This window comes from Lepidochelys olivacea (genome assembly GCF_965140295.1).
Source record: "Lepidochelys olivacea isolate rLepOli2 genome assembly, chromosome: 3".
NCBI classification, from domain to species: Eukaryota; Metazoa; Chordata; order Testudines; family Cheloniidae; genus Lepidochelys; species Lepidochelys olivacea.
The window spans coordinates 194,148,919-194,725,634 of record NC_140413.1 but is presented as its reverse complement, the minus strand read 5'-3'; the positions used below and the strand labels follow the sequence as shown (position 1 = coordinate 194,725,634).

The window sequence follows — 576,716 nt, the reverse complement described above, 5'->3', positions numbered from 1 at the left end:
AGATTAATACTGATGACCTGGCCACAGGTTCCATTGGTGTTTCCATCTTCTGTAACACCACTTTTAACTTATTTCTTATGAAAACACATACTGGTCTGCTCTGCCATCGCTACACAGGGGATTTATGCATGCAATTCCCATTACTGCTAATGACAGAGAATCACATAAATCCTCTGCACATCAACAGCAGAATAAACCACTAAATCATCAAGTATTTAAGGCTGCTGATTAAGGGCCAAATACTCTTCAGATTTGCACTGTGTATCTCCAGAGAACATAGAAAATTCAGTGCTTGATGCTCTACGAAAAGCCTTTTGCTTCAGGGTGACATTCATCCCGGCATAGAGGCCTGGGCATCAGGTATAGAGAGGCTGCCTGGGGCCTCGTATCTCCCACTCCACTCCACATTGCAGAGGGTGAAATCTCTGCCCCAGTTCCAACAGGCTGGCCTGGTGGGGACTAGGAAGCTCTGGGATCTGCACTTATCCAGAGTCAAGTGGCCGACACCTCCTGTGGAGAACATGTGCTGGTGCCATAGCTTCTGGTCCAGTCCATAAGATGCAGTAGTGGCCACAGAGAGGCCAATGGCCCCACAGCCTGCCGACATACGGGGAAGTATGCGTATGAATTTCTTCTTCTCCCCTGCCCCTCCCCCCTCACTTTTGTATACAAAACTCCATCTCTCTGGGTTTGTTTGGGGAAAGGTGACTTTCATCCTGAGGGAAATGTACAACTCTAGTTATGCACTTGCAATTCCTGCTGACATAGAATACATGGAAGTTCCACAAATGGGTCTAGAGCCACCTGTGTCCTTCACTTCCTCCAAAATCTGTTGCTCATCCAGCAAAGCATTTCAACTTATGCTTAACTTTAAGCATGAGTAGCCCTGTTGAAACCCTCCCAAAGGCACTAGGAGGCATATAAATATCCCAATCCACACCCACAACTGCTATTCTTAGTGGCCACTCTATTACGGGTAGATGACAATATAACGTCACTGGTCGAAGGCATCTTATGACCCATATTCCACATCTGAGATGGTTGCTCATCAGAAGGGTTAGGTTCTGGCCCCATGATGGGTTTTTTACTAATAATTTGATTTATTTATATGCTACTGTCTGAAACAGGGGGTTCCTGATCCAGAAGTTCAATTAACTTCCATTGTTGAGCCTTCTCAGATGATTATCCAATAGGGGGCTGGCTTACAAGATGAGTTTTAAAACATCTTTCAGCTAAAGTAGGCAAAATTTAGCACTAAGGAAACATCGTGTGGACTCTGTGGTATTCCCTGGAAGGCTGGGACAAAAATAATTAATGAATGGATTACACTGACCCATAAATTTCATTGTTTCATCTGAGAGATATATTAGTAATATAATTCCTACTTAACGCTTTCAAAGGACCACATGTGAGCATGACTGAATGGATATGGAAATTATTTATGCAGCATGTTAAAGAGACATTAAAGCATTTTGGAACATGTGGCAGGCCTCTCAGTGAGGCGAGAGATGCAGAACAGCTTTTCAGCTGTGGTGTGCTACCTTGGCTGTGCCAAACTCACCATATGATATATCTTTCTTTGGAATGGATGCAAATTACACCCTCATGGAAAGTGTTGGATTCACAGCCTTGGAGATGAAAGTTCTGTATTTCTATACAGAGGATAAGCAATATCTGTGCAAATTTCCCCATAAAACTTTCTCTGGGCTCCTGAACCTTATTCTGATGTGAAGAGCTTGTCTACATGGTGTATTAGGCTGCACCAAAGGGGTGTATAAATGAATATGTATAATGGCTTTGTGTGCAAACTGGCCTGTGTGGACCCCAGTGGTGTGCACTAACAGTTCCCTAGGGAGTGTCAATGTAGCCCTGTTTTGCACCCTAGGGAACTTTAGTGAACATCAGCAGGGTCTACAAAGGCCAGTTAGTGTGCAACATGCTAGTGCACACTAGAATTTGCTCCCCAGTAGGGTAGACTAATGTACCATGAAGACAGACCATAAAACTCCATGTCTATGCAATTCTTGTTCTCCTTGTTTAGACTTTCAGAAAGCATATAAAGATGATGGTGGTTTCCAGGATATGGACACTTGATTCTCTTCTTAGTCCAGTTCCTAGCTGACATTTTATAGAAGTGATTAAACAGCCATCAGAGAGCAATGACTTCTGGTCCCTACTGACTTAGGTTAGATCATACACTAGTGTCATGTGGCCACAGAGGAGAGTAGTGGGCACTAGTGTCCTCGTAGTGCAGCTGGATTGGATCATGGACTGGATTAGAATAGAGGCATAGTACCTTTAGGCTCACATCTACCACCTCCACTCCTGGAGTCATGTGATTACTTCAGAACCTCAGCTTTATTTTAAAAAAAAGTATGTTTCTAGCCCTCATAGTAGTGAAGAAAAGGCTGAAAATATGACCCAAATGTAACTGATACAATGGTGTCTGTTTGAGTCTGCACAGAGCCTGATACCATATTTCTATGAGGTTTGAATACATCTCAATGGGGTGTTAACTCCAAAGACCCACTGCTCTGGGGAGCACTGCCTGCCCCCTCCTCCCCCCCTGGAGAAGACTCTGCATGTGGCAGGTGGAGAAGAATGTACCCACCCACTCAAGCATATGCAACTCAGCTGCTGGGGGTAAGTACTGGGGGGCGGGGGGTGGGGGGTGGGAAGGGGACAGGGAAGTCACCCTGCTGCTCACACTGCCTCTCTGAGATGGGGAAAAAAGGGAACCCTGCTGCCCCTAAGAGGAAAGAAGGCAGCATGATGCTGCTCCTGCCCGTCTTGAAGTGCAAGGGGCATCACTGTCATTGCTTCCCCAAAGGGGGCAGCTGGGACCATAGCATGGGGGAGGCTCCTTGTATCTAGGGCCTGAAGCAAACTATGCCAGCACACACAGTTTTGTGTGCTTAGAGGAGAGCCTGGGCTGGATACCCAGTATTCCATTTCCACAAGCAAGTGGATGGTGAGTGGCTCCATCCCTCCCTGCTCTAGCTAATGGAGACTAGTAAAGGGCCGTAGCGGCTTACTCTCCACCAGTACCTTTGCAAAGTAGCTTTTTAATTTCACTGAGAGAGGATGAACAAGTAACAAGACAGGAGTCATCTGGAAAGAGACGGGGAGATGGATGAGTCAAAACTGGAAAACCCATGACAACAGGGCATGGGAACAAGTACATTATTTTTTATTTGGTGACAGGTACTATGTTGAAAAACAAAGACCATGAAGTATGGCAGAAATATGGACACCATAAATCATTTGAGCTTTGCCCTCCAGGTTTATGATGATGTCATCAGAATGCCTTGGTGTGGAGTTTTTTTAACGTTGCAATACACACTTGACTATCATTTATTTAATAGTCTATATCCTCAATGACTGTTCATATGGTGAATCAAAAGTGGTCCACATACTTTGGCACTGCTTTTTCTCTCTCTGAAATATAAATGTTGTGGGAAAAATGCCTGCACTTTGCCCAGCTTAACAGGAAAATAACAAGAAAATTAACTGTTAAAATTTAGAGACATTGGGTGAAATTTTCCAAAGCACTTATGTCCCATTTTCAACAGTGGTTTAGGCATTTAGGTCCAGTGTTTTAAGGTATTGAGGCAGGGCAAAATCTCATTTTCAAGAGTGACTTAGTGATGTCAAAGATAATTAGGCAGGCACCTAAATAACTTTGAGGAGCTGGGTCCTTGGTGCCTAAATCCTATTGATTTATAATGAGGCGTAGGCTCCTAAGGGCCAGATTCACAAGGGGGACTGAGGCACCAAACTGCCCCTAAATCCAACATTTAGGTGATGCTAGCAGCTACCAAATCCCAGCTCAGCTTCTGCCTAAAGTCTCTAGGTGCTCAGGTTTCCACCAGTAAAGTCCCCAAGGAGCTTACATTTCTGCTGGTGGACATGCACAAATCTGCCTGAGTCTTGGTGCCACCAAGCTGCTCAGTGCTGTCTTGCACCCAAGCCCGATCAGGTTTCACAAAATAGACATTTCCCCACCTCTCTCAATTTGGGGCCAAATCCAGTTGGTGTGTTGAGAGTGTGCCCAATCTGCACAAAAATAGCTGAGCAGGTTACCCAGTACCCCAGAGACTAGAGAGTGCACTCACCTGGAATTTGGGACACCTGGAGTCAAGTCCCTGCTATGAATCAGGAGTGAGGATTTGGTCTCTAGTCTTCCATAACCCAGGGGAGTGCTCTAACCATTGGGCTACTGGCTATACGGGGGCATTGCCACCTGGGAAGTTTAGGTGCCTAGGGGACCTCACTGATGTAAACTTAGATGTCTAGGAAATTTAGGCACCTACAGAGTTAGATGGCAGCTGAGCAGTGGTTTTGAGGATCTTCATTTTAGACTTAGGTGCCTAAAGTAGTAGTTAGGTGCCTAAATCTCTTTGTGGATCTTACTGTACATGCCTAAATTACTGCTGAACATGGGATTCAGGAGCCTAATGGCTTACAGTCTTTTGAAAATGTAGGATTTAGGTACCTAAGTCACACAGGCATTTTGGAAAATTTGACCCAATGTACATTCTAGAACTACCTACACCCAGGACAAATTGCATGGTTAGCTTATTGTTGGTCATTTCCAGTATTGTAAGAGAACTCTTGCATAGAATGTAACAGAATTACAAAGAAATTAGAGTGGTTAATACTCAGTAGAATAAAAATTTACAGCACTATGGTTTAAGTTCAATTCTAACTATGTTTGACGTTGTGCTTTTCTTTTCTCAGATTTACATAATGGAAAAGATTGTAACGTAAAAACAGTGGTGCTATAAATACCTCTTTGTTGGCACATTTACAATGTGGCAAAATGTGTCTTTGTTTAAGATGACAAAAATTATAAATATACAAGAGACATGTGCAAAGTGGTATGGCTCCTTCCATTTGAAGTGAAAAACAGAACGCTGAGACTGGCATCGGTTGCAAAACAAATCAAGTTACGTATCGCCGACATATTGTATAACCAGCTCGTGAAAGTAACGCAAATAGTATGCACACTCATTTATCTGGACCCATAGAATCTTCTTTCAAATTTCTATATGTTACTGGAAAATAAAAAGGTATTTGTTTCCAAAGCAATCATAACAACATGTCTTCTTGAGTTTTTATTAAGAAGCCAGAAACCTTTGTTAGTAATAAATCATCTGGTTTATATCTATGAGCTTAAATCTTTTATTTGTTACTGATTAACTTAACTGCTTTGCCTGACAAATCTTCATAATAAATAAGCTAACCAACAAGCACTTAGCAATCAAACTTTGTTTAAAGGAATATCACTAAAACATGATCTACATTATAATGAATTTAGCAATCAGCATGTGGTAATGGGCAAGCTTCAACATGAAGCTAAAATCCAGAAATCTAAAGACACATGGAGTTATAAAAAAGATCACTCTGCAACTTCTTTAAATTATATATGTACAGCCATATATATATATATATATATATATATATATAATCAGTATTACAATATGTATAAATAATCAGCATATACTTTTTGAATGAAACTAACTACAAATGTGTCCATTGATTATCAAAGTTATAATTGTCTGATTTTAACATAATGCCAGTAACAGCTGAGAATCAAAACAAGAGTAAATTACATGATTTTAAGTTCTTGCTCTGTGTATATCCTGTAAATATATATGTTGATGATAGATGTTACTGGCCAGATACTGTGTGTAGGGTTTTTTCTTTTACCAATTTTTGTGTAAGGCTAATGTGAGATGCTGGCTTCCACAGTATGTCTACATTTAAATTAATTAAACTGTTGACAGTTAAATTGTACTAAGTAGCTTCAATATAAGAGATGATTCCCAGATTTTTTCCATGTAACTTAAAACAAAAAAAGAATCTGAAGAACTAAGTTTTAAACATCTGTCTGGGCAGATGTCAAAATGAACAGTGTCATTACATTATACTGTGTGAGTATCTGACACTACGTTGTTACTCTTTGGTTAAATATTCACACTGGATTTTATGATCTATTTAAAAGACAATGTTCATGAGAGTATAAACTTGTGTTGTCTATAATATAATAAGCACCTTAGATGAACTAACTACAGTAAATGTTGGAAAAATTATGTTACTTGTACATCTTATTCAAATTACTGAGAATTTTTACACTAACCGATTAATGGATATTTAGTATTACATAGATAATGAGTTATGTGGCTGATTTTGAATATTTTCTTTTGGAAATGAATGTTAGTAAATAAACTCCTCTTGAAGTAAATAATTATCCTATAGCAGCACATTGGAGAAGATGGTAGTCTGGGAGTCTTAATTATGGCTTGCTTTTCATAATATAGGACAACAATTTACATTTCTTCAAGAAACAAAAGATGGAAAGTGTCACAAATACAATGGTAATTTAGCAAATTGAACTAGAACAAAGAAATGCTTCTCTCTCTGATATTCCAGAGAATGTTATTTAATATTTGTTTCCAGATTGAGTAGATTATTAACTTGTCTATAGCCTGTTAAGTACATGTTTACCTTTAAGCACATGGTTAAGGCCCATTGACTTTGATGCTTAAAGTTAAGCACATACTTAAGCACTTTGCTGAACTGGGCTCTACGTTGACAAACATTCTGATCCCAGAAAAGAAAAGTCCAGAAAAGATCAGCAGCACCATGACTAAATTTTGAAATGTTAAAAAAAGAAACTAATTTTCTCCCTCAGTTTCCCCTTTTTGTCAGAATTTGTTAACCACGTTTTAACTAAGTACCTGACCGAAACAGAAACAATTTTAATGCATTCCTGTGCAGCATACTTGGACATGAAAGTGCTGTGGTTCTGTGCCAAAGAGACAAACAATAGCTGGAATATCTCACTGTTTGCTTAATGAGCAATGGATAGAAGTGTGAAGGTGAAAAGACACATCCTGAGTTAGAGAGTGACAAGGTGAGACTGCTTCTTTATCACCCTTTTTTTTTTTTTAAACTTAGCAGCATCATGTCTGAAGGCAGCAAAAAAACAGAATGGGGAATTGCTCTCACAGCCTATTGATTTGAGTTTACTCCAGTTGCTTGCTTCATGGGAACTGTCAGCTTGATACAAGAAATTTTTAATTGGTTTATGAGTGACAAATTCAAGTTGCTTTTTCTCTAAAACATCTGTTTTTGTTTTAGTTTCCCTCTACCAAGTGTTTGGTGATATCCCATTGTAGCACAATGTTTTCAAGTCATACTTCATGGGTTATCTATCAATAAAGCCCCATTAAATTCAACATAATGACATTAGTGCAAGGTAGTCAAGAAGTCTCCAGAATTAAGATATCAACATGCCCCTATTCCCCATTTATTGTTCGTGACTGACTGTTTTTTGGGTTTAGGGAGAAAAATATGATAGTTTTAGCTTATTTCTTCTCCCCCCCCCACAGCCATAGCCTCGAGCTAACATAACAATACAAATTATACTAGATGGAATTTAGCCAGTAGAAGCAAAAAGCCTTATGCTACACCCAATGGCAAAATTCAGTCATTTCTCCCACTTAATGGAACATACAGTCTACTATTTGTGTGAAGATCTGTCCAATCCTTGTGACAACAGGAATCCACATGTAAACACATAGTCATGACCGCTAAAAATGAGCAAAAAATTCAGGAAAGGACTTTATCCTTATGCACAAAAAATCTAAATCTCCCATTCCCCCTGGATTCCTATATGCTGGCTGGTGTGGAAAGGAAAATGTTTCTTTTACATAGTTAGCTGTCGCTATTGTAGTACTTCCATATACACTGGACCTGCTATTTAAATCACATTTCTTTGTAGCACCTTCACTATTTATCTGCCCATGTGGCCAAGGAAATAATATTATTTATTTTCCCATCGTTTATTTGAATTTTATTTTTAGGCCTTTGGTGACAGAATGTTTGGGTTTCAGTTGGATGAGCTCTGCATCAAATTAGCTTGCTCAAACTTAAGAAAATGTCTCAGTCAAAACAAAACCAGTTTAAAGCCTGAATCAACTAATTGCCACTAATCAAAATAAGCCCCTCCCCCCGCAAAAAAGTTTTCAGATTAACTTTCTTACCAAACTCATTTGCAACCAAATGAAATGAAGTTATAAGGATAAAATTCTCAGCAGATTTGCACAGCACAGTAATAGCCTTTATGCTTGGAAATTTATGGGCCATGGACAGTTTATAAGAAACGATGTAGTTCATCAGAGAACCAGACTGATGGAACACATGGGAGCATTCTGCACAGGAAGTTGGGTTTTGGAATAATACTTACTTTGATAGAGTTGTTTTGTTAGCTAAGTAAAACAGTAGGGAAGCCAATGGCCACTTAGGCTTCAAACATAAATATATATTTATAAGTCACCCAGCTGCTTAATTGAGATCTCTAGTGTTTTCACTAAGTATATCTTATCCAAAAAAGAGTAACAGAGAAAATAACAACAGCAAAGACCTGCTGTATGCAGAGGTTCATTTAATCAGCCAACAGTAGTTAGGAAACAATGGAACACTATTTAAAGGTTAGATTCTGATGCCTTTACTCACTCGTAGTAACACCTTCTTTCACAAGTAGTCCCACTGATTCTGTGAGATTATTTATGGATTAAGACATTATTCGGTCTGAGTAACTCCATCAGATCTGATCCCTGGTGTTTTGCTCTGAGAAGGGCAGCTAAGATGAGCCCAGTTTTATTGTCTCACTTCTGTATTTCTTCTTGCTTTTTTTTTTAACTAGAAAAGAAGTTCAGTTTAACTCATTCTATCTGAGTAGTACTATGAAAAGCTTGTAATATTTACAACTTGAAAGGACACATTTTGGGGGCCATGCCAAATGTTAGCTTTGTTGACCAAGTGGGGGGAAATACAAATTCCCTGGATGCTTCCAAATTTTCTCAAATGAAGGTTAAACAGGAGGTGGCTCATTAAATGTGAGCAGAGAACTGGAAAATAAGATTTCACACTCGTGGGATGGGAGAGCCTGCATGAGTTTGAGGTTTTGTAAAATCTTTAGGATACTGTCATGTTCCATGTGCTTCATGAAATATTTTAAGGCTTTTGTGAAACCATTATTAAAAATACTATAAAGCTTTGAGTTAATTGGATTCACGTAAGCAAGGAAAGGGTATGTTGTATGACTGGAGGCTCACAGGCTTCACACGAAAACAGTATTAGATGCAGATAGGACCGTTGTCAATTAAAACTGTTCCTGTTGAATTATACCCAGGTTTAAGGAGTGAGAGCAAGAGAAGGAACTGGAAGAAGGGGAAAGAGAGAAAATGAGGGACTTAGAACCAAACAGAGAGAAAGTGCTTTGGAATCATAGCCTGTGATACAAATGTGGCTCTTGGCAGATGGGTGAAATCCTGGCCACACTGAAGTCAGTGGTAAAACTACAATTTATTTCAGTGAGATCAAGATTTCACCCATGGAGAGAAAGCCAGAGATCAGGAAGAATAAAAGCCCCAGTTGAGGAAAGCATGTCTTGCTTTCCTGAACTGGGGCCAAAATGAGGGACAGCACTCTAACAGCACAAGTGGGATGAGGACAGGGAGAGAGACAATTAAAGGGCTGGCAGCTCCTCAGATACCATAATCATAGGTGTGGCATAAGAACCAGAATAGAAGTGAAGTGAAAAGACAAAGCTCTGCAGTCAATGCAAGGTTCATTTGGCCCAATATACATGTACATATGACTTCAATGGACTTTGGATCAGGCCCTGTATACCTATAGACTCTGATCCTGCAACTTTCTGCACATGGATGGATCTTTGTTCCCACACAGTATTCCAGTCACAACGGGGATATGTCCAGGCAGGTCCATTTGCAGGATCAGGACAATAGTTCATCCTAAACAGCCACTACACTGTCTAGCTGATGGGAATGTGTTGTTAAAATATATCTTCTAGTACATCTTCCCTGTTTTTCCCACTTCTCCAGCATATTTGTGTCTTATTCAACTTCCAACCCATTTCCTTCTCCTGATGTATCTGCAGTGAAGACACAAAGGTTAATTAGTGACATCTCTATTATTATGGCCACAGAGTGTGGTGCAATCCTAATGCTATTTCACCCTAGGAGTGAGCAGAAGGAGAAGCTGAGATATTAGAGAAATGATCATATCCAAATATAAATATCTGAAACAACAGCAGAAATCTGCTGGGCAACTACATTGTTTTATTCTGTGTTCCCTTTTATTGGGTTTGTACTCATGAATAGTAAGACATGGCTTTAAAGAACTTTCACGCTCTTTATAAATTGTCACCCCTTTTCAGTAAGCAGCTGATATTATCAATAGCATTATAGTAGCAACGGGTGGAAGCTGCAGATTCAAAAGCTGGTTATCTATTCTGAACATGCCAAATTCCAGGGGTGACTGGATTCAGGATGATGGTCCAGGTCCAACCTCTATGGTGCAGGTACTGAGTTGTAAGATATATGGAATAAGATAGAATTGATATTACAAATTTACAAGGATCAGAGAAAATGCCTATTTCTGATCCCCTTGCTGTTCACTTTCCCCCACAATTAAAAATGCTATAAATGGAAATGCCGTTATGTTTACAAATAAATGTTATATGGAACATAAAAAGACTGATTTCTTTTTCCTTTAATACTAAAGAGGAAGTCCTACAGTTTTGAACTGTTTATTTAGTTTAGTGGATGTTGCCCAGAGTAACAGTCCATGATGGGGTAATCTCAAACAACATGACAGCTCAGCCAGCTCAAGGGTGTTGAAGAGAGTTGTTAGAAATCCCATCAGTTTAATTTCATGTGGTTTTGGCAAACCCAAACATGGAGTTTGCTTTGTGTTTGGAGTTTGCCTGAAACTCTCAAGTGAATCCAGGCAAAAGTTTTCATTTTTATAATGAAACTGGGGAATTTGACATTTCCCCCTTCACCTCACTTCTCTGTGTGTCTAGGGTGGCCCAGTGATTTTCTACTGTTCTCACCTCTGTCATCCGCAGGGGCAGAGAGAGAATTGCCATCTCCCTTGTGGATTTTCAGAGGTAGACATCTTGATTCATGGGGGTAGCCAGCAAGCCATCTACAGGTAAAAATCTTCTTGGAGGATTGAGATCTGCCCATTGTATCCATCTAGTAGCAGTGGAACTAGAAATACTTCCTGTCATCTCTCTGCTGCCTCTCACCTTCCTTTTAATGCTAAAGTTGAGACACTTGGTCCTCCTTAAGATCCTTACCTGGGATACAGAGAGAGAGAAGACCTACCTTGCTGGCCCCTGAAGAAGTAGGAAGGGAGAGTGAGCTAGCCAATCAATCCTGGAGACATTGGGGGTGACAGGGCACGCACAGCCACTAGGCCTTTCCACCAAAGGAGTACTAAAGGCAAGAGGGTGAAGGGAATTTGGGAGGAAGAAGAGGTAACTTGACCTGAATCTTTTTTGACATTTGTATACCTCAGGCAGAGGTCTTTATGTACTTCATATGGTTTCTCTTTTGAGAAGAAACTAAAATCCGGAAAGTTGTGCCTTAAGTCAAAAATTTTCTACTGCTGTAGGACTGAATGATGTCAGCATCTAACTACAATTGACAACTGGGCATGAAGTACTTTTATACTAGTGCAATCTACTGTGTGTATTCTTTGTGCGTGCACACACACACACTCTCTCTCTTCAAATCCAGTGTATCCCCTCCCCTGAGCTATGGCTCAGGCCTCCTCCCAGGTGCTAGCTACTTGGAGGGGCTTCTTCCCTCATCTCACGTGGGTTGAGTCCTGGATTCCTTTTTATGATGCCTGGTGCTTCTACCCAAGGTGAGTCTTCACTGTGCTCAAGACACAAAGGTGCTGTCCCCTGAGAAAATGAAAAATGCTACTAATAGGCAAGTAGAATAAAACCCAGCAGATACAAAACAATAAAGTACATCAACACAAACCCCAGCAACTGAATGACCTGTCCCAAACTAACAACAGAACAAAGGAGAGCTTACTGGGAGCAGGAAAACAGGATCTGGGAAGGAAAGGGTTACGGTTAACTAATAAGTACTAAATATTGACAGATGAACCAGTTCCCCATCTCCCAACTCTCCAAACTTTCCTAACCCCTAGCTCTCTCCCTGACACCTTCCCAGACAAATGGCATGCTGAGGTTGAGGCCTGAGATGAGTGCTGTCATGATGTGAACATTGGCTAGCTTAAACAAAAAGGACCCCTTTCTGTGCCTTCACCCAGGGGTGGTGCAGGGTCACCTTGTGGCTCCTACCAGGCTCCCAGGTCTGGATTCCTATGCGGGTCTTAGTTGACTCTCAGTAGCCGGCACAGAGTCATTGTGGATGCTCTGGACGTTGGTCTCTCCAGGGCTGGAACTGCCTGACCCGTGCCCTAGTTCCCACAGCAGTTCAAAGGCTCCCTTTGTGGGGAGGAAGGGGAGTTAATCAGAGATTCCCTGAGCTGCTTCTCTCCTAGCTCCCATGTTCAAAATTCAAATCTGAAACTAAATCTTATTTCTTGGTCTCTGAGTCATGCTCTCCCTTGAGCAGCTGAGCAGCCTTGGCTCATTGTTGGCCCAGCAAACTGCTTGTCCATATCACCTCATATTGAAGCCTCCCGATTGACATCAGCAGGAGTTTTTTGTCCATTCTGTCCCACCCCTGACTCCAGCATGCTGGGAAATGGTGTCAGAAGGCTCTAGTAGACATTACAATTGTGGTTGCTTGGAGCTGGCAAACTCCAGATGGGAGTTACACCAGAACACATGATACTGTGGGGTCCATGTTTTACTGACAGTCTTTTGGGATGACCAGAATAACTAATTCAGTGTTTTGGTGCTTGTGAATAATGTGAATACCACATACTTGTGCAGATAAAACTATATTACCCCACACCATCAGGTCTCATCATCGAGCTATTATAATATAGAAGCTTGTGGTGAGATAAGTGACTAAAGTAATTAATTTTCATGATTCTGTTGATCTAGACTACTGAACTTTGGTACTATTACTCATTACAGGTCACTGAGTAAGGTCAAAGCATCCTAAACTTGAGCTCTGACATTTCCATCAAAGATCAAAGAAGGTCATCAGCCTTTTTTTAGAAACAGATTTCAGCCATTAGGTTTCCCTTTTCTGAAGGGTGTAAAAGCTCCTGTTTTTCACCATAGACGCACCTTGATATGTCCGCTCTTATGCTCAATCCAGGATTGAATACTGTTCAGCCTGGGCCCCTGGCCACGGTATTTTTCTGGGAAAAATTCTACACTCCAGGCATTTCACTACGTTTACTAAAAACGTGTTCAGATACTTAACACAATTAATATGAACATCTAGGGGGACGGAACACAAGCCAGAATAGGGGAAAGAGCAGGTTAAAGAATACTTAGATAACTTAGATGTATTCAAGTCAGCTGGGCATGGTGAAATTTATTCTAGGGTACTTAAGGAACTACCTGAAGCAATCTCAGAACTGCTAGTGATTATCTTTGAGAACACATGGAGGACTGGTGAGGTTCAGATGGCTGGAGAAGGGCAAGTATAGTACCTATCTTTCAAAAGGACCCAGGGAATTATATGCCAGTCAACCAAGCATCGATACCTAGAAAGACACTGCAACAAATTATTAAACAATCAATGTGTAAGCATGTAGAGGCTAACAGGGATATAAGTAAAAGCCAATGTGGATTTAACAAGAACAACTTATGCCAAACCAACCTAATTTCCTTCTTTGACAGACTTACTGGCTTAGTGGATTGGGGGAAGCTGTAGACATGATATATTTGATTTTAATAAGGCTTTTGACACTGTCCCCCATGACATTCTCATAAGCAAAATAGGGAAATGTGGTCTAGATGAAATTACTTTAAGGTGCGTGCACAACTGTTTGAAAAAAAATGTACTTAGAGCAGTTCTCAATGATTCACTGTCAAACTGGGAGGACGTATATATATTGTGGGTTCCCACAAAGGTCTGTCCTGGGTCTGGTACTATTTAATAGTTTCATTAATGACCTGGACAATGGAGTGGAGAGTATGCTTATAAAATTTGTGGCTGACACCAAGCTGGAAGGGATTACAAACAGTTTGGAGGACAGGATTAGAATTCAAAACAACCTTGACAAATTGGAGAATTAGTCTGAAATCAACAAGATGAAATTCAATAAAGGCAAGTGCAAAGTACTGCACTTTGGAAGGAAAAATCAAATGTACAAATACAAAAAATGGGGAATAGCTGGTTATATTGTAGTATTGCTGAAAAAGGTCTGGGGGTGATAGTGGATCACAAATTGAATATGAGCCAACGATGTAATGCAGTTGCAGCAAAGGCTAATATCATTCTGGGGTATTAACAGGAGTAGCGTATGTAAGACACCAGAGTTACTTGTCCCACTCTACTTGGCACTAGTGAGGCCTCAGCTAGAATACTGCATCCTGTTCTGGGCACCCCATTTTAGGAAAGATGTGGACAAATTGTAGAAAGTCCAGAGGACAGCAACAAAAATGAGGAAAGCTTTAGAAAACTGGAGCATGTTTAGTCTCGAGAAAAGAAGACTAAGGAAGGGACCTAAAATATGTTAAGGGCTGTTGTAACAAGGACTGTGATCAGTTGTTCTCCATGCCCACTGAAGGTAGGAGCAAGGGAAATATAGGTTAGATGTGAGGAAAAACTTTCTTACTATAAGTATAGTTAAATACTGGAATAGGCTTCCAAGGGAGATTGTGGAATCTCTGACACTGGAGGATTTAAAGAAAAGTTAGACAAGCAGCTATCATGGACTGTCTAGGTTTACTTGGTCCTGCCTCAGTGTTGGGGGATGGACTAGATCACAGGCACTGACTTTTCAAATTGCCAGGGGGTGCTCGGGCCCCGCCTGTGCCCCAGCCCCAGCCCCAGCCCCTTCCCCCAACTCCACCCCTTCCCTCAAGGCCCCACCCCTGCCTCAACTCTTCCTGCCCCTGCCCCACCCAACCCCGCCTCTTCCTACCCTGTTCCGCCCCTCCCCTGAGCGCATTGCATCCCCGCTCCTCTCTTCTCCCCCACAGCCTTCTCTCTCCTCCCCCCCAGCTGTTCGTGGCAGGCGGGAGGTGCAGGGAGGGAAGGGGGAGGCTCTGAGCTGTGAGGCCGCTGGCAGGCAGGAGGTACTGGGGGTGGGAGGGAACTGATGGGGGCTACCGGTGGGTGCTCAGCACCCACCATTTTTTCCTCGTGGGTGCTCCAGGGCTGGAGTCAGCGCCTATAGACTAGATGATCTGTCAAGGTCCCTTTCAGCCTTGCATGTATGACTCTGTGAAAGGTGGACGACAGTGTGAGGCAAGAAGGAATGGTAGCAAGGTGTATTAAATATTAATTAAAACAATAAAAAATCCACCGAGGAGTTGCCAAGACTGTAAAATGATCACCACAAAGACTCTGTAAAATGATCATCACTTTTGCTTCTTTTCCCTTTATTGTGCTGGGATGTTTGTCTTGTCTGTGAACCACTTGGTGATTCTGTTACCTTGTTTACAGATACGGGGTCCAGCTGGAAGCTACAAATGGGAAAGAAGGCCAAGGTGATCCCTTTCTAGCTTGGTTCCCTCCAGAGGTGCCTATCGGGGGGAGGGATAGCTCAGTGGTTTGAGCATTGGCCTGCTAAACCCAGGGTTGTGAGTTCAATCCTTGAGGGGGCCATTTAGGGATCTGGGCCAAAAATTGGGGATTGGTCCTGCTTTGAGCAGGGGGTTGGACTAGATGACCTCCTGAGGTCTCTTCCAACCCTGATATTCTATGATTCTATGTCTTATTGACATGCAATGGTAGTTGGGTGCCTAATTCTCTTAAGTGCCTTTGAAATTCCAAGCCTGAGCCTTACTTTATCTGAGGCTACTAATGACATACTAATGGGAATGGAATCTCATACCTGTGCTTTAATACGTATGTTATAGCTAGTCACAAAATGAACAACAATATCAATTTTATGCTTAAACTTTCCCAAGTACCTTTAATTCAGGTAATCGGGTAACCTTCTTTCCTTAGCCATGTTCTTTGATGACATAGAAAAGCTGATTCTTTATGCTGGGTCAGAGACTGGCTCTTCAGTTTGATACATGTTCATTTGTTTTGGCAAATAAGCTTTTAGGGCTTGATTCTTTGCAATGCCAGAGCTTCACAAATGGCCCTTAGGGCTGCACTAAAGGGACGGATAATGAGTCCCCTCGTGTGGAAGAATCCTTCGATGGTGTAAAGTCAGTAACCTACTCCCTTCCTCAGTACAGGGGGTGTGCTTGGGGTGCCTGGAGGCAGGGAGGGGATGTGATTGGGCCAGAGGGGCCAAAGATGAAGTGCAATGCATACTGTTGATTGTTGCTGGGCAGAAAGGCCCCAAGGGGACTGCCCTGGCCAGTGTAAGTTAGAGCAGTCCTGTGGTCACTCTGATTTGCACAGGATGATGATTCAGTCGCTGGATGGCCCCAGATTGGGGGAGACTGAAAGATGGCTTAGAACCTTTGACTCCCTTTCCTCATCAGATGTGCTGAGCGTGATCTGGGGACTTAGCCATTAGATCTGTCCTCATGAAAAGTGATTGTAGATTTCAAGCAACTGCATTTTCCTTTTCCAAAATGCATAATAAGTCTATTGTGTCACATTCGTTTTGTTTTATGACACAGGTACAGTGCTTGATACTAGTCGTTTCTATTAGCCAGTTTGTTTTTTATTTAAATATGCGGTTATGTAAATTCCATTAATGTCACTGCTCAGCTGATTAGGTATCGTTCTTAGTTTCCATTCATCTAATTAAAAAAAAAACACCTTCAATTAAAGATGTTTTCTGAAGAATTTTTTAAAGGGATTTTGTCATGTTAAAATATATTTTTTTAAAAATTGAATTTCCTTTCCTATGGTCCAGATAACATGTTAACTGTATAACTTTTGGCATTCACCTGTTACCATTAAACTCTGTGGATTTTTAATAGCTCAATTTCTTATTTGATGGAGAATATATGAAGCCTAACCATATGAGGTGCTTGGTCTCATGTGCGGCATTTGAAACCTTTGTCTCATTTATTGTCTGGACTATCATTAGGTAGATGGGTATGTTCTCCACAGCTCACTAGCTGGATGACTTCCAAAGTATTCAGAGTGTCTATAAGTGGCCACAGGATAAAGGGACCCAAGGTGGAGAAGACCTCTTGTGCCCTTGTAATGGCTGCCATGTTGGCCCCCACCCAGGGATTGAAACGGGGAACCTTCAGAGCAAAAATCATGAGTTGCTGTGGCTTGAGTTGAAAAGTCAAGGTTCTGTAGCCAGGGAAGGCAACAGATTCATGTGGTCTGTGGAGTTGTCACAGAGAGGGTCACTGATCAGTGGTTTATACTGGCCATTGCAAATGGGAGTGAATGCTGAATTAGTCCCGCCATATCTAGGCTGGGATTTCCTGTGGATCGCCGAGTTTATATTGTTCCGGGTCTGCACTTCTTGCAATGGAAGAAAGAAAGCAAATCTGTTTGATCAGGTCTTTCCCGCTCAATATAGATATTGGATTCTACACTGTATCTTTGAACAGTTACACAAACATCTGAGTTAAAGCTATTGTTAGCTCCTTTACTCCCAGGCACAAGTAGAAACAGCACAAATGTGTTCTGAATGCTGCTGACTTGGGAGAAGAGAGAATATGGCTCTACTCTTCTGTACTTATCTGCTCTTTTTAGGCAGTATTTCCTCTCCTTCTTACCCTTCGAGCCATGGACCCTCCCTTATGAAATTGCCAACCACAATCTATCTCCAGGTATACACAATAAATACATAGAATAGCTATTTAGTTTTTTAAATATATAGCCATTGAAACTTGTTGTTATTTCATTGTTTTCCCTCATGAAAATGTCTTACTGAATTCCATGGGGTTACAAACCCTATAGAGATTACTCTACAATCTACATTGAACTGGCTAGGGATAGCCCTGCATTAGAATGTTTATAGGTTCCTTTAAACATTCTGTAGGAAGAAATTCTTTCCATATGAAATTCTATAGGCTTTTGGAGTCATTTCTAGAGAGTCTTTTATTTCTGCAGCACTTTCTCGGTTTAATCCCTATTATATTTGATAGCTCTTTCCCAGAAGGCGGTGTAAAATAAAAGTAATCTTTTAGGTATGATCACAACAAAACAAACAGGGTCTGTGATCTTCCCTGGATATGTTTCAGCAGAAGCAAACTAACACGTATCATTTGAAGAGGCCTGTATATTGCTGTTGACATCACCGATGATGTTGTTGCCAAAAGAACTAACCAAAAGGCATGTATGATCAGTTTCTTCTGTACTTGAAACACCAGACCAATACAGATGTAATAAAGCTGGCTGAAATCAGGGAGAAAGCAATTTGTGAATATTCCATCAACACGTTTCCCCCTATCTTTGTCACTTTTTAATGGAAAGTTGAGAATTTTTTTTGAAAACTTTCAGCCACTCCTACTAATCAGTATATGGGCAAAATATATGTTGGTTTTTTCAGGCGCCTAGAAAGGCCTAGTAGAATAGAAAATAGAAACAAGGAAAAAAGGAATAGAAAATCGTTAAACCAGTCTGAAAAAAATACTTGACAGTGGTGAGTTTTCTGGCCATCATTCCTGGTCCCCAGAGCTCTGAAAATAGCAACTTTCAAAATGACTTAAAGGCAGTTTTGCTCTTCTGCCAGGAGAGCTTGTTAACAGTTGAGAAGGAGCATGCTCTGTGGAGTTTTAGTGAGTTGAGGGACAGCAAGGAATCGAGTTCTATGGTTGTGCTTCAGTGCTCCAACACAGTGTTACAATGTGAAAAGAAAAAAGCAACTTGTTAAAGGGATTCTAATTGCCCTGGCTAGTGGTGAGAGGAGGCCGACAATACAGTTCACAAGAGTTTACATAGTTCTGGATCCTGAACCACTTAGAATGGAAGAAAGAAAGAAAATCTGTTTGATCAGGCCTCTTGCACTCAATATGTATATTGTATTCTACATTAAAGCTTTTAACAGTTACATGCACATCTGAGCTGAAGCTATTGTTAGCCCATGTGATGGATTAAGATCAAGAATGTTAATGTTATCCAAGGAACACTTTTTAATGTATATTGCAATTGTATAAACAGGGTCACCAGAGCTAAATGGGATGTCAATGACCTATGAAGATCATAAAGTAAACAAAAGATCTTAAAATAAGCATGTAACCTGAACACCTCTGGGGTTGCTGTATATCAAAGGCATTTGCTTATATAAAGTAAGGGAAAATTACTGATTGGTAATGCTGTTTGCTGTGAGTCCACCTCTTTCTCTATTCTGTAAAGAAAGTCCATCCTGATGGGCAGTGACAGTGGTAGTTTCTGCCTACTAGGGAGCAAGGAAACTAAGGCCCTGATTGACCAAAGAACATGATAGTTAAGCAGGTACTTAAGTCCCATTGACTTCAGTGGGAAATCAAAAGCCTTGTCATTCCTAGGCAGTATAAAGGCATCAACATACCAACTTTCTTCTTGGTCAGTAAGTTCCAGACCCATTTAAAAATAATCCTAAAATAAGTCCCTAAATAGGGAGGAGAGACAGAGAAGCAAGCTGGGGAGAGAGAGAGAGAGAGAGAGAGCAAAAATGGTAGGTAATTTCCCTTTGTCATACATGACTTCTTTGGTCATGCTACAAAGAAAACCTATCTTGATGGATAGCAGATGTAGTGGTCAGTAGAGGAGGAGGTGGGTTTACTCTGTGTACCAGCTCCTACCACTCTTTGGCTTAGACCGTGTCCTTTCATGCTGATATTGCTGGATGAAAGTGTGTGAAGAGGACCACATAGTATTTTTTCCTATTTTACCTGAAGGTCATTCAGCTCTCTTTGCCCTCATGATGTGATGAGTACAACGTTCTCTTAGTCTGGAAGGACATATGGTGTGCTATTGGCAAGCCAATCACTGATTTATCTGGCTATGGTGGTTTCTGAGGGTTCAAAAACAGATGGATATTTTTACTCCCCAAACTCCTTGATACAGGGTAACTAGAACTCAAGTACAGTCCTAGGGTAGTGCCCTCAGCCTTATTTAATCATTTCCACCTGTGCAAAGTGGGTGCAAAATGCTACTATTCTAAGTGGTGGAAAGGACTACACACAGTGCAAGACAATTGAGAATCAGGCTGTGATTGTAAACCCCCATCTGACTCTTGGAAGATAAATCTATGAGGCTACTGATGTTCAAAATGGTCATTTTAGATGCCAGATTGACATTACTTCAGCCTATATAGTGAGGGAAGTACTCTGTGCCCGTATTACCTTCAGATTTTTTCAGGAGAAAGTTGGCTTTCATTTACCCTGCGGATTTACCATGAAGTTAATGCAAATTGTAATATCAGTTAGTTCAGAAAGGTCCCACTGAGAAAAATAGACTAGCAACTTGAAAAAATAAAGGATCAAAATAGTTGCATTGACAGGTTTTGGCTTCCACATTTTCTATCAAGTGCAACAATGTAGTTATCTAACAGCTTGGATTTCTTTGTAGGATGTGGTAAGAAGGGAATGAAATTTAAATCACCAGTATGCAAAATTATCCCTGCTACTTCAGCAATCTCTTTATAACATGCAAAAATGCAGCTGTTCTCGGTTACAAATCTTATGATGGTAATCAGCAATTTTAAGTTCATCCAATAACTGTTAGGAAAATACTTGCCTAAAAGATTTTTTTGTTTTTGCTGGCATTGGATTACGGTCATTATTGGCTTTGAATTATATTCAATATTAATTTTACATTTCTATTTTCAAATATTTTGGGATGTTTTTGCTGTGATGTTTTCATTGCTAAGCATCACAGTAGTTCTAAGGTGGCTGTACAGTATGTAACAACTTTAATCAAAATGTCTTTAGTTTTTCTGGGAAACAAACAAAAAATATGCACTGAGACATACCTTCAATTTACCAAGAAGTAATCCCAATATATTTAAAAACATGAACACTAAGAGAGAAACATTTAAGGCCATGATTTACCCTGAAGCTATGTGCAGTGACCCCAGTGGGAATTCTTGCCAGAAAATGAGGTTAGATTGAATATAACCTTGTGTATGGCATTTACAATAGAAGAACCAGATCCCACAGCTCACACAAGCAGTCCCATTGACTTCTTCCCAGTGACACTACCAATGGGAACAAGGGCTGGAGATTTGGACCCTAAGGACCAGATTTACAAAGATATGTAGGTACCTAAAGACGTAAATAGGAGTGTTTGTAAATCCCACTAGGCACCTATGTGAGTTAGGCAACTAACTCCTATTGACTTTCAATGGAAGTTAGGGCCTAGATCTTCAAAGGTACTTAGACACCTAACTCCCATTGGGAGTTAAGCACCTAAACACTTTTGAGTATCTGGGTCGCAGCTCCTAACTTGCTTAAACACTTCTGTAAAACCACCAGGCAGCTATTTGCATCTTAAGGTGCCTAAATACACTTGTGAATCTGGCTAAGGTGTTGTGTGACCCTTCACACAGATCTTCATGCTAGAACTACTATGCAGTAGGGATAGATCAGCTTAACAATAGGGGTGCATCTATGGAGGTGTTTTAGGGTTTAGGACAGAGGTCCCCAAACAGTATGGTGTGCCCCTCCTAGGGGCACATGGAGGAACCTTCAGGGGGGTGCAGTGGGGCTTGGGCCAGCCCAAGGGAGCACTACCTAGCCCCTTCCCCCCCCAGCTCTGCTCTGCTGCTGCCCGCAGCCAAGTCCCCAGCTCCCAGCCCTGCGCCTGCCCCGTCCCCAGCCTTCCTAGGCATTCTTCCATCATCCTCTAAGACATCTGGTGCAGGCCTCTTTCAGAAGCAGGATGCTAGCTGGGTTTGAGCCTCTGTTCCTATATGTTTAAACAGGCCCCTGGGAAAAGTGGGCATTTCATCTCCTGTTGCTGATAGGTTAAGTAGTTGGGAGTTGTAGAAAGAACCGGCCATGAAGGGAGCTTTTCTGTTGAAGATAAATGAGTTCCCTTGCTTCGGCTACCTGGCTTCTTTATGACATCCTGGCAGCCAAGTTCGTTTGTCTCTCACTGAGAGACAGTCAGCACCGCACTCTCAGCACGGCAGGCAAAATAAACCCATCCAAACCAAGTAAAACACTTGAAAAAACATTGCGAGATTTTTGTTCATGAATTGTGGTTCATTTTAAAGTTTATATATAAAGACCCTTTATGTGGCCGGGGAGGCGAGCTGTGTGGAGACAGTCTCTCTTTATATTAGCCCCAGTGAGCTTCTTCAGGGATACTGTCTTGGAAAGGGAGCAAGGTCGGGTAGGGGGACTGAACTCTTTAGAAATATATTCTGATTCTATTTATGTTGTTCTTGTCATGAGGCTTTAGATGATACTGGAACTTATTAAGCTTTTCTGGTCCATCTTTGTGGATTCAATAATAGGCTTGGAGTCTGAGCTTTCCACTCAGTGCATTAGAACAGGGGCCTTCAGGGAGCTAGTTATGGCTTCTTGATTTTCAGCCCTGGTGTAGGTTACAGCAACCAAGGGGCTGCTCTAACTTAAGCCAGCTGGCTGTGATCACTATGTCACTTGAGCAAAGTGTAGTGTGCCCCTCGCTGGACCAAGTGTGGGGAAAAGTGTAGCATCCAGATAAATTGGATCCCCCAGCATAGGGGGAATTCTCAGCTGGTCAGATCCAGCTGCTTTCTTGTGCAGGACCCTGGTCCTCCAAGCAGATCTATCAATGCAGATACCTGCATCTTGCGCAGGGCTCCATGGCTGTCAGGGCGCTGCAGAAGGAATCTGCTGGATTTGATTGTAGGGTCATGTCCTATGTCAATGGTGTGTAACAAAGCAATGTTTTTATTTCTTTTCTCCATTTGGGTTCTTTTTGTTCAGCTTGGATATTGAAACTGGGAGTGTCATTTTCATATTCTGGTTCACATGCACTAGTGTTTCAGCTTCCATCACAAGCAGAGGATCATTGAAAGAACGTTTTTCACTGAATTTAAAAAAAATTACAATATTTCTTTTCATAGAAGAGTTTGTAAACCTCTTGTAGTAGAAAAAGGTGGGCTTTAAATTACTCAACAATATCTATTTCACTAAATTACTGAAGAAAAAAAAAGGGATTTTTTAAAAGCCTGTTTTTTATTTTTTAAGTTTACAACCAAAAAAAATCCTCATAATCATAACAAAAATACATTCACAACAACAGCAAAAATGTCCATATAAATGATCACTGACAATTTTTATTCTACACACTGTTTTTGTATCAGCATAACTATAAGTTAGGGGTGTGTCTCCTGCCTACTTCTGAAGCTGAAAATTGCTGGGGGTCTGAATTTTCTCATGCAACTTAAAGACTCAGAGCTAGTGGGGCTGAGATGGAGAAAGGGTATACATTCATGTGAGTGTGTTGCAGCTGACTGATTGAATAATAAGTGACTGATCTTACACCACCAAAGTCAATGATCACTTTCCTACTTACTTCAGTGGGTGTGAGATCAAACCCAAGGTTTGGAATTTACAGACTTCCTGGAACCAGAATCTTGAATCCTGGTGTCATCTCCTTCGCCCTTCATCCTTCCAAAGTAGATATATTGGGCTACCTCCTCAGGGGGGTGTGAATTACTATAGCTGCACTGGAGTCTATAGAGCCATGCTGGTTCACACCAGCTGAGGATCTGCCCCTGAAATTCTGGGCAACCTATTCAGCCTTTTGGGTCTGCGTAAACATTAAAAACACTACTGAGCTTTTTGGAAGAATGGGAATTTTGCCAAGTGTTCCTGACCCAAAAATATTCCCTTCCCCCATCTTATGCAGAGCTTGATGTGTGCCAGCTGACTGCTTCCCTCTACCTCAGCGGCCGCGGTAGCTCAGTGGCAGGGAAGTGATCTGTTAATTAGCAGTACTGGTCTCAAGGGTGTTAAGAGGTACCAGAATTTTTGCTTTCCTACAACAACATCATCCGGTTAATTGTGGCTCAGAGTCAGTGTAGAGTAACTCTGGCTTAGGGTTATTAGAAGAAACACAACACAAACAATTCTTTTAGACATATAGTGGCCACTATTTTTTTAATAAAAAGAGAGAAAAGAAAATAGTTAAAACATTTAAAACTTAAAAAGTTAAGTAAACCTTCATTTTAAACCATTTCCTTTATTCTCCTTTCCCTCTAGCTATAGAGAGTCTTTTAAAAGGAATTCCTTTGCTTGTCAGGCCATCACATAGTATTAAATGTCCTTGCTGGGGAAAAGAAAGTCAGTTTTAAGTGACAGCTTAAAGTCAGATCCTTGTTCTTCTTAAGGCAGAAAAAAAATAAAAAATCCCCACAAATGCATATGCAGGGGGAGAGAGCAAATAAGAACAAAAGGTGAGAAAATGCAACTTTTCTCTCTGATGCTTGCAGTTTGGTTGCTGGAAAAATCACAGTATGCAACTTTATTAGTCACTGCAGAACCTGGCAAACTGAATCAGGCTTTAAGGGCATTGGGCCAGATCCTCAGCTTGTGTAAATCAGCCTTACTTTAGTGTACCAATGTATACCTGGCCCACTAGTTTTTAGCTTGACTCTTTAGTCAAAGCAAAGTCTTGAAAGGGTAGATTGTCCCTGGCCAGGTAAGCTGGGGCCTCATTAGACAGATGGTAAAAAGAGAAAGAAAGGAAAGAGGTAGGAGGCAGAAGATGTGAGAGGACACTGACATACTGGGGAGGAATATTAGATTTACATCCCAGGTGTTGCTCAGGATTCAGCCAACCCACTGGAGATAATGAGCCATATCCTTAGCTGGAGCAAACTGACATAGCTCCATTGACAGTGATATTATCTGGTTCCCTCTCCTCATCTGATCTGGTCAGAACATCTTTCGGGAGCAGGATGACAGTGTGATGGTAAATCACTGGGTCCCAGCATGTGATGACAGCATAATAGCAATGCTGGCTGGTGCTTCTTTACATTTCTTGCCACCCACTCCAAGCCTAAGCAAGCTGTGACATGCTCCCTGAAAAGCAATGTGCAAAAAGAGGGAAGGGGATGGGGAGGCAACCTTGTCCCATCAGAACGAACCGACTAAAACAAATAGCTGGTGGTCACATACATGGGCACTTCCTCTTATTTTAACACTGTCTCAGTGTTGCTAGAACAGTCCTGGGTCCTCATTAGGAGTCTCTAAACACCCTTGTTGCACTTTTTCCCATGCTAACACATCCAGCTTGCATTATTCTTTAATGCCAACTTGTGCTTATTTTTACACACTATTTTGACATAACTTGCTTATGGGTGCTGCCTTTCACCTGCTTAGGACAATTTAAGATACTGACCCAGGATACAGTTCAGCACAACAGTGTTTCCTCTACATAGGCAGTTTGGAACGCTCGTGAGAGACCTGTGGGTTAGGAGGTGCCACGTTCAGCCAATGCGAGATATTAATTATCCATCAATAATACATGATACGAATAAAGAGCTTGCAGCTGGCATCCCACACCGCGGCGCTAAGTATTCATTTGGAACCACCTATGCAAGTCTAATTCCAGCCAAAATAATCTCCTAATCAGTTATGAAAATTGTAGAGACTGTCAAGAGCTCAGTGTGGGGTGATGGAGTTGAGAGCTGTGGTTTCTGGCTGAAACTTTAAATCTGTTATACCTGGAAGTGGGCCAGAACCACAAGGTTCAAATCTGGATCCAACCTTCCTCCAAGCATGCAGGGATTCCGACTTGGGGTACCACTTCAGGTTTATTGCTAGTTTTAAAGCAGGGCTACTGTTTGTTTTGGGCAACTGCAAGTCCTATGTCTCCTGTGTGCCAGGCAATATTTATCTTCTTTTGTGTGCCGGAGTGGCTCAGTTGCATTTGTGCCACTTGTAACCCATATTCTAGTACTCACCACATTCTGGGCTGTAACAAGGGCACCTCAGATCCCCATTCCCTGGAAACCCTCTTCAAAAAATGTCTCTTCTTTTTGCTTGGGAGAGGGAAAAAACTTCTGATGAAGTGAGCTGTAGCTCACGAAAGCTCATGCTCAAATAAATTGGTTAGTCTCTAAGTACTCCTTTTCTTTTTGCAAATACAGACTAACACGGCTGCTACTCTGAAACCTGTCAAGAAAAACAGAATTTTTTTAAGAAAGGCTTTTTATTGAAAGTTTCTCTTCTTACTTGTAACTTTACCTTACAGGGCAGATCTGCAAAATGGGCAACAAAGAGGCACTCTACCCATGACTTCTTCCCCTGCCCACAGTTGGACATAACCTCAGTCCTGGGTGCTACAAGTAGGGATGGCAGAGAGCCAGCATTGTTGGCTCATTTGCTGCCAGGAGATTCTCCCCGTTTTTGGGGGTGGTGATGGGGGAATCCTCAGCTAGCCAATTAAGCCAGGTTTACAGCCCTTTTTCACTGCTGCAGCACTGCAGAGGGCCCTGGCCCCCAATCTCCTAGTTAATCCTACTTGTGTAAAATTAGATTAAAGCTTTCTTACTTGAGCTATGCCATGATTTAGATCCTGTAAAGAATTCTTTTGCCCATTATCTTTCATCAGTAAATATTTCATTTTTAATGCACTTGCATGGAAAAAAACCCCCTGATGTCTGTTCAAAGCATTATGGATATATTTTTGAAACCCCTGGAAGGTTTAAAAGGTGATTTTGTTTTTGCTTTAACTAGAACTCAAATTACTGGCATTTCAGAAAGCACTGGAATACAATTCTTGAAGTGTTGTGTAACGAAAGGAGGAATTTTTGCAAAACATCCATTTACTTAGCTTGTCATGCTGATTAATTAACTGAGCTATTTCTCTCCTTAGAGTTATGCCATCTTAGAATGATAGAGGGTAATATATATCACATTTGTACTGTGGGGTTATGTGGCTTTACTGTCTCAAGGGAACATAGATGTTCCATAGTACAGCAGACATTAGTCTGTTTTAGCCTGGTACCCGCTCTACATCAGTGGCCAGAACCTGTTGCTTCAGAGCAAAGTGAGCCTCTTCCACCACCATCTGTCTAATCTATCTACCTACCCTCTGGCTATGGCATTGCCATGCAAGCCACAGGAGTCTGACTCCCCCCACCTCAAGCAATGAGTCCTGAAACAAACAATTTGCCTAGTGCGTAGTACTAATTTTTTGACTTAGTGTGATTTTTTCCCACAGCCTGCGCTGGCTAATCCTTAGAACAGAATCAGCCTCAGCTTTGGCCTTCTGGAACTATTAAAGGACTGTTTGCTGCCGTTTGCTTTGCAAGCAGTGGCCAGGAAGCCTGGAAAAAGAACAAAAATGATCATCATAAGGAGGCAAGCAGAGTATCCATGGCATAGAGCCTCACACAAACTAGGGAACAGAAGGTGAAGTTCATTGAAGCCCAGATTTATAAATCCTGGGCTGAATGAGGCGTGTTTCTAGATGATGTCTGGGTCAGAGGTGTTTGCCTTCCTCATCATCAAAGTTCTAGCTCATGTGCATTAACATTGTATTTGAATGGGTAACCTTGTGTTTTTAATGCTGCATAATGCAACCTGATGTGTGTGCCCTTTTGCATAATAAGCACAATAAAGCATGCAGTTGGTACCCAAGAATGACGGGCTCCTGCAACCTCTTGTGTTTTGTTTTTACTTTCTAGTGATAGGTTGAGTTTTCATGGAAAAAGGGTGGGATAGTTGTATACAAGGCACCCTCGTCAAATGGTTTATGGATAAGAAGACTTGAATCCTAGTCCTATCTCTGCCATTGGACTCCCTAGTGTAAGTTGGCTTACTTCCACTGAAGTCAAATATTAACTAACTAATGCTCCCAATGCCATTGACATCTGTAGAGTTGAACATGCTTATAGCAACCATGGAGCTGGCCCAGTATGGGATCTTGGGCAAGTCACTGGTCTGTCTCCATTTCCCCATATGGGGATGTTTTGTGGATTAATTAGTTAATGTCTGCAAGTTGTTATCTATATTTTTTTATAGCTTATAATATCAACAGATGGCATAGGAATGTCATGAACAACCATGCATGTAAAATCAAGACATTAAACCAAGGATTCTATATTTTTCTATCTTTACACTTATTACAAGGAATGTGGCCAAGTAGGAAAGCCAATTCTATATTTTCCTCCTGCTTTGCACAATGAATTACCATTAGAGTTGCAGAATGATGTCTATTGCTTCAAATACTGGGGATTTCCAAATTCACTGATATTAGGCCCTGATGCTGCAATTGACAGTGCGTGGGTGGACTGCTGTTCTTGTGCAATCCACCTGAGCCCTATCAGGCCCTTAGTTTGAATCCGTTTTAACGCTTCCAGCTCTAACTAGGTAACTTAGTACCAAAGGAATAAAATAATTTTATTTTAAGATTTAAAATTTTATTGAAATTGTCTCATAAGGGATTTTTAGCCCCCAAAATGAATACATTCAATTATAGAAACATAATTTGTAATAAAAAGCACATGATTTTAACAAACCGATCTGGGAAATGTTTCCACACTAAGACAAACAGAACAAACGTATGTTAGTTTCCAGAGGAGATGAAAGAGGCCAAATGTAATGGGAGCCTATTGTTTCATGCTGCCATGTGCAGCCGGTGTGTGGAGAATGAACATCAAACTACAAAGGTGAGGAAGAAAGAGCGAATGATGAGAACCATAGCCAAGAAAAGTAGATATCACAGAAAGTAAAGGGGTATGCTAAAAAAAATCCGCATCAGGAGGATAAGCAAATGAGCTCTAAATTGCTTTCTCCCAGTCTCTTCAGTTCCAGGTTTATCTCTCTCTTTTGTTTAGCAGGTAAAGCTCTGCTCTTCTCTCCTGGAATATCTTGCTTTTCCTTTTCTGTCATGATGATGCTCTCCAGAGCTTAGCCAGACTCCAGTGACAGATAGCAGAGGAAAAACCTTCTTTATCATTTCACTTCATGCCCACATCTAAGATGAAACACATGAAGGATCCAGTTAAAAACAGACAACTCTTATTTACTTTTTTAACCCAAAGAATGACGTTAATCCACTGTGCAAACAGATGGAATAAATATGGGGAAGGAATTTAGAGCCTGATTCTTCACTAGCTTAAGCCAGTTTTACATTAGTGATACTATTGCAGTACAGGTTTCAGAGTAACAGCCGTGTTAATCTGTATTCGCAAAAAGAAAAGGAGTACTTGTGGCACCTTAGAGACTAACCAATTTATTTGAGCATGAGCTTTCGTGAGCTACAGGGTATGCATCCGATGAAGTGAGCTGTAGCTCAAGAAAGCTTATGCTCAAATAAATTGGTTAGTCTCTAAGGTGCCACAAGTACTCCTTTTCTTATTGCAGTACAGTTATACCAGTTTTACGGTAGTATAAGGGAGTGAAGAATCAGGCCCATATTGATTAGTTAAAACTGTACGGCCTTATTGAACTTTTGTGGATATAAATCAGTGTTCTGACCAGCCACCAGCCTTCATCAAGATTTCAAAAGGGACTTAGATAGCCTGATTCTACTCTCACACCAGTATATATCAGAAGTAATGGAGTTACACTTGTGTAAAGCTTATGCCCTGAATTTCTTCTAGCTGATGCACCAATGGATATTTTCTTACCAACTATTTCCGTTTCCTGTAGGTATTTTTTTCTCTCTCTACACTTGTTACAAGGAATGCTTCCCAGCAGGAAAGCCAATTGCCCAGATTCTGTCCTGACTTAGCCCTATGATACCCTGTTGATGTGAATCGAGTTGTGTGGGATATGTAAGAACAGAATTTGGCCCAGTGACTTTAACTAAAACGTTTCCAAGATACTTCCTTACCCTTTCCTCTCTTAGGCATGCAAGATGCCACATTTCCACTGCAGCTCTTTCCATCATTGTAAAGAAGGACTTTTATGACAGCATGATTGATATTCTGCGTGTTTGGTATCTTTAACCGTGAGTTCTGAATCCACAGCACCATGAAATACGTTGTCAGTGGACCATTGCTGTTTCCGTAAAAGGTCAGTAGTTTTTTTGAGAGTAAAACTGAGAGTAAAACTAGCAAAGAAAACAGGCTTATATCTGTCATATTTACAATTTATAAAAACGAGGCCCAGATTTTTGGGTTATATTAGGGTAAAGGGTGATGATGACTGTTTCAATGCTCTTAGTGACACATTTAAAGTGGTGATTTATGCAGCCTGACATTGACTTTAATTTAGCTCATGTTACATGTGAAGTAATTCAGTCCTTAATGAAGTGCACGCCGTATGACATATCAAACATGTGAGCTGACAATCATTGCTTTAAAACAGGCCTCAGTTACATTTGCTTTTGTCATTGAAATTGGGCATCAGTTCATAAACGTAAAGCAAGGCAGGCTGACCTATCATTCTCCCTGAAGTATGGTAGTGAAAAATGTGAGACACACATTAAAATAAACAATTGTCATGGGTTAAAGGGAAAAGGAGGAAAAAATTACACACAAGCTGTAAGATACTTCTAATTTGTTTATATATTTTTTAAAAACTATGTACATGTAAAAAGTGAGGGAGATATTAAAGCCACATCTACTCTCTGACCTTTGAAATCCCTTTGAGGGACCAGCACAGAGATATTTTTGAATGTTAAGGGAAAGAATTTGTGTTGTACACACTCTTAGATAAATTGAGCCAGATCCTCAGCTGGCATAAGGCATAACTATGTTGGTTTCAATGGAGCTATGACCCTTTACACCACCAGCTGAGGAACTGGCCTCATGTTTGCATTCCAAAGGGCTTAATAGAGCGGCTGTGAACCAAAAAATATGTAAATCTTACTTTTAATATTTTAGGTACAAAGATTTATCCATGGTGTTTATCAACAAGGACTGAAGCTGAGTTTCAAGTAATTCTGGTGAACAGTATTTAAGGGGGAAAAACTCAGGGCCAGACCCTCAGCCCAGGTCGAGTTGCCTTTGTGCTGTGCCACTTGAAGCTGCCGTAAGTGGGTAGGTGAGGAGTTCCCTAGCCAGAGGACTCCTCTTGTAGGGTAAAGCTTTGTGTGGTTGCATTTACTTCATTTGATTTCCCTCCTCCACGTAGGGCCCATTCAAACGTGTGAGGGCAGGTAGAGGAGTGTGTGCTGGGTGATGGAGATTCTGGGAATTCTCAGTCTGCCCTAAATTACACTGGGGGCTTTCTTGGCCCCTAGCCAGCCCACCCCAGGATTAGGGAAGGCAGAAAGGTAGCTCAAAGGCTCCAATTTGAACTGCGACACTTATGAAGGTCACATGCAATAGGAAGCCATCATAAAGCCTGAAACTTCTTAAACAACATGATTTTTAAAATGATTGTCTTTCATACAGGACATGTTCCAAAATGCTTTACAGTAGTAAAATTGCAGGAGTAGAAGGGACAGATTAAAAGATCTAGGCAAGGGAGAAAAGAGATTTTGCCACCTGAGCTATTAGAAAAAAGCAGTGAGCTGATGAGGCTGAGAGACACAAAGAAGGTTGTTTTGGATGGAGGAGCAGTAGAGGAGAAGTCCATTGGACCACCAGCAGCTTTAGTACAAAGAGGAGGCCACTGCTAGACAGTCTGAATAATGAACTAAGGTTCCCATCCAGCCTAGAGATCTGAGCAGGCCAATCCCTTTGTAGGATTAGAATCAACATCAGAACAAGCTAACTTATGTTGATGTGAACCTGGAAGAACGCCCACTTCATTTTTGACATGTGACAAACAGAAATATATCACGTTAGTTCACATATTGGCAACTCAAGGGGCTGATTCTGTGAGGTGCTGAGCCACCTCAACACTTGTTGACTTCAGTGAGAACTGAGTTTTTAAAAAATGGTTGAAAATGCCAAAGTAGGAAATGTAGTCTTTGGCTGCAACATAAGACAAAAAGATCTCCAAAACTGGAAGCGTGTAAAGAAAATAAAGGGATTCAAAGGGAATTCAGGTTTATAGGAAATATTGGTGATATCCATTTTCTCTTTCACTTTTAGTACATGTATTTTGTACTTTACACTGGATACTATGCTGTTTTCATTAATAAGGCTGAAGAAATTGCAGAACATGAAGAAACTGAACTTTGATCTTTTATTCTAACATTGGGAATGACAGTGATTTTGCTTTCTCTTACAGGAAGCCAGCTATTGCATTCTGCATTGATACTAAACTGGAGAGGAGTTGAACTGATAATATGTGAAATATTTGTCTAGTTTTTAAAACAAATTGCTGATTGATTAAGAGCAACTGTTTGGCTTTATGGTAAGGTCATGGTAATTAACTAGAAACAAAATACTTTGCAGAAAATAAAACAATCCCAGGAATAGACCACATAATAGCAAGTTTAAACAAGAGACGGACACTTTACAGTTTTGTAGTTGTTATTACATTTGTGGGATGGAAGTTTTAAAGGAGTCTGAGGTAGAATCATTTTGTCCAAGTTTCAGTGAAAACTGTGGATTTGGTGACATCAGAATGTTATGCAAATTCATGTTGGTTTCACTGGATTGTTTGTATGAAAAAAAAATCCCCCAAACTTCTCATAGTTATTTCATTTTGACATTTTTGAAACAAAACGTTTAAATTTGTTGGTTCAAAATGACTGTAGTTTTGACATTTCTTTTTAATTGAATTTTAAAAAGGGTCAAAATTGAAATGAAATGTTTAATCTCCAGTTAAACAACATTTTTTTGTTTTAAATCCAAATGTATGTATATATTCAAGCCACCCAAAATTCTTTAAAAAAAAAAATGGTTTTGGGCCTATCCAAAACATTTTTTTTTTTTTTTTTGCAATTGCCACTTAACAATAAAATAAAAATCCATTATTCTCCCAGGTCTTCTCTAAGGGAGTTAGGTGCTCAAATCCCATGGATATTCTTGTTGGTTACTTTGAAAATTGTGACCGTATTCTATATATTACATTAGTGGAAATCAATGGAATATTTTTGGGGCAGCCCAAGAACTATTAAACAGTCTGAGTTTGCTCTTTATGAATGAAGCTGATGTTTAGTTAACAGTTAATTTTAATCAAAACACAATATGAAGATTTCAATGGTTTGTTATAGTGTTATTGTCAGAATGAAATCTATTGAAAAAATACACATTTCCATCTCCCTGTACCATTTATTTTGTTGTAGTTATTTCCAGTGTAAATCCTTTGTTTTAAAGATTAGAAATTCTAGCAAATCCATTCCAGCCGCAAATATGCACAAAAGAAAAAAAATCCCAGCATAAGAGAATTTTTTAAACAATTGTTTTCAATTCAGTTGACTTCTGTGTTATGTTAAATTCTGTACAGAAAGCAGGGATGAATTTAGCCTATATGGGGAATTTTAGCACTTCTAAATTTCAGAAATGAAGTTGTATAGCCATTTAAATCATTGTCTCTATGGTAAGGCTTTCATGTTCTAAAAACATTTAAAGTGGCTGACTTATTAATATTTGAAACACAACTACTGCTCAAGTACAGTAACGTTTCCTATAACTTTGTTTACTATTCAAAACCATAGGTAACATGAGAGGTGTCCGTTCTATGGATCAAGTATTGTATACACTTCCCACTTGTAACAATCCACTGAGTCCGCTTATAATATATACTTTAAAAAAAATTCTAATTTAGGGACATTCTAGTCTCTCATGAAGAATATGGACCAAAGGCTAGGTGAAGCTGATCTGCAGAGAGTGAAGATCAGGAATGTCAGTGCAAAGTGCCTGAAAAAGTCACCTTTCACTCCCCTGATGCTTTCTGTGCTGAGCCCATCCTCCTGTGCTGGGTTAGAGCAAGCTGAGAACTGATGCTGTGCAGGGACATCACAGCCATGCCCCCTTCTCCCGGCCATGCAAGGAGCAGAGAAAGGGGCTGGCATAAAAGCCTTGATACCACTGGAAGATCACTCTTCCATGACCTGGTTATGCTGGCAGCGTGTCTCAAAATGGCTGTGTCATACTGGAGAATTCAGCCCTGTGTGTTTGCATATGCACTGCAAATCAACACATTTTACAAGTTTGGTTTATGTACTAGACTGCAGGTTTTGTGAATGGCAAGTCAGTACCAACTGACACCTTAACCATTTCTCAGCAAAGTAAAGCAACCCCTCTGCCTACCATGAATAGCATTCTTGATACAGACGAACACGGCTGCTATTCTGAAACCTGATTCTTGACTTAAAGGTGCAAAGAAGACTTCTGTGCCCAGAGCTTCAGGAGACATGGCCCAATCTTTAGGACAGAGCCTTATATCTATGCCTGATTGGTCAATTCACATCTATATCCAAACACAATCCAGAAACTAGTCCATGGACTCCCAGTATCCTTCAGAGCCTACAGAATGAAACACTGAGAACTAGCAGGGAATTGGGAGGGGTAGTGGCCCATGAAGGGAACTCTCCTGTATGAAGCGATCTGCAGAATGAAAATGCTGGAGAACTGCTACTGGGTTTAACTTTTTAAGATAGATCACCTGATCATAGCCTCAAAGAGGAGTCATCGGTCTAGAAAGAGACTATAAATAGAGAACCTCATACAGTCTCTCTTTCCCAGCCTCCATGTCTCCTTTCACTTAGGGTTTGAGCCAGTGCTTAGCTGGTGCCAGGGCTTGCCAGGGCTGAGCCCTGGCACCTCTAGGCTTGGCAGTTCATAGCCCCAGCTCCTCTGGGCTTGCTGTGTCAATTATGAAAGTAAAATTGCTTGAGCCCTGCCATCTAATTGTTTGATCCCTGATACCGATTTCATTACAAATTAAGCACTAATTTGATCCAAAGCCTATGGAAATTAGTGAAAGACTCACTGATTTAAATGGGCTATGGACCAAGCCCTGAGCATACCGATACACAGTGACAGCCTTGTTCTAAACAAATATATTAAATAGATATCCTGAGGTAAGAGTCTAAATGAGACCTAAGATTTAACGGGCTTCTAAGTTTTTAATAAGAATGGACCATATCTATAGTATGGGTGGAACTGGAAAAAGAAGGTCAGGTTCCAGGATGAACTTATTTTAGTGTGACACCAGGAATTCAAGGGTGCAAACTAGTCTAATGAAACTCGGTGCCTAGCCGGTGTAAATGGATATAGCTCCATTGATATCAATGGTGATCCAAGTGAGCATCTGACCTTATATCTTTGATTCTCCGTGACTTCCAGGTGATTGTGGAAGCATACAGTAGTGGCAGTGTTGGGTGCAGATCATTGTACAAAGACTTCTAAAGAATAAGTTAGTTTTAAGGAAGGCAAAATGATGGCGGGGGGGGGAGGGAGAGGGGCAGGAAGATTGTCTGGTGCATGGTGAGAGGGAAAGAATTCCAGGTGGTTGTGGCATGAGGAAAGGGACAAAGGTAAGAGTTGGAGAAGACTACAGTTAGGGTGAAGTTTTGGGACAAGAGAGGGAAGGAAATGAGAGCAGACATGCAGGCTGTGTTAGAACTCTGCAGAGCCATGAACGTGATAGTGACAAGATTGTCGTTGGTGCTGAAGACAAGGGGAAGCTAGGGGAAAGGATTTGAAGAGAAGGCTGACATGGCCAGAGTGGCAGATCAAGTCATATGGAATGCTGAACCCATCAGTCGCACTCGGTCAGAGGATTCACGCTCCCTAACAGCTAACCAGCAACACCTGACAAGTGTCTGGAAATTTCAGATGAGCCTCTAGGGCATAGCAATGCATGCCTTCATGGGGGCAGGAATCTGCCTTTAACAAAAGACAGGAGCGCATAATCACATGACTCCATGAGCTAGGGCTTTAAGAAATATACCAAATATGTTAAGACTTATGATAAAATTGGGAGAACTGGCAACACTGACTGCTGATTAATTGAGAGGGGAAGGGAAACTATTTTTCATTTGCCTGTTTAAAGCTCTCCACTATATTTCTTGGGCTTCTAAATGTGGGAGGTAGAGGGGGCAGAAGCAGCAGGCTTTCTAGCATCACAAGCCATTTCTTGCTCTCTCTCTCTTCTCTGCTGAGACTTGACAGCAAGGGGTTAACTAGTGCCAGTGATAATGGTGGGTTTTGTGATCTAGAAGAGCCTCCTGCAGGAACTGGACTGAATCCATCAACTTCTTTCAAACAGGCCTCTGAATGCTACTTAATAAACCAACCCTAAAATAGTCACATTCAGGTTTTTTTTTTAAATGGAGGAAACCATCACTAGAAATTCTTAACTGATGCATGTCCAGTGTTTTGAAGACTGTGCCCAGAGTCTGTGATTTAGCATGGCAACAGGATTACATTTATACAATTAATTAATGTTTGCTTGACCACTTTTATCCTATTTCTTTCTCCAGGACATAAAAGAGAACCTGACATAAATTTCTCTTTCAAAACAAAGCAACTGCTGACCTTCTGTTCTGTCATTCTGAGGATTGATTGGATATTGTTGAATTGTTTCATTCTACAGTAATTAAACATAAAATTAATTATGCTAGTAACCCATTATTTCTTTGAACCAAGGACTAAGTCATTTGTTTTTGCTTGGTTACTCTGAGGGTTCCGACATCAGACAGCAAAAGGCTTTACTGTTGCAAACAAACTAAATACTGTAAAGGGAGCAATTTAATAATCAAAATATAATATAAAGACTTCTAATTTCCGTATGCCTGGCATATTGCATTAGGTTCATATAATTTGATCTATAAATCTTTTAAACCTTATGATTTTGTAATTTAAACATTTCCTGGATGGCTAATCAAACAGGGCAAAAAAAAAAGATGAAAATATACTTTAAAAAAAGAGAGAAAAAAATTAGAAAGGAGTAACATTGTAGAAGGCTCATTGCGTCTAGTATGGAGAACTAATTCTTGAGCTTGCTTGCTGCTTAAATAGACCTGCATGTGTCCAGTCGGCTGCCTATATAGTATTTCCTTTGTTATGATGAAAGGATTGTTAGATACATTTACATTGCTTATATTTGGTGCGGAAAGGCACATCAACATGACAAGTTGGTATTATTAAAATGTGTGTTCTGGTAGACACAAAAATAGTATTTTGTGGTTTTCATTAGCACAGGCCATATTAATTTAATTAGCATGATTGAAAGTTATATCATAGACTGAAGCAGCAGATACTGAGCCTTGGCTTATTACTCACCCATGGGCTATAAAATGCTGCAGCTGACACAGGGGCGTGTGTGTGTTTTATCAGTTATGATTTCATATAATCTGACTGTTAGTCTTTGCCCCAAAGGTTTTGGATATGGTGTGGCACTTGCCACATCAAAGTGAAAGGTTCTGACACCCTGGCACACGTGTTCTAAAAGAAAGTGGACAATGAAAAAGGGGCCCTAGCTAGGCTAGCAAGGTTTGATTTGAGCACCTTACACATGGCCAGCAAAACAGCCTCTCTGACGTTATAATAAGCCCTAGTAGTCAATCAAAACCAGAGTTTGCTGTTTCCCACTCAGCCCTAGATTGGGAGTGTGTTTTCTTTCTAAGGCAGGGCACTAAAGTTTCTGCATATGATGTCTCTCTTCTTCAGAAGTCAGACCTTTTACTGGGTTGGGGATGGGTGTTTCTATCTGGACTATTACCTTCTGAAAAGAAGTGCCATATTAGTGTACTGGCACTGAGAACAGTATGTGGTCCATGGCCCTTCAGTACTTGTGACTTCTAATACAAGTCCAGGAGATCGTTTTAAGGAAAGAAAACTCTTCTGTGGTAGGATGAAGGAGTCAGGGAAACCAGGTCTCACAATCTTAAAGAAGGCCCTGTCACCATGCAGAAAGTAATATGAAACACATCAGAGTCTTTCAGCTGCAGGATGTCAGCCCTTTCATCCATTCATCCATTCTTCTGGTGCAGAGGTGGGAAGAACCAGTGGTGGACTTGTTCTCCATTCAGGAAAACAGAAAGCTACCAAGCTTTTGCAGTTGCTACCAGGAATGACATCTCTGGGCCATGCACTTAGTGCAGTCACTCATCCTTTTGAAAAGTGGTTTAAAAATGCTAACCATTCTGATGGCAAGATACACTGGAGCTGTGGAGCAGCTGCCCTTTTGATTCCATGGATGGAGAATCTGGTGTATCTCTTCTCCAGAACATCCGGTACCTCAATACCTATGGTCAGAAATATCTGCCAGGTCAGAGACAGAGCCCTTCATGGCCACACCAGCAATGCTTTGCTGATGAAATACAGATACCGATACATGAGCCCTTTCCCCTCATTCTCTTACCCCAGAGGCAAGTAATACACACAGATCTGCAGACATTGAGCCAAATGCTGATCTCACACCAGGGTAACTCGATTGACTTCAGTGGAGTTATTCCTGATTTCCACTGGCACAAATGAGAGAATCAAGGTCAGTAGCTCTTGTCACTTGGTTTAAGAATGGCAGTCTGGAAGTCAGAGGCTTACTCGGTAAAATGGTGCCTACCCTTCTTCAGTCAAGAAGGGGTCTGCTTTATGTGTATATTACAAAACCTGGTGGCTTTTTCCACATTGGTGAATTAGCAGGGGGATTTTGTCTACCAAGTTCTATTTCAACTCTTTTAGCATTTCTTCAGGAGTGATTTGATAAAGGGCAGCCATTAGCTCATAGGTCAAGTGTGCAGCCTTATTGCCCATAGGAGTAATGTTAAAAGGTTTCCTATAAGATTCCATTCCAAAGTAATCTATTTTTTCAAGACTTTGGCCTAGCTAGGCTCCCTTTGAGATCAGTCATGCCCCTCTGTAGTTAACATGCTTTAGTTCTGACATAGCTTTGACTATCTCCTTTCAAACTCTCTCTCTCCTTTTTAACCTTAAAGGTAGTATTGCTTGCAGCTATCTTGTCATTGAGGATAGTCAGAGAGCCCACTGCATTATCCCACAATTCCCCTTTTGCAGCTTTTCTCTGGGACAAGGCTATCCTGTGATGTTTCCTCATTTTTTACTGAAAGAACCCTCTAGTCATTTAAGTCAAGAGATTAATTTCCCCAGGATTTGTCCTTTCCCATCCCAGGATAGGAGAAAGCTCTAGCATTCTTTGTCTGACAAAAGGGCCCAAGCCTTTTAGTTTGACAGATGCAAGGAGTTCATATTTGTTATTCAATGAAGTTAGGAAAGGGGCAGGGCCCTAAAAACTTGCATGGCCTGCCAGATGCATGTTGGAAGTGTGTATAGCTTAGAAGGGGTTCTGGGTCCCTTTGATCCCATTCCACAAGAGCTGTTGCTTCATCCTGAACAGATAAAGGGGGAAGACTTGGAGGAATACATTTGCAGGGCAGTAGGGTGGTTGTCCATGCATTTCTTTTCCAAACATTACAGATGGGACACTTCTTTTTCCTTCTGAAGTTGCAGCCTTTGGCTATGTGGTCCTTTGAGAGGTGGTGCCATAATGATCCTTTTTGATCTGCCTCAAGTAATCACACCATCCACACAAGAACATATTAAAAAAAAAGAATTACCTGCAAATGCCTTTGTGTATGTTCATATCCACCTGTCTGGACTGTCCTGCCTATCTATTCTGATCTGCGTATAAATAACCTATGAATGAGTTACATTCTCCAGTTGACTCTTACTAATTATAACTTTGAGTTATTTTGCATGTCAGGTCATATTTAAGTCTCTACTAGGGTCTGATTGGATGGTGAGCTATAGAAGGTGCACCAGAAGTTTCCCTCATTCTGATTTCTTGCTGGTGCCTGACATCTGAGCATGAGAGAGCAGCACAGGTCAGTCTGGACAGGAGGACGCAGACACAGCATTTGCAAGTAATAAGTTACTCCTTCATGGACTAGGAAAGAAAATGTAAGGCAAGTATGAAGAAGTTCTTTTTCTGTGGAAACAAACAGGAAGCAGAAAGTGGAGAGTTTGCCTGTAAAAAAAATAAAAGGTCTGCGTCCACTGTGAAAACAACCCATTTCCCTTTTGGGGCAAACACAACAATTAAGGCTTTTCCCATAGGAACAAGAAGTTCACCAGTTGTTGCCAGAATGTTGTGCTTTTTGATGAAAACGTGACATTCCACCTTGTATCCAATTTGTGAATTTGCACAGAATGAAAAATCTTTAGTTGTGAGTGGTTTAGCACTCTCATCTACGAGAAGACCAGATCTAAAAGAGTTGACCACACCCCAGAAGTGTCTAATTTATACTGGAGATGGGCCTCAACTAAACTCCTGCCCCCTGCAGTTAAACACTGCAGAAAGTTGGAGAATTTAGAATTATGAGGAGCTGGGGGGCGAGGGGAAGACTTATGGAATCAAAATAGTCCCAGAGTTCAGAGATGTTGTGACCTGGAGCTGAACCCAATATTTGTGTCTTTGGCCCATTTCTAGTTTCCATTTGAACTTTCAGAACAGAGTTACTTTTCCCATATGAGCTCTAGGATAATCTCATTCTGATCCTTATTTTTAATGAGTGACTTTTCTGATGGACAGAACATTTTTGTTCACCCTTATTTGGGGCTATAAAGGACATGTGCACTAACTGAGCCCTTCCTCCCAGGCTTGTGTTCCCAAAAGGGTGAGCTGTTAAAAATTGGCCTGTTTTCTCAAAATTTGGTTTGATTGAGGTCCTGCTAGAACTATGTCCTTTTAGAAGGCTTTTCAGTCTGAGTGTCTTAACATATCTTTCAAAGGGTTCTCTAAGCTTTTAAGGATGCTTCTGTACTGCCTTTGACCTGTTTATCCTATTATGTTCTTCAGTCCAGAGGGGTCAGAATCCTAAGATGTAGCTCCTGTCTATTTTGTTCCCAGTCAAACTTCCTCACTCTCTCTCAGAGTAAAATTCCCGGCTCCACTGAAATCAATCCAAACTTCCCAATGATTTAAATAGGTCCAGGATTTCAGCCTTTGGAGCTGGTCTATTAAAGTGGAGCTTGAACAAACTTCACTATGGTTCTAAACTGGGGAACACTGCAATGAAAAATGTAGAGCATGAGGTCATCAGGAATGAGTTCAGCCCAAGGCAATGATAGATGGAGGCTTTCATTTCATGTGCCGTCACTACTAACCCATAAGGAAAGTGATGGACATTAGAAAAGAGGAAGAGAAATAAGATAAATATTATGTAAACCATCAGGACGATTCTGAACACTCTGTTCTCCATTTCCCCACATTTTACAACATTCCCTTGATGAAAAATAGGAGAGAGGTGACTAAAACAGTAGAATGAAATTCAAGTAACTGCAACAAAAAACTTTTAGATGCAGGGTTGAAGTACGATCACAACAGAGGAAGTAGAGATTTCTACAACTTTTCTTGTCAAGTCCAGCATGCAATATTGTTGGCAAATTAGAGCCACAAAACATTGGGACATGCAGAGATCTTGCTTCAATATGGAAATGATGTATGCAAATGTACAGTGTTTTTAAATTGTCTGGTGTTTGTGGTTCCTTTATTGTGCAGAAGGAGTGCCAGGTTATAACACAATTACCCTTTTCAAGTAGTTTGAAACAGACATTTTGGTTTAATATTACCCTATAGACATGATTTGCTTACTTACATTGGTAGAAATACATATTAACATTTCAATGCCATTGTCCCTTTTGGCCCTACAACTGAAGCATATAATCAACAAATAATGCAAATGACTGATTAATGCCAGCCTATGTGTGCTTATGATTGAAAAGTTCACCTTGTTTCCCACCTGGCCCAGCGTTCAAGGTCCTGAAAAACTATGCAAGTTTATTCGCTCCATGCTTTGTACTTGGTTTCTTGTTTAAAAAGGCACAGATAAGGAAGAAAAATGATTAGGAAAGAACTGGTCTGAGAACAAAGCACCTGGAGTTCCGTTCCGATAATACTCTGTTGAAGAATAAGTTAGCTCAAAACCAAACATCTCTGTTAATGGTACTCTACTGCGGACAAAGAGAGACCTCGGTGTTACCATGTGGTGCTGGTGTTTTCAGATTAAGATGGAGGATTAAGGAATTTTACTCAGCAATTTGAGATGCTTTGTTAGGAATTGAGGAGATTTGAGCTGCTTTGTTCTCGAACCACATGTTAGTGAAAAAGCAAACAGGCACTTAATCCTGACAGACAGCAGAACTTGACATCAATTTGTCCCTTGGGAGGTGACCAGGAGTTCCCTGTGACTGGCTAAAATCGGTGTTCCTTGTGTTTTGGAGCTAATGCCAAAGCTCTATCCAAACCAGCATTGTGCAACCTGGCACACCATAATTCACAACTGTTAGTGACTGACCAGCAGCTTTATGCTCCCAAACAAGGCTTAGCGTTTAGAAAACATATACAAAGTGCCAAAGTGTTTACTAAGTAGAGTTAAAATATGCTCTAACCTAAAGTCATGCCATCCATCTTAAAAGAGACCATTGCCCCTTCTCCTCACCCCAAAAAACCTGGTAATTTTCCTGTTTGGGATGTTGGATGGTTTCCTGTAACAATAAAAATATAGCCGTCGACATATAGACAGCTGAATATATACATGGTTGTATATTGCCCTTTGACACAAACATTAATGTCTTAGGCAGATCTTTGAGGTTCTTTTAAACATCTAGTTACATTTTAAGGTCATGTCCTCAGAGGTCATTGATGTAAGTGTATTTGTAGAAAAGAAACAAACAGCTCATTGAATTTGGTTTCCTATTTTAACATACATCAGTTAGATTAAATACGCAAAGTTATAATGTCTGGCAACAAACCCAGTTTCTGATGTATAAAATTTGACTCACCCATCCCCCCATGTTTATGTCATAGCTAATACAAGAGATAAAGTGCATATACTATACTCTGCATATTTACTGAACTTTGGCAAGTCACTAAGAGCCAGTACTCAAATCAAATTAGAACCACCCAATTTATAAAACACCCTTCTAAGCTAATCTTATTATATTAAAAAGGTACTTTAGGCTGATATGCAGCAAATCAATAGCTCATGCTCTCCAGCATGGAATAAATACACCTTTATAATCTTTAAATTTGCCACTACTGCAAACCTATAGGAGAAAGTTGCAACAGTACATTTCGCATCACTTAAATAAACAGCATAAACCCATCCAAACAAGAATGATGTGGCACCATTTTTCTTGCCCCTACAGAGTATGATTATTATGGGGTTAGCATCTTAAAGGGACCTGCTCAAAGTAATATGATTAATTTTCTAATTTGCATATACTCCATTTGCAACACCCATGAAATTTTTATGGGTATGATTCTACAGTGGCCCACACTCCCATTGACCTCCGTGAGAATGTTGCATGCACCAGGAATGCAGGATTCGGCCCTCTTTTTGTGTGTGTTAAACATTTTTCTTTTCAGAAAAGAAAACACCATTTTGCATTGGTTAATGACTCTACAATAACATACCAGTGTATGTGCTTGATGGATGAAATTCTTTTTAGTAAGGAAACAGGCTTCTATTCCAGGCTCCTAATGAACAATACTAGTCAAAAAGGATTTTAAGAGTTATTAAAAAATGCTTGACCCTACTCCTTTTAAATGAGCATATGATTTGTTTCAAAAGTTGTTTGCCTTTTAAATTCAGCCATACAATAATTTCAAAGATAGTTATTGGTTTCACTATTTATTTCTTGTAACTAATATCTGAAATCTGGTGGTTATGCAGCAGGCTCCCATAAGAGAATACCAATTTATAAATTCCCTCTTAAAGAACAATAGACAGCCCCCAAACTCAGCTTTGGAGCACCTCTGAGTGCGGTTGCCCCTACTTCTATTCAGGTTTACTGAAGATATAAAGATCAAATAAAGGGTGAACTGAAATCAGAAACACAATATTCATTCATTTAACTCTGCTCTACTAGAGCAAATTCAGGGTGACTCAAGGGACACAATGTCTTGTAAAACATATGTACTTAATATAAGGGTCATAAAACTTATTAAATTAAAAGCTAGGTTAAAAATAGGAAGAAAATTTATGCTGCTGTCTAAAATAGCAATAATTTCCCTTTGGTTTTCCCTTTCCTACTAAAACGGGTTCTGGTTAAAAAAAAAGTCAACTGGTAAAACCTTCATTCTTGAGGACTGCATGCAAGTCACTCTGCACTAGGTGAATTGTATGACTAATAATACAGCAGGATAGGTTTCAGAGTAGCAGCCGTGATATAGAATATAGGATCCCAACAACGGGGAGGATGAGAGTTGCAGCATTGTTGACCGCATGCACAAGACCCCTGTAGGCATTCGTTTGCTAGTTGTGAAGAAGGAACGTGGGATGCAAGGGACAATAGTTTGAAAATGGAAGACTTTCTTAGCCATGAACCAACTACAGTCAGGAGAAAAGTCCCCTTCACTTCTTCTGACTGTGTATCAATACCTCAGGCCAAACTCTGGCCCCGATTCTCTGCTTCAGCTGAGCTGTGCTTTGGTGTAGGAGTGGGACAAAGGGGGCTTCGTATTTCCCCCACCCTGGGGCTAACTGGGAGTCGGTTTTACACCTTTCGCAATTTATATGACTCAGAAGTGTGTGGCCCCATAGGGTCAGCCCAGCAGTGCTGGATAAAGTGAGCACAATGACATTCCAGCCAGGCCATCTTTTCCTCCTCTAGAGACATTAGGAGTGCTGTAAAACTGCAACCCCAGGTGAAGTATGTCACCTGGGGATACCTCCTACAAAGGGAGAATTTTCAAGAGGTTGCTTAAGGCACCTTGCAGTCTGTCTACACTGCAAGTAGACGCCTGCAACTGGCCCGTGTCAGCAGATTTGGGCTCGCAGGGCTTGGGCTACGGGGCTGTAAAATTGCAGTGTGGATGTTTGGGGTTGGGCTGGAGTCTGAGTCAGCTGAAAAAGGCCAGCCACAGCTGTTGAATTGCAGCGTAGACAAAACCCGAGTTGAATTGGCATAAATGGAGAATAACCCCACTGAAGTCAGTGGAATTTATGCTGGTGCAAATGAGCACGATTCAGCTACTTGGATGAAAGGAACTGTTTTCTAACAAAGGGTTTCTTAAATAATGTGACCAAAAATGACAAATGCTGAGAAATTAAAAATGAAAGTTGACAGCCCATCCTTGACTCCTGACACTGTCAGGATCATGTAGTGTTAAGACCCCTTCGAATATGTCCTGTAGATTCAATGGCATAAATTAAGAGTGGGCGTCTAAGGATCATTTGTCTTGACATTAAGCACTTTTTTCACATCCTTATAGCTACTGAAAGGACTTTTGTCCGATATTGTTTCATCTTTGTCCATAAGGATTCACAGGACCTTTGAAATTATTTTCTCAGAGTGATCGCTGCTTATTGGGCTGATCAGTATTATTCCATTGTTTCCTTGTGTACCTGCTGTTTATCCATTTGTTGTCTCTTGTCTTATACTCACATTGTCAACTTTTCAGGGCGGGGACCATATCTTTGTTTGTACAGTGCATAGCACACTGCGGCCCTGGTCCAGGACGGGGACCCCGTAGGTACTTCTGTACTACACATAATAAAATATTTATCTCTCCTGTGCATGCACAGACAAATGGGCCTAGACCCGATGCTGCCACCAGAGTAGTCCCACTGGGTGGGACTGTCCTCTTGCCAACATAACGCCATCGACATCAGTGGAGTTATTCCCATTTTACACCAGTGCCCGTGAAAGGCCCAAGGAATTCAGTGGGGTTATTCTGGTGAATAAGTATCACTCAGAATAAGGATGGCCCTTTATTATTATAGGGTTCCTCATGAATGCCATTTTGCTGGCATTATTGTGGTACTTCAAACAGAGTTTTGTGGAAGTATTTGTTTTGACAAATAAAATGCATATATATGTAGTCTGCAAATGGATGTGAGAAATCAGGAGTCAATGCTGGGGAGGGAGAGCTAGTTTTATGTCCGAACCAGGCTGGAAGTGACGTGGGTTTCCCCCAGCAGAGAGGCAGGTGTCACTCCTTCCTGAATGATAGCTGGGATCTCATGCACAACTGGGGGAAGAGCCTGTCACCAAAGAGAAACGGTGCTGGCCCTTTAATAGAATGAGCTGGGCGGGTGAGGGAGGAACATTACTCCTTCCTACACTGCATGTGTTCAATATGGTCATGACCCCTTTCTACCCAAGAGACCCAGGGTTTCACTATCACCCACTCTTTCCTAGTTCTTCCAACCCCCTGCTGCTGCTCCAGCCCCACCTCTCCCCAGGACAATACCACTGTAGGTCTTGGGGGTAGAGAGATGAGCTGGGGGCCTCCACCTGTTTTCTGTGGGTGACTAGCTAGCCCACTTACTAATTTGTGTTTTGAGTAGTCAAAGGGGTGGGCACTGCCTCTTCAATCCAAAGGGGTCACTGTCATCTTCAGAGGAGGGACCTCTGCCCTATTTATTGCTGTGCCTGCCCAGATGGCTCTTCTGAACAGGGGAAGCCCTGGCTCGGCCGTCTGCTGAAGGAAACACAAATATGGGCTAGGGAAACCTGGCCACTGAGCTACTGTGATTTGTAAATAATTGCAAGACAAACCTGGTGGAACCCTGCACTTTCACAGGATCATAGATTCCAAGGCCAGAAGGGACCATTGTGCTTATCTAGTCTGTTCTCCTGTATATCACAGACCAGAGAACTTCCCCAAAGTAATACTTAGAACAAAATCTTTTAGAAAAACATCCAAACTTGATTTATAAATTGCTGGTGGGGGACATAGTCCTTGGTAAATTGTTCCCATGGTTAATTACCCTCACTGTTGACACCCTATATCCAAGCTGAATTTGATTAGCTTCATCTTCCACCACTGGATTGTATTATATCTTTCTCTGCTAGATTGAAGAACTGAGGATCAAATATTTGTTTCCCAGGTAAGTCCTTATAGACTGTAATCAAGTCATCCCTCAACTTTCTCATTTCAGGGCAGGCCTTCACAACTTTTAGTTATGTTGTCAGGATGATGGCACACATTTGTCTACTGCACCACGTTCAGCGCTGACTTTTATGTTAAGGTGGCAATACTGTTATCATCGTGTGGCACAGCTTCACAGTATGCCAAATATTTCCCTTTTTCAAACAACTGCACCACTTGGCTGATTTATTAGTTGGATGACAGGGAGCTGTAATGAAGCATCATGTTTGTTTCATTTCCACCCTTTTAAGTCATCCATTACAACCAACATTTGCTAAAGTGGCTACTGATTTTGGTGCCCAAAGTAAGACACCTTAGGCCTGATTTTTTAAATGTGCTGAAGCCCAACAACTTCAGTTGAAGCTAATGGGTGCTGAGGGTGCTTAGCTCTTGTAGAAATCAGACCCAACTGTATCTTAGACTGGGCCTTCAAAATTCAGTAGCCATTTTGAAAATGTGACTCTCCTGGCCAGGGCTAGATTTAAGTTAGAATCATCAGGTACCTATGAAAGGTCACCAATTAATTAATTGGCTCTTAAAAAAAATTTTAATTGGCAGCCTTTATGAAATTTAAGCACATTGCTCATAGTGTAATTATAGATGAAATATTAAAGAAGTGGACTAATTATACACAATGCACTTGAGCCCAATTAAAACAGCATCTGCAGTGAACATAGGGGTATTCTCTTTCACTAATAAGAAATACTTTCTTAACAACAGAGAATAAAATAGCTAAATGGGATATGCAGTTGAGATTATAAATATCCTATTAGCATATAAAATGAGGATTAACCTTATTTAATCACTGCATGCTTGATCATCAAAAGTCACGTTTCACCTCCATAATGTAGCTGTATCCTGAAAAAAAGCATATTAATAAATTTAGCTAACTACATGCTTTTCTCACCTACTCAATTGAGCTGGTGAAGGAAACTGGCTGCCCCCTAATCACTTAACAAATGAACAGATTCTCTCACCTGTTTTATATGATGTCTTAGTGAAGACATCTCAGTTGTTGAACGGTGCCTCCTGGTAGCTGCTCAAGGCCTACGTCAATGGGCACCCATGCTGTGATTGGGGCTGCCCTATCCCAAAGGGCGTTCTTGGAGGCACTAAGTCTGCTGCACCTCTTAAAGGGACAGTGCTTGCACTGTGCAACTGGCTAGCTTCACTGCCCTGCATGTGATGAACGAATGGCTACCTCCTCCTCCCTGTTTTAAGGTGGATTGTACTTCATGGGTGCTAACAGGTGATAAACCTTTTGCTCAGGGCCCCTGAACAAGGACAGGGGTGAGGGGTGGATATTCTTAAGTGCTCTCCTCCAGCCTTGCATACCTGTGATGAAACTGGCTACTATCTGGCTACAATCTGAAAAGATAAACCAAATTTACTTTAAAACCTTGGCCTAGCAGCAGGGTTGACCCTTCTGTGATGTAAAGTCAGTAAGTTTGGGCACTGGGGATATTTGCTCCAATGAAGATAGCCTGCAGAATGATGATTTCAGCCTCCTGTAGGCCAGGTGCAGGTGTGAATTTCACCCAAGGTGCAGTTAAAACTCTTAAAAGCCAACCGGTGCGAATGTCATTGTAAGGTTCCATGTTACTCTGAGCTCAGAGATTTCCAGGTTGAGGTGTCTCAGTTTAGATTTTTTTTCTAACTGAATGCCTTATCATAAACTCAAACTGGAGTTTGAAATCAAACTGGGTTTGCTCTCCTTTGTGCCACTATCTGAGATTCTGTATGCCAGATGCTCTCACCCAGGGGGAGGTCTGGCCAGAGAAATACCAAGGGGCTGCTGCGAATATGAATCTTTTCTTTAAATTGAGCCAGCATGTGTAAGAGGCTGGTTACTTTTTAGTCTGGCCTTCAGAATGATTATTTTAAAACCTTTTGCTTGGTATGGCTAATAAGGAATGGCCCCTGCAGTACAACATGTAGAATCAGTACAACATGTTGACTCTGCCTATGGCCCTTTGTGTTCTTTTTCCGTGAACATCCATTTATGTCAGATTTACTGGCATAAAGTTTCATGTCTGAATATTTGCAGAAGCTCATTTTAAATTCGCATATTCAAATATTCCAACTGGATGTGCACCTGTAAGGAACATCCTCATAGTGATTGAACCGAGGGCCTTAAGCACTAAAAGCAAATGCTAGAGCAAAAGAATTGGTAGCTATAATAGACGAGATTAGGCTCTTTCTCAAACCAAATCAAACCAAACCAAAACAGTGATTTACAGCAATCAATAACAAGACAAACGGCCTGATCTTGTGTTGCCGATTAAGAGATTCGCTGGTTTTTTTTGATAGCTCCAGTTTCTGGGGCCAAGTGTTTGTGGGAATCTCAGCTTTTATGTTTTTAAAAAATATGTAAGTGACGGTACAAAGACTAGCCTGGAAACAGGCCCAAATGCACCGTTAAAGTTCAGAAAGCTCAAGGCAAATCAAAGGAGCCCCAAATTTATTATTATTTTTAAATTCTCATGATTGGCTTAAAACAATCTCATGAGTTTTGAGGCCTGATTCATGATTTTTGAATGTTTCGGATTGGCAATATTGCTGATCTGCACCACAGACCTTTGCACAACTCCAGTTGAATTGGTGGGAGATTTGCTTGAATAAGTTCTGTAGGATCAGCCCCAAAGAGAGATTTGTTTTGATAAAATAGGAAAAAGAAATATATATATTTTTAAGATTTAAAACCAGTTTATACTTTATATTATTTTTAAAATATAACGATCATTTTCCTTTTACTCTGATGAAAAGCTCAAGTTGGTGAAAGTGTAAACATACCTCCAAATACTGAAAACAATTATAGCTATTAGAGAGTCATGTTCCTAATTGGGTACTTTTCGAAAATACCACTTACAGAGACCTCTTTTGTGGATTATGCCACCTTCGCATTTGTGGTCTGCCTGCTACTTTTCCCCTCCTTTATTTTTGGTCCTAGAAATCACATTTGCTAAAACCTTCAGAGAAACACGAGATGCAAATTGAAAGTGACTGGGAATAAAATGGACTTTGCCGTTGTGAGGGATCTGAGGTATTTTACTGTCAAAGAGGCCTGTGGGTGAGGTGACTGAATCCAGAAACATATGGAGAATGGAAAGGTCTGTGGGTGAGCACAACATCAAAAAATAAAGTCAACTGCCTGTGTCACAAACACAAGTTCAGGGACTTTAGTACAAAGACACTAAGGATAATGTAAAAAAGAGAACGTGGAATAGCTCACTAGTCTTCAAGGATAGTCCTGTAGCAACAGGTTTTCTCTTTCAGATCAGATTTTAAAAATCATTTCCATTTCATTTTGGTTTTGCTCGATCTTTAAGATACCAAAGTACAAAAAATATAGAAGAGTTACATAGGGGATTCTGATCTCAATTTCACCAAAGTAAATCCTTGCTTTAGTGTTTCTCTTTCGTCTAACTGATCAGACTGCAATAGTTTCTTCTTTTGAGCCTAATGCATGAAGCAAACATAACTGCTAATAATAGCTTTTTGCCTTGTCAAGGGAACTAATGACTTAACTGCCAACTTTATTTTTTTCTGGTTTGACTTTCATCCACTTACATCCAATTAAGAGGGACTCTGCCTCTCACAGGTTGTTATTGATTCCCTGCAAAAACAGAGTTTAAAAATAAAAACCCAACTGCTGTGCAATTTTAGTATTGTGGCCTCACAACAACAGCCACAGCGTTATTCCTTTAAACAGGTTTTCACAAGAGCTCAGCTCAGCTGCCACTTAGGCACCAAAATGAAGTGGCCAGATTTTCAAAGGTGCTCAGTGCCCAGTAAACCCCCTGAGGACTGCTGGAGCTGCTGAATACTTTGGAAAATATGACCACTTCATTTAGGTGCCTAACTAGGAGCTGATCACTTCTGAAAATCTGTCCAATAATTTTTCAGTATTAGCTTACGCAGCAATTTAGCCTCACCTTGGACTTGTTACATTATCAGTTAATGGTCTTGTTGTGACATGGGATCATTTTAGCTTCATAAAGACAAGTCTCTAGGAAAAAAAGAATTTGTCTTTACTGACAAGATCAAAGAAACAAAAGAAGAGAACTGACTTTCGCTGAAACAAGAGCAGGGATCACCTCTCTGTGTCTTTATTGTAATTCATTGCTTGTTTTCAAAACCCATACTACAATTCTTCCATAGGAGAGAGAGGACTTTGTTAAATTGTAAATGAGTATTACTACAAGCACTCTGTGGAAATATGGTCTCCCCCCTATTGCCCATACATTATTTCTGCTTAGTTATGGTGGCTCACATTTCCCGGAACTATCACACAGAACTTAATTCTCCTCACACAACATCACTTTAAAATCATGCAGCTCTCTTAATCAACCTTTGTATCAGCCACAAATTTGCAGTGTGACCTAATTTGAAAAATGTCTCAAAGTGCTGACTCAAACTGTTAGTGAATAAAGGCCAGTCATTACCATTATGACACTAATGTGATGCAAAATAAAATTGAGTTGTATCAGCTGAACATTAGTTTGCAAAAATATTAGCGATTGAAGCCATTTTCTGTTCATATTTTATTTATACTTTATGAGATTTATACTTTTTTTGGTTTGAAGCAGCTCTGCAACAAAATTCCTGAGTGGAAGCATGAAGAAACATTTTAATGGTGAAAAACCCAAGCCAGAAATATACATCTAAGCTGCATCACCTGCACATCATAATCTTTCTTTTTTATAAAAGCAGACAGGGAGCACATTATTTTAGAACTTTTATTAAAATATTTATACAGTAACATATGAAAATTCGCATTTCAATATGTCATTTTACTTTGCATTTTTAGGTTATATTCCAAGTTTTTATCTCTTTTCCTCTCCACTTGCAAACAGAGCTGAGATTTCTTCATTCTCTGTAGAAATAATTGTTTTAAGAATTTTTATTACCAAAAGCCTACTTCTTCATTTAAAGGTGGTGGTGGTGGGGGGAGATTTTTGGCCCCAAAATAAACAGTTACAATATAAAAAAATTGGAACTCTCAAAGGGGAAACGGATAGATAGATGGTAAACTTCCTTTTTTTTGAAAAATTAAATGCAAGTAGAGTATACAAATATAAATTATTCACTCTCTTTTAGCTGACATTTTACAAAATGCGTCTTATAACTTTCTCCCCATAACATCCCATTTATTTGGTTTTGGAAGAAAAAACTTTTCAAGGCACACCAGCTCCGTTACATACCTACAGCATGTACACTGTAATGTTGGCTGATAATTAGCACTCAGACCAGATTGTTTTAAATTCAGAGATCTAGAGATGAAACAATTCAGCAACAACCATTCCCCTCTGTGACTTTTTAATCTTGAAATGCCAATAAGAAAAGCTGTCTAATGTGTACTGGTAAAATGTCCCTGACTTCATGCAGAAGTGGTTCAAAAACCAGACATACACTGCTAGGAAGACAGACCATTAATTTAAAATTTAGAGGACCAATACATTTTTGATAGCAATGGGTTACTGTGCTAATGATTATTTAACTTGCTGAATGTTGGGTTAAGTATGTATGGCTATGTAAAGTATAATGCTTTATCCAAGTGCTATGGTGGGATTACTGCCACTCAAATGTTATGGTCAAAGCAGGAGAAAGCAGCAAGATTATAAAGACCAGTTACTATAATACAATTAATGCAGTTATAAAAATTAAACTACTACACTGCAGAGATAGTTCTTTTGTACAGTCCAGTATCAAAATTTCTATCTTAGTTTATTATATTAGCTTTTCTTTTTAGTGGGGGTAGCTGGTACAAAGAAGGTTGCTGATAGGTTCCACAGTAACCTACTGAGGTTAAAAAAAAAATTAAAAAAGAAAAGAAAAAATAAAACATATATTTTATTTAATAATACCAGTGACAATCGTTTCCAGATAAAATGTAATTGTCGTCACTTCTGTGGTATCATGAACAAAAAAGGTAAGAGTGGGAATGAATGTTTGATCATTGTAGGTGATTTGCAAGCCTTTTTACACTTTATCATTCATGAAGTACAGGGTGATTTCTTTGCTACAATCTTTTTAATGGATTGTACTTTCTAAAGTTCCCATTCCAGGTTGTTAGCAGTTTATGTGGTGTATTCCTGAGATGCAATACATGAGAAATTCCATTCATTAATACTTTGTATCCTTGATCCATCTTGGGAAGACGTAAGGTGGGCATCCTCTAGGCCTTTTTAATTGTTGAGTTCCCATCCTTTCCCAGTAGGCAATGGCTGATGATGATCTGTAAACTTGTTGAAATTCTGATACAAATGCGAAATTAATCAATATATTAAAAAAATTAAAAAAGAGGGAAATGCAATGAAAATTTATGACCTTAACATTCCTTCAGGGTCAAGCAATTTATCAAATTCTCTCACTTTCTGGTTTCAATTACACAGCTATTGTGGAAGGAACTTATTTTAGCAGGTTCATTGCCTCAGTAGGGAATACAGGACTTTGGCCTAATGCTTCACCTTTAGTGCAGGCCATTTGAGCCTTAGAACAAATACCAATCATCACTCTTTGGGAAAAAAAAATCTGCATCGGAGTAGCCTATTGGAATGGGGTTTCTGTCAAGGTAAACGGTTGTCGGCAATGACTGTGGTAGAGTGGTGATAAATCCCATTTTATTGCTGAAAAATTCCAGCTTCTCTGCATGCCTGACAGCTCCCCACATTCCCATACCCATTTGGGCAATTTCTGCACTATGTCCATCTGGTTCTTATTACCTCTCAACCTGCCAGTGTCTGATCCAGAAAAAGTGCAGGTCAAAACAGGGGAAAGAAACCAAGGTGATGGACAAAACAGAAAGCAAGTGAGTGAGAGAGAGAGAGAGAGAGAGAGAGAGAGAGAGAGAAATCCCTAAACAAAAAACCCCAGGAGTTTAATCATGAGATTGCTAGAAGCATATTTAAATATAGAATTGAATAGAAGTAATAATTGCAACACAAGGTTCTAATAGTCAACTGAACCACTGCCTTTGACATTTATCCAGAACATTACTGACACTTGCCTAAATGAAAATAAAAATAAAATCAAGACCTCAATCCCTTGATTACAGCAGTATTAATGGTATCACTTCAGTTAAATGAATCTCAGTGTTTCCATGGTAAGAACTGGTTTTTAGAAACTTAGAACTATATTGCAAAGATTCCCTTTAGTTAAAAGTCATTGCATGAGGTCTGCTGGGGTATGAACAAAGTTTTTGGTGGAAAAATTGACTATTTACAGAAATTTCATTAAAAAGGTGCACATTTCAAAGCTGATTTTGCACTACTATTACAACTCAAATAATATGTTCAGTGTGTGTAATTTCCTACAAGACTTTTATCCATAATGGAAATGTTTGGCCATTTTCATGATTAAAAATAAATATAATTTGATAACATTATCATTTGAAAATCAGCTATTTTTTATGACCTCAACCCACTAAAACAGCACTTACTATGCCAATATACCATGTTGTATGATAATTTGTCAAGAATCCACAAATGACATGAGAAAAGTTGCTGTGCTCTATTGAGTCAAAAATCCCCTTTTAAAGCATTTAGTTGGATTTATTTATGATTCCTACATATTTACATTTGTTTACCCATTAGTTCATAGATACTTTAATCATGTGCTTTCATGAAAATGAGACTAGAGCTATAAAGATACAAAGGAAATTAAAACACAAAGAGCTACAGTAGATTTATATAACACCAAGGATCTGACTTAACCCCAAGAACAAGGAAACTCCGAGTGAAGGTTACAAGTCTGTCCTTACCTCATCCCTTCATTCCTTGGTATTACAAGGGACACAGTGCCCCCATCTCAGTGGTTATCTTATATATCCCATGGGTGCTAGAATACATAGGTAGGTATAATCTCTGGGTACCAGGGATTGAGATTTACAGATGTAACATGCTATTAGTAAGAATGTTCACACAACTGGTAGGCACTGGGAACCTGTTGGCTGCTAGACACTCAAGATGGAGTTTCAGCACTGAAGAAACTTTCAGGCTTATTTTGGGCTTGAGTCAAACTCCTGTTATCTGAATATCAAAAAGGGTAGTCTAGTTGTGTTAACCAGTTTGGAGCAGTTACTTTTCAATCTTATTTCTTTTTGTCGGAAGACAGTGCTTTTTCCCCCCAAGACTCTGAAATGTTATTTATTAACGTATGGGTGATAATTTCAATTTTTATAAATAAATGAATTTATCTGTGATGGTTGAAGTCTGACATTTTGAAAATCAGAACAGGAAAGAAGACATTTCTCCTTATGGAAACAAGGCTGTTAGTGTAACTTTCAATTCAAAATGAATAGAGAACAAAGCTGGGAAAGTCAACGTTTTATTTCAGAACAAGTCATTTAAACATTACATGTAGAAGCAAAACACAAACCTGATGGATCATTATTTTACTCAAGAGTTTCTTAATTGCTGATGTATCCACTGAAAAATTTATATTTTATAGGGTGCATTCTTGGTAGGAAAAATGTCTAAGAACTCTCTTTCGGACTGTCAGTAACTAAATATACTAGAGAAATTTGAGTGCTTAAACATGAATTAATATTTATTTGCATTTGTAATGCAGTATTGATGATTGTTCACTAAAATATGTTTCCCGAGTACTTTGTATTGAAAAAAATAACTTTTAATATATGTCAATATCTTACAAAATGGTATGAGATACGTACAAGAAAACCGTTTGTTAGGTGAATGTTGGCCAAACAATGATTTGTATGTAGTTTTGTATACATTTGAATCAAAAAGAGACACACGTGTAGAAAGACCAAACTTCAGCAATAAAAATATTTCAGCATCAAAATGGTTAATAGTATTATAGCTTCAAAAGAGCCTATTGGCTCACCCTAAAGGATGCCCTGCAATTGTTGTTAAACTCATCAGATGAAACTACCCTTCTCAGCTAGCCCTTAGATTTGTCTGGCTAACAGTAAAATACTACAATAAATCGGTAACATATGTTGCCAGACAAGAATAAATTATATAAATAAAGAGTCAAGAGACATAGCCCCTCAAGAACAATGTGAAAAGATTTATACTTTCAATGTATTAATCAATTAACATTGTAGAAGTAACCTGAAATTGTTATACTGTTGTTTGTTTATATAATTCCTTATTTTTCTTCTTCTTTTTCTCTTCAGATTGCATTTTAAACACAAATGTTCTCCGTGACTGCCTGCTTTGCAGCATAGGGTAAGTCCCATTTCTCCGCCACCTTAAAAAAAAAAAGCCTAAAAATATTTACGGCAGAAAGGCATTTTGTTAATTGTATGCTTTATGAAATAAACATAATGCTATTGGAAAAAGAGCATTGTTTATTTCAAGCATATGAGTATGTGAAATTGTGCCTATGCAAACAGAGCTACCAACAAGATAACCAACTCTACTGTGGCAATGACAAGTCTCAAAAACTCATGTACTCCAGTTATTATCACCAGCATTTAAAATATAGAAAACAAAATCTGCTTGGAGAATTGACTGAATATTTTATTTAGCTTTTTTAAAAAAGACATCCTTTGAAAAATGACATAATATAAATAATGTTACAAAGCAACAATATAATCAATCTGTAAACTAGAATATAAATCAAGGATTTCATTAACTGCTGGTCGCCAGTTTAAATTGTAGTCTTGTCCATAATGTCTATCTATCTATGTATGTCCAAGTTATATTAAAAACCTTTAAATGGCTTTGTAATATCAGCTACATCTAGCTATTATAATAATTAATGATACTGTTTTATAAATCAATATATGTATTCTTGATAAATTCATATCCAGTTAATGGTGTAATTTAAATAAAAAATTAATGTAATAAAGGACATACAGGAATAGCAGGAAATCTTTAAAGGTTAAGAGGCAAATTTGTCTAATTTCTTTCTTTTTTTTGGGTACCTGTTTTTGAAAAAATACATTGAAATTTAGCTGATATCAACCTTGGTCTTCCGATCACAATATTGCCATGATTTTTGAATATAGCTTGTGTTTCCTGCATGCATTGTATTTTTTCCATTCTAATGTAATAAACTATATCTCAGTTAAATTCGTAATTGTATCATAGGTTTATAATACTGTGGCAAATCTAAAAAAAAAAAAAATCACAGCAGGGTTTCAACATTTGGCCAGGAAATATTGTAAAATATTGTTTGTCTTAATATTTTCTCCATTAATTACTCATTCCATATTTTTATTGCTATGCGGTTATTTTACTTAAACTATGAAATGCCAACAATATGAAAATTTAGATCCAGCCATAAATGTATTTATAAGATTGTGGAAACCCTGAATAATGTTTTAATGCAATAAAAATCTGCTCTCTATCGCCTGTTTTAAATACAGTTAATCCAGTTTATTCAGAAAACACGTGTAAGTGCCTAAAAAGAAAAGAGAGAGAGCGAGAGACTGGAAAATGGCTTTTTGTTTCTCGATTGCATATTGGCGTGAAACTGCAGCCTGGCTTCGTTTGATTTTATTTATCAGCTGTAACCACAAAACGCATTTTAAAGAATAACAGGATTTAAGAACAATTAATATTGCTGATTGCCATCCATTGTGATCTTAAATGTTGAAAACAAAACCGCACAATGTGTTTATGTATTGAATGTTTTATGAAGAGTAGCCTTTGAAATTATGCAAAACATTAAGGTTTGCCATCAGCCCTGACATGGTACAGAAGTGTCATTTTAATCCATTGAGATTTTTTTTGACATTTTTCTTAACATTGGTCTGCCTTATTTAGAATAGCAACAGCGATTCATGCAGTTTCACTTGACACTGATGGGTCTTTCAAAATGTTACATGGGCAAGAGAAAAAAAAAGAATTTGCTGCCAGTTACTTTAGAAATTCAGCTATTTAAGCAACAGCTATTTGCTAAAAGTTTACGTTTCAGATGAGCTGGAATTTAAAGATCCATGATCCTTTCCCTGGGCCTATGTTTTGAAATGAAGGGAGAAAATAGAGAGGACAATTATGATTGAGTGTTAACGTGTACTCTAATACTGTAACATTTCCATTTAAAGTGTATTTTGTTTTTAGACAAAACCTGCAGCAAGAGATACATAGCCATTCCTAGGAGGCTTAATTTAAGCTTTATAGGATGAACACAAAATGCTAGGTTACAGTAACACTGAAATGTTACACATTTTAAATATCTTCATTTTAAAATCTGTGTTATTTTTTTCCTCTTGGGATCACTAATATGACTCTCCCCAGACAAAGCAGGAGCATGCCACATTCTTTAAAATTATCTGCAAAGGAGATCACATTCCTAGGCGTGTTGGAGTCTTTTTATAACTAAGAATAACCTCTTAATAGTATCACGATTTTCAACTGGTTAAGCAGGCATCTTCAGAACATTTAACTGCAAACAAAGAGACTTCATTTAGGGGGAAACAGTTTGGAATGATTAGAAACATAAGTTTTTATCTACTGTCACATTGGTGAATCAATTATTCAAGCCCTACTAAATTTGGTTGTCTGCTTTTAAAACATTGGTTGCACTTGCTTCATGGAAAGATCAAAGAATCTGATAACTTTGCTAAATTATTTGTTTGCACAGTCTGGCTAAGAGTTAAACATTTTATTTGTGTTATGGTCATGTTTTAGTAAAATGCAGTGGATTTATTCAACACCTACAATAAACCTCAGCAATGAGATTTGAACTAAATTATTATTAGTACATGCATCAATGTAAATAGACGTATGACTCAGCGATGCACAGCATGCTATCATCTGCAGATATTTATGTGGACAAAGCCACATTGTTAAAGTCAATAAAATTATGCAATAGTGACTTGTTTGGAGGCTGTGCTGATCAGATAACGACTAGCTAAAGGAGTGAAGAGCCCAGGGTAAAGCTGAAGGTGTTTAATGCTCTAGCTGGTCATTACCTGATTGTAGAGCCCAATAAGGAAGTAATTATTGCTATTATAAAATAAGTTAAAGATATAGTGTTAATGATTTTTTATATGTGGTAGCACATAAAGTGTTCTATGAAACTAAATTCAGTGTTTATAACTGGACACTGCCATTAATATGCGCTCACAACTGTGATGTGAAGGTGAAAATGCTTGTTTATCTCTCCATAATGGCATGATCTGATTGGCAGAAAGCCTGTCAGGTATGGACTTCCTTCCCACCTCACTTCCCACACACCCAAGTCAATAAAGTCACAGGATTCAGGGACAGAATTTTAAAATGCCAGCATTTTTTTTTTAAATATGCAAACTGGTAAGTAGTGTTGACTCTTCAGTTCCTCTGGAACCTTGTGATAACGGATCCTCCATGGCTGAAAACAAATTTAACTTATCTTAGTAGACACTGAAGCTCCTTCTCTAGTGGAAATAGTATTTCTAGGTAAAAATATATTTATAAAAAGATTTTTAAAAAAGTTAATAAGAGGGGAGAACAATTTAAAGAAAAAAATCAATTTACTTAAAAAAATCAGTAATTTTCCCTTATAATTGTGAAGGTGAATTTAGTCTCAAACCATTGTCTCTGCGTCTATTCCTTAATCAGAAAGCAAATTTCAACAGCCTTTTGTGAGAACCCCCACCGCCAGAAAACACAAGTAGCAATAGGAATAAGAAATGTATGCCAATTTTACAAGTCTCATATAAAGCAAGGCAATTTCTGACCAAAAAACCCCATGCCAAACAAAGGATGTGTAAGCGATTTCATTTATTTTGATAATCCTCCTCCTGCACCAGAGCATTTTGCTGTCTTTGTCAAAGTGAATGACAACAATTTGGTCAACTCTCTCTGAGCTGCACTCAACAGTGACAGGCAAATTATCAGAGGCCCTGCACTCCTTATTATCAGAGGAGAAGTCATCAGGAGGACGCGTGGAGAATCCCTCTCCCCTGTCACTATTTGTCAGTGGGACAAGGGCCACTGCTATGGGTAGCTGACAGGTAATTTCAACAATAACAATTACTCCTATTACTGGTGTCATAAACAATTCGCCCAAGGCATGACAATAGCAAAGCTTTATAATTCAATGCCATATAAATAAATGCCAGCAGGTAACAAGTAATTTAGCTCCAATCAAGCTTTGGCCCTGGCATTAATATTGTTATTGCGAGAAAATGGAAAATTGAAAAAATTCAATATGTTAATGAATTAAGAGAGGGTCAAGGGCTAAAGCAAGGGAGGAGGTATAGTGGGGGGTCAGAGAAGAAGAAGAGGGAACTAGAAAAAAAGAAGCCAAAATCATCATTTCAGATTCAGCGCAATGCTCACTTTTGTACAATATTATAATCACTTTTTGATATGAAGGGGAGCAATGCCATCTTGCTATTTTATATATTAGGCCTGGTGAAAAGGTAAACAGGAATGTGAATTCCATTCCCTGATCTCAAGTTTCATCACAAAGCTGTATGCAAAGTCCATTAAAAATCATTGGATTTAATTATTTTGTTATAAAAATAATAATCTCTCAGAAGCTACACAAGTAATATATTTAGAAAAGATTGATCAATTTTAAAACCCCATCATGTTAGCTTATACCCCTTTTCCTTTTGGATACCGGTTTTACCAGCCCAACTAAAATTTATTCTTATTTCTTAAGAAGGAGTATAATAAAACGTATTTTTCTAGTAGGCCACAATACCACCAAAACCAAAAATAGTCCAGTATCCCTAAATACCACTTCTTGATAAGACCAATTTGCAATTTTACTATTTGTCCAGCAAGACAATGTGGCATCAGTCTGACAGCAGTAAAAGAATTTGAAAATCTCTAATTAGGAGAACTGCGGAGCAATTAACGCATGTCAAATTTCACTTCATCAAGTGCCACTCTAATTTTCCCACTAAAAATTAATGGACTTTTTTTGTATGTGCGTGTCCCCTCAAGGCAATGTTGATTCAAATCTGCTCAAGATGCAGTGTTGCACAGCTAAGCATCTTCTTGATTACAATCCGCCACACTTCTAACTGCTTTCATTCTCACTGCCACAGATACTTTGTCAACAGTCAAATTACGCCATGCTGATAACAATGCATAATGGTGTTCCTCAAAGGAGGTTCCTGTCATGGAACAGCGTTTCATAAAAATGTACCATTTTCTTCTCTAGGAAATATATCTGGCTAAAAATGATGTTTTAGTGGTTTGTGCATGGGTTGCAATGTAATTCCCCGCCACCCCCACCCACCCTCAACTATAATTTATTTATTTTTGAGATCATATGAAAATACTACAGGGAACTGTTTGAGGAGCAATACAGAATGGAAAATATTTACAGTCAGTGTTTGTGCAGACATTGCCTCACTGCTTTACTCCCCATTTTCAATAACAATATCCTCCCCTTCTCATGCCAGTGGGTTTTTTTTGTTTTGTTAATCTGATAAGGCAAAATCCTACAGTCTTCACACAAGCAGAAGTCCTCCTGACGTCAATGGGAATTTTGCCTGAGTGAGGACGGCAGGACTTGGCTCAGGGTCTACAAACACATTGGAAGCATCTCTTTTAACAGACAGTATTTAGATTCCAAGAGGAGTTTGTTTAACAGGCACATATGCCAGAATCCTCAAAACATCACAGAGTACACAAGACGAATTGCCTTTTTGTCAGAATGGCGTATGTGTCAGCGGAAAGAGGTGCTTCATCTGAACAGTTTTTAATTTTTTTTTCCTTGCCTTCATTTTTTCTCCTTGAAGATCAATATCCTTAAGCTGTTGGTAGAGCAGTGTGTAAGGGGATGGAAAATATTTTCAGTGATTAAAAGGTGAATTTGTGAGGATAAAATGCTCTGGGAATGTTTCAGCTTTTCATTTTCAGAAGTACAGAATATCTCCCTTCCCACAAAACCAGACCAATATTAAAATAAATGTATCTGTATATTTCCTAGAATTATTTGATTTACTGTTGTTAATACAGAACCAGTGTCTCAATCGCTTTGTTAAAATAGATACACTAAGTTGTAAATATAATTTCCTTCCATTGTTTTAGCTATCATCGTTTACATTTTCATGCTGAATTCATGGGACCAAGTTCTCTGTTGCTGTAACTCAGTTGACCTGAATGGAGTTATGCCAGCAGAGAATTTGGGCTGTGTTCTTTGTAGTCCAGCTTATATAGCTACCCCTTCCCCTTCGGTTTCAACTTTGTTGTAACTAAGCATATTCTTGACAGCATTGTTATATAGTCAACAGATGTGTCATAGACATTCAAAATTGGGGGCTTTCTGTTACCAAAATCTATATTCCCCCCCCCCCTTTTTTTGACTATGTCATCTAGTTAACAAAAAGCCAGGGAGGTTCCTTTAAAATTAAAATAATGACACAAAAACCTACTGTTGAGACATCCAGAGCTTGCAGAGAGGCCCGCTGGAAGTTGCGTAACCATGCTTATATTCATGAGAGTGTATTTTCTTCCTAAATATTATTTCATAAGCTTTAAAAATCATGGTGCTTATTGACAAAACATATACCATTTGCTGTGTATCAGAGATCTACAATGATCTTGTCATTCAAATAATAAGCAGGACTGTAAATTAAAAAAAAGAGAGAAGAAAAATGTGATTATATGATGTAATCCTGCAGTAACCAATTTTACCTCCAATATCTTGTTTTTGTTTTTAAAACGCTAAATAAACAATACATAATGCATTCCTCGTCAGCCAAAACCATGAGGGCTCTGTGCTCAAATAACAGGAAACATATTCAATTTTCCTAACAGAAGACAGTTCATTAAGCAGTGCCACATCAAATAAAACTTTAATTTCTCCAGCATCAGAGTCGCAATGAAAGCAATTGAGGAAGATGAGCCATATGGTACTTCTATCAGCAAACACATATTGCTCATTCCCCCAAAGTTTTCTAATTCTGCTCCCCAGACCTGTGTAATATAGATAATGTGCTCTGAGAGCAGCAACCATGAGCTATCTGGTGTACACTTCTAATACTGTATTTAATGGGAAATAATGAATCATAAAAGCCTGCAGAAGACGGCTTTTGCTAACCTAAATCTCAGCTGTAATTTCATTGTTCTGTGCCTAAGATGCTGTTTGCCCTTTCCAGACAACAGCAGTTGAACATAATTATGCTGCTTCAAACCTGGGTTTGAGGAAAAAACCTTCATAATATAACCAAGTTTCTGTTAACTCTTGAAATTCTGAACTTGGTGCAACTCTGATTCCTAAAGGAGAACTTTGTATGATATTTTAGGTTCATAAAATTATATATAAATATTTTTTTTCTCATGTATAGCTACAAAAATTAAGTTTAATACTCCCTAATCTGGCCCTAAAATGCAACAGGCGAGATCTACTAAAAATTAGGAAATCTGCTTGACATTGGGAAATCTGACACTTTGTCTGGTATAACATCGGTAAATGGCAAAGCCGTATAAGTGAACACAATAAAAGAGTAATATTTCTGGGTCTCTATTTTTTGTCAGTTACAAAAACTGGAGTTAAAGTGTTGACTAAAAGACTGAACTAACCCATTTAAACTTTATAATGTTTATACTTTTCTTATAAATTCATAATGATCTATTTACTTATATTTGAAGGCCAGTAATAAAATAGTATTGGTACAGTATATTGTCTTGTATTTTCCCCCCATCTACTTATTAAGTAAATGTACGTGCATGAAGGGATAGGTTTATTTTTAAAGATGTCTATAGTTAAAAATATGTTTTAAAGTTTATTGACTTAATACAGTTGAAGATAAATATGTTATTTGGATATGACCTAAAACTTGGACAATTTCTTAAACTCATCTGAAGTAGCTTCCCCCTCAAAATACTAATTTAAAACATTGTCTAATTAGGCTACTTACACATATTGAAAATATATTTTAGTGGCTGTGTTTGTTCTGGCAATATATGAACCAAAACCAATTAAATTAAAAAGGGAGACTTTTAAAAGTTAGAGATTGCCTTTTAAAAGCTTATTAAAATCAGCATGTTACATGTCTGTCTTTGAATTAGCTTTACAGACTTGATTGCCTTCATTAAAGCTGACTGTTTGGGTGCTGCTCCGTGAATGTTCAAGAATCTGCGTCTCCCCCCGCCCCCCCCCAAAAAGCTGATTCTCACTACTTGTCAGTGTGCATTGTCTCCCAATAGAATCTAAAAGAACCTGTATTTTACAGAAGAAAAACTCACCTCATATGAAATATTACCACAAAACATTGTCATTATCACAAGAAAAAAGACCAACAGGTAAAATAACTACATTAAGAGCTAAGACAAATAAATAATAATAATAATAAATAATATTATTATAATAATTAATACCCACCCCACATTGATTAGATTTCATGAATGCCTTAAAACAAATATTTAAACAGTTTTTTGAAACAGTGCAGAAAACCTCTGCATGCTCCGATGGGTTACAATAACAATGGTCTATTGCAATGTAAAACAAGCTGGAGGATAAAAAGGTGCTTTTTGTTACCATTTTATCAAAGCTGTTCATCTTCTAGCTGCAGGCAGCATTTTGCTGGAATTGCAGATATTTCTCTGTCCAGGCTCCTTTGTTTGTGCATCTCATTTGCATATATTTATCTCCAGCTGAGGGTGCTTTCAGCTCATTAGGGCCACCCCCCTCACATTATTTCATAAGCCAGCTGCTAGGAGGGATTTCACCTGTGGTGACTGAGAAAAGAGGGGTGAAAAACCAAATTCTTCATAAAAAGGAAATCTTCTGACTCTCTTCCCCTATAAATGGGCACCATTTGTGTTAAACAGCCTCTTGTCATGATAGATGCCTCCAGGGGTCAGGGGTTAAAGTTGATTTGAAGGTCAGCAGTAAAACAACAGACAAACCAGACGCCAAACTGGTTCCTTAGCTGTCGGTGGGAGCAGTGGTACAACCAGGTCTTGAACCTTTTTCAACCTCTAATAAAACAGGGGAAGAATTTGAAGTGGATCAACCAGGCCCCTGAGGAAGCCACACAGAAAAACACAAATAATATCAATATCAAGCAGCAACAGGAAACAATGGGCTAGCTCTCAGTGCTACATGCATGCTTCTATTGTTTCAAGAGCTAGGGAATTAATTCCACTTATTTATTTAAGGCGTGTCAACTCACTGCCTAAACCTGTTTCAGTGTCAAGATGAATAAAACTTTTATGGCTCATAAAATAGAGCCATTCATCTCAATGTTCTTTGTGGTGCCTTTTTTTTTTTTCCTGGCAAACTGAGTGAGGCCTCTGCTTCAAATGGTTACATCCGAACATACTGTTGCTCAGAACTGCACCTTGTCAGAAAAGAAAATGATTTGATTGGCAAATGGATATCATTAGCAGAACCAATAAAGGAAAGCTTTTTAGCAGCCTTGTAGTAGTCCCCCAAAATTCTCATAGACACTTTTTACACGCCTGAATCCACTTGCAGCATGACTTTCTACAGAAAAAATGATTTTATCCTAAAATAGCAAAAGTAAAAGATAGCCCAAAATGGCACAGTAAGAAATCACTTTAATATTATTTTATCTACCTGTCTACATACTAGTCATCACCTATGTCTCCTAGATAAGCAGTTTTCATTCATTTTCTATTAATGCAAAATTTCTTATGTCATTCTCATAGACTAATCTATTATTTTTTGCATTGAGTCTTGCAGTTCATGTGTAATTAAAAATATAAAACTCTCTTAATCTGATCAATTTTGTATTATTGCTATCACAATACAATTGTATTTTTATTATACTTTCAATTTGCATACTTACTGATGAATTATTAGTAATACATACTAATCAGATGAGACCATCTCAAACAGCTAAGCCTGAACTAACTTCTGTGATTCATTACACATGGCAAATGTTTGTTCAGAGTTAAAAAATCAACATAAAACCTACAATGAAATCATGTCATCTATGAAGTTTTGGACCCACAGGTAACTAAATACAATAAAGTGTGCTTTTTATTAAAAACAACCCTCCCCACCTACTCCCATTACTTATATTGCATGACTGCTTTAAAACCAAACGTTCAAATAGTAGTTGGAAATGATGCATAAAATCGCAGCATGTTCTGATAGGTTATAGAGTTCGTGGTTTATTGCAATGTAAAACAAGCTGGAGGAAGAGAAGGTGGTTTTGTTTACCATTTTCATCAAAGCTGTTCATCATGTTGATATACTTATTTTATATTGTGACCTAACATATGTTGCATTTAATTTAATTTATTTATTTGTTTTCTAGGTTGTTGCCACTTTTGCTGCTTGACATCCAAGATGTCAAGTCATTCCCAGGATTCATTTGTAATATAAGGCTATCTGAACTGAATTTCTCCCTACAAGACAACTGATATATACAAACAAAGAAATATAATCAAGTAATTTTTGTACTTAATCTGAGGCAATTAGTACCTGAATAAATATAGACTAAGATATTTGCCTACTCAAACTGTAATTATACTTCTGTTTAACCCAAAGAATGCACAGTTCTGATTGAAATGCTTTTGAGATTTATAAGTTTTGTTCATCTCCTTATTTCCTTTTGTCCCAGAAAGCATTGTACAATCATCTGCATAACTTGCCATTTTTTTCCTGATATCAAGTATTGAAAACACCCAGAACCTAACACAGATATACACAATTTACTCCTCCCAAAATCGTTATCCATGTTTTTCAATTTTCTTTTTCTCAAATCTAATCACTAATTCCTTTGCTTTACCAAATAGTTAAAAATGTTAAGTGCTAGCAATGCCTCCTACCTCCCCCTCATATCTGTCTCTGTTTATGGAACGGGCCCTGGTTTCCTCCTTCTCTTGTTCAGCTCTAGGTCTTCAGGTCAGGAGACTGTAAATACACACAGCATTGCCCCAACCCATAAATCTGAGCAAAGGGCAGCCTTATATATTCAGATAAGCAATGTGGAAAAGAGAGAGAGAACAAACAGACTCTGTGGTGAAGCAGGCATTTTCCTAGAAACCAAAAATTAAATACCAACAAACCTTGAGAGTAACCTCCTTCGGAGGGGAGGGCTGTGGGGGAAGGGGAAATCTCTTGTTACCTCCTATTATTTGCCTTTTAAAAGCTGAATCTGGAATGTTCACTCTCTTTTCTCGCCATTGTTTATATACAAAACATTACAAAATGCATTTTATTACCTTTGAGGCAATGAAATTAAACAAGAGATTTCTATTACTTTATAACATGCATTTGCCTCTTCAAGAGCTTTGTTGGGGTTTTCCTTTGTCATTTTTATTCCCAGCACCTCAGATGCTTTCAAGGAAACTGCCCCCCAGTTATTGCTTCTCAGTACCAAGGTCTTAGGATAAATAACATTGTTGTTACTCACCTCACCAATTTTCAAGAATTATTGCTGCAGCAAATGGGAACAGCCCTAATATATGCAAAGTGATAAATGAATTGCTACATACCTTTCAGCCTGTGTGGCCTCAAGTTATCCTAAGACCATCCAAATCTTTTGGGGGTGGGAGTAGGGTGGGCTTTGGAACTGAGCAGGGCTGAGACACTTTGTGCTCTGTGTAAGATTTTTTGTTCCCCTCCCCACCAGATGAGTAGATAATCTCTAATGCTGAGATCAAGCCAGACATGAAGATCCAGCAAGAACCACAAACAAGCACAAAGAAGTCATCTAGTTCAATGAAGGCACTTTCTGACATCTTCCGGCCCCTTTCACATGCTGATTTGCCCAGCTTTGCTTGTGCACGGAAAGCTGAACTGACTGACACCTGGCCTCTACCATAAAGAGCTACAGAAACATATAGAACTACTCAACGTGTAGAACTTCTTCACTCTGCTATAGCTGACCTTTCCCCACTCCACTCACAGGCAGTTCTCTGCCTCTCTGTTATCTGGTGTAAATGGGCCCTGCTATTAGACGGCTTTCCTTTTTCACTTTTGTTCAGGTGAGGCGTAACATACTACAGATGTAAGAACTATAGAAGCCATTACACTCAGCGGCCTTCCCTTCTCGAGTTGGAAGAGAAGTGAAAACTTCAAGTTAGCTGACAGGCCTCTCCAGAAAACCATGCCAAGGAGAGCAATTATTTTCAAGTCCATTTCCCTCTCTCTCCCAGCTTTCCCCAGTGACATAAAACAAATGTAAATCAAACATCTGTGGTGCTGGTGAACAGCAGGATTAAAGGTTTTCACTAATATGTGAACTAGAAAGCAAGATTTTTTTTTCTGTGCTCATGACATTGAATTCTCCGTGAATTTTCCTCACCAAAACTGAATTAGTAAATTGTAGTGGCAGTGAAGGTTTTGTCAGCATTTCTGTTATAAACCTGCATTTTCAGGACATTATAACATTTCCAGGACTGAAACCTTCCCTAAAACAAATCTCAGGCCAAGAATTTCCAGTGTTTCTATAGCTCAAAAAAGGGTTATTAAAAAAAAAGGAAATTGTGCATCACTTTAATTTATGATGTAGATTTTTCCTTTTTATTTAAAACAAATGTCCGAATCAAATTATTCATATAGCATGCGTCACGGTGAAAAATCCACTGAATGTGCAGTAATTAAAAACAAATCAAAACATTTAAATGCTGAAAGAAAAGGAGTACTTGTGGCACCTTAGAGACTAACCGATTTATTTGAGCATGAGCTTTCGTGAGCTACAGCTCACTTCATCGGATGCTGTAGCTCACGAAAGCTCATGCTCAAATAAATCGGTTAGTCTCTAAGGTGCCACAAGTCCTCCTTTTCTTTTTGCGAATACAGACTAACACGGCTGCTACTCTGAAACCTGTCATTTAAATGCTCATTCACCTCAGGAGTTGTATAGAAGCATTTGAAAATATTCTAAATATCTATTAAGATGCTTTGGTCATTATCTGTTGCCAATAGACAATATTTACTAGGTTGATAAACAGTTTAGGATGTAATCAACTAATCTTTTTTTAAACCTCTCTGATGTACCCTGAAAAATTACTAGGTCAGTATTCCACCTTTTCAAAAGTCCCTGACTATGGCATTATCCACCCCAAATCAGCCATGAAGAGAAGGCTCTGCACAGGGTTCAGTTCTTTTCTCTTGGAGCTGGGAATCCGCCTCTCGTGGTATCTCTCTCCCCACGCTTCTCATCCGCCGCCCAATTCCAGGCTCTACTGAACCCTCTGTGGGGCCAGAGATTCATGGCAGGAGCTGGGCTTAATGCAATTTGGGGCTGAATTAAGTGTAATGCACCCCTGTCCCCCCCCCCACGACTAAAATAGGGTACTCACACCAGCTCCGCAGCTTGACAGGAGCCAAAAGAAGGGCCAAGAGTTCTCAGAGCTGGTGCAGAAGAAATCTGTGCAGAGCTTTCTGGCTGCAAAATCTTTTCCCGCAGGCTATGCTGGTGCTTTTCCTGCTGGAGTTGGCAAACAGGACCTATGGACTTCATTGATGTCAATGGGTCCAGTAAACTGTGTGGTAGCTGGAACCTTCAGGTAAGCATTTCCCATTAGGATGTGTTCTCTCATACATGGGACCATGTTGTGGCATTGATTTTTGAGCAGATTGAATAAAATCTTTTCAGGTTTTGCTGAAAAATATTATTGGCATGATATAGTCTGTGGTTTCTGACACAATGTAAAATACAATTTTATGCCCCAGTCCTGCAACTTTATCTCTTTGGGTCCCCCACCCCCGGGGATTCTCCATGGATCCACCTGTATGGATGCAGGTGCTGGATTGGGTCCTTAGTATAATATCTTTCACAAAGACTGTTTTCTAAAACACTTCTGTAAGTTATATAGAGAATTAAATTTAAAAAAATTAAGTATGGATGTGTGTGTGTGTGTGTATGTGTGTGTGAGAGAGAGAGAGATGAAGACACAAAGGAGAAACAATACAGTTACAGCTGAAATTTGCAATGAGCTGGAAAGTTGCTGAAGAGATAAGATAAAGGGAAGGTGTCCTAAACTACTGCAGCGGCAGAGGAGAAGGCTCTCAAACTAAAGATTGTCATATGTGGTGGGCCAGAGCTACAGAGCATGGCTGAGAACAGACACTGTCCATAAGGCAGGCTGTAATAAACCCTCAAAAGTTTTTTAAAATAAAGAGGGCAGTTTTGAAATGAATGGGGAGTCATTCGAGTTGTGTATGTATGATGCCAAGTGTCAGGATTCTGCATATGATAGCAGCTGGGAAGCTATAGAGACGGGAGTTGCTGTCGCCAAAGTAAGAGGAGATGAAGGCACAGGTGAGGATTTTGGCAGAGGGGAGTCAAGGCGGAGGCATTCGCTGGCAACACTGGTAAGCTGGCAATAGTCTGTGCACAAACGAGATGTGGACTGTGTGAGATACTTAGTTAGCAAGGTCTTCAAGGAAGGGACTAGCATTTTACTCCTTTGTGTGAGGCAACTAGAAGCTTAAAAATAAATAACAGTTTAAGAACTAAGGTGGGAGGAGAAGGAACTTACAGAATAAAAGACCATACCAAGGTTTTGATCAGCAGAAGGAACAAAGGATCAGATAGAAGAGACAGTATGGTGTTTGAGAATGCTCCTCTTGCCCAAGGGAAACATCTTCTGTCTGGGAAAAAAAAAAAACCTGGAAGGCAGTGACCACGAGATGGTCGAGTTCAGGATCCTGACACAAGGAAGAAAGGAGAGCAGTAGAATACGGACCCTGGACTTCAGAAAAGCAGACTTTGACTCCCTCAGGGAACTGATGGGCAGGATCCCCTAGGAGAATAACAAGAGGGAGAAAGGAGTCCAGGGCAGCTGGCTTTATTTTAAAGAATCCTTATTAAGGTTACAGGAACGAACCATCCTGATGTGTAGAAAGAATAGTAAATATGGCAGGCGACCACCTTGGCTTAAGAGTGAAATCCTTGCTGATCTTAAACACAAAAAAGAAGATTACAGGAAGTGGAAGATTGGACAAATGACCAGGGAGGAGTATAAAAATATTGCTCAGGCATGCAGGAGTGAAATCAGGAAGGCCAAATCACACTTGGAGTTGCAGCTAGCAAGAGATGTTAAGAGTAACAAGAAAGGTTTCTTCAGGTATGTTAGCAACAAGAAGAAAGTCAAGGAAAGTGTGGGCCCCTTACTGAATGAGGGAGGCAACCTAGTGACAGAGGATGTGGAAAAAGCTAATGTACTCAATCCTTTTTTTGCCTCTGTCTTCACGAACAAGGTCAGCTTCCAGACTACTGCACTGGGCAGCACAGCATGGGGGGAGGTGACCAGCCCTCTGTGGAGAAAGAAGTGGTTCGGGACTATTTAGAAAAGCTGGACGAGCACAAGTCCATGGTGCCAGATGCGCTGCATCCGAGGGTACTAAAGGAGTTTGGTGGATGTGATTGCAGAGCCATTGGCCATTATCTTTGAAAACTCATGGTGATCAGGGGAGGTACTGGATGACTGGAAAAAGGCTAATGTACTGCCCATCTTTAAAAAAGGGAAGAAGAAGGATCCGGGGAACTACAGGCCAGTCAGCCTCACCTCAGTCTCTGGAAAAATCATGGAGCAGGTCCTCAAGGAATCAATTCTGAAGCACTTAGAGGAGAGGAAAGTGATCAGGAACAGTCAGCATGGATTCACCAAGGGCAAGTCATGCCTGACTAATCTAATTGCCTTCTCTGATGAGATAACTGGCTCTGTGGATGAGGGGAAAGCAGTGGACGTGTTGTTCCTTGACTTTAGCAAAGCTTTTGATACGTATTCTTGCCAGCAAGTTAAAGAAGTATGGGCTGGATGAATGGACTATAAGGTGGATAGAAAGCTGGCTAGATCGTGGGGCTCAACGAGTAGTGATCAATGGCTCCATGTCTAGTTGGCAGCCGGTATCAAGTGGAGTGCCCCAAGGGTTGGTCCTGGGGCCGGTTTTGTTCAATATCTTCAATAATGATCTGGAGGATGGTGTGGATTGCACCCTCAGCAAGTTTGCAGATGACACTAAACTGGGAGGAGTGGTAGATATGCTGGAGGGTAGGGATAGGATACAGAGGGCCCTAGACAAATTAGAGGATTGAGCCAAAAGAAATCTGATGAGGTTCAACAAAGACAAGTGCAGAATCCTGCACTTAGGACGGAAGAATCCCATGCATTGCCACAGACTAGGGACCGAATGGCTCGGCAGCAGTCCTGCAGAAAAGGACCTAGGGGTTACAGTGGACAAGAAGCTGGATATGAGTTAACAGTTGCCCTTGTTGCCAAGAAGGTTAATGGCATTTTGAGCTGGATAACTAGAGGTATTGCCAGCAGATCGAGGGACGTGATCGTTCCCCCCATTCGACATTGGTGAGACGTCACCTGGAGTACTCTGTCCAGTTTTGGGCCCCACACTACTAGAAGGATGTGGAAAAATTGGAAAGAGTCCAGCGGAGGGCAACAAAAATGATTAGGGGACTGGAACACATGACTTATGAGGAGAGGCTGAGGGAACTGGGATTGTTTAGTCTGCAGAAGAGAAGAATGAGGGAGGATTTCAGAGCTGCTTTCAACTACCTGAAAGGGGGTTCCAAAGACGATGGATCTAGACTGTTCTCAGTGTTAGCAGATGGCAGAACAAGGAGTAATGGTCTCAAGTTGCAGTGGAGGAGGTTTAGGTTGGATATTAGGAAAAACATTTTCACTAGGAGGGTGGTGAAGCACTGGAAGGTGTTACCTGGGGAGGTGGTGGAATCTCCTTCCTGTGAGGTTTTTAAGGTCTGGCTTGACAAAGCCCTGGCTGGGATGATTTAGTTGGGGATTGGTCCTGCTTTGAGCAGGGGGTTGGACTAGATGGCCTCCTGAGGTCCCTTCCAACCCTGATATTCTATGATTCTATGAATCTAACCCGCATTAGCTAACTCAGGTTAAGATAGCAGTGAAGACACATTTCAGAGTAGCAGCCGTGTTAGTCTGTATTCGCAAAAAGAAAAGGAGTACTTGTGGCACCTTAGAGACTAACAAATTTATTTGAGCATAAGCTCACGAAAGCTTATGCTCAAATAAATTTGTTAGTCTCTAAGGTGCCACAAGTCCTCCTTTTCTTTTAGTGAAGACACAGCAACTCAGCTGTTAACTCCGGTTAGCCACTTGAGTTCAAAACTGAGCTTCCCTCAAAGCTTTAACTCGAGCTGCTAACCCAAGTTAAAAGCTGAGTTGCTGTGTCTTCACTGCTATTTTAACCTGAGTTAGTTAATGCAATTTAGCTAAGGCAAGTTAAGAATACACCTTTTTTTTTTGTAGTGAAGATGTACCTCTGAGGCATTTAGCTGAAGGCAGTTGAAATGAAGTCACATATTCAAGCGAGGCAGAGCAGGTGCATTGGGAGGAGATCTGAAAAGGGTCAAAAACATAATCTGTTGAATACCACGAGTATAAAAGAGAACTATTTTAACCCATGTTGGAATCACTTATTGATTTATAAGTAGATAATTTAAATGCAAAATATCCTTAACTCTCTCATGTATATACACACAATACACACGCATGCACCTGTGTGCAATTTGTCACAAATAAAAAAAAGCATTTGTCTGGATGATAGTGATCCATTCATAGGTATGGGCTACAAACTTCCCCAGAAAAATGTCACAAACAAGATGACACACAAAGTTTTGGAGGTTTAATTTAGTTAAGCATTCACATGTTCCAGTGCTTATCCAAACCTTCCTGAGATTTATCATCACTCTTTTGAACTTTAGAAACTAAGCTTGCAGAAATGCTTGCAAGCTGGTTTTCTTGTGAGATTTCTGTCATTTCTTGGTTTAACCCAGGTTTGAAATACTGTGAGAATAGCGTTTCTTGTGGTATTTTAGCTTCCAGCCCCAATCAAAACTAGGACAAGCTTGGGTAGGTGAAAGCTGAAATTGTCAAACACACTAAAGTATTACTCCTTCAGAAAGTGCATGAGTTCAATGATGTGTTGCCTCTGTCTGTGCTTGACTGTTCCCCAAATGCCATGCACCTGCCTCGATGGGTTGAAGACTCAATTGGGCTGGTGGTGAATGGGAAAACACCAGTGGAAAGAGGAAGGAGAACACACTGGAGGGATACAGGGGTGACTCCTCCCCTTCCAGAGTCTCTAGCTATTCATTGGCCAGCCAGGGGACAAAGGGAGTTGACTGGTCTTTTGTTCTCCCCTTTCATTAATTGAAACCTCAGCCCATGCTATGCGGAGCCTCTTTTTGTAACATAGCAAAAAAAAAAAGGGGGGGCCCAATCCGGAAAAGCTTTCTGCCCACCAGGGTTCCTATTTATTCCACTGAAAGTTCTCCATGTAGAGATCTTTGCAAAATCAAGTCCATTTTTTTTCAACCCTCCAAAATAAAAATGTTAGGGCAGTTCTTATTTTATCCAGACCAGTTCATAAACCCCACGTAAATCCACATGTTATTCTAGGCTGCTGGATTTTACATATGGAGCTGAAAGACTGACAGCTGAAAGACTGAGAACAAGTGATTTGTACCTTAAAAACAGTTAACTATAATATTTTAAAGCATCTACTTTGGGTAACAACAAAGTAGGAATAGCACTATTAAAAATGTTAACTAGAGCTGAGGGCATACTGCAAAAAATGTTCTGTGAATATTTGCTTGGGTTTTTAAATGAATTAACTTCAACCATATTCATACACTTTTCGTGTTGCTTCTTGCAAGCATTGGAGAGTGAGTTTATTGACCCTGATTTTCACAGAAAATGAATTTCTAAGTTGCATGTGGGAGTATTCTCATAAACCATACTTTAAAGATGCACACACACGTCTTTGGTGTAGAAGTGCTTCCACACTCATTCAATCAGAGAACAGAAAAATACCATCTGACCAGCAAAAACTAAACAACACAGCTCGAGTAGCAAATATTGAAAACTTGCAGGAAATTGTTGATGGTCAATCCATAGAGTAACAAATAAATTCACAGTTTTCAGAGTAACAGCCGTGTTAGTCTGTATTCGCAAAAAGAAAAGGAGTACTTGTGGCACCTTAGAGACTAACCAATTTATTTGAGCATGAGCTTTCGTGAGCTACAGCTCACTTCATTGGTTGCATACTGTGGAAACTGCAGAAGACATTATATACACAGAGACCATGAAACAATACCTCCTCCCACCCCACTGTCCTGCTGGTAATAGCTTATCTAAAGTGATCATCAAGTTGGGCCAGCACAAATCCAGGTTTTCTCGCCCTCCGCCCCCCCCCCCCACAAACTCACTCTCCTGCTGGTAATAGCCCATCCAAAGTGACCACTCTCTTTAAAATGTGTATGATAATCAAGGTGGGCCATTTCCAGCACAAATCTAGGTTTTCTCACCCTCCCCACCCCCCTCACTCTCCTGCTGGTAAACTGGAGAGTGAGTTTGTGTGTGTATGGGGGTGGGGGGGGGTGAGAAAACCTGTATTTGTGCTGGAAATGGCCCACCTTGATTATCATGCACATTGTAGGGAGAGTGGTCGCTTTGGATGAGCTATTACCGGCAGGAGAGTGAGTTTGTGTGTGTGGTTTTTGGAGGGTGGTGGGGGGGGTGAGAAAACCTGGATTTGTGCTGGAAATGGCCCACCTTGATTATCATACACATTTTAAAGAGAGTGGTCACTTTGGATGGGCTATTACCAGCAGGAGAGTGAGTTTGTGTGTGGGGGGGTGGAGGGTGAGATAACCTGGATTTGTGCTGGAAATGGCCCAACTTGATGATCACTTTAGATAAGCTATTACCAGCAGGACAGTGGGGTGGGAGGAGGTATTGTTTCATGGTCTCTGTGTATATAATGTCTTCTGCAGTTTCCATGGTATGCATCCGATGAAGTGAGCTGTAGCTCACGAAAGCTCATGCTCAAATAAATTGGTTAGTCTCTAAGGTGCCACAAGTACACCTTTTCTTTTTGCAAATAAATTCACAGAAATCACAATCTGGTCGTTGATATTCTGTGAGCTAAACAAAAAAATGAGTTAATGACCAAAACACTGATAACTATAATCCTGAGATAAAGATTTGGGGTCCGATCTTATTTTGACTAAAGTCACTGGGAAACACCAAAGGCTTCAGTTGGAGCAAGTCAGACTTTTTTGTTGTTATTGTTGGTGCACTAGTATCAATAATAACACTATTTGTTTCTTCTAGTTTGCTTTTCAAATACCTTTTAGTTCCATTTGCCACCAGGTTTTAAGGACATTCTACCAAAACATGAATGAAAACCACCATTTTGAAATTTGTATATATATCCCAAGGTGATAGCAGTTTTGCATGTCTTAATGTCTACTGTTTTAATCTGTATTTCCCATCCCCTTCCTTCAGATACTGTCTCAGAAATGCATGCAGACTTGCTTCGTGTGATTTTAGTGCTGAACTTGGGATATGGGAAAGATTATTCTTAATTATATTACTTATTTATTGTTCCATAATATATTTATATCTACCTTCTGCTACAGCAGCAGTAAGCTGTTTTCTAAAGCCATTATCTGAGTGCTGTGGAAATGCAGTTGATTAAATGGGATCAGAATCTGCTGTAATATTGGTTCTGTGCAACCTTCAGCATTATCTAGACCTACCTTTTCCAAGACTTCCTTTGACACAATGTATTTACACTTTGTGACTTATGGTCAGCAAGTCCAATGCCGTCAGAATTTCTCCACCAGTCATATGCTGGTATAAAACCACTGAAGTTAATCGAGTTACACTGCCATAAAATTGGTGTAATGGCTTGCACAGTGTGGCCCCAATTTGTAAATCCCCCTTTAAAGGACCTTCTGAAATAACCGTAGGGGACTATGAGCAAAATATTGGAGACAGGCTGAAAAAGATGTCCTCTCAGTGAGGCTGAACTGGATGAAGCTGGTAGGGCACATTAAAAAAAATCCATATAATATATATTGGGATTTTCACACATCACTCCGCATTCTATTTATCTGGTTTCAGAGTAACAGCCGTGTTAGTCTGTATCCGCAAAAAGAAAAGGAGGACTTGTGGCACCTTAGAGACTAACCAATTTATTTGAGCATGAGCTTTCGTGAGCTACAGCTCACTTCATCGGATGCATACCGTGGAAACTGCAGAAGACATTATATACACACAGAGACCATGAAACAATACCTCCTCCCGCCCCACAGTCTCTAAGGTGCCACAAGTCCTCCTTTTCTATTTATCTGGTTACTTGTAGTGTCCCCATGACCTTGATCATTAATAGAACATTCCTGTGAGATATTATTCTCCCATTTTACAGATGGGGAACAGGATAGATTATGCACCATGTCCAAGATAACACACAATATTTGTAGCTGCTCTGAGAATTGAACCCAGGTGCCCTGAGCCCCATGCCAGTGCCTGATCTTTTAGAGCTGCAAACTCTGCTCTGGTTGAAACCAATGGTAAAATTCCCACTGGCTGTGAAAGAGCAGTTAGACCAGTGCTGAGAGCTTTTGAAAATCCTGCTTTAAATGTATAATGAGTTGGGGTTTTAATAGTGTTATGAGCTGCTGAAACCTTGTTATGGGATGATAGGTGGGGGCTTATGCTTAATTGAATGGTGAGCTCACCTATGACAAAGGTAAAGCCCACCCATAGGCTTGGTCTGAGTATTGTCTTGGGTAGATGTGTGTGGGGGGTGAGAATGGTGGGGGAGGGGTAAAGTGAGGACAAAAACTGAGAACAGACAAGACCAGAGAGAGGGGCAAAAAGCAGGAAAGTCAAACATGAGCCTGTAAGCACAGCTTGACCCTGGGAAAAGCTAGCCTGGGTCTGGTGTTGGCTAAAGAGGCTTGGGGGCTGTAAGCTAGGAAACTGCTCCTTCTGTTCCTGGATCTTTCTGCATTCAGAGGCACAGACTTTGTATGCTCCTTGTAAATAAACAAGATTGCATAAAAAAAAAATACCAGGCTCCGTCAATTTCTACTCCCAACTGGAACATCTCAGGGCCATCAATTTTGACTAGCTGCTCAGGTCAAAAAAGGACAACAATCATCTACTTTATAGTTATGGTGCACGTGGAGCAGATGGTTGGTGGTGAAAGCAAGCTAATAGAAATGGGTGTATTATAAAGGATGTTACAGTTAATTCTGAAAAGAGCTACTGTGCCTTTAAAATAAAAAAAAAAGTTAGTTTAGGATAAAAAGCCCTGATAAAATCCCAAAGCAAACCTAAATATTTCCAGGTCTGCTCACCCTGTCCCTTTCATTTGACACTATAGTTGTTCTACCCTGAGTGTGTTTCAAATACTCTGTGCCAAAACAAATGTTTCTTTACCATCAAGTAGGCAGGCAAATGAAAGCAATAAGATGTGTGAGTAAGAAAAAAAGAGCCCAAATAGGGAAACCGCTTCCTTCCAATTTTAAAGTCTTGCATGATCAAGGCTGTTCTACTCATTCCGATGTAATCAATTTGTAGATACGTATGCCACTGTGGAAAGTGCTTTCTCTTCAATTCCGGCAAAATTCTTTATAATTCTTTTTAACTGTTCCAGGGCTTTTTGAAAAGTTTGCTATCAATGCCAACCAAATACTCTCTCTCTCTCTCTCTCTCTCTCTCTCTCTCTCTCTCTTTTGGCTTGTCTTTAAATACTTTCCTTATTTTTAAGCAGTACTGTTACCCCAGTGTACATAGAAACAGTACTATAATAAGATCTGGTTTTCTTTATCATAGAATCAGAATTATAGAATATCAGGGTTGGAAGGGACCTCAGGAGGCCATCTAGTTCAATCCCCTGCTCAAAGCAGGGCCAATCCCCAACTAAATCATCCCAGCCAGGGCTTTGTCAAGCCTGACCTTAAAAATATCTAAGGAAGGAGATTCCACCTCCCTAGGTAACGCATTCCAGTGTTTCACCACCCTCCTAGTGAAAAAGTTTTTCCTAATATCCAACCTAAACTTCCTCCACTGCAACTTGAGACCATTACTCCTTGTTCTGTCATCTGCTAACACTGAGAACAGTCTAGATCCATCGTCTTTGGAACCCCCTTTCAGGTAGTTAAAAGCAGCTCTGAAATCCCCCCTCATTCTTCTCTTCTGCAGACTAAACAATCCCAGTTCCCTCAGCCTCTCCTCATAAATCATGTGTTCCAGTCCCCTAATCATTTTTGTTGCCCTCCGCTGGACTCTTTCCAATTTTTCCACATCCTTCTAGTAGTGTGGGGCCCAAAACTGGACAGAGTACTCCAGGTGACGTCTCACCAATGTCGAATAGGGGGGAACGATCACGTCCCTCTATCTGCTGGCAATGCCCCTACATATACATCCCAAAATGCCATTGGCCTTCTTGGCAACAAGGGCACACTGTTGACTCATATCCAGCTTCTCGTCCACTGTAACCCCTAGGTCCTTTTCTGCAGAACTGCTGCCGAGCCATTCGGTCCCTAGTCTGTAGCGGTGCATGGGATTCTTCTGTCCTAAGTGCAGGACTCTGCACTTGTCTTTGTTGAACCTCATCAGATTTCTTTTGGCTCAATCCTCTAATTTGTCTAGGGCCCTCTGTATCCTATCCCTACCATCCAGCGTATCTACCTCTCCTCCCATCTTACCTCTCATCTGCAAACTTGCTGACGGTGCAATCCACACCATTCTCCAGATCATTTATGAAGATATTGAACAAAACCGGCCCCAGGACCGACCCTTGGGGCACTCCACTTGATACCGGCTGCGAGACATGGAGCCATTGATCACTACCCGTTGAGCCCGACAATCTAGCCAACTTTCTATCCACCTTATGGTCCATTCATCCAGTCCATACTTCTTTAACTTGCTGACAAGAATACTGTGGGAAACAGTGTCAAAAGCTTTGCTAAAGTCAAGGAACAACACATCCACCACTTTATACTTTATACCTTAGAGAGTTAGATGTTCTAACCTTCTTTTTATTTACTTAATTGGTTTAATATGATTTTTTAACTTCTAGAGTTCTTAATTTCACCAGTGTAACCTTATTATACATATTTAGTGCAACAGCACCTATAGATCAACTACATCAGACTATCACAGTGCAAACATATTGTAAATGACAGTTCCTGCCCCCAATGAGTTTGCATTTGTTAAAATTATCTTGCTCTGACAAGTGAGTGAAAACTAAGTTTGTGTAGCACAATCTAAAAAGTAAAGTTAGCACAATAGCTTTACTTGATGTTCCAGAAAGGGACACATTTACAGACAGTTGGCCCCAAAAATTTGCAATGAGCTGAAAATGAAAAAATTCTGTTGTATCCTATATTGTTCTCACTATGCTGATGATTTGTACTGAGTTGGGTATTTAAATATAATGTAGAGTAATATTTTCATCAGAGTTGCCGTATTGCCAACCCAAGTGTTCAAAATCATGAACCTGGCTTAAAAATAGTAAGATTTTTAAAAATAAGAAACCAGGGGTCCTTTTTTTTTTGCTAGCTCCTTTTTCAGCTTTTAGGGTTTTCAATCTTTTCTCTGCAAGCAGGAGGGCAAAACTCCTCCTTTTTTTAAAACTGAAAGCTGAAATACTAACTTAATTATAGGATTCCGGTAGCAGAGTCTACATGTAAAAAAAATATTATTAACTTTATGATTCAACCATGAGAGCTGACAATACTGCGACGTAAAGGTATCTTGGGCACTTCAGACTGCAAGTTTTCCACAAAGTTAACTGGTAAGTAAAATGTATCTATATATTGGAATTTCTTTCCAGCCATTTTCTTCGATGCACTGTGTGCCTGCATCAGCTTTTATTACAAACCAAAGATTCTTGTTTACATTGTGACTGTGATTCTCGGGACCAGATGAACTGTGTATGGTGCAGAACCTGAGGGGAGAGAAGGTAAAGGAGGCTTTAACTCCTGCCAGTGCTTCATGATAGTGCATCTTCTAAAAGTTCTGTGGTAGGAATTGTTTGGGGGAAGATCTTTTGCCGGTGTGAGACAGTACGTCAGACTATGGATCTATGATGTCTTGGTCTGCTGGAGCCAATTCATTCCCCGGAGTAAGTTAGAGCTACCTCACTGCTGCTCTAACTTATGGGAGCCTACAGCAGTCCCCAAAGGTCCATTGCAGATTTCTGGAACAGAGTATGCCTTGACATAGCTCCTATGCCAGGGGCTGTGAAGGTGATTAGTGCTCTTCATTTTCTAAGCTGCTACTTTGTTCAATTCACTTCAGATCTCCTCTTAGGAGCAACACTAAGGTGTACCCTACCATCCATTTCCCCTGGCTGGCTTGCATAAGCAGGATGCCTTTGAAATCCATCACATTGCCAGTACCCTATCCTTTCACCACATCCTCCTTTGCATGGCTCAGGTGAGTAAGGACAAGCTTACCTTCTTGCCCTTTTGTTTCTTTGGAAAGGTTTGTACAGATGTGCTCTGGGTTCCAAGCTCCCTTCCCAAAGGAATAATTTTTGCAGCTAATATCCCTTCATGCACTATCTACTATGCCATTATGAAAACATAGTATGCCAACAACCTTTAGAAGTAATACACTCTGCACACAACAACACTTCCTTTGCCGTAGTTAACAGTAGGACTTCTTTTTCCCTCCTCCATATAGATACTTTAAGTGTTAACTATCCAGTTCTGTCCATTTCTGGTAGTCCCATCTCAAAAAGGATATAGTAGAACTGGAAAAGGTTCAGAGAAGGGCAACAAAGACGATCAAGGTATGGAAAGGCTTCCATCTGAGCAGAGATTAAAACAATTATGGATATCAGTTTAGAAAAGAGACTACGGGGAAATATTATAGAGATATGATAAACTCATGAATATTGTGGAGAAAATGAATAGAGAAGTGTTATTTATCCTTTTACACAATACAAAAGCCAGGGATTACCCGATGAAATTAATAAACGGCAGGGTTAATACAAAGAAGATGAAGTACTTTTTCATACAATGCACTCATTGTGAAATTCATTGCCATGGGATGTTGTGATGGCCAAAAATATAACTGGGTTAAAAAAAGAGGTAGATAAGTTCATGGAGGATAGGACTATATATGGCTGTTAGCCAATATGGTCAGGGATGCAGTTCCATGCTTGGGGTGACCCTAAATCTCTGACTGCCAGAAGACAGAAGTGAATTGCTCCAACAGCCCTATTCTGTACACTGCCCCTGGGCATGTGGCACAGGATACTGGGCTAGATGGACCATTAGTCTGACCCAGTATGGACATTCTTATGTACTTCTTTTCATCTGCCTTCAGTGTTGGAGCTCATTTCTTATAGTGTTATACCAGATATGGGTTTTGAAGAGGGATATGAAGGAGGAGAGTGTAATGGTGCTATGGATAAGGCAGGGCTTTTCATATATATTGGCTAGTGTGGAAGAAGGCATGGAAACTAGAACTGGTTGGAAAATGTCCCCCCACCATGGAATTTTTTGATGAAAAAGGGGAAAATAGTTTTCATCTGAATTTTCTGTGAAATTTTTCTACTTTTGGTTGAAAACCTAAAAACTAATACATTTCTGACTCAAAATTTGTTTTTTTGAAGAAAAGTCTACATTTTCTGTGGAAAGCAGACACTTTCTATCAAGATTTTCATTTACCTGAAAACCTTTTTTGGGTGGAAAATTTTTGACCAGCCCTAGTGGAGACATTTGCGTGAGAAGCTGACAAACTGGCAGATGAGGTTGGCATCGTTGCGGGAGCCAGAGTCAGAGCAATGTGATAGAAGATGAGCGGCTGAGAAGCATCAAAGGTAAGAACTCAGGTCTTCTTGCTTCTGTTCTCTTTTACTGCATTTAATCATACAACACACCATAAATGAAATGTTAATGAATGTGTATGTCAGTGTATGTTGGTACATGAGTTAGCCTTGAAGAACTGCAAGTGTCCAGTTAATATTTCTCTCTCTTTTACTCTTTAGTAAGTACCTTATGTAAATGTTACTCAGTGGCAACAGGCAATGGTCTGATTCTCACCGTGATCAGCTCTCTATCAGCCCTTCTCTCCCCAGGTCCAGTATCTGTGTAGGCACAGTGGGAACTCAGCCCAATGAGTATACAATGGGCCTGCTTCCCTAAATTATAGTTTACAGTCTATATTGAAAATGAAATATATTGTGCAAACATGTACTCTTTTACATTACTAAACAATACAGGTGAAAGGAAGATGGGGGTAATTTTGCCTTTTGCAACAATGGTTTTAAAATGACCAAGATGTTCAGTGCCAAAAACAGTGTTTTCCTCTGAGATTTAATAGTGTTAATCATTATTATTAATAATAACAATAACAAATGGCAAAAAAAGTTGGGCTGAAAGAAAGAATGGTGCCACTCAGACACAAGGCAGACTGACAGTGCAGTCCTCGCTCAGGTAAAATTCATGTTGAACTCAATATTGAAATCCTTTGGAGTTTTGCCTTGGTAAGGACCCCAGAATCAGGCCCCAATAGATTTGGACCACCAAAAATTGAAAGGAAAGTGCTTTGTCTGGCCTCTATGCAGCATCTTTCCTCACCCAAAGTCCATGGAACATTTACTTGAGCAAAATGCTGAATAAGGCTTTCTGTTGCTGAAGTCCTGTCCGCTGTACAGCTGGAGCCATGTGGAATATGGGGAAAATCAGGGATGTGCAAGGGTTGCAAGATTGGGTCCAGTGCCAGTGATGGTAATTGGCTTTTCTGCTGCCGAGGTGTGCTGCAGAACGAACGTTAAGTGCACAATTCTGTTTTTTAAAAAAACAAACTCATAGAAACAGCTCGTCAGATGGTGTAAATTTTCATAGCTCTATTGGCATCAATGGAAGCCACTGATTTTCCCCAGGTGAGGATATGGTTAAGGATGGTATGGCCCCCCTGATAGCCATTAACTGCTAGTAATCAGGAACAGGATGAAGGTTGAAAGCTAGAAAATCCTTGTTTAAATACAAATGAGATAGATTCTGATCTCAGTTCTGCTGAATAGAGCTACAAATTTACATTTGTGCTACTAAAGTCAGATCTGGCCCACATATCTGTAGTATTTATTTTTTCAGTGTCCGCCATATAATACAATTTTATTGTCTGCACTGACAATACAAAATATTAAACAGACACATCACAATAAGAAGTTAGTGTTTAAACCATGACATTAAAAGAACTCCCCTTTTAAAAGAACCAGTCTAAGCTGCTCGGAAGATGTGGAAGGAATGGTGAAGTTATTCATTCTGTAGACCATATAAAATCTAACTTTTCTAAGTGTGTGTCTACACAACAACTGCTACAGCAGCACAGCTATGGGGCTGCAGCTGTGCCACTATAGTGCTGTAGTGTAGACGCTTCCTACATTGACGCAAGGGGTTTGTCCATTGATATAGGTTATCCACCTCTCCGAGAGGTGGTAGCTAGATTGACAGAAGAATTGTTCCGTTGACCGAGCTGTGTCTACAGTGGGGGTTAGGTTGACGTTTTTCACAGCCCTGAGCGATATAACTAGGTTGATCTAATTTTTAGGCGTAAACCAGGCCTCAAAATGACAATTAACCTTTAGTGCCCAAAACCTGCATTAGCTTTTGCTAGTGCAGACCTTTGTGCTCACACAGGATCCCAATTCAGCACGGGTGCAGGGGAGTATAATAGCAGATCCCAGTGCAGGATAGGGGCCTAGAGGATCCCGAGGCAGGATGGATACCTAATAGTTCATTAACTATGTTTATAATTTTGAAATTACCAGAAATTCTACCCCAAAACCCTTCATGCAGCTTATTTTTCCACCTGATCTCTCATATTTTCTGCTGACATGCAAACACCATATGTTAGGCTTTCTTTCCTCTCCTTTTTTTATTGTTTCATTTTGTGGTTGGGAGGAGGGAAGAAGGGAGAGTTGGCAGAATTATCACTATGCTCTGCAAAACCGTCTATTGCAATCCACATTTACCATAGTGACATTTACTAGTTATGGCAGAGCTGATCAACTGCAGACATCCCTGCTGCTGCGCTAGGACTGCAAGCTGCTCACAACTCCATCAGATGTTTCAGGGTTTAGACCAATGGCAACTTCTGGAACATGTTCCTCTCTGTCTTGTACTGCAACAAGTCAGCCACCCTGCTAACTCATAATATATTGCTCTGCACTTGAACTGCTCTGATCACAAATTCCAAACCCAGCGCTTACAAGGAACATGTATTGGTTCTATGTTTTCAAATAGAAGTCTACAAAAAGAAGATATCTATGGTTGAGGCTACCTCCTTATTTTCATGCACTGTTTTCTGTGTGTGTGTATTTATAATAATAAAGCGATCATGAAAATTATCACGTGTATGTGTGTGTAATATATTTATTATTTATTTGGATTTATCAGACCTAAGACCAACTGTATTCTATTTTTACTAACCATGGTAGAAGGGATTTTACAGGGGCTAGTGAGCCAAAGACACAAAGCTATTATTCACTGAGTAGGAGCTTCAATCATTTCTTTACCAACAATGGTGAAAAGATGTGATTTTTACAAGCAAACAGGAAGAAAAAGCTTGAACACACCCTGGGAACATGTTTAAGAAGTTGATTTATGTTTCATGCCGAGCCTTACACCTGCAGTTCAAGCAAAACTCAACTTTGCCGCCCCACAGAGTCTAGTTTATTAGGTATCAAGGAGTCACAAGAAGCCGTGTAATTAAAACTGTAATTAACTGGAAAGGGAAAGTGCCACCTGAGTTTTGAGAGGCTGTCAATTTTATTTCCATTACAGCTCTCCTTCTGGTTCTTTTCTCTGTGTTGGGGTTTTTTTTTTTTTTGGCTTGATAAGAAAACAACTTAAGGGGTTTTTCCCTTCCACTACATACTCTCAGCGTCCTTTCTAAGTGGAAAAGTCAAGTCTTCTAGTTGAGTGTTAACTCTTAAGTGTGTGTCTTGCACTAGAGTTTGCAGCTGTGTTTGGCAATAGTTGTCAAGCTCAGTTTCTGCCCCTCTCCTCCTGGCAACTCCTCGGTTGTCCTGCTGGCACAGGGTCAGCTGAGTCCAAGACCCGTTTGAACAAAATGCAGTCAATCACTGTTAAAAATGGGGGTCCACCGTGCTTTGTTAAATGGGTGTTGGTTGACTTGGCTCACACCAACAGGACAACACCAAGTGCGGGAACCATGCTGGACACTTCTTGCCAAGTGCAGATGGATATCCTTGTGCTGAACAGGACCTGCAACCACCAGTTTATTTGGGTGGGTATAGTGGAACCACACTCTGCCAGACAAAACTGGTATGAGAGAACATGTCTCAGCGGGATGACTCCCATCAGCCAGAAGCATGATGACAGACAGCAGAAAAGACAATGGGCCAGATCTTCTACTGGTATAAACTGGCACAGCTCCATTAAAGTCAATGGAGCTATTCTGAGTTGCACCTGACCCAGTGTCACACTTGGCAAGGCCAGGTGTTGTGTGATGATGCAGAAAATGTTACCATTGAATGCATTTGCTGCTGCCCAATGGTTCAGGCCATTTCTCATTTGACCTTCAAGGGGTTTTTCTTTCCATTCAATATGGTAGCGTCAGAGTGAAAAACGTTAAAGGCTTTAAACAAATGTATTGAAAGCTATTTCAGAAACTAAGAATTGTGGAGTCTTAATTTGTGAACAAACACATTTCTTATTCAGTCTTCTTAAATCTCAGATCAGAAGTACATTAAACAAAGTCCTCTCTCCTGACACCTTCCTCCAGAGCCCACCTCCTTGGAGTGTCTCGTAATAAAAGAGGCAATTATCTAATATTGTAGAAAGAAGCCAGGGACTGTCGTACTGTAGCTGTGTGTCAGAAAGAAGGCAACAGTGGCAGCATAGAGCACTCAGAGCAGAGTTAAAGAACAATCATAAAGCGGGCACAAGGAAAACAATAGCACAAGGATATGTTCTTTTTCAAAATGATTTAGCATAGATTAAAAAAAAAAAGCATTTAGGCCAAGCTATTTGGTTTTTTTTTTTTTGGAAGTGTACATAAAATGGGAAGGGGGATTGTCATGCTTCCCTGATCAATTTAACAGGTGATAAAAAGCATCAGTTAAAATACAAACCCTGAGAAAGGAAGTTATTATCGTAAAAGCAATTTTCCTTTGGTGTAGTTTGGTTAAGCCTGGTTTTTCATCTTAAATCAATTGTAGTTTTTCCTCTTCTGAAGTAGATCACATATTGAAAAGGTATGGCTCTCTGGAATCTTCTAGATTAGAAGACTAATCTATATCAGTGCATGATTTTGGGAAGTAAGCTGGAGGTACCCGCAGGAGATGATACACAGGGCTCAGTTTCTTACTCGGCTATAAGTCAGCAGGAGCGCTCCCTGACCATCTGTGTTCTATAAATTACAGTAACACCGGCACATGCTGCTTGTAAATCACCAATGAACAGGCTTTACCTTGTGACACACTACATGAACCCTGTTGGATATTCCAATAAACTCCCATAAACCATCCGATATAAACTCTGGATTATGTTTCTTTGGGGGTTGGAAAAGTTAGACTTTCCTTGCCGTCCATGAACTTCTTATGTGTGAACTGAAGATGTGCCCTATGTCGCATTATCTATTTTCATTCTTAGTACAGATTTGTTCTTAGTAATTGCCTAGTACAGTTCAGTGAATTTCCAAGGGTAAATCACCCTGGCAGTAACTTGGTTCTTTAGGTCTATGGACAAAATGGAGGCACTACTGCACTTGGCAAATATGATTTAACAAAACATCTGGAAGGTATTTCAGCTAACAACATCCTCAGCTGAATGCATACTATTCTACTATGCTTACGTACCTTGCAAGCCTTATTAAAAAGCAAATTAAATAATTTAGACTTTGAAAGAGAGCTGGCTATATACAGAGAGAACAAGATCCAGACTTACAATAATAAGGACTTAAAACAAAATCTTATAAGCAAAACAACAGCAAAAATGAGTTTTGGAAGGGATATAAACCTTCCTGCTTCAGGAATAAGACAACCTCCACCTATTAAGGATTAAGAAGAAACTTTCTCTGAGGCAGATTATCCCATAACTGCAATTGAAGGGTTTCTTGTATCTTCCTCTGAAGCACCGCACACTGGCCACTGTCTGAGACATGATACTGGACTAGAAGGGTCAGTTATTTGATTCAACAGGGCAGTGCCAATAGGCCATATTCTGACACCCTTACTCATCCTGAATAGTACCTTACTCCTCTTAAGGTGTCAATGAGACCCCTTGTGGAGTAAGATGCTACAGACTATGAGTAAGGATCTCAGAATCTGGTCCTTTGTTCCTAAATACATTATTAGTTGACCCATAAACTCTATTCACCATGCTACCCTTCTAAAAAAACCCACATCTAATTCAAAACAATTATTTGAAAATTATATTAGCAAATTATTTGTCTAGTTCTGTCATCTGGGCAAATACCTTGGAATTAGATTTATTAAAATATTTGAAATTTGCCACATTAATTATTTGATAAGTACTACTCAACCATACTGCAAATGCCTTAGGATTCTCAGCGTATGTATTGCAGTGTGACATCCATTATTGGGCGCACCATTAACAGGTTTGCCACATGTATTGGCATGACACATACAAACCTGTGTCATTCTTCTTCGACAGTTTTTGTTTTACTGAATTTCAAATAATCAAACTTCCTAAACAGGAAAGCCAGAGGCATCGTGAACAATAAATACTAGTTCATAGAGATGTTCCGTTAGCTTCCTGTTATTATCTATGCTCATATGTAGCAGAGGCCCACCCCACTCATAGTTATCTTTTCTTAGCATTATTATTCACTATTTGTATTACAGTAGCTCCTACAAGCTATCACCAAGACTGGGACCCCTTTGTGCTAGGAACTCATAGTAAGAGACAATTTGCCCAAAGAGGGCACAATCTAAATAGACAAAACAGACAAAAGTTGTTAGAAAACAGTAATATCATTCCCACTTCACATCTTGGGGAACCCAGGCACAAAGAGATTAAAGCGCAGATCCTAACATGTATTTAGGCAACTAACTCCCATTGGCAATAACAATTATTAGCTCCCATTGGGAGTTAGGTGCCTAATGACCTTTGAGGATCTGGGTCTATGTGACTTGTTCAAGATCACACAGGAATAGAACTGTATGGGAAATGGGTGAGATATTGAAAAAAATTCCCATCGTGAATTGGGACAAAAAGTCAAAAGCTTGAAAATTTTCATGAACTAAAAATCCAAAAAAATATTTCAGTTTAGGTCAATCAGCATGTTTCATTTCAATAATTTCAAAATGTCTCATTTCAGTTTTGACCATCAAATGTTTTTTAACCTAATTAATTTACATTTCAAAACAAAAAACTCTTTCAAACCAGAAATCGGGTATTTTTAGTCTAGAAACTCCCATTTTTTCATGTAAAAAAATGTGTTGAAATGGATCATTTCCCACAAAATCAGTATATTGTGATGAAATAACTTTTCGTGGAAAAACTCCCAGGTCTACACAGGAATTCTATGGCAGAGCCTACAGTTGAAACCAGGTCTTTGGATGCCCAGGGTAGAACCTTAATCACAAGATCATCCTACCTCTCAAAGGAAGACATCCTTCTTATCTACCTTTCCTCTTCTTTCACCCTCCCTTTTCCATGCTGTCCAACATACAGAATATAGAATAAGAATAAGAGGTGACAGCACCATTTCTAGTTTTTAACAAGATTTGAAAACCATTCAAGTGCCTGACTAAGTGGTTGGAAACAAGTGGGCTGGACGATATTTTGGCATCCTGTGGTGTATGTGTGCATGAAGAGCCTAAGACACAAACACACTGAACACACATACTGCAAGGAGGTCTGACTAATAAAGGACTACTGAAACATCATGGCCTCTATTGCGACTAGCATGTATGTCTGCATATTAAAATAATAAATATTTCATTTGAACATACGGTGAGAACATGAGCAATTGTGGATATAACTTTCAGCAACTTTAAAATACCTAATGCCATTCTTTAATTAATGCAATCTATCTTCAAATTAAAGAGATTTAGTGGTACAGGCAGAAAGATTTGCAAATAACATCAGGAAGTTCATGACATACCATGTGTCTCAAAGGATTTCATTCATCTTTCCATTTTTTTTTCCAGCTGCCATCAATAAATTCATTCAGAGCTCTTAATATACTAAGTTAGAATGTAGTTAAAAGGCTGTTGGAAATTCTCAATAGAATGATTTAAGAAAACATAAACATGAACAAAGAGGCCCGTTGTATTATTATTTGTTTTGATCTCTTTCATATACAACTAAATGGACTTAATCCGTAGCAAGGACGATTTAGGTTAGATGTAAGAAAAAACTTTCTAACTATATGGGTAGATAAGCTCTGGAATAGTGTTCTAAGGGAGGCTGTGGAATCTCCATCATTGGAAGTTTTTTAGAAAAGTTGGACACACGGGGATGGTCTAGGTTTACTTGGTCCTTCCTCAGCCCAGGGGCGTGGACTTGATGACTCTCTTCCAGTCTGATATTTCTATGATTCTGTGATATATATGCAATATAGTCCAAAGGGGTATGCAGTGGAAAGCAAAGGAAGAAACTACACAAATTAAGCTGCAAAAGATTTCCCAGAATACCTCTGAAAAAGATGATAAACCAAGCTACTCCCTAACTGCAAGATAAAATACAGGTGCTGAAAATGATGTGTATCAACAAAACAGCTGTAGGAAGAATTATTTTTGCTTAAAATGAAGTTCTACTGTGCAAGTGACTGTATAAATGGCCTTTTTGCTTCTTAAGGATTTCCAGAACACATATTACATAAGAACGGCCAAAGTGGGTCAGACCAAAGGTCCACCTAGCCCAGTATTCTGTCTTCCGACAGTGGCCAATGCCAAGTGCCCCATAGGGAATGAACAGAATAGGTAATCATCAAGTGATCCTTATATTCTTTAGTTTACAATTAAACGATTTTTTGTAACTGCTAGTCATGCATACTCTACCTGTACCTGAGACTCTAGACGAGTTCTTTCCTTTTTCCATGTATCAGCACCCATAATAACGAGCCAACAGGCCTAGGTATACGCCCAGTTACTCCTGTGCAAATCCAATGCCTACAAATTATGTCTCCATAGGATGGGATTTTCAGAGGCTTTCAGCATTGGCCTAACTCCACTCCCATTGAGGTAATAGCGACCACAGCATGAGCAGAGTTTGGCCAATAATGTTTTCCAAAGTCCTGTCCACAGTCTTCAATGGGATTCAGAGCTGTAACTATTTGACGTGTAGTAGACAATTCTGTTGAAGTTACACAAGAAGGAATAAAATCCAGGTCCTTGTTTCTGACCCATGATGGTTCTGCAGGTCTAACAGTAATATAATATGTACAAAAATATTTTTGGCCACTGAAGTAAGCTGAAGACAAAGACGAAGCAGGTCAGTGGAGTAAAAAGGTGCTGTTTTTACATAACTTTTCAGATGACATCTCCCTTTCTGAAAGGATATTGGGGTTAAAATGCACATGTGATCTCCCAAGTAAAAATGAGTATTTTGTGAACTATAAGCAAATGTTTAATTGGTTCCTGCAAAGGTAAGTATGCACTAGGGGAAGACATTGATTTCTTTAGGTAAAAGGAATGAGGCTTAGGAAAGATCTAGACCCAGACTCTCCTAGTCTATGGGAAAAAGGAATGTGATACATTATGCTAGTCCTATATTTTAGTAGCCAAGTATTTGTTTTGGCAAGGGAGGAGGCATTTGTCTTTCAATTTTGGGATGCTTGTCCAACTCAAACTAATGTCCTAAGATGCTGGTGAACATAATCTAGATCTGAGAGAAACACTTTTGTCCATAAAATCAAACCAATAACCAGGTGAAAAAAAATCTTCTTTTGGCTGCCATAGTTTTACTTTTCCATGCTTTGACTCAATCTTTACCTTTCCACTATGCACAACTCTGGCATCATTGTTTATCTTGAATTTTCCTTCTCGTCTTATGTTTCTTATGACTGCAAATCCACCTCACTACCATTATGATACTAGCAATGTGTGTCACTGCTTCAACTCCAGCTCTGCTCAAATCTGCATCTATGTGTTCCCGACCTCTCATGTTGACTATTGCATTTCATTTTTCTATTCACTCTCCTAATTCCAGCTCTGGACTCTAGCATGTACAAAATACCACTGCAACTTTTCTCACGGGTGTAATGCAACACAACATTGCCTCCTTTTTCCAAACAACTCCACTGGCTTCCCATTCACTTCATGACCCAATTCAAAATTATTCTCTTTGGCTCAGATTGTCAGCTGGTATAAATCAGCATAGGTCCATTGCCATCAGTGGGTATAAACTGATTTGCCACAGGTGGATTTCTGTCCCTTTAGTTTCAAATTTTCTGTGCAAGTTGCATTCAAGCCTTTAAAATAGGGCCTAAGTGAGAATTCTGTTTGCACAGGCCTTGTTTTAGCCTTCTGCACAGGGATGAATTTCACCCGCAAGGCAGAGGCATGTGGTGGCTTTACTCTGTTCCGTTTAATGTTTAGAATTTAGCGTTTAAATTAGGCTATTCATGTCACCTCATTAATAAGAAATGCTGGGAAGAAATGGAAACCATAAAACTACAAAGCTAGGCCATGGTCCTGCAAAGTTACATGCATGCTTAACTTTATGCACTTTGAATAATCCCTTGAAATCACTGAGACTACTCACAGAGCATAAAGTTAAGCATGTGCTTAAGTCTGCTGAGTCGGGGCCCTATATTTTGTATTAGGTATGCACTTATTCATTTTATTTTGTGGCTCAGTTCAGCAAAATAATCCCAGTTATTCATAATGACAAGTTAATTGAGATCACCTACAATGACACCAACAAATATTCAATAGTTTTTGTATTGTAGAGTTCCCATATATATTTTCTCACATGTTGTCACAGCACCTAAAGTACGTGCAGACAGTAGGTTTTGTTAATATTGCACAGCAACTGGATGGGTTCGACTGGCGCACATTTCCCCGCTGTTTATTTTACAAACACATTTTCTGCATCTGAAGATAGAGTGTGATTTTTTTCTATGTATATAATTTATTTCTCTTCGAAGAGTCCCCTCTGATCAGAAGTTATTCTTGCCTCTGTCTACATGAGAGCACATATATGTACACCTGCACAAAAGAGAGCATGTGAAAGAGGACCTACAATTTTTTAAAGCAACCTGTGATTTTAGTTGCTTCAGTTTTTGAGTGCTCAACCTGAGACACTTTTAAAAGGCCTGAATTTCAGAGGTGGCTTTTCTCACACACATAGAAGATGAGAGCTCAGCACTTTCTTCAACAAAATCTGCCTATAATTTTTTTTTTTAGTGGGCTTTTTTATGGATTGTTTCAAAAGTAGAAGGAATGAGTTACCTGGGTGCTGGTGACATACAGTAGTGACTGTAAAATATTTAAGCAAACACAAAATAGCATATGATTTAAAGATGGAGAAATGGCTTATTTTCATAGGCCAGGGCTCTAATTTACACATTCATTCTTTACCCATAGAATATGATAAGTGCCTTACTTGCACCCCTGTACCCCTCTTTTTTGGTGATTTTTTTCATCAGCACCATCAGCATGGTAAATGTTGCCCCGAGTCAATAGGCCAGCTCTTCAGCTGGTGTAAATCAACATCATTCTATTGAGGTGAACAGAGCTGTGCTAATTTATACCAGTGGAGGATCCCACCTAATCATTCATTATGGTGTGGTTATAAGACCAGTGCAGAGCTGTTTATGGGATAACACCTGCTGGTACAGGGCAGCTAAGTATAACATAACTTGATTTTTATGATACATGCTAAGTCTCAAAATGTGCTGGTAAGAAGGTCATTTTATTGACTCACTAGTCAGAGATGACCCATAAAAAATAACAATACTTTTCTTTTGATGCTATTTTTTTATTTCTTTGTTGAATAAAACTGCACAAAAATGAAGTGGCTGCCTTGCTTCCCAAGGGGAAAAAGAATACCTGAAGGGAGTGAGAACTTACATACTAGCTAGATGAAAAAGGGCACTCTGCCCCTTTGAGAGAAGAAGAAGAAATTGCACATCAGAAATGTAAGTGTTCTCCACTGACCTATGACTCCAGTCTAGTTGTAGTGACTAAGTGAGTGACTGAAATGCGTGTCTCTCTCCCTTACTGTGAGAGGTACAAGAGTTGCTGCCTGTCCTGAAGGAAAGCATACAATTGTAGCTGATGCTGTAAGGAAGGAGAGAGCAGAGAAAAGGAACGCTATAGTCTAGCTGTGGTGGGTTGTGATTCTTCCTGTGAATGAGGTTTCCAGTCAAGAGAAAAAGCATTCAGAAGACTGTCGAATCATAGGTGTGGGTTCCCTCATCTCCCATGGAAAATCAGACAGAATGGAAGAGAGCCTGGATCTTAGCTTCCCACCTTCCTCCAATTGTTCTTCCCCACTCTGATGTATGGAGAATATACTTTAATGAATTTTAAAATAACTGTGATAAAATAAACATGGAATTGACTATTATGTTCTTTAAGCTCTGTGTGACCTTGCCTTTAGGATCCTATGCTATGGCGCAAAATGATAATGAAATGAAATAGGAATCCAAGGTGCCTTTACAGAAACCTCAGAGAATATTAGCCAACTATTGTCGACTGCTTTTGTTATTGACTTTGTGTTAAGGTGGCTTTTCTGTTAACAATGAAAATAAAATTGATGCTTTTTGAAAAAAAACAAACAAAAGCATGAACTAAAAAGGCCAGTGCAGAATTGGCTGTCGATGCAGTGTAATGAAAAGGAAATCCATCTCCGATAAAGCCTTTGAATACACGTATCTTAAAAATTATACTTCTACTTCAGCTTTATGTTCAGGGAAGATATGTTTCCTTACAAGCACTCTAGCTATTGATGTGACAAAGTGAAAGAAAACGGATGCCAAATAAACCTACCAATACTATCAAAAAGGGGAAAAATGTTTATTTTTGTGTTTACTTTGGAATATATCTATCTATACATACACATACATATATCACACACATTGTATTTTCACATACTTATCTCGTACACATTGTATTTTTATATATATACCAATATATTCTATCACATGTTTTATGCATCAACTATCAGATTTTGATAGCCAGGGCATAAATTTCTTTAGTGCTGCAATCACTGGAGCCATAGAATAACCTTCATTTATTTTGTAGCTTTGATTCCCTCTGCCTACTAATCCATTTCCACCATGGCTAATTCTAACATTCACAACCTGTGAGTAGTTTTCATAGAGATGCCATTTAAAAGAAGACGTCCCTCCTAACTCAAAAATATTTCATTCTTCCCTTCCAAGTATGGCAGGAGCAGAGATTAGGTAAACGTAGGGATCAGTGGAAAAATGTCCATGTGTGTCATCTGAACAAGAGGCAGTTTAATGGGAAGATACCAAGATCGAATCAGCCCTTTGGTGCAATGACAGGCACATTTCACCTCCCTGTGCCACTGATGGCAGGTTGCGTGTTTGCCATGAGTCCTACTTGGAGCACCCTTCTTCATGATTATGCATATCTGCAAAAGACCTCCCCCCTTGCCTTGCTCACAGCAGCTTAATCTGTCCATAAAGAGTGGGTGAGAAATGGCAGTGGCTCCTGGATTGGGGGAGGTGCACTTCCTGTTTCCCCCAAAGGTGATGCTAGAGAGAGGCAATCACTGCAAGGTAGGACCAAATGGGATTGTGTATGTTCAGGCGTAAGGGGACAGAGGAGGAGTCTACTGTGTGTGGTGGAGGAGTGAAACTGCAGGCTACTGGGAGCAGGGCTGGGCCTATGGGTGAGTGACATGGGCAACCGCCCAGGGTGCTGTGGCGGGAGGTGTTGGCAATGTGGTCAAGAGGCAAGGAGCTGGGTGGGCCTGGGGTACAAGGTCATGGAAGGAAACTTGGGGCAATTGGGGGAGGCAGGCAGCAGAGCCCAGGAGTAATGGGGAGGTGGAGGGCAGGGGGAGCCAGGGAGATGGGGAGATGGATGGGGAGGCAGCAGGGGCTAGGGGCAATGGGGGGAAGGGAAGCCTGTGGAGGCAGCAGGGCCAGGGCGATGGGGAAATGGGTGGGGAGCCCAGGGAGACACCGGGGGGGAGGGGCAGGATAGCCAAAATACAAATTTGCCCAGGGCATCATTTTCCATGACTAGGAACAAGAGTTTGAGCTTGAATGTCTGGCTGCCATGAGCTGAGGAGGACATACAAGAAGATTTGGGCTACACAGAATGCTGATTCATATTGAAACACCAGAAGTTCTGAAAAAAAACCCCATTTGAGAAACTGGCAAAACTTCTAACTACACATGACTAGAAGCCAGCGAGAATTATGGATGCTCAGGACCTCTGAAAATCAGGACACTTATTTAGGTGCTTACATTTGGATTTAGGCACTCACCTTTGGGCAACCCAACTTTGAAGTTTGGCCACAACTCCCATTAAGCAAATGGGAGCCATATACATGCATCCAAGGGTAAAATTTGGACCTTTGTTATTAAAAGTCAAATTCATATGGCCATGTTGGTTTTACTAATTGGAAACAACATGCTGCTGAAGTTGGAGTGAAAATAAATCATGTTGTTTAATCATTTTTCTGTAACTCTACCTGTTATTAAAAAGTATGTGACTAATGCTAAAAAGATTTTACTTTTCTTTGGGACATCGGAGTGTTCAAATGCTTATGGTTTAATTTGCTGGCCACAATGACTGTGGTCCTCAGCAAAGTCTGATCTCACGACAGTTTATGTGAAAACTCTTGCAGTTCTTCACAGTGCTTTGTATGTTTTCCCTATTGCCTTTTATTGCACCAAAATCACGTCACATTATATACGTTATTTCTGTGCAGAGAATAGTTTCGTGTGCATGGGAAAAAGGAAAATAATACAAGAAATTGTTGCCATGAGGTAGAAACAATGACCAAAATTTTCAAGCTCTAAAATAAGGCCAAAACTCATAATTAGGGACTTTCAGAAGCATTAAGTAATCACTGCTCCTATTGATTTCAGTGGGAATTGTGGGTACCCAGCACCACTGAAAAAAGATCAGGTTTCAGAGTAGCAGCTGTGTTACTCTGTATCTGCAAAAAGAAAAGGAGGACTTGTTAGTCTCTAAGGTGACACAAGGACTCCTTTTTTTTTTAAAAAAAATCAGTTAACTTATTTAGGTGCCTAAACAAATATCCTAGAATATCAGGGTTGGAAGGGATCTCAGGAAGTCATCTGGTCCAACCCCCTGCTCAAAGCAGGACCAATCCCCAATTTTTGCTCCAGATCCCTAAATGGCCCCCTCAAGGATTGAGCTCACAATCTTGGGTTTAGCAGGCCAATGCTCAAACCACTGAGCTATCCCTCCCCCCGTATATGTAGTTGCCTAACTGTAGGTGTCCAAATCTGAAGAAATATTGGCTAGTATTCTTAAGTTTTATAGTCTCTCTCTCACACATACAAATTAAAAGGAGGAAGCACGGATGGATGGTTCACTTTTGATTAGGTTGCTTTGTAAATATGGCATTGAGCAAGGAAGCTTCTGAAAGAATGTCATAGAAACAGACATGCGCAAGGCATTCTAGCCATCATGTTTGGTCTGACTCCACATCATTCAGAGTAGGTACCACCCTGTCTGAGCAGAATGGTATGAGGCCTGGGGGACAAGCAGCTAAAATGTAACAAGCTATTAGTAAATTGCATGGCTTTCAACCTAGTACAACAGGATAGAATAAATATGGATTAGTGCTAAAGTCAAAGTTTTTATTATGTGAGGTAATGTATGTGCAAGTGGGCGAGTTTTTGAGATAAAGAAAGTACTAACCAGAAGACATATTTTTGTCCAGCCCCTTTAATCTTTTGTTTAGCTCATTTTTAAGCCTCTGCATTATAATTGTTAACAATTAAATCACCTTGTAAACTTTTGGAGTGACTAAGGGCATGTCTATGCTTTTGGCAAATGATGTACAGTAGTTGTTTTAGCAACAGTGGTATTTAAAGCAGACACACCATTTGCAAGGGCTTTGAGACATAAGTGTTTCCTTTCTATATGGGCCATCAACATTCCAGACCTCTCGCTATGCAGCTGCTAGCGGTAAGAAAGCACATATCTACTGGACAGCACACATATGGCCATACAGAGAACAACAGCAACTTGCTATTGTTATATGCATGGCCATATAACAATGGCCATGACAACAACAATAAAAATACAACAGCATTCTTCAAAATCCATATTTCTCTGTTAAGAGGAAAGTTATTCCCCTGAGTGTGTGTAGGAGACGGGTGGTGGGAAGTCCATGGTGTCAGTGGTTAGGGAGTGTGTTCCATTACAGATCACGGTGGTAAATCTGATTTGCGCACATGTAGGGTGCAATTCTGCTCCCATTAAAATCAAAGGGAGAATTGCCATTCATATCAGTAGAGGCATGACTGGGGCCATAAAGTTTGGCAGTCATACTGATGAGAGAGAATATTGAAATTTCCATACATAGGGCCTGATCCAAAGTCTACTGAAGTCACTAAGACAAACTTCCATTGACTTCAAATGGGCTTTCCGTCAGGGCCATATTTCACAAATATTTCTAGTCTGTCACACAACCTGTTAGCAGCACCTTTCCAGAGACCAGGACATGCAGGGAAGCGTCCTCAACTTTGATCCTTCTTAAAAGGAGCCCTGTTTTACAGGAAAATTGTCAGGGATAATGCTGAAAGTAACAGCTCCCCATATGCAGCCACTTTTCCATGGCCACACCCTCCATGCCAGGGCACGCAGGTCTCAGAGAATCCTCTACACTAGCCCTAAGCCACTCAGGATTCCCTCCATTCCTTGATGCTAGGGAAATCAAGTGGTCAGGTAAGCTAGTTCTGCAATTGTTTTGTGCTGTTAGATTGGTGCAAAAGGGCTGCAGCTGGGGCCGGGACCTGGTGCAGTACGTGTCATTAAAAACATGACTCTAAACTCATCAAGAAAAATGGATGTGCAAATCATGATAAGGAAGAATTAAAAAGTAAATAAAAGCAGAATGACTCAAAAAGCTGTTTGAATAAGCATTTGAACTCAAGTTTCAATGTGGTTTTCAGATTATTTATTGTTTTCTGATTCTAATATTTGTTATATTTTAAGGCTAACGGAGGGAGAAGAACTTTTGGGAGCAAAAACAGCTCCATTAGCAAATAAGATAAATAAGATGACTATGTAATGTCCAATTTATTAAATGTCCATGTCTATTTTGCCTTATCTAGGGCCAAACTGTGCCTTCAGATACACATGTGCAACTCCCATTGAAATGTCTGGGAATTGTGTGCATATATTCAAGGAAAATTAAACTTTCAATGCTAATAACTAAAAAAGCGAGCCGAGGCAAGGTATCCATTGGCATATTTTTTCATGTGCATAACCTGATTTTCTAGGCAATTTTTGGATTTACAGAAGGGCAAAATGTGGCCATTTTGCCAGATTTCTCTGGGAAAAATAATGGCCACCTTAAAAAAATCCAACACAAGTTCTAACCAACCAAAAATTTCAATAGTTTTGTAACAAAATGGTGTAATTTCTACTGTGACATTCCAACTTTGGCAAGAAAGCAGTTTTCACTCTAAATTCTCTGCCCTTTTTTCCTTCCTACCCCCCAAAAGCAAAGTATTTGAGACAAACATTCAAAATGTTTTGCATTCTTGAAAAATTACCAAAACAGGATTTTCCACTCAGGCTGAAAATTCTTCTGCTTTTTTTTTTAAACAAATGTTCAGTGTTGCTAGCATTATTAAACCATGATGTGACATTCCATCTTACTTCACTGAGTTGATGTAAGTTAGCACATGTCCGTTATCCATGACATTTTCAGTTGCCTATTCACTCTGCAATCTCAGTCTGGTGGCAAACTCTATTCTCATTCTATTGTTTACTCTCCACAAACACACAAACCCTTTTTGTGAACTGAACTCACTATTTCAACACTAATGAGCTTGCAAATGTTGCTTCATTGATCTCATACAGTTTGATAACTTAATTTCGCATGATTCTCTCTGCTGCCTGGTTTTTTTTTTTTTTGAAGGATGAGTTTCCCAACAGGTACATTTAATTCAGCTTTCTTTCTGTCACCATTCTCAGAAATAAACCTCTCCATGTTCACCAAAAATACCTTATTTACACCAGCCATTATAAAGAAGTTAATGTACTAGAGACAAATCTAACATAGCCAGTAGCTTTTCAGCCTCAAATAATTACCATGTGTTTCCAAGATTTAATAACTGTAGACCCAATCCTGCTCACACTAAAGACAATAAGAGCAGGATGACACCATATGTTTCTTGTTAAACAAGCCTCATCTTCCTATTGTTAATCCTTATCTCCGAGATAAAGTCTTTCTGCAGAAAGCATATTCCCATAGCAGTGTTCTGTTTGCAATGGCCTGCTGGATGCCAATGTGCTGTTTGCACTGCAGTAGATCACTTTCATCTATTTCAATTCCATTCCAAGAACACCATTTGTACGTTATCCAACTTCGAAATGTTAATCTGACACCACTGGTCCTGGGCCTTTTAATTTGAAGTGGCAAACATCCAGCTAGCTGCCAGTTGAGTATTTATACTGGAATGTTTCTGAGCCTAGAAATAAACTATTTGTTCATGATAAACATCAACAACATTCCTATAATTTCTACAACACACATTTTGGGTCTGAAACCCTCAACTGGGCTCTAGTCCAAGCCCGAATGTCTACACTGCAATTTTTAGCCCCATAGTCTCAGTCCCGCAAGCCTGAGTCAGCTGACCAGGGCAAGCTGTCTCAAGTCATTTATTGCAGTGTAGATGTACTTGAGAGCAAAAACCAAAACACTGGGCCAGAAGAGAATTGTCACTAGAGAAATATTGCCATCTGTAATCAGAGGAACTCAGGCATGCTGAATGGGTGGCTGACCAGGCCCTGTACTTCATGGAGCCCTTAACTTCTGTCTGTATCATTGGTCAAAGACACTCCCCCTTCACATACTTCCAAGAAGAGGAGAATTCTGACCAAGTGACAAATGAGTAGCCAGCTACAAGAGCAGCACTGGGAGAACTCATGGGCAATGAGCCAAAGGCCAGGCCCCACGCAGGTGCATAGGAATCACCTACCTTTTTCCAAAGAAAAAACTTTCAATATCCGCCATGATCTTTGCCCCTCTTCCTCCTATTTTTCTTTCACTCCTTGTAACGCTCCCTCCTCCTTCTCCCCCATCACCAATGCCACAGTTCCTTATCTGCTCTGTGCCTCTAGCCCCACCCTGTCCTAGCTACTGGCCTCACATGCTCCCGTTACCACTTCTTTCCCTCTGTCTCCTTATCTAACCTTTCACTCACTTCTGGTCTATTCCCCTCAAAATGGAAAGCATGCCCTAGTCTTCCCTCATCCTAAAAATAAAAATAAAAAAATCCACCCACAACTCCAGCTACACCTTTGCAGCTCCCTTTTACCTCAAAACTCATGGAAAATGCTACTTACAACCATTGTCTCCATTCCCTCTCCTCCAACTACAACCTTGATCCTGCAGTCTGGTTCCTGCCCTTTCCAGTCCAACAAAGATGTTCTCCTCAAGGTTTCTAATGAGCTGTGCAGGCCCTGCACTCCATCCTCTTCCTCCTTTCCCACTATGCTGCTTTTGAAATGTGATTCCACATTCCTGGAAATGTTATTTTCCCTTTTCTCTTGTGACTCTGTCCACTCACAGTTCTCCTATGTAAGTACATAAGAATGGCCATATTGGATCAGACCAATGGCCCATCTAGCCCAGTATCCTGTCATCTGACAGTGACCAATGTCAGATGCTCCAACGGGAATGCACAGAACAGAGTAATCATCCTGTGACTCATTTGCTGTCATCCAGTCCCAGCATCTGATAGTCAGAGGTTTAGGGACACCCAGAGCATGGGGTTCAATCCCTGACCATCTTGGCTAATAGCCATCAATGGACCTATCCTCCATGAAGTTATCTAATTATTTTTTTAACCCAATTATGTTTTTGGTCTTCACAACATCCTCTGGCAAGGAGTTCCACAGGTTGACTGTATGTCATGTGAAGAAGTGCTTCCTTATGTTTTTTTAAATCTGTTGCCTATTCATTTCATTAGGTGGCCCCTGATTTTTGTGTTATGTGAAGGTGTAAATAACACTTCCTTATTCACTTTCTCCACACCATTCATGATTTTCAAGACCTCTATCATAACCTCCCTTAGTCATTGTTTATCCAGACTGAAGAGTCCCAATCCTTTTAATCTCTCCTCATATAGAAGCTGTTCCTACCTTTAATAATTTTTGTTGCCCTTCTCTGTACTTTTTCCAATTCTAATATATCTTTTTTGAGACGGGGTGACTAGAACTGCATACAGTATTCAAGGTTTGGGCATACCATGGATTTATAAAGTGGCATTATTATATTTTCTGTTTTATTTTCTATCCCTTTCCTAATGGTGCCTAACATTCTGTTCGCTTTTTTGACTGTTGCTGCACATTGAGCGGATTTTTCCAGAGAACCACCCACAATGACTCCTAGATCTCTTTCTTGAGGGGGAACAGCTAATTTAGACACTGTCATTTTGTATGTAAAGTTGGGATTGTTTTCCAATATGCATTACTTTGCATTTATCAACATTGAATTTCAACTGTCATTTTGTTGCCCAGTCACCCAGTTTTGTGAGATCCCTTTGCAGTCTGCTTTGGACTTAACAATCTTGAGTTATTTTGTATCATGTGCAAACTTTGCCACCAAACAGTTTAACCCTTTTCCCAGATCATTTATGAATATGTTGTACTGTACTGTGCCCAATACAAAGCCATGGGGGATACCTCTATTTGCCTCTCTCTCTTCTAAAAACTGACCATTTATTCCTACTCTTTGTTTCCTGTCTTTTAACCAATCATTGATCCAGGAGAGGACCTTTCCTCTGATCCCATGACTGTTTACTTTGCTTAAGGGCTTTTGGTGAGGGACCTTGTCAAAGGCTTTCTGTTTGTTGACCCCCCCTCAAAGAATTCAAATAGATTTGTGAGGTATGATTTCCCTTTACAATAGCCATGTTGACTCTTCCCCAACAAATTGTGTTCATCTTTGTGTCTGATAATTGTGTTCTTTACTATAGTGTCAACCAATTTGCCTGGTACTGAAGTTAGGTTTACCAGCCCGTAATTGCCAGGATTGCTCCTTTAAAAATTGGTATCACTTCAGTTATCATCCAATCATCTGGTACAGAGACTGATTTAAATGATAGGTTACATACCACAGTTAATAGTTCTGCAGTTTCATATCTGAGTTCCTTCAGAACTCTTGTCTGAGTAATATGGTCTTGGTGACTTATTACTGTTTAATTTATCAATTTGTTTCAAAACCTCCTGTATTGACACCTCAATCTGGGACACTTCCTCAGATTTGTCAACTAAAAAGAATGGCTCAGGTGTGGGCATCACCCTCACATCCTCTGCAGTGAAGACCAATGTAAAGAATTCATTTAGCTTCTCCACAATGGTTTTGTCTTCTTTGAGTGCTCATTTAGCACCTTCATTATTCAGGGGCCTCACTGATTGTTTGGCAGGCTTCCTGCTTCTGATGTACTTAAAAATATTTTTTTGCTAGTTGCTTTTCAAATTCCTACTTCTCTGACAGTTCAGGTTGACTGACATTTTCCATTGTAAGAAAGTATCTTCAGTTGTCTATAACTTTGCAAAATTGATTGTTTGGAGTGAAATTTGACATGCTTGACTTGTGCTTCATGCTGAATTTTTGGGAAAGTTTTCGTAAAAGCGATTTAGCCATTTCCAACAATGACGTTAGGGAAAAACTGGTTGTCATGTCAATTGTTTCTTTGAGAAGCTCTAGCTTCTCCGGTGTTTGGAGCAAGAAGTAGAAATATGGCAGGGGCATAGTACTGGGGTCGGAGAGGTGCCTATTGCTGTTCCCAGGAAAATCAAACCAAATTTGACCATATTATAAGCCCTTGAAAACCGTCTTTTGCACAAGCTCAGCAGATGTTGTTAAAGGCTAACTGCTAAAATCAATGAACTTTTCATCTGCACAACTCATGCTCCGGCCGCATAGAACTCTCTGCATGCCAGCTGCACTGAACATGCGTCTAGCCCTGACTGACTGTCCTGCATAGCGGGCACCGAGCCAGAACTCCAGAGGGGAGGGGGATGGAGCAACAGCTACTCCATCCCATTTTTGTTTGGGGGAATGTGCGTTGGGATGATAGCCATACATTCGAGTTTCAGCTCTTTCACTGACTCGTTTCAAAAATCCTGCACAAATCGCAGCCCTTATTACTGAGTAAGGTTTTATATCCCACCGTTAGGACGTAGTCACAATTATTCTCTCTGCTTTACAAATAAGATATCTGAGAAGTTGCACAAGATTATTTTTGGCAGAACTGGGACTAGAACTCAGGTCCCTAATTTGATAGACTCATCTCAGCCATTTAGCCACATGGCCTCTCAGAACAAATGTGTCAGATCTATGTGTTTAGATATGCTGTTTGTAATAACTAGAACACCCACTGCTCAAAAGCCAGGAAAATAACCCAGGATTTGGTTCCCAGCATTCCTCTGCTGTCCATCAAATCCAAGAGAGACTTGCAAAAGCACCTAAGCAATTTCAGGAGCACAAACCCCATTGATTTTAAAAATTTCCAATCAGTTGGGTAAGCCCCCTGCAGAGTGTGTGTCATATCTGCCTCTAATGGCTGGTGTACAGAGGATGGCAGCCTTCTACTGCTACCAGTTACTCCTTTAGTTCAAGTGGTAGAGGTCCGTACTGTGACCCCATCACTGCTTGTGATCCAGAAAGGGGGGTCAGTATGGTTCCAAAGGTTGGAATTTTTACTTTTTCAGTTTGTTTTAAAAAAAAACAACCCGAGGGAATTAAATCCAAAAAGCTATGTTTGAGAATGTTGAGATTACGAAGTCAAGCACTGAACATCTAGTAATATTCAGTATTAAGGTTGCATGGGCAACATTAATTTGTTCTGTTGTGCATATGCATGGTGATACACAGTCTTTAATTATATGGTCATATACTATTTGTTCTACAGGATCTCTGATTTATCCAGGGCACATGATTAACAGCAAATGAGGCCAAGGATTGTAAGAAGAAATAGGATGTTCTCTTTGTTTAAGGCGCTGGATGGGGGTACAGGAAAGCTGGATTTGTTCTGATGTTGGGCAAAACTATGATAAATATGTAAGCACTAGTAACCTTAATTCTGGCATTTTCTGACTTTTGAGTTCTTGACTTTCAATGTCAATGTTCTTTGAAGTTTTTCCTCTATATAATGTTTACAAATACATATACATAGATTACATGCAAAAACTGATATAAACAAGCAGTATTTTACATACCCAACAATATATGTTTACATTCTTTTGTAAGAAGGTAAACAACATATTTTGATATCTTGAAATACATTTTCTCCTATAAAAAGGCAAATAAATAGAGATGATAAAAAATAACATCATCACACTCAGCAACTACAACTTGCTTTTAGCTGCTGTAACTTTAAACTCTTAAGAGAAAGTTAAAGGAACTCATATCTGAATTTCTGTCCACAGAATAGGCAAAAACCTTTTGCTTTTGGTTTTTCATGTTGTTAATCCTATCTGGAGCAATCTCTGAGTTAGCTAAAACAGCAAAGGATTTTCCAAAATGCTTAAGGAAATTTGACATATTTAAGCTGTTCTCAGGTAGGACAAATGCATCCTATCAATAAATGCCTTTAGTTAGGAAACTGAAGCAGACAGATTTGAAGTCTAAGGGAGGGCATTTGGACTCGGAGGAAGGAAGAAAATCAAGTGCTTTTGGAAGAAAGCTGGTTACCAGGGGAAAACTGTGAGTGTCTGCAGAAGGATAATGGGCCTGAGAAGAGTGATTGGGAGACTGGGAAATAACATCAGGTTTCTAGAGAAAAAAGTTGAGTGGTTGAAGAAAGACATTGGGAACTTAAAAGAGAGACAGCGAGGCCTGGGGCTAAATTTTTGCTGGTTTATTTTTTCTCCCTGTTTGTTTATTTGCTACAAGTCAGATTTTGGAGCAATTAGTAAAATATCCTGCAAATATTCCCTGTGTGGCTGCACATGAATAACTTCAATTTTACTGAACATTTGTGTCGAGCTACAGAATGCATCTGCTATTTGCATTTACTTAATCTGCTAAAATATTGTGAATTAAATTACAGATTTTATAAGATATTAATGAAACAACTTCCTATTGGTATATTAAACATCTTTGACTACCATGGCCTGTTTTTTGGCTATGTGTCCCATTCCCCAGGAGTATCCATGTCTTGTTTCAATTACACTCTGATTGCAAGCAACTGGGCTGAGTACCATCTCGTGGAAGAGATCCAACTGGCTGCGAATGGTTCAATATACACTCACAATAGGCTACGGGAATATCTGCCAACATCCTATGACCAAAAAAAAGTAAGCTGCAGATTTGCATAAATTGTCATATATTTGCATAAATTTCAGCACAACCCATCAGAAGCATGTGACTTTTCATTCTAATGTTATACTGTAATACACCGCATTATGGGGATTTACACTGTTTGATAGCTGCTATGTACTATAGCAATAAGTAAATTAAGAACATTACAAAAAATCCATTCCATATTTCCAGAATTGTTCCTTCTCTCTTTCCACACAGACAAGTCAAAAGAAGATGGAGGTATGTGTGGGGGGAGAAGGGGGAGATGTGCCTGTTAGAACTACCCAAACCTACGTTACCACTTAATTAACCCCCGACATTTCCGAGGGAAATGCAGAAAGTCAAGCCATTTAAAACATTTCTGTACTGACGCTCATAGATGGAATAGTAACAAGAACCCTAGCAGTTATACATTGGAAAGGCAGGAAGGCAAAAAACAGAGGGCAACATTTTCAAACGTGCATAAGTGATGTAGCAATCTAAGGCCCATTGACTTTCAAGAGAATTTATGTGCGTAAAGCATGTAGCCATTTTTGAAAATTTTACCCAGAGTCCCTTGAGTACTTTTTTTATTCCTTGCAAAAGTAATCAATCCCTGATCTGAAAAGAAAACCTGAAATATTCGCAGGTAATCCCAAGAAATTGTCAGAGCAAATTTCAGACTTGAAGAGGAAACTGAGTTAAAAAGGAAAGAGAGGGAGAAAAATATTTGTTTAGAACTCTGTCTTTGAAGAGAGTCAGTGGGTCTCTGGATGTAGAGCATCTAAATTCTAAGCTAAGTCTGGGAAATGGAAGATGAGTTTGAAACATGTTAATGCAGTTAATGTCTTAACACACAAATAACTCTGATTTTGTCTTCAATCTACTTACACTGAGTTCAGCATACAAAAATGCAGCGGCTTTCTCGGATTTTCCCTGTCATCTAGAGGGGAAAAGTAGACTTGGAAGGTCCGCAGTATACAAGAGTTATTGGACTAATGGATCAGCTCCATATTCTGCCTTTGAATGAATGAAATTTCTGATACTGTACATCAGTTAGTATGAAAGTCACTGTTTGCCCACGACACATGTTGCTACTGTACAGAGAAGTTTCATAATTTAAGAAAAACAATTATTTAACAGGATTTCTCTTTAAATATGTTGGCATGGCCTTTCCCCCTTCTTTCAATATCTTAAAATCTGGGAAAAGTGTAGTTGAAATATTAACATAGGTATTTAATACTGTATTGGCCTGGCTAGTATGTAAATGCACCATTGCCCACTGCCAGATGGAATCAGAACCACTCAGGTGTGTGTCATAAGACCTATATTGCTAAAGGCTTACTGAACTTCTCTGGCAGCTGGAGAGGTAGAGGTCTGTGCTTTTGAAGGATTTGAGGAAATATGAGTCTCATCCACTCCATCATTGTAGCAGATCAAATAGTCATGGCACACAGGATAATAATAACTGTAAAGTCCAACATGGCTGCAGATTAGTTACAATAGTCATGTCAATTTGCAAACAGGAATCATTTGCTCTCAACAATAATATTTATCTATATTAATCTTGCTAATATCTGTTGAAGTTATTGGGTTAGGTCTTCATTTGTGCTGAGCTTCTTCTTCTCTCTGCTGAGGAAAGGCATGGTGGGATAAGGAAGGTGGTCACTGGGGGCCCAAAATATCTTGAATGATTTCACAGGGAGCTATGCACTCATTTCCACCTCCTTCTGCCCCTGGCATGCTTCATTCTTGACACGCTCCCTAACAATACTACCTTTTGTGCCTGTTAAGGATTCTTCCATGCTGGGATCTTTAACTTGCCTATTTGAGGTAGCTGTAAGGCTCTTCTGCACTATGGGAGCAGCACAAAGGGGAAGATGTAGCCCACCCACTCCATATTTACCATCCCAGATTTCCCATTTAATAAAAGAACCTCAGGGTTCTCTTATAATATTTTGTGGCACATAGAGTTACATTTTACTTACTTAATACTGCCGAGGCATGTCCATAAACAAAAACGAAACATATTCTCACACACGTGAATTGCATTTGTGGCTAAAAACGCAGACTGATATGAAAACAGTGTCCACTGTTGATGCTCTGCTTCTCGATTTTGGTTGCATGCTCATTAATGAATTTGTAATCACAAAGAAAAAAATTATAAACACACAGTTCAGTACAAAAATATACATTTTGCTTTTTGCCAACTAAGTCCTAGAACTAAAGTGCTCCATTTAATTATTTGAGCTGGGAGTGTTGAAGGAACCTATAATTTATTTGTATAATTAAGTCAGCTGCAGATGTTTTTATTTTTTTTAATATTTGGTATTTATGACAAGTGCTTTTCTCTTTCATCCAGTAATAACATCTGAAAAACATGAATAAATGTCCCAAGTACTGTGCTCCCCAACAGAGTAATTTGCATATGATATCACTTTTGTGGGAATGCATTTGTTTTTGTTTTTTTTTCAAAATGTGGGTTTGGCAAACAGAGCAGTTACATGGTAGTACATGAGGGCTTGTGGGAGGAATGGGTAGGAGAAGGTGACAGCAGTCGTATCAACGGCTAGAATTCTTACCCTATATGAGAACACAATTTTTAATTTAATTTTTTGCCTTCCTAGCACAGTGCTCTAGCAGCTTTGCCCAAGAGAGGGAGTACCAGCAGGGAGCTGGTTGTAGATCTATTCTGCACTAGGACTTGGTGTCAATTAGTTTAGGACACATTCCAACCATGTTCCCTTCCCTATACTTGGCTTGAGAGGGGAGAATGGCTCAGGGGACAAACACACCAATTCTGCACCGTTGAGAGCTCCCCTGGGCTGGGGCAATTATTAGATGAAGAGATTTGTTTGCTTTGCATATCTGAGAATCTGGCCTATAGATTATGTGGGTGTCCTGGGCACAGTTCAGATTGTATGCTCTTCAGGGAAAGGACTATGTCTTTCTGTTTGTTCTGTGAGTCGTCCAGCACACTTTTGGGTATTGGAGAAATAATAGATAATAACAACAGATAATTTATGGACCTGACAAAACCAACTGGCTCACTCCCAAACCCCAATCACCTCTTCAACATCTATGTAATTTTCAGCCTTACTGGGTCTGACCCTATGAGACTGGGCATTGAGGATATCCCGCATCTTACAGGATCAGGCCCTGAAAGAATTATGCAAACCTGATTGCTTTCATGGACCTTAACTGCTGGGCATATTTTCAGGATTCACAGGTCAAGTTTGCTTGGTGTTTTGGGATCACTTTTGTGAAGAGCTCCTGAAAGGACAATCAGTCCCTGACTGCAATGAATGGTGCTGCATGAAACAGTAAATGAAACAGACACAAGTAGATGTGCCCATTCAGTCTTCAGGAGCATTGTTTTTTACACTGTAGTATTTTTTTTTATTTTATTTTTTCCCCTTGAATGACACTCAGAGGAGCAAGGAGCCAGAGACATTCTAACTAGACTGCACTCAGCAGTGCAGTTAGTTGCCATCAGAAATGAAGACAAGTTTGGATCTAGCCACCTTCACAGAATGATAAAATGTCCTCCTTTTTACACAGGGTTCCCCTCTACCTGGAAGACAGTCACCAAGGCTTATTAAGCCTGGGAGGCAGCTTCAGTGAGAAAGGGGAATGGAGGTTAGATTCTTTTGTGAGGGAACTGATGTTTCCTAATATTGGTAGAAAGTGCTTACATAGCATATTAGAATTGTTTAGTAGACAGAACTATAAAATGGTTCTCTTTCAAATTTTCATAAGCGCCTTAGTCCCATTTTCATAACTGATTTAGGCATTTTGGATCCCAGGTCCTATTAGTTTTCAATGAAATGTTCCGTGTTCAAAATCTCCTAATTGATTTAGGAGCCCAAGTCCCATTGACTTGCAATGGGACTTAAGCGCCTAAGGGACTTAGGGACTTTTGAAAATTTAGCTCCATATGAACATCCTTATTGAAAATGCTGATTTTTTTCTGAGAATTGTACTATATTGTTTACCTCAAAAGTCACCTCAGTCTATCTATAGCTTTATACACACATGTACATGTGTATATATGTACACACACACATATATACAACCATATGTAATTTTCATATTTCTTTTACTAAAGGACTTATCTGTACCTACTTACAATAAATATGTGTATAAATATACCGTAACATACAATATATATATGAACCTCTTCTGCAGGGTTACTCAGAGGAGAAAGTAATGAAATGATGGTTTAATGTAAGGGATTCATTAGGTCCCATGAGATACAGCAGGAAGTGCTGCAACAACTCACAGGCAGTAGTTGTGAGCAACTAACTTACTCATTCCCGAACAAGTATAAATAAAAACATTCTCACCTTTAAATGTTATGAGCTGCATTCATTAAAATTTGACACTCCATTTATGTGGGTTTTCTTACAGACATTACTCACAAGTCTGTTTTTCTTTTGCTCTTCAATAAAGCACTCTTCACCTGTGTGTAAACTAACTCCTCACACAGCACTCCTGGGGTGAAAGGAACATAAACCACAGAAGGTGCAGAGGCCGCTGGAAGGGCACATAATGCCTATTCAAGGTTACAAATCTGCATCTCTTTCCAAAAGGAGGGTGCTAGATGAGGCAGATTTAAGGGATGGAGTTTGGTTGGGGTTGTTTTGCTTGACTCTAAAACATGTTTTATTATTCATTGGAAAGCAGGACTTGTCATAACAGTCCCTGCATCAAGTTGACTACCGTATATAGAATCTCTGAAATACTTAAAGAATACTAATAAGTGTAGTATGAGTTTTCATACTTGATCCCAAAAGAAGCATTGAAAAGTGTTTCTCAGTAAACAAAACTATTTCCCCAGAATCTCTGGAGCACTGTTTGGTACAAATTAATTACTTCTCCAAACTAACCTCTAACATTGTACTTGACAGTTTTGTGTGTGCAAATTGAGTAGTTAGGTATTTCCTGACGACCCGCTTTGCAGACAGCATATTGAGGCACAGTTTTGGCACCTAAATGAAGTGGCCACATTTACAAAAGGGCTTACCAGCCTGCCACTCCCCGTGGGTGCATGATGCATCATGACTATAGATTCCTATGACAAACCTCCTCCCCTCATCAAGTGAGTAATGCATCATGAGAGATGTAGTCTAGCCAGAGAGTGGGCTCAAAGAGGAGAATGGGGGCATGAGACAATCTAACTACCACTTTTGTAAAGCAGTGTGGTGCCATTTTGCATATTTCAGTTTTCAGTGTTTTGCGGGGGGGGGGGGGGAATGGGGAGGAGAAATCTGACCAATTTTTGGCAAATCTACCATTCAAAATGTGTGGGCAGAATTTTAGAGACCAGGCTGAGGCCAGCTCATTAGTTAGCTCTTATTTTCTAATCAGCCAATGGCTACTTGTTCTGATGATGTAATCGATTTATCATGTGGTCACTGGTCATGTGTCTTGTCACTCAATCCCTCACCGAGGAGCTTTGATGTGTAAAGTTCTTTTTGGGTTCTGGTGGCTCCACTCAAAGCTTGAGAGCTCTTTTTGTAGCTCAATACAAGTTAAATCAAAGGCGGGAGGGTCTTTGCCACATGGAGGGCTCTACAAATGTTTCCCGCAGAAGTATTATCAATACAAATAATCGTTCTCATGATCAAATTAAGGGCATGCAAGTGCTATCAATGTCGTGTAAGAAAGAACCCAGATTTGCAACAGTTTATGTTGTAAAGAAAGACTATAATCCTTTCTAATATTTACTGTCAAATGACATTTCTTTATATTTAAGAGCAGCTTTCCAAAGTGGGAAAAGGTGAGTCATTTTCTATTAAACCATGGACCCAATTTAGCTCTCTCCAAAGTCTTTTGGAGTTTTTCAATTGACTTTGGTGGAAGCAGGACTAGATCCATATGAACATAGAATTTATTGTCTTTTGCATATCAAGCTGGGTAAGTCTCCGTTCTCTTCAAATATTGCTTTTGAATGGGCTTCAATGGTTTATAAACAGGATCTTATCGGTCCTCAGATACACTGACAAAAAAAGATGCACTCAGATACAAAGACAAACTTGGCTGTATTCCCAAAGTAAAAGCAACACAAATGAAGTTGTGGTTTGATCTCTGGATAGTGCTGATAACCTGATTTAGGCAGTTATAGGAATATGTTGACACTTTAGTTTTGTTATTTACACTGATAACTTCCCATTAGTCCTTATTTTACTCCATATTCCCCCTCACTCCCTCTTCACATATATTCTCAGGGCCAGTATCCTACTTGCTAAAGTAGCTTGAGATTCCTTTTCGAGTCTGTAGGTTCTGTTCCTTAATTGGACAAAGAGTTTCTGCATAGCAAGGAGGTCACCCCGCCCCCACTTTCTTTAGGGGCTAAGTATTTTGTGTCTGTAGTTGTCCAAGTTGCTGCTACATTTGACAAGAATAGACGAGCAGTCTCAGAACCAAATTTAGATGTTCAACAAGCCAGTGCAGAGCACGATCACAAAGCCAAAAATCCAATCCAATCAAACTGATTTGAATACTTTTATCCCTGTTTAATGTTTTAATTTTTATTTAAGGTACGTAGAAAAACATCAGAGCTTCCCAGTGGTTTCAGACGATCCAGGGATATAAATGTGGTTTAGGTTAAATGACTAAGAGGAGGGTGCACAACAGGTTGAAAGCCCATAGTCAAAGAGTGGTTATCAGTAAATAACTGTCAAACTGGGAGGACGTATCCAATATGAGCCTCACAGGTTCTGTCCTGAGTCTGGTGCTATTCAATATGTTCATTAGTGACATGGATAATGTCACATTTTAAGAAGGATGTGGACAAATTGGAGAGAATCCAGAGGAGAACAACAAGAATGATAAAAGGTTTAGAAAACCTGACCTAGAAAGAAAGGTTATAAAAACGTTGCATGTTTAGTTTTGAGAAAAGAAGACTGAGGGGTACATGATAACAGTCTTCAATGTGTTTAGGGCTGTTATAAAGAGGACTGTGATCAATTGTTCTCCATGTTCACTGAAGGTAGGATAAGTAGTAATGTGCTTAATCTACAGGAAAGGAGATTTAGTTAGGATTTTAGTAAAAAATTTCTAACTCTAAGGGTAGTTACGGTTTGGACTAAGCTTCTAAGGGAGGCTGTGGAATCCCCATTATTGGAGGTTTTTTAGGAACAGTTCAAACCAGTGGTGGGCAACTGAAGCCTGAGGGCTGCATGTGACCCATCAGGGTAATATGATTGCGGGCCGCGAGACATTTTGCTGACGTTGACTGTCTGCAGGCACAGCCCCCTGCAGCTCCCCCTGGCCGCAGTTCGCCGTTCCCAGCCAATGGCACAGCCTGGCCTGGCCCAGGCACGTGCTGGCCACCACTTCCCGCAACTCCCATTGGCTGGGAACGGTGAACCGCAGCCACTGCGAGCTGTGGGGGGCCATGCCTGCGGACTGTCAACGTCAGCAAAATATCTCGCGGTCTGCAATCAGATTACTCCGATGGGCTGCATGTGGCCTGCGGGCCGCAGGTTGCCACCACTGGATTAGACAAATAGTTGTCAGGGATGGTCTAAGTTTATCTGGTCGTGCCTCAGCACAGAAGGCTGGATTTGATGACTTCTCAAGGTCCCTTCCAGCTTTACATTTCTATGATTCTGTGGGTCTAACCAGTTCCAGCCATCTGGAAAGTGAATCCTGGTCTTCCTTTCCAATATTGCTCCCTTTTGAGTAGTGTGAATGTTCAACTGAGAAGGCATTCAATAGTGATCCAATAAATTGCACTCAGAACTTATACAGAAGCACAGAGGTTGATTGCTGTTAAAAGAAAACATACAGCTATATAGGACCAGATCCTCAGCTGGTGTATAACAGCTCAGCTACATTGAGCTTATGCAAGACAGCACAGTCCTTCTTTTGAAAATCTTGACTTTAGGCTAGGCAAGTTTTGGTTGGGTGTCCGCGGGGTAAGAAACCTAGATGAACAGCACAACTTGAAGAGTGATTCTGCTCTGAATGCCATTACTCTGTGCAAATGGCATTGTGAGGAGCCATATTAACAGTGTATCAATGAGTCCATGTCAACTGTGCTCTGCTTCAAGTAAAGAAAGGTTGATTTCTTTTCCTAAGAGCCAGCCCTGCAAAACTCCACCTCAGCTCCGGGAGTCAAATGAAGCTTTCTTTCTCACACATCATCACAAATTCTCCAGGCCAGATTAGGCCTCTCCTAATTTACACCTTTGGTTACACCTGTGCAACTGCACATAGATTCATACACTTTAAGGTCAGAAGGGACCATTGTGATTGTATAGACTGACCTCCTGCACAACACAGGCCACAGAATCTCACCCATCCACTCCTGTAATAAACCCCTAACCTATGTCTGAGCTATTGAAGTCCTCAAATCATGGTTTAAAGACTTCAAGGTGCAGAGAATCCTCCAGCAAGTGACCCGTGCCCCACATCTTCAGATTAGGCCCCCAGTGACACTGATACCACCGCATTGTCTTAAATGGCTGTGAATTGACTGGAACTTGTAAAATAATTGTATTGGTGAGACAATGTAGAAAAGGAATAGAATCCAGCTCACTCTCCCATAGCTTTGTAAACTCTGCAGAGCTAGCAGGAGTGAAAAACAACAAACATGATTTTTATTACTATCGTGAGCAGATATTGCTTTGATTATAAACAGAGAGCCAATCTGTTGAATAAAATGTGCCATTTTTGTATAGTCACTTTTCAAAGTGGACCTGTACTTCAATATAATTGTTGGAGAGGGAGAGGCTGCTGTGATCATTCCACAACAACATCCAAATGCAAAATGGATATAAACAGAAGGATGAAATCAGAACTGAAGTGGGATGAATTAATTTTTTTCCAAGCAAATTGTATAAAAAATAAAATAAAAAAATATGAATCCACTAAAACCCCAGGGGTACAGATGGGCTGGTCTTCATTAACATTTGGATCGAAAAGTGTTTCCTGTCTTCTTTCTGGAAGCTGAGAAATGTCAGTGGTTTTTCAAACTTCTTGAAATATTTTCAGACTGTGCAGTCATGATTTCCCTGTGCGCCCACGGAATTATGGAAATAGTGAAGAGCGATGAATCTGCCAGAAAGAAAGGTGGCACTACAATGCTTAGGGCAGAAACCTCTGCAACAAATAGAAAAGTGTTTCAAACTTAGTTTGAAAATTTACATTCTGTACCAGTCTTTAGAGAGCAGGTGTCAAATATGAATCACATGCTTTTTATACCATATTTTTCCCAGGTTTGTTCATCTTAGATAAGGTATCATTTTTCATCTCCATAATATGTAGCATATATAATAAATAATATGCACAGTGCCATAATAAATATACATCATATATTATGTGTGTGCATTATAGTGGTCCTGGTAGAATTACAGCAGAGCAGTGAAGGCTGACTTGGCATTTTCATTATAAAACCTGATATCCAGTGTTCAATAGCAGCTCAGTTCCAAAAGACATAGATATACCTTCTAACCACATGCAAAGAGCTTTTACAAAATGGTTTTAAGAGCTTGATGTGAACAGCCCTGCATAGGTTTGCAAAGGAGGAGAGAGGGTTCAAGGAGCATTCTCGGTGTTTCAGTTCTCATGATTTTATCATTAGTCTTTGATATTTTGTGTCTTTTGTGAAGTCCCCACTCTTGGCAGTCCTGTGATTATGTGAGAATCTCAGCTTTCATTTAGTAATAAAAATATGTTTCTAGCCCTCCTGGTTGCAGAGAAAAGTTTGAAAGTGTGACCCCTGAAGGCTCAAACACCAGAAGGCAAATACAAAACACACAACATTTATTATTGCTAAAGGTCTTATCATTTTTAAGCCAAACTCATGATTTTTTATTATGGCACTACTGCTACTAGTATCAGCATGCAGGGCTCAGTTGCAACCATAGTTCTCGCACTAACTAAGTGTAAGGATAGCTTAAGGCTAGAACTGGTGCAGGCCTGTGACAAAGCGGTGAAGTGTGGTAAGTGAGATCCTGGCCACATCCAGCCCTTCCCACCAGCCAGTAAAGCTGGCTCACATAGGAGACACATGTACATGTGTTTTCACTATGCTGTATTGACAGGAGATGCTCTCCGGTCAACTTCACTGTGCTGTGTTGACGGGAGTTGCTCTCCAGTCAACTTCCCTTACTCTTCTTGGAGAGCTGGAGTACCGGGATTGACTGTGGAGCGCTCTGCCATCAATTTAGCGGCTGTTCACTAGACCTGCTAAACCAATCCCTGCTGCATTGATTGCAGCAGCGTCGATCTCCCCAGTAGTGGAGACCAGCCCTCAGTCTTTTTAATCATTCCTCATACTGTTTTGTTGATGAGATGAGGTACAAGAAGGAATAGAATCCAGCTCACTCTCCCATAGCTTTGTAAAGACTGAAGGGCTAGCAGGAGGTATATGCATCTACAAAGGTCCAGGATAATTTTCCTCACCTATTTCTATTTATGGTATACCTTTTGTGCAACAGAGTGATTAGATCTGAACAAAGTATTCCTGGTAAGGATGTACCATTGACTTATATAACTGCATTACAATATTTTAGTATTTTTATCCCATCCTTCATATATCGTTGTGATGGGTTGGATCACAGAAACCCCTTTAGGACTGCCACCTGATGTGCCTAGACTACCTCTGAGCCTGTTTTCCCTGCCAGCTTGGGACTTCAGTACCTTGCCTTGTTTGAGCCAGACACGCTTGCTTGCTGCAAACACAGATCCAAGTCTGAACCACGTCCCCCACAAGCTGCAGGCTTAACTGAAAACAGCTTCAGAAGTGCTTCTGTCTCCAGCACTCAGATGCCCAGCTCCCAATGGGGTCCAAACACCCAAAAAATCCATTTTACCCTGTATAAAGCTTATACAGGGTAAACTCATAAATTGTTCACCCTCTATAACACTGATAGAGAGATATGCATAGCTGTTTGCCCCCCATCCTCCCCCCGGTATTAATATTTACTCTGGGTTAATTAGTAAGTAAAAAGTGATTTTATTAAATATAAAAAGTAGGATTTAAGTGGTTCCAAGTAATAACAGACAGAACAAAGTAAATTACCAAACAAAATAAAATAAACCCCACAAGTCTAAGCCTAATACAGTAGGAAACTAAATGCAGATAAATCTCACCCTCAGAGATGTTCCAATAAGCTTCTTTGATAGACTAGCCTCATTTTAGTCTGGGTCCATCAATCACTCACACCCCTGTAGTTACTGTCCTTTGTTCCAGTTTCTTTCAGGCATCCTTTGGGGTGGAGAGTCAGCTGAAGACAAAATGGAGGGGTTTCCCAGGGGCTTATATAGCCTCTTTCATGGTTGGAAACCCCTCTCTTCTCCAGTGTACAGCTACAAGATGGAGTTTTGGAGTCACATGAGCAAGTCACCTGTCCATGCATGACTCAGTTCTTTACAGGCCGACGCCATGTCAGCCCGAACATTCCCAGGAAAGCTCAGATGTGGACTGGGGTCTATCACGGTCCATTGTTGGCCATGTACTCCCAATTACTTGAATAACCCTATGTTCACCAAATCTGCCTTAGGTGCTTTCTGCAGCAAACACTTTAAATACAAGCATAGAGCCAATGCTCTTAACTTCAGACATAAAAATGATACATGTATATGAATAGGATGAATACATTCAGTAGAACATAACCTGTGCAAAGATATATTACATGGCATATGTAGCATAAAACATATTCCAGTTATGTCATATTTACATTCATAAGCATATTTCTGTAAAGCATTATGGGGTGCAATTTCACAATCATCTTTGCTTTTTTTTTGACTATCGCTGCACATCAAGCAAAGATCTCCACTGAGCTATCCACAATCCTGGACCCAGTGACGTCAATGAGAGTTTTGCCATCAATTTCATTGGGACCAGAATTTCACCCCAGGCCTTTTCCTAGAGTGGTTATACTTAGTTTAGAACCCAGCAATGTGTGTGAGTAGTAGATCTGAGAAAATTACAGATTTTCTGGTTCGTTGACCATTAAAAACAAAACAGACAAACAAATAAATAAATAAAATTGAAACAAAAGTTTTCAACACTTTCAGTGAATTGAAAGGTGGGGGAAAATGTTTCAGGTCAAACAAAACTTAGTGTTTGATGTGAAACAAAACATTTCATTTTGATTTTTGAGTGCTTTTTAACTTTTTAAAAAATAAAATTAAAGGAAATGTCAAAACAAAACATTATTTGAAATAATAGTGTTTCATTTTTAAAATGCTGAAACCATTTGGCGAAATTGACTCAAATTGGTTAAATGTTTCAGTGTCACCAAATCCAAAATTTTCAGTGAAAAAAATGTTTTGGCGGAAAAATTTTGCCCAGCTGTAATGAATATTTTATTCCTTCCGCTCTGCCACACCTTGCCTTTGGCTCTGTCTACACTACAGACTTCACGGTGGCACAGCAGAACCACTGCAGCTGCACTGCTGTAAGGTCGCCTGTGTAGCCGCTCTATGCCAAGTGCAGAGAGCTCTCCCATAGACCTAATTAAACCACCCGCAATGAGCAGCAGTAGTTATGTTGGCGGGAGAGCATCTCCCACTGACACAGAAGTGTCCACACCGGCGCTTTTGTCAGTGAAACTTATGTCGGTCAGGGGTATGGTTTTTTCACACCCCTGACTGACAAAAGTTTTACCAACAGAAGTACTAGTGTAGGCATAGCCTAAGTATTGCAAAGGTCTTAGAACAGTCATTAAATGTAGTATATTTACACTGGGGTATTATTTGCACTTCTTTTCACTTTTGGGCTGCATTTTTAAAATAATATCAGTTTGCAAGAAGCTGTCAGAGAACTATGTGAAAGTTGAGACAATAAACAAACATCCAAAAAACTTCAACTTCCAATGTAATTGTTTTCCCAAAATACCACTAGCAATTAGACCATATTAGCAACATATTGGTTAAATTAGCTCATTTTCTAACTCATAACTGTTTTTTTTTATTTGGTTTTACGGTTGCCAGAAGCATCTGAAACTGGAAAGTATCTAGGATTTAGTTTATAGTCATAAATTAGAAACAAGTAAACAACCAACATCACGTCTAGGAAAGCCAAACGTAGGAAAATTAAGGGGAAAAATATGAAGAAAATAATCCCATGGGTGGATTTTTTGTGATGGTTAAAAATTTATTGTGCAAGTTTTATGGAAGTACAATGACAACACAGCCTGCAGGGCAATACAGAAAGACAGTCAATAAATAAGACTAAAGAACTGTGCAATAAATAAATACCAAACTAGTGTAATATGTTTCTAGCAGGCTGAACACTTTTAATTCCTCAGTTTAAGGGTGAATTTTACAAATAAAATAACCACACCTGCATGTGCTTCTGCAAAGCAGTTTGTTTATGGTAGGACTCACCTTCCCTCACCCCTCCCCATCTCATTTTTCCAGTGTGTTTTTTAAAAATCCAGCTAGCATTTAACACTAGTTAAAGTACTTCATTCAAGATGCAGCCACTCTCTCGCGAAGACAATATTTGGGGTATTGAGTTTTGTAGTTTCCCTTTAACTCTAGTAGAGTTGTAATCCATGTGTACATGCACCCTTACCATAAGACAGCATTCCTCAGTTATTTTATATACATGCCCTTCAGTTAAACAAGCTGTACTGTGAGTGTCAAATGTGTCATGCACTGTCCCAAGAGATTTCTTTGAGGCTGGTTTAACCAAGTAAACGCACATCTTTTATTACCTTTGGTTGAACACATTAGCTCTTTCTTTTAAAAACATTGTATGGTTGAGAAGGCTTGGAACATTCCAGACAAGCGTCTGCAAAAACATCTCTGGATCAGTGACTGTGATCACGGGCTAGGTAATTTGTTTGATTAGAGCATCCGTCTAAGACAAAGAAAGTGTAGTGGAGTGAATCAGGCTCTGGTCTCATTTACAGGTCTGGAGATGCATGTAGAAGCTATTACAAGTGACCTTTGACCCAGGCCACCCTCAGGTGAAACTGTTTGCCCAGTCACCTCCTGTTAGCCTCAGTCAAATGATAGGCTTTTGGGAGCCATAGCAGTGACTTGGCAATTGTTAATCATACAGACAATATCAGAACCATAGGCCCAGCCTGGAGCTATACAGATGCAAAAGCAGATGAATTTAACAAATAATGGGTTTTCAAACTTCTTATGATGATAGTGTTACTTACAACAAATCTGTCTGCAGATTTTGGGCTACAGAGATAAAAGCCCTGAGGAAAAATGTCAGTGGCTTGAGTTTATTTATATGTAAGGTAACCATGAAAAATGTCGGCATACCACTAATTGTAGGGCATATTTATTCTGCACAAGTTGTTTTCCACATTAGCACAGTTGTTAAAATGCACAGTTTTGCCTCAGGAATAATATAACTTTATCTTCTGTAATTTTAAATGTGGATGCTGCTGGGGTACTATACGGTGAAGGAGAAATGTAAGAAATGGGCAATGCAAATATGAAAACAAACATAACAAAAATGTAACGTAGTAATTATATCAAATGCACAAGAATCAGTACAGACTCAGGGAAAGGATAATAAAGCAACTACAGAGAACTACACTTGGTGTGAAATTTGTACTCTTATTTGTTGACTGGTTTTTAGCTTAAACTACCTAAGGGGGACTGATTGGTAGGGTTAAACATTTATAGGGTTATTCTGTATTGATCTATGTTAATCAGTATCTACAGTGTATAGCAACCGTACTAACTGGGACAAAATAATCCCACCCTGCCTTCACCCGGGTATATTAGTCACAATATTACAAATAGTGTACTGAACAACAATTTAAAAAAATCTGTTGACAAAGCAAGATTTTGCATCCAGTAATATTTTAAAGCAAGATAACACTAGAGCAATAATCCAGTAATTCACAAAAAGAAAAGGAGGACTTGTGGCACCTTAGAGACTAACAAATTTATTTGAGCATAAGCTTTCGTGAGCTACAGCTCACTGCATCGGAGTCTCTAAGGTGCCACAAGTCCTCCTTTTCTTTTTGCGAATACAGACTAACACGGCTGCTACTCTGAATCCAGTAATTGGCAATGATACAAGCTGTGTAATATCAGCTGATAACACAATTCCATATATTTGAAGCAGAAAAAGCTAAGATTCAGTAACTGATTTGCCATGACCTTTAGGTAACATGTAAGGCAGAGATATATCTAGTTCCATGAGACTGAAGTGGTGCGCTAAAGGTGAGTTTTTCACCAAGGTAATGCTCACAAAACATTTGCTCATCAGCCTACTGGTACAACAGCAAGTAAATATGCCAGATCTAGTTTCCAGGCTGGTATCAACCTCACACATATTGGGCTGACAGGCGCTGGAAGGATTCTGGAGGTGAGACTCAGCCTTGGGGAAGGTTTGTTACTGTGACACTCTTAGCCTGGAGGAGGAGAGAAAGTGTGGATGCATTGCATCACTCGCAATAACTCCCTAAAGGCCAGTTTAGTGTGATAGGGCTTGTGGGGAGAGTAACCATTCATCCATTCTCAGCCATTGTTCAGTGGTATGTTCTTATACCACATTTCCATATTATTCCAGCTTGTTAACTACTTCTGAACCATGTAGACTACACTAATCAAATTCAGGCTACCTGTATCCATTAAAAACCCCAACAGAAATGTTGGGACTCACAGTGTGATTCTTCAGTTTATTTATTTTTTAAACAGAGAATGCAATTGCAAATGCAATTTACAAGTTTGGATGGTGTGTGTGTGTGTTATTTGTTAGGTTTTAGACTTTTACAGAAAACAGTGGATGGTTCTAACTGCAGTTCAGAAGACCATGATAATGCCACCCGTACACCAACCTCTGGGACAGGGCCAAACAGAAGCATATTTGTTAGATACATCACATACAAATAGGGTTATTGGGAAACAACCTTGATAGCCCACTGCATGTGGACAGATCACATGTTCATCCTCGGTAAGTAGTCATGTGCAAGCAAGCATGGAAGTTTGGCTCACTTTAGAGGCCTGTCATCTTTATCTGAAACCAATCTTTAGACTTCTCTTCCTCCTCCATCTCTGACATACCTGACCAACCTCCTGTCCACCACTGAGTCTTATTTCCAAGCCTAGTATTTCATTCTCCTTCCTTCCTATGATGCCTCTGACAGCCTGTCAGCAACCTTCTGCTCACTGATCTACCCAAACATGTTGAATGAAACACCCCCTTAGCTTTCCAGGGCATCTGTGACCCAACAGATAGTTCTCTTTAGTTGTTGTATCCTGCAGCTTTATCAGCAAACGTACTGGAGCTTTAAAAACATATTGGGCCAAATTCTGCTCTCAGCTCATCACTGTAAATGTGGGATGGAGTTATTCTGGGATAATTTAGTGCGGAAATTTGATCAATTTAATTTTTCGAAAACAATCTATGCTACATTTCAGGTTGATTGCACATATGAGAACATGGATTAAGCTTTGAGATTATTCATTCTTATTCTCCCCAAGCAAGTTTGTCCAGCCTTACAATGAATTCAATGATAACTCACTAGCATTATTGTTAGCTTTTCCCCTGCATTAACAGCAAGGTACCAGGAGAACAAAGACAGCTAATAAGAGACATCATTCCCGTTGTTCCATGCATCAGAACTCCCCTTTCTCCAACATTGTGCTGATGGAAAACACTTCTCTGCACTGAAAATTCATTGAATTAACCAGTTTGCTTCTCCATCACTTATCACTTCAAATAGTTTTGGATTAAAACAGCATATTTCCCACTACTGTTTTTAGTTTTTAGTTTCTATTGCAAATTCACTTTTAAAAATTAACTCCAAACCAAAATGTGACCTCATCTAAAGTCTCACTCTGGGAAGGATTTTTCATTTTCCCTTTTTACTTCATTTCAAAATGTACATTTAATTATTTTTGAGATATGTGTAGTTTTAAAAAAACAAACTAGTTTCATCATTGTCAAGTGTCCAATATTCATGAGTCAACATCCCCAAAACCATGAGTTGGGTTTAAAAATCATGAGTTTTAAAAGATGATAAAGGTGAGGAGTATTTTTTTGCTTTGTTTTTGTGTGTGTCTTTACTGTTCATGTTTTCTTTTCTCTGTAACTAGGAACAACTTCTTCCTTTGTTGTTTTGTTTTAAATGAAAGCTGAGTGTCTCACCTAATCACATGACTCCAGGAATGGGTCTACAAGAAAAACACCAAATATCTGAAGACTCACAGTAAAATCATGAGAGTTGATAACGCTGTAAGTTTTAGAAAGTCTTATAATCAGTCAGCGTAACAAGGACCACATTGCCTACAATGGGACTTCTGCCTGCTTACAGCTTTGGGGTTAGAACTCAGAACTCATGGTCTCGGGTACATGCTCCTTCTGCTGAACAGTCTGGGTTTGTTATGCTTCTCGTTCTACAGGCAGTTTCACCTTGCCGCAGGGCTTTAGGATCTTTGGATCAAACAGTTTTCCAAACTGAAACAAAATCTAAAAGTTACATTTCAGGGTTAAATAGGCTATAAATTGACCTGATTGGTGTCCACTTCCTGAAACTAACTTTTGGGACTGAACTACTTGATTCTTGCCTTCCTTTTCTCCCTGAGGTGCTGTATGAGCACATGCCCTGGATGAGTTTGGTGGGCAAACAAGCAGAGGAGAAGCCTAAAGGGAACACTTGTTTCTCCTGCCAATTTTGTGACGAACGGAAAATCCCCCACTAAACACCTTAGCTCAGTCCAAGAGTGGGTCAGCCAGGGCTTCTTCCCCAGGGACAAGTGAAAGCCAGCCCATGCTGGTGAAGCAGGGAACCGCAGCTGTGAAATGGAATGTACAGTCCACCTGTGGGGAAAAGGAGAAGTAATGGTCTAAGGATGGCTTCTCCACGACAAAACTCAATATTGCCTTATCAACCATTGCTGGTGACTGAGGCCCTCCCACAGCAGGTCTCTTCTCTGTTTCTCACAGAGGAAAAAGATCAGTGGGAAAGGGCCTTTGCGCCCAGTTCCGAAATGCCCACATTTGAAATTACAGTCATAAACCCCCTCAACATCATTTGAATTTTCCTTCAATTTTTTTTTACCAGCTCTACTTATAAGGTGTGTTTGGCCCATCAGGAAAGTTAAATGAAGACAGGTAGCCTATGTCACAGCTAAGTAAGACAGCTGGAGCAGCAGGCTGCTAGTGAAATGCATTTAAAATACATCTAATCATTTTGAACACCAAATACTTTTGGAAACTAGCATTCTGCTCTGGGGCTTTCTGCAAATTCCGTTGATAAATTATTTGTTATCAGTTGGTCACTCTGCACTAGAAACCAGGCTGTGAATCTCATGGGAACCAGCTCTCTTGTGTGATGCAGTTTCACTCAGGTCAGCATTACTTGTAGTATTTCAGCAGGCAGCAGTGTGCAAGAATAAACTTCAAGCAGTTCAAAATGCATGGCTTGGTTCAAATCTTGTACAAAGATTTATTTCACGTTTTTTGGGAGACATCCAATGGGGCATTCCTGGAGGGATGGTGGTGCCCAAGAGGCCACAACTGGGTGCTTCCATGCCAGGCTGGAATAGGTAGTCAATTATAAAGGTATCAAGGCAGGGCTACTAGATAGGTAATTAGGTAGATCTACTCTGTGCAGCATAGAGTGTAAAGTGTCAAACACCTTCATTCCATGGTAATTCCAGCAGTCACTGTTGTGGCCCGCCCACAAATTGTGGGGTAAATGTCTTCCCACACACTCCCTGCAGAAAGACCAATTACTCATGCATTTTTGGGCTCAGGATGTCAAAGAAAGTTGAATTCCACCCATTTTATCCAAATACATTCCAGGGCTGTCAAGCTGTGATCATTTGAATGAGGAGATTGTTCATACCTCTCACTGTGATATATTTCAAAATCCTTCGCCACAGAAATGAGACGCTTTCAAAGCTGACTAGAAGTTATTCCAAAATGAGGGCTTCTTCCTCCAAGAGCCTGGAACAAAGCCCATTGGCAGGCTTTCCACTGACTTTAGTGGGCTTTAGGATCAGGCTCCAAATGATTGAGACTGGTTTATCCTCTACTTCATCCAGGCAAACTCAAAAATCAGCTTTGATTCCCTTGCTTGCTGCATGCACGAGAGCCTTTTGAAGCCCACAAAAACAAGTTAAAAAGATCTAGATATTGCATTTAATAATCACCTTCTGCTGAGGAGTAGCAAAGTGTGTTGTTTTCCCCCCACTAACTCTCACATGAATTTCTTTTCCTCAGTACCGGCAGCAAACAAAATTACACAACAGATCAGAACAGCTTACATAATGCCCTTTATAAAAACCTGTCTTACCTCAGAGGCATATTAGCATTTCTTATGGGCTTAGAGGGTAAGGGATTAATTACAGATTTTCAAAATATGTCTAATTACAGATTTACTGGAGAAATAAATAATTCATGTTTCATAATTTGCCATGAAATGACTATTTTCTTTTGAAGGTTCAAAACTCTAGGCTTAAATAATGATAAAATTCAAACCTAAAAATGTCTCCTAATCCTTTATCAATCAGCGTTTTATTTATATTAGAAATACAGTGGAAACTTGCTCTTTTGCCCGAATGAGTGGGAGACCCACTGGAATTCCTCAGCATGGCAAATTATCAAACAAAATGAGCAAACGTTAAAAACGTTATTTGTTCATTTATTTTGGCACTTGGTGGCTGCGTGGGGGGAGTTCAAAAGCACCTAAGTGATTTAAGAACATGAATCCCATTGACTCTTAGGTTTTGTGGCAAGAACTAAGCAGGCATAAAGTGAATGGCTGGTACTTCAGTCTCAGGGCTGGAGTAGAGGCTACTATTATACTGTGCATGCTAATGCCAGTCCAGCAAAATATTTAAACATGTGAGTATGTCAACTGGTTTTGATGCGACTACCCCTGTGCTTTAAAAACATGCCTTTAAGTGCTTCACTGGACTGGGGTCAGAATGCAGAGATTCCAGGTCATGTAAGCATGAAGCTAGTTGTCCCTTTCCTGCCTTATTCTTAGCCCACCACCAGTGTGTCCTGCTGTCATACCTATTCTACCCAGAGCCGACATGAAGAATCCATAACTGGCATTTAGGGAACATAGATCTGCATTAAAATTTTTATAATGGAGCAGGGAATATCCTCCAGAATTGAAATATCTCCATTTGAGTGTTTTATTAAAGAACCCTTTAAAAACATTTTAATTTTCTTTATAAATAACAATTTAAAAAGGAAAATAAAAATGTAAAGGGTCTAATTTTGTAGTCCTTTACACCAGCGCCATTTATTTCATTTCCAAATTCAATGAATTTGCACCAGTGTAAAACTGGTGTCATGGCATGGAGAAATTCTTGTGTACAAATATCCATTAGTCAAGTCACTATCCTGCCTTCTTCCATATTGGTGCACTACGGGAGAAGGGGAGGGGAGGGAGGAAGAGTTTCTAGAGAAAAAAAATATCAGGGCAGGATTTTTTACTACAAGAAAATGAACTAGATATCTTGCCTGCCAGTGTTCCTCCACCTCAAGATGGCTGGATAGGGTGAATGTTGATCACCCTCTACCAGCTGGCTCATACCATGCTATTGTTCACTACTCTGCTCTTCTGCTTTGTGTGGCAATTTAAGATAAAGGCAGTATGTTGTCTGCAGTGTACAATTTTTTATTGCATATATACAAGTGTATATGCAAAAGAAATAGGTTGACAATATTTTCTCTAAGTATCATATATACAACATACAATAACAAAATCCCTGTACTTATTTTTTATGTGATACGTTTTTCAAATATATTAACAACAATACTAGAAAACAATAGAATAAAGCTAAAAATAGACTAACAATAGTTGTGAATTAACTCATAGGATCTAATATGCCCACATGTTTACGGTATGTATATGAAGCCTGGCACCCATGCAAGAATAGTATTTCAATTCATTAATGAATTAATAATACCGTTCTTAATTATGCTATATTAATGTATTATAATGCAAACTAAAATAAATAAATGATGCTTAGACTCAGGCTAGTCATTTTAGGTCGTAGATATTCAACAAAGTGGGACAGTCACAAGATGTATGCTAGGATTTTCAAGGAGCCTAAGAGAGTTAGCTACCAAACTATTAGGCTTCTTTGAAATTCCCATCCTTAAAAGACAGAGACCAAGTATTGGAATTAGGGAATCTGCAATGTCCCAGATATTACACACACATCTCCTTTATCTCACCTGTATCTTTTTTTGTGGAAAGAAACATCCTCATGTATAATTCATAATGAAATCTAAAAATGGTGCCATAGAGCATCCTATATTATTACACTGGGGATTGTCATCTTGCATTCTGTTTGTAAGATTATTATTGGCTTCTGCCACAGGGTAAGGAATCAGAAGACCTGTCTTGGTCTTGCTGTCTGACCTTGGACCAGTGACTTAACTTTTCTGCACTGCACTTTTCCCTTCCATAAAGTGAGGCTGTCACAGTTCCTCCCCCACTCTGAACTCTAGGGTACAGATGTGGGGACCTGCATGAAAAACCTCCTAAGCTTATCTTTACCAGCTTAGGTCAAAACTTCCCCAAGGTACAAAATATTACACCTTGGACTGGCCGCTACCACCACCAAACTAATACTGGTTACTGGGGAAGAGCTGTTTGGACGCGTCCTTCCCCCCAAAATACTTCCCAAAACCTTGCACCCCACTTCCTGGACAAGGTTTGGTAAAAAGCCTCACCAATTTGCCTAGGTGACTACAGACCCAGACCCTTGGATCTTAAGAACAATGAACAATCCTCCCAACACTTGCACCCCCCCTTTCCTGGGAAATGTTGGATAAAAAGCCTCACCAATTTGCATAGGTGACCACAGACCCAAACCCTTGGATCTGAGAACAATGAAAAAGCATTCAGTGTTTTACAAGAAGACTTTTAATAAAAAATAGAAGTAAATAGAAATAAAGAAATCCCCCCTGTAAAATCAGGATGGTAGATATCTTACAGGGTAATTAGATTCAAAAACATAGAGAACCCCTCTAGGCAAAACCTTAAGTTACAAAAAAGATGCACAGACAGAAATAGTTATTCTATTCAGCACAATTCTTTTCTCAGCCATTTAAAGAAATCATAATCTAACACATACCTAGCTAGATTACTTACTAAAAGTTCTAAGACTCCATTCCTGGTCTATCCCCGGCCAAGACCAGCATATAGACAGACACAGACCCTTTGTTTCTCTCCCTCCTCCCAGCTTTTGAAAGTATCTTGTCTCCTCATTGGTCATTTTGGTCAGGTGCCAGCGAGGTTACCTTTAGCTTCTTAACCCTTTACAGGTGAGAGGAGCTTTCCCCTGGCCAGGAGGGATTTCAAAGGGGTTTACCCTTCCCTTTATGTTTATGACAGAGGCTAATGATACACCTGCCCTATTCTAAAGTGCTTGGAGTTCTATGAACGAAAGTTATCATAGAAGTGCTAATTATTGTTATTAATTGGCACTGGTTGAAAAATGAAAACCTATTTTCATAAAAAAAATTAGGAACATAGACATTATTTTCATGTGAAGTGTTCAAAGGGGACCTTCCTTCTCCTTTTTTAAGGAGACTCATTATTGAAAATGTTATTGAAAGTTTTTTATGCCAACACCCCACTTTTTAGTAAATGAAAAAAAATGGACAATGCTTTCAATAATATTTCTGATAATTTTTACATTGTTGACAATGTTGAAAAATTTTTTTGCCAAAGAATTCCATTTTTGACAAGAAACCTTTCCCTTTGAAAAATGTCAACCAGTTCCATTACTAATATTCTATCAGCACATTCATTTTTAAAAAAATCTCTGTTAAGAGTTCTAGGTTAGCTCTACAGATATTTAAGCAGGTAAAAATCTACCGTGAAGTTGCCATAGAATGGGAAAAGTTCATCAGGGGGTATGAGACGGTACATTAAGGTGAAATGAAGTGCCCTTGGTCATAACTGCAAGGGATGAGCATTGTAGAAGAGATTTGTAAATGAAAAGGCAAGTCATTTAAAAGTCCTCTCCCTCCTTCGCCCACACCATATTAATTACATACCTTGGGCCTGTGCCAATATCTTTTCCTTACATCTTAATAAATGAAGCTGGTATTCAAGATAAACAGTCTGATACAATGTAGAGGAGCTGCAGATACTTTGAAATTGTATTTTCTAAAAACACTTATAAGTTATGCTTCAAACACAGTTTCGTTCACTGAGTCGTGTAAATAAATATCAGGCCAGTGAGTTCCCATCCCACAGCTTCAGTGCAGTAACTCTAATTACCCATCTATAAACAATACTGACAAGCCATAATTTAAAACTCTGTGCTGCGCCTCATGGCCATGTTGTTTGCATTCACTCAAGGTAAATATCAAAATGAATAGCATCTACTATATCTGCTAAAACAGTGTTTCATGAGCCCTCTGTATGTATATAAAGTGCATTAAATGAAAGTATTTCCTAAGGGCCTGGTCCAGACATGCTGCCCAAGCTCTAGACTATAGAGCAGAAAGGTCATTCAGCCACTAAAGCCCAGTCTGTCACTCCCACTGAAAAAAAACATGGATCAGGACTCGGCTCCAAGGCTGCAGTTTGTGGATCGGATAGGGCAAGGGTGAGGATCAGCAAAGCTGAGATTTCCAATGCATCCCAGTGCAGAGAGCCAGCAAAAGGTCTAGGCAGCACTTACACGCTATTTTGAGGACTTAAGTAGGATTTAAGTGGTGCAGAGGACTGGTGCAGAGCACTTGTGCAGCACAGGGGCAAATTTCACCCCAGATACATTCCTTCTTTCCTGACCTATTTTCTTCAAAGTCCCCAATCAAAGCTGCAAAGCGAGGATTCTATGCTGGATTAGATTTTCTGGATGGCCCCAGCAGGAGTTGGCGGACTGGTGGGATTGGTGGCCTGTCCCTGTAGAATCTAGTTTTAATTTATTTTATAGAACAAATACATTAACATGGACTGCTGGGTCTGGGAGAGTCCCGACAACCCTTAGCTGCAAAATATAGCATGGGAGAGGGTTTCCTTCTTCAAGATTGCCAGTCTGAAAATCTTCAGGCATGCATGGCTCACTTCAGTGCTCTAACCCTGGTTGACAAGTCCATTCAGGAGGTCAGGCTGGGAGACCTATTGAAATATTTGTGACATCCACTGGTCTCCCCTCCATCAATACTAGGAGAGGTAGGGGCAAACACAGCTGTCACTGGCTGGCTGCAGAAAGAGGCTTGTCAGCCAGGGAAGAGTACATCAGAGCATTGCCCCTTTAAGATGTATACACTAAGCTGTAAAAGAACCCAATGTCTGGGGAATTCCTTGTGTACAATATGCTCAGTGGGTGACTTCAGTGTCATTAAGCCAGGGCAATTGGGGCAGAAGCAGTCTCTGCAGGGGGCAGCTGGGAAAGCCCAATGAGGCATTTTATGGCCAATAAGGATGAGGCATTTTCACTTTACAGAACACAGGCAGCTTGCAGGCTTCCATGGATCAGCAGCTGAAGAAGCTCATTATTTCTTGGACAGGGCCCAGTGTCATTGTACAAGTGAGCTAGCTAGCTTCCTTCCCAAAGTAGGTGAGCATTCACAAAAGCCTGAGCGAGGAATAACTGAGTGGCCTCAGAATGTACAGTCACTATATTCAACCTGTAAGCTGTGTATGCTTGCACAATTGTTTGTGATAAATATTTTAAACATACATTTCTTGGGTCCAATTAACCATCCATGTCATTTTACAGGGGTATTTTAAAAAGGAAAACAAAAAAAATCTCCTTTTGGAACCAATCTTTTAAATTTGTATTTGAACCACCAGAAGCCTGACCAAATAAAATGTCAAATTTTTCCTTGTTCATTAACCTTTGATGCTTATTGTACAGTCAATTTCACTGCTCACTGGGGACGTGGCAGAATCAAATCACCGTATTCATTTTACTTAGGGCTTTAGGTAGAACTTGAACTGCAGTCCACAAAGCTGAGGGTGGGGCGGGGGACAGAAGGCAAAGCTATTAGACCAATCCTGCCTCTTCAGCAGTTTGTATGTTTAATAAAAATTGAATTTAGAGAGAGAGAGAGAGAGAACCCCCATCTTAGTAATAATTCCCTTCACAAGTTCTACTATAATTTAAAAAATAGAGTCAAGGTCATGATGAGTGCTATTGAAAATAACAGACAGACCCGTAATTATAGCAGGGCCAGCTAAACCAAGGGTTAAGGGTCTCTTAATACTCTGTCAGCATTTCCACTATAACCCCTCAGTTTCAGAGGTTTACATCTTGGACATAAATATTTGCTGCAGGCCAAAAATGCCCCTTCGAGGGGTCAGCTGGAGAGGTAAATTTTATTTACATATTTTTATTTAAATGGCCTAGTTCTTTAGCAGTCACATGGCTCTTCACAAAGACAAGAGGCATATTTCATTCGAAAAGCGAGAGATCACAATCTGGAACATAAGAAGATGTCAGTGAGGGATCTGCCTGCATGGCATATATTGCAGGGTTAGGGCTTTGCATTTAAGGCCACATTCCTACCAAGACTTACACGTGTGCTTAACTTTACGTGGCCTCCCTGGCATTCCTTTACTCATGGTGTGTAAAATTAAGCACATGCACGACCCTTTGAAGAATCAGGGCCTAAGGCCTTATCAACATGAGAAAGTTGCTTTGTATTCATTTAAATCGATCTTTAAACAGATTTAGTTAAACCATTGTGACCCCCTGTGTGGATATCCTTATTTTGGTCTGAGGGTGTCTTACTTGCGGTTTCTAATCATCTTAAGCTAAACCACAATATTACCAACACTCATGGTAATATTTGGTACTTTTCTTAAAGCCCCAGCTGCTGGAATCAAGAGGCTATGTGTCAATCTCAGCACAGTCCACAGTCATTTGTTTAAAAAGTATGTTTTTAACTCTCATAGGTGTAGAGAAAAACTTGAAAACTAGAAGTGAGTGCACCCTGGAGGCTCAGAAAATTAAGACAAATAAAAAAGAACTCAAATGTATTATTTAAAAAAAATCTCATGATTTTTGGCACCTGCCTCACGATTTTTGAATGCTTGAAGTAGGCAGTACTGAAATCAAAATAAACATGGTTTAAAGTGCAATAAGAGCTTCCCAGCGGCCTTTTGCACTGGTTTAACTAAATCAGTTTAAAACCACCTCTTTAGTTAAACTGGTGCAACTTTCTCGTGTAGATAAGCCCTACGCCAGTAATGTTCTCCTCCATCATGGCTTTGGTGCTCATTTAAAGAGTGCTGGGATGGAAAAAACATGATTGCTAAATTATCTTGACTGTACTGTAGAGATGAGTTTTCAGATCTTTTTGATGAGCAAAATGGTCCAGAAGGGAAAACCCCTCCAAAATGATTACGCAGGTAAAAACCCTTTGGCCACTCTTTTTTGCATCTCTCTATCAAAGTTATCAAAATATAATAAACAGAATGCCTAATGTATGTCTACCTCACTTCAGCATCTCTCTCAATACGATCCTAGAGGGGGTTGGGTTTTTTTAAGCCAAAATATATTGAGGATATATAACTTTTTTTTTTTTTTTTAGTTTCTAAAAGCATATTTATTGTGTAAGACCCAGAAGATAAAAAGGATGCAACTGTTATTCTTGGTTTGCTTTGTGGTTATTTACTTAGGAATAAGCACCTCATTTTTCTTGTGCACAAAAAGTAATTATGCAGTCAAAAGAATTATAGCCTGCATACTTCAAAATATATGAAAAATGTAAAACTTTATTACACACATTCATTTCTAACAAAGGACGTCCACAGCTTCGAAGTAACTGGGATAAGCCAGATAACTGATGCATGGTATATATACTGATGTTCCTCCCAAATGGGCTTTATAAAGGCAAACAAACAAATAAACAACTTCTTCCGTTATGTCTCTCCTTCTCTTATAAATTTCATCTCCCTAGAACAGGAGACTGTAGATTTAGAGTTTTTTATTAAGCTAAAATATTCTGCTCAAGCAATCTCTTTTGCTGTCCTTCACAATTTTTTCCTCACTTTCTCATCCCAAACGGTTCAAATGAAATGACTCCTGCTTGTGTCACTGACCTGACTGTGGCACCCTGGGCAAGATACTTCATTTCTCTGCCTCAGTTTCCCTATTTGTAAAATGGAGACGGTCCACTTGATTCACCCCAGCTAGGCAGGACATTGCAGTTGGCATAGGCCTGTGCCTGAACCAGTGTGTGCATTTGCCCGCAGAGGACAGGTGGTGCTTGTACCTTTACCAAAGTGTTGCATCAGGGCAGGATAGCTTTAAAATGTGGCCAGTACATTGGTGCAGCATGTTGAATCAGTACATCCCTCAATGACCTGGCCACACCCTTGCCTAGCCAGCATTGCTACACTGGAATGGAGATGCAGGCACTCCTGCAATTTCCCCCTGTGGCTAACTTTTGGTTACCAAAGGCTCTCTGCTAAATGAATCAAGCCTACCGATACTTAAACACTTTGTCTGGGAGGCACAATGGAAAGCGAAAAGCTGTAAAACTGCATTCCATGGCGCCCTCATCGCTAAATGTACTATTTGACCTTTTCAAGAACACTTTCCAAGTACAGTGTCCACCAGAAAGGAGAAAATATGAAATTTCAAAATAACTGAAATAATTTTTTCAGTGCTTTTTTTTTTTTAAATGAAGCTGAACAATGGCTTCAGGGTAGTTTTGCTTTATTTTTAAAAGTGAAACCTTAGTGTTTGCTACTATGATGGTGGTGAATCAAATTGTCTGTGCCTCTCGCCCATGGATTTATTTGTACCTGTGATTTTCAATTTAATATGTGTAGAATTACGTAGGCTTCAGCATTAGCACATTTAGCACACATAACATACTGTTCTGTAACTCTAACTGGCTGCTGCCTAACAAATAACATATCATAAATAAAGAACTAACATTTGAGGGTTATTTTTCAATTCTTCTTTGTGTTAATCCCATCAAATGGGATCCACGCTACAACTCCTCTCCTCCAAAAGTGTTCTGTTCAATGCCATATTCTGTCACACCATATATCACCATCTTTGTCTTTATGACATCCCACTACTACTTCTTGGGTTGGCCTCTCTGTCTTTTTCCTTCACTTTTGATCTGGTGGACTCTTACACAGTTGTCAGGATTGTGCTGTAGCCAGTCTCAAGCCAGGCTGGAAAAGGAGTAGAGTTGGCATCCGGTTGGCAGCTGGCCATAAAATCTGTCATAAACGGAAACTTTAATTTTCAGTTATTTTTCAGTAAACTCTGGTGCAGATTCAGCAAAACACTTAAGCACCTGCTTCACTTTAAGCATGTACTTAACTCTCATTGAAGTTAAGCACATTCGTAACGGTTGCTGATTGGGGTCTAGTTCAGTTTTTCATAATTGCTGGTATTTGTCCAGCTATCTAAAGCACAATTCAAAGAAGCAGCTTTGAATAGCTTGCAAATGAATGGAGTGTACAATCATAAATGTTCTGATCTTTGTACTGATGTGTTCAGACACCTTGGCATTGAACAGGCGAGCTTGTCACTCCCCTTGATGGCATATGTGAATTCTAGACTGAGTACTGAAAGCTACATAAACTCTTGTGGCCTACATCCAGAAAAGTATTTAAGTACCTAACTCCTATCCATTTCAATTTGAGGATCCAGACCTTCTGCGCCTATATTATTATTAATTTGTATTGTGTTAGTGCCAAGGAGCCTCAGGCCTGGGACCCTAGTGTGCAAGACGCTGTATACAGCGCATTTTAAAAGAGAGGAAAACCGCAAACCAAAGCTCAAGCTTTGACCCTCTCAGACTTGGAGGAAGTTTGAACCTGGATGCAAATGTCAGGCTTAGGCCCATCTTTAATTAAAATGTAGTTTGGGGGTGAAAAACCAAAACCTGTATAAAATTTAACCCAGCCGTCACTAAGGAAAATACTCTAGAACAGTGGTTCTCAAAGCCGGTCCGCTGCTTGTGCAGGGAAAGCCCCTGGCGGGCTGGACCGGTTTGTTACCTGCCGCGTCCCCATGTTCGGCCGATTGTGGCTCCCAGTGGCCGCGGTTCACCACTCCAGGCCAATGGGGGCTGCGGGAAGCGGCGTGAGCCAAGGGACATACTAGCCGCCCTTTCCGCAGCCCCCATTGGCCTGGAGCGGTGAACCGCGGCCAGTGGGAGCCACGATTGGCTGAATCTGAGGACATGGCAGGTAACAAACGGGTCCAGCCCGCCAGGGGCTTTCCCTGAACAAGTGGCGGACTGGCTTTGAGAACCACTGCTCTAGAACATAGACAGGTTTAGAGCCTTTGAATACTCTACTATTCCCTCCTCCACTTACTCTAAAGTCTAAATACCTGACTCTCTGCTGTCTTGTGCATTGCGTAGCCATTTACCCCTGATCAAAGTGAGTGCAGGTTGTCAGTTGACACCCACTTTCCAAAAGTACAAATGGCAACTGAGCGAGTGAAGCTGTAGGTCCCCATTTTTTTTTATTTACTTTGGGCTGTCATCTACTCACATAGTTCCAGTCATTCATCCTGCAAACCACCAATTTGTGTTATGCCCTGCAGTTAGAAATCACAGGGTTTTCTGCTAAAAACAATGGAATTCATTTTATTGCATGGATATTATTCATTCTTAGAAAGGTTCAAAAGTACACACATAAGCTAATGCTGTAAACTCAGGGTCACACAAAGTGGCATGCAGAATCATAGCCAGATTGCCTGTGCGGGTAGGTGTGGGGGCAGCAGCAAGACAAGGGCAGGAAGGAAAAGGGGAAATGGTTGGTGACTTTGAAATCTCTTCTATCATTTCATAATTAGAATAAAAGGCACAGGCTGATATCATTGGAAGACTTTGCCTAGAGCAGTTTCATCTGAAGTCAGACTGGGCTGCTACAAGCTTTGATAAGAATGCTGTTTCTTCTTGTGAAGTGAGATGCCTGCGGATAGGATCCCCAATGACCCTGTCTTCTGAATCAGCAGAAAGGTACCTCCAAAACATGCCAGCATGATACACAAATACATACTGGCTAGCAAAATAATAGCATTACACGCTGTTTATAGGCTTTAACCTTACTGCTTTTCAATGGAAACAATCATATTATCCCTTAAACCTGGTCTCAGCACCATTTAAACATCTCCCTTGTCTACCCACTTTAAAAGAGCAGCTGAATAGCTGCATATATAGGGACCAAGCCCTTCCCCTCTCCAGGTGTCTGTACTTTACTTAGGGCCCCAAGCTTGATTCAGCTCATGCCCTTTCTGACAAGCTTCAGCTGGCCCTCCTCACCAGACAGGCAGATCAATTAACAGAGGGATTTTTCTTTCAGAGCTCCCTTCCTGGACCTTTAACCCTTTGTTTGCTCTACTAACAGAGGGAGGACCGGGGCATAGCTGGAATCACATAAAAATTTTCATTCAAAACCTATTTCAGCCAACAAATGACTATTTTCCCCCAAACTGAAAACTTTTCTAAAAAGCTTTTGGTTTTTTTTTTTTAATTTTTCTAGATTTTAGTCAAAACTGAAACTTTTGAAATTCTGAATGATCATTTTTCTCACTTTCTCCTTTTTGCCACTGAACGCAACTTAATGAATGATGTCTAGAATTCTTTTTCTTTCTTTCTTTCTTTCTTTCTTTCTTTCTTTCTTTCTTTCTTTCTTTCTAACTCTTCCAAATCCTCCTCTTTGAAAAAGTTACAGTATGGAAAAAGAAATACATGAAATTCCATAACTCTGCTATTTGGTAACTTTACAAAAGTTGGTTTTGAACAGTTATCAGATTATCAAAATGAAAAAAAAAAACCCTTACAAAATCTTATGACATCGTTCATTTTATTGCAGTCAGTGCAAAAACAGAGGTGTGGGGGGGAAAGAACGGGGGGAAACATTTTAAGTTTTTGAATATATAAAATGTCAAAACCTCAAAAATGTTAAAAAAAAATAATGTTCTGCAAAGAATTTCAAAAAAATTAAAACCGATCCATCATGAACCTTGTGAAATGGAAACAACTAACCTATTTGAATTTTTTTTTTAATATCAACCAACTCTACCCGGAAGTGTAACACACAGCACCTCACTGATATGGAAAGCCCTAATGCTTTTGCCCCAGCAAAGAAATACATACCAATTACATTGCTAATGATAATAATTAGATGCTCCTGAGAAAAGAGGTTTCCCAGAGCTACTGAATAACTTTGAAAAAAATACAAAAATATCAGTGCATGATACACAAAATGCAATTCAAATATATTCATAGTGAATATTTAATTATTTTTTGTTAGGCAGCATCTCATCATTGTCAGCATCTTTGGCTATAAAAGGCCATTCTTAAGATGGACCCAGAAATATCTTGCACTGCTGATTTTTTATGATCCATACTGGTGAGGGTTGTTTTTTCCCCCTTCCTGAATTCATACACAAAAGCTCTTTGGGTCAGGGACTGTCTCTTTGTTCTGTGCCTGTTTGGCCCCAAGCACAATTGGGCCCTGATCCATGACTGTGGCTCTTCAGTGATCCTGCTATATAAAGAATAAATAAATAAAACCAATAATAAATACACTGCAGTGCATTAGAGAGACAAGGTGGGTGAGGTATTATTGTTTATTGGATCAACTTCTGTTGGTGAGAAAGACCTGAAGAAGACTGGGGTGTAAGCTCAAAAGTTTGTGTCTCTCACCAACAGAAGTTGGCCCAGTAAAAGGTACCACCTCACCCGCCTTGTCTCTCTAATAACCTGGGACCAAAACAGCTACAGCAATACTGCAAACTGCAGGGTGCATCAGTTAAGGATGCTGTATCACCATTATTTGTAACAAAAAGACTAGAAAGTGAGGAAATGAAAAGTTAAGACTACCAACACTACGTACCCTCTCTTCCCCCATTCAAAGAGACACACACACATATTCACACAGTATTAGTGCTATTGATAAAGACAGATATATCTTCTTCACTAGCTAAATCTGGCATCCGTGAAAGTATGATTTTTGTATGATACAAATGCACAGGACAGCTGTAAATTTTTTTTTTTTTTTTTGCTTCCTTCTTGATCAACTCGGTCATACAGTTTTTGGACTGAAAAGAATGATCCTACTATGTACAATTATTCTAAAGCAATAATGGAATGTTAACATTAAGTTTCATTTCTGTGCCTTTGGTCAGTTAATACCACAACTTTTATTATGAATTTAAGGATAGATTTCTGCATGCAATTAATATTGTTCTCCCGTAATGCCACCAAAGGAAATGAAGCCACTCATTAGCATGGGGTTTTTAAAGCTCCAAAGAATAGAAAATGAGTTTGAGACGTTGTAAGAACTTTGTAAATGTGTTACCAGACACACTAACGTGAACTACCCAAGTACAAGATGGTATTATTGGAGCTGATAAATCCTCAGACACACCATTCTGCTAGTTATATAACACATTAGAACTAACTGTATGAGCAAAATTAGAACATTCTTCTAATAGTGCTAAAATTTCAGACAACATTCTGGAGGATGATACTCTCATTTTTAATTCCTTATTTATCCATATAACACTGACCACACACAATCAAGTACTGCAAATTGTTTTTTTGTTGGATCAACATAGTCTGAAGATAGTGCCTCTTTGTAACTTAGAGGTAAGTTGAACAATGCAATGCACTGATCAATCCTATGATCCTGAACATTTGTCAAGTGAGATTTAATGAAAGAGGAGTGTCCTTGCTAACACGTTAAATCCTGCCTGTAATCCCCAGTATAACAAGAAAACAAAGGGGTCCTCCATCCCCTGCTATATCAGGAATAAAGATTGGATGATAGCATGATGTGAACATAAAATAATTGTACACAGAAGCTTATGCAAAAAGGCTTTGTTCGTAAGTACTGGAAAGCCACTCACCCTGAAACAATGGGGCAAATTAGCATGCATCCAGCCCAAGGGTGTAAGCAGCACACACACGCACTCCTAGTGACGGATGCTTAGCTCTTGCTGGGAGGTCACCACTAAGAATCTTTCTTGAGAAGGCAGCATGTCAGATTTCAGACACTTTCTCTACAAATGGGCTTTTGCAGCTCAAAAGAGGGGCTTTTCGATCCACATAATAAAGTCCATTTACATGAAAAGATGCCGCTTTCAATGACATGATTAATTTAGGAAATACCTGGCATCTGAATGAAGCAAAGACTTCAAGAGATGACTGATGATGAGAAAAGATAATTAGGCAAATGTCAAGAGTCAGTGTTTTGATTGGTGACTGAGAGGCTGGCCTGCCTAGGTTATCGTATACCCATTCCAGATGGAAATGAAAGGTCTTTGTAGAGAATTCAGGATGATCATCTTATGGCTAAATATAAACTCTATTTAAGCCTAGATTTTTCCTGAGTTTTCTTCCACTGCAACCAGAAGTGAAGCCTTCTTAGCCCATGAAAGACCTCACTCACATCAATGGCTTTTCTGATGGTACTAGAGAAAGCTTGGCCTGTTTGTGTCTTGAGATGTCTAACATATGAAAATTTATCTTGCATTTTGTTGAGGACTAGAGCACCCTTAGACTTTTCAAAGCGTCCAGTCACGTCTTCTCCCAAGTCTCCAAAGGTGAAAGAAAATGTAATAACTTTGCAGACAGGACCTGAGGACAAAGGTAAATGACAACTCCTTTCTTAAATACGAACAAAAAAACAAACCCCTTTTCTTCCCAAGTTTCAACCAAATGCCCCCTTCAGTGACATGGCACTGAATACTGGTGCCCTCCACAGGACAAAAACAAAATCAACAGGATATCGCAGATCACTGTGCAGCATGCGCTGACAGGACTTCTCTGTTTAGATTGATGGATTGTCTCCCCTAAGTAAAAGCAGCAAGCACAATGCATTCTTTCTAATCCATCATGACATTTTGGATCAAGATTATCATTGGTCCCACAATTATGTATATGAGATTTAATTTGTGGGCTATGCTGGGATTATACAGCATACTGGGTCCTGGGAAATATGGATTTGTGCAATAGAATTTTAGGCACTAGAGGTTTTATGGGATTTATGAAGCAGTTGTTAGACAAGCTTGAGACATCACTGACCTTTTTCACTTCTGTCTTGCCCTGGTGCAGATTGAAAGCTAGGCCTGGTTACTAAATCTGTTGTATCCTCTGCTGGCCAGGAACTGCTTCAAGAAGACAGGGTAAAAAGTACAGTAGAGGAAGCATCAGCCTAATCAGTCAAGCTTAATTTGGCTAACCATCCAATGCTGCAACTGCTATTAGTTAATCTTCAAATAATTTGTTATAGTAGGCTTTATGAAGTACCAGAAATAATTGTCTTTTTTCTCAAAAAGAAAAGGAGGACTTGTGGCGCCTTTTAGAGACTAACCAATTTATTTGAGCATAAGCTTTCGTGAGCTACAGCTCACTTCATCGGATGCATTCAGTGGAAAATACAGTGGGGAGATTTATATACATAGAGAACATGAAGCAATGGGTGTTACCATACACATTGTAACCAGAGTGATCACTTAAGGTGAGCTATTACCAGCAGGAGAGCGGGGGAGGGGGGAACCTTTTGTAGTGATAATCAAGGTGGGCCATTTCCAGCAGTTGACAAGAATATCTGAGGAACAGTGGGGGGGGGTGGGGGGAGGGAATAAACATGGGGAAATAGTTTTACTTTTACTTATGCTCAAATAAATTGGTTAGTCTCTAAGGTGCCACAAGTACTCCTTTTCTTTTTGCGAATACAGACTAACACGGCTGCTACTCTGAAACCTGTCTTTTTTCTGAATTCTATAGCTGTGGGCAGTTATGGGTATAATAACAGAGTATATCGTGTAGTCAGAAATAGTGGAGGTTTTATAGCCCTGCATTAGCCAGAGGTGGATAACCTATCTTTGAGAGGCTTGATTGACTGAAAACACATTTTTTGCCTGCTTAAAACGGCATAGAGAGTGTCACAGAGGTCCCCAAAAGTAAAATGTTCAGTGTATTTAATGAAACTCTACACTCTAACTACATGCAAGGGCACTGTAAGATACTAATTAGATTGTATCATAAAACACTGTAAAAAGCAAAGGCTTGACATTAAAAAAAAAAAAGTCTAAGCTCTGGCCAGCTTTTTTATGTTAGAGAAATACTTAAAAAATAGATTCACAGCAAATATAGGAGGGCTTTGAATAAATCTGTTTCTAATAGCGTCTTAAAGCTGGAAGGAATTGAAATAGCTTTTTGTGTAGTAATTTCTACTTAAATACCAAAGAAAAGAAACAAACAAACAAACAAAACCCTGAAACAAACAAAGCCAATAGAAAATAACAACAATCTTCCATATCTGAAGACAATTTTATAAATTACCATGAGTAATAGCAAAATATGATTATTATCATGACATTAGCTAAAATATGTATGGCTTGTCACCATACTTTTCTTTTTTTTCTTCTAGGAAAGATTAGGAAAATTAGGATGTTGGAAAAAATAACTGCTCGAAAGCAGGGCATGAAAAATTCCTTCCGAGTAAAATAAATAAATTAAATAAATAAATAAATAAAAGCTACTGCATTTCATTTAAATATGGCAATGTAAACATACTTCCAGAAACCTTTTCCCTGGAATTTATAGTACAAAGCATTGTTCAAACCATCTTTCCTTGAAATATACTGAGAAAGGTTTTAAACAGGGAAGTGTTGTGTGGTTCTGGGACTACAATATCACATGGAAGGGTCTAGAGTGCCAGAATCGAAACAGAATATGATAGTGTTGTCCTATTTGCTTTTAATTATCTGTAAATCCTGAGATGCTTAGCGTTTTATGTTTAAATATTACTTTGTAGGAACCAAGATTTTCTCCATGCTGCTACATATTTCAGCTAGTCTGTCGTCTCCCACTTATAATGCACTGAACACATTAGAAATATTTTGCCTCCTTAATAATGTAGGAATTAGTGTAAGTTTTTTTGAATTAGTGTAATTTTTAAACACTCAAGAATATAAGTATTCACATGCCCCAGAAATTTGTAACATAAAACATATGTAACACACTGAAAAAACATAGCAGTTACAACTGTCGACAACACAATTAGTTTGATCAAGCTAGATGTAAATGATCTCCTCCCCCTAAAATATTTTAGGTGGAAAATATCTCAGTGTGTATTATACATACCCTTCTACGCTTTGTGAATTAAAATGCATTTGTAACATAAAACATAACAAAGTGTATAGATATGAATGTTATGTATATACCTCCAATGAAGATACTTTTTTAAAGCCTAGACATTGTTATACACGATTGAAAAGAGTTAAGTGTTAATTTAATAAATCTGTTGTTGGCTGTGTTTAAACTAAACGCAATTAACATATGTTTACTGTTGTATGTGTAGAAAGTTGTAGATTTCTAAACCCCTTACTATGATATGTGCTTTGTTTTATAAATGAAGTTACACATCTTGGAAATTTTATAGCTTTGCTTTCATATGGACAGTTAGTCACTTTTCTTCCTTTGTTCAGAAAAGTACAGTTTATAGTTCTTCCTAGATTGATTATTTTTCTGGAAGGTTTTGTGATTAAAAATATAATATTTGTATTAAGTTATTTCACGTGCAAACGACTAGCTCAAGGGGTATTCTAGATTTACAAGATTTTACTAATAAATGTGTTCCCCTCAGCATTAAAGCTGCTAATTAGTGCTTTTAAACAGCTCAATATTTAATTCTTTGAAAGCCATATCCATATCAAGGACTAATATAAAACTGTTTATGTAGAAGGATACATAAAATAAGGTGTTAAACCCAACACAAATTGAGTGGCAGGGGGTTCCCTACAGTGCTAATTTTATGTTTATTTTCGTCTCATTTGAAGTTAAGATGTCTGCATTATAACAGTGATATGTAACATGCTCAACATACAGATTAACCAAAAGGTGTCAATTTATGAGTCTTATTTGACTAGAAAGGTAGTCAGCTAGTACTTTCATCTGTGTGTATAATCTGTTGTAGAACACCCTAAATATGCCTTTTTTGTTTTAATGGGATGCACTATCAATACAAAAGTTTATGTATAGATCAGTTTTAACAAGGGATTAATTAAAAATGTTAAACATCCCATTTCACATAGGGCATATTAAGAGATTTTAGGGTCAGATCTTCAGTTGGTGTAAATCAGCAGTGCTCCATTGATTTCACTTGCATCAGCTGAGGAGCTGGCCCTCAGACAGATATTTGCAGTAAAGAAATAAATCATTTGCAGGCTTCTGAGCTTTGACATTTTTATTGTGGTAGAAAATTTTTGTATAAACCCAGATCAGTAGGACATAAGGTCCCCTAAAGGAGGACAAACTGTCAAAGCTCTTTGAAAGTTTATTTTCAAAACCTCTTTTTCAATGAAAAAAAAAACATTTTTTGTGGCCAAAATGAAAGTTTTCATGGAAAATATTTCTTTTCATTGATTTTTTTTTTGAGTTTTCATTTGAAAAAGCCATCTCCAAACCCTAAAGATTTTCAGATACTGAAAATATTTTTTTTCATCGACCCTTCCCTCCCCCACAAGGAACAAAAGTTTTGACCAAAAATAAATAATTTCCATTTTATCAATTTTTTTTGGAAAGACAACTCATTTCCCAACCAGCTATATTTCCACCAATCCACAGCCCCTAACCTCCTCCTTCCTTGAAAAGTGTATACTGTCTGGGAAGATGGTAGAGGTCACCTCTAGCAGCATCTGAAATCCTCAGATTTCTGGGTTCTCCATCAGTCATGCTTCAGACCCAGGCATGGGACAGGAATGGGTGTTTTGTCACAAAGACTGCTGTTCTCGGGCCTATGAGCAGAGACGCTGTAATCCTTGCTGATACTAATTGTTCTTTCAGTTGTTTTTGAAACATATGAACTTGAGGTGCTGTTGACACAACTGTGGCGGGGTGGAGACAATCATTGTACATGGTTCCACTCATTCCCAGAGATTGGTGCTGGGTATTGTCCTTCTCCTCACATGGAAAATCCTACAGGACTCAGTCATGTGAGAGACATTTTGAGGCAATATGGATTATATTGTCATAAATATGTTGATGGTTTTCAGCTGTCTCTCCCTTTCTTCTGACCCAGGCATAGCAGCTCTATGCTCTCCCAAAACCTGGAAGAGATTGAGATCTGGATTAAAACCATCTGGTGTAAAATAAGCCCTGAGAAGACAAAACTAATGCAGATTGACAGGGGAAGGCTTTCTGAGGGTCTGGAATAGCCTAGAACTGCTCTTTTAAGCAAGGGTCTTTGGCTTCTTATTGTCAAAGTGGTTCATGATCTCTGGATCTTTCTAGGCCTTGATCACTGCATCTAGATTCCTAAATTAGAATAGTGGTCAGAAACACTTTTTCCCCATCTGTGGCCAGCCTCAAGATTACACCCTTTCCTCATGGATTTGGTCTTCACCAGGCTCTTCCACACCTTTGCCACTAGACTATTCTACTGCAATATACTGTATCTGACACTAATTTCAGCTAGTACAGAAGGTGGCTGCTTGCGTTCAAGATGGGGAAGACTGGATGGAACATATTATACATGTGTTCTGCGTTCTACACTGGTTGTCAGTCCACTTTTGGGTAAAATCCAGCAGATCACATAAAAGCATTCAGCAAACTTTTATTATTTATATTACATTGGCATGCAGATCATGATCCTGCGTCCTGGGCAATGTACAAACATATATTAAAAAACAGACCCTGCCCCAAAGAAGTTACAGTCTAAATAAATTGCCTGTTCATGGATGATAGTTTGGGAAACACAAATGATATAAAGATAAGCAGAACCCCTAAGAAAGATGATATAAAGAGACTTGCTTTATAATTTATTTACAGTAATTTCCTTTCAAAGGTAGTTAGTTCAAGAAGGTTGCTTCACCAGTGTGTTATGTTCAGTTGGAAAAGCTTATGTACGCTGACTCACTTACTTTACAACTAACATTATCTGGAGCAAAGGGTTTTTGTTTGCTTGTTTTATATTTATTTTTTCATGTGAATTGGCTGACACCAAGATCTGGAATAAAATCTAGGGGTCTGTGTGTGTGGTGGGTTTTTTTTTTTAAGTGTATTTCAGAAGCTATGCTGAGCCTATTACCTCATCCCCAAAGTATCTGAGTGTCCATTCCTGAATATCTGAGTAGTAATGAACCATTTGCCATCCCAACATTTCCAGCAGCAAGCACTGATATTTGAACTTCCTTTTCACCTCTCACTGGGGGCTAGTATATCTAGAAAAGCATTTTTTCTTCAAATAGTTTTTAACTTCAAATTCTAGGGTGGAATTCCATCTATGCCAGCAGTGATAGGTCTCACATTTCAGCATCAGAACCTACAATATTCTCATCTCCCTACCGCATGCTGTTCTTTGATTCTCCATCCATAAGTCAGTTTCAGAGTTCCACCCGGTGTACGTGGGGTGGGGAGGGCTCTCTGATTATCAAGCTATCCTAGCCCTGGCCTTAGCCCTGATGTAAGTTAGAATAGCCATGGGGCAGATCTAGCTACTGACCAAGGGACCAAACTCCATTTGTGAATTGAATTGGTGGAGCAAAGCTGTGCCTCACCCATCCTTTCCAGTATGTCCCCTCCTGCCTCCAACACACATCCGAAGCTGGAGTAGAGGCGTGGGCTGGTGACGTAGGAGCTGGGTTTGCCAAGTCTGTGCTATTGGAGACTACCACTCGACAGGCAATTCTCAGATTGGAAGCTGTGGCCAGATTCCAGCCCCTTTGTGTTGCTCAGGGAACTAAATGCAGCTGTGCATAGTGCCAACCTCTTTGTTTCATATGGTTTAGCGGTGGTAGCTCGTCCAGAATATCATTCACCTTTCATTGTGGTTTTGGTGTATTATGTGGCTCAGCCGGATGTACTTCAGGCATTGAGAGCTACCCAACAGAGAAGTGTAAATGACTTGACTATCCCATCACCATACAAATTACTCATTACACTTTAATCTGTGTAAAAATGTTCTTGGAATTCCTTTCTACTTATTCATCTCTAAAAAATTGTGGATTGTAACTAATTGCAGCAGTTGTTGGTTGATAGTTGGCTCAAGGAGGAGAGGTATCTCTAGGATTATCTCTTTTCTAATTTAGAAAACCTGGAAATTAATCCATTTGAACATTAGTTCTTTTGCCAGAAGCTTGGAATGGGTGGCAGCGGATGGATTACTTGATGTTTACCTGTTCTGTTCATTCCCTCTGAAGCACTTGGCACTGGCCACTGTTGGAAGCCAGAATACTGGGCTAGGTGGACCTTTGGTCTGACCCAGTACGGCCATTCTTATGTTCTTATATACAAGCCTCTTCCTTACCGTAAAGAAGGTTCAATCCATCTGCAGAATGTAGCTCACAGCCCACATTTCTGGAAAGTGAAAAACAGACATTTCTTGTCTACATGGTCTAAACCATTTACAGCATCTAGTGATTGACTGTCATGGGTTCTCCTCCACTTCGATACAGGTTTATCATATTTAATAGTTGGTTCACACTATTGCATGACAGTCTAATTTTTAATTAATCCCAACCCAAGTGAAATGAATTAGGTCTGGGAATATATGTTCCAAACTTTTAGCCAGCACCTTTGCAAGTAACTTACAGTCCGCCTTTATTAAAGATATCGGTGATAATTAGTGCAGTGTTCTAGATCCCTTCCTGGTTTAAAAATTATGATAATTAGTGCTGTTCTTAAACTCACCAGTAGGATGTCATTCTACATGCTCATGTGTTCCTCCAGGGACAGATAACAGTATCTTTTCACATTATTTTTAATACTGAGACAGATAACTATTTAGGGCTCTTACTATTTTTCACAGATTGGATTCCCTTTAATTGTAAGGCAGAGTGGTCTAGTGGGAAAGGTACTGGGCTGGGATTCAGGAGACCTGCAGGCTATTCACGGCTCTGCCAGTGACCTGCTGTGACCTTGGGCACCCCACTTCATCTATCTGTACTGCAATTCCCCGATCTGTGAAATGAGGATAATGATACTTGGGATATGGCTACACTGAAATTGACTACACTGAAATGGCTACACTGAAACGCACAGCTGGTCAGTGTTGGCTGATGTAGACTCAAGGGGCTGTTTGATTGTGATGTAGACTTTTGAGAGGTGGGAGAGTCCTAGAGCTCGGGTTCCAGCACAAACTGGAGAATCTACATTGTTATTTAGGGTTTTTTCAATTTAAAGTGGTGGTAATTTAATTGGGTATTTTTAGGCAGTGTCAGGAATAAATCACACACTTGTTTCTACAGTGCCACACTTTGTGCTGCCTGAATAAGGGTGGTGGCCCAAAGGGTGCCTGATTCTGCTTTAAGGCTATTTCCTTTTCTTTTTTGACCCTAGCCTTCTCTAAGTTCTTCTCTCTTGCCTTTAACCGATCTATCTCTACTTACTACCATTACTACCCTCTGCTTAGAGAACTGCAGGAATGCCCTAAGGCCGGTAAAGCTCCACGCTTCCAGGGCCCATTACAATATTCCTCTACAAAATCTCCCAAGCTGTTACCCAAAACCATTTTTATCTTTTCAGATATTTTCTTTCCTTCTGACATATCTTCTCACTTGACCAGGCTATCAGCCTGACCCCGGAGTGTCCATTTATGTAGCCATAAATCAACTCGCGGACTATAACACGGAAATGTACAGGTTGTAACACTGTTCCGCCGTCTCCCCACTATTGCACAGCAAACTGTTTGTACCAATCGTCCCCTCCTCTCCACCACTCCTCGCTACTGGCTCACCAGATATATTACTCAGGGATTTTGGAACACAAAGCAGTGGTAACTTAACTATTTGTTTTTTTAGGCGGTATTAGGACTTAATCAATGGGAACATCTAATTTTTTTTCTTTAATAAATTGCTTATTATTTTTTATTAGCAAAGCATTGTTAGTATTTTTAGTTATAACAACAATAAAACTTATATGTTGGGGCATTTAAAACCAAGGTTGCTATTTATTTACCTTTTTATGGTTTCTTTATTGTAATTAGCAAAAACTGCAAGCTACAGCAATTTGGCCTTGCCTATAAAAAGCCCTAATAATTATTCCTAGCTATGTGATGTTCTGCTTTTAATTAATGGTAGCTAAACACACCCAAAATGGCTGTGGTTTAGTTTGGTCAAGTTTTGGGGTTACAGTTAAACAGTTCCTAAGCCTGAGCCCATGAGCCCAAGTCAGCTGGCAAGGGCCAACCGCGGTGTCTAATTGCAGTATAGACAAACCTTTAGTGCTTTCAGAGCTCTAGCTAAAAAGAGCTATATAAGTAAGTTTATTCTAATTATTATTTTCTCCTTCCTTTATATAGTTTTATCTGCAATGGCTCCATGGAGTCAAAGACATCTGTATATTGCCTATCCTCAGGGTGGTTGCAATCAGAACATATGTTTGAACAGAATGACTTAGATCCATCATTTTGCAATAAAATAGTGTTGTGGTTACAATGCTTCTAATATTACTGGCATTTTTCCCTCCAAAGACTGTTCCTTATATAGTTTTTAAAAAGGTATTTTGAATTAATTGTTCTTCCAATTACAACAACGTAGTAGAATGGTTTCAGCTTGTTGCAACATTCCAAAATTTCGTTTTCTTTTTGCTGCTCTGTAACTTTTCTAAAATTGGAAAAGTTTTGAAAAGTTGGAGTGGAAAGAAGAAAAAATAAATAAAAATACATTCCCACCATAACCCAATTCATTACATTGCCCTCAGTGATTAAAACAAAACAAACAAAAAACAAACAAACATAGAAAAATTGGGGAAAATATCTGAAATTTCAAAATGTCAAAATTTCATTTTTTTCAGTTTTTGCAAACCAAAATGAAAAATATCAGTTTGAAAGGAATTTTTCGTTTCAGAATTTCCCATTCAAAAATGGATGAAAAAATGACATTTTTCTGTCAAAAATTAATTTTCAACAAAACTCCATTTTTCACAGAAAAAAATTCTGTTGACAAATTTCAATCAGCTCTAATAATGTTACTTTGATGTATTACTACAAAATATTGTAGTGTATCTTTATAAGTGATACACCATTTGCTCCAAATAGTCTTGATGCAATGTATTTAGCTTTATGGATTTCCTTAATTTCATATTGGCAGCACAGTTGGACTTGGATCCCTCAAATAAAGGTGGTGTTCCTCTAGCTCTTTTAGCTTTCCTGTTAACTCAGTGAGCTTTTCCTAGTTTCGTCTATTTCAGTTTTGGGGAGAAGTAAATGATGCTGGCCCTTAATGTAGGCTCTCAATGCAACTCAACAGAGAAGTACTAGATCTGACACCATCAGCTCAGGATTAAACAAAGACTGACTGGCTCGCCAACTACAAAAGCAGTTTCTCCTCCCTTGGTGTTCACACCTCAACTGCTAGAAGAGGGCCTCATCCTCCCTGATTGAACTAACCTCATTATCCCTAGCCTGATTCTTGCTTGCATATTTATACCTGCCTCTGGAAATTTCCACTACATGCATCCGACGAAGTGGGTATTCACCCACGAAAGCTTATGCTCCAATACGTCTGTTAGTCTCTAAGGTGCCACAGGACTCTTTGCTGCTTTTATAAATTCACCCTGTGACTTGAAGCCTATAGGGTGTTAGGATTGTGAAGCAGAGGAAGGCTGAATCCATAAAGGTGATTTTATATATCCTCTGGTTCAATAATCAGGCACTCAGATGCTACAGCAAGGGGGCCATATTAGGGTGGATAGGTAGGCAGGGAGAAAAATGCACCAATTGTGTGGTGCAGTTTGTTAGGATGTGAGACAGTGACTACTCGGTACACACAAAGGGTCTGATTCTGTTCTCATGCTGCTGAGCATGAGAAGTGACTTCGCTGGAGAAGCTGCACCTCTGTAAATAAGCAATCACAGTTTCCTCCAGATTGCTAGGTAACTTCATCTCTTTCTCCTAGACAAGGACCTATCCACAGTGACCTATGCATTTGTCACCTACAGGCAGGATTACTGTGATTCTCCTATCTGAAGCTGAGTGGGAAGACAATGTACAGGCTCCAAACTGGCAGAGAATGTAGCTCCCTATAGTTTAGGCCAACATGAGCACACCAGAAATGGATTATTGTTAACAGAGGTGTGTAAACATGAAATTAAGGATGATAGAGGCTGAGATATGGATTAGGAGATTAAATAATTTATCAATTAAATAATTTTTACACGGGTATCCATTGCTGTGGCTTCTGGGCAGTTCATAGGCACTAAAACACCTAGGAAAAAAATAAAGATAATTTGCACCCAACACCTGGATTTGCATCCAGAAGTGAAAAGGCCAAACAAGGAACACTGGGGTTAGGGCTCACAGCAGAAAACTCACTCAGGCAGTGACCAGCTGCCTTCTACACTCTCTAATACATTCAAATACCCTTCCAGGGTATCATATTGATGTAATCCAGCCCAGAAAAGCATTTGCATGGATTCTGCAGGCAAGATTCAGATGCAAGAGGAAAGGCTATTACGTCATATCCAATTGCAGATGAAAAAATACACTTCCGAGCCGCTGAACCTAATAGAAAGGAGAGGCAATGCCTGGATAGAATATCTCTATATTTATCGATCTACACTGTGCTCATTAGCACGGTTGCTGAGTATTTCATCTGTGGATCATGGACCAGACATGTCTTAGAAAATGCCAGCTTACAGTTCAGGGTCCTTGTGATGCTGCCAGGGGCACCCAGAGTTGTGAGGCACCTTGCTGCCCTTAGTGTGAGAAGGTCTTGTCTGCACCGGCTGTGGATTAGCAACCTGATTCCATCAGCCTCTGACAACAAAAGCGCTATCTTCCAGGCCTCCGTAGGCTTTGCTCTCTCTGTACAAGTAGCGGTAGGCACACACCAACCCAAGGGTCCTCCAAGCATCTCTCTGGAGTACTCAGCCCCTGTTCCACTGAACACTCACAAAACTCTCAAATTTGCTACTCCCAAAGCAATCGTACACTCCAGCTTGCAAGGTTCAACTCAGGATCACTACTCTACTTAACACACAAAACTTAGATAGATGTATAGGTAGCTAGCTAGATATAGCTATAGATATATAGTGGGGAAAAAAGAATAAATTTATTATCAAAGAACAGAGATTCGAGTGATAGAAAGTAAGACGATTGGAAACAAATGGCTACACATAAAACAAAATCATAACATGCTTTCTAGAATCTAAATTCAACTAACAAGGCATTCCCCTATCTCCTACAAGACAGCTTATTCCAAGTCCTTTTCCCAGTGTTTTCGATCAGTTTGGCTGAGATCCATTCTCATCAGACCAAGGCTGTTGGCAGGTTGTCCTCACAGATGGGAATATCTGGGAGGTTCATCTGCACCCCAGATATAGTTTCAGAAGTACATTCTCTTACTCCTAAACAGGATAATCCCTGCTGTTATTTGTTTTTTCCTGCAGCCCCCACAATCTATTGCATAGAAATTTCCTCAAACTGTAAATAGGCATTCACTGTGAACCACATAATACTCAATCTATACATGACTAGCCAGAGTGAGCTAAGCGTCTCTTCTTCCCTGCCTCACACAAGTATGTGTACCACCTTCTGGTGACCAGTCTTAACTCACAGACCCAGAGAACATAATTTTTAGTATATATACATAAACCCTTCACATGTTTTCCATACATACATCTCACAATGATTATGATGATCAGTGTGACACAAGAGACCTTACATACCCCTTTGGGGTGAATGCAGGGGATCCCTATACCCCTATCTACACCTATGCCATCTGCCTGTTGGCATCAAGACATTCTTGGGTCACAGCAGAAAGTCCTACCTGCAGAGAAATGTCACAACCCCCATTGTACAAAGAGCCAGCGGCAAGCTAGAACAGTGCCCAAAGTAAGTGGTGACAGACAGGGAATGGACTTCGCCAGGAACCCTGGAACGTAACCTGAGGAGTGCTAATTTTGAGTCCTATCTGCGTTATAGCTGCCCATGTGCCACCTAATCTTCCTGTTGGCTCCCTTGCCCAACCAGTACAACTTCTACTTCCACTGAGTTAAGCTCCAGTGATTCACTGTTACTCATGTTCCCACCAGCTTCAGGCACAGCAAAAACAGAGACCGCAGCATCCATGCTCAAAGAAAGGATTCTGCTGAGCTGACTATTATATATGCATTACTGATACAGTAGCCTATTTTGTTTCACAATCTCCTCCAGTAGCTGTCCATATGTACTGAACTGTAGAGGTTGCAGGCTGGAACCTGAGAGAGCTCCCACATGAGAGAGCACCCAGGGATGGAGAGGCAGTGGCTTGCAGCAAATGGCTTCAAATGGTGATGGTGGTGGAGTCGCCATGTGGCACCTCCTAAAGATTGGCAATAGGGCTACTCAGCCCCAGAACAGGGTGAGAAGAGGGCAAACCACCAGATGCAATTAAAGACATAAGAGGTAAGCAGAGGAGACCCTGGAGGGCTGGGAGACACTTGGGCAGAAAGAAAATAGTATATATAGTCCCCTGGGAGGTTTAATTTATCATTCAAACCTCCAAGAGGACCCCTAAGGGTGGGTTCACTGCTAGCCCCCAGGAGCCACCTTGAAGGGTTCAGTTTATAAAGTCCGGAGGAACTGAACTCTGAACACACATACCTCTAGTCACTGCCTTTGTTTAGGATCCTAAGGACTGCGCTCAGCCCATGGATGAGGACCCAAGTCCAAGGAAGTTTAAATACATTTTTCATGTACGGTTTTGTAAGGCATTGTATCAAATTGTTCCCCAGAGTTACACTAATTTCTTAACATTAGCTAAAATCTGTGTATATTATATTCCCAAGTTTGTTGGAATGCGATGTCTTCCTACCACTTCTCTTCCTTGAAGGGGAAGAGGAGAAAGTTGCTACATTCTTCTTTTCAGCTGCATTCACACAAAATTTTGCGGTAATATTAAATTCCACTCTCCCTTATTTTCTTTATCCATTTGTAAAACTTCTCTTTGTACTCTTTAATAGCTGGTCTTTAGAGGGTGTGATAATTTCCAAAGTGCTATTTCTTTATGCATAAAAATCCAACTGACCGCTTCAAAAGAAGTATTTCAATTTTACTTTCATCAAAGAGTTAAACAGCCAAGGGCTTTTAGCATCTCATTTCACTTACACACATAGCCCATTACAACCTGCATAAACAAGGATGACAAGTTGAGATTAATGAGAGTCCCAAAGTGACAGAACAATTTAATTGTCAGAAATCATAGGAGGTGAACTTTGCCAGTGTATTTATATAAGACTGCCATAGTCTAAAAACTTCTCTAATTGATTATGACCAATAAGTAATAACACTGAAAGCAGTTTTCTGGTATACAGATAACAAATGACCCATAACAGTTAATAGCGGTATTAAGATGCATAAGGGAAGAATATTAGATTGACAAGATAAATTGTAATATTATGAAATAATTGTAGAGTTTACACTTTTAAGAAGAGTAGAAGAAAACTGCAATACCATAGACAATCAAAATGAGTCTAATTTAAGACAATGAGATTACAACAACTCAGTGGATTGCTGTACAATGCTGTTGTTACACAGTAGCATAGGAGCAGATGCAGGCAATCAGACTTTCATATCTGGAATGGTTTGTTGATAACTCTTGTCTCTACCTTACATTACTTTACAATATTTAAAAGAATATTTTTTTACAGTTTGAAAACTTTAACGCTTTTAGGTGGCAGAAGAAGGCAAAACAATTCCATGTAAACAAACAATTTCACACACATAGCCCCCAATCTCATTACCACCTTTAGCCTCCAAGGGAAAAATCCATCCTGCCTCTTCTCTATATTTTTAAATCCCACAAATTCATCCAATTACTGTCTAAATATATAAGTACCATTTGACTTTATCACCTCAGCTGGAATCCTGTTGCACCTGTTCACCAACTTCTGTCCAACAATATCTCCTTAAATTCTATTTATACATCCTCTAGTTTATTTAATCTTTAATTTACATCCTCTAGTTCTGGCTGGTGGAATGATCACAAGCAGATCATCAAACTAGTCTGAATGATATCCCTTAGGTAATGGAAATTTTCTTAAGGTTTTCCATAAGGCAAGGTACTTATACTGTACCAGCAGTACTCCCCTTTCTAAGAATAAAGAATATCTATTCATACCCCTAACACTTTAACTGATGATCTAAAAAAGCAAAAGGAAAATTTCTCAGGGCAATCACTGACTTCCATTCATATAACCTCTTAATTACCTTTTCACATGAGAGACTAAATAATCCAAATTTCATTGCTCTCTCCTCCTGCTTACGATTCCATCTATTAGCTTAGCTGTCTTAAACTTCTTCCAATACGTCAACCAGAACAGGACACTAGGAGCCAAATTCTTTCCTGACGTTCATCATGAGGGCAAGGGGAAATGTACATGTTCCTGAGGCCAGAAATTGGCCCTGTATTCCAAATGCAGTCTGACCAGTGTTTTATAAAGTGCCACTAGAAATTTGTAGAAATATTTTGAAATGCGATAGAATTTTCCCTTTTATTCTATGAAAATTTTTGGAATATCAATTTAGATTTTAAAGGTAATCTTTGCAAGCAGCAGGGTTAAATTTACTTTTTAATGAAAGCTTAAAATCTTCAGAAAACATCCAAAACTCCATGGAGACATTCTAAATCTGTGTCATAGAATGGAATTTACAAAAGGCATATTTTTAGCGACCATAGTCAAAGTACAGTACATTTGGATTTATATATGGTGCTCTCTGGATAGAAGCCAGCATCCTTCTTTACTGTTGCTTTGAGCTTGGCAAACTATTAACAGTGAACAATGTTCTCAATTTTAGTCCTTTTTTTGGTTGTGGATTATCTGCAAACAGATCATGATTTTTAGCAATTTGTTCATTTTTCAAAATAGTTGGACAAATGATTTACCTAACGAGGATTTCAGCCTATGGGTGGCTTACCAGCTTCTCGCTGTGTGATATGCTTTGAGCATTCAGTATTTGCAGTTTGAAATGCAAGATGGCCTGAGTGGTCCCTTAGTGTCATTTGTTTCTTGATTGAATAAATGTAACTGTTAAAATTACATATTTATTCTGGAGAATCATGATAGTGAATTCTAGATCTGCTTTCACAAACGGTTGAGGCTTTTCACAGAAAGGTCCTGTTTCAGCAAACATCTTTGCCAGCAGCTCACTACAGTATTTGTGGAAGGTAAAGATAAAAGGAGAAAAACACAGGTGGTTTTTTGGCGGCTGGAAACCATTTGTTAAAAAGTGTTAACAAATGGTTTCCAATCACCCTCCTTCCCCCCCAAAAATTTGCATTTGATTTGAATTTTGGGTGAAAGTTCAGGTCACTGTTATCCAAACCTATTTACCCCTCCACTACTTTTAATATCATTGAAATCATCACAAATAATAAAACATGTAAAGAGTGAGCTCTTTAAACTTCTTACATCATCCCAGTTTGAATGTTGCAAGTTCAGCTAATAGCAGCATTGGGAAAGATTAGCTACAACCATTCCAGTGTGACTCTGGTACTTTTACTTGATAAGCCCCAAACAGTCCAGTTTGACAGCCCCTTTATATGCAAGCTTGAAAAATAACCTATTTAGCATTCCCCAGCTTCAGCACATGATTTCACTGGGAAACTATGCAAAAGATACTTTGGAAATAAATATGTACACGAAATTACAACTCTGTCTGAATGACCCGCTACCTTGGAATGTCTAGAACTGTGAGAATTATAAGGTCAGGAAATATGTACAGACCTAGTGCCTTGAAAAGTTACTATTCCTTATTTGGAATCTGCACAGACATGGAAGCTGAAGTTGTATAAACTAAAAGGAAGATTTTTCCTGTCACTTACATGCCTAGTCCTTGACCTATCCCATTTATAGTTTCCTTTAAGATACTATGCATTGCAAGTTCATTTGTTTCCTAGCAGTCTTCCAACAATGATTTTCAGGACTAGCCAATACTTCACACAGAACTGGGCTATGTAAGCAGAAGCCTTAGATTTATATGCCAGTAAAAGTGCAGGTTATTAATGCATGTTATGCCATTGTATTAGTTTACATCATTGTTAACAATTCGGAGCTCAGGCTCTAGTATTTCCAGGTAAAATGTATTCCTTACTCTCTGTCTGAAAATTTTAAATACAGATGTACAGAAATATTTAGTCTGCTTTACTATAAAGAGAAGGTAAAGTGTTATTTTAAACAAAAAGCATACCATAAACGACACATTTAGTTTTGACAGATTTGCTTTCCTCTGTAGGGTCTTATCCTCTGTCCTGATATGGATCAAACTCCCATTAACTTCAAAGGCGAGTTATGCTCACTTAGGAATTGCATTTCTGGTTTTGTTTTTAAACTTCTATCCTATTTTTTTGTACCATATTAAATTGTTCTTTCATTTTCACTAGATATGGATTTTGCTTTTTGCAGCTAGCAATCTGATCGTAGAAGATATACAAAAATCTAGTAATAGATGGAAAATGTATTCACAAGCACATTTTTTCAACATTCAGAATCCATTACTGGATACTCTAGAAATTAGTTAGAAGGGCATTTATACTACCATATGACACAAAATTCCAAAAGGAAAATACATCTACGTTTATTCTAGATATAGCTGTCTTCTGGTTGAAGTGTTCCTGTTATGAGATGGATTTTTATCTAACGTACATAATTACATTTTGTCTAAAAGTTCCTGTTGTATTTCCCCAGTTCACATCTTAATTTCATGATATTTTTGTTTTCAGTTGAACATGTTTGCTGTATGATACAAAAATGCAAGGCATTAACAGCTTTTGTACATCCACTGTGTGTATACATGCAAATGTCTAGATTAGAGATGTGTTCAAGCCTCAGAATTATGATCTGGATCTGGATTTCAAACAACAAAAAGTTTGAGTGTTCACTTTGGGGTATTTTGCTTCAGTCTGCTCTGAAGACAAGGTTCATTTGTAAAACTCAGGTTCATACGGGTGTTCACATTTCAAACATCTCCTGAAAAATTCAGAGGTGTTTGAATCTGGAGTTCTTAGTTGGGCCTATCGATAGCTTAGGTACACTGTTAGTTTATTGTAACGTGCTACAGGACTTTTGAATCAATCAAGTTATTTTGTCACTGAAAACAATGCAATATTATATCATGTGCCAGATCCCCAGCTGCTTTAAACCTTAGATGGAGCTACGTTGATTTACATTACTTAAGATCTGGCACAGTTTAGACTTTGGAAATTTTGAGACGCAAGATCCAAGAAGTGTGAAAGTAAATGGACTGTGCATTCATGAACACTTGCACGGTAGGGAAGGGACTAGGATACAGAATCTTCAGTCCCAGCGTTCATTAGCTGATGTCCATGGGCTCTATTGCTGGGATATGGTACGGATCAGCAGATGCGGCTTATTGTTTTCTCCTCCATGAAGCTTTGGCCTTATCGGTCTGCAACTTGTAAAGATCTACTGACCAGGCCTTTGCCATATCAACAGCAACATGCCCACTCCCCTTTCATTGCCTAGGATCCCAACATCATATCTGCACCACTTGCCTTCACAGCATGTTAGATATGCAGTGCCTCATTCTTTGTGCCAATCACCCTCTTTTGCCATTTATACATGCAAAGTGAATGTAAAAATGCTGCTGAATCAGAATGGTGGCATTCTAGACCCATTTTGCACTCACTCTGCCAGTGCTGATATGTCACAATTTTACGGTGAGTCTCATAATATTTGGTATTTCTCTTAAAGCACCAGCTCCAGATTCATGAAAATATGGGAGAACTTCAGCTTTAATGTTTTTAAAGTACATTTACAGGAAGCCTGAAATATAGGCAGTAGGGCCACTAACCAACCAAGGTGTTATTGGAGAACTCAAGGAAGACAAGGCCATTTCAGAGAAGCTAAATTAATTCTTTGCATCGGTCTTCACTGCAGAGGATGTAAGGGAGATACTCACATCAGAGCTATCCTTTCTGGGAAACAAATCTGAAGCAGTGTCCTACACTGATGTGTCAATATAAGAGGTTTTAGAACAAATTGATAAGCAATAGTGAATTGGCAGGGCCAGATGGTATTTACCCAAGAATACTGAAGGAACTCAAATATGAAATTGCAGAGCTACTAACTGTGGTATGTAATCTATTGCTGAAACAAGTCTCTCCAACAGATGCTAGAAGGTAGCTAATGTAATGCCAATTTTTAAAAAGGGCTCCAGAGGCGATCTTGGCCATTACTGGCCAGTAAGCCTGACTTCAGTACTAGGCAAATTGGTAGAAACTATAGCAAAGAACAAAATGATCAGACACATAGAAAAACATGTTTTTTTGGGTAAGAGTCAACACAGCTTTTGTAAAGGGAAATCATGCCTCATCAAGCTATTAGAATTCTTTGAGGGTGTCAATCAGTATGTGGATAAGGGTGATCCAGTTGATACAGGGTACCTGGATTTTCAGAAGGCTCTTAAGGAAACTAAGTAGTCATGGAATAAGCGGGAAGGTCCTCTCATGGATCAGTACCTGGCTAAAAGATACGAAGCAAAGGATAGGAATCAATAGTCAGGTTTCACACTGGAGAGAGATAAACAGCAGGATCCATGAAGAATCTGTACTGGGACCTGTGCTGTTCAACATATTCACTAATTATCTGAAAAAGAGTGAACGGTGAAGTGGCAAAGTCTTCAGATGATACAAAATTATTCAAGACAGTTAAGTCCAAAGTTGACTGTGAAGAGTTATGGGGGATATCAGAAAACCCGGTGACTGGGTAACAAAATTGGAGATGAAACTCAACACTGATAAGTACAAAATAATGCATGTTGGAAAAAATAATCCCAACTACACATATATGATGATGGGTTCTAAATTAGCTGTTACCACTCAAGAAAGATACCTTGGAGTCACTGTGGATAGCTCTCTGAAAATTTCAGCTCAATGCACAGGAGTGGTCAAAAAGGCTAACAGAATCTAAGGAACTACTAGGAAAACAAGAAAATATCATAATGTCACTATATAAATCCATGGTGTGCCCACACCTTGAATATTGAGTCCAGTTCTGGTAGCCATTTCAAAAAAGATATAGTGGAACTGAGAAACATTCCATATGAGGAGAGTCTAAAAAGATAAGAGGTGTTCAGCTTAGAAAAGAGATGACTAAAGGGAGAAATAATAGAGGTCTATAAAATCATGAATAGTGTAGAAGAGTAAATAGAGACATGTTATTTACTTTTTTTCACAATACAAAAACCAGGGGAAACCTGATGAAATTAATAGGCAGCAGGTTTAATACAGAAAAGAGGAAGTACTTTTTCCACACAACACACAATTAACCTGTGGAACTCATTGCCATATGATGTTGTGGCGGGCAAAAGTATAACTGGGTTCAAAATGGAACTAGGTAAGTTCTTTGAGGATAGGTCTAACAATAGCTATTAGCCAAGGTGGTCAGAGATGCAGTCCCATGCTTGGGGTGACCCTTAACCTCTGACTGCCAGAAGCTTGTCTCTCTCACCAACAGAAGTTGGTCCAATAAAAAATATTACCTCACCCACCTGGTCTCTCTAGAAGACAAGGGTGGATTACTCCAACTTTCCTGTTCTATATACTCTCCCTGAAGCTGTGATAGCCACTCCCCCTGAAGCCACTGTCGGAGACAGAGTACTGGACTAGATGGACCATTGGCCTGATCCAGTGTGGGCGTTTGAATGCTCTTATTTCAAGGTCTTATTATTTCAGAGAAAAGCTTGAAAACGTGACCCTAGTGCCTCCTAAACACACAACAACCAGACAACAAATTAAAAATAAACAACCCTTCAAACAACCCTTTTAAGCCAAGCTCATGATGTTTGAACACTTGGGATTGGCAATACTGCTTTCCATTGGTGTAATTTACTGAACAAGGTGCAGCGCAACAGAGAATTAGGACAATGTTTCCACTGTGTTCTGGGGTTACTTGCAGTTTCCTTGTGAGTGCCTGATCATGAACCACTGATGTTAACAGTAGTTTCTCCACTGACTTCAGTGGCAGTAGCATTGGACCTGATTATCAAACTGGTACACCAAAGAGCCGCTCAGTAGTCTTCTGCTTTATTTAAAACCATTGTGAGATGCTTTGACAATTCAAACCTTCACAAAACCATTCAGTTACTTCAGCTTTAGCAGAAGTGGGTCTCTCTACCAGTACAAGTCACCAAAAATTTTTTATGCTCTCAAATAGATAGTCTAACAACGCTCCACGTTTTCTATTTCCAACTAAAACAGCTTCAAGATACCCCCTCTGCCAGGTGGTATTACTATAAACCATACAGCTAAATTTAATCTTTATCTCATGTTAATCTTCAGTTTAGCAAAGTTCATTTATTATAACGCGTGCGATCAAGCTTAACAAATAGTTTTTGTTATAAAACAACCTCTGTCAAGAAAGCCTGATATTTAATTGACTATTATAAGCTTGATATTTAATTGACTATTATAATTGGTTGCAACTTTTCCCAGTAATGAAAACTATAGGTAAGATCATATCCAAACTTCCATTATAATCACTTTGGAGCCACACTCTGCCACTCTCATACTGAGTAGTACTTGACTGTGCAAGCGGGCCCACTGGCTTCAGCAAGTGACTCATGCAAGTAAGGTACTCCTCACTGTAAGGTCAGCAGAATCTGGCCCTTTGTTTTCTTATGTTCATAACTCCCTCTTTTTAGGGCTGAAACTGTTCACGCTTGGTCTCTTCCCAGAGGTGAATATCTTTAGTACAGCTGGTAGAATTTTTTTAATTCAAAATTTTGATGCAATTTTGGCATTTGAAATGAAAAACAGAGCAGGAAAAATAATGATGACATCTAAATTTTTCCTAAAAAAAAAGGGAAATTTTGTAAAAAAATACATTAAATCCCCTCCCCTCCCGCCACACACCTCCTTTTTTTTGCCCAGCTCTAATTTAAAGGAAAATCCATTAATCTGTATTTGAGTTTAGGATAAATGGGGGGAAAATCCATTGAAAAATAATTATAACTTCTTTGCTCACTGCAAAGTAAAAAATGTCTAGCAAAGAAATCACCTGGCATGTGGATAATGTGCTACGGGTGGGAGGGGGTAAGAATTAAAAATTGACCGTGAATTAAAAAAATATTTCTGAGCAGACTCAGTGGGCTTTGTAAACTGTCACGCATCTTTCTGGTGCTATATAAAACCAGCTCTTGGTTCAGCCAGCGCACCAGTTCAAGGGAGGAAAGGGGCAAAAGAACCCTCTTGCTCCCTACACACACAGGATGAGGGTTGCGGGCTTTGTGGAGCTGCTGTATATGCCCCTCATAAAGGTGGGCAGGAAACTATGACAGAGGCCCCGGAGGGAGAGGACCCTGGACTCTGCCACCTCTGAATGCACCGAACAGCATAGCTATGCCAGTGTGTCAGACAGCATACAAACCCCCTTCCTGGAATGGTATGGAGATTATGATTCCCCAAGTCACGATCTCCCTCCCAGACTGTTCCAAGGGCAGCACTATACACTGCTTCTTATTATGGGCCAGATCAAAATGTTACGATCTAGATAAGTGAATCTATAATATTAATAATATTTAATGCCATCAGCAGGGGAAAGGGAGAACTAGAGTCTCACACTGACAGGCCATTGCGCTACTGCTTTCTGGGTGTGCTAAAACAATCTGTATTTACCCGTGTATCATTGAAACACACTCAGCAATATTCTCCCAAGAAATGTGCCTTACTCTCTGGGGCAGATGAAAATAATCATAGAATCATAGACTCATAGGGCTCAGTATTATCTAGACCAGAGGTATTGTCTAGACCAGAGGTCCCCAAACTGTGGAGTGGCCCCCTAGGAGGGCAAGGAGGACTGTTCAGCGGAGGGGTGTGGCTGGGGCCTGGGCCAGCCCCCATGGGGGTGGGGGCGGGGAGGGAGTGCCACCCAGCTCCACTCCTGGCCCTGGCCCCAGCTACTGACCCTGCACCCCGGGGCCCAGCTGCTGGCTTTGGCACCCTTACCCCTGTCCATGTTCCCCCCTCGCAGAGCCGTGACCTCGCTCCTGGCCTGGCTCCGGAGGGCAAGGGGGGGCATGGACAAGGGTAAGGGGGGCGCAAGGTAAAAAGTCTGGGCACCATTGATCTAGACCACCCCAACAGGGGTTTGTCTAACCTGCTTTAAAAATCTCCAATGATGGAGATTCCACAACCTCCCTGGGCAATGTATTCCAGTGCTTAACCACCCCGACAGTTAGGAAGTTTTTCCTAATGTCCGACCTAAACAGCCCTTGCTGCAATTTAAGCCTATTGCTTCTTGTCCTACACTCAGAGGATAAGGAGCACAATTTTTCTCCCTCCTCCTTGTAACAACCTTTTATGCACTTGAAAACTGTTATCATGTCGCCTCTCTGTCTTCTCTTCTCCAGACTAAACAAACCCAACTTTTTCAATCTTCCCTCATAGATCATGTTTTCTAGACCTTTAATCATTTTTGTTGTTCTTCTCTGGACTCTCTCCAATTTGTCCACATCTTTCCCAAAATGTGGTGCCCAGAACAGGACACAATACTCCAGTTGACGCCTAATCAGCGCAGAGTAGAGCCGAAGAATTACTTCTCGTGTCTTGCTTACAACACTTCTGCTAATACATCTGAGAATGGTGTTTTCTTTTTTTGCAACAGTGTTACACTGTAGACTCATATTTAGCGTCTGACCCCCAGATCCTTTCTGCAGTACTCCTTCCTAGCTAGTCATTTCCCATTTTGTATGCGTGCAACTGATGGTTCCTTTCTAAGTGGAGTACTTTGTATTTGTCCTTATCGAATTTCATCCCGTTTCCTTCAGCCTATTTCTTCAGTTTATCCAGATCATTTTGAATTTTGATCCTATCCTCCAAAGCACATTCAACCCGTCCCAGCTTTGTATCGTCTGCAAACTTTATAAGTGTACTCTCTATGTCATTATTTAAATAGTTGATGAAGATACTGAACAGAACCATACCCAGAACTTGATCCCTGTGGGACCCCACTCGATATACCCTCCCAACTAAACTGTGAACCACTGATAACTGGTTAGAAAACCATTCCCAGACAGTAGTTATGCACCCACCTTATAGTAGCTCCATCTAGGTTGTATTTCCCTGGTTTGTTTATGAGAAGGTCATGCGAGATAGTATCAAAAGCCTGAGTTTGCAATTCATTCTGCATTTCTGAATTTCTGCAAATACTGAATTTAACAATGAAATCCGTGTACCAGCTGGAGCACACAGCTATTGCAATACAACCAAACGGATATTCTGTGCTATTAATCCAGCCTTACAGCCCACTGTCGCCAGTCAAATCTGGTAGCAGCAAATGGTTGACACCACCCCTTGCCTTCAACAGCCCATTCTCCTCACTGATGTGTGAACTTCAAAGCCAACAAAGACCATTTAAATACTAACATTATTAAGCGCTGGTAGTTCCTTTCTTCTCTTGTTTTTTTCTTTCTTTAAAAAACAAACACACACAAGGAACTGAATGCAACAAACTACAACACTAAGATTCTGAATGGAAACACTTGCAAGCCAGTAAATGAAAACAGTAATGTTCTCATCAGAAGAAAAACTCACTGACATAGTACGCACTGTGGGCCAGATCCTCAGCTGGTATAAGTCAGTTAACTCCTCTGACTTCCATACAACATACACCAGTTTGAACCTTTTGAGGCTTTGACCCTGTATACATAGGTATAAATTTGCGTTGTGTGTTTGTACAGCACCTAACATGATGGTATCCCAGCCCATGACTAGGTCTCCTAGCTGGCTACCGCAATCCAAATAAGAAATAAAATAATAATAATATGGCTAGATTGTGACACGGCTCTTGGCCTATAGTAAGGGGTGGCATGAAGATAAAGGTGTGTCATTTCAGGAATTGTCCAGGGAAAACAATGTGACTTGGAGATTCACAAGTCATTCCCTTCCTCTAAAAGTATATCATTGTTGTTGGCCTATACTAACTTTCCCCTCTGCTCTGATTCAGCTAAACTGGCTAATTTGTTGGGGGTGGCGTGGTGGAATCAAGGATCAGCCTCTCTCATTCCCAGCCCATCTATACAGCCCTGCACACAGTTTGGTGATACAGGCAGCCCATGTGGATGTGCAGAGCTAGTTACAATCTTGCCCTTTACAGTCCAGTAATCAAAAAATATTTTATCGGTACAATACGGGTGAATTATATTCTGGTGAAAATATTAACCATTTCATTCCCCAGCTTTTGTGCATTTAAATTTATAACCAAACATTTGCAACGAGAAAAGGTTTTTTGGATTTCATATACTAATAAAAATGGTTTGAGATTATGAGTCCATCTTCCCTGGTTAAATGAAAATAATCCTGTCTGGCATTTCAATGCACAAATGGCTTTTGACTAACACAGAAAAGTGACAGCTGTAGAGGGATATTAAAACCAATTTTTTTAAGTTACTCAATATAATTTAATGTTCTATAGTGGCCTTTGTATCTATAACATTTCAGAGTGCTATAGTTCAGTGCCTGTGTAGTCATATGGCATAGTCATTATATGTTCAACAAAAGAGTACTTCGTAGTCAGCGTTTGACATTAGAACCTCTTACATCAAGAGGGATGAAAGCTTGACCTGAGTACTAAACCATCCCCAACGCCTTTCAAACAATACTATGAGACCTTTAACTTCCATCTGGACAGCCTTGAGAGGCTGACAAAGCGTCTTTATTCTATGTCGGACTTGAACCCATTACCTGACATAGCAACTGAATCCAATTTACCATAACAACTGAACACATAATGATGCATGTTTTAATTTAATATAGGATTCCCCCAGTTCTAGTGTCTGGTCCTGTCAGCAGCTTTCCTATCTGGCACCAATGCCTGATTAAATATTAACACAGGGCGGGCCTGTTATTTCCTGACTTCCGAGAAACCACTGGTAAATTGAGATCTAGTTGTTAAAAACGTCTGACACAATGTAATTTGTATTGAACCCCTCTTCCATGCCAAAGTGCCAGCGTTCATAAATCAGGCTGCTCAAATTGAATAAATCTATTTAAATACTTATAAAATATTAAATATGCATTTGGGAAAAGCCTCTAAGGTTATTGTGGCACCCATACACCTCAGAGTAACTAATTTATTAAAGAGTTTGCAAACCTGGGAAGAAAGGGAAAAGAAAAATGGTTTCATAAACCAAGAGCAGAAGCCAATTTTTCAGTTCAGATGATGAAAGGAAGCATGCATTTCTAATCAAAAAGACAGATAAGCCTTTTCTCTCCCACCATTCCCTCAACAGCAAAGTGCCTTTTCATCATCAACAACACTCCATTCCTAATGTCTGCTGAGGCCTTTCTTCACCTTCTCCATACACTAGTAATGTACACACAGCATCCCTTTGAAACAAGAGCCCATTAGCTGTGGCAGACTACCTTTTCACATGAAGTCCTTCTGTTGGTAGTCATCAATAGAGTGTTAAATCATTCCGACTGGGCATGCTCAGAATCATGGCAGTGGGATAAACAGATATTTAGAGCTGTAGAATGAAAATTGCTTTTCAACCTTTTTTGAAGGGCATTTGTTTTTTAGAAAAGGTCATAAACAACACAAGGAACATCAAGCTCTTTTTCTTCTAAACATAGATTTTTAAGAAACCCACTTTTTCTTACACCCAGGTCATCTGTAATTTTAGACCTTCAACCACCCAGCAGTTCCCTTTCAAGATTACATACTAAATACTACCATAAATTTGCCCCTCAATAAGAGACTAGTTCGGGCATGCCTTGAAACGGGGATTTATGTGATTATTTTCCATCCAGTGGGTGTGGTAAAGGGATATAGAAACCGTCATCTATATCAGCAAGCACAGTGATACTTCACAAGAGCTACCTGGGTAATGCAAGAGAGATTAAGCCTAAATTGAGGATTGCCATTTCTGAGGATAATTAATTTTCAGGCTGCCATGACATTTCTTAGCATGGATTTTGAGCCTCTGCAAGCCTTTAACCAGCTTTGTTCAATAACATACGGTGGTGCTGCTGCATCTCTTTGACTGAGAAAGCGAAGACAACACAATGCAGTTTCTATTGTATTTTCCTCTCTGATGCAGTGGGAGTTCAGTCTTATATAACAGTTCTATTCCTTTATCCAATCTTCCATTTAAATAGGCTCCAGCAACCTTATGTTTTACACGTCAGTTCTAGTTTCATGCAGCCAAATTTTCAAAAGTGACAGATATGGTCTCACAACTGTAGATACCTTAAAGTTTGGCACCCAGAAATGGAGTGATCCAAAATCTGTGACCACTATTGAAACACTAGCCTAAAAGATTGTGGGCCTGATTTTTAAAGGGTCTCTTTTAGCCCCAGAAAATAATTGCAAGCACAATTATCTGCAAGTGAAAATAAGGATATGTTGACATCTAACTCCCTAATATACTGGTGCAATCTGTTAGGTATATTCAAGTCTTCATTTGAGCCTGCCAGTAATTGTACCACAAATATTTATGGGTGCAAATTCCAGTGGGAATTTCAGTGGGGCCAAGATTACACTTGAAATTTTCAAACTCAGGCCCTATAGTTACGGCAAATTGGCACCTAGTTAGAATTTTGAACATACATGCAGTATAGTATGGGGAGTATTTTCAAACTTGGGTGCCTAAAGTTGGGCACCTAATACATAGTATCATGTTCAGTTGAGCTGAGCCCACTGATGTTAATGGAAACTATGGTATTGGGAACTTCTGAAATTCAGGTCACTTATTTTAGATGAAAGAAAAGGAGTACTTGTGGCATCTTAGAGACTAACCAATTTATTTGAGCATAAGCTTTCATGAGCTACAGCTCACTTTATCGGATGCATCTCACGAAAGCTTATGCTCAAATAAATTGGTTAGTCTCTAAGGTGCCACAAGTACTCCTTTTCTTTTTGCGAATACAGACTAACATGGCTGTTACTCTGAAACCTTATTTTAGATGCTTGATTAGGAACTTAAGTGCTGTGACAGGGTCAGGCCAGATGGTGACAAGAGAGTGATTGAAGGCAGATATATTAGCCCCAGGTTAAGTAAGTCCTTTTGCCTGGGTAAGGTAACAGAGAAGGTTCCAGAACAATCAGGAACTTTCTGGAAACAATTAAGAAAGGCTGATTAGAACACCTGCAGCCAATCAAGAAGCTGCAATCAATTAAGTCAGGCTAATCAGGGCACCTGGGTTTAAAAAGGAGCTCACTTCAGTTTGTGGTGTGCATGCGAGGAGCTGGGAGCAAGAAGTGCAAGAAGCTGAGAGTGAGAAGGTATACTACTGGAAGACTGAGAAGTACAAGCATTATCAGACATCAGGAGGAAGGTCCTGTGGTGAGAATAAAGAAGGTGTTGGGAGGAGGCCATGGGGAAGTAGCCCAGGGAGTTGTAGCTGTCACGCAGCTGTTACAGGAGCCACTGTAGAGAGCTGCAATCCACAGGGCCCTGGGCTGGAACCCGGAGTAGAGGGTGGGCTCATGTTCCCCCCATCCCTCCATTCTCCCAACTCCCTACTTGATACTGGAGGAGTTGACCTGGACTGTGGGGAAGGTCTGTGGCCTGTTCCCCGATCCACTAGGTGGATCAGCAGAGACTGCGAGGATTGTTCTTCTTCCTTTTCCCCATGCTGGCCAGTGATGAGGCTAACTGAGTGAATGGCAGATTTGAGCCATGAAAGTGGCCAAACTGAGGGCTGCCGTGAACCTCTGAGTGGAGCAAATCCGCCAATAAGCGCAGGACCCACCAAGGCAGAGGAGGAACTTTGTCACAGCGCCTAATTTTCAAGTTTGAAAAAATTGCCCTATATGTATTGTATCCAAAGACTGAATTTGTAACCGAAGTGTTTATAAGGGGCTATTTTTTTTTTTTTGCTAATGTGCACATACACAGAGGCTGATGGTCGAAAGGGTTAATTATTCAACAAACTCAAGCAGAGGAAAAAGTTTCAAGCTCAGGGAGGTTATCACTCCCTTTTGTGCAGGCTGGTTTTAATCACTTTCTTGTACCTCTCCCTGACTTCATTTATCAAGCCTTCACATAAAAGTTGCAAAGTGAGGTTATTCAGCGGATACCTCCATTCATCTCAGATTATTGACCAGGGAGGTTTGCAGTACAAGCCAACCTGGGTGATGGCATTCTTCTTGTTTTCATTGTGCAGTCTGCTTTCGTTTTATGCTGTAATTGTGTTTGCACAAAACCATAACCACACAGAGAGCAGATCCCAGATTCCAGAGTTATTTACAAACACCCCCTTCTCGTACTGTCTGCTTTATGATTGTTTGGGTCAAACAGCCAGGAGCCTGTGGTGGATTAACAAGAGAGAAGCTAGATCCAATCTAGCCAAAGGACTTCCAACCAACCAAACTTCGCCACCTCCCACAAAAACAAAATCAAAGCCCTCCCTTCCCCCACAAATTGTTCAAGTGAATTTCCATCACTCCAATATGTATATTTTCTTTTCTGACTTTGGTGAATGCTAGGAGTCAGATTCAAGTCCTTCTAACCACAATGAGCAGCACCTTGCTCCACAAGCAGTCCGATTGAAGTCAATGAGGCTACTCGCAGAGTGAGATGCTATTTCAATGTGAGTGAAGGAAACAGAATCCGGACCCAACTGATTAGTAAACAGCTGTTTCATAGGTAATTTAATTTGGTTATTTTCAAGCATTGTGAGCCAGATCCGCAGCTGGTGTAAATCAGTGAAATCAATGGAGCGATGCCAATTTCCACTAGCTGAGGATACGACCTATTTTTCATTTTTTTACAGAGCTCATAAAATATTGCACACAGTAAATTGTGCAAAGATTGGGAGATTATATCCAAGCTAAATCTATGACCTTTCAGTATTGTCCATTTGTAGTTTTTACTTTCCATTGAAAAAAACCCTTCAAATTCTGTTTCCATCTGAACATCTTGTGCTAGGTGATGTGGAGGGGAATGACTTAACGATCTTTGTTATTATTACAAACTAGTGAATTAAAAATTCACCAGCCAAATAAGACTGTCAAGCTGATCACAGGGGTACATGTTATTAAAATGGCTTTCTGCATTTTGTGGCAGTAAAATCATTGGTGACTCACTGTAATCAGTCTTTGGTGATATAGGGGCTATGCAACAGGAACATTTTTTATCTCAGCATACTTTGAGGTAGTCAGTAGTCTTGCTGAATGGCCCAATCCAGGGAGTTTTGGGTCCTTCAGCCAGAGTGGGAGCCATGAGATAAAGCTCCTTCTGTCCTTTATACTCACTGTGAAGCTTGAACACTTGAGGCCCAAGTCTGCCATGAGGAATTTCAGCATGGTTGCATGAGTGTAACAAAGGGAGTTTACTACCAAGGATGCTGATTGAGGCTGAGGCACGTTCCTTCACTGTTTTTTTATTTCTGGTCCTGCTTTTCCTTGTTTGGAGTTTTGGCATGGTAGATTACAAGGAGCTTATTTACAGCTGAAACAGCAAAGAGTATATCCAGGCTAGATCTAACTCTGGGAGCATAGCCTCCAAGCAGGTTACTGCTGGGGGAATTCTGCATCACTGCACATGCACAAAATTCATGTCCCCCACAGATTTCTTTCCTTCCCTGCAGAAAAATGACTTTCTGATGGGGAAGCCCAGGGAAGCCACAAGAACAGTCATGCGACCCTCCCCAGCAGTATGTTTTGGGTGGCCAGGGGAGCCAACAGAGAGGTAAATCACTGTGGGGTAGGGGGCGGGATTGGGGAAGACCCGTCTGGTGGCTCCTACCCTGCGTCGGGCTAAGCTGCTAGTCCCGGCTGGGCTGCGGAGGACGGGACTTCCTCTTCCCCTGCATGGCATCCAAGGCCGGGTCAGACCCCCAGCTTTTTCCCCAGGCTCTGCAAACTCCTCCCACCCCCCAGAATAGGACAGGGATATCTCCAACTTTTTTGGCCTCTCAACGACCAAAGGCAGGTCAGTGTCCCTGCAGACCCTTTGTTGTTCATTTCTGGCTGTGATGTTGTTTAAAGTCCTCCATGAGAGCCCATGGTATCTTGGCGTCTCTGTGGAGTTTTGAATGAAAAACCTTTCCTAACAACTCTGCACTGCCAGTCCAGCCATTTCTTTCAGAGGCCCATTTCTTTGTTAGCAGAATATTCACCTTATTAGATGGTTCTATTTTAGGGCTGGTTTCTTATTTCACCTTAACCCTGTACTGTTGGCATAAGATGATAGAAGGAATTTTCTAAGATCACTTCCAAAGGTCATAAGTGGTGTTTGGGAGCATATCAACAAAACAGTTTTCCTCCTGTGTCCATATGCTCATTCACATGGGGATTTCCTTACTTTGTTCTATGTGAGCAGGTATCTGGAAATACCACATGTGGTGAACAATGATGCTTTGGCTCCTATTGACACTCATGTTTTAAATATGTTGATGTTATTAGGCCAGGGCTGTCTGATTACATTTTACCCTCCACAGTACAGAGCAAGAGATCAATGTCAGGACTCATTTAGTTTCAGGCACAGCAGCCAAACAATTTGCCTCAAGGCTGTAACCATAGTGGCTACACGGTTTGTACTCTGTATGCACTATGCACTTCAGCTGGAGTGTGATCCTTACCGTGTTTGGCTTTCATGTCAGAGGAATGCACTCGAGACGGAATGCAGATTCTCCTTCCCACTGGAGGTTCTCTTTCTTTGGTATGCAGCCTATTCAGTTGGTCATTGTTGAAACAGTTTGGTTTTGGGTCACATCTGAGAGGCTGTGGTGTACCTTGCCCTGGTGCATTCTGAAGGTTTCTCTTCTCTTTCTCTTTTAAAATTAAAGATAAAGGAAGGTTATGTACCTTATAATAACTAGAGTTCTTCGTGTTGTGCGGTCCCTGTGGGTATTCATTGGGAGTGGATGTGCTCCATCCACCCAGGACCAGAAACTCCTCAATAGCAGTGTCCATTGGGCTGTGCCTGTGTCCTTTTCCTCCTTGTGCATCCAACCACTGGGTTTAACAGGGGGCACAGACCAACCACCTCTCCAGTGCCTACTCTACCACAAATAGCCCTAGTATAAGGATCCAAAGCAGAGGCGGAGGAGAGAGCGTTTGTGAATACTGTCGGGCCAGATGGCTACAGGAGAGTAATAGAAGGCAGATATATTAGCCCCAGGTTATGTAGGTCCCTTTTGCCTGGGTAAGGTAACAGGGAAGGTTCCAGAACAATCAGGAACCTTCTGGAGACAATTAAGACAGACAGACTGATTAGAACACCTGCAGCCAATCAAGAAGCTGCTAGAATCAATTAAGTCAGGCTAATCAGGGCACCTGGGTTTAAAAAGGAGCTCACTTCAGTTTGTGGTGAGTGTGTGAGGAGCTGGGAGGAAGAGGCACTAGGAGCTGAGAGTGAGAATGCATACTGTTGGAGGACTGAGGAGTACACGCATTATCAGACTCCAGGAGGAAGATCCTGTGGTGAGGATAAAGAAGGTGTTGGGAGGAGGCCATGGGGAAGTAGCCCAGGGAGTTATAGCAGTCGCACATCTGTTCCAGGAGGCACTCTAGACAGCTGCAATCCACAGCGCCCTGGGCTGGAACCTGGAGTAGAGGGTGGGCCTGGGTTCCCCCCAAACCTCCCAATTCCTGGTCAGACACAGAAGGAGTTGACCTGGACTGTGGGTTCACGAAAACAGCCAAACTGAGGGCTGCCGTGAAGCTCCAAGGCGAGCAAATCCGCAAATATCGCAAGACCAACCAAGGCAGAGGAGGAACTTTGTCACAATACCTATAGGGAGCAAGAGGTCAAGGGCTCAAATGGCGGGTTTACCAGTGCTGATAGCATGAAGTTCAGGTCCCAGGCAGCTGCAGGTTTTAATACAGGTGGCAGTGTGCTGACAATGCCTTTTAGGAACTTTACTGTTGTGAGATGGCTGAAAACCAAGCAGTTCTCCACTGGAGGATGAAAGGCATTAATAGATGTTAAATGTATCCACAGTGAATGGATGGATAGGCCTGATGACTTCAAAGAGAGAAGATGTTCCAGGATAAGAGAGATCTTGGACTTTTCAAGAGGTCACGGATGCTGCTGACACCACAGGGAGAACCTCTTCCACTTGGTGGTACAGCACTTCCATGTACTGTTTCCTGCTATTGATAAAGATGGATTGAACCTTCTCTGAGCAAGACTTCTCTAAGTCCACTGCACAGGCAAAACTCAGGCCACCAGATGGAAGAATGCCAGGATGGGATGGTTAGTCCTGCCTCCATTCTGTGACAGTAGGCCCTGAAACAACTGTAGGTGTATGGATGGGTGAGAGGCTGTCTGCAGGATTGTATTGAACTAGAACTGCGTTGGCCATCATTGTGCTATCAGGATTATTGCTGCCTTGTCCTGCTTGATCTTCTGAAGGATGCGAGGTAGCAGGGGGATGGGGGGAAGACACACCTTAATGGTCTGACTACTGTACTAGGAAGGCATCCCTTCTGGAGTCATGCCCCAGTGTGTCTTGGATTTACTTGAAGTTCCAAGGAACTTCCTGGATTTACCTGAGGTTCCAAGGAATGAAACATGTTGAGTAAGGAGGTGACTGTTGCTTTTATCTCCTCATATGAGCCATCCTGTGAGCAGCCAGTCATCTAGGTACAGAAATACTGGGTTGCCTTGGCATAAGTGTGCTGCTAGCACAGCCAAAACCTTTGTAGAGACAGTTGGGGCATTCAATAGGCTGAAGACTCTCTATTGGAAGTGCTCTTGGCCCATCATAAAGTGCTGGAATCTCCTGTGCACTAGGTGAATATCTGCCTGGAAACAGGCATCCTTCAAATCATATCAAACCATTCATTCAAGGAAGGTGGAAGTCATCCTGAATCTTGAATAGCAGATGAAGACATTCAGCTCTTTTAGGTCCAGGATGGGTCTCCAGCACCCCTTCTTTCTGGGGATTTGAAAGTATTTGGAGTAAATGCCCTTCCCACTGTGTTTAGGAGGTATGGGCTCTATTGCCTCTAACTGGAATAAGGAGTCTGCCTCTGGCTTGAAAATCCTGTAACTAGTGGGGTCCCTGAAGAAGGATGGGGAGGTGGAGGTTGGAGAAGGGATAGACAGGAATATAATCCTGTAGCCAATTGAAATGTAAACCCCTTTGTCCAAAGTTATATGTTTTTGGAAGAAAACAGGCCAAGTGGCCCCTAAGGGAGTGTGGGGAGACTGGTTGTACATGGCCTAATTGCCAGCTCTTGAGCATCCCATCAAAATGCCTTCTTGGTAGGCAGCTGGGTCTCAAAATGGGATGGTGATGGTGCAGTATGTATGGCATCCTATACCTTTGGCATTTCTTCAGAGGCTCATAGGTCCTCTGAAGACAGAATGGCTGAGGGGTTGGCTGGTACCTATGAGATGGTGGTTTAGAAAATTTCCCACAAGGTGCTGGGGTCCATATTCCCAAGGAGCAGAGGACAACATGAGAGTTCTTGAAGGAATGAAGCAACTCATCAGTCTTTTCACTAAACAGATTGTTACCCTTGAAAGGGAGATATTCATCTGTCACCTGGATCTCCTTGGGGAATCCCAGTGCCTACAGTCAAGAGGCCCACCTCATGACCACCAAGTTAGACATGGAGCTGGAAGACTTGTCAGCAGTATCAAGTGATGCCTGGAGGAACAATTTGGCAAGAAGTTTACCTTCATCCAGGTTGGTGTCTGTGTTACTGTGGTAGTTTATTGGCAAACTCCAAAAGCTTGTTGTAATGAATAAAGTCATATTTTGACATGCGTGTCTGGTAGGTCATAGTAAGAATAGAAGGATGGCTGATGAGACGTTCTTTCTGCTGAAGATATCTAATGTTTTGGCATTCTTGTAAAAGGGAACAGACCTGGGCTGGGGTAGCATGTTTTGCTCTGTGACTGCCTGGATTACAAAAGAGTTTACGTTAGGGTGGGAGAACAAGTATTCTTCTGCTTTGGAGGGCACAAAGTCAGAATTGGAGCACAGGTGGCTGCTGTGTGCCAAATAGCTCCAACATGGCTTCACTGATAGGGGAGTGTCACCTTGGAAGTAGGTGTAAAATGGAGAATGCCCAGAAGTTTAAGGTTGGTTCCTGAATCTCTTCCAGTGGCATCTGGAGGGTGTATGTTATCCTGCTCAGGTGGTCCTGGTGTTGTCTGTAGTCATCCAGTGGAGAGAGAGAAGCTGATGCTACCACCCCCTCTGGAGATGAAGACGACACTGCTGGCAGATCCAGCAGTACATCTGTTCCTGCTCAGCAATGTTCTGCGAGAGGGCTGAGGCTCCTCTCTTGGAGGCAATCTCTTTGGAAAGTAGTGACCATAGTCCTTGTAACCTGGGACCTGAAAGTATGGATCCCATGGACCCCAGTATGGCCAGTGGGTAGGTTCAGAAGGGCATGGAGCCAGTCCCAATGGGGGATACCATTGGTCCCTTGCTCCATAGTACAAGTCACAGGGATTTAGAGGCCTCGAGGAGGCTCTGGAAGCCCTATTTAGGCTGATATCTCATGTTTGGGCTGCTGGGGGAACCACAGATACTACCTCCTGTTTGTCCAAGGAGTAGGAGCCAATGGTGCTCTCTGTCTTGTAGCAGCATGGCTGCTGGCATACACCAGTGAATAGCATCTCAGCGATGTTGGAACATCCGTGTTGCAGCTAGTACCTGGGACTAATGAATGGCATTCTGATGCTGCAATGATGTCTCTAGATAGAACTGGTTCAGAGAGAACTGGCAACTCAGGATCGGTGTACATTGCCAGGTCCTCAAGAAGAGTGTAACGAGACCTAGTGGGAGGAATGCTGGCTGGAGTCCTTGGTATAGGCTGGTCTATCAGTGCAGGCTTCAGCACAGTGGGCCTGGTGCCACTTGTGTAGAGGGTGCATGCTCCCTCCGATCCTTTTGCGATGCAGGGGTCAATCCCACCTCCTTTGTGGATGGTTTGTGAGTGCTGTAGTGCTCCTGGTGCTGTCAGTGCTGGCCCTGTGGGCTCCAGATGCACTTGTTAGAGGTTGAAGAGCCTCACTTGGTGTGGAGAGGAGAGAAGTGGCAGTCCTCTTCTTAGAGGACTTGTGTGGCAATTTGTCTCTCTTTTTACAAGGGTGTTTTTCCTTTCCCTTCTCGTAAAAGGAATTTAAAGGAGTCCTTGTGTTTACTGGAGGTGTTGAAAACTGTTGGTGCTGCCGGGGCACTACCCGGAAGCTCAGCTCAATGAGACAGAGAATGGGAGAGTCCCAGATCGGAAAGGGTCCTCATGGACAGCTCCATTAGATGCCTGCGAAGTCTGACGTCCTGAGATTGCCTAGTACGAGGGGGGAAGGTGTGGCAGACATCACACTTCAAAGAATGTTAAAATTATATAATACACAGGTTGAGAAAAGAGTGTCTGTACATCTGGGTATAGTGCTAGATTATCCACAAATACAAAGATTGTTTTTAAAAGTCATATGATACATATAGTACATAATCAGCAATAACCCAAATTTAGGTGAATAAATTTAAGAATACAGTTTAGATATGAGTATCCAAGTATTTGGGTGCATCACTCATGAAAAATTGTATAGAGATTTGCTTGTGAAAAGGAAAATACATCAATGAGTGAAGATTGTCCCTCAGTAATCAAGAATTAGGGTAAGTTATCCATTTAGAAAATACAATCTATCAGGGAAGTATTTCAGTTACTTTCCTTACTGCGCTTCTCTACTGCTATTGAATAGTTTCCTGTCTTGGGCACATGGAGTGCATCCATACTAAATAACCATAGGGACCAGCACTCAAAGAAGAACAAATGAGCTGTATGCAGTTATTATATATTTACCATTGGGATATCCTGCCCGATACAGACTCTCCAAATATGAGAATATTGCAGGGATGGTCTCTTTAGAGAAAGATAAACTTCCTACCTCTCTGCTTCTCTGAAAATGCCTTCATGTAGGAGTCAGATTAATCCTCCTCCCCCTCTCAGATTCTTTGCTCATAAGGGAAGGTGCCCTTTGTTCACACTATATTCATTGTCCATTCCTGATCTGAAATGGTATTCTTCCCAGGGCGAACTATTTTTGTATCCATGTTGTGAACTCAGATGTTAAGGGGAGCTCTTTCTTCTTGCTTATTGAAGAACTAAACGTTCTTTGGCCCCTCAGGTATCTCTGGTTGGAGCTCACTCAGTGGGGCAGGGACCTCAAGCGGGTCTATAGGTGCCGCAGAGGGCCCAAATCTTAGAAACAGGGAAATATGAAACCATGTACATTATTAACATTAAATGCTGAGAAAGACTTTGAGCAGTTGGGTGGCTTTATTTGATGGTAGTCTTGGAACAATATTGAACTGAACAGAGCTTTCGTAGATGGCTGCACGATATTCACAACCTACTACATGACTTTATAGTGTAGAATGCTGCGGAATGAGAACGTATGACATCTCCAAACTGTCTTCATTCCACAGAACCTGCCTCAGAAAAATCCTCCATATCTTCTGGCCCAGAACAATCTCAAACCAAGATCTATTGACACAGTTCAGCCAAGAGGATATGAGCACGGTCAATACCAGGAGGCACTAGAGATGGATTGGCATTGTGCTTTGGATGGAAATTGATTCCATCACCAGAGTAGCAATAAGATGGACACCTGAAGGAAAGTGAAAACGAGGCCGCCCGAAAACAACATGGTGAAGAGCCGTGGAAGCCGAGCTGAAAAACCTGTGGCACAGCTGGGGAACCATAGAAACACTTGTCAGAAACAGATAGGAGTGGAAGAGCTTCGTCGCTGCCCTAAACGCCAGAGGCTTAATGGGAACATGATGATGATGACAGATGTGCTTACAAAGCAGGAGTTTTGTTCTATTCTGTCAATATTTACAATTTAGATGTCATATTTTTCATAAAATTAATGAAAATAATTAATAGAAAATATTCCTTTTCATTGTAGAGCCATATAATGAGGGAGTAAATGAACATGTTATCTGTGTGACAAGATAAGGAAAAGATGTGAAAGGTAGAGCTGGTCAGAGAAACTTTAACAGAACCATATTCTATTGGACTATACAGTTTTATCTAAATCAAAAGCCTTCACAAAATCAGGTAAATTTCACTAGACTTTCACTTAGGAAAAAACACAGAAAAAATGTTCTAATAAAACATTTTGATTTTTCATTTTCAAATGACTTTTCAGTTTCCAATTTTTAAATTTTGCATTATGTTCTACATTATTATAATAACACAAAATTAAAAAGTCAAAATTGAAATAAAATTTTGTTGAAATAAATTGTTTTGATTAACCTGAAGTGATTTTTTTTCCAGAATTTTCCTTCACAGAGAATTTAGAAATTTTCAGGTTTTACTCCTCTTTAGAACAAAGCCAGATTTTGAAATCTCTAAATCCTTCATAAAATGGAATGTCTGTCTTCTACGCTGCTCTAGTTAAAGGTTAGTATTTGGGACAATAAGTGTTAGAACATAATGGTAATGGAGAAATGAATGCATCAAATTAAAACTCAACAAGGGAGAAAAAAACCCTTTGTTTTCTTTTATTGAATTTTCAGAGAAGATACGTTCACCACATATAAAGAAGTAAACTGTGACAAGAGTGACCTGGCATTTTCCCTCTGTTAGGACTGAAAGATGAAGCCAGGGTTCAGAAAGTGCTAACAATGAGACTTTGGTGTACATTTCTTGGGGAATATCAAGGATTCAGCAGAGCAATCACTCAGGTCAAAAAATGCCAGTAATTTTTAAGTAGAAAATTTGAAAAAGATTGAGTTTTTTTTTCAAAATTGTACGTGATATTTTTTGTTTTTACAACAAAAATCTGAAATTGAAACATTTTCTCTTTGGTAAAAAATTTTGAGTTTTGCTGACAAACTGGGCTTCCACCATTTTCTTTGGGGGATTTTCTCCACAAACTAGTAGGTCTCACCACCAGAAGAGTCTCCTGATATTCAGGTAAATGTTTCCATTGCCAATTTCCAGCAGAAGGGACAGTTACCACCTTACTTCATGATGTGACATTTCTTTGTTTGCAATCCACAATTGTATAGGCCCCCTTTTTTGCTATGTCTCATTGCAAACTCATGCCTAATTTGCTGATCATTGTTATCTTTTCAACATTTCTGCTTTCCAGGACTCTCCTTCCTATTCAATATCTGTTTCAAATGATTTTTCCCCCAAAGGTATTTGTTTGCATTTTTTCAACCCAATTCTCATTTTGTAGTTTTCTGCCCATTTTTCTAATCTCTTCATGACCCTTTTAATATAACTCTGTCCTCAGTGATATTTGCATGTATCATTTTGATGACTGCAGAAACTCAGGAGTTTGGCATTTGTGGATGGTGCCCAAGACGGTCTCAAGACGTCAGCAGAGTCCACTTAAACTTTTCCCAACAGAATCAATAGCTGGTAACAGGGTGCAAACAGGCCTAGGGATGAGAGGCCCATCTGAATATCATTTACCGTGATGAAGTAAAAACAAATATTTTGCTGGGATATACAGTACATTCAATGTCAATACTGTGGTACAGCCCTTGTGAACCTTTTCATGGCACCTGCCAATTTCATTAACATGCTCATGTAGATCTAGGATGGCTTCTTCTGAGGAGTCTCTACTTTCTGAATAATAATGTTTTCTTCTATGTAGTTTAGGAATCTATGTGATAATGCATGTGCAGCAGTATTTGTTACCCCACAGATGTCTGGATAGTTAAATTTCTCCATGAGTTTTTTGCAGTAGTTCTCTTCTGGGATTTCCAACCAGTCCAGGATGGCAGCTTTGACAGCCTCATAGTCAGCAACAGCATCCTTGCTCATGGACCAACATGCAGCTTGGACCTCGTGTTAAAAAAGGCATCCGCACTTCCTTCTGAGCAGCAGCAACTACCTGATCAAAGTTGACCGGGGGCCCTTGGAGTCATCTTCTGGTCCCATCTTGGGCTGTGTCCATGAGTTAACACATCTGCTCCTGGGACTGTCCATGCTCCTTCTGTGGGGCTACAGCCTGGGCTTGCTGGTCCCCACAAATTCCAATAAAACCTGCGGTTGTTGCTACTATTGCTCTTCCATCATTTATCTCAACTGCAACAGAAAGTTAAAAAAATCCTTTGCGAACAGCACCCATGAACAGGAGCCTTTTCCAACACAGTATGTAGATTCCAAACTCACCCCTTCCAGAGGCTTGGTGTCATTCAAAAAAAAATTAACAACAACAAAGGTTCGTTTCCTCATTCTAGACTGCTCCTAGCACATGCTAGATCAACTCTCTCTAGAGAGCCACTCCCACCTCCCTTATGTCTTGTATTAATCTGTCTCAAGACGTCAGCAGATTCCACTTAAACTTTTCCCAACAGAATCAATAGCTGGTAACAGGGTGGAGTCTTTCAGGCAAACACTGACAGCCTGTTACATCGCCTTTTGCTACCTCTTTGCATTCTATAATAAAGAGCTCTCCCTAGAGCTGGTCAAAGACTAAAATAATAACCCAGTTTGCAAATAAAAGTGCTGATTTTGGATCAACATGATTCACAGGGTCCTAATATTAGTTATTAGCGAATATTTAGACCACTGATGGGTATTTGTGAAAATGTTCATAAATCCTGAGAGTTTAATGAATGTTAGTATGAATAAAATTACTCATCCAAAAGTTCATAACTCATCATTCTCCTGTTTAAAGTTGTTTGTCATTGAATCAGAGAGCAGAAAAAAATACCATGTCCCTTATTTGAGCAATAACACAACATAAATAAAACCTGTACTGTCAACGTGAACAGTTTAAAAATAGGTTGTAAATTAATTTGTCCTAACTATTCATTGGATAGCTAAAAATAATGAATAGATTCACAGTTAACATGATTGGTGTGCAGATATTTGTTAATCAGAAAGAGGACTATATTAATCACTAATACTACTCCTAAGGAATAGATTGGCTTCAGCTCTCACACCTGAGAGGGATGCTGTGGTTTCAAGCAATCCTGCTCTGTGGTGACTCTCCAAAAGTCCTTAGAAAGGTGCTTCTCCAGAATTTAGGCAATTTCCTCTTTCTTATATGGAACACACACTTGCTCTGAAAACACATCCACTGCTTGCTGCTTCCACTAAAAACATCCAAATATTTAATTTGAATATAATCCTTTTTTGAGAAAATTTTATTCTGCTTTTCCCCTCTGCATACTTTTGCAATGCCCTGATCTGTTATAAAGGAGGATTGGTGCAAGATACTTCTCTCTCTCTCTCTCAAAAAAAAAAATGGAGCCAATAATAATTGTCTCTTTTTTTTCAAAAACTTCAGTGACATCCGTCTCCTATATTCTACAAAAATAATTTGCTTCTGCTAGCTAGTTGGCAAATACAAAATCAAACACCTGTTTACCAGATACATAGAGCTATATGACTGCCATTGCTGATCCATCTGTAGTGCATAAACATAACTTTCACCAGCTGCTTTTCTTAGCATGGGGTAGTAGGGGAATCCTCAACATGTTTTAATAATAAGAAAGGCCAGATCCTCAGATGGTGTAAATTGACATAACATCCCTGAAGTCAGTGATGCTACCCTGAATTACTCGAGGTGAGGATCCTGCCCCAGTATGATTTTTATTCTCACTCTTCTCCTTTCACTTCCATTTTTTCCCAGTTACTATTTTGGGTTTTTTTCTTTACATTGTATTAATGAGGCAGCACACTGCAGAGACAATTCCTGGTCCAAACCCAAGCAGTAAGGATAATTACTTGGGGGACCAGACAGTCTCACTACTAATGATACATAAGAAAACATCAGAGGAGCCAGAAGTGTGACACTGAAGTGGTTTACAGCCAAATACACCACTGGGGTAAGCAGACAGAACTCTGCCTTCCTATGCAAGCTGCAAATGTGCCCCCTGGACATTTAGCAAAAGCTCACACAAATGTACCCATGCTTCTTGCATATAATGTTCTGTCTTGAAATCACAACAAGTTGTTTGAGCAAAGTACACCTCTACCCTGATATAACGCTGTCCTCGGGAGCCAAAAAATCTTACCGTGTTGTAGGTGAAACCGTGTTATAGCAAACTTGCTTTGATCCACCTCAGCGTGCAGCCCCCCCCACCCCTGAGCACTGCTTTACCGTGTTATATCTGAATTTGTGTTATAGCGGGTCGCATTATATCGGGGTAGAGGTGTATATTTTATTATTAATACAATAGTGTCACCAATGGTTCTACTGGCTCCTCCCTTGCTCCAAAGGGCAAAAATGCCTTACTGGCTCTGGACCAGCACTAGCTTACTTCTCCACCTGTGCCAGCTCAGCTGTGTGGGCCAACACCCAGGCTTCACCCACTCCATGCTATTTTCTGCCCAGCCGCATAGGGGAGGAAGACAGCTTTCCTTCCAGTACGAAGAGTAGCAATGTAGGTTGAGCCATAAGCCCCTTCACTTTCTTGAGCAGGCACGCAAGGGCAAGTTGTAATATTGCCCAGTGTAAGTAAGCACAAAATCAGGCTCCATAAATAGATTTTCACTAGTAGTTGAGACTGGGGGCTTGTCTTCACTACCAGGGTAAATCGGACCTAAGTTACGCTACTCTGGCTACATGAATAATGTAGCTGGAGTCAGTGTAGCTTAGGTCAACTTATCCCGGTGTCTTCACTGCACTGTGTTGATGGGAGACGCTCTCTGGTCAACTTCCCTTACTCTTCTCGGAGAGGTGGAGTACCGGGGTAGACCGGAGTGTGCTCTGCTGTCGATTTAGCGGGTCTTCACTAGACCCGCTAAATCGACCCCTGCTGCATCGATTGCAGCAGCGTCAATTTCCCTGTAGGGAAGACAAGCCCTAAGATGCCATCTATTTACAAACCCTTGAGGAGTTCAAATTCAGTGAAGTCCATCCTTTTCAGTTCATACTAGAGATGTTGGCAGTCTCTGAGACTTACAAATGAGAATTTGTTTTTCTTTTAGTAATTTTGTAACACATGCCGTATGCTGAATGGGGCTTTCCAAGATTCCTACAATTGCTACCATCAATACTCACCTCTAATATATTCTGACTTAAAGTGTGCAACCTTGTTTAAAATGCACTGTTAAAGCATATATTTTCATGTATCGCTATGTCTGAATGCATGCTAACCAGGTTGAAAATCAAATTATCTGTGTTAGGGTGAATATTACAGTGTGAATTCTGCCTGCTGTGCTGTGAATGAATCTTGTAAACACAATCAAAATCTCTCTCTCTCTCACACACACATGCACCCTTGCACAAGAAAAGCAATTCTTCACCTTCTGCCATCCTATTGTCACAGCAGCTCATGTTTATTGCGGATGACATCTTCAGCTACAACTCAGCATGAGCCCCAGTATGTTGGAACTGAACATTGGATCGGAAGAAGCACTAGGCATATTAAAGTTGTCTCATGAATAATGAAAAGTAAATATCACACTTACTGTAGGTACACAAAATGCCTTGTTTAACTAAAAGCATTTACAGAGAAATTCCAGGTCTCTTATTGTTTTATTAAGTGTGGCTAGAGGAGATACTTAGACGGAGCTATTTTCATTACATTGGTAATTTTCTACATTACACAAATAAGAGAAGATGTGAGCTGCGTTATTTGTAGAATACGGACTGCTCTTTAAAACATGACAACCCATCAGAAAAATCATGAAACAACTGCCACCCCCTCTTTCAGCCATCAAGCCATTTTATAAGTGAAGTTCATATGTATGGATGGCTTAGATATGCCTCCCAAGTCCAAATTTGCATACCAACAGTTTTAATCATTTATGGGAAAAAAGGCTTGAGACAGTAATGAGATTATATGAGTGTATAATACGAAGGAGAATTCAATTGTCTTGATGCCATACAAGGCAAGGTTATTGCAAGACCTCAGTGAAGGAAGCTCTAAGCATGACTGTACTGGACCTACATTTTTCCTGGCAGCATCAGTATATGTTACTGCCAACCTTCAGAAGTTCACAATCACAAATTTCAGAGACGAAACAAACTTACTTTGAATTACAGGGTTACAGTGACCAGGGATTTATGTAAGAGCTATTTGTAACAGAAACACTATATTTTGCATTATTAAGGATCTAGTGAACAAACTTTTTACATGGTATTAACATGTGAAACTAAAGCAAAGCCTTTGAATAATTTCAGGCATTGTGCTATGCTGAAGTTTGCAAACCTAATAGGCATACATTTTCATAGATTCATAGATATCAAGGTCAGAAGGGACCATTATGATCATTTAGTCTGACCTCCTGCACAACGCAGGCCACATAACCTCACCCACCCACTCCTGCGATAAACCTCTCACCTATGTCTGAGCTATTGAAGTCCTCAAATTATGGTTTAAAGACTTCAAGGTGCAGAGAATCCTCTAGCAAGTGACCCGTGACCCATGCTACAGAGGAAGGCAAAAAAACCCCAGGGCCTCTTCCAATCTGCCCTGGAGGAAAATTCCTTCCCAACCCCAAAAATGGCGATCAGCTGAACCCTGAGCATATGGGCAAGATTCACCAGCCAGATACCCAGGAAAGAATTCTCTGTAGTAACTCAGATCCCACCCCATCTAACATCCCATCACAGGCCATTGGGCCTATTTACCATGAATATATAAAGATCAATTAATTGCCAAAACCATGTTATCCCATCATACTATCTCCTCCATAAACTTATCGAATTTAATCTTGAAGCCAGATAGGTCTTTTGCCCCCACTGCTTCCCTTGGAAGACTATTCCAGAATTTCACTCCTCTGATGGTTAGAAACCTTTGTCTAATTTCAAGTCTAAACTTCCCGATGGCCAGTTAATATCCATTTGTTCTTGTGTCCACGTTGGTATGGAGCTTAAATAATTCCTCTCCCTCTCTGGTATTTATCCCTTTTATATATTTATAGAGAGCAATCATATCTCCCCTCAACCTTCTTTTGTTTAGGCTAAACAAGCCAAGCTCCCTGAGTCTCCTTTCATAAGACAGGTTTTCCATTCCTCAGATCATCCACCTAATCTGAATACATCCTGCTCCAGAAGTGGAATAAGTAACTGCTATCATCCCTTAAAACAAATAAAAAGAGCTGTTATTCTCAGTTCTTTGGAATGCTTCATCCATATGCATAGCAAGAATTCAGAGAAATTTTCAAAAGTGGCAAGAAGGTATGAAAATTAATACTAAAAACATTGTCAATATTGTCTTAACTATTGCTTTTTATACAGTATCTCTCTGTATCAGCATGGAAATTGTATTCTCAATAGAACGAATTGAATGACAATTGGATATGGAACTTCACAAATATGACAACTAATAAGTATAGACATAACATTAGCAATTCAAAAGACTATCTTCTGTCTCAAGGAATATGAGCAGATTTCTTCCTCCAGATCTTACTGAGGCAGGTTAGGTGACCTGATAGCAAGCCTGAAAAATCAGGATACTTTTTTGGGGTGTGTGTGTGTTATAGTTACCTGTATAAGACAATGCCCCTAATATCACGATGGACACAGTAATATAGGGACATCTGGTCACCCTAGGCTGTTAAAATAATGGTGTCTTTACAATATACCTAACATTTTCATACAGATAGTGGTGCATTTTCTTAAAAGTGACTTTATGTTCTATGAGTTCAAATTGTCTGCAATTCCTAACTAAAAAAGTGTTCATTTATTTATCTTTATTTAACATCTTTCTTAACATAAAAATGCCTTGTAAACATTATAGTATAATAATATTAATGGTGGTAATACACAAACCCATATTCTTTCTTTGTCTCTCTTTCGCCTTTAAAACAGGCCTTAGAAAATTAAAAGCCTTGTTTCATAATGGCCTGATACCTGAAGAAGAAAATAATAAAGACACATATATAAGGCATGTGCTCTAAGCCTCTATTACTTTGTCCAAAGAGTCTCAGGTCAATTATTTTCATATATATATACATACAATTTTCAGCTTGAACAGTTAAAGTTTGGCAAAGCTATAAAAGCAAGTGAAAATGAAGTCTTAAAATGGAAAGTGTCAGGCAACCTTAACAATATGCAGTTCTACTAGATCTACCTATAATAAAATAGAGGTAAAGTACTGTACTAGGTGAGTTTCTTACACCAACCAAATGGAATCCAAAAGGTTCTGAAATTTAAGAATCAGTTTATTTCTGTTTCCTCCAAAGTTGCATTCCATCTGTGTTGAGACGTTTACTGACTCTTCTTGCATTAGGAACACAATATCTTCAAGGCACATTGAAATATATTTCTCTTAGGTAGTGGAGGGGGGGTGGCAGAGGGCTCTGTGCATTGCCCTTGCCTCCAGGCACCGCCCCCCGCAGCTCCCATTGGCCAGGAATGGGGAATCGCGGCCACTGGGAGCTTCAGGGGAGGTACCTGGAGGTGTGGCAAGGGCAGAGCGCGGGGCCCTGTGCCTCCCCCAGGGGCCGCGCAGGGATATGGTGCCATCCGTTTCCCGGAGCGGCGCCGCGTGGGGCCAAGGCAGGCATGCAGGGAGCCTGGCCTGGCCCGGGTGTGCACCTCCACCCCGAAGCCCAAACCCCTCCTGCACACCGCCCCCCAACTCCCTGCCCTAAGCCCCCTGCCTGCACCTCGCACCCCTCCTGCACCCCAACTCCCTCCCCTGAGCCCCCTGCTGCACCCCACACCCTTCCTGCACCCCAACTCCCTGCCCTGAGCTCCTTCCTGCAGTCCGCACCCCTCCTGCACCCCTGTCCTGAGCCCCCTCGGGCACTCTGCACCCCTCCTGCACCCCAAACCCCTTCCCTGAGCCCCCTCATACCACCTCTGCCCCAATCCCTTGCCCTGAGCCCATTCCTGCACACCACACCCCACCACACCCCCCACACTCCCTCCCGCACCCCAACCCCCTGCCCTGGCCCTGCATACAATTTCCTCACCCAGGTGTGGCCCTCGGCCCAAAATGTTTGCCCACCCCTGCTTTAAACCATTGTATAGCCTTGCCTTTTCTTAAACAGAGGGACCACAAAATCCAGTGTATTTATATTGCAAAATAAATAGTAACTTTTAATCTTAAAAATCAGTATATCCCCTAATATTTCCCCCTTGAAATTCCAGTGCTCTTGCCAGTCTTTTTCTCATTTTGAGGTTCTGTATTCTGTCAGAATGATTCAGATGAATGCGGGTTGGCTGCAATCTCCAGGCTGAAGACCAAGTTAAAAAACTGCCCAAGAAGTTAGGGGCTATAAGATTTATCAATCATTTTTTCAATAAATGTTCTGTTTTATCTGACTACATTTTCTCCATAGCTCCAACGAGTCTAAGGTTCCTTTCTATTTCTATCCTTTTTCTCAACATCATCAATTTTACTAGTCGGATTTCTATTATGTTGCATCCAGGCCATGCTGAATTTTCTAAATTCATCATAGAAACCTCCTAACTTTGTACTCTTCCCAGGATTTTCTCTACGTTGCAATCAGTAGTTGACAAAGGATACCAGGGACAGTGCACCATCATTCGGACTATCCTTTTAAAGTGCTGAGCACCTTCTTGAAGCTAAAAACAGTCATAGGTGTTCACCACCTAACCGGATCACAGCATTGCTAAGCCTAAGCCAGGGGTGGCCAACCTGAGCCTGAGAAGGAGCCAGGATTTACCAATGTACGCTGCCAAAGAGCCACAGTAATACGTCAGCAGTCCTGCATCAGCTCCCTTCCCCCAGTGCCTCCCCCACTGGCAGCCCCCACCAATCAGCACCTCCCCGTCCCTGCCCACACCTCCCAATCAGCTGTTTTTTGGCATGCAGGAGGCTCTGCGGGGGAGGAGCGAGGGCATGGCAGGCTCAGGGGAAGGGGTGGGAAGGGGTGGAGTGGGGGCAGGGCCTGTGGCAGAGCCAGGCGTTGAGCAGTGAGCACCCCCCCCCCCGGCACATTGGAAAGTTGGCGCGTGTAGCTCCAGCCCCGGAGTTGGTGCCTATACAAGGAGCCGCATATTAACTTCTGAAGAGCCCACGTGGCTCTGGAGCCACAGGTTGGCCACCCCTGGCCTAAGCGTTCAAAAATCATGAGTCAGGGCCTCAAAAATCATGAAATTGTCTTAAAAAGATTGACATTATATAAAAACCCAATAAATGTGGGGTATTTTTTTATTTGGCTTCTGGATTTTGAGTCTTTAAGGTCCACTTGGGTCATGTTTTCAAAATTTTCTCTGCAACAGGAATTCTAGAAACTAGCTTTTTAAAATGAGAGCCAAGATTCTCACTGAATCACAAGTGTCTAAGTGTTGGGGCTTTGAGAAAAACACCAAATATTGCAAGACTCATGATAAAAGTTGTCAACATTGAGTACTAGATTTCTCATCACTACAAACTTGAAATCCACAAGGTCTGTTTTCTAGGTTGAGGTAGATGTACCAATGAAGGATATTCAGTCAGCAGCAGAACCAGAAGCTGTTGATTTCCCCTCTCTTTGAATGAAAGATTTTCTCTGAACAATTAGATGACTAACGAAGAATTAGATAAGCCAAGAGGCAAAATGGTTAAAACAGAAATGAAAAACAACACAGTAATGGCTGTTGAGGAGCTCAATCAGTATTCAGTCACCCAGCTAGGACATGCATATATCCCCAATGTAAACTTCATTCCACACAATAAAACTTTTATCTACTTGGACCTAAAACTAATTAAAGGTTTCTTTAAAAATATACAGATGAATTAAGAATTTGGACCAGCATCTCCTTGTACATAGAAATGCATATTGGCTTCTCTTTATTTTCCCCCATACCCTTCTAACTCTAGAAGAAAAGACAACAGCTGAGGCTATTGGAAGAACAAGGCTGGCAGCTGCAAAACTGAGACACCAAGTTTCAGTATGTAATTTTCTTTCAGCATTGTCTCTCCCTAACTTCCCTCCTTAGGAGGCACTTAAAATCCATGTGTCTGGCTCAATTATTGTTATTGCAGCTATGGAACAGAATGTGATGCTGATGAGGATCTACCTGTCTAGTTAGTTTGCCTTCTGGTGCATTCTTTCTTTCTTTCTTTCTTTCTTTCTTTCTTTCTTTCTTTCTTTCTTTCTTTCTTTCTTTCTTTCTTTCTTTCACTCATCATTGCTTGTGACATATGCATTGTCTAAACTATGTTCAAGAAGAAGTTCTTAATATATTCAATGTACAAAGGTAAAAATAGGGAAATGGCATATCAGTTGTACGCATATATCTATTCAGTGGTCTTAACCATGCTTGGGAAACATCTTATATACAAATCATGCATTCATTGTAAATTGAGGATAAAGTTTATATTTCTTCTACATTTCTTTGTCAAAAAACACCTATATTGCATAAATCCCTGTCTTTGTGAAACAAAGTTCAAAACAGCAGACAAAGAGGGTGCCATCATAGTCCTCAACCGTGATGACGATGTTAATGAAGCCACCTGACAACTCTCCAACACTACCTCCTATAAAGAACTCAAAGAAGACCCCATACCACAATTCACACAGGAATTTTAGGATATCATCAAATCCTTCTCCAAATAACTCCAGGAAAAACTCTACAACCTCATCCCCCATGAACCCACACCAGGGACCTCCTACATGTTTCCCAACATACAAAATCAAAGGATCGCACGCAGACCCATCATATTTAACCACAGCACTCACCACACAAAGAGCAAGTTTCTTCCAGGAGACAACCGACTTCCTCCAGAAACTCCACAACATCAACAACCCACCTCAGAACACCATACTTGCCACCGTAGATGTCACTTCCTTATACAACAACATCCCCCACCATGACAGCATTGCTGCTTGCCTCAAATATCTACAAGACAATGGACAACACTCAACTATCCACCCCAAACACATTACCAAACCCATCCATTTCTAGGTTCTCCAGTCCTCAGATCATCCTAGTAGTCCTTCTCTACACATGTTCTTCACGATCACCTTGAGGAAGAATTTCTGGAAAAATGCAACATGAAACCAGTGATATACCTGAGATACATCAATGATATTTTCATCCTCTGGACAGACAACCTAAACTCCCTCACAGATTTCAATCCCAACTTAAACAACCACCACCCATCTGTCAAATTTTCTATAAAATACTCCCACACCAGCATCAAATTCCTGGACACCACTATTGGTTTCAACAATGGAACCATACAGATAACTATATACAAGAAACCCATAGGTCACCACACTTAGCTCCATAGATCCAGCACCCACCCCAGACACACCAAGATATCTGTTATCAACAACCAGGCACTCAAATATCACAGAATATGCTCTGAGAAGAAAGTCTGAGATGCACACCTTAACCTGCTTAAAACTGCCTTCACCAGACAGGGACACTCCAACAGAGAAGTGGATTGCATCATGGAATGGGCCAAGCTAATTCCCCTGAAGGAGCCTGTTTCAATACAGAAAAAAATATCTGCACTCACTACATACCCCTAGTTGTCACCTACAACCCACATTGGAACCCTGTCATAAATATAAAAGGAAGGGTAAACACCTTTAAAATCCCTCCTGGCCAGAGGAAAAACCCTTTCACCTCTAAAGTGTTAAGAAGCTGGATAACCTCGCTGGCACCTGACCAAAATGACCAATGAGGAGACAAGATACTTTCAAAATTGGAGGCGGGGGCGGGGGGAGAAACAAATGTTCTCTCTGTCTGTGTGATGCTTTTTTCCGGGAACAGAAAAGGAATGGAGTCTTAGAAATTAGTAAGTAATCTAGCTAGATATGTGTTAGATTCTGTTTTGTTTAAATGGCTGATAAAATCAGCTGTGCTGAATGCAATGTATATTCCTGTTTTTGTGTCTTTTTGTAACTTACAGTTTTGCCTAGAGGGATTCTCTATGTTTTGAATCTGATTACTCTGTAAGGTATTTACCATTCTGATTTTACAGAGGTGATTCTTTTACTTTTTTTCTTCAGTTAAAATTCTTCTTTTAAGAACCTGATTGTTTTTTCATTGTTCTTAAGATCCAAGTGTTTGGGTCTGTGTTCACCTATGCAAATTGGTGAGGATTTTTATCAAGCCTTCCCCAGGAACGGGGGTGTAGGGTTTGGGAGGATTTTTGGGGGAAAGACGTTTCCAAGTGGGTTCTTTCCCTGTTATATTTGTTAGACGCTTGGTGGTGGCAGCAATAAACTCCAAGGGCAAAAGGTAAAATAGTTTGTACCTTGGGGAAGTTTTAACCTAAGCTGGTAAAAATAAACTTAGGGAGTTTTCATGCAGGTCCCCACATCTGTACCCTAGATTTCAGAGTGGGGAAGGAACCTTGACAAACCCATACAGGGTATCGTCCTAAGAATTATAATCCATACTTAACAGTACCACATCCTGAAAGAAATCTTTCCCAAACCTCCTCTTCTGGTCTTCAAACAAGCCTCAACTTCACCATGTTCATCATCAGAAGCTAGCTCGCTATAGAGCAGGCCATACCAACACAAAGCAGCAACAGACCCAGCCAGAACAATAGGTGCAAAACCTGCAGTCAGATCTCCCCTGCTACATGATCAAAACCCTGCACAACACACCTTTCAAGATCCATGGTTCCTACACATGCATATAACAACATGTGGTGTACTCATCCAGTGCATCAAATACCCCTACAACACTATGTGGGTGAAACTAGACAATCACTACGCTCCATAATAAACTAGCACAGAAAAATGATAAAAGACAAAAATATCCTGTTACATGTGGGCAAACACTTTTGACAAAACGTCCTCAAAGGAAACCTGCACAGCACCTTCAAAAGATGTACCAGGGAACTTAAATTCATAACTCTGCTAGAACCAAAAATCATGGGCACAACAGAAACACTGATCTTATGTCTCATTACAACAATCTGTAACTCATTAACTCTCTTTTGTCCCATGACTGCAAAGATGTTAATTGCCCACTTAATTTTGAATAGTGTCTTGCAACTTGTGTTAACTCCTGATGCTTAACAATCAGTTCCACTTCATATTTAGCTGTTACACTCTGATTACTTTTCCCAGACCTGAAGAAGAGCCCCATGGAGCTTGAAAGCTTGTCTCTTTCACCAACAGCAGTTGGTCCAATAAAAGATATTATTACCTCACCACCTTGTCTATCTTTGTGAACACAATAAGGAATTCTAGGTTCCCTCAACTCTTAAGAGTACACTACAAAGTCATATTTAAAGTATTATGAATTCACGTCCTGGGGACATCAATCCAAATTTAAAGTCATCACAATTCTGTATATACTCCACTAGGTTGAAGGATTTATGATATGTGTAGAGAGTCTTTTCTCAGGACAATCCTAAAAATAAGCTAATGCAACGGGGGCTGAATTTATTGTACATGTCTACTCACCTTCAATTGGTGTTTCTTCTGGTTTTCTGTCATGTGACTAGCAAGGATTTGTGACAGCTTGTCTCCTCCTATGGGAAACATATAGACATTGGTAATTAGAATTGTCACTCAGTCTTCCTGACACCTGCTAGTGCAGTGGCACTGGGCTGCTGAACTAGCTCGCTGTGATAGTTGGAAAATCCTGCCTCTAAGTGCCTTAGCCTCAAATGGGAACACCTCTAACTGTACATGAACTTTTTGTAAATTACTGCATGAAACAAACAAGAAAACCACCTTGATGATATCTTTGAGTGCGGACAAACATATGAGTACCAGGACTCCAAAGAATATGGCACCCATGATCTCTCCTGAAGAACAGTTTCACTATTCCCTTTTACTGAGAGAGATTTTTACAATCCTGGATAAAATTTTCAACTTAGAAGCCTCAGCTTCATTGAAAGTTAATGGGAATTAGGCTCCTAAGTCATGTAGGTGCTTGTTAAAAATTTGCTCCGTTTCATTTTTAAACTTTCAGTGTATTGAATTTTAAGAATAATATCTTCCTTAATGGAACATGGGTTTAAAAAAAAGGTCATTTAGCTATTGCAGTACTTCTATAATGATTCATTTTTCAAGTGAGGTAAACACAAATAAAAATTAATAAAAAGTAGAAAAGTAATACAACTGGAAATCAAACAGGAAACACTTCTCATTTTACTATTATGTTAGCATGAAGTTCCAGGTGAAACAAGATATTTGGAAAGAATATGACAACTGCAAATGGTTCTGAACTCTTTCCTCATAGTGTAATATCCATGTTCAAAGCATGGAAGGCTGCATACCGAAGATTCTTAGAGAACTGAACTGGAGTCTTGGGTTCTATTCCTGAGTTTGCCACAGAATTGCTGTGTGATCTTGGGCACTGGTGCAGTTTCCTTATCTGTTAAATGGGGTTAATAAGAGTTACATACTATATGTGGCATACTATACGTGGATGATTCCAAGTTATTTAGAACCCCATTCTGTCACCCTTAGTCATGTTAAATACCATCTTACTCCAGGAATACGAGAGTAAGGAGGCAGATTCAGGCCCTTAATGTTTGTAAAGCATTTTGAGATTCTGTGATGAAAGAGTCAGTAGAGTTTGATGCCCAGCCCATTAAAGTGTAACCCCCTTTTCCTCCCTGGGTTACTCAGGAGCAGGCAACAATCACCTGTGTGCCCAGATGCCTGATGTTGTTGACAGCAAAGGGTATCCTGTGTATTACAGTGGCGATGTTGAATAGGTGCGAATCCTCTATCCACCCCTCTGCTGCAGTCCTTTTACTTGTAAAGGAAATTACAATTGGTGGTGCCTTCACCTGGCTGGGCCCTGTACACACTCAATGGTGAGCCTTGGGAGCCTCCAGGAATAAACCTGAGCTAATCTGTGCAATGGGTTTAACTCAAAATACCAATTATAAACAACATACTCCCAATATACATTTAGATTGGCATTAACACACCTTTACTTAACAATTTAAGAAAACATGATATAACAGACTGAGATTAAATGTCACCACTCATTTAAATCAGCAGGGGGCAGTTCAATAAATCAATTAACAAATACAGTTTACAGTAGTAAATGAAACTTATCTCACTTGCATTTACACTGACACCAATTACCCCACCCCGGAGTATACCCTCCTTGGGATTTCAGAATTCTATACGCTTGCTTGCGTGGGTGCGCTTAAAGATCTTGTCACTGGAGAGACAGCACTTTGTTGGTCCAGTGAATCAGTCCAGCCAAGGCAACAAGCTGCACACCCCCTCTGAAGACTGGAGTTGTTTTAACCGAATGTCCACAACCCCAGGTTCTGGTTTGATGAGAAGACTACTCCACCTCTTCTCAGGCTCAGACAACTCTTAGAATCTCTTTGTTGTCCTTCTTCCCTTGCTCTCAGCAGCAGCTTTGGGCTTCCTAGCAGCAACTCCTGGTTTGGACAGAGCTCCACAAAAGCCATCTCAACTCCTCTCCAAAATGGAGCTCACTGGTGCTCTCCCGGGGAGAAGAAGTCTCTCTCTCTTCCCCAAGGCATCACGGAATTTGTAGTCTCCAAGGCTGGATTGCAGCATTCAGGGTCTTCCCAACTAACACACTCCCAGTTAAGTTCAAAGGCCCCTCTAGCAAAGGGTGCCCACAGAAGTCACGGGGAAAACTTCCCATGACGTCAATGAGTTTTGGATGAAGCCTTAGAACCATAAAGTGTTGTTGATTATTATTACACCAGTATACATGAAGACAAGTTTATTTTTCCAGTACCATGCTTGGCTTTCACGTCCCAGCAGGGGTATTAGTACTGGGTTAGATTATTGCGTCACTAGGGTACAGCATATTATTCAGGGTGGCATAGAGCAGCTCTGCCCCAGGGCATCTCAGGCAAGGAACTGTAGCTGTCTTTCCCAGATTGCTCCAAGGGATAGTAATTTGCTGCTGGCCTATACCGCCAACTAGTTACTAATCAGTCTGCACTAACTGTGGTGTCTACACCGTGCTGGGTCAAAGGGAAACACTCTCCTGTCGACTTATCTTACTCCTCTCATTCCTAGTGGAATACCAGGGTCGACCAGAGAGTGCTCTGCCATCAATTTAGTGGGTCTTCACTAGACCCACTAACTTCTGCAGGCCAGAAAGGGGAGTGTTATGCGGAGCTAGGCATTCCCTACTTTTTTGTAAAAGGAGAGCTCAGTGCCCAAGAAACACACTCTACTTACTGTACTTCAGGCTGTGAACATACTGCTTTATTCAACTACATAACAAACAGGATGGGGGAGGGCACCCAGTAACTAAACAGAAATAAGGGAGGGACGGAGCATGACTCCAACCCATAATACTCTAAGTAACCCAGTTAGCCTCTCAATTACTATTTTACTTCAGGTTGAAGTGAGCGGTAGCTCATGAAAGCTTATGCTTTCATAAATTGGTTAGTCTCTTAAGGTGCCACAAGTCCTCCTTTTCTATTTTACTTCACTGTCCCTCTCCCAACTCCGCAACTTCCTGCCCACCTGCTCCAAGAAGGTGTATACAGGTACCCCAAAGTGAACCCATTTACTCAGAACTTAGGACAGAGCGAGCCAGGGCACCTCATGTAGGGTTGGTTCTTACCCCTCTGTAGTCCAAGTTACAATCTAGCCCACTGTAACCATTGTACAGTGTTTCTCATATTAAATATTTTAATTATGATGTAACCATTCTTCATCACCATATACAGAAATGGCCGTTTTTATTTTTAGATGGATAATTGTGTATACCTATATATGTGGTCCAGAATACAGCAAATAATGCGGTCATGTAAAAGGCAGAAATTATTGTGTAAAAATACCATTTCTTTTTTAGAAATTTATTGTAGCATGATGACACTGTAATTGTGCTATATATAGATAACATTTCAGTACAGTGCAAAGGGATTAATTAATTGTGAAACTCTTGCCATTGTTCATGGAAATTCCATGGTTAAGTCCCCATACACTGCCCTCACAAGGTACCTCTTAATAGGTATAGGATTCAGCCTGCATTCTTCATGCTCTCAAAACTCCCACTAAATTCAGGATCAAGCCTACAGATTGCTACTATCATCCTGTAACTAATACATAATTTTCACCTGCACTCAATTTTCAGGTGAAACAGAAGTCAAATAAGTCACCAAGTCAACAACTCATGCATTTTTGACTACGCAATTTCTTTGATAATTTCTCAAACATGATGCTAAAATGGAGATATAACTGAGAATACATATCAGTAATTAAGGTAAAATACATTACAGAGATGTTGCAATTATTCCAAAACCAAGTACTAAAAACCTAAGAAACTCAGAATCCGATGAAGTGAGCTGTAGCTCACAAAAGCTTATGCTCAAATAAATTGGTTAGTCTCTAAGGTGCCACTAGTACTCCTTTTCTTTTTGAGAATTAAGGTAGTTATTTTTCATATATAAAGTGGCAGAATCCCTGCATTGTGTGCAAAATTGAACTTAGTCCTAACTATGGAACAGAGAGCAGCACTTGCTTAGTGATAGAGATCCAAGTTAGTACACGTGTCATGGTTATTGTAAACAACTGCACTTACTGGGCATAGCAAGCCTGCAAACACATGAATAATCCCATTGATTTAATAACTTCTCTGAAGCACCCTCTCTTCCTCCTTAGTCCAGAGGGGGGTAGTAAAACATTCCTTGCACCACCTCAGCCCTGCCAATTTCCCACCCCTCATTTCCCCATTCCAACCTGGAGGAAACACAATCTAGCTCATTATGATTCTGCCTAATTCTGCCACCCTTAGTGACGTTGCAAAATTTCTCACACCCGGACAGATCCCATTGACATCAGTGTGACTACATGTGGAGTAAAGACCCTCAGAGGGTCTAAGGTGGCAGAACCAGAGGTTGGCACAGTCAGGCCCCTAGAAATGCACATATTTTGAATATAACAGAGAGGCAGCTGGAAAATGACCTCTCCTTGTGGCTGACTACAGAGTATACTTGCAACATTGTTGTTTCTTGCCATTAAAAGGCAAAGGGTGAAATCCTGGCCCCATTGAAGTCAATGGGAATTTTGCTATTGACTTCAATGGGGCCAGGGCTTCGCCCAAAGGATTCGAAAATCCTGCAATACTGAAGGTATATCCTGGCAAGGATTGTCTCCAAGTAGACACATTACCTGTCAAGCAGTATAAGTAATTTCTAAATCCATTATATTCAGATTAATGCTCCCCTTGGAGTACAAGTATACACAAATACATGGCGTTTTATTTTCCACAATTACCTATAGGCTTTCTGTGGCTAGGAGTGAATTACAGTAGCAGTATTTTAACAACTGTGGGAAAGACGATAAAACTTTCTGCCTCTTATTAACTGCTATGTGACTATTAGGTTTATGGGCGATGTTAACATTGCAGAATAGGAACAATAACATTGTAAAAAGCCTCCAAAACATTAGTTAGAAATATTCCCCATGAGAGGCCAGGGGGACTTTGCCAACCCCTATAAGATCTGAAAAGGTCACGTGCCAATCATGTAAAACAAGAGTAAACTCTCTGTTGCTAAGTAATTATACCTAATTGTAAATTTGTGGCATAGTGTGAAGTTTAAACTAAGCATGCTGCTCGGAAACCTGAAATTGCTATTGAAAGTTCACAGAAAATGAAAACTACCTCTTTAAAACTCAGCTTGCAGCTTGTAGCTCCCTAGAACAGAGCCCCTGGGCAAGTAGTTAAAATATGATTTTGATAAACAAATCTGACATTGCAAACTTACTGCAAAATCCTATGCATATAACATCACTTATGTGTGCAACTTGTTTAAATTATAGCTGTAGAGAGAAGGAAATAAAATAAGCATATTAACCTTTTGTAGAACAGTGTTCACATATGAGTAGTATTCAGCAGCAGATGATATTATACTGATTCCTGCTAGCATTGCTGTAGTTAAGGGTCTGTCAGGATTTTTGTTCTAAACCTCTCTATCAGAGTTTATTAGCTCAGCTATAAGTATCCCTTCCAGACCGACCTTGGCATACACAGTCCTGAGAGCAAAGCTTTGTTTAGTACAAATTCCCTTCCCACATCACCAAAATCCATCACTTTGTATTTAAAGTCACAGGAATGTAAAGAAGCAAAATTGAAGTTAATTAAGGAAACAATTATTTTTTTCTTCATTTTTGCATTTGCATTCATCAAAAGTAGTTTACTCTTTTGGACTGAAATTTTGTTGGCTAATGATCCATCAGGTGAAATAATCTGTTCACATTTTTTAAAAGAAAAACTACCCATAACAATAGTTATTAATGTTTAAAAGAACAGGCTATTGCACAAGCACACCAATGTAATCTGATCTGGCTTTAATAGCCGAAGTCCCTTTACACAGGCCCAGATTTTTAAAGATATTGAGGCATTGCTTTGCTCCAATTTAGATGGGTACACCTCATTTCCAAAAGTGACGTAAGTGTTTAGAAGCGTAAGGCTATGTCTATACTACCATGGGATTGACGCTCTGGCAATTGATGCACCGGTGGTCGATTTAGCGGGTCTACTGAAGACCCACTAAATCAACGGCAGAGCGCTCTCCAGTTGACCCTGGTATTCCACTGGGAATGAGCGGAGTAAGGTAAGTCGACAGGAGAGTGTCTCCCATTGACCCAGCATGGTGTAGACACCGAAGTAAGTCGACCTGAGCTACGTTGACTCCCACTACTTTATTCACATAGCTGGAGTTGCATAACTTAGGTCGACTTACCACGGTAGTGCAGACATAGCCTAAGTCCCACTGACTTTCAGTGAGACTTGAGCTCTTGAAGCCCAAATCCTCAATGGGAGTTAAGTGCCAAAATACCTTTGGGGATCTGGACCCTAAGAATGTAAATCACTTTTGAAAACGGAATTTGACTATATAGGTCATTTAGGCTTGGCAACCTGAGTGGAGCAATGCCTAAATACCTTTAAAAATCTGGGCCTGAGACAATATATCATAACACACCTGAGTATTATTAACTGGATATAAAAATTCACTTACAGCTGAAATTTGACATGCAAAGTTCTCACCTCCAGAACAGGCTATTTTTTGGTAACTGTTCAACAGTATTAAAAACTCATCACTTTAAATATATTTTAATTTAACCAGCAGACATCTAATGAACACTAGCAAAAATCTACACTGCAGTATGTTTTTGGTTTATACAATTCTTAAATATATTTGACAGTGTCACCTATGGTCTTCACATATGTTTTGGGACTGTCCATGTTTTCAAAATTAGAAAATTGAGACCCATTTCTCTTTAGCATGGGACACACACAGTGTCTTGGATCTTTCAGATATACAAGAGAATGGTTTCTGCATGAGGCCTTAGAGCAGCGGTGCGCAATCTGCAGCCCATCAAGTTAATCCGATTGCGGGCCGTGAGACATTTTGCTGACATGGACTGTCCACAGGCTTCCCGCAGCGCCCATTGGCTGGGAATGGCGAACCACGGCCACTGGGAGCTGCAGAGGGCTGTGCCTGCAGACGGTCAATGTCAGCAAAATGTCTCGCAGCCTGCAATCAGGTTGCCCACCACTGCCTTAAAGTGTGGTTCTATGCTGAAAAGTGACTCATTAAAAATGATTATTGTGAGGTTCCATGTTTACACATTCCAAGGTTTCACCTGGGGAGCTCTGTCAGCCTTCAGTGGGGTTGTACAGGTGTCACTAAGGGTACAATCTGAAGACAACAGAGCTGCACAAATCTAAGTGACAGCTTAATCTGGCCTACACAATCTTTATTACAGCTGGTGATCCATGAAAAGAAAAGCACCAAGCCTGACTTTCAGAGCTATGGTGAATCTGCAAGGTTGACATGTAGCAAAATTATCTTTTTTACTTGAAAACAGACTCACAAGGGGGATTTAAGACCCAACTGCCACTTTAGACTCCTATGTCCAAACTGAAGACCTTCAAAACCCCTGCTCAGCTGATGCCTAACGCTGTTGGTGCCTAAATTGCCTAGATACCTACGTTTCCATTGGAAAAATCACCTCGGTGACTAAATTTCTGCCACTGGTCATGTGACACCACTGAGCCGCTCAGCCCTTAGCTCACACCTAAGCCCCAGTGGGATTCATAAACTAAGCCTTCCCCTGCCTATCCCATCTGCAGAGTTCCATTCACTATACATGCTCAGGGGCTACCTTGAAGCATATCTATTGGATTGGGCTCCAGAGAACACAGAAAAGGAGAAGGGGTCACTACTGCAACCTTGTCCCAAATAGCCTAGTGGTTAGAGCACTAACCCAGGAGGTAGGGGGCCTGGTTTCAGATTCCCACTCTGCCTGATGTGGGGCAGCGACTTGAACCCAGGTCAGCTACCTCCCAGGTGAGTGCCCTGAACACTGGGCATGAAGTATTCTAGGCTGGGTCTCTTTCAATCTCTCCTCTTGAAGTTCAGGTGGGAGAACTAGGTTCAAGTCCCTGCTCCACATCAGGCATCATAGGAATTGAAACCTGCATCTCCCATGTCCTGGGTGAGTGTTGTAACTACTAGCCTCTTGGGCATAAAGACAGCAGCACCACTTTCTCCTCCTCAATTTTTCTTGAGAAAGGGCTGACCTGGCTTAGGCTCCCCACTTCAGAAGAGGGCTCACAGTTATGAATCCCAAGGGGAGAAAGGCACCTCCCTCAGGCCCAGAATTGGGAACCTAATTCCTTTAGAGGCCTCACCCCCTGTGTGAAGGATAATATGAAGCCCAGTGAGGATAATATGAAGTTATGAGTGGTCATACTTTGAAGGCACATATATTCCAAAACACTCTGGGCCAGATTCTTATCTCCTGGCTTATATTGAGGTCAGTGGGGCTGAGCATTAGAATGAAGTGTTATTCAAGAGAAACAAGCAGATCAGAATCTGGCCCATTTTAATTACCTTTATATATAGACTCTCAGGGTGGACTCTTTAATTAAAGGGTGGACTCTTTAGTGTTGCCCTAATGCTGTGATTGGCCAGTGGTTAGGGCACTAGGCTGAAACTTAGAGGACCTGGATACAATTCCCTTTCTGCCACAGGCTTCTTATGTGACCGTGGGACCCTTGACATTTTACAAACAAACAAATAAATAAATGAATACATAAAATGTCAGGGTTCAACAATCATGTGAATCACCCACTTAAGGTGGGATTCACAAAGGTACTTAGGCGCTAAAGTCCTAGTTTTAGGCACCACTGTCATTCACAAAACATCGGCACTGCTACCGCCTAACCCTGTAGGCATCTAAACTTGCTTGGTGCCTATGTTTTTGCAGAGGGCATGCCCACTTTTGCCTCATTCAGGCATCCAAACACCTATCTCTTGCCTGAGCCCAAGAGTAATTCATGAATCAGGGGAAGATAGGGACTCCGCAGCCTAATTCACATGTGGGGCCTGACCTGGTAGGCATGCTTGGAGGCCACCTAGATCTACAAAACAGTCTGGGGGCAGGCAGGGCAGGTGGGAGGTTGAGGGAGAGCTAAGACCTGAGAGGTGGCAGATCCCTCATCAAATCCCCTCTACTCACCCAGTAGTTTCCTGTATCCTGGGTGAGAGCCCTGTTTGTTAATTAAAAAATCAGTAAAGATATTTCAAAAGCAAACACTTTCCCCCTCACATCTTCCCCAATTCGCTACACATATTCTGACAAAGGGTTACTATATTCATACAAGTGCTGATGATGATCAGTACAAGGTCTATGCACTACTTCAGTCATACTTAAAATTAGGTACACATAGAAATTAAGTGGTGGACAGGCCCTGTGATAAGACTCCCAGCTTAAGGGCAAATTTCACCTGCCGTGAATTTTACCCTTTTCTCAAATCTTCTTTCCAGGACTCTCTAAATTTCCCATAATTCATAGCACACCCGATCATGTTTTCATGAAGGATAGAAACCAAAGCACAAGTTCCATTATCTGATGTACCCTGCATAAATTATACCAGGAAAGTAACTCTCCTGCATTAAGAAAAGGAGTACTTGTGGCACCTTGCATTACTTAGGAAACCTATTAGAAAACTATCCTTGATTAGGAAGGGAAGTGAAAGCAGCAATATTTTTTTTAAAATATGCAAAGGCTTATATGGGATTAAATCAATAAAGAATTAAAGCATAATTAATGCTAATCAACATAGCTGTATTGAAAATAGATGGATCTTGTCAAACAAACTTGATATAATTTTTTCATGAGATTACAAGCTTTGTTGATAAAGATAAAGGTGTTAATGTGTTAATATAATATACTGACTTATTTCAGTTTTTTGACTCAGTACTGCATGGCATTCTGATTTTAAATTTAGCACTGTACAAAATCAATGCACCACATATTAAATGGATAGACGACAGAGCTCAACAAGTAACTGTAAATTTTCTTTCAATGGGGGTGTTTCTAGTAGTGTGCCACAAGGGGGTCTATTCTTAGCCAGCTAGTATTTAATATCTTTATCAATGATATGGAAGAAAATATAGAAACATTGATGGTAAAGTTTGCAGGTGAATGTGGAGGAATGATTCAGCATAGAGTTATCTGAAAATTGTAAAAGGCTCATGACATTTCAAAATTCAAGAAACAAACCTGGAAAAATGCTAATGACATATTTGTTGTTGTTCCCCACTTTTTTTCAAATCAGCTGTAATTCAGAACCGCATTACATTATTTTATATCTTCTTACCACTTTGCTAATATGCAAGCAATTTCTAATGCGGGCTGCTATTTCCAGGAGCCAAAACACACAGATCTAATGAAGCTATCTAAACTTATTGGGTGAAATCCTGTTCCCTTTGGAGTCAATGGCAAACTCATGTCATCTTCAGTGGGACTAAGATTTCATCCATATTTCATATCTGAACCACAGTTAAATACATTCATATGTAAGTATTCATGTCACATTATCTCAGAAAAGGATGAATAGTGAAACAGAAATAATGTCTCTCTCACTCTCACACAGAATATACAAAAGCATATATTGTCTATAATTAGCATTTATTACTGGTATTCCAGTAGGATGTACACACAGTCATGGTTCCTGCTCTGGAGAGTTTACAGTCAATCTAAAAATATATAGGTAAAATTGCACCAGAAACTCATTCTTGATTAAAATCAAAGGTATTTAAAGCTTTAGTGAATACTATCCTTTGGCTTGATGGATATTATCATATGCCTTTTTAAAAAATGTTTCCGATCTGATCCTTCTAGGTAAGGATGAGCAGTGGAATAAGAGGCGTGTATGTGAGAGATTTACTCCCCTTTTCTCCCTACACAGCCAAGCAAAGGCTGTGACAATCCCATTTAATTTAATGGAACTACTTGGTTGAATAAAGGCTGTAGGATCAGTAATAAAGCCATGGAATAGCACTTGGCCAAAGATCAATGTACATGAAGTAAGTTGAAAGAAACAGAGCAATATGCACAGCACCAACAGTGAGCTGGCAAGAAATTTAATCCCAAAAGGTCAGACACACATCTAAGGCCCTGGGCATGTCTTTGTATCAGAATGTTATAAAATGAGGAAATACAAGCCCTAATGGCTTAATGGTTTTGCCCTTGACTGTGTTAACAGGGACCTATCTTCTTACATGGTAAATTAGTTGCTTCCAGCCTACACTTGATTCCTAAGTGGTAGGGAAACAGATGCATTGCTAGCAGAATCAGAAACTAATCCAAACATCTAAACTAAACAATGTTGCCTAGAGGTATTCAGATTTTAATCCAAATTGTGGAGAGAGAGGAAAAAAAGCTGCCACGTTTGTCATTCAGGAGCTGGAATTACAATAAAGGCTTCTCCTTTGTGCGCTGTCTTGCAGTGTCATCAAAGGTCATTGTATATTGCAGATATCAGGGGATAATGAGTTAGGGTCGTGCATAATGATGCTAGGCTCCAGGTAACAGAGGAAGCATTCTTATGCTCCTTCCCTTAGGATGGATGAGTTTGGATTATTTACAAAGTTTACTCACATCCCTACAGATACAGTTTCCAAGCCTGGTGCAGCACTAGTCCATTGGTGATAAAGGTGTTGTACATTGCACTAGCTTCTTGTTACCCCGAGCCTTTCTCTGTGTAAAAAGTAGGCTAGTAGGAAATTACTAATATCATATCCAAACAAATATCTCATTCTATTTAAAATCAGGAAACTCCCTATTTTCCTGGTTAGACTGAAATGCTTTGTTTTATATCTGCCCTGAAACACTGTCTCTGATCAACCAGACAAAGGGTCAGTTTTTACAATAAAAACACATGGAGTGAAAGACACACTCATATACTTGTACAAGTCTTCTTTGAAGGGTTTTACAGACTGGTAAATTGCAGATCCAGACACTAGACTCTTAAATCATTTGAAGCTGACATAAACTGATCCTACGCACAGTTTATAATCATGTTTTTACATTTAGCCTCGACAATTATAAATTATTTATATTAGATTTGTGAGTGCTCCTATTCAATAGTATTGTCAGAGTCCATTCATCCCCATCTTATAATCGTATTCAAATTCGTTGCTAGCCCCCGACTCCCATAACCTTTATCCAACTGTCACCAACCAGGAAAAAATGTAGTAAAAAAAAGTCTCATTTGCAGTATGTTGGAGCTGAAATGTTCTATGTTTAGATGTGATTTTCAGGCCATCTCAGCAAAACGGAAAGAGGCCTGACACCATCTAAACTTATTGCACTTCAACCTTTAAAGATGTTCAAAAGAAAAAGAAAACGGGCCTTAGCCATTTCACATGAAGTTATATGAAAAATCTAGGGCCCTAACTTGACTGGAACTGGTTTAAGTACTTCTCCACTACAGCAGCAGTGCATCATATGAAAAGGCTTTGCTTGGCATTTGTCCACAGTTATAAATAAAAAACATATTTATCTTTGGTCATGCATATAATTTAAAAGATGGACAGCAAGAAACCTCCCTCCCCAACACATGCTTTTTAATCTGTAGCAAACCCAAGATAAATTCTTATAAATTATGGAAGAAAAAATAAAAAGAGAAAGAAAGAAAAAACAATAACAAAATAGTTTGACTTTTTGGAAATCTGGAAAACAGATTATTTCTTTGGATGGAATAAAGTGTGTGTGCATGTGTCATCTTGACTGTACGTAGTACTGTGGTTTCCCATGAAAATACTTAATTGGGATTAATAGGATATGGAGCATTATCAGGGCTTTATCAAGACAGACTTCAGAAAAGCCTTTCAAGACATTTAATTTCCTCTAAAAGTTACTGAACTAAATAATCATGAAAAATGATTGCAAGACTGGACTGAACCTTATTCAGAGGGTATCAGTAGTATGGTTTTTGGGGGAAAGTCTGTATAACTCCAAATGAGAGATAATGTAAACAGCCAAGTTTGGGAACTCAGTGGAACGTTGACTGATTTGTAACATATGTGACAGTCAACCAAAGAAAGGCAAAAACTCAATACCAACTTATGTGTCGGCATGAAAAATATAACTTGAGGCTGTGAATGAGTAAAATAGGAAACTGAAACCTGAGCAGCTGTTTTGTCCACAGTGGTACTGTTTCAATAGTTAGCTGTGTGCAATTGCACATCAACATTTATGTGTTCCTATTTTATGGGTGCAAATATTCAAAGTGCATACACAACTAAGATACTGTGGTTGCTATTAGAAAGAGAACATTTACCAGTACTACCACCTCGTGAGCCGGTAATATTTTCACTCTGTGCCAAACAAAGCCTGCAGACACTGTATGGGGTCAAACTCATTCCCTCCTTAGGTTTTGCTTTATTAACAAAGAAGCTAAGGACAACAGGATATATATTCCACCCCAAGCCTTTCCCTCAAAGCTGGTGTTTCTCGAGCTGCTCCTGTTGGGTTTGTTTGTTCCAGAGCCTAGTTTCCTCTGCCTCAGAAGGCCATGCACGAGGCTCACTGGTATCTGGTAGTGAGTTTCAGCCTGGCCTGACCAGTTCAGTGTACCCCAATTCATTAAAATCATAAACTATGTCTGTTATGTGTCACAAAAAGCATCATTGGAAAAGTAATAACATATTGATCATTAATATTCTTGCATGATGTATGTCCGGTAAACATCCAAGGCACCCTACAAATATGAAGGAAATGTGGAACTAAAATGTGTTTGCCAGACAAGTCTGGGGAATGGGTAAACTGGTCTCTTTCAGACAACGGACAAGCCAACTCTTGTAGCCAGCTGGCAGCAGAGTTGAATAGCAATCACATGGCAATCGGAGAGGGCAGAAAAAGATCAGTTTGCATTTTAGCAAACACCGGTAGGGGAAGAAATAAGCATGGAACTTCCTTCACTACCAGACTAGGTCTCCGTTCTTACAGATTGAATGAATTTTATTTGGGGGGGGGGAATGGAGGGGGAAGTAACCTTCAGAAGAATCCTTTTCAAAGCTTCATTGGACTGTAAATGAGAAGGGCAAAGAACCCCAAGGTATCTTTCACACAAAATGATAAAGGACCAAGGACCAATGATAAAGGAGCACTTTTGGACTTTGTGGGAGATCTTGACCATGTGGGGGGCAGTGGAGGGAGGAGGTGGGTGAGATCAGCTGTCTTGCTGGAAGGAAATGTGGTAAGAATCTTAACCTTGAAGTAAGACTGCAGTTTTAAGTCTTCGTCTCTAGAAAGCATTTTTCACTTTTATTCACTTGTAACCATTTCTAACTCTATTCTTTATACCTGAATTCATTAAACATTAAAAGAATGTTTAATAATCTGTTTGCCACGGTACGAAGCATGGCTACCAAACCCTGAACCTTATTTAACATTGGACAGTTTCAGGGTCATGTTAACACCTTTGTCTCATTTATTTCATCTACAATAATCTTCTTCAGCTATCCCTCTATCCGAGGATGATATCTGCCAAGGGGGTTCGTTGGTGAGTTTTTAAGTGGCTGAGGAGCTCAATTCTTGCCCTGCAGATTTTCCCACAGAAGTGACAGGTGTAATCTTGGAGGAGATGTAGTAGTTGGCTGGAGTGTTGTGCCCTTTCTTTCCTCCACTGTCGCTACTCTAGCTCATGAGCACGTCTGTTCTCCTTAAAGTGACCTGTGGCTTGGTGCATGGTGTGGCCCCACCGTGTTCTATTCTCTGCCAAGTCCTCCCAGTTATTTGGGTTGATGCCTCCCTTTTTAAGATGTACTTTCAGTAGGTCTTTGAAGTGCTTCCACTGCCCTCCGCAAGGCCTTCTTCCTGACTTAACTGAGAGAAGAGTACTTGCTTCAGGACGTAATAATGGTAGTAAGGCCTCTATCTAATTTACAAGTATACACTGAATATTTGTGTGTAGAAGGCACATGCACTGTACATAAGCAACTGCATATGCCTACTTATGAAAATGCCTTAAAATAGCTTCCTTTGAGCTCATGATGTCTTTGCACAGTAGATGCACTACAGTTATGTCTTTGCACATAGTTAAATTTCTCTGAAGTCTACACAAAAGGAAGGGTTCACCCCCCGGCTGAACACAGTGTGGTTTTTAAAAGACAGTCTGATTTAAAATTGTTACAGAAAGGAAATCTGATTGAAAGAATAAAAATCAGTACATTCCTGTCAGCTGGGACATTGCATGGGTCTAGCTTTCTGAAACATCAAAGATTCCAGGAGGTGTATAAGAATGAGCACAATCTCTGCACCCAACACAGCTCTCTGACTCTGTAGCTGGCATGCAAAGAACCTGATGATAAAGTTTCCTTTATCTTGGCTAAACTTGCTGCCAATCAGTTGCCTTGGATGGGTGCAGAAGAAGACAGATGATTACCTTCTCTGACCTTCTGTGCTATAAACATTTTCTTCCGAGTAGGACCTTCTTTATAAGACCTCACAATCAGTTTTTAAGCTATGTTACATCTTGCTTTTCTTCCAACGATTTAAAGCAGGTTTAAACCGAGAGCTCAAGAGGTGAAATACTGGTGCATTAACTTGAACAGCCCTAGCATTCCCATTTGTTTGGAAATATGGTAATTATGACATTTTGTGGGAAAAGGGAAAGTTTGAAGAATGCCAACAAAACATTTCCTATTTGCAAAGCTGGCAAAATTGAGTTCACTTTTTTTTCTTGGCAGTGACGTGTTTGGGACTTTTTTTTTTAATATGGCTCCTACTGTGCTAGTTTAGCCTTCCTCCACTTTTTTGTCTTCATGACAATTTTTCTAATAACTTAGTCCCTTCCTCTAAGTAGTCTCATTGGTAAAGCTGAGTTTAAAGTGTAAGTATTAGCAGGATCAAGGCCTAATGAAGCCCCTATCTATGATTAAGCCAGGTGGTACCAAGCAAAGGTATGCTGTAACCTATAAGCAATTTCGGTGTTTAACTCACACTGATGATACATTCATTGTTCAAAACATTACATGTAAAAGTTATGGGATGTGGATCGATTATATAAGTAGCACAAATAAATGTAACAGGACAAAGCAGGCTGTCAAATATATATAAAAAGTCAACAGAAATCATGAATAATGTGGGAGAAGCAGGTATTTTGCAGCTGCTTTTGGACAGAAGCAGAATGTGGAAAGTAAGTTTCTGATGTCTCTCTGTTTATAATTGTTACTGAATAGCCTCTTCCCCCCTAAAACAGGCTCTAACTTTTTGTATTTTTCTTAAATTCCCAAAATACAAAATGTTAACAAAGTTAATAACATTCTGCAGTAAGCAGTATGCAAACTCCCCTTGTTTGCCTGAATAAAAAAAACTAAAAACCAATCAAACAACAAAATAAACCCGTTAGATTAACAGAGCCTTGGCACGTCTTCACAGCTGCATGCTGTGGGATTCTTTACCAGTTAACATTTCCATATATCCAAACATATGGATGAATTAAGCATGGGAGAAGCAGGCCTGACTGTAATTACATTAAGCATTTTTGGCAAGAAGGAAAAGTTTGTCCTACTAGTCAGATATCTTTAAGTTACAATTTCACAGATCTGCCAAGTTTCATGGCTTTACAATGGGACATATGGGGCCTGATCTGTTGCCAGGGGATGGTGTGAAGGCCAAAAGTATAGCTGCGTTCAAAAAAGAATTAAATAAGTTCATGGAGGATAGGACCATCAATGGCGACTAGCCAAGATGGTCAGGGATGCAACCCCATGCTCTGGGTGTCCCTAAGCCTCTGACTGCCAGAAAATGGGACTGGATGGATCTCTTGATAATTGCCCTGTTCTTTTCATGCCAATGGTCACTGTCAGAAGACAGGATACTGGGCTAGATGGACTATTCATCTGACCCAGTATGGCCGTTCTTATGTTCTTATTCCAAAATCCAATGAAGTTAATGGAAAGGCTCCCACTGGCTTTAGTGGCCTTTGGATCAGGTCTATTGTTCCTAAATAGGCCACACTTGGCCAAAGCGAATGTGCTTTTCTAACAGAAAATGTTTTGTTAGCACAACTGATCATTTTTATTCCTTGATGAATTTGTTTTTTTAAAAAAAGAATAAAATCTAATTCAGGCTGTTTAAAATAAACGTGAATATTTTTTTAAAACTTGGGGCTTACATTATATGAAACTCTAAGCTTCCAAGACCTTATATAAACCACACTGGGGGAAAAATACAATATTCATACACTTACGAATCCTCTTGAGCCCGTCTATTGTTTTTGAATCAAGCCCTCTTTTCTGTGACCCTTCCACCTCTACTACTTCATAATTTTTAAACTTACTTTAAAAGTCCTTAATTTAGAAAAATAAACCTTCAGTCAACTCCGTCCCTGATGCCTTCCTATACTATAATGTATTTTTGAGTCATAAATCTTCTCCCTGACAGGTCTCTGATGATGCATTGCATTAATACATCATAATGACAATGCTGATGATGTAGTAGATATCTATTTCCTGGAAGGGATATCGCCTTTACTTTCCATTTTACAGCACTGGAGAAGGGATGCTTGGTGTGTGAGTGGGCGGGTGGGTGAGGGGGGCTGGGGAGGGAGTTGTGTGCACACATGTGCGTGTGTTCTTTACCCAAAAGGGGAAAACCCAGGAGAGAATTTGGAATTCATTTGATCACCCTCTTTGGAACAAAAGGAGAATAAGAGAAATCAAAGATGTCCCCTGCAGATAAGCCGTTTCTACTGCCTTCTCTCAAGGAACAATATGACTGTCTGGTTGTTTCTAAGAAAGTTCAGGACATTATTGCTGAAAGCTGAGGGGGCAAGGGGATGGGTGGGAAGTGTGTGTTGTACTAAGCATGTTAATGCAAGAGCACAAGAATCAGGGAAATAATGAAGAGGATGTCAATAGGGTGAAGTACTAAAACAACTGGAGTGTGACAATGAGAGGTGTGACATTACAGTAGTAATTAAGAAGGTCTGTATAATAGTCTTCAATAGGGCCACAAACTGAGAAGTAACAACTTTACAGTCTTAGTGAAAAGATTTATGGAGAGAGATGTGGGGGAATCACTGATGGGTAACATAAAACATAGGCTCTATCTCTTTCCAATGCCTCTGTGCAGACTGGACAGTAGGGTTATATCTTGTGACCAGTGGAATACAGAGTTAATCTTTGGTATGGATATTTGGCCTTCCCTTAGCACAACATTGTCATTAGGAATGGTGCAATATTGGGTTTCTGCAAATAAACTGCCATGTTCAGAGATTATTTTTAACCAAGGTTATGATGACTACCAAGCATGCTACTTTATGGCTAAGAAATATTAGGAAACCTTTAGAAGGGGCTTATAGGAAATCTTTCTTAGGACTTACAATACTCATATTAAATTCCATGATGAAAATCTATGGAATCCCAATGGGGTTTTATAAGCAAAGCTGCTCTCAGTAATCTGACACTATCGGGAGGGATGAAATGAACCCTCGTTTGTTGACATAAATTAAGTTTGAGATAGCTGATATCTGAATCCTCAGGGTGCTCAACTGTAAGATGAAGATCTCTTTGTCTTGGAAGAAATCACAAATATGCCCAGTTTTTCTTGTTCTTTGATTAATTCTTTCTGCGTCACATCAATGTCTGAATTTAGTAGACTTTATTAGTAGGATTTTCTTGGATGTCAGCAGGGACTCAGGGCCAGATCTAGTAGCCAATGAAGTCAATGGGAGTCTTGCCCTGGATTTTAATGGGCTCTGAATATTGGTCTTTTAGCTTAATAGAGTATTTTTTGGATAGTTTGGTCTTTTCTAACATCCAAACTTTTTAAACTATCCTTCCGAAGTGCAATGAAATATCAGAACCTGCCTAAGGAGATTCTTTTGAAAAGGCAAGAACAATGGTCTCCTGATAGTGTTAGTATAATTCTCATTAGTTCAGAGATAGGATGACCTTTTGTGAATTTACTAGGTATCAGCCCTCAGTCGAGGGAAAGGATTACCTTCAGGATTGACCCTGAAGTTTAGGTTAGATGTGTGAGCTGGTTGGACAGACAGCATGACATTTCACATAAACCTCCTATAAAAAGGGGTGCATGTTACCTCTTGATGCATGAAACTTACATCCCCAATAGCTTTATTAGTGACCTCAATGTTACCGTTCTGGATGTAGAGATCTGATGAGCAGCTGATACAATCTTGAGCTTCCTTTCTTCTGAAATATGAACTCTTTCCTCCCAACTATCTGTGATCACCCATAGGTGCTGAATTCTTTGTACCAAGATTAGATGAATTTTTGCTGTGTTGATCAGAGTCCTGAAGGAAGACAATGGATATCTTTGTATCCTGAAGTGCATTCTAGTCATCAGGGCTCTTCTTATCAGGTCATACAGGAGAGGACAGATGTAAATTTCCTTCTCCTTCACATCTGCAATTAGCATTATAAAGATCTTGTGAAAACCCCGGGGACATTAAAAGGTTTATATTAGAAATGGTCTTTAAAAAAAAGCAAATCTGATACATTACCTGTAGCATTTTTTTTTTTTTTACTAGCAAATCCAGGTGAAATCTACTGAGGTCAAATCCCTGGGTGAGATTGTTGTCAGAATTGCATTTAGGGTCTGCATCCTGGATTTTACTTGGGTGCATTTGGTGTGTTGGATATAAAATCCCTCTCCTGCCTTCCATTCCCTTGGAAACCACAAAGAAGGCAGAATACACATCACAAAATCTCTCACCAGTAAGAGGTGGAACAGTGTGTCTGTCATGTTCCTCTACTTTTGGGGAATTTGAGGAGTAAATTGATAGGTGCTTGGGAAAATGTTTGAGCTGTGTGGAATACCCCAGTGGATCACCTCCAGCATCAACATGTCTACGGCTACCCACAGGCCCAAAAATTTCTGAAGCTCATTTGAGTCACATTGTCAGACTCAGAACCTTGTGGCATGTATTATTTTGATGACTAACTGAGGATTTGTTTAAATAGTCTCCTCAAGATGTTCTCCATCTTCCAAATTTGTACCTGGATTTACTCAACATACCTTTGAGAATAAGTTGTGCTGTTTTTCTGGAAAACAAATTCTCCCCCTGTATGTCTATAACCTGCAGGGCTACAGGGAAGTGAACTGGACAGAGTAAGTTAGGGTTTTTCTTTTTTGTTTTGTTTTTTTATTATACAGAACAGGAAGACAGAAAAAGGTTATCTGACAGAAACAGAGACTTTGAAAACAACTGAACCCCAAATTGTAAGAATTAGGTATTCCTCTGACTGATTTCTTTAAAAAAATGTCCTTTAAGAGCAGTATTCTCAGAAAAAGAGGTTTAAGATCTGTTTGCAAAAATGTATGCACATTGGCTTGCCATAATTCTGCAAGTACTGTGATTACATGAGGAAGCTAGTGTTGGTGTGTGAATCTCAGGCACACCATTTTACTCCAAGGCTCTGCATGAATGAAGATCTGGGCTCTGCCAGCTTGACTGCTATGGAAATACTCTAGGGGGAGAGTCCTAAAATCCAGATGGCGGTTGGCAGGTCTCTTTCTGTCCCCAAGATTACTGAAGATGGAAAACCATATAGGAGCATAAAGAATGAAATGGGTGCTTTGCTCTGATCATGGTATTGAATCTTTCTAACCTCATAATGAGGAGGAATAATATTCATTGCAATGGATTACACTTGGTACAATAAACCATTTATTTTAAAGCAAATGTAGTGCTTGTGAAAGGGGTTGGATTGACCTAGAGACTCTTTTTAATCCAAAGGATGTCACTAGGTTGACAGGTGTTCCACTGCCGAGAAGCCTGCCCTGGAGGGACTACAGCACTAGGGACAGAAGGGGTCCAACTGAACCCCACTAATCCAATCAACACCACTCCATTCACTTCCCCTTTGCAGAGACGGTCAACAACAGCCCACCAACATGTCTGTGGTTTTGTGACGTGTCCATCAGTAGCTGATCTGAGGCAACCAACTCATTGTACAGGGACTACTGAACAGGTATCAGTTTGTAGATGCCACCAATCTGAGCCAGAACAAAACCAAGATGAATGATCAAACTCCTGAACTGCAGAGTCTTCCACTGAATAGTTTTTGCCATTATCGAATGCTGCATCCCCTACAAAAGACGTTTGTTGTCCCTGCAGCATCATTAATGGTTCCTCAGTTAAACACAGGGGTGGGTAGATAGGACCATGTCTGCATGGGGCAATTTCAGGAGAAAAACCCCTATCGGGGCTGCCAGCAGTAGGGGAAGCACTGGTGGGAGCCATATTGCAGAATTCTAGAAGTACAGCCTTTTAGTGCAGGGATATGTTGACTTTTATGTTTACCTTTGAAATACTGATATGGACAGCTACTAAAAACACTGAAACATGGGTTTCTTTCTTTGTCACCATATTAAAGACTATTGATACGGACGATTTCATAAACATCTACTTGGCTCTTTTATGTTTTATATTGAGTGAGAAACACATACAGAAAGTTAGTCATCACCCCATTTTTGATACACTCTATTGAGTGGTATGTTACTGAAAAAAATGTTCATCTAAAGTTCATGCAAAACATAAAAGTGAAATTTGAAAGTTACCCCAAAGGACTCGCTTTTGTTTCCAGACAATCTTCTTGCTGAGTTTCAGATCTTAAAACACTCCCGGTTGTTAAATAAAGATGGATGAGAAAATGTGTGCATTCTAATTTCCATTGGGATTATGGCTGGTGTTATTACGTCTTTTTTTTAAAAACACAAAAATAATGTTCTAATGTGTGTGTGAGACGTGTGATGTGGAAAAAGGTAGTAAAATAAGAAAGCACATCTCTCACAGTTTTCTATGTGGAACACATAGATTGTCTCAAGGTACAATATTGGTAGTCAATACTTACTGACCTCTCTTTGCCCTTGTAAGGTTTGTGGGATCTGGGGTGATCGTGAAGAATTATTTGCATGGTTTTGCAAAATGTGGCACTACATAGGAGTTTTGTGGTTCACATTAAATTATTGCAAAGGACCAATTCAGCAACTGTAACAACTGATGACACTGAGAAATAGATTTAAAGAAATACCACAAATATCGTCTTTAGAAGGAATCTGGTCTGAGGAGCATGCAAGCCCTGATTCAGCAAACCACTTAAATGATTTACCGAAAAATCTAGTTCTCTGTAACCTCAAATAATCTGTAATGGATTTAATAACATTTCTGATAAAAATGTGGCAAAATATTTTTAAAATGTCAATAGACTTTCATGAAATGTTTCAGTTTGGAAAAAAGTTATTTACCAACACAACAAATACAACTCCTCCCCCCAAAACTCATAAGCTTTTAATTTAAAAAAATTCGACCAGCTCTGTAATTTAATCTTTCATTTAAATAGAAATGCCCATAACTAAGGTATTATTCCATATGAGTCTTGGAAGCAGAATCTGCCCATTAGTGACAAAGCAAGGGGGAAACAACATATCACAGGAGCAGACCAATGGTTCTTCAAGCTCATTGTCCTGTTTCTGATAATAGCCAATGCTGAATAACAAAAGAACATAAGAATGGCCATCCTGGGTCAGACCAGTATCCTGTCTTCTGACTGTGGCCAATGCCAGGGGCCCCAGAGGGAATGAACAGAACAGGTAATCGTCAAGTGGTCCGTCCCCGTTCGCCCATTCCCAGCTTCTGACAAACAGAAGTTAGGGGCACCATCCCTACACATCCTGGCTAATAGCCATTGATGGACCTATCCTCCATGAACTTATCTAGTTCTTTTTGCTTCAGAGGAAGCTGTAGAACCCCTTTTATCTTATTTATTTTGTGATAATATACATTGGGGTGAAATTTCCTCCTCACTCCAGAATCAGAGGAAAAAGCTTCACCAAGGATATAGCTCCATATAAAATGTATTATATGGCCAACAGATTTTAAAATATGATTAGTGATGTTGAATGCCTCTATGCTTGGTTACCCCACCGCAGCAATTTCACAGAGGTCAGACTGTGGGTGTGCAGCACCTTCTGAAATTCAAGTCCCTTTAAGGAACACCAAAAAATTGAGGCAAACAATTATTTTGGAGAATTTTGGCCTACATGCCTTACAGAATAAAGATAGGGATGTGCTCAGTGACATGTGGTCTCATAAATGGGATTGCTCAGGGGGTGAGGAGGAGCTTACGTATCTTGGAGAGCTGGAGAAAAACAGGGAAAATACTAAAGACGAAAGAAGTTTAAGCAGCAAAATCAGCAATTACTATGGCAGACCTATACTGCTGATTCTTTTTTTTGGATTTGATTTAGAAAGAAAAATAATAAGCACATTTTTCAGTGTTATTATGCTTGGAGGTAGTATATTTAAGCAGATTAGGAAGAGCGGGAAATGTGAGTGAGAATCTAATGATAATAATAATGAAATGAAGGAGGGTGGGGGGGAAACCTATGCCAAGCCGGAACAGAGCAGACTAATACCTTGCCTGCTAGTGCCATCAACAAAATAATACCTCCCCAATTTCATTTCACTTCCAAAAGACAGAGAAGATGGAAAAGAGAAAAATAATGCCACGAGCATGATCCATGCAACAGCCTTAGCAGAAGCTGTGCCGAGGCCACGTTAACATTACCAGAAAATCCAAAGGCAGCAACACCAATGATAGAAGGTCCTGCACCCTCTCCTTCTTTCAGGCTCCTAATCAGAGACATCTGCAGGATGTTAATTCAATTTGATGCTGAAGCAAAAGGTTCTTATCTTTCCAGTCCTCCCTACCAGGTGATGAATTTCTCCTCATTAGTGTGCAGTGCATGTGGCCACATAGCAAAGAACATACAAATCACAGACTTTGGTTGGTAATGTTGATAGCTTCTGCATGGGTTTCTACAAAATTGCCCATCACCATGTTACCTTCACCTCACTTGGAGAGTGCATCAAAAGTCAACTCCATCAGAGGTCTGTGTCAGCCCTCAAAAACTTTGTAACTAATTAGCTGAGTTTGTTCAGCCAGGTCTTGGTTCCAGTCAATGTGTTCCAGTTCCAAAAGCAGACAGTGCACATTTAGGGCCAGATTATACTTGGCCTCCAGGAGTGCATAGAGCAGGCTATTCACCTGAGTGCACTAGGAGGCACAAGGAGCCTCATCTTCCAGCTAGTGCACTTGGGAAGCAGAAGGTATCCAAGAGGACAGTCAGGTGTCTTTGCAGGGCTTTGTGCCCAGAGGAAATTTGCCTGGGTGTAGCCAGAGCCTGGCAAGCATCAGCAGCACAATGCTTGAGGGCAGAGCTACCTATAACTCTCTATGTTAGTACCCAGCTTGCTTGACCCAGAAACCCTGGGTATTATCCCCTACACTGTCACATAGCCTCTCTCTACTGTGCTCAGAGTTTAAAGGTATGTCCTTCAGAGCCACAGTTTAGCCCTTTCTGTACAAGGATCCTTTAAACTAATACATTCCCCTCCCCTAAATATTATTATCCCTAGTATTTTAACATCAGCAGAACAGCTGTGCCAGCACATAGAATTTATGCATAGTAGTGAATTATGTAACTAATTTAATAGAATATAAATTAAGATAAGAATGTCAAAAACGGAGCAGTTTGCCATTTACAGAATGAGCCAGTATCCCTTCTAGCCTAGATTAACTTAAATCCTTTCCAAGAAATCAAAGTTCTTTCACAAATGTAAACCACAGGGATACATGACTTGAAATTCAGGTAAATGTTTTACTGTGACTAATCAGCCTTTGTAATATCATATCATGAGATGCTCTCCATATACTGGGGAGGGTGTAGAGGTCCCTTTGACAGGAAAAGGAAGATAGAGAGGAGGATGTTATAATTGTTAAGGAACTGCCCACAAGTCAAGAGAGCTGGGTTCAATTTGTAGTTCCTCCACAGACTTCCTTTGTGACCTTGGGTAAATCACTTAATCTCTTGGTGCCTGAGTCCCTTAAAATGGAGAGAGTAATATTCCCTCTCTCTGTCTTATCTACTTAGTTTGTAAGCACTTTGGGGCAGTGATTGTCTCTTACCAATTGTTTGTAGAGAGACTAGCACAATGGGGCCCTGATCTTTGTTGGGGAGTTCTGAGCACTGTTGTAATTAATACACATAATTTTTATATATAATTCCTATGCAAAAACCGATGTTAAAATGTTTAGGTAGCTGGAGTGCGGTGATGACTGCTTTGCCTGCTGAACAACACTGTCTAACTGGTACTGCACTGAATGGCACCTCCCTTGTTTGTTGTGCCGTCTGCTGTCTTTTCTTTTATGCACTTAGATTGTACACTATTGAAGCAGGAATTTCTTTATTATGCATTTATGCAGTACTTAGTACAAGGGGGATCTGATCCATGATTGTGTCCCCTAGACACTACTGCAACTTATATACATACTATAAAACTGTCATGGTTGCCATGTCAAGCAACCATGAACTAGGATATGCCAGAATGAAGGTTACCGGTACAAATTTAACTTGACCTCACTTGTGTGAAAGTATTATGGTTACCATACTATTGGTTCTACAGGATCCCTGCCTCATTTGGTGCATGTGATGGTGAGAAGTAATTTTACAGAAGGGTAGACTGAGGCAGAAATATATTGAGTGATTTGCCCAGCATCACATGGTCTGCCAAATCTTCCTTGCCTTATTCCCAGCAGTAGTGTCACTGACAAAATGGCAAAACTCCCATTGACTTCAACAGCAGCAGGATTTCACTCACTGACTTCAGTGAGATTACTTGTATCGGTCAGGCAGGCAGGATTTGGGCTCGTGAGCCAGCCTCTCTGGCTTGCCTTTCCTTCTCCAAACCCACCTCCACTCCTCTATTTCACAGAGATTTCTTATACAATTGTTTCATCATTAAATAAATTACCACTTTAAATCTTAGTGTCAGTGATGTTTAATTCCATTTATTTATTTATATTGCATGTTTTGCCCATGTCAGTGTATGTCTTCCAGGTTTTTAATAGAGAGCAGGTTGGCTTGTAAAATCCAGTTGAAGTTCGGTTAGAAATTGCAAGATGAAATACAAGAACTCTCCTAACTTGAAGGCAGTTTTGTACAGAGCAAATAGGAAGTGAAACAACTTTTAAAAATGCACAGTTTTGTAATGCATTAAAGCTTGTGTTGCTTGTGCCAAAATTTCAGTTTTAAGAAAAAACAGCTGTGGATTTGATTTCTATGCTTCTCAGCCATAAGTCCCGGAGAATTCAATTTTAAACAGGAGACCCATAACATACTCTGTGAATCATCTCTCACCTGCATATACAATGGTCTAGGTAGGTAACCTGTTTAGTGAAAGCTTTATCTCCAAAGAAACACATTCACAAGCATCACCTTTAACATTTACAAATCACTTCAAAGACGGCAACTGTGAATAAATCCATGCTTATAAGTAGAAATATGTGGTATCTATCACTTGTGCCTATTGTAAGAATTACATTCTATACAACAGTGGTATTGGGCACAGTCAATTTGAAAAAATTCAGAGCTACTACAGATTTGGAGCCTTATCTACCAAAAGCTAATTATTTCAGAGAGAGAATTTTTTGGTAATTATGACCCACCAATTCATACATAAACCCACACAGAATAGCTTTTATCTAGTGCCACTTGCTATTTCCTAAAGGTCATGAAATTTCTTTTTCTAACCTCTAACTGCTCACCTTTCATGGGTGCACTATGGGGATGCATAATTCCAACAGAGTGGAAATGAAGTATCGGCATAAATATTCCAAAAAGACCCCTTTTGAAACAATGTTGAGAAAAGAGGGGAGGTAAATCACTGCATCCTCTGGAGACCAGTAAGATATGAACTGACAATTCACATGGATTTGCTTAAAATTTAGTCTGTTATTTAAGAACTGTTATCATACCATCTGACACATCACCTGTTACAGGACTTGGGTGTCTCATGGACACCATGAACTGTCTTAAAGACAGACCTGCGTCCTAAACTGCACTTCTTATGCTCTTTCTTTTGCAATCTGGTGGTCAATTAATTTCAGGGAAATGTGTGTCCCAATGAATAAACAATTGTTGCTCAATTTCATTTAATGACACATCTAGGGTTTTATTCATTTCCATTTTACAAACTGTCGCAAACTGTGGCCCTGCTAACACTCACTCATTGGATTAACTTTAAGCACATGTTTACAATGGGACTGTTTACATGCTTAAAGTTAAACCTGTGTGAAAGTGTTTGCAGGACCGGGGCTTACGGACTTGAAGGATATTATCCCAGAACAGAATTGCACTGATTCCAGGGCAGATGAATAAGACAATTACTCTATTCCAAGAGAAAAAGTTACCGTTGGCTTTTTCAGAAGTGCTCAGTGTTGACCTAGTTCTGCTCCCCATTGAAGTCAAGGGTCAAACTCCCATTTGGGAGCAGAGCTTTTCAGAGTCCAAGCCCGTGTACATAAACTACGTCCAACAGGTATTTGACTCCAGACAATTAATCCTACAAATATACCTGCTCACACCACCCTTACTTAATTCCATGCACAGTCCCAGTGAAATCACCTCATGTCAACAGGACTCCACAAGGGAGCAAAGCTACCAATATGTGGCTCTATTTGCAAGCCAGGGCCCAGACTCTTTAGCAGTAGCAATAATAACACCATCCAGTACTGACACTGGTTTGATTTGAAAAAATGCCAAACTCCATACCAACAGGCTACCATCTATTGAGGAAAACACAACAAGGATTACACTGAAAGTTACAGTAGAGAACAGGCACTGAAGTATAGTTTTACTCTAATTGAGTTCAGTGGGTTCCACCGTTCACTCTATGTTTTCTTTTTCTATTTTTCGATGATTTCCACTGGTGTTCTGCAATAAGAATATGACACATGCCTACTGTAGGGATGCTTTTCTATATTAAATAGAAACAATTTGTTTGTATTATTTCCATCAAACATATTGTTTCCGGCTTTTCAGCTCTTGTACGCTCCCTAATGATCTTATTAACCAAGTGGTTGGAAACCTATCAGGCTTTTGTCAGCACAAAATGATGGAAAATGTGAGCATTTAATTATGTTTTTTCCCCAAAAAACCTTTCTTCAACCCTGATGCCATAAAAGAAGGTGATGTCATAATTTATTATGTTAAACTGGTTACTAAAATGTCATTACACAAGTGATGTTTTAATTGATGATGTTAAACTAGTTAGCAGGAAAGAGTCAAGTGTCACTTTTGTGACATAAACTGGCAATTATGATTATATAATATCAATTATTCTTTGGGAAACTGCATTAGATCAGTTAGTTCTGAACCAATGTAGTTGGGGAAGGTTCATATTTTTTTAAAAGCTATTCATCCAGTACTAATTATTAGGAGTAAAAATATACTTTGAATGCAGTTTAGACTTATATAATTTTTCTCCTTGAAATATAATATCTGTTTTACTCATCTGCCCTTTCAGCTGCTATCAGGTCAGAGAGATTAAAAGAAAGCAGCAAGATAATTTTACAGCCCTTACTGATCTTGCACCTAGTTCTGCCTTGCCCTATAATCCAAAAAGAATCCAAACGTCTGAGCCGAAGCTATGCAGAAAGGAGAAACCCATTTTTAAAAGAAGGCTAAATTTATAACATTAGGATTTGCTGACTGTATATTAGTTACTATAAAACTCAGCTTTGACTTTGGATCTCTTAAACTTTTAAGGCTAAGGTGTTCTGAAAAGTCCATGAAATCATACCCAGGAATAGAACCAAAGAGTATATTTACTATTAGAAATGTCACATAGCCGGATTTGAATAGTTGTATGTAACTCACACGGCTTCTCACAGGTAAAAGCAACAAATACAGTCCATTTAAACACAGTGGACCCAATGGAGTTGCTTAATTCAAGCTGAGGATCTAACCCAATACTTCCTAAAATGCTCAAAACATTTCCTTGTTCTAAGGTTCCTATAGCCCTTGCTTGGCACATCATCTCACCTAATAAACATTTAAGTATATGCGGACACCATGACAGAATTTGCAACCCAGCTGTCCTGTAAGAGGATATGATTTTTCTGGGTTTCTTTTCTTTGAAATGTTAATTTTTTAAATATATCTTCTGTGATTGGGTACAATTATATGTACCCACAAGCAAATGAAACGGCAAATCTTTACCTCTTGATCAAGATTGCTGGTGGGAATACGGAGGTTGGGACAATTCATCTGGTTTCCAGTAATGCTAGGAAGACATTAGTTAGCATAAGGCTGGACCCTATTGTTAACTGCAACAGAAGAGGAAAGCTCAGGGCTAAATGTTGCCCTCAGTTACACCTATGCAATCACACTGATTTCAGCAGAGAGTGGGAACTGCAAGGGAAGGTGCATTGACATCAGCAGATAGTTGGTTTGTATAGTGGATACATTGGCTAGAGTTAAACTGGGGGTACATGGGAGCAGCTGAGGGAAGATTCTTGCCCAGAGAAGGTATGTTCTTTAACTCTAGCTCTACCGGAAAAAGCCTTTCAGTCTATTCTAAAGATGTCTCATTGGAGGCACATAGCTCACAAGGGGTGAGCCACCTGCATTTATTCTGCTAATATATTAATTCATTTTAAATCAACCAGTCAGAGAAGCCTAGCAAGAATATTTTTTTCTGTTAAGGCTACATTAGTGCACCTAGCCAGTTAATTGTATTAGCCTTAGTGAAGCACAGGGGATTCAATGTCTCTACACCTCCCGTCCTCCTCAACTGGCTATGCCCCTCCTACCGGGTTTTCGCCAGAAACACCCTAAGCTAAATGAATAAATGAATGGATATAAACTGGCCACTAGGAAATTAAGACTAGAAATTAGACAAAGGTTTTTAACCATCAGAGGAGTGAAGTTTTGGAATAGCCTTCCAAGGGAAGCAGTGGAGGCAAAAGATCTATCTGGCTTTAAGATTAAACTCGATAAGTTTATGGAGGAGATGGTATGATGGGATAACATGGTTTTGGTAATTAAATATTCATGGTAAATAGGCCCAATGGCCTGTGATGGGCTATTAGATGGGGTGAGATCCAAGTTACCCAGGAAAGAATTTTCTTTAGTATCTGGCTGATGAATCTTGCCCATATGCTCAGGGTTTAGCTGATCACCATATTTGGGGTCGGGAAGGAATTTTCCTCCAGGGCAGATTGGAAGAGGCCCTGGAGGTTTTTCGCCTTCCTTTGTAGCATGGGGCACGGGTCACTTGCTGGAGGATTCTCTGCTCCTTGAAGTCTTTAAACTACGATTTGAGGACTTCAATAGCACAGATATAGGTGTGAGATTTTTTTTGTAGGAGTGGTGGGTGAAATTCTGTGGTCTGCGTTGTGCAGGAGGTCAGACTAGATGATCATAATGGTCCCTTCTGACCTAAATATCTATGAAAAATACCCACAAACTTTGAGCTAGGAGTGTAAACAAGGTGACTGAGCTGTGAACTGCCAGCTACAAGTAGCAGTTTATACCACCACGCGGCAGGTGGGAGGAGCACAGCTAGGCAGGTCTCACAGTGGGGGTGCGGAGGAATTGCTAAATGCTGGCTCACTGGCTGAGTACTTGCCAAATGGGAGCAGGGAGCTAAGGCATTTCTAGGGGATGGATGAGGGGGATGGAGAAATTGTGGGGGGAGATGCTGTTGAGGGCATGGAGGGGACCATCTAATGGCAACTATCAAGGTTTGCCAGCTGAAACAACAGTTGGTCTCTCACAGCTGTGAAAGATAATAGGTGTCAGAGGTGACTGCACTGATTATGCCCCTCTGTGGCATCTTCACTGGCACACAATGGTCTGAGCCTCAGCTGACTGAGGCTTTACTCCCTACAAGTTATCTTGGTAATTTAATATGATGGTGGTTTCCCTATCTATTACATGTGGGTGCAGGAGCATTTCAAACTGACTGAGGGACATTACACTCAATCCTCTTTAATGTACACAAGTCCTTAGCAAAACTACGCAGAAAAGGAAAAAAGTATGTGTGTGGGGGGCAGGGGGTGGAGGGGCAGGACGGGTGAGGAAGAGAAAGCTTGTGATCAAACAAGAGACCACATTTTAGTTGCACTACCTGGGAGGTTCCATTAAAGGAGTCAGGTTGGTCGCAGGTTTCAGAGTAGCAGCCGTGTTAGTCTGTATCCGCAAAAAGAAAAGGAGTACTTGTGGCACCTTAGAGACTAACAAATTTATTTGAGCATGAGCTTTCGTGAGCTACAGCTGACTTCATCGGATGCATGCAGTGGAAAATACAGTGGGGAGATTTATATACAAAGAGAACATGAAACAACGGGTGTCACCATACACACTGTAACAAGAGTGATCAGGTAAGGTGAGCTATTACAAGCAGGAGGGCGGGGGTGAGGAGGGGCGGGGAGAACTTTTGTAGTGATAATCAAGGTGGGCCATTTCCAGCAATTGACAAGAACGTCTGAGGAACAGCCGGGGAGGGGGATAAACATGGGAATATAGTTTTACTTTGTGTAATGACCCATCCACTCCCAGTCTTTATTCAAGCCTAAGTTAATTGTATCCAGTCTGCAAATTAATTCCAATTCAGCAGTCTCTCGGAGTCTGTTTTTGAAGTTTTTTTGTTGAAGAATTGCCACTTTTAGGTCTGTAATCGAGTGACCAAAGAGATTGAAGTATCTCTCTCTGTCACCCTCAATGTTTACATTTATATTGTTTCCAGAGTCCCATTCCTGGACCCTGTTCGTCTTCTCATAGGAAGAGAATAACTCCCATTAAACCTTATAGAGAGAGAATAGGAACCCCTAACACTCTGCTTCCAATATTTGTATCTGTTTTCAGAGAGCTTCTCATTCCTTCATAGTACTTTAAAAAGATTTTCCTCTTTTCCTTTTGGTTCCACAGCCTTGTACCACTGCCCTAAGGCTTTTCTCTCTCTTTGTCCCTACTATGGTTGTGTATATCTGCCAATTTGTATATCTGCCAATTTGCCCTTTGCAGATGTTTGCAGGAAATCTGACATTTTTCTTGCCCAGGAACCTTGATTTACAGCATAACTAATACTAGGGTTTTGCCTAAGTAAGTATGATCCTTCACCTAAAAGGCAAGCCAATCACAGTAAAGATCACGCATGAATTTGAAGTTATTAACAGATGGATGAAAAAAAAATTATTGACAAAAAATAAGATGTGAGTGGCATCTTACAATGTGGCCTAAATAACACACAATAAGCAAGTGTAATTTGGTACATGCTTCCGCCCTTGCTCTATGTGTGAAGTAAGCTGGGCCAACTCTTTCCCCACTCTGTGATGGCTCAGCAGTGCATTGTGAAGGTGGAGCCAAGGTTCTGCCTCATGGAACCCACCACATTGAGAGCCACTGTGGAGGTAGCCCGCACAGGGTTATATGCTCACTGGCTCCCCTGGACAGACACAAAGGCCACTTCACAATTACTCAACAAATAACTTTCCAATCACAAGCATTCACCCATAACGTGTGACCACAAGAGGCTACTTTTGATTCCAAATTCCTCTTTTGAGTTTTCTACAAACAGAGCATCATTATTTTTTATGCCACAAAACTACACTGCATGGAGATGGATGACAAATTATCAAAAACTATGCAGAAGAACATCCAGAAATTACAATGGAGTGACACGTGGGATGAATTTGGCTAATAGAGCATAAGAAACCAATTTCCTGCACTAATTGCACCCTTTTTGGAGAAGCCCAATGTTGGAGTCAGCCTTCTTTCCAAACTGTGCAGCAAAACCCCAGCACATTGGAATGTTTTAACATATGGATTAGACAGGCTTTTAAAGAATGACCAGCTTCCCTGCCTGTCATCTATTTGCTGAGTGATTTCAATTTTAGGGTCTGTCAAGTGGAGCACAAGCATAACTCCCCAGGAAACCCAAACTAGGGCTTTAAAAAACCTGCACAATAATATTGTATGGTACATTGGATTGTTTATGTTTAATCATATTCTTTGAAAGTACACGATTAGCAAGTTTAGACCAATGTCAATGGTGGCACCTCCATACAGACAATGGATTTCACAAAATACACAGAGTAGGTCTAAAAAACTCAGCCTGTCACCAACACACATCCCATATGCAGGGAAGTGGAGATAGCAGAAAAAGTCCATCCTAATGCATTTTGGCAGCGAGGTGAATGTAAGAGAACAGAAACCATGGTATGTTACCAATAGACTTTAATATGGATACTGGCATTAATCAGAGTCAAGTTTTTACTTCTGTAAATCATGGGGTCACTGAAAGGTGGTGAGAAGAGTTTGTAGTTATATCTTTGTGGAACTGCATTCCTAGTCTGCTGGAGATATTGGATTCCCATCATTTTGGATTGCTGATGAATGCAATCATCACACATGCATACATATTCAGGGAAAATGTTAGAAGTCTCATATTTGTATTCACTTTACTTTGACTAGACTAGGATCATAAAGGGAATGTGTAAACTAGGAGAGCCTGTTGCTGAAATGAAGTTGACCCCCCCCCCCCCAAGAAACTTGTGTTCATGGCAGTTTTTTGTTGGGCAGGACATTAGCCTTTTGTAATTTATTGCTTTTAGATTAAATCTGGGGAAACTCAATATTGCAGTTGAATGATTAGAGCAATACCCCTTAGAGTAATAAATTTTCTTTGGTGCTGTGTGTCTCCCGATCATGTTTCCCTTCTAATTACATTTACATAAATGATATTCTGCAAAATTAAATTAACATTCAAACTGTTACACTGGCAAGGAGAAACAAAAATTAGTTACAAACTTACATCTCTAAAAATGTCTAGTTCTTTTCATGAACTGAATCACAGTTATCCCCCAGGTGTCAGACATACAACTGAAAATTATAGTTTGTTAATCACTAATCTAGACATTCTGTTCCACTTTTGGAGGTTGATACTGCCAGGCCCTGGTTTCCACAGAGCCTTGTTAAATAGAAGTAATTGATGACAATTCAAATTTGGTCAGTTAAGTGTTTATTCAAACCTAAATTTAATTTCTGCCGTTTTGGCCACTACACTTCCTCAGAGCTTCCCTAGCCTGGATTCTGTGTAGAGCATTCCTATAATGAGGAACCAACCCAGTGCTCAGCAGGTCTCCCACATAACTCAGAGTACATCTACACAGCAACAAAACAAAAACAAAACCACACGCAATGGCAGCAAGTCTCAGTGCCTGGGGTTGCAGGCTCAGGCTCGTGGTATGGCGCTAAAAATAGTCATGTAGATGTGCCAGCTCAGGCTGGAACCCCAGCTTTGAAACCCACTCCCCTCTCCAGGCTTCAGAGTCCGAGCTCCAGCATGAGCCAGCACATCTACCTGACTATTTTTACTGTAGCATGAGCCCAAATCTCCAAACCCAGGCTCTGAGACTCTGCCACGGTTGTTGTTGGGCTTTTTTGGCTGGGTAGATGTAACCTTAGACTCAGTACTCTGGTAACATCTTCTCGACCAGTCTGAAGAAAGATGTCCTTCCTCTCTCCATGCCCAGACATAGATTCAATAGCAAAAACCAACAGTGATACAGAGTTAAAGTTGGTTGCTTGGTGGTATGTGATCCCTTTGCAGAGCATTGAGTTGAGCAAAACTCAAACTTCTGAAAACCAGAAAATGCACAGTTAAGAGTGCCCAGGCATGCCCTATTAACACACACATAGCTAAGATGACATAACTAATTAGCTACCACTACCAGCATTATTCCCCTACGTGAAGAGCACAGCCTCATGTGACACAGATTAGAGAAGCACAACAGATAGTTTAGTGTCTTACTGAGCCCTCATTGAATGGTGTGATGACACCTGACGAATTAAGTTTAGCAGTGGAAAGAATATGTGAGGGTTCATGACATTATCAAAAATGCAGGAGCTGGTGGATACTCACTGGTATGGCAGATTGCGGAGATCACCAGAGCAGAGGTTTAGACAGTATTTGTGAATAAGCTAATACCATCTGCCATCCTGCAAGAGAAAAAAACAAATAGTGGGACCCACACAAGAACTGATCTAATAAAGCTCCATCAAGTGTTCAGAGAACATTGCAGAGCTCCCTAGAGTATGAGCTAAGTGAAGTAACCATCCCTTTTAACCAAAGGCCAGAGGAGATGAGCAGGAAGCTAGAATGGGATGTTGTGATTATGCTCTGTGGGTGGGAGGGGCCATGAAGAAGATGAGACTCAAACCTGCACTGCTAGGTTGTCAAGAAAGTCTGTGGGATGCCATGACATGGAACTATTTTTGCCACAAAGTCTCTGCACATTGGTTGAGCTATGTAGTTAAATATTAGTGAAATGACCAGCCATTACACAAAGAAAACACTATTACCACTGCTGAAGAGTGTTAAGGTCTTTAAAAACACGTGGGCCAGGAACCGAATGGCTGTTTGAGCAAAGATACACTTGGTTATACCAGTGGCATGAATATGCTCCTCTGATGAGGTGCTGGACGTGTGGATCAATCATGGGATGTCAGAATAGGAAGCTTTCGAATATATGACAGCTGTCAGTATCAAAGACTTGAAACCTCAAGCATCTGGGTGGTATGATGGCTCTTCATGCTCCTCCATATCAGTCCAACTGAAGGGTTGGAATTAGTAGTAGCATCATGATCCTGGCTAAAAAGGGAGTCACCTATACAGAGGAGTTTGGAAGTCTGATCCCGGCTTACATGGGGATGTAACATGGTAGGTGGAGAAGGAGGAACTGTGCTGGCAGAATCCATTATCCTAGTCCCAGCATTGCTGTCATGACTGCTCATACACAAAACTTCCTAAACTTTCTCCCCACTCCCTTGCACAGCAAAAGGCAGCATCTAGCTCAGGGTAGGTATTGTACCTGAAGTGAGGAAAGAGAGTACCAGACTTCTACAATAAATGAACGGTGATAAGTTCTTTAGCAAGTTTTACACTGTTTTCTCTCATGGGATCAGAAGCAATTGGGTCATGAGTGTCTGGGAATTGCAGAATGACAAATGAGGGGCTTCTCAGATACGGGGAGCATTTAATTTAGCCAGACACCTAAAGGACCATTGTTGCCAAAAATAAATAACTGTCCCATAGGAGGCAAGGGTTGTTCAGGTACAGTAAGAGAATACTCGCCCTGTGCCGTGACAGTCATACTGTCAAGTATGCCAGATCAGTTCAACATCTCTCTCACTCACCATCATTTGGTACCTGATTTGCATACGGCTACAACTACAGCTCAGAGATCAGTGCATAGTGAACAACCACACAGGGGGATTATGAAGTTCCAATGGACCATTCGGTCTACAAATATTAGGGATCTGGTCATAGTTGGTGCTGCTCTTCTGGTCAAATATTGGGTGAGTCAAGTTTTTCTCTTCATGATACTGATGCAGTCCCACTGAAAGCATTAGGGTTGTACTCGTAAGTGAGAGGAGAACTTGTCCACAAGGCACCAAAGTGAGTAACGGGAAGAAAAGCTTTTCTCCACACATCCGTATTTCTTCATTTCTACATTCTGAATAGCCTCATTTTGTTGTTGATGTTTGAAGATTAAATATAATGTGCAGCAAACAGATGTTAGTGATTTCATTCAGAGCTGAATACCTTTTTACACATGGTTCAGTTGTGCACTACGGGCCAAGAACACTGGCGGCAGATAAGTGAAATCAAAAGCTGTTCTAACTAGCATACTGAGCCCATTGTCTATAAATGTTAACATTATGAGAATGGGATCAAAAGCTGCACAAGGACATTATTACATTGGGGAATATGTTTGCCCACAAGAAGAATGAATGCAAAAGAGTAGAGAACTGGTACTAATTGATCTATACACCAATGGCCTACAGGTGTTCAAGAGCACCATTAATTGCAAGAGAATGCATGCTTGGGGAATAGATAGACTCAGAGCCACAAACATACAGAGAAAACATCCAGTAAACAAATGACAAGATACATGCTCTGAGGAAAAGAGTAAAGAAGCACTTTTGCTCTTTTCCTCAGAGCAACATGGCTGCTTCCTACCTGGTTTGATGGGATGGCTGACAGCTACTAAAGGGCAATGCAAGGAAGATCAATGCTGGGCTAGTGGAAATTTCCCTGGGAATCTGAAATAACAGGCCAGGATGGTGAAGGAAAGCCAGCTCTATACCCTGGTGGGAGTGGAGCATAAGTGTTCCAATGTCTCTTAAGAAGTCATGTTTTTCATTGTAAACACCAACAGATCACAGTGGAAGGAAGTTACTAGTAAGGTACTTCACTGCTGTTGGGATCTTTGCATTTAAAATTTTATTAATGACCTACGAGGAGTGGAGCTGTGTCTGAAATTTGCTGAAGACGCCAACCACAGAAACAGTGTAAATACCTGCGTGCCTTTTTCAGAAAAAAAGAGGGAAGTGGTCTGCAAAGTGGCAGCTGGATTTTAATGTGTGCAAATGTAAAATGGTGAATTTTTATTTAGATTGATTAAAACTGGCACAAACTGATAATGAAAAGGACTGAGCAATTTTACATGAACACAAGATAGAAATTTCAGACGAAGCACAGACAACAAATGAGAAACTGGGCCGCATCAAAAGTCTCAAACAAGACAAGGGAATATTACCATAATGCAACAGCACAAGGCCTGATGAGAAGCCCACACAAGCCAATGCAAAGACCCACAATGAGTTTGCTGGGATTTGAATCACGTCTACCTGGAGTAGCCTCATTCAGTACTGCATTCTTTTGGGGCACCTTACTTCTGGAGGGTATAGAGATTTAGGAAGAGCTATAAAACTGATAAAATAGTCCTGGGTGTTTTAGCTTCAGGGTTAAGCTCCTTAGTCTCAGCCTACTCAGTCTGGAGAAGAGATGCCTGTAAGACGTTTTCACTGGGGTGTACAACTACAGTACCTGTATGTCAATTGCAAATATGTGTGTGAAGATTTATTCAAACTAAGAAGCAAGAGACTGATCCAAAGTCCACTAGAGACAATGGGAGAAATTCCACTGAAAGCCAAGGGCTATTGAAGCAGGCCACGACAGGCGATCATGCAGACTCCCCTCTAATGATAGGAGAGAATGAAACAAAACAAAACAAAAATCAACCAAGCTTTATGTTAGTTAAATTAGGGGACTTTTTTTGCATCACAATGGAATCAGTCAAATTCTTGGCTACCTGAGGTACTGGTACAACACACCGTACTAGGATTTAAGAGAATAGGACAGTAATCGTATCTTAGTGTAGAAATAGAGGACTTGTGGCACCTTAGAGACTAACAAATTTATTTGAGCATAAGCTTTTGTGAGCTACAGCTCACTTCATCGGATGCATTTGATACTGAGCTATAGTGATTCTCACTCACATCCACAGGGTTAAACTGATTACCAAGTAAAGTCAGGAAAACAACATACCTGAGAACTGAGCAGACATCATGAGTTGAGAGCAACTTGTGGTATTTTACGCAATTTCCTGCAGAAGGTAGGACTTGGTTGGCCTAGGTCTTGATGGATTTTTCTTCTTCTCATCTTACAATGGCATCTTAGCAGAATGTTGCAGCTTTACTGAAAACAAATATATGGGGCCAAATTCTGCCATTGGATGCTCATACCTGACTCCCACAAAATCAATGGGAGGTGCAAACGGGTATACAAAGGCAGAATTGGCACTGTGTTTTAGAGCTGGGAGGAAAAAAAATTTCCCACCTTATGAACATTCTGGTAGTTTTGAAAAATATTCCCTTTCCAAAAGTCAAAATCTCAAATATTTTCATGAACCTATAAGCCAAAGAAAATGTCATCTCAGGTCAATCAAAATATTTCATTTCGATAATTTCAAAACATTGTTTCAGTTTTGACCTTTTATAATTATTTTTTGTTGTTATAAAATAAAATTCTAAATTAACAGTTGTTTCAAACTGAAAACCAGAACTTTTCATTTAAAAATATGTCAAAACAGGATGTATTGACAATTAAAAAGAAAAATCAAAAAATTTTACTTAACAGGAAATTAGGCGACTTCAACCCTTTCCCGAAAGAGTCTCAGTTTCAACAAACCTGCATTTTTTTTATGAGAAGATGTTTTGTTAAAATTCTTGAGCAGCTCTACTGGATTTGGACTGGGTTTGTTATTGACTAAAGGAATAAAAAAAGGACATTGACCAATATCACCAGTGATTTTAAGCTGGCACTTGTAGCTGAAACCCTACTGGGACAGAAGAATGTGGCGTGTTATTCTCTGGTTTGCTGGCATTTTGGGAATATCCTCCCTATGAGCTTAATTCAAGCCCACTGAAGCCAATGGAAAGACTTCCATTGACCTCAACATGCTTTGGATAAAGCCCTATAAACGAGGTAAAGAAAAGGCAGTTTTGTACAGAGTAAGAACCGACTTCTACATATTCCAACAGAAGGTCTAGTGAGATGCTTAGCTTAGTGCAATATTATCATCGGAATGAGAAGTCTGTCTCTTGGCTAAAAGAACAGTATTTGTAATTTGCCGTAATGTCCAGGATTAATGTTGTCCTTTAAAAAAATTGCTTTCTTTTGTTTTGTGTAAATAAAGCTTCTCTCTAGCATTATCGTGATGCTGTCTTTAATTAGATACAGGAAAGGAGAGCCTGACAAAGTTAAAGATCATTAGTAAGAATCACATATACTCTCGGAGCATGAAATCTGAAAATAGAAGAAATAACATTAAAGCATTCCTCAAGCTAATACTCTAAAAGGAACATGATAAGTTCTCCTAATTGAGTGAATATGGCCTGCTTTCAAAGCAAACAACCATTCTGATATTTCAGGGTTTGTTTATTTTCATGGAATAGAGTCAGGTGGTGAAACCCTCTACTTTATAATAATATATGAATAATTATATTTCCTGTAGGACATGGCTCCTCCCCCTTGCCTCACCAACAATCTCCAGGCACTATGTGAGAACGGCCTCTAAAAGTTTAAATAAAACCACATTGCGTTTACCTTTTCTCTTGTAATATTTTACTTTATATTAATGAGTCATTTGGAAGAGGAAGCCAATGAGTTACATAGCCCACAGATTTCCACACTTTCTGATGTCCTAATAGGGAGATACTCTGTAAGACCATTTCCCCTCCCATTCATGACCATGCAACATGTGGCAACTACAGCAATTGATTGCTTATGGGAAAAAGTACAGAATATAGTTTGGAACTTCAGCGGCATTAACTTCAATGGAGATACTTGCCTGCTTCTCCCCTAGCCATGTTGTCTTCCTCACTGCCCACTACATATGAAACACCCTTTCTGTACTGATCTATAAGGTCATTATACCCTCCTCCTTCAAATCTGTCCTCAGGACCCACTTCTTTGGTGACACCTATGAGAAAGGAGAGACTGAGGGACAGTTGTGTATAGCTGTGGTAGTATTTATTTAGTATTTAAAGATAAAGTTAATAAAACTTTTATAAATGGTATATATTTGCATTTCTCTCCTTCACCTTCAATATGTTGTTCATTTTCTTAGATTGTAAGACACGGCAGGCACCGTGAATAGGTACTTGTGCAGTACCTAACATAACATGCCTCTGACCCTGACTGAGGGACAAAACAAATGAAAAAAGAAATGTTTTGGGGTTTTTTGACAAATTTTCTTTTAGTTAAAAAGACATTATCCATTAATCTTTGTGTGTGCAAATTTGACAAGCCCTACAAACAGCAAATAAAGTAATAATGCTATATACATGGTATTTTCTATGTAGCACTAAATTGTCTATACAAAGGTATGCTAGTGTGTTTTATTTACATGGGAAATTAATAAAGTATCAAATTCAAAAACAAGCGAACAAATAGCAGTGCTCTCTTAGCAAACTGGCTCCTTGTATTTTCTAAAAACATTGTGGCCATGATGAATCCAAACCAAGGCAAAAGCAGATCGTGCCCTGCTTTATGATATTACAATAATATAAAAAAAGTATTGTTCAAAGCACAAAATACAGTACTCTACTTAATCTAAAAGAAACAAAATATTTAATCTTTAATTCCACATTCTCAAGACAAACAGCTTTCTTAGTTTTCCTTGCAAAGATCTGACAGGCTCAGAAATAGGTTATTAATGAAGAACAATGCAAAAATGAACTCACTGCTATCAGTATACCACTATAATATCAGATTGAGACACCAATCAAGTTGCTAATATTAACCTGTAAATCCTTGTTTAGGATGCTTTAATCACTGCACATGAATTAATACCATAAATGTGATTTACAGCTTGTGGAGGAAGATCTTCATAACCATTAATACACTAATTTAATTAACACACATTTGGGAGTTACAGATACATTGGAGCTCTGATGTCTGCTGCTCAGTGTCAGGTCAATCCTGTTCCCTCCTCTGCAAGCATAGAGGGACCTCAGGTATTGGAATTGGTGCAGTTTCACTGCAGGTGAAGGGAAGTCAGGATTTGGAGATGTTGAGCAAACAGGCTGCAACCCCATCTATGATACAAAGCCTTGTTCCTGAAAGCCTCCCTGCAGGGCCTGCGTCCTTTCATCCAGGGTTATCTCTAAGCCCTTTTTCTGACATTTCCTCTTGCCATCATCATAAACTGAACATGGCCAAAACCAAACTCATCTTCCCTCTTCCACATCACCGTTGCAACTCCACCCATCTCCCTGTCGCTCAGGCTCACAATCCAAGTTTATTTTTGACTCCTCCATTGGCCTTACTCCACACATACAGTCCATATCCAAATTCTGCTGCTTCTTCCTTCTCATCAACTCCAATTTCCACCTTTTCTTTCTGGCTTCCCAAACACATGCACTGCCTCCCTTACATGCAGCCAACAAACTCATCTGCCTTGACCATTGATTTGATTCAGTAATTCCCCTCTTCAAATCTCTCCCCAGGCTCCCCTTCTGCTATTACATCAGATTTAAGCTTCTTTCCACCACTTTAAAACCCTCTGCAATTCTGCCCCTCTCTTCTTATGCTCTCTCATCAAGAGTCAAGTTGCCCTCCCTAATCCGCTCTGCTCTGCCAGTCCTCCCAGCCTCATACATCAGTTTGTCAGCTTCTTACAGAAACTCCTCTGTACAATCTTTCATGAGGTCCCTATCTCTGGTACAACAGCCACAATCCTCCCTTCCTATGTGTATGTCTGCTACCACCTACTTCTGATGTGCTGGATAGTGAATCTAGTTGGCTTGTATAAAACTTGCCTGTTTCAGTTCCTCTTCTCCTAACCACTCTCTACTTGTCCATCTGAGCAGGGGCAGTCCTTCCTGAGTATTTAGATAGCCCCTAGTACACAGTGGGCACTAGCAAAATAGTACTGTTACATATTTCTTGTGGGTTTAATCCGGTTTACGGAACAGAACTGGGGAGAGCCTTAAGCCAATTACCAATTAATCTTCCTACAGCAAACTTTAATTTTACCTACAGCCTGACTGTTTCTCTCGTGTGGATGGACACTCTGGCTAGGCTGACAGACATAGCTGTTTCACACCGTAGTGGTGGCATTTCAAAGGGAAACTGATACCTCCATCATCAGCCAGGTTGCTTTTCGTTTTGCTATAGAAAGATGAAATGTCAAAGCTTCCCTTGATTTTAATAGTAAAAAACATCACCCATAGGGATAAGATGGGAGGAAAGAGAGACTGGGGATAGAAGGAAGCCAAGGTTTTGGAGGGCTGTGAGAAGAGAGGGGAATATGGGTTTTGGATGCGTGTAGGAGGGAAAAAAAGACCATAGTGGGAGAGATGTTTAGGTGTGGAAGTTAGAATGTCTCATCTTTATGACAAGAACAGTTAATCTCCCCTAGATATACTGTGTGTCGAAAAGTGATGCAAGGAAATGTTGTATTTATTGTTCAGTAATGTCCTTATTCTCCTGACTGGGAACTGGTTTAAGGTCAATGATTCAATTGTTTCAAATGGAACATTTGGCACAAAAGTTAAAGGAGAGGCAAAAGCTGGCTGGGTGGGAAGGCTATAAGCTTTGGCTGTCTTTTCTACTAAAGTCTACAATATTTTGTAAAAAGAAAATCCTTATACCCATCACATCAAATAGAGAGGGGAGGGGAGAGAAATTGAGGAAATAAGGGGAAATATTTTTTAATATAAAGCCACCTAATGTAATAAGAAGATGAATTTTCCTTTTTCTATTGGAGATGAGGTCCAGCCGTGCATCTTTCACAGTTGCTGCACAGCTGCAACTTCTCCGAAAGGTGTAAAAGGGGCAATCTGAACACTGCTGTGGCTGGATTTTCAAATGATCTCAGCACCCAATGGCCACTGATTTTGGAACCTAAATGGGAACTGAGCTCTTTTGAATATCTGGTCCTCACCTCTTTAATCTAATAAAAGCTATGGCACTGGAAATCAGAACAAGAACAATGTTATTGACTTATTTTTAATGACTGTATTTCACACCTAGCCTGAGCACTGCAATTCCTTATACTGACTCTTAAAAAAATTAATCTGCAATGAAGCACACTGGCTTACTATCTATAAAGTACTTGGATGCATTAATTTAGATGTACTATCAAGATCCACATGCCCATTTTATAGAATATTAGTATAATTAAAATTGTGCAAATGCGCTTGATCTGGTACCAGTGTATAGTTGGGTAAATAGTCACCTCCTTTAGAACAAACCAGCAGAGCCTGAGTTACTGAACTCCATCTTCCGTACAGCCTCTCTTGACATACACATTATGTCCCTTTATTTTGTACTCTTCAGAACTGGACAAGCAAAATTTACAGTGAGGAACTGGATATGTAGGCTCCTCTTTAATGTCAGAAAATCAAAAAACGATTGTCAATTTTCTTGCCCCATCAAAAGCACTGTGTTAAATTTAGTGGGGACAACTTACTTCTGGTGAGTAATACAGTTCATTCACTTAAAAGCCAATTCATTAAATATTCCCTATATCTCTAGTCTTGGGGTAGGCTGGCATACATGACGTAAGCTGGGGCATATTTAAATTTCCTGGGAGCAACGTTTTATCTTTTTCATTAGGTCTTTTATTAAAGCACATGCATGTACATGTACAGATGATCAACACTGCCAAAGAGCTGAAAACTACATCTTTACAGAGTGGGAGATTTGGGGAAAAAAGAGTCTAACGCACTAATTAAATTCAGGAGTCCATCCATGCCTCCTTGATCATAGATCCTGCACAAAGCTCAATAGGCTACTCTCTGGCTCATCCAGTGTTGCCAGAACCATGCACCAGAAGGCCTTGTGTCGTCCCCCACCCCCACATTTGTGACTGTGTGGAAGTGTTGCAGACAATACTCATGTGATGGATGAGTGCCCAACTGAACATCTGGAGAGCAGTTTACAGCTCCCAGCCTCTTTTGATACAAAGGCTATCCTTAGGTTACAAAACCTGGACATCGAGGGCTGACATCTGCATACAACAGAGGGAGAGAGAGATTATCACACTACTCAATCTCTATATTGGGTGTAATGCCCGGTCTACTTTGGTAGGGGCTAGGGACAATAGATCAACCAGAATGCATAATCTTATATTGCGAGCCATGCTCTCAATGACATGCTTCAATAATTTTATGCATTTTCAGAGTAGTCCTGAAACAGGCCAGAAAAAATCTTATGTTACTGTTCATTGCATGGGATTTGGGACTTAGATTTTAAAATTGGCAATAACCAAACCATAAATCTGCACCCACCGCTTTGTGCAATCAATCATTCTTTTTGGCTTACAATTTTGAGCAAGCACATGTCTTTGCATCCCCATAATCTCAGACCTGTGAGAGCCGAATTTGTGCGTGGAATTTTTATTCATGTGCACAGCTGAGGTTTTGGTTATTTCAGCACCCAAAATTGTGCACATAAACAACTACAGATACAAAGTTTACAGGTTGCTCTTGAAAAAACAGCCTTTGGCATTTAGCTCATTTAGCCATGAAAATTTTCCATTTTCCCCAGAGAAGAAGATGCCAACAGTTTGTAAATTTATGAGCACAAACAGGGATTTGTGTGGCAACTTAACAAAAGTTAAACTTTACAGCCATTTCCATGAACATATAATTGCACTGTACACATGGCCCTGAGTACCACACACTAGGCCTGTACAAACAACCACTGAAATGGAAAGATTTCCTTTTATTTCAATTAGCACTAAATTGGGCCCAAACATTTGTGTGGACAGAACCAAACCGAAAGCCACTTTTACTTGGTTTGGGAGGCACTGGGAACTTCTACCCACACTACACATTGAAACATGTTTAACCAAGTGCCCTGCTCACTAATCCTTGTAATGGAGCTTAGACCTTATTTTTTGGCTGTCTACACAAACCTGCTTCCCCTATAAGGCACTTTCCTGCCTCTCTTACTTACTTTAAATTATTCTATTGATTGGGGATGTGTGCGAAGCTTTGTGAATAAGTTTAGCAAAGTTTAGCTTTTTGCTAATTCCAAGGATACACTGTTTAATAGAGCTATGTGATGGAAGGTGCCTTCATCATTAAACTGATATTTTTTTTTGCAGATATTACAGCAAAATTTTATAAAACCTACAGCACAATTAAAAATGATTGCAGTCAGCTACAAAATTGTGCACAAGACATGTATCAGAAACCCAGATTTGTTCACCTGAAACAAAATAGCTAATAGTTTGAGTTTTACCCATGTTCAGGGTTCAGAAAAATAACAAAGGTAATAATAAGTCATATATACTCTGAATATTATCCTAATTCTTTAAGTTTTATACAATGCTCCAAAATTGTTTGACACAAAGGGTTTTTTAAGTTTAGAGTCAAGCTGTGAGAAAGAAGAAAAAGCATTCACTTCAACATTTTCAGAAGCCCCTAAAATGCTGATTTTCACACAGTAAATCCATTGCACTTGAATGTCTGCTTGCTTTCTCAAAGGAATGCTCTTCACTGGGCTGCAGCCTGCTGTGGTCAAGTATGATGGAAATTAAAGTGTTGCTAATGGCAATAGAAAAGGATTCCCATTGCTGCTGGCCAACGTTGGTTTTAAATAGGCCAATTTTGTGGAACAGAGAGCAACAGGAGACAGTAAACTTTCTCTAAGTCTTGCTAAACTTTGAGTCACCTCTGGTACCCTAGCTGTTAACACTGGCATGTCCCCATGTATCCACCCACTCCAGCTTTCTATTAACTCTGTCAGGACTGGATCACTACGGGAAGATTTAAGATGCAGATTTTCACACAACTCAAAGTTAACCTCCTCCCCCCACCAGTAATAAATATTAACATTGCAGCAAGTCAACAAACAAATACTATGACTCTTCCTAGGAAGCAGAGCTCTTCATCCAAGACAAATATTCTTTTCTAATTATTTATATTTCAGTAGCACGTAGGATATGTCTATACTTTGAGCTGGGGGTGTACTTCCAAGCTCCAGGAGACATACCCAAGCTAGCCCCAATCAAGCTGGCACGCTAAAAATAGAGTGCAGCCAGGGCAGTGTGAGTGGCAGGAGGGGCTATCTGCCAAGTGCATATGCCTGTTCAAAATGCTGCACACACACTAAGGGCAGCTAGCAAATGTCTTCTCAAAGTGAAACTTACATCTCCCACTTGACATAAACAGAGGCATCTATCTACATTAGGGTCCCAGTCTACTAGATATTACACATAGGTAAGAGACAATTCTTGCACAGAAGAGATTGCTATCTAAATAGACAAGACAAAGGGTGGGAGAAAGGGGAGTAATAGGCAAGTGGAAGATTGGAGTTGTGGCACGGATATATCAAGTGACAGCCCCAAGGTCATTCCGGAGGTCTACGGCAGAGGCAGGAACTGAACGTAGAGCAGGCGAGGCCGAGCCCACTGCCTTCACCACAAGACCATTCTTGATCCCTTAGTGACAGCGAATATTCCTAATCCTACATCAGGAGGGTCTGTCTGTCTTGCTTACTTCTAGATACTGTATATTTTTATGCAAAGGCCATAAAGATGGAACTAAATCTGATAGGCCCTTTTAAGCAAGTTTTTGATAGCCACAATATCCTTTTTATTCAATATATACAGTCCCATCAACAAGGTAACCATTCCTAAGTTATTTTCAATGTAATAAGAGCATATCAAGGTCTGGGAGGCAGTTTCACATGGCGCTACATGAGTATTAATTGGTCCCTCCTCACACTGCTTTTGCCTAATCAGTGTAGCTTGGCCTTCTTCAGTAAAATGCCAAGTTATGGATCAAAGACTCTGGAGAATGCTCAGTTTTCAGCCTAAAGTACACACAAATGTGCAGTGATCCTTACCTGCTTTTTCCCTCCCTTCTAAGTATCTATCTATCTATATATATACATAAGAAGGTATAAGTTAAAGTAGCCATCCCTCCTTTAACTTATACCTTCCTGCACCTTTTTCTGGCTCCTTAGCATATAAATCACACTCACTGGACCAAATCCTAGTCCGATTGATTTCACTGCGACTGAACTAGAATTTGCCCCACACCTGCACTCTTCCTTAGATGCATTACCCCACACTCATGGTCTGTAACGTACACATCTCCTCTGAGTTAGTCTTGTCATACGCAGCCTCACTGCAGCCTTACCTCATGTGAATGTTTCTTTCAGTCCACTTGCATTTCAGGCCACTGCAAGGCAAGATGTTTCAGATGTTGGTGGCTAGAACCTGAAATGAAGCCACTGAGAACCAGAACAAGAGCCAGCATTTTTATAAGTTACGTCTCTCACATGGATGCCAGGTTTTACAAGAAAAAAATGTACTTTATTCCTTGGGCCCACTAGGTTTTCAGTCATGGTACTGCACTCAACTAGCCTTGTTAATTTATGTGCTCTCTTTGAGTGTTAGGGTGATGGACTGGAACTCAAGAGACCCAAATCTGCCACTGGCTTGCTGTGTGAATTCAGCATGTCACTTCACTTCTCTGTGCCTCAGTTTATCCATCTTTTAAAAAGGGGACAATATCTATCTCCTTTGTAAAGCATTTTGAGACCTTGTGGAGGTAAAGCACCATATACAAGCTAGGTATTATTATTCAAAAATACATTTCCCCACCCACAAAATAATACAAATAAAGAGAGAGAGTTGGCCAACCACCTGATGACACTGTAAGAAGAGTTGTGTATACTGAAGGGGGTGGGATGGTAGGTTGCTGACATCTCTCCCTCCTCCACCCCCAGGAAACATGATGACACATAGAAGAAGTGGGAAGAGATGGAAGAAGAAGTGGGAAGAGATGGAAGAGTCGTATGGTGAGGGCCATACTGGAACCTCCCTTGTTTCCTTTGGAGATTGGTGGAGGTCCTTAAGCTTTCTGCAGCTTCAAAAATGGTTCAGGTTCAGTTCAAGCCCAGGAATGGGTGAAAGGCCTGGGTGGGAGGTCTTTAAATTTAGCTGAAGCATTTCACCCATCATTGCCTATGGCTAACAAAAATGACAATTCTTTCAGTATTTGGGCAGTGTAAATTTATCTCAAGCAAACAAGAAAGAGAAGAAGAAGTAAGGTTTCTATTCTTCCCCTTCCTTGATTCCGCTGGGAAGGGACTTCTGGATTTATGCCGTGAAAAAGGACAATTCACCCCAGTTTTGTTAGGGGCTGCTAGAAATGTCGCTTGTCACAGAGTAAATCCATTCCAGCTGGATGTCTGGTTACTTTCTGAAAGGAATGCTTTTTGCTGGGCTGTAGCTTGCCAGGGGTCAAATATGACAGAAAGGAAGTGTTGCTAATAGTGATTGAAAAGGGTTCCTACTGCTTGTGGCCAGTGCTGGTTATTAGACAGGCCAGACTTGTGGGACAGAAAGCAGCAGGAGACAGTAAACTTTTCCTAAGACTTACCAAACTTTGAGTCACCTCTGCAACCAAAGCCATTCTATCAGACAGAAACTGGAGGAAACTGATATTATAGTTCCTAATCTCAGCATGAGATTGTGCTAATGTGCAACCTGAAGCATTCTACTGCTTTTGGTGTAATTATAGGTGGTCCGGGGAGGCCTTCAGGTGATGCCTTTTCCCCCATCACTAAAATAAACTAGATTAGGTTACTACTCCATCCAGACTTCCATGGACAGGTAACTGAATAGCAAGCTGCTTTCTACCTGCAACAAGGGAAAATTATTATGGTCAAAACTGACTGACAGCTATTAAAGGTTTGAATGTTACCTCAAAAGAACTCATTTTCTGACCTTTAAGTGGTGGCATCCCAAGGCCTCTTCAAGCAGGATTTGTACCCTCAAAGGGACCAAGTACTGATAGTTCAGAACATTTTTATTTGCTTTTTTCCTTTCTCCTCCCCCCCCTTTTCCTCCCCATGAATCATCACTGTTCCTTCATAAGAGAATTTGTGGGAATATCTGCACCTGCTGGATTAATCTTTCCAATAATAACTCTTTTTGTTTGGTGCAAATTTAACTTAATCCAAACAGTCTTTTGAACATTGTAAACAAATTCCTTTAAAACCTAGGCACCAGTTATATGTTCAGAGCCAAGACTATCTAACATCTGAATGAGGTAAATCACTGATTAAGATGGGGCCTTACTTAAAACGGGAACTAGGATCAGACATGTAATCAAACAACAACACGTAAATAAAAACTGGAGACAGATGAAGGCCCAATCCTGCAAACCCTTACACATGTGCTTAAATTTAAGCCCACTGAAGTCAATGAATCCACTGAATCCCACTGAATTTAAGCCCCCACTGAAGTCAATGAATCCACTCACGTGTTTAAAGTTGAGCATGATGTGCAGGATCACAGCCTAAAGTGTCAGTCCTGCAAGATATTGATCATGTTTGTGGGGTGCTAAGTGTGACAGACTAACAATATCCCGAACAAACCTTATGGAATGAAGATAAGCTTTACTGACTTGAGTCACACTTTATTGAAAAAAGAAAAGGAGTACTTGTGGCACCTTAGAGACTAACAAATGTATTTGAGCATAAGCTTTCATGAGCTACAACTCACTTCATCGGATACATTCAGTGGAAAATACAGTGGGGAGATTTTATATACACAGAGAACATGAAACAATGGGTGTTACCATACACACTGTAATGAGAGTGATCAGATAAGGTGAGCTATTACCATCAGGAGAGTGGGGGCCAAGAGGGGAACCTTTTGTAGCGTTAACCAAGGTGGGCCATTTCCAGCAGTTGACAAGAAAGTCTGAGAAACAGCCGGGGGGGTTGAGGGGGTAGGGGGAAAATAAACATGGGGAAATAGTTTACTTTGTGTAATGACCCATCCACTCCCAGTTTCTATTCAAGCCTAAGTTGCTACACACCAGACAACAGAACCACTAACCCAGGAACCTATCCTGCAACAAAGCCCGTTGCCAACTGTGTCCACATATCTATTCAGGGGACACCATCATAGGGCCTAATCACATCAGCCACACTCTCAGAGGCTTGTTCACCTGCACATCTACCAATGTGATATATGCCATCATGTGCCAGCAATGCCCCTCTGCCATGTACATTGGGCAAACTGGACAGTCTCTACATAAAAGAATCAATAGACACAAATCAGACGTCAAGAATTATAACATTCAAAAACCAGTCGGGGAACACTTCAATCTCTTTGGTCACTCGATTACAGACCTAAAAGTGGCAATTCTTCAACAAAAAAATTCAAAAACAGAGTCCAATGAGAGACTGCTGAATTGGAATAAATTTGCAAACTGGATACAATTAACTTAGGCTTGAATAAAGACTGGGAGTGGATGGGTCTTTACACAAAGTAAAACTATTTCCCCATGTTTATTCCCCCCCTCCAGCCCCCACTGTTCCTCAGATGTTCTTGTCAACTGCTGGAAATGGCCCACCTTGATTATCACTACAAAAGGTTCCCCTCCCGCCCTCCGGCTCTCCTGCTGGTAATAGCTCACCTTAAGTGATCACTCACCTTACAGTGTGTACAGTAACACTCATTGTTTCATATTCTCTATGTATATAAATCTCCCCACTGTATTTTCCACTGAATGCATCCGATGAAGTGAGCTGTAGCTCACAAAAGCTTATGCTCAAAGAAATTGGTTAGTCTCTAAGGTGCCACAAGTCCTCCTTTTCTTTTTGTGAATACAGACTAACACGGCTGCTACTCTGACACCTTATTGAATTAGGGTTAAAACCATCAGGGTATTTTGTACTAAAAATGCAATTGTGTATGTGTTGTGGCACTGTATGTACCTTCCCTACCAGGGAGGGGGGATGATAATGAACTTCCTCCATTATCAGCCTTTGAAGCCCCTCCCTGCCTCACCAGGGAGATATGCATAATACTGGTTCAAACTGCTTTCTCCAGAGATCACCAAAGACGAGACTTTTGGATTAAAACCCTGGGTTTTAAACAGACTCAGGGCCTTCTTACTAATCCAGCAACCATTCAGGACCCCTGGTCCGCAGAGGGCCTCAATCCTTAGTGAAGGATTGGAAAGATTTGGCCTCCTGATGCCTCATAAAACCGTGTGCTTGTTCTGAGCTGAAGCTCTGACATAATGGCAAAGAAACCCCTCAGGTGGGGCAATGCCTGGTGACCTTTTTAGCGTGCGTGTAGGTTTTTTATTATATTAATATTTTCTCTGGAACACTTTTTACCTTAAGAATAAGGCAGGCTTGCTTAGAAACACTGTGTGGTATCTTATATCTTAGCAATCACTCTGCTAGCAGTTTCTGAAGAGAAAGCAAGGAGGTCTGTTTAGGCAAATTGTATTTGCTGGGAAATACACAGTGGAGGCAGGGAACTGCTCAGACTGGACATACTCTGGTCGGAAGGGAGTCAGGTGCGGGCCTCCACCCAAGAGAGGCAAGAGGTGGGAAGCTGGAAGGATAGGGTGCCCTGGCTGGATCACTAAGAGGAAATACAGATGCTGTTTTCCTGAACTGCGGTGCTGAGCATTCTGCTTCTCTGCTGATTTCAATGGGAATTGAGGGGCTCAGCACCATCAAAATTCCAAGCCTGCAAGAGACCTGGGCTCTGGAACCGATGTGATATATTTTGAGTGCCCTCAATTCAGTCCAATTGTACTGTAACAGCCACCACCAATTATTCTGGTTACTACAATTCGTTTGGACAGAGTTTATGACATACACTCCTCCCCCTCATATTATTAGACAAACAACTTCGATAGGTGGCCTTTTATTTTTTTACAGAAATAATGAGGAGTCCTTGTGGCACAGTATTTCAATGGCGAATAAATGCAAAACCCAGGTTATTTATGGAGTAAGTTTTCTGTGTGAGGCACATTTGCCAGGAAAGTGTGAATTCAGATATAGAACCCTGTGTCTCTCGAGCCAGACAACAGTAATCCAGCGGGCAGTAAGGCAGGGGAAGGTGCCCAAGACTCCTTTCAAGTATCACGTAATTGAAAACTTTTCCCCAATATATTTAAAGGAAATCCATGCCATATTGCATTTCAGTGAAGCATAAAGTGATCAAAACTAGTTTACAGGATTCTTCCTGTTGGGCAGAACAGCAAGAAAACAGTCCTTCTTGGTTGTACTTATTTGTTTCAGAGTAGCAGCCATGTTAGTCTGTATCCGCAAAAAGAAAAGGAAGACTTGTGGCAATTTGTTAGTCTCTAAGGTGCCACAAGTACTCCTTTTCTTATTTGTTTGTGACTGTCACATCAGTTACTTGGGACAATTCGCTGGCCCGGGGATGAAATGTGCACTGTGAATGGTTACAAAGAGATGGCTTTGTTTTAAGAGGGTTTAAAATCAAAACTTTAGGGAAAATGTCTGAGTTCTTTAATGGGGGAAAGCATAAATTGCAGAAAAGCATGCTTGTTTTCACCAAATTCAGATAAAATGTTTTTGGTATTTGCTACATTTGCACAAAACCTTTACATGCAGTAAGCAAATATGAGACATAATTTGTAACTAAATAATTCACAAGCTGTGATTGCACATCAGTTCTGGTATGATTTAAATACAGTCTCCATTACTTTTTATTTTAAATCGGGTCCTTGGTTTGTTTTATACTAATTTAATTAGATTTAGATAACAAGAAGTGCCCATGCAAGAAGCTTTTTAGATGCCCTAACAAATAGTAGGATTTACAATCAGAACCGATGACCACCCAGCCACAGGAAAAAAAAAATCCTATACAAATAATGAACTCAGCAAGTCAATAGATCAAAGTAGCTAAACAACGCCTTCTACTGATAACATGCCCCCCCACACATACCTTCCTCAAAAATCCTGACAAATTAGTGGCTTTTGAAGCATGCCCAGATGCATTTATCTTTTGGAATTAATGCAGTGTTTACTATATCTTTGAGACAGAAAGTTGATTTCAGGTCAAGAAAACAAAAGAAGCATTTGCAAGGACACAGAAACTTTGCAGCACCTTGTCTACACCAAGTTCACACTAGCACGGGGGCAGGGGGATTTTCAAAAGTGCCTAAGGGATTTAGGAACATTCATGTCTTATTGTCCTGGGTGGATCAAATGGACTATTCATCCACAAAGAGACGAGCAGAGGATCATACAGAATGGGCTACACTGTTGCAATCCTCAAGTAATGGAGAAACCACAAAAGAGAGAAGTCCTATTGCAACTTCCTCAGAACCATTTGGTGCTGCCCTTTTTTGGAGCCAGGATACTGGCCTAGATCGACCACAGGACAGATGTCTGAACATTCCTATGGGGAAAGGGTGTAACATATTTTTTACCTGGAAAAATATGGATGGTATTTTTGCATATACAGATCTTTCCCAAGAAGAGCCCCTTTGAAAGAGGGGGGGAAAAAAAGTTTTGCTGAGGAAGAAGTGTCTTCAATTAGCATAAAGGATTCTCTTAACTCCTCACCTGCCTCACCAGAAGCATGATAAATGGCATGCCATTGTAAAATGGGGCCAAAAGGAAGACACCAAGAGCAATCCTAGATCTCCAAGCAATATGAAAAAGAGGCTGAGCAATCTACTACTGTGTCAGCACTATAATGAACTAGCATAGGCTTTTTAACTCTGCATTTAATTAAACAACAGTATAACAAGGGTGCAGTGCATTGTCTTAAAATAACTACATACCCCAAATATATTTTTGGACCATAGAAATGCAGCAGAAGACACTACTTCAGTTGTGTCAAGCATTATGAGTGACCCACAACCTTTGTGCCAGCAAATTGACAACTTGTGCCCACAGATCCTCCCAACCCTATTCATCTGGAGCCCAGTAATCCTTCATCTGCCCCTATCATTGCAGCCTCTGCAAATAAGGGGTGGATCTCTAGGGTTCTGGTACCCAAGCCACCAAGGAAAGGCAGTTTCTGGAAAAGCTCCTCACCCAGTGGTGAGCTGGAGCTGGTTTGCACCAGTTCACGTGAACTGGTTGTTAAATTTTGAAGCAGTTTTAGAACCGGTTGTTAACCCGCTTCCCTGCAAGGGGTGCTGAGGTTTTGATGGACTCCGGCCGGGAAGTGATGTTATTCCTCCTCCGGCCACCGGGGGCGCTGCACTGCAGGAGCCATGTGGGCTGCCGCCTGGCCCTGGGCACAAGCCCTGGGGCTACTGCTGCTCCCCTGACCCCTGGCCCTGGGGCTCCTGCTGCTGCCTGGTGGGTCCCTGGCTGCTCTGCTGGGCCTGGGCTGCATCCTGCTGCTCAGGCTGCTCTGAGCTGCTCTCCCTGTGAGCACCCACCACCCTGCCCACAGCAAGCCCCTGCCTGCAGCCACCTCCGCACCCCCTGCCTGCAGCCAGCCCCCGCCTCCAGCCACCCCCTGCACCCCCTGCCTGCAGCCACCCCCTGCACCCCCTGCCTGCAGCCACCCCCGCACCCCCTGCCTAGAGCCAGCCCCTGCCTCCAGCCACCCCCTGCACCCCCTGCCTGCAGCCACCCCCGCACCCCCTGCCTGCAGCCAGCCCCCGCCTCCAGCCACCCCCCGCACCCCTTGCTTGCAGCCACCCCCTGCACCCCCTGCCCTGCCCTCAGCCACCCCCGCACCCCTGCCTGCAGCCAGCCCCGCCTCCAGCCACCCCCGCATCCCCTGCCTGCAGCCACCACTGCACCCCTCTGCCTTCAGCCAGCCCCTGCCTCCAGCCACCCCCTGTCTCCAGCCACCCCCGCATCCCCTGCCTGCAGCCACCACTGGACCCCCCTGCCTTCAGCCAGCCCCTGCCTCCAGCCACCCCTGCACCCCCTGCCTGCAGCCACCCCTGAACCCCCTGCCTTCAGCCAGCCCCTGCCTCCAGCCACCCCTGCACCCCCTGCCTGCAGCCACCCCCGCACCCCCTGCCTTCAGCCAGCCCCTGCCTCCAGCCACCCCCTGTCTCCAGCCACCCCCGCATCCCCTGCCTGCAGCCAGCCCCTGCCTCCAGCCACCCCCGCATCCCCTGCCTGCAGCCAGCCCCTGCCTCCAGCCACCCCCTGCACCCCCTGTCTCCAGCCACCCCCGCATCCCCTGCCTGCAGCCAGCCCCTGCCTCCAGCCACCCCCTGCACCCCCTGCCTGCAGCCACCCCCGCACCCCCTGCCTTCAGCCAGCCCCTGCCTTCAGCCAGCCCCCGCCTCCAGCCACCCCCTGCCTGCAGCCACCCCCGCATCCCCTGCCTGCAGCCAGCCCCCGCCTCCAGCCACCCCCTGCACCCCCTGCCTGCAGCCACCCCCGCACCTCCTGCCTGCAGCCAGCCCCTGCCTCCAGCCACCCCCGCACCCCCTGCCTGCAGCCACCCCCGCACCTCCTGCCTGCAGCCAGCCCCTGCCTCCAGCCACCCCCGCACCCCCTGCCTGCAGCCACCCCCGCACCTCCTGCCTGCAGCCAGCCCCCGCCTCCAGCCACCCCCCGCACCCCTTGCTTGCAGCCACCCCCTGCACCCCCTGCCCTGCCCTCAGCCACCCCCGCACCCCTGCCTGCAGCCAGCCCCGCCTCCAGCCACCCCCGCATCCCCTGCCTGCAGCCACCACTGGACCCCCCTGCCTTCAGCCAGCCCCTGCCTCCAGCCACCCCTGCATCCCCTGCCTCCAGCCAGCCCCTGCACCCCCTGCCTGCAGCCACCACTGCACCCCCTGCCCTGCCCGCAGCCAGCCCCACACCCTCTGCCCTGCCTCCAGCCACCCCCGCACCCCCTGCCCGCAGCCAGTCCCTGTCTCCAGCTACCCCCGCACCTCCTGCCCTGCCTCCAGCCAACCCCGCACCCCCTGCCTGTAGCCACCCCCTGCCTCCAGCCACCCCTGCACCCCCTGCCTGCAGCCAGCCCCTGCCATACGACCCCCTGCACCACCTGCCTGCAGCCAGCCCCTGCCTCCAGCCACCCCTGCACCCCCTGCCTGCAGCCAGCCCCTGCCTCCAGTCACCCCCCCGCACCCCCTGCCTCCAGCCACCCCGTCTCCAGCCACCCCCGCACCCCCTGCCTGCAGCCAGCCTCTGTCTCCAGCCACCCCCGCACCTCCTGCCCAAAGCCAGCCTGTCTCCAGCCACCCCCGCACCCCTTGCCCACAGCCAGCCCCTGCCTCCAGCCACCCCCACAACCTCTGCCTGCAGCCAGCCCCTGCTGCACCCCCTGCCCTGCCTGCACCAGCCTCTGCCTCCAGCCAGCCCTGCACCCCCTGCCCTGCCAGCAGCCACCCCTGCACCCCCTGCCTCCAGCTAGCCCTGCCCCACGCCCCTGTCTGCAGCTGGCCCCACGTCCACTGGTGGCCTGCAGTTCCCAGGGCAGTAACCCTGCACACATGCTTCAATGAGGAGGGCATGGGACCCACACATGTGCACACCCTAGGGTGGCCAGACAGCAAGTATGAAAAATCAGGACAGGGGTGGGGGGTAATAGGAGGCCATATAAGAAAAAGACCCCAAAATCGGCACTGTCCCTAAAAAATTGGGACATCTGGTCACCCTAGCACACCCCCAGGGCGTGGTGGGGACCCACACATGTGAAACGGAGCTCATTTCTAGTTCAGGCCCATCTTTTTTAAAAAGAACTTTCGGCAGGGTTAACATACATCCGTATTTTCCAGACAGGTCAGGCTTTTTGGTTCTTAAATCGCCGTCCAGGAGGCATTTTTAAATTTCAAAAATTCCTCCCGGGAAAATATGGACGTTGGTACAAAAAATACATACAGGGGCACATCCCTTACATCAGAACTTTTTATAGGGAACCGGTTGTTAAGATTTTGGCAGCTCATCACTGTCCTCACCCAATGAAATCAAAGGGAGCTGCAAGTGCTCAGTACTTTTGAAAGTCAGAGCACATATTCAGGTGCCCAAAAGTCAATTTAAGAACCTAATTTTTGGTGTCCATTTATCAAAATCTTGGGCACTGAGTTTCAGGATTTGTTGCTGAACAACTGGGTGGGACTGCAGCTCCTTCTCTTTGGAAAGGTTTACAGGAAGGTTTTAGGATGGTGCTTTGGAGTTCATGTTACGGCACGCAACTTAAAGTGGGCAGTGGTCACGTGCCATGTGGAGCAGACCTAGATCCAGCACAAATTCATCTTGTTACATGGTTGCTCCTTCCCATTACTCCATCTGCCTCACTTTAGGATTGCCCCATTGGGCGTGGTTTCCAGAACATCATTGTTTAACACACTACCTTTCCCTGTCTTTGGGTCCTCAGTTGATGATGCCATTGACCCAGAGGCGTGCTTGGAACACCATCAGTCTTTTGCCTGTGTTGTGCAGCTAGTGAAGAATAGTGGGAGCAGAGTTTTGCGCGGGGGGAGTACTGTTAAAGGCCAGATCCTCTCACCTTGAATTGATTCCTTTGTGCAACTCAGTCTGGTTATAGCTGGCCAACTGAGAATTGCTCCGGTGAGTCAAGTGATTATCAGCTGGCATAAAGCCATTTTAGCCAACATCTATGGCACCCCCACTCCCAGGCCTGGCATAGAGAGCACGTCACTGGACAGATCATGAGCATGGCTAAAGCAATACTGTGCACACTACAAGTTAACATCTGGCATATTATCCCTTGGAACAAGTGCAGGGTAGAGAGTCAGGAAACTGTACCCAAGCCCCTCCCAGGTTCTGCTCTGAGATCCTCTTGGCCAGGAGAGAATCTGGCCCTATGTATGCCTTCCACATCTTGTGGTTGCATGCTGATGATTTTGATCTAGTGGGTTTTATCTGGTTAGGCTTTGATAGTTAAGCTGTTCTGAATTTGAGCATTAAAATGTGTGTTGTGTTTGGGGAGTGAGGGCATCCACAGGATGTAGGGTGTTAGACCAGTAGCGTCTCAAGGCATCTGCTCTTGCCCCCACCCCTCCCTTTTACAGCTGCCAGGATGAGTTGCCTTCAGGCATTTTCTAGTTTTATTATTTTACAATTATAATGAAGTAGTCAGCACTTGGTGAAATCTACTGCTGACGTCTGTCCTAACTGGCCCCAGTCATTCACAAAGAAGCATTCCCAGCTCTCCAAGAAATACATGGATGCATTTTTTGAAAAGGAAACTGTGCAACGTACTAGAACCACAGCACAACTGTAACTAAATAACTAGAAAAATCACAGGGTGTTAACCTTATAGGCTTGTTAACCTGGGTGCTGTATTAAAAATATGTACATAAAGTACTACAACAACCAAATCTAACGAAGGTGAATATGCTGCTTTGGAGATCCAGACCACTTCCTTAAAGAAATTCTCAGAGACAGACCATATCTCAGTCAAACACTGTGGGCATTTAAAGTCTTTTATGGGGAACCAACGTTACAATACATCAACATTTTTTCCCTCAAGCTCTAATGATTTCTCACAAGTATTATTTTGCTTCCATATGTACTACCCCTCCACATTTTTTAAAGGGGAATATATTTTACTCCCTGAAAAGGCAACGGCAAATGCTCACCAGTCCTTGAATCTATCTTTATGAGAGTGCAGACAAAGGCGACTAACTGAATGCACTTTTGGGGCCAGATCCTCAACTGATGTAAACTGGTGTAGCTCTGTTGACTTCAGAAGCTATGCTAATTTAGAAACTGATGAAGAGCTGGTCAACAATGTTGATAGTTCAAATTGCTGGATGGAAAGGAGGATTCTGCAGCTTCATATTGTCTTTTGGTATGCTTTTCCCTTACATGCTGCTGGATGGTGATGGAAAAACAAATGCCATAGCAACATTTTCCGCTCTGAATGTACATTCAGAGTATAGTATAAGGAATCCATGGCAATAGTAGGACCCAACCCGTGGCGTATATGTGAATCGATAGACCCTTTATTTATAATGTATCTGCATTCCAATTTATCACTTGCAAATATCCTCCATAATAAATAAGGAAGGGAAATGGAAATGTTACAGTAAAATTGTAATAATTCAGCTCTAGCTCTGCACATAGTAAAGTTGATGAGGGAATCTGTGCTTTTGTTGCCACTAAGCATCAGCAACAACTGATGGTCTTAAGTTAACAAGCTAATATTTCATCCATGGATACCAGAGCGTTAATGGCTAAATATGCCAGTTGAGGGAATGAGCACATGTGCAGCGATTTGCCTGACACAACTTCTGCTGTCATGGCCTATTAAAACCAGTTTACATGTGCATGTCGAATTTGATGAATATGTATGTGACCTCTTTCATAGCTATCATTCATTGGACTATAGCCCTCATGGCAGAAAAAAACAGCACCTCTCATTAAACACAGCTTGAGTTACAGGCATGTTATGTTAATATTTCTTCAGAACTTTAGGGGGTTTTCTTGTTCTAATTAATCTTCAGAATAAAATAATTTAGAAGTATAATTAATAAAACTTTCCTTATTTCCCCCCTAACTTGGTGAATTTGCTTTGAAATTTTCTATAAGTAATAGTAAAGACATCAAACAAATTTATGGATAACATATTCCACTGATGGCATCCATGTCTGGCTTCTCTTACATGGATTTGTGTAAGAAATTATATACTTAAAATAAGAGAAGAGTGAAAGTGTTCAGATAAACATGGACTGACCTGAATATCCACTGAAAATTTGAATCCAACTTAAACTGAACGTTTTTTGTACTTCAAAAATTTTTGGATAACCTTCCCTCCCCTCCTCCACCTCCTTGCACTCTGCCCCACGTTACTTTTCATTTTTGAAAAATGCAATTCCTGCTTCCAGCTGGAAAGGGAATCGAAAGTATCAAAAAGTTGCTAGAGAAGCTGTTCATGCAAAATTTCTAACTGAGATTGTGAAGACTCAAGAGGTTCAGAGAAGCATCTGAACTTCTGGGTGTTTATGTGAGTCCAAATGAGCTTCTGAATCGTTTGAGGTTTCCCATTACTATTTAACAAGCTTAATTTAATTAAGATGCAACTAAATTATGCAGTCCATATATTGCTGAGGTTTGCAATAAGCCATCATGTCTTGTGACTTATTGCACATCCCTGATGTCAAGACAGTTTGGGATTCTTGCTATAGCCACTAAATCTATGGCCCAATTCTGCTCACTTTACTGATGAAACACACTTGTTGAGCTCAGGGGTGTGTAGCATGGGCAAGGTGAGCAGAATTCAGCCAAGGACATATACCATCACTAAAATGAAAGATCTTTATGATATGGGCAGGAAAGGCCTTCTGGATTGAACTAGTATATGATTATAGATGCAGTTTTCCACTGGAAACTGCAGTTTCATCAAGAGCAAAAGATTTAATGGGAACATGTTAATTTCGAAATAGTTTTCAAAAGAAAAGTTGCAAAAAGAATGGTTTCAACTTTCTCATTTAATTTTGATAATTGGTTTTTTTCAATAAGGTAAAAATGTTTAGTTTTGATTTCATCCTTTCATTCAGTTTCATTATATATATTATAATATAAAAGTTAAAATATATTTAAAATTCATGTATTTAATATTTTATATTAAAACATTTTGACATTATCATTGTTTCCTAATTTTTTTTTTTTTTTTTTTGGAATTTCTAATGTGTGGTAAATTCAGAAATTTCAACTTTGTTCCAATTTGGAACTAAAACATATTTTTCAATGTCACACTTTTCAAAGGAATGGAAATTCCATTTTCCGATTACCTCTATGTAGGATAAAGTAAGATTATAAATATGTCCCAGGACCAAAAAGAGGCAGTTTGAAGGAAAAAAACATGCCACTGCCGAGAAGTTAAAAGAAAAATTAACCATATTAAAAAGAGCTGGTCAGGCTGAATTATACATTGAGCTAACTTGGCCCATGAACCAGACTTATACCAACTGTGGGTCTAGTCCAAGAGCTCTAAAACTGTGAAATGGTCCATGCTATCTAGTTGAGCCTTGTCTAACTGGCCACTTAATGGCTAAATATTTCCTAAGGTGACTATGTTACTAAGTGGTATTACTTAATATGGTAGAACTCTTCTTTTTAAAAAAACCTTGGCTTTTTGAAGTGATGTTTCAGATTTTTCTTATAGAAAAAGAGCTAAAGTGTTAATTTGTCTAAAATGATATCGATGGGCAATAAGGGAATATTTAATGTTAATAAAATTTTACCAAAAAGTGATGGGAAACTGAAAGGATAAAATCAGCTACCAGCTGTTCCTTTCCGTGAATGCAATGGAAATATATACATTGAAAAGGGAACTATCAAAATTTCCTGCATAGTTCAAACAAATTGTTAATGTGTGGGTAAGAAACAATAAACTGAGAGGTTTCAGAGTAGCAGCCGTGTTAGTCTGTATCCGCAAAAAGAAAAGGAGTACTTGTGGCACCTTAGATACTAACAAATTTATCTGAGCATAAGCTTTCGTGAGCTACAGCTCACTTCATCGGATGCATTCAGTGGAAAATACAGTGGGGAGATTTATATACAGAGAGAACATGAAACAATGGGTGTTATCATACACACTGTAATGAGAGTGATCAGGTAAGGTGAGCTATTAACAGCAGGAGAGCGGGTGGTGGGGGAGGGGAACCTTTTGTAGTGATAATCAAGGTGGGCCATTTCTAACAGTTGACAAGAGCATTTGAGGAAAAGCCGGGGGCGGGGGGAGGGGGAGAATAAACATGGGGAAATAGTTTTACTTTGTGTAATGACCCATCCACTCCCAGTCTTTATTCAAGCCAAAGTTAATTGTATCCAGTTTGCAAATTTATTCCAATTCAGCAGTCTCTCGTTGGAGTCTGTTTTTGAAGTTTTTTTGTTGAAGAATTGCCACTTTCAGGTCTGTAATCGAGTGACCAAAGAGATTGAAGTGTTCTCCGACTGGTTTTTGAATGTTATAATTCTTGACGTCTGATTTGTGTCCATTGATTCTTTTATGTAGAGACTGTCCAGTTTGCCCAACGTACATGGCAGAGGGGCATTGCTGGCACATGATGGCATATATCACATTGGTAGATGTGCAGGTGAACGAGCCTCTGAGAGTGTGGCTGATGTGATTAGGCCCTATGATGGTGTCCCCTGAATAGATGTATGGACAGAGTTGGCAACGGGCTATGTTGCAAGGATAGGTTCCTGGGTTAGTGGTTCTGTTGTGTGGTGTGTGGTTGCTGGTGAATATTTGCTTCAGGTTGGGGGGCTGTCTGTAGGCAAGGACTGGCCTGTCTCCCAAGATTTGTGAGAATGTTGGGTCATCCTTCAGGATAGGTTGTAGATCCTTGATAATGCATTGGAGGGGTTTTAGTTGTGGGCTGAAGGTGATGGCGAGTGGCGTTCTGTCATTTTCTTTGTTGGACTCCTGGGTACTCTTCTGGCTCTGTCAATCTGTTTCTTCACTTCAGCAGGTAGGTATTTTAGTTGTAAGGATGCTTGATAGAGATCTCGTAGGTGTTTGTTTCTATCTGAGGGGTTGGAGCAAATGTGGTTGTATCGTAGAGCTTGGCTGTAGACAATGGATCGTGTGGTGTGGTCTGGATGGAAGCTGGAGGCATGTAGGTAGGCATAGCGGTCAGTAGGTTTCAGAAAAACATGGGGGACATTGTTCTACCATCTCGGGAAACATGTAAATCTCATTGGCAAGCACTTGCATTCTGCAGTACAGAAATAGGACCCAATGAAATAAATCAGTCTCCCTATGATTTTTAACAAGGAAAATAGTGTTCCTGCATTCCCTGTCCATGGGTGAAATTCACCGTTCAGAGGGCCAACACAAGACCTATGCAACGTTCAAGTCCCAGTTAAACGTTGTTTGGAACATCATTCATTTGGACCCCTGATTGTGACATCCCTTTTACAAATTACTCATAAGTATATCTGGAGTCCCCAGACCCTCCCTGGAGTGTGGTCTACTCTTTTTTCAGCTACTTGGAATAGGAAAAAAAAGCTATTAAAAAGGGGAAATCTGGCGGTGTGGGTTTTTCTTTGTAACCTATCATTTTCAATTTCTCTTGAAATTTTGCAAAATGTCTTTTGCACTGAGTGTCAGAGAACCGTGGACAAAGCCTACCAGAAGACAAAAATAACAGAGATGACTCTTTTTGAAAGAGCAGCCTTGGAAAGTAGGTTCTCTGGAAGTCAATTGCTGAAGTAAAGCTATGAATAAAGCAAAAGCTGCACTTTATTGTTGGTGTGCTTTTGCCTTCAGACTTAAGTACCTTTCACACTAGTGCGAGAAGACAATGGAATTGGAAATGTATGAAATTGATCTGGAAATACCTCTGCTGTACACAGTGCTGCATACTTCTTGACCTGGACATCCCCTTCAAGGGTGTGTTTGAGGTTAGACAACTTCTGTGCTCTCAGTTCGTTTAGTGAATGCAAAATCAAGGCTGTGTGTGCAGCATAAGCAGCATTTAACTCATACATTCCATTTCTTATATGTGCTAAGAATGCAAAAATGACCATTTTTTCCCCTGAATGATGAGTGCTAGGGACATACAGGATATTTCATGGCTGTTTATGAAAAATCTTCACTGATTCAAAGAAATAAAAATTGACATAATTGACCAATTTCATTTAAAATATAATTTGGGGACAACAGAAGTGAATGACAAAGTCCCGAAGCTACGCTAGTTCATGCCATGTCCTGATACATAGGTATAGCTCAGTAAAGTCTGTCTCTTTAAGATTGGGAAAAGTACATATCAAATAACAGGGCACTGCATACTTTCCATATCAGCTTTTACTTAAATAAGGTAATATCAAAATAAAAAAGTACCTCTTGTGTTTCCTTGTGGGCCAAGAGAAGTATCAATTTTCAGACTTTGAAATAATGATATATATTTTCCTTTAAAGAGGTAGTTTCTGGGTGCATATCAAGATAATTCAGATAAAACTAAATTCAATTCAATATCAATCTTATCACTCTCTTGTGGAATAAAACACAGAATAGTTTAAAGGATCCCCTGGTTAATCTCCTGTACCTAAAGTTAGACCCAAACATGTAATCTCTGCTAATAACACTTATTTACATATATATTAAACACATATAGCATTAGGAGATAACTACGTATTGACAGAACCATGAAGTTTAATGGTTCCTTTAAACTCATATTTCTAAAGTAAGTACCTTATAGTTTAATAGAAATTCTGGTTAGGTTAGAGATTAAATAGATATACATTTCTAGGAGTTCCTAAGAAGAGAATCCTTCCCTGAGAAACTATAAAATAGTTGGAGGGGTGTATGTATATAGTCAGCCTTTCAAAACTGTTGCAACCCAAGCCAGCGCTTACTCACCTTTATCATGAAGATGATAAAAAACCCAAGCTCAAGTAAATAATAATAATAAATAATAATAATAATATCTAGCTCTTATTCAGTGCTTTTCATTGGTAGATCTCAAAGCATTTTACAAAGGAGGGCAATATAATTATCCCCATTTTCCATTTTACAGATGGGGAAATTGAAGCACAGAGCAGTGAAGTATCTCACCCAAGATTATCCAGCAGGCTAATAGCAGAGCCAGGGATAGAATCTTGGTCTCCTGAGCCCTGCATGCTATTCACTAGGGGCCACAGTGCCTCTCCTCGTGATAGCTTACCACTTCAAAACAAACACATAATCAAAAATAAAGCATGAGAAAAAGAAACCGAAACCACCCCCCCAATCAAAACAAACACAGCTTTAAGATTGAACTCGATAAGTTTATGGAGGAGATGGTATGATGGGATAACATGATTTTGGTAATTAATTGATCTTTAAATATTCATGGAAAATAGGCCTAATGGCCTGTGATGGGATGTTAGATGGGGTGGGATCTGAGATACTACAGAAAATTCTTTCCTGGGTATCTGGCTGGTGAATCTTGCCCATATACTCAGGGTTTAGCTGATCACCATATTTGGGGTCAGGAAGGAATTTTCCTCCAGGACAGATTGGAAGAGGCCCTGGAGGTTTTTCGCCTTCCTCTGTAGCCCAGGGCACGGGTCACTTGCTGGAGGATTCTCTGCTCCTTGAAGTCTTTAAATCACTATTTGAGGACTTCAATAGCTCAGACATAGGTGAGAGGTTTTTCGCAGGAGTGGGTGGGTGAGATTCTGTGGCCTGTGTTGTGCAGGAGGTCGGACTAGATGATCATAATGGTCTGTTCTGACCTTAGTATCTATGAATCTAGTTGCCATAAGTAAATGGGAGAGCAGAATTTGGGAAAACTGAGGTATATGCTGAAACCTATAAGTGACCGCTGAAGGGAACAGCAAAAAGTGAGCATTTAATCTCTATGGTCTTTTCAAATAAAAAATGTTATTTGAAAAACTGTAGTGAACTGCATTAAAAAGATTAAAGTATTTTAAATACAAATATGTAAACGTTTTTATAAACATACTTCGAACTACACATTTTTGTAGTGTATTGCCCAGCAGCTCTCAGCTGCTTGCTCCAGAGGGCTTTTGAAAACCTGCCCCTAGATAAACAGATCTGGAATGTATAGGAGGCCCCTATTAGCTGAAGCACTGATTTGTCTGCCAATGACCTTAGTCACAGATGAAACAAGCTTCACATTTGTATTTCATTTAACTGCCGTCTGGTGTGTAAAAAACTTAAAGCAATACCCAGAACAATGCAAAGTACATAGACTTCCTTGCCCAGGTTTTCTGTGCGTACAGCATGTGCCTTACAGGCATTGATGCCAAAGGAGTGCAGCTGGCCTGCTCAGTGACGACTGAGTCTGGGAGGTCTTTGATTACGTTGGAGAGGCAGTTGCTGAATTTAACAATGTAAAATGCCTGGGACTATTGCGAAGTGGTCAGTTAACACAGGCCTCTTCCACTTTCACAAGTGTCAGTTGTGAGTAACTCCACTGCCGTCAATGGTGTAGAAAGAGGCGAGTCGGGCACACTGATTCGACGGACAGGAGCAACAGGTATATACTGAGTGTCACTAATGCACCGGCAAATTTGCAGCACATTTCCCAGTATATCAGAGGTGGGGTAAAGAAACCTAGGATATTTTGGGAATTCTCACTTCTCAGACCAGAAGAGGTTAAGGGAATCGTAGTCTTATATTTTTGCTGTTAGGAAATAGCATAGCACCATTTTCATAGAACTGAACCCACACCTTTGTTTCACAGTCCTCTGCACAACCTGCAGATTGAGATCTAGTCACATTAGTAGAGCAACACGTATGCACATGTTTTTGCACCATCTAGCTAACTCCCAAGGTAGCCAAATGTAATGTAGGACATAGAGTACTCTGGTGTATCTGGACAGCATTTATGCTGGCTCCAAACAACTTTTTGCTTGAAAGTAAACCTCAGCCTTACAAAAGGGTGACCAATTCTGGTCATGTTGAAAGGCTGGTGTAACATACTGGCTATGAGCCAAACTTTGCTAATTTACTGTACACCTCATGAAGCCAATAGAGCCAATAGAGCAGGCAGGGGCTTGCTGTGGGCACTAGGACTTTTGTGTCAGTGTCTGTGTTTCTAACTGCACTGCTTCAAATTGGCTGTTGGACTGAGTCTGAGAAGGCAGGGGAGTTGTGGTGGAAGCAGAACTGTGCGCCAGTAACGATTAGGCAAGTTTTTTCCCCAGTGGAAGTGATACTTTGGTAGCACAGTGTTCCACTGTAGATAGATGCCTTTTGCATGTAACCAAAACACCAAGATTTATTATAGGGAGCACTAAAAATATGGCTTGAAAATAACTAAACCCACACACTCTTTACAGTTAGTATAGAAATGCAAGTGTCCTCTGTCTTAAAGAGACATTGCCAAGGCTGGTAGACCTAAAATTCAACTTAGCTGATCAGATCCTCAGAATCAGTCCTTCTGCGCCTGTCATATTCTTTGGGGGGAATAAGGGACTGAAAAGGTGCTTCACAGCAACTTTGAAGCTCCTAGAACAACAGGTCACTGACCACTAGCTCCTTCTCCAAGACCAATTTAGCAGCTCACTGCCATAGCACCCCTTGCCATCAGGTTGTAGCGCTGCAGGGCTTTTCACCTTTAACATGCCCCATTGATCACCTATTTGGTGCTGTGATGGCCCATTTCTGTCCACAGTTTGTGTGTCCTACTCTGCAGCCAGGTCACCTCTTTCCAATTCCATCTTCTTCCGGCATAACAAAAGTCCAATTGAAAATCCACACAAACAACTAAACACGTTGTTCTTCCTCCCATCTCTGGCTGTATCAAAATTCCTTTGTCTACACCCTAACTCGTGGGCACTGCAGAGTTCCTTTTTTGCTGCTTAGGCAGGGTACACTCCCTCCCAGGGCTTTTTCTTCCTGGGAAGTTTCCCTACTACCTATTTAGAAAAGCTGGATGTGCACAAGTCCATGGGGCCGGACGAGTTGCATCCGAGAGTGCTGAAGGAATTGGCGGCTGTGATTGCAGAGCCATTGGCCATTATCTTTGAAAACTCGTGGCGAACCGGGGAAGTCCCGGATGACTGGAAAAAGGCTAATGTAGTGCCAATCTTTAAAAAAGGGAAGAAGGAGGATCCTGGGAACTACAGGCCAGTCAGCCTCACCTCAGTCCCTGGAAAAATCATGGAGCAGGTCCTCAAAGAATCAATCCTGAAGCACTTGCATGAGAGGAAAGTGATCAGGAACAGCCAGCATGGATTCACCAAGGGAAGGTCATGCCTGACTAATCTAATTGCCTTTTATGATGAGATTACTGGTTCTGTGGATGAAGGGAAAGCAGAGGATGTATTGTTTCTTGACTTTAGCAAAGCTTTTGACACGGTCTCTCACAGTATTCTTGTCAGCAAGTTAAGGAAGTATGGGCTGGATGAATGCACTATAAGGTGGGTAGAAAGCTGGCTAGATTGTCGGGCTCAATGGGTAGTGATCAATGGCTCCATGTCTAGTTGGCAGCCGGTATCGAGTGGAGTGCCCCAGGGGTTGGTCCTGGGGCCGGTTTTGTTCAATATCTTCATAAATGATCTGGAGGATGGTGTGGATTGCACTCTCAGCAAATTTGCAGATGATACTAAACTGGGAGGAGTGGTAGATACTCTGGAGGGGAGGGATAGGATACAGAAGGACCTAGACAAATTGGAGGATTGGGCCAAAAGAAATCTGATGAGGTTCAATAAGGATAAGTGCAGGGTCCTGCACTTAGGACGGAAGAACCCAATGCACAGCTACAGACTAGGGACCGAATGGCTAGGCAGCAGTTCTGCAGAAAAGGACCTAGGGGTGACAGTGGACGAGAAACTCAATATGAGTCAGCAGTGTGCCCTTGTTGCCAAGAAGGCCAATGGCATTTTAGGATGTATAAGTAGGGGCATAGCGAGCAGATCGAGGGACGTGATCATTCCCCTCTATTCGACATTGGTGAGGCCTCATCTGGAGTACTGTGTCCAGTTTTGGGCCCCACACTTCAAGAAGGATGTGGATAAATTGGAGAGAGTCTAGCGAAGGGCAACAAAAATGATTAGGGGTCTAGAACACATGACTTATGAGGAGAGGCTGAGGGAGCTGGGATTGTTTAGCCTGCAGAAGAGAAGAATGAGGGGGGATTTGATAGCTGCTTTCAACTACCTGGAAGGGGGTTCCAAAGAGGATGGCTCTAGACTGTTCTCAATGGTAGCAGATGACAGAACGAGGAGTAATGGTCTCAAGTTGCAGTGGGGGAGGTTTAGATTGGATATTAGGAAAAACTTTTTCACTAAGAGGGTGGTGAAACACTGGAATGCGTTACCTAGCGAGGTGGTAGAATCTCCTTCCTTAGAGGTTTTTAAGGTCAGGCTTGACAAAGCCCTGGCTGGGATGATTTAACTGGGAATTGGTCCTGCTTCGAGCAGGGGGTTGGACTAGATGACCTTCTGGGGTCCCTTCCAACCCTGATATTCTATGATTCTACCTCTCTTCCCAGGGACTTCCCTACTTCTTTTTGGGTCTCCCATACGAGCCTAACTTGCTCCCTGTGGTTCTCTGTTTCCCGCCATCACCAGGTTCCTCTCAAAGAGAAGATACTTTTCCTTACTCTTCACTCCTGGGTCTCCTTCCTCTCTGAGTTCTCTTACCTCTCTATGTAGTCCTCCCTGACCCTGTCACAGCTGATGTCCCTGATGGTAATTAAGCCACCAGATCAGGATCAGCTGGGGGATAGCTGCTATGTCATAGGCAAGGCTGAGCCTGACTCCCCTAAAGGGTTACTCAGCTGATGACAGGCTTGTCTCAGTGTTGTCAGCGTTCATGGCCTTACTGAGGGTCTTGTGATTTGTGGTGCATTTCTTAAAGCCCCAGTTCCTGGAATCAAGAGATTGGGTGAGGGTCAGCGCTTTCATTAAAAGAAAAAGTAAGTTTTTATCCCTCATGGTTGTGGGCTTGCAAATGTATTATTTTAAAAAATAGTGCATGGTTTTAAAACCAATCCCATGATATTCTGCAGCCTGACTCATGATTTGTGAATGCTTGTGGTTAACAGTACTGTTGTCTACAGTGAGACTTTTTGCACTGGTGTCACTACCGTGTAAATATGCTGCACAGGAGTTGGTTTTTACAGCAGTGCAGTGTGTGCACATTACAGGTTTGCAGTGGTGCAGCTGTGGTCCAACTGTATCAGTGTACCTCACTAATGCAAAAGACTCCTAGTGCGGGCAATCATGGCTGTTGAAGTCGGACCAGCAGCAATGGCCCCTAGCAGCCAAGGATTGTTGGAATGCAGCAATGCTCTGGCTACATCTCTCTTCTCCAGGCCCGACTACAGTTGGGCTGGGAGCTGGTGATGGCATCAGAACTGATATACTGGCTCAATGCCACTTGAGAATTCCCCTATGCCAGAGACATCCCATTATTGACAGTTCTTAAAAACATATAGTGCTGTAGTGCCTAGGGGTCAACTAGAACAGGGCCCCATTGTGCTAGGTGCTGTACAAACATGTAAAAAATAATAGTCCCTGCTCCAAAGAGATTACAATCCAAAAGCCAGTGAAGCCAACTTTAGACTGCTTTGGTGCCACCAGGTTGGGGCAAAACAGCCTTAGTGGTAGTATTGGTATAATTTTTATCTCAATCCACATCTAATATTCTGGAACATATTTTCCAACAACAGTAGTACATCCTCGACTGCAGCTAATTTTCGGTGGGTACTATGAACTCTTCATTAAAAGCTCTGGAAAATATTTTCCAAAAACGATTTGGTCAAAAGACAACTAGTTGTCTGGCAACCACAAAACTCACATTCAAAATCCTGGAAAATATTTCCCCAAACACCAATTAGATCTGTGACTAACTCTCTAGACTGGCAGCTGGGATATCATCTACATTCAGATCTCCATAGTATATTTTCTAACAATGGCTCTCTGGGCAGGGAAACATTTTTAGTTGGCTCCCCTACAGCTTGGTACCTGAGTTCCTTGCTGATTCACTGGCAGCTATGTTCCCTTGGGACCATCTTAAAGTCAAGCGGATTATAAAATTTTGGTAACCTGGCCCTAAGAAAGATCCAGGCACTAGCCTCTTAAATGGTAAAAAAATACGCTGGTGCATCTGTAGTATCTATACATAGTGGAGATCATTGAAAGTCTCTCTTCACCTTACAGTTAGTCAGTGTAAACTGCAAGTTTTATTAATCTCTGCTAAACTTATAACGATAACAGGAAACTTTGAATGATGTTAGGTTGTGCTCTCCGTATATATGCAGTAATGTGAGCTGGAGTTACAGTTGAATGATTTAGGGAATTTTGTATACAATTCTCAGAAGAGCCTTTCTCTGTAAGCTTGTGACCTCTACATGGTAGTGGGGAGCAAGCAAAAAGAGAGAGGAACTGACACCTCTAAACATATCAAGATCATAATAGTTTGATTATATAGGAAAAGGCAGGTTCTCTTGCTGATGGCAATCTTGGGATGTGTTGATCAGTTCTCTTAGAGAACCATGTTGGGGTTTTGAATGACTACAGAGTGAGTTAATAAGATATTGCTGTATTTGGCATTTAATTCATTATTATCAACTTGCATTACAGTAACATACACCTCGTAAAAGCGGCCAAGAGTCCTGTGGCACCGTATAGACTAACAGACCTATTGGAGCATAAGCTTTTGTGGGTGAATACCCACTTGGTCGGAAAAGTAGAAAAGCCATTTTTGTTATATGTGACTCAGGATTCAAGACAACTTGGCTAGATCCTCAGCTGGTGTAAACTGGTGTAGTCAATGGAGCCATATTGATTTAACTAGCTACGGATCTGGTCCCAAAACATGCAACAGGACAGTAGAATAAGCAGGTACATGCAGTTTGGGAAACAACAAGAACTTCATCAGCCTGGTGAGCTCCTCAGCCAGCTTTTTTCAAACTCTTGGATGTAAGTTATCCAGATGTGCTGATTTGAAGACTTTAGTAACCGCTGTTCAACATTCTCCTCAGTTAATATAGGAATGAAAGATATTTTGTCATCATTATATGATACATCATCTGGCTTTTTCCTAAATACAGAACAGAATTATTTTTGAACACTTCTGCTTTTTTCTGTATTATTATTTATAATTCCACTATTTCCATTTAGTAATGGACCAATTGTTAGAGTTCCCTTTGTTTCTGATATACTTAAAAATTCCTTCTTATTGTCTTTAAGTCTCCTAACCATAGATTTTTTCTTTTGTCCTTGTGCTTTTCTAAGCAATTCTCTACAGTTTCTAGCTTCTAACATGTATTCATTGCTATCAACTTCCCCTCTCTTACATTTGTTATATGTAGCTTTTTATTTTTTATTGCTGCTTTCACTTCCCCTTTAAGCAACACTGTTTTTTTTAACCAGTGCGGCCTTCTTTCTTGATTGTGAGATTGCTGATTTTGGGCATCTAGTAAAATATTTTTAAAATATTTCCAATTATTATTCACATTTTTCTATTTAAATTCATTCTCCCAGCTGATTTGGCTCATAATTGTTTTCAGCATTGTGAAAATGGCATTTGTAGAGCACCAAGTGTGTGTGTGTGTATATATATATATATTACTAGTTGGGACTTTATTCTGTTTGCACACAACAAATGTAATCAAGTCATGATCATTGCACCTAAGCAACCACTAACTTTTAGCTCTGTGATTAATTCCTCTTTATCTCTCAAGTTGAGGTCTAATATAGAATTCCCCTGTGTTGGATGGAACACTTGAGTAAGGAAATTCTCATCTATAATTTTTAGAAATTCCGTGGACGTTTTAGTATTGGCAGTATATATCACTGAGATTGAAGTCCCCAATAAATATGCAGTTTTTTCCTTACACATTATAGAAAGGTTTATAAGGAGATGGTCATCCTGTTCTCTAGTGTGATTTGGTGGTCTCTAGCAATTACCAGCTAGTACTTCATCTTGTGCCTTATCTGTTAGAACATTGATCTGTAAGCATCTGAGATCATTTGCTTCTGAGCTGTCAGGGACTTGGAAACGGGTAATGTCATTTCTGACAGAGTGCCACTCCCCCTCTCCTTTTGTGCACTCAGTCCTTCCTAAATAGGTTATGAGCTGTGATTTTGCAGTCAAAAATGTGAATCTTCCCACCAATAATACCAATTAGATTGAATTTATCCTCATAAATAAGCAATTTCAATTCCTTGTTTATTACCAAGGCTCCCAGCATGAAATTCTTGTCTTCATTTCCCTTGGGCATGATTAATTTCGTTCTTTGACATCTTGATTGTATACCAAATGAATATTCATATCTTCCCCCTTTTCACACTTAATTTTTGTGGTTTGCTTAATTCCCTCCTAGTCTAGCCAGCCTGTCCCTGAGAAGATTGGTTCCCCTCTGAGTGAGATGGAAGCAACCAAACTATGCAGCCCTCCCTACCCAAAACAGGTTGGCCAATGTTCCACAAAACCAAAACTTTCTACCTTAAGCCACTTGCCTAGCCAGCAGTTCAATCCAAAATCTTCTGTCTTCCTTTACTCATGGGACAGGAAACATCTCTGAGATTGCTTGAACATGCTCTCCTTCAGCCCCTGTAGAGTTCTACGAAGTTGTCTATAATCTGAGATGTAGCAAATGAAGCAGTGTTGTTAGGCTAATATGCACCATCACCAGTGGAGCCTTGTTCGCTGATTTCAGAAGCCTATCCAATCTTACGGTCACATCTCGTGTCATGGCTCTGGGAAGATAACACACCCTCCTGTTGTTCGCTTGTCCCTTGCAGAATGTTCTTTCCATTCTCCTTAGAATATAATCCCTAACAAAGATTATCCATCTTCATTGGCTGGATGGAGATCTCTTGATAGGCATGCTTGATGGTCTTGTGGGTTAGGCTGAATAGCCATTCTCAGGTATGTCCTTTACAGCCCTCTGTTTCATTCAACCAGCTAGATCTTCAGAAACATTTTCTGCAGTTTCCACATTGAGAATCTGAAGATGACTGGATACTTCTAGCTATGTGGAATTCCTCCTGATCCATTTTTCTTTGGTAAGCACAACCTGTGCATTCTCATCTGCTTCAAGTCATGCAGAATGCTACTTGATCCTTTCGCCTCTGTTGGTTTTGAGTTGCCAAGCATCATCTTTCTGGTTCCTTGGTCAGCAGTACCTTTCTCTCTTGGACCTAGGGTGAGGATGTTCCTGAATCTGGATCTCCAAGTACTCTTTGGCCTCACTGATGATCTGCAGTGTCAATACTTGTCCTTTCAAACCACAAATCTTTTCTTCCAGCATAATCACCAACTTGCACTTCATACACAGTGTGACCACTGTGTATAAAAAGGGTGACCATTTATATCACTGTTGTTACCACTGTTACACAATTCCCATAAATCTTGCACAAAGTATGCCATATAAAGTATAAAACAAAAAAGTAATGAATTGCTAGGTATGATTAGCCTGTTAATATTAATCATCTATGTATCTGAAGTTATGAATGTTGGCTATGTATCTATATCTCAAACCTGTGTTGTATGCCTGGGTGACATTCCACAGATAGATTTACTTCAGGGATAGAGAGCTATGTATTGATGGCCCGTTAAGGACACTGAGCTCTCACAATGGGCCATTGAAGAATCTCATCCCACCCAGTAAACTCTTCCTGAGGATGCCTCAGACAGCAAGGCGCAAATGGCCGTCCCTGTGATTCAGCAAACCATATAAGGACATCTTGGGCCAGTAGCTTTCCATATACACGGGGTGTGGGCTTTGCTTGGGACAGTAGATTTCCATGCACATGGCAAAGGATATAAAAGACACCTGAGACACCTCCATTTTGCCTCTTTCCTGCTCTAATTCTCTGGACTGTGGATTTACAACTAAAAGAAGTATTCTGAACTATGGACTGAGGACCTTCCAATCTTTTGAAAGTTACCAGAGAGACTTTTGCAAGCCAGCAGTCTATTCCATCACTGCTACAAACCTGATATAAGGACTTTGCAATCATTTGCATGGATATGATCTATTAACCACTTATAAGTCTCTTCTTTTATTAATAAAAGCTTTAGTTATTTTACTAAGGATTGGCTGGCAGTGTGATATTTGGGTAAGATCGGAGATATAGTTTGACCTGGGGGTAAGTGTCTGATCCTTTGGAATGAGTAAGAACCTCACATATGGTGAATTGGGTTTTCAGTAACCTCTCATTATATTAGGCCTGTTTGTCTGGATTGGAGCCAAGGGCTGGAATGCCTAAAGGGGAGTGTGTTGGCTTCTGGTTAACTGGTGGGGTACAGCAGAAACTCCTTTGTTATTGGCTTGGTGAATCTAATTATAGAATAAGCCACCAGTTTGGGGGGATTGTTTGCCTTATTTATTGCCCCACAAAACTCTCCTAATCATCTGCTCAGGGGTTCACCAAGAAACTGACTTCTGTAGTAAGCCTTACTCTTTTGCTCCACTCGCTTGCTAACAGGATGGATTAATCACTCAGAGAGTTCAAGCACTGGACTGATCACAGATCCAAGGGTCCCAGCCATGTGGTCCCCACAAAGACACCAAAAAAAACAGACTGGTCTCACCTGTTCTCTACAAGGGATCCAACACCCAGCCACACAACCTTCACAGAGAGCAAACAAACAAACAGACCAAACACATAAGTCACAGAGACCCTCTATCTCCAAGCACAAGATCAGCAGCTATCCCCTCCAAAACTCCCCCGTTTGCCTATCTTTGAACCTTGGCAAGCTAAGAATATTGATTTCTATATGGGTAAATGTAAGGTCATATACATCTAGGTAAGAATAATGGAGACCACACTTCCAGGATCATAGAATCATAGAATATCAGGGTCGGAAGGGACCTCAGGAGGTCATCTAGTTCAACCCCCTGCTCAAAAAGCAGGACCAATCCCAGTGGGAAGCAGTTACTCGGAAAGAGATTTGGGGACAATGATGGATAATCAGCTGAACATGAGATGCAATGCTTGGATGAAAGGGCTAATGTAATCCTTCGATGTTTAAACAAGAGAATATCAAGTAGGAGGAGGGAGGTTATATAACCTTGGTATTTGGCACTGCTGGAATACAGTGGCCAGTTCTAGTGTCCACAATTCAAGAAAAGTTGGAGAGGCTTCAGGGAAGAGCCATGTGAATTAATAAAGGTCCGAAAAACATGCCTTATCATGACAGACTTAAGGCACTCAACTGATTTAACTCAGAGAAGAGAAGGTTAAGGGATGATTGGATCACAGTCTACACAGGTATACAGTCTCTCTATCTACCTGGGGAAAAGCAAACTGATAACAGAGGGATCCTCAATCTAGCAGACAAAGGTATAACAAAATCCAATGGATGGAAGTTGAAACTAGACAAAATCAAACTAGAAATATGATGAATATTTTTAGCAGTGAGGGTAATTAACCTTTGGAACAATTTACCCAGAATTCTCCATCACTGGAAATTATTAAGTCAGAATTGGATGTTTTTCTAAAAGATATACCCTTCAACCATAGCTATGAAGCAGGAATTAAATCAGGGAAGTCCTATGGCCTGTGTTATGCAGAAAGTCAGACTAGATGATCAAAATGTTCCCTTCTAGCCTTAAAATCTACGGATTTGTCTCTAGTTTCGGGGTTATTTAGACCAGTGGTTCTTATTCTTTTCCATACTGTAACCCCGTGTTACAACAGAAAAAATATTTCAGAACCTCCCTCATATCTAGCCACAAAGAAAGAGAGGGTGGCCCTGCCCCCCAGACTGAGAATCCATGAGTTAGCATTTGAGATAAGTCAGTGTAGGGACAAACATTTTTATAGAATAAATCAGAAGCCTACCAAGTTACAAGGAAAGGGTTAGACATTTCTTTAGAATAAATAGCTACTGTAACTCTTGTGGCATCTGATGTACAATCTATGCTTTGGATTAACATTTAAATAGTCATCACCTTTTCCTACAGTCTGCATTTATGAAGAAAACACATTTTCTACACAGGAATTTTCAACAATGGCATTAAGTATTACTGGCAGACGACATAGTTTAAAATGATATACCAACCTATATGATGAATGAAACAGTTGTTAGTCTGCTCTGCTTCTTTCTAACAGAAGGACAAAAAAAAATCTTATGCGCAATGGTAAAAAAAAAACTTAGAAGGTAATCTACCTTATCGAGATGCAAAATTTACATGAAAAATTGATATAACAAGATTATTTACATTCTTTAGTCATTAAGGATAAAGAGGGTGCTTACTGACCTATTTTTCTAAACAACAAATTGAAAATCCTCTGTGATAAAATCTCTCTGCACCGTGATTTCCACTTCTGTCAGATACTACAGAAAAATGGCGTCGACTTGGCATATCTATCTACTCAGTGACTGATTTGTGTTCTTTGCAATTTAGATACTCAGCCTCTCTTTCAACTCTACATGTCTATTACATTTGCTACAAATTGTATTAAGGGAGCATGTGTTTGGGGAGACTGGAATTATAGCCTAGAAAGCCAGATAGCCCAGGGAGATTGTGTTTCTCTACCCAAATGTTTAGAACTAGGGCTGTCTGGGTTGAATTTGGAGCTATATGGAATTTGTAGCCAGGGTATTTGCTGAGTCTAGGTCTCACTCCTGCTGTTGTAAAAGGCTCTGAAGTCATATATGATCTCATTTACTCAAGTATTATAATGGTTAACTCCACTGACTTAAAATATATATATTATTGCATACATACATATTTTAAGCAATGGAATTACACCACCATAACACTTGAGTGAGTGAGATCAGAACTGGCTCAAGAGCCTTTTACAGCAGCAGGAATAATATAACATTTAATGATATACAAGGATGTAGTGAGGAACAATCAAGCCCCCTGATAACACTTTTATAAACTTTGCTGGGGGCAAGGTTTTGCAGTATATCTTGAGTGATACAGAGTACATGTTCCACTTAGTACTCAGATCACATTTTCTATGACCTTTTCTCTGAAATTTGGTGCCACTGATTTTCCATATTATAATAACCACATGCAGCTCAGTTCTCAAATTAACTACTCTGGAAAGAAGAAGGGGTGAGTCAAACCTGTTGATCCAGGAAGTTTAGCTATTATAACCTGATGCTTACATTATTAAGCTATCCCATCCAGCAATAAGATTAGGGTAATTAATATGAGCGCGAACACGTGGAAAAATAACAGCAGCTTGTACACTGTTAATGTTAATATAGCCTAGGAAGTTCGTTTAGGATGTGTGATGGTTCAACAGGTGTTCTAATGGCAATCAGTTGACCAGTTTATGGGAATGACTACCACAGAAAATATCAATGCAAAGAGGGGAAAAAATTAGTGCAAGATGCTTGAAACATCAAGATGCAGTAGCCAGGACAGAGCTGCTGATGAGTGAGCTCAAGCATACAGTATGGAGATCTCGGGGCTGAGTGAAGTGTCATGGTCAGGAAAGGATAATAAAAAGACTGGAACATACGCCATCTGGTATAACAGAAGGGAGGATGGGAAGCATCAACAGGGAGTTAGAATTGCTAGGGAAAGCCAGACGGTGAAAGCATTGATTAAGATTATTTTCCTGATTAGGTGGTACTCTTTGATTTATCTGCTGGTGAAGGAAGAGCAACAAACATTACTGTGCAAGAACTGTGTCTACCAGGGAGCCGAAATTGAATCTGAACCTGGGAAGGGCAGAAATTCTGCACACAAAGTTGGTAGAAAGGGTTAAGCAGAAGCCGCAGTCCCTCATGGAGAAGGGAAGGCTTCACATACCAGGGCAGAAGAAACTGCTATAATTTGTGGCAGTATAATGATTCACATCTCTCTAAAACAGGAAGCAGGACGTGTGGGGACACTGAGGAGCTGTGGGGAAAAACACAAAAGCAGCAACAGTATCCGAGACAGGAGGAGAAATTCTGGAAGTAAAGAGGAAGTATAAGTGATCACTTAGGCCAAAAAATATTTGACTCGGGGCCAAATCAGCAACTGGTGTAAACTTGTGTCACTTTCATGACTTCAATCTATGCCCATTTACACCAGCTGAGGATCTGATCCATTATTGAGGTGATAGGGGCTAGAAGGTGGACGAGTGAATGTAGTATTAGGGAATCAGATTAGAAGCAAAGAGACTGCTAAATAATACACCCGAAACCAATGAAGAATAAATGTGGGTTGGAGCAGTGCAAAGACCATCTGGCACTAAATTTATTAGAGTAACTTCAATACCTACCTAACTGAATGGTGCCACCTGTTGCAGATGAGAAACCAAGAAATAAAGTCAAGGAATTCAGGGAAAGGAATTGCAGAGAACACTATCATTGGCATCAAACTATCAGTGGGTAACATGATATGCCACTAAAAGAGGGAGCAAACCAGCCACGAAGGGAAAAGGCACCAAAAGAGTGGCAGGGAGATACAGAAAAGGGCAGCAAGGAAACCCACAAGGGCTGCCTAAAATAAAACACTGACAGTATATTTGTAAAGCTCAAGAGGCACATGCAGTACAATGGGACCTGTGGACTCTGATGACACAACGTTGCTCCTCTCCTGACACTAAAGTTGTGTGAAAAAATCTCACTACCCCAAACTCTGGAGAAACAAACAAACAAGCAAACAAGCCATGCCTTTAGTGGTTTAAAATAAACAAGCAAAATGTTCTAAGCTCAGCTTTTCCCCCAAAACCAAAGATGTTTTATATAACTAGAAAACTACAATTTAAAGAAAGTCCTGGTTTTCGCATGTGAATAGTCAGAAAATGAAAAATGGTAGATTTCCTCAGTTTTAGCCACCAATAAACACCCCTTCCCATTCTTCTCTGCTCACAAATCTCATCAGCAGATTTTGACCAACTTCCATTTTCACTAATTAAACTGAATACAGGTTAAATATGACATATATAGGTTAAGTACATTGCAAAATACAATATACAGTCAGATACACTGATGCAACAGAATAGACAGGTATAAATTCACATCCCTTTTCCTTTGAATTAGCTGAATGGGAATAGCACCAAATATTAAAAGTATTACATTCTTCTATTCAATAAAGTTGTGCCGAATAGAATTATCACCTTGAAATTACAGGGTAAAACTCCCTATACAAAAACAGATTAAAGACAAATTAGACTGTGGGCCAGGTCACTATGATTGTTAATTAGTGATAATGGAAATACAATTAGCATAATGAGTTCCAATTACTGTGTATGGAGAAATATGAGCATACTGCTTTCATAAATCTTGGTTCCAGGAAAAATAAAATGCATCTGGTTTAACAAAGCATGCCCTTCTCCTCTGCACAAAGCTTCCTGGTAAATATCTTTTTATGAAGCTAAACCTTTCTTCTGATGGGTTGTGCTTCAGAAAAAAATGCGACAGAATGGATTACCCTGTCTGATAGCTGAGCAGTTTTGTATTAGCTTGGCTTCTGTTTTAAGCTTCCTAGAAAATCTTACCATCTGTTTTCTCAATCCTGGGTTAAACAACAGAAGACAAAATCATAGACCATTACATCAAATTTACTTATTGTCTTTGAAATATCTAGGGTTTTCCCCCCATTTCCTCTTTTTCTGCTTCTGATAAACTGTGAAATTGGAAAGCCAATTATATTCACATATTTACGCAATTCTGAACAGCTTTTCAAAACTCAGTTCAAAAATGAGTTGATGAAAGACAACAGCTTTACAAATAGCAGCAGCATGTCTGATGGTTACTTAATGAAGATATTTTCTACAGAGTCACTCACCACAGTGCAGATATTTATTTCCATACCAACCTGACACCTTCGCAGGTTTGTAGGAACAAAGTTGCTAGATCTACTGTATAATCCACTTGCCTAACTTTTAAGAACATTATAGGATTATAAATACCTTCCAGGGCTGTGTGTGTTTGGACTTCAAGGGAACTCAAATAAAGCCCAAAAGAAGTGTGCTTGTAAACCTGAATACACAACACTACTCAAGTTCCTGTAGAACCCAAATTTTTGACTGCTAGCTGGCCTACTCTTGTCTTATGACTGAATGGAGGTGGGGATAGCGTTCTCCTTCAGTTCTGGCACAACCCATCTATGAGTCCAAGAGCAGAAAGATAAAGGCTAGCTATGTGAGGACTGTAGTTTTGGGTGTGCATAATTTTAAATGGGTTTCCAAGTCCTTGCCATTTGCACATGACCTTCAGCCTCATACCAGAGGGGAAAGCGGGCAGAGAGAGAGCGAGAGAGTTAGAACTCTTATGGATGAATTAAGAGAAGGGAAAGTAGGGATTGCTCAGCCAGTCATCCAGAACTGCTTGTGATATTGGGGTGCATTAGATTCATACTGGGGAGCTATAAGGGTGATAGTAGGAATTGTAAGTAGAAGAAAATAATGGATGGTTCAACGATAGATGGACTTTTTTTGACATCTGGTAAACTGCAGTTAATACAAGTAAGACTGTTTATCTGCACCATGTGGACTACATGTGTTTATCTGTCTAAATGTAAAGGGAATTCTCCTCTCTCATGATGATGATGATGATGATGATACTTAGCACTTAGACAGAACAATCAGGCCAGGCTATATTTGGGGGATTGGAAGGCCCAGAATATAGCCATGCTGTGATTCAGCCATGAAAAATACCATGGTAACAACCATTTGCACTGTATTTTCAGCCCCATAAAGACTACTGAAACACAGGGTAATGGTTATTTGGCAGGGAATTCAGGAAGGAGCATTGAGAATGGATAGCAGCCTGCTCTGGGACTTCAGCTTGTTGGGGTTGGTTGTGGCCTGTCTCTACCTACAGCTACTCAAGGTGACTGTGTGAATTCTGCTCTGTGATGGTGTGAAGAAGAATCCAATTGACGATGAGACCATTGCCTTCATAGCTGCTACCTGTTTCATAGTTTGAATAAAGTTACTTTCATAGACAGTTATCTACTCTGCAGATCCACTCTGCCTTGTGTCCATATTGGGTACTTTGGCAAAAAAAAGTGGGCAGAACTAGCATGGAATCTCTCTCTGCTCATGTGGAAAGTGTGAGCAAAACACCGGGAGAGAGTCTTACGAACGTGCACCACTACCATACCACCACATAAAGCCAGGTCTGGTCCTTTGGTCCAGCCTGTCCCCTGCATTACACCACAGCTTGGGGGGGAGAGGGAGGGGAAAGGTGAAATCAGAAATGCCTTTCTCACTGGGAGTAATGCTGCCACCATGGCTTTTTCCACCCTCCTGCCACCACCCTTTCTGCTTTTGACCGACTCCCACTGCCCCTATGACAAATATTGGGTGTGATCCTTCAACCCTTACTTATGTGAACAGCCCTTCCTCTTGTGAGTAGCTCCATCATCTTCATATAAATTCATTTGCATCAGTAAGAAATGCAGGACGGGGCTATAATTATTACCTCAATATTTATTCCTATTAGGAAACACTATTCCTATTAGGAAACATTCCTCCAGAACCTGGAATGGAACCCAAGAATCTTGAGTCTCACCATTCCTGGGCTGTCAGCAAATACCTGTGAAACCCACTAGGAAAGTGTTTGTCTCATCCCCATCCAGTCCACATAGTGAATGACAGCCTACTATTGCCATCAGTTACTCTATTAGCTCAAGAGGCAGAGGTCTGTAGGATGGATCTGAGGATTCCAACCCTGCTGATAAACCGTGTGGGTGTCAATATGATGCCACGTGATATTTCAGTTTGTTCTTTTGCAAACCTAGGAAATTACATACATACAACCAAAAGTACCCACTACACTAAAAGAACATTATTAAGGTAAGAGCCCTGAGGAAAAAATAATATCTGATTATGTAATTAAATACTGTATTACAATATATACACACAGAGAGGCTGAATAAATTTTGCCCAGACAACTTTAGTTGCATTTCCTAACATTTGCGTGCTTGTCTTTGCAATTTTAATAATTTTCTTTTAAAATAGTTTTGTGTGCATAATTATTTATATTTGTATTATGGTGGACTTAGAGGCTCCAATGAAGTTTGCTCTAGGCATTATGCCTACTCATAGCAGAAGACAGTCCGTACAACAACAAACTTACAATATAAATAGACAAGTGAGGCAAAGGGTGGGAAGGGAAATGGAGGCACAGAGCGGTGAAAAACTTCTGTAGCAATATACCGAGCATATCAGTCCTGAATCCCAGTCCTGAGCCCTACCCACCAGACTACAATGCAACTAAGTCAATAACATGTGGTTTGCGAAAGCAACCAAAAACTAGCAGTATTTGGTTGTGGTTGTGGATTGAATAGTTTTTCCTCATGTGGCATTTTCTTACTGTGGCTGAACTGAAGAGTTTAGTGGGACAAAATGAAAATGAGTCCCTGAGTAAACCTAACACTAATACTGACAGCAGCACAGCTTCCAGTGGTCCAAATTCTGCTCTCAGTTACTCTGGTGTAAATCCAGAAACTCCATGTTACTCTGGATTTATAGCATTGTAACTGAGAGCAGAATTCAGTCAAATATTTCCATGACCCAAATGATCTCAATCTAAAAACCAATTCTATATGGCAAGGGATACATACAGTCATCACTTCCAAGAACAACTTTCAAATAATAGATCTGTCCATCTCTTTGTGGGGGAACTGAAGAAGAGCACTGTGTAAGCTCAAAAGCTTGTCTCCCACCAACAAAAGTTGGACCAATAAAAGATATTGCCTTGCATCTCCTTCTGTGCAATATTCATGGTTGCTTAGTATAGTAAATGATGTCATAAGCCGACATAGGTTCGATTAATATAAAATTATTAGACGAACTTGTTTTCCTTAAAACTAGTCCACCAGTAATAGAGATAGACATAATACATTTTGACATAAGTGATTCTAAATTGCATTCATTATAGTTCTTTTGGGTATAAACTACTCTGCTTTGTCACTATGTGGAAATTAAAGCCAACCATAAAATACTTTAAAAACCCTCCACAAACACAAGTGTTAGACCTCCACCCCTCATCTCCATCGCATGCTGTTCAATGAATACTTACCATTACCTGCATATCAGTTCTCTCTTACATGCTTAAGTATTGATAGATTGCATTGATCTATTCTAAGACTAGCTGGAACCTGTGACATTTGGCCAGTGATTGGTAAATGAACTTGGAATATTTCACCCACGCAGGTGAGATTACATTTTATTTAGACTGAATTTGTTGCACCCTGTAAACCTGATAGATACTGTTAATCTTTTCAGCTAGCTCCTATGGGTAATCACCATAGAATACTGACTCTCTATTGTAATCGCTGAGTTCATGTCACCCAACATAATTATGTACACTCTATTGGAATCTATGAAATAGGCAAGTTGGCTACAAAAGCACCTTTTCCCAAACTGCTTTCTGATTTATGTTGAGCTGTCAGGGAGCTTATGGTAGTACTGAACTCTGTTTAGAACTTAAAAGACATGAAACTTGGCAGATACTGAACATAACTCAGATTTAGCTATTTCTTGTTTATTTTTTCCTCTGCAGTATCTTCAAAAAGAGATTAGCTAACACATTCAGGGGAATGGTGTAAGGGATAAACTAAGTGCAGAGTTTGGACACGGCGTCCTATGAGGTGTCTTCTAGCCCTAACCGCTTTGATTCTGTGCTTCAATGGTACATTTTTCAACTGTGCCTTGATCTTTGATGACATATTTTTAACTTAGTAATGTTCTTTCAGACTGCCTCAATACCATAAAATTGCATTATTCAATAAAAGAAAGACTTGTCAGGCCCCATCATGCCTCAGCCATTTCAGATACTTTTTCTATGGGCAACTGTGGTGTTATTTGCCAAATATAAATGAAACCCAGATTATTAATGACTGCCCATCAGGCCACATATTTTAATGCAGGGAGTTCACTATTATTAGGGAGACACACACACACTCCCAAAATCTACCCTAGTTAGTGTAAAAAACTCCAAAATGGCTGACGCGTTCTACCATATAGAAATCACAAACTTCTAAATTATAGCTTTTGCATTCTTCGCCTTGGATGTTTATGGCATTTCATACTATTCTCTTGCAGGGAATATTGTCTTTAAAGGCCCTGAGCCTGCAAACATCTCTCACGTGCTTAATTTAATACACATGAGTAGTCTCACTGAACTCAAATACTCAGTGAGCTGGTTGTGGTTCCTTGAGGAAACATAGCCTAAAAACTATGCCAGGTGGTACTGGATCCCCAGCAGCTGCCTGCCTCTTGAGAGGAGTCAGAGTGGAGTAGTGCTCTGGCCATGCCCTGTACTCAAGGATAGGGGCTGGTACAGGAACATCACAATATAATCTGAGTATTCTCCCACACAGGGGAATTCTCAGCTGGTGAGATCCAGCCACTTCCAGCCCATTTGTACCATCAGTCTGGTGCAAACCGGCCAGAGTAGGCAGATAATCTGGCCCAAGGTTTCTACCACAACATTAACTTGGCTGTACTGACCCTCTGCTATATTTTACATTCACAATGTCCTTGTTAAATATATGCACTAGGGAATGTGGCCGAGGTAATGTTGCATTAGAAAAACTTAAACTGTTACCATTTTCTGAAATTTAAGTCCTTGATTTTTCAATCCTAACACTGCATTCATTCTGCTTTTAGTAGTGAATAAATTATTGTGTTAACTGGATTGATTTAAATGACACAGGTATCAGTTTCAGTTCATGATCTATTGGCTGTACTGTGTATTAAGGCATTACAGACTAAATTCTGCCCTTATTGCTCTTGCTGCCACATGGAAGGCCTGGTCTATACTTATAGGTAAGGTCAACATAGATACAGTGCTCAGGAGTGTGAAAAATTCACGAACTGACCTAACCCGCAGTGTAGACACAGCTATGTCAATGGAGGAATTATTCCATTGACCTAGCTACCACCGCTTGGGGAGGTGTATTAACTACACTGACACGAAACAGCCTTCCATCGCCGTAGGAGGCGTCCACAATATGGCGCCATAGCAGCATACTACAGCAGCTGTGATGCTGTTGTGCCCATAGTGTAGACATGCCCTAAGTCAGTGAAGAATTTGATCTCACTACCCTAAGCAATTATTTCACTCCTTCCACTTATTTTGATCTTGTTCTTCCCTAAGAACTAGAATCCTGTTCACTGGAAGAAGTATCTTTGGGCATCTCCCAGAATAAGGATTAGGATTTACTAATCTACCTCCTCCCCTTTATCCTAGATTCCCTAAAACAGCCTTTTGGTAGGCTTGTTTAGTATTCGGTTTTAGCAAGACTCTAGTGTAATATCTCTGCACTGCAGCCTTTATCTATGCCTATATGGTATTTCTGATATAACTCTTGCCCTTGATACACTCTGGTGGATCTATGCTGGTTTAGAACCTTGTGCAAGTGGTCCCAGCAACAGAAAGGTCCCTGGGTAAAAAGTAGTTGAACTTTTTGTTGCTGCAAGTTGGGGATGTACAGGACCAGGGCATTCCCCAGAGTAGCCAGTATTTGCTAGGCAGGAGCCTGGCAGGAGCCCTTGGGGATGCACTAAATGGTATTCCCTGGGCAGCCTCATATTAAGCTACCCAGCTACAGTCCAAAGCTATCCACCTTCGCAAAAAACCAGAGGGAAGCAGCAGCAGTAACTGAACCTGCCATTCGCCAGAGTGAGTGTCCCTCTGCTAGAGCAGGGAGGTATAATTTACACCTCTACGTGCCAGCCCTAGTGAATCTTGCCCAGTGACTCCTAGCTCAGCTGAAATCTCTATATGTTTATCTGCATGCTTTTTATATCACACAATATTGTTTATCTCTGTGGAACAGCCCTTTTATGTCTTGCTTTCGTGATGTTATAGATGCACATCATAATATCATAATGAAAGAAGCACCGTGCTTAGATTATGTAAATATTTTAATGATCTAGCAGGCAAATAACAAATTTAAGAGAAATATAATTATCTTTAAATCCCTTACATTGTAAATGTTTGCTTTTAATCCTCCACATAACCTTATTAAAAATTTCAAGATGGATACATTCTCCCATTGAATCTGACAAACATCTGGTTTACAATAGAATCATGCGATGAAATTCCATCCAGAACACCATTTGCTCTTCAGTTTGTTTTCACCCACTATCATTCATATCACAGAACTTCTGTGCTTTGTCTGGGACATAAGACAGTACAACAATATTTTTTTATTAGAAATAATGCATGGTTCTCTCTTTTATAGAATTTAAATTTGCTATCTCAGGTTATGTGTAGTCAAATATATTGACAGCCTCCCTTGTGAGTTCTGCTGACACTTGGGTTTAATTGTAGTGAACTTTGAATTCCCATCTTAAGGTCAGTTATTAACTATTGATGGATTCTCCTTTCCTCCACTTAATGTTAACCAAGATAGATGGGAATGGCAAAGAAATTTTTCAGAGCCATAGCTTTTGTGAGATATCTTATACTCCTCTCATGTGACAAAGCAAAAGCACTTTTCTAAAGGTAGTGATCATTCATACTCAGAAAGAAAATGGAACAACACAACACACCACTGACTCTCTCCTTGTGTTTTTCACACTGTATTACTTTTCCAGAAACAAAGTCCCATATGGTACTCATTAGAAAAGAAACATTTCCTTGGGTAACAACCTTGGATACCAACCTTGAAAGCAAATGAAGTCAGTAGGCAAAAGAACGACCAGTGCGCAAACACACTAGCAAGTTACGCTGATAAACAACTCTGCTGTTTTGGGTTTCCCAGAAGGAAAAAAAGTACCCCTCAGAGATTTATAAACACATACATAATAAATGGGAGGCTGAAGTTTAAACTGTTATGAAGCATTCTCTACTCTGCTTCCGAGATCCTCTGTGATTTAAAGAGATGACATTTACTGTGTGCAGGCCTATTATTCAGAATGACTGTTTGTGTATAGACAATATTTTAAAATGGCTTTCTGTAGATGAAAAATTCTTAAGTCAGAAAAAAACAGTTTAAATAGGTAACACTCTCCCAGTTTCGATGGCTATAAGTCTCACTGCCTTGCCATATGAAAACTGCAGGGGAGGGGGAAGCCTGTATGCACCATTCTCCCTCTGCCATCTTAGCAAACAGGAGAACTGGGTTTGAACCCACACACTCATTGCAAATCTGAGAGTTAAATGAAAGAATGCTGTAATAGCTTTCCTATCTCAGAACAGAGTGGATGCAACAGTCCAGTCCAGCTGCTGACACTGACAATCGCTCAGAGTGAGGATTCCATTTTTATACATTTTAACTTCTTTCAACTCTGCAATGTAAAAAATGTTATTAATGGTGGGTGAAATCTTGGCCACGCTCAAGTCAATGGCGAAACTCCCATTGACGCCAAAGCGACCAGGATTTCACTCATTGTCTTTAAATATAATTGTGCAACCATTGCCTAGATTGGCCCCTTTGAGATTGCTTTGACCAGTGAGACTACTTATTTATGCAAACATATCCATCTTTATTATCTTGTGTTCCCCCAAAACACACACATACACACACACACACTCCACTCCAGTGTCCACTTACCTGCTGTGCCTCATGTCATAATCTTAGACTGTGATCTCCCTGGAGATAGGAATTGTCATTTGTATGGCGCCTAGCACAAAGGGGCCCGGATTCCTGACTGAGGCCTCCACACGCCGCAGTATCACTAATTAATAGTAATAGTAACCAGAATTAAATAAAACACTTAGGGCTTGCTTACAACACGAAGCAGCAAGCAGGGGTGTGACTCTGCCCCACACAAGCCTGCCATGCACTAAGTGTCTGTGTAGACCCTGCTGAAGTACCCTAACACTTTGATCTACTCCTGTTTCAAAGCAGGACAGATCAAAACACTGTGAGGAACTGCTAGTGCAGAGCAGCAGGGTCCACACAGACACTTAGGGTATGTCTACACTGCAATGCTCAAGCCTAACCACCCTTGTATCCACATTGCTATTGCACTAACACAGGGATGGGTCACAGGAGTCTTCAGGCCTGTAGGATCTGAGATCGAGTCAAGCCGGTACCCAGGGCCTGAGCCCTATTGCCTACAGCCAGAAGTATCCCACAATTCCATCAGACAACTGGCCTAGTCCTCTCTATCCTAACAATCTGCAGTTCACGTTATTGAAAATGGAACTCACGCCCTCTTCCCTCCCCACCCCCCAGGTGAATGGCAGCTGCTCAGGTCAGTGTTAACCCATTCTCTTCTGATCACCAATCTGCAAGAACAATATCAGAAAGCCTCCTGGGTTTGCAATGGAGAGAGAACTGATCAAGCCTTTTGCAAAGTGAGCTACTTCATGGACATGGGAGCACAGCCAGATTTTGGTGAATCTCTGGTGCAAGGCCAGTAAACAGTAGATTTCCGCAAAAGCACTAGGAATGACCACGCATATCAGCAGATAACTAAAAAGCTGGCAGCTCTGCAGATTCTTCTGGACAGATGATCAGTGCAGGGAGCAAATTAAAGAGGCTGAAGAGCAAGTACCAGAAGATCAGGGACAAGAACCGCAACTTGCCAACAGCATGCCCATTTTATTATGACTTTGACCAGGTTCTGGTCGTGATGACTTGATCAGCACGGATGGTGCCCTGCTGGCTCCTGCATGCAGCATGGGGACTAAGGGGAGCCAGCAGCAGGCTCCCAGTGAGGAGAATAAAGTGACTCTTTTAATGAAACCAGTCCCAAAGCAGGCTGTGGATCAGGATCAACAGCAAATTCTCGGTCCCTAATCTGAAGAGCTGTTTGATTGCCTCCCCCACAACGAACAGCCCACAGCTGAGCCTGCAGAGAACCCATTAGAGACAGAAGCCACCCCAGAGCCCGGGTGTATGACTCAAATTTAAGGTTTATTATTACAGTAATGGGAGGGATTTCTGCTGTAAGAAGCAATGCAAAAATGATAAGCCCCAGGTACCAGCATTTGGCCACTAATGGCAGACCATATCACAGCACCTAGGCATTCCTTCCTCCCCGTCTCCCCTACCATGTGGACTTGGAATTTCAAACATTCATCAACAGCTATAAAGGTTATTTTAACTGTTACATCACATGTTTGCTAGGGTCAGTCTTATTTTCCTTTCAGTAAAAAGAAATTTGCCACTCTGCAGTCACTCCTCCTGTGTCTATGGAGCTGCCTGTAAATGGTGAACTGAGTGTTCATGTTTGGGAAATGGTATTCTATTTCCAAATCTAGTCCATGTCAGTTAGAAGTAATCCAGGCAGTCCGCAGGCCACAAAACCATTTCTCCAAAGTACGAGCGGGGTGTCAGTTTTTCCCCAGAGCTGTGCTGGGTACAGAATGGAATAAAGCTTTAATTTATTTATTTTAGCACGTTTGTGTAGAGCAATAACAGGCGGTAAGCCATGTGTGAGCTAACAGCATCATGCTCATTCCCTCATGGATTTTGACCCAATCCTGGCTGCTGAGAGCTGCAAAATTTTCCTGAAGCAGGAACTTCAGATAGGTAGTCACACTGCAGGAAAGAGCATCTTTCCCAGGCCCCACAGATAGCTGACTAGCCCACTCCACTCACCAGTGTGCTGTTCGATCACTATACATTTGAATACTTCAGCTGCATACAGTGCAGGTTTCCCTCCAGCAGCTTGGAATAATATCTCCCTCTGTGACTAGGTCATCACAAGAATAGTTATGTCTTCCCAAGTAGGAAAGGCCTGAAATGACAGAAAAAGCCTTTTGCAGCAAGGGCGTTACACATACCTGCCCCCCACCAACATATGTCAGTTAGTTATGAAAAAAATTTTAAACAGAAAAAAGTGTACAATTTTAAACTTACCGTTATCTCGGCACTTCTGTCACTGCGATTAACAAGGCAGTGTCCAAAGACAGTCTGAGGACTGAAGCATCCCCTTCACAATATGTGTTGGTTCACTTTAGAAACGTTATATTTTATGTCCTTGAGATTCCACAGTAATTAATTCTATGCTTCTCCACTGAGCTTGTTCAGACAATAACTCTCTGTTTCTTGCCCCATTTCAGGATCCTCAACTATACTGCATGCTGTTCTTCAGGAACTTGATCCCTGGCCCATGTACCTTCACAGACCATTCCAAAAGGAAACATTTCCATGATGAAGTTATGATCGACGTTCTCAAAATGGCAGACCAGCGGGTCCAGTACCAGAAGAAGAGGGGCAAAAGACTGGAACAAAGTCATACTGACAGGCAGAAGGAAAGGTTGTGGCTCACCACCCAGCTGGAGGACAGGGTTTCAGCAGGGGACCAGGCACTTACAAAGCAGTTCCTGGTACAGGAACAGAAGCTGAGGTGGGAGGATAGAGCCCAACAGAGAGAAAAGTTTCAGCAACTCCTGACCATTGTGGTTACAAGAGCTCCTGCTTCCTCCCCCACACCACAGCAAGATCACCCTGCAATGTACCTCAGCGCAGCAGTTGCTAGGATGTCTCCATGTTGGGGCAGCCCATGTATTCAGGACTCATGAGCGGCAGGAAAACTTCCTTCTTCCAGCCCTCCCCAGTGGAAATCTCCAACCCCCACATTCCTCCACTGCCCAGTGAGGGGAAAATGTGTGGATGGGAAAGGAGAACTTGGGCCAGGTGACAGGTAGTGGTATGGGGATTGTGTCAGGTATTAACTGTTTCCTGACCTTGTGTGTGTGTGTATGGTTTTGTAATGGCAGCTGGCCTGCCCAAGACCGAGTGTTTTACTATTTTAAGACCTGTTTACAAATAAAGCATGTTATGTTTTCAAGAAATGTTATTGCTATCACTGTATCACATCATACAACCAGGATTTGAGTTATTAAAGCTAAAACATCTTGAAGAGCAATGAAGCATTAGGACACAAATAGTAGTCCTCTATTTAGCTAGGTACAGCAATTAACATTTTAATAAATTCCATCTGTACACCCACCCATTCATCATGTCATTCAGACTCACATTGCATGGCAATCAAGGCCACACCTCTCCAATGCACTGCCTCCCCTCCAAAAAAATAATGAGCCACTTTCCCCCCACAGGTACATTTGTACAGGTACTATTCCCCCTCTTCCCTTGGGCCATGCGTGTCCATAATGTGAGAACACAAATAACCCCTGACTTCCGCTGCTCAGATGCAACCAGCTCCAGCAGTGGTGGCTGCACTATCCGGCTGAGGGAACCAATCCAGTCTCCCCTCACTGGCCTAGGTCCATTTGGGTGAAAATGGCTCACCTCTGGCTTCACAAAGGTTGTGAAGAGCACAGCAAGCCAAAGTCGTGCAGGCAGCATTGATGACACTGGCAACCAAAAGGATTGTAGGCACCTCCAAAGTGATTTTAATCTGCCAAAAGCACATTCAACAACCGTTCTACACCTGCTTAGGGTGTAATTAAACCTTTCTTGCCAGGGCCTCTGAAATCAGGGCACAGTTTCATAAACCAAGGCAAAGGGGGTATGCAGAGTCCTCCGGAATAACAGTGGGGATAGTAACACATTTATGTCAGTGTCATTTGGTGGGAATAGTGTTCCAGCCTGGCCATGAATATAGATTCCCGAGCAGTGAAAAACTGGCATTGTGGACTTTTCCTGTGCCGCCCACAATGACATTCATAAATCTGCCTGTGTGGCCTACTAGTGCCTGCATAACTGTGGAGCAGTACCCTGTGCAGTTCATGTACACATGTGCTCCTTGAGTAGGGCAAGCAATGGGCCCATGAATCCCTTCCATACCCCGGCACAGTTAGGACACCCCATTCTCCCAAAGCCAGCAATTGCCACTGGGATATCTTTAATGCCTGCCACCTTCTCCTTATTCAGGACAGTACTTAAGCACATGCTTAATAGCTCATTGACTTAATGGGATGTAAGCATGTGCTTAAGTACTGACCAGAATAGAGGAGTATAACTGAATGCCTTTATGTTTTGGTGTCCAACTTTAAACACCTATGACCAGATTTTCAGAGATACTGAACATTAGCTGCTGCCACTGATTTCTGTTGGAGCAAGATTGCTAGCACTTCTGAAAATCAAATCACAGGTAACTTAAGTCAGAAAAGGTGAGACCTAATTTTGGTCAAACAATAGCTCAGTTTTGGACCTCTATCACAAATGCATCCAGACTCTGAGATACACTCTTTGAAGAGTATAGACATCCAGAAGGATCAACATTACAACATAGCCTGCTGGCAACCTTCCTAAAGCTTATATTATTCCAAACTTTACACCGTGGAGATATGAAGTCAAAATCAAAACCATGGGCTACAGTTTTGTAAAGAGCAATAGGGCAAAATTTAAAATAATGACCAGGATGACAATTTGGAGCAAATTGTTATTCTGAATATTTTTTTTCAGTTAATAGGTTAAAATGACTATTTAATAATCAATAGCTGATCAAGAAATATTTCAGCTAACACCTATGAAAATCAGCAAAAACCAAAAAAATTTATCTTCACATCTGAGAATTTCAAGTTAGAAATGAAAAAATATGTCTTTCTTTCCTCTATAAATCACACACATTCTGATACATAATATTTTAAAACACATCATATGAAATATTAGCAGTTCAAAACAGATTTAATAGGTTTTAGGGATTTCCATTGAACAGATAATTTATGAGAACTTCTGGTTTTCTTTGCTTTATTATAAGTGTAGAATGGAATATAATACCATTTGTGGATCATGAAACAGAGAATAACCCAAACTTTGGCAGCCATTGCCATAAAATGCACAGCCCTCAATCATCTGGTTTAAAAGACTTTCCTAATTGCAGAGTGTGCATCTTAGCTATTTTTCCAGTTATGCCAAATTTATTTAAAACATAATATTACACTCATAATTTATACTTTTTATTAATTTCTTCAAAGCCATCACTTTTTTAAAAGAAAAAACATGCAGTTATAGGTAGCTTTTCTATCAAATGCTGTTTTTTAAAAAATAGAAAAGTAAGTTTGACTTAAAAATGGAAAGCTGAAACTCAAAGAATCTAGGAACCTAATGCTGGAGTCTCTTTTCCCCAGTTATGCACAAGTAACTCTCTTAAATCACTTAACTTAAATGAGTTATACTCATATTATGAAAGGGAGACTATTCCTTGTGCCATACTACTATGGTTTTAATCAGCAGAAGTACTCAAGCTAGTTTACCGTCAATGTGAGAGAGAGGGATCTTCCAGCAGAATGATCTCCATCCGGGGCCCTCATCTTTGGAAACTACTTCCCACCACAGTCCTAAGTAGTTCAGGTGTGTTGACTTTTAGGGTGTGTTGTAAGGCTTATCTGTTCCTTAAGCTTTTTGGGGAAGATGTGGCGAGATGGAGATTGATTTTTGTGAGATAAGGGAGTTTTCTTGGGCTTGTCTTTGAGGGGGCTGCTGGTGTATTAGATGTTGGGTTTATTTGCTATTTGATTAACTGTTTCTTTTAATCTATCACAAAAGCACCTACAATGTGAGATAGGAACTTTTTTCTATGCATTACATATTGAAACTAATTAATAAAAAAATCATTCAATTGGTAGTTTATCATTGGGAGTTCAGGGCCAGATCAAAACACTCCTGTTCATTTCAGTGGGTATTTGATTATGCTCTAAATCTCTCTCACATTGAAGTCAATGTCAAAACTTCTAATTACGTCATTGGCACCAGGACTTAGCCTTGCAGTAAGCACAGATGTGTCATCAGAAGTTCAATAAAATGAAATTCAAGGAATGTATATTTGTTAGAAGTATGTGAAAATATGAAGTGGGCAGATAGAAAAAATCTGAAATCAACTGTCTGCAGCTGTTAAAAATGAGCTGGTGTCATGTTGGTAACCCTTTAAAATAATGGCCTAATCATTATTAATTCCTTCGATATTTAATGTAATAACATTAATCATGATGAACTCATTTGGTATTAATGTGAATGTCAGACATACTTCTTCACATACATGCACATCATTTTGGGATTAGAACTTCACTATATAATTTTTTTTCATCTCCTTCAAAAAGTGCTGAGAGCAGTTGTTTCGTGACATTGACAGAACTATACACAAGTTTGTTCATAAACTGATCACACTTACCACTTATACATGGCCATAGTGTACAGTTGCAAAGCCTTGTACAGTACATACATTAACTCATCAATCTTCAGATGTAGGTGATAACAGCACATTTCACAGATAGTGTGAATGGGGGAAAAGTAGTCTGGCACTGGCAAAGATGATTAAAGCTCAGGGGCTCGCTGCTCCCAACTCCCAAATTCACTGTGTTAGAGCTTGCTGGCAACTGTTATGGGCCAGATTCACAGCTGGAGTAAACTGGTGTCATTCCATTGAAGCTTATTTATATGAGCTGAGAATCAAGACTTCTACTCAGCTGCCGTAATTCAAGGATCACTAGCGAATGATAATTTGTGACTATCAGATAAAGAAGTAAGGCCTGAAGATGTCACATGAACACTAAAATCACCTCAAGCATAGACTAAGTATTTTCTACTGTATCTACTTAGCAAGACACAGTTATTAGTCCAATGTTCCCCCACTTCCTCTTAGCTCTCAGAGAAATACATTAAGAGAGGAGCATCAATTACCTGAATATGGAGGGGCTTTCCAATCAATGGAGGGTGATGATGTCTGAGAGTGGGGAGGCAAAGTTGACACCTAAGGGTGAATGGAGCATGAATTTACATTAGCAAATATATATGACAACATCTCTGAATCAAAGAAATGTAGGCAATATCTCCCTAGTTTCTGGTGATTATATGTGCCATTGGACTAATCACAGTATTTGTTACAGTATTTTAATTATTACAATATAATTCATAGGAATGTATTGTCACAGACAGACAGCACTTCCCATTCATATATGTACTATATTGGCTGACTTTCATTTCTGAATAGCTTGGCATCTTGTTAGTTAAGTCATTCTTTTAAAGCACAATATCCATTTAGCTCCTATGCTCTGAACTTTATTCATTCATTATTAACAGTGAAAGCCAAAGTGCATGAGAGAAGTTCAGTCCTATCGGTATTTCGGATGAAAGTAATGTCTCGGTATATTAGTGGTACACACAGCACTATCATACATAAAATGCTACCCAGTCCTTCAACAAAGCAGCCGTATCCCAGAGTCTAATAGGATCACTTACTTCAATGTGAAACCACCTTCTTTGAAATATTTGTTTAGATTTCATAAACATATGAAGGTTCTCAAACTCAGACAAAACCTCTAGCCTTCAGCCCAAGCTCTGACTCTAAAGAGCTTTCTGTTCAATAAATCAGTTCCTGAATCCAGGATTTTTTTTTCCAGTTTCCTTTTTTTTTGATAAAAATAAACGTCATCTGGTTTTGACTGTAGATAATGAATCATATTAAGCATTTTAAAAGCACTATTCTCTTTTTGAGACCTAATTTCAGACCTATTAACACTTTAATGTGAAACAGAAGCACATCATTTCATTAGAAAAAAATAAGGCCCTTCTTGAACCATATGTTGTTTCTTCCTTTACAAAAAATGCTTTTGAAATCCTAGATTGAGCAGCATCAGAGCAGAATGTACATTTGGCACAAAGACATTGCATAGGTGAACAAACCTTACATGAGGGGGATTAACTATTTATTTCATACAATATTAGTTTTTTGGCAAGCCCTCTTTCACGTTCCTTGCGATAATAAATGACCCGGCTTTAAAAATCAACTATTGCAAATCCTTTTGGTAAAAAATGTGAAAAGCTAATACACCATCTCTACAGAGTTGCCTTTGATTGCACCAAGAACAAACAGCCACTTCTTACAACTGATTCAGCAAATTATGTATTTATTAAATAGGTAAAACAAAATTATAGCTGTCCCTTTTCAATATTTAAATTTTAAAAAATGATAATGTCTTTAAAATACACAAAACATGAATGCAGGAGCTGGTGTGATAGGAGAGAACCTTATTGCACATAATTAACAGATACAGAATGTCTGGTTACTAGTAATTTCCTTCTAGCTGAGTAAGGAAATAATTTAATCATGTTGATCAAATTAATCCCATGAGCTCAGTGTAACATTATGCTTTTTTTAAAAAAATCTGCATTAACTGATAAGAAATCATGGTGAAATCATGGTTCCCAACCTTGTTTAGGTATCCCTAATAATATTCAAAAAACTGGTGTGACTATAGTAAATGGCTTTATCCGGCATTTCAGCAGCACTATTGCAAATTGCTGGTGTTCATTAAAAAAACATACTCCTTATTTAAAACAGTAACAAAAAAAAATCAAGGCAAACTCCATGTTTAACTTCACCACAACTAGGTAGGTATTTTTATAAAGCCACATAAGAAATGTAAGTCACATAATCCTTAAATAGTCTAATCTTAAAAAGCTAACTGCAAATTATCATGATTTGCCCCAAAATCCCCAAGTGCAACATCAGAAATATGCAGGTAAAGATTTTCTTTTTTTCTAAGTTATGATTTTATTTGGTAATATATCATTTGCCTTGTCAGTCTTGTCAGTAAAATCTTTTGTGGGATTTTTCTATTGTTCTCCTTGAACTACTTAGAAAAAGCACTGAACTACCTTCTGTGCTATCTCAGGTAGTTTCCTGGTAATGAGGTGATATAATTTAACACTTACCATAATACACTTTATCCATCTATTGTTTGCTAAATAATTCCTGCAATAACACTTTTATTCTTTCCATAATTCTTTAGGGTAATTCTGGGGGAATAATATTTTTACTGCAGTGATTGATGTCAGATTCTGCAGCATGAATGGGCCCCATGAACACAGGTTATTGATAAGCATAAAAAAAGCAGCATGAAAAGAATATCAGGGATCAAAGGGTTAATATCATTTTATGAGGTTGTAAAAATCTACCTCAAGATTCTTGTGTTAGCAATATTCCTTGTGTAAGATGTATGTTATTAAAACAAGTAGCAGCATCTGAATTAAAGTGACAGTATGATGGATGACTACTGAAGTGGAATCAGAGTCGTTTGCAGCATTTTGGGCTAGATGTGGGAATTCTGCCTCAGAGGGAGGGAGCTTGGCAGACGCATTGATTCTAGGCTGACGCATGTTCATAAATATGCCCCCAGAGAGGTGTGGCCTAGCAGAATTTACAAAATTATGTTCATGAATTATTTAACATTTATTTATGGATGCTATATTTAAACAGCATTTGCAAAGGTGAATGGGCCAGAGCATATATAGTGATCTTTAGATAATGCAAATTCTGCACAAGGCAGAGAGATTGTGCACACTGCATAGAGATGCTAAGTCTATCAGAACTAGATAAGTAATGTGTCAGTGCTGTGGCTTAATACACTACAGATCTGCTACACTTAAGGGAAATACCGGACAAGTTGGCAATTTTAGCCCCTGCAAAAGTAATCTTCTAAGCACTTGGCATCGGTTGTTATAGGTGGTGATGAAGATCCTCTCTTCAATATACCAACTCAAAACTTAAGGTTACTGAGCACATCATTACAATACATGCAAAAGACTATGGACCAGATCTTCTGCTGTTGTAAATCAGCATGGTTCCTTTGATAACAATGGAGCTATGCTGATTTACACACGCTGGGAATCTGGCCCTATGTTATTGCAACACCACGGGTGCACAATTAAGCACTCAAAAGGCAGGGAATGCAAACGTTAAGCTGTCAAGTGAAGCCCTAATCTTGTCCCTAGTGTTTGTGTATCTTATCACACATTATTTTATTGTGTCGTCACATTATTTCACATACAATTAATTCAACAGACGACAGTACATTTTTCTCTACTAGATACACATAAATAGCAACCTACATTAATGTGTGCATGTACAGCAAACCAAGTATGTGAAAATCACCGAGCAGATGAACTGCACAAAGTGAATCATAGTAAAACCAAATGTTAAAGGCGAAGTACAGTATAACAAAATAGGGTATCACAGTAAAGCACTTTATCTCGATGAAGAAGGGTTTACAACTGAAGAACATGAAATCTTTCAATTACTACATTTCTATCTGTAGTGCTTCATTAATACAGTCCGCTGTGAGTAGAGTGCTCTGTAGGACCACTACATTTCTTGCTCTGGAAAAGACAGATTTTTTTTATTTCCGACTACAGAGCAATACTGATAATAATAATACCGCGTTCTTATACAGACAGCTTAGTTTCACTTTTGAAGTTGGAAACATCTTTTTGCTTTTCAGATCCCTACAGGCTAGCCTGAGACTAGCCACAGCCCTGAGCAAGGGAAGGAGCATAAGATTCACACCCCAGGAGCAGCCCCAGGCCGCAATGTGATCAAAGGTTTCAGAGGGGTAGCTGTGTTAGTCTGTATACTCTCCCCTGAGTTACAGCCTTTCCTGCTTTCTCCTTGCTCTGGAGAGGAAGTGGTTTTCGGCTGGTATATATCAAGAGAAAATGATGACACCCCCTCACATCAGTCAAGCTGTCCTGACCAGTGAGTGAGGGGTGAAGCCCAGGCTCTGTCGGCTCCCAAACCCTCCTTGCCTACCTGCTCCAGGGAGGGAGGAAGCAGATGAGAAGTCCCATTTATTCCTGTGTGCCCAGGCTCCAGGATTTATTAGCATAGGTAAGGGCATAAGGGAGGCTTCTTATTGTCATATATCAGGGTTGGCCAAACTGTGGCTTGCAAGCCACATGTGGCTCCTTTACCATTAAAGTGCGGTTCGCGGAGCCCCCCAAACCTCCCATTCTCCACCCACTGACTGGAGGCAGGGGGAGCTCAGAACCTCTGCCTTGCAGCGGGATGGTGCAGTAGGGACTTCTGCCCAGAGGGGAGGGGAGTCTCAGGGCTTCTGCCCAGTGAGGAGGGGAGTCTTGGGGCTTCTGCCTGCGGGGAGCACCTGCCAGGGCTTGGGGCTTCAGCAGGAGCAGGGCTGAAGGCCCAACCCCTGGCTCCCGGCAGGTGTGCCTTGGCTCTTGAACTTCTGAAGATTGTATGTGGCTCGGAGGGCCAGTAAGTTTGTCCACCCACTCCATATATTATTATTATCTGTATTACCCTAGTGCCTAGGAGCCCCCATTATGGGGTCAGGACCCCATTGTGTTAGGTACTGTACTAGGCACATTGTCCCCTTTGAGTTGATGGAATTATGTCTTTGGAATACATTTTCCATTGAATGTTGTCCATTTTCTTCAAATAAATTCTTTATGAATACATTATTTTAATTATTTGACAAGCTCTGTAGATCGAATCTGCCTCACGGACACCTCCCCCCCCCATGCAGTACGGAAGTACTATTATCCCCATTTTGTAGATGGAGAACTGAGGCACAGAGAGATTAAACGACAGATTACATGCAGCTGGGGATCAGAAAGGACAGATGTTACCTCAGGGCTGAGGGCAGCCATCACTCAGTCCTTTTTCCCACATAATGCTCCCTATGCCAGGGGCTGTAAGTGGCGGGTTTTGTATCATCAGCTGAGCAGCTGTGCATCACCCAGGATTGGATCCAAGCATGTTTGCAGCTGCTTTGAACCATCAGAGCAGCACTAAGCAGCCAGAATGGGGCAAAGGAGCTGACCCATAAGGCACATATTAAGTTTCTGTTCTGTGCTTTCCTGAGCTCTTAGAATCAGATTTCTGGTGGGAATGCTCCTGATGCTGAATTCAAGATTCACTTTACATGAATATTCTCTAATATCCACTTAAAATTAGCAGAATGAAAGTAATATTAAATTTTATATGATTGAAAATTTCATTCACTGAGTTACTCTATAGTGTGGTGAAGAGGAAGAAAAGTTGCATTACGTCCAAAACAACTTACCATGAAAATGGAGGCCCATATGATCCCCTCTGCTTTTTGCCCCAGAGGGAATGAAATGTTTGCTCCTTTGGCCAAACCCCCACTAGAGGGAGGGGGTTTGAGCCTAAACAGTAGCACCTCCTTGCATCTTCAGTTCTGTAGGAGTCCATATGTTTCAGTTCTGTGGTTTCAGGTAATGTCTGGTAGCGGGGTAGATTTGACCCTCCAAAACTTTGGATTTGCTACTGACAGACATTTCATTCTCCTCATTCTAGAATTACCTCATACCAGCCCCAATGGAAGAAAGGGATGGGAAGCCAACACTGAGACTGACCATTCCCCTCCTCCATGTATTGAATCTCTCTTGTGTGTGGTCCCACCCAACCCTTGCAGGCTGTATGCATTTGGGTTAGGGAGGACACATCTCTTGTCCACTCCACACAGTTACAAAGCCCATGCTGCGATGATTCAGAACATCATCTTCCTGGTCTCAACAGAACGCTTTTTGCGGGATGGCATGATATGGTCCTTTCAATTTAGTGAATTCATAGACTGGCTTGGCAAACTACAGTCTGAATACACAGTGCTCTGTTCTAACTCCATCCAACAACCTTGCAAATCTGATATGAAAAAATGAAAAGTTTTCTCCTTGAAGGAATTTTTTAAAAAGCATTTCCTCTACTTCATAAGAAACATATTGTTTCTATTGAGGATTACAGCACAATTTTCTCCAGTTACTGTATTTTGGGAATCAATTCATCAAATGTGAAAATGTTCCCACCAGAAATCTGGGAACTGGTACAGCTCTTCACTCTGTTCCACCAAGGTTTAATTTTAATAATGTAGAATTTTTCGGCTGCCAAAGGTGACTTTTGAAAATGTTTTTTGCTCTGGATTTGTATCTCCATCTGTGCCAACGTAGAGGATTGTCATCCAAAATCTTGGTACCAGTAGCAATTGTGTAGTATCAAGTAGCACTCTTGGCAGCAGACACAATTAAAGCTTTTTTATTTCACTTAAAACTACATATTTATGCATATATGTATTTATTTATTTTAACAAGGCAAAATGTCTGCTCTTCTCTCTTTGTTACTTTCTCTAACGAATTAATAATTCTATTCTGCAGTTGTATGACAAATATGATCTGGTAGTCAGGTCCAACTCTCAACTTTTCTAAAGTTTGGGGGTGTTTGGATATGTCTGACTTTGGCTTGGACCCTTGTCCTACCTAGAGGCAGTCTATTTTGATTTTTTCAGCATATTTTTCCTCTTCTGCATCTGCTGTTCATCTGGAAGCAAGTCCTGTCTCTTGTCTAATTGAAGAGGTGAACTGGTAAGAGTTAGACTATGATTTCTGCTCTCTGCTTGAGTGGCAGAAAAGAAGTAAATTGCCTCCAAAAAATGTAAGAGAGATTTGGCTTTCAAGACAGTGAAATTACCCAGTGCTAAATGAATCTCTCTCAAAATATTGAATGCCAAGGAAATAAACCACAAATAAATGGGATAGTGGATTTCAGTGATCAGAAATCACCTTATTCAAAGACTGGTAAGTTTCCACCCTCAAAGTTTTTTCCATTTTCACTTTATTGACAATTAGACATGTGGCTGAGGGGAAAAATTCAGATCTGGATTCAGCTCTGCATTTCCAATACGTCTCTCCCTCTTTAAACTTTGGGACCAGTTATGCAAAGTTCTGAGTGCCTCATTCAAGGTATCTGAGAGCTCAGTACCACTCAAGATTGGGCCTTTTGGTGAATACAAGCTTCTGGCCTGTCTTTCTTTCGGTTAATTTTTCAATATTACCGGACGATACAGTACTGTTTTCCTTGTCCTAGAAGTATATATTATTTTTTGGCTTAGTCATTAATAACTAGTATAATTACAACTTCTTAGTGTGGATGTAAACTACAGAGGAATCTATTCTATGGATATTCATTAAATTCTATGCACATGTTGAAGCCAATCATGAAAGGTCTTCACACCAACCCTCAAATTGTTTACCATTCCTTTATGTTAACAATGAAAATCTGACAGTTTTTTTAAAAACGGATCAATATATTCCAGTTTCAAAGAATGGTGATAGCCATGGACTGAGTTCTAGAATGCTGACTGATTTCTAGTAAAATAAACAGTACAGAATTAAAGCTAGAACTTGTTCTATATAATTAGTACAGAAAAAGTTGCTCAAAATATATCATAGAGGCTAGTTCGTTGACCTAGTAGTAATGTTCGACACTGACATGTAGTGGGAGACCCACATCAGTTTGCTGAACTTGTACACTTGAGTCTCCACAAGCAATGGGCCTGTAGCCCTAGCAGCATGTTCAACCCCTGAAATAGATGGGTGTGGCATGAATTTTAGTCAGTGACTCTCTCTTTTGACCAGTTATGGATGGGAATATCACCGGGCTCTTGATGGAGCCTTGTCTGGTCCTACTCTGCTGGAAGGAAAGGCCTTGATGGTGGGTGGGTGAGTGAAAGGTAAAAATGGGGGATGTTAGGCTCTCAAGTGATTTTGCAGGAATGCATTTATAAAGGTGCATTTCATCCCAAAAGGTGGGTGTCAAAGTTCTTTGTAAACTATTGGACAGATCCTGAGTTAGTGTCCATCAGCATAGCTCCTTTGAAGTCAGTGGTGCTACATCCACTTACATCTGGTTCTGTGTAACTCCTGTACCAGTGAGATGCACCCACTGGTGCCTTAGATGGCAAAGATACTGAAGAAAGCTCCCTCCCTCTTGAAAAGCGCATGGGATTTTAATGTCCATACGCAGCAGACAGGACTTTGTTTTAAAGATTTCATCTGAAAGGCCCATGCACTGCACAGGAATCAAATTATTGACCACTTTGAGGTTCAGTCCTGGTGGTAATGCACAGAAACAGAGTTGCAGAAAAGAAGTATGATTTTGAGGGGGGGCAGATAGAAGAGGGAACTTGTGAAACTAGCTGGGAGTTTTCAAACTTTTTGTCCTGTAAATTCAACCCAGTTTTCACCCCAAGAGTGATGACATTTAAAACAAAACAGCCACAGGGATTCTTCTACCTAAAAGGAAGCTTGTACTACAGTCTGTGTGAAGGATATATGTCAGTGCTCTTCATAAACCTTGTCTAAGGCCCATTGAAGTCAATTGAAAAACTCTTGTTGAGCTCATGGGCTTTGGGTCAGATCCTGTGGATGAAATTCTGGCCCCGCTGACTTTAAAGGGGCCAAGATTTCACCCATTATGTAGTCTATGGTATTCTTTGCCCTCCCCTGCACTTTGGTCTCCTATTTTCAGTCTCCCTGTGCTTGTTTTTTTCCCACTCTACCTGCTCCATTTATCACCTTGTATTTTCCACAGTTGTATTGCCTTCTGAGTCATCTCTGATCCTTTAGTCAGCATCTTTCCTGAATGAAATCCAAACCCATTAACAATCAAGTGTGAGTCAAACTTTCACACTCCAAGGTTACAGATGGATGCAAAATTAGACAGAACAAGATTTTGCCTCACCAAAGAGACAATCCAATAACTGTAGTACGCCCAATAGCTCTCATTTACCCTATGGTCAATTAGACATACAAATGAAACCAACCAAACATTAAAATGTTCACAAGAATGGGACTAACGCAACAGTCTGTACACATGTGTAATCCCCATTGACATCAATTTGCATGCGAAGGCCTCGCACTATGAGCCACAAAAACCTTCAATTTCCAGAACTGATCATAAATTAAAACACGTTCATACCTTTGTTGTAAAGGAATTTAAATCTCTGAGCTATGTCATTTGTTAGCACAGCCATACTAGACAGGTGAACCAACACTGTACTCTTAGAACTTGATCCCTCAATAGGAATGTTGTGATTTGTTTCAATAGGTGTGGATTTGGGCCTACAGAAGCAAATCCAGCCCTCTATTCTACAGCTGTGAAAACCCCTGTGGTAGGAGAACCAGTATAGCTCAGGTATGCCAGAGGTGGGGCTGGGTAATGGAAGAGGCCCCTTGTGTGGCAGTGTACAGGGGGCAGAATGGGGTAGGGCATGGATAAGGTCGGGCAGAGCAACAGGATCCAATATTGTATGTATCTTCCTTTCATCCTCAAGGGAGATGGGGCACATAAGGGCTCCTGCTGGCTATTCCAGCAATAAGATGATGTTGCCTGTTTGAAGCAGCTCTGCAATTGCTCCATAGCTAAGGGAGGTAAGGAGAGTTAGGAGAGGGATTCTGCCTCATAACAGGATGCTGGCCCTTTAAGGGCAGCCATTCAGCGTGGTTGTAGGTGCAGTACTGCCAACCCCAAGAGTTAAAAAAAGCCTAAGACAGAAACCAAAAATTCATGAGCTTCTCTAAAAAGAATAAATCATGGGGTTTTGATCTGCCTTCCGGTTCCTGATCTCCCCCTGCCACTCCAGTGTGGGGGAGGCAATTAGGGATTGAAAATTAAACCATAAACACATACAAAATGTGCACACAAATATGCAGGCCCCAGCTCCCCCTTCCCCTGCCACCTCATTCCCCTGTATGCCTGCTCCTTTCCCACCACTGAGCAGAGCCCTCTCTCACCCTACAGTCCTTTCTTCACACAGACACCCCTAGCAGGCTATAGCAGGCTCCCATTTCCTCATCTCCCACCTGCCACCCTTACATCTCCTGTAGCTACCTCTAGCCTGCGGGGAAGGGGGAGACTTCAACTGGGCTCCAGCCTCCATTGATTCCCACCTCCTATGGTCTGGTGGGGTGAGGTCTCTGATGCCATGCTCAGAGGAGGGGCAGCTCCTCTGTGACCTGCCCTGCTGCAGGCCTCTGCTTAGAGCCCAGGGGGTTGCCAGCGGATGGCAGGGAGCTTTTGCTGCCAGCACAGGTGACACAGGCCTCTAGTGACAAAAGGGGAAAACTGAGGCTGCTTAGGCAAAATTCCTGAGGTGGCACCGTATATCGTAAGAGCCCTCCCTGAAGAGAGCCCAATATCATGATACAATAACATCGAAACACTCGAAAGTTGCCAGAGGGAGCATACGATGGCGATGGACAAGGCCCACTGGGAGAAGCAGGATATAGAAGTTTCATGTGCTCAGTATGAGGGAGAAGCCATTTGCCAGTAGATTCCTAGGCATAAAGATATCCAGGGTCTGAGTAATCCCCACATGAGGTTCCTGGAGCTGAGAGCGAGTTTGGGAAAAGGGCCTGTGGCAGAGCCAGAGTAGGAAGCAGCATCAAAAAGTACCTTTCTACAAACCACTAGCAGAAGATAATGGGCTAAAAGCATTTCTGCATTTGATTTATACCCTGGGCCATATCTACAATACCTTTAATGGGATTGCCAGGGTGCAAGAGTGATGAATTTGGCCCTCTGTCTATAAAATCTTCTAAAAGGGCATGAACATTTAAGTTCATCTTGTTTGCCAATGATGGTATTGAGCCTCCTTCCACTGAAGTCAATGGCAAAGCTCCTACTGACTTCAATGGGAGAAGGATTGGGCCCATTGCTAATAAAAAATGTACAGTATGAAAATCATTTCCATTATTAATAAAAGAAATTGTGGACGTTTCATCAGTTTCAAAACCTCTGTGCAATCATTATCCACAAAACCATCACTAGGAAAGCTGAACAGATGAAAAGGTGAAGGAACAGTCGGACTGTACAGGCAAACAGGGGCATTGAGAAATGCAAACCTCAGGCTCCTCGTGTCCTTATCCAAAGTACAAACTTTCCTGTCAGCAATAAATCAAGCAGTTTATGGAGCTGCAATATTTACACTCTAATTAAAATATCATAAAGCCAGACCCCTTCAGTTTGTAAAAAGAAGAACTCAGGATCTGCTACTGAAATGTGGCGTTAATCAGTAACTCCTAATGATCTGCTTCATGGCCTTAGAGGTTATACGCTTATTCAGCTACATATAGCAAACAAGATAATGAGAGAAAGTGGGTGAAGTGCAAGGGAATACGCTACAGTTAACACATGGCTCTGCTAACATTGTGCACTGTCTCTAGCCCTTTCCATATACACTTCACATTTTATTTTCTCATTTTTACAAGGCAAGAGATGTATAATGTAGAGAGCTTGGATAATACATTACATAGAGAATAATCCTGAGATGCTTTCCGCATGTGTAAGTCCCAAAGAAGCCAAACACAACCAAGGAGAAACACCTGCTTTTACCTTTATATGGTCAGAGCTTATGTGCTATCCACATTTATGGAAAATGAGCCTTGAGACTCAGCGTTTCCATGTGAGTCTCTTTGACTTCATTAGGGAAACAGCTGATCTCTGAATCTGCCCATTTCTGCTAATGCAGTCGAGACGGGCTCTCCACAGAACAATGGGGAAATTAAAGCATATACAGGACCAAACAGCATAGAATATAAAAATTAGGAAACAATATGTTTTATGTTTAAAACAGTACTCCAGCTGCAACAAAATCAGTCCGAGCTCTGAGCTCTCTCCTGCCGAGATGCTAAATCACCTCCTTCCCCTGCCACATACAAAGTAGCAAAAGTCCCAAAAGGCTCTGCTGGTTTCCATATTCACCCCACAGTGCCAATAGTCCAAGCTCTTTGTGAAACCTTCCATTTTGCCTCCTCAACACAGAGAAAAGAGCCACAAATCCTCTCCTCAGCTACTAAACCTTCAGGGTTTTCTTTTTTCCCCATCTCATTTATAGTACCAAGACCTTCAACCTTCCCTACAAATGGTGTGATCTGACACCTTCTCAGATATGAAACCATTCACTGGTGACACAAGCCCAAATCACTCTCCCAGGTGGCAAATTATCACTTTTGGGTATTATTTACTTCAATATGCAATTTAATAATATTCCTTCTGGACCAGATCCTCAGCTGGTGTAAAACAATTGGAACAATTTACTACAGGCCGTGGTGGATTCTCCATCACTGACAACTTTCTAAACGGATGTTTTTTCTAAAAGGAATTATTTTGGGGAAGTTCTATGGCCTGTGGGGTATAGGAAGTCAGACTATATGGTCACAAGGATCCCTTCTGGCCTTGAAATCTATGAATCTATGCAACCTACCACTTATCCCAACTGAGTATCTAATCCTCTGTTTTTAAATATCTGTTCATGCCCTTCACCAGGCTACAGAAATGACAGTATGTTGCAGATATCAATTATAATAGGTGATAGAAATCAAAGGGTCCTAATGCAGAATGTTTGGTCTAGCTCAACACACAAGATCCAGCTTATAGGAAAACCTCAGTATGTGTTGAATACTTTCAAAGAAGCCTCAGGCAGCTTCTAATCTTGTACCCATAAATTTGCATCTTCCATCAACTGTTGTTGAAACTAACAAAAATGTAGAATTGTGCTCACAGAAATAGTTAGATGTCTGCAGTCTATCATCTGCACCCACAATTTTTAAGTGTTTAGTTGACCATGGGTGCAATACTGCAGGTGAAAAATTAGAGACATAAAAAAATCCCCACCCCCCAACCGTCAGTCTTTTATTTAAGTCTTTCAACCATTCAAAAAGAACCAAGAAGTCATTATTTTAAGTGGATATGAATTGTGTTATTTCTGTTACCAGTTATATGATGCTGTCCAGAATGTGTCATTAAAAGATCCAGCTAAATTATAGTTTTTGACTCATGTATTCCCAGTTCATATATTTCTGTAAGTATTTCAGATTCATAAGCATTAATGGGAGTCACAGGTGAGTATTTATATGAAAATAGACACTTGCAACAGCAATTATATGTCTTGGTTAATTATAACAATTACAAAAAATCTAGCCATTTCAGATAAGAGAATAAACAATTATTTTAAAAACTGACTCTGGAGAGAGAGCATGGTGTTATGCTAAGATATATAGCAGCATAAATAATGGAGACCTAACCGGTGGTGGGAGCAAATGTAACAGGTTCAGAGAGCCTTTAAAATTGTTGATGAGTGAATGTGTTTTACCTAATTTTAGAACTACTCAAACATGGTGGCTTGACCTCAACAGGCTATAAGGTCTGCATTCCATTTGCAGACATGATGCAAAAAGAGCTGAGGGCGAGAGAACAACTGTATGAAAAAATAAACAGTATTTAGCGCTCTGTCCTTCAGGTGCTGAACAGAGTTGGGTGAAATTTTCCCTCAAAACTTTTTTCAGTAAAAAAATGCTTTTTTTCACTAAACCAATTTTTTCACAGAAAATGTGGGCTTTCTGGGGTTGGGGTGTGGGGGAGGTTGTCAGAGAACTGAAAACCCGAAAAACAAAAGTTTTTAGCCACAACTGAACATTATTCATTTTTTCCCCAGTATTCAGCTGAAAATTCTTGGCCTGGTGTCTAAATTTTCAGTGGAAACCCCCTCCTCCATTTCTCACCCAGCTCTAGTGCAGGTACTCCCGGAAATACCCCATTTGTGCAACCATAGAACAAAATTGAGATGTATAGCTTTTGTGAACACACAAATACCACTGGAGAGGTTTGCAAAGCTTCCATTAGGCAAACCCATCTCTTAAAATAATGTGCTTTTATAACAGCCTTCTTCCCCTAAGAGAAGAATTGTGCTCTACTGCACTAGAAGTGTTTCTGCCAGATACTAAGACCATTTCTCCAGGTAACAATATACCAATGTACCGACCACACGTCATCTACATGCATTACTACAGTTTTTGGATTTGTCTCACACAGATATGCCCCACTCACTAGCCTTTCTGGATTTCACAAAGTAACCATGAGAGCTATTGTTCCAAACCATTTCCAAAGGGAGCAGTTGAATGACAGCCCATAAAATATAGGGGTTTCATTAATTTAAAATATGGCCTGGTTTGAACTGCCTGTTAGCAAATAACCATACTTACAATTTAATTCCATTTTGAGACTTGTGCTTTTACCATTTAAGCTACTGTTTATCTTAATGACAATCTCACAATAATCTGTACTTTGTTCTGATGGCCATGTTGCTTGTGCCAAAGACTAGTGACCTATTGAAGTAAGCATATTTTCCTATCACCTCCAGGTTTGGACAGGCTCAGGACAGCAACACTGGAAATAACCATGATCGATCTCTCTCTCTCTCTCTCCCTGTGTATGTGTGTGTGTCTGTGTGTGTTTAAAAGGACCAGTAATCAAAGCAACTTTCTTAAAAGTTCAGGCATTTTCTGTGATGCTGCTGTCTAATCAGCTACAAATGGTGCTTAAAACCCCCCACACATAACAAAAGTCTGTGTAAGTTTCTGCTGGAGTTTCTCAAAGCCAAAGCAGTCCTTTCTTGCTTTTAATGAAATTCCTTTCTATTTCTTCAGGTATGACTCCCCTTGGACATGCAGGGCATATTTTCTCCTTGAGTTAGGACAGCTTATGACAAATAATGATGAGGAATCAATAGACAGGAGGGAAATATTGGGTGAGAGGCTGAATGAATCTCAGAGATAAATTATTGACCACAGGCATGGCCCTCTCTCCTTTCTCTTATATGTTCGTATTCCATCTCACTAACAACCTGAAAGAAAATCAAATATTTTGTTTGGGGGCTTCACTAATATCAGCAACTTTTACTATCTTAATGGCATTTTTATTGATCTCAGCTTTAATGGGAGCTGTATATATTTGATGTTGGTCATTTAAAGTAGATGTGAGTAATAGACTTTCCCAGTGAGGATCATAAAGCAGCCCCTTGTCTGGCAACCGCGGGAAGCAAATAGAAGACAGCATTTAATCTACTGTTCTACTGCAGTTATCAGGGGCTGAGAGGGGAAAAAATAAAATGTAAAGGTTGGCTCCTTTTTTTTCCCGGTGCCGACTCTCAGGCACACTGGTCATCAGCAAACTAACAACAAAAGGCCATTGGCGCAATGACCTTGGCTGTGGCATCACGCACTAGAGGAAAGAAATGAAGCCATTAGACTGAGGCGGGAGAACAGGTTATAAATCAAGCCATTTCCAATAAGCTGCCGTAATGGTCATCCATCATTGCCAGCCACAGCGCACAGCAGACCATGGAGACATTGGAGCTGCTAAAGCTGAGACATAAACAATAATAATCCGGGCTTGATGTTTCAGCCCTTCAGGAAATTTAGGAACATTTGCTTTTCTTTTGTTTGTCAGAGGTGATATTTAAAGCGTAAGATGTAATAAATAGAGGATAGTTGACATATCAGTACAGTTTACAAGCACTGCATTCTGGGTGTGATTAAAGGAGGCAGAGAGAGAAGCTGAATACCAAAAATATCCAGAGCTTCTTTGATACAGAATCCTCTTCCCAGCATGATAAATTTAACCTTTCAGGTACATTACACCCAATTTATTTTATTTTATTTGAAAACAAAGGTGAATTTCTTCACACATTTTCAATACACTCACAGCACTAAGCAGTTCTTTTGGGCAGTGGAGGGAAAGTGATTAAAACCTGTAATTAGGTAACATGTGGGTAAGTGGCATTAGATATGCATGGACTGTACATTTTAATAACATTTTATTGATCATTTTTAGTGGCAGAACGTTACAGCAGATAAACTATTTATGACAAACATCTCAGGGATAAAAAAATATATACATGTGCAAACAATTTTTAAAAACCAAACAAATAGGCTTCCAAATTTACACAGGAACCAGGTCAAATAATTTGGGGAAAATAATTATATACTGGTCAATCTTTTGCTATAAACAGGAGTACCGCTTTTGAGCCTTAATGTACATTATAGACATCAACATTTTTCTCCTGCTAATTTTCACAATTTACTTTGGTGCTATGGAATAAGAAAATTGTACAGTGTGCAATTTGTTAATTTATATGTTCCCACCTTGTTACAAGGCACTGTATACTCTATTTTGCTTTATTAAACTGAAAGACACCCATGTTCAACATGTCCTACTTTCCATTCTAGCAAAGAGAAACATTATGCCCTTATGATTTGGGGTGGGGATTTGCAGGACAGGAGTGCACCTCTAGAGGCATACGAAGGAGCCAGTAATGGCATTCAGCAGTCCATTTCATGACAGGATGTAGGAAGACCCTATGTGGTGATACTGAGCAGCACATGATGGTTTTAATTAGTCTGCGAACTGGACAAACTACAGAGACCTACACGGTTTTATCTGTATCCAGTGTCTGCACTACAAGTTTCATAGACCCATAGGCTGAAATCCTAGCCTCATGGAAGTCAATGGAAGTTTTGCCGTTGACTTCAATGCGGACCCAGGTTTCACCCATAGACTCTAAGGCAGAAAAAAGTATTAGGATCTTCTAGTCTGACACAAGAGATGGAATTTCACCAAGCAATTCCTGCATCAAGCCCATAGTCTCTTTGTGCATGAGAGATACAGTGGGCTCCAGAGCCAGCTATCCTGACGGCAATGCATTCTGCAGCACTTCTTACATCTGTCCCAAAAAAGGAGGAGCATCTGCTCCAACACTGCTAGTTGCTGATAACAGGGGGGGGTAGAGTCTGGCTAAAAATGCTCCTTTGAGAGTGTTTAGCATCATCAGTGCCGTGAGCAGAGCCCATGCCAAGTACACAAAGGAGCTTTCTGTCCATATGCCTACCTTCTCCTGCCTAGCTGTGATGAGAAAGAGCCTCTCTGTGCCCTCTCCTTCCTGTAATGCAACTGCACAAGGCATCCCAGAATGTTATCCTTATACTGTAAACTATCATACCTGGTTTAAAAATATATTACAGGACATTAATACAAACGGAGGGCTTGGGAGAATTTTATAATCCACAAGAGATGACAGTCATAGGTTATGATGTCATTCAAAACCACTTGATAATATAGAGTATTAGCTTGCAATATTCCAAAAGCAGCTATTAAACTAAATGTAGATGAGGAACATGTTGCTAGAACACCACAAAATATTGTGAAGAGCAGTTCTCAGGAATATACTGCCTCAAACCCATTTAGTTAGTGACTGTGTATTATTCATTATGCTCAAATGCGGGGAGAAAAAAATCAAATACGTCAGTCCTTTGAAGGTGCTTATGCTGAGGATTTAATACAAAATCATGAAGATGAGAAAAATAAAAAAGAGAGAGAAGCCAATCAAACAGTGAGGTAATCCAGCAAAAAAAAAAAATGATCTATGTAAACGACAACAATTCTAGACAGAAATAAATCAGTTGCAGCCATTTAAGGGAATTTGGTTGCATTAACTTTCTTTTTATACTAAACTTACAAGCAATAAAAAGAGAAAATGTAAACACCCATTCCTACACTTTTGTAAGTCACCATTCTCAAAACAGAGTGCTTTAATTACAATTCCAGATCAGGGTATGGCTGGGTGGCGTGATATACTGGAGATCGATATCAGCAAAAATAATTTTTCCCCCACTGAAAAAATGATACTATCAATGACATTTGTTAAGACCTATTAAAATTGCCAAATGTAAATGTTTTTGTAGGATGCTTAATCTGAGATATTTATTCATTTCGGTTCCAGGTAAAGGTATATCAGTTACCAGAACTGTGACGGTGATATTTTATTATTTTACATAGTGCTCTATTGCAATAGGGTGTTGTGCAGTGCTTGATCTGTGCCAAATATATACATGCCCTGAAGAGCTTCAAATCTAACAGAATAAAGAATATACAGTAGTACATTCCCACACAGCTCATATTCAGAGTGGGATTTGGCCTGTGTAATGGGAATGCTTCATTAATTTGGTGTGTTTGGGAAAAGGCCTGGATGAATCCTACCAAATGCAAGATGATTAATTTAAGAATCAGATTTCTGACATCAGCCTCTTGGGTAAAGCAGGATACTGTCCATCCAGAGCGTGATACAAAGACCACTGAAATCAGTGGAAAGACTTCCATTATCATCAAAGGGCTTTGCAAGAAGACCCCCGTCACTAGTTTAGGGGCACAATCAATGCTCCTTGCTCAGGCAAAATTCCCACTGGGCCAAATCCTGCTCTGAGACACAGCTATGATCTCAACAGCCCAGTTTGTTGTTTAAGGTTTGGTATGGCACACCACTAAATCCTCATTCTCAGCACACCGTGGCAGCCTGACATGAGCTGGCCAAGAACTTTTGGCTGGCATGCATTTTTTATGGTTCGTCTAAATATTCTTTTATAGTTAAACATTTGAACATGTTTTAATACAGATGTAATAGATTGTTTTCTCATGAGCTGCTGTTTAAATACTCATTTATAATAAATATTTATAAATAAAATATTAATTGCTTAAAATGACATTTTAATGTGGTGCTAAGCGTCCAAGGAATGCTGTGCTACATGAAGTAATCTCTGCTTGGGATTTGTGAACTCGGAGGCAGTGATGCCATCAAGTTAGAGTGCTATGAATAATATCTGCCTCAGGAACCTTCAGAGAGAGTTCATGGGTACAGTAAAAGTAGTAAGTAACAAGGCTGTGCTGAGGGAGAGTATTCCCCTATCTTTAAGGCTGTAGAAATGAGTGATGATAGGGATCTGAAGAGCAAATTGCATTCAGAGATTGATAGGCTTATAGGACTATAGTTGGTTGGATTAGAAATCAGGATTCTGGTGGCAATGTCAAGATAAAGAGGAGAACTTGCCAAGATATTTACTAATACCATTTTTTTTTTGTATATGCTGTATGTCAACATCCATGGGGGGGGGGGGGAGGCTTTTTTTTACGAATTTGAGTCTAAAGAAATTCACCCAGTAATTTATATTTTTATTCTTTACTTCCTCTCCTAGACTGTGCAGGGTTGCTGTATTTCAGCCCAGAGGCAGGTGCACTTTACTCTTGAGAGAAGTGATTACAGTGTATATAGTAAAGTAAGGGTATGTCTTCACTACCCGCCGGATCGTCGGACAGCGATCAATCCAGTGGGGATCGATTTATCACGTCTAGTCTAGGCGCGATAAATCGATCCTTGAGCGCTCTCCTGTCGACTCCTGTACTCCAGCTCCACGAGAGCTGCAGGCAGAGTCGATGGAGGAACGGCAGCAGTCGACTCCCCGTGGTGAAGACACCACGCTAAGTCAATCTAAGTACGTTGACTTCAGCTACGTTATTCACATAGCTGAAGTTGTGTAACTTCGATCGATCCCCCTCCCCACTCCCCACTGTAGACCAGGGCTAAGAGAAGCATTTTGGGATCCTTTGAGATAAAAGGTACCATATAAACACAATTCATTATTATTATTACTTTGATTATATTGGTATATTATGGATGGGATTTTTAAAAGCACTCATTGTTGGCCTAACTCCAAACGTCAGTGGGAGCAATGTCAGACGAAGCCTGAGTGCTTTTGAAAATCCATCTTACACATGTTGTGTGCCTATCAATGTATTTGGGTATACAGATGTACAATATTTTTGCAGGAGCTCTGCATACTTTTAGAATCCAGTGTTATTATTGAAAAAAAAGATACAAATAAAACCCTTCCATCACATCACGCCAGTTTTCATCAACGGTGTTCTGGAAACCTACACCCCAGAATTTCAGCTCTAGGCCACTGTTGGAAATTGACCTTGTGTACATCTGTCTACAAAATATATTTGTATTTCTTTGGTTCAGCCTTGGTGATAACTGAAAAGGTCATCTGTTGCAAGAAACTTGTATGACTGCATTATGAAAAAGTGTTAAGGCTGCACAATAATACTACTCCATGCTCATGACAGCCAGAGGAAAGTGCTGCATTTAGATCCAAATGACAAGTGGGCTGAGGTCCACAATGCACCTTCAAAAGGTGCCAGTGTCAATTACCTTGGAGCATCTCTGACAGTTTCTGACAGGCCCGTGAGAAAGTACCATATTTAATCTATTTAAAACTAGACTGGACAAAGCACTTGAGAATATAGCGTAGGGAGAAAAAATCCTACATTGACAGGGGGACATATGAGATGACCTAATACAGAAGGACATTTCCATCTCTAATTTTCATCATTCTCTGATATGATTCCATAATTAATACGCTTGAGGAAAGTTCTGAATACTTATTCGGGTGCGATATGCACAATCAAGATAAACAATATAATTTGCAGATGGAGTTAGTTGTGTCGAAGGGAAAGCACATAAGAATGAATCATTTTTTTTTAAATAGAGGATAAACATTTTGTTATTTCCTCCTTGAGGGGGCTCTCTTATGATCTTTGTCTCCAGGTGCTTCTTTATAGTATTTGTTAAGCTTGGAGGAGAGGGTTTATATATTAAAGAATATTAAATTCTTGGCTGAATACTGTAAGGTGACAGCTAAAGCAGGAAAGTTCCCAATATTTTGGACCAAACTTTCCAAGCTGGCCTCCAAAATTGAACCTATTTATCTGCAATGACCATCTGCACCTGTCGCCAAGCATTTTCATCCAGTAACTAAGCAGGTGAGGCCCAAATTGAAGAAGCTACTTAAGCATGTGGCCAACTTGAAGAATGTGAATTGTCCCATTGATTTCAACGGGATGACTCACATGTTTAAAGTTGGCCACATGCTTAAGTATCATGTCGAATTGCGGCCTGTATGCACTGGCAAAGAACTTACATGCTGAATTGCCAAAGCTTACAGCCCACTGTTGAAAGTATAGCCTTTCAGCCTACATTCATCCCTGGTGTAAGCCCCTTTGACCTCAATGGGGTTAATCCAGGGATTAATTTGGCCTTTTGGGTTTAAATTTCATTAAGGTCTATGGCATTTTAGATTGCTGGTAGGTTTGGTGATATATATAGACCAGCAAATTAGCATTTGGGTAACCAGGTCAGTTAAATTCCACTTACTAAGTAGTAACATCTTTCAGCACGTCTTGCTACTTGACAAACCTATTGCTAGTGACAAGAAACCACATCATTATATGTGGTCATCTGCAAACCTCAAGGAGGATCTCTGGGATGAGGAAATTGCTGCTTAAAGGAGTGTCATCGACTGCAGGCTGAGTAGTTTCTCTCCTTTTATACACTTCATGCAAGCATTCTGCGGTCAGGAATTCTTTACTCCTCAATAGTATGTAAAAAGGAGTTTTCTTATTGGCATGTGTTTTTTAGAGGAATGTGATTAGAGACAAATAGCTGATATTCTGAAGCATTTATATTTAATCAAACCTATCAAAACACACCAGAATAACAAATACTTAATTCCCCATGGTAAGTGTCCTCTTCAGAGACCCCTTGCTTTAGGCCTTCTCACTACAAGGAGCTACAATTCCCACCTGCATGAATTTAGACTGGGAAACTGAACTATTGACCTCCCTACCCACTTCCATACTGTGCCAGACTTCTCTCTCCCTTCCTCCAATGGCTGGTCAGAAAACAACAATACATTTGCATGAAAAAAATTTAGACTCAGCATTTGTTTTTGTTCTGCACTGGCCTGAAAACTAGACCTTCTGATAAGAGATCAGATGAGAGCCACCCTAGAACAGCCAGTAGCCCAGTGGTTAGTGCACTCAGATGGGACATGCAAAACCCACGTTCAAGCCCCTACTCTGAAGCAACAACTTGAACCCAGGACTCCCACAGCCCTAGCCACCTGGTTACTCTAGGGGGGTTCTCTCTCTTGGTTTGACCAGGAATTCCATCCTGGACCTGAGAAAGTCTCATCAAAATAGCTACATTTCCACAAAAAAGTTTATATTTTGATCATTTCCAACAGAAAAAACATATTGTGAAAAAATTCCCAATTAGTTCTTCTTCCCACCCCTTTCCAGAGCCTGGCATTGAGTGCTAAGGATACTAATTGGAGTTGCCAAATATGTACATCCACTTCACAATAAACAAACTCACAACTGGCACCTCTTTTGGCCATCTCAACATATGACAACATATGGGCAGAGAAACTGAAATACCTCTATCCCCCTAAATAAAAAAAAAAAGGTGGAGATCAACTGGCAGATTAATGTAGTCAGAATGTTAGGAGCTCCCACTCCCTCTGCTGCCAATGCCACACTTACTTGTGATTTAAAAGACTTGGGTTTTCAGAGGAGCGGGTGAAAAAAATTCAAAATTCAGAATTTCAATGAAAAATTTCAGCTATATTTTGAAGAAAAAAGGGAAAGGATCATTCCAATTTTGCAATTTTTTTTCCTTTTGATCTATTCTCATTTCTAGTAATTAGACTTTATTGTGTCATGGAAAGATCATCCAAAAATATAATTACTGGGTTTTTAAAAAAAATCTACTCAACTGTAGTTATCTTATTTTGCATCGTGCTATTTTTGCATGAAGAGAATACTGCTAAGAGAGTCTGTTTAGAGCTGTCGAGTTGTAGAGAATTTTCTTTGAGAACAGACATGAACATAGATTTAGCAGGTTTGCCTTTGCTACTTAGAGTTCTGACACATTGTCTTTGTGAAAGTTCTTTTGAAAACCAGACTACCTAAGCGAAACTCACTAAAAGGGAAGTATTTTTAAGGTGTGATTTTAATCTTGAGCTTGGGACATCCATAGCCTTTTCTGTAATCTAGCTGTAATTCACAGATTCTGTCTTTTTACTCTAGTTTGCACATAGCTCCAAAAGGCAAACTACCTCTGACTGTATAGTTTCACCTGCAGCTCCTTTCTATTTTTGCTTTCCATATGCCTTTTAATTTGTGTCTTTCTTCCTCTCTACTCCTTAAATCCAATTCGTGCTCTGAGTCCTTAAAGGAAAGAAGAAAGCCACCCAGATACCATGGTGAGGAGTGACCTTATAAAATCGTAGATAAATAGACAGGAACACTGTTATGTTTTCCCCACACTGTTAGAGTGCACTTTGAAAAATTTTGTTCAACAAATAAAAGAAAACCTTTCAAACATGACATTGGCCCAGTCTTGCTCCCACTAAAGTAGCCAGGAACAGGATTTGGCTCCTTATGTGCCTCCACCTAATGAGGAATTAGTTAATGAAAAAGTATCAATACAGTAGACATTTGCTCAGCAAGTTAAATGATACTATGAAAGCACAAGGCACTGTGGTTGATAAGAATTCTTTGGAAGCTCAGAATTGTATTCCTTACCAACAGATTCTCCTTTCCCCCGCATCACATGTGCACATTTGTTTGTTATTGGAGAGCTGCTTATGAATACAGCGCTCATTATATTGACTTTTAAATGCTTATACTCTGACCCATGCTTACCTGACCGAAGGGTTACAATATTTTTTCCAGAAAGAGGGTAGTAAGGATTTGCTTTAAAAGAAAAACCTACACACAATCAGTTTAAGCACATCTAACTTTACGTCTGTGAGTAATCACACATGCTTAAGAGCCTTGCTAAACTGTGGCTGTAATGGAGGATGTGGACAGTTCAAAAGGATATCAGAAAATATAAACATATGTGTTGACTATGTCTAAATCTGACAGTGTGCCTTTAAATCTCACCTACAGTGTGTGGTAGTAATTTTGTGTTCATGCAAATTAGGTCAACCACCAATGGGGGAGAAAAATCTATATGAACCATCTTCTGGGGATAAGAACAGGATATTGCAGCTCTCATTCTTTCTGAATCGGTGCAGCCACCTCACCCATGCTGAGTGTTGAAGAGGAAGGCATCCAATCAACCAGGACACAACATCAAAGACACAGTGTGTTACAGCCCAGTGAGAGCAACAACAACCAAAAAAGAAAAGAAAAAGAAAGAAAGAATCCAACCTATTTTAATTTGGAAGGACACAGGCACCCTGGTGTAGAGGGAGTGTAGTGTGGCTATTCAGCAATGTTTGAGAGTGGAGAGGTGAGCCAAGAAACAGCCATTTGAAACACAACTAGGAATTTAGCCAGAGACAGCATTGATTTTTTTGGCACAGAAAAAGATGTATGTGTTTAGATCAACTCATGCCTTTATTGAGCCTTGAGCTTAGCAGTGTCTGACTCAAGCACTTTTCATGCAGTCAGTGGGATTCTGGGGTGCACTCCATGCAGATTACTGTAGGCATGAGATAAATTAAGATCCTGACTGTGCCCTTAACCTATAGTACGGTGGGAGAGAACTGTCTTGTTAAGTGGTAAAAGAGAATCTGGCAGACTTGTTACAAATCTTGCTAACCATTAGGTTAACATGGTGTGTAATGTCTCTAAGACAGATCAGGAAAGGAGATGACAGACTTTCAGACTTAGGTTGGGAAGGATTATCAGCTGGAGGAAGCTCATTTCTGTCACCTTGTATGCTTTACGTGGCCAAAGGAACAATGACCTGTGGACTCTTTGGGAGTTTTTAACCCATTAAGTGGTGGAAATATTTAGTGCTGCTTAAAAACGCTGATCTGAGACATATCAGTAGTCTTGATTTGCTGGAGGAGATAGATGGCTACAAAACACAAGACAATGGTTAGGCAGTTGGTGTACTGTGATACTGCTTATTACACTAATCACAATTGTCTCTGTTATCTTGCATTCTCCTTCCTGTTTCCTCTCATCTTATGTTTAATTACAAGCGCTTTGGGACAGGGGCTGTCTTTTGTCATATATGTGTACTGTATCTAGCACAATAGGGACTTGATACTTGGTTGGTGGCCTCCAAATGCTACCACAATACATAATAAAATAATAATAATAATAAAAATAATGAATTTTTTGGTCAGGGTTGGTGCTCCATCTCCATGACAGATGAGAAGACAAATTCAGTTATATGAATTCCAGTGGGCCTAATCTGAAGTCAATGGTAAAGTGGCTGAAGTGTTTATTTTCCAACTGCTGTTGATGAATAATTGTTTTTACAGTGACAGCTCTGATGACATTTAGATATCAAGTAACTGGGAGAGAAATTATCTCAGTTGTGGGACAAATTCAGCCCTGGCATGAGAAGGGCCAAATCTCATTGTAGTCAGTAAAGTTGACCATTCTCAGGCCAGCGCTGAATATGCCCCTTGGTGAATTGGTTATTTGCCTTTTTCACATTTGCAAAAGCAAATAAGCAGGAATGGGATGTTATTTACATTATATTGATACATACATTTATAAGACAGCCATCATGGGAGCATCTGGATGCACTCTCCATAGCACAAATTGTGTCATCTCTAAGACAGAGGCCGAAGACGGATCTGGTTAGTTGAGAGAGACTTTCAAGGGCACAAAGGGCAGTTTGATACTCAGTTCCCATAGAAAGAAATGAGAGTTGGCCACGTAACTCCAATTTGTGCCTTTCAAAATTTCTCCCTCCCTCACTAGCTGAGTTAAGTTTCCTGGACTTAACAGTTCAGCCAATGGCAAAGGCCTGGACAAAGAGGGGTATCTTTCATTTCTTTCTCAATATGTCAAGGTTTGCTCGTAAGCATATTTTTTGTGCTAGCAATTTTCAGGGACATGAACCTTGTACTGAAAATGCCCTGCCTCCATTTCTCACAAGCTTGGAATGTTGAATTAGAGTCTTCTTTAAATTGACCCAGGCTTAATCCTGATCCGCACTGTAAATAGTTCCCACCATTCTGAATTTCATTGACTGGAGGGTCACTTCAGAAGCACAAGTGTAATATATTATTGTCAGCCCACCCCACTTTGAAGATGGGCAGCTGTGTTTTGGACCAGCTGGATCTTTGAGATGGCTTTTATGCTTAACTCTGTGGTTAGCTACAAGTCAGTTCAAGTGGTCAAAAAAGCACGGGTGATTGAAATTAGCTCCATATTGAACAGGAAAATGTGCAGTCTCTTTGTGAGCTATAGAGGAAAGATTATCACTCTGGGTCATGGGACAATGATGAAGCTCATAAAGCACTGAGATTGTGGGCCACCTTGATGATGAATGATCTGACAATTCCAACTGCTTTACTGATTTCTCCAGGTGCTTCTCTTGCTCATCAGAACTGCCTCTCTCTGAGGCTGAGATATAGCCAGCTGGCTTTCATCCAGATACCAGTTCCTACTAGACATTAGGTGACTCTGGAGGCTGCTGCGTTGGGTCAGATGAAAAGAAGACCACATGGGCAGCTGGGTGCCATCAGCATGCTGATGATACTGTAGTCCATATGGTCAGGGCTGTTCCTCACTGTGGGACTCTAAAGCTAAAAGACATGGAGCAAGAGCACCACCCCAAGAAACTGATCAGACAGAAAAGAGTGGGACCACTACGCTAACCCAAAAAACAGCCACATTTCCAGCAGCTGGGTTATCTGCTTTGATATGTGCTTTCTTTCTTTTTAATTCTCCTACTCTTCTCTTTCCTTTATCCAGTTCTCACTTTTCCTCCCCTTCAAGTGTATTTCTGCCATTTTGGTTGATTGTTGTGATCCCTTCCACACACTTAGCTCTACAGTTCCCTTAAATCCTGCAACCTATGGAAGGAGAAATACTGAAAGTCAGCTACAGAGATGGGCCGAATTCACAGACATCCTGATCGAAATCTGAACTTCCCCATTGTTTGTGTTTGTTAGCATCCAGAGGTCAGTTCAGGCACATTTCTCTAATGCTAATTCAACCTGTTTTAGGTTATGAATGATCTGGAATAAAAACGATTATTGAATATTGGACAGAACATTGATCTAGGGCCTGATTCTGAACTCACACGTTTTACACTTGTGTGATTATATTGGCTTCAGCAAAATTACTCCCGACTTTACACAGGCCCATTCTTCAATACATTTTTTAGCAGAACCCTTGTCGTGCTGCTATCAAACCTCCAAGCAACTTCGCCAGAGCCACAGCTTTTCATATTTAAGACTGTCACAGCCCTGCTTCTCCTGGAACACTTTCTGACTTCAACAAAAGCAATACAGATTTGTTGAAGGGAGGAAAGAAGTAACAAGGCTTGGCTAGCTAATGCTCATTATATGCAAAAGTTAGCTTGCTCCCACAAATTCAATATATAGCGAATGACTCATCCAGCAGGCTTGGGCTCAAGTGATGACACATAAAGACTAAACAGTATTAAGGTTAATGAACTTCAGAATGATGATTTATACTAAAGCAGCTAAGGCTATGTTCAGTCCTTTTCATTACTTTCTTGAGGACAACTTGTAATAAAAAAGAATCTGACACAAGGAGCTGTTGACAAGCATACAAAATAGAGCACAAATGCTACTTTCTATCCATAACTAAACCCAGGCGACTTTGACAAAATATTTGAATATCCACTGCTCCTTATTCACTGTATGTAAGTGAAATATGGGTTCTTTCCCCAAAGGTGCAAATGCATTTCTTTTCAAGACATCCTCTGCCTACATGCTGGTTGGAGTCAGTTTGGAGCTTATTTCATGTGTGACGCTACATAACTGATCCTACTGAACTACTCAGAAATATTTTTAGATCCTTAGAAAACGTGAGGATTTAAAATATGCTTTGTACATGTGACACTTTCCACCAACCCCACAAATTAAAAAAAAAAAGGCAAATATTAGCAATGCACTGGGTTGCTGCTAATTACGGAATTAGAGCACCAATCTGCCCTACGTTTGTGATCTAAACAAATTGGCTCTTTCCTTCTGAACATTTTCTTTTGTTATGTCTGTTTTTGAGGTTAAGAGAATAGGAATTATACATCAAGCAATTTTCAGTGTGGTTGTTCATCATGAACAGTGCAAGCTGTAGCACGGTGGAAATGATTCGGGTTCACAGCTATGCAAAGAAATATGGCTTCTAATTTGGATCCAGGCTTTGGCTAAAAAGGGCTTGGTTCTAACGTCAAGCTTAGTCCTGAGCAAGGGGTGGTTCATGAAACACTGCAATAGCTGCAGGAGGCATTGTACCTCAGAGACATCCCTCATAGTAATAGTTCATTCCTTGCTTCCACCTGATTCACAAAGGTTCAGCTACGCTGGCAAATGAGCAGAAGGGGTAGGGCGTTGGCCCTATCCATTCCCTGCCTCTTCCTGCTACCAGCTCTGGGAAGGAGTAGTCCTGTTTGTTCCTACTCACCTTGACCCTAGATCCAGGCAGCCCTGAAGGTGTAGGAGTAGGGTTCTTATTTCCCGTACGCTATGCACCCACACAAGAGAGGTAAGGCAGACTCAAGGCCAATGTTTGACAAAACCAGACTCACCCTGTGAATACTGTAACTGTTTTCTGCAAATATTCATCTGCATTTTAATGGCTGCTTTTTGACTGTGTCTTTCTACCGCATTTGTGTTTGCTTTCTGAGATCATTGTAGCAAATGTGTTTCCTGGGAGGAATGTTCATGGAAATGCTGAATGTTTTAACAAATATTGAACAATATTGACAGAAAGCAGATTAATAAATATGCCTACCAGAGACCTGATTGCCTCTGCTGTTGGCCTTTTCTGGTAATGTGCCCCCATGGGCAGAATCCCAAAACCCAGGGTCTCCTAAGCTGGTGCCACTATGTTTTAACATTACAATAGACTCTCTCAAGTTCCCTGTGGTAAAATGAAACTCAAAGATTTCAGTTCACCCAAATTCATCTCTGGTGTAACTCCAATGGCTATGTTGGAATTAATCCAGGAATGATGTTAGTCCTTTGTATATTTTTTTAACATTTGAATCCTAACAGCATCAGTCTTTCAAAGAGTTAGCCCAGACTTTAAGAAGATGAATAGCGATCTTCAGGCAGTGATGTTCCAACAGACGCGTTTTGACCTCTGGGCTCTCCATCTCCACATAATAACGGAGAGCCAAGGCCGGCACTGGGGGCAACAGCAGATGCTTCAGGATGTCCTCTGGCAATGATCTTACACTCTCTAAACAAGTGACATTATTAACATGCCTAGCAGAGGGTTGAATTTGGCACGTTCATTTTTTATTTGAATTAATTTCCAAATAGATTGTATTTATGACCTTTATTTGAAGTCACATTATGCAATGCAATGCTTGCTCAGGCCATTCTGTATTCTGGGCTAAGAACATACCAGGAGCTAAAGGAAGAAAGTGTGTTTCTGCTCTGAAACAAACCGAAACCAGGAAATGCCTTAAGACAGATAAATCTAGATTTTAAGTCAACTGGAATAAATGAACAGTGCATTTCCATGGCAGAGGAAAGGTCCTCCAAGAAGCCAAAAGAGCTGGAAATGTGGAGTCCCCAGCAAGTGGGCTCCTGTCCCGTTCTGTCTAGCAATGTTGGCACCAAGTAGGAAATGAAATGACAAAGCACAGACTGAAACATTATGAAGGACCATACTTCAAACAGTTAGTGATGGTCACATAAGTGAAAATGGGAATTAGACAAACTTGGCTAGTGCATGTTTCTTTAATTCCAGTTCACCCACATCTCACATTCAGAGGGTACGGTGAGAGAGAAGGGCAGACTTAACCAAACATGCAACTTTCATGAACCATTGACAAAAATTCACTGAAAAACAATCAAATGAACCAAAATGATTAGATCTATGTATGAATATTCTTGTTGAAATATTTCTCTTGGATAGTCCCCCCCACACATGGTGTCTTGCCTGTAAGCAACTCCTGAGGGGAGAAATGGGGAGCTACTGGAAAACTGGCTCCAGCACTCTGTGAAATCCTCACACTGCTGCATAATAAAGAGGAGGCTTCTATGTTCCTTTTTGCAATATTTCTTCCCACTTACTAAGGAAAATAATCTGCTCCCAAGACTTCTACTGTGAGAGTTGGGTTTTTTTGTTTTGTTTTGTTTTTGTTAGTTTTTTACAACTCTGTTACACACGGTCTGTTGTTTTAGGTCAAATATCCGTGTTATGGGCAAAAATTGAAATGCAGAGCCCACTTGACACAACTTAAAAGGGCCTGTTTTTCAGAGGGCCGGTCCTCAGCACTTTCTGAAAATCAAGTCACTTTAAGGTGTTTGAGAATCTGGGTTGACAAATTTATTTTAGATTGGGCTGGATTAGAGCATTGTGATTGACACACAAGTGCCTACAAAGAACATTTAAACTACACAGATACCATTTTCTAATTCATGAAACTTCCATTTTCTTCTGTACATAGATGATTACCTCCTTATGGTTAATTTACATACAGAGATATATGAACCCTGAAAGTTTGGGCATGAAATCCTGGCTCCATTAACATCAGTAGGAGCTTTGCCATTGACTTTAATGTGGCCAAAATTTCCTCCCATGCATTCAATCCAGGTGTACCTCTAATAGTTCAGACACTCACCTAAATCTTGGCCATACTAGTGAAATCTCCGTAGTGTATAAAGTTGTACTGAAAATTTCATGAGACTAGGATTTCTTGTGACTTTTCTGGTTTTATCCCTTTCTTGTTAGGCCAGAAGTACCACTCCAGAAAAGCTTACATTACCTAGCAATATTTCAGCATTTCCCTTTCTGGTCTCAGCTGGAACTGGGAAATACAAACATACATGAAAATGAACCAGAAAAGGGGGAGGGTAAATCAGGAAGGGGGAGTGAACCAAATGGCTTAAAATCTAAAAGAAAATGTGCCCAATATTTGACCGAAGACTCAGATAACGTCTTTTATTCAAATCGTTTCTCCCATCCTTCATTGTCATCTTAAAAGGGAATAGCAGCAAGATATACCCAGAAACCACAGTGATGGGCACCCTCTAAATGGCATTGTTAGTCAAAAAGTGCAGGAGTATTTGCTGTTAAGCATGTGCTTAAGTGTTTTGCTGGATCAGGACCAGAGTGCTCAGCACTTGCCAGTATCAAGACCTACAAAATAAAGAACGAGAAAACCCCAGAGAGGGGCACCATGCATGGTTAGAATCAAGGCAAAAATTCAAAGAAGATATTTGTTTAAAATGAGGATTATTAACTAACTAATGACATGATAGAGCGATGCTAAGCAATGCACGGAACAGACACAAGTCAATTGGACATTCTCCCTGTGTAGGAGGGCAGAAGCTCAGCTCATGTACATTATTCGTACATGGGGCTATGACAATTTACTCCAGCTTAGGATCTGCCCGAGGGTATTGTTCATAATACAAGAGCAAAGAAATGCCCCAGGTAATTAAAAGGCAATGAACTAAACTTGTAACAGGAAATACCCTTTTTTACCCTAGACATAAATTAACCTCTGGCACTCATTGCCACATGATGTTACTGAGGCAAAGAATCTAATCGGGTTCAAATAACGATTAGACATTCACACAGGAATAATCAAACACTAGACAGAATAAAATGTATAAGGAATATTAACCTTTATGGTGCAGGGCATAAGTCAAATGCAATCTGCCTAGGGTTAGGAAGGATCATCTCCATATGGAGGTTATTACAGAATTTCTTCTATGGAGCTTTAACCCTTCCTCCAAAGTATCTGGTACACCGCACATGCGACAGACAACATGACAGCAAACTGTTTCAAAAGTGGTACTGATTTTAAATACATCCATTTGTGGGTGCCCCACTTGAGATGCCGTATGCTGAATTTTCTAGAGGTGCTGAGCACCTGCAGCACCCACTGATCTCCACTGGAGTTATTGGTGCCCAAATCAGTCCTAGGGGAGCTCAAGTTGGGCACCCAAAATCAGGAAACTTTTTTGCAAACCAAAATAGGAGGGAAAAATGATTATTTTAACTAGAAGCCATCTCTGTACTTTTTCACTTAGAAACTTAAGTATACAGATGACTATTGCTGAGGGATATTTAATGTGAATCTTGCAAGTACATTTTTAGGAGATATAAAAATCTAATGTACTGTAAAATTTATAGCTTCCTCCTCCCCACCCAACCCCAAAAGAAAAAAAATCTAGTGGTAGAACGAATAAATTTTGCTGAGACTCTAAAAGGTATCATAAAACTTCATTGCTGCAGATACAGTAGGTGTTATAGAAATACACCCTGTAACAGACATTTGTCATAATTTGGGTTTTATTCAAAGCTAAGTATGGTACATTGGTTGTAATGCCAGAATGCTCTATGCGACAGGCTCATAATGCACAACACAACATGTCTGTTGCATCCCATTTCCTGCATATAAATTATATATAATTTGAACAAACATGAATGGCAAGACACATATATAAATAGTCTTAATATTTCAACACCTATGTTTTGTTATGTACCCAGGTTGTTAGAAAGGCAGTTGCAAATTATTATTTCTTTACCAAGTTCACATGGAGTTGTTTGTTCAGTTTAATAATAGTCTATCTTGTTCAGGCTGAACAAACTGGTCCCTGTGGGGGGGAAAAAAAGGCAGTAATAAATCAATAGCCCAGATGTAATCTTAGGTGTCTAGAATGCAGAGAGGGATTTTGGAGCATAATAGCACTGGTTGTCTATTGTCATTCAGACATGAGCTGCATCAGAAAAGGGCTTGTGGGAACCTGATAAGAGTTGGTCAAAAGTGGGCCATAAATCAAATACAGGCAGTATTCTGCTGATTTCACATACACGCTCACTGGGAAAAAAAGTGATAGATCTGCAATTTACTGCTTATCACATCTGCTAGAAGTTTCATAATACAAAAGCCTGACCTTCAATGAATAAACACCCTCGTTGACTACCTGTTTCTGTCTAGAAAATATGGCACTCCACTCACCTAGAACTGGGAAAGACTGCTATGAAAATGATGTGACACCTTCAGGTTTAACAAGCTTCCTTTTGTTCCTAGCAGTTGAGTAGCTGTCACTTTAGTTACTAGCAGCCACTTTACATTTGATGTTAAAGTGTTTATTGAAAGGAACTAGATATTTATTCAAAGGAACTAATGCCTGTATAGCTACTCAGTTTCCACAGCCACCGAGACCATACAAAGAGCAGTCTCCTTAGCTATTTTTGTTGTTCTTTTTCGTGCAAATAACTTGCTCCTGTTTAAAAAGAAAATATAAACAACTGATAACAAAATCTATTAATTAAAGAGAGGCCCAAGCCACAACCTATGAATCTGGACTGGGATTCTGAACATGCCAGCGTTCAGGGGTTATATGAACCGCATGTTTGGTTTGGCCCTTTATAAAGATCATTTGACAATTTAAATCCGGATCAAAGTTCAGATTTCAAAGTTCAGGCTACTCAGATCTATCTCTATATTGATTAAAAAGAGTTGGTGAAGTAAAACATTTTTCTATTAAAACTAGAGATGGGGCCAAACTCAATCTATTTTTCTAACCCTCTTTGTCCTTCATCCTTTCAGCTATGGAATTTGGGGACGTGGCAAAAATGGGACCTGAATCCAAACAGAACCCTGGTTTTGAAAAAAACAAAAACGTAATGACAAAATTGTGTAAAACAAAAACTAGCTGCCAGCTTTTGTCTGTATCCATGTGAAACTATTTGTTTTTTCTAGTGGAAAATGTGCTAATTCATGGATTTTGTGTTCATTGTCCTAAAACCAAACATACCAACTGTTACCATGTTTATTTTGTGGCTTTATGAACAGTATTTTTATATGGCATTTATGCAAAGGAAGAGTAGTTGTGTATGGAAGTGTATGGACTATACCTCATATTCTCAGTCACACCGTCCTGAGGCCTTGCTTGACATGAAGTCTAACACTCATTTAAGGCACTGCATTTTGATCAAGTTGGAGAAAACTGAATTTAGATGTTACCAAAAACATCCTAATAACCAGAGTTAGAATGCTTACCACTTCACAGCTCCTGCGAGGCTCACAAATACAAGCCCACATGGGACAAACCCATTCTCCACCACAACTTCATACAAGAAAATAGAGAGAAAGATTAAAAGGAAAAAATAAAAGCTAAGGTAACAGCATCCTGTGGGTCCCCCACTGCATCTTGTTTTGTCTGTATCTGTCTTTAGACTGTCAGTCGATTGGGGATAAGGATTGTCTTTATGTTTGTGTTTTCTGCAGCACTGAGCATATTGGTGTTTCGCAAATAACAGCCAGGGAATGGATGATGGCGTGGTACTGTGGTATAAAAGGTTTGTGATGATTTCATGACTTATGAGTAAATAGCCTCATCTGAATTACTGCAGATCGTGCTAAACTGTTCTTTGCTTGAAAGCGGGTTTGCATCTGCCCTGGTGGGGGTGGGGTGCAACCAGTAGATGTGAGGAGAGCAAAAGGGGAAGTGATCAGGCCAGACAGAACGAGCACTGACATAGGGCATGTTTACACTGCAACTGGTGGTGTGACTGCTGCACATGTAGACATACCTGAGACAGTGCAGCTACCAATAGCAGTGAAGCAACAGCAGCTCAAGCGATACAAACCCACCTGGAGCCCTGGATACTTACTTGAGAAGCTAGGCCAGGCAGAAGTCTGTTCTGCTTCACCGCTATTCAAACTCAAGCTAACTCAGGTATGTCTATACATGCTGCAATCCATACATCCCCGACCGTAGTATAGACAGACCCACAGAGGCTCCCTGAGGCTGCAGTGTATTTAGTCTGGAGTCCTGGTGCAAGTTAACACTGTCCTCAGTGTATACCCCGGGCCTGGCTGGGAGCACCACATGCCCTCCACAGTAGTGGATCTCTCCTCTAGTACCAAGGACTTTGCTGGAACAGGATATACTACAGAGATGCATTTTATTCCTTTCTGCCCCCACTGTAGTGAATTTGGTGGATTATTTTAGCTACCAGCAGGCCTTACAACCAGAAAAATAAGGAACAATAAGTATGAATGACTGTTTAAAAATAATTTCTTATAACTTTAAAGTAAAGATGTTAATGATAATAATAGCCCAAGGTCTTAGTCACAGTTGAAGTTCTCCACACCTTTCCTGGACTACTTTTCACTACTGTAATTACTGCACTGTTGGAGAGGATAATGATTATCAGTCTATCTTGACCATTATAACAAAGCACACAAGCTACAAATGCCTTTCAGGATATATGTCACTGGGGAACAGCCATTAATTTGGATTTCCAGCTTCCTGCTCAACCAAAATTAAAAAACAAAATTTTGAATATGGATTCCTTTGATTTAGCACATGTAAATATAATAATAACTATATATCCACCTACTTTCCTTAACAGGGAAGGAATAAATATTCCAGTCTCATTTTTACAAATCAAACCAACTCTTGTTATATGACAAGTCATTCAAATCAAGTCATTTTATTATATGTACATCCTTAAAAGAACATCAGAAAAATGCTAGAATTTAAATGCAAACATGTCCCAAATGCAGAATTTATACTACCACGCCTGTCACACAAAAAACATACAACCATGTTGTCCTGCAGGTTTCCGCTCTCATGTTCCCTCTGTACTCCCACGTGACTGCCTTTCCTGCAATGGCAATTTTCTCCCACCCCTATGGAGCAGAATCTTTCTACAGCCTGCCAAAGACCGGGATATATTTTACGTCACAACTTTTTGAGTCAATATTGTAAGATCTTCCAATTTACTTAAAGTTACTTTAGCTGTTAAATGCTTTGAAATAGCCAACCCAATTTTATTGCATTTTAAATACTGCTAAGAGTCTCTTTCTCCGAGAACAAGAACTTGACTGGCTTTACCATTTGGCAGCTTGCCAAGAAAAAAAAAAATCTATAAACCAGATTGAAGAAATACAGATTAACTTGTTTAGGAAATCTCAGGTTATATGTATTTGGGTCTTAGAAAAGGGATGATATAGAAACACTGCTTAACTGAAACAGTTGACATGTGTGGTTACTGACTGGTATCCAGTCACAAACACTTGGGAGCTGACAGGAATATGTTCTTCTCCCAATCCCACCCTATCTACCTATATCAAGAGTCTTCTTTTACTGGTTTTATTCTGTGTACTGAACAAGGCACAGATCCTGCAGAACAAATAATATTTTATCATAATTAGTACACAAGGGGGACAGAGTTAAGGTTACACAGTATCATCAACCCCAAGCATTCAAAAATCATGAGTCAGCTCCCCCTCCCCCTGCAATCATAAAAATTTAAGGAGTAATTTTATGGTTTTTTTTATTTTCCTTCTGTTTTTTGAGTCTTTGGGTCACATTTTCAAGCTTTGTTCCGCAGTCGTCACAGCTAGAATTGTCGCTTTTTTTCTAAAGGAATGGTGAGAATGTCAGCAAATAACGTGACTCCAGGAGATGAGTCTTTAAGAGAAGCACCAATTATCACAAGACTTAGAATAAAAATCATAGGAGTTGGCAACAAAGTAAGAGGAAATCTTAACTTTGGTATTGTTTGACCTTCCAACCTTAGTTAAATACTTTTAGTGGAAGGGTTTTTGTGCATAGTGATATGTAGAAAGTGCTCCTCCTGTGCCTGTTTTAAAAAATTAGCATAATGCAATAGGTCAACAGAGCACACAAGGATGTCACCACCGCACACCAGCTTGCTACAATTACAGGGGGAAAAAAATTGTACTTTATGACATCCCAACCCTCAACAACATTACTCATCCCAGCAAGCTGTAATTCTTCCGATCATCCCACCAGTCATTTCAGTTCATCAGATGAAAATATTAATATTGTGTTAGGGTAAAGAGCCTTAGCAGCAGCAAAGTATGCTGTGAAAGCTCTACTGGGAACTTTAAGGACTAAAAACCAGGCAGAAGGGCTTTCCTTCAGCAGCAGTCTGCGTTTTCCCCCTGTAAAACGTTTCACAGCTTGTCTCATTACAGCATTTGTAAAAACACTGTCTGAAAGCAGTGGTGCATAAATGAATTATTTAAGTTTTGCAGCAAATCGCCCTGATCTTGTGTGCAGCTTCTTAATGCACTCTAAGTGAGCCCTAGGAGGCAAATCATAGCAGACAAGGGGTGTAATGTAAACCAAGTTTTATTAGCCACGAAAAGCCACACTATAACATTTATTAAGTATCAAAGACAGTGCATTTAAATAAGTTTGATTTGGTGAATAATAGCCAACGTGACATCTATCTCCCCTAGTTCCAAGTGCTTTCTTTTCAAAAACATTTATTTTCTTGTCAGTTCTGTTCATATAATGGACTCTCATTTTTAGCAAATAGTGATTTTCAACAAATTACCATGTGTCACAAACAGTCTGCAGCTTGCCAGCTTTAATAGTTTACAGAAAAGTGAAAGTGCATTAGTGTTATCATTTGCCTGTTATCAGTGCTACCTCCTTGGTTTCTGCTGCCCTCGGCAAACTGGAAAACATACCCCTCCCAGAGCCCGTTTGCCATTCATCCAATAAACAGCCACTAAACATTTTGCTGCCCTTAATATTTTGCTACCTTGGGCAACTGCTTCTTGTGCTGATATGACAGAGCATACCCTTCGTAACAAAACAGCTTCTATTATAGCTACATTTTCAACATCAAGCAAAATTAAAATGCAGATAAGCAGGGCTCCTTCTCCACCCACACCCTTTTCTTACTCCATTAAGTGAATTTCAGAAAGGAGGCACTGCTGTCCTACATTCTGTACGTTCATGATACAAATCATCTTTTATCTTTGGCCAAGAAGATAATTCCAAGTCCAGACAGACAATAACACTAAAACAAAAAATTAAATATACTAAAGTACTCAATGGGCAGACGCTTGCTGATAAATATTTAATGGCTCTGATAGCACAAGTTGGATATTTGTAAAATATAGCCAGTTTGTTCTTTGTCTCCTCTCTCTTTTTCTCTCTCTAGCTTTAGTAAATTATCTGCCATAAAAATGATAATTTCGCTATGCACGTTTGAGTGGATAGTTGTTTAAAGATGACAACAAAACAAAGCAAACAAGCCCCCTCACTCCCCACGCCCAATCTAATCCTCTTGTCATAGAGAGTTTACCATTGCCTGCTGATCTCTGTGCACAAGTAGGAGAGCAAGCCTTATTGGATCAGATGGTCATACAAAAGTTAAGACATTGTTTGTTCCTTCCTAAAAATTCATGCCAAAATAAAAAACAAACAAACAAACGGCCTCCAGTCTGTTTTAGATTATTTTACATTCCCAGAAAAACAATTTGCCAATAATTTTTGGGCAATGGCAATTGTTTTGCATCTGGCCCATACAAACCATCAGGCTAAAATATTGAGAACTGAAAGGGGGATATCAGCTCCGAGGAATTCAGGAAAGCTATTGTGAAGTTTACTGAAATCTGAGGATGATTACTGACTGTTTGGGGAGGGAGGTTTTCAATCCCTTGGTATGGAGTGAAGTACACATAAGAATAAGAGATGGAAGGTAAATTTTCATTATTTTTTTTATCACCAATCACACTTTTCTTATGAGCCATGGAGCTGTTCTCTTTTCCCCTCTAGTTAGGTTGAATAGCTCTTGCAAACTGTTGGGCTACAGAGCTGGAACCTCAGACAATTAAAGGTTCTTAGGACCAGATTCTGCTACCCTTACTCATGTCGAAGTCGGTGGAACTATTTATTCACTAAGATATTATTCATCATGAGGAAGGATAGCAGAATCCCATTCTTAATCTTCTGCAATATGGATTTTTAAAAAAAAAATTTTTACTTTATTTATTTTGTTCCTTCCCTTGGCAATGCCGAATAGGGAACACACATTCTTGTTCAATTCTATTCTATATAGGTTTGTGCACTGCAGTCATCACTGTAGTATCTGAGCTCCTTCCAGTTGTTCATTAAATGATGTGGCTAACGTCCGTCATGTGTTGCTTGTTCTCTCATCCTCTACCCGGGGGGGAAAGTGAGTGCAGGGGAGCGGTGGTAGATTTTTTAAAAAACTGTATATCCAGTTGCTTTCTGTTTGTTAGAGAAGGACAGGTAAAAGAAATGCACCTTGCACTTGGAGTGGAAGGTGGTGAGATTTGTGATGGCCCTTAGTTCCTGGGGGAGTTCATTCCAAAGTCTTAGGCCAGCCACTGAAAATAGGGCAAGGCAATCACCTTGGGCAGCAACTGCTGTGCCATTCTGCCACTTGGCTTTTTTTTTTTTTTTTTGCTCTACCCCTCAGGGTCAGGTGGATGGCCAGATGCAGTGGACACACCAAAAATGTTTTCTGCCCTAGCTGGCAAAATGGGGAGGGCTACTGCTGCCTGAGGCAGCTCTCTCTCCTGCACAGATGAGCTTTACCTTTACCCATTGTGCCAGAGGAGTGAAATGGTTGATATTGGTCTTCTCCTGGAGCTTTAGGCAATCTTTTAAATGACCTGGTATCATGGGGACTGCCCTTGAGCATGCCCCCAGAAGTCTGTTGCCCTCAGCACCTACTTGGGCTCTTTTAATCAATTACCTAGACCAGTGGTCTCCAAAGTGGGGTGCGCGCATCCCAGGGGGTGTGCCAGAGGATCCCAGGGGGTGTGCGGCAGGAGGCCTGCCACTGGATGGCACTCTGTCATATTTTTTCTTTGGCGGCAGCTCTGCATGCCTGTAGCAGGCCTTCCCCTCTGGCGGCATGCCTGCGGCAGGTCTTCCCCTCTCCCGTCTTTGGGGGCATGCCTGCAGTAAGTCTTCCCCTCTGCGGTTAGTTTTCCCCTCTCCTTTCTTCGGCGGCACCATGGGGGTGCACGATCCAAAAACTTTGGAGACCACTGACCTAGACCAGGTTAGTTCAAAACATATACCTTTGTGGGGGTCTGACTTATTAACATTTCTACAGAGTGTAAATCACTTCTTAGTTGCTCAAGTTCATGCCCATTCAGGATTCATATAAGAATATTAGTAGGTTTTCTCGCGCTTGTTCAGGAGGCCCCAGCCATCCTCCTGATGCTAGGTTGTATTTCCATCAGTCCCTCTCCTGGAGACAGGAGCCTCATGCTCTTCTTGGGGCTGGCTAGTTCTTTAAACTTTCTTTCAGCTTAAAAGAGGAGCTCCACAGTTCTCCTCCTGGAGTGGGGTTATAGTTTAGAACAACTGGAGGGCCTTGGTCAGCTTCTCCTTCAGCTTGGCCCCTTTCCCAAATTAGTCCTCAGGCTCAGAGTGTTCAGCAGGTTAGCCTTCTCCAACTGGTGTCTGTCATGCTTTGAGGGAGGAGGTAACATATATGCTAGTCCCCTTCTTCCAGATAATCCCTAATTGGTTGGGTGAGAGGGGAGCCTTGTCCCACCCACTCTGCAAGGATCCTGCTCTCAGGCCCTTAAAGAAACAGTTACCCAGGACCACTTCCTCTCTATCGATACTTCTTATTTTCTAGGTCTTTGCCTATAACAAAACCTCCCAAAATCTTAAAGGGTCGTGCCATGTGACTGCAGTGAACAGACTCCTAAGCACCCCTACCCTTAAGGGGCCAGATACCCCATGGCCCAAGCCACTGAGTACCTTGAAGATAAGGATGGAGACCTTGAACTTGATTTGATATTCTGTAGAAAGCAGTATAGAGAGTGGAGGATAGGCTTGATGTATTTGCAGTAGCCCATGTTGCTGAGGAGATGTACTTCAGCTTGCTGTACTACTTGGAGTTTCCTAAGTGCAGAAGGCTTCATGCTTAGATATACATTGCTGCAGTCCAGTCAAGATGTGACAAAGGCACAAATAACTGAGGGCACATTGTGCATCAGGATGGGTGAGTCTCCTAGCCAATGGGAGATGGCAGAAAACATTAATTGGGGATGTTGCTATGTGAGAGCTTAGAATCAGCAAAGACTGAACTGACCAGTTGTGGGTGTGACCCTTCAACAAAAGGAGATTGTACCAGGGCTGAAAACTCTCCAAAATACTTTCCTCAGGCCAAAAGCATAATCTTTATCTTGCTTGGATTCAGGTTCAACCAGCTGTTCTTCACCCATCAGTTAATCTCATCCAAACATTGAGCCACCTTGGTGGTAGCAGTATGGTCAAAGAAGAGCTATGTGTGGCCTGTATATTGCTGGCACTTGACTCCATGTTGTCTGACTAGTTCACCTAGTGGTTGAATGTAGGTATTCAATAGGATTGGAGACGGAAATGATCGGTTCAGGACTCTACAAGTACAGTATCTAGTGCAGTTTCCCATCACTATGAATTGGGTGCATTCCTCCAGGAAGGACTCAAACCCCACACACTCCACCAAGAGAACTGGGCCAACAATCACCTCAAGAGTGTGCACCTGATGTGCAGTGACAGCAGCAGCAAAGAAAGACCTAGGAAGAACTCTTTGCTGGCACCCTGTAAACATCTCTTTCCTCTGTTCTAATCTGTAGACAAAGGCATCACCGAATGTGACCTGCAGAGGCTGTTTGCTGCACAGACAGCACAGCTAGTCTGAAAATTTTCCATGAGGAAAAAAATGGCCTTTTTTCTAATTGACATTTTTTGTTTCTTTTGAAGTTTTTGGTGTTTGCAACAAAAACATGAACTATTTTGATTGTTCATTGAAAACCTAAAAAATTCTTCAAAAACATCCAGAAAAAATTGTTTTTCCCCCCAACACTTTGTTGCAGAAAATACCTAAAATTTTCTATTAAATGTAATAGATGGTGGTAGGACAGAAGGTTTGTAACTGAAAGTTTAATAAAATAACAATATTTGGTAGGAGCGGTAGATAAATTGTCCTTCTCTACAGCCGGGAGCAGCAGATGTTTGAGCGGAGTAAGCAAATTTCAGTTATAGACCAGATGTGTAATATACACAGTTAAAGCAATGGAAACCCAAAGGAAAAATTATGAGACTTACACTCACCCATGAGATCATTTTCCTATGTAAAAGAGCAATCAAACTACTGTCCAACTACTTCAAACTGGAGATATTTCATCTTTTAGCTATCCAGATTTAAGGAGCTGCTGCTGAGACTATTCATGGACTTCAATGAGGTTGCAAAGCATTTGGATTAGAGCAGTGGTTCTCAAACTGTGGGTCATGACCCCATTTTAATGGGGTTGCCAGGGCTGCCATTAGACTTCCTGGGGCCTGGGCCCAAAGCAGAAACTCGAGCCCCACCGCCCGGGGCCGAAGAGCCTGCGTAGTGGGGCTCAGGTTACAGGCCCCCTGCTTGGGGCTTACGCCCTTGAGCTTCTGCTTTGGCCTCCCGCCCTGGGCGGTGGGACTGGGGCTTTAACCTTGACCCCCCCACGCAGGGAGGTGGGGCTCAGGCTTCAGGCAGGCTCAGGCTTCAGTCCCCCCCTCCTGGGATCATGTAGTTATTTTTCTTGTCAGAAGGGGGTCACAATGCAATGAAGTTTGAGAACCCCTGGATTAGAGCAGAATTTGCCACAAATACAAAACTATTCTGTTTTGCCTTTTTTCCTTAGTATATTATTGATGTGTAATAATAATTGATAGTTAAAGAAATTCGGACAGTATTTTCACTTTATGGCTGCTCTTCTAATTGATGCTCTGGATTTTATGATTGCACAACTTGCACTGAGAGGACTATTTCCTACATAACATGAGGGTATTTAGTACTCAGATATTCCAGTGTTCGTAGTGAAGTACATTACCAGGTAACAGTATGTAGAAGGAGATGTAATTTTAACTTTAAATATGGTAATGAGGTAACTACTTGAACTGTATGTCTCACTGCACTCATCAACTAGTAATAAATTCCTTCGGTATCTTATACAGTATTGAGGCACTAAAATAAATCTATTCAAAAGAATCAACATAAAACAATCTTCATTCCACTTCTTTCTCATCTAACATGATCAAGGTACAAATCTCCATGATGCTATATAAGAATGTTCAGTTTGTGCCCTATAAGTAATTATTGGGTACAACTGGAACACTCTCTCTGGAGAGTGTTAGGGCCAAGCAGACTTAAAGAAGGACTGTTTCAAAGATCAGCTGTTGTCCAGAAAACAGCCAATTCTTATCAGTACATATAAGCTTCTGTTAGCAGTTGCATCATTTTATTCTGTATGCTTCCTGCCTGATTTAGAACATAAACAGCCCATTGTTTTAAGAGTGATTTTTTTTTTAGTTTGATGGTCATGTCTGAAAAACACGCAGTAGGCAGCTACTAGATTACTCTGTAGATGTGTTTTGTAAGCAATTTTACAACCTCCAGCCCTTTCCCCATTCCCATCCTTTGAACAAATTCTGATAACTAGTATTGATTGATTTTAAAGTGGACACCGGAATGGAACCTGTGTAATCACATCACATCGAGATACAGATTCTAAATGTTTCTAAAAATAAATTATTCTATTATCCTTCATATCGATTATGGGACTATAGTTAGTTTAGAAGTTTATGCTCATGAGATGGGGATGACATGAGCAGGCCCAGCATCAGCAAGTAATCGAAAACCTTCCAAGGTCACCTTATCATATGAACTTCCTTTTCCCGGCCCCGCCGCCCTAGAAGAGAAAACATACAGCTTGAATTTTTAGGCAAAGGTCAACCCTTTACTGCAGTGCCTGGTCCCTATAAAAAAAATCAGTCAGCATGCTCAGAGAAAAGTTATGTTTGTAAGGCCTACATTTTTGTATGTGACTACTGATTTGGGGTGCCTTGATTTTTGAGTACTCACCTGGATGACCCCTTAACAGGCCTGATTTCCAGAGTGTGGGTACTCGGCTCTTTTTGAAAATCAATTCCTTGTCTCAAGTCAGGCTCCTAAAACTTGAGGCACTCAAATTCATTAGGGATTTTGAAAATTTAGGGTCTGATCCTGCACACACTTATGCATTTGCTTAACTTTACGCACATGAGCTCTTCCACTGAAGTAAATGGGATTACTTGGGTACTTAAAATTATGTACATGCATTAGTGTTTGCGGAATCGAGGACTTAGGCCATACTATCTGTGAAATTTCATGGTTGGAAACTGTCTACCAATGATGCCGAACAGAAATGATGGGAGGTGAGGGAAACAAACATTTAGGCTACTGTCCTGCACTGATATCTGCTAGTGAGGATCCTTATTCCCACACAACATCCTATTGAAATCAATTTGATTCCACACAGATGTAAAGATCCATGTGAGTGAGCCCTTTAACAGGGTTTAAAGGTCTGTTCAGTAGTATTTTTAGTTAACCTTTCTATTATAAGCAGTGCTCAAGTCCTAAAAAAAAAAAGAGCCAGAACACACTTCTGGTACCGTCATTCATAAATGACAGTACTGCCAGTGGTGTAACATCATTGCAGCGTCTCAAAAAAAATGCCAGAATTCTGGAGCCCTGATTCTAGGTAGTGCAGGGCTTGTTGCTAAGATTGCCCAACACTTTCCATTAATAAACCTGGTTTTTGGTTGCTTATAACTATTTAGGCTGAAATTTTCCATGCCAGGTTTCTGCATCAGGCTGAGTTTTTTGGAAAAATTCTGCAAAAACAGTTCAGCCATTTCTCAGAACACGATTAGGGAAAAATACACTGTTTTGCAAATGTTAAAAAAAAATTCTCACAGCTATTTCCCTGAGAAGCTCATGCTTTGGAGCAGAGATTTGAAATCTGGCCAGGAGATACCCCGCAGTCAGGGATGTGCCTTTTTCCATACTCAGAAAATCTGCCCAAATTTGGCCGACACATAAACCTCTGAAAAAATGCAGTTTACACAAGTAGAGACTTATTGGAGTTTGATGGCTATATCCACTGAAGATTGCATCTGCACTGAATATGTTCCAGCCCAGGAATGCAGGGGTTGAGCAGAACTTGCCCTGCAATTGCTCCTCATGATTGCCACAGGTGATGTCAGAGAGACAAGGGGGGTGAGGTAATATCTTGTATTGGAGGTGATGTCAGACACAGGACCTGACAACAGGGAGACTGTCTTTTGTACACGCTCAGTGCCCTTCTCCCAATCACTACACAGCTCTCTATTTAGGCAATAAATAAAGCCAGTGGCCCTGAAGACAACAGCCTTCTTCACTACACATCTCTGATTTATTCCTTATGCACTGGATGAGGAAGGTGTCCTGTGGAAAAAGTAGTATATGATCATATAATTAAAGACTTTATCATAATGCATATACACAGGGGCTGAATTAAGGTTGCACTTAATTTGTTAATTTCCTAACATATTCCATGGCTTGACCTTGAAACCTTAACATTCTTTTAAGGTATGTTTTTTATGTATTTATAACAAAAATGTATACCAAAAATATTATGTGTTGAAAATTGGTCAGGTTGTATTTTTATTCCCTTTAGATGGGATTTTCAAATGTTCTCTTGACCTAACTCTCCTCCCATTTAAGTTAAAAACTCTCATTGACTTTAATGGGAACAAAGTTAGGTCAATGCTGAGCACTTTTGAAAACCACACCAGTAATATACAGCCAGTCCTCGGACTTACAACACAATTGGTTCTTGAAAATTGCATCAGGAGTCGAAACGTTGTAACTTGGAACCGCACTATACTCCATTGTGGGACCGAGCATCTGCCTGTAATAATAAAGGCCTGCAATGCTAGAAATATTAAAAATTAATTACATTTCAGTGCAATCATGTCACTAGAAATATCCTACCTAAACTATTATAAAATATCTATTTCAGATAATGGGACCAGATCATAAGCATATTTTAGGATAATGAAAAGTGTCCAGTATAGGATGATAATACTAAAAACAGTCTATTATTATTTATCACTGTCTCCCTGTTATTGCTTGAAATAAACAAAATGTGGTCACCTTGGCTTGATGAATCTCAAATTCCCATGTTAACTAAAAATAAATAAAAAATTGAAATTACAAGCATCTCACAATAAATGTACAACTCCCCAAATTACTATTCTCTTTTAAAAGAGAGAAAAGCTGGTTGGACTAACTAACTATTTTATTGGACTAACTAACTGAGAGAGACAAGTTTTCAAACTTACAAAGCTCTTCTTCAGATCTGGGTCCAACATGGCTGTAACAACACTATATTGTGACAGGGTCAGGCCAGATGGCTACAGGAAAGTAACAGAAGGCAGATATATTAGCCCCAGGTTATGTAGGTCCCTTTTGCCTGGGTAAGGTAACAGGGAAGGTTCCAGAACAATCAGGAACCTTCTGGAAACAATTAAGACAGGCTGATTAGAACACCTGCAGCCAATCAAGAAGCTGCTAGAATCAATTCAGGAAGGCTAATCAGGGCACCTGGGTTTTAAAAAGGAGCTCACTTCAGTTTGTGGTGTGCATGTGAGGAGCTGGGAGCAAGAGGCGCTAGGAGCTGAGAGTGAGAACGCGGACTGTTGGAGGACTGAGGTGTACAAGCACTATCAGACACCAGGAGGAAGGACCTATCACCCAGGAAGGTGAGGATAAAGAAGGTGTTGGGAGGAGGCCATGGGGAAGTAGCCCAGGGAGTTGTAGCTGTCGCACAGCTGTTCCAAGGGGCACTCTAGACAGCTGCATTCCACAGGGCCCGGGGCTGGAACCCAGAGCAGAGGGTCGGGCCCGGGTTCCCCCCAAATCCTCCCAACTCCTGGTCAGACACAGGAGGAGTCGACCTGGACCATGGATTCAGAAAAACGGCCAAGCTGAGGGCTGCTGTGAAGCTCCAAGGCAGCAAATCCACCGATAAGTGCAAGACCCACCAAGGTAGAGAAGGAACTTTGTCACAATATATATTCTATTTTATAATATTTATTAATATATAAAGAGAAAAATGCACTTGACATATGGATTTACAATGAAAAATATAATCTAGTAAGTGGCATACATCACCAATTTATATTTATCAACATCTGACAACATCGGTATACACAAAAAATCCTTTTAAAGTAGAAATGATAGCATGGGCATATCAATACTGGTATGAACTATCCCAAATTAGACCTCGATCCTGCAAACACTTATGTACCACACAACTACTTCTGTTCACAAAAGTTGGCAAGATCAGTACCTTAAGTTTTAAAAAAACAGACAAAATGGATTTTTCCCCTAAAATATTGTCAATAAGTCAACCAAGCTTTAGTAAATCTCATTTGTTTCTAGATCCTTTCACAGAAGACCATATTTAAAGTTACTATTAAATATGCAAAGAATCTCATGAATGGACTTCATAAAACTAGGAGAGAGTTAATAACACACTTCCCCCAGATATTCTCCTCCTACCAAACTATTACCATCCTTACTCGGTGCCCTTTCTCAGTGTTCTTTCTAGAAGGACAGATCTTCAAAGAAGAATTAGGGTAAGCTCATAGATTGTGGTTTGTGACACCATATACTTTCAGTTATACAAAATGACCATTTTCTATATATGCAGCCAACCTAGTTCTGCATGAATTTACTCTTATAGGAAATGCATAGTGTGGCCTATATTAAACAAGTGCACCCCCCCAAAAATACTCGCTGTGCATTTCTTTGCCCTTGTGGACACATTTAAAAATATAAGGAACATTGTCATAAATGTTTGCACTATTATTTGATGTTTTTGAGCCTTCAGTGGGAGTATAGGGAGCTTTAAATGCCTGGGGTGGGTTATTGATTTTTTTCCCCAGTTCTATGAAATTAATTAAGTTCATTCATTCGATTCTTCTTATAAAAGTACCTCTTCTAAATCCAATGAAGTGAGCTGTAGCTCACGAAAGCTTATGCTCAAATAAATTGGTTAGTCTCTAAGGTGCCACAAGTACTCCTTTTCTTTTTGCGAATACAGACTAACATGGCTGTTACTCTGAAACTCCTCTACATGCTGTCTTGAGGGAAAAAAATAACTTGAAAGTTGAAACGTTACTGGAAAATATATGACATGAAAGCACTTTTAAACAAAAACTGAAAAAATATGGTCAAATATCCCTTTTTTAAACAATGATTCTTTCAGCCATATAGAGTTTTTGGGGGGGAGTGGTTGAGGGAGGAGAGAGATGCACCTTTTAAAATATATATTTCTAGTAACACTTTTTTAAAAAAAAATTAAAACACTAAAGGAAGAAGAATCAGACTTCTTTTTCAGGATATAATTTATTAACCTACTAGTACTGCTCTTTGAGAATTCTGCTGACTGGAATCTACCCTGTTCTCTGCGAGGCACTAGCAGATAAATTACAAACATGAAGTATGAAATGACAAGTTCCTTTTTTTTTTTTTTGGTGCAAGTTCACATGGATTTTGGACCAATAAGATTGTATGCCCTCATGATTTCACAGTGCACATAACAATTGGCAAAAAGCCAGTCTTAGCCACACCCATGTCAAGACATGTAAATTAAATGTAGTTAATACACCATGGTAAATCTGGAATAACTGTAACTGAGATCTGAAAATGGCCTTATATAACCCCAAATGGCTATTACTTCTTTCACTGGAGCATGTATTCAGTTCATAGCTGTAGGAATCTAGTTTATCATGACTAATGCAATGTGAGAATAGAGGGTGTGTCTGTGACTTCATACTTCTATGTATACTTCAAGTATTTGTTCCCCCCCGCCCCCTTAACACCTCAGGGAGCCATTTATGCAGCCAGAAAAATACAAAGTGTGGGCCTCTCACAATACTTCAATTCCTTACTGGTAAAAGCATTGTGAAAAGTCCAGAACTTGCTTTATTTCAGCCCCCTAGAAGGGTCCAAGAAGCATAAAAAGGATGTGAGAAACATACGTACAAATGCACATACTAATTTCTTTGGGTTTATCTGTGTGCCTTAGGAATGCATAGCACAGTTGCAATGAATAATGAGATTTCTAAGAAACTGTTAATGAAATTTCATTCAGCAGATTAAGAAAGATCAGCCAAGTAATATTATTAGGGTAGTGTATGATGCCTCATTTTCTCTCTAAGAATTATAACCTTTAGATTTCCTTTAATATCCATATAAAAGTAGTGTTGTGTGAACCTCTAAAGGTCCAGGAGGTCGGTTTGAATGAGTCCTACTGCTGGATCCTCTTGTGAAGCAAATACAAACATTCTGAGCCCCATGAGACTACTCATGAATAAGAATGAGACTTCTCATAAGAACGGGCTTTCACACAAAAATTAAATTTCTGGTACTTCCTGCTTCCAGCTGGACTGGACCTGACATCCAGAAATGAAAAATAACAATAAAAAAGTGTATATCTCTTCACAGTCTCAGGAAAGATTAGTTTAAGATTAGGGTCAACATTTAAAGAAGGTTCAGGTTGGTTCTGAAATGATATTTTCAACCTTCATTTGCTTAATTTGCCTTTAGAGTGAGTAGGGTGAGCAAGATTCATCCTCAAAAGCAAAACTTGAGACAGGTCAAGTGTATAAATCACTTGCTGAGTACGAACTTTGTCTAATCCAGGGAACCTGCACAAGGGCCTTTACACCAGATGGATGTGAATTTTACCTCTAGTGAGTTTATACCCTGAATCAAGTACAATTAGCCTATGGAACTCATGAATACAAGAAATTGCTGAGGCCAAGAGCTTGGCAGGATTCACAAAACAAACAAGAGTCGCAAAATATGGACTCTGGATTTCAGAAAAGCAGACTTGGACTCCCTAAGGGAACTGATGGGCAGGATCCCCTGGGAGGCTAATATGAGGGGGAAAGGAGTCCAGGAAAGCTGGCTGTATTTTAAAGAAGCCTTATTGAGGGCTCAGGAATAAACCATCCCAATGTGCAGAAAGAATATCAAATACGGCAGGCGACCAGCTTGGCTTAACAGTGAAATCTTCGGTGACCGTAAACACAAAAAGGAAGCTTACAGGAAGTGGAAACTTGGACAGATGACTAGGAGGAGTATAAAAATATTGCTAGAGCATGCAGGGATGTAATCAGGAAGGCCAAAACGCAACTGGAGTTGCAGCTATCAAGGGATGTGAAGGGTAACAAGAAGGGTTTCTACAGGTAGGTTAGCAACAAGAAAAAGGTCAGGGAAAGTATGGGACCCTTAATGAATGGGGGAGGCAACCTAGTGACAGATGATGTGGAAAAAGCTGAAGTACTCAATGCTTTTTTTGCCTCGGTCTTCACAGACAAGGTCAGCTCCCAGATTGCTGTCCTGGGCCACACAGTATGGGGAGGAGGTGAGCAGTCCTCAGTGGTGAAAGAACAGGTTGAGGACTATTTAGAAAAGCTGGACATGCACAAGTCCATGGGTCCAGATCTAACGCATCCGAGGGTGCTGAGGGAATTGGCTGATGTGATTGCAGAGCCATTGGCCATTATCTTTGAACGCTCGCAGTGATCGGGGGAGGTCCCGGACTATTTGAAAAAGGCAAATATAGTGCCCATCTTTAAAAAAGGGAAGAAGGAGAACGCAGAGAACTACAGACCAGTCAGCCTCACCTCAGTCCCTGGAAAAATCATGGAATAGGTCCTCAAGGAAACCATTTTGAAGCACTTGGAGGAGAGGAAGGTTATCAAGAACAGTCAACGTGGATTCACCAAAGGCAAATCATACCTGACCAACCTGATTGCCTTCTATGATGAAATAACTGGCTCTGTGGGTATAGAGAAAGCAGTGAACATGATATATCTTGAGTTTAGCAAAGCTTTTGATACAGTCTCCCACCGTATTCTTGCCAGCATATGGATTGTATGAATGGACTATAAGGTGGATAGAAAGCTGGCTAGATTGTCAGACTCAACGAGTCGTGATCAGCAGCTCAATGTCTAGCTGGCACCTGGTATCAAGTGGAGTGCCCCAGGAGTTGGTCCGGGGGCAGTTTTGTTCAACATCTTCGTTAATGATCTGGACGATGGGATAGATTCCATCCTCAGCAAGTTTGCAGATGACACTAAACTGGGGGAGAGGCAGATATGCTGGAGGGTAGGGATAGGGTCTAGAGCAACCTAGATAAATTGGAGGATTGGGCCAAAAGAAATCTGATGAGGTTCAACAAGGACAAGTGCAGAGTCCTGCACTTAGGACGGAAGAATCCCATGCACCGCTAAAGGCTGGGGACCGAATGGCTAAGCAGCAGTTCGGCAGAAAAGGACCTGGAGATTACAATGGATGAGAAGCTGGATGTGAGTCAGCACTGTGCTCTTGTTCCCAAAAAGGCTAACGGCATATTGGGCTGCATTAGTAGGAGCATTACCAGCAGATAGAGGGAAGTGGTTATTCCCCTCTATTCGGCACTGGTGAGGCCACACCTGGAGTATTGCATCAAATTTTGGGCTCCCCACTACAGAAAGGATGTGGATAAATTGGAGAGTCCAGTAGAGGGCAACAAAAATGATTAGAGGGCTGGGGCAAATGATTTACGAGGAGAGGCTGAGGGAACTGGGCTTGTTTAGTCTGCAGAAGAGAAGAGTGAGGGGGGATTTGAGGCAGCCTTCAGCTACCTGAAGGGGGGTTCCAAAGAGGGTGGAGCTAGGCTGTTCTCAGTGGTGGCAGATGACAGAACAAGAAGCAATGGTCTCAAGTTGCAGTGGGGGAGGTCTAGATTGGATATTAGGAAACACTATTTTACTAGGAGGGTAGTGAAGCACTGGAATGGGCTACCTAGGGAGGCGGTAAAATATCCATCCTTAGAGGTTTTAAGGCCCGGCCTGACAAAGCCCTGTCTGGGATGGTTTAGTTGGTGTTGGTCCTGCTTTGAGCAGGGGATTGGACTAGATGACCTCTTGAGATCTCTTCCAACCCTAATCTTCTATGATTCTATGATTCTTCTATGATTTATATGGAAATTGAGACAATCCATAGTTACCCTAGATAGAATTTAAAAACCCGTCAATGTTCTGGATAGGATATAAACCCCATACTTCAAGGCATAAGCCCACTTCTAACTGATTACATTAGGAAGAAAATTCCCTTCTGAGAAAGTTGTTATATAAATGGCCACTTTGTGACTTCTTGCACCTTCTTCTGAAGCATCTGATGGTGGCCACCATTGGAGACTGGCCTAGACAGATCAATGGGCTGAGCTGTTATGAGATTCCTATGTTATTCAAACCAAATCTGCAAACTTTTAGAGGTTCATACAACTCTGCTTTTACATAGGTATTAAAAGAAATAATATTATGAAAGCATGATATGGGTCTGCTGTACTCCTAGGAAATATAACTTACCTAACTGGGCTTGAAGTTGAAGCTAAACAAATTCAAACTGGAACTAAGGCACACATTTTAAACAGGTGGGGTAATTAACCATTGCAGCAGCTTAGGAAGAATGTAGTAGAAGATATTTTAGTCACTTAAAGTGTTTAAATCCACAGTGGATGTCTTTCTGAACGATACACTGTAGTTCAACCATAAATTATTGTGCTTGTGGAAGGAATTACTGGGTGAAATTCCATGGCTGTGTTATGCAGGAGGTCACAATAGATTATCATAAAGGTGCTTTCTGGCCTTAAGATCTGCAAAGGCACGAACCTTTACACTTAAGTTGTATCAATGTCCAGCCCTGTGTACACTCATGAGTTCTCCACATTTAAAAAAATGTAGAGTTGAGGTCCAAATTTCCCCCCAGTTACACCAGGAGACGCTCTACACTTGCATAGGGTTTCACCAGTGCAGCTGGCCTAGTTTTTTCTCATCCATGTGGGTGCAGGTGTGCTTCAGCTAGAGCTCTTTGCAGCAGGAGAGTGGTGACATAGCCAGAAAAAGTGTAGAGGGAAATCAATAATAGCTGGACGTTCATTTAAACAAATACATCATCCAGTAAACAGTGCAGCAGCTTTAAAATGTATACAAGTAAAGGTGAACTTTGTTCACATTATAACTCCAGCTGTTTTGTGTTTTGAGCCTGGGCACCACAGCTGGCCTGATGAGCTCTGAATCATGGGAAAAGGGGAAATATTTAATCTAACTTAAACAGAAAGAAGTAACCCCACAGCAGTGAGAGATAACAGGTGGGAGCCTTGCCCTGCCACTCTGCCTTGAGGGTAAAATCTGGCATGCAGAGGTAGCTTCAGAACAAAAGTCACTGGGGCTGCTGTTTGCTGTACTTCTCAGGGCCTTCTCTATTTATTCAGCATTGCTGACAGCACCCTTGCTGCATCACCCAAAGTACCATTCATTGTTATAAAATTGGCTCAGAGGGCTGAAGCTGGGGTGAGAGGCGGGCAGGCAGTGTATGTGATGGGTTTCCCCCCACTCCGTGGTATCCCAGTATATCAGGTGGCACCCTGGAGTGAGGGGTAATCCGTCACAGTGTACTACAGAAAGCTCCTGTCAAAATTATATTTCCCCTACCTTAAGAAACAAAGGTTAGAGATAGGTTTCAGAGTAGCAGCCGTGTTAGTCTGTATTCGCAAAAAGAAAAGGAGGACTTGTGGCACCTTAGAGACTAACCGATTTATTTGAGCATGAGCTTTCGTGAGCTACAGCTCACTTCCTCAGATGCATATCGTGGAAACTGCAGCAGGCTTTATATATACACAGAGAATATGAAACAATACCTATTCCCACCCCACTGTCCTGCTGGTAATAGCTTATCTAAAGTGATTTCCAGCACAAATCCAGGTTTTCTCACCCTCCACCCCCCCACACAAATTCACTCTCCTGCTGGTGATAGCCCATCCAAAGTGACAACTCTTTACACAATGTGCATGACAATCAAGCTGGGCTATTTCCTGTATAAATCCAGGTTCTCACATCCCCCCCACCCCCATACACACACAAACTCACTCTCCTGCTTAGAACCCATTTCTAGTCCACCGTTGTACTGGCTGAAGTCAACAGAGCACTATATATTTTTTAAAGCTAAGCTTAAAAGCAGACGCAACTACGGCTCCTGTGGTAGCAGGAGCCATCTCTAGGAACCATCTTAGCTTGGGGGAAATGTAGTGTAGATGGGACACTAGTTAGTGTTGTTGCTGTTTTCTCTCAGCCTGATACATATTCTAAAACCGGGCTTTTGAGAGACTGCTTGTCCTGAGGGGCTTGATCTCCTTTCTCACACATGGAGGGTAAATCCAGTCAAGTCGAGGGAAGTATAATGGAGTAGCAATGGGGCAAGTGAGAACAGAATCAGCCCTGCAGTGTTTGAGTGTTTGCGTCCTTTTACATCAGCGCAGCAGATCCCAGTTCCCGTGTTGTCACCGTATTGCGTAAAAAGCGTGAAGTCTTAATCCATCCCAATCCCACAGCGAATTCCAGCGTGTGTCTGATCTGACAATTACCTGAGTGGTACAGAGAGTCAGAGAAAGAAACGGAGTACTTGTGGCACCTTAGAGACTAACAAATTTATTAGAGCAGAAGCTTTCGTGAGCTACAGCTCACTTCATCAGATGCATACAGTGGAAAATATAGTGGGGAGATTTTATATACACAGAGAACATGAAACAATGGGTGTTACCATACAGACTGTAACACGAGTGATCAGGAAAGGTGAGCTATTACCAGAAGAGGGGGGGGGGGGATCTTTTGTAGTGATAATCAAGGTGGGCCATTTCCAGCAGAATAAACATGGGGCGGAATAAACATGGGGAAATAGTTTTACTTTGTGTAATGACCCATCCACTCCCAGTCTTTATTCAAGCCTAAATTAATTGTATCCAGTTTGCAAATTAACTCCAATTCAGCAGTCTCTCGTTGGAGTCTGTTTTTGAAGTTTTTTTGTTGAAGAATTGCCACTTTTAGGTCTGTAATCGAGTGACCAAAGAGATTGAAGTGTTCTCCGACTGGTTTTTGAAGAAAGGGATCTTCCCATAATCTCTCACAACCCGAAACAATCATTCAGCCAGTTGGTTTTATCTTGCATGCATGGAACTATCCTTGTATCCATTTAAAAAAGTATATTAAAAAGATCCAGAAAGCTCAATCCTGCTTCCATTGAAATCAGTGGTGAGAATCCCACTGATTTCAAAAGGAGAAGGACCGGGCCCCCAAATGGTAACTAGGAAACATTCCACTAATTTAAAAAACATTGTGGTATTATACATATGGAGGAGATGCCTCAGCAGAGCAGGCTTTTTTAGGCAGTGATGTTCAGCTGGACCCATTTTATACACTCTAGTGGCGCAAATATAGACAAAGATTCCAGTTACGTAGCATCAACAATGAACAGCTGCTGCTGCAGCAGGAAGTTGCATCTTGAGTGACATTTTTTGACTGTTTAGTATGTCATATCCCTGGATATGAGCGGAACTGTAACGGACACACAGACCTGTACTGATTCAAACACACTGACTAGCCAGGGAGAGACTGTGGCTTTCAAAGGCACAGCTGCAAATGGGTTGCCCCATGCTAGCTGCACCTCCGGGAGGCATTTGGTTTGGAGAGTGCACACTGGGGTGATCACCAGTACAGCCTGGATCAGGGCGGAGCACACAGTCACTGTAACCTTTGCACTTAAGTTGTAGCAATGTCCAGCCCTGTTTACACTCCCTAGGCAGAATGCCTCTGATCTGCTAGCCAGTATCGAAGGGGTGGGGCCTTGCAGTGCTTTCTCACTCCCAATGTGCTTTGTAGTGAGACCACAAGCATCAAAAATCTGGCTGCCCCTTTTCTTCTGCTTGCCTGTAAGGGGCCAGAATCCAGGCAATGCCATTATTTCTGCCACCATATGGGAAAAGAATAAGGTCTGCTGAAGCAAGGCTCTCCTTAATGCTGCTTTACAAAGGTCTTCCCATCAGAAACGCTGCTCAAGCTGCTCCTGCTGCAAAGCCCAGCAGGGATCTCGGCTTTACTGGACAAGATATTCATTGCTCAATTTATGGCTTGACTGGGCCTTCTGGAAATGTATTTCACTGCAGCATCAGATGGGCTAGATGTGGGGGAGTGAGTGAGAGGCACACCGAGATTTTTTGGAATCTCTGGCCTAAAGATGCTTGTTCAGTTCAGTGCTGGGTAAATGTGTTTGCTTTTCTTTGTGTGTATCATTCACAGAGGAAGGGTTCACAAATGACAACAGTTGCACATGTTGGAGAAGACACAAAAATCAGTGACGGGGGAGAAGGAAGAAGCTTCCTACATGCCGAAGTCCGGGGCAACTGCACTAATATTAACTGTGACAGTCCAATGTAAAAGAAAGTAGAATTTGACACATATTTTGCTCAGAGAATTAAAACAAGGGAAATAGTTTGAAATCCCAGGGAGCAGAATAGAACCTATTGGCAATTACCATGCACGGGGATTGTAATGAAGGAATTGTTTTACAAGGATGGTGTATTACAGGCACCAAATAGATACTCAGGAAGAGGTAATGATTTGATCATTGTTGAATGCTGGAAGGATTATGTAACTAGGAGGGGAAATTCTGCCTAATAGCCATTTATAAAGGAACTTGGATACACATTCTATGTAAAAGTCAAGATTATAATAGGCAGAACCTCACCACATAAATGTCATTTTTTTACCACCCAGTGTACCGCAAGGCGATAACCTTCACAGTTGTGCTTGTGTGTTTCTTTTGAAATGTACACAGTGTCAACCCTATAGATGTGAGGAAATGACTAAAAAGCAGTTACTTCTAAGGCTTTCAAAACTATGTTCAAAGTAACCACTCCCCCACACAATGTGAAATCAAAGCTCTAAAAAACTGCCAGGAAGGATATTAAGACTGTCTTGATTGTGAAAGCTCATAAAATAAATGTGTTGGTTGTTATGGATTAAAGTGAGTACCACAAAGATGAAGGAATACCTAGCATCTGGAGTCTATATTGTAGTCCCTAAAATTCCTAATAGATCTCTGTAAAAAAAAAAGAAGATAAACTGAGATTAATAGGTTAAAATGAAAACATGTCCCACCAAGACACGAAAAATGTTTGGCCAGAAGTAACATAATCCCTAGGATTTCTGTCTTTCCAAAAATTCACAGGACTTGCATTCCTCTCTGAGTTTCACTAATTCCCAATTTTAAGATTTATCTAAATTTAGGAATGAAATTTTAACTTCCACTCAACTAATTAAATACCCAAATTCTGGATTGCATTCAATTGATAAGAGAAATTGTGCTGTGTGATCCCCTCAGCTCTCACTAACTATGTAGGAACAAGCTGTATCAGTGTCTGGAGGAGACACCTTCAAGAAACTCTTAGATAATGTAGGAAGCGATGTCAGTAATTTAGTGGGTAACATTTTCCCCGAGTCAATACTGAGTCATTTAAGATCTCACTGAACCTTTCACAAGATTTAGGATGCTAGCCCCAATGTACTGTTCATATTTCAGTCTGAATAATCCTAATAACTGCAAAACCTAATTTTCCAGTGTATTTTAAATTGGACAAGATATTCTTCACTTCCTGTCCTAAACTGCTGTGTAGTTTGCTGTGCCCTGTTAAATAGCTGCTGTAACAAATGAAATGATCTCTCTGTATAGCTTTGTACTTCAATTTACTAAATACTTTGAGTCTGATTCTCATTCACACTAAGGTCCCTTTACATTATCCTGGCAACACAGAAGGGCCTTCCAGGTGAGCATAAGTGCAATTTAAGGCCCCTGTACACTGCCGGAGTAGGGTAAAGGGCCTTTAGTGTAAATGAGAATCAAGATCATTGTGATCCTTTGGAGTGAAAGTTACTATATAAATGCAACTTATTATTTTATTAATAATAAGAATTATTTTCATTTGCAGTGTCTAAGAATGTTGTATAGAGATTATGTCACATGTAGAAATTAATGAAACATATGAACCTGCCCTGTGGTGTCCAGTCACAAAGGCTGGCACTGAGTCTGCACCTGGAGCTTTTCTGGGATGTTCAGGTCCTACAGATTATTCTCACCAGTCACTCACTCCAACCTTAAACTTGAAGTCTTGGAGGGCAAGTTGACAGATGGCTCCTTGGTCTAATGGTATGAGTCTTGTTTTGGGTGTGGAAGTCTTAAATCCAAATCCTGAACAAGCATTGGTCTTAGGTCAGACTAGATGATCATTCTGGTCAATGAATCTATATCTGCTACCAGATGGACCCTCACTAATCTTCTCTCTTGGAAGATGGCTGCCAGGTAGAGCCATTGTCCTTCCAGATTTTGATAAGGGCCTTCAGGGGGACAAGAAGTGCTTGCTGCCTCCTTCTCCTCATTGGGCAACAGGTCCTGGAAAACACTCCCTTATTATGGGTGAATCAGCTGATGGACTAAGTGACAAGGAAAATAATTTGAAAGTCAGTCTCAAGTGTAGTAGCATCCCAACACTTAATGTTATAACTTCCTGTCCTACTTGCTGCACTTTCAAATACAGAAATATAAAGGTGCTTAACTCCATGACAGAGTAGGTCAGCAGAAGAGAGGAAAGCAGAGTTAGAGGAGAGCTAGTTCTTGGGTTCAGGGAAGTTGGTCAGATGGGTGGCAAGTTAAGAGGGAGATTATCTGGGTGGAGCCAATGTGAATGGCAAGGGTATGCTAACAGAATGAGCAAAGGTCCAAGGTCTGGGTTTGATTAGGATCTGACGGTGGGTTGGATTACGATCTGAATCAAACCTGATTTCAGGTGGATCCTGGGTTCTAGCTCAAAATTTCATACAGCCGTTTTTACAGAGGATCTTTCTGTGTTACAGCTAAGGATTGTGGATTTCCTTTCCTCAAGACTGTCCCCTTAAGCCACTTTGTTTATAAATTGGGATTCAGATATTAGCAATATTCACTTTTCCTCATGAAGACTATCTGAGTTTCCAGACAAAAATGTTGGAGCAAATTTTTGCTGTTAATAAGAACTAACATTCTACTTAATTACCAGCTTGTAAATCCTTTTCTTCAATTTATTTATTATTTGCAAAATTCACTGGCAATCAGAGTGTGCTGTTGCTTCTGTATTTCTATTTATTATGGAGAATATAGTATGTATTAAATACAATGCTATTTAAACTATTTTCAGGAGCAAATGGCAGCTCTAATAGCCACCCATTGGTTCGCTACGATACTGTTATCTACACTACATTGCAAATTTTAGCTGGGATGGGTGAACACTATGAAATGTGAAGTTTTGTGAGCCCTTTTAATTATTTTCACAAAACTACTCTAAGTTTGCAAACATGTATTTTTCTCTGGAATAAAAATGCTGCTTTCCCCCAGATGTTCCTACTTTTTCCCCTATGTCTGAGGATGATTCTTCACTCTCACTTTGCCCATGTAACTCCACTGACTTTAATGACGTTACACTAGTGTAAAATCAGGGAATCACGTAGGTGAATAAAGCCCTATTTTTTTTTTTTTTTTTTTTGCTAAAGGCAAGCCTGTTGTATGAATTAAGAATAGAGAAACACCCTTTGTAAATTAGGCTGGCACTAGTGTCTTGTATACCGCTTGTATGTGAGGGTTCATGTACACACACACACACACGATTTAATTTTTATTAGAATGTTTCTCTTCCCCCACACCATCTTTTCATGGTTTCCCTTTTCTTAAATCTGTTTCCTGATAGCTTCAGTTCACCTTATATGTTCATCTATTCTCCTCTCTCTGCCACTCTTCCTTAAGCACACTGCAAATCTACAAGCATATGAATTGGAGTCAAACTTTCAAACTCCAAAATGCCTAAGGGGATTTGAAACATCATAAAATTTGTTCACCCACCACCAGTTTTTATAGAAGAGTCAGTTAACTGATCCATGCACGAAAACAAAAACAAACAAACAAACAAAGGCAGCTGGGCGGGGGGAGTTTATTGCTAATATAGTGCACCTGAACAGTGGTGAACACACATCGGTAAAATCATGAGAAATGATGTAGCTTTTTTTCTCTCTGCAAATATCCTAAGCAGGCTAAAGCCACTAAACCCAAAATAGCCTGCTGTGTTGTATGGCTGATGAACTCATTAACGCTAGTCTTAACTCACTAACTTCTCCCTTGAAATCTCTGAAACAGAGACATTGTTAGAGCTTTAACAATGATAACGTAAACAAGGCTGCCATTTTGTATGTAGACTGATCAAGAAGGGGCCTGCATTATACATACAGCTGCTTATACCAGCTATAAAGGATAATTTTGTTGTATTAACTCCATAAATTTGATAGAGTCAGTAAGACTTCCACTGCATAATAGCTTAATTTTTCATTCTAATAATAACTGGCTGCCAGTTGAAATGAATGGGAGCAAAAACAAACATTTCTGTTCCATGACATGATCCATGACAGATGTACAGTTTAGGAGGCCCTCGGGCAGGGTATTCCAAGCCTCCCCTCCCTTCACCCAATGGCAGTAAAAACATTAACACCAAGAAAAGAGACTGAACTGTAAAGGAACTCATAAGAAAATGACCCAGCTATACTCTTCTTAAATCCACAATTGGCAATATGCCTGATTTAAGACTACGCTAAGCATCCAGGATTTTCTAAAGTGCTTACAGACGGTGTGTACAGTACATCACGCACATAAGTGTGGAGGGGGAAAATTCCCTCTCTCAATAACACACAAAGGTTTCTTGCTTTGATTTTACTGGGTTTTTTTTTTTCAATCCTTCCCCCAAGAATATACGGAGAATGCTAATAATTTTATTATTACTGATTATTATTAGTATTGATTTGATGTAAAGCAGCATGAAAATATGTATCCCCTTTTAAAAATAAAAAAAGACCATAAACTTGAATCTTGACAAATTTAGATGAAAATAGGATAGCATAGGTTAGTGCCAACAAGTTACTCAGGCTTTATGTGAGTATTGATTTATCCACTAAATGAAAATGAATAGCTGCCATATCAACAGCATTGTTTTGCTGCCTCTGCAACAGAGATCACTTCCTTAAAGAAGCCCAAAGCTGTTATTTAAAAAAGTGATTGCTTGTAGAACAGAAAGGAAAAGTTCACTCTAGCAAACACACAGGTATTCACACTCCGACTTTTATAACAACGTTTGGGAGAGTCTATGCAAATTTTAACCTGTGTTTTGCTATAAAGTAGTAATACTTTTTTATTGTGAGAAAAGACACAGAACAATTTTGCCAAAGAGGTGCTATAGGAATACCTTCTATAAAGGCCAAGGAAGTGGCTGTTGTGTGTGCGGATATTATAGCTACAAGAGAGACAACAGAAGAAAAGGATATTCCCCTCATTAAATGTTTCATATTCGAGGCCTGCCAGTGGGTCATTCTTTTGTATTGCATTGGACTGCAAAATTCCCAAATGGCCTGAAGTAAAGTGGCCATTATAGAAGTCAATAATTATGGTAGTGTCTGAGAAGCTATCCTGTTACAATGTGATATAAATTGAAAAAAAAAAATATCACCAAAGCCCTACAAGCTCAAAAATGGCCTAGAGACCTAGAAATCACCCCCACAAAAGAGGAAAGATCAAAAAACTGCACCTTTGGTGAATGAAAATAGAATATACAACAGCACCATCGATTTCTGAAGCCATCTTCAAATGAATGTAAGTTGTCATTCAAACAAGTGAAAGATATTCATGACTGCCTATATGCATACTGCCCATTCTGCACTTATTTTATGGGTGCACTCAGATTTTACATGTGGGCACTGATTCCCCATATGTGAGCCACCCTTCCTGGGTTGCCCTGTTTGTGCCTAGACCCAGATAGTGGAAGAAAGAATATCTAGCTACTGGTGCTCTGATCTCTCAGCCTGAGGAGATGTGGCTAGGCCCAGTATGAAGCAGGTGGCAAGGAGAAGCTGTGGATCTCCATCCCACAAGGACAGAATGCACTGCTGCCCTGTTAATGGAAATAAAGCAATCTACAGAGGAGACTCGGGTTTGCCAATAGTGGTCGGGACAACAAATCTGATTAGTTCCTAATCAGGAATCAGGAATAGATAGGCACTCACATTGCTATGGCTGAGATGACCTGGAAAGAGCATAAAAAGGAACTGAGTCCCACAGACCTTGTACTCACAGGGTGACCAAGGAAAACAAAATGATCATGAATAGGCAAAAGAGATGCCTGAGATTGCTGGGACTAGAGAACGTTGAGAAGGAGGGAAGGCTTTCTTCCATCCTTGACAGGCTGACTGCTGGACATTTTATACCTGAAAGTAAACCATGTATATAGAAAGAGTGTTACATATGACATGATAACATTCTGAATCTCTGACTTCCATGGCAAGGATACTAGATGCAAGATACAATATGGAGGATATTTTATACAAAGGGGCAATCCATCCCCCTCTTTTGTGGGTGAAAAAGAACCCATGGTAGCAGAAGGTTTTGCAAGGAAGGAGGCTGTGAAGGGGATTATTTGAGGTTGGTCAGGTGTATGACTAGAGGGAGGCAGAAATAGATCCAAAGGGTCCTCCTGGCCTTCCTCTCCTCTACGGAAGAGGGATGGATTGGGGAACTGCTTGGCAGCTGATGGGTAGGATGTTTCTCCATTAATGGAAGACAAACTAAAACTGAACACCTAATCTCAGTACTATCAAGCCCAGGTATATAGCCTCATCCTGTGGCTTTCTGCTGGGGAAAAAACATTGAGAAGAGGAAGCGAGGGGAAGAAATCCTCTCTCTCTGAGTGCTGCTGAAGCCCTGAGACTGCACTAGACCTCTTGCTGCTGTAACCCCACTCCACGAGCTCCATCATCATGATTTCTCTCTGGTTTGACTGTGCCCTTGCTTTCAAGCCCTGTAATGCTCTCATCATAGAGAGCACCTATGTAGACTTCAGAAATCTTGCTCCTTCATCGACAAGCCCACATTCCTACAGCAGCATGATAATGGTCACTTATCTTTTAGTACACAAGTAAACCTTTAAGGAATTTTTCAGTCTTCAATCTCAGCCAGTCCCCAGGTCCTACTTCTTAAATAAAGGATTCATGTCAAGTGTGCCAAATTTCACTAGCATGTGTGTGAGTACTATGCAGTTCCAGCATGCTCCTTCTGCACAACTGCACAACTAAATACTCTCCCTGTCTGCTAGGAACAAACACATCCTGATCAGAACCACCATCCTCAGCCATGAGAACTACTATGTCAGCTCTTGACTGTGCTGGAGCAAGGAGGTTTTTTGATCACAAACCTAGCTGAAGCTCACGGCCAGTGACCTGAGGCTACCTGCTGGGAGTCAATTAAGTGCCGTCAAACCCATTTAGACTCAACACTTTAAAGAAGAATGTTCCTCTTGGGTACTGGAACACAGCCTTGAGGAGTGGTGTCATCTAACACAATGTTAAACACAACTTTCCAGTTATTGTAGGGGGAAAAAAACAAGTCCTGTGTCACATCTTGGCAGCTGATCACGGTTAAACCAATGGTTCCAGTAAGGTTAATCCAAGACTAGCTGACACAGTGTTAAACACGATGGTGTCTGTCTACTCTGACTGCTAAGACATCTTTACTATTGCATTAGTTAACAGGACTACTCAAGGGCATATTCTAATGCAACCTAACACTCTAGTGAAAATAAGCCCGGAGAAGAAAGAAAAACTAAAGTTGTGCTGACTAGAAGCCAGGGGAGGAAGCTCTGTGGAAACAGAGGAGATACCTCGTATGGTTTGGAGTGTGATATTCAAAAGCAGTCAGCGTTGACCTGACTGCTCTCACTGAAGTCAACAGTGAAACTCTCTCATTGGGGGCAGAGTTGCATAATGTCAACGTGATTTTGAAAACCCTGCCCGTTTGTTGTTTTTGTGGTAGTGTTGAGTTCGCTGCCTGAACTACTGCATGGAAGGAATGCAGCTACAGATGGTTGCCAAACTGATGTCAGATTGGATTAAGCCAGAGTCCCTGCAATAAAACCCTACCCAGAGCGGGAGATTTTGTGTTCAAACCTGAGTCTCCAGTAAACATTTCTGCCTTGACATTTCCCTCTTGGTTCTGAAACAAGGCCATGTTTTTTTCTGTTCTCAGAGTCAAAAAAACCCATCCCCTTTTCAGACAAGTCATCCACTTTAGAGTATTATTTTTGTTGTCTATACACAAACTGACTATGTGGAGGATTTAGTTTGTCACTCATTTAAAAAATCCTGTTCTACTGAATGACTATCACCTATTCTCACTGGATATATTGTGCAGGAACATGGCAACTTCTCACCGAACTCTTTGATGGAAAAACTTCATCTCTTTTTGTCATTTCTGCATAAGGATATTTATATGTGGATTATATGTGGAGCGTTAGCAAGGTTGACTGCAGAAATGATCCGTATAGTTGTCTTGGGGGGAGGGGAAGCCTTTTTCCATATCCATATTTGAATTTTATGCATAAATGCATAGATGTTGAAATCATGCTCACCTGTTGCCAAAAGATCCATATGCCAGCTTTTTCTTCCATCATATACAGCATTCTCAGGTAGAATATGTTGTGCAGCCAAATTACATATTGCCTACATAAGCATGGGTGTGTGTGTGTGTGTCTGGCCGTTGTGTCGCCTTTGAAAAAAAAATCAACATAATCACAGTGCTTTGCCCTGACCCCACCAATTCTGGTGATCCTTTATCTTGATCACTGCTATGACATTAGGAGCACTGATTGCATTGGAGAACCTATCCACTGGTTTTCTTTCCAAATGGTAAAGGGCCTCCGCTTGACCAGTGAGGGTAAACATGTGGGTTCTCCAGCTCTCTATTAGCATCCTCACCACTTTTCTTTCTTTCTTTCTTTCTTTCTTAATTAAAAATGTTTAAATTAGTTCAATGTATCTTGAACATCTAAGATGTGATGCTGTCTCTCTGACTCACTTCCAAATTGAAGTGCATATATAAAAAAATTGAATCACTTCAATGATTTTAAATCACTCTTCAATGTGCAAAGTAATTTAAAATTACTGGAGTGCTTCCAATTTTTATTAGTCCTTGAATTTGGAAGTGATCGAGGTGCGTCTGGGCATGTGCAGTGCACTGTGAGTTAAAATTATTAAGCCCTTACATGATTTTTTTAAGCAGATTTCACTTTATAATGGAAACCATTGAGGGGACAATGGAACAATTTTGAAGAACCAGATGGGGTCATATAATTCCAGAAAGAATCAGTCTGGAAAAAATCTTGCAGTTTTAAAAATCCAGAAGAAATGCAGTGTTCAAACCATTCTACATGTGGCTCAGGCTTCCATTTTAATTGCTATAGCACTTTTGCATTTAATTACTTTCAATGTATCAAATTTCTCTAAATTTAGCAATTTACCAGAATCAATAGTAGGACAGACTAAAAAGAGCTGACTTTCTTGTTAAGCCTTGCGAATACTTACTGACATGGATAGTCTTTACTCATAAGGCTAGTCAAAGTTAATCTTCCTCCCTTACTCAGTTGAGTCACTCTACTAATCATCCTTCCTTACTCATGAGAGTAGTACCATTGAGGTTAATGGGACTAATTTCAGAAGTAATGATTACTCATTTGAGTAAAGGCTGCAGGATTGGGCGCTATGGTTTTCTATCAAACTTTTTAAAACCAATCACCATCAGCTCCTCTTCCCAACACTCTTAAAATACAACCCTTCATATGTACAATTTGTGTCATTTCTGTAGGTTCAACAATGTGAGAAAGGTTGAAGGTTCTTGCCTTTATCACAGGTGTGTAATTCAGAATCAATGGAGACAAACATGATAAACTAACATAAGCAAGTATATCACACTGACTGCCTTAAACGCAAATGATCATGGAGGGGTTATTTATTTACTCTGGGGGAGTCAGCCCTGTCTGCATGTTCCTACATCTGCCAGGCTGCACAGAAACTAAACGGTGGGTGCATAAGGTGGGACTTCTGTTCCTGTTTGCATATGGTACACACACGGCACTTATGCTTCCCAGACAGGTGCCACCAAATAGAAAAGCAAATGGGCTTTACCAAGGAACGCAGTGGGTGTGGCTCACCTCGTTGGTGCAAAACTCATGTGCAGAGCAGGCATTCAGTGCAAAGTCAGTTACCTGAGGATATGTCTACACAGCCGAAAACAACAAAAACAACAATTGTAGCGGTGAGTCTGAGAGCCTGAGTCAACTGACCTGGGCTCCCAGGACTTACACAATGGTGCTAAAAACAGCAGTGCGGATGGAGCCTGAGCTCTGAAGCCTGGTGAGGAGGGAGGCTCTTGGAGCCCAGGCTTGAGCCTGAAAGTATGTGCTGTTATTTTTAGCCCCACAGCACCAGCCCTGTGACTTGTTCCCAGACTTGTTCCCAGTCTTGTTCCGCCAATTGTGCAGGGAAAGCCCCTGGCGGGCCGGGCCGGTTTGTTTACCTGCCGCGTCCACAGGTTCGGCCGATTGCGGCTCCCACTGGCCGCGGTTCGCCGCTCCAGACCAATGGGGGGCTGCTGGAAATGGCGCGGGCCGAGGGCTAAACTACAAATAAAAGCTCTCAAGGGCAGTCCATAAAGGGAGGTGGGGTGAAGAACGTGGGAGTTCAATAGAGCGAGCTCAGCCTGAAAGGGTGAGCAGCTGCCCACTCTGGAATGCCTTAAACAACACTAAAAGAAGAAGCCTTGAAGCATCTAGCAAACATTCGCTCCTAACAAATGTATCTCAACTGAGCAAAGGAAACCTAGCCTCACAGGTTTACAGTGAGAATTACCTACACGCATAACTGCCTTCTCACCCTTAAAACAGAACTTAGGGCTAAACTGTGCCTTGTAGGAAATGCTGTACATAATAGGCAGTAAGTACATACCGGTCCAAGACACCAGGTATGTGGTCAGGGAAGCTAGTCCCGCCTGCCACTCACTCTATTTTTAGCATGCTAGTTCAATGACAGCTAGTGCAGGTATGTATACTCAGACTGGAAATTACACCCCCAGCTTGTAATGTAGACACACCCTAAGTGGTGCAGTATTCTGCTCTATGTAGCTGGTCAGCTTGGGGATGGGGGAAATGCAGAGTCATGGCTCCAGCTACTCCCCATCTCTCCTTGCCCTCTTTGGGTCACTGTGTTCCTCTTTCTGCTATGCATCTGTATAAAGGCTGGCCAGAATCTAGCCCTAAAGTTGCTTTTAAGAGTGAACTACTCAGTGTCAAAGTTCTTTGCATCAGCACTCTGTGCAGGAAACAGAAGAATGTACTGTGTAGTACCAGTTTAATATTTGATACATCCAGACTTATATATGACTCTATCCTGCCCTTGTAATGGGGATGGACTCAGTCATCTAACGGGTCTTTGCTATCTCTAGCAAGGAAGATCCTATTATTAAAAGTTATGAGCCTCAAATTTAACAAGTAAGCTAATCAATAAGAAAATGAGTTTGTTTTTAAAAATTGCTTTAATTTTAAAAATACAGCACGTCTGCTCCGTTTCCTGCTTTTGACTATGATAATAAAACTTTTGGTATGGCTAATGTAGTTTAGCTAAACAAATTAGACAACTGGACCATTTAGACTGAAGAGGAAGTTTCCATTAGCCATCGTGATATTCTTTGTCTGGTCTGCTAGCAGTTTTTGCAAACCAGACATCAGAACATATACGATTTTAAACTTACTTTAACGTAGGACTAGATCATTCTGATATGCAACTATAGTGTGAGTGTGAATATGTGTGTTTTTGTGTATATATATGTGCTATGCTGGTTCAGGTTAGAGTTAAAATATTTTTCCTTTCCACAAAATACAAAACCATATGAATAGATTGCACGACCCAGAGGAGATGAAATGCAATCTTGTGGTTAATGCAGTGACTTAGGTCTCAAGCAATGTGGGTTCAAATCCTGGCTTTACTACAGAGTTTCTGTGTGACCTTGGGTAAGTCATGTAATTTCCCTGTGACTGGTTTCCCCACTTGAAAAGATATTCCCTTACTCTCACTCTTTGTCTATATCAACTATTTAGATTGCCAGTTTTCTGGGGGCAAGGACTTTGCATATTAGTATGTGTATGTACAGTGCCAAGAACAATAGGAGGCCCTGATACTGGTGGGAGGATCTAAGGGCTACTGTAATACACATAATAAACAGTAATAATACCCTAACAATTTCATAGTTCCACACTGAAAATACTCCAGCAACTTGGTGTCTAGCTTTCTCATCTTTACTCAGTCTCCAACTAGTTTATCTAGCTTCCTGAGCCTGGCCGAGGAGGGGATTCCTGATACATTTCTACTGAGTGAGACACCAATCATTGAAAGTGGAGGCATGGAGGAACAGATAAAAGAAAAAGGAAGGCATTTAAGAAGAGATCCCAGAGCAGTCCTGCACAGAACTAATTCTCGTGAGGTGGGAACAAGGGCCACATACATCTTTTGTTTTCCCCTAGAGACAGATTTAGTAACATTAATAAATGTGTGCTTCTTGTGCAATGGATGGAAGCCATGTTAAGAATACTTGACCTCCCTGCCGCTTTCGACACAGTTGATTTTAAGATGCTGTTGTCCTACTCAGGTAATAGAGCTAAAGTATATGGCACAGAGTAAAAATGACTCTAGTCATTCCTCTGAAACAGGACTCAGAGGATGGCAAGGGACAACTGCTTCTCTTCTCCCAAAGCCCTTCTCAGTGGAGGCCTGCAGGGATCTGTCTTGTTCCCCTCCTCTTCAGCATCTATGTGAGTTCACTTGGAGAGATTATGAGACATCAAAAGTTATGCTGCCAGGAACACACTGATGTCACCCAGTTTTATATTCTGTTTTCAACGAATACACTGCAAAAACATCACAATGATTGCAAGAAAACAACACCTGGCCTGAAGAACAGCTGGTTCAAACTAAACACAGGCAAGACCAAAGCAATGCTACCAAGAAAGGGATAACGTTTCAAGAAGGCAGTCAAGACATTCTCTTCTCTTTCCACGGAGGGCATCTGGCCTCCATCTGTCGAAGTGTCATGATACCTTGGAGTCCTGCAGGATCTCTTACTAAGCCTGGACAGCCAGATAATGACAGCATCAAGAAATGTCTTCTTCATTTATGCTTGGTGGAATTTTTCAAAAAGTACCTGAGGAATTGAGATGCGCAATTCCCACTGACTTTCTTAATGAGAATGCTTCTCACACTCTTAGGCACGTTTGAAAATTTCCCTGCTAGGAGACTTCACCCCTTATTTCTAAATATAATTATTTTTCAAAGGTTTCTATGAAAGATCATTTGTTCTTTAAAATTACAATAACTACCATGTTGTGTTATTCTTACCTTATTACTAATTATTATTATTATTTGTATTATCATGGTGCATAGGAGCCATAGGGTAGTCTGCAAAGTTTAACCAGTAAATTTGTACTTTATCTCATCTTTTCAATAATGAATAAGAACTGCTTAGAAAATGGGAAATAAACATTTTCATGAAACACTTTTTATCAAAATGTCATTTTGATGGTATTTTTCTTACCAGCATGAGGTCAGGTAACATTTATTTTGTTACCAAAAGCACTCTTGTGAATAAAGGTTAGGTATCTGTCTTCTCTCCTGAATATCAATATTTCATATGAATACATGTATCATAAGGTGAATTAACTGTTAAAGTTTGTCTTCTTCACAGCCATGAGGTTGAAGAGTTCTAAAGACCTTATTGAGAAAATACCTTAAATGAAATAAAAATCTCTTAAACCATGCAGTCATTTGAAACAGCTTGTTTCTCAAACCTCTGGTTTTCAAACACAGAAATGTAGAAATGCTGACAGCTGCAGAACTTCCCGGAATACACTTAATTAAGACATACAGTACCAAGAAGGGTTAATATTGTTTGAAAGTACAAGCTCTCATTCTAATAACAAGACTACTCTCTGTGCACTGCTGGGTCAGCACTGTAATTAAGAAAATTGCCTTTAGTGTGCTTGTTTGGTAATGCTATTATCATCCTTTAACAAGAGTAAACTACTTGAAGATGTCCCCATTTACTCTTCTTGCTTCTAGTAACCCCTGAACCCATCAAGTCCATACTATTCTAGCATTTAATGGCCTAAATGAGTTACTTTATCATCTGGTTCACCCTGAAGTATTTTACATATTTTTCTTGACCTCTAACCCTCAGACTATTATTTTGACAGCTATCATTAATGCTGTGTCCTGGGCAACCACACATTGACTAAGATGGATGGCAAAATGGCTAACGAGTTGAAAGTAACTCACACCCACTTTCATCTTCCTCTTGATTAAATCAAAACCATACAAAGCCATGTCACACCGTGAGTCTTGTGGAAACGTCGGAACACATTAGACACAATTTTAGGTGGTTACGCTATTCGTAGCAAACAGAGAGAGAAAAAGAGAGCAGAAGAAAAATCCTTACTATAAAACAAGTAGACCATATAAATTGAACACCTACAACTCTATAAATCTGATAAATTATGACTATTCAACTATGAAATTAGATGAATCAATATGTGGTTGGAATTAAAATATTTTATGCTGGTCGGTTAAAATGTAGATTTGGTAGTAAATTCAGCGACAGCAAGAACAACATGAAGAGTTATAGTTATGCAGAAAGGGCATAGTTAACGGTACAGTATACCACATTTTTTGATAAAGTACCCTACTTCAAAGGCTGGCTTGGCTCCTTTTGATCACTTTTATCAAACATCATGGACTGTAGTCCCACACAACTGTAAAGTCATTACAAGGCATAAGACCAAAACAATTTAATCATTCCCCTCTGAGACTGAATCCAGGTGACTTCATTTACATTTAAGAAAAAGAGTCCCAATGAAGAGGGGGAAAGTAATTTTAAACAGTGCTACACGCTTGAAATGATTGGAAAAAACAGAATGAGAAAACTCATTCAAATTGCAAGCAGAGACTTGGGTTAATCAAGCACTGAATTAATGGGAAGAGAGGTACACTAATGGTAAGCAACTGAAAAAGCCAAAAATTTAAGGGGCTATTAACGTATTATTCAGAGACCTGCTAAAATATAAAGTAAACTACCAAGGAAAGCAATAGGAACAATATGCAAAAGTAACAACACCAGAACAACATCAGAAAGGAAATTCTCAGCCTCTTTGTCTTCCAAAATGTCTTATGAATGGCCTTCACTGATGGAAAATGTTGAAATACTACAGCTCATTGATAGACCTGACACTTGACCCTTTTACTAATTAGGGAGGGAATCTGGAAACCACAGCACTTATTTGCTTTAAACAGCATTCTTTAGGGCTATAACAATTTTCATGATTGCATTATGAGCAGAAATTTTTATTACTCATGGACCAGATGACAATAAAGCTAGAAAATCTATCTATGACTAGGGCAGTTTTTGGGTAGAGGGGAGCTAAACTTACAATGACCTTGGTCTTACTCTTGTTTGTAAATGCCTTCTGCTTTCAAAACAGATTTCCTCTTAAAACATATCCCTTGGGGAGAATTTAGGGTTTGATCCTCTAAGGTTCTGAGTGCCGTACAGAGTGCTCAGAACTCCTATTAAAAGTCAAGCATGGAAGAGTTCAGCATTTTGCCTTAATTCTTAGGAAACTCTTAAGCCCTTTTGATTCTTATACAGTGTTCTTTTGTACTCTATTGAGTGAAGTCTTTTACATATTTTTCTTGACCTTTAAGCTCAGACTACTGAGGGCTACATTTTATATAGGAAAAACAATGTTATTATTGGTAAGCCTATTAGAGGCATAATTTGAGAATGGTCCACTTTATATTATTTACTTATTTTTAATTTCTTATTTAAAAATTGTAAATGCAAATGTGACCAATTAGAAAATATTTCAGGGTGTGTGAATGCAGTTTAATTCTACCAGCAGCTTTAGAACTTCAGCAAAAAATCATAAAACTCACCCCAAATACCAGCACTTACCCATGAACTCAGCACCATGCTTGTCCTCTAGATAGAAGCCTTTTAAAAGTTCACAATTATACTTTAATTAGTATTACAAATATGTGATATAGCACTAACTGAGAAACCTACATTCAACAAAACCCAAAATATGAAATGTTTAGAGACCATGGACATCATTTTTGTCACAGTGAAACTCACATTCATTTGTGCTATTTTATTCCTAGAGGTATGCTGGTAGACAAAGCAAAAAATAGATAATCTAAGCAATGTGCCTAGTCCTGCAATTACTTACTTATGCAAACTATTCTACTAACTTGACTAGGAATACTTACGTGAGTAAACTACAGGTATGAACGACAATTTGAAGGACCACCCTAATGACTGCTTCTCAAAACGTATGATAGATCCAGACATGCCAACTCTCACAAATCTATCACGAGACATGCAATTTCTAAGTAAAAGTAAGCCTCACTCTGATCTCGGGGAAGAACTCTCAAATTTCAGGATGGTTTTTTTTTTTCAGCCGCAGCTTCACAGAGGTACATACATTGGTCTGAACATCATTTAAAGATAGATTGCTAGATTCTGGCTATTCAGAAACGGATATTGAATCCAGAAATCACAAAGTCCTACTTCTCTGAATTTTGTCTGCAAGACATCTGAGCTCTGGAGCCTTAAAATTTCTAATTGAAAAGCACTTTCATCCATTGAATCAAGAATGTTCTTTGCTTCACAAGGGCAAGGTCCATCGGCAGAGACAACAAATGGATCTAGAATAAAAGCAAATTCTTTGGGATTTTAAAATTCTCAAATCACATTTGAAAATTTTCGATCCAATTGTTTATGAATTCTTGCATTGTTTCCATTGAAGTTTCATCTGTAGCAACAACACGCAATGTGGAAAAGTGCAACATCTTTCCTGTTAAGTCTGTCTGAAATATTTCAAGATTCCTCTGAAAGGCACACACTTTTTCAAACAGATCCCTGACACTGCTTGGAGCTGCAAGTTGAGGAAATTCAAGTTGAGGAAATTCAAGTGACCAGTAACATCACACTGAAAAGCTATGTGTCATAGAGGGGACACCACTAATAGATTCCAGGAACTCACAAGCCTTATTGGTCTTGTGGTTAAAAAAATTTATATTATTTCTTTTTGAAATGCACAAAATCTCTCTAATGCGCCCCCTACTTAATCAGCGAACATCACTGTGCTGCCACAGGTCACTGAATTCACTGAAATGTCTTGTAAAAGAGCTTTAAAAAGATGATGTTGCAAACTAGAAGTTGAGTGTACCTAGTTCACTAATCTCACAACAATACCCATTTTTTTTTACAGGTCCACAGACACTTTGCCGCAGAGGACAGTTTGCTGAATGATGCAGTGAAATATATGCAGTGTAGAGTATATCACTGCCAAATGTGAAGCAAAGCTTTTCTCTTTCCTTGTCATGGAGGGACCTCTGTCTGTAACAAGCACATTTACTTTCTGAAGATCTAAACAGTTTTTTTTTTTTCAAAAAAGCATTTTACCTTTTCAGAAAATGATTTCTCCTGTGATGTAGGTTTCTAATGGAATTAAGCACAAAAATTTTACAATCATAAAATCTAACAAAGAGCAATAACTCGACAGTGTAACTTAAATCACTTGATTTGTCCACTGCTAGAGACATGTACTTGGCGTTTTGTAAATCGGAAAGCAGTGCTGACAAATAATCCTTATAAATTACCTCCAATCTTTGCACTGCCGTGGAATCAGACAGGGAAATTTGCTTCACATGGTTCACAATGTCATCTTTGTTTTTATCTCCAGCAAAAAGCTCATCCAGCATTTCCAATGTGCACTCCTTCACAAGCTCAGCATCCAGGAAAGGCTCTTCCTTTTTAGCTAGTACCAACATTATTTGAAAAGGAGCAGCTGTTGCTTTTTCCTGTACAGTCACTGATGTTGTAAGAATGACATTTGAAGTGTGATACGAAGACTTCAGGTTTTCAATTTTGTCACATCTTGCAACACTGCCAGGAGGATAGGCCAAATTGAAGTTTCTGTGCTTTGATTCAAAATGGTGCCTCACGTTGACGACCTTACAGATGGATACAGTGGTCTGGCATATTAAACACAAAGGTTTTGCGTTTAATTGAGGTGGCATATTAAAAGAAATCCGCTGTCCAATTTGGGTTAAAAGTTCGGGTTTTGCTGTCGACTTTGCAACTTTTACTCCAATTCACATTTATTTTTGGTTCCATTTCCATCACTAATGAAAAATTGGCATCATCCTACCTCAATCATAGCTGATACTATCATGAGAACTCAAGATCCAGTAAGCAGTGCTCAATTTGTGTCAGGGCTGACCCCCAACACTTCTAGACTTCCAGCATCTCTGGACTCCCGGCCAGCAGCCACTGCTCCCTGGCCACCCACCTCTGAAGGCATTGCCGCTGTCAGCAGCAGCAGCAGCAAAGAAGTAAGGGTGGCAATACGATACCATGCACCCTTACTTCTACACTGCTGCTGTTGGCAGCACTGCCTTCAGAGCTGGGCACCCAGCCAGCAGCCGCCACTCTCCAGCTGCCCAGCCAGTGCTTAATTTGTGCCAGGGCTTGCCGGGGCTGAGTCCCAGGACCTCTTTCATTACAAATTAAGCACAGCCAGTAAGTTACTTACTAAGGAAGTCACAGGCAAATGCTAGGCAGTACATCACTGTTTGTGAATTTATTTATAAACATATTTTTAAGGTGAGCTGGCAGGCCACACAGGAAGCCTTGGCAGGCCACATTTGGCCTGTGGGCCTCCTACTGAGTATCACTGCTTTATAACATCCCTTTCAATACAAGTTTTGCCTTATAACACTGATTAGATCAAGGCAATGATTCTTCAGCATTTAAGAGCATGTATGGTCCATGTGCCAAACAGGTGTGCAAAGGATCATTTTACAGTAGGGGCCAATGATCAAAATATCTAAAGGGAAATAGGGACCTGCTGCCCTAGAAATTATGTGCAGTTTTTCATGACAGAAATGTATTATACAGTATTTAGCCAAAGAAAAATAAAACCATTTTATGTTTAACAATAGCCCTGGATTCAGAAATTAATCACAGCAGCTAAGGTGACCACACATGAATTTCTGAGGATATTCTACACCCTTATACTAAAGCATATTTTAAAAGGCCAAATACTGACTGCAGATTACTTATTGTTGTCTTCTTGTGCTATGTTAGTGTGAATATAATTGGGCACAACCTAATTACTTTAGAAATATTCAAGCTACTTTACACAACAACCAAATATAAGACCTTGGTCACATTTTCTTCTCTACTCTTTCCCTGTCATTTCTTTCTTCTATTTATCATCCAAGCTAGTCATCAACAAAGGACAGAAACAAAAATTGAGCCTCGCTGAGAAATTAAAGCTCACCATCTATAGTCTTTGTTTTGTTTTTCACTCCAGCTAGCAACTCTGATCATACCGCTAATACAATTCACGATATTGAATAACAGTAAAAGCTTTATTATCGCTTGCATATCATTGCAAAATAGTAAAACCATAATGCAGCTGTGTTTCAGGGGATGTTGCTGTATGCTGTATCCTTATCCAGTGTAAGAGTTCCAATGATTTTTCATTAAAATTACTGTGCTATTTGATGAGGTACTATTGTTTGTTAAAAGATAATGGTTATTACAGCAACCACATCACTATAATGTGTGTCTATGTTCTTCAAGCCACATGCTACATTTTATTAAATTCTATAATATTTTCTCTATAAAAATTAACTTCTAAGTGTCCATCTCTGAATCACCACATTGGCTTCATATTTATTGCAAGTGAAACATTGGACGGCAGTGGGTGCAACATCATATCCCAATGACCATTTACTTACAGATGCCAGTCTGCCAGCTCAGTAGCAGGTTAGGATGAGGAATAATCAGGGCTACTGTAGACATGTTAAGTTCAATAAAAAGGGTGGAAATCAGAGGAATGGGTTTATTCAGGGCATTAGTAGTAGGATACGAAGCCATACATGTCTGGGTTGTCAGTTCAAATTTTGCCCAAGCTGATAAAGAATAAAAGGCATTAACATGTGACGAGTTAGTAGTTATATGCTTGTAATTGGTGGCTTCAGTCCATTTCATATTATTATTTATTTATAAAGCCCTGATTGTATGAAACATAGATAAATGAGAACATCTTTAGCGTGATAAGTATTTTGACCATACTGAAAAGTCACATTCACACTTTCATTTCATCTCACACTCTCACTTGTTCTGTTTCTCTCAGATGGAAACTAGAAGGAAAGCCAACACCACGTGACTGTCCAACTCTCCACAGACCACAAGTGGTTGGTCCACACACCACAGCCGGAGAACTTCTGTGATACACGAACATGGAATAATTGTGAATTTGGAAGTTATTTATTAATAACGTGTAAAATAAATGTTATCAAAATGTATAATTTCTTATGTTCTTTTCAGTTACACCATACAAAATATGATGCAAAACAGTGCTAAATATTTAATTTTTTGTATCTTAATTTGAATCTTATTTTATTTAAATCTTTAAATCTTATTTTGAAAATCAAATCAAAAGTTGTAATTTTTATATTTTGTGTATTGTAACAAATTTGGATTATAATAAAAAAACATATATATAATGTGTACATGTGTATACACTGTATTTATGTGTCTGTACGTATACACACACACACAAAGGGACCTTGAAAGGTCATCTAGTCCAGTCCCCTGCACTCATGGCAGGACTAAGTATTAAAGTATCACTATAGACAGATATATATAGATATCTAGATCTATCTATGAATACATACCTTATGCTGTAATGATGTTTTTGGTGATAATTATTTCCTTCAAGATGAACTTTTCGTTAACTTGCTCATATACTGTATTTACTTAAAACACAAAAATAAATAAGAATAAAAGAAAAAAGTAATTATTTTTAAATGTAGAAATAATGTACCTGATTCTGAGATCACTTACCATGATTTTTACATTGGTGCAACTCCACGGACTTCAGTTGAATTTCTCTTTATTTGTGCAGGTTAACTGAGAGCAGAATATAGTTGGATGCAAGATAGGGATGGAAACTTGTGGCTTGATATTAGCAGATAAAATTGTACTTATTGGACCCAGTGGTGCATGTGCACTAAAATTCTCTCCTTCCTCCACGTTCCTCATCTGGAGTACTGTGTCCAGTTTTGGGCTCCACACTACAAGAAGGATTTGGAAAACGTCCAGCGGAGGGCAACAAAAATGATTAGGGGACTGGAACACATGACTTATGAGGCGAGGCTGAGGGAACTGGGATTGTTTAGTCTGCAGAAGAGAAAAATGAGGGGGGGGGGGATTTGATAGCTGCTTTCAACTACCTTAAAGGGGATTCCAAAGAGAATGGATCTAGACCGTTCTCAGTGGTAGCAGATGACAGAACAAGGAGCAATGGTCTCAAGTTGCAGTGGGGGAGGTTTAGGTTGGATATTAGGAAAAACTTTTTCACTAGGATGGTGGTGAAACACTGGAATGCGTTACCTAGGGAGGTGGTGGAATCTCCTTCCTTAGAAGTTTTTAAGGTCAGGCTTGACAAAGCCCTGGCTGGGATGATTTAGTTGGGGATTGGTCCTGCTTTGAGCAGGGGATTGGACTAGATGACCTCCTGAGGTCCCTTCCAACCCTGATATTCTATGATTCTAATAGCATGGACCCCAGTTTTCCAAGGAAGAGAACTTGATTGGTGTCTTTGGTGGCTTTTTACATTAGTGGTGGAGAAAGGCTTCGGGCTGAGAGAACTGGAGATGGATAACTCTTAGATATCAACACAATATCAGCCTGTGCAGTGGTGAAGCTGTCTTCTCTCTCATTCTTTCATTATGCCAGAACCCTGACCTAAAGGGACCACCTCTGGGAAGAGAAGAAAGATCAGCAACTAATAGAGTTCTTGGCCTCTCTGCTGAATCTGCAAACTAGTCAAAGAATCATAGAATATTAGGATTGGAAGAGACCTCAGGAGGTCATCTAGTCCAATCTCCTGCTCAAAGCAGGACCAACACCAACTAAATCAGCCCAGCCAGGGCTTTGTCAAGCCAGGCCTTAAAAACCTCTAAGGATGGAGATTCCACCTTTCCAGTGCTTCACCACCCTCCTAGTGAAATAGTGTTTTCTAATATCCAACCCGGACCTCCCCCACTGCAACTTGAGATCATTGCTTCTTGTTCTGTCATCTGCCACCACTGAGAACAGCCTAGCGCCATCCTCTTTGGAACCCCCCTTCAGGTAGTTGAAGGCTGCTATCAAATCCCCCCTCACTCTTCTCTTCTGCAGAGTAAATAACCCCAGTTCCCTCAGCCTCTCCTCATAAGTCATGTGCCATAGCCCCATAATCATGTTTGTTACCCTCTGTTGGACTCTCTCCAATTTGTTCACATCCCTTTTGTAGTGGGGGGACCAAAACTGTACACAATACTCCAGGTGTGGCCTCACGAGTGCCAAATAGAGGGGAATAATCACTTCCCTCGATCTGCTGGCCATCTTCCTACTAATACAGCCCAATATGCCGCTGGCCTTCTTGGCAACAAGGGCACACTGCTGACTCATATCCAGTTTCTCATCCACTGTAATTCCCAGGTCCTTTTCTGCAGAACTGCTGCTTAGCCAGTCGGTCCCCAGACTGTAGCGGTGCATGGGATTCTTCCTTCCTAAGTACAGGACTATGCACTTGTCCTTGTTGAAACTCATCAGATTTCTTTTGGCACAATCCTCCAATTTGTCTAGGTCACTCTGGACCCTATCCCTCTCCCCCTAGCTTAGTATCATCTGCGAACTTGCCTAGGGTGCAATTCATCCCATCATCCAGATCATTAATAAAGATGTTGAACGAAACCAGCCCCAGGACTGAGCTCTGGGGCACTCCGCTTGATACTGGCTGCCAACTAGACATCAAGCCATTGATAACTACTCATTGAGTCTGACAATCTAGCCAGCTTTCTATCCACCTTATAGTCCATTCATCCAATCCATACTTCTTCAACTTGCTGGAAAGAATACTGTGTCCCAATATCCACAGAGCCAGTTATCTCAACATAGAAGGCAATCAGTTTGGTCAGGCATGACTTGCCCTTGGTGAATCTATGTTGACTGTTCCTGATCACCTTCCTCTCCTCCAAGTGTTTCAAAATGGATTCCTTGAGGACCTGCTCCATGATTTTGCTGGAGACTGAAGTGAGGCTGAGCAGTCTGCCATCTTTGACAGTATTTTTTGTGATATGGGTTCCTGTCCACTCAAAACTGGCCAGAAAATAACAATTCATTTCACACAGGTCACTGAATAGAAATCACATGATTAGTATTTTTGGTCATTGCTAACCTGGGGTGTATTTTAACCATTGTCCTAGAGGTGAGGGGCTCCCTTTTAGCCCCCTGAACCATATAATCCTCAAACTGTATCATGGACTATGGACAGGGACTGAACTGAGTTTCCTGGACTCAATCTCTATGGGCCAGATCATCAACCCCATAGTTACAATGGTGAATGCTTACTCACAAAGGTGGTCACATTGATTTGAAAGGTTAACCACACTGTCTATTTTTGCTTTAAATTCCATCTCACACTTCCCTTTGTTCAATTTATTTCAGAAGGAAATCGGAAGAGGCTAGCACTATGGGAACAGCCAGCTCTCCACAGCAGACCAATGGGACTATTCTTCTGAGTTAATGCTAATCAATGTAAGTAAGAGGTTCACAATGTGTGCCCTAACTATTTATATGGTATGCACAGAAGTTACCATTTTTCAGCCCATATGAAAACAAACAAAAAAGTGTTCATGAATTTTACTGAAATATAAAAGCTGCACTATTCTGAAACAGTAAAGGTGAGTTTGGCCCATTGTATGTCAATATATTAGACAAAATTATATTGTGCATTTTACTTGTTATCAGCAGATTGTATCCTCAGATACAAGACAATGCTCTCACTAAAAAGAACCACGGAGCTGGACTGCAATGTGCCAGTATATTAGTGAATCTAGTAACACAGTGAGTTAAAAAACGTATCTACATTAGCTTTTTCCTATATTCGAATCAGAATGCTGTTAGAGAATAGAATGAAATGTTTTCAAGCCAAGAATCATGCTAATTCATATTGCAAAGGTCCCTGCTATTCCTAACCAAATCATACTCAGAAACAAGAGCTGGCTAGGAGCAGCCATTTAAGATGGAGATCCCCTTAATTTGTTAACCTTATTGCTTCCATTTTTATTTATTAATCCAATTGCATAATTTCATCAGAGGACTTGCATTCCACCATCTCCCCTTAATCAGAGTCCTGAGCATAGTCTTTAACATTTTAGCTCAGTAGTTTGAAAACCTTTTTGCTGCATTATTGCCATATAATAAATTACCATTGTAAACAAAATATTGTGATTTCTAGGTCATAAAACAAGAGGTAGATGAAAAGATGATCTGGTGACTCATAATATAAAGTTTGCACTGTATCAACAAAAGTCTTAAATTATTGGCATTTCTGTCTCCCAGAGACTTTACAAGTAAATTTCCCAACATATCAGCATCTCATGAAATTTTTTATAGAAAGAGAAAGAAGACATTACTAGTGTCATCAGGTTCTAATGTCGGAAAGACTTTTATTTTGGAGCCAGGAGGGCTCAATACCAGACTCAATTCAGTAAATAAAACATTGATGTCAATGGGCCAAATAGGACACACCTAAGTAACTGTAACCAATGGGCAACTTGCAGCAATCAAAGAAGAGAGAAAAGGGAAACACTTATCGTTCTTGTGTAAAATTATTTTCATTATAATGTGATTCAGCCTTGTGTTGCAGTATGGCTCAGTGGAAAAACTCAAACCATCAGGACATTATGGATCTGATTTTCCTCTCACTTACATCAGTGCAAATCTGGAGTAAATCTTAACAATCCTGATGGCTTAAGTGGGACTTTAGACTAAGTGGGACTTTAGACTCCCTTTTGCTGGTCTCTGCATGTGGGTAATTTTCACCCTCACAGCCTCAATTATTGTAGTTTAGTATTTATGCAGTATGAATAATGTATATGGACAAGTAAACTGATACATTAACCTTTGTGGTAGGTTGATGAGACATTAGTCAATACAGGAGAGGCAAAAAGTCCAAATCCAAACTCAAAATAGCAACAAATCAAAGAAGTAGGATGAAAAATGGTGGAGATCAGAAGCAGCCCATGTTTTATCAGATTCACTAGCTGAGGAAAGACAACCTGCAGGAAAAATATTTTAAGCCTACCCCCCCCGCCCCCCCACCAAGTAGACAAAGAGAAAGGACTGTGAGAAGTAAACAGCAGAGAGAGAAATCACCGCCTCTGATATTGCAGCTAGGAAAGTAAAAGAGGGAAAGAAAAAAGCATCATAAACCAACTTCTCTGTTGCAAAAAATAAAAAGCCTGTGTAGTGCCTTTGACTCTGAGTGAGGCTGTAGCAAGCAGTCCATAACCCGTCAAATGTTCATACATTTTAGCCATGGAAAGCATTGTATGTGTCTGGTAGTGATATACAAATAAGACTGATTACTATTTAGACCTTGAATTCCCAGTATACATCCTAGACCCTTAATTTGATCACTCAGAAACTTGAAGAATGATGTAGCAGAACGAGATGAAGATGGATGTAGAAGGAATATTCTGGCCACTTGCAAACAGAGTGTGAGGATAGCAGAACAGAACAGGAAGACTGGGCATGGTGAAGACAGGCATACTACATGTCCAGCTGTATATTGATCTTTCTTTCTTTATTGTCAGTGTCACTGACACTTCCTTGTAAAGCCCTAGGTCCCTGACTAGAGGACGATAAAACAATGATTGCAGCACCTGGAAATGTGTCTCAGAAAATAAAGTCTCTCTCATCCTAAAGCACAAGGCTTAAATTGAGAAAAAGAGATGGTAGGTGGCCCGTCTCAAAAACTAATTGCACCTGCTGGTGAAAGGGTCATCATAAATATATGTTTTTTGAACATTTTCCTAGCATAACACAAAAACTATCTCCAAGGTTCTTTCTGTACAACCAATAAAACTGAGTTACCTTTTGTAGCCTTATAATGCTGAAAAAGAATAACTTTTAGACTGATAGTACTAGGGAAAAAGTGACTTTGGGGTGGATAAATCTCTATTCGCTACACTGTTACTAGCCTCTGCACAGGTACTCAAGAGGAAGAGGGTGCATGAAGCCCCCTTTGTGCCTTCATGCAGAGTTGCAGTCTCTACTAGTATCCCCTAGGGCACGAGCCAACCACCCCAAAGAGAGGGGGGATGGGAACTGGTTGGCTGTACAGCAAGACTCATGCTGCATCTTCCCAAGTCGGTGCAGTGGGTACGCCAGGCAGCTCTGGAGGGATTGTGACTCCAGAAGCGTTTGCTGTGGCAGGGCACCACCAAACTGCTCCCAATTATCACTAAGTGAAAGCCACTCTGTGAGCATCTTCACAGCCTCCATACCAATCAAAAGCTACTTCTTGCAATAGCTTTTCAGTTCCTGTACTTGCTATAGTCTTAGGTAGACATGAGAAAGGATATAAATCAGGATTAACACTGTTCTGTACATGATATCAGACTTAACATCTGACACATGATGCTACAACTATATAGCCTTGTTTCCGATAAGCATGTGAACAAATGGATAAATATCTGACCCCATGTAATTTCTAAAGCAGAGGATTTTCCCTTTGTTTTAGAAAGGTAGAATTACATTTGTTAACAAATTTTACAACTGTATATATGAAACTGAGTAACAACTATTTTTGAAAATAAAACCCTGATGGTCGCATTTTATCAGAGGCTAATTCTGGACATCCATTTTTCTTAAAGGTTTGGGTAAGACATCTGTCTACAGCATCATCAGCTCAGATATAAACAATGCAAGGAACTTATTGGCAGTCTAGCAAATTGGGTAATTTGAAATATACTTGAGTATATCAAAGCATCAGACTTCTGATTAGTGGTTTGTGGTTACACCATTTGTGAGTTATCAGTCCCTTCATGCATGAGGATAACTGTCCTGTGTTTATAATACATTTATTATTATTTAAATTGGTTCAATACCTGGACTCCCTTTAGTCTCTCTGGGCCAAATCCTGGTCTCACTTACTCAATATTAAGTCTGGCATAACTCCATGTATTTTAATAAAATTATTCTGGATTGACGTCAGCACCACTAGGAGCAGAATTTGACCCTCTAACTCTGTGATGTCCTTTAGGCCTGATTCTGATCTCACTCTTGTTTGTTTCACTTTGGTGTACTCCATTTACTTAAGAGAGTTGCTACCAATATACAGTGGCATGAGTGGGGAATACACTATTGTCTTTTTTTCTCTCCTGAAATGGTGACCACAATGCTTGAGCGAAGTGTATGGAGTTCCTTTTTGCTTGTTACCATATGAATAAGCCATAACTACATCCATGGAAGAAATATGAGATAATCTCAGATGAACATTAATCTTGAACTGTTCTGGAGGTATCCTTTACAATTATTTTTCTTTCTCAACTCCTTTCTCATTATCCACAGCTTTTTGGTAACTCAACCTCTTCCAATTAGAAATCCTTCTCTGGTTACTCTCCCCTTTTTCATTTCTTAAAGTCACTGCTGAGAGCGTCTTTGTATGAGGCAATTTAGAACAGACTTTCAAACATGTCTACCTCACTCTTCTTGACTAATGTTCATGTAGCAGACATTGCAAATACCTGGACAAATATTGCTATGGTCAATGAAGAAGGAAAAAACAAAAACCCCATCATACTAGTGATGGATGCTTCCTCCAGCGGATGCCAGCTGGCACCTTTAGATGTTTGGAATAGCTAGCTGACTGTGCTTGGCTCTTTCCCTTTTACTGTTGGTAGTGCTTTGACAAGCCTGCATTTTGCTTTAATGTTGGTTATGTTTGGCTCATCTCTCTGCCTTCCAACTGTTTCTTAAACTCCTCTGATGGCTCCATTAGTCTCTATGGGTGTTACTGCCTTTTCCTCACCTCATTACGCTTTATCAGGGTCTTCTTCATTTCACCACAGATGTCCTGATCTCTTTTCTTGATAAATCTAATCTCGGGTTCTCGTTTTCTTTCCTTTTTCTATTTTTTGACTAAAATTCCCAAGAGTCCTCACACATTTCTCCACTTCCCTCCCCATTTACCTCAAAGGCCCTTGTACCATGTTAACCGTTGCTTTGGAGAAGACGAGCTGGAGCGATCTCCCTCTGGAGACTGCCAGTGCTGATGCTGAATCAGCTAAAGGGGTTATTACACAGTGACACGTGGCACTCTCTGCTAGGGGCTAAGCAAGCTGTTCTTCAGCGTACTGAGCCCAAACCTTCCTGAAAGCGAGAAACCATGTTAGTCTTTTAACGGATCCTATGTATAATAGGACATGGAGCTAAAACCAGATAACTAGGCTGGCTGATATTTTATTCACACAGTGCCTTACACGTTCTTGTGTTTTGCCTTTTATTCAATTAACAGCATAAGAATTTCATCTATAAGTGCTTTTTCTGGAGTGACCTGCCTCTACTAGGGACCTCTGATATATTAGAGGAGGAGAAAAACATAGGCTGACCATAGGGCCATTGTGATTAGCTGCCAGCAACCAACGGGATAAATATATCTAGGAGGGGAAGGTAAGGAATGAAATAGCCCAGGAGTATGTCCAGGAATGAGGTGGAGAAGGGAACCAAATGGAAGGGAAATATGCAGGGAGAGTGAAGAAGAAAGGGATCTGGCCCAGAAAAGCATCTGCTCAGTCACTGTACTCAGTGTAGCTCCTGTCCCACTGAGTACAACGGCAGCCATTTTGAAATAGTTCTGCATGGGATTCTCTGATGCAGACTATTCTTTTTCTGCCTCTGCTGATGGAAAAACTTTCAGTTGTGAAGGACAAAAGCAAAAATAACCATATATCCTAAAACCATTCCTTTCAAATGTAGCGTGTGCACAAGATTTCAATGAATTTCAGCTACTCGGCAAGTTTGGAGAGTCTGTGCTATGTTACTGGGATTATTACAAAGAAAAGTTTTGAGACCATCTGCTAAATTTCTTAAAGGACCCAAGTTAAAATTAATTTGAACTCCTAAACTAATTAATGTATTTAATTGTAAATGCTCAGAAAATCCATTCCATACTCCAAGAGTAAGTACAGTAATTTTGGGGAGGATAAGATATTTTTCATACAAGTTGAATCCCTGCTTTAAGTACAAAACAATACCCATCCTTAACTATATGGCTGAAAATGGTGTGTCCATAAAATGAGACTTGATTTTCCAACATGCTGAGTGCCCACAGTTGCAGCTGGATTGTGGGCTGTAAAATCAGACCAATGGACTTTCTGTTTCAGTGAATGAAACTTACTGTTTGTTTGTTCACCAAGATCATTGGTTTTTCAGATCAAGACATATTTTATGTTCCTCTCAACCAAAGTCAATATTATTTTACCCATTTCACATATGAGTAAACTGATAAGTACACAGGGCAAGGTACACTTGCTCAACATCACGGAATGAGTCAGTGGCTGAGTTGCGAATAAACTCTCTCCTGCTCCAGCCACTAGAGTGAACATTTTGCTTTGTCCCCCCCGCCACACACACTTTGTTTTCTTTCCTAGTGCTCTGTGGGTCAAAGACAGAGAAAGGCTGAAAGGAAGATAACAGACATGTGACTCCAAAGGAAGTCACTTCCTTCACAAAATGATGGCCTGAAAGCTGGCCAAAGTTTGCCCTCCCTCTCAAGCTATCCTGAAGTATTGGGAGGAAGGGGTAGTTTTTATGAGATGTGTAACATCCATTTACCACAGCCCAAGCCTTCTCTAAAAAAACTAGATCGAAAAAGGAATATAGGTGGGTGGCAAAACACCCACTGTACTTGTGGATTGGCAAGTCATCCTAATCGAATACTATCACGGCAATAAAGCAGAGCTCTCATTTTTGACACATGTCACAACATCACCCTCCAACAGCTTTGTTGAGAACTCCTTCTTCCACTGACAAGCTCTTGTTTTCACAACTGGAGGAAAAGGGTGATCAGAAGTTCAAAATACAATGGTCTAAAAATGCACTAATTACAATTGTACAATTGAGCAATGAAGAATACTTAGCAATTAAAAACCTAGAGCCTGACTGTCCTGCCAAGTTTGATGATTCTGTTATCCCCAGATTTTTCTGCTCACATTTGCACTGCCAACATTGTTTTTCGCATAGACCTGCCCTTTCAGCTGCTAGGCCTGACACCCTCCATTTAGGTTTACTGGCATACATGGACTGCAGGTATATGTAAGACCTTACTAAGAAAAAACAGATCACAGGAGACCCATATGACCTTTCCGATCTGCATTAACCTTTTTATTTGTTTTAAATATTACACTTAGATTAAAAACATAAATAAAGAACATACGCTACATCTGTTGTATTTACTTGTTCACCAACATTATATAAAATATTGGCTGGAGTTGAAGATTATAGTGGAATGCTAGTGCCCCATGGGTTGAAAAAGTGCCTAATGCTTGGACATAATGACTGTAAGTAACCCCTTTGGTGATCACGTTGTCAGCCCAAAGGGCAAGAGCTTCCTGGTCTAATTTTCCAGCACTAGAAAATGACAAAAAAATATTAGTATTTATTAAGATATTCAGTGTGTTTGGATTTATATATGCGTATGAAAGATACATACCAGAGAAATCAATGCAGATATGAATTGTACAATTCACTACAGTAGATGCCAGCATGTTTAGTATTCCCTGTACTTAGAACGGGAAATACCTCAGACGCCAAAGAAAATGTAATTACTGTATTTGGTAAATGTCCAAATTTTAATGGTACCTGCTGCATAGTGAAAATTCATAAATGCATAGTAATATATGACCAAATTCAACAAAATGATATGTCTTGCTTTATTCAACCCAGCCTGCTTGCACGGAGTGGAATGAAACTGGAGTCTATGTTGTACTGAGCTGGGACCACAAACAGTGAGACTAACCTACTATTGGGTGTCTAATTCCAGCAATTTGTTAACAGGGAAGTGACTCTTCTGTTCATATTTGCTCCATAATGAGATTGGGCATCTCGTATTTTGCATTTTGTATCTAAATCTCTTTCTATATGCATCTTAGATACTTATTTTATATATAATGCATATATATTATAGCTGTTGTGAGTTGCGCCTATTCTCTTGATCTTCTAGATGGTCTTGTATTTATATTCTCCAGCTACATGTAATATTTAAAATAAACAAAAAGTTAATGTGGATAGGATGAGGTCATAAAAGTCATATGATGGTCTACTTCTGCAGCATACTTCTGTGGGTCCATATTGTTGAGCAAATCAGATGCAAAATATATTTTGATTAGTTTGTACTTTAATGGATCATGTACGAAGAGTCCACCTTTCACATCGTAGCCATTAATTTTTCTTGAGTCTGATGGAAAAAACAGGTAGAGCGTTGTTGGGTTTTGGTTTTTTTGTGCTGATTGAAAAGTGATGGATTATTTTCATGTGGTAAGAAACACAATGTTTTCTTTAGCACAGCAGGATATGCTGTTTGCAAGGTCTAACAGTGAAATATTATGCATATCTGCAGCTGGCCCACTGCCAAAACTGGACTGCAAAAATCAGAAGAGATTTTGAATCTGAATCTTAAAACCAGTATGGCCCTACCAAGCAACTGAGCCATTCAAAACAGAAAGCATTTTTACTAATATGCGATTGTTGTCATACAGGTCAGCATTTAAAAAAAATAGTAAATATTCATTGTAATGTTACCTTGAACTTTAATGCTAGATAGCTAGATATCTCTACAATGTTTTCTAGATATGGACTAATGCAGGTTCATTTATTTTAGTCCATGATTTATAGGCTAAAATATTTCTCAGACTCTAAGAAACAATCATTTAACGAGCAGGTAAAATTTAAAACAAAACAAAACCCATGCATTTTAAGTGCATTAGAAGTAGAAATTATTAACCAATAACTTTGCAAATTTATCAGCACTACAAGTTTAAGGAGGATGGCACTAGATGTGCCGTACCAAAAAAAAAGACACAAATTAGGGCATGATGTAGTGTTGCTGAAGTTAATGAGCATTTGGCCATTGACTTCAATGGTTCAGAGGGAGGGTCTGCTATAAGCACTATTTTCAGAGTTATTTTACTGCCCTTTCTGGACTTTGCAATCCTGACATGACCCTGTACAACCAGGACTCCTTGTACAGGTCCAGCCTGTGCAGTCCAAATGTCCTCCTCTGGAAATTCTGCTGCATGCTAAATCCTACACCACAGAAGTCAATGGAATTTTGGCCACTCGGTTGTACAGGAGCAAGATAGGACCCTCTGGGCCCAATGCTATAGCCTTTCTATGCATGTAAAGTCAAAGGGAGTTTCATGGGTAAGGACTGCAGAGTGGGATCATACAGTTCATGTAGTTCAAAGATCTGTCTCTCTAGGTTTTTATCCTGGGCCTATCACTGTTGTATCCAAGTGCTTCACAAGTTTTGAAACTCCCATTAATATCTGCCTAGAGCTCTGCTACTGTGGAATCTGCACTGGCCACACATCTCTAGCTTGCTCTCTAATATGAGCACATGGTTTTAAAATAGGGGACTATGCCTTACCTCATAATCAGATGGGTTTGTTTATATATATAGTCTCATGTCCTGTTATTATTATCCTGGCAACTATGATTATAAAGAGAAACACCTCTTACCCCTGTGAGCCTTCTTTCATTTGTGTGGGCTTCTTTCTTTGCTGATTTGTCGCATGATTGTGATCATGGGGTGGAGGATTTTTGTGTGGATGTGATTAAGTTATTTCCTTATTAGTGTGCCTTTCTGGTGTATCTCACCCAAGCTCCATGGCGCATCATCACTTGCACTGCATCCCTTTTATCGCTGGATCTTCACATTGGGTTTTAGAAAATGCTTACAGTACTAGAGAGCTTATTAAAAACAGGCTAGCAGTTTTATCAGCATAATTAATATTCTAGCAGCAAAAGATTTAGTGTCAGGGAACAATTAACAGATGGAACTTTCAGTTGGACACTATGGCATTTTGCAAAGGGAAACAGAACATTCTGGCAAATCAGGATACATATTTTATAAACTTCTGAATCACTCAGTGCCTATTTTTATCATTCATCTAAAACAGAGCTGACAGAAGACAGAGATTTGACAACCATTATGGTAAGACATTCTGGTACTTCTTTAACAAGAGTTTGGATCAGATCCTCAGCTTTTTTAAATCGGTGTAGCTCTTTTGACTTCAGTGGAATTACACTAATTTACAGCAGCGTTTTACTTGCAGATTATGTTATCTGAGGACTCTTATTTTGAAATCAATAAATTATATTTTAAAATAGCACCAACCCCCAACAAAAAAATGTTTATTAATACCTGAAAATGATGGGTTGCCATTTTACTATAGTAGATTCCCACCAATGAGTCTATCTACTAAGTCTAAAATCTTTCCACAAAAGATTTTCACAATTTCAGATTTTTGGGGATACACAAAAGTTGACTGACAGATCTTCCTTGTCTCTTTTCTAACACAAGCAAGATATAAAAAGAACCATAATATATATTATGGGAAAGCAGTACACCAATACAAAAGGCTTCCATGCTGAAACCAGACGGAAAATGGTAGTTGTTATTAATTTAGAAAAACAAAGAAGCTACCCAGCATTTCAGTAATGTGGCAAGTTGTGTGCTATTGAAGGAAAGAGGATTTTTTATAATTGGATTTTAGAGTAATTTAGGAGACAAGATAAGCTGTAATGATTGTATATTAGAGGTTAAAACTACAGCAGAAACTCATCAACGTATGGGTTCATTGCACTGAAGAAAACAGAACAAAGGAAAGCAATGTCAAACCAGACTGGCATTAGTGGGATGGCAACTAGGTGAGTAGGTGCTCAGAGAAGTGAACTGTTGCTTTTTCAGTAAGTGACTTGCATATGGTCACAACAGTCTGCGTGAGCAAGATTGCATAAACTGTGTGAGTGAGACATTGTAAACTGGGATTGAAAATGCCTGTTTCCTTTGAAGAGTATGTTTAGTGGGTAACTTTGTCTTCTTTCAAAAAGAAAATATGGATGGATGTGCTGCTTGACATTTCTCAGTCAAGAAGATTCTAAATTTAGTAGAGGAAGGGGCTTTTAGGGTTAAGGCACTGCGTTGGAACTATGGAGATTCATGTGCAATTCCTCGCTCACACAGACTTCCTTTGTGACCGTACACTTAATTTCTGTTTGCCATCTGAAAAAAAAAGATGATAATTCTTTCTCTCTATTTATTTCGACTGTAAGGTCTTCAGAGAAGGGTCTGGTCTCTTATTATGTGCTCATTCAGTGCTGAGCACAGTGTGGCCCTGATCTCAGCAGGGCTCTCTAAGTGCTACTGTTATGTAAACAATGAGTGATAATATGATTTTCCAGGTTTCAGAGTAACAGCCGTGTTAGTCTGTATTCGCAAAAAGAAAAGGAGTACTTGTGGCACCTTAGAGACTAACCAATTTATTTGAGCATGAGCTTTCGTGAGCTACAGCTCACTTCATCGGATGAAGTGAGCTGTAGCTCACGAAAGCTCATGCTCAAATAAATTGGTTAGTCTCTAAGGTGCCACAAGTACTCCTTTTCTTTTTATGATTTTCCAGGCTCCCTGTTTGCTTCAGTTAGTTTTCTTGGTGAATGTTTTCCAACATCTTCCCAACAGAGCAAAGATAGCTGAATCTGCGGTTCATCTTTCCCATCAATAATCTCACCACTTACATACATATATGTCACTGGCCCTTGAGTCACAAAACACTAAGAACATGAGTCCAGATCCTCAGCTGGTGTAAATAAAGGTAGATCCAAATGTAAATCCATTGATTTACATGAACTAAGGGTCTGGTCCATGATTTTCAAAATGATATGCCCAATTTTTGTGTGACTGTACCACAAATGAGGTATTTTGTGTGTGCCAAGAGGTGCCCATCTGGTCATCAAAATGACTGTAATTTGTGTGTGCTGCTATGTGATGTACATTCATGACCATGGCAATTTGTGTATACAAATCCGACAAAGAATTCTGAAAATCAGGCCAAACAAGTTGAGGAGTTCCAAAAATCTTGTCGTTTCTCATGAAACACCCATTTTTCCTTCCCTTTTCCTTACAGGGCTTTAGCTGTAGGCATAAATGTTTTGTAAATTGTGCATCGATCACCTGAGCTCTTTCTACAAACCTTAAAAATAAGCTACTGCAATATTCTATACTAAGAATTCACATGCCATGGATTCTTCTTAGTAAATGAAGCACAATATAATTACAATACAGTAAATAATCCAAGCCATCAGGAAGTAAAATCTGTTGACAGAGCCTATACTCTATATAGCTGCCCTTATAATGAAGGATACTATAAAGTTTGTTTTAGTTGCCAGTGCTTGGCTACCCCCTGCTGGGCTGTGAAGTCCCAGACCTTATAAACCATTACGCATAAACTCCAAGGCAGCATAGAACATATAAAACTAATTATTATCACAAGTTTTCTAAATTAGATGGGGTTCTGAGCCCTTAGTGGTGCTAAATATTGAAAAATTACATAGGCTGGCCATTTGAGATTAAACAAATGGTTATCAAACTATCAGTATCAATATATTTAGATAATCCACTGGTTTGTTAAAGCTCCCCAAAGCTCATAATCAAGGACACAAATTTCAAAGGAGCCATGATGTGTTTATGTGTAGTTGGTAACCACATTTAAAACAAAACAAGCAAATGTAGTACAATAAAAATGCAGGAAAACAAACGATTTCCTAGTAAGTATAAAACTGTGAGACAGCAAATTTAGCTTCTAATTTAATAAATTCTGTAAATCTGGTGAACATATATTAAATGGTTCACACACAATTTGCTCTGGAAAGCACTCCTTAAATAAAGTGCAGCGTAGATAGTCCCTGTAGAAAATTGTAAATATATGTATTCTGTAGAGAAATTAAAAACAGAATTTTTTTCTGCAAAATGTGTCCAAACAACTTAAAGTTTCCTTTAATACCCACAAAAAGGATTAGTTGTTATAAGCTATAACACAGCTGTACGCGACAAAGGCCAGAAACATGTAAACTGAAGGGTTTTTTTTTTTCAGTTTGTCCCGTGGTCCAACTGCTTTCTCAGAGTTGCAAAATTTCGTTACTGACACATTTTTTCATTCTGTTTATTTTGCAGACAAAGCAGAAAAGAAATTGACATCTGAACTATATAAACAGGGGCTTTATATCCAGTCATAGGGCTGCCAGTTAGGCAATTACTGTTTATATGTAGCACAAGGATAAAGAAACAATGTCAAAACTTCATCCCTCAAAACATTTATTAGTGTCAGTTGAATAGTAAAATTGTATTTACCAACAAATTAATCAGAGGCTGAATTAGACTCTAACCTCTTATATTTTCGGTACCAGAAAAGACACCGTCACTGCTTGTTCCTTTATCTAAACACAACATGTGTAGCAAACATAAACTTTTCCATTATGTTAGAGGAGGAAAAGGAATGAAGTTTTCATTAAACACAGTTGTAAAAGGATCACATTACTAGACTAGAGTCATACCCCTGCTCTCAACTTTTGTCCTTTATGTCAGCTGTCCTCCATGAGGGAAGAGGCAGACCTCATGGAGGGAGGGCATACAGGACATTTTGCTTGTCTGTTAGTCAGCAGGGGCTGTCAGCAAAAGGGGAATTTGGCATAATTTGTGTTACTAAAAATCCATCCTACCAATCTCTTTTCTTCCCACTATTTTTAGATTCTGGTTTGCTATCAAGACATGCAACCTTTTAAAGAAAATTCACTGTTGAAGGCAGAGAGGAGTGTAAAAAGTAAAACCGAAACCCAATGATAGCCTATCAAAGCTCTGGGACAAGGAAAAGGGGAACTTTTCCACCATAGTAACTGACAAAGGCCTTTGCCTCAGAATGTACATAACCTATGGTGTTCTGATACATAGAATCACTGTATGTTTTAAAACAGAAGGTGTTTATTAAAGAACATGACTATAAACTACAAACAGCTTTCCACACTGTTCAAACGCCAGCTTTGTTTCTGTTGTTTACCATTGACCACATTCTGTCAGGAACTTTAAATGGCACACTGGGACATCTAGTGGTTGAATAACATAACTGCAAGTACATGGTGTGACCATGCTATTAGATCCCTAAACCCTGAAAATTCCCCATTCCAGATGTCCTTCTCTGTCATCCCCAGTTCCCTTCCTGCTCCAGGCTTCACTCAGGAAATTCCTAGATCTGACCTTCCCTCCTCAGCTCTCAGCCTTCCTCTTTCCCAGCTTTCTCCTCACTTAGACTTTCCTGGCTCTCCATCCTGACAACAGTGGCTCCAATTCCAATAGCCCCCAATGCATTAATTCCCAGATCCTATGTTTGGTAACTCTCTTCAGCTCTTTCTTGTAGGTGCAAATCACATTGATCTTTCAGGAAGCTACATGATCTAACATTGACTCTAATCCCAGTTTCCTCCCTGCTGGCCTTCCTAGAATTCCCCCTCTGATTCTGCCCTAGTTATTCTGCAGAATTCTTCTGCCAGAGGACTTGGAAATCTTGTCCTACCCATCACTGCTTGCAAGGAAGTGTCTGAATGCCATTCACTCCTGCTGCAGAAGAGTCAATTGTTACTCCATGGATTCTCCAGTTAACTGTAATCATTGGTTTCCAGAGTTTATTTGCTTAAAGAGATGCAATGTATGTTTCTATACTGCCCTTTCAGCTTTACCAATTGTGAGTTAAAGAGAAATAGGTGATGTTTAAAGAACGGAATGACATAGTGGCTTGGGAGAGGGGGGGAAATGGGAAAGTTCCAGATAGATGAGAGATTTCCAGTATACATGAAAGTGTAATCACCAATGGTAAATATGCAGAGAGAGGGAAGAGTGAAGAGATATGAAGGGAGCAAGTATGGAAGAATTGAAGTGGACAGGGAAATAAGATGGAGCTAAAAAGAAGATTTGTCTGGCTTGTTAACGTAGCAATCTTATGCTTTTAGATCTAGTTTGGGTTCACTTCCTGCAGAAAACCCTAGCAGGGGTGGTGCTGCATTAACAATAGCGGTGACACATTGTTAGATAAAATAGCTCCCATTAAAGTGTCCCACTGCAAGTCATTATAGATGTACTCATTGTTCCCAGTTGAATCAATGGCTCCCAGTAACATGATCCATTTCTAGATCCAACATCTGGCAAGCATTTTACGCATTTAAATCCTGCGATATGTAAAAACAATTGCTTTATAAGACCAAGAATCTTTGCAATCCACCATGTCAGAACCAAACCATCTGTCCAGTGGGCCAGCGTTGAGTTGTACAGGTGAAACTGAAGGCAGAAGCGGGCCCACTATGTCTACTGTGTTTGATCTGTGATGTCTTCTTTTGTCTATCATCACAGATAGCTTACACTGCTCACAAGCTTTTATAAGTAAATGATAAACTTGATGGAACAAAGTTCCACTATTGCCAATTTATTCAAATCCATATGTTGACAATCAAAACCATTAGCCGAGAAGCAGAGTCCTTGAAGCTCTGCACAAATGTTATATTAAAAAAAGGACTACAAAGATGGATTCATGAAAGAATTGTCTTCTCTACATGTAATAAGCATAAATCTTACAAGTATCACTAATAAACTCTTTTCATTTCCCAGAACATTGGAAGCATCGAGTATGCGAAATTGTTCCACATCTGTTTAGCCACAGAGAGGGCAGATCCCAGAATGATATGCATTGGTTTTTTTGGGGAGGGGGTAGGGAGGGCAGGAGGGGGAAGAACAACAAAAGACGCTACATCACATTATTGCCAAAAGAGTAAATTGATGACAAAAGTACAGAAATAAGAGTTGCCTTCCCGGGCCAAATAGTTACAAATCTAGCATAGCAGGGTGAATTCTGTTGAATGCTATTGGGTTCATGAAGACAATAAAAAGACACATGAGCACAAACACATCCACTGCAAAGGAGGAGGACTTTAAAATGACATGGATTATATGCTAAGGTATCTATCACTCTGCAAAACAATCTTAATATATTTTCTCTTCAAACATAGATTTTTGGCTACCTATCATACCTTGTACTAAATCACTTCATGACATTCCAAGTCTCATTGTATATGAATTTTACGGTATGTCTTGTGTTAACTAAAATAGATTCAACTGGGCTTCAGAGTCAGATTGATGGAAGAGTAGGGAAAGCTAAATAAAAATCCTCCCTAGTTGGACAACAGAGGACACTATTATTATTTAATAATGATATTAGGATGGTTTCTAGATGCCTCTGTTGAGATCCGGGGTTCCTTGTGGTAGGTGCTGCACATTCACATAGTAAGACAAAGTCAGTAACCCCAGGAGATTTCAGTCTAAACAGGCAAGACAGACAAACAGTGAGAGGATAAATGAAAGGCAGAAAGACATGCCAAAGGTTACACTCTGCCCGCATTACTTCTCCATAGTACCTTCCACCTTCATTATAAAGTTTGTGAATAATTAAAGTTAGTTTTCAGACACAAAATGAGTGATTAACAACATAACAGTTTTTCAGAGACAACTGGGCAATGGTGAGCCAGCAAGAGGATCTCTGACTTTATACAAGACTTTGAAACTGCATTTAACCACCAGACCATCTTATGTCATGTGGTCCTGCAGACATGGTGATCCCATGCTCAGGTGTTTGGGGTTGGCCTCAGCAAAATACATTCAAACTTTCCATCAGAAATGTAAGGTCAGAACCCATTTTCATCTTTAACATTAGCTCCTATAAGTTTAAAGTCATACATGATGTACACAAGGTTTTAAATGCTTTATGGGACATGCAATTGCACAGCTAACATTATTACCATTATTATTATCCTAAGTCTCATTAAAATAGAATTACAGAGCTCACTGCAGTATGGAGGCCTCACTCACTGACACCAAGCAACCCCATTTTGGTTTTGGACAAGTCTCTCTCCTTCAGGAGACAGAATGAGGCTGTGATGATGCCTATGTTAGCCAGGCAATTAAGATTCGGGCTCACAAATAGGATACTGCTATTTTATACCCATGCGTGTGCCATGAATTTTTTTTTAAGTTAGACATTTGCAATTCCTCAAGGAAAACTTTCCTATTGACATAGTAACAGAAGAGTAAATTTTGACTTAATTTTTTTCCATGAAGCAGATGTCTTTTCTTGTGAGAACTGGCATATTTTTACCCTCAGAATGATCTCTGCTTTTATATGCCTAATTAAATTTTAGAGGTCCCTTGTTTAAATAAAGATTTATTAGCTGTTAAAATTGTAGCATAATTCTTCTGCCACCTACATGCTATCCTTTAACATATTTACAAGCAGACTGGTTTATCCACTATAAACAATGTGGGTGATTTAAAGTTGTTGTTATGTTATTGGTGTCAATTACTAAAATTCAGCATCACAATAGAGCTTTCTGAAGATACTGTTACTTAGCTCCAGAACTGTGAAAACTCTCTGAGAAAGAGAGGCTGTGAATTTTAGAAATTAAGTGATTGAAACACTTGAACTAACAGAGGTAATCAGCAGGTTTTAAATCCATGATCAGACACTGCTCCATATGTGAACATGGACTATCTAACATACAACCAAACTCACACATTTTTAAAAATGACAATATATAATGACATACACACCTGTTTAGGTTATTAATCTGTGTGTGTGTGTGAGAGAGAGAGACAGAAAGACAGAGAGAGAGGTGTATGGAGCATGTATATTTGTGTGTGTGTGTATATACATACATATTCACATATGGACTAAATGATGAGATTGCTTTGAAAATACAATAAAAGTACAGTGCCTGCCAAACAACTGGAAATATCTACACTGAAGCTGCAATCTCCTGTTTTGGAAAGGTTGGTTATGTATTTACTTAGATGGTAAATTGCCAAAATTAAAAGATTATTTTTCAGTCTGTCTTCTATAAACTTCTTACATTATTAAAATGATGCTTTGCTAACCTCTTGATGTCACAATGAAGACACTTTTTGATTAACTCTGAGCTTCCCCCCTATACTCTGCTATCTTTGCATCTTGCAAACACTGCTTCCATAAGCAGCAGTTGTCCATGTGCTTGTCAGATCGCGTCACCAGTACTGAATCTAATTCTCTGCCCCATCACTATCTGTCTAACACTCTTCATGTAAAACTAAAGGGTTTGCATAATTTTGGTTGCACAAACATTTCTCTTAAAAAAGCAACAGGTAACACATTTTCTTTATTCCATTATATTCCAGTCTAGGTTGGAATCTCTTAAAGAGCCATGGAAACAGGTTAGTTAGAAATATGCTGTAAATTAATGTTACACAATTGACCTCACAAATTAGCATACAAAATCCCTTCTCTCCCACACATACCAGCTATTGTCCTTCAGTTCTGTCAACTGAAATTTGTTTCAGCACACATCAGAAGCTGTAAAGTAAGGATTACAGGAAACTGTCTTTTTGTAAAAGCAGCAGAGTCCTGTGGCACCTTATACACAAACAGACGTATTGGAGCATAAGCTTTCGTGGGTGAATACCCACTTCGTCGGATGCATGTAGTGGAAATTCCTAGAGGCAGGTATAAATATGCAAGCAAGAATCAGGCTAGGGATAACGAGGTTAGCTCAATCAGAAAGGATGAGGCCCTCTTCTAGCAGTTGAGGTGTGAACACCAAGGGAGGAGAAACTGCTTTTGTAGTTGGCTAGCCAGTCACAGTCTTTGTTTAATCCTGAGCTGATGGTGTCAAATTTGCAAATGAACTGAAGCTCAGCAGTTTCTCTTTGAAGTCTGGTCCTGAAGTTTTTTTGCTGCAGGATGGATACCTTTAAATCTGCTATTGTGTGACCAGCGAGGTTGAACAGTTCTCCTACAGGTTTTTGTAGATTGCCATTCCTAATATCTGATTTGTGTCCATTTATCCTTTTACGTAGGGACTGTCTAGTTTGACCAATGTACATGGCAGAGGAACACTGCTGGCACATGATGGCGTAGATTACATTGGTGGACATGCAGGTGAATGAACCGGTGATGGTGTGGCTGATCTGGTTAGGTCCTGTGATGGTGTCACTGGTATAGATATGTGGGCAGAGTTGGCATCGAGGTTTGTTGCATGGATTGGTTCCTGAGTTAGAGTTACTATGGTGAGGTGTGTAGCTGCTGGTGAGAATATGCTTCAGGTTGGCAGGTTGTCTGTGGGCGAGGACTGGCCTGCCTCCCAAGGCCTATGAAAGTGAGAGATCATTGTCCAGGATAGGTTGTAGATCACTGATGATGGGTTAGAGAGGTTTTAGCTGAGGACTGAATGTGATGGCCAGTGGAGTTCTGTTGGTTTCTTTATTGGGCTTCTTTTGCAGCAGGAGGCTTCTGGGTACACGTCTGGCTCTGTTGATCTTTCCTTATTTCCTCGTGTGGGTATTGTAGTTTTGAGAATGCTTGGTGAAGATCTTGTAGGTGCTGGTCTCTGTCTGAGGGGTTGGGGCAAATGCGGTTGTACTTCAGCGCTTGGCTGTAGACCAGGGCTCGGCAACCTATGGCACACGTACCAAAGACAGCACGCGAGCCGATTTTTAATGGCACGCTGCTGCCTGCCAGGTCCCAGCCGCTGGATCCATTCAGCCCGTTGCCGAATCCAGGCCGGGACCTCGGCAGGCAGCAGCGTGCTATTAAAAATCCTGCCCCCCCCCCCGTTCCCTTCCCTCCCCCCGGGACAGGGTGAAGAAGCTTGGTCCTGCTGACTGCTGCTGCAGGGCAGGCAAGTTCCCCCCTCCCCCACCTCTTCCCCCAGCATGCTGGGTTCCTGCCCCTCCTCCTCTCCCTCCCTGCCCCCGATCAGCTGATGGCTCTTGCAAGGGACGGGGAGAAGCAGAGCTGCAGCGCGCTCGCTGCTCCGGGGAGGAGAGGTGGGGATGGGGCCGTGGGGTGGAATGCCGTGAGCTGCTCAGGGCAGGGGGCTGGGAGTACCCCCACGACCCCACACCCCCAGCCCTCTGCCCTGACCCCTGCACCTCCCACACACCCTCCCAGCCCTCTGCCCTGACCCCTGCACTCCCCTCACACACACCCAGCCATGGCTCCTGCACCCTCCTCACACACCCCCAGCCCCCTGCCCTGACTCCTGCCCCCCCCACGTACCCAGCCCCTCGAGACCCCATGTCCTGATTCTTGCACCCCCCACATTCCCACCCCCACCCTGAGCACCCGACGGGAGCTCCTGCACACACCCCCTACACACATTCCCATCTGCACCCCTCGCACCAAATGGGAGCTGCCCTGGTAAGCACTCCACCCCCAAACCTCCTGCCCCAACCCTGAGCCCCCTCCCTCATTCTAGCTCCTGGCCAGACCCTGCACCCCAACCCCCAGCCTGCTCCTTCACCCCCAGCCCTGTTCTCAGCTCACTCCCACCCTCAGCTCAGTGCAGAGAGAGAGAGGCAGAGAATGGGCTAGAACCAGGGAGAAGGTAGGTACCCACTCTATGTGGGCAAGGCCGGGATCACAGACTGGCAGCGGGCTGAGCGGGGCCAGCAGCTGGGACCCTGGCTGGCAGGAGCCGGCGGACAGAACCCCAGACTGGCAGCAGGCTGAGTGCTAGCGGGCTGAGCCGCTCAGTGCACTGCCGGTCTGGGGTCCCAGCTGCCAGCCCCGCTCAGCCTGCTGCTGGTCTGGGGTTCTGGCTGCCGGCCCCTTGCCAGCCAGGGCCCCGCAGCCCGCTGCCAGCCTAGGTGAATGGAACCCCAGGCCGGCAACGGGCTGAGTGGGCCGGCGGCATAAGATCAGCATTTTAATTTAATTTTAAATGAAGCTTCTTAAACATTTTGAAAACCTTGTTTACTTTACATACGACAATAGTTTAGTTATATAACATATAGACTTATAGAGTGAGACCTTCTAAAAAACGTTAAAATGTATTACTGGCATGCGAAACCTTAAATTAAAGTGAATAAATGAAGACTCGGCACGCTACTTCTGAAAGGTTGCCGACCCCTGCTGTAGACAATGGATCGTGTGGTGTGTCCAGGATGGAAGCTGGAGGCACGAAGGTAGGCATAGCGGTCGGTGGTATTCAGTATCGGGTGGGTGTTAATGTGACCATCACTTATTTGCATTGTGGTGTCTAGGAAGTGGACCTCCCATGTAGATTGGTCCAGGCTGAGGCTGATGGTGGGGTGGAAGCTGTTGAAATTGTGGTGGAATTCTTCCAGGGTTTCCTTCCCATGGGTCCAGATGATGAAGATGTCATCAATGTAGCGTAGGTAGATTTTGTGTAATTTCCCCTCCACAATATATATAACTGTACTTTTACACTTTTTTTTGGTGCTACACATTTAGAGTATAGGTTATTGTGCTTAAGAGGCCATCCAAGGCAAAAATTGTCTGAAAGAGACATGACTGCAAAAATCTACTAAACATAACTAACAATACTATATGGCAACCTGCTGTACCCACCTTTTGTCCTTTTAACTGTAGCAACTGGGTGATGAAATTCTTTATATTTGTTAACTTAAACACTTGAAGCTCTAAATAAATGTATTAATATATGCATTGAGGGCCTGGTTTAGAGCCCACTAATGTCATTTGAAACATTCCCTTTGACATCAATGGGCTTTGAATTAGGCCCATTCATGTTAAAACACATGAACCCAGAAGATACCAAGGTATAAAAGGCAAGCATGCTCTAGGTGGGCAGTTTTCAGCCTGTGGCCAGTGAACCCGCAGGGATCCGCAGACTATGTCTAAAATTTCCAAAGGGGTCCACACCTCCATCCAAAATTTTTAAAGGTCCGCAAATGAATAAAGGTTGAAAACCATTGCTCTAGATCATTTGTCTCCTGCAAAACACATCACTAACCTCTTCTGTACTTCTTTAGCCTGAGTCAGTGATGCTGCCTAAAAGGGTGTGTGTTCTTTTTTCAATAGTCCTTTGCCTTTCTATAATGCCTTTAATCTTACAATCTCAGATCCCTTTACAAACTGTCTCACTGTCCACCTGCCATGAAGATATTAACTTCAGTTTATACATAGGGAAACGGAGAGACAGAGAGGCTAAGTGGCTTACCCAATGTCACAGGCAAGTCAGTCACTGAGCCAGTTATAGAATGCAGACCTCCCAGCTCTCACTCCCAAACTTTAACCACTAGACAATACTTGCTCTGAGACACATAACACCCTTTTAACCATGGCTTTGCTTTGTTTAGCCAAACTTATAGGCTGGGATTTTCACAGGAGCCTCAGAGAGTGAGGCACTCAAGTCCCATTGCAATCCATTGGGAGTTGGACACTTTTAACTCCCCTGAGCTGCTTTTGAAAATTCTGTCCACCACAATGAATACCTTGGTGGCAACATGTCTTATGGCAGTTCTCAGATTTTCATTGTTCCCATGCCTTTTATTAATACAGTAATTCAGTAAATCTATGTTCTATTGCACCCACTAGGTTAATTACTATAATGTGTGTTATGGCATGTTCATCTCAGTTATGGATATACTGTGTACACAGGCAGAATATTGTCCAACATGTGTTCCGCTTGCTAGCCACATCCCTGCTCCCATTAACAGATATGTGAATTATGCATCCCCCACTGAGTGGAGAATAAACCCCAAATGTCTGTACCAGACGCCTGCAGAGTAGTATCAGAAGTGTCAAACATCCAGCCAATCCAGTATATTTTGGGGGCTCATATGGCACATTCAGATTCTGCAGAATCTTGGCTATTTTTTAAAATATGTAAATTTCTAGACCTCACGGTTGCAAAGAAAATCTGGAAAAAGCAAAGGAAGTGTAAACCGATGCAATGTCATCTGCCCAAGTCTGCAGACAGCTTGACACAATGGCTCTGAGAAGTGTGAAGTCCTTCGCCCAATTAATCTCACTGGGTGTTAACTCTAAAATGTAATCATGACACTTTAAATGTCAGTATTGTATATTTCATTGCAGATCATTTTAGTGGATGGAATGGGGAAGGAGTGGACATGAAGCCCGCAAGGGATGGGAATTGGGAATTGCTGCAGGGAAGGAAATGCTGAGGGGAGAAAAGACACAAAGGAAGAGGAAAGGGAGAGAAACAGAGGAAGGGGGATGGGTGAGGAAAAGAAACAAAGGACAGAAAAAGTAGAGGCTCTTAAGAGCATCAACCCACTAAGTAATACTGAATGTTGCAATAAAGTACTGAACAAATAAATAATGGTAATGGGAAGCTTAGGTATGACATAAAGGTCATATTCCTCCCTTGATCTCTGAAAACTTCTCATAGACATAGAGGGGCATTCTGCTGTGGATTGAGGAGAGTATATAATCCTGCATTTATACCCTGGCCCACTGGCCATAATTCAAAACTGAATGTTGCCATCTTCAAGGAATGGTTTTGATACCCTGCTCTATATTGTTAACCCCATAAAGACAGAACACAGAGGGCTAAATTCACAGGATGAAAGTCAGTACCCGTTTCAGGATATATAGTCTTGCTTTCAATCCTTACTCACTATTGCTAATATCCTCCCTGCCTACAGTACTGATGTCAAAGCAAGAGGATATGTTTCTATTAACATTTTTCTTTCTAGTGTAGAGAAAGCCCAAAGCTTTAATTTCCTCCCATTTAAAAACTCCCCTCTTTGGCATGTTAAATTGTGCAAGGCACCCTAAACTCGGTCTAAGACCAGTCCTACCAATAAAGTTAAAAGTGTCATGTAACATCCTGGGGACTCTAGAGTCAGCTTGTAAAATGACATCAAATGACTTTTTTGAAGAAGTGGGGGTGAAAGAGATGCTGCTGTGTTTTTACTCTGTCACAACACAAATAATTAATGGTTAAAAATACTTTTTGTTTAATAATTGCTGTTCTTCATTAGTGTGAACCAAGGGCATAGTCTATCTGAGACAATAACATCTGTACCCCATATTTCATTATCACCAAACTTCACATTTCACACAAAAGCATAGCTAGCAAAGCCTTACAGCTTTAATTAGTTTCTGCCATAGCTGTGAAGGTCAGCCAATTATTGTGTGTGAAATTTCAATATGAAGCAGCTGAATTGAAGACAGCATTGCAACATTGTGAAACTCTGCAGTGCTGTAAATCTAGCATGATAGAACCTTTGGAAAAAAAGTACAAAATAACATAAATTAATCATCAGGTACGCACAGGTTCAAGGCTTATTGGCTAATTTAACATATGTCAAGAGGGGATGGGGGAAGAGGTAATTTCTGATTACTTTTTATGCTTTTTATTATTGTAGTATCATTGGCCATGACCAAATAGTTAGGGTTGGGTCCACATTTTTATTATTATGCCTGATTTTCAGTGATTTATAACTTTACTGTAACAATTTATTCTGCAGTACCCCTTATCAGGTCTCAGACTGGGAGCTTTATTTTATTTTAATTCATTCATTCATTCATTCATTTTCAAAGGAATTCATGTGGGCATCTTTAAAGGCAAAATCCAGTCCATATGCTTCTGAACTATACAAACATTGGGAAGGGGACCATGTGGCATGACTAGAACCCATCCTGTTGACACAGTGCTAATTAGCTAGGAGAACATGTAGAGAGGGCTGTCTGCAGTGCCCCCTGCTGTTTCTTTACAAAAAAGCAGCATCCACTTCCATGTAGTACCTATTGCCAAACACAACATAGGTGCTGGAAGGCTGGAAGCTTGGTCACATCTCAAACCAGCAGACCCCACCAACTTGGAGCCATGAAGTGCCATCAGAGCCATTAGCCATGCCCTCAGCTTAATGCTCAAGAGAGTTTTGGATTGGAATCCTAAACTGCTCCTATGGCATGTGACTGTACTAAGGTTAAGGTGGTTCCATCCCTCCACATTCCCCTCTAGTGCACATATGCAACAGGAGGCAGAGTGTTGCTTTAGGGACATAAACTAACAGCATTTAATAATTAAGGATGAATTTAATATCCCTTTCCTCCCCACTGGTGTTAGAGCATACAAAGACACTTTGTAAACAAACAAAAAATAATACAAGGGTAAGATTTTCAAAAGTGACTAGTAATGTCAGGTGCCCACTGTGAGATGCCTGGAGCAATGGGGGCTCAGCATTTCCTGAAAACCAGATCTCATTATAGTGTCTCAAGTTGGTCTCCCAAAACTGGAGCCATCTAAAATCACTGCTCACTTTTGAAGACTTTGCCTCAAGTATTAATTTTTTGTTTATAAATAAGATTTTATCATGAAGATTAAGATACACAAACAATAAACACAGTATGTGACTAACTTCAGGCTACTGCAGAGGAAGTAGTAATGCAGACAAAATTATATACTCCCGTTTTGCCTCAGATAGCCTCCTTATGCATTCTATTCCTTCTAAGAGTAGGAATATTTTATGTATGTGCTGTGCAAAGATACTATAGATGTGTCAAAGGTTTGACTTGACCCTTGAATGCACTCAAAACCAGCCTTAGTCTCAGTCTGACGTGTGCCATGAGCCAGCAATGGTTTGTCAATACTTTTTTAGCATCTAAGAATTCTCCATTTAAGCTCTTTGGAACTTCCTTGCTCTGTGTGGATATTCACATGCTTTTGAAGGTTGTATCTGAAGTTTATCCCTTTATTTGGGTACCAAAGGTCATATATTAAAGTCACACATGACACACCAGTTCCAGTTCTAGCAAACGGGCAAAACCCAAATCTTGACTCTAGGTTTACAATGGAATTCACCCCAAGGCAAAAATTAATGTACTTGAGCCCAAGCCTTTTCTACCTTTAGCTCCTATGTTCCTATGTGAACTGGTTCTGATATGTAGTGTATGTGAACCTGTTCCTAATGTAACCTAATCTAAAAGCCATTGCTTCATCCATAGTGAAGTATATGCACATATACATGCAGATCACAACCATTTCTGCCTGCCTATGCCCCATTATTCCTCTATGAGGGGGACCTATAGAGTGGTCATACTGGGATTTTCCAGAGGAAGAAGAAGCAAGTGGCTAAGTTTCATCATTCACACCTTATGCCAGGTTTTCTAGCTTGTGTGTTTCTAGTACTTTTGTAGCCATAATGTGACTCACAGAGGTTACATTCAAGATTTACAAAAATGGGCACCTAAGTACATATTTCAGCACCTAAGTAAATGGCCTGGTTTTCCAAAGTATCAAACACCCACAGCTCTCATTGTCTTCAGCTGGAGAGTGGCTGTTCAGTACTCCCAAAAACCATGCCCCAGTGATGAGTACCATAGTACCCAGAGGATAAAGATAAATAAATAAATGTACAAATCAGAGCAGATTTATGCTTAAAAACTTCACAAGAGGAAAATTTCTCTCAGCATCTGGAGTCCAATGAATTACTTTAACTAAATGGAATGCCAGATTGTGAAATAGTTGATATTTTATTATATACAGTACCTTATGCAACACCTTTGAATGTGTACATATGGGAGACATTTTTGTCTCAATATTATTTTTACTTTTTCTCTTTGTTTCTAGATTACAATGACTCTTTAAAACTGACAACAATTAAACTGGCAGGAACAGACACCAAGAACAAAATTAAAGCAAAACTTTAGTGTGAAACTGGTCAACAAAAACAGACACAAAAGGGTTATGGTCTTATTGCTAATGCACTGCCCTGACACTGAGGTGAACTTAGTTCACATCACACCTCTGACACACACTTACTGTGTTACTCAAGGAAGGTCATTTAATTTCTCTATGCCTCAGTTTTCCTATCTATTAGATGGGAATTGTAACTCCTTTGTGTCTTATCTATTTAGATTGTAAGATGTACAGGGAAAGGATTTTTTTCTTATTGTATGTATGTACAGTGTCTAGCATAATAGGATCCTGATCTCAGCCGGAGTGTCAAGGCACTCCTGCGGTAATAATAAAATCTGAAGGAAGCCTATCGTACTGGAAGCAAAGAAGACATTTATAAGCACCAGTGGGAATGCCAAGATTTGCATCATGCACAAACATACAAAATCTTCAATGAGAGCCAAAATTACAAAGACTAGAGTGAAGCTGATGTAATTAACAATTGTAGCAATGACAATAAATAAAATGTGTACTGCTAACATGGTAATACCCAAAGGGTTATAAGAGCGTGATGAGCATAATAAGAATTGGTAATAATACATTTTGATTTATCATTGCCAGAAACACAAAGGTCTCTGGCAGCCTTAGCAAAGGCCACTAAATAGAACTGAAAACAAAACAAAGGGCAATGTGCCCAAAAATCAATGACATAACATGAGCAAGGAAAAACAAATCCCTTCAAATAGCAAGGCAATATACACAAATAGAAGTAAATAGGAAACAAACCACTGACACACAATTACTAGTGAAACAGACTGAAACCTGTCTTAAGTCACCCACCCAAGGGAACAGCGAAATCCTAGCCCAGCTGAGATGGTCTTTAACTGAAGGTCAAACAAAACTGCATGGGAAACCTCAGGGATACCTTAAAGTGGTTCCTTAAGACAGGGGGCTATCTAATGGAGGTAGCCTGTAGTGCAGGTTTCACTGTATTTATTAAACACTAAAATATTAAACACAATAACAGAGGCTAAACTAAATCAAACATAATGTAAGTGTGATACAAATCATCATTAGGCAGTGTAAACAAACACTCAACACACACAAAGCCACATAAAGCCTTTATTGCAAATCCCAGCAATTAAATCCCTCTCCAGAGAGATGCCATTGGCCACACTCTCTCTAGGAGCATAAGCTCCCAGCAAAGGAGTCCTACTCAATTAAAGACACTTGGGATGGGCTCTCCGTCAGCCAGCCACCAGCAACAGAAGCTGCACACACTGAAAGACTCTCTCTCTCTCTCTCTCTGATCTGGCTCTGTTCCAGAGGCAGCAGTTCCCAGCAACATGGTCCCCTCTCAGTCAAAAACACTCAAGATAAGATCTCTTAAAGCTGGGCTTGCCAGAAGCAGCTGCTCCCAACCAAAGAGTGTCTCTCAGGAGAAAATGCTCTCTCAAAACCAGTCATGCTGCAAGACCAGGGCACCCCCCATCCCCTAGCAAAAATGGTCTTCTTTCAGAAATAAACACAGGAAAAATTCTCTCACAGCCAACCTCTTTCCAAAGGGAGCATCTCACACATTAAACCACTGAACAATTCCAGACTGGAAGATAAAATATTTAAAAGAAAAAAGGCAAAATATCCTCAGAGCTCACGTTTTTCCAGCCAGTCTTTCAGAGCTCACAAGCTTGCTACCATTTGCCAAGTAGGATCAAGATGAAAAGTGTGATGATAAGAAACATGGAAAATTGCATCATCAAACCAGCTGGGAATTCAGAATTTAGCAAGTGTAGGAGCCAGTGAAGCTGCTGAAATGTCAAGAGCAGTAATAGTGAAAGCAATTTATTTGTCGTCCCATGATCTAATGTGTGATCCAACCAATGGTGATCATATCACACAGGGAGGAAACATAGGAATTGCCATACTAGATGAGACCAGTGGTCCATCTAGCCCAATAAACTGTTTATGACAGTTGCCAATGCCAAAAGCTTCAGCGAAAGTACAAGGAACCCTTGTGAACAATTATGGTATAACCGTCTCATTTGGAAAATTTCCTGCACCTGTCAGCTAGAGGTTGGTTTATGCTCTGTAGTATAAAGGTTTATATGTCTTCAACAATGTTTTAACCTTCTCGGATGTGACTCTGTATGTCCTCCATACCAGGAAGCCTCATTTTCCATGATAAAAAACATTCTTCAATAAAAACTCATAAAAATCTGTGATTTGCCATGATTAAAATGAAATGCTGAACTTTAGTTTCCCTAGCCACAATATAGATATACAGGTATCAGTTGAATACATTTTCTTTTATATATATATTTACAATTTTTAAGCAAGTTTGCAGCCTACCAGTGTCATCAAACATTATCATGAAATAAAATTAAAAGAATTGCAATTTGTATTTCTTACATCTACCAAATACTTCAGTCTGTAGTCTATATTTTCAGAAAATTAGTTTCTTTTAAAAAATGCACAAAAAATGAAGTGAAAATTGCTTTTATATTAACATTACTCACTATCTGAATTAGTCCTGGTTGTTACAATTCCATTGCAGCATTCCATCCTGTTACATTTTTGTCTTCCTCAGGTTGGTGCTGAGCACAGAAAAGAACTCCAAGTTTGCTGAAACGTCTTTCGCTGTTAGTCCTGTGGGGTGGGGCTCAGGCTGTCAGCCCCACCACTCAGGGCTGACAACAGGAGCCCCACTGCTCAGGGTCAGCCTGGCAACCCTGGCTTGATTAACACAGATAGCCAGATAATGGAGGCTCAAATAAATGGGACTGTACTGTAAATGTTTTTATTTTTTCACAAAATATAAAAACTAACGATTCTCTGTAAAAATGCAAATTCCATGTTTTTCTGCATTTTTCCATGGCTAACGGATTTCTAGGATCCCTGCTCATTACCCATATAAATATCTAATCCTTTAATGAATCCTGTCAAGGTCTTGGCCTCAACGATATATACTGGCAATGAGTTCCATAGGCTAATTATGCATTGTCTCAAAAGTATTCCCTTTTATGAATGTTCAGTTTGCGGTCTTTCAATTTTATTGAATGGCACCTGGATCCTATATTCTGAAAAAGAGTAAGTAGGAATGCCTGATTTATCTTCTCTATGCTATTCAACATGGCATAGACCATTCAACATGGTAATACCTTTATCAAACTCATTTTTATTGACTTCCTCTCTAAAGAATCCTGTTCTTTTCAGCCTCTCTTCTTATAAAATATTTCCATGTTGCTATTAATTCTCATAATCCATCTCTAAACCCCCTCTATTGACTCTCATTCACTTCATTGGAGCCACGATCTCACTCCTAGGGACCATTCTGTAAGCTGGTTCCTGATCTATGGCAGTACCATGATTACTTAGTTTCCTTAGTAGCCTTTTGTGACGTTTCCTGTGTGTCACAAGGCTTCTGAGAATCCAAATAATCTATGTTAACCATTTATCCTTTATCCACTTTTTTTATTGACCTGTTGAAATAATTTCAGTAGAGTAGTGAGGCATGCTTTTCTTTTGCAGAAGACATACTAGTTAGATGCTATAATATCATGGCCAGATAGGCTTTTTATAATAGTATTTTTAATGATAATTTTAACCAATTTACCAGTTACAAAAGTAAGATTTACAGGCCTGTAATTCCCCAGATCACCACTAGGGCCTCTTTAAAAAGAGAGGTATACCATTTGCCACTCTTCAATCCTCTGATTTAACACCTCATTTTAATGCAAAATTGTATATTTTTGCTAGCTGTTCAGCCATTTCATTTCTAAATTCCTTCAGAACTCTGGGGTATACACCCTCTGGTCGCAGAGATTTATTGTTCTTTAATTTATCTGCTTGTTACAGCACTTCATCTATTCATACATCAATCAACTACTCCATCTTTATTATCTGTAAAGAGTTGGTATCTCCCCAACATTTTTTGTAGTGAAGACTGCTGCAACTAAATCATTTAGTTTCTCTTTAATGTCCTTAGCCTCCTTAATTGAGACCTTTCCCTGTTGGTCCAGCATTGCATGGCATGGTTTTGTCTGGCATGGTTTTCTGCTTCTGATTATACTTAACTAATCCTTAGTTATTTGCTCTTAACCCTACTAATTTCCATCTAACCATCTCCTATAGCTTATACTGCTTTCTGTCTGAAACCTCTAGGACTGAATTTCCATTTTCTGAAGAATGCCTGTTTGGCTCAAATAGACTTAACTTTTATCTACACTTTTTTTGCCCTTTGCCTCCCTGCTTCCCTTTTTGCTTCGGGGAAGAGTCAAGAATTGACATGGCAGCATTTTGAAGTGTTTATGTTTTTTTTCTCACAAATAGTCAGAGATTGATAGAGGGAGAGAGGAAAAGGTGAACGAAACCTTTAAACAGACCTTCAAGACTGAAAAGATGGAAAAGAAGAGGAGGGGAGCAACATTACTAAAAGTAATCACGTCACCAAGAATGATTGAACATAGTACACGGGGACATAGGACTTGAATTGGAAAAATGTACTGATGCTCTCCAAAGTTCCACCCACTATCTAAGATCTGACTCCCTGAGATGCCAAAATGAGATGTCACTCACAGTAGCTTGTACCAATGTTGAAAATATAATCATGCACGCTTGGCTACCCCTGTCTGGGATTTAGATACGGCCACAGGCAGAGGCCAGATTAAAGCCTACCCTCCACAGGCACACGCATCTACTCCTGAAGTCAGACAATTACATCAGAATCTCAATTTGCCTTTAAAAACATTGAAATTATATTTCTGGCCCTTGTGGTTGTGAAGAAAAAATTGAACAAGTGACCTGAGTGTCACTGATGTGTTGATGTGTGCCTGAGTCTGCAGACAGCCAGCACCAGAAGGAGAAGCAGCAACCACTACAGCTAAGGATAGAAGCTGCCCACACCCACTACCACAGCAAATCACATGTCCCTGTTGCTGGGAAGGTAAGAGGGCCCATATTGATCGGAGTAAGTCTGGGATTTCCCACTCCACACTGGAGGACTGGCTGTGCCTTGATGAGGCTCAGATGCTTCTTTAGATTCTAAAAATCTCTTCTAGATCCACAAGTCAGATGAGGAAAAAATAAGTGTGAAATTCTCCCAAGCTCCATCCTCTTGTGGCACCAAAATGAGATGTCACGCAGAACAGATTGTGCAGGATCTACCTACTCTGAGCACCCCTCTTCTTTCTCTCATGCTTGGATCACCAATGAAATAACTAACATTGTTGAGATGTGATTTGCCAACACTCGAGATCTGAGTTAACACTGAGATGAACAGGGGGAAATTGACATGTTTTAGGCTCTCAGCTAACTCAGGCAGACAACACTGTTTTGGTTTACACTTAGTTCACATTTTGCAAGTTTTCTTCATAACCATAAGGGCTAGAGATGAAAGACGAGATTCTATAGAACAAGATGACAGCATCAAAAAGGTACTGGATTGTTTACGTGGTGTGACTGGGCTCACTTTGAGCCCTGAAATTATTCAGGTTTTAAGAAATCCAAATGAGCCTTTTGGGGGTCTTATGTTTCTCTGCTGGCTTCTATTAAAAAAAAAAAAAACATGTTTAAGAGCCCGAGATTTGGGGCAACCCCTTTCCTTCGAATCAACACTTGTTTTTTCATTGATGTATATTATTAATATAGGAAAGAAATCCCTCATATTTCATGCAACATAAACCTGGGAAAACTTAAAAAAAGACATTGGCACAATGGAACCAAAAAACCATGGGGTTGTGCTCTGAATATCCCTCCTTCCACAAGGCTATGTCCACACAAGTGCAAGGTTTCTTTACTAGTTTAAATTTTCTGTGTGCTTTCTTTTCAAGTTTTTGTAAACGCATGGGTGAACCTCAGCAAGCATGTGATGTAAATCAGCGAAAGGGAGGCTTGCAAAAAAAAATTTAACACAGAATAAGGTAAAAAGCAAGTCTGAGGAAAAGTCTTAACTGTAAAGCTTCCCTCAGATGACATCATGATGTTATTTTGAAACAAATGTGGCTTTTTTGCAAGTCCATTTTTCTTTGATTTGGGAGCAATGGATGCCTTAATACACTAGGTGTATCTTGAACTTCTGGATTATCATTCTGCTTCAATAAGGAAGTCTTTGTTAACACTGGAAATTGTCATTTTTTTATGGTTTTGTGGCCAGTCGCCCTTGTATATCTTTGTCCTATCTGGAAAACATCACCTTTTAAGGTAGATGCATTCTGCAGAGTTGAAAGACACTTCCCCTAACCAGTTCCTATTCCCAATACACCCTTGTGGCCTTTCCACTATGACGCACTTTAAAGATAGGCTAGAGCCTGTAATCCCAGTGCAAATACACCTTGCACACCTCTGCCTTTTGCAGAACATTCATGCTCTGTGTAGCAGTGTAGCAACCTCTATGTGGCACTCTGATAGAAGTCCACAAGGAAAGCTGTGTCTGGGAAGAGAACAGCCCTAATAAAATGACCTTTACTGAGACTTGACACCTGCTGCCTTCTAAGCTTCTTACATACACAGTTTAATCCACCTGGAGGCTTTTTTGCTTGATGGAAGGTGATAAAAAAGCTGTTAGATTGTAAGCTCTGGCTTAGATTCAAAGCATGTAGGCTGCTTGATACTCTGAGGTTTCAGGCATACAACGGGAAAACATATTTCTTAGTTCAGGTGCAATTCTCGAGATGGTTATTAAGGTGAACCCTGGTCTAAGAACCCCTTTATTGGTATGAAAATAAAGAAAAGCATCCAGACAGGAAAAAGGGTCCCATTTCCCCAGTACCACAGATGAGATAATGTGATAGTGATCATAAAGCATTCCTCAACAGGCAAGAAGATCAAAGAATCCCAACTCTAGAAATTTACAATCCACAGAGGATCAAGCAGCTTGCATTCTGGATATTTTAAAGGTGAGTGCTCTAAAACACGCATCAATCAGCAATGATGAAAGCCCAGTCGTTTCTGATTATAAATAATCCACTTTCTTTCCTTGCACAAATCAGATGAAGACTTAAATCAAAAAGTTAGATGGCTATGATTTTTATCCTTACACAGACGGGAACAGAAACAAAAACAAAACAAAAAAAGATGTCCTGCTGGTGAATTCTATTATAGGGCTATAGGGCTGTAAGAAGAACTCATTCTCCTGACACGAACTTTGAATACTTAATCTCAGAGCCAGTACCAGACCTAGGAAGATTGAGCTGACATTATTTAAGCAAAGGGAATATCAGGAATGGAAATACTTTAAGCAAAGTAGTCTAAATATGAGGAAACTCTTCTCAGTGGTTGAGATCAGGGAGGACTAATATCCTAAATGTAGTAGTAGAAACCCCAGCACTTGAAACACTTAAAACTAGCATGGACAAAGCAAGTGTGAATAGACCACAGGGAATTATCTTGCAGTGGCAAGAGACAGAGCTGCTGACCTGATGGGCCTTTAACTGAGAGGCAAAAATGTTCCTTTCTGATTACCGTAGCAAATACATTGTCTTCCTAAAAGAATAAGAACTAGAGCTCTTCTTTCCCACATTACTTCTTAAGGTGCATCATAGCCACTAACGCTGGATTTCCTGCAACTTGAAATAAAAAAATCCACAAATCAGCATTATTTTTAGGAAGTTGACGCTATGAGAGGATGCTTCCTTGTCAAATGACCTACCTTTAACTGAAAGATTTTCCCAAAACACTTCTGCACTTCCATGATCATTGTTTGTCTGTACTTGTGGTAAGACTATTTCCCAAAGGGCTGATGTCGATGATCTCTAGTCATGAGGAAGTCTATTGAACATTTGGCTTGTCCAGGCTGAGCCCAGATAAACTAGTGTCTCGTTCTAAGGGGGCAAAAGAGAGAGAAGCAAATCACACATTTAAAAAGTTTTATTTAAAGTTTTTCTACTAAGCCAGTAACCTGGGTGTTTAGAGTTAAGCATGTGAGTCCTTGTGCATTTGCAGGGTCAGCGCTCACGTCTGAAGCATCACATTTGCATCACAGTTTTTGGACTGATCCTGCCCCCATTGAAGTCGCTAGCAAAACTGCCATCGACTTCCAGCTGGAGTAGGATCTGTCCTTTTTTCTGCTGGTAATCACAACAGCATAAACCACAGATTGTTTGTATGAGGCAAGTGGAACACCGATCCCTCTTTTCCAAGTTTACTGGGAATACTCAGAATTGGTATTGCTGAGATTAGTCACAACGTTGCTGTTCCTGTAGTTTGCTTGATAGTTTATTTCCTACTGTATATAAAGCAGCACTGTAGCAAAACCCAATTCAATCAATTTGAGCACCATTTCTTGCACAACGTTGGCATATTTCGAATTGGACCAATAAAGTAGTGATCATAACTAACATATTCTTTGATCTGCCTTCAGAGCTGGATGGCCGGAGAGTGGCGGCTGCTGACTGAGGGCCCAGCTCTGCAGGCAGCAGTGCAGAAGGGTGCCAATACCATACCATGCAATACTTACTTCTGCGCTGCTGCTGGTGACGGCTCTGCCCTCAGAGCTGGGCTCCTGGCCAGCAGCCGCTGTTCTCCAGCTGCCCAGCTCTGAAGGCAGTGACGCTGCCAGCAACAGTGCAGAAGTAAGGGTAGCAGTACCAGGACCTCCCCCCACAGCTTCTTTTGGGGTCAGGACCCCTACAATTACAACACTGTAAAATTTCAGATTTAAATACCTGAAATCAAGAAATGTACGATTTTTAAAATTCTATGACCGTGAAGTTGACCAAATTGGACTGTGAATTTAGTAAGACCCTACTTATGATTATGATATGTTTTGTACAGTGCATGCCTTGTGAGGTATCATTTCAAAAGTCTTGATCTGTTGAACCTCAATATCTTGTTGAATTGTATGCTCTGTCATTGTATGTGAAGTTATGAAGTATTGCCGTATGAATTACTGAAATATGTTCTGAGGTTGGGAACACCCCGCAGCTGGTCTTTCAATAGCAACAAAGAAGCAACTATCACTGGCCACACAGGCGTTGATGGCCCATCAAGGAGAATCCAGACTCCTCAGAGAGGGCACGTACACTATGGGGACTGTCTAACCCCCACATTATGACAAGGATTTTTCTAGCAGCCAGAAGAAAGTATAAAGGAGGGACACTGACATCATCACTTGACCTCTCTCCTCCCCCATCGCAACACCTAGAAGATCACCTGGAAGACAAAGACTATGATCTGAGGTGATTGGTCCCAGGCTGGGAAGGGAATCCAGCCTGTGTATTGAGAACTGTGAGCTGCCTGTAACATCTATTAGGTTGAGAGACTGCTTGAATCAAATCTTGCAGAGTTGGTAGAATTTAGACTGGGAGTTTCTTCTTATTTCTTATGTAACCAACTCTGATCTCTCTGCCTGCTACTTATAATCACTTAAAATCTATCTTTCTGTCATTAATAAATCTGTTTGTATATTTTACCTAAACCAGATGAAGTGCTTGGGGAATCTCAGTGCAGATTACAAAGGCTAGTGCACGTCCGGTTCCCTTTCACAAATTGAACTAATTAATCTGCTTGCACTGTCCAAGGGCATCTTGAGCAGTGTAAGACGGTATATTTCTGGGGTGCAAGGCTGGGGGACTGGCTGGTGCCTCTCTCTGTGTGGTTCATGAGTGGCTTAGAGAGCATTCATGCACGTTTACTGGGTATGAGTCTCCACATACTGAGTGATCACAGCACCCGGAGGGGCTTGCTATTTGTCACTGGCATAGCTTTATGAGAGACAGCTCAGGCTGGACAGTTAAGGGGGCACAGTGGTCCCACAGTTCCAGACTGTACCCTGGGGATCTTATCACAACCTGTTTGACTGATACACTTACTGAAGAGGTTCGTAACGCAAGCCAGTCCTGCTCACAAAGATAATGGCATCATTATCTGTTGAAGATTTACTTACTTGCTTTCTACATCTGTACAAAACATGAGCACTGCAACATAACTTGGCAGAAATATAAGGTATAGGAAGCTTGTAACTGCAATGCAAAGACTGAGGTGGAAGGAGAGAAAAGGGAGGTTTCTATAAGTAGCATGGGTGCAGACTGACAAATCCAATCCCTACATGGTATGTCAGCCTCATTTTGAAGAAGTGCAGTACCAACTCCAAGGGCTGCTTAGACACAAAGGGTAGTGTTTGAGAGTGGTGACACTAGAAAATTACTTATTGCGGTGTCCACAGAGCCACAAAGAAATGGTCAGATCCTTTCCCCATTATTATCTTTTTGTAACATTTGCATAGCAGTCCTGTCTAGAGTCCTCTGGCTGAGGTCTCATTGTGCTATGCGCTGTACAAACATACAGTAACAACAGTGCTTGCTCTAAAGAACTTACAATCTCTACAGTAGCCATTTTCCAGGGCCACAAGTTGGTCACAACTTCAGGCTTGTTAGATTTTTAAAACTGGGGAGCCAGATTCACCACTTCACTTCAGCTGCTGTGGTGATGTAAAGCTGCCTTAAACTCAGCTTAACCAACCAGTTAAGACATCAAAGATTTATGCCAACTTTGCATAGCTAGAGCAGCACAAAGCACCTGGAGCTCATCGGTGAATCTATCCTAATATATGTCTAATTGCTGGGGTTAAGTAACCTAGATTTTGCCCCCACATTTTTCTATTACTATAGTATCAAAAATACAACAAGAAGTTCACAGAAAACAAGGCTATACAAAGGTAAAAAATATACAATGCAAGATAATATAAGGCAAGTGTTGCCAGAAAACAGAATAGTCAATATTTGTGAAAATGAGGCACAGTTATAGATATTGTTATGAGCATAAAAGCATGAGCTAGTGAACAGTAGCAATTCAAGAGGGCGAGAGACTCACAATAATTGAGTTGCTGAGAGAGTCAGTTTGCAGACCTTTCTGTTGTTAAATCTTATATATAAATTACCTTGATTAGTTCAACCTTTCACTAACCCTTCCTTTTGTGCTCATCCTGGGTTGAATTGTGCCACCCTTCCTCATACACTGTGTAGTATATTACTCTGCAATTTCCTCTGCAAGTGGCTCCATTTATATCAATTGAACTATCTGTGCAGCAAGGGCCTACGCAACTTGAGTAAGGATGGCACAATCTCGCATTATCATAAATATTGTGCATTCTATTGCCTGGTGATATGTGCCTTGTATTATCCTACAGTGAATATTTCCAAACTTTGAATAACCCAGTTTTCTATGTACTGCTTACTGACAATTAATGTATTTTCCCATTGTTTAATATCCGTCCTCAACTAGTTTAGTCACTTCTATAATGACTCCCTCTCCAAGGCCATTTATATATAAGATTTTTTTTTAAATAAAAGGTATCTAACCTGACTTTTTTGGCAACTCAGTTATTACTTCTCCCTCCTGAATTGTTTTTTTTTTCTTTAGTTGCCATTCCCTGTCCCTATGCCAATTTTTAATCCATTTAATTAGTTTTAAATACACTCCATCCCACCCATCTTTGGAAATCAATCTGTTATGTAGATATAACTGCTTTCTTTAAATAAAGATAAACTAGCCGGGGAAAAGAGTTTCATGAAAAGGCACGGTTTTTATCAAGCCATGATGTAACTATTTGTCTAGTTTCAACCACCATCTGGATGGCCTGTCACAATCACAACCAACTTTATGACTATGATGGCCTAAGTAATGTATTTTTGATCAGTTTTTTTAAATTACATAGTGTGGGCAAGTAACTAACCTTTAACTATACAGTATCTGAAGCCAAACTTTGCAGCAAATACTCATTACATTTCATTAACTGGGACGATGCATTTTAAAATTTCTCCATTGATTTTTCCTTAATAAATAATCATAAATCATACTTAAACCATATATATTGCTCTTTGTCTCTGGAGCACTCTGCAAATGTTGGGTCTGATCTTGCTTTCTTTGTATATCCAGACTTTTCATTGAATTCAGTGTAAATGCAGGGGCACAAAGAAATACAATGTAATTAGGCCCTACTTCAGCAAAGCCCTTAAACATATGCTTAACCTTAATCATATTCCTCAGTGCTTTGCTGAATCAGGATCTAAATATCACAACACCCCATTTTACAAAAGGGGAAATTGAGTCAGGAAGGTTATGACTTGCCAAAAGCCATAGAAAGAGTCAATATCAAAGAGAGCGCTAGAACTCAAGTCTCTGGTTCCCACTCCTGTGTTCACATCATGAGAACAAACCTATTCTTCATTACAAATTTTACAAAAATTGCTGAATATTCACTATCAAGAACTAAAACCAAATCCCCGGAGAATTTTGCTGTGTATAAAAGTTTTGAAGTGGCCCTGTCCAATCACCCAGGATTATTTAAAACTGTGATTAAAATAACTTTTTTTTTTTGCTTCCTTATGTATAAATGACAAACCCAATAGCAAACTATTGGGTATAGGACTCTTGGAAAGTGTACCATTTCCTCATGGTATTCAGATTATTTCACTAGCTTCAAATCCTTAAATAAATGGGCATGCAGTCGAAGGTTCAGGAAAGAATAACACAATAACTTGACATCTGCGGGTTACACATGATGAAATGAACTGAAATCACTCTACCATGAATAAAGGCCAAACTGTTCACTACCATTTCCTTTCAAGCAGAGTCTTAAATTAGTCTAATAGGATTGTCAAGCAATTTTTTTCAGGGGGGGGGGGGACAGGGGAGGGAGGAGGAGAGCTGGCCTGAAATCTCCTCCTTCATTCTGGCAAAAATAACAGGAAGTTGTAAACTGCACATTGTGCTGAAGGAATAACTGAGTTTACAAGGGCTTTACTTTGAGTAATACCATGTGACTTTTTCTGGTCTGGTTTATCTCAGCCAGGATAAAAAGGCTAGTCACACAAGAACTTGAAGAATACCCATAAAGCACTGCAAAGTAACTCTGCAGCTGTCAGAGACAGATCTTCTTGTTTACATTTAAAAAAAAAAAAAAAGAAAAGCAAAACCAGGAAGGAAAAGAGTTCATTCCAATGTCTTGTGCTTGAGCCTTGAACATGCCACCTCAATCCAAACTGGAGTCCCTAAGCATAATGGGATTGAACTCCCAGTTCAGTCTCCTGGGAGATATAGTAATAAAACCATAAGTAATCTGGCACAATTTTCTGCGTGATTTGTGCTCACTAAAAAAACCCAAACCTTCAGACTAAGGTAGGATAGGAATTTATTTACTGTTCATTCTCACATGGGATGATCTCTCTCCAGGAGGTGGCTGGATATTTGTGCTCTCTTGAGACTGTGGAAAGCCTTAAAACTGATTGTAACTCATTGTGCAAGACTCCTATTTATATCTGAATTCCAGACTAGACTAGATATTACCCCACATATTACTCAGGTCCCTAGTGACAGCCTTTGGGGTGTGCAGTTTCACATGCCACCGCAGTGCTAGTGTGATAACCAAATAGCCAGCTAGACACTCCGCCTGTAGAAGATACAGGCACACAAAATGTCTGTGGTGATGCAGGGGAAGTAGACACAGAAGTGGCTTCTCTTGGAGGGGTAGTCACTATTATATTTCTTTCTTCCACCCTGTGCTTGTCTCGTCTATCCAGATTGTAAACTCTCTAAGGCAGGGATTGTCTCTCACTGTCTGCATGCACAGCACCTAGCACAATGGGGCTCACATTTTTGTTGGAGTCTCTAGGCCCTGTCTAGATGTAATATAAATAATAAATAATAACTAGTTTGCATCTGCCACCTGGTATGGAAGATGCCTGACTATGGCTGCTTCCCTCCCACACCTGACACCATCACTCCTCCTAAAGCACAAGACTCCTATTTATACCTGAATTCCATATTAGTTCAAATGTGCAAGGTAATGTGGTTTAATGGAAAGAACACTGGATTGAGACACAAGAGACCTGTGTGCTGTTCCTGGTTTTGCCATTGACCTATTGTGTGAAGTTGAGCAAGTCATTTCCCCTTGTTGTGACTCTGTTTCCCCTCCCACCTTTTGTCTGTCTTGTCTATTTAGATTGTGGCCACTTCAGGGCAAGGAATGTTTCTCATGTGTATATGAGTTAGGCATGAGTTCAGTAGTTGAGAACTGAAGGCAACTGATAAGGGAAGCTAAAGATATCAATAAAAACATCTCTGGTCAGTAGTATTAAGGACAATAAAAGAAATTATTTAACAATGTCAGAAACAAACAAACTCCTAAGAATGGTATATGTATGATACTAAATAAAAATGGTAAAATTCTAAATCATGATAAAGAAAAGGCAAAAATATTGAATACATTATTAATGCTCTGTGTTTGGAAAGAACAGGATAATGTATTCTCATCTTCCAGTGATAAGGAAATAATTTCTATTTGATAAGTAACTAAGGAGGATGGTAAAAACAACTATTAAAGACAAAAACATTTTTAAATAGACTGGATATTGTTGATGATATTACAGGTTTGGTCGATAAAAGTAACTGTTGACATAATATTCTTAGATTTCTGTCAGGCATTTGAGTTAGTATCACATGACATTCTGATAAAAATTAGCACTGTACAAAATCTATGAAGACCACATTAAATGGATTAGAAATAGATTAGCTGATAGAGCTCTAAAAGAAACTATAATCTTGATGAAAAGAACAGGAGTACTTGTGGCACAAATTTATTAGAGCATTTGTTAGTCTCTAAGGTGACACAAGTACTCCTGTTCTTTTTGTGGATACAGCCTAACACGGCTGCTACTCTGAAACCTATAATCTTGATGGGGAATCAAGTTATGAGGGCGTTTCCAGTGGGTACCCACAGGGATATTCAAAGCTCTATGTTATTTAACATCTTTTTCAATAATCTGGAAAAAACAAAATCATTTGCTGATTACACAAAAATTGGTGGAGTAGTTAATAATAATGGAGGAGGTCAGTTATACAAATCAAACTGGATTGCTTGGTAAGGTGAACTCATTTGAACAACATATGTTGTAATTTAGTCAAATACTAAATGTTATATCTAGGAACATGGATTGTAGTTACACTTACAAGATTTTGGTCTGTGTGTATAGGAGCCCCTAGCACAATGGGGTCCTGGCCTATGACTAGGGATCCTAGGCCCTACAGTAATACTAATAATAAATCATCATCATCATCATAAGAGACAGAAGCTGGAATGGAGTAACATTGAAAAGGACTTGAGAGCAATGGTAGATAACCTACTGAACATAAGCTCCCAGTGCAATTCTAATAGGACAACCCTAGTCCGTCAATGTATAAGCATGGGAATATCAAGTAGAAATAGGGAAGTGGTATTACCTCTGCATACCGCATTGATGAGAACATTACTGGAATAATGTGTCCAGTTCTGGTGCCCATACATCAAAAAAAGAATGCTGACAAATTAGAAGGGGTTCAGAAAAGATCTATAAGAATGATTCAAGGCCTGTAAACCATGCCTTAGTAAAACATGCCTAAAGGCCTGTAAAATATGTCTCAAGCCTCAAGAAAGCTCAATCTATTATTTTTCTCCAAGCGAAGGTTAAGAGGTAACTTGTTGATTGTCGACAAGTACCTACATGGTGAAAAGGTATCTGATAGTAAACAGTTCTTTAATCGAGCAGAAAAAGGCATAGTGAGCTCTAATGGCTAGATGCTGAAGATGGACAAATTCAGACTGGAAAAAAGAAATAAGGCATAAATTTTTAACAGTAAGAATAATTAATGATTGGAACAATTTATCTAGGGACACAGTGGATTTCCAATCACTTGATGTCTTTAAATCAAAACTTGATGTCTATCTAAAAGATAGGGTATAGTTCACAGAGAAATTATGGGCTCGAAGTAGAAATTACTTAGTGAGGTTTTATGGCCTGTATAATGCAGGTCATACTAGATGATCATAATGGTCCCTTCTGGACTTAAATCTTATGAACCTATGAACTTCCAGCATCTAGCACAATAAGGTGCAGCACTCCATAATACAAATAATAGATAATAACAGTAAGGAGGGCCCCTGGCACTCCTCTTTCCTTACCCACCCTGAAAGGCCAGCCACAATCAGACCTATTTACAATTTATTCAAGTTAGCAGGTAATAACACTGCATATGTTATGATCCCTCCCTTTACCTCTTTGTTTTTAAGGGAAGAAGCCAAGTTTAAGATTGGTTTTTTTCCCGCAATATTTGTATTAAATATATTAAAAACACTAAAGTGAGAAGATTTAGCAGAGCTTCCCCTTGTGTCTCTTTTGAGCAACATTTCACTTGAAACCATTTTCCAAGTGCCACTCTCACAGAACAATTGAACTTAGAACAATCACTTGGGATGTGCCATTCTTAGAGCCCATAGGAACAGACTGGTTCTTGGTACATGCTCCTCATTGCCCTCTTAGGGTATGTCTTCACTACCCACCGGATCGGCGGGCAGTGATCAAACCAGCAGGGATCGATTTATCGTGTCTAGTCTAGACACGATAAATCAATCCCCGAGCGCTCTCCCATGACTCCTGTACTCCACTGCGGTGAGAGGCACAGACGGAGTCGATGGGGGAGCGGCAGCAGTCAACTCACTGTGGTGAAGACACCATGGTAAGTCGATCTAAGTACGTCGACTTCAGCTAAGTTATTCACATAGCTGAAGTTGCATAACTTAGATCGATCCCACCCCCCAGTGTAGACCAGGTCTTAGCAATTTCATGACATCCCTTTGACATTAAGAGCATCCTTGCTTAATAGTTGCACTTCCATAGTCTTCATTAACATATGGAAATAAACCAAGAACAACCAATTATTCCATTAATGGTCATAATATCATTATATTTTAACAGGAGCAATCATATTTTATTTTTACATATGGATCATGACTTACATGTATTACTGATATAATAAACGTTAGGAGTAAATATGTGGTTCAAAAGCACGTAAGTCTACACCCCATTGAAACTGTTCCCAGTATCTCTCATGAATGTATTCAGATTGACAATGCACTTACTATGTCCACTATGTCTACTTATGTTATACAGCTTTCCCACACAGAGGCGCATTGATGTTGGCCAAAGGAAGAGATTTATGAATATGAAGCAACCAACCAAGTACTTCATACAACTTGCTCTTAAGAACATATACTGCAGTATTAGGATCATGGCTGTTATACTGCTTGAATCCATGCTAGTTGCAGCAAATAAATGGACACATTTCAACAGGACTTGTACATTGTAAAAGGTGAGGCACATTATATGACACTGAAGATACCACCAATTCTGTAACAGGTTTATTGTTATGTTGGTTTTTTAACAAGTCTTAACTCAGGCATTGAGACACCTCCCTTTCCATAGCTAGACCCTAATTGCCACCCTAGGCTCCCATCTCATGGTAACGCATGTTGTAACACTTTGAATCCTGACTGACAGCGATCACAAGTATGGCCTAACCTTGGAATGCCCACGTCATCTATTCACCTGCAGCTAGCTTGTTTACTGGTCTATTTGCTCTGTTACCAGTGCTGTATGTTCTTTATCTGTGTTAGCATTAATTACTACTGAGTGGCATACATATGTGTCTTCTTCAATGTCAGAGTCACTTCATTATTCCGATTTTTCTATTCAGCTTCAGATTTCTTCCTGGCTAGGCTTGTTATTTTGGTGCCTCTTTGATGGGTGCTAGGTTTTGAAGGTTGCAACGGGCAAAGAGACATAAGGTTTCCAGAGCTGTCATGTAGTCATGTGCTCGGGCAAACTGAGTGACATGACAAGTGATCACTAGGATGTATTTGCAACCTTCCCTTCATTTTCTAAGATGGACATAACTGATACATACAACTTCAGATGGGTAAGTGGTCATTATATTTCAGGGATAGGCACTGGTCTCTCCACTTGTTCTCTTACACTGTATGCAGGAACAGATCATTGTCATATAGTGCTCTATAACTTTATCCATGCATGGCCAGTAGATCTGATCTTATATTAGATCAGTGCTTTTCTCTACCAGCATTAAATGGGGATTTTGATCCAGTGTTCCTTGCGATAAATAAGCACATTGCTTATTATCGAGTCCTCTTGTTATGCATTCTTCAGCTCCATTCTACTAGCTGGTTTTACTGTAGGTCTAGTGATCACTGTCAAATCCTTTTCTACTGTAACTAAGTCTGCTGCAATCACTACTGCCCATGTATCATCTACTCTAATTTATGCTCTCACTGCTGTATGAACAGCACTTATTGCATCTACCTTGTAATACATCTCCTATGCACTCTTTCATGTATTTCTCTATATCTAAAGGCATCCTTGATCCAGCATCCATGTTAACCTTGCCTTAATGATAAAATTAAAATCACCCAATTCAGCTACCTCCAGTGATTTAACTGTGCTGTTGTTAGAAGATAAGTCAATGGAAGCTATATCATCGTCAGGGACAAATATTGGTACATAGTATAAGCAGTTTTAAAACTTATCTGTAAAGGCTCATACCAAAACCTTCAACTCTGATTTCCCAGAATGGGTAATGAGAGTTTCTTTCTGGATGTGTTAGTGTCCTTGATCCAAAAGCTATCACCAAAATTTTCCATTGTATTTTATAGCATCCATGCCATCCTATATAACTACAGATGTCTGAAAAATGAGGCTAACCCTTCACTGGTGCTTTAAGCCGTTGATAAGTCAGCTATGTAGAAGCTATTTTGACAGTCTTTTTCTTATTTTCTTTGCATGTATGATGCTTTCATTTATTTCTTTGGCCACAGGATCACATATTCATAATTTATAAGGCCAGAGGGACCATTATGATCATCTTGTCTGAACTTTTGCATAACATAGGCCCCAAAATTCCACCCAGTGATTCCTGTATTTAGCCCAAAATTTTGTAGCTGATCATTTTTCAGAAAGATATTCAATTTTGATGTAGAGACTCTAGTGATGGAGAATTTATCACATGCCTTGGTAATCTGTTCCCATGGTTAATTATCTTCACTGAAAAAATCTACATCTTATTCTTGGTTCACACTCTGGTGACTTCAACTTCCACAAAGGAACTTAGCAAGTTTAGCAGTATTTGTTGGCATGCTGTCTCTATTAGCTCATAGACCCACTCACACATGAAGCTCAGCTACTGTTCTAGGTATTTTGTTCTTCAAAGCCTGAGCTACTTCAGGTCCTCCAGTTTCTCAATTTCATCCCGTCTGAGGCAACAGTTAACGTTTGAGACTCTATCTGTTTTAGTCCCCCTCACACAACTCTGAGCCACCCCACTGGTAACTACAAATGCTAATAAGGCCTTCCTGTGCTCACTACTACAGCACTCCTCTGAAGTTCACCTACCTTGCAGTTCTTCAGTATTATTATTTTTTAAATCCGAAGGAAGTTGTCTATCCCAGTGGTGTGGGCAAATGTTACAGCCCTAGACTTTATACTATTTCCTTTAACAAAGAGGCCACATTTTGTTTAAAATGTTTTTAAATAATACAAAAAGAAAAGGAGTACTTGTGACACCTTAGAGACTCACCAATTTATTTGAGCATAAGCTTTCGTGAGCTACAGCTCACTTCATCGGATGCATGCTGTGGAAAGTGTAGAAGATCTTATTATATACACACAAAAAGCATGAAAAAATACCTCCTCCGACCCCACCCTCCTGCTGGTAATAGCTTATCTAAAGTGATCACTCTCCTTACAATGTGTATGATAATCAAGGTGGGCCATTTCCAGCACAAATCCAGGTTTTCTCACCCCCCCCTCCCCACACACACACACAAACTCACTCTCCTGCTGGTAATAGCTTATCTAAAGTGATCACTCTCCTTACATTGTGTATGATAATCAAGGTAGGCCATTTCCAGCACAAATCCAGGGTTTAACAAGAACGTCTGAGGGGGGGGAGGTAGGAAAAAACAAGGGGAAATAGGCTACCTTGCATAATGACTAAGCCACTCCCAGTCTCTATTCAAGCCTAAATTAATTATATCCAATTTGCAAATGAATTCCAATTCAACAGTTTCTCGCTGGAGTCTGGATTTGAAGTTTTTTTGTTGTAAAATAGCGACTTTCATGTCTGTAATCGCGTGACCAGAGAGATTGAAGTGTTCTCCGACAGGTTTATGAATGCTATGTGTGTATATAATAAGATCTTCTACACTTTCCACAGTATGCATCCGATGAAGTGAGCTGTAGCTCACGAAAGCTTATGCTCAAATAAATTGGTTAGTCTCTAAGGTGCCACAAGTACTCCTTTTCTTTTTGCGAATACAGACTAACACGGCTGTTACTCTGAAACCTGAAATAATACAATCCACCAAACCTGAGGCCCCCCAGCTTAGCTTTCTCCACCTCTCTCTGCTCATCACATCTAACCTTACCCCAAGTGTTACCCTTATAGAGGATCTAAGAAGCACAATGGCCTGTGATGGGATGTTAGATGGGGTGGGATCTAAGTTACTACAGAGAATTCTTTCCTGGGTGTCTGGCTGGTGAGTCTTACCTATATGCTCAGGGTTCAGCTGATCGCCATATTTGGGGTCGGGAAGGAATTTTCCTCCAGGGAAGATTGGAAGAGGGTCTGGGGGTTTTTCGCCTCCCTCTGTAGTATGGGGCACGGATCACTTGCTGAAGGATTCTCTGCACCTTGACATCTTTAAACCATGATTTGAGGACTTCAATAGCTCAGACATAGGTGAGAGGTTTATCGCAGGAGTGGGTGGGTTAGATTCTGTGGCCTGTGTTGTGCAGCAGGTTGGACTAGATGATCATGATGGTCTCTTCTCATCTTAATATTTATGAATCTATGAATCAGAAAAGTCAGCTGGCATCTGCCGTTTTAGTCCTATCAATCGCAGAGTAATTTATTGGTTCTTGATACTTGCTTCACATAAACAGTACCAGAACAGTGTTTCTCACAACTGTATGCATGTGAGCATTTACCACACTTTTAAAACTTGGTCCCATAGTAAAGTATGTCAGTGATCACTATAACAAAGTGATCAGTTTAGATACCGGACTGGACTCCCTAAGAATCCACAAAGTAATCCTGACAAATCATTTACTTCCTTAGAGAACATGAATTGCACTAACATAGGATTATATGGAAATCACAGGCTGTCTGATATCAGATTAGAATGGGATGACACATAATAACGGTGAGAGTCAGAAACTGAGTGATGGGTCTAAATTTATAATGGTAACTTGGGGGTGGGGGGAAACACTGTCCATTAAAAAAAAAAAAAAGCATATACTCCAAGCTGCCAAATCCAGACTTTGTTGAAGCTGGAACTTCAATGGGATTCACTGTCCTGAGTACAAACCCACCCAGTTTAATGAAGTCTCTGACTGGAGCCACACAGAATGGAAAATTAAAATAATTTCCCACAGTGGCATTTGCCATAGTGAGGCCTTGTGGCTGTTTTAATAATATTTCTGCTACTAAATGGGATTAATAATTATTCTGGGGCATTCTCCTCCCGGTTCATAGTTAATGCTGATTTCTTTAGCAATATTTTATGGCTAATCTAACAGTAATGAAAAGAGTATCTTTCAAAATAACCAATGACTTGGACTTTTTCAAAATTGGTCTAACTTCCTTGATCTATAAAAATGAGTATAAACTATTAAATATTCTGCTAGTAAATATCTATTTCCTTCCACTTCTCCATTTTCTTTTCAATATATACCTGTGAAGTGCATTTTAAAACATAGTTGTATACATTCAAAATCTATACTATTTTGATATGCAAAACTGATTAAAATAATATAAATAAAATAAACAAGTTTTTAAGGTCAGTTTTTCAGATGTTGATGCAATGGATATGCCAACCAGGTTTGAAAACATGACCCTTAAAAGGGTCTTCAGAATTGTTTCATTTTTGTAAGTAGCACAGGTCTTCACCATTCCAATTTATTTGATGCTTGATCCATGCCAGTTCCTCCATCACCTACAAGAGTATGCAGTATAAATGTTTCTGTGCCAGGAAGAACCCCATAGCACGTCTGTATGTGAATGTATGTGTATATATACACAGACACAAACACAGAGTGGGGCTCTTCTATTCTTACCAGAGAGTGCTGGCTTCCTTTTAGCTAGAAACATTAAAAAAAATTAACTCATCCTCTAGAAGGGGAGAAGAAGGGTTTCAATTCCAGAAATAAAAGATTAATTAACCTGAACAACCAGAAATATATTTTTGCAGGGGAGGAGCAGAAGTTGCCCCTGATAAAAAACAATGGGCCTCATTCTCTGTGCATCTTGCATAGTAATTTAAGTATAGAATTTACTATTCTGATTTGGGGGTACTGGCTCCATATAGTCTGATACATGAACACTGGTGAATTCCACTGTGATGTCTTTGAAATAAGCTACTATGAAATAATACTGAAAATAATGTTTTTCGAAAGACAAATAATAAACATTTGAATTTTGCACAACATAGCTCTCCACCACTCTTCCCAACCAGCTTGCTTTTTCTTTTCTACGTACATGTACCCAATGTGCTTCTATTAACTATTTGTTTAAAGGCGATCCATAAATAACAATAATAATTATTATGTTGTGACAGGGTTGGGGAAAAGCTGGTCCTGTGGGGGGCGAGTGCGTTCACTTCTCTTAGGGAATAAGGGGGGCATATGTATCTTATGTCTACGTCCCTCCCAGCCTGAGTCCACACGCTCCACAGCAGGGCAGTGCGGCCCAGTGGCCAGAGTCTATACGTTTGCCCTTGTCACTGGGCAATAAGGCCTAGGGGACAGTGTCCGTCAATCCGCCCCTTTTCGCAGGGCAGTAAGGTCCAGTGGCCCAAGTCAACAATTTAGTTCTTCCTTGCAGTGCAGTGAGGGCCATTGGCGAGAGTCAGGAAATCTGCCCTTTCTCGCTGGGCAGTAATGCCTAGTGGTCCAAGTCACTATATTTGCCCTTTGTCAGCAGGGCAGTGTGGTCTAGCAACCACTGCCAGGCACAGGGGGAAGGGCTGCATCCCCAGCAGGGGGATGCAGGCCCTCCCTCTCCACTGGACCCCAGCCCAGGGCCCTATTAGTGGTTGTAGCATGGGCCACTGTGTCAGGGGGAAGGCTCCAATTGAAACACGCTGACTCAAGGCTTCGGCTCACTCACCGGTCCACTGCCTCATTCCCCTGGGCTGCTTCTTGCTGTTGTCCCTGCTGCTGTGCTCTGGGTGTCCCTGTTATCTCTAGGTTCTCCGGTCTGCCCTTTCTCCGGCGCCTCCGAACCCTGCGAGGTCTCTGGGGTTGCCTTGACCTCTGCCTGGGCTGCAGCAACCCCGGCTCCTACGGTCCCACGCTTCCGCTGAGCCTTGGCTGGAGCACGCCCTTCCCCCACGGCAGTCAGCCCCAACTGAGCCAAGCTGCTCTCTTTTATACTGGTACACCTGGAGCATGCCCAGTAGGGTAAAGGGAGCATAGCTTCCTCAGCCCACAGTGTAGGGTTAGGCCCTTCCCTTCCAGTTTGGGGTGAGTGCACCCCGTCACATACCCTCCCCTTTAAGAGTGGACCAGGCGGGGGCTCGACATCTCTTTCCTCGCCTTCCAGCTGAGAAAAGAAATCAGCATTGGCGTGCGCCCTTCTTGGGCAGTGCATCACTTGGAAATCATAGGACTGTAGGGATAAATACCATCGCATTATTTGGGGGTTGGTTTCTTTCATGTGATGCAATCAGCTCAGAGGTGCATGGTCAGTAACCAGCCAGAATGTGTTCCCTAATAGGTAATACCTTAGAGAGTCTATGGCCCACTTGACAGCTGAGGCCTCTTTCTCAGTGGTTGAGTACCAGGTTTCTCTGGGGAACAGTTTTCAACTCAAGTACGATGTAGGATGTTCCTCTCCGGCATCTCCCTGAGACAATACCACCCCGATCCCTACCTATGTGTCAGTCTTCAGGATGAAGGATTTCTGGAAGTTGGCATGGACCAAGACTGGCTCCTGGGTCAGCCGTTCTTTAAGGCCTTGAAGGCTGCCTCACATTACCTCGCCCACTGGCCTTTCTCGGCCTGGGACTTCCTTGTTAAGTCAATCAAGGGGGCTGCCAAAGTCACAAAATCCGGTACAAAATTCCTATAATATCCAGCTAGGCCTGGGAATTGCCGTACCTCACTCTCTGTTGTTGGTGTGGGGCAGTCCTGTAGTGCCTGTATCTTGTCAACTAAGGGTCGTAGCCCTCCTAGCCCAACAGTATAACCAAGGTAGGTTACTTCCTTCTGCCCAAAATGACATTTTGTTGGATTGGCTGTGAGTCCCGCCTCTTTCAATGGAGGACTTTAAAGAGGTGTTGAAGGTGGTCCTCCCAACTGGTGCTGTACACGATGATGTTGTCAATGTTAGTGGCAGCGTACTGTCCACGGGGCTGCAATACCTGAGCCATAAGTCGCTGGAAGATGGCCGCTGCTCCATATAACCCTAATAGCATGGTCACAAATTGGTATAGGCCAAAGGGGGTTGGGTAGGCCTATACCAATTTGTGACCATGCTATTAGGCGTCTTCGGGCGTGAGCTCAGGGTCAGAGGGATCTGCCAATACCCATTGGTGAGATCCAGAGTCGACAGGAATTTGGCTCCCCCTAACCTCTCAAGGAGTTCATCGACCCTTGGCATTGGGTAAGCGTCAAATCAAGATATATCGTTTTCTAAAGTCAATACAAAACCGGATTGAGCCATTTGGTTTTGGAACTAGGACTATCGGGCTTCACCACTCACTATGGGATTCTTCTATCATGCCCAGGTCTAGCATGATCTCCAGTTCCTTCCAAATGGCCTCACACATCTTTTTGGGCAGGGGCTGATGGGGGTTGCATATCTTCTGTCCCCGTACAGTGGCAATATGATGATTCATGACCTCTGGGTAAGACTGTAGGAGTCCTTGGAGTTGCTCTCTCTGAGTCAGGTTGAGTCCTGTTTCTATCGCTACAGGCCTTTTCTCGAAGGGTTCATCAGCCAGGGGTCCTAATTTCAGTTCGGGAGGGTAGGGAGTGATTAGTAACATCTCCCTGCTCCTCCAGGCTTTTAGCAAATTGACATCGTACGTGCCTGTCTCACGTCGCCGACCTGGTAGCCTAACCTCATAGTTGACCGGCCTGATCCGCCGTATGACTTCAAAGAAACCTTGCCACTTAGCCAGTAGTTTGGATTCAGTTGAGGGCAACAGGATGAGGACCTGATCTCCAGGTTCAAAGCTCCATAGCCTGGCTCCTTTGTTAAAGTGTTGTGCCTGACTCTGCTGCTCCTGTTCCAGATTCTCTCTGGCAAAGGCCCCTAGCATCTGAAGCCTCTCCCGTAGCTGTAGCACATGACGGATGACCCCCTTTACCTGGGTCTCCTGCTTTAAGGATACCTCGGGGTTGTTTCCCCATATAGGAGTTCAAAGGGGGAAAACCCTGTGGAGGCTTGGGGTACCTCCTGTATAGCAAACAACAAGGCTGGAAGTAATGTATCCCATTGTCGCGGATCCTCTTCCATGAACTTGACCTCTTCAAGGTCATGTAAAAACGTTCCACCAATCCGTCCATCTGGGGATAGTATAGGGACGTCCTGAGGGCTCGTATACCTAAAAGATGGCCGATGTCAGCCATCAATCGGGAAGTCACATTTGTCTCCTGATCCATTAAGATTTCACAGGGTTACCCTACCCGGGCGAAGACCTTGATGAGTTTGGCAGCTATCTTAGAGGTAGTGGCTGTCAGTAATGAGATTGCTTCTGGGTACTGGGTCGCATAATCCAAGAATGTATTGGTGGCCAGATGCACTCTTTTCTAGTGGGCTCACCATGTCAAATCCTATTCGCTCAAAGGGGGTCCCGACTATTGGGAGAGGGATGAGGGGTGCTTTTGGCATTCCTTTCGGGCCCATGTGTTGACACTCTGGGCATCATCATCATGTTCCTATTATGCCTCTGGCATTTAGGGCAGTGATGAAGCTCCTCCATTCCTGTCTGTTTCTGGCAAGTCTTTCGATGGTTCCCTAGCTGTGCTCCAGGTTTTTCAGGCTGGCTTCCACAGCTCTTCGCCATGTTTTTTCGGGTGGCCTCATTTTCGCTTGCCTTCAGGTAATCTTCCAAGTAATCTTCCATCAGTCCCACCACTTCGGTAAACATCATGGGCCCGTGTCTACGCACCCACTCCTTCCCCCCAGCAGGGAGGATTTCTGTGAACTGTTCCAAGTTTACTGCTTCTGCCACCTGAGCACCGGACTGCTTGTTGGGCTCTAGCCATCACCAAGTGTAGTCCTGGAGACGTTGAGCCACCCCTTGAGGCCCACCCCCTACAGCATACCGTTCCCAGCAAAAGTGCTGGAGGTACATCTCTGGAATGATACCTGTCTGGTCCAATATGGCCGCTTTCACCTTTTCATAGTCCAGGGCATCCTGGGGGTCAAGGTTTCGGTGGGCCACCTGGGCTGGCTCCATCAAATAAGGGGTTAGAAGCGTAGCCCAGGGTCCTATGGGCCATCGTGCAGCAGTGGCCATCCATTCAAATGTCTCGGGATCATCCCTGGGCCCCATCTTCATGAGCCTGAGGGGGAGGCCAGTAGAGATCCCAGGTCCAGGTCCACTAGAGTGCTGCCTTTCCTGTTGGGCTTGCTGCTGGGTGGACAACTCCCGCATCATCTCCTGTTGGTGGCTCGTCACCTGTTGCAACAGATGAGTGTATTCCTGTTCTTGTATGACTTGTTGCTGCTGGCTTTCTAGGAGCCGTTTCAAGACTTTGTCCAACTCCATACTGGCATCGACTCCTTTTGAGTCACTAGCACTCGAGGATAATTCAGGGAACTGCTTGTACCCCCACTCGGATTGGCTAGTTTAGGCCTCTCCTCAGGCCTAGGACAATGCCCACATTCTCCACCACATGTGACAGTGTTGGGGAAAACCCCATCCTGTGCAGGGCAAGTGCACCCACCTCTCTTAGGGAATAAGGGGGGGCATGTGTATCTTAGTTCTACGTCCCTCCCAGCCCAAGTTCACATGCTCGCCCTTATCAGCAGGACAGTGCAGCCTAGTAGTTGGAGTCTATAAATTCACCCTTGTCACCGGACAATAAGGCCAAGGGGCCAGTGTCCGTCAATCCACTCCCTTTCACAGGGCAGTAAGGCCCAGTGGCTGAAGTCAATAACTTTGCCCCTTTTAGCAGAACAGTAGGGCCCAATGGCCAGAGTCAGGATATCCACCCCTTCTTACAGGCAGTAAGGCCTAGTGGTCCAAGTCAATACATTCACCCTTGCCAGCAGGGCAGTATGGTCTAGCGGCCACTGCTGGGCACAGGGGGAGGGATTGCACCCCCCACCAGGGGGATGCAGGTCCTCCCTCTCCACCGGTCCCCAGGCTAGGGCCCTGTTAGTGGTCGTAGCACGGGCCATTGAGTCAGCGGGGAAGGTTCCAACCGAAACACACGGACTCAGAGCTGAGGCTCACTCACCAGTCAGCCGCCTGATTCCCCTGGACTACTTCCTGCCATCATCCCTGCTCTGGGCGTCCCTGTTATCTCTAGGTTCTCCGGTCTGCCCTTTCTCCAGCGCCTCCGAACCCTGCGAGGTCTCTGGGGTTGTCTTGGTGTCTATCTGGGCTGCAGCGACCCCGGCTTCTATAGTCCCATGTTTCCGCTGAGCCTTGGCTGGAGCATGTCCTTCGCCCAGAGCAGTCAGCCCCAACTGAGCCAAGCTGCTCTCTTTTTATACTGGTACACCTGGAGCATGCCCAGTAGGGTAAAGGGGGCATGGCTTCCTCAGCCCACAATGTAGGGTTATCCCCTTCCCGTGCAGTATGGGGCAAGTGCGCCCCGTCACCTATGTACATACACTAGTAATGACATGTAGGGCCAAATTCTTCTCTCCAATGTGATATTTTATAAGGTGTAAGTGACAATGTTTAGCCCTTATTATGTTGAACAAAGAACTTAATTTAGATAATTAACACAAAATTTATAATAAGAGATTTTTATCTTCCATAACACAAATTAGGACTTATACCCTCATTCACACTGAGTAGTACCACACTTCACAAGTAGTACCACTGAAATCATTCAGGCTGTTTGAGATATAAGATTCTACAAAGGGTATGTCTGCACTGCAACTAAAACCCCACAGCTGGCTCATGCCAGCTGACTCAGGCTCACAGAGCAGTTTAATTGTGATGTAGAGGTTATGGCACGGGCTGGGGACTGGGCTCTAGGACTCTGTGAGGTGGGAGGGTCCCAGATCTTGGGTTGCAGCCCAATCTGGAACATCTACACCATACTTAAATAACTCCTTAGCACAAGCCACATGAGTCTGCGTCTGCTGGCATGAGCCAGTATCAGGTGTTTAATTGCAGCACAGGCATACCCTCAGTATGAATAAGGGTGTCAGAATCTGGCCTTCATTTTGCTATCTGTTTTACTACTCTCAATTTAGTATTGAGGTGGAGACAAGGACAGTTGCTAAATGCCAAATAACACAGAAGCCTTTACATTCCGAACCTTATATAGCACTCTACAATTAGACTTATAAAGGAGCAAAAGCGGAGATAATTTTCCTGACAGACATGAGTGAATGTTAATAAATGTTACTTGTTAACATAACAGATTTAATTTTTTTTAAAAAATGATTTTTTCCATTTATGAAAAACAAAACAAATACAAAAGTGCCGGGAAGTCCTTTCTAGTGAATATCTCACCAAGGAATGAACTGGTTAAAAGTATATTGGTGGGATTTTCAAGAGTGCTCAGCATAGGTCTTACTCTGATTTCACTATTAACTTTGAATGGCAGCAGATTTCAAACAGTGCCGAAAGCCTTGAAAATCCTACCTTTAACTCCAAGTCACTAACAGGCAAAAGTCAATAAAAAAATTAAATACTGCTTAAATCCAAATTATATAATTAAATTAGGTGTAAAGAGTGCATAGAGTTCTGCATGGGCCCTTTGCACCAGAGTGAATTTCATCCCAAAAGAAGAGATAGGTTAGCAAATCAAAATATATTTACTAACCACTGAAGCTCTCTTAACCAAACACCTTGATAAGGAAAGAGATTTGTTACAAGAATGATGTATGTGTTGGTGCAAAAAAGGCATCCTTGTGGAATGTCTTTTTTTTTTCTACTTTTGCTGACATTTACCATCAAAACAGACACAAAAGACTTAATAAGTGAAAAACCAACACACTATGGCAAATAGGAAAATCTAGACAAAACATTACAAAAATGCTAATGGGGGGGCCTGATCCCAAGCCTACTGAAGTTAATGGGAGCGCTTCCACTGATTTCAATAGGTTTTGAATTGGGCTTATTGAGAAAGTTCTGGTAATAACATTCCAATTTCTTTTTCCTGAATGCACTCATTACCTCCAGTCCTAGTCAGGGAACTCCTCAGTCTATTCAAATCTGGGAGCTGAGGGTACTCCACAAATGGCTGTACCATGTCACAGAGGATCAGGAATCACATAAATAGGAAGGAGTCTGGAGTCTTTCCCTTTATGTTTGATCTCTTCCTTTATCTGCGCTCATCAGTGAGTCCACAACCCTTCCTACCCAGAACAAATGGTATGTCTATACTTGAATTTTTAGTCCTTTTTAAAACACATGTTAATTAACACATGTTAACAAACACAACTGTGAATTCTAGTGTAGACACACTAATGTTTTTGCTTAACCCTAGACTGCAACAATGTGAGCCAGTGCAGACTAGGGATAAATAAGATCAACAACAAACTTTTATGTCCTGTTTACCCTGGAATTTACAACGGAGTAGGTTAACACATGTTAAGGTTACAATTTCAATATCTTAGAAGCCATTTCCAATTTTGCTCCCAAATTAGCCAGTCCTGTAGGTGGCATCATGGCAGAGGTACAGCAAGCACCCTATAAGATTAGAGTGTTACCTTTGCCATACATGTCACCATCAGCAGCTCAGGGCCTAGAAGCCAGGATTGGCTCATAAACGTAATTCTTCCTGCCAGAAGTGCAATGTGCTGCCAAAGGTCTGGTTGTCTCTTATTTCTGAAATATTCTATCCGGCTGCCTGGAACGGCTGAAACCAAGAAATCCAAATGGTTTAATGATACAAAATGCTTCAAATTAGTGTCTGTCTTGTATTTCGCTGTAGTTTGGGGGATCAATATTAATGAAGAGAGAAGCTGTAAACATCACTAATGAGGATGAAGTGGAATATCCCAAACTATAGGTATGGGCTTCAGCTCCTACCAAACAAAAATGACATCTACCATTAATGGCTGCATTTTTAATCCACCAGCAATAACAACAGAGAAGTTAACGCTATTGGTAAATTTTAATAGATGATGTCTTACAAAAGCACACTACTTGAAATTCAGCCCAAAGACTAAATTAAAGTCAAAGCCCTAGTCAGTTAACTGGGCTATAACATTTGAAGAATTGATTTTCTTATTTTCAGCTGTCAGACCTGCTACAAAGAATGAGTTTTAATTCTGGGGATGTTATTAAACTCCTTGCTTAACTGGCAGAAAAATGGAACCGCTAGCTGGGCAACAGTGGTGCTGCTGTCGGATTGAATGACACCTGTCAGAGTATGATGAATGACCCGCTCTGCCCCACAATCCCCTGCTCTGTCACTCAGGTGAGGGCCATTAATCTTCATCGAGGGCCTGTCAGGCCAGGCAGCCATGACGACAAAATGTCTTCTAGCATTTACCACCAAGATGCACGTAACAATAAGATATTCTCATTGTCAGAACACCACCAAATTAGCATAATTTATGATGACGTTCCTCCCCAATAGCACTCTCCCCACAAAAAAAAGAGTGGGGGATAGATGTGATTAGACAGATGGAGTGTAGGCCCAGGCTGCCAGCCACCAAGCCCCCTGCAGTGCTTGATGAGGAGTGGAGCATCTCTACAAACCAATCAAAAAGCTGGCAGTTCAATTACGGAGTAATAAAGGGACATTCATCATTCAATTAGGCACCTGTCATGGTTTCACAAAAGGGAAAACTTCTAACCTGAGACTCCAGGGAGAAGATGCTACAACCAGGAGGCAGGAAAATAAATGAAAAAAGGACAAAGTCAATTACAGGCCAACCAGACAAAAGGAAATATGTTAAAATAAAGGAAAAGTTATCCCTAGGCAAAAATCAGAAAAGTCAGATGACCTTACAAAGATTATAAACGGCCAGCATTAAAAGTGCCATGCCATGATACTCCACAACACAGACACTATTGAATTTCCCCTTTACAAGCTTCGCTGAATGTTGTCAAGAAGAAAGCTTTAGGGAAATGGGATTGTTTTATACCAGGATATTGCTACTGAAATGACATACTGCAGACATAGCTGATGTATAGAAGAGCTGTGCCTAGGCAGCTCAGCTTGTTGCTGTACATTACTTGAAAAGGAAAAATAAACCCATGTTTACGGCATACATGTTGAAAACGTTAATAATTTTGTTAACCATCAGTAACAATAAGTGAACTCTATCAAAGAATCACGAAAACACCATATTCCAGCCAAGAAGTAATTAAGCTGAAGATCACAGAGAAACTGAAAAGAGCATATTTTATTCAAAGTTCTCTTGCTGAACTCATATTGTTCATAATCTATAGCACCATGAACATCTAAAATGATAACATAGAAAACATTAGGATATTTGAGGGACAAAAACTAGATATTCTGTGGAATTATGCTGTTGTATGGCTGCAGATAAGAGAGTTAAGATTTTTTTTATAATAGAAGACTGCCGAATAGTTGCATGCATAATCAACTTGGTTAAGTTGATTACTTGCCTGTTAAGAAGGCTTACGCTATACCATGATTCAATTCTTAGATTACAGGAGTAGAAAAGGTAGAGTTGGATAGATAATGCAAGAATTTATTAAAACATATTGTTTTTACTCAGTGATGAAAGAAATGGTGTGACAATTATTATTTGATCATCTATAAAGGATAACATTTTCAAGTGAATAATTAATTTAAGAATCCAAAATCAGATTTTCAAACATGACCTAGAAATTTAGGACCCTGAATTTCACTGAAAGTCAAGGGGATTTAGGCTTCCAAGTGCCTGGGTTATTTTTGAAAATGGACTCAGGCTATGAAGTCACTTAGGCACTTTTGAAAATTCCATATGCAAACATATTCAAAAAATAAAGAAAATCTATTTGTGAACAACTTTTTTTTTTTGTAAATTGACAGGGAAAATGCTTGTTAAATAAACTGTTTGGGATTATTATAAAACCAGCTCTAAATGTGGGTTATTATTGTACTGCAGTATTTCTCTACATGGCTGTTCATGGGAGGCACTGTCATTATGCCGTGTTTTCTTTACAAGAGGGTCTAAGTCTACAAGAGGGTGCAAAATAAGCAAATGATCTGTGTTCTGAAAATTTCCTCCCATGCCTTTTGCATTTACATTCCAGTTCATAATCAAGTTCTGATGCGGCACAACAAAGAGGCTAACAATGCTTACATACCTCTCTCATGGGGGTGCTGCGAAGATCAATCAGTCAATGTTGTCAAGTGGCTTAAAAATTAGAAGCTCTACATAACGTAAATGCTAGTCATAGTACTGTGCATTGTTTCCACTACACTTCTTTGAAAGAGTCATCATAATCTATTGTGTCAGTTCTTCCATACTTCTAGCAGGGGGATTTTCTTCTCTTCTATATAATTACAAATGCAATTATTAGTTTACAACCACCCTCACCATAGGTGCAGGCACTAGGGGTGCGGAGGGTACTGCAGCACCCCCCGACTTTAAGTGGTTTCCATTATATACAGGGTTTACAGTTTGGTTCAATGGCTCTCAGCACCCCTACTATTAACATTGTTCCAGCACCCCTGATCCCTACCATCGAAAAAATGAACAAAAAGAAGAAACACATTAACACTACTGAACTGGAGACCCATTGACCCCAAAATATCTAGCCTTAGACCTATGGTGGCTCCCATCCAGACTAGTCACACTGTCAGAGATTTCAGCTCAGGAGAGCAGGGGTGATTCAGCAAAGATGTATGGTGGCATTGGTCCTTGAGGTCTTGCATGCTCAGTCTGGTTTACTGTGCAATTATCTGCAATTTCAAGGCAGAGCTCTGGAGACCGGGTTACAGGGCCAAAACAAAACAACAAATTATTAATGCCAGGTAGATAACCTTTAAAAACTCCCAAAGAATTTTAAAATACCTGCACTAGAGAAACAAGAGGATACTAATTTAGCCCCACAAACTCTGAGTACTGAAACTTCCCACATCTCCTTCCTAGCCTATAAAAAAAAGATCCCTGTTCTATGAAAATCATGGGTCTTCATTCTAAAATTCAGAAGTTATTATTAGGTTCTGGTCTGTAAAGTCTTTTATCAGAGACACACCATCTATTTTGTGGAGTAAAAGAGCCCTAATGATCTCCATAACTAGCACCTTCAGATCTTTGGGAACAATTTACTGTGGCTTGGTTCAGCTCCAGGGTGAGTGAACAACATTTAATCCTCCACCATGAACAGGCTTTTACATTAGAAAATGTCACCACACTAGCAGACTCTGCTGCTGCTATTGTATTCCCAGTCATTATTTTTAGTTGAAATTTTGTGTATTTTAGAACTCTCGAAAATCAGCTTTTCATTGCAACTTGCTATATTTTACAGACTAAACAAGAAATATGCAGATGACCTGCAATTGCAAGATGGCTGCTTTTAACAAATATGATTAGCAGGCGCTGTCCAAGCAGTTATTTGGCTTATTAAGTCTTAATAATCCAGGCACATTTATATGAATGCAACACAAATGGCAGACTCTTCAGATTCCCATTCTTGTTGCTATGAATGCCTGTTTGGCTGCTTTGAGAAATACAATTTCCTAGGAAGGAAATGCTATGAGGGGAACATGTCAATGAATCCACGAAAGGAAAATGAGGATAAAAAAAAGTAATCATGTTGAGACAAAAAGGGAAGACAGCAAAGTATCAGGACTACAGCTGAATGAATAATTGATGAGCTGGTGGCCTAAGAGTGAGTTTCATTAATATTATCCTGCAGGTTCATTAAGTACTGTTCCAGGCTCATCTTAGAAGGTTCCTCCTGAGTTTTGATTAGGCACTGAAAGTCTTTTGCTTAGACATCAGAACTTCAGACCTTTGGTTATGACAACTGCTTTCTAAGCCCCAGTCCCTTCAGCCTAGCACCTTTTGGAGCTGTTTTCTATTCCCCTCCCACTAATCACAGATCCCTAACCATGACAGCAAGTCTTAGTAAATAATATATCAAGATAAATGATAATTGTTCTGTTTTAAGTGTCTCCTAATGAGCATCATAAATTAAAAATTAATATTGCAAAGACTGTGTGAATAGCATCAACGCTATAAACACAGCAGCAGGGATCACAAATGCAAATGAAAGTAAAACACCACCCTTATCCTCCCTCCATCCCCCCAGCCCTGATATAGAAAAAAATCCCAGAGCCAGCAGATTGTTAGGCATTACAAAGCTAATAAATGACTTTAATGAAGTTCTGTAACAGGCAATTTCTTCCTATTTTTTTCATATTTGCTCTTTCTGGTTATTTTACAGTCTCTCTAGAATTGTTGGTTTCTCATTAGGTGCAATAATAATTTTAAATTTAAACATGCTTGTGGAACAAAAAAATATTGAATAGACTATTTAACAGATTGTTGGTCCTGATGATCATGTAGGAAAGCTAAAGTGATTTGGCAGTAGCCATTCTGTTATATGATGTTATTATTATTGTGCCTCCTATTCAAGGAGTGCATTCAAATGGTGTCTTTTTCTGGGTGAGTGAATAAGGTACACTTAGCTATGCCCTTGTACCTCCAAATGTCAATGAGACACAAGGATGCAGCTGAGCTGCATGACAGAATCTTTCCTTTTTTCTGGACCATATATAAAATAGATAACTTATTAAGTCTAAACCTAGCTGAAGTATTTGTACAGTTAATGGTTGACCCATTTGTGAACTGATTCCAACCACCTTCATGTGCATTCCTTATTAGTAAATATTGGGCAGCTACACTGCATGAATAATTTTCAGAAAGTCTGTTATTGCCAGACTGCTTTGACTACTGCATTCCATGATTGGTCTTGTGTGGCATCCCATAGCATTGTTCCTGCACACTGATTAGCTGACAAGCTTTTTAAAACAGGAGAATAACATACAAAAGCCAGCAAATACCGAACAACTCAATTTGGTATAATTTTTTGGATGAATGAGAAAATTCTTGACACTTATAGAATGCACATTTTCACAAATACACAACAGTTGTCCAAATCCTACTGAATAATTAATAATATCACCCCAGGAATTATAGCAAATCAAACCTGGCCCTTTAATTCACAAAAAAGTTTGTATTCATGCTGTGCTTTTATTAATGTAATCATTTTAATCTTCTATAATTGCTTCATGCAGGGTCAGATGATCCCAGCTCAGCCAAATATATTATCTTTGAACCCTTTGCAGTTCAGTTTTCTCTTCCTTCTCCTCTCCATCTGGTTTTATCTTCTGTTAGTTGTTTAAAAGGGATGACATTTTGCTTGCCGCTTAGTTGCCTACCTCTCTGCCAAGACTTCACATATAGTGGTAGGTTCTTTACTGCTGACCTGTGTATAACCAATGCCTTTAGGGCAAATATATGCCAGTAAGTTCTCTTTACCAGCTCCCCAAAGCCACACAGCTCATTGGGTAGAACTACCTAACACATTGGCCTGCTACCCTTTCGCCCCACTTCCTTTCTGCTTCTCCGTTTTTTCTTGAGATATGGTTGTGAGGTAAGGAATGTGGACAGACAACAACCAGATGTCAGCCGCTAAAATAGTAAAAGGATAAGGGAATTGGGTTGCTGAAGCAGACAAGAAAGACAGGAATTATGGGGAAGAGGTTCCTCATCTCTCACCCTCCATTTTTAAAATTATGGAGGCACCAGTCACGGCTCCATACTTAAAGGTGAATTGAGCTTTGTACTTACAGTACAGACTCAACTCTTCGTTATAGAGGAAGAATGCACTGCATTCTACCCAAACTTATAGCACTTACAGAATTATTTTGCTCAGAAAATACAAGTAAATATGTTAATTAGTTTATGAATTCAGGCTAATTTTAAAAAATTAAGCAACTTAGCATTCTGCTGCCCTTTTTTGTCCCAAATGATAATAAGAATGGAATAATACAGACTCTTCAAATTTTCCATACTGCAAAACTCATTGAAACAGAGCCTACATCAGAAAAAAATTAGCTTGCATCTAAACTAAGTTATTAATGATTGTTTTATCTAATTGTTATTCTAACGCAGTCTATGGATCAGGCTAGTTCAACAGCTCAGATCACTCTGAACTGAGGCCATTGTGACATCAGAGGTAACTCAACCAATCATCACTCTTCCTTTACAGCTTATCTGCATGACAATTCCATTGACTAATAAATCAATGCTATGAGAGAGACTGGACCCAGTTGTCAGGAGTTTTTAATAGGTAGATGATTTGGCCCCAACCATCATTGCTCCTTAAAGGTTCAGTGGCTGCATGCTCGCCTAGGTAGCTGTGCTTGAAAGGCTCCCAGTGGAACTACTCCTTTGGCTTCTCTGCCAAGAGGAGCTGAGATAGGAGAATAGGGAAAACCCTCAAAGCAGAGTCATTGGGACCCAGTGACTAATGCGTCTTTAAAAACTAGCTTTATCTAATCTGGGGCCACAAATACTAAAATGCATCAGCGGTAATTGTTTGCTTATTTCATGGCATCTCTACAGGGCAGAGTTAAGGTTGCTTGTGTGCCCCAAATGTCCATTTCAGAACTTTAGCACGTCCGGATTTCTTTTAAAGATTATCTTAACTCTGAACTCCCCAGATTTATCATTTTGGGGTTGGGATTAATTGAAATGTCCCTGTAATAACAGTAATCCTTAAATTATTGATAGGTACGGTACTCTCAATCTTAACTCTATTTTAATGTCGTATTTGTTTGGCAATACACATTTGTGTGGGGACCCTCAGCTGGCGTTAATCTGTGCAGTTTAACTGAAGTTAATGGAGCTATACCAAATTTGCATCAGTTTAGGATATGGCCTTATAGATTTTCTGTAATTAATTTTTTAATTCATATAGAGAGAACTATTGCCTCTTGAAATTATGAAACGTGGCTTTGCTCATTACACCTAAGTATAACTCCCCTTTTCAACCAACAGTGGATTTGCAATACTCTCTCAAGTTTGTTCTGTAATGAAGACACCTGCTCACTAGGAAATGAGCTGAGGCCACCAACTCATTTCACATATCCATTGAACAGCTGTCACATGATAACAACTTCCAGGCACTACTGATCTGTGACAAATCTGAACCAATGACCTAGAGGTGAAAGGTGCTGTATCTAATTACCAATCCCCTAAAAGCCCAGGACTAAGTTATTTAAAAACAATTTACAAATAGGTGCACAAAAAACAAAATCAAAAGCCACATAACCTAGAAGTTATATTATGAACAATATAATAGCAATATCATTCAGATTGGGAAAAAAGAGAACTGAAATAAATCCTCCCCACTGCCATCCTTTCTCTGTCCTCTGTGTATGTGAAGAAAGGAGAGAAAATAGGTAATGGGGAGAATGAAACAAATCTTCCGTCTTCTTCCCCCCCTTGTCATTTCCACAAGAAACAAGGATATTTATGCAAGGTTGCCACTAAGAAAAGAAAGAGGCTTATTTCATGGCCTCACATGAATTCATCAATGTAAACAACACTTTCCTTGGAAACAGCTATATGTAAAGCATAAAAATATCCTTAGGCTGGGAAGTAAGACATTTGCTCTGGCTGCAGGTTCAAGAAACCAGCCATTTCGTGATTGTGAGGCTGAGGAAGTGGGATGCAATACTAGCCAGGCAAAGTACATTTGAAGAACACACTTTTCTGTGCTTTGATTGTGTCCCAGTCACATTATTTTGTGATGCCACCAGTAAGCAGCATCGGGAAAGAGACACCCTCCCCTAATTTTTAAAATCAATGTCTCTGCAGTAGGATTCTTTATTCATTTCTGTCCAAACGCTAAAAAAAAGTCTAATTTTCAAAGTAATATGCTGTTCAGCCAGTGTGATAATCTGCTGCAATCCTTTTATAATTACAATGATGCCTCTTTGCAGAGTAGTACAATTCGAACTGTACGTGTAATAGGTATACATGAAATGAGGGGAAAGAGGGTTATTAAAAATAAGTCACTGAAAGTTGACTTACTTCTTTAGACTCCAGAATGTGCCATGCTAAACCCTCTGGGTCTAGAGAAACATGGACTGCATGCTCCGGGCTGTGTGGCAGCTTGCCATCCATCTGCCCATCTTGCCAACATCTTCCTCCGTCTTGCCCGAGAGAATGATAGCTTAGTAAGAAATAATCTAATTCTATAGTAAACAAGAAAGATCACATGAGTCCTAATTTCAAACAGAAATATATAGGAATGTTTCTGTAATCTTTCCAGTGGTTTTAAACATTTCTACCCAGACTACTACCCTTCCTGAAAAACATGAACGCATGGTAATATGATGTCACTCTGCAGACAAATGCAGACATTATGCACTCAACAATAGCTCTCACACAGCTGTTACATTAGCGTCTGCTGTAAATGCTGCGCTCACCACCGAAGGTGCAGAGAACTTCATGGCAAGGGACTTGCTGCACAGAGGTTCTGTGGCCCAATGGATAGGGCAGTGGCATGGGAGTCAGGCAATGTGGGTGCTATTCCTGACTCTGTCACTGGCCTACTAAGAGACCTTGGACAACCCTCTTTACATCTCTGTGCCTCAGTTCTCTCATTTGTAACAAAAGGAGGTAACAATACTAATCTCCTTTGTACAGTACCTTGAGATCCATCCATAAAAGCTAGGTTATATTATCATTACTGCAAGAGTACAGGAGGCCAAGATCAGGGGATTGTACTCCCCATGCACTGGGGAGGTCTCCTTGTGGTCCAGTATTCAGGATGTTTTTATCAGTGGGACAGTTAGGATGTTCGGGGCAAAAGGTGAAGGATCTATCACTACGCTGATCCTTTGGTTATTTCCCCCCACAGACTGGGTATACTGCAGCTGTGGAAATTACTACAACCCTGAGGCCACTGAAATGGCTGCAGTGAGACTCTGCTGCTACTCTGAAATCTTGGAGGAAGGATTTATTTCTCCCTGACGCCAGTGGATCTCCCTGGAGCATAGCCTGGCTATTCAGGCTGTGTGCTGGGAACAGCATTTGCCCCATTGAGAGGGAATTGACCATGACACAGCGGGTTAGCCGGTACTCTTTTCAAAAAGACCCATGTAATTTTTATCTTACACTTGGACAGCTGCCAGAGACAGGCAGAAGGGTCTGGGTTTAACATAGCCTTTGAAGAATAGCACATTCAACAGTGCAGCACCCGTGATACTGCAAAGTCAGTATACCTGAGCTCAACCATCTTCCCCACAGGTAAAAGTGCTGCAAAAGGCACTCAGCCGTGGGTGCAAAATAGAAGCCGAACTGAAATATACAGCTTCTCTTAAAGTGTTCATCGCCTGTATGATATCACACAGACCCTCTTTAGCATGTAAAAACTTTTATGGATAGCAGACATGCACAGCTGTTTAAAGATTTCTGAGCTATTTAATGGAACTGCATCATAATGTACTAAATAGCCTAACTTACATAAGTGAAAAGTGAAGGTTGCAAATATGAGCAAAAAAGAATCATGGTATGCAACTCCTAGGAGTTCTCCTGGTTCCCATTAACTTGCTCAGACTGCACGTACAACATACTAATGTGAGAGTAATTGACAGCGGTTCAGTATGTGCCATGCGGACAAGTTAAGGTAACTATGGGAAGCTGCTATTAGCATCTCCTGACTGTTGGGGTTTAAATTTGCAAACTCAATTTTGCATTAACATAAATTATGGCGTGTTATGAATTTGTGTGTTTGTTTACTGGGGGGGAGGGAAAGGAGGAGGAGAGAAAAACTGTAAATAAGCGAGCTGCAGCATTAAAGCACTAATTGCATAACTCCACAGCGCGGAGACAATTGTTCAGCTCGGATCCTATCAGAAAGTTTGAAGTGGAAGTTTGTACACACAAAGGTGGACTTTTAATCACTTATAACACTGCTGTTAAATAAAACTGTGAGTTGTCAAACTGACTATACCTCACTGAGGTCTATCCACCTGCAGTAGCTGAGTTTTAGAGGCTATTTCTCTACTGTGTTACACTGGTTTAACAGAGTGAAGAATCATGCTCAATCAAATATCTACTGAAGTCAATGGGAGCAGTGGCAGAGTCAGGTTTTCAGCCCGCAGGGGAGATGGGTCATTGGTCATTGAGCAAGAGAGTAAGGCCGCCCCGCATTCATGCCACAGTGGTGGCTCCTCTCCTGTGAGGCTGGACCCAGTTCCCCACTCCCAGCATTGCAACCTGGCCCATGAGATTGCAGCATCATTCAGGTTTGGCCTGGCTGCCCCTCCAGGGCCATAATTTGAGTGAGTGGCATTGCAACATAGTGCATGGAATCACAAGTGCAATGTGTGCACCATGTTATAATGCCTGGAGCAGCGAGGCAGTCCCAGTCTCTTGGGACAGGAGTTGCTGCTGCCAGGTGAGTGCTGGATAGGCTTGCTCACCAGCCCCTTGTGAATTGCACCACTTATACACCTAAACACTGCTGGGTGGGAGAGGCAGTTGTCCTATCAGTTCCACCACTGAATGGGAGTCTTTATATTGACTTCAAGGGTTAGTTCTTAAAAACAACTAGATTTTATTTATCTGTAAACAAAGAAATTCTTAAGGATTATTTTAAAGAGGAAAAAACCAATATTTTTCTGCTGACCTAATCTATAAGTAGTTGAACAGATCTTCCTTAAAATAAGTCATCATCATCTTTGGTCTAATGTGAAGAATCAGTCCAAAAGGAACCATTTTGGAGCAAGTTGTAAGTGAAAAGAAACAGGCTATAATGTGAGTTGAACTGCAACCTTAACTATAGTGTTTGCTATCATGAACGCTGTTACAACAGATGTGCCGTTGCACCTTGGGATGAATTCATTATGGCCTGAGAAACATCATCATGCCATTCAGACCATCTTTTGTCCATATGCTCATGTGGTTTACACCCTTGGTTTACTGGCATTGTACTTGGTTGTAAAGCAGGAGACTCCCAGAATCATAATTTGTATTTATTGTTACGGCTCAGGAGAATCCCTTTGTAGCCTGGATTTGCATTACAGAAGACACTCCCTTTTTGGAAGGGGGAGGGTCTGCACCATAGGCATCATAATCATAGTACGAACACGTAATATCATTTACGTAAATTAGAAAAAATTGAAACTCTGACAGAACTAAAAAGAGAGCATAAGTAAAGCTTGAACATGGCAGCCAAATTTAAAATGAAAATGAAAGGTACTGTGGGCTACTGTTCAGGACATTTTAGTGCTATAAAAATGTAGATTATATTGCTATTTTACCCCATAATTTATGAGATGAATATTGTAATTCACTGAATGTCACGACTTATCTTTTATTCATATAGTTACTATCCCATTACCAAAAAGGGAGGTTTGTCAAAGGTTAATTATTTTAAATTGCTTAGGCAAATTTATTTTGATTTGTACATTTTTTTTGAATAATCAAAGGTCTATATATTCATAAATCCTTATGAAGTTTCATTTTTAAAAAATAATATTTGTTCATGAAGCAGATTAAACAAATGCTTTGGTAATGTCTGAAAAAAAGTATGTTTTTACCTCTAGGCTGAAGCTTGCAAAGAATTGTCAATCTATTTCCCCACCCCCTTCATTCCACGACTGTTCTGGTGGACTTACAATAAAATGCCCCTATCTTTACAGCTACCTTGTCTTCACCATTTGTCGACATATCCAAATGTTACTGCTTGTAATAATCCATGATTGGGAGCTCTCTGGAGCAAGGACTGTTTTCCTTGGTTTTATAGTGCCTAGCACAATGGATCTCTGATCAATGTTTCCAGGTGCTATCACAATATAAATAGCAACAATCACAACAATGCTTTGAAGCACAAGTCATTCAGCAATTGCTCATAGGCCACAGAGCCTTGCACCTTTAAATGTCTAGGTTCCAATGCCAAAAGGATGATAGCGACTGAAAGTTGTTACCAACACAAGGAACTGTTCAGAGTCCTCTGCAGGGATTAAAGTAATTTAAAGGACTTCCTGGTGCACCAGAGTCCTGAGCAGGGAGAACCAGAAGAGGCATGGCCTCAACTGGAAGAGGCGGGGCCTTTAAAGTGCCGGGCCCTTTAAATTGCCACCAGAGCCCCACTGCTGGAGCCCCCGGGTAGCAGAGGCAGCCAGGAGCCCTGGGGCTTGGGCGACGATTTAAAGGGCCCGGGGCTCCCGGCAGTGGCCACAGCCCTGGGCCCTTTAAATTGCCGCCCGAGCCCCGGGCCACCACCGCTACCCCAGGGCTCTGGCAGCAGGGCTTGGGCAGTGAATTAAAGGGCCTGGGGCTCTGGCCGCCACTACCGCAGCGGAGCCCTGGGCCCTTTAAATCGCCGGCGTGGGGAAGCCAGTTTGGTCGGCGGTGTACCGGCTCTTGCCGGTACACCTTACCGGACATACCAGCTTACTTTCACCTCTGGTCCTCTGTGAAATGAGTTGTTAGTCTAGTTCAAGTAGACAGCTTTTCATGTCACAAAACATGCAGTCAAGGACGTGAATTCTTAAGGGCAAACAAATGAAAGGATACGGAGATTGAACTAGCCTCCTTCCCCCAAAGAGGTGGAATAAGACAGAAGCACATTGGCAAGGCAGGAACATGCATTATAAAGCAGGATCAATACTCCCAGGAAGCCTGTGAGAGAGGCAGGAACAGAACATGGCTCTCATATGTCCCCCAAACCATCCTTCCCCTTGAACAACTCACTTAACCTATTTCTGTGTCTCAGCTTCCTCGTCTATAAAGTTGAGATAACAATACTTGCACCATTGGAGTACCGGAAGTTTAAACTAATTCATGACTGCAAAGTGCTCTGAGATCCTTAAAGTGAAGGTGCTATGTAGGTGCTAAGTACAGTAGTAATAAATAGTAATAATTATTAATATTACTGAACCTCTGCCGAGCCCACTATACTTGTAAGAAGAAAGAGGAAACTTCAGGTTCTAGTGCTGTTCATCTGGATCCTTTCATAAATGGTAGAGTATTTTCTAAATGTAATGATGCTGGTAGATGGCAACATTCCCTGGAAAAGGAATTGTACTGGGACATGGCAAGGGAGGTATGTTTAATAAAGTTGCTATTGGGCATAATTATGTATTTTAGGTTACTTTGAGGTGTACACAGTGGGCCAGCACCGAACACAGGAATAAAGTATACTACAGCATGGATCTTCCAAATCTGGCATAACCATCCTACAGTCCACCTGCAGTTAGTTTATTATTTAGTTACTCTTCTTAACCACTGAGCCACAGTAAAGAGAAATTGGAGAAGGGAGAAGTAAGCGTACCTCCCCCATGCCAGCTGAGTTCCACATTCTAGAAGGGGGATTTGCGATGGGGCGGGAAGTGGGGAGGGAGGGGGAATGCTTTAGCTGCTCTACCTTGGGCTTTTCTGCCACAGCAGAGCCACTTTATAATTGTATTGACACTCCATAACTGTCCTGAGTGCACAGCCTGAGGTGGGGGGTGGACTGAATCAGTGTTTGCCCATGCTACGCTGGACACTGCCCCTTACCAAGCAGTGCTGCCCACTGTTTGAATTATGCTGGCTCCCTCTATGCTCCCTTACTGTCAGGGAGATTGTAGCACTTTCTGTCACTGTCCCCAGGGAATTTTGTGCCTTGGGGGACCACTGCCAGGGGTCTGCTTTGGTTTCTGTCGGAGGAGACACTGGTCTGAATTTACCCCAATACATTTAAGTGAGGTAGTTAGAAACAGAAGAGTCCTATTGTTTGAGATCTACGGTCCACAACCTTTCATGTTTTCAAACAGCTCTTGGACAATATTAGGAGTGGGGGGAGAAAAAAACTCAGGGGAAACAGCTGATTAGATTCTGGCAAGGAGGACCAAACATCTGCTTCCAACAAAAGACATCTGCATATTTCACATTTATTTTTCATAATTTACAGAAGCAACCTGCCAAAATTGAGCAAGGGAGAATAAACTAGCACATAATTAGCTAAAGTTTGCTTGCTTTAGAAGTTATTAGCATGAAGCCCAGTAGCTCACCTGGGAGGACATCAAGGAATGTAGATAACTACAGTTTGATTTTGTAAATTCAATTTTCGGTCTTGTGTGCCAGGCCAAAAAGACTCAATGTTGCTATGCATGTAGGGGGATGAACGAGGGTGCCAATTAATGCACAATCCAATGAATGTTGTGATGTTCCTGTGTCAAGCACTGTACAGCTGTCTCACAGACATCGATAACATTGTTTATTAAATAAGGTTTGATGAGACAGAAGGTTTTTGCTACAGCTACTTATTACAGCAGGCTACTCTTTAAAAAAAGAGTCTTTTAATCAGGAGGGTACACTATGCACTGTGTGTACAGATGGCACAGTGAGTGCTGCTATATTGGGCTTGTGGATTTTTGAGGCATCCAAAAATCTTTTGTTAAACACTGAAAATTGTAATTCTTTGCCCAGGTGATAGTGTGTTTAGAATTTGTGATGAAAATGGAAAGTGAAACACAAAATGAATTATATGATTGGCCTTAATGTTTACCGGGGGAATAAATACAGCAAATTATATTACTTTGGTGAACTACACCTTCTCAATTGAATTTCAAACTCTGCAAGGTCATTAGTGCATTTGACAACTACAGTAGAACCTCAGAGTTATGAACACCAGAGTTATGAACTGACTGGTCAACCACACACCTCATTTGGAACCAGAAATACATAATCAGGCAGCAGCAGAGACCAAAAAAAGAGAAAGAGAGCAAATACAGTACAGTACTGTGTTAAACATAAACTACTAACAAAATAAAGGGAAAGTTTAAGAAAAGACTTGACAAGGTAAGGAGACTATTTCTGTGCTTGTCTCATTTAAATTAAGATGGTTAAAAGCAGCATTTTTCTTCTGCATAGTAAAGTTTCAAAGCTGTATTAAATACAATGTTCAGTTGTAAACTTTTGAAAGAACAACCATAGCGTTTTGTTCAGAGTTATGAGTATTTCAGAGGTATGAACCTACATTCCTGAGGTGTTCGTAACTCTGTAAAACCCGTTCAACAGTATTAGAGTGGAGAAGGAAGAGCATTAAATACTGCGTCAAATCTTGAGGTTTTGAAAGTCAGTTTTGAAGTCAATGAGTGTTTTGTCCTAAGAAAGGAATGAGTAAGAGCTGAGTAAGGCCCTCACGATTTGGCTCACTGTAACTAATACAACAAATCAAAACTTTGGTTGACATCCTGGCTCCATTGAAGTCAACGGCAAAACTCCCCCTGACTTCAGTGAAGCCAGAATTACATTCTAGAGTTGTGTGAACATTTCACAAATAGGAAGGAATTTTCTTACAAACAGAGGTTAAACCCAGTTTCATGGAATATTTTGCAAATCTTTCAGGAGAATGAGGGCTGATGATTGCCCTTCTCACTCATAGGAAGGATTTATAGTTTCAGACAAAAATCGTGCAAGACTTACTCTCTGGGACTGAGTACTGCTTTGAGTTTCAGATTTAATTGAAACTCAGAGTGAAATTCACAGAATGCAAACTATACTACCCAAAAAGTTCTGCAGAACCCCACCTGAACCCAAACTGCCAAATATGGCACTGGTCTAAAAGACATTTAGAAACCTTCAATCTGGGTGTTGTGGATTGACTCTGTGTTATGGGATGTATGCAAACACTGGATCCAAACACCCTGAAATTTTTGGAAAAATCATATTTGAGATTGTATTAATTACACCCAAATTCAGGAGTGTTTAAGTCTATGGTCTTGATTCTGTAGTAACTCTTGATTTACAATGGTGTATCTTAAGGGGACAGATTCTGATCCAAATGTGGATACCCACCTTTATTTTAAAATATTGATAGAAAAATTCTCTCTCTCTTTTCTGCATATTTTACTGGAATTGGGTCACAGGATCCAAATTAGATACGATATTGTCCTAATAAAAAACAGTACACTGAGGTCCTATACCATTAACATTAACCATTATTGTAAGATGTTGTGTTTTGAACCATCACTGTAGAATACACACTATTTTTATATAAATAATACCTCTCACTTATATAGCACTTTTTATCTGCAGATGTCAAGGAGCTGTCCAAAGGAGGTCTGTATCTTTATCTCCATTTTATAGATGGTAAAACTGAGGCACAGGTCCATTAAGTGACTTTGCCAAGGTCACCCAGCAGTCCAATGGCAGAGCCAGGAATAGATCACAGGTCCAACAACCTATGCTTTGGCCATACTGCCTTCCATACCTGACAGAGCAATGGGAAGTTCAACTGGTTGACAATAATTGTTATTTTTAATATTTATCAAAATTATCTAGAGCACTGGAAGATTAATTGAAATAAAATAATATCTATAAATGAGTAAGTCGAACCCACATTTTAAAAGTCTTCAATTTCAATATCTTTCAGTGGGGTTTTTTTAACATGAATGGTGCTGCACAGCCAAAGACTGGGGTCCCATATTTAGCCACTGGAACATGGACAGTATGGGCAACTCTTACTTCCCTACCAACACACCTCTGCTCTGACATGTACTCATAACCTTGAGGGCTGGGAAGGTAGTGCAGTCTTCATGCTCACTAGACCCCTGATTCATCAAAGCACATAAGCATGTGTTTAACTTCCATTAGTAGGATGGATCTCTGCTGAATCAGGATCTGAGTCACTGGTCGCTCTGCTGAGATTGCCAGTTAGTGCCAAATGCAGTGATTTTTGTGACGTTGTCTAATGTCTGCTAGCAACTGGACTGAGGCCACTTACTGCTTTTGCAAAGGCCTTACACATTCATCAGACAGTAACAGCTTTCAGTCATTACTGACCTGGACCAGGCAAACCAGACATGAAAAAACTACATGTTTCATTACCAGGGTGTATAGTCAATTGTTTAACTGTCAGGTAAATAAGAAGCAGAAGCTCCTATGGGCAGAAATAGCGTTTCCTTTCTGTATGGAATGTGATTAGCATAGAGTGGACACCAACAAATAATAACTAATAAAAAATTGACACTACTGATCATAGTAAAAAATGTAAACTGTATCTCCTTAGAAAAGCACAAAAAACTTCTATGAATGTCTCCTTTTTACCATTGTTACACTTGGTCTTACTCATCCAGTTAATTTAATTTTCATGTTGCAGCAATATTCAGCCTTTTGATTGCTTTTAATTTTATATACAATAATTTATCATACATATTTTGTAATAACATTTAATTAAACATATATTAGTATAATTTCATGATCTTGCCAGTGACCAAAACTCTCCTGTGGATTAAAAAGAAAAGAGGCATTGAACATAAGAAGAATGTGTGTAGTAAATAAATAGAACAGAGAGAGCCTTGCAAAGCAGGAATACAAATAAGACTTGCAAAGCCAATCTGTCACAGGAATGTTGGAAATGGGAAGAGTTTACTAATTTTAAAACATCAATCATGCACTTGCTCAGTTTATTTAGTTATCTATATTTTTCATGTCACTCTGACTTGCAAATGTTTAAACAATTTAGAATTAAAAACCAAAAATGAAGTCACACTTGGTATTTTGCCTATTTACATTACAATTACGTAATCTGGCTTAAAACTAATGAGCTAGAAGCTTTCCATTCGAACAACTTGTGATTGAAATTATGCTCTTTCACAACTCAGTGAACTACCGACTCTCCAGTCCACTGCCATGTCTTAACCCTCTGAATGTGTTCTTACTGGCATGAAGTATATAGACACAGGTAAACTAGTTCAGAAAAAGTAGACTCCCATCACTCCGTGGATCATAACTAAGAACTCATTAGAGGTTCTACAATGTTTGTTTAAGTGACCTTCATTTCCTTCCCTCTGCAGGGAGACAGAACAGTTCTTACAATGTTCCCCTATTCACTCCTGATTAGGGTGGAGTGTTGCTTTGTATATACATGGGTCTGTTTGTGTATAGGCACGGCAGCCTGCTATTCTCCTTCCAGGGTTTTAGAAATAACTGGAAGATTTATTTCTTCTTCCATGTGGGATCCTTCCCAAGTTAAAGATCTTCAAGGGTGACCAGCGGGACTCTATGGATGTTCAGAAACTGACCTTTGTCATCCTGATTCTTCAGGTGGGTGTGCTCATTGCTGGACCTGCTACTACAAATATGCCATGTGTAAACTATCATAGGTGGCTTGCCCGTTCCCCCATTGGAGAAGAACGTGACCCAGAAGCTTTTCTGCTTCTGTCTATTTAAACGTTAATCACTCTTGAGCTAAGACACCCCACAGTGTTACAAGGTATATGGAATTCTCCAATCTCATCAAATAATTCAAGAATACCCCATTTTACCCTGGGGAGTGACGGACACTGTGCTTAAAGATTCACAATAGTGAAGCAGCAGAACTTAGCAGAGAGTTTCTGGGCCATGCTGGGGAAGCAGGCAGTTCACACATTGCTCCCACTTCTGATTCTCCCAGAAGATGCTAAGCAAGGAATCTGGAGGGAGCAGAGAAGAAGGGCAACGTTATCTTGCTGGACACCCTCAAAGATCCTTGAAGTGGCTGCCCAGCAATCTTCAGAAGAGCCAAGAGTATAGCATGCTTGCTGACTTTTGAAAATTGTATTGAGGTTGCAAAATCCTCAAGGCCTCCTGTAAGAATAAAATTAGTTGGGAGGAACCAAAGGCTGCTTGCTGGAAGGGGGACTAGCACACAGAACAAGGCATAGCTGGAACCCTTTCCAAAGGTTTGGACAGGTTATATAAACTTTGAATAAGCATCTGTACTTTTGGATACCTCAAATTTCAAAGCATTGATGGTTCTCTCATCGTTAGTAAGAACTAGCTCACATCTCCTACTCACTGAGCTGCTGCTGCTCTCTTAATAAGCTGACTCCTTATCTGTCTTGTAGACCCCATCATAGTAACACTGCTACAAAGAACCTCAATTACATCATGGTGGGTGCAGGCAGATTGACATGAGGAACGCTTATAGCCTATAGGAAAATAGTGAATTAGTAGCTCGGTGCCCAGTCTGCATGCTGAAGGTCACCTTAAACTGATATAGCCTCAGCAGTGCCCACTCTCTACCCTCGCTGGGCTCCTTTTTTATTCTGCACATATAAGAGCACAAAAGTGGGTGCATTGTGAGCCTAAGATTTATTTCTACTTAATATCTCCGAGTGGTTATCTTACTTGTGCTGATTTGTCGCCTCTGCTCAGACTTGTGCGGGAGAGCAACAAGCTTGCACTCCCTGTTGCACAATCCACACAAGCTTGCAAAATCAAGGTCAGAATATCACTTGAGTTCCTTGTGGGGGCGAGCTGTCCCTGAGGCATGTGACTGTGGGGGTGCTCATCATTTCACCCATCACATGATTAACTCCTGCCCATGTTGAATCCACCTAGGTACATCAACAACACTCTGTCAGACTGGCGGTGTAGTCTGGATTTGGGTGACTGATCACCATAGGGGAGATTTTCAAAGGCATAAATGGCAGCTAGTGGCCCAAATCCCATCAACCTTCAGTGCAAGCCAGGCCTCTAGCTGCCCTCTGGGCCTTTGAAGGTATCCCCCAGTATAACAAATTGACTATGTTTACTTTGTTCCCCTTTTTTATAATGTGCACAGGATCATAACTGAAACAAAGATCAATCTTAAATTCAAACAATAGGAAAAAAGACAAAAGACAAAGCTGATGGTGTGCACTCCACACACACAGTCCTTAGCTCTAATATGCACTGCAATTCTAAGATGAGTAAACTGGAGATCATCTACACTGACAACTGGCCCAAACCAACACACCCAGATTCAAACACCCCCCAACTTTACTGTGTCTTTAGCACCAAGCACAGATTTGTTACCTAGTTCTATCTCTACTTGCAAACAATGTTGACAATGCAATTTGCTTCAGCAACAGTTCTGAATACTCCAAACCGAGAAGCTAAGAAGGAGCTGAGCAAATAGGAAATTAAAAACATACCTTTCTTGAAATTATGTTGGTCTCCCGAAGTCAAAGCAGCCAGTTCCTGCCCTGCTTTTGTCACAGCCAGCACCATGTTGGAAAATTAGAGCATTAACAAGGAACCTCAGAGCAAGTATAAAGCCAGCCTGAAGAAAGTCAGGTATGTGGTAGTTTTCAAAGTCGCAGAGACAGAACATGACAGGTCTATGAGTGACCTAAAAAAGAAAAAAAAAATCTTTCATTTATTATTTAAAATGGTGTACCATCATGATCTTTTCCATTTCAATAGCACATTTTATTTAAAGCTTTCAAAGTGTGTCACAAATTATTTTTAAAAACAGCCACCTCTGGGCTAGAATACAACAGCTGTTTAATAGCTCACAACACAGTATTCAACAGCTTACGCTAGCAGGTCAATTTGAACGGAAACATACAGGTAATTTAAGTATAGTATCCTATTCTTCAGGAAAGTGCCTTCAGATTTTTAATGAACAAAAGTGACAAAGAGCTTATCTCATCTACATCTCATTTTATAGATAGCATCTCCAGAAGCATAAAGCCCCCTGGTACAGAGAGAGGGTACTGGTTCACTACTTATTCAGAGGGGTAAGAAAGCCACCTACTCACACAAGAACACCACTTTCTGCCTCACCTAAGTGCTCCTTGGAGGTTTCCTATGCAAGCCTTAACTGTTCCATCTGTGTTTAGCATGTGTTATTTGATGGGCATTCTGCAAATTCAGGCAAATATTGATGAAATAAATAGAATGTATTGTTTTATTTGACGGTTCCCTTTTACCAAACTTGAGATAGAACAGCAGCTAAGGTTGCCAGGTGTCCAGTTTTTGACCTGAATGCCCGGTCAAAAAGCACATGCTGCCATCTCTGCTTCTCTGAGATTATACACCATTAGGTGAGGACCACCTGAAGAAGGGCACACTTGTTAACGCTAGATGACAAACTGAGACGAACAATCAGAGCCGCTGATCAACATCAACAGGAGACGCTCCTATCTCCCTGGCTATGGAATAAACCAGAACGGACTGTTTTAATGATAACAAGAATGTGCGGGACTCACAGCAGCTGTCTCAGTGGCAGTTCCGAACCTGAATCTCAGAATCCTGAATCTGAGGAGGAGAGGGTAAAAGACTATGCTAACAGGGACTTCAGCAGAAAACAGAGTGTAGAGAAGGAATGGTAGTTAAAAGACACAAAACAGCAACAGCTTTGACTCACAGAAAGTATATTGCCCAGACTCCTGGAAGCCTGTGTAAGCTGGGGTGATAACAAAAGCTACAAGATCAACATGATCATCTGAAGTGTGGAAGTTTCTTTCGCTACAGGTGATGTACATAAGGCTATACGTAATAAAAGATTGCTATACAAAAATCCAAAGCCACTACACGCTACTTGACAACAAAATAAAGTTTCAAAGCATTCAAAATAAAAGTTTTTAATCATACATGTTGAATTATAACCCCATTCATGTGGCCTTGCTTCTTTTGTAAGCATGAGAAGTAAGGCAGCTGCACTGTGCAAATGGCATCCTCAAGTGAAACACTAGAAAAAGAAATCGGTCCAATATTTTCATGCTTGGCCCTTTCTCAAAATAAATAATCTGTATCTATTTCAAAGGAAGAACAAGCCTAATGTATTTATTTATTATTGTAATACTTTTTTTAAAACTAGGAAGATGATTCTGATTTTATTTTAAAGTCACCATTCATTGATTGATTTATCTTTATCACTTATTGTGGGCAACAGCTAATAAGATTTAATTCAGGGCCTCTAGCAAATAACCTAATAAAGGCTTCTGGGCAAAAGAGCAGATGAGACTTAGATGGATGAAAAGCTAAAATTCTGCATATATGGGGGCTTCTTTGTTTTTGTTTTTTGTCACAAGCTACTTCCACCACAAAGGAGGATTATTACCTCAGCTACACTCCCTCTCCTCCCAACCGCAGTCATATATCACTCTAGAATACATGTAAGTCCCAGGGGGGGTTACCAAAAAGCAGAGTAGCTCAAAGATGCTCCCTTGTTTGGATTTTTTCAGCTGCTTTGACTTCAGAGTCCCTCCCACTGGGATGGACAGAATGTGGGTCATCTAAACTTCTCTGTCTGTTCTGAGTTGTAGATGGACAGCATTATGTGTCAGAAGTGATGAAAGTCACAGCCTGTGGAGAAGAGCAGCTGCTTGCCCAGCAGGAAGCCCAAATGCTCCCTTGCTGACTGAGGCAATTTATTTCACCTGAAGTAAACTTAGCCTTTGTTCCCCAGTTTATGAACTCACTAATTTACAGTATCCCAGTGGGGGCGCTATGCTTAAAGATGTGAACTTGTGGTAAAGAAAGGGGAGGAAGAAAAACCTCTGTGAGAATTGTATAATCCAGCATGACTTTGAGGAGGGTTTTATAAAACATCCTTATGAAGCTCACTCTCTCTCTCTCTCACCCATTCAAAATTAAGGAACTATGGGCCTAATCCAAAGCCCGCTGAAGTTGCTGAAGACACTGTCATGGAATTCAGTGGGCTTTGAATCAGAATCCAGATGAACCAAAAAAACAAAATACCTGCATTCAGTCTGAGGACATGCACATTCATATTTTGCTGTGTTTTTCAATCAATGCCATTAAAACCACCTGTAGCGGTACTAGTAGAAACTGTTATTATACACGTGATCTAAACCAAACAAAAACAAACCACAAAAACAAATAAAGAAAAACCTGCAAAAGGCAATTTGACCTGTAGGGCCTGCTTGATTTTGACTAAATATTTACTGTTAGGGTTACTTTTTTTTTAATATACACTGCACATGTCCTGGGAAAATGCAAATTCCTTCCATATAGTTTAACCTTCATAACATTATATTAGCCAAATTAATTTTACACAAGGTATAACTGCCTCCCCCATGCCTACAGAGTTTTTATGCAGAACCCACCAAAGCAACAATCTGATCCCCCAGAGCCATCCCAAGGCTCAGTGTTCCCACCATTCCTCCCCTTTTCCTTTTCTTTTACCTGTGCGCACACACACAAAATTCTGTTTTGCCTAACATTCCTTGCACTGTGATTACTTTTTTTTACACAACTGTACTCCGATTACACTTCCATCTTGTACAACTAGACACAACTAGGGGCAGCCAAGTTAAGTTTCAGTAGAAACCCCTTTTATTCTTTAGTGATTTTGATTACATTACCCAAAATTCAAATAATTTTGATTAGATTTTTTTTTTGCTTGCTGCTTGCAGCAGTTTTTTATAGACCATTTCTGTGGGAAAAGGGCCCATTTTTCCTCAGAATAGCTATAAAGGCTTCTGGGGACAGAAGCGTAGTGGTGATAGTAGCCACTTTACCTGACCCCCTTGGAAAATTTAATTACCAAGCTTTCATTCAATGTGACTGCACAGAGTTGCACATACAGTTACATTTATATAACTGGGTTTTATTATTAAACAAAAACTTTTTTTTTGATATCTTACATAAGTATTTAAAGTACCCTTTATTAAAACTTCAGAAAAACAAAAGAGTGTGGAAAGGCAGGTTGCACTTTGAAACTTTTATTTTATTTTTTATTTTTTTTACTTTTTTAGGACCAAGTCTTAGATCCAGTCTCTAAAGGTGGTCTGTTAACTCTGCTTTTGACCTTAAACCCTTTTGTGCCAAATTATCTTTCACTACCCCTAACTAATTTACAACCCTTCAGCAGCCCTTGCTGAAGCAGCACCAAACTTGAAAGATTTCTGGCAGCTTCCCATAATGCTGCCCTTACTTTAAACCTCTCAAGCAGACTGAAGTGCCTCTTTTCCCTGGGAGGCATTCAGTCCCGATGGGCAGGGACCTTCTTCCCCTACCCATATACCAAGGAGGGTGGGCTCCTCAGCCACCCCCCATACCTCTGGGTCCCCTAACACTTCCTCCATTTCCTTTTTAATTTTATCCCAGGTTGACCCCTGTACCTGGTATGGGCCCTGGTCCTCCCTTATCCATTTATTCAAAAAATCCTTTACCCTGGCTTGCCAGAACCCGCAACTACCATCACGAGAGTTCGCGATACCCCCTCCAAGCAGCTGCGCGGACTGTTGGGGAGGGGGACTTACAGGCTGCCACTCACCTATCCAATGCGATGCATCCGAGTCACGGCACCAAGATGTTAGGGGGCTTATTCCTTTACCCACTTACTTCCCTGGTCCTTCTTGCATGAATAGAGAGCAACAATACCCGAAGTTCAAAGGTGCAAACAATTCGATGTTTATTGGGGTGAACTTCCAGCAAGCATGATTTTAGTTTTCTTCCTTAGTATTTTCCTTTCCAGCTTTGACACCACAGAGCCTTACATCTGTGTCCCTGTTCCCATTCCTGCCCTTAGCCAAACATGATTTTAACTTCCTTACTCCCATTCCCTATTCCCATTTCCCCCTTTAGCAAAACATGATTCCAATTTTCTTACCCCCATTCCCTGTTCCCATCTCCCCCTTTAGCAAAACATGATTCCAATTTTCTTACCCCCATTCCCTGTTCCCATCTCACACACCCACATGCCCATGCCCACCCCCACCCACACCCACACCCAGTCACTTCCTCATTGACTACAGATTATATAGTAAAACTTGAGTTCTGCTTAGCTATACCTTAACCAATCATTTTCCTGAAATTTAACTAACCAATCCTAACATATTGTAACATGATTATGTAACCAATTATATCCCACCACCTCAATTAGTTTACACCCAGCAAAATTAATTATACAGCAGACAGGAACAATCACAGAACCAGACAGAGATTATACAGACAAACAACAGCAAAGTGGGAACTATAATGACAAAACAATACAGAAGTGAGGATTTCACATTCCAGCTATTGATAAGTGAGTTCTTGCCAGACAGGATGCTATTAAACTAAGTTTCCTTTTACATTTTCTAGGCACTTCCCTTTCTCTGAAGGTAATAGAAATACAATCCTGTCCTAATAGTGCCTAACAGCCCAATAGCACCTTATTTCAATGTGACTAGTTTGGAATGTGAGGATGTGACCGTTCGCTTCCCAGCTTATGGCTGCCTTTGCTGCTTAGCCAAAGGCCTGAGCCTAAGCACAGGGCCACAAACTGTCACAGTAAGAGAAGGCCCTTACACTGGCAAACAGTGGTTTTAATTCTTTCTTTTATATTTCTATCACTAGCCAAGTAATAAAAATACACCTAAATTCTTAAAGTATAGGCCTTTACAGACAGGCCTGAATATCTATATCCTAACACTTACTTTGGAGGTGCTTAAAAAAATAGAAAGAGAAAAGAAAAAGAAAAATCACCTAATTACCTTCATGACCTCACTTGTTATTATCACATCCCCTCAGTCTTATGCAAGTGTCGCGGGGCTCTGTAGAACAGTGAGAGGCATCTTGGTGATGAATAACCTGGCATAGGTAGAAATTATTCTGTAACTGAACCTGTACTACCGATGAGTTATCTGTAATTTGTTCTTCCTCCAAAATTAATCTAGCATTTGGGTCTTGAAACAGACGAACAGCCTCATAAATAATACACTTCTCAATGTTAATACAACCAAAAACATTGAGACTGACCTAAAAAGGACAACGTTCGTCTGATGTTTTCTTTTACTCTAAACAAATTCTCCTTCTTTTAAAATTCTTACTTAAAAAAACCCCAAAACAAAAAAATCATGCCTGAGTGTAACTGCTAGTGAGCCTTTGGTTTTTATTGAATCTAGCTTGAAACAACTGCCTTCCCCTCCAACTCAGAATCTTTCATAGTAGGTAGAACCCCTTTAAAAACCTTGTAATGTCAATGGGTAATTTTTTCAAAAGCACCTGAGAGATTTAGGAGTTTGTCTCATTTTCAAAAGTGACTTAGGAACTTAGACTAAGTCTCACTGAAAGTTAATGGGATTTAGAAGCCAGATTTTAATTGATTTTAATGAGAGTTAGGTGGTTAAACACTTTTTAAAATCAGGGCCTAGTTTCCTAAATCACTTAAGTGCTTTTGAAAAATTTACCCAATGCCTCTTTTCTGCAAGGAGAGCCCTCTCCCTTTGACCAACGCATATACTTTCCTGTGATCATATTCTGTGAGGCAGCTCCTCTTCCCATTTACTCTCTCATGGGAATGGCTCTTTTTTTCTCATTTTGTACCATGATCCTACTTCTTACCTGTGGAAGGGTACCCTAGGTTAGGGTATAAACCAAGACCCCCCACAATGTAACAATGAAAGATTTCCAGAGGTGAGAAATTTAAGATGTATAAAATATTTCCCTACTATGTGATGGGGGGGAAATAGTACCTTCAATTACTGTTTTATTTGACTTCAGGCTCAGGCACTCAGGTGCCTATGCAATAGAAGCCAAAATAAATTCCTAAGACACTGACCAATAGCCCACTGAAGTTCATGGAAATATTCTCATGGACTGCAGTGGGCTTTGGATCAGACCCCATATAAACAAATAGGTAGCAACAAATGAAAAGGCTCCAGCTCCAGAGAGAAACTTTAGCACAGGATGTACAAACTATTAGGGATAATTTACAAATCCAAAGGTACCGTAAAGATGTTGTGCCTTTGGTTCTTCCAGACCTATATGATTCTCTGAGGCTAGAGTTACTGGATGCACTCAGTTAAGCGCAAAGTGGTATGTCATGTGATGTACAATAGACCTATTAACATTACCTTAGATCAGTTTAAAAATACTTACACTTACTCTATCAATATGGAAAGGAATCTAAGGTGGTGTGATTTAAATATCAGAAGAAAGAATAAGGTGTACATTAAAACAGAGGACCATCTAGCATCATCTGGCACCATCTTCCATTCTCCTGTTAGTTATGTGCACACACCTCTCTCTTGGACCCTTGGAATGCAAGGTACACCAATTTATCCCTTAATTTAAGTGTGGTAAGAGGCAGAAAAAAGTATAATTTACACCAATTTGGACATCTTCTAGATGACTTAAATTTGTTTAGATGTAGATTCACCTCTGCATTTCCCCCTCCAAGTCCTAGGCTAGAGATCACATTTACACTATTATCCTGATTTCTCAGACCAACCACAGAGGAAAGGTTGTAGGAAGATTATATGCCGTAACTTGACATTTTATTTCTTCGTTGACAAGGTGCCCTACATTTGTTTAATTTTTGTCCTAAAATGAAAAGTACAGTAAAAGTTGAAGGAAGGGTTTAGGAGAGTTTTTTGCATACTATATCTCCCACCACACATACTGGAATGCTATTTGAATATAGCATTTGGGGATGGTATATCTTAGTCCTGAAGATTTACAAAGGAGCCTAAACACTTTTGTAAATTTGGCCTGAAGTAGTTAATAATGGAAACATTTGTTCTGAGCATTTGTCCTGAAACAGTGAGGCATGGTCTACATTAAAAACTTAGGACAACCTAGCTATATGACTCAGGTTCCAACAGGATGATCTTTTCTCTACCCTAGTCACACAGAGAGGTTTTTATTTATTATTGTTCCTTCTGAATAAACTGATAGAAAATGTTTCAAACAAAAAATTATCTGTTTTTTGTGACTTTCTAACTATTCACATAGCTAAGTAAAATATATTTTAAAAATCGTTTGATTACATTGGAGAAAAAAAATGCCAAACTTTGATCCAGCCTCAGTCTTACTGAAAGTCAACAGAAGTTTTGCCATTCACTTCAATGGGAGGAGGATCTGTCCCATGGCAGAGCTGGGGACAAAGTTATTTTCACAGCGGCAAGTTTCCCCCAGTGTTCTGGAAACCCTCTTTTATTTTCATAAAATCATCATTTCTTCACCCAGGAGACAATTTTGGCACTGGTCTATAATACAGTCTGTTCTTTGGGTTCAGGGATTTGCAATCTTGTTTTGCAGCATCTTTAATAAAATGAAAACTTGGAATACCTGCCTACAACAACCCCAAAAACATTTACCTTACCGAAAAAAGCAAACTTGCTTGACTAATTTCCCCAAAAGGCCAAGTATTCATCTAACCATATCTAGAATCCTTTCGAACTCACATTTAATATTACTCTGTCATGATTTTATGGTTTAACCCCAGTTATTAAACTATTTATTGTGACTAATAATAAAAAATATGGACAAATGCTACACTGTCAATGCTTTAACCTCAGAGCAAACTCTGGAAAGTGGGCCCCTTGCCTTCTGTTAGGAAACGAGGGGTACAGTTTGAAATCCAAAATTTCACGGAAATCCCCTGCCCGATTTGATGAAAATATTGACAATTTTACCAGTTTTCCATTGTAATTCCCCAACCACTATAACTTACAAATCCAATTTTTCTATTACCAAAAAAGAACTTCTGTTCAAGAGTGTAAACTGACAAAACACATATAAAGCAAATATTTTACAGCTGGTTGAAAATTACATTTTTTCCCAGGAAAATGCTTAACAAACATAAATTTTTATCATTTTTGTAAAAAACAAACAAAAAAAACCTTGCTCTTTTGAAAAAAGAAAAGGAGTACTTGTGGCACCTTAGAGACTAACCAATTTATTTGAGCATAAGCTTTCGTGAGCTACAGCTCACTTCATCGGAACTCTTTTGAGTTATTTGTGTGGGTGGGGAAGTCTAACCATTTTCAATTTTTTCATCAAAAAGCAAACCTTTTACACAAAAATGAAATATTTTTTGCCAAAAAATTAATTTAATTCATAAGCTGTTTTCTGCTAAAAAAAAAAGACTACAGAAATTTTCAGCCACTTCTCATAAACACACACCAGGCATGAAAACAAACTACAAACTCCCTACAGCAGCACCTTTGCATCTCCAGCAGCTCAGACTTGAACCTTGCCCATCCACTCTATGGCATGGGTTTGGACTGATTTGTCAAAATCTAAATGCAAATACAGAATGAATCCATATCATGATTCATTGACTGCTGAGCCATATGCATTAGAGCTAGGTTAGTGAAACAGAAAGTTAACTTTCAAAATAATTGACTTAAAATAAAATCTAAAGCACTAATTTTGTATGTTAGAACACTTCCTTTCTGATTCCAGTATAGTATTCTCATTTCAGACATCAAGGTAAAAGTCATTATTTCAAACTCATTTTACCTATGCTATTTAATTTGTTCTCCTGTTCATTTATTCCAAATAACAAAAAAAAAAAAACCACTAAATTAATTATCATCATGCACAGAAATGTACAAAGCTGTTTGAAATCTTGTCTCTCTTTAGATTTTTGGACAGTCACTCACGGCCAGGTTCAGTTGTCCAGGATCATTTTAAACAGTCCCTACATGTAGGAACCTTTCTAGACTCAAGATATGTGTAAGTTAGAGTGCTGGTCAAAATTTTCCAAATTTCAATTTACCAGTGCAATTTTTCATCAAAACTTCAAGTTTTGACAAAAGTAAATGGGGTGGATTTTTTTCACCAAAAAAATCCCATTTTTTCCACTCGCACTATTATGTGAAGAGATTACCAGTGGGAAAGGATAGTGAGGAATTGCTTCAATTCTGTTTCCTGCACGGATGATGCAATTGGTATATTTTAGAACTGTTTTTTACCAATGTTTTTTAACTCACCAAATTGCTACTGGATTTAAATGCTGAAAAAAGCTTAAAACATTGTAAATTTGTGCAGCATGCTCAGGAGGTTATTCATTAGGAGCAACTGCTCTCTATTATATCCTCTTACTGGCAACATGAACATGATGCCTCTAGGATGTGGCCTCCTCTTAGAGAGAAGAGATTAAGTATTTTCAACCATTTCCCCACTCAAAATGGAACATTCCAGCCTCAGGAGACACATCTCCATTCAGGGAACAGGAGCAAACTCACTCCTCTCTCACTAAAATGTCTGCAAGTTATACGTATCTACCCTGAGACTCTTGTAGCCTATTCGAGTAGCTGAAGTCGAAGTATCTTACTTCGAGTTACCGGGCTGTCCTCACAGCGGTGAGTCGACTGCGGCGGCTCCCCCGTCAACTCCACTTACTCCTCCTGCCGAGGTGGAGTACTGGCATCGCTCCCCGATAGATCAATCACTGCCCGCCGAGCTGGTGGGTAGTGAAGACGTACCCTTAAGACACAAGCTTTGGGGGGCTATCAGAACTGCCTCCAGTTAGCACTTTGGGGACTCTGAACTTTCAGGCATGCTGCAGTTGTGGATAGACAGATGCCATAGGAGGAGATGCCACAACTGTTAAAGTAACACTAAATAGAGATGGAATCATAGCAATAAAAATACTTGGCGCTTTTCATCCCAATTAGAGAGATGGGTACTGTCCAGGCAGGCCACACAAAAAACAGTTCAACTTGCGAGTCACACACTCTTATTGAGATTCATTTAAAAGTGTGTGATATGAAAACAATGTACTAGATATCGTCTTTTTTTAAAAAAATGAAAGGAGGTGGAGGGTTGGCCTAGAGGAAAATCTCAGCTTTTAAATTTCCTCTTGTGATATACAGATGATGATGATGATGATAATGAAGATGATGATGACAGAGTCTCATGTTGATGTCAACATACAAGAATTCAGCAAACACTATATGCAAATATGTATATGGGAGGTCAGACCCATTTGAGAACTGCAAACATGGTTACATGTGGGACAGACAAGATTGTCCCTGACCACTGCAGGCCATTCTATCCTTGCTTTTGCCGTTCATGTTTTTCACATAAGGTGTTAATGTGTCTTGCTTCAACGTGGTTAATGGTGACATGACAAATCTGTTGCCACCTTGCTCTGTCGTGGGCTGTTGGTTTCCACTTGCTGGTATCAACCTGACATGCTTTCAAGTTTGACTTCAGTGTGTCTTTATATCATTTCTACTAGTCACCATGAGAACAGGTGCCCTACTTTAGTTGACCTTAAAATATGACCTTGGGTATTCTCGACTTGGTCATACGAACAAGTTGTCCAGACCAAAGCAGCTGAGCTTTTATGATCATGCTTTGAATGTCAGTCATCTGATGAGGAGAAGGATTTCAAAATTGGCAATTATGTCCCACCATTTGATCCTGCAAACAGACAGAAGACTTATCAAATTGATCAAGTTTCCTAATATGGCTGCAATTTGTTGTCCATGTCAAACAATCATATAGAAGTGCTGTAAGTATGACTGCCCCGTAGACATTTAGCATAGTGCTTATTTAGGCATCCCTGTCACTCCATAGGCAAGTCAACAGCATTCCAAATGCAGACCTGGCTTTGTCTATGCACTGCATAATCTCAGAATCATTTGTGGCATTCTGTGACAGCACACTCCCTAAGTAACAAAACTTCTTCATGGATTTGAAAGGAGCATTGTTGATCTTAATAACTGGGTAGCCATGAGCACCCCCTGGCACAGCTTAGTACAGTACTTCAATTTTCTTTAGGTTGATTGTGAAACCAAAACGATTCACTGCACAAGTAAAGTGATCAGTCATAAATTGAATGTCATCAATTAAGTGAGCAACCAGCTCACAGTCATCAGCCATTTTCTTTTGCTGCCACTGGTTTTTCATTTGCCGAAGTATGGTCTGAACCATCTGTTTTACTTGATGATATGCAGCCTTCCTAGCTGCTGAATCTTTGTTCACGATGTTAGCTTGATGGGTAGCATGCAATTAGCGATGTAGCGACTACAAAAGCCAGCATATATTGGAGTTATCCTCATCAAACCAGTCCTGATGTTTCCCCTTAAAGCCAAGAACTTCAGAAGCCATATTACATCCTGTGTCCCAAAAAGTTTCCAGGCTGTCTAAATGTTCACTGAGACTTCTGTAACTGAGGAAAATGCTTCTATATATTTCTGCTGCAATTCAAACAGTTTGTCACAGTTTTCCAGGCTTGAAATACTGATTTGCTTCACTAGCTTGAGTTGCTGTCTAGTTGCTTGAGCACACTATGGAGGGATATTTGACTTCTCACAAGTCTATGGTCTGACCAGCAGTCAGTGCCTCTCATGATGCAAATGAGCCTGACATAGCGGATATCTCTTTGGGGTACAATAATGTAACTGGTCATGAGCCAGTGACTTGAAATAGGGTGCATCCAGGTCATCTTATACTTCTTGGCCTGTTGAAACACTGTGTTGGTGATGACTAGGTTATATCTGGTATCTGAAAAGTAGTAGCAAGCTATGTGAGTTCACCTTACCAACTCCATGATGACCTATCCCATTGCCCTACGATGCACAGTCACGACCAACCTGGGCACTGAAATAACTGAAAATGATCAGCATATTACATGGGAGCAGTCTGATGATGCCATCAAGGGCTTGATAGAAGTCCTCCTTAACTTTGTCTGTATGGATCATTGCTGGTGCATATGTGCTGATAACAGAAGCATAATAACCTTTAGCAAGGCCAATGTGGCAGAGCACAAGTCCGTCATTAAAACCCTTCAGCAGTGATTCAAATTTGCAGGCAGTCAAAAAGTGGATGGCAAATCCTCAGATTTGCCAGCGAAAGACGTAACCAGCACTCACTTCTTCTAGATGTAACTTACCAGCAAGATTTGTCTGGCCCAGTGCAGCAGTATCTATATTGTACAGCGCCCGTACTCTACCAAGTATAATGGTTCTAGGCTGGGGCCCATCACCTCTGTTGAGGAGTGTGTGAACATTCCAAATTGCAAAATGTATTTGGGCTTTCCTTATATTTAGAACATGAAAAAGCCGAAGGACCAGTCAAGTGCAGCACTTGGACAGGTTTGGATGGGGTAAACATTTTTTGAGATCTTTTTCCATCCCCTTCACCATTCGAGGAGAGCGGCACTGTTTCTAGATAGGACTGCTTTGACATCTAGTAAGGATATGAACATGGCATCTGCTCCAGTCTGTGACAAACAACCATCACTCACAGGCCACTTGTGTGCAGGACTGCGACGAAGCTGCCAGCAGCATCCTGTGCCTATCTCCATCACCATGCCTCCATTGCCACAGGACTTGGATTAAGAGGTTACAGAGTCAGGGCTGCATTGCTGAATCACCTGCACCACATAGTGGGAAAGCTGTGTGCAGTTCCAGTCTCACTCTCTCATCCACATGAGCCGTGTGCCTTTTTGGTGCAATGGCTCCAGTGAGTAGGGCGACAAACGTGGATGCAGGTTTAAGTTTGGAGTTTCTTCTCCTAGTGAATGCTGTTGACCCCTCATGGTTCCTCCACCTTTACAAAGTTACTTCTGGAAGGGCAATTACACGGCCTTGTAATTGTAATTCACTGCGGGCTTATTGGATGGCAGTCTACATTTGCCATGTCCAGTTCCATTTTGGGCACTTGTGGCATTTTTTTAGGAGCCAGAGGTGCCACCTGCCGCTCCACCACACATTGTTGCTACTGCTGTCAGATTGTCTGTGACTGCTTATTCGACACGTTTCTCTGCTTATGTTGCAACTACCCTCTATATTTGGAGGGCGTTCCACTATCCGCATCCCGTGGACATGCTTGTTGGCCAATGACATTGCCCCTGGGAAGATGCAAAGCTGTTACATCTTCCAAGGGTATGTCTACGCTATAATCTTAACCCATGCTCCTACATGGGTTTTGGCTCCAATCCCCCTATCATCCCCTAACAAAACCCTGAACACATGCTTATTTGTATATGGAATCCATGCTTGTTTGCACGGTTGTGGGTATAGGTTAAAGCCCAGGCTGTGCTTTAGTTCAGGCTGGAACTCACCTCCTGAGTAAGAACACAGGAAAGATGCTGACAGCCCTCTAATGCCCTTTCCACAGTTTCCCCCAAGGGACACAAGTTCTCCCGCCACTGACAGACTTGATGAGGAAAGAATCTTAGAGCATCTCAGCACAAAGAACTTTGGGATATGCCCTGAGACACACAGAGATGAGTGCAGCAGTAGCGGGGATACAGTAACATGGGTACGGCTTTGGAGAGGGAACATTCACACTCAGGCTAGGCTAACTCAAATGCTCAGGTCTTGGGTGCTGAGCACCTAGAATACCTATGCAGTATAGTCATACCTAACTGGGAGAAGAGGATGTGGCTTCTTCTCAATGTCTATTTTCAGCAGAAGTCATTAGCAGAGTAGGCCACTACTCACTCAGTCCCTGGGAGTCAATGTAATCTTTCAGTTCAAACCAGCACAGGAATCAAGAGTCTTAATTCAGACCCCATGGTCTTCCTCCAATGTTAAACAGAGACCTAAGGCTTGACTACCAGAGGAACTTGTATAGGATTTTCAGGATCTGCAATTAGAGTCAATGTTTAGGTAATTCAATTCCAATCACTTCAGATTGCTTGCATTTACCAGAACACAAAATGGAAAGGCATGGATTAGTCAGAGCCTCACCCATTCACTGCTGCCAGATCTTCATTTCCTTCTTTAGAAATTGGAAAGAAAACATTTTACCAAAAGCATTAACACTGAGAATGAGTCACTTCAATACCTTCAAGTGCAAACAGCACAGTTTGGTATCTTCTTAGCTTATTAACATCCTGTCTGATTTTACATTTTTGATGCCAAATATTTGTAAATTTTAACTAGCCCTATTTGGTATTGACAATCAAACTGGCCAGCACAACTTGGCATCTATATTCCAGCTATATTTGCATCTTCATTTTTTATTACTACAGAATACACTATTCCACTTAGTTGTTTTTATGTACACTTGTTTAGAAGGTGATTATCAGTTAATACATATTCCTGTCACTAAGGTCAGCATCAGTGACTGAATCTGCACAGGAGGCCAATCTGATGAGTAAAATGGTGTCATATTAACATAGCATGCAATTTTCAAAAGTCCTCAGCATTTGGCCTAACTCTGCTGCCATTGCATTCAATGATCAAACTCCGATTGCGTTCAGTGAAGGGTAGATTTATGTACCCTGATCACTTTTGAAAATTCTACCCATGTCACTTTCAGAGTAGAACCACGCTAAACACTTCCATACAACTCCAGTCACATTATGATTCACAGCAAATAATGGACAAATTATGCTTTATTTACTATTATGTATAGACATGTATAGAGATAGAATATGAGGGTGTGGCAGAAGGGTTTTATTTGCAAGAATATGGGATGAGTACATTACTCACAAGTGGTTAAGCCATTTGCAAGTAACGTAGTCATACTAAATGAATTCTAGTATTCGCTATTATTTCAAAAACAATTGTGGTTATTTGAAAGCTGCTCAGAAAGTTGAGAATTTTAGAAGTAATCCTGGCAGAGATGGACCAATGACCTGAGGTAGCAAACGTGCATAATGAAGAGAATTTAGCACATGGTTTTGCAACTATAGAAACTCAAAATTCCTGGATGGGATAGAAAGAAAAAAGGAAGTTTTCTCTATTTTCTTGAATTATTTCTCCCTTTTTCCTATGATTTTTGGCATCATAGCTAGTTACCTGATTTTTATATAGCAACTTTCCAATATTATTTTGTCCTTCTGTTGTAAGAATATTGAATCCTTTGGGACAGACTTTGTACTGTACCAGTCTGAAGGAAAACCTTAAGGTGCACATTCGGAGCTGCATATGCACAGATTCGTGTTTCCTAGGAAACAAGTGACTGCTCACTTATGTGCAAAAATGAATTGATGAATCAGCTTTAGCTTCCCGCAAACATTAATATTTTGATTCATAACCAACATCAACATATGAGAAACCTATGTATTTTAGAAACCTAAGTATATCATCATTTTTGAGTGGCATAACCTTATTTCTGCCAATTATTGGCTTTCTAGCAAACTGTAGTAAAATTATATTGATTTTTAGAATTGCTGATGATAGGCTCGTATTATGCTGTAAGTTACAGATCAGAACTGCAGATCAGAGACATCAATGTACTCTAACCAGTGAGCCGGTGCCATAGGCATCAAAGTGTTCATGTACAACCATATGGGAAGAAGAGAACTGAGTCCTTCCTGCTGTAGCACCATCTGTTGGCTAGATAAAGACATACAAGGCTACGAAAAGGGAATATTGGCCTCTGAAATATCTTTGACTTCTCAGCTCCAACATTTGAAGTGCCTTCAGAGTAAGGTTAAAGAGCTAATTTAAATATGATCAGTCTGAAACTTCCTGGGGTATTTCCAAATCTATTCTTCTAAGCAGGACTTGGATTTGTTTTCCGTTAACTTTTTCAGTACCTGTTGGAATCCCTTTTTTTTTTTTTTACAACTTATTTATTTCTAGATTCTTTATGAATTGATGTTAGAACTGCGTTCTAAATTTTAAATTATTATTTAGTTGATGGTGTCATTCTAAATATTATTAGTGGGATTGTCAAAAGCGTTCAGAGTTAAACTAACTCTGCTCCCACTGAAGTCAAAGACAAAAACTCCTACTAGCAGAGATAGCTTATTAGCTTCGCAGTGCACTAAGTGCTTGTAAAAGTCTGACTGTACAATTTTAAAAAAAGAAAAAACAAAAGAGCTGGGACTGCATCCAAAGCTTCATGAGAAAGACTATTAAGAATGTATTTCACAGTCCACCTGATTTCAGTCTGACATTGTGCAGTATAAACTCAAGGTTTCCAAAGCTAAATTTTCTGAAACTCCTTGTCATTGGAAAGATGGTCAAGTCTCTCCATGTCTAGTAATTGCATTGAAAATGTCCTCTTGATCAAAAACCTCATCTATAAGAACTTATTTAACGTCTCCCATGGCACTCAAATAACTGAAACTGTATTGCATAGGGGCTAATCTTGCAAATCTTTGAAAAGTGTTGACTACTCTCATGAGTAAGGCTTTGCAGGATCAAGCCACACACAATATATATGGGAAACATTCATTAAAAATAACTAGATCAAATACAACCAATTATTTTCAAGGATTGGTATTAAAAATAAATATATTTCAATGGTAAATAAAGTCTCTTAATACATATAATGTGTAGAGCTTTTTTCTAATGAAGTATTACCAACATTTACCAATATTTGATAATGATCATCCATCCAGCCTGAAACCACAAATAAAAAAAATATAACCTATGTTTCTTTCTTTCTTTTTCTCTCTTTCTTTCTTTCATGTTAAGTTTCCCTCATATGTGTATACATACATGTACATACATGTGCCCACATACCAGCCTCATAAAAGGCCACCTTGTAGAAATAAAATAATTTAATTTTGCAACCATTCCTAACAACTATTTCTCTGTATGAGGCACACCTGTCCACCACTTAAAATTCTCTACAATCAGGATGAAGCTGAACTCACATTTTGTAAAAAAAAAAAAAGGAAAAAAAAAGTTTCTTCTACATCAATTACCAGGAGAAAAAGAAGAGCGTGCAAAAGTCAGGAAATTTTAAAAAAGAAAAAGGGGGCCATGGGGTTAAGGCACGGCCACACTGCATGTCCTATATATTTTATGGTGTATGTGCAATACTTTAAGACCCGATCCTACAAAAACATACCTGAATAGCCACATGAATAGTTCCATTGCATGATTACTCATGGCAATAAATATTGTTCCTAGAATAGGTGCTCAGGATGCCGGAGTGCTAGCTACTACAGTGTCTTGAAGACATACCTACTTTGGGAACAGAGCAGTGCAGGCTGGGTTGTGTTGCTATGAGGTGGGGCTGGAGTGAGGGGGTGGATCAGCAGCAGCAAGGAAGAAAAAGGGTTTTCCTTTCTTCCTTCCTTCCCTCTCAGTCCTAGCTACCATGGGATTTTTCAAACTTATATTGTTGTTTCTCACCTGACGGATTTACACTGATATTTCAATCTGAACTTCTGGAGGGAAATAGGTTTTTTTCTCCCACTTTTCTTTTACTCAGAAATGGCTGAATTGATGTTTCATCTCTAACATGAAATAGTTTGGCCTGAGAATAACTTTTTCAAAGAAATTCCTAACATCTGAAAAGGGAAGGCTATAGTACAAACTGGACATTAACCTTTTGTTTTTATTGACTATTGTATGTGCCCCTAGAAGTACTGTTTGGGCACATAAATCTTAACAATAGTGTTCTTTACCAAGAAAGCCAGACAGACAGGTTAGAGATATACACCCATATGTTTTATTTTCTTCTTGGATTACTAAATACATGTATGCTGTGTATTAGGCTCAATAGAACATTTATCAGAATTTGACACCTGAAATGTACGCTTAGGGTTGGATGGCCTAAGGGCAGCATTGCATGACCTACAAAATCAAGCTGAACAATGCAAAGAGAAAAGAATCAGTGGGGTTAATCTTAAGAAAAACATTAGTATTGCCAAATGTTTCTATTTTTCCATCTGTAACAGAACTGTAGAATTTCCAAGAGACATCTTTTAAAGTTAATAGTGTTATTTGCTAAATGCACAATATTGGAGGTACTATACAGAGATGAGTGCAAACCACAAAATAAGGATAAAGTAATGCATTCTATCAGAAACTATACGGGAACTTTCTCTTAAAACTAAAATCTGAGCAATTTAAATGACACTTTAGGATCCTAATCAACACTTTCAGCTCACAGCCCAAATATCAGGTTGCGCACTAGTTATACACCAGGAGAGCAACAAGGAGGAGGAATAACTACAATCCTAACACACCCTCTTTACGGTAGGGCTGGGAAGGGTAGAACAGGTGGATCCTCATAGCAGCAAACATCCTGTTCTACCTCCTACACTCTCTTAGCCTATTGCTACCCTGTTCCCACCCAAACCTGTGGACTGAATATAAGAAGCTTTTATGGCATAGAACTCCATGCCATTCAGATGTGTCACTCCCACCCTCAAATCTCCCCACCCGTTGTCCAGTGAAACCACATGGGTTCCTTTGTCAGGGGTCCTCTGCACCAGAGGAAAGGCAGGATTTGCTCCTACAAGCTTCATTTAAAATAATTGTTTACCTGAAGTACAATGCAGTCTGTGTTTCATAAATCATGTTATTTGTTACAAAATTTTCAAACTAAATTGTTTCCCTTTTCTGGTAAAAGCTCATAGCATGTGTCACAAAAAGCATAAAGAAAGCCATTTGATTTTATAGCATGTGTTATCATCTACCAAAGTTCAAAAAGGCAGCTTTCTGGATTCCTTTCATAAGTGTACCTGCATCTTTCTCTCGCTCTGTTAATAATGAGCTCTTTAGTTAGACAAAGAGGCAGGCAACTACATAACTGGCAAATTAAGGTTTCATATACATTTCTGGTGTATTTAAGTCCACTATTTGTCAGCATTTGAAAGGAGGAAACACTTTTGCCTGCGTGTTGGTAATTGGTGCCTAATACAGGCAACAATTGAAACCGTAACCCTAAATCCTAACGCTAACTAGATACTAGTAATTTTACTAAGAAACATACAGTGTGATGTGGCTCAACCAAAACTAAACCTTCCGTACAATGAGGAAAAACTGTAGATACTAACATACCTGCAGTATTAGAGCTTTCACTCAGCAGACCAATCTAACATCAAATCATCTTGTAACAACCCTGAAGACAATTAATAAATTATATAAGATCTTCATTTGGGAAGAACACTGGATTTCTCCATTAAGACCACTACAGCGGGATAACATTATTAAAAGTATATCACCCAGTAAAAAGGACTACCACTTCACTTTCTTTCACTTGAGCACAAACTTTATATCAAGGCAATCATTTTAACATAGCATACTAAATTACTCCAGAGGTCATTCCACATGCGGCATCATAACATCCATTCCATTTCTCAACTATTCATCATCTGCTATGCTGTATTTCCAATTGCATTTTTTTACTCCTCTTGCAAACTTTATTTTCTAATTCTCTAAACAAAGGATTAATTAGCATTAATTAATCTGCTGCATAGTATTTCCTGCTTAACATGCCCTCTTCCTCCTTTATTTCCATATTTATATTTCTGATATCTATTAAATGGAGCAAGTAATAATTCACCAAAAATGCATTTTGGGGGGAAATGAACCAGTTTGTGAATTTGGGCCAATTTTGGTGAACAGTTTCAGGGGGTGGGGGAAACACCACGGCTCCAAAAAAAAAAACCCCGAACAAACATGAAAAAGTCAAAAAGTTTCATTTTGATCATTTTGACATGTTTTGTTATGACAATTCTGAAATGTTTTGACTTTTCATTATGAAATGGTGTTTTGTTTTGAAATTGAACAAATCTTTTTGAAAGGGTGAAAAATGTCTGAAAACAGCGCAAAATAAAAAACTGAAAACAATTTGTTTCATAAAAAAAGGTTGCTTTTGTTTTCATTTTTTCCCCCCTCACAAAAACAAACAAACAAACAATTGTTTTGGGTAGAATGAAACATTTCACTTGACCCAAAACAACTTTTTTTTTTGTCAAACAAAAATGAAAAACTTAAGAACATAAGAACGGCCATAGTGGGTCAGACCAAAGGTCCATCTAGCCCTAGTAGCCTGTCTTCTGACAGTGGCCAAAACTAGGTGCCCCAGAGGGAATGAATAGAACAGGTAATCAGCAAGTGATCCATCCCCTGTCGTCCATTCCCAGCTTCCTGCCCATCCTGGCTAATAGCCCTTGATGGACCTATCCTCCATGAATTTATCTAGTTTTTTTTTAACCCTGTTTTAGTCTTGGCCTTCACGACATCCTCTGGCAAGGAGTTCCACAGCTTGATTGTGCGTTGTGTGAAAAAATACTTCCTTTTGTTTGTTTTACACGTGCTGCCAATGAATTTCATTTGGTGACCCCTGGTTCTTGTGTTATGAGAAGGAGTAAATAACACTTCCTTATTTACTTTCTCCACACAAGTTATGATTTTATAGACCTCTATCATATCCCCCCCCCTTATTTCACCTGGAAAAATCCCTCACAAAACTCTCCTGTTAGCCGCTCCTGTTTGCTTCAGTACCTAATCTAATTTTTCCCCAAGATTTTTTGGTTCAGCCCCCAAACTGAAAAATCAATTCTTCTTCAGCTCTAGTATTAAATGCTAGCAGTCCATTAACTGTTCTGGGAAGCAAAACTTTTTCTCATGGGCTGTATTACATTTTAGAGCCAGATTTTCAGACATTGGCCTCCTTTTTGGCAGGCACAACTAAGGTTACTTAAATGCACAAATCCCTAAATCATGGGCATAATTTGGGTTTTATACATAAATGTGTCCTACAGAGAGAGCTGGTTAAGATTGGACAGAAAACTTGACCTTTAATGTATGTACAGAAACATTCTAATACATGTTATCCTATTGTCTTTACACCAAAATGCTCACATTAAACAAACTAAATGCACAGTCACTTGGCTGCATACTGTGCCATTGTTTTATTAACTTATGATTTCACAATAGAATGACAGTACGTACATAACTTGAACTAAAAACAGTATTAAAATACATTCAAAGAAAAAAAAAGTCATGTCTTTGTAATTTATGAAAAAGAGGGGAGGGGTCAAAGATGCAGATGGAACCTGAGTTACCTTCCCTAAATTTTCCTATTCATTATGGCTAAAACTTACCTCTACCACATAAAGCCCAAGACACTGGGATTTATGGAGAGCACTCAGTGGAACTTGGAGCAGAATAGATTCTCCCCTGACAATCTGCTGGAAGACTGTGGAGATATAATGCTGACCATTCACAGTTGTTACTTCAGCCCATGGACTGGGTTTGGGGTCAATGCTCCTTACTCTTTATATTTAAAGTCAACACCTGACTATATGCTTTCACAGAGACTCCATAAGCCCACACCAAAACCTCCCATATATGTGCTAGCTTGCAAATGACCAGTATGGAGCCCCATTCTTCAGTTCACAAAGGGTGGTGACCCTTTTTGCAACCTGCATGGAACTTGGAGGGAGGAGCACAGGTTGCAGGAGGAAAAATTTGGAGAAGGCACCAGGAAGTTAGTCTTTAGTCATATGGTGAGAATGCTAGCTCAATTGCAACATCTCTGTAAATAATTCTTTTAATAGCGAGCCAGTTTTACAAGCATGGAGTCCTTTTATGTTATTATCCACCATGCAGCCAATCTATCCTCAGCTACCCATTCAGCTGTACAGGGTTTTAGATAGCTCCTCACACTATGAATATGTTTCTTGGGAGATGCTGAGTGCTCACAACTCCTGATGAAATCAGGATTAGGTGTTTTCTGCTCAGGCAACATATACTGAAGCAAAGACAGGCTGTTTGAATAAAGGGGCTTATTCAAGGCTAGTAGATCATCATCATGCAGAAAGTTGTATCTTCCTTCATGTCCCACCTCATGCGAGGGAACCTTCAGAAATGCTTACCCAGGTTAAGAAATAATGTCATTTTCCACCATGTCTTTCAAGGGCGACCCATGCATCAGACGTGGTATGAAATAGTGTGTGGGGGCCATTGCATCTATGTACCAGGTTGCATATTTAACTATCCCATGATGACTTCATAAAGTTATACATGCCCCTTGTACTTCCAGGCTTTACTACTTTCATGCACTCTTAGTAGGGCATCCAGCATGTCTTCTCTGCCACTTACACAGTCTAGACTGTACAGCATGACTACTCACAGGGTCAAACTGCTGTTACCGTATTATAAACACCCTGTTTATACAGTTCTATAAAATGGCAGATTGGTTTTAAGATAGCCCTGCCAGTTTGCAGCCACTTAATGGGAATGGGTATGAGTATATCTGAGATTTCCTATGTGAGCCTTGTCTTGGTGAGCATCTCTACTCTGAGACCACCCACCTTTTAGGGGTTCAATTGTCATGTCAAAAGTTGGCAAGCAAATGAACCATGGCTGTGGTAGCCGTTAGAATGTGGAATGTGTTCCGTTGAGAAATCCACCACCTCCTCAGTTCAGAATACAAAATTTCCCAAAGTTTATTTTTTCCAAGGTGTTTTTAAACGTGATGACTGTCAGCCCCTGTTTAGGAACTCTGCTGACCCTCATAACCAATTTTTTTTTTGTGCTTGCTTGGCTAAATATATATAGTGGCATTTATGGCTCAATGCCTTAATGAGGTATGAGACTGTATACAATTAAAATATATCATCATTTTATCACATAACCAAAAATAATAGAAATAATTTATTTCAGACTTTTAACCCTATATTTGGGCAATCATGCTTTACAACAATCATCTTTGTTGTGACCCTGGCAAATGTCATATGTATTTTTTAATGTAATCTTAACTTTCCTTTCTGTATCTCTGATGTGGAATACCATGGGCACATTTAGTCAAATGGTCCTTCAGAGGTCTTTTGTGCATGAGGCTTTTTTCCCCTTTATGCTTGAGAAGACCTCATAGGCTCAGCTTTAGGGAAAGTAAAAGAGTTAAACTTTCTTTGTTCCTTTCTGTTAGCTGAATTTGTGTTGTGGGCTTCTGTTGGGAACACTGCATTTCGTTAGCTGGCTATGGGCTGAAATACATGATGATAATTCAGAGAGTTGGGTGCATCTTGGTATTAAATAATATATATGGTTCTGCAGACGTTTTTTACCCTATACTTCACTGTCTGTCTATGCTAGAGGAAGGACAGGAAACACCGGATGTGGTTTAATTAGACCACAATTTTATTATTAACTGTGTGGAAGTACCGAGCAGATAAAAGTGTACTGTGCAGGTAATCCCATGATCATTTCAATATATACCCAGAGGGCTTTTGTCAGGCCCCGCCTGCCCCTTTCGCATTCTGGTCCCCAGACCACCCACTGCAGAGACCTTACCATCCAAGTTCTGCATAGGTAACTGATTGAATAGCCCTGCAACCCCGTTCTCATTTAATTCCCATGCTATCTTTTCCTTTACAATATGGCCCATTCCCCCTCAGGACTTCAAATTTTTAGACATCACATGCATTCTTTTCCCCATAAAGGGAACCCTAAACCCTCACCCCCCATCCCTGCCTGTGTTTTGTTCCCCAGATTCTGCCCCTGCCTCCATGGGCCTGAAAGTGGCACCTGGCCTACTCCCCATCCTGTTACCCCACTGCAACTTTCCCCTGCTGCTCTGGCAAGAGCAGGCTGAAAGGGCCCCAAAGCACATTTCACAAGCATGCCTAAATTTGCAGATGCTACAAAAAAAATTGCATTCATTGAATGCCCAGAAAATGTCATTATGTGCTTCAGGCCTGTCAGGCCTGCTATGGAATGAACAGGCCACTGTCCATATGGACTTTGGACCCCTGTGGTGTCATCCACTCCAACCACAGCGTATGAGATGGTATGTCCCGTCTGATCCCAGTTTATGTTGCTGCCCTCTGTCTAAACTGTTTGTCATAGTTAAACCAAGCCTGATTATATCTATATATTTAAACAACACAGGACTTATGTCCAGGTAGGCCTCTGCAATAACTCCCCCAGAGATCAAGAAGGCAGCCTCCCAAATTTCCCATATTGTAGTCATAGAATCATAGAATATTAGAGTTGGAAGAGACCTCAGGAGATCATCTAGTCCAATCCCCTGCTCAAAGCAGGACCAACACCAACTAAATCATCCCAGCCGAGGCTTTGTCAAGGTGGGCCTTAAAAACTTCTAAGGATGGAGATTCCACCACCTCCCTAGCTGACCCATTCCAGTGCGTCACCACTCTCCTAGTGAAATAGTGTTTCCTAATATCCAACCTAGACCTCCCCCACTGCAACTTGAGACCATTGCTTCTTGTTCTGTCATCTGAGACCACTGAGAACAGCTGAGATCCATCCTCTTTGGAACCCCCCTTCAGGTAATTGAAGGCTGCTATCAATTCCCCCCTCACTCTTCTCTTCTGCAGTCACCCTGGGCCACTTGGGCATTTCATTGCCCTGCTTGCTCTGACCCAGCTTATTGCCTGTCAGTATCTCCCTGTGCAACAACGATAATATGCCCACATGTCCTCCCCTCTCGATTTTATCCCTAGTAGTACTGAGAAAGTGAACTCCCATTGGGTCAGCCAGCCCAACATAACCATGCTTGAGATTGCCTGTTGGGGCACCCTCAGTGCCCAATTACTCTCCAGCAGTTCTATCCCACGAATTTACAGTCCTTGGCAATGGGTGAGTTGAAAGGTGCCCAACCCCAACCCCCCATTAAGAGCTCCCACCCCCTGGTGAGGGGACTGCCCTACCTGACTATCATCTGTATCCCAAACTCGAGCCCATGCTGGGCCTGCATTACAACCACGTCCCGACCCCAAACCCATGGGTGCTCCCAGTTGCTGCAACAACTGAAGATTGGCTTGTAACAGCTGAGTAATACCATTAGCACCCACAGAAGTTGTGTGTGTCTATCCCAGACATCTTTGATATAGCTCCTAGGACATCTGATCCTCCTGCAGCCTATTTGCTACCCTGCTAGCTCCACCCTCCTCTCCCCATTTAAGCTCCAAAAGGGGAAAAGTGGGCCAGGTCCCTGAACCCTGTTGAGGTCCCCATTACAGACACCCTTTGCCACATTGGGTGGAGGGGGCTCACTTTCACACCCTGCTCTTGAAACCTCCATCTGGTGCTGATCAAACTCATCCCTACCATGCTGCTCTCCTCTCCTGAAATCCATTCAATCAAATGTCCCAGCTCTGGGCGACCCACTGCACCTTACAAGCCCTGCACTGCTGAGGAAACAATTTCAGAAGGAACTGCCTAGACCACTTGTATCAATTCTATTTTGGCAGTCCCTCTCGTAAATGCAGCCAATTCACCACTAAGGAGATTTGCTTCCCCAGGATCCACATCACCTCTCAGCCAAGGGGAATCCAGCAGAAAAGCAGACAAATCATTTGGCAAGGATCCCACCCATTGGTCACCCATGGCCCTCCATCCCCACTCTGTCCACGGCCCTCCATCCCCACTCTGTCCACCCTGTGCAGGGTTTGATAATCCCCCCCTCCCCGCCGCTCTGGCACATCTGCTATGCACTGTTTTTGTTTTTAAAAATCTGCATTGATCGTATGTGTTTATAAGAAATCATTGCACATCAGAGTAAGAAAGTTAAAAACTGAAAGAATCCCAAATGCCATTCTATACACCATACTACATAATGATGGACGGCTTGCTCCTTAGGCATTTGCTGGAGGCACAGTCTCTAGAGAATCTCTGCTGCTCTAGGAGACTTAATATTTCCAAAAGAAACATACCCATGAGAGCATGTCACTGAGGTTAGTGGGTGTTAGCCCAAGCCTTGTAAGTTAAAAGCAACATCTCATAATCTTTGCTAAATGTAATGGGTAGTCAAAGTAATGAAGCTAACCCAGGCGTAATGATTAATCTTAGTGTGAGTCATGACCCTGGCAGCCTCTTTGTGAACCAACCGCAATCTATATAATGCATTCTCAGGAAGACCAGACAACAAGGGGTTGCATTAGTACATAGTGCAGCTGGTGTGAATCCATGTACCAGCACATTCAGTACCAACTATAGAGAGCAAAGGTCTTCATTTTGTAATATTCCTAAAAGGAGAGCAATTTCTCTTACATATTTAATATGTTTATCAAAATTAAAGAGCTTGCTTCCTAGAATTAATCTTTGTAATGCTAAATACATATATACCATAAAAGAAATTGCTAGACACAATCTCCAGGCTATACCTAGAACTAACCATCATCAACACCAATTTTTCCTGTATAGTCTCAAGGTCGCTTAAAGTTAAACAATAAACACAAGATAGCTTCCGTGGAAAGTGTAGCAAGTTTAGTTGGCTGCCCTATAGACACAACGTAAAATTTCTTAGCAAGATGAACTGATTGAAATAGGATGAATGGACAAAATCACTCAGTGAAAAGGCTGGTTTATTCAACAGAAAAGATTTGTGCCTGAACCCAACTTTGTTATTCGATATTTAGTCTGATGATTTGAAAGGCTAGTGTGGGAAGGATCACCAGTGGCTGGTGGTTTAAAAATGCTGATAGCCTCATTTTGGACAGATCTGTAGACCTGAAATAATTTCATTTTGATGTATCTTCACTGAAAAGGGCACTGTCATGTCAAAAAAATATCTTTGAATGGATACTGTCAAGGGCTAGAAGCCTCAAAATGTAATGTGAAAAATTTAGAGGGCTTTGTTACTGATTTCTTGACTCTGAAAGAATATGTGTCCTTCATTGCAATGGCTGCACCATCACTCAAGTCCCACCTTCTCAGTTTGATAACCCACCAACACCACACACAGGATGCTGGATTGTTTGCACTCATTGGTTACAAATTCATGCCAGGTGCCCCTTCCTTTATGACTGACAGCTCCAGGCTTGCAAACAGTGATGGTGTTCTGAAATAAACAAGGTTTCTCTCCGTGAACATGTTGTCTCTCTTCTGTGTAGTGTTCTCATGGGCTGTAAACAGCTGTTGTGTTCCATTGCAGAGGTGGTTGCATCTGTTCACTTGCAATGGTGTTACAAGGCTTAATTAATTAAGGATTGTAAAACACTTTCAGATCCTCATATGAAAAGTTGCTGTAGAAGTACAGAAGTATTATTTTAATACTGTGCCTGCTCATAAGAATGGCGCTGCAATGTGGAGCGACAGCCCAACATGCTTGTGCATGCCTGTAAACCAAATAAGCTGGCAGGTTTAATTTTGGGCCTAATGATTGCTGACTGTCACTTCCCTTTGATCCCATTCTAGTTTTGCTTTAATATAGTTTGCAAGCTATTTGAATCTGGAATCAAAACCAGCTCTGAATTTCTGTTCTCTCTAGTTTCTCATAATGTACCCATCCCTGTGGTATCTGAAAGCCAAGCACACCCAAACTCTGGGGAAGTTCACATCCAGTTCTTAATTTTGCAGCTTGTAAAATCTATATTGCAAATGATATCAAATGGAATCTTTCCCATACAATTAAAGTTGATGAAGAAGCTTTTTATAATTAAACTGGATAGAACCAAGCTGATTCTTAATAGCACAGTGTATTTTTAAAAACTCTTATGGCTATAAGCTGTTCTCCTATTGGCTAAAGCACACACGCCTGTTCCTTATGCCAATCCAAATGTACACTAGAGGTTGAATAATCCTGCAGTGAGGTGCTGTCACATTATGTCTAAATCATTCAAAAAACTCAAAGCATCTGCATCAATAACTTGGTATAATAGAACCAAAGACATCATTGCAGCAGAACTTGTGTTACAAGATGAGCAGGGTTTATTGATTTTGGCCTTTCCTTTATTTACCTTGTCAACAAGGCAAGGTGATTTTGTGCCAGTTGGGAGCAGTGTTTTTATTGGTTCAGCCACTATATTGACTCACATATTGAGCCTGGTGGCTCCCCACGCACCCACCCATGGGAAAACCTGCTGGGAGTATCCTGGGGATTAAAGCATCCAGAAGTTCCCCTCACTGAGTTTCCCCAAAATCATTCTAGGAGGAAAGCAGTGTTCTTCTACTCTCCCTCCTCCCCCTGCTTCCGAAAATGGGACATTTTACCCCACACAACCTGTAGATCCCAAAGGATTTGCAAGAGCCAGGCTAATGATGTGAAGGTCTTTATGAATCTAACCCGTCTGTGAAATTCCTGCCTTTCTCTTCTAGCTCTCAGAGTCAGAAACCGCATGGGCAGCTGTTCCTGTACAACTTACAAGGTTCCACAGCAGGAGGGGAGAGCCATGGAAAAATCAGTGCAGTCTGAGGATAGTTTAACTTTCATAGCTTCCTCCCCCCCCTCCTCCTCCCCCGGGGGCTTTGGGTTGAAAGGCGAGGTTGGCTCATCCTTCAGGCCTACCATCTCCCCCGCTACAGATCCTAATCCCACAGAAGGCACTCAGTGGAGACACCTGACTCTTCCCCATATGAGCAAAGATGAGCTCCTTCACATTAATGAAATACAAGGGCCACTAATTTTGGTTGGGGCCTCTGGGTGCTACCATAATACAAATAATAGAGAAGGTTCCTAGATGAGATGCCAAGTAGTAGGCATAATATAAACCTGTATAAAACATAAATAAGGTCAATATTGACCCCCTACTCATTTCAGCTTGGTCTCTACCATAGCAGATCATCATTTACCTACAATAATTTCTGCTCCATTGATATTCTTTCACCATTGTCAGAGGTGTGCAGAAGCTCTTCTGTATTAGTTTTCAAAAAGCCCCAAAGAGATGCAGAACTACAATTCACTGGATCTCAAGAGTTTTATATACTGGAGGTACATTATCAGTTTAAGAGTTTGTAGACAAACTCACAGTGAGTTTAAGCATTCATTCATTAGATCTAGTTAAAAAGAAATTGATGGAGCAGTTTCCCCATCAAAAACTGCAGTTTCATTGAAACTGAAACAGGACATTTCACAGGAACATGCTGATTTTGACTACATTATTGATGGGAAGAAGTTGAAATGAATCTTTAGGTTCTCATTCCATTTCAATAATGTCAAAACATTTAATTTAGATAGGGTAAAAACATTTTGTTTCAACTTTATCATTTTCATTCATTTCACTTAGACTTTTATATTATAATAAACTATGAATTGTGATATATGTATCATATATTAGATATATTTTAGATATATAAATATATATTTCATATTTTAATATAATATAAAAGTTTGAAGGAAACTATTTGACATTGTTGAAACAAAGTATTTTGATGGTTCTGAATCAAATTTTTTGGAATTTTCATTGTGTGGGAAATTCTGAAATTTTAACTTTCTGAATTTTTGTTCTTGTTCTGGAATTTTGGAAATTCCTGCAGAACTGAAATTCCAGTCTCTGATTAGCTCTGTTCAGCATGAAGAGGTTCACTGAGTCTAACGTATAAATGGTGCCCTTTTCATCGTTGTCCTGGCACTCATTTGCACCAACTAGACTGAGCGGCTACGCAGAGGTAAGGGTGTCAGGAAAATATTCCCTTGTGCTCATTACACAGCCTGCACAGAAGCCCCAAGCACAAGGTATGTTCTGGATTAGGGCAGAGGTGGGGGGTGAGGAGGTGCTGGGCAAGATGGGGGCCAGCCAGGGGCATAGCCAAGATGTTCCTTCTCTGCTGCTATTCTATATCCTTGCAAGAGGCCATCGAAGCAAAGACACACATTAGAGATTCCCCACCCTGTGCCTGGAGACACAACGCCTCCAGAAGACACTGAATAAGGCAGGTACAAGCTTCCTGCTCTTTTCCTGGACTGGAACTTACCCCAGCATAAGGATGAAACTGGCTCTGTTAACGGATGGGGAATGGCCTGGCCACCACCATCAATACTATGTATTATTACTATTGGTTATTAGATTTCGCCACAAGACCATCTTTTTGATCTCAGCTGAAGTGGGGAGAGGATTCACTACCAGAACCAACAAATCTATGATGAAATCTAGTTTGTAATTAAATACGACCATCTCCTGTCTGAAAGAGAAGCAATAATAGTTTGCCTATTTAGTATTTTTTTTCTACAGTTCAAGCCTAAATATGACTGAAAAGCCAAGGAATGAGACATCCAGATTGGCATGCCAATGACTGTAATTCTAATCACAAATTCCTCCCATGAGAATTAGCTCTTATTCTTTAAGAATAAGAGGAAATATAGTTTCCTTGCTACAGTCCAGGGTCTCTTCTGACACACTTCAGCTGTCATTCAAACCAACCTGTGTCCGTTTCATTGAGGACCATGTGACAATACACCAAATTCATTTCACTATTATCTCAAGCTGTACTCAAACCATGGTGTCAAAGGTAAAAAGTCCATGTTTTATCTGCTAATCCAGCAACCCTCTCTTTTCTCTCCCTTTAAGCATCACATTTGACAACATGTTGCCTGCATTTCAAACAACCTCAGAGGCATTCATATAGCCGTACATTTTTGTTGTTCATTTTACAAAATGTAAAACACTAAACATAAATGTCTCTTGAGTTTCCTTTTACCTCCCAAACTAAAATATGTTTCTATGATTCCACATCAGAACTGAACAATACTTTGTTGTGCTTGATACTTTGTGAGTAAGTGTTTATAGACACCACTTCTGAGAAGAAATCCCAGGAGTTATTGTTGTCATCCCTTTAACTCCTGGGTATTCGAGCACAGGATTGCCTGCAATCAATTTACTTTTGCATACAAGTATTAAACTCTCCGTGCATAAAAGTATCACAAGCATTTTCTATATTATCTATGTAGCAATCTTCTAAAGACGGTTTTTATTATGCTGCAAAGAAATTTCAAGGCAGAGTAAAAACCACTAAAGCTACCTGACCATTATCAAGCAAATACCAAAATCAGTTGGGCTGATTCTCCTCACACTCTGACAGGTGTGAATGAGCAATGTCTCCACTGAAGTCAAACACTGGTAAATGAAAAGAAAATCAGGCCCCGTCAGTCTACCGTAATCTCAAAATAATGAAAGATAATAAAGTTAAAAATACAATTTGACAGCCAATGACAAGGCATATTTAATGTAAAATATAGGAACCATTTTTTTTGTAATGTCATTTTTCACTTTCACACCAAAGGTTTAAATCAATAGGAGTTTGCTTTTATAAGGACTGAGTAACAGTTACAGGATTTGGCCCAATATTAATAGAATTCCTAGAGTACAAATAGTCTTGCTTCTTGTTAAAAAGTGAACTACTTTTTATAAAAAATAGTTAATTCAGTATTTATGACAGTACTAGAATGTGAAGGAATTTATGAATCCACATAGACAAGGGCAATAGCAGTGCAAACTATCCCACACTGGCCCAACACAATGCCTGATCCTAGGGACCATCTTCGTGAGTTACATGGTTTAACCCTTGGTCTGTCTTCTGAAACCACTAAGAAGTTTGCTAATTAGCACTTAATGAGATAGCAGTTTTATGATATGAATACCTATCACTGAGACCATCATTTCGGGTGTGAGATTGTGTTGACTTTTGGGGTGAGACTCTGTAGCCTGACGGAGGGAATGCCAGGGTAGCTTTTAAGAGGCTGCACCCCTAGCACATCCTCCCCACTCCAGCCCCACCTTCAGTAGGCCCCCTAAAGCAGGGCTTGTGGACCTCCTGAGGAGCTGTGCTAGGGGGATTTATACTCAGTCACATCCAGGGCTTTTTAAAGCCCACTTACACATTCCAGGCAACTTTTACTGAACATAAAGGGGCCCCAGCAGAGGTGAGAATCTTGTCCTTACTAACTACTAGAGCTGACAATAATTCACAGTAAATAATGCACTTCTTTTCTGCTTATGTAACATCCACAAGCAAATTGTGATGACCTCAAATCATGTTTTTCCAACAATATTCAACAATTTGAAGGAGAATTCTTTTAACCCTATAAATGGATCTTAAATAAGTTATCTGTGGACATTCAAAAATTGCTAGTTGAACTGTATTTGTTACTTATGAGAATTCGTATAAAACACATGGCATTGTTTCTGTTCCCTGATTGCATGTACATGCAAACATTTCCAGCGCAGACTCATATAGATTTAAAATTCATTTTCCATGACTATTCACCCATACAAGTTTGAAATTTACTTTCTGCAAACATTCATCCAGAACAATCTGATTGCATAAATATTTCCAGGAAGCAACAAAGAATGGGTGCAAACATGATGGAAGCAAACTCATTTAAAAATTTGAAGTTAGTCAATGTTTATTTTAGTGAGTTGACTCCATTCGTGTGACAACTTGTGCAGGCTGGCTTTGAGCCAATGATTGTGCAGGGAAAGATTTCATAGCCAGGTATTAATCCTTTAAATGAACCCCAATTTTCTAAGGAAACTTTGCATTTTGCAAGATTTCATTGTAAATTACAAGGAATTTTAGGTTAGAGATAATGTCAAGTACAATAGTATAAAATTAATAAAAAAGAAAAACCTATTCATACAGTTAAGTAAGCAGTGTTACATATAGGGCAAAAACAAGAACTAGCGTAGACAGGCAATATAAGTCACCAGATGGTATAAAAGATAAGATAGGTGTGATAGAACTGTAAAACCAGCCCAAGTGGCTGCTGTAACTGGTGTTTAATGAAACTGAGTTGTGTGTTGGCTGAGTTGAAGAAAAACAGGGGAGTGCCCTAAATAAAAAAAATGTGTGTTAAGGATGGGATCCAGATATGACAGTTCAGTCCTGACTGTACGTGCAAGTCTACGTGCAAGACCGTAGAGCTATTTTTAATGGCTGGCCTAAAATAAAGCTGCCTTTGAGCAACCCTGATTAAGAAATTAGGTCACAAACAGTTGTGTCCCACTACCATGTATCGTACTGCACTTGGGGTAAAATCCTGGATCCACTGAAGTCAATGGCAACACTCCCATTGATTTCAGTGGGCCCAGGAATTCATCCCTGGAATTCAACACCTACCTTGCAGGTGTAATATATACCTACAGATTTAGTTTATGTGATACAGCTTATTTTCTGAATTTGGCCCATAATATTTACTTCTATTCTGTTTTTACCATGCATTTTAACCAATATGATTAAGCTAGAAAAAAATCTTACATAATAATAGGTTTAAGAATACTTGTTAGACTTCAAAGAAAAACAAATCTCTTATCTGATGTCTTACGGTACTACATAATTACTGTGTAATGAGAAAGATTGTCATTAAAATTTTGTTTGTAATAGTCATGTATAAAAATGAGAGTTCTTTAATCACTGCAAGGTACTTTAAAAAAAGTATAAACAGTTTATACACTAAAATTCTAATAATTATCCCAAAATCAGGGTAACAAAGATGCTCATTAAGAGGAGCATCAAAAACAAATCCTCTTAATTTAGCAGCTTAACAAATTTAAATAAAATATTCACATCAAGGGTGAAATATGATCTCATCCCAGCAGCAGGACGTTTTATTTCCGTTTTAGTTTTGAATGTTAAAATTACTGCAATGCACAGAAAAGAAAAGGAATCAGTAGGTTTCAATTATTTGCACCTGTAATATGAAAAGGGCTTTGGGTGCTTATGTTGAAAGTGGTAAGGATTCTCCAGAATTCCTCCCGTTTCCCATTCTACCTTTTTCTTCCCCTATATTCACAAACACATCCCCTCAAAGGCTCTCATTGTAATGGCTCTTTTTCCAGCTGCACGGGAACCAATCTTTCTCTGAAGCTTGTCAGTGCCGTTTGGAATGTCAGCAAGAGGGGTCTGCTCAGGGGTAAAAGTAACTTAAAGGATTTACTGGTATGCCTGAGTCCTGACTGGGGGTGTGGCCTCAACTGGAAGAGGCGGAGCCTTTAAAGATTTAAAGGCCCCAGGGCTCCGGCTGCGAGCCCCGGGGCCTTTAAATTGCTGCCCGAGCTCGGCTGCCAGAGCCCCGGGGTAGCGGTGGCAGGGCTCAGGCTGTGCTTTAAAGGGCCCGGGGCTCCTGCCGCTGCAGGGAGCCCCAGGTCCTTTAAAGCGTTGCCCAAGCCCTGCTGCCAGAGCCCCCGGGTAGCGGCGGCAGGGCTCCGGCAGTGATTTAAAGGGCCCAGGGTTCCCCGCAGTGGCCGGAGCCCTGGGCCCTTTAAATCGCCTCTCCAGCCCAGCTGCTGGAGCCCTGGATAGTGGCAGCAGGGCTCGGACCGCGCTTTAAAGGGCCTGGGGCTTCCCACAGCGGCTGGAGCCCCAGACCCTTTAAATCACCGCCGGAGCCCTGCCACCGCTACCCCAGGGCGCCTTGGGAGGCGATGTAAAGGGCCTGGGGCTCCAGCCGCTGCAGGGAGCCCCGGGCCCTTTAAAGCGCTAGCCTGGGTAAGCTGGTCTGGTCCGGCATGGTGTACTGGCTCTTGCCAGTACACCGGACCGGCTTACTTTCACCTCTGGGTTTGTTCAAGAGGGATGCAAGGTGCCTACCTTTCCCCAGGCATTTAGGGCTTGATTCTACACCCACTGAAGTCAATAGCAAAGCTCCTATTGACTTCAGTAGTGCAGGATTAGGCCTTTAGTATGCTGTCTCTGCAGTACTCTTTATCTCTGCTGTTCTGGTGGGCATGGGACTGGGCTCAGAACCCAAAGTGGCATCAATTTTTACTTTCCCTTTCACTTCCGCCCCACCTCAACTCCCAGCTAAAATACTAAGGATTAAAAGAACCTGTTTCATGTATAATATAGTTGTACTATATTATTCCACAATATAGTATGTTAGTATATTAATGCTCTATAGTAACAGGATATTATTCCATGCAAGACATTATGCCATAATATACATGTGCCATCACAGAATGCTCATACACCATAATGGTTCCTTTGGAGTTATTCTAGGTATGATGTGAATGGGGAGTGGCTAAGGTGAATTCCATATTAACTACTGGCAGGCCTTTAGCATTATTTGAATGCAGGGTTTTTAATGTGTGGTTGAATACATCTATATACTGAGCATTTTTCAAAGAGAACTCTGGAATCCTACAGAGTTGTCTTTAGGAGGGCTTTGATCTTTCCAGAGTGCCTATCTTGTGTTTCTGTAATTGATCTAGTTTAACAAGGCTCCATAGCACGTCACAAGAAAAAAAATAATTTTATTAAGGCTATAAACTTAATTGACCACAGTGATGGAATGTGCCTCCGTGGATGTCTCCCTAAATCCCACGGAAAAAAATATAAAAAGAGAGGATTCATGATGAAATGAAATATTTATTAAACATTTTGCCAGTGTCCCAGGTGGCATGAAGAAGCCTTGTGGTATGTTGAAAAGCTTGATCTTTCTAAGTATTGTGAATGCTGATTTAAATGATTGCGTGAAAGCTGAGGAAGTTCTGGCTGAAATTTTGGCTAAAGATGACAGCTCTGGGTTTCAAGTTGCTCAAAGCTGTCTGAGGGATTAAGCCAACAAAACCCACTCAAAGATATCCCATTTCAAAAAGAGTAATCTTCATATCAGCGATTCACACTCAGACAATGGCAAAGATTCCTCATTACTCTGACTTTACCATATTAATCTTACTTTACAAATACATGCAGTGATTTATATCATATTTAATTAACTGATTGAGGGCTCCTGTGGTAAAATGGCATCACATTAAGCTCTGTCCTTATGGCAAATGCGAATCACATCTTTACCCTTGCAAGAGCAAAATATCATGGGATTCACTGATGACAGGATGTAGGAATCGAAATAAGGTCCCTCCTGTTGTTTGAGAATCCAGTGAGGGTGGTTGCCATATGTTCATCATTTCTAAGGGGAAAAAATGACAGGATAGAAGAAAGAACTGCTCTAGTTCTTCCAATATGTTCAAATCTCAGATGAAAATGATTGTACAACAGTTCTGTACTGAGGCCAAGTTTTACTTGAAAGTACATAGAAAACTTTCAAAAAGCTTCTAATGAGAGGTTTTTAAAATGACTTTTCTATTTTTAAATAACTGTTGTGTGAAATTACTCCATTTTTCAGGGCAATAAGAGGATTGGAAGAGCTTAAAGAAAAATCTTCTTCACTAGTGAAATAAGATACCACGAAATTAAGTTAGCTTTTGTCATAGAGTTATTCCCCTCAAGCAATCACAACCTATTTTTGAAAGGTACAAACTAGAAAAAAGTCTTTTTGTCTGATAAAATTGTACTGTGCATATAATTTCTTGTTACCAGTACCAGAATTACAAAGGTTCTTAAAATTCAGAACGTATTTTATGAAAAAGATGCATCATGAAGCACTATCTTCCTACTTTTATATAATGCTTTAAATCCTGTTAAATCCCTAAATATTTTCAAACTATGTTACATGAGGCTGAGCTTGCTCCCATGAAGTCAATGGAGTTTTGCCATTAACTTCAATAGGAGTAGGATCGGATCTTATAAGAATCATTTAATCAAGAGTATAGTGAAGCCATCTCTGTGGGGAGGGTAATAGCAAACTCAAATGGCACATATGACAATGTAACAGGAATCAGGACACATTTTTTTTCCCCCAAGAACACCAAGGTAAATGTTTTTCTTATTAAAAGTGCCTAGGAGATCTTAAGTATATCCCTGTAATCTCTTGTTGCTTCTTGACACTTTATTCAAAGTTCATATTCAATCCAACAGTAGGCTGTGAGTCATGACAGCTATAAACATTAGCGTGGTATTGTGATTAGAAAGATTTTATATTTTTTACAATCAGTTAGTCTTATCCTATCCTTGTTCAGGTACCTTAAATGAATAGAAACAGAATAATTACAGTATTTGCCTTTTATGAAGTACATACATTCTGATTCTCATCATATATTTTTATAAAATTTCATCATGAACAAAACCAAAACAAAACAACAAATGTTAAGGAGTTTTTAAACTGTTTTCTGAATGTGAACTACAAACAGGAGATCTAAACAGCTTGTTTATGCTTACCTTGTACGATAACTGATAGTACAGTAACTACAAATAATTGTGGACTATAACACTGTTAATAGTTCTGAAACTCCCAGTGTTTTTAACACCTGAAACATGATTCTATGATTTGTGGAAATCCTAAAATATATTTTTAAATTTCAAAAAGAAATTGTAATATTTTAAGTATGAAATTCAACACAAAGCATAATGTATTCCTGTTCAGTTGTTCAAGTTTAAAACTGTGTGTCTAAGAGATATGTTTGGTGATTTTAACATACAGAGTTAAATGAACATGCTCAAAATCCACTGCACTTGAGTATATTTCAGTTTATAATTATTAGATTATAATATGGATGATATTGACATTTTAAATATTCTGAGATCAACTTCATATTATATACAAATTCAAACAGTTACTTTAATTTCTTTTAATTAGCATTGTTTTAAAATGTATTTAATAAGTTTAAGAAATCTATTATTTAGTATGGAACATACACAAATTGTTTGATTTATTAGCAATTTGTGTAGCCGATATTTCTCATAGACAAGACTTCAAATTTGATTTACATTAATTTGGACTCTAGCTTTTAGCCGTTTAAGGATTACCTTAAAAATATGTGAAGGTCAAAGCAGTCCCTCATTTTAAATATTTCAAACTGCTATGTTTATTGGTTTGCACTAATATGACATTTACAGTAATTGCAACATTCCTATTATTTGTAGTAAAAGCTGTTTCTTTTTGAAAATTAAAGATGTACCATATATTTTGTTGCTGGAGAAACACTTTTAAAGTAAAGGCAATTAATGTGAGTTTAATGATACATAATGTACTGGACCTACATTAAAAAGACTTTTTCTTGTTCCATTGTTTACCAGTTTTGTCTTTAAATAATAGTCTTCTTTTGGCATTTAATGTATATCTGCTTCCACTAAACATAATTTATGAATATTTTAACACATGTGTACTCAGTGGGGTGTATTATCATACTGATATAAATAGAATTAATGAGCAGTCAACCTGCCACATGTCATGACATATGACGGGGAAGCTAGAACATGGGAATAATTCTCTCTGTTTCATATTAAAGATTCTTTCTCCAGTTGAACATTTGTTCCCAGATACCAACAGGCCTAATTTTCTAAACACCGTTTTAAAACTTGTAAGAAACTACAATCCCAGAACATACCCAAGACTAATTGTTTTCATGTCATTTTAAAATGTGTAAACAAACAGATTAACAAAATTACTTCTTTTCAGTTTACATTTCAAGGACTTTATAACAAGTGACTAGATGTCGCCTAAACTTTTACTCCCAACAAATACATACCATTTTATTTGTTGTTGTTTTGGGTTGGGTTTTTGGGGGAGGAGGTGTTGGTTTTTTTGTTTTTGTTTTTTAACATTTTTTTCAATGTCATGCTTATCTCTTTCAGCTGTCACTGAACTAGAACCCTTCTGAACAGATCAACTTTCTAAACCCAGAATGATGGGCATAATGCAGGTAAAGAGCTATTCCAAAAAATATCCCTTAAACTAATTATTTGTTCTCATTCCAAATACAGGGTAGCAATCTGTTAACCATGCCTAACAAGATTTTAAAAGAGAGAGGGAGAGAAGCTGCAGGTTGACAGGACTTGCAGAATATTAATTTCAGACATAACCCACTATTTAGCATTGTAGTTCAAAAGATGAAAACTGAAATGCGACTTCAGTTCTGATTGCATAATACAGTATGGTCAGTTATAGTCCAAGGGTCATAATAAAATTAATTAATTAACAATATCAACCAGATTTCACAGCAAGAGTCTAATTAAAAATCCATGACACTAAAAGTTTTCTTTGCAGCACAGAAAATGCACTTAGATCCAATGACGGTGGGGCTAAAGAGAAAGAGAGAGCATGATCTCTCCCTTTTTCTGTCTAAAATCACATTTTAATTTTAGCTTTCATGAACCTTTGAAGCTATGAGTCACTCTTAATCTTTAACACAATTGTCTCCTAAAAGATGAATATCGTTGTTCAGATGGCCTGGTTTCTGAAGGCTTGAAAGAAGTAAAAGAATATTACATTGTGCTCTCAACAATAACATTAAAGGAGACCCTACAAATCTAGCGCATGATGATCTCCACGACAGTAGCACCTCTCTTGGGAAATCCAGCACTGTCACACACAAAGAAAAGGGGCACCATCTAGTGCTTTTCTGTAGGAAAAGCCTTTAATACTGGCATGGGTGTAAGGAGTTGTGGAAGAAATGACATTCAATTTTTTTTCTTTTTTTTTTTGCAAAGGACAAAGAGAACCTGTAGGTCAGTTTCATATTCCGTTTACACTAATGTGCAGCTTTAGGATGTAAGTAAAAAGCATCAGCTTTCACTAATTACAAAAGAAAAAAGTCCTAACACCTACAATAATGTTAAATATGTACAGACTTTAAAATCTGATATTTTGCATGTGACTATTATGCTATTAGAAATGACGTGTTATGATGCTTAAATATTTCTCATCATCCTTTTTCACTGTACATTTTATCTTTCATTAATTTATAAGAATATCTTTTTTCACACTATTTTAATTTCAGTTCACTTGAGACTACACCCTGGTGTTAATGTCTCTGAAAATGCTTTTACATATAATCTACCCAGAGTTCACTTAACACAACAAAGAGATTCTATGAAAAATAATTTGTAGCACAAAATCCTTTTCGTTGCAATAAGATCACGCTAACCACTCATGCCACTAGGAAAAAACCTGGAAAGTTTTATCTGATTGCTAAAAAAGACTATGAGACCAAAGAATGAACACACACTGATAAAATTTCACAGCACTGAAGTCTTATTATCTGAATGATTGCTGAAACCTGTTTGAAAACAACTTGTGGATGGTGTGGGGGGCACTACTATTTGTTGTTCTTCGGCAAATAGATGATTTTCTAATAACGGTGGAATAACAGCTCAATATTGTTTGACTCCTTGATACCATGACTTGCTAAAAGTTGTGTTGATCAACTACTAGTACTCAGTCATATCAGCCAAATTTTCAAAAGTGCTACTGATTCTGGGTGCCTCAGATTTTGCTGTAAACTTGAGACACCTTGGATGTGGGTTTTAAAAAGTGCTGAGCACCAGTATTTCCAAATAAAGTAAACTAGAGTTACAGGTGCTCAATATCTCTAATAATTAAAGGTGCACAGAAAAATAGACACCCCTAAATGACTGGCCATTTTGAACATTTTGGCCTTAGAGCATGATCTTAGATTCCTTGCACACTCAAAGCTCCCACTGAAGTGAATGTTGAGCGCAGAAGGAATATAGGATTAGGCCTTAAAGCAAAACAAAAAAATCTGCATTTCTCCTAGAAAACACTTTGCAGTGGAAGTTGGAGGCCTGACCAACAGTTTTGTGAAGGATGACTGACTGGGGAAAACAGAATCATATTTCACATTCCTATAGTCTTCTCCTTGTGAGGATTTCAAAACATTTTACAAACATATATTGATTATGCCTGTGGGGTAGATATTAGGACTTCCATTTTACAAATTGGGAAACATACACTGAGTTTAAATTACTTGCCCAAGATCACACAGCTAATGAAGAAGAGTCAGGGATAGGATCTCTGGGTCGTCTTCTCTTACAGTTCCATATTTTCACTTTCTTGTGTAACCCTATTAGAGAAGGTCTGCTACACACCTACAAACAAAATGCGAGACCTTGAAAGCATTGAAGTGTTATGATCTAATGGTCTGAGCATGGGGCTGGGAGCCAAGCTCCATAATTCTTACCCCATCTCTGATAGAGACTTGCTCTGTGGCCTTTGCCAAGTTATTTAAGTCAGAATCTTCAAACCTGGGTTTCTAAAATTAGGCATCTAAACAATGTTCAGAGCTGCTGCACACCCACTCCCAAAGAAATCAACAGGAGTTCACACCTCTAATTATCAGGCTACTTGCTGAGGTGCCTAATTTTAGGCACCCAAATTTTCAAATGTTGCCCTTAACATCTCTGTGCCTCAGTTCCTGACTCTGTAAAATTGGTAGTAATACTTACCTCAGACAGGTGTCATGAGGATTAGGTAGTGACTGTGACGAATTTTGAAAATGAAAAGCAGAACCAAGCATTAGGCATTAGTTGGTATCTTCTTATCTGATAAACTAAACAACTGAAGATACAGATACAGCCCAGACTGTGAACTATAACAAAATGTTAACTTAATCAAAATCTTCTTTAAGACTCTGATCCTGGAACTGCTAGTGCCTAGGTGGACTGCACTGGTAAAATGGTCTGCCCACGTGCTATCAATGCAGTATTAGAGCCTAAGTTAATAACATCACTGAAGTAGCCACGATCTTGCATGATTATTTTGTAAGTTCTATTCTAATCTCTATTTGTCATTTTTACTATAATCCAATCTACTGGTGCAGTTTAGGATATATTTAATTATTTTAAATGCTATTTAACAAAGGAATCTCTGAAAGATAGCTTCCTCTAAAAGCTGGAAAGAAAAAGTTCACAACAAAATTCTCTCTTCAGAGCGTTCTTTGGTACAGAACGTACCTCATTAAATTTAAGGCAGACACAATCTTGCCTTGACAGGTTTCAGAGCTTCTAGAATTGATTAGACAAGCCCATTAGAAAAGACTGTGCTGGTTTCCTTCTAAACTTATACATGAAGAATCATTCCTGTTTGTATCCCTTTTGGAAATAAGCACTAGCATGCCTCACAGGTAGGGTACCTTCACAAGCTCTTAATATGTCTCCAAGCTTTTGCCTGCAGTTTTTTTCCCCACCCTAAGTGTTCCATTTTTCTCTCATCTTTGCAGCCTAGCTTTCCCGAATGCTATAGTTCACAGTGAAACCCTCTGGTAATGACAGCACTAGAGTGATAATGTACTTTCCTGATTTCCCGTTAATAGTAGCGCTTGATCCAACAATGTGTGCCAGCTCAGTGGCAGAGGATGTTTTAATATTTTCTAGAGGTAAAAGGACCAGTTCAATTTACAGCCTTGGCTAACTCAGCAGTTTCTCTCAGTGCTGGCATAGAAACAGATGTTTTAGTTAAAAAGAAAAATCTCCTAGTTTGGTCAGTTTCATACTGTTAAAGCAATCAATTTCCCCTCCCCCCCCCTGCTTAATTTTCCCCTTCACCCCGGTTCTCCACCCTCACCTCAGGAAATGTTTGAAAACTGCATAATGCACAGGAGTTAAAATTACTATTGTGGGGGAACAGTGCCGTTAAAAAAGAAAATAATTTGTTTTTCTGTGTTGTAATAAGTAATAAGTAAGGATGGGCCAACTGATGATACATGTATCCTGGCTGAATAGCTGCTGATATTCTACATTAACCTTTGAGAGTGAGAAGTGTATTATCCCTGCTGTTTTCCGCAGTAAATTAGGTCATATCTGGCATCCATAGTGCTAGGAAGTGTTCAGCCAGTTGGAAACACCAGATTGGATCAACAACCTTAATGCCTTTATTAGCAACAACCTTATAAACAAAGGATTCCTCATACTGCTGGTGTAACAAAAACAAACAGTGTGAAGGAGGGAGAACTGCCCCCTCCCACAGAAGAGAACCGCTTCAGGTGGGGAGAAAAAGGAAGAAAACTCCAAGAGCTATCCACTGTGGGCTTTCCTTCCAAATTCTTTCATTAAGGAAACAGTTACTCCCATTCCACCACAGAAAAAAAACCGAACAAACTTTGGGCAAAATCCTGGATCCACTGAAGTCAATGGGAGCTTTGCCATAGATTTCAATGGAGCCAGGAGTCCAGTCTGAAAACATTATGAACCTCAGGGATCTTCTAGAGAACCAGGCCATCTTACTCCCAAAGCAGGGTTTCCCACTCGCTTCTACATACTAGTAATCACCAAAAGCATTAACTCAAACAGCCACAACCTTTAGAGGATGTGGGAAATGTGTTATGACATGCACATTTTTTGAAACCGCCATCAAGCCAATGTAACCCACACACCACCTGGTCCCACCTAGTGGCACCGAGACCACTTAGAGAGAGAGAGAGAGAGAGAGAGAGAGAGAGAAAATGAGTTTGCTCCACAGCCTTAGCTAAGAACAAGTTGGCTTTTAGCTCATGCATTAAGCTCCAGATGCCCCAAGTTCAATCCTGCCCACTGATGACTGGGGTCTGTCGGCGTCACGCCAACATACAAGCTCTGAGATGAAGGTTGATAAAAACCCCACCTATTATATTCTGGAAAACAAAGGCATTAATTAATTAATTAATTAATTAATTAAAAAGGGATGGAGAATATTTACAACAGCAACAAGAAATGTAAATTCACATTATGGCTAACAAGAGATACTCTCAGTTAATATGTGTTACATAAAATAGGACAAAAAAATATTAGACATGAAACAGATTTCAACTTGGATTAGTTAGCTGCCAAACCATTTAGGCTGTAGCCCACCACTCCTGAACATGCTACTTATAACATCCAGGAAACAAGACAAACTCACTATAATAATCTCTCAAACTAAGGCTCTCTCTACACTACAGAGTTAAGTCGATGCAAATTACACCGATGATCATAAACTGCTATAATTATATCACTTGTGCATGTTCACACAACGTTCCTCGTGTTGGTGGAGCGCATCCACAGTTGGTGCCCTAGCACTGAGAGAGAGAGAGAAAGCAGTGCAATGTGGGTAAGTATCCCACTGTGCAACTCACCACCTTCTGCCACTAGTAGTTGTGGGAATGGATCACAGTGCATCCTGGGTGTGGGCTCAACATCCTGTGATGAAGTATTTTCTGTCCCATCATTCCATGGGCTTCCAACTACATGTTGCGCCATTTTTCAACAGCCCCTGTAAACTGTGCACCCGCCATCTCTGCCTGAAAGTATTGATCCTACACTGCTCACCAGTCTTATGATGAGTTTTATGAACACAGTGCGGCTGATCATGCAGTATTTCATGAGCTGTGAATCCGAACAGGAATCTGTGGTGTCTGCCCTGCTGTGTGCCATGAAAAGAAACAATTTCAGATTGATGTTGGCATTCACGGAACAGCTGCACACGGTGGAGTGTCGCTCAGGAAACAAGCACTGAGTGGTGGGATCGCTTCGTTATGCAGGTATGAAATGATGAACAGTGGCTGCAGAACTTTCAGATGCATAAAGCCACCTTCCTGGACCTGTGTGCAGAGCTCGCCCCGCCCTCTTGCGTAAGGACACCAAAATGAGAACTGCCCTCTTGGTGGAGAAGTGAGTGGCAATTGCTGTGTGGATGCTGGCAATGCCAGACTGCTACTAACCAGTCGTGAATCAGTTTGGAATTGGGAATCCACCGTGGGGGTTGTGGTCATGCAAGTGTGCAGGGACATTAATTGCACGCTGCTTAGAAGGACTGTGACTCTGGGCAATGTGTGTGAAATAGTGGATGGCATTGCGGCAATGGGATTCCCTAATTGTGACAGGGCGATAGATGGGATACATATCCCAATTTTGGTCCCAAGCCATCTTGTGCTGGAGTACATCAACAGAAAGGGGTACCTCTCTATAGTATTGCAGGAGCTTGTGGATCACCGGCATCATTTCACTGTTATCAACGCAGGGTGGTCAAGGAAGGCGCATAACGCTCGCATCTTCAGGAACACTGGCCTGTACAGAAAGCTGCAAACAGGGATTTTCTTTCCAGACCAGAAGATTCCAATGAGGGATGTTGAAATGTCCATAGTGATCCCGAGAGACTCAGCCTACCCCTTACTCCCATGGCTCATGAAGCCTTACACTGGAAATCTTGACAGCAGCAAGGAGCACTTCAGCAACAGGTTGTGCAGGTGCAAGGGATCACTGCAAGCAACTAGGGACACTATTGTAAATTCTCTCACCATTTTCCACAGGCTGGGGTAATTGAAGCCGATATCTCACTCCTGAGGGTAAACAAGGATGCAAGAGTGTATCCCCTGCATGCATACAGCTTCAAACCAGGTCCCTATGCTGCTTGCCTGTGTGCTGCTTTGGTCCCTGCACAAGATTGCCAGTTGGAATGACAAAGTTTCCTACTGCGGGGGAACAAACAAACCAGCTCTCCCAAGGAACCTTCGGCAGAGGACTGGTGAGTACCTCCAGGAAAGTTTCCTAGAGATTTCTCTGGAGGATTTCCGTGATATCTCAGTGTGCATTAACAAATTTTTCCCACAGGGTCCCCTCTGCATAGCTGCAGAGGGGAATGGGAAATAGATGCAGACACTGCTAGTCTTGTATACTTCTATACCTTAACTCACTTCTATGATATAATGAAACAAAGGGCAGTATCAAATCAAACTGAACACTTTTCAGAGCTCCCCTATCCTGCATCATGCATGCCAGAGCCAGAGTGCTGGGACTGGCTTGAACCCTCCGGAGTCAAGAAGAGGTCCTGGCTTGCCATGCTACCGGATGACCCTGTCACCTGTCCCACCTCAATCTCCAACTCCACTTCCTCATCCACCACTTTGTCCTCAGGGTTGAGTCCGCTGGCCACTGTCTCCAGCCCCCCTCTTGCCCAAAGTATCCAAAGGGCTCCTGAAGGTGGAGGTGTGGTCGCCGCCAAGGAGGGCGTCCAGCTCCTTGTAAAAGCAGCAGGTCTTTGGTGCTGCACCACAGCAATGGTTTGTCTCCCTTGCCCTCTCCTTGATCTTTGCATAGCACTGATGTGCTTCCCCAACATGCCACAAGAAATCTGCCCATAGGTATCAAAGTTCCTATGGCTGAAGCTAGGACTGCACAACCTCCTCTCTCCACAGACCCAGCAGATCCAACAACTCCAGTGTACATTTGCTGCGTGGAGCCGCCATGGTCAGCTGGGAAGATGTGATGTGAGCTCTCCACACTGAGCAAACAAGAAGTAGAATTTCAAAAATTCTACATCTTTTGAAGAGGAAGAGACAGATGCCTGTGTACCTGGCTGCAGGGTAGCGGAGTTCGAACTGCTGACCAGAACAGTCAGGATGGACATTGTGGAGACATCCTCTAGAGGCCATTTACAGTGATATAACAAGCAGTGTCTACACTGATCTAACTTTTCCACAAAAAGCTCTATGCCTCTCATCAAGGTGATTTTATTTTGTCAGCATAGCAGGAGACCTACATTGGTGGGAGGAACATTGTAGTCCACTGTTTTGTCGAGGAAAGCTGATTTTTGTCGACAAAATTATGTAGCATAGACAAGGCCTAAAACTGCACTACTCTGTGGGTGGGGTTTTCAAAAGAATTCAGCGTCAGCCCAACTCTGCTCCCATTGAAGTCAATCCACTAAATGGAAGCAGAAATAAGCTAATAATGAGTGCCTTTCAAAACCCCACCCTGTATCTAGAAAACTGTTAACCTCTTATTTCTATACTAAAGGCTAGATTATGACTGAGTCTTGTGAGGATATGTAACAGGGAGGAAGGGAAAGATTAAAGGAGCTGTTCTCTCCCCAACTTGCATGTCCAGGGCAGGGGCTGGCCACAGCTGCACTCCCCGCAATCTCCTGAGGGCAAGAATTAGCTTCAAATTGGCACATTCCATCTTCATTACACCAAAGTGGGCATGTTCATTATACAAACGTGACTATGCACCAGCTTATTCATTAAGATGAAAAATGGCAAAGAGGATCCACAAATTAAAGTTAATAGTTCTGAAGCTGGCCTGAGTACTCCTCACTTCTCTCCCCCATGACCTGGCTCCTACCCATTTCATGGCTCCCTCTCCCCCCTCTACCCTTCCCTCCGACTATTCTGCTCCCTACTATGCTTTCCTCCTTCTCTCCCTTCACACGGTAGTTTCTCCCCTACGTTATTCTCGCTCATGCCTTCTCCCCCCATTATGTTCCCTTTTCTCCACCTCCTAGGGCACTTCCCTTCTCCTACTCCCCATAGCTACTTTTCCCCTCCATGGCTCCTTCCACCCCTATGTGGAACCAACCTCTATGTCACAATCAGGTTCCTCTCCTGACAGCAAAGCTGTCCCCATCATGATGGCTGAGCCTACTATTCTCTTGAACATTCAGCTCCAGCTCTACACCAATACTATGAACAAGGGGGCAGGCAGGGCCTGGAGCCAGTTGCTGCTAAAAGAAGAAAAAGCTGGGAGGTGTTGCTGCTAGGAGAGGAGGAGGTCAGTTTAGAATAACTGTCTTTTGATGCCACAGCACAGTCCTGGGTCATTGGTCAGGGCTGTCAGATGCTATTGTTTATTTTTTAATTTCCTTGACTCCTATTCATCATGGAACTCAGGGCCCCGTAATGAAAAGATGCCTGCTCCTAGGGGAAAGACTGAAGCCTGGCTAGAAAGGCCCTCTGTCTTGGGGGTCCCTGTAATGGAAGGATAAGGGAGAAATGAGAGCTTCTATGGAATCAGATTGTCTCTTAGAGGGGAAAGGATGGCCTCAGTAGAGGGAGAAGAGGATAGAGCTGAGGTAGAGTCTCATATCAGAGAGGTCTGCACAGTGCTAGGAAAGATCAGGGATCTCTTATTTAAAACAGAAAAGATGGTATCTCTGGGAGCTGGAAATAAATGATGATTTTTGTATTCTTAGGAGGAAGAATCAGGCATGGACTGAAGAATAATCTCCTCTGTGGGAAGGATGCCATCAGTGGGAACAGAATGGATTAGGGAGATTATTATTGGAACAATTGCCTTAGTGGGAACATGCTTCCAGAGTTACAAAGGAGAGGAAATAGGAGTGAATGAGAATCACCAGCGTAGTAGAGAAAGAGAGCAGTGGAGCAAAGCAGCACAAAAAATCTGTTGTTGTAAGTGTAATGTAGAGCAACACCTTCCCTTAGTGCTGCCTAAACACTTCCCATTATACTTGCCTGTTTTCATTTATGTTTATGTGTTTTCCAAATTTTAACCATTCAGGCTGGAATCATCTCTGCCTCCAGCTACATTTGTTTTGTTTGGAAAAGTAGGAATTTTGTCAATATAAAAAAAAAAAAAAATCAGACTCAAACGGATCTCATGCCCCAGGAACTAGAAACTTGGCAGGGAGATAATCCCAGGTTTGAGAGATGACTTTTGCAATCAACATGAAAATCTACCTAATTTGACCAAGTTATAGTCTTCTGAAAATCACCATTCAGCATTTGATCCTTAGCTTTGGGAGCAAGGAGACCATAACTTTATATTTCACCTCTTCCACTGGCTAAGTGCTAATAACTCTGTACATTTCACAAGCCTTATTATAGAGCAAGGCCTCATAACATTACCTTAGGAAGCAGGTAAGTGTGACTCCCACTCCCCTCCTTTTACAGTTAAGATTACTAAAGATATTAGAAGTTACAGAGAGTCACTTCTGCCACAGCAGGGAATAAAATTCAGGTTTCTAATATGGCAGACTTAGCTTAGGCTCTACTTAGTTACGCTGCTTTTCAAAATGAATGTGCCAAATCTATGTGCTTGACTATGCTATCTACAAAATGGTGATTCTCTTCTACACACAGGTTCACAAATCACGTGGACCCCTGAACACTATAAATGAACACTATGTAAATGCAAAGCACCATTAATAAGCAAATAGTACACAAAAGTTCTCTTAGTCCCCTGCTTTAGCCACTAGATTAATAGTTTCATCGTCCATATGCACAATGGTGTGCAAATTGAGTTTGCATAGACAACTTTAATTGTGATATTTGCAAACTTTTGAGCACTTGGTTTTGCAACCTTACTGTTCGCTTAAAGTAGTTTTTTGTATGAAATTGTGCTAAATATGTGATGGCACCTTAAAACATGATGAAGCCAACTGTTGTTTCCAGCTTTTCTCTAACAACTGATTATCAGAGGTCATCTCATTAAAATATGCCTTTTAAAACTAAATTTAAAAACTGAATAAAAAAAAACCTATTTTAGACATAGAACATTGAGGTACTGTGCTCTGATATACCTGCAACGGGGCTGTATTCCCATCTGTACAACACAATACACTCATTCATTTTTTTCACCTCTGGCTCTCTTATCATTGAAAATGACTGAATTGTTTTGCAATTCCACCTACACAGATTTATGGTCTCATGCCAGAGTCTACTCTCAGATACATAGAATGCACAGCCTCATGTATCCCAGATAATCTGCTGCTGTACATGCATAGAAGATCTTCTTAGGTGTGAGGGAGCATGGAGTAAATCCTCATACTTTTTTTTTTTTGGTCAGTTCCAAGCAGAAAAATACAAACTGAATGTAGTAATATTCATGTGAGCTTCAACCACAAATTCAAAGAGGGCAGGGAGAACTACATCTTTGAAGATCACTTTCCATGTCCGGCTCCTTTTGCCACAATCCAAAATGTCCATTCTAAACTCACACTTCCCTCTCCTTACCTGTTCACCTCCACATGCCAGTCTCCGGTTGATTTGTCTCACATCTCTCCACCATCACTCCCCCTCTACAAAACAATGCTGGCTCTGTTCCTCTTTCCATGTTGGAGCCTGCCTTTTGAGACAGTTCTGGCAATTCCTGCAGGCCCCCCCTAAACTCATGGTGCCCCAGTACCTGCAAGGACTACTGAGGAGAGAATTATGCTGCAAAAGTGGTTGTCTCCATTATGAAATCCACATCCTGAGAGCATGGGTCTTTGTTCCCCTCTAGAGGCTGGTCCACATAAGACACTTAGGCATTTGCTAGTGATTGTAGCTAATAGATTTGTCCTTTAATTCATGAAGTACAGGTTTGTGCTTTTAGCTCAGCAAGTCACTTGTTCAAATCCCAATGCTGACCCTAGATGGTCATTTAAAGAAATGATGCATCAGCATAGGGCTTGAATTCACTATAATTATACTAAACAAAATTCACATCTACAATATTGTCTATGTTATTTTTTTCTGTGTGATATATTGTACAGATATGGCATTTTTATAAGAAATGTGCAACAACAACAAAAAAAGGTCCATGCTTTATTTGCACTGTCACAGTATCAAACAGACACATCCAACAGCTTGTTAAGGATTCTGAATAAGTAGTTCAACAGGCATTTCCTGTACTAAGAAGTACTCTATTTAGAGCTAGCAAAAGAGCGTATTCAAAACATTATCTGCACATAATCACTACATTATACTACATACCCCTTATTTTAATTCCTCCTTTCTTGCTAATTACCTAGCAATGCTAAAGGTTTTGCAACTGCCGTCCTTTTAGCAGCTTTGTTTGCAAAGTGTCTAGCAATAATCTCTCAACACTGCATTATCATGCCCTTTTCATCACATTATTTAATCAATAGGGTAATGACCAAATAAGCCAGTTCCAAGGCCATCTTGTCATGCAGTGCTAAATAAATGACACAAACAAAAGTACTGGTGTGCATGCCTTCTGTTTTACAGAAACCATTTCTCTGTTAAATCCATTATAATTTGTAAAAATTGCAGAGTCTTCGAATGTCTTGCCAGAGAACAGAATCTAACGTGCTGCAAGTAATTGTTAGTTTCTTTGAATGGAGCTAATCACAAAACATGTATGGTTTTGGTCAAATATTCACAGGAGATTTTTTCTGTTAATGGTGAAAACAAACCTTTTCTCCCACACATCATGTCCTCACTTAGAGCACTACAGGTAAAAGGGCACAGTGCCAGCAGCCAGACAGGGAAACACTCACTGAAGGACACCAGATAGCTCCTCCCCGTCTTGGAGTCTCTGGCACCCATTGGCCAGCTGGGCGGGGGGAGGAGAGCTGACTGATCAGCGTTCCCCAGGTTCTCTCAGGATTTAACCTGGAACAAGGCCACTGCAGTTTCTTTTGGCTCTGTCCCAGCAGCCCCACCCTACCCTCCCTGAACTAGGAATCTGGCCTGACAGATGCTGTGGTTCTAGTCAATTGCCCATTTTGGGGTCTGGAAGGAATTTGTTCTTCCATGTGCCAATTGACAGAGGACCAGAGAATTTTTTGCCTTCCTTGCAGCACCTTCAAGCCACAGTGGGCTAAGCAGGAAGAAACTTAGCATCCAACGGAGGTAGTTGGTTGTGTTGTTAATTCATCACAAATTGTGGCTGGTTTCCAGTGCAGTTAAAAGGATAAAATAAATGGTTCCCAGAGGTAAAAGACCTGTTTTGGCGATGGGCCTTGGACTTACAGGATAGAATGAGATGTTGTGGCCTTCCCAGGCTGTGGTCGGACCTTATGGTCCTTGCATGCTGAGGTCCCCACCCTTCTGCACCCTCTGTCCCACTCATGGTAGCACCCCTCCACTATGTTAAAGTTTAATAAAAGGTATGATCTGCTGCTTAAAATCCATCCACGTGTCTGTCCCCATTTCACCCTGTGTCTAAAATTCATGAATTTTAAGGAATTCTTAAAAAAAAAAAAAATCAGAAGGCACGCAGAGGCTCCCCTCGATGCAATCTCTCCCAGCCTGCAGGGGTGGAGGGGAAGGTGAGCTGTCTCCATGACACTGTCTCCAATGGCCTCCACACAGCAAAGGGGTTTCCCATCCATACTAATTTTTATACCATGTTCTTTGGCATGGTGCGATCCACAGTTGGGGAGTGGGGAGGCCAGGGACGTTGAGAGGATGAATACTGGGGAGTGGGTGTGTGTTAGAAGCAGCACAGAATCACCAAAGAATTTAGCATGACGGGCAGTATTGTCACTTTCACTTCACATGCACTGAAATTCCCTCAAAAACAAATGAAAATCAAGGAGAGTAATTAAAGCAATAAAGATCATATGAAACATTTCAAAGCACGTTTTACCCCAAACATTAACTAGAGCCACTGTATTTCTGCTGCTGGGCCTTAGCAAAGTAGAACAAGAATGGAATTTTTTAACTGTACCAATGCTGCTTATGTTTTTTGGCACTTTCCTCTTTAGGTGTGTTATGAAAATGACAATGTGCCAGTCATCCAAGCTGCCAGGCACTAGCTAAAATCTGTTCTGAGACAGACTAATTTACACTTGGATGAACACCTCCCAAGAAGTAATCACTTAAATATCTACTGGTCTAAGTGCAACTCATTGCTGGTTAGGTAACTCCTATAATGAGCCTAAGTGTGAAGTGTCCCAATGGTTTCAGTACAGACACTCAGTTAAGCTTACATAAGAGCTGTTGTAGTGGTAACTGTCATAGTACGTGCACAAAGCACTCACTGTGTTACAAAATATTAGTGCTGGACTATAAAATTGCATTTTGGAAAACATTCTCCTAAAATATCCCACATGACACTAGTTTAGCAACGTAAGATCCTAAAAAGCACAGCTCCAATCCCTTAATGGAATTAAGCTCTCCAACTGGTCCATCTGGCGGGCTGGCCACTGCAATTCTACTACCATGGCTTCTAATGTAGGGGCAGAAGTAGTGGAGAACAGTGAAAATGAACAAGGTAGTAAGGTAAAATAAAGAAAAGAGTGAAAATTTCACATGCCTCCAAATGTAGTAATCTAACCTGCATATTGAGGATGGGCAGAACACTTACTAATTACTTGCCTGAGATTTGGCTCCTAGACAATCTGATTTATTTATTATTATTGGAGTAGTGCCCTTGAATATCCTGTGTGGGCTCTACTAACATGCCTCCCCTCTGTTATGAGTGGGATGAAACCTTGTTGTGGGTTGAGTGTAAACCCCATTGAGACTGATAGGTGCAAACATACTCTTCAATTAACATGACTGTAAACATAATCCCCTATCTAAAACAAAAGGAGTGTGTGAACCCACCCAGGAGCTTTTGGCTGAGTATTGTTTTGGGTAGGGGTATGGGTGTGTACATGTGCATGTGAAGGCAGAAGAGACAAAAGACTGAAAAAGACAAGAACAGAGAGAGAGAGAGGAAGAGGCAAAAAGCAAGAAAACCAAGCAGTAGCCTGTGAACACAACATGACCCTGGAAAAAACTGATTTGGCTGGCTAGAAAGGCCTGGAGCTGTGAACTAAGAAACCGGTCCTTTTGTTCTTGGTTCCTCCTGAAGAAGGACCTTCCCTGGAAATAAACAAGAATGCATCGATGAAAATACCAGACCCTTCAGTTTCTACTTCCAGATGGAACATCCACAGAGTTCTGGAACATCCAGAACTTTCATTAGCCACTTTGGTTGAAAAGGGGCAACACCTCTCTAGAAAATGCATTTTCCCTGCAGATGGAAATAAATATTATGCCATTCTTTGAGACAGTGATTAACACTGACATTGGCAGACTAGCTGCAAGCTCATGCTGAAGCCCCAGGTCAATTCACTTGTGTATGAGTATAGATCAAAGCAATTGTTAAATGTATAAGAGTGTATTTGGTGTTTAAACTTCATGAAAACTAATGGGATGTTACATGCATTGTTTTCACGTATCTGTATCCTGTTATAATGCAATAGCAAACATTTACATTGTGACAGGTTTCAGAGTAGCAGCCGTGTTAGTCTGTATCCACAAAAAGAAAAGGAGTACGTGTGGCACCTTAGAGACTAACAAATTTATTTGAGCATAAGGTTTCATGAGCTACAGCATCCGATGAAGTGAGCTGTAGCTCACGAAAGCTTATACTCAAATTAATTTACATTGTGGATACCACTGTAACTAAATAACCCATCAAACAAGAAAGATGCCTTGTGTAATGCAAATGAAGAACTTTTACAGAAAAGTGCTAATTTCAAAGCAAATGGTCATTGTGTGTGATGACTGGAAGTCAACGGCCCAAAATGCATTCCTCACTCTCCATCTCAAAGGAAAGGCCATGGGGTAGTGACAATGTGAGCTTGTTTTCTGTGAGAAGAAACTATAACAATGGATTCAAGGAAAGATCCTTCATCTCTGAACTGTGTGGATTCTAATAGGGCAGAATAACTGAATGAGAAGATGGAGATCCTCAGAGTTATTCTGGGTAGCCCTGAGAGACTTTTGGGAAACTGGCAGATTACTGCATCTCTGCCACCATTTGGAATTATAGACTGTGACTCACCTGTACATATATTTTACCTGCTTTAACCGCTCAATAACACTCACTTCCTTTTCTTAGCTAATAAACTTTTAGTTAGTATACTGTAGAATTGGCTACCAGACTTGTCTTTGCTGTAAAATCTAGAGTAGCAACTGATCTGGGCAACTGATCTGGTCTCTTGGGACTGGAAGCAACCTAAACGTGACATGATATAAGTGAGTCCAGTTGGTCTGGGTGGCAAGAGAGACTGGAGCATTTAAGTCAGTGGTGGGCAACCTGCTGCTGTGGGCTGTGCGCAGCCCGACAGGGTAGTCCGCTGGTGGGCTGCCAGACAATTTGCTTACATTTGCATGGCCGCCCACAGCTCCCACTGGCCGTTCATAAAAAGGTGCCCCTCATAAAAAAGGCTAGCAAGTCCATTTTAAAATGTTTACAAGACATTACTCCATTAATAAAGAAGTAAAAGGGAGTAATATAATTAATGCCAATCAGAATGAGTTTATGGACAGAAGATCTTGTGAAACTAATTTTAATCTTTTATGAGATTACAAGTTTGGTTGATAAAGGTAATTGTTTTGATGTAAAAAGAAAAGGAGTACTTGTGGCACCTTAGAGACTAACCAATTTATTTGAGCATAAGCTTTCGTGAGCTACAGCTCACTTCATCAGATGCATACTGTATCTGCATACTATTGGTCTTGAATTAGGAATTAATTCAGAGAAGTCCAATGGCCTGTGTTATGCAGGAATTCAGACCATGGGCATAGTTTGGAGAGGGATGACAAGGGGTCATTGTTCCCCATAAACTGCAAGCCTCAGGCAGGTGCGGAATTTGCTCCTCCTCCATGCGCAGCCCCATTGACCTGGCGGGAGCTGCCCCCTCCCGTCCCCCCAATTTAGAAGTCAAACTACGCTATGTTTCACACTAGATGATCACAATAGTCCTACCGTCCTTAAAATCTATGAATACATTAATCTGTAAATGTATTTAAAATTCTCTGAAAATGTTTCAGTACTCAAAAAGTAAGTGCTCTAAGTTTGGGAAGCAGGCTTTTTGTCATTCATAAATAGCTAAGAGATTTGAGTCCTACTTTAAGTGCGTATGTCAGTGTCTTCTTAACTATGGAACTACTATTGTGCCTTCTGAATACTGTACAGTCACAATGATTAATGAATACTAACTCAAAGTGAAAGTGTTCTTCAAAATTAGGAAACAAGCAGATACCACAAATTGCAGTCATCACTGCCAGAACAAATGCAATGCAATGCTTTTCAGTCAACTTAACTATACCATTGTTTTGCAGGTATCAATGTAAAACACAAAACACAATAGTGTAAAGATCTCCCAGAAGGCAATTAAACATTAAGGAACTAATTAGATCAAATAAACAAGAAAATAAGATTTAGGAACACACACATTCTCCTTGAAGCTGATGGGTAGAACTGCTGCCTTTCATTTAAGATAGCTATAAAAAGACAGCTAAGTTCCTTTATAGCAACCACGACCTAGATCAAAGGCATATGTGAGTCTTCCTAGGAATTAGGACTACATGGGTGGAAGGCTTCGCTGTGCATTGCTTTGGATAAGGGGGTGGGGGTCACTGAAGAGAGAAAAGCAGAGAAGCACACAAAGACAGAGATAGAAGTCCCGGACACAGACTCGGCAAGCACAGTGTGGCCCTGAGGGAAACCTAGAGACAGATTTTGAGTTGGGTGCTGCATAAGAGAGGCATGTAGCCAGTGCCAGGTTTGCAATGGCTCCAGTGGCTCCACGGAGCTGGACCCATGCTCAGAAGGGGCCCCGGCCTGCTCCGCTTGCACTGTGCCCCAAGACTCCGCTGGCTCCCCCAACCCACCACTTGCTCCTCTCCGCCTGCCCGCCAGCTGGGTCTTGGGGGCCTCTGGCCATAGGGAGTTGCGGGGGGGGGGGGGTTGGCGGGTGGGTTGTGTAGCATGGCATGGGCCCACCCGAAGGGGAATGGGCACACTGGCAGCACAGGGCCAGACAGGCCACTGTGCGTGGGGCAACTGCCAGTTTGTAAATAGTGCCCTCGCATTGGGCGGAGCGGGGCTTCCCCTGCCACACCATGCCCTTTTGCCTCTGGCTGGCCCCTCGCTCCAGGGACTGACCACCCCGCGCCATGCTCTATTTCCTCCAAGGGTGGCCCACAAATATGTTTGATGCTGGGTCCACAAAAGGTTAATCCACCCCTGCTTGTAGCTGTGAACAAGGAAATTGTCTGCTGTTACTTGATTCCTCCAGTAGGACTTCATACATACTTTGTAAACACATAAAACTGCATCACCAACTTCTCCTCCCAACTGAGACAATTTTTGGCTAGCCAATCATGTCAAAAGGGATAGCAATAATATTTACATGCTAAAGATCTGTTCAGACAAAAAAAATCATTTTATGTCAAAAACCAAAACAATAAATAAAAGGAAACAAACAAATCATTGCTTCTCACCTTCTCATCACCATGACTGAAGTCAAAAAAGAAATGATAGTAATAGTGTATTAACCTATGTATAGCTGTATTAATTTTCTTATAACCGATTTCTAAATTTGTTCACCATTTGAATTCTAAGATTTTAATGAACATGTACTAAATTTAAAGGGACACGACCCCAAATTGTGAAGGCTTTAGTTTACATGAATCATATTCGAATCTCTGAAGAATCCTTTGGCTAATTAAAAATGGAGCCAATGGGGTTCAAAGCCCCACCTAAATTTATCCCTCAGCTAGAAAGTTTCCTGCTACAACACAGGACTTAACAGTGGAAGAGGAGGAGGTTAAATTGAAAGAACAAGGGAGGAATTCTCAGGACTTTCTCAGTGATGATAACAAGGACTCTCATGAAAGAAAAGAAAATTTTAAGGCACCTTAATAAATACACCTCACCCTTTATGGATAAAGGATCAGGCAATAGAACAAGGAAATGGGCATGGTATAAGAACCTATACATAAATAGGATAGGTTAGAAAAGTCTATAATTAGAAGAGTTCTCCAGGTGTTTAGAAAAAAAATGTCAGATTTTTTGCTTCTACATTTTTTCCCAGGTGGGGCTTATTTGGTTTAGCAACAAGTTTTGCAAACACTGATGATGGTAGTTACACAATTAATTTATTTCAATTTGATCACCTAACCTAGCCCACAAAAAAAAAAAAAACACTGCAGTATTTTCTTTGGCAGAAATTAGTACCTGTAAGACTTGCAGTGGATATACTATTTCTGTTAGGGCTTGCATTTTCTTCCTGATCCACTGCTGTAAAATCCAGAGGGACAGAACAGTGGAGCAAAATTATTGCAGGGATACAGTGTGACATAGGAACAGTCAAACTTATTAAGTGTGAACAATATGACAAAAGTGAAAGCCATCTGAAAAATAAATGAACAAAATTCATAATCATAGTGGGGATCTATTCTTCGGTGTGTGTTGTTCAGTGAATTCAGTAGTGCTTGATGAAGGGCATCAGATGTGACAGTCCTGGAGAAATTCTCCATCCATAAAACAAATGCAACACTGGAAGTGCATGCTTCTCTGTGCGACTCTGACCATATGCTTCAATCCTGACCTCTAGGGGACCACATCTTGGGGCAACAGCCTCTATGTCCATTCAACCTTGGCATCTCCAAAAAGACTGCCAACAATGTTGCCAATTAGTGCCAGCTGTGGTGATGGTTTTGTAATGTGGACATCAGTAGTAAGCCGAGATCACTAACTCATTTCATATAGACTACCAAACAGCTGTCAGATGGCAGTAACTTCCAATCACCACTGACATTTGAACCAGCAGTGAATATACACTCTTAATAGGAGTTACATACGCATATGGAATAGAGAGACTTCATTGTTATGCATTTCCATGTAAACTGTGGCTTACTCTTAATGTGATACAGACTCAATGGATAATGTATAGAGATTATAAAACTAAAGCCGCAAAAATGCATTTTGCTAATAGAAGCTGTTTTTTTCCAACAGTAAGCCATGAACATTTGACATGAAAATATTTGGTTCAGGAAAAACTGAGTACGTTGAAGAAAAACAAAGAGTGACTGCATTTTAAGTGCTGGAGTGTAGTTTGAATATTAGCTCTTCAGCAAGCTGTTTAGCACTGCAGACTAAAAGTTCTCCTAAAGTGTACATGTCAACCAAAAACTATGCTTACTTTAAATAAATAAGCAGTACCTATTATCTTTCTCCCGGATATCTCATCAAAAATGTTTTCTCTGAACATTGTCCACTTTTTCTTTTGTAATTGACAAACTACCTTACTAGTTTACACTGCAGTTTGTGAGAGTTTTAGTAATTCACACACACACCCCCAAAACAGAGAACCTATTTCTCACTCTGAGATAGCCTGGAGCAGTAATACAGTAGGGTCAACATATAAAAAACCTTGCTTGCTGTAATTTTTAAGAACATTTTTATCCCTTTACCATTTATACCCTGTTTTCATTTATTAAATAATAAGACATGACAGACTGTGTGGAGGTGCTGATGGATGCATGTCTCGGGTCCACAGCAAGTCCCAGGGCACATCCAAAAGGTGGGTTAATCAGCACTACCACATCACCTGAAGTGTTATATTACAATTATAATATGGCCATTAATCAAAATATAGTAAAAATCTCTAACAGAGCACTTCCAAGGTCCTGGACTATTGTTCATCATTTTAAAGATAACTTTTCTTCCTTATGTATAATTATACAAAAAAAAAAAAAAGACTTACATTAAAAGAACATTATTAATGCTGCAAAGTTAAGCACTCAGAAGTTAGGTAATGCCAGAATTAAAGTTGCACGTGCAACCTTAATAGGTTGTGTCTAATTTCTGAGATTTTTAAAAATGCAAACTGAAAAAACAGAAATTCCATTATGTGGCATCATATTGACACTCACAGGACATCAGCAGGGTTGGAACCTTTAGATCCACTGAAAAGATCTCTGCCACTTGAGCCAATGAAGCATATGATAGCAGTAGTGGGTTGTCATCCTCTGTGCAGACTAGCACTTAAAACTGATCCACTCTTTGCCCATCCTTCCCAGTTGTCCCCCTGCACCCTGGCTCCTCCTCATCAGATCTGTCTCACCTCCCCCACACTTCCTTTACCACACTGGTTCCCTGTCCCAGTCTTCTGGCCAGTCCCAGTCTGGCCCAAGAGGACTATTCACATGTGTAAGTTAATCATATGCATAACAGCTTGCAGGATGAGGGTCAACAAGGTTGCATATCAGTAAGGGGCTGGGGCTAAAAGGGGGAAAAAAGACTGGGGGCCTCATGTAGCTGAACACCTAAGCCTACAGCTCCAAGCCAGACAACAAAAGACAAAGCATCCTTCCACCCTCAGCAGCCATAATAGCAAGGCAGAGCTAGTTGCCATTCTATCATTGGATGCTGTTGCACCAGAGAGTTGGCAGGGGAGAAGAATATCAAACCACACACAACAGGCATTAACACTGCTTTAAGTATAATTAATACATGCAATTTATAAGGCAGATCTTCCACAATTCTTGGTAGAGAGAGTATCATTTACTACAGGCTCCTACCCACAGCCTTCTTCCATACAATCTTTTTCTTTTAATGAGCCCTGGGGTATGTCTACATTGCAAAAAAAAAAAAGACCCACGGCACAGGCCTCAGAGCCCAGGTCAGCTGATTCAGGCTTGTGTGCTTTACGCTATAGAGTTAAAAATAGTGGTATAGATGTTCGGACTCAGACTGGAGTCAGGGTTCTGAAACCCGACAAGGGGGAAGTCAGTTGACCCGGACTCTGAGATTTGCTGTCACAGATCTTTTTTTTTTTTTTTTTTTGCAGTGTATACATACTCATAGAGAGGTTGAATGGATGGAAGAAAGACAGCTATGTACAACCAAAAGCATTGCCTCTTGAAACTTTTTTCTTCCAAAGGTTCCCACTGTGGCTTTTTCTGTCATTTTGCTCCCTTCCACACTGCACAGCAAGGGGAAAATATGCCCTCGATCCAGCAAAACTCTTCAGTAGGTCTGAAACTTTAAGCATGTGAGTAGCCCCATTGAAGTCAATGGGACAGCTTATATGCTGAAAGTCACACATGTACTTAAGTGCTTTGCTGGATCAGGGCCTATGTGATCCATATGATGCTGCCTTAGTTGACTCACCTTTCCTAGTATAATTAAATAAATATCTCAGTGAATAAAGAAATAAAATAAATATCAAATGGGAAAGAAATCTGAAATACTTGTAAAAATATTTTCAAAAAGCTGTTAAGAAAGCATTTTGTCACCCAGTTTTGTGAGATCCCTTTGTAACTCTTCACAGTCAGCTTTGGATTTAACTATCTTGAGTAATTTTGTATCATCTGCAAACTTTGCTCCCTCACTGTTTAACCCTTTCTCCAGATCATTTATGAATTTGTTCAATAGCACTAGACTATGCCTGTATAATTTAATGTGACATTTTATATAATATTCTACTAAAAATTCTGAAGCAAGGCTACTTCAGATATTTTAAGGTCTTGTATCATTTATTATCTAGGTCAATGTAAACATTAGAAGAAAAGTGTTGCAAACTTTTCTATAGGTCATTTAAAAAATAAGGCTACGTGTAATTTTGGGCCATATTTTCCTCATAAGCTCTGCATTCAGAGCATTTAACTTCAGCAATTATAGTATCAACCTGTAATAAGTGAACTGGGTATTATATTTCAAGGCAAGTCAGGACACGCTTTATAACCAGGCTATTAATAAAAGCAAAAATATATGAATGATACTTAAGTTCCATCATGGACAGAAAAAGTTATAATTTCAGGTATCCTCAGAATTTTTTCTAAGGTCCCAGTAAAGGTAATAGAATCCATCTCTCTCTCTCTTATAATTAACTTCATACATTCCTCAGCTATTACTGTGTAATGTTGTTTTAGAAACCCCACCCCCCACCCCTAAGGCTTGGGGTAAGAAGGATGAGCTGAGGATTTGGCTTGAGAAATATGGCTCGAGTGGTTTTTTCCTTCCTTCCCAGTTTTGAGAAGGCTGCTTAGTTTATTTTTGTTTGTGTCCAATTGGCTATATTTTTAATACGTGGCAAAGGCAGTAGTGCCCTGGACAGGTAGTTTTTATAAAATTAAGATTTTTTTTCAAAAGAATTTCAAACATATGTGTCTAAAGCTAGGCATCTAAGGATTTGTGCATGTGGCACAGCAAAGTCTTCTAGAAGGGTGTGATTTGTAGAGTGCTCTAATGTGTCGAGCGCTAATTGCCCCATATAGACTACATTAGTGCACTCGAAAAGGTACCTACTTCACTTTAACATAGTCCTGTTAGAGCATGCCAGAAGGGTCTATAGGGGCAGTTAGAGCACAATATGTTAGGGCAGTCCACAAATCACGCTGCTCTAGAGCACTTTGCCTTGCCTTGTGGACAGGTCCTAAATCTATCTATCCATCTTCTTATACAGCTCCCAACACTGTGGCATCTGATAGCTTCATAATTATTAACATATTTATCCCCACAACACCCCCCCGGGGTAGAGAATTACTATTATCACCATTTAAAAGATGGGTAGCAGAGTCACTAAGAGATGAAGTGACTTGTTCAAGATCAAACATCAAGACTGTGGTAGAGTTCTGCACTGAACGCAGGTCTCCTGAATGCTAGGTCAGTGCTTTAACCATATAACCATACTTCATTTCTCCAGGCACTTAAGTAAATGGCATGAGTTTTACAGGTGCTGCGCACCACAGCTCCCACTAATTCCTGCTCAGGGAGAAGAGTGACTCATAGAAACATAGGGCTCATAGGGACCTCAAGAAGTCATCAAGTCCAGCCCCCTTTACTGTGGCAGGGCCAAGTAAACATAGACTACCCCTGATAGATGTTTGTCCAGCCTGTTTTTAAAGACCTCCCTTGGAATCCTATTCTAGAGCTTAACTACCCTAATAGTTAGAAAGTTTCTCCCAAAATCTAACCTAAATCTCCCTTGCTGCAGATTAAGCCCATTATTTCTTGTCCTTCCTTCAGTGGACCTGGAGAACAACTGATAATAGTCCTCATTTTAGCAGCCCTTAACATATTTGAAAACTGTTATCAGATCCCCCCTCAGCCATCTTGTCTCAAGAATAAACATGCCCCGTTTTATTAACCTTTCCTCATAGGTCAGGTTTTCTAAAGAAAGAAGCAGAAAGGGAGGAAGAAAAATAGTTGTGCCAGTTTTTTCTATCCCTAGTTAAAAAAAAAAAAAAAAAGCACAGGCTATTGTTTAGCTGCACACCGTTTTTAATTTGACCTTTCTTGAAAAAAAAAACCCCTGTGTTTAAATTACAGACGAGAAGGTCCTCAGTAGCAAAGTTCAGATCCAAACTTCTCCAATGTTTGGTGGCCCAGGTATCTCTAAATTTCAGGAATAAAAATTGTGAGAATGTAAATTGGCAAGTGAACTCCAGAAGATTCACCAACCTAGAAGACCAGTGGCACCTTAAAGACTAACAGATGAATTTGGGCATAAGCTTTGAGGGATAACCACCCCCCCCTTTTCTTCAGATGCATGGGGTGAAAAGTACAGAAGCAGGCATAAATACACTGGCACATGAAGAGAAGGGAGTTACCTTACAAGTGGAGAACCAGTGCTGACAAGGCCAATTCAGTGGCAGCTAAACAGTAGCCTGTGCATACATTAGCAGCCTGTGCACACATTTAGCTGCACACATTAGTTTTTTTCAGCGGTATCCCAGCACATCAGGTGGCATCTTAAAGTGAGGGCAACCCGTCACAGTCACTGACTAAAGCAACATGACTTTCTAATAACACACCTCCAGAAAATAACCATTTTTCCAGATCTTTCATACAGGCTTTCTTTTCCTTTTATCTGAAGTGGGACAACGTATATTATTTTAAATGCTGATGCAGGCAAATGACATTTCTAAAATGGTGTGTATTATACAACTGTTATAATACAATAATTTGCTTTGGGGTAAGAGTGCTCACCAGTAGCCCTGTATCTGCATAACCTAGACATTTTCCTGGTTTGTAGCCTGTTTAGATTATGCAATCACACTTTATATTAGGTTCTATTTATAAATGGTTTATATAGAATTAATACATGATTAATGGCTGTTATGTGCATCTTAGAGATATGTATTTATTTTAGATGGTTCTAAGCACATCAGTGGAAGGTGTTATAGATTATTAAAGGGACAGTTATAACAAGCCAATAGGTTGCTGATAACTATTAATTAAAACAGCTATTAACCATTTATAAACTATAAATAGAACATCAATATGAAGTGTGACTAATTATGCATTCAGTACAAAATGTGTGAAAAACATCTATCCTGCTTATGGACTCTAGCAAGTGTTTATGAAAGAATTTTGGTCTAACATGATTAGAAGAGATTTATAATCTGTCTCTACCCAGGAAATAAAGTGGTCATGACCAATTATCAACAAAGGTTGTGAATGGAGAGGGATGGGCATTTACAAATCCAGGATGGGAAAAAAACAAAAGAGAAATTGGCACAAACAAGCCACCTCCTTTGGTTCATCGACACTCAGTGTGCACGTTAGATCACCCCATTGCCTGTTGCTCACTAAGGAGGAAACTAATGGCAAGCTGTGCATTGTTTTAAGAAACACAAAGCTCCTAGAGGGCTTCATAAAGTTTTTTTATGTGGCAGGCTAACCAACTTTGGAAACAATGAGTTCCCTAGTGGACGAGGATGGATGGTCCAGTTTTTAAGGAAATGGCCTGAGACTTCAGTTTAAGTCCCTAATCTGCCATTGTCTTCCTGTGATGATAGGCCAAGTCACTTAGTCTATCTGTGCCTGAGTTTCATATTATAAGATGGCGATAATAGCACTATCCCACCTCACAGAGGTGTTGTGAGATTAAAGACTGTGAAGATCTCAGATGATAGTTACATCTGCATCTGTTCCACAGGTGAGTGCTGCAACTGTTGCAGGGGGGTACAGAAAGTGGAGAATTCATGGCAATAAGCTGTCTGCTCCCCTACATGGAGTTTAACCTGCTACTAGATTTGCATAGGTTACTGAAGCCTTTTGAAATACTGACAGAAGGGAGTGAGTTCCTCCTCTTGCCGTTAAAAAATGAAAAATACAACATTTTTGGTGTGGGGAGTCTATCTCCTGTCCCTGCCCCCAAAATTGATCTAGGGAGGGGTCTTTAGCCTGATGGCTCTTACAAACTGACCCACTCTGTTTTGGATTCAGTTTTCAGCAACAGTTCATTCTCCCCAGGTCTCAGGCAAAAACTGCCCTCTGTTAGTACTTCAGAGAGACACTGTCTCCCCTGACATTACTCCCTAAAAGCTGATGATCATATATGGAAGGAAGTTGAGTAGAGCAGAATCATACCTTTAGGGAGGCATTAGGTGGCCAACCAAGTAGTTTATAGCTACACTGCATCCATGTAAGCATCAAAGACTGCAGTGCCTAGTAATGCTACAAAACTACTGAGGGCTCCATGTAGGGTTGCCAGACGTCCAGTTTTCGACTGGAAGACCCGGTCACAAAGAGACCCTGGCAGCTCCGGTCAGTACTGCCGACCGGGCCATTAGAAGTCCGGTCGGCAGTGCTGCGGGTCTAAGACAGGCTAGTCCCTACCTGTCCTGGTACCACGCTGCACCCTGGAAGCGGCTAGCAGGTCCGACTCCTAGGCAAGGGGTCACGGGGATCCGCATGCTGCCCCCACCCCAAGCAATAGCTCCGCACTCCCATTGGCTGGGAACCGCGACCAATGGGAGCTGTGGGGTGCGGTGCCTGCAGGCGAGAGCAGCACACGGAGCCTCCTGGTCCTCCCACCTAGGAGCCGGACCTGCTGGCCACTTCCAGGATGCAGGGTGGAGCAAGGACAGGCAGGGAGCCTGCGTTAGCAGCCCTGCTGCGCCACTGACCGGGAGCTGCCCGAGGTAAGCCCATGCCCCAAACCCCAGCCCTGAGCCCCCCCCCAAACCCGGAGCCCCCTCCTGCACCCCAAGCCCCTCATCCCTGGCCCCACCCCAGAACCTGCACCCACAGCCCAGAGCCTGTACCCCCTCCCACACACAAACCCCTGCCTCAACCTGCAGCCCCCTCCCACATTCTGAATCCCTTGGCCACACACCCCCAACCTTGAGCCCCTTCCTGCACTCCAAACCCCTCATCCCCAGCCCCACCCCAGAGTCTGCATCCCCATCCAGAGCCCTCACCCCCTCCGACACCCCAACCCCCTGCCTCAGCCCAGTGAAAGTGAGTGAGGGTTGGGGAGAGACAGCCACCGAGGGAGGGGAATGTAGTGGGGGGAGGATTCGGGGAAGGGGCAGGGCTAGGGTGTTCGGTTTTGTCCAAATAGAAAGTTGGCAACCCTAGCTCCATGCAATGAATCTGGCCTTAAGGTTAGAGAGATAGCAGACTCAGGAAGATCAGAATGACTAGCCTGTTTTTGGACACTAATCTTATCCTATGTGGTAAAGTCAATATTTTATAATAAAACTGATATGTGGACACTTGCTGTATCTTATTTTATTTTGCTAGAGAGACCATATTTTACTATTGTTATAGATATACAGTAGTATAAAACAATACAAGTTGTTCTATGAAAAAAGACAATATAATATTTGAATCAAGTTCCCTGCCAGCAAAGTATATAACTCTGTGGGTGCAATCCTGACCTTACTGATTCAATCGCAAAATTCAAGAGCCAGAATTTTACCCCTTGAATCTGAATGAGCTATTTGTCTGAAAGTGACAGGTGCTTTAGAGATTCTTACGATAGATGAGAACAAACTTTACAAACACCATGAATTGCACCAATAGAATTTGCCTTAAACCTATGTGGTTTTTCTGATGGGGCTTTCAAACTCACCCTGGACTTTGGTGAAGTTTGTGCCCTATGCTTGAATCAGGCAAAGCAGTAAGGGTTTCAAAAATCTACATAGTTAATAGCTATACAAATTTTGTGTTATTCATCATTCTGATAAAGATGGGTACAATCTGAAGTTTCTTAGCTATATTAAACATATTTTTACAAAAGAAGTTAGAAGATTTTTCACAAAGTGAAATTGACATCAATTTTTTTCAAAATCTTATATAGCAGAATTACTCTGTCAAATCAACTTCAGACTCTCCCCCAGAAGTTATCTGAAGTTAAGAGGATTTGGGGTGTTTTCTAATTTAGTTAGTCTGTGAAGGTCAAAATCAGATTTACAATGGAAACTAATCTATAACCTGAAGTCACTGTCATGCCTTTGTTAACTGGTCTAATTTAATTTGTTAGAAGATTTTGAAATACTTTACTTAATTGTGTGTACATCTTCCCTCGTAAGCCTTAAAAACATAAAAATTTTCAGTTAAGGTTCTGTGCTCTTGTCCACAAGCATCTTAGACGAGAAGGTGTTTTCCACTCATATTTTCAATGCTCATGTTACATTATTTGGGTTTCATTATGAAACCCCTCTAGTCTTCCAGTTCTACTTGTTTTTATTTTATTTTAGATCCTTAAAATCTGTTCTTTGTCTCCTGTAAAAAATGTCCTAAAAGTTCTCAGACAGCACCCTATTAAAACTCACCTAACTTTATTATTCATCCAGTCTCCTCCATTATTTATCCCTCTTGATTTGGAACTAGGACTCAGAACTTAGCAGCACAGCACTAAGATTTTGTTGCTATTCCCTGGAACAGAGCCTTACCACAATTAGCCATGATCCAGCTGCTGGTATCATGACAAGGGAACTCAAACTCCCTCCTCCTTGAGGCAATCACTCCACAGAGAAACCTTTCAACATCACAGACTCCCACTACTACATTTCTTAACTGAATAATCAGCCTCAGCCTCAGAGCTGATTTCTCAAAGTGCAGTAAGATACACATACTACTTTAATTAATTAGGAAAGTGTTTTTCCTTCATAAACCTGTTCAGCTTTACTGCATAAGAAGTTTCAACCCCTCCCCCGCCTCCCCAAAAAAAAGAAGGCTTGGAAACTCAACTTTGCATATGTTGAGACTGATGTAACAAGATCGCTCATGCAGAACTAGTTGTACATCATGACATTTTCTTTTAAAAATCATTTTACTGTAAGAGTAAAACCTCACTAATGTCTAATAGATGCAATGTGAATAATCACATTTTGTGAACAAACACTACGGGGGGTGGGGTGGGTAGGAATCAAGGAAATTGCATCAGAAAATTCAAAGTGCTCATTTAATTTGACAGGTGTAGTTTAGTTTTAATTATGACAATACTTCAGAGTAGACTAGTGAATGAACTGTAGTATGAAGTAATATAACCTCATTACAGTACTCTGCAGTGGTCACTAGGTGGTCAGTAAGAAGTGGGGAGGGACAGCAAGGTTTTTGGTGAGACTTTTCAGATTTGTGGATTGCCAGATTCTTTTGTAATTCTGCAAAATACTATTATAGATATACAGCAAAACAGTGTACTTCAACTCATTGCACTCTCTAATAAATAACTTTTGCTTCTGACAGCATTTTGATATAGCTGCAAATTTCAACCCTCCAGGATATGCTTGGGTTCAAATTAGGGCTTTCGATTCATCACAGTTAACTCATGCAATTAACTCAAAAAAATTAACTGCGATTAATCGCACTGTTAAACAATAGAATACCAATTGAAATTTATTAAATATTTTGGATGTTTTTCTACATCTTCAAATATATTGATTTATATTACAATACAGAATGCAAAGTGTACAGTGCTCACTTTCCATTATTATTTTATTACAAATATTTGCACTGTAGAAATGATAAAAGAAATAGTATTTTTCAGTTCACCTCATACAAGTACTGTAGTGCAATCTCTTTATTGGGACAGTGCAACTTACAAACACAGGGTTTTTTGTTACATAACTGCACTCAGAAACAAAACAATGTAAAACTTTAGAGCCTACAAGTCTACACAGTCCTACTTCTTGTTTAGCCAATCACTAAGACAAACAAGTTTGTTCACATTTACAGGAGATACTGCTGACTGCTTCTTATTTACAATGTCACCTGAAAGTGAGAACAGGCATTCGCAGGGCACTTTTGTAGCTGGTGTTGCAAGGTATTTATGTGCCAGATATGCTAAACATTCATATGCCCCTGCATGCTTTGGTGACCATTCCAGAGAACATGCTTCCATGCTAATAATGCTCATTAAAAAAATGTGTTAATTAAATTTGTGACTGAACTCCTTGGGGGAGAATTGTATGTCTCCTGTTCTGTTTTACCCACATCCTGCCATATATTGCTATTATAGAAGTCTCAGATGATGACCCAGCACATATTCGTTTTAAGAACACTTTCACAGCAGATTTGACAAAACGCAAAGAAGGTACCAATGTGAGATTTCTAAGGATAGATACAGCACTTAACCCAAGGTTTAAGAATCCGAAGTGCCTTCCAAAATCTGAGAGGGGCAAGGTGTGGAGCATGCTTTCAGATTTAAAAGAGCAACACTCAGATGCGGAAACTACAGAACCCAAACCACCAAAAGAGAAAATCAACCTTCTGCTGGTGGCATCTGACTCAGATGATGAAAATGAACATGTGTGGGTCTACTCTGCTTTGGATCGTTATCAAGCAGAACCCATCATCAGCATGGACGCATGTCCCCTGGAATGGTAGTGTAAGCATGAAGGGACATATGAATCTTTAGCACATCGAGCATGTAAATATCTTGCGACACCAGCTACAAAAGTACCATGAGAAAGTGTTCTCATTTTCAGGTGACACTGTAAACAAGAAGTTGTCAGCATTATCTCCTGCAAATTGTAACCAAATTTGTTTGTTTGAGCAATTGGCTGAAGCAGGACTGAATGGACTTGTAGGTTCCAAAGTTTTACATTGTTTTATTTTTGAATGCAGTTATTTTTTGTACATAATTCTACATTTGTAAGTTCAACTTTCATGATAAAGAGATTGCACTACAGTACTTGTATTAGGTGAATTGAAATATACTATTTCTTTTGTTTTCTGCAGTGCAAATATTTCTAATCAAAAATATAAAGTGAACACCGTACACTTTGTATTCTGTGTTGTAATTGAAATAAATATATTTGAAAATGTAGAAAACATCCAAAATATTTAAATAAATGATATTCTATTATTGTTTAATAGTGTGGTTAATCGCACGATTAATTTTTTTAATTGCTTGACAGTCCTAGTTCAAATACTTATTAAGGTATATAGAGCATCTTCTCATTTTTCTTTTTTCTCCAAACCAAAAAGCATACACCACATTTTCAATATATATCTTAATAGATCCAAGCAGGCAACTCCTGCACCAATATGAAGCATAATGGATTTCAAAATGGATATGCTAAAGCAGATGGCCAAAAAAATTTTAAATAGCTTTACTCTGGATTTATGCCTGTGTCTGCCACATAGATCTGATTGGGAGACTGACGCCTTATTTTAGATTTCTAAATATAGATTTTGGAGCCTAACTTTAGGAACCATTTTTTTTAAAACTTTTGCCTGCACTTTATATTCAGTATGTGCAATGTAACTGAATTGTGCTGAGAACTTTAACTTTTAAATGTCCCAATTTTTCGAAATTAAGTATGCAATCTTAACCATATACATAATACATGTTTTTTTTCATTTGATATACAATACTCATTTTTCCTCGGCTTAAAAGTTTTCCATTGGTTTTAATTGTGCTCATGAGACTGGAGAACTGGGGAAAAAAACATTGTTTGCCTAGGGCATAGGGTGGGAATGGAAGCGTTCACAATTTACCCAATCAATGCTGGGGAATCACTCTTTTTGAAGGTTTTAAACTTTTCGTATTCCAGACCCTAAACTAACACCCACTAGTTTTGCACTGTAAGGAAATGTGATCCTTTTAAAAAGATTATTCCAAACTGATTAAATGAAATCCTAACCTGACATTCCACCAAAATAAAAGCAATTTATTCCTTGAACTATACGCTTGGTAGATATGCTTATACTTCAGGTTTAATTTTTTGCAGGCAGGAGAGGTGGGGTGGGAAGAGTTGTCACCCAGAAGTATCCAGCTTGTGATGTACTACATACAAGACATTACAAGACATTTGCTTGCTTAGTAAGAACATTCATACTCTGGCTTGGTTAGACACTGGAGAACCACAGTTACAGGGGGCACAGCTGGCAATCTAAAATTTGAGCTCACACTGGCCAAGCTAGTGCACCCAGCCACTAAATGCCCTCTACCTATTTCCGAAGTGCTTAGATAGCAGCTAACAGGTACCTTCAAATACCTAAGAGAGATCTACTTAAATGACTACACACAATATGATTCCTAATAAAGTGAAGGGAGGGGTGTGTAGTGAGGGGGTCGGCAGTGGGAGGGGTCTATAGTGAGTGGTGGGTCTGTAGTGAGAGGAGGGCCAGTGGGAGGGATCTGTAGTGAAAGGAGGGCCTGTGGGAGGAGTTTGTAGTGAGGGGAGGTGTAGAGAGATGTTTGTAGAAGATTATAATTTAGAAATGCTCCCTCATAAGGGACCCTATTATGAACATAGGCATTTGGAGATGTGCCCCAAAGGCAGGGGTTGGGCATAGGCGACAAGTTATATGGGCCGGTGGTGCCCGTGCTCCACCAATATTTAGGAACGTGGGCCTGGCTCCACCAATGTTTGGGTTTACCGTGCTTTGTGGGGCCCCGCACTTCAGGACGCGGGGTCCAGGGCAGCCTGGAGGGTTAGCAGGGGGCCTGGCACCCTGGCCTGTCCCCTCCCCACCCCCATTGCACCCCTTTCACTGCCTCTTTCCAGCTTCCACCCCCTCCCTCGAGCCATGCCAGGAGCCAGTGGGGCGAGGCGGGGCGGGGCAGAGTGGAGCGGAGCGGAGTAGGCTGGGGCCAGGTTGCTCACTGCTCGCTGCTGCCCCCGCTAACACCCCAGGCTGCCTTGGAACCCAAGTCCCCCTGAAGCGCGGGGACCCCAAAGTGCTGGGCCCGGGGTGATCACCCTGGTCCATCCTATGAACGGGACGGCTCTGCCTGGACCCTGCATCACCCTGAAGCGTGGGTCCCGGGCCGGTTGCCCCAGTCCATCCTATAGCCGAGACGGCTCTGCTTGGACCCATTCTGGGCACCACGAAAAATTATACAAACCTGGCACCCATGGGGTTGGGAACACCACATGGCTGTGTGCAGCAGTTCACCAGAGATGCTTTCTACTTTGTTTTATTAAAGTTTCTTTCCTTTTTCATTCACTAGTTTGTTATTTGATGAACCCCAAGATTGTTAAAGGAGGGGTATGTAATGAGGGGGCAGTGGGAGGGAGCTGTAGTGAGGGATGGGGTATGTAGTGAGGGGAGCGTGTAATGAGGGGGCAGTGGGAGGGGTCTGTAGTGAGGGCTGGGCTGGGCAGTGGGAGGGAGAGAGAGAGAGTCTGTGGTGATGGGAGTGGTATATAATGAGGGGGCAGTGGGAGGAATCTGTAATGAGGGGAGCAGTGTGTAATAAGAGGGCAGTGGGAGGGTCTGTAGTGAGGGGTGGGTCTCTAGTGAGGCAGGGCAGTGGTGTAAGGAGGGGGTAGTGGGAGGGTTGTGCAGGGAGGGGGAAGTGGAGCGGGTCTGTAATAAGGGGGGTAGTGGGAGGGGTGCATCGTGAGGGGACAGTGGGAGGAGTCTATAGTGAGAGGTGGGTCTATAATAAGAAAAGGAGTTCAGACTAACAGGGCTGCTACTCTGAAATCTGTAATAAGGGGGGCAGTGGGAGGGGTCTATAGTGAGGGGCGGGTCTGTAGTGAGGTGGTGGGCAGTAGGAGGGGTGCGTAGTGAGGGGATTGGTGTAATGAGGGGGCAGTGGGAGGGTTGTGTGGGGAGGGGGAAGTGGGAGGGGTCTGTAGTGAGGAGCGGGTCTGTAGTGAGGTGGTGGGCAGTGGGAGGGGTGCGTAGTGAGGGGATTGGTGTAATGAGGGGGCAGTGGGAGGGTTGTGTGGGGAGGGGAAGTGGGAGGAGTCTGTAGTGAGGGGCGGGTCTGTAATAAGGGAGGCAGTGGGAGGGGTCTGTAGTGAGGAGCGGGTCTGTAGGGAGGTGGTGGGCAGTAGGAGGGGTGCGTAGTGAGGGGATTGGTGTAATGAGGGGGCAGTGGGAGGGTTGTGTGGGGAGGGGAAGTGGGAGGAGTCTGTAGTGAGGGGCGGGTCTGTAATAAGGGAGGCAGTGGGAGGGGTCTGTAGTGAGGAGCGGGTCTGTAGGGAGGTGGTGGGCAGTGGGAGGGGTGCGTAGTGAGGGGATTGGTGTAATGAGGGGGCAGTGGGAGGGTTGTGTGGGGAGGGGGCAGTGGGAGGAGTCTGTAGTGAGGGGCGGGTCTGTAATAAGGGAGGCAGTGGGAGGGGTCTGCAGTGAGGGGCGGGTCTGTAGTGAGGTGGTGGGCAGTGGGAGGGGTGCGTAGTGAGGGGATTGGTGTAATGAGGGGGCAGTGGGAGGGTTGTGTGGGGAGGGGAAGTGGGAGGAGTCTGTAGTGAGGGGCGGGTCTGTAATAAGGGAGGCAGTGGGAGGGGTCTGTAGTGAGGAGCGGGTCTGTAGGGAGGTGGTGGGCAGTGGGAGGGGTGCGTAGTGAGGGGATTGGTGTAATGAGGGGGCAGTGGGAGGGTTGTGTGGGGAGGGGAAGTGGGAGGAGTCTGTAGTGAGGGGCGGGTCTGTAATAAGGGAGGCAGTGGGAGGGGTCTGTAGTGAGGAGCGGGTCTGTAGTGAGGTGGTGGGCAGTGGGAGGGGTGCGTAGTGAGGGGATTGGTGTAATGAGGGGGCAGTGGGAGGGTTGTGTGGGGAGGGGGCAGTGGGAGGAGTCTGTAGTGAGGGGCGGGTCTGTAATAAGGGAGGCAGTGGGAGGGGTCTGTAGTGAGAAGCGAGTCTGTAGTGAGGTGGTGGGCAGTGGGAGGGGTGCGTAGTGAGGGGATTGGTGTAATGAGGGGGCAGTGGGAGGAGTCTGTAATGAGGGGACAGTGGGCGGGGTCTGTATTGTGAAGAGGCAACCGGCTCCATTAAGCGCTGCTTCGCTTGCTGTTATAGTTCCCTGCCGCGTCCGCCCGCCTCTGCGCTCGCGACCAATCACACTCTCAGCCGAGCTGGTTGTGACCAATCCGGACCGGAGTGAGCTCGAGGCGCTAGGGAAGATGGCGGCGGCGTGAGCGGCCGGTTGGGGGCCGCCATGCTGAGCCGCCGGGCTGCGCGCCATGGCTAGCAGACGGCGGAAGGCTGGTGACAAGCTCCGCCTCAGGTCCCCGGCCCCGGAGACGCGGAGCGGCGGCGGGAGGTGCAGGAGGCGGAGGGCGGCGGCTACCGGGGAAAGCGGCCCGGAAGATGGAGGGGCGGCGGCGGCTGTCGCTGCCGATCCCAGTAACAAGAGCAAGGCGGAGGGTGAGGCCCGAGGAGCTAGGCCGGGCCGCCCCGCCCCGCATGGGGTGACAGCTTCCCGCCCCCGGGTGCGGGAGTACGACGCAGCACTCTGCAGAGACGGGCTCACCCAGTTTGTTACCCCAGAACCCTGTGGGAACGGATCCCCAACGGCAGCCCAGGAGGGGCGCCCCAGCCGTATTCCCACAAGCGATAACCACTCCCTGAAGCTCCGGGGGCACATAGGGGGACCTCCTCACCCTTCCATTCCGTTCTCTCCTTCCCCAACCATAACTGCTCTCAGCTGTGCAAAGGCCCTACCGAGAGCAGGCCCCTAATGCACTAGGTGCTGTACGTTTAATGCAAGTCAGTAACTGCTAAGCTTGTTGTTTTCACGCTGCAACGGTTTGGGTGTGTGTATAAGGCATCAGACAGGTTGGCTGGCCCAAGGAGAGGGGGTGTCTCTTATTTCAAATTGCATCAGTGTGGTTCTCCTTATAAGATTCTGATGCTCTGAAAGAGCTTATTGGTTAATGGGGAAACTGGCCCAGTTAGCCTTGTGCTTCAGTGAATTGCAGCTGTCTGGGAAATAACCAGGATTTGTTGAAAACAAAAAATTTAAAAACTGGTGTTGGTGTTAGCACCATTTTTGCTTGATGATTGAATTGTCTTTTAAATTTACAGGCTAGACCTAAGCTTGTAATTTGCAGCACTGCCTAAACTGGGTAACTGAAGTTCAGTCACACAACACCCATACCCTCTGGTTATGTGAGACCCTTTTTCCAAAGATTTCATCTGTCTCCTGAATCTTTCTCTCAACTCCGGGAAAGAATGGATTCTATCATAATGCACATATGAATACTTAAGCAGCATCTCCCTGTAGTCATGGAGCAGATCGTGCCATCAACTTCTAAGCAGAACATTCCCATCTGTACAAACAGGGAATCCAGTATAAAAAAACCTCATGGTGTGATCTGACTGCTGGTGACTTATTTTCGTCAGTGCATTGTGTCATGCAGCTATAGAATTTTCTGCTAAAGTTCCATTTATTTTTTCTCTTTTCTAAGTCAAGGTGCTTTCCACTTTTCAATTTCAATGTTGTTTAATGGTACTAAGCAAGAAAACATTTAAATAACTTCGGTCATGGTCCTGTAATTTATTCCATGCTCTCACAGAGCCCCATTACCTTCAGGAGAACTTCATTCAATTGCAGAACTCATATGGAATAATTTGTAGGATTGGAGCCTAATATTTTTTAAATGGAGGGCAGTAGTGGAACGTGAGACACTTGTTTGTGCCTCGACACCTCTCCCAGTCCTGCTCCTTGCACACATTCAGTTCCTTCCAGTTTTGTCAACACTGACCCAGATCAACCAGAAAGGAATGTTTCCTGCAGAGAAAGGCAATCCTTTCTCTATGCTAATACCTCTGGATTTGAAACTTGAATGTATGATTAAGGATTTGCTCATTTTTAAGAGGTCACAAATGTTGAAAATAGACTGAATTCTAACTATAAAACATCTTTCCAAAATCAAATATATTTAAAGTTAGTAGCGTTGTCTTTTAAAATTCCTTTATCTGTAGGCTGCATCCACACTACCAAGTTCATTTCAAAAAGGCAGGTGCAGCAAATTGCGCTTCATGTACTCTGTTCTGTTTGTTTCACTGGAGTCGTAGCTAATCATGGCCAACTGTCTTTACACACCCATGACCTGTTTTTATCCATTATATGTGAAAATGCATAGTGATTGGGGATTATAAGCTTCATAGAATCATAGAATCATAGAATATCAGGGTTGGAAGGGACCCCAGAAGGTCATCTAGTCCAACCCCCTGCTCAAAGCAGGACCAATTCCCAGTTAAATCATCCCAGCCAGGGCTTTGTCAAGCCTGACCTTAAAAACCTCTAAGGAAGGAGATTCTACCACCTCCCTAGGTAACGCATTCCAGTGTTTCACCACCCTCTTAGTGAAAAAGTTTTTCCTAATATCCAATCTAAACCTCCCCCACTTCCCTACAGGACAAGACAAAGGGCACTCTAGAATTGCCTTAATGTTACAAATATAGGGTCAGATTTTGGGGTTTGGTTGAACTGTACACAGTGTTTGGGGGCAGTGGGGTGGAAAACATTTTCCCAGTCCTGGAACGGCCGTGCACAGCCAATCTCCAGGGGTAAGTTAGAACAGCCCTCTGTTGGCTGTTCTAACTTACGCTGACAGCTAATGGATTTGAGGGGTTAAAATTGTAGCCAGAGATCACTACAGTGTAAGGTCACAAAACTCCTATCCCAGTGGAGGGAAAGAAAAAGAGGGAGGAGCCTCTTTTCTACCAAAAGATCTCCTCTCAAGTTGGTAAGATGACTTTTATGATCAGATCCCACTGGTGGGGCAATGCACTATATTGACCTATTCGATAATTTTCATTCTTACTGCTAGGTGCTGAATATCTTGCTTTCTGTGTCCTGCAGTGCATTCTGAAAATGGATTTACTGTTCTGTCTGCAGTAATGTAGCTGACAAGTCATATTCTGAACTTAATATGTAATAATGAAAAATGTAGTTTGTCTAAATTGAAAAATTGTTAGGGAGTGATTGTATATAGTTTCTTTCATCTTACAGGTTATAAAATGTGTGCACTTGGTCCATGGGGTCTGTTTTGTGTATTTTGAGTTAAATTCAATCATAATTTTTTTACTAGTGCTAATTTCTTATATGGGAAATCTTACTTTATGTTCGCACAGAATCATGTTTATATAAGACTCCGAAGAGATCATTAAATAGCAGATCAAGGTTACCTACCTTCAGTTCTCCAGCCAATGATACTGATATACAACAAGAAATTTTTTGGGATCCTCATTCGCCAATTACACACAAACTAGGTAACTATTACCAAAGAGTTCTTATTTCTAGTGTGCTTTTTAGAAAGTAAATGACCATTTGAAATGTACAGTTGGATGGAGTAGACTGTAGATGTTTGAACTTTTTTTTTTTTTTTTACTACAGAAACTCTTCATCAGTAAAATCCATTTTTAATGCCGTTTCTTAATATGGCTGGCTGGCTTTTTATTGACATCATAGTAAATACTGTGATACCACACTTAATATAATTTTGAATTTAGCAGCTGTATGTGAAATGTTTCTACCTGGGAAACTTGGGTTTGTCATGTTTGACAGTTTATACAAAGGTTTTTCTTTTATAGGTAATGAAAGAAAGAAACAGGCTACCAGTAGATGTACAGTTGACATTTCAGATATTGTTAATCGTATTGCTCCACAGGTAATTATAATTTCCTCGAGCAACACTTAGTACTTTATGCAAAAATCAAAGGTTAAAAATGGTGCTGTAGTTGCCTGTGCCTGCAAACCAGGGGAAAAGGCAGTTGGTTAGTCTCCATAATCTCTTTCTCATAGTAAAAGACTGAGATTCTTAGTTTTTCTAATATTTGCATTAGCATATTTGTCATGTTGAATTTAAAATCACAAGCATAACATTTGACTATTTTGATTCTTTTTGTCAGATCTTTGACTTCATACGTTCATTTTTGGGGTTAAAAAATTACCCATATGACATTCAGTGCAGAAATTTGAACAGGCACTAGCCCCAATTTTTAGAAGACGTTAGCTTCAAAAGGGGTGATAGTGATCCATTTCTTGTAGAAAATGCAGTGGCATGTTCTATTTCAACCACTTTTAGTTTCAAATGTATAATTTTAGGCATATTATATTTACTAGGTGGTTCCTCTCCATTTACCGTGCTAACACCATGCAAGTTACCATAGCTTTCAGTTTTTTGTGCCCTCCTTTTTGTTAAATCATAGTGTTCTCTGCTTATGGTGAGTTCTAGCTTTCCAAACACACATCCATGCCATACCTGTAAAATAACCTAGTTCTCCAAATGATTTAATGTGTTCCTGGATTTAGAGACTGATCCTGCTCCCAGGTTGAGTTCTGAAATTACTTGGAAGAGTTACTTTTTGCCTTCCTTTCAGAAGTTCAGTCTTTCCTCCTTATTTCTCTTGTGTAACTTGCTTTTATTCCTTCCCTCCTTTTACAACGTTCTCAGTTTGTTTCCTTGCCTTGCCTCCCTCTGCCATCTCCATTTTTATTTTTCTGTTTCTGCTGCTTTCTTGTTTTCTTAGATGTACATTCTCCTTTGGACTACTTTGCCTGTTGAAGCCAATTATGTTGCTCAGAGGCCTGCCCTTGGGATAATTTTTCAGACTCTCCATGCAGCTCAGTTTGTTAAAATAATATTTCTACAATTAAAATTAAAAAGTTGGAGCAGCAAGAAAATGATACAACATGCAGTTCTCTGCTGGCCACAGACTCTCATAAAAGGCACCATCAAGTCTGAATTTCCTGTGAATGTAAAGTTACAAGAAGTACAGTACAGTAAAAGATAAATTTTATTATTCATATCTTAAACAAGCCTGAAATAAGAATTTTAATTTTGAGTGTCTTATAATTGGTGGTTGTAAGATAGCCAGCACATTGCACTCTTGGGGTTAAATCCTCAGCTGGTGTAAATTCACATAAGTCTATTAAGACAGTGTATAACAGGTGAGGATGTGGCCCTTTACATTTAATCTTGTAAATTGGCTAGAAGGAGTAGCTCACATAATAGATAAAAGACAGTTAGTGGCAAGCAGGAGCTTGCAGAATTTGAGATTAAAAAAAGAATATCAAAATTGAAGTCAATTTAAATTTGTATGTCAGATTTGTTTTAATTTTTGCCATTTCCCTTTGAACATTTTTATAAATTATATCCTTTTGTGTATTCCCAACATCTTTCTAAAGGTACATAATGTTACGTTATTTGTGTAAATCAGATTAAATGAAAGGATGGTCCAGGCTCTAATATATGTATACACATTCTCCCTCATTTCCAGTTTCTGAATACCTTTTGGCTTTGATTTCTTAGTTACATTTCTAAAAAGCAATATTCTTAGATAAAGCGTTCGTATTCTGCTAAACATGAATGGGCTTTCAAGAATACTTTGTTTTTTTATACTTTTGTTTATATCTAATGTATGGAATTTTAATACAGTTTTTAGTATTTTAGTACAGTTACTGATGTAAACTGACTATAAATAGTAACAGTTGAGTGACTGTTAATCTTGTCAACTTTTTATATTGGTGTTTAAACTGGAAATCCAAAATCCTGGAAAATATAGTAACTTTTAACAATTTAAAATACCTTATTCATTTTGTGTTGCCATTCCAGTCTTATTCCTTTTTATTTTTTGTTGTTGAAAGAAACAATCTAACCATGGAAAGAAGACAATTAATCTTATTTTGCCCCTAAAATATGAATGATCTTGAAATAAAGACTAGCAAAGTGCAGGAACCATACAAGATTAAGATGAGGAAAGACTGCGCAATAGCATTGATATAATTAAATTGCTTGATTATTCTAGTAGATGAAGTTAGTAATGTCTGTTTATAATCCTAGTCAGTTTTCATGGTTGATGCCAGTGCACCTGTGTAATTGTCATCCAGAGCCTGGAATTTGACAAAGTAAACAAGATGCTATTCTAGCAGCTGGGCCATCTTTTACTGAAGCATAAGATCCATAAGAAAATCTGTCTTTCTGACACAATTGGGTAATCTTCAGCAGGCAAAAATATGCCTACTATTTGACACCGTTTAAAATGTTTTCTGTATTTTGAAGCAAGAGCATAATATTTGAAAAAAAAAATCTTCGTGTGGGATTTGAAAGTCATTATCAAAGAAACAATTAACTGTGCCTCCCCTTTTGTGGTATAAGTTATTGCTCTCTCTTGCACCATTTATGGCCCTGCCTTGGACTGCAGCTTCTTATTCACACTTTTTGACAGTGTGTGGATTACCTTTTGCTGGTACCATCATTTTTCCCTAAAATAAAAGCTCTTTTCCATTACTGGCCAGTAAAACTCGAGCCACTTCCTCTGGCTTATATACAGTAATTCTGCATCTTCATTCTTTTTTATTGTTGTTTATAAGTGTCCGTGGATCACATTCACAGATCTGTATACCTAAGAACTTTGAGAGAGTTCAGATGCAGATCTGAACTTTAGAGCTCTGGACCAATTTTTATTTAAGTTCTAAATTCTATCTATTTCTACTAATTTATCTGAAAATATCTTGTGGTGGTGTAATGGAAGAATGCAGAACTTGCTCCTGTTCAAGAGACATCCTCAATATGATTTTCTGAATTTCTGTAATTTGTCAGCACTGTTTTAATAGGTAAACAAAGAGAGCACATCTTAGGTAACTGTCTTAGTAGATTAAAATAAAGTTTGCTAAGTGAAGTTGTAGAATATTTTATTGTAATCATTCGCTTTGGTACTTTGCCTGTTTAATATAGTAATATCCTAAACTAGGTCTAGACACAAAGTTGCACCACTTTATTTAAAGTTGTGGTTTTTAAACTGGTGTAGTTAAATTCGTTCAACTTTGTCTTTGAAGTCTTACATTGGCTTAAACCTGGTTTATGTTGATTTAGCTTGTGCCTTTAACTTATAGCCAGGTTTGTACCAGTTTAATCTGTTTTAAAACTTTAAATTAAAATTTAAATTAAACCAGTGCAACTTGTGTGTGTATAGGGAAATCTTTAATTTAAATCAAATTGCTAAGTAGTGCCAATTTAATCTTAATTGTTCAGGATGAAAAACGAGGCTGTTCTGAGGGATCTCTTCTAGGGATGTGGATTGGTGAGGATGCTATTCCCTGTACACCTGGAGTAGTAAAAGTGAGAACGAGGACAAAATTAAATGGTACACGGTAAGTTCAAATTCACTTTAGCTTATACACCAAAGAAGTTGTGCTTTCGTGTAAGGGAAGCAGCATTTCATTGAATCCATGAATTTATGGGATTCATGAATACAGTCTGTACATTATCAGAGTCAATACATGGTAATACTTTTATCCTTTACTTTGTAATCTTTTAAAATGGCATGGTCATTGGTTGCAGTAAAGGGATATACCTTGACAGTTAAATTAATTATATATGTTTTGTTTAGAGATTTTTAATCATATCCTATCTAGATACATTTGTTAAACTAGAGAGTAAGCTGGTTACACTTTGCAAAGTATTCTTCAGTATTTGACTTTTTTTCTGTTTTTCCATTTAGAGATCATAAAATAAAAAATACTGAAGAGGAACTGATGAAGTTGGCTAAGCAATTTGATAGAAACCAGGTAGAGCTAGATATAATCCAGGAGCAAGATGGTCAGTGCAATGGTTTTATTAAGACTACTTCAGAGGCAGAGACTTTAAATAATTATAAAGATGATGCACAGATGAAAAATCTGCAGTCAGTCCTTGATGAAGATTCTGAAACACCTACTGTTCTGTCCTTGAAGCCAGTTAGAGAGAGCACTGGCATCCCTGCTCTAGAATGTCAAACTAGCAGCCAGAAGTCTTTAGACCTTGAGGCCGAAGTGGCCCTTAATGCCCTTTTTGATTGCTCTACCCAGAAATGTAGTGGACAGTTGAGCCAAGACCTATCAGCTATTTCCCTAAACAATAGTTTCCATGAAAGCAAAAGCCCCTTGGGGGAGGAGAAGCACACTTTTAAGGAAAGTACAGTAATCAAGCAGCACATTGCAAAAGAGATGTGCCAGAAGCAAGGTTCAACATGTGCATCAGAAAGTGTGAACCAGATTGCAGCTCCAGAAGCTAAGAATATTCCTTTGCTGCCAAAACAAAGTTTAACATCCTCTAAGATAGAATCATTGATCTCTAGTAAGCCTGCTGAAGTAGCTCATGATGACTTTGATGATTGGGATATTGATTTATTGGCAGATGATTCCTTTGTAATGCAGATTACCCAGACACCTAAACTGATTAGTACTCCTGAAAAAGCTTTATCAGCTCGTAAAAAGCCAAGTACACATGCTTTCAATGGCCTTAGTAAAACTAAGGAAAGAACAAATACTTCTAATTCTGTAATTGGTGTTAGTTTTTCATCCAAATCCAACAGTATTCAATATGCACCTCTGAAACAAAATAGTGAAACAATACAAGATGCTGCAAAATCTCTTTCTTTCCAGAAACCAAATAATGAGATGGAAAATTCAAAGATACAGACTGGGTTTTTACATGTGGAGCATGATGTTAAAGCTTATAAGAAAAATTCCACTTGGAAAAGTGCCCAAAACAAAGTTTCTGACTATACTTCTCTTATTTCAGTGCAATCTGACCTTAAGAATGGAATGGAACGAATTCAGCCTAAATGTGGTCCCACCAGTTTTCCTGTAAAAGGATCCTCTTCCATCTTGATACACTGTAATCCTCATAGAACACAGGCTGGAAAACATGGAAATAACAAATACAATATTTTCCCTCAGTCATCCATTTCTACTAATGCGAAGCCTAATGATCTAGTGAAGATGGTGACCTGTACTGGCGTGGCTGACCTAAAACAATCTGAAATGCCTAAGAAATGTCCTGTGTCATTTGATGATTGGAATGATCCTAAGTTTCCTGATGAAGTTTTAGATATGTTTTGTGAATCTGATAGTCTTTGGGACACAAACTGCGAAGATGATGATTTGTTGTATCAGGTGTGTGATGATGTAGAAAAACAAACTCAGAACCAAGACATTAGACATGGAAACAAAAAAGCAATAATTATAAAAGGAGCCAGTATTACTTCCAAATCTGATGCTGATAACAGCTTCACAGCATCTAAGAAAGGACTGCCTAATCACCCATTGGCACAAAAAATCAGTGCCAACCAGGACACCAGCTCGATGGGTACTCCTTGTACAAATTCCTCAAGGGTTACAGACAGATTGACTACATTTGGAAATGTAGTGAACTGTACAAATTCTGCAAATCCTATAGCTGTAATGGCAAATGTTCCTATACAACACAGGTATACCCATTCCCAAAACTATAATAAAACTGCTTCTGCAAATACTACAACCAGTGTTCCAGGAAAATGGTATCGGTCTAATTCTGTGCCTGCAGGAAGCCTCAGTTCTGAAATTGATCCAGTTAACATAACAAATAGGTGTGCTAATGCTTTTAATGGGGGCTGCAACCAAGATCTTTCACACAACACAGGAAAGATACAAAATAACAGTTGTATGAACAAAATGTCAGTTGTGCCTTCAAAGTTTACATTTAAAAAGATTAACAATTCCCATGTTGCTGTTCATGTGGATCCTAAAAGTATATGTGTAGGAGGCACTTCTGGAATCAAAGTTACTCAGCAGGGTTTAGAAGAAAGCAAGAATCAACTGAATATCCCTTTGGATGGGAAGATTAAAATGAATCAAAAGCCACCTTTTAAGAGGCACCTTTCAGAATCTCTGGCAGAGTCAACAACAGGTATGTTTCTTTTTTATTACTAACCTGGGGGGGCGGGAGGGGGGGTAAGGTGTTAAATCACATCAAAGCAAACTGAGTACTATAAGCTTTGTATGGTATTGAAATGTTCTTTATAAACTTAAGTATTTGGTCTTCTCAAACTAGGCATGATGAGACAATTTTAAAATAAACATTCTTACTTTTCCTTAAGTTAAGTATCCTCACACCTTCTTGTCAACTGTCTAAATGGGCCATCTTGATTATCACTACAAAAGTTTTTTTTTCTCCTGCTGATAATAGCTCATCTTAACTAATTAGCCTCTCACAGTTTGTATATATGTATGATGTGTATATCTTGCTATGTGTTCCATTCTATGCATCTGATGAAGTGGGCTGTAGCCCACGAAAGCTTATGCTCTAATAAATTTGTTCGTTTCTAAGGTGCCACAAGTACTCCTATTCTTACTTTATCTTACTCTTTTTCAAAAATGAAAATCTGTTTTGGAAAACCTCCCTTTCCTTCCTATATTTGAAGGAATACGCCCTCCACCCCCACTTTTCACTCATTTGCCAAAATACTTGACCCTACCTATAAGTGCTCATAGGGTCCAGTGTGTCTTGATGACACTTCTGAACATACCATATTTCAGCATTGCCAGAACGTCTCACCCTTTGTCAGTCACTGTTCTCTGAAGCTTACGTTTGATTTTAAATGTGAACTGCAAATTAAATGTCAAAATGCCACTTACTTCAACCAAGATTTTTAAGAGAGACTTGATTTGGGATTGCTAAATTTTTGGGTGTCAAAGATTGGATATTTTAAAGGGTCCTGATTTTCAGGGGATGAATGTAAGTGTCTCAAGTTAGGCACCTGAAATTGGCACTCCAGACACTAGTCACTTGGGAAAACCTTGGCCTGCATCAGTATCTGCTCTTTGCACAAATGTGCCAGTGAAGTAGGGTATTCACCATGTAATCTAAAAACTTACATTTTCCTATCTGTTCCCAAGTCTGTCAGTTGGTTTCTACTGGTTGCTGATTGGCTCTTGTATCATTGTCCCCAAGCCTATTTAAGCATACCCAGCTCTTTCCAAAGCTTCTTGCTGCAAGCACTGATCAGTTACTAGGGAAACATGCTTGGGCATGGAACCAGCCAACAGTCAGTTCAGGATTTTAGTTCACTGCATGGCTTTGTGAAGTTTCTTTTCAATATGAAATGTTGGTGAAGCTGAACTACTGATGTTTTGTTTGTAGTTCACCTTTAAAACATACCGTGTCAGTGCAGAAGTTCAGAAATCACAGCTACAAAAATACCGAACTCTCTCACATAGTAACAAACATCATCTGCATTTGGAGGTATCTGTACTTTGCCAAACCACTGACTCATTCAAGTAGCGTTATGGATTATTTTGTTTTGTGTCATATCTTCCAGTCCTTTTCTTTTTTTCATACCTGGGACAGCGGGTAAGTGGGAAGTAGCAATCTGGGAAACTATTACAAAACATAAAAAACCACACCACCCAAAAACTATTAGAATATGTTCTAGAAGAAAATTCAGCTCCTTGATGTCATTGGTTGACAGCACTGGTCTCCAAAACAGTGACCGGTGAATGCTTCAATTACGTTAGCACTTAGCAACAAGGAAATTTTGTCTCCTTATACCAGGGAATTGGTGTGAATTACTATATCTGCTTGCTGCAACACTTTCTGATTTACCTTTTTGGAGAGTTAACCTCAAGGAATAAATAGCTTTCCTTGATAGTAATGTTTGGACTTATTGACAGAATACATTGGTCATTAAATATAGGAAATATCTTGTACTCTGTAGCATTGCTTTCAGTTCTTTTTGGGTGGTAATTCTGTATTTTAATCTAAATTTCCCATCCTCACTGAAAGGATAACAATCCATCTCATTGCTGAGACGTTAACCACAAATACGTATAGAGTTTGGCAAGTAATCTCTCTTGAAACTTGTACTTATATTTTTACCCACATATGTAGTTGCCTTAACTGACTTTATGCCCTTCATCTTATTTCTCTAAGGTGAAAGGCCACATATTCTAAGCTATGTTAATAGGAAAATAGCATCATAGGTGAAATCCTGGTCATACTGACTTTAGTGGGAGTTTTTCATTTGATTTCAATGGGACCAGAATTTTAGTGCATGCTAATTTACTGCTCTATAGGAAAACACATAAAATGTTATGCTTAGCTATCATGTCCCTGTCTCCTGTTTTTTGTTGGTTTTGACCTTATTTCTATCCTGCTGGTCCTATCTGTTTTGACGCCTGTGCTATACCTGACCCCTGTGTCTGTACAATCTGATACCAGTATCTCTACCTAACCCACTTGGATTTAGAACCCTTTTCACTCCAATAGCCTTCACTTTCTTAACCCATTGTAGTCTATTTTTTGATTTCTGATGTCATAAAATTCACTTGAAGGGCAGCAGTAAAATTTCCTTTAAGCAAATGTCTGCTTCCCTGTACATTGGGTAGTAAGTAGCCTTCAGCAGCAATACAAAGGTAATGTATGTTTCCGCTTCCTGCCTTAAGGATGGACTTTATTTTATAGGCCATTTTTTAACTTGGGTTCCTCATTTGTCAGTACAGTGTGTTGCTGCCATTTATCTTCAGACACTGAAGACAGACCACTAAAAATACATACTGAACAAGTTTGAAGGCCCCTAATGCATATTTTATATTTGCAGCATTTGTGATAGAACAGAAAAACAGAAAATGTTCTCAAGAAGAAATTGAAAGGAAAAAACAAGAAGCTCTTGCTCGAAGAAAATCCAGAATGCAAACATTTGTCAAAGATACTTGAATTTGGCCTGGATTTTTTTGCCTTTTAATTAGTTGGGTAGGGAAATTTGTAATGATTGTAATAAAGACTGAACCATTTTTAAAATTCTGCCTGTGATGCTCATCTTGATCTTGTTTACTTGACTTCTGTGTGAGAAATTGATGCTGGACTATATGTTAAATTCATTAAAAAAAATAGTTTACAGTTGTAAACAGTTTCCTCCAAGTGTCTTAATAGCCATTACAATGAAGTTCAATATTGTGTACACACTGGTACTCTCACATGTTGCAGCTGTGTGGTTTAAAATTCACGTGAATAGTATTTAAAGTGCTCAAAGGAATACAGCATAAAGTTCATTCACATTTCTGTTGTTTTTCTTTGTTTCTCAGTTACCAGCAAGATTTTTTTTTTAATCTATGAAGTGAGTAGGCTCAAACATTAGTGTGTGCATTTATTATATCTTTGTGGTTCTCAAACTGGTTTTGGTAAACTTGAAACTAACTCACGGAGATGAGAGCCTAAAAATTCAGCTGTCAAAAGATGAAGTTAGTGCTCACTGATTAGAACAAGTCCAGCCCTCAGAAAATTAGTGGAAATACACACAATCTGGAGAGTCTGTCAGTCTGCTTCTTTTAAGTGATGGACTAGTATACATGTGGTAAAGAAGGAACCTAGCATAGCAGCTAGCTAATCTGTAAGATCAAGACATTGTATTGAAAAAAACACACTTTTTTTTGTTCCCTTAAGAGTTAGAGATATTGTTTTCCTGGTTACCATTTTGAAGGGGTTCCTGGTTATGCCACCCATCTTCCAAAAACAAGAATTAAGTGGTTAATTAAAATGCAGCTAATGCTACTTTACTGACCCATCAAACTGTGTAGGGAAAATAGAATCTATTAGGCCAGATCCTCAAATGGTGTAAATCAGAATAGCTACATTGACTTAAATGGAATTACAGGTTTTTTGGGGGTTTTTTTGAGTTAATGATCTGGCCTGTTGACTCTTGTATAGGTATGACTTCATTTGGTTAAATGTGATTGGAATGAACTACACAATGCAGAAGATTGTAGTACAACTGCTTTAATCAGTTCAGTGTTAAACTGCCTGAAACTTCCTAACTATGTTCTCAGTTTGAAATAGATTTTTTGGTGTAACCCTTGGCCAGTAAAGCACTTAAACATGGTGGATCAAATGCTATCCTCTTCCTTATTTGACCTGATGAACTGGAGTTTTGAAGCTCTGTTTCAAGTGATACATGGTGATGAGTTCAAATTGTAAAATTACGTTTGGTTAAGCTGGTAGGCATGTCACAACAGAAAGCTGCTTTCAGTTTAAAATGTTTTGATATCACTTTCGACATTATGAAAAATTATTTGATCTGGTTTTGTAAATAAATAATTTGAGTGCAGCCAAAGGGTCAAAAAGTCTTCATCTCCTGTAGACTGTGCTTTTGGTTTGTAAAACTTACAAATGTAAATATTGTATATTTGTAAACCATTATTAAACTTGCAATTTTTACATCTCAGTATTCTATTTTGTTCTGTGATTGGGAAATTGTCAGGCTAAAAGTAAATTTTAGTGAAGAATGTTCCAAAGCATGGAAAAGAAGGAAGGCTGGTCTTGTGGTTAGAACACTGGACTGGGAGTCAAGAAATCTGAGTTTAATACCTGATTTTTTGTCATGAATTTCATCTGTCACTTTGGGCAAGTCACTTAATCTTTCTGTGCCTCAGTTCCCTATCTATAACATTGGCATAATATCTCCTTTGTCTGGTCTATTTAGACTATAAGCTGTCTGGGGTAAGAACTGACGTCTACTATGTAGATACAATGGCACCCTGATCTCATTTGTGTTCTGTAGGTGCTGCTGTAAGACTAGTAATAATGGTGGTTGCTTGTACTAGTAAAGGGACTTCTTTCATCTGGAAAGCAGTTACTAGGCTAGCATGATCATGGTGCTGTTTATACCAATCTTCTTAAATGTTAACTTAAAAGATAATATAAAAAGCAGTAGCACATTTCCAAATTTGAAGATTTAGCATTGATGAGGACTACTGTACCTACATTCAACTGGCAGCTGTGTGCAAACAAGAAGATTGGAGAGGCATCTAACAGATTTTAGTGTTCACTCTGCCACTTAAAAGTAACCCCATGTGGTAGTTACAGCAGAAATCATGTTTATTCTACAACATGGTTTGAATTGTATATCTGATGGGACTTCCTGTCTCCATTTTGCTCTGGAAAAATGTAAAATATCTCAGGACAACATATCTCATCAGAGTACTTTCTTGGCCAATACTGCATCTAGTAAGTAATTTTGTTGGTTGCTTTATGGAAAAAACCTTTATAATCAGCCTTAAGACTATAGGAAAAGCAAAATAATATTTAGGTGTATTGATCTAGGCATACCAGAAGCAAAATAAGTACTTTTTGCTGTTGGAAAAGGTACAAGTTAGGCTTCATTGGGAACAGTGTTTGATTCGGGGGGTGTCTCTCCTGAAAGCTGTTTCTCTGGAAAAGATGCAGTGTAAAGGAAACCTGGATAATTTCTGACTTAAAAATATTATGATAGTGATCTTATATTTATCTGAGAAGAGGGAGTGGAAGGAAGGGAGTCTTTCATGTTGGTAAGTGCTACACAAGTCAGGATCCACAGTTCAGAAAATTAGGGACTAAATTATACCCACCTGTGGAATACTTAAAGGAATCTTCTATTCCCTGATACAGAGGGACTAACTTTAATCAAGTTGTACTGGAGATAAACTTGGCCCATTATGTTTCATATACCTCTGACCCCATTATGGTCATCTGGACATCTTCCTCTAAAGTCTTAGATATTAGCTGCTGTTGGAAACCATACCAGACTAGGTAGAACACTAGTATATGCCAGTATGACAATTCCTACGTTTTTACATGCCTGTCTGTCAGTTATTCATGTTTCATGTCCAAATATTTGTGTATCCGTTAAATACTTTTAATTAAAATATACTTGAACATACTGTTTCTTAGTAATCCCTGGGAGCCTTGCTGACATATCACTGCCATTTTGAATTGGTATGCTGTTTAAAAAGATTATCCTTGCTTTGCAGTGGCTGTTGATCCAAACATTGCCCCCTTCCTCCTATCCAACTGCTTATAAGAAGTTATCAGGAAGCAGAGAATTCGCAAACTCCACAGGAGAAAAAAGGAGTAGCTGTAACAGTGCCTTTGTGGGTCACAACTGAGAATACCAAATTCACGACAAACTGCTGAGAAGCAGGGAAGCTCTATCCCAAACCTGGAGGTTATTCTCCCATTAGATACACCAAACCAGCAACAAAAGTAAACTTCTGTTTTACCACACTGGCTAATGAGTCATAAAAGCAGTTTCCTTAGATATTCCAGTCCCTATATCACCACCAAAAACGCTGGATTTAAAGATGAGGGGTTCTTTACAACCAGCCTCATCAAACAAAAGGTTCTTCTGATCCCAAAGCCATACACCCAGGTCAATATATAACTCAAATCTTACCCAAAAATCACACTGTTGCCAATCCTTTAGTATCTAAAATCTAGAGGTTTATTCTTTATAAGAAAGAAAGGTGAGAGTTAAAATTGGTTAAAGGAATCAAATCCAATAAATGCAAAGTTCTTGGTTCAGGCTTGTAACAGTGATGGAATAAACTGCTGGCTTGAAAAGTCTCTGGTTGCTTCCAAATCATTGGGAGGACCTCAGTCCCTTGGTTAGAATGCTCCCATTAGTATAAGTACATAGTCCAGAGATTTGAGCAGGAAAGAGGCAAAATGGGGGGGTGTTTCCAGGGCCTTTTATAGCTTCTGCTGTGTGGAGGAAAATTACAGGTAAAAGATGGGGGTTGGAATCACATGAGCAAGTCACATGTCCATGCACAATTTTGCTTAGTCAAGGCAGGAAATCATTACCTATGCCTCAGACAGTACATTTGTAGGATAGTGCATTCAGTGCATTATAATATAGCCCTAGATCGTTGTCTGTGGCAACTCAGCTACAGGGTGTATCATTGGGTGAGGGTAAAGCTACCATTGCACAATCTCAGAGCAACTGTGCACCACACCAGACCCCAGTGAAAGAGTAGCCAGAGAATTGCTGTAACCTGTTCAAGCTACCTGAAGCCTCAGGGGTTGACACATTAGTTGGGACACAGGGGAAGGCCTGGCTGTGCTTTTGTTTTCCCAGCTCCATCCCCTCCACTAGCCATAGGATAGGGGTGTTTCCTAGAAGCCACAGTGCAGTCTTAAATCTAGCCTATTCTGAGCTGCATCACTCAATGATAAACTCTTGGTTGTATACCTCTGATATAATCTCCATGTGTCAATTTCTATCCTGCAAGCTTTTATTTAATAATGTTTGCAATAGACAATTCTTGATTAGTAAAGTAGCTACATCATTTAAATTAATTAATACACATGTACAGAAATTTGGTATTTCAATAGCTGATACTTCACTCTGCAGCCACAATTACTTCAGGGCAAAAAAGACATATACAAAAAGTAACAATAATTTAAAATACATTCTAAATTAAATTATGACTGTCATGTTTCATTATAAATCAATTTATGACTTTGCTTAAGCCCTCATCTTCATTTCATTCTGAGCATAGTAATTTTTGACATGAACAGAGTAGTCAGCTTAAGTTTAATGTAAATATGCAGATAGATGTATATAGCATTCTCATACAGTGTATTTTTTTTATTCCATAGCCTAACTCATCTTGTTAAGAAAAAGGTCCATGAGCAGTTGAGGAATTCGGTTGGTACTGTTCTACCTCTTTTACACCATGTTCTAATTCCTGCTAGTGAAGTATCTTAATCATGTTTAACTTAACACATTTGAGTAGTTTACTCATATTGTTTTTCAGTGTACTGATAGGGGCAGATTTTCAAAGTGCTTGCCACCCCACAGCTCTCAACTCTAGCCTGTAACATATAATTAATCTTGAGGCTGCAGTACAGGAATGGCAGTGTAATCTTATAGCGTGTGTACTATTTATTACAATTTGAGCTTTATACTCAAGGAATAATGTTAGATGAATTCTTTGATTATATCTTTTAAGTCTAAAAAGAGCTGTGATTTGTCTGGAAAGCATAGCTGGGAGCAACAGATAGTGACCTAAATAGCAAAATTCCAAAGATAAAATGGAAGAAAATGAACACAAATGCTTCATTGTTTGAGAGCTGAATTGTCTGTAACACACTCCAATGATTCCAGTGTTTGTGGAAGAGGCCAGTGCAGATATAATCTGTGCAGCTACAGATGACAGCCTGAGTAAGTGTCCATCAAAGATGGAGCTAGGAATGCATTGGCAATTGTGCTGTAAATCATCTTAACTAATATTTGTTCAAAGCTCTGGTTACTATGTATACTGGTATTTTTGCCAGAATAGTCAGAGAAACCCTGCCTCAGAAAACATTTAGCAATGTCTAATGTACTGTTTTTGTGGAACTAAACATACATTTCTTTGACTACTGTCTGCATGCAATCTCAGTATGGTAGCTGGCAAAACATTAAGGGCCTTTTACAGCAACTTTACAGCACTGGCTTAAATGGAGTGACTACTTACTCCATGTGAGTGAAGAATCAGGCCCATAAATTTAATTATTTTTAATTGTTTTGTTCTTTGACTCTGATTTCTGTTGGTGGTACTGCCATGGGACTTTTCAGGTTAGCCTCCATAAAGGAAAATCTTGATTCAAATGTTAACTCTGGAAAATTTTGATCCATTAAGACCTGGACAATTAAATTTAGGATTATATTCAATCTGAAATGGAGTTTTAGGTTATCTCGATGTATGGAAAGTGGATGAATACAAATGAAACTTTAGACTCCAGTTCAGCATAGCACTTAAACACATGTTTTGTAAATGGAATTACTCCCATGTTTAAACTGAGCGTGTGCTTAAATACTTTGCTAAACCAAGGCCTTAGGGCTGGATTTTTTTTAAAGTGTTTAGGTGCCTAAAGATGCCAAGTGGGATTTTCAAAGATGCCTAGGCACCTAACTCCCTGTGAAATCAACGTGAGTTAGACAACTAGGCGCTTTTGAAAATCTTCCTCTGCATCTTTAGACACCTAAATACCTTTAAAAATCTGGTCCTTAATAACAAAACTAGGCATACTGCAAGAGAGAAATTATGTACACACAGACTGGAGTAACAGTTTGACTGACAATGTTGTCATGCCTCATCTATTTATGGACTTGTGCTTAAGTATAACAAAGTCCAGAAAAGTTCGTTTTATTTAATTGGTTTAATTGGTCTTCCTTGGTGTTGCTGCTGGATTCCTTGAATGTCTAAGGGTATGTCTACTCCTGAGCTGGTGGGGTAATTTCCATATTGGGTAGGGCAATGAGAGCTATCACAGTAAAAATAAAAGTGTAACCATGATATGTGACAGGATTCAGAGTAGCAGCCGTGTTAGTCTGTATTGACAGAAAGAAAAGGCGTACTAGTGGCACCTTAGAGACTAACCAATTTATTTGAGCATGAGCTTTCATGAGCTGCAGCTCACTTCATCGGATGCATTCAGTGGAAAATACAGTGAGGAGATTTATATACACAGAGAACATGAAACAATAGGTGTTACCATACACACTGTAAGGAGAGTGATCACTTAAGATGAGCTATTACCAGCAGGAGAGCGGGGGCGGGTGGAGCTTTTTGTAGTAATAATTCAAGGTGGGCCATTTCCAGCAGTTGACAAGAACGTCTGAGGAACAGTGGGGGGTGGGAGGGATAAACATGGGGAAATAGTTTCACTTTGTGTAATAACCCGTCCACTCCCAGTCTCTATTCAAGCCTAAGTTAATTGTCTCCAGTTTGCAAATTAATTCCAATTCAGCAGTCTCTCGTTGGAGTCTGTTTTTGAAGTCTTTTTGTTGTAAAATTGCGACCTTTAGGTCTATAATCGAGTGACCAGAGAGATTGAAGTGTTCTCTGACTGGTTTATGAATGTTATAATTATTGACATCTGATTTGTGTCCATTTATTCTTTTACGTAGAGACTGTCCAGTTTGACCAATGTACATGGCAGAGGGGCATTGCTGGTACATGATGGCATATATCACATTGGTGGATGTGCAGGTGAACAAGCCTCTGATAGTGTGGCTGATGTGATTAGGCCCTGTGATGGTGTCCCCCACCCCCAACTGTTCCTCAGACGTTCCTGTTAACTGCTGGAAATGGCCCACCTTGATTATCACTACAAAAGGTTTTATTTCTCCCTCCCCACCCCCCGCTCTCTTGCTGGTAATAGCTCATCTTAAGTGATCACTCTCCTTACAGTGTGTATGATAACACCCATTTTTTCATTTTCTGTGTGTATATAAATCTCCTCACTGTATTTTCCACTGAATGCATCCGATGAAGTGAGCTGTAGCTCATGAAAGCTTATGCTCAAATAAATTGGTTAGTCTCTAAGGTGCCACTAATACTCCTTTTCTTTTCATAGAATCATAGAATATCAGGGTTGGAAGGGACCTCAGGAGGTCATCTAGTCCAACCCCCTGCTCAAAGCAGGACCAATCCCCAATTAAATCATTCCAGCCAGGGCTTTGTCAAGCCTGACCTTAAAAACTTCTAAGGAAGGAGATTCTACCACCTCCCTAGGTAACGCATTCCAGTGTTTCACCACCCTCCTAGTGAAAAAGTTTTTCCTAATATCCAACCTAAACCTCCCGCACTGCAACTTGAGACCATTACTCCTTGTCCTGTCCTTTTCTACCACTGAGAATAGTCTAGAACCATCCTCTCTGGAACCACCTCTCAGGTAGTTGAAAGCAGCTATCAAATCCCCCCTCATTCTTCTCTTCTGCAGACTAAACAATCCCAGTTCCCTCAACCTCTCCTCACAAGTCATGTGTTTCAGACCCCTAATCATTTTTGTTGCCCTTCGCTGGACTCTCTCCAATTTATCCACATCCTTCTTGTAGTGTGGGGCCCAAAACTGGACACAGTACTCCAGATGAGGCCTCACCAATGTCGAATAGAGGGGAACGATCACGTCCCTCGATCTGCTCGCTATGCCCCTACTTATACATCCCAAAATGCCATTGGCCTTCTTGGCAACAAGGGCACACTGTTGACTCATATCCAGCTTCTCGTCCACTGTCACCCCTAGGTCCTTTTCCACAGAACTGCTGCCTAGCCATTCAGTCCCTAGTCTGTACCTGTGCATTGGGTTCTTCCGTCCTAAGTGCAGGATCCTGCACTTATCCTTATTGAACCTCATCAGATTTCTTTTGGCCCAATCCTCCAATTTGTCTAGGTCCCTCTGTATCCTATCCCTGCCCTCCAGCGTATCTACCACTCCTCCCAGTTTAGTATCATCTGCAAATTTGCTGAGAGTGCAATCCACACCATCCTCCAGATCATTTATGAAGATATTAATTTTCATGATATGTGAGCCACAGGTCAGGCTAACTACCGTGAGTACATAGCTAGGGTTTCAGATGGGATTATACTGGGGATGGCATAGCCACTGTGGCTACACTTCTATTTTTAGCACACTAGCTCGATCAGATGAAAATAAGATGAAAATTACGCCTCCAGCTCTAGTGTAGACATGCCCTAAGAGGGACTAAGTGCCATAAAGAAGGATCAGGGCATTGAATATTTCACAGAGATGATCTTTATCCAAAACTATTACGTAGTCAGTGAAGTTAAGTAAACATTAACCAAAACCAAAAAAAACCCCGTACCCCCGAGTTTTATAAACTGACTAAAAATTCTTTTACCTCTTTATTCCTCAACTTTCACTATCTTGACTTTTGTGATTTCACCATTTTACTAGTAATTCAGTCCTCATACAGTCTGCCAGATCAGGTAAGACCTGACTTTCATATGTAAAAGACCAGCCAATTTTTTTTTAAATACCCATCTTTAAAACCAACATAAGGAAACAAAAAAAGACACAAGTCTCTGTCCTGCCTCCCCTTCCCACCCCCCAGCACCCCTGCTCAATTGCTTGTGATCTGAAACAGGTTTTTTTTTTTTTTTTTTTTTTTATAAACTAATTTTCTCTAGGCTAACAAAAGCTGAAATGGAATTTTTATAGAAGATACTGCAATCCAAATAACATTTAAACTTTCCAAAACTCCTCAGGGTGTTTCACCTTTGTGAACTGTAAGCTCTCAAAGCCTGAAGAGGTCCTTGGGTGTGCTGTTGTTACCAGTGAAACAAGCTAGTAAGCCTGCCCTTTTAGGGTTTATATGGCAATCAAACTCTTATTCCTTTTTTAAAGGATTGGAGTTACCTTTCATGTTCCTAAAGTTGACACTCCTTTCTGCATATATCTTGAATACTTGGTTAAGTCATTAACTTCAGAAGCTTTAAGGACCAGAGTTCAATTCACTGAAGTATCTAATATTGGCCAGGGAGCCAGTTAAAAAAAGGACTACTAAAATTACATAGATTTCTAATGAATAACCATATAGATATAGAGGAAAGTGGGAAGGCAATTTGCAGACAGAACTATGAAGATGAATGGAAAGAGGTTTGAAAACCTGTTAAAACAATATCAGCAAATACAAACCAATTCTTTTTCATTTTATTGAGAAAGCTTGGGACACAAGTTAGGTTAATAAAATGCTTGTCAGTTATGATATTATGTACAAAATGTAAAACTAGGCACTTGGAGTGTGCACTTTGGCACCAAGCCCCTGAAAACTGCCAAGGAGGGAGTTTTGTTGGATGATCAGATGTTTTACAACCATAAATTTGTTATCTTAGCAATTTGTCTACACTTGCTCCAGACAAATGCAAAACAAGATTCATGGGTGCCACATTCTCCATAACCAGAAACTGTCTTATGCACCATTGGAGCAAAAAGACACAGCCCACCCTTAACAAATGGACTCCTTGAACCCTCATTGACCTGAGAAAAGATAACATGTAAAATAAGAGGAGCTCTCAAAATGATTGAGAAACGCTGGGCTCTATGCATTGAGATGACCTAATGACTATGTCACACCACATGTGTGTTAGTCTCACCTAAATACATGCTTTAACTTAAACACGTACCTTGTTCACCACCTTCCCAGTAGGAACTGTGTTGGCTCCACTATTGCGTCATGTTCTTTGCCGTTTGAAAAATCAACAGAGTGTTTGTTTATAAGGCTGTAGTGGTAGGAAGGTAGTAGGAAACAACTGCAGTTCGTCATGCTCCTCCCTATACTGCATTTTAGAATGTGCTGCTGATTTATTTAAAGACCTCTTGGTCTTCTTTCTTCCCTCTTCAAATATTCAATAAAGGGAACTGTCCTTTGTCTTCTCAAATTTAAGCCCCGATCTAGTAAAACTCTTAAGTGCATGCTTAACTTACTCTTCTGGCTTGGCACCACAGTGCTCAGCATCTCGTGACATCAATCCTTTACTGCACAAGTTACTTTATATTAATCAGAAGATCAGCACTATCCCTCAGTTGAACCTTTCTCCTCACACCTGACAGCTCTTTAAGGAAATCCAAGCAGGTTTGCTGTGATTCTTCAGTATGCACAATGTGTGTTTGGATGGATTAGGTATTGGCAATGGGATAGGAATCATTTTACTTCGAGCTTACTAGTTCCATTCTATCCTTGAGCTAGGATTTTCAAAAACTGAAATCTTGGTGGATGTTCAGCATTTTTGAAAATCAGACAGGTGCCTAAACATGGATTTAAGAGACTAACTTTGGCTTCCTATATTTGAAAATCCTCTCTTAGGTTGATAGTAGGAAAAACTCAGTCTATCAATAATTTAGTTGATGGCTTTCACCTCTTCTTTTCTCTTCAGAGACTGGCCATGAACAGATTGCCCCCCTCTCTTTTTTCTCTCCTGAAATTATCAACATTTCCTATTAATTTCATTTACTATTTGTTTTGCCATTCAAAATAAGACCTATGCTGCTTGGTGTTGAATAGGAATATTGTTTCTGCAGATGTTTCTAGCATGAATACTCAAAGAAGGCATACTTAAAAGTCTTTTTTCCCCTCAAGTATTCACCTGTGTCAGCTTAAAACTTGCTTTCTGTCACCATTGGTGGTGCTAAAACTGAATTTCATGAGTATTTGTGAGAAATGAACACAGAAAGGGTGCAAATGAAGCCAAAGTACTTGTTTAAAAAAATTAAATGAACATTAGTGATTTTTTTTTGCAGTATTCACCCAGCTATAATAGTGACTTGAAAATAATTACTATCTAATGGCTAATCATTGGGGTGTGTGATATTAGGGGATGGTCTCAGGTCAAATTCTTAGTGGGCAAAGCCCAGATCTACAAAGGTATTTAGGTGCTTAACTTCAGTTGAAATCAATGGAAATTAGGAGCCAAAATACTTTTGTGGATCTGGGTCCAAACATCTAATCTTTAGGGCTATCAGTCTGGTTGTTCATGAGCATTGAAATCTCCTTCACGCGCCCAATGTTAGAAATTAATTTAAAAAAATACACCAGAAGGATTTTTAACTGTCAAAATCAAATATAAATCTAACTTAAAAATAATTCCAGCTTCAATATTTAGTGCAATTTAATGACAGCTTTCAACAAGAACTTAATTACAGACTGTCAGGATATCATATATATTGTATGGATGCACTATGGGACTTATTTTAAAGTGTAATTTAGAATATAACTTTTAGCTTGCTCCTTCATTTGAACTTAAAATGTCCTCTTCTTCTCAGCGTATGCGCAACGTGCCTCAGGTGGCATGTGATTCATCATCTAATTTGGTCATATGTCCACAGATAGAGCACATTCTTCAAAATTGACTACAAATGTAGCTACAGTGCTAATGTAGGCTTGCTGTAGTTTTATGTGTATTAGTGTAAATGACCTGCAAGAATACTCGTGGGAAGCTGTTCTGTAATTCATTGTAAACAAAAAGCTAAAAATTGCAGGGTAATATTTTTTTCCTGGATCCTACTTTTTTCCTTTAATTTACAAAAATAAAATAAAATAAAATAAATAAATCTGACTCCTTAAAACCTTATGGCCTAGTCCTGCAATTACTTCTAAGCATCGGCGTTGACTTTGATAGCTCTACTGTGGTCCAGGGGGTATGGCATTAGATTAGGATTCAGGAGACCTGGTTTCCAGGCCTTATTCTGCCAGTAGCCTGCAGGGTGATGTTTGGCAAGTCATTTCATAGGATCATAGAATCATAGACTTTAAGGTCAGAAGGGACCATTATGATCACCTAGTCTGACCCCCTGCACAACACAGGCCATGGAATCTCACCCACCAACTCCTGTAACAAACCCCTAACTTAGGTCTGAGCTACTGAAGTCCTCAAATCATGCTTTAAAGACTTCAAGGTGCAGAGAATCCTCCAGCAAGTGACCCGTGCCCCATGCTGCAGCGGAAGGTGAAAAACCCCAAGGGCCTCTGCCAATCTGCCCTCGGGGAAAATTCCTTCCCGACCCCAAATATGACGATCAGCTAAACCCTGAGCATGTGGGCAAGACTCACCAGCCAGATACCCAGGAAAGAATTCTCTGTAGTAACTCAGATCCCACCCCATCTAACATCCCATCACAGGCCATTGGGCATTTAACATTTATGTTCCACAGTTTCCCCATCTGTAAAATAGAGATATTTACCTCCTTTCTAAAGTGCTTTGAGATCTATAGATGAAGCACGATATAAGAACTAGATATTATTACTACATTTGGTAGTAAGTATATGCAGATTGGGGCACTATTGCCAATAGTTTGCAGATGATAATGGATTGTGTGATGTGTCCTGGATGGAAGCTGGAGGCATGTAGGTAAGTATAGCGAACTACCTGATCAGCATCCTGTACAGCAAACAGGAAAAGGTCAAGAATGAGCTCTCAAAGATGGAGACTCTCATACAAAACCATCCTTCCACACAAACTTCCACATGGTTGGACTTTACAAAAACAAGACAAGCCATTTAGAATGCACACTTTACTTCTCTACAGAGGAAAAAGGACAGTAAACTATCTAAACTCCCACATGCCACAGGGGGCTACAACAGTGGTACCCTTAACTCACCCAACAATATTGTTAATCTATCCAAGCAGACACTTAGCCCAGCAGAAGAGTCTGTCCTCTCTTTATACCCTCCACCCCCATGCACATGATACAGTTCTGTGATGATCTGGAAGCCTACTTTCGTCGTCTCTGACTCAAGGAATATTTTCTACACACCACTGAACCGAGCACTGACTCACAGGAACCTTCCTACAAACGCTACAAGAAGAAGAATTCTGCGTGAACTCCTCCTGACGGTCAAAATGACAGACTGGATTTCTACATAGAGTGCTTATGCAGAAGTGCACAGGCTGAAATTGTGAACAAACAGCATCACTTGCCCCATAAACTCAGCTGTACAGAACGCAACGCCATCCACAGCCTCAGAAACAACTCTGACATTATAATCAAAAGGGCTGACAAAGGAGGTGCTGTAGTCATCATGAACAAGTCAGATTATGAACAGGAGGTTGCCAGACAAAATCCAACACCACATTCTACAGGCCACTATCCTCCGATCCCACTGACAAGTACCAAAAGAAACTATACCATCTCCTCAGTAAACTCCCTGCTACAGCACGGGAACAAATCTACATGGACACACCCCCAGAGCCCCGACCAGGGGTATTCTATCTGCTACCCAAGATCCATAAACCTGGAAATCCTGGATGTCCCATCATCTCAGGCATTGGCACTCTTACACCAGGACTATCTGGCTATTTAGACTCTCTCCTCAGACCCTACACTACCAGCACTCCTAGCTATTTTTGAAACACCACTGACTTCCTGAGGAAACTACAATGCATTGGTGATCTTCCTGAAAATACCATCCTGGCCACCATGGATATAGACGCTCTTTACACCAATATTCCACATAAGGATGGACTACAAGCTGTCAGGAACAGTATCCCTGATGAGGCCATGGCACACCTGGTGGCTGAGCTTTGTGACTTTGTCCTCACCCACCACCATTTCAGATTTGGGAACAACTTATACCTTCAAGTCAGCGGCACCGCTATGGGTACCCACATGGCCCCACAGTATGCCAACATTTTTATGGCTGACTTAGAACAGCGCTTCCTCAGCTCTCGTCCCCTAACGCCCCTCCTCTACTTATGCTACATTGATGACATCTTCTTCATGTGGACCCACGGGAAGGAGGCCCTTGAAGAATTCCACCTGGATTTCAACAATTTTCCACCCCACCATCTACCTTAGCCTGGATCAGTCCACACAAGAGATCCACTTCCTGGATACTACAGTGCAAAGAAGTGATGGCCACATAAACACCACCCTATACCCGAAACGTACTGACCACTATACTTACCTACATGCCTCCAGCTTCCATCCAGAACATATCACACAATCCATTGTTTACAGCCGAGGCCTAAGATACAACCGCATTTGCTCCAATCCCTCAGACAGAGACAAACACCTACAAGATCTCTATCAAACTACAGTACCCACCTGAGGAATTGAGGAAACAGATTGACAGAGCAAGACAGGTACCCAGAAGTTATCTACTACAGAGCAGGCCCAACAAGGAAAACAACAGAACACCACTGGCAGTCACGTACAGCCCCCTGCTAAAACCTCTCCAGTGCATCATCAACAATCTACAACCTATCCTGGAAAATGATCCCCCACTCTCACAGGCCTTGGGAGGCAGGCCAATCCTTGCTTACAGACAGCCCCCCAACCTGAAGCAAATACTCACCAGCAACTATGGAAACACCACACCATGGAAACACTAACCCAGAAACCAATCCCTGTAACAACCCCTGTTGCCCACTCTGTCCCCATATCTACTCTAGCGACACCATCATAGGACCCAACCACACCAGCCACACCATCAGAGGCTTGTTCACCTGCACATTTACTAATGTGATATATGCCATCATGTGCCAGCAATGCCCCTCTGCCATGTACATTGGCCAAACCGGACAGTCTCTACATAAAAGGATAAATGGACACAAATGACACGTCAGGAATGGTAACGTACAAAAGCCAGTAGGAGAACACTTCAATCTCCCTGGACACTCAATAACAGATTTAAAAGTAGCCATACTTCAACAAAAAAATTTCAAAAACAGACTTCAAAGAGAAACTGCAGAGCTACAATTCATTTGCAAACTTAACACCATCAGTCTGAGCTTGAATAGGGACTGGGAGTGGCTGGCTAACTACAACAGCAATTGTCCCTCTCTTGGTATTTGTGACAGGTTGGGTCACAGAAACCCCCTTGGGATTGCCACCTGATGTGCTGAGGCTATCTCTGAGCCTGTTTTCCCTGGCAGCTTGGGACTTCAGTACCCTGTCTTGTTGAGCCAGACATGCTAGCCTGCTACAAACACAGAGCCAGGTCTGAACCATGTCCCCCAAAAGCTGCAGACTTAACTGAAAACAACTTAGAAAGTGCTCCTGTCTCTAGCACCCAGATACCCAGCTCCCAATGGGATCCAAACCCCAAATAAATCAGTTTTACTCTGTATAAAGCTTATACAGGGTAAACTCATAAATTGTTCAACCTCTATAACACTGATAGAGAGATATGCACCGCTGTTTGCTCCCCCAGGTATTAATTACATACTCTGGGTCAATTAATAAGCAAAAAGTGATTTTATTAAATATAAAAAGTAGCATTTAAGTTCTTCCAAGTAATAACAGACAGAACAAAGTGAATTACCAAACAAAATAAAACAAAAACACGCAAGTCTAAGCCTAATACAGTAGGAAACTAAATGGAGGTAAATCTCACCTTCAGAGATGTTCCAATAAGCTTCTTTGACAGACTAGACTCCTTCTTAGTCTGGATCCAGCAATCACTCACACCCCCATAGTTACTATCTTTTGTTCCAGTTTCTTTCAGGCATCTCTTTGAGGTGGAGAGGCTATCTTCTGAGCCAGCTGAAGACCAAATGAAGGGGTTTCCAGGGCCTTATATAGTCTTTTCTATGTAAAATCCCCTGAACAAGACGGAGTTTTGCAGTCAGCTGGGCAAGTCACATGTCTATGAATGATTCAGCTTTTTGCAGGCCGATGCCATTGTTTACATGTTAGTTTGAACATTCCCAGGAAAGCTCAGATGTCGATTGTCATCTCCCAAAGCCCATTGTTAGTTAAGTATGCCCAATTACTTGAATAACCCCTTCACACTATGTTGACCAAATCTGTCTTATGTGCTTCCTACAGCAAACACTTTAAATACAAGCATAGAGCCAACACTCATAACTTCAGATATAAAAAGGATACATGCATACAAATATGAATATATTCAGTAGATCATAATCTTTGCAAAGATATGTTACATGGCATATCTAGCATAAAACATATTCCAGTTATGTCATATTTACACTCATAAGCATATTTCTATCAAGCATTATGGGGTGCAACATCACAGTACTGACACCTCCTCATCAATTATTGGGAGTGGGCCACATCCACCCAGACTAAATTGGCCTTCAACATTGGTTCTCCATTTGTAAGGTAACTACCTTCTCTTCATGTGCCAATATATATTTATGCTTGTATCTGTAATTTTCACTCCATGCATCTGAAGAAGTGGGTTTTTAACCCACGAATGCTTATGCCCAAATAAATGTATTAGTCTTTAAGGTGTCATCAGACTCCTCATTGTTTTAAGTATAATACAGTTAACGATCAAGATAAAAAAGGGAAGTAGAAAAGGATGAAGAGATAAGATAAGAAGTTGAGGTTTGCAGACACTCAGATTTGAGATGGTAGCTGGACATCCAGGAGGAGATATAAAACAGGAAGCTGCAGATGAGAGATTGGACAAAGAGGGAACAGTCCAAGTACAGGTAGATCTGAAAATTTTCAGCAGGTCGTAACTGGAATACAGGTATAGAGAAAGTTGAGAGAGAAAATGAAGGGACTGAGAACAGAGTCCAAAGGCAAGATGAGTAGAGAAGGAGAAGAGGAGAAGCCATTAAAGGAGACAGTGAGGGAGCAGTCACCAAGGTGAGGGCTAGGACTAGGAAGGCACAAAATTGTAGACGCCAAGAGGGGAAGAAAGTGGACCTCAGTCTGAGAGGCAGCAAAGAGATAAAAAAAGAGAAGTTTCAGAGTAGCAGCAGTGTTAGTCTGTATCTGTAAAAAGAAAAGGAGTACTTGTGGCACCTTAGAGACTAACAAATTTATTAGAGCATAAGCTTTCGTGAGCTACAGCTCACTTCATAAGGAAAGATGAGCTATTACCAGCAGGAGAGCTGTGGGGACGAACCTTTTGTACTGATTATTTTACGTAGAGACTGTCCCATTTGGCCAGTGTACATGGCAGAGGGGCATTGCTGGCACATGATGGAATATATCACATTGGTAGACGCGCAGGTGAACGAGCCTCTGATAGTGTGGCTGATGTGATTAGGGCCTATGATGGTGTCCCCTGAATAGATATGTGGACACAGTTGGCAACGGCCATACTGTGGGGCCATGCTGGTACCCATAGCAGTGCCGCACAGCCCCACAGTATGCCAATATTTTTATGGCTGACTTAGAACAAGAATAAATGGACACAAATCAGACGTCAAGAATTATAGCATTCAAAAACCAGTCGGAGAACACTTCAATCTCTTTGGTCACTCGATTACAGACCTAAAAGTGGCAATTCTTCAACAAAAAAACTTCAAAAACAGAATCTGATGAGAGACTGCTGAATTGGAATTAATTTGCAAACTGGATACAATTAATTTATGCTTGAATAAAGACTGGGAGTGGATGTGTCATTACACAAAGTAAAACTATTTCCCCTTGTTTATTCCCCCCCCCCTACTGTTCTTGTCAACTGCTGGAAATGGCCCACCTTGATTATCACTACAAAAGGTTCCTCCCCCCAGCTCTTCTGCTGGTAATAGCTCACCTTTCCTGATCACTCTTGTTACAGTCTGAATGGTAACACCCATTGTCTCATGTTCTCTGTGTATATAAAATCTCCCCACTATATTTTCCACTGTATGCATCCGATGAAGTGAGCTGTAACTCACGAAAGCTTATGCTCTAATAAATTTGTTAGTCTCTAAAAAAGAGAAGGAGAGAGATGTGGCCTTTAGATTTAGGATTTTGGTGATGATGTTTTTTGTGGAATGCCGAGAGTGGCTAGGGATAAAGGAGAGAGCAAAAGGAGTGGTAGTCAAGGCAATGGGAGTAAATAGCATGTTCTAATAATCTGGAGACAAAGGGGAGGAGGAAATAAATTGATAGAGAGGGAGAGTAAACTGAGGAAAAGTTTTTTCAAGACAGAGGAAACAATTTGTTTGAAGGAAGAGAAACATGAGCCAGAAGCAGGAGAGAGAGCAGTTAAGGATAAGGGAGTAATTAGAGAGGGAGCCAGAGATAATAGGAGACAAGAAGGCAAGTTCAAGGGAACAGGTGGAAGGGTAGGGCTAGAAACATATATTAGATGAGAAACCCTAGAATCAGATATAAGAGTGAAGGAACAGAGGGTGGAATAACAGGAAGAACAGGTATGGGAGAGGAAGCCAGAGGTCTTGTTATTGAAAAAAACTGGCTAGATCCTAGCAGTGGAAGGTGGCAGAGTAGGAAAGGTGCTGACATTGTTTGTATCCCTTTTGTGAACTTATACCCACCATCTTTAATCAAGCATCTGTTATACAATTCTGATTCAAAAGGTGATATCTAGCCAGAATTGTCAGTGTCCTCAGGAAAGGTCTTGTATAGATGGGAATCACAAACATGTGTCCAGTCTCCTTGTTGATGCTTGCTGTGATTTATTGCCCTGGCTCAAGTCAGGAAAGCACTCTGATGTGGAGATCAGTTTGTCAAAAGTGCCATATGAATTTTCCCCACAGCCTTTGTGCATCCATCCATTTGTGTGTGTTGACAGGAATTTTTGCACTAGGATCCTGCTTCCTTCGAGTGTGGTTCCACAGCACAAATAGTGTTGGGATGTTGAGAACCAGAACAAGGGGTACATACCTCTTGTGCAGCACAGAGTCTGGCTCCACAGAAGGATGGAGGGGTGTTTCCTCCATGCTGTTACATGGCATGGAGTTGGGAGGAAGGAGTGGGTGTAGTAGGTTAAAGTTAGGGGTTGAGATGGGTCAGAAGGTCTGTGACTACATCGATTTTTATAGTCCTTCCCTGTCCATGAGGATGGTGCAAGGCTAGCACAGATTAATCCATGGGTGGAGCAGTCACTGCAGAGTAGTTACCATTACCTTGCTGCTCAGTGGTTTGGGAGGGAGGAGGATTAGTTTCCTCCATAATCCCACAGAATGCTCCAGGACTTTGCTGAGCCAGATGTTATGGAGAGTTTTGCCAATTTTGCATGTATTGCTCTGGAGTTTTGTTGTTACCGGTAGGCCCATACACAAAAGTTGTATACACCGTAAAGAAGACGCCTTTCAAATTTTTGCCCAAAGTGCAATGTGTTAATTTGAGAAGGAAGGCCACGTACATCTCAGTCCACAACTCATAGTAAGGTGAAAAGACCCAGCCTCCTCTCAGCTTGCATATCTGGTCTCACATTTGGTCTCTGAGTTCATCTTGGAAATGGGAGAGAGGGGTCTACAGATATAGGGGAATGTGCTACCTGGATGGAATCAGGAGCCTGTGTCAACAGCCACGGCCATGTATACTGCCACATACTGCTACATATACTGGTTTTGAAGACAAATTTCCTGGAGGACTCATAAAACTGACAGTCCACTTCTAAGATATCCAGGGTAGACTTCTGGGCTTGGGCTGGAGCTCGGACTCAAGGAACCTGCAAGGTGGGTGGGTCCCAGAGCTCAGGCTGCAGCCCAAACCCAGAAGTCTACACTGCAATGAAACAGCCCTTGCCCAGTGAGCCCGAGTCTGCTGGCACAGGCCAGCTGTGGGTTTTTAATTGCAGTGTAGACATCCCATGGGTGAAATCCTGACCCCACTGAAGTCTATGACTAAACTCCCATTGCCTCTAATACAGCAGTTTTTTAATCTTGTATGTCCATTTGTTGCATGGCTTCTCCATTGAAACTACCAATACGGATGTCAATTAGTGCTAATTTCAAAGGTTACACTTGTGATGTGGAAACCTGGAGCTGAGTTGAGACTATCAAATTGGTTTTGTATAGGCTGCTAAGAAGTCATCAGGCTGTTTAGAAATTAGTACATCATTTTCTGGATTAAAAACTGACTGAAGCAAGTAAATACACACATGGAAATGTATTTTAAAAGTGTTTCCACAATGTATTAAAAGTGGCATCATTGACCTATAGAAAAAAGAATAAAAGGAATTAGCAACTCACTCTGTAAAGGGCAGATCTAAATGAATCAATTAGTATGTTAAAAGCCGTGCATAAAATAATGTTTGATTAAAAAAAAACTTTAAAGTGAAAAGTGTCCCATATTTTAAATTGAATGAATACAAAAATATGACCCGAGGATAATGAATTACTGCTTAGAGACTTTAAGATGCGAGGCTTATGAGACAGTCACCACTAACATATTCAGATGAACAGTTCAACGGTAACTGGAATATTAAAAAGGATGTGTCATTTTGGTTTTGTAAAATAAGCATCAGGGTATTTTACCTAAATCTCTGGGTTGATCTAAGAGGCACAGGATAGCACAATACTCAAAATAGCAGACTTTTTTTTAAAATTTTTATTTTGATGGTGTGTTCTATACATTTGGAACAAAACCAATGCACTCACAGTCTGATTGAGTAATCTGTATAACGTCATACTCCAAATATTAATGGGCCTGATTTACCTCTGCATTGCTCCAGTTTTATCACCCACCTCATTACTCCAGTTTTGCAAGTAATTCAGTGGTGAATCAGGCCCACGGCTTCCAGTTCTGCTCTCCCATATACTGGTATAACTCCATTGAAGACAATGGCATTACTCTGTTTTTAAACCAGTGTAATGAAGATCAGAATCTAGCCTATTCTACACTTAATAGGCCTGATTCTCTACTCTGCTACACCAGTTTTATGTTAGCATAACACTGTTTAAACCAATGGAGCACACCAGTTTAACACTGACATAATGAAGGGATAATAACTCCCTCTATATCCTAACTCCAATAATGTGCTTTGGGAAGTGGGTAACCCACTATTTCCACTCCCAAGACATCTGAGTTAACTCCTACCTTAGGTCACAAGTGAAATGTGTATGACCTTCTGAGCCAGGTTTTGAATGAATATATCACAAAATCTCCACACACTCTGTCACACTTTGCAGTGCTCAGTCTGTTCAGGGGCAGCGCTGGACTGGGATATCAGAAATGTGACAAAGATAGGATGAAAGTGTGTTGAACGTGCTACATGTGGTAAGCTTGCAAATCACCTGCTCATGTTATTCTTGGCTCTAGGAACTGTATCTCATCTTTCATGTTAGAAGCACCATATTCAGCAACAGCTTTAAAACACAGAAAGGAAGCTATGTAGCATATTTTAAAAATGTTCCATTATGTACAATAAACTAAAAATGACTGTCAGTGATGAGCATTTGTCTGTCACTATAAGGGACTTAGGCCTAGATTCACAAAGGTATTTAGGTACCTAGTGCCTGGGAGTTAGGTGCCTATATACCGTTGCAGATATGGACCTAGTTCACTTACTTATATGAGTAGTCCCAATGAAATGAAGTGAGTAGTCATGAACAAACTGGTCTCATAGCATACAGCGTAGGGTCACTGTATCGAGGGGGAGGAACCACTGCCCACAGCTGGTGGGCAGAGCCCGGCAAGCCATCCCCACCCTGCTGGAAACAGAGGGGCAGGACAGGAAGTATAAAAGGCTGTGCTGGTGAAGGAAACTGACGCCTCCTACCCCCTGCTAGGGCTTGCGCTTGAGGGGCACCTGTGCAGCACCAAGGTCCTGAAGGGACTGTCAGATCTGCCAGCTGACAAGAACAGCCAAATTGCTGCTGGAACTGCCACTAGCTGTGTACCCCGGGTAGACGGAGGACCCCCACGAAGCGAAGCTACCCAATGAAGGGATCACAGGAAGTAGCCCAGGAAAACCTGATACTAGTTCATTTGTATGGCCAGAATACTGGTCAGCGTTGGTGGGATCCCCGCTGACCCAGTGGTGGAGCCCTCTGCCACTTTCAGAGCCCTGGGTTGGGACCCAGTGGAGTAGGGTGGGCCCAGGGGTAAGGCAGCCACCTATATACCATAGGTTGAGAGGCCTGCATTTCTCTAATGTCTGCCTGAGGCAGGAAGCCGTGTGAAAGACTGCCTATGGCCCTTCCCTGCCTGAGGGCCTGAGCTCCTCAGACTGTTTGGTGCTCTGGCCTGCCTGACAACCTGAGCCCCTAGACTTTTTGATGTTCAGCCCTGCCTAGAGGGTCAGGATCTCTGAGGCTGCTAATTCCCCTTTATGCCGGTCTTTACAAAGATGCAGCAGCAAGGGGGCGTGGTCTCCCTCCAAGTCTGACAGGGAGGGATGGACATGACCCTCTACACGTGGTGGAGAATGCAAGCAACACCCAACCCCTTAGATGAGGGGAATGTACATGCTTCTAGCCCGCTGCGCACCCGAGTGACTATGATGGAGCTGGATAAGCTTATAAAATAGTGGGTGGAGAACCCTGTGATGCCAGTACACATCACAAAGATGGGGCCTGGAGATGACCCAGAAGCCTTCCTGATAACATTATAGCTGGTTGCGTCAGCAGCCGGATGGCCACTGAACCAATGGGCCACACTCTTGCCCCCTACCTAACGGGGGCAGTCCCTGACGACAAGGGCCATGACTACAGAGCAGTAAAGACGGCCATCCTGGATGCTCTAGACATCACCCCCAAAACCTTTCAGCACCAGTTTTGGGGGAAGACCTACCCACTGGGGGCCCAACCCCAAGTTGTGGCACAGGAGCTCAAGGACACTAGCTGGTGGTGGCTCCAACTCTGCCACTGAAGTAGCTGAGCAGGCGGTTGTTGAGCAGTTCATTCATATTCTCCCACCCTTAGGGAGGGCCTGGGTCTTCCAACACCAACCCACCACCCTCAGGGTGGTAGTCAGCCGAATGGACAATTTTCTGGCCACAGAGACCCCAATAGTGCCTGGACCCTTCCCCACCCCAAGCTTGGAAAGACCCTCCAGCCCTAAGACAATGACACGGCCGGACTTTAGCCATGACAAAGGCTGTAGTAGCAGGCCGCAGAGGAGGAGGGAAATCCCTGAACCAGAGCCCTCCAGATCACCCACAGAACCCCAAGGCCCAGGCTGGCCCCACTGAGATTGGACCCCGTTTTGCTTGCGGTCAATTGGGACACCTCCAGCGACAATGCCCAGCCATGGACTGCTCCTTTGCCCAGGTTTACACCGGAAAGGCCTGCACCCGCTTGCGTCCTGCTGTTAAGGTGACCGTCCCCATGGTCCTTGGCATGAAACAAGTGCATACCCTGGTAAACTTTGGCTATGGGCAAACCCTGGTGTGTCAGCGACTCACCCAGCAAGCAACCTCACACTGGGCCAGATTCAACACTTCTGTATCCATGGAAATGTGAAGTTGTATCCAAGTGCCTGGGTACCGCTAACTGTGGACAGAGTGACCCGGGTAATGACAGTGGGGGTCACCCCGAAGCTGCCCAACCTGTCATTCTCGGACAAGACTGCCCAGAATTCACTCAGGTTCTGCAAACCGCAAGCCTCTGGGACCCACTGGCGCAGATGGCCCTTAAGGGAGACCCCCTTGAGGGCAAGGCCAAGGGGCCTAAGAAGACTAACCCAAGTGACCCACCAACTCCACTTGGGACCCTCGATGCCCCAGAAGGAAACAAGCCACCCTGGTCAGACAGCAGGGAAGTCCCCCTGGACGTGGGACTCAACTTCATCTGGGGTCAAAGAGAGGACCCTACCCTCAGCTGGGCCTATGAAAAAATAGCCTATATTGGCGGGGTGGTGAAGGACCCGAAGTTAGCGGCCCAGTGGCCGCGGTTCAAGTTGACAGGGGAACACCTGTAGTGGGTCAACTGAAATCCTCGGACCTGTGAGCCCCATTCCCAGCTGGTCATGCCACAGTGTCACCATCAGGCAGTAATGGGATTAGTCCATGAAGTCCCCAGGGTTGGCCATTCGGGAAAAGAGAAGATCCTGGCCTGGGTCTTGGCCTGGTTCTTCTGGCTGGGCACCTACGAGGATTTCGATGATTACTGCCCTTCCTGTCCAGACTGCCAACTGTTGGGGTCCCTACGTTTACAGAAAGCTCCGCTGATCCTCTTGCCGCTGGTAGGGATGCCTTTTGAGAGGATCACAATGGACCTGATGGAGCCCCTCGTCAAAAGCATCACCAGCTTCCACTACATTCTAGAAGTGATGGACTAAGCCACCCGCTTTCCAGAGGCTTCCCACCCCCAAGGAACGCCACTTTGTGGACCATAGCAACAGAACTCCTGAAGATCTCTGCCTTGGTGGGCTTACCCCAGGAGACCCTTATGGACCAGGAGATGAACTTCACTTCCCAGCTGCTCCGTGAAGTCTGCGGCCTCCTAGGGATCAAGAAGCTGCGGATGTCAGTCTACCACCCTCAGATGGACAGACTGGTTGAGTGGTTCAACCAGACCCTCAAATATATGCTCTGGAAGTTCCCACTTAAGGACTTGTGCCACTGGGATCAACAGTTTCTTCCCTTACTGCTTGCCATTAGGAAGGCAGTGCAAGCCCCCAGCAAGTTCTCATCACTTGAGCTACTGTAGGTTGACAGCCTCAGGGTCTGCTCAACTTTATGCAGGACACCTGGTAACAGACCCCATCCTGGACCCATGGACTCCTACAGTATGTACTGCAGCTGCAAGAGTGCCTGGCTCGGGCCAGAGACTTAAGGGAGAATTTGCAGGCCGCACAGGGGGCCCAGGCACAAATTTGCAACAGGGGAGCTTGGACTTAGACCTTTGAACCAGGTGATTGGGTCCTCGTACTACTTCTCTCAAAGGAGTCCAAGGTCTTAGCTTGGTGGCAGGGCCCATAAAAAGTGATCCACCAGACAGTGCCCATTATCTACGAGTTCTGGCGGCCGGATGGTGAAAAAAACTCACCAAATATATTATGTGAACCTCCTGAAACCATGGCATGAGCAGGGAATGGGTGTGGGGAGAGCCTGCTGATCGCCTCTATACCTCCATGAACCAGAACTGGGGCCCCAGGTCCCCGCAGCAGCCAAGACCAAAGAGCCCCTGCTCGGGGACACCCTCACAGAAGAGCAGTGGAAGCAGACCAAGCGGCTGCTACAGGCCTTCTCTAAAACCTTCACAGCCTTACCTGGACAGACCACCCTGGTCCAGCACACCGTTCAGACCAACCCTGGGGAAATGGTTTGCGAGGTCATTGAGAAGTCACAGAGCGAGTGGCACAACCATAGTCCTGGTCCCCAAACCAGAGGAGACCCTCCGGTTCTGCATCAATTTCTGGAGGGTGAACGCCGTCTCCAAATTCAACATATAGCCAATGTCCTGGATTGACGAGCTATTCGACCGACTCAGAGAGGCCCGCTACATCACCACCCTGGATTTGACCAAGGGCGATTGGCAGATCCCGCTGGAACCCAGGCTGAAGGAAAAGACAGCCTTTGCTACACCCAGCAGGTTCTACCAATTTACCAAGAAGCCCTTTGGCCTTCATGAAGCCCCCATGACCTTCCAGAGGCTGGTGGACTGTCTGCTGCAGCCCCACATAGAGTACGCCATGGCCTATTTTGATGATGTAGTGATCTACAGTCACCACTGGGAAGTCCACCTGAACCAGGTGGCAGCCATCCTGAGGACCCTCTGGGAGGCAGGACTGTCTGCAAACCCTAAGAAGTGCTGTATCAGTTGGCAAGAGTCCACCTACCTGGGTTACACCCTTGGGCGAGATAAGTGCACCGTCTGGTTGGGAAGGTCCAGGCTATACAAGACCATCCAGCCCTGATCACCGAGAAACAGTTGAGGCAATTCCTGGGACTAATGGGGTATTATTGACGATTCATTCCTGGCTTTGCCACAATTGCCGCACCCCTGACCAAGCTACTCACTTAGGGCAGCCTGCATCAGGTACGCTGGTCACCTGAATGCGAAGAGCCTTTTTGGACACTGAAGAACCACCTATGCCAAGAACCTGTACAGCCCTGACTTCACCTGTGGCTTCATTGTCCAAATGGACACCTCAGCGGTAGGACTCGGTGCTTTCCTCTTCCAGAACATGGACAGGGAGGAACACCCAGTCCTCTACATCAGCTGGAAGCTGTTCCCCCAGGAACGCAACTATGCGGTCATTGAGAAAGAAGTCCTAGCAGTCAAGTGAGCAGTAGAAGCCCTCTGTTATTACCTCCTGGACAGGCCCTTCATCGTACTGATGGACCACACACCCTGCAAATGGCTCCAAACCATCAAGGACACCAATGCAAGGCTGATGCGGTGGCACTTTACCCTCCAACCTTTTGCATTTATTGTGCAGCATTGTGCCAGGAAGGAACATGCAAATGCGGACTCCTTGTCATGGTTGGAAGACGGGGACCAAGCCATCCCCGAAGGTCAGGGGCTGAACTTGAGCGGCTGTGTATAGTCAGGGCGGGGGGCATAGCTTCCCTCCAGACCTGACAATGAGGAACCACTGGGGGTGGGCACAGCCAGGCCTGCCACATTCACCCTACCAGAAACAGAGGGGCAGGACTATAAAAGCACTATAAAAGGTGGACCCTGCAGCTCATTTGGGCCAGAGTTAGCGAAGGAGACAGATGCCTCCTACCTGCTGCCACAGAATAGTCCAGTTGTATGGCCAGAATACTGGTCAGTGTGTTTCAGTGGGATCTCCCCCACCTGAGGGTTCTGAGCCCCCAGACTGTTTGGTGTTCGGCCCTGCCTAGAGGGTCAGAGCCTCCAAGGATGCTAATTCCCCTTTACACCAGTCTTTACAGAGACGCAACAGCAAGGGTGAGTGGCCCCCACCCCGGGTCTGACGGGAAGGACGGACGCAACCCTCTACAATCGCAATCTGTTGTCGTTCCATGTGATTTCAACTGGAGTTTTGTGCAAAGATGTGACTTATTGGTCTGAGATCATACTAATGCGAGAGACAGGAGGGCATGATCCTGAAAGGTGCTGAGCACACACTGCTCCCACTGTAGTCAATGGATCAGCTTCTAAAAAACCAGACCAATGGCTAAAAACAAGGGTTGAGAATGTTAATAGCTTTTCAGCATGAATCTGTGAACAAGACACGTTTTTCTTCTCGTGGCGTTGATTTGTCCATTCCAGGAGACAGACAGAGGGGGTTCAATGCTGGGCAGGCAGGGGGATGGGGAGGAAGGGGGAAGAGGAGGAAGATAGGTTCAAGTAATCTTAAAGGTCTTTGCAATCCAATAATTGTAGACCTGGAACAGTTCCTGTACTAACACGATTAGCAAATATTGACTTCTGAGTACAATAATAATGTGTCACCTGAAACCCTTGATAAGTAACTTAAGTACTTCCTTAGCTTGCATCTTATTAAATTAGATGAGGCACAGTTGAGACACATTACACAAAGCCATTGAAATAAGAACTCAGACCTAAAGATTTTAGCATTGATTAAAGAAGAGTGAAAAGTTACAATAAAAATAAAACTCCAAGGGCCATATTCTAATCTCCATGGTGCTGCTGTAAATTTAGCTTGGTTCGACGGATGTCAATGGAGTCACCCTGGATATACAACAGTAAGAGTGAGCTCAGAACCAGGCCAGTTCTTTCACTACTAGTTTGCCTGAACATGGTTCTTTTTGTTTGCTTCTGCAGTGTTCTAATTTTCACAGATGTAACCGTGACAACCTGTTCACTATTTATGACTTTTTGTCAGATACAATCAATCACCAGATTATTGTATGATGACCATATCATTTTAGTTTTATGGAAGGTTAACTGACAGATTATGAGCTTTTGAAGTTAAAACGTGGAAGAAAAGTTGGATCACACGTTCGTGCCTCTGAATATGGTAAGTATAATTTACTCAAATCTCTTCATAAGGTTTAACTTTAAAACATGTACAACAGGGCAACCAAGAAGGGAGTTAAAAGCTGTGATGGTCCTCAGCTGCAGCCTGACAAATCTTACTATATTGATTAGTTTTCAAAGGCTGGGCAGTGAGGGTACTATACTTCCACAGACTTCAGAATGAGTAGAGAAAAAAGCTCCAAATGTCATCAAAGCAAATGGTCTGTGAATGTTGCTTCAAAGCTAGTCATTAGTTGCCAGGGTATTTTGCCACAAAGCTTGTAAAAAGGTTTTCCTGGAGGGAAAGGTATGACAAAATGCACTTCTTGGCAAAATGACTTCTGCTTAACTAGCAGGACACATTAATTCTTTCTTGATACATAAAATTAATTAGAGGATTAACATCCTTTATGAAATTTTGCCAGAGATTTTTTTTTTCTTTTTTACCAGGAATATACCCCAGGCCTTTTCTGTATGCTAATGAAATTGCAAATTGACTTGTGTTCAAATGATGCTTGACTAAAATGAACAATTAAAAATATATTGCTAACAACGAGATAGATCAACTGATCTTTTCAAGGATTAATTAGTTTCAGGAACCATCTTTCTTATGTAACATACCAAAGGCCATACCTTGCTCTCCTTTTTCATATACTAGTCCGGTTGAAGTCAATGGGCCCAGTTTTGCTCTCCATTATCCCACATGTAATCCCAGAATAATTCTCTTGAAATCAGTGGGATTACTCTAGGATTTACACCATGGTAACTCAGAGGAGAATTGGCCCAGTGGGACTACTTTTGCAAACACAGCAATCTGGTTGTGGCTCCATCTAAAATACAATAGGCCTGACTGAGTCTTCTCTTGCTGAGGGCCAGCTCGAGTCAATGGGATTCTGTCCACTGACTTCCACAGGCTTTGGATCAAAGCCTTACACCAGTGTAGATGGCAAGTACCTCTGCAGAAGCCAATGGAATTTCAGTGGGAATTAGGCATCTAACCTGCTGAGGCACTTTTGAAAAATCCCTTCCGGTACCTATCTGTATTTTTTGGACCTAAATGTCTTTGAAAACCTGGCCATAAATCCCAACTTCCAAAGTGACTCATGCAGCTAGGAGTCTTATTCTCATTAACTTTCAATCAGATTTAGGCTTCTAGGTGGTCTACATTCAGTGGTGTAGCGAGGAATGGAAATTCCGGTGGGCCCCGACTTTTGGGCGGAGGGGCAATGACAGACTGTGCTAGCTCAGCTTCTCCCCCAACGCCACACCCCCTTCCTCCTCTGGTGCCCCCACACACAGGACTTCACCTGCTGAGCTGGGCACTGGAGCGGCTCAGAAAATGGCAAGGCGGAGCTGCTGGAGCGGAACTTTCTGAAGAGCAGACGCATAGCCCCCTCCTGGATTTCAGGTGCCCGAATGATGTTCCAGGCCACTGTGGCAGTGTTACATCCCTGCTCAGATTTGGGTGGACCTGAATGCTAAGTGGGTGGGCCGCAGCCCACCCATGCCCACTCGTCGCTACGCCCCTGTCTACATTCCTTTTGAAAATAGCTCCTGAATCACTCAGGTACTTCTGTAAATTTTACCCTTAATTTTTCACCGGGGGGATGATTTTCTGAGACAGAAATGGGGAGTGGGCATTGGCAATGAAAGTAGGGCACCTAACGCTAATAATGCCTTATAATGCCTTATAATTCCTTATATTCCGTGTATATATATATATATATATATATATATATATATATATATATATATATAATTCTTTATATTTCTTATATATAATGCCCCGCATAATTCCTTATACTTTAAAATATGAAATGATTAAGACACTTCACTAAACTGTACAAAGAAGCCTTTTTAAAAAAAATTCTGCCATCACCTCATGCATTTGTAAGAAGTCCTTTTCTGTAATGGGAATTTTCTTTAAAAAGGAAACTTAACATTCAATTTCAATATTTTCTCAAAACATTTTCTAACTCTCAACACTCTTATTTCTACCATGCATGTTTCTGAGTTCCTGTCTCCAATGGATTTCTCAGATGTGTTTTATGTTGTGTTATGATGTTTCTAATTCAGGTGATGAAAGGTTAAAAGATATGCCAGTATGAAATTACCCCAGTGGCTTTTGTGAGCTAACAGAATATCGTATTGAGTATGATCACTCTGTCATTTGCTTTGGCTACAGCAAAGTTTTCAGATACAGTAGGAATAAATTGGAATCCCCAGAGTCCACTGTAGAATTTGAAGAGGGGCGGAGTGCGGGGAAAGACAGTTTCCTTGCTCAAGACTTGCTTAAATAGACAATGCTCTGGCAAACGTTGCTTTTCTCTGGCTGCCCTTTTGTCAGATCTCCTCACTGCTGGCATTGTGCAGAGTCAGCCTAAAAGGTGTATTTAGCATTCAGGGATTTGGTAAATACCGCTTTATTGTGCTTCAGACTCCCTACAGGGCATTCTGAAGAGATGAATAATAAGTGTGAACAGGAAGAGCAAGTTTCCAGTCCTGTCAGATTAATTAGACCAGTGTAGAATGAAGTGAAGTTTGCCGTTAGGTAGGTTGCAAACATGCAAAGAAAATCACCCAGGCATGTGCAAAAATGTTACCTCACTTTTATTATTCTTTTTTTTAAAAATTCAGATACAAAATTTAGCTGCTTTGTTATTAGCCACAACTCAAAGGACTCTCCAGTGCTAGTTATATAAGCAAAACAAATTGGATGCGCAGAACCCATCCCCCTGCCATTACAACAGCAAAAGTTTACCTAGCTGTGATACTATAGATACAACTGCAATTTGAGTAGCATTTCCTTGCAGTTGTAAGGGATTTAACAATATGAAAGATTAAAAACAATTTGAAGTGTATTTTGGGGGGCTTCATCCTCAGTCCACGGAAGCTCCCATTACATCAATAGAGCAGGATCAGGTTGCATAGTCAGCTATACTTCTTTTTCATGTCAGTATTGACACGCTCATTTTGATAGCACACATTTGTTTTTCATGATACCAGCCAAAAAGAAACACAGTTAATGTCTGGTAGATGGTGTCTTTTCAGACAATCACTGACATTAAAGGTAGAAAAGACCTGTTTGGTCATATGTGGCCTGATCCAACTCCTATTAAAGTCAGTGGAAATACTCCCATTGTGATCAATGGGAGCTGGATCAGATGGATAGTCCCTATTCTCCCATCCCCTGCCAAGGAAATTTTTTTTCCCCTACTGTGTATTTTCAAGCTCTGGTATTACATAACTCAAATAATGAGGCTAGCTATTTCTCTTGGGAACTATTCCCCAGACTAAACAGATCTCATGATAAGATATTCTTTCCCCCTGATATTCAGCCCGCATTTTTCTTTCATTTCACCACCACACTTTTAGCTCTGTTTCCTTGGAACACCCTAAACTATTACTCACCACTGGGTGTGGTTTACTCCTTCAGGTGATATTAGGTAGCTAACATATTCTCCCATACTTTGTTTATGACCCAATTGTAGACATTTAGTACATTCATATTTACTCTTAACTAAAACCTTTCAGACCCTTGAGCATTTTGTTGCTCTTCTGTGAATTCCCTCCAATTTGTCAACTCCGTTTTTTTACTCCTGCAAATTATGCTTAGAGAAGTATGCTGCATTACAACTGCTGTTAGACTGCCATTCCAGGGATAGAACAGTTGATGACATACAGCCATTCTCCTTCAGTTCCTATTCCATTCTCCTACCCATTATGGGCAGTGGTGATAGCCCTTTACTGACTTACTGCTTCGTTAGGGAAAATTCTTCCTCCTTTCTCTACAGCTGCAGAAGACTCCTCCACCTCCCTCTCAGGTGGGGGGCAGGATTGCTGATAGCTTTGCAGGGGGTCAGTATCCTGGCATGCTGCACAGTCTACTTCTGCAGGGTTTCCCCATGTCCATGCATGACAGGGATTGAAGATGGGTCATGGGTGAGGTAAAGCAGGATCAGGGCAGTGCCAGTGTAGCCACCAGTATACATAGCCACTGGCCATTGCCCCATGCAGAGTAGGGGCACAGAAGCAGCAGGAGCTCAACATGGCAGAAGCCTTGAGATTGCAATAGTAGCCTCTGAAAGGCTCAGCCTAATGCCCCGCCCTCTGTGTTCCAAGCTTGACTACGTGGGCTTGGCTCAGGGGTTGGGGGCAAAGAGAAGAATTTGGCCCTTTGCCTTTCTTGGCCAGATGTCCAGCTGGTGTAAATCGGTATAGCTCCATTGACTGCATGGGTAGGATCTAGCCGCTTATGTCTATGAAGCCCTCAGATTCCACAGTGTGAAGTGCAATACCGAGCTAGCAAGATAGATATGTAACTAGAGCTAGTCAGGAAAATTCCAATTAAACTTTATTCAACTTTTTTTTTGGTCAAAATTTGCCAATTTGTCAGAAGCAAAATGTTTTGCGGAGATGGTATAGATTCAGTGAAGTTTCTCCAGAAACTAGGCAGGGCTCTTGCTGGTTTCCTGCCAGCTCACCCATCTGACTTCCTGGCAGCCCACTGCTCCAGGGTGGCCTGCCAGGCAGATTGCTCCGAGCATGGAGACCGCAGGGCCTCCAGAACATGTGGCTCCGAGATGGTACACCACATGGATTGTATCCAAGTCATAGACCCCAGGGCTCCCAGTGTCCACAGGTCTGGGGTACCCTGCCAGGTTAACTGCCCCGGAGAGAAGGCTTCATTGACTTTAACTGAAAATTTTGAAATTTTTGGTTTTTGTTCCAAACCTGAGTAGCAAAATCTTCCTTAAAAAAAGAATTGCCTTTCTCTGCACAGCTCTATGTGTTACAGATGAAAAATTCTTTAATGAAGTGACCACTAACGTGAATAACTATTTTGGCAGTATTGGGAGGCCAAGAGAAGGCTGTCTTCATCCTCCAGGTGTCCAAGATGTCAGTTTATTCTTTTTTTAAGTTATATGACAGCTGGAAAGTAGTTTTAGCAATTCCAGTTGGCTCCCAAATGAAGGAAATGAATGAAAAAGGAAGATTTCAGCGAAAGTTCATCATGTACAGCAGGCTTCATGCCTTCCTTGACCACAGTGAGTAGATTTTGTGTCCAGAACTGCATTTCATAAGCCTCCTACGTTGTCATGGAACATCTGCTCCCACGAGGATTATTGTTTCAGATCCATAAATAAGATATAACATTACAAGATATAACATTACATTTTTGTCATTTCTTTGGTCAGATCTTCAGCCATTGTAAACCAGTGAAGATCAGTTGACTTCACTGGAGCTATGCTGATTTGCACTAGCCAAGGATCTGGCCCTTCGTATTATGGTGTGGAGGGAAATAATGGGACTGGGCAGAGGTTGAGAGACATTCATCAGGGAATATGTGTGACACCACATGGTATAAGTAACCAGAGAGCATGATTAATCCCTCCTGCATATTTTAACATTTTTTTCTATGCTTATCGAAACCTTTTAGGTAATGCATTCCTCTCAGATATGATTTTATGTTGGAAAAGCTTTATAATTCATCCTGAAAAGGTGCATGGTGCTCCAACGAATCCATAGCTTTGATTACTCTGCGTGCAAATGGTTGGCCTGCATTTTGACCAATGTTTATGGTGTTTGGCAATTTTTCAGTAGCTACTTTACGCTGATATGATTAATTTCTTACATACTATGAGGCTTTGCATGTGTGGAGCAGAAATAATCTTACTGGGCAGAAGTGAAATAAAAGAGCTTGTGTGTTTCAGCTTTAAAAAAAACATTTGAAACATACCATCCCAATTTTAAGAGTGCCAGTAATAACACAAGTTAGCCCTGGATGAAGACAACCACAAGAGACATGAAGTTGCTGATGAGACTCGGCAGTGTGAAAGTCGTTACTTTTCTTTTAGTGCCAACACACTATATCATAACTGGGCATTCCAAGAAGTTGGGAAGCAGGAGAGAACAGTGGAACTCACCAAATCCGACAGTATTGGTGGAAGCAACACTAGTTGCTTGTGGCTTTTTGATAAACACTTTGCTCCTTGACTGCCGCATTCCTTGCCCAATTCTACTCTCCGTTGCACAAATGTAAATGTGGAACATTAATATTATTTATTTATTTATTTAGTATTCCCCATAATGCCTAGGAGCCTAAGTCATGGACCAGGACCCCATTATGTCTGATATTGTACACGCACAGAACAAAAAGACAATCCCTGTCCCCAGGAGATTGTGAGGCCATGATCCAGCAAAGCTCTTCAGTACATACTTAATTTTAAGCATACGAGTAATCCCATTGATTTCAGTGGAACTACTCATGATCTTAAAACTAAGCACAAACTTAAGCGCTTTGCTTGATCAAGGCCATAATTAGGATTTTAGACCCGTAAAGCAAAATTTGGTCAATTGTCTTCACATTTAGAACCACGCTGTCCTGTAAAGATGGATATTCCAGCTGGGATTTTTCAAAGAAGTTGATGGGAGTTAGGCACCCAGAGCCCATTGCACTGTAAATCCAAGCCACCATAGCTTTTACTTACCACAGTTACATTCTTGCCTCCATGACTGAGTATTATTATTATTATTTTATTATTGCATCTAGAGGAACAAAGAAATGTGTGTAAGTTACATTTTACCACTGCCTTTTAATCAAATACAGCGGGTCTAATTCTGATGTCACTGACCCTAGTTTTATAAAAGGGTCAATAGATCCACTGACTTCAGTGGAGTTACTCCTGCTTTCATCACTGTGGGATCATTATAATAACCATCTTGCCTTCAATGGAATAAGCCCATGTTTACACAGAGAGAAGAATATGGCTGCCAAGATTTCTTTCTTTCTTTTATTTTTTTTCTTTTACTTTATTTTATTAATCCAATCTTTTACAATACTTAAAATTAAAAAAAAACAAAGAGGCAGGTTACAAAGTAAGAATTTACATCATGCTAGTTTGACACTTCATACTCCAACAGACTGAATCTGGAGAGTTATCATCTGGATTGAAATTATCTTTTTTGATGTTTGACTTTTTGGATCTCAAGCATGCTGCCTTTTTTTCCTCTAGGGACTGAACAAAAAAAGAAAATTATTGCCATGAAGAAACAGAATCACCTGCTGTAGTCATCATCTGAGTTCAGTAGGAACTCCCGGGTTCCCTCTCAAACAGATGTCCCTGAAATCTGTAAGAATAGGGGGGTTCAAAGGATATCATAACAGAAGCTATGAGCACAAAGAAAAGGGAAATTTAGCAATGGAGTCTGCGGCTTTGTCCTCCCTTCATTTTTTTGCCTCTTTAATTATGCTGGCACAGTTAAAATGGCAAAGCCCCCCTCATCTAGACCCAATTATACTGGTAAAAGTGTTTATGCCAGTATAGGTTACTCTGCTTCAGTGAAGTGAACCTACATTAGGGCTTTACTGGCATAAAACTGTTGGCAAAAAATCACAGACTTAACCAGCATAGGCCTTAGTAACAGGTCAAAATAAGTGACGATAACAGAAGTATGCTGGCATCAGAAAGTAATGTCATCCAATATTGCATGAAATGCTTTAAACTGGTTTAATTACAAGTTGGAAGTGCATGTAAAAATAAACCAAAAGTCACAAAGTTTGAATGAAACTGCCTTCCACAGTACCATGAGGAGCAGAGAGGACAGTATTAAAATGTCTGAGTCTGTCCAGTTTCTGATTTTGTTTTTGCCTCACTTAGACTTTGCAGCAAAATGGAGCAAAGGAATCAGCAAGTGATGAAATCTCCTTGGAAATGTGAAAGCAGCTCTTTCTTTTTCTATATTTACTTATAGATCAACACACCCCTGAATAACTATAAACAGCTGGGAGTAAAAAATAAAGGAACCTCAGAAAAGTTTTATGTCCTCCAACCTGTAAATGTCAGATAGCAATAGGAGACAGTTTATTTTCTCTGTAGAAACATAATTTTTTCCCATAAAATATTTTTCTGAAAAAAAAATGTTCACTGGTTGCCGGCAATTTTTATGCAGTACATATAAAAATTACATTTATCAGATATATTTGCTGCAGGTACTGGTGAATGCCTTTAATAAGTTGAACTGACACAATGTTTTCGTTCCCAGTCAAAGGAAAATAATGTATATGTTAAAAGGTGCTGGATTTTTATTATTTTTATTTTCCGTAGGGGGTGGATAAAGCAAAGATCTATTTTAGGCCTTGATGGGCCCCATCCTCAAAGCTGGTATCTGGATCCACACATTTCCAAAGTTTAGCAGGGTGGTTCTGGGCTAAATCTTGCAAATGGCGCTATTTGGGTAACTCCAGAGGGGCTCTGAGCAGGCACCTGGGGTATCCAGGATTTTGGTTTTAGGCCAACTTCTAGTTTTAATCAGTGGTGATGAGTGTGTGCATGGCTGGGGGTAGAGGGTACACAGTTTTTTTCTGAAGATGGGATTTCTTACTAAGATGCCTTCCCTCCTCAATTTGGAGCTGAAATGTGCCACTGGTATCTACTGAATGTCCTGGGGAAATTAATGCACTGGCTTCTTTCCACCTCATATTTCTCTTTCTGCAGCTAACAAACAATAGGCTAAGTAGGACATGGAATGTACTCTGGGAAAAAGAGTGAAGTATTGATAAGATGAGATTAATTTTTACAAAAAAATGTTTATATCAAGTGCATATGCTTTGCCTCTTGGCCATTATGGAAATGTCAGGGGTTTAATTGGCAGCTGTGAATAGCAGCACCTGCAAACAGCTCAGGGCTTGTTTCTGTGGTCTGGCAACATTCTTACTTTATGCTTTAAATAAAGGCTTACTCACTGAGACAGAAATAACTGACAATGGATGATTGATGATTGCCCATCACGCAATGGCTGACATCTACCATTCACTGAGTCCACTGACAATCTCACTTTCAGATTTCATTAACAGGGGCATGACATCTAGGAACAAGACTGATATGGATGGCAACTCAGTAACTGAGTTCAGGTGATGCTGAGTGTATGTTAAGTATGGAAAATAGATTACTATGTGGCACAATCTGTCTCATATGGTACATTTTAGAGACCCTCTTTGTTTAAATCAGGTTACTTTTACAGCTCAATTTATCCTGTACATTCTGAAACTAGATATTAATTTTACAGTAGCATTTACAATGCGATTTGTGATGTGTATTTATAAAACCCTTATGTCCATAAAATATTAAGACAAGATTCAGTGGTATCCTGAATCATAATGTTCAGATCTGGGATTAAGGCTTGGGCACCATTTTTCTGTGCATATGGACTTCAGCATTGGAGCAGCAAAGTCTGCTTCTTACGGCCAGATTCTGATACACTTACATGAGTGGTACTTACTTCATTGAGAAGTCGGAATGAAATCAGTAGGGCTGCTTGTGAAGTAAGATACTATTCAATATGAATAAGGTACCTGCATCTGGCCCTAAAGGAAGATAGAAACAATGTAGCAAAGTAATAAATGAGCACGACTCTCCACTAAAGTGATTCAGGGCATTTTTCTTGACTACTCTACACAAGAGCTCATCTGAAAACTAGCAGTGCAGCAGGTTCTCCTATTTTTTTTAGTGCTAAAAGATTTCTCAATAAACACCTGCTTCTGTTTTTCACGTTCAGACTGTGATACTTTATTACGCTCTCTGAATGGCCCGCTTTTGGACAGATGTTGGAGCAAAGTTTTACACGTGTGGAAGAAGAGAGACTGTTAATCTCGGGGTAGCTGGCATAAGTTTGATCTGATCTGGCAGTGCCTGGACTGTGCCATTTTGTATTCTGCCATAAGAATTCACCATTCTGTGAACAGATATAGGGCCAGATTGAATAAAGTCATTTAGCTTAGCTTCCTTGAAGTCAATATACTTATGCCAATTTACATTAGCAACTGAGTATCTGGCCTATTTTTATTTTGTTTTTGTTTTTTTAAAGTCTGCATAAACTGTATTCTGCACATTCTCTCTTGTCAAAAGACAGGTACATGTAGTGGAAATTGGCATTGGTGCAGTTCCTTAGCAGGTGCAGGAGATAACTGATTTCCAAGTTGCAAAAACAGCTCTGTCCTAACTCAAACACTCTGGGCCAAATTCATCACTTGTGTACTCCAACGGACTTAATGCATTTAACCCACTACATATAACTTTCCATATCTGTTCAATATCCCATGAGATTTTCATTGTAAGAATCCAGTGGGTCTCTGTTTTGTTAAGGAAAAAAAAAAACTGATTTAAGGTGGATAATAGAATAGTTTGTTTGCATTCCACAGAAACATTTTCAGCTTATAATTTTCAGGCTGTAATACGACGAAGCACATGATTAATGTTAAGCATTGCATTTGAGATGACAGCAGGCTATATTCAAGATGATATATCAGACAGTGAGAAATGTAAGATTGAACCAGAGGGCTTGGGAGAACGTAAAGTTCTGTTTTAGCTCTGCTGTATTTAAGCATGTGTTTAAGTCCATCTCAATTCAGCCAAATACTTAAGCATGTGTTTTAAACTTAGCACATACTCAAGCGCTTTGTTGAATCAGGGCCTAAAAAAAAATTTAGGTTGCACTTCCACATTCTGGAAATGACAAAGTAAAGGCTGTTTGGACAACTTTAACTGTGCCTCTTGTGAGTATATTATATGACCTTTTTTCTGCATGACCCTGGCTCATTCACTTTTGCAGGCTGGAGAAGAAAACCAGAGAAGAAAACCTGGCTGTGTAGTGACTAGGGTTGAACACATTTCTGCACATTTACAGCAGTTGTTATAGCGTGCGTCAGAATGAGGATGGTGTTCAATGGGATGGAGTGATGGAAGCGGGCTGCTGGAAGAAGAAGAAAAAGAATTATCTTATTGTTGAGGCACTGGGACTGATGTCCAGACATCCTACCACTCAATGGGACTTAGGTGCATAAGTCATTTAGAAGCTTTTGAAAATCTGGCCCTTGGTGCCTCAGTTTCACATCTGTGAAATTGGGCCAATAATTCTTCCCAAGGAAGGATAAATGCATTAATGTTTGTTGAGTACGGCGATACTACATTGATGAGCACCATGGAAAAGTCTATAAAGAAAGAATGAATTCCTTATTTACTGCAGGTTTGGATGATGGGCAATAAATAAGGCATAAGGCCACACACTGGATGAAAAGCATGAAGAGAATGTTGAACTAGCTGCTTTGTTCACTGAGCACCTTCTATCTGATGCATTCATTCCACTAAATGTGCCAAGGATCTAATTCAACAGATGCGTAAGCATGTGATTAAGTGTTTAAGTCCATGCCCACTAGGCAGGGGCTCTGTGTAAAAAAAAAAAGTATGTGATCACATAATAAAAGACTGCATTGTAAGACATACATGCAAGGGGGCAGTGTTAAGATTATATAGACAACCTTAACTTTGATGTATTTTGTGTGCTTCATTTTGTAACCTGAATATTCTTTTCACATGGTGGGGGGATTGCCATGTATTTTACACAATGCATTTTAACATTACATAACAGAATATAAATACTTTATTTTCAGAGAAGAGCATGTACAGTTTCCACTGAAATCACTGGGAGCTTTAGATGCTCAGCACCTTTGAAATTCCAGCCAATAGTTCGTTCTTCATGTTTTCATTTTAATTGTTTCAGACATTTATCAACTCTGACTGCAAACAGCATCAAATGTACGTAAAATAAATGGCAGAGTAAATCATTGCAGACATATAAGAATAGCATTGTCATCTGGGATATAGTGCCTCCTTTTGCACCCAGAGTTGATGTTGGGTCCAACTGGCAATTACATTTGTTTTTAATTACTGTGTTTTTTTTTTTTAAAAAAAAGGAGGACTTGTGGCACCTTAGAGACTAACCAATTTATTTGAGCATAAGCTTTCGTGAGCTACAGCTCACTTCATCGGATGCATACTGTGGAAAGTGTAGATCTTTTTATACACACAAAGCATGAAAAAATAGCCCCCCCCCGCCCCACTCTCCTGCTGGTAATAGCTTATCTAAAGTGATCATACACATTGTAAGAAGAGTGATCACTTTAGATAAGCTATTACCAGCAGGACAGTGGGGTGGGAGGAGGTATTGTTTCATATTCTCTGTGTATATATAAAGTCTGCTGCAGTTTCCACGGTATGCATCCGATGAAGTGAGCTGTAGCTCACGAAAGCTTATGCTCAAATAAATTGGTTAGTCTCTAAGGTGCCACAAGTACTCCTTTTCTTTTTGCGAATACAGACTAACATGGCTGTTACTCTGAAACCTGTGTTTTTTTTAAAAATGATGCATCAAAAATATAACATAAAACACAATGTAATCCCAGGTAAATCCTCAGACAAAAAATGTGCTGGATCTGATCCTGGTTATTATATGGATAGTAACATTTGATCTGTATTTATTGCACTTGGACAGACGTGCACAGAAGAGTAAGTGTACTCAGTTGGGCACTTAGCAGATCTTCACTTATAATTGATAAAGATTATGTTCCCATGAACGATGGCTTATAATCGCTCTCCTTGTGCCACTCTACTAGAATAATCTCCTTTCCTTTTCTCTTGTCAGTATGGCTGAATTCTCATAATGGTTAACACTCTTCTCTCCGTTGTAGTTTGCTTGGTATCGAATTGTGATTTGGAAATGAGGGAAGAAACACCATGTTCTTTTCTTAGACATCAGAAGATAGCAAGGATATTTCAGCACTTTTCTAGAAATGTTCTACCATCAGTTATTCAGGGAACACTTTCTTCACTGGGGGTTGCATTCACATTACTGAGATCAGGACTGAGCCCATAGAGTTTAACACACTGGATAAGTCCACTGGTCCATAGAACTAAATATTGATGCATCCGATGAAGTGAGCTGTAGCTCACTAAAGCTTATGCTCAAATAAATTGGTTAGTCTCTAAGGTGCCACAAGTACTCCTTTTCTTTTTGAGAACTAAATATTGTGATACTTTTCAGAGGTATTTGAAAGAACCTTATAATGCTAATCTATCTAAACCAATGGTTCTTAATATCTCATCTGTGTACCACAGAGCAATTACTGGTGGTCTGGAGATAGCAGCTGGTCACATAGTGCTGGCTTTGTGATCATCTCCTAAACTACACAACAGACAGCTAAAAACACATCAACACTTTCCTTATGTTACTTTTCCAGATAATTGCTGTAGTTGTCACAGCCCCCAAATGGGAGTGAAGTGATCTGTGTAATTGTGAACAAAAGAGAAGATGTCCATTAATTGTGGACCCCTCTATTAAATTGTGGTCTACACAATGAAAAAGTTTGAAAGCCTCTGATTTAGCCAGTTGTGCAATATAGTACAATGGGGAGTTGCAGTGAGGTGTGGGGGTGGGGAGGAATTTCTTCCTGACTCCTGCAGTTGATCAGTTGAGACTCTGAATCATGCGATTTGATTAAACCTATTCTTGCTTGGATAACTCTGGTACAAATGCTATTATTAGTCATATCATTTATTGTAGGCAGATAAAGTCTTCTGTTCTTCCTCACTGAAGGTAAACATCAGAGTAACAAAGTGCATCTCTAAGAACAAAGAACTAGATAGACACTTTTTGAAAAGACACGAGAAACTTAAAAGCTCCATTTGGATCTTTCCCAGATCTGCCTCAGATGAGCTATTGAAAAACCTGTTATTTGATTTCCATTAAATGCTCATATTCCCCGCTTATAGAAAAAAAATTTTTTTGTAAATTTTTCCCCATTTTCAGGGAACACAAGAAGTGCTATAGACCCCAGATCGTACCTTGTGTCTGATGGTGGCCAGTACTTCAGAGGAATTGGAAAAAAATTCCACTGTGGAAAATGTTGGAATATCCTGCTGAGAGGTTAATTTCTTCTTAACCCCTGTCATTTAGTGTTTGGTTTATGTCCGATAGCATGAGAGTTTATACTGCATCTTAAAACAAAACAAAACAAACAAACAAACAAACAAACCATTATCCTCTCTGGTGTAACCGTGGGTACTGGACATGTTGTTTTGGGACTCCATGAACATAGAGCTTCTCCCTCAGTCCTCTTATATTTTTGAGGAAGGATAAAGAAAGTATTTTTCTCCATTGTCCTCTGTGATATGTAATTTTACATGGCCTTTATTTTCAAAACACCATAAAAACATTAACTAATCATTCCTCACAAACCCCTCTGAGGCAGAGAGGTAAGTACTACTGTAGCATTCTATAGATGGGGGAACTGAAAACCTATTTATACAGAGGCCACTTTACACCCACTCTAGCATGTAAAAGAGGCCTTGAAATGGGTGTGAATATAGTTGATGCCCACTTTAAGTTCCCTTTTCATTGTCAGAATGGTGTAAAGTGGTTTTAGTGTAAATGAGAATTAAGCCCTGAGGCAGAGAATATAAGTGACTTACTCAAGGCCAAATAGCAAATTAGCAGCAGCTATGGGAAAGAACACAGCACCATGCAATTGGTGTAAATTGCCTTAGATAGCTCCATGGATTTTAATGAGGCTACACTGACTTACACTAGCTGAGGATCTGGCCCCAAGTTTGTAGGCTTTCTTGAGCCGGATTTCCATTGCTTTGCTCAGTGTGTAGTCACTTATACCTGTACAAAAGGGGTACAAAGTGCTACCAACTTAGAATTCTTCTTACACTAGTAGTAGCATTTTACACACACTTTACATTGATTGTACAATGGGCAAGGCCATGGAGAATCAGGCCCCACTAGCTCCCACTTCCTATCACGGTGCTTTTTGTGGTTTTATATCAGTTCCACATTGTGTAGACCACCAATCCAGACAGCGACTCACTGTACAAACACTGAAAGTCAAAGTGCACTCAAAATGAGATCTGCATGTGAACAAATCTTGCGTTTCAGCAGCTCCATTGGTTCCCACGCTTGGAAAAGTTTGAAATTACCGCTGACTTGGAGGCACAATTCATGACTTTTTAAAGCTCTTTAGCATGACTCTAATGAGTGCATTCATGCTCATAGTGAAGTACGAGCCTACCAAGTGAATTGCAGATAGCCTGTGAGCTTTGGAATTGCTTGTTTACCAGAGTTTAAACATCAACCGACAGTTCATTCTAATAATTTGTAATTGGTTGCAAGCAAAATAGTTTGATTATTTTTAATTAGGCGGGGGGCTGGACTAATGATTTTAATGACCACAGAATAAACATAAAATATATTTTGATCACCTCTCCAAAGCGAGGTATTGAGAAAGCCTTTATTATTCATAGCTACAGCAGGAACGCTGCACCCACAGTGCTTCTGCTTTAGTTAAGGGTTTCACAGCATTGCCATTAGAAACGATTATTTTTCCAGGGGTTCATAACTCAACTTTAACAAGTTGCTCTAGGCTGACACATGGTTTCAGAATGGAAGCATGCATTTCTAAGTGGCCTTTTCTTTTCTTTTTAAAAGCTAGGGTTTTCTTTGTTTTTAATGTATGTAAACTAGTTTGGGATACTTTTGCACTTTGGTACAGTAACTCAAACCCAGCTTTGATCTGAACACTGAAATTTGGCAAGGGATCCGGCGATATGGCCCTCTAATTGCTTTTGAGTGTCTTTTGCAAAAAATAAAAACGCCATTTAAAATGGCTGAGATATTTCAATTTGAAAAGTGGCTACTGAACAGGACATGGATTTTTTATGTATGTACGTAACGCACGTGCACAGCATAATGTGAGCCCTAAAATCTATAGCTCCAGCTTCAGTGGGCCAAAATCCACGCTCATATGATTGCACTGAAGTCAGCAGAGTCCTAGGAGGAGGGCCAATGGTTTTTGAAAGACAACATTCATAGCTAAATGATGTTTATTTTTAAAAATTGACTATGAGTCTGCTCTCAGTGATGTCATTGACAACATTATCTGGATTTCAATTGTAGTAGAATTGGGCTCTACATGTCTATACACCCGCTGTTAACCGAAGAGGAAGAAATTGTTTGGTTTGAGTAATAACAACGAGAAAGAAAAGAAGCTAAGTCCCCATTATAGAGCTCAAGACATGAATTTCCTCTCATTAGGGGCTGCAGCATCTCAGAACAAATGACTGCAGAACTCCCATCACACAGAGTTCCTAGAAATCCAAAGGCACAATTCATACTGACACAGAAAACAAAAGGCATCTCAGTTTCATAGCTACATAAACCACATATTTGTATTTTAGGGGGTTAATTTATAACCCATCCATAACCATTATACAAGCAGTGCAAACTGTTTTTGCAGTAGCAAGTGCAATGCAGCTGAGACATCAGAGTTTCATTAGCAAAAAAAATTATGCAGCAGGCAGGCAGAGCTGTAGGAAAGAGATTGTTATTGAACATGCTGAGACTCTAGAGTTTGCATGTTAGCAGACTGGCTCCCACTTGTATGGCTGAATTGCTGGTGTCGCACCAAACTGGGTCCCCCTGAAACATGACCCCATTTCTCCAGTTTCACTCCTCATACTACAATCAAAATCATCCAGATGGGATCCTACAGGTAACTGCCCACTGCAATTCTTTGTCATGATGTTCTGCTTTAGAATTCCTTCTTCACCCATACAATGCATAATCAACAGTCGTGGCCAAAAGAGCTATCAGACTACAATACCTTTAATCATCGGTCTTTCCTGGGTTGCCGGAGAACACATATGTAGTTATCAACCTCTATGAACCCAAAGACAGTGTGCATTAGATACAGATCATTCCAGCACGACTGCTTTGGAAAATGAGATCTTCCCTCCTTCCATATGGCAAAATGAAGTTGTGCTATTGAACCACCCAGTTGACCCAAGTATGGAGTTAGGCTCCAAAAATCATGAGACTGGCTTATCCAGCATGAGATTTTTTTTAAAAAGAACACATTTTGGTTTCTTTTTCTTTTTTTTTTTTTTTTTTTTGCCATCTGGTTTTTGAACTTTTCAAACACACTGAGGCCATATTTTCATGTTTTTTCTCTGCAACCATGAGGGTCAGAAAATTGCTTTTTTAAAATGAGAGCTGAGAGTCTCACATATTCACATGACTCCAGGACCTGGGGCTTTAAGAAAAACAACCATTATCCCAAGTATCTTGATAAAATCACAAGAGCTGACAACACTGCAAGGAGTAAATATTGACTTGCTTCATTAAGGTTACATTTTAATTCATGTTCTGAAACAATCACCACCACTTTTCTCCAAATTGTAGTAACAGTTCGGGGCAGCTCATTCACTGGGGAAAAAGTTTAAGCAAATAGGTGTCACCTTGCCCCTCTCTTTCTGTTGTTAATATACGTTAATGTTGTACCTCTTCAATTCATCCTCCTTGACTGAACGGATCCACCACAGTCCCTAGGTGGTTTTTAAAGTGTGGCACTAAGTTACAGTGTGCCGTTCGGGGTTTTTTCCTGACAGGGTAATCCTCAACTTCATTTATCTAGATGGAATTAATTTGGCTGAACTATGTTGACCTGGGTTAAGGATTTTCAAATGTAAATGTTACAAATGCAACATTCCTTGGCAACAAAGTAGTTTTATGTAAAGATTTCCAAAATCTCTCTCTCAAGCGTGCCTTATAAGGAGTGTGTTCTTTCCAGTGGGATTCCTACTGTCATTAATCTACTGCTTCTTTCAACAATAAAAAGAAATATGGAATGAGATTACCAGAATGGATGGTCTGGTGCAGACTAGAGGACACTTCTTTTTTTAATAGGGGGTTTAAATTTGACATCAGTTAAATGTCTCTTGCCCTGATGCTTCATCTCTGTTATGTGGATTCTGGGCCTTGCTTCCTCCTTGAATGTCAATGTACTTTATAGATTTAAGGAATCTCTCAAGTTATTCATGAGAGCTGAAATTTCATACACGACCTCAGGGCTTGCTTGCTTGACCCAGACTTTGGGGGCCCTGCAGTGGAAATTCCACCCAGATGGGAAGTGCCGCTATGCAAGCCAGCCATAGCCCACAACATTCTGCAGTGGACAAAGCAGACAAGGCCAGCAGGTAAGTGGTGAGGACACTTGGAAAATACACTGAGTCGGGGCATCTCCTGTACAGCTTCCTTCAGAGCCCCAGCAAAAATTAAAGCCTCTGGCAGGACTCAATTTGTTCCTGCTGGTTCCAGTACAGCCTCCAGCTCTCCTAGTAATGCCTCCTCTGGAACCAGCGGAGGTATATCGAGCTCACCGTCCTCTGAGCATGTATTAAAGCAATCTTCCCCATTCTAAACTCTCCCTTCCCCAGATCAGATGGACTGTGTGCTCACTTGTGCTGCCATGAAAGAGAATGAACTCCAGTGAAGACAGCTGAGTTGCACTGGTGAAAAACCTATTGTGAGAGGAGAACAAGCCCAGTTGATTGGGAGACAATGGCCTCTTTCCCAAGAAATGGCTGGGTTTTTCATCCATTGCTCATGTCTAATTAAAGGACTAATAATAACAATAATAATGTAAATCCAATTGCAAATGTAGTAAGCCTAATCCAGCAGCCTTAATTCAGGACTTGCTTCTGTGAAATATTTCAGAGTAACAGCCGTGTTAGTCTGTCTTTGCAAAAAGAAAAGGAGGACTTGTGGCACCTTAGAGACTAACCAATCTATTTGAGCATGCTTTCATGAGCTACAGCTCACTTTGAAGTGAGCTGTAGCTCACGAAAGCTCATGCTCAAATAGATTGGTTAGTCTCTAAAGTGCCACAATTACTCCTTTTCTTTCTGTGAAATAGTAAGCTTCCTCTAAGCTTTACATTGAAGTTGATGGGAATTGCATGTATTCAACACCTTACATGATCCAGGCCTTAATTTTTAGACAAAACTCCCATTTTTTTTTTTTTTGGCAAAACTCCAATTTTTAGGCAAAACTCCCCAGGTAAGGATTTGAGGATTGGATCCCATGTTTCTATGCCTTCAAGACAATCACAGATAAAGTATGTTACCTACGGGCTCTGACGTACATATGTCTAAACAAATTACTCTGGTAATAGTAGGAAATTAAAAAGCATTTTAAAAATAATAATCCCTAGTACTGGTAACAAGTGCATATCCTCTAACAAGCTCATGTGTTAATTTTCTCCTGCTAAATAGCTGCCTAATATTATTGATCAAAACTGTGTTTAAAATAACGTTAGCTAACTACTGAATCTCTGTGACAGAGGTGAAGGGAAGCAACGGAGTTGAGATGGTTTCTGCTCTTGTTATCCTTTGGATTTGTTATGTGTGGTGATAATACCATGTGATACTTGTTCAATGAGCACATGCAGCAGGATTCTCTTATTATCTGATCCTATCTTGCACTACCTGATCACTAGATATCACTACATATTTGTATTGTGTCGGCTCCTAGAGCCTGCAGAGTTTCACTGTGCTAGGGACTGTACAAAGAGAGTAAAAGACTGTCCTGAAGAGCTGATAATCTGAATAGACAAATAGACAAAGGGTGGGGGAAAGGGGCATAATGCAGGATATAACACTATATCTATTGGCCAAAATCTGCATTCTTTTGAAAGGCTAGATCATCTCCTCCCATTATTATTTATTATTTATTAATTCTTTTAATGGCCTCAACCAAAATCAGGGCCCCATTGTGCTAGGTGCTGTGTATACATATAATCATAGATATGCCCTGCCCCAGAGACTTTGCAATCTAAATAGACAAGACAGGCAAAGGGTGGGAGGAGAAGCAGAAATACATGATGCGAAGTGACTTGCCCAAGGTCACACAGCAGGCCAGTGGCAGAACTGGGAAGAGAACCAGACTCATGGGTGAGTGCTCTAGCCATTAGACCACAGTGCCTTTAATTATTACTGCTTTGCACTAGTACACACAATGTGCTGAGCACATTTCTACCGTACAGGAAGGCATCATCTCTGCCCTGAGAAGCTCACAGTCTAAGGATAGATGGGCAGACAGAGGTCTGGGAATTTACTCTAGGCATAAGAGGTTTTTTAAGAGGATCCTGAAAGTGGAGAGGATAGGGGCTATTGAATTAAGGGAGATCAAATCATGTCTGGTGGCTAGAAGCAAATCATCTGCTCCTTTGGCCCAAATTTCCTCACCAGGAAGTGGGCTGAGACAAAACAGTAGGATTCCCTGTTCCCTCCCACTTCACAGCACCCCTATATGGAAACTCAACTCCTTCTAGGTGCCAAGATTCATGGCCCTTCCCCCAAACTAGGTTGAGTTTCTATATGTCCTTCCCAATGGCTTTTTGCATAAAGGTAGCAGTTGCCCTTTGGTCTTTACTCATTGATTTTAGTTGGAGATTGGTCTCAGTAAAGAGTGAATAAAGAATTCATGATTGGGCCCATTCTTGCTAAGGAAGGAGTGACAAAAAAACAAATGGAAAACTATATTAATAGTCAAATGGTGAGCTGAGCCTTCTGCTTTCCTGCCAGACTTTGTCTGATTGTTACTTCAACTCACAGCCACTCTGTTTGCCTGGTTCAGCCATTGCTTATGTCCCATCTGACACCTAGACCTATAGGTTCAAAAATGAGTAGTGATTTTTGGTGCCCAACTTGAGACATCTTAAAGGGGTCTGATTTTCTGAAAGTGCTTACACCAACCCCCTGAGGTATCTCAAATCGGGCGCCTGAGCTCACTTGTGAAATTCTGGGCCCTCGACTGGAAGCTTCCTGGGGCAAGGGTCTGTCTTCTTTGCTACTTGTCTGTACAGTGCTTAGTACAAGGGGGCCCTGATCCTTGATTGTGGTTCCTAAGTGCTCCCACAATACAGACAATTATAATTAAATTGAGCTCCTCTTTCTCTGATGTTGATTCACACTTACTGCCAATCTGTAACAGCTACTGTGGTACAGTACCAGAGCTCACACCTGAGTGAGTTTGTGCAAGAGGGGGGCTATTCCTGCCTGCTCTGCATGTGTCCCTCAGCTGCAGTACTCTGGTTGCCCTTGTGGTGATAAACTAGTCAGCCTTTGGCCGCTCAGTTTATCCACTCAGAACCAGATGGTACAACAGTGCCCTCATGCTTACTGCTTAAAGAATGCATGGCCAGTCTAGCCAATTAATATTTCTTGACATTTGGGGCCTGATTCTGTGAGGTCTGAAAAGACTTTACTGTTCACTGAATTGAGAATGATCAGCACCTCTCCGGAGATGCTCTGCACTGTGCAGGATTGGGCCCAGAAATGCTCCACATTAGTGATCTGCTCCAGTGGCCATTGAAGTCAAGGGCAATATACCCATTGTAGGCAGTGGTGCAGAATTGGGCTCCCGAAGCATTAAGGCTACAGTTATTATTGGGTAAATAACACTTTCCAAAACCCAGTCCCTTTAATTGCTGAAGGCTATAACATGCACAACAGACCACGGCCTGTTCCTGAATTTATACTGAATGGCCGTGCCCTCAGGCATTCAGAGGCAGCTCTTTTTCATACATATCCAGACATGGGACTGTGTTTGTGATACTAAATAGTTGCTTCCTTTGTACACTCAGCTCATGAATGAATTGGGGAGACTGAGATTTTCTCCTGTGGTATGAGACTTAATTATTTGTCTTCCTTGTGTATCTTTGGCTGGGATTTGTAATTTATGGTTTCTCACAGGTTTCAGATATGGTAACGTCTTTTGCCCCTTGTCTATAACATTTAATTTCTCTCCCAGTTATTATTTATCTCTGTAATGTAATGCTATATTATTTAATGCTACAAGCTATGAAGTGTTTGGGCATGCCATTTGTATGAAAGATGCCACACAAAATAAAATTCTATTGCATTATGGCTAATTTCTTAGCATATACAGTGCATACCATTTCCACGATCATTAGCACAGTCCTCCAGCCACAAGCAATCTGTTGTTTATTTTTTCAGGATATCAGGCTCTACATGCTTTGAAATCTAGAAACAGAAGTACTTTTTCTGCTGAAAGGTTTGATCTTTACTATCTTAAACAAGCTATAAGGAAGCACATAAACCTTTTGCTCAAGTAGCAACAGTGACCTCTAGTGTGTCATTTTAATTTCTTCCATTACATCTGCACCTATTGTTTCTTTAACCTTTAGGGCATTATTTAAGAACAATTTTCCAGATATATTTGGACTAATTTTCTTATTGACTCTACCAGAAAATGATTCTTGAGTGATCTTCTTTTATCTTCATAATCTATGGTAAAGTAAGTAAGTGTGTCTTCATTAATGACTGTAATTATCATATATAAGCTTGTCATTTAAATGAATAATGATCCCCCCACCAAAAAAAAATAAAATAAAATAAAAAATGCAGTTTTATTTGATCTAGCTTTATTTGTAAGAGGAATTGAAATTTGGCTAAATACCTCCTTTAGCTTTGAGCAGTCAAAATCATGAGCGCAGACTGTATTGCTTGGGAGAATTTCTGTCAGACACGATCACTGACTCTTCTTTTCTTAAACATACTGCCCTGTCCCATGCTCAGACTGTGTTTCAGGCGAGGAATGTTGCAAGAGCACTGCACACAACTGGTAAATTCGTGCTGCCGTCGTTAACCTTGTGTCAGCACTTCCATTCTAAGCTGCTATTTTCAGGAGTTTAGCACTTATCCAGGGGGATTAGTTGTGCATTAGAACTTCTTCTACATGGTCCCAGCCTAGAAAGAGGTTATTTTAGAGGGGAGAAGGAGGTCCTGGGTTTGGGAAATGGATGTTTACTTTTGTACGTGTGTGACTTTTAAAATGCATTTACAAGTTTTCAGGCATGTCTTTCGAGTCATTTTTAAACATTTAGAATTGCAAATAAAAGGTCTATTCATGTCAGCTAATTTTTCCACTGTGCTCCTATCTAAGTTAAAAGCCGCTTCTTTCTTTCTTTCTTTCTTTCTTTCTTTCTTTCTTTCTTTCTTTCTTTCTTTCTTTCTTTCTTTCTTAAGATGCAAAGTTGCAGGTTGCACAGTCCATTGTGTGATTTAGGCTCTTTTATATTTAAAAATAAAAAGGCAAATTGTTTATGAAGCTGACTAAGGCCAATACACACACATTAAAAATAAATGACAGGCTTGATGAAGAAAATAAATCTCGGGCTAAATTTTTAAAAGAATAGCGTCTCCAAATACGCATGGGCTTAGCAGGCAACTGTGCATGACCAACAGGTACTTGTTGTACCTCTTTGTGTGCAGTTACCTGCTGTGCTAGTTGAAGTTCATGCCTGCACACAGAGTTACATGTCTGTGACATAGCTACTGGAAAATATGACTCATTGTGTTACCCAGTCCATTCTCATTCTCAGGGCCCCAATTAGGACAGGTTCTTCAGTGCATGCCTAACATTAAGCATGTGACTTCATTGGGATGACTTACATGCTTAAAGTTAGGCATTTTCCTTAAATCAGGGGCTTAGTACTTTGTCCAGTCTTGTAATAAATGTTTCAAGCAATGGAGCACCTCTTATTTCCTGATTATGCATATTATGTAGACCTGACAAAGGGCTACAGAATAACTGGATGTGGTATAAAGTCTACGTTTCTCTGCTCTATTGAGTCACCAGTACATGTTTTAAAGACATAACCTTAGAAATTGGAGCTCCATCCTTCAGTCATAGTGGCTATTTTTTCTCCTCATGGTGATCTGAATTAGGGCTGGTGGGTGCCTTAATTTACAATTCTCTGGTTTGCCTCAGTTTATGACAGAACCTTAGTGTAATTTTTTTCTTTTTAATTCAAAACTGCATGAGTCCATTCAGGGCTTGAGTTGAGGGGGAACACAGCTCCCCTTATTCAGATATTTAAAGAAATAAATAAGGTTAATAAATCTGACAAGTGGACAGAATGGAAAGTGATTATTAAATGGCAACCTCTGCGTCAAGATTTCATTGTCTTGGGAGAGGACACCCACATTTCTAGTTATCTGAGAGGCTCTTTAGGCACAGGGGGGAAATGTTTAAAAAGCAGCAATGAACACATAACAATGAAGTGCTTGTGTATATTAAACAGTAGACATCTGACAAAGGGTTTGGCCCTACACTCCTTGCACACCCACAACTCCCAGTGAAGAAAATGGAGTTCTGAGGAGTGTACAGCACAGTGTACTGTAGTCTCTGGTTAATATGAAAGAGCTGTACTGGGCCTTTAAGACAGAGCCCCACGTTAGTGGCAGTAGTAAATGGGCTGGAAGCAGTGGGAGGTGTGGGAAACACTCTTGGAGCTCTGGGAAACACAAGTAGAGCATAGTTGCTTCGCTGGCTGGTCTAGGGCAGTGGGTTGGGGGACAGGGCCACATGTCCTGCCCTGGCCCTGTGGAGAGGCTAGTGCCACCAGTTGCACCGAGCCCAAGGACTCTCCTGCCTGTCCAATAGACAGAAGCACAAGAGGAGATAGAGTCAGTGAGTGAAATCCTGGCCCCTTGAAGTCAACTGGGTCACTTCGGGGGGGCCAGGATTTCACCCCTTG

General features: G+C 40.6%; 1 protein-coding gene and 1 long non-coding RNA gene across 2 annotated transcripts; one reads left to right on the top strand and one right to left on the bottom strand.

The window, feature by feature from the left end:
- Positions 1-142,952: 142,952 nt before the first annotated feature.
- On the bottom strand, positions 142,953-397,235 carry LOC311518898. Its single transcript, XR_014711134.1, has 4 exons — positions 397,188-397,235; positions 285,226-285,295; positions 190,606-190,673; positions 142,953-143,546 (listed from the first exon to the last, which is right to left on the bottom strand). It is a non-coding gene; the product is annotated as an uncharacterized lncRNA (long non-coding RNA).
- A 114,886-nt stretch (positions 397,236-512,121) lies between these two features.
- On the top strand, positions 512,122-526,104 carry ETAA1 (ETAA1 activator of ATR kinase). Its single transcript, XM_084622335.1, has 6 exons — positions 512,122-512,502; positions 515,218-515,355; positions 515,677-515,753; positions 519,120-519,238; positions 519,589-521,795; positions 524,485-526,104. The coding sequence occupies exons 1-6, from the start codon at positions 512,319-512,321 to the stop codon at positions 524,598-524,600; spliced, it is 2,841 nt and encodes a 946-aa protein (XP_084478461.1). The 5' UTR covers positions 512,122-512,318; the 3' UTR covers positions 524,601-526,104.
- Positions 526,105-576,716: the final 50,612 nt, after the last annotated feature.

Bases quoted from the DNA above. Each gene is read 5' to 3' on its own strand.
- ETAA1 (XM_084622335.1), top strand. From the start codon at position 512,319: ATGGCTAGCAGACGGCGGAAGGCTGGTGACAAGCTCCGCCTCAGGTCC. The intron at 515,356-515,676 runs GTAACTATTACC...TTTCTTTTATAG, and splicing joins GCCAATTACACACAAACTAG to GTAATGAAAGAAAGAAACAG. The intron at 515,754-519,119 runs GTAATTATAATT...TTAATTGTTCAG, and splicing joins TTAATCGTATTGCTCCACAG to GATGAAAAACGAGGCTGTTC.